This window comes from Leucoraja erinacea, chromosome 15, assembly GCF_028641065.1.
Source record: "Leucoraja erinacea ecotype New England chromosome 15, Leri_hhj_1, whole genome shotgun sequence".
NCBI classification, from domain to species: Eukaryota; Metazoa; Chordata; class Chondrichthyes; order Rajiformes; family Rajidae; genus Leucoraja; species Leucoraja erinaceus.
This window is the reverse complement of record NC_073391.1, coordinates 12,986,751-13,563,466: the sequence shown is the minus strand read 5'-3', so window position 1 is coordinate 13,563,466 and position 576,716 is coordinate 12,986,751. Positions and strand designations below refer to the sequence as shown.

The following is a 576,716-nucleotide window of genomic DNA, read 5'->3' as shown; positions in this document are numbered from 1 at the left end:
CCTCTGCTGGCAATCCGTAGGTTTGCCAATTTGGCCTGCATGGAATCTGAGTGCTCGTTCCTTTGCTCGCTGTAAATTCTGGTAATGCAAAGGCCCGTAACGTACTGCTGGAAATGCAGCTACTAATTTGCCAATTACACTCGCTGTTTGCCTGATAGATGGCTTGTATTTGACTATCAGGTCATAGCAGGCTTTACTCAATTCTTGTTGTTTGCCCCTAGGCAAAGTCACCAACATATTTACTGTGTTTGATAGTAAATCCTAGGTAATCAATTACCCTGGTAGGTGTCAATTTTGATTTAACTGGATGGATGAGGAAACCAAGTCTTTCAAACAGGGTTTTGGTTTGCTTTGACTGATGCTTCTGCCAATTCTTGGTGACTCCAAAAATGAAAAGTCATTCAAATATGCCATGACTATGTGGTTCTGAGACTTTAGTAGACCCAGAATTGGTTTCAGTAGTTTAGTCAATAGTCTAGGAGCTGATGTCAACCCATTTGGCAGAGCCATGTATTGCCATATTTGAGCCATCCAGTTAAACTTCAAATATCTTCTGCTCTTTGTGAAGAGACACCGAATAGTATGCATCTTTGAGGTCGATGCATGCCATGTGACCATTTTTGGAAACCAACTGAGTTGCTGTTTCAAAATTGTCCATTTTGAAATGTTTATATTGCACATATGTTTTGAGTTTCGTAAGATCCAGAATGATGCGGACCCCTCCATCTTTTTTCTCTTTTGAGAATATATTGGATATAAATTGGTGAGGTTCTGTATGTGACCTCTCAATTACATTTTTGTCAGATAAAGTTCCAATCTCCTCCTGTATATCCATAGTTTCTTGTTGAGAGAACACCTATGTGCAAAAATTTGAATGTGTTGTGGGTGGTGATGAATTCAAAATGAACTCAATTTTGAACCCTTCTATACTGTGCAGTACAAACAGATCCATTGTGACCCAACACCATTCTTTCAAAAAATATTTTAACCTTCCTCCCACCAGGATGTGAGGCTTGTCCGGGGTGTTCCCTAAGGAACTGGTTTGACTTACCTCTGCTGTTACTGGCGGTATGGCGCTGGTTTTCGTTCGCAAGGTTTTGGAGGTTGAACTGGTGGTTGTTCTCTCCTCATCCTCACTGTGGGCCGGCTGGGTCCTGCCCCTGAAAAGACCTTGACTCTGGAGTGGGTCTTCCTCCAGTGCCTGGCCCTCTAGGCGTAAAACAACGAGAGCTGTAAGGATGCATTCTTGGTGATGAACCCTTTTGGGTAACCTGACCTCTGGTTATGAGGTGGATCGTTCTTGCCTCGTCGTCCAGATCCCGTACCTGTCTCGGCAGGTCTACCCCGAACAGGTAGTTTGCGGGCTGGACATTGCTGGCTTTACACAGGACAGCGAACTTCGAGTTAATCGATGGTTTGATTGCATTCTTCCGAATACAATTAATCTCAAAGTGGGCATTACACAATAGTGCCATTGTGTCCTGTTCTCTGTCAGTGAAGAGTCCTCCTTCCACTCCTCCTGCAAATAATGTGATCCCAGACCCCCAGTAGGTTTAATACCTACTGGAATTGTACTTCTTGGTTTCGGATGATAGGTCCAATCTGTCCCCAGATGACATGGTTCACTGCTTGGACCTTTAGGGGAGCACAGTAGTTGGTGGGGGGGGGGGGGGGGAATTGTTCACGGTTTTTCTTCCATGGCCAGGTCTTAAAGTTGATGGGATGGTAGGTAATTGATATTACTAGCTAGATCTTCATCCAGGGGAGCACCCAGTGGCGTTGTGATAGCAAACCTGGATGATTGCAGAGGTACTTCTTCTGCTCGCCCTGGGAATGTTCCCCCCTTGTGTTTCCATACTCTGACTCAGAGTAGTTTCTTCCATATGTACTTCCCCCTCCAATGGGGAAGACGTTGTGCTGCCCCATGTGCGAGGCTCCTGGCACGGTCTGCTGTGGAGACCCATGCTGATACTGCTCCCTCCTTCGGAGCAGATCATTGTGGAGCAACTTCTCCATAAGTTGCTCCATGTGGGAGTGTCATCCTCGGACGCTATCCGTTGAGGGAGGGTATCCCTCTTCCCCGGACTCATCCGAGTCAACGGGTCTGTCAGACTTGCGGGTGGTTTTACGTCCCGCCGGGACCACCACAGTGCTGTCCTCCCGCACCAAGTCTGCTGCTGCCGGTTCTGCTGCCGGCGGTAATGTCGGGGACAAGACCATCGCCCGCTACTGGGAATGCTGCGGTCTTCGGCAGCTGACTTACCCGCGGACCGTCTCCTCAACATCTGGGCTCTGAAATTACAACAACTTCAGGCCCGAATAGAACGCAGATAAGTATTTCAACTTTCCTTACCTGCCGCTTGTTTTTTGAAAATCCCAACGGCTGGGAGGACGCAGTGCCTCTGCCAGTCCGTTGTGAGCGTTGCGTTCAGACGTAATGACGCGCACGCAGACGGACGGCCCTTCTTCACATAATGGACGGCCCTTCTTCACTCTGAAGTAAAATTGCAAGGGGTGTGACAAGGTAGATTGGAAAATATGGAATACATCTTTAGCATATGAGCGATCTGTTCAACAGTGAAAAAAAGCTGTTCTTGAATTTATTAAAATCTTAGTTTTTTGCACCAAGTTTTGTATATGTAGGGTTGTCTCTGCAATTCTAGGATAGGCCAGATAGTACTGGCGCATGCAACGGAAATACCAATCCCCCTGGAATATTTGTGTTTAAACTATTAAGGTGGTTTTAATACCCAGTTACTATCTAAAGCACCACTAATATCTGCCCTAGGGGAGATTCCACTGCTGGTATTTACAGTAGGGACTATTCATTAAGAGATGGTATTGTTATTGTAGAGACAAGTGCCTAGCCCTTCTGACTTTACATAAAACGCGAACCTGTAACATATCTCCATATCAAAAGCGTTTCTTCTTCAGTTTCATTTATTTTTATTGAAATTATTTAATCATTACAATTGTTGTATTTTCTTTGAAGCAGTGCTTTTTCCAATCAGGAATAGTGTATAGTAATTATCTTTGTGGCTCTTTTCTGAAGAATTTGTTGTAGAGATGTTGTCCAGGCCTTGTCATTTTATAATTTCTTATTTTAGATTTTCTAAGTTGCTTTTAATTTATGGAAACCGGAGAAACAAATGTTTCAAGCTGCAATCAACATTATTTTGTAGTTCTATTTACACTCTATTAAAATCACCCACTTTCAGTTCCATTGTTTCTGGCAACAGAATTTGTGTCATATCAGCTTTATAAATAAAGATAAAATGTAGATTTTAAACTTTTGATTTTGAGATATGGTACACATAAAGAGGCAGAATTGACAACAATAGCAGCTGTTAATTAGATTATTGTGCCATTCAAGTGATTTAAAAGCAAAAGGGAAATTCTCCCCAACTGCATTCTAAGTCATCAAAGCACACCAAGCATCCTGATGTTTGAACAGTTGCTCAATAATATCTGTCCTGATTTGTATCAAACAGTCATGACTTTATTCGCAGAAGCTGTCTGGATATAAAATTACTCTCTATCAATAATATGTACCACACTGACATTTTCTTGGTGAAAATTGGATTAGAAGCTGATGAAATTTGGATAATGTCATGGCTTGTCAAAATGAATATGATTTTATTCTATTAGAAAGGGAATCACTCCTGTGCTCAGAATTTATAGTCAATGAAACTTCATTTACTGAAACATGTATAAATATTGTATTTTATACGTAGACAAAAGTGCATGTATATTGTGTACATGTTAATACAATATTTACTTTAAATAATAATTCTCTAAAGTTTCATATTAATGCATTCAAGTATCAAATTGTAATACTCAATTTTAAAACAAAGAATTGTAACTCTCACTTGGTTTCTATTACAGCAGCCAGATTTGCAGATGGCACAACAATTTGGAGAAATTGTGGATTTGTAAGAGGTTGGTAAATGGAGTGCTATGTGGGAAGAACCTTTTGCCCCTGGTGGGAATGTCAAAGGCTAAAGGGCTTAGCTTTAAGGTCAGAGGGAAAAGTTTTCGAGAAGTTGTGTGGGGCAAGTATTTTACACAGAGATCGGTGGGTGACTGGAATGTGCTGCTGGTGTTGGTAGTTGAGGCAGATATGAAAGTGTGGTGTTTAAGACTCCTATAGTCAGATACATGGATATGTAAGAAATGGAAGAATATGGATCTTGTGCAGGCAAAGAAGATTTGATAAATTTGTCATCGGGTTCAGCACAGACATTGTGGGCTGAAAGACCTGTTCCTGTGTTGTACTGTTCTATATTCTATATTCTTTGTCATTGGGAGTTTCGGGGTCAAATCTTTAGGTATATTTACGCCTGAGATAAATTGATTTCCAATCAATAAGGGAATCTTATTCCCTCCCCCCTCTCACCTCTCCACCCCCTCTCCAGGCCCTCCTCCCCCTCCCCCCACTCAGCCTATTGAGCCATTGGACATTGCACAATTATTAGACTGACACAGCAATTTTTGCAATGTCATGATAGGCATGAGACTCTGGTAAGAGCAGAGGTGGGGGGCTCTGTGTGTACGTGAATAACACCTGGTGTACAAACACAGTGATTGTGGACAGTCACTGCTCCCCAAACCTGGAGTATGTGACTGTTAAATGCAGGCCCATCTACCTCCCTAGAGAGTTTACTGTTGTCATGATAACTGCTGTGTACATACCACCAGATGCCAATGCTAACTCGGCTATCGGTCATTTGTATGGTAGCATTAGCAGCCAACAGAGCACATATCCTGACGGTGTTCACATCATAGCAGGGGACTTTAACCATGCGGACTTGAAGAAAATGCTGCCCAAATTCTACCAGCATGTTAAATGTGCTACAAGAGGAGCAAACACCCTGGACAAGGTCTACTCCAACATCAAGCTGGGCTATAGGGCTAGACCACTACCACACCTGGGTCAGTCGGACCATATGTCCCTGCTCTTAATTCCTGCATATGCCCCCCTCAGGAAAACCGCTCCTACCATTACAAAGACCATCACAACCTGGCCTGATGGTGCTTCTCAGCAGCTGCAGGACTGTTTCGACAGGACCAACTGGGAGGTGTTTGAACACCGGGACCTGGAGGTGTTCACAGACAGTGTACTGTGCTACATAAAAAACTGCATGGACACGGTCACAGTGGACAAACAGATCCGGGTCTACCCCAACCAGAAGCCCTGGATGACTCGGGAGGTCCAGCGGCTGTTGAAAGAGAGGAACACCGCTTTTAGGTCTGGCGATAGGGCTTTATACAGCACGGCCCGAGCTAACCTGAAGAGAGGCATCAGAGAGGCCAAATCAAATTACAGGAGGAAGATAGAGGACCACCTGGACAGTAATAACAGCAGGCAGGTGTGGCAGGGGATCCAGTATCTCACCAACTATAAGACCAACCTTGGAGCTGTTGAAGGTGACGCCTCGCTGGCAGAGGAGCTGAACCACTTCTTTGCTCGCTTTGAAGTGGAGCCACCCGAGACAGCCACATCACAGCACATGGTCTACAGCAGCCTACCCCTCAAGATAGAGGAGCATGAGGTGAGGCGCACTCTGCGGGCCATCAATCCAAGGAAGGCTACTGGTCCGGACGGCGTCTCTGGACGCGTGTTGAAGGACTGCGCAGACCAGCTGGCTGGAGTCTGGACGAGGATTTTTAACCAGTCTCTGGCCCAGTCCACTGTTCCACCCTGTCTGAAATCCTCCACCATAGTCCCCTTGCCCAAAAAAAACAACATCTCCAGCCTCAACGACTACCGGCCAGTCGCACTCACACCAGTGGTGATGAAGTGTTTTGAAAAACTGGTCCGGGGTCACATCACATCACTTCTGCCCCGAAGCTTTGACCCCCACCAGTTTGCGTACAGAGCGAATAGATCCACAGAGGACGCTGTAGCCACAGCTCTCCATGCTGCACTGTCTCACCTGGAGCAGCGGGGGAGCTACGTGCGGATGCTCTTTGTGGACTACAGCTCTGCTTTTAATACTATCCTTCCCCACAAACTGGTGGACAAACTGGGGGACTTGGGACTTCCACACTCCACCTGTACGTGGATAAATAGCTTCCTGTCGGGTCGAAGCCAGAGAGTCAGAGTGGGCCATCACACATCCACGGCCCTCAGCCTCAGTACCGGCTCTCCACAGGGCTGTGTACTGAGCCCCCTGCTCTACACCATCTACACGCATGACTGCACCCCCGCCCACCACAGCAACACCATTGTCAAATTTGCGGATGACACTACAGTGGTGGGACTCATCTCCGCGGGGGACGAGTACGCCTACCGGGATGAGGTGGAGCAGCTGACAGTGTGGTGCGAAGAAAATAACCTGCTCCTCAACACCTCAAAGACGAAGGAGGTAATAATAGACTTCAGGAAAAACAAAACGGACATGGTACCACTGACCATCAGAGGGGACTGTGTAGAGAGGGTGGCGGATTTCCGCTTCCTGGGAATCCACATTGAGGAGGACCTGACGTGGAGCGTGAACACCACTGCGCTGCTGAAAAAGGTCCAGCAGAGACTGCACTTCCTGCGGGTGCTCTGGAAGAACAACATCACTCAGAGGCTGCTGCTGTCCTTTTATCGGTGCTCCATTGAGAGCATACTAACATACTGTGTATGCGTGTGGTACACCAGCTGCACAGTGGCTCAGAGGAAAGCGCTCCAGAGGGCCATTGACAACGCCCAGAGGATTGTCGGCTGCCCTCTCCTTACCTTGGAGGACCTACACAGTTCCCGCTGCACCAAAAAAACCCAGAATATAATAAAGGACATCTCCCACCCTGGACACTCCCTGTTTGAACTGTTGCCGTCAGGCAGACGGTACAGATCCACAAGGACAAGGACAAATAGACTACAAAACAGTTTTTACCCCACTGCTATAAAAACACTAAATGTGGCCGCCAAGGAACGCAGGGGCGATACAGACTAAGGGACTGTGGTAACGGTGAAATCGACAGAAGGATGGAGGGTTGGGTGTGTATGCGTGCTTTGTCTGTGTTTTTTATTTATTTGCTTATCTTTATTATTTTACCGTGGATGTTTCGTTAGCTTTAGAAATGTTTGAATGCTGCACTGACTGGCTGACATTTTAAATTTCGTTGTACATGGCCCATGTTACAATGACAATAAAGAAACTATTCTATTCTATTCTTTAATTGCACCTTTAAAAGCTTTAGCTACATTGAATACCCTGTATTACTTTTATATGTATAATCTTTGTACTGGTCTAAAATAAAGCATTATACAAAGTCTTTATTAATGATGGGATACTTTGATTTCTGTCCAGCTATGGCTACTCCTATAAATTGTCTTGATTTAGTTAGTAGATATAATTCCAATTAGACAGGAATCAATGTGAAAGTCATTGCAAATAGACATGTGCACCACACTGCACAACTTAATTAGGTCTCTTTCTTTCAAAGAAACACCAAATGCTTTCTACTCATTTCGATGTTTTTGCTGTACAGCCAACACTAACTTTTGTATTTTGTATTTGTATTTTGTATTCAAGTTTATTGTCATTGTCTCAATTAGAGACAACAAAATGAATTTCCCTTACAGGCAGTATCCTGTTCCTACAGGCAATCCTGCTCTGTGGTTAATGACCTTAGATGAAGCTTTTTTCTGTGAATGATTAATATCCCTTGCTGACCTATCTTACGCAGTAGGTGTCTGTGGCTGCAATGTGTCAATAGATTAACTTCTGCCGCAGAAGTTCTGGGGGAGGTGGGACCAGTACAAACAGGACGGTCTGCACCTGGAATGGAATGGAACCAATGTCCTTGGGGGGGTGTTTGCTACTGCTGTCGGGGAGGATTTAAACTAATGTGGCAGGGGGATGGGTACAAGAGCAGAGGGGCAGGGGGGTGTAAAATGAAGGTAGAAGCAATAGGTAGCAAGGTGAAAAGTAAAAGTGGCAGGCAGACAAAACCAGGGCAAAAATCAAAAAGGGCCACTTTTCAACATAATTGTATAAGGGGTAAGAGCGTTGTAAAAACAAGCCTGAAGGCTTTGTGTCTCAATGCAAGGAGTATTCGTAATAAGGTGGATGAGTTGAACGTGCAGATAGCCATTAATGATTATGATATAGTTGGGATCACGGAGACATGGCTCCAGGGTGACCAAGGCTGGGAGCTGAACATCCCGGGATATTCAATATTCAGGAGGGATAGAGAGAAAGGAAAAGGAGGTGGGGTAGTGTTGCTGGTTAGAGAGGAGATTAACGCAATGGAAAGGAAGGACATTAGTTTGGAGGATGTGGAATCGGTATGGGTAGAGCTGCGAAACAATAAGGGGCAGAAAACGCTGGTGGGTGTTGTGTACAGGCCACCTAACAGTAGTAGTGAAGTTGGGGATGGCATCAAACAGGAAATTAGAAATGCTTGCGACAAAGGCAAAGCAGTTATAATGGGTGACTTCAATCTACATATAGATTGGGTGAATCAAACTGGCAGGGGTGCTGAGGAAGAGGATTTCTTGGAATGTATACGGGATAGTTATCTAAACCAACATGTAGAGGAACCAACAAGAGAGCTGGCTATTTTAGACTGGGTATTGAGTAATGAGGAAGGGTTAGTTAGTAGTCTTGTTGTGCGTGGCCCCTTGGGCAAGAGTGACCATAATATGGTTGAGTTCTTCATTAGGATGGAGAGTGACATTGTTAATTCAGAAACAATGGTTTTGAACTTAAAGAAAGGTAACTTTGAGGGTATGAGACGTGAATTGGCCAAGATTGACTGGCAAGTAATTCTAAAAGGGTTGACGGTGGATATGCAATGGAAGGCATTTAAAGACTGCATGGATGAACTACAAAAATTGTTCATCCCAGTTTGGCAAAAGAATAAATCAGGGAAGGTAGTGCATCCATGGATAACAAGGGAAATCAGGGATAGTATCAAAGCAAAGGATGATGCGTACAAACTAGCCAGAAAAAGCAGCATACCGGAGGACTGGGAGAAATTCAGAGACCAGCAGAGGAGGACGAAGGGCTTAATTAGAAAAGGAAAAATGGATTATGAAAGAAAACTGGCAGTGAACATAAAATCTGACTGCAAAAGTTTTTATAGATATGTGAAAAGAAAGAGATTAGTTAAAACAAATGTAGGTCCCTTGCAGTCAGAAACAGGTGAGTTGATCATGGGGAACCAGGATATGGCGGACCAATTGAATAACTACTTTGGTTCCGTCTTCACTAAGGAAGACATAAATGATCTGCCGGAAATAGCAGGGGCCCGCGGGTCAAAGGAGGTGGAGGAATTGAGTGAAATCCAGGTTAGTCGGGAAGTGGTGTTGGGTAAATTGAATGGATTAAAGGCCGATAAATCCCCAGGGCCAGATAGGCTGCATCCCAGAGTACTTAAGGAAGTAGCTCCAGAAATAGTGGATGCATTAGTAATAATCTTTCAAAACTCCTTAGATTCTGGAGTAGTTCCAGAGGATTGGCGGGTAGCAAACGTAACCCCACTTTTTAAGAAGGGAGGGAGAGAGAAAACGGGGAATTACAGACCAGTTAGCCTAACATCGGTAGTGGGGAAACTGCTAGAGTCAGTTATTAAAGATGGGATAGCAGCACATTTAGAAAGTGGTGAAATCATTGGACAAAGTCAGCATGGATTTACGAAAGGTAAATCATGTCTGACGAATCTTATAGAATTTTTCGAGGATGTAACTAGTAGCGTGGATAGGGGGGAACCAGTGGATGTGGTGTATCTGGACTTCCAGAAGGCTTTCGACAAGGTCCCACATAAGAGATTAGTATACAAACTTAAAGCACATGGCATTGGGGGTTCAGTATTGATGTGGATAGAGAACTGGCTGGCAAACAGGAAGCAAAGAGTAGGAGTAAACGGGTCCTTTTCACAATGGCAGGCAGTGACTAGTGGGGTACCGCAAGGCTCAGTACTGGGACCCCAGCTATTTACAATATATATTAATGATCTGGATGAGGGAATTGAAGGCAATATCTCCAAGTTTGCGGATGACACTAAGCTGGGGGGCAGTGTTAGGTGTGAGGAGGATGCTAGGAGACTGCAAAGTGACTTGGATAGGCTGGGTGAGTGGGCAAATGTTTGGCAGATGCAGTTTAATGTGGATAAATGTGAGGTTATCCATTTTGGTGGCAAAAACGGGAAAGCAGATTATTATCTAAACGGTGGCCGATTGGGAAAGGGGGAGATGCAGCGAGACCTGGGTGTCATGGTACACCAGTCATTGAAGGTAGGCATGCAGGTGCAGCAGGCAGTAAAGAAAACGAATGGCATGTTGGCTTTCATAGCAAGAGGATTTGAGTATAGGAGCAGGGAGGTTCTACTGCAGTTGTATAGGGTCTTGGTGAGACCACACCTGGAGTATTGCGTGCAGTTTTGGTCTCCAAATCTGAGGAAGGACATTATTGCCATAGTGGGAGTGCAGAGAAGGTTCACCAGACTGATTCCTGGGATGTCAGGACTGTCTTATGAAGAAAGACTGGATAGACTTGGTTTATACTCTCTAGAGTTTAGGAGATTGAGAGGGGATCTTATAGAAACTTACAAAATTCTTAAGGGGTTGGACAGGCTAGATGCAGGAAGATTGTTTCCGATGTTGGGGAAGTCCAGGACAAGGGGTCACAGCTTAAGGATAAGGGGGAAATCCTTTAAAACCGAGATGAGGAGAACTTTTTTCACACAGAGCGTGGTGAATCTCTGGAACTCTCTGCCACAGAGGGTAGTTGAGGCCAGTTCATTGGCTATATTTAAGAGGGAGTTAGATGTGGCCCTTGTGATCAGAGGGTATGGAGAAAAGGCAGGTACGGGATACTGAGTTGGATGATCAGCCATGATCATATTAAATGGCGGTGCAGGCTCGAAGGGCCGAATGGCCTACTCCTGCACCTAATTTCTATGTTTCTATGTTTCTATGTAACTTTGAGGATGTTATAACATTGGAAGGTGTAGGCTTCCTGGTTTCCTGGCGATGTTCAGAGTGAGAGAGAGGAGAGGAGATGCCTTGTGTAGTATCTGAAGGATTCAAGAAGTCCATCGGATAGACATGCGCAGAAATCAGTGGGAACAGATAAACCTGGGGATCAATGCTAAAAATACATACCAAGTGTTCATGTTCCACTGAACTGTTGCATAGTTAGCATTGTTATATGCTGAACAAAAACATTATGCTGGTTACACAAACTGATAACTGTGAATTAGGTAAACATAAGCCCTAACACACTTACCAAGCAATAAGCAGCCTTGTAACTCCAGTGGCCAAGATTCAAGCCTGACCTCCAGTACTGTGTGCATGAAGTTCCCAGGTTTTCCCTGTGACTGTCTGGGTTTCCTCCATGTGCTGTGGTTTTCCTGCAATACACAAACATATGCACGGTGGTTTGTTAACTGGCCAATGTAAATTGCTCATATTGTTTAGATGAGTGGTAGAATTGGTGGGAGAAGGGGGTGAAAGTAACGTGGAAAGATTAAAATGAGTCCAGGTAAGATTTGTGCAAAAATGGGTGCTTGGTAGTTGGCATGGACTTGGTGGGCTGCAGAACCAGTTCTGTGCTGTATCTCTCCTTGTCTCTTTATGACTCCAAGCTAGTCCAATATCAGATAATATCAGATAATATCAGAGACAGCAAGACAAAACAGGAATGAAACAATTGGGAGCAGTACATCACTCTCATGGAAGATGCAGTGTTCCACATAATTGAATGGTTATTACTAAATCCATGGTCATAGCAAGAACAATGCCATTAGATGGTATCTGATGTTCTTTCTCATAGGCCTTCTCTTCCTCATTCCACAATCTCTAATGACTTACATGCTAGAAATGGTGTAAAACAGCAACTCCAATTGTTCATGCTATTCCTCACTAAAACCCAAACCTTCTGGCTTTTCTCCCCTCAGAAGGCCAAGAACTTCAAACTGTTCAGGATTGAATCAGGACTGAACCCAAATTCAGGATTGACCCCAGGTCTCTGGCGCTGTAAGGCAGCAATGCTCCCAATGCACCATCGTGCTGCCCTTGCTTCCATATTTCCTTGGTCGGCTGTAGGCCCTGTTCTGTGCTGTGTTCTCTCCATGGCTCTTTATAACTCCAAGCTAGTCCAATGTTCCTTCCACCTCCCCCTCTCCATCCTGCTCATCATCATAAAGCTATAATGGTGCACCAGACCACCTTGAATCCTGAGATCTATTTAAATGTGTGCTGAAGGACTCTTCAAAAGCAGCTCAGACATGGAGTTGTCAAACGAGTGGTCCAACATTCAGCTCTACCACTTTGCTAGTGAAAGCATGACACCTCCTGCATCTATATTGGGCACATATCCATGAATTGCCTATGATTGTCAAAGCCCATGTTGGTAGTTGGAAGTACAGTTATCCAGTAACACACTCCAAATTGTTACAGTGACTAAATATAGATGTCACAGCAGACGGAATTATGACTGTTGCCAGTATACCAGGCACAGAACAATAGAGTTGAACCCAGTCAGTAGTGCCGGCCAAAGTGTCCACGATCCTCACGGTGTAACATTGAGAGAAGGCTCTAGTATGCTAATATGCTTAGAACAGAGTGGCTCCATGGGATGACAAGAGTCATGCAGGGAATCACCATTTATATTCTCTCAGAAGCTGATGCAGATGAGAACCTCACTTCCACCATTGAAGTTACTGGCTTCTGTTCAGGTGATGGCAATGCTGAGTAAACATGATGGCAGAGTGAGCAGGTTTCTCTCTCTATTGAAAGCAGAGTTGTAGTACTCAAGAGCTCTGCCAACACTGAGCCAACTTATTCATGGGATTAACAGCTTGTTCCTCTGTTCACCACTGACGCTTACAGCAAGCAACAAACCACGTTCCCAGATTTAATTGCCAGCGCATCATTTGTTGTCATTTTTCCCCAACTGCAACAGGATTCTACCACTATCCACATCTTCCCTGTCCCGTCATTTTCTGCTTTCCACCGGGATGTCTGGTCCAATCATCATGCCCCTCCCTGCCCCTGGTATTTTCCACTATGCCCACAGAAGCAGACTATTATCTCAATGGTGGCCAACTAGGAAAAGGGGAGATGCAGCGAGACCTGGGTGTCATGGTACACCAGTCATTGAAAGTAGGCATGCAGGTGCAGCAGGCAGTGAAGAAAGCGAATGGTATGTTAGCTTTCATAGCAAAAGGATTTGAGTATAGGAGCAGGGGGGTTCTACTGCAGTTGTATAGGGTCTTGGTGAGACCACACCTGGAGTATTGCGTACAGTTTTGGTCTCCAAATCTGAGGAAGGACATTATTGCCATAGTGGGAGTGCAGAGAAGGTTCACCAGACTGATTCCTGGGATGTCAGGACTGTCTTATGAAGAAAGACTGGATAGACTTGGTTTATACTCTCTAGAATTTAGGAGATTGAGAGGGGATCTTATAGAAACTTACAAAATTCTTAAGGGTTCTTAAGGACAGGCTAGATTCTTAAGGATTCTTAAGGACAGGCTAGATGCAGGAAGATTGCTCCCGATTGCCAGCCAGCAAATACAACACATAATCCTCCGCCATTTCCGCCACCTCCAACGTGACCCCACCACTCGCCACATCTTCCCATCTCCCCCCATGTCTGCCTTCCGCAAAGACCGCTCCCTCCGAAACTCCCTTGTCAATTCTTCCCTTCCCTCCCGCACCACCCCCTCCCCGGGCACTTTCCGTTGCAACCGCAAGAAATGCAACACCTGTCCCTTCACCTCCCCCGTCGACTCCATTCAAGGTCCCAAGCAGTCGTTCCAGGTGCGACAAAGGGTCACCTGTATCTCCTCCAACCTCATCTACTGCATCCACTGCTCTAGATGTCAGCCGATTACATTGGGGAGACTAAGCGGCGGTTGGGCGATCGTTTCGCCGAACACCTCCGCTCAGTCCGCAATAACCTACCTGAACTCCCGGTGGCTCAGCACTTCAACTCCCCCTCCCATTCCCAATCCAACCTCTCTGTCCTGGGTTTCCTCCATTGCCAGAGTGAGCAACACCGGAAATTAGAGGAATAGCACCTCATATTCCGCCTGGGCAGCTTGCATCCTGATGGCATGAATGTTGAATTCTCCCAATTTTGCTAGCCCTTGCTGTCTCCTCCCCTTCCTTAACCCTTGAGCTGTCTCCTCCCATCCCCCCGCCCTCGGGCTCCTCCTCCTCCCCTTTTTCCTTCCTTCTCCCCTCCCACTCCCCATCAGTCTGAAGAAGGGTTTAGGCCCGAAACGTCGCCTATTTTCTTCGCTCCATAGATGCTGCTGCACCCGCTGAGTTTCTCCAGCAATTTTGTGTACCTTCGATCTTCCAGCATCTGCAGTTCCTTCTTGAGCCCTTTGATGATTGCAGTTTTGTATTCACAACTCATTGTTGTTCTTCCTAATTATGCTGCATGCCCCAATCTCTTTTCTGAATAAGAATGTTCAGTAATGTCAATTCAAATTATTTTTGCCTGCATGTGGGTATAGCACCCTTGGTGATGATATTGAAGTCTGCCACTGGCCTTTATTATCATGAGGGAAAAGCAGCTGTTGAGTACTGAATAAACTGTTGAGTACTGAAAATCATTCCAACATGGTTGTTGCACCAGGTATATACAAGTATAAACCCTCAGAGTGAATATTTTAAATTTAGGAACAAGAAATTGCAGATGCTGATTTACAAAAAACTGACACAAAATGCTGGAGTAACTCAGCGGGTCAGGCAGCATCTCTGAAGATCATGAATAGGTGATGTTTCAGGCCGGGACCCTTCTTTACACTGATTGTAGGAGAGGCAGGAAAGAAAGCTGATAGAGAGGAGAGGCAGGACAAAGCTTGGTAGATAATAGGTGAACACAAGTTAGGGTTTTTATGGGCAGGTGGTTGGAATAAAGACCAGACATTAAAACATGTGAGAAAAGGACTTAAGTGTTGTGAGTTGGGAAGCTAGAGGAGGGGGGGGGGAAATTATTAGAGATTACTTATAATTGGAAAATCTGTTCATACCTATGGGTTGTAAGCTACCAAGAAGTAGATGGGGTGCGTTTCCTCCAGTTTGTGTATAGCCACATTCTGGCAATGGAGCAGGCCTGGGACAGAAATGTCAGCAAGGGAATGGGAAGAGGGAGTTAAATATGTTAGCAACTGGGAGATCCAGCGGACCTTGGCGGACCGAGCGTAAGTGTTCTACAAAATGGTCATCGAGTCTATGCTTGGTTTCACCGATGTACACTAAAGCACATTGGGAACAGTATAAATAAAATATTTTAAATTATTTAATGGGTGGAGAAGGGAAACATTAAGTGTACAATGGACAATAACACTCCACGGCTAAAAGCAGCAGATGCTAGTAGTTAATTCAGTATTGTAGTCTCTGCTGAATATCACCTGCTGCAGATTTTATCAATAACCCTTCAACCGGCCATTGTGAAATGTTTCAGTTTAGTGCTCGGCATGCTTAGTTAGAGATTGAAATGGAAGCTGGCTGTTGGGTCTAAAATCGCACGACACACTTCCGCATGGTGGAGCTGTTGTGATTGATGTCCTTACATGATGTAATTACTGACGCAGCTTTGTAGGGGCTGTGATATTACTATTCTCTTTTGTTGAAGTGCTGTAATTGAACAGAAACTGTAATCTGTGTACACTGAAGCACACACTCCATTAAACTGACAATGATTTAATTCATGGCACTGAAGCCCATTCTAACTGGGAGATTGTGGCACTGGAGGGAACGAAGTTTGGTTGAAAATAATATCTGTGATGGGGGACTTTGTTATCACAAGGTCACCGGGCAACACATCATTTATTCTTCAACACATACTTTAAATGTACATTTTGTTCTAAACACTAATGCTAATAAATAATTCATATGGCTAAGCTTCATTTACTCGTGTAACTGAATATATAGTTCTATAGTACAGGTAATTTCAATAGTAATCTTTTCTATAGTAATTTTTTTTCTAATTTTTTTATTAGTTTGTATTAGTTTTTTCCACATCTTGAGGGGGAGGTGAATACATCAATCAATTTTATTTTGCTGAGTTACATTTTTAGTTTAATCCATTTATAACTTGAGGCCAGTGTTCTTAGTTCAATAATCACTCTCCAGACGGATTTCTGGGAACCCATTTAGCACTAATAGATTTATTTATTTTTGACACTTTTCTCCATTACATGTTGAAAAGATAATAAAGTTTAAAGAATTTGCCATTGAAGGTTGGAGTAGCCTGGGCCAATAATGGCAGTGCTCTAGGAGATTACAAACACTGCAGCCACAGTGAGTTCATCAGTGGTGGAGAGAATGAAGATCTAGGGTGATGGGGCACCAATCTATGGTTCCTGGATCAGGATACCAGGCACCATGAATGGAGGACCCACGTCCTGGACTGGCAACCCACCTGGAGGGCCGGCTCGCCCGCCCAGAGTGGAAGGAGTCAGATGGAGGACCGGTAAGCAGACCGGCTGCGGGAGGGAGTGCACTTCCTCAAAGTTGGAACGGGCTGCTGGAGGCCCTGCAACAGCCTGGGGCTCAGATGGACCAGGCGGCGCTTCAAGAGGCTGAGCACGTGGACTGGACGTGGCCTACAGCGGCAGAGGAGTAACGTAGGACACCACGGCTATGCTTGACCAGACCAACCCCGCAATACAGCCAGGACAAAGGGCCTTCATGGTCAGCTCAAGGTCCCTGCACTTATAACAACTGGTAATTGAAAGTAGCGCCAAGCTCAGTGTATCACTGCTATACACTTGTACAGCATCTGAGATGTTTATCTAATATGCATCTAAGTGCTTATGTATCGTGATATTTGTACTGAACTGTGTACAAAAATGAATTTCATTGTACCTTGCTACATGTGACAATTATAGTACCATGCCATACATGACAGAAGAACATACATGATATTAAACTGATACTGGTCCCTTGAAATGCTGGAGTAACTCAGGCAGAATCTCTGGAGAGCAGGAATAGGCGATGTTTCAGGTCCAGACCTGAAAGTCGCCCCCATTCCTTCTCTCCAAAGATGCTGCCTCACCCGTTGAGTTACTCCAGCATTTTGTGTCTACTTTCAATTTTAACCAGCATCCGCAGTTCTTTCTTACACACTGGTCCCTTGATGTTTTATTAGCATTTTGTGTCAGAATAGAGCCTTCCTTTAGTAAGACTCTAAACTGTACAGATTGTGATTGGAGAATCTCATATTTCAAACTTTAATCATGTCGCTCAATTTCTATTCCACATCTTAAGGGGAGGTGAATACATAAGACCTTGCTTTCATAACAGATGCTTTGAAGTTATACACTGAATAATTATTCCAGCTGTAATAAGAGGTCTCACTACTTTAGGTCAGTATATTGTGAAGCACAGAGCATGAAGGTGGTTATGTTCTTCTTTGCCGTGATGATTCTATTGAATTAATTATCAGTCAAATATTGGATAAAACATTTTTTTTAATTGTATAGGGAGCAAAACAAATTGAAAGTACTTTGTTTGTCTGTCTGTCTGTCTGTCTGTCTGTCTGTCTGTCTGTCTGTCTGTCTGTCTGTCTGTCTGTCTCTGTCTGTCTGTCTGTCTGTCTTTTTGTCTGTCCTCGCCACCTTACTCACCGTTCTCCTCTGCTCCAAGCCACCAAGTTTTGTTCCGATCGGTGGAAGATTACAAAAGTTATGAAAGTTTAAAACAAATGTGAGATCAGCAGTTTGGTCTTCTCACCTGTCAGTCACCATGAAGGTAACGCCCTTTCTGGCACCCGCTGGAGAATAAAGCTCCAGAGACTGGGCTGAGTCCGTGAACACATCCAGAAACCGCCCAGAAGCCAGCCGCTGTCCAGAAGTCGCCGAGAATAAAGCTGAAGCAGCGGAGTGGGTGCTGTGTTTCGCGGGCGGGGGCTGTGAGTGCAATATGCGCTGGGGACGGGAGCAGCTGAGGGAGTCTGTAGCCAGATCCTGGAGCCAGGAGTATGGTTGGAGCCGGGGCCTGGAACCGGTGAGGCCACACACACCCCTACCACGCCCTACCTTGCTTACAACGCCCCTTCCCCTACCCCCCCCACTCCTCTACAACCCCCCTCCCCTAACACCCCCTCCCCACACCTCCCTCCCCTACAACCCCCTCCCCTACACCCACACCCACCCTCCCCCACACCCCCTCCCCAATGCCCCCCCCTCCCCCACACCATCTTCCCGCCCCCACACACCTCTTCTCCCCACACACACCCTCCAGCCCACACACCCCTCCCCCACACTCCCCCCCTCCCTCCACACATCCCCCTCCCCCACACCCCCCCTCCCCCATGCCCCCTCCCCCCCCCCCCCCCCCCACACCCCCCATCGCCCACACAGTCGGCGCCCTCATCAACCGCTGCACCAACCTCTCTACTATCACTGGCAGGTCCTCTGCAGACGCCTCCATGGCGTAGATCCAGGTTTCAGCTGCGAGCTTCTTCGACCCAGGCCCCAGCCGTGGTCTCTGCCGACCCAGTCGGCTGCAGGCTCCACCAACCGGCAAGGCTCCGACCCGCGAGGCATGGGCCTCGACTTCTCCGCGGCCTTCCGGGAGACGTCGGCAAACATTTGTGTTCATATTGTATTCGCTTCTTGCTCTTCTTTATATGACCCTGAATGAAAATCTTCAATAGACTGACAAAATGACAAAACCATAGAACAGAATAGTTTATAAACGTTGTGCATTGTCATTGTGTTAAATTGGTGCTGTTTGTTTTGTCCATCTGTAATATTTATAACCATTTTTCACCAGATTCTTCAACTCATGTGTCATGTTATATAGACATATATTTTAATTTATATGTAAGAATGAACTGCAGATGCTGGTTTGAACCAAAGATAGACACAAAAATCTGGAGAATCTCAGAGGGTGAGACAGCATCTCTGGAGAGAAGGAGCGGGTGAAGTTTCGGGTCGGGACCCTTACTTAATTTATTATGACTTAAGGGCCTTAGGTGAGTTTAGGAGACTCTGCGCTCCCCACAAGATCGCCACATGGTCACCACATGGCCGCATGTGGTCTCCTTCATTGTCCAGAGGAGTTCCCGCATTCTGGGAACTAGTCGCGGCCTCACTATGGCAACAGCAAATTTTTCAACATGTTGAAATTTTTTCTGAGACCAGAAATTGGTCGCCATTAAGAAAATCGATACTTTTGGTCATAGGTGCAGTGGTAGTGGGGTCGCCAGGTCATTGTAGGTAGTCGAGGAAGCCGTAGGTAATTGTAGTTCATCTCCTTTAGTGACCGGGCATTTTCATTGGCTCAATGGGGAAAAAAACGTGAGCATGAGTTTTCAGAACCAAGGAAAACCGACCAGTAATGTTAAATGCCGCCAAACTTCACAGCTGTGTATCTCTGGCTTATTAAAAGTTGTCTGGCTTCCTAAAAGTGTCTCCTCCCTTTCTCCCCCCTTCTCCCCCCCTCCCTGTGTCACACTGTGCTAGCCGTCTTTAACCTTCCTGTTCATCGCAAGTATCACCTTGGCTTTGCACAGTGTGAATTTCAGACACCGCTTCACCCGTTTTCCCTGGACCCCGCCTTTTTAATGTGTTTATGTGTGTGTTCTGCCCTGACCGTCGTTCCAGCTTGCGGTTTTTCAGGCGAGTGCCCCCGAGCTTAAAGGTCGCGGACAGTCCGCTGAAAAGTTGCGTAAGTGGGACAGGCCCTTTAGGCTTTTCAGATCTATACTGGCTCTCAGAACATTCCCACCCACCCCATTTCCAATCCTATTTATTTCTTTGTAACCTATTCTCTCATAAATGCCCATCAATGCCAGGCCCATGTGAACAATCTTTTGTTAAAATTCTGCATACAGCAGTCATTTATTATTATTTGGTGCATATGAATCAGTTGCTTTAAATATAATTAATTGAATTTATTAATATTTTATGAGCCCTTAGTACCCTTGCATCTGCACATAAAGGTTAATACGAATGACCTATTTGCGAGTTTTTAAAATGATACAATTGATATAAACACACAAAAGCAATTTATTCAGTCTGAAGAGTGACTGATTTTGTGGTTACAATTGGTTTCCAATACATTTTTTTTAAATTAAGAAAAAAATCAGAGGATTTTGATTTTAATTGAACTGGGTTTGAATTTGAAATTCCTTCACCTTTGAGACTGCTTGGGTGATTTTGGATGTGCAAATGGAAAATCTGAACTAGTACTTAATTTGACTTATTAATCGTGAGGTTTTTAAATATTTTTCTCTGCCAAGGGAGCCATAGAAAAGAACCACGTATATGTTGCTGAACAGGGATGAAATTATCCCATGTCAAGAAGCCTCAAAGAGTCACAAGCCCTGCTGGTGTTTATAATAGTTGGCCCCAGAAAATTATTTGCAATCGTACATGAAATGTTAGCCATTGTCTACCTCCAAAGCAGCAGTTCTAGAGTCATAGTGATACAGTGTGGAAACAGGCCCTTTGGCCCAACTTGCCCACATCGGCCAACATGTCCCAGCTACACGAGTCCAACCTGCCTGCGTTTGGTCCATATCCCTCCAAACTATCCTATCCAAGTACCTGTCTAACTGTGTCTTAAATGTTGGGATAGTACCAGCCACAACTACCTCCTCTGGCAGCTTGTTCCATACGTCCACCACAGTTTGTGTGAAAAATCTACCCCTCAGATTTCTATTAAATCTTTTCCCCTTCACCTTGAACCTATGTCCTCTGGTCCTCGATTCCCCACTCTGGGCAAGAGATTCTGTGCATCTACCCAATTAATTCCTCTCGTGATTTTGTACACCTCTATAAGATCACCCCTCATCCTCCTGCGCTCCAATGAATAGCCAATTCCTTGTAATCACTGTGTGATCCTGGGAATACCTGGAAAAGGTATTGATTGTCTGACTATGTTTGGAATTGTGCAGCAGTTTGTAAATTACCTACTGACACATGTTCAAGGCGCAAGAAATTCTCTAACAAAATTGTGTTTTAGCTACTGTTCTGAATGTGGAATGTATTTAGTAGAAAATAAACCAAATGGTCAAATAACTTGACAATTGTAAAAAATATAAATGACTTTAGATAATTAAATATATTTAATCAAGTAGGTATTTAATCACAGTTGGATTTATAAGCGTTTTAACTAGCAGATGTTGTTTAAAATATTTTGAAGATGAAAAGCAAATTAAATTAGCAAAATGGAAGTTTATGATCATTTTTGTTTAAACCTCCAGAAGCTGTCAATTCAACAGAGAATAGATTATTCCATAAAAATAGGAGTTTTTATTGTGAAGAATATGGTTCTGGCGTTATATTCCCTGAACATTTCCAGACCCACATTGAAATCACAAATTGTTATCCAATATCAATGCGGTTAAATATTTTACTGTGAAAATTAAAATATTTTACTGTGAAGATTAAATATTTATTAACCCGGCAATCAAACGTTCCTACCATCTCATGATAATGTTGTGAAATTGAGAGAGAGTTTCTGCAATTTTTAAATTATATGTGATATTAATCATAGAATGCAATACACACACACCAATTAAATTAGCAACAATGAACTTGTCTTTCTTCAATCTTATATTTAATGGGTTCCACGCTGTCAGCTACTTCTATAAAACATAAAACAGGACAATGCAGGGTCTATCTGTAAATGCTGGCAAAATATGCATTTGCCAACCAAAGTTCTTGCTATCATTTGAACATAGAATATGGAGCAGTACAGAAGATAGACACAAAAAGCTAGTGTAACTCAGCGGGACAGGCAGCATCTTTGGAGAGAGGAATAGGTGACGTTTTGCTTCAGCTGAAGAAAGGTCTCGACCCGAATCGTCACCCATTCCTTATCTCCAGAGATGCTGCCTGGCCTCCAGCTTCTGCTGTCTATCTTTGGTTTAAACCAGCATCTGCAGTTCCTTCTTACACATGGAACAGTACAGCACAGGAACAGGCCCTTTGGCCCATAATGTCTGGCCCGACGATTGTGATGCCAAGTTAAACCAATCTCCTCTGTTTGCATGTGATCCAAATCCCTCCATTCCCTATAAATCCACGTGCCTATCTAAAAGCTTCTTAAATAGCACTATCATATCTACCTCCACCATTAGTCCTGGCAGCGCATTCCACACACTGTGTAAAATCTGTCACATATGACTCTTTTAAATATTCCCCCTCTCACCTTAAAGCCACGGCCTCTTGGCTTTCACATGGTACATCAAGCTACTCAGCTATTGAATTTTGATGCTATTTGTGACCATGGGATAAATCATTTTTGGGAGGAGGGATGCATTTAGATTATAGAATTAAAACAAAACATTTGCATTGATTGCAAAAGAGACAAAATCACAATTTTCAGGCAAGAGAATGTGGGAAATGAATAAATCAGATGATTCTGAGAAACGTCTCTCATGGCACTGGTAAAAAATACAAAGAGAAGTGAACATTTCATTGGCAGCAACAAAATAACAACACACAACTTAGCCTTAGAGAAAGCTACCCACAAACATCTATTGATATTCTTCCAAGAGGGTTACTGTGAGCAACAGTTTACAGGACCACTGCTGTCCAGCAAATGTGATATGACCTCATTAGCTGAGCAGTTAATTATATTGGAGAATTCTCACAGATAGCAACCCATAAAGAGAAAGGGTATAGTTTTTGGTAAAAATAACAATTATTTCAGCATCCTTTGTACTGTATAAAAAAAGATTAACCCGAGGAAATTACATATGCAATGTAGTGTTTCAGGATCAGATGGCCCCATAGCAGAAGCGTCCACGTCACGGGGCTGGAAACTGGAAGTATCCTGAGCTAATTCTGCTACCACCATCATTTATTGCGACAAGTGATGGCTCCCAATGATTGTTGCCGGAGGTTTGCGTCCTTTTCAGGAAGGACGATGACAGCGAGGTTAATATTTGTAACAAGATGGACTCGAAAGAAGAAGAAGGATCAGATGTTGGGTGTGCTGTAATTACCAATCAGTATCCCATTAGAAACATAGAAAATAGATGCAAGAGTGGGCCATTCGGCCCCTCGAGCCAGCACTGCCGTTCAATATGAAACATGGCTAATCGTCTAAAAACAGTACCCCATTCTGGCGTTTTTCCATATATCCCTTGATTCCCTCAGTCCTCAGAAAAATGAAAGGCTTTAAAGTATCTTGCAGTGAATACAACGTATTTTCTCTCATTTATGTAGCGTTTGGTTTTCATTTCTGTTTAGAAACATGTTTACAAGGTTTCGAGGTTAGATAGATCATCTAAATATGAAATACAGTATGATACTATACAATAAAACATTATTCATACACGGAGGAAAATTGGTCTGCCAACAGTCACAACACACAAGGTACACAAAACTCAATACAGGTGCACAACCTTTTATCCGGTGTTCCAGAAACCGAAAAGCTCCGAAAACCGGCCATTTTTTCCAGATGTCGTCTGCGCACCAAAGCTCGCGTTTGGCGCCAAACCTGACCCAAAACGACCCACGGTCAACCCAGGTCTGTACTACTGTAGCGGCTGCCTCCTCCCTGGAGACCGGGAGACGCTTAAACATCTGTAAATCATTGCTTAAATGTTAGTCAGTTAGTTCGGAGGGCTTTTATGTGAAGGGGGGTGAAGGGGTAAACTTTAATTCTTAGTCCCCTACCTGGTCGGAGAGGCGGGGAGCGGTCAATGCCTTACCGGGTCGCCGTGCAGTAAGCTCCGCAGCGCTGTGGCCGGTGGGGCAGCGGGTGGCGCCGGTTGTAGCTCCGACCCCGGCAACTCTACCCCTGGCTGCGAGGCGCTCCAAATCCAGCGCGGCCCGCGGCCGGACGCCCCAGCTCCGCGAATGTCGGGAGTCGGCGACATCGCAGCGCTGGGATACCAGCGGGGAGCGAGCAATGCCTTACCGGGTCGCCGTGCGGCAAGCTCCGGAGCGCTGTGGCCGCCGACACACAACATCGCGGAGCGTCGCTGGATTTGGAGCCGCGCAGCCAGGGGTAGAGTTGCTGGGGTCGGAGCTCCAACCGGCGCCGCCCGCGGCCGGACGGAGCCCCCAGCTCCGCGGCTCCAAATCCAGCGACGCTCCGCGAATGTTGGAAGAAGGCGGCCACAGCGCTCCGGAGCTTGCCGCACGGCGACCCGGTAAGGCATTGCCCGCTCCCCGCTGGTATCCCAGCGCTGCAACGTCGCCGACTCCCGACATTCGCGGAGCTGGGACGTCCGGCCGCGGGCCGCGCTGGATTTGGAGCGCCTCGCAGCCAGGGGTAGAGTTGCCGGGGTCGGAGCTACAACCGGCGCCGCCCGCGGCCGGACGGAGGACCCAGCTCCGCGAGGTTGGGAGTCGCCGACCAGGTAGGGGACTAAGAATTAAAGTTTCCCCCTTCACCCCTACTCCACCACCACCACATAAAATCCCTCCAAACTAACTGACTAACATTTATGCAATGATTCTCCCGGTCTCCGGGGAGGAGGCAGCTGCTCCAGACTTTTCAAGCCGCCCGCGCTACCTACCTAATCTACGCTAAAAATCTTCCATTCTGAAATCCGAAAATGTCCGAAATCCGACAAGTGTCTGGTCCCAAGGCTTTCGGATAAAAGGTTGTGCACCTGTAGTAATAATCATTATTTATTTATTTGTCATTCGAACATATAATGGGGTGAAATGGGACTGAGGTGCAAGGTGCATAGTGGTTGATATTGATGTAAGGTGCCAGTGCAGTGCATGTGTGTGTTTTAGGTGGGGTGTGTATATGTGTTGGGGGACAGCAGGGTGTTCATCATTCTAACAGCCAGGGAGAAGAAGCTCTTGCACATCCTGGTGGCGCTGGCCTTGATGCTCCGGTCATCTGCTAATTTGATTATTTGGTTGGTGTTGTGTTTGGCGGCACAGTGGTGGGTGAGTAATGTGAATAGTAGTGGACTGAGCACACAGCCTTGGGGTGGCTCCTGTGTTCATGGTGATGGTGTTTGAGGTGTTGTTGCCAACACGGTCTGACTGTGGTCGATGTGTGAAGAAGTCCAGGATCCAGTTGCAGAGGGGGGTATTGATCAGGAAGAACTTCCCAGCCAGCTTCCCCGCCGGAGGGAAGATCGTGGTGAATGCCGAGCTGAAGTCAATAAATAGCATTCTAGCATAGGTGCACTTTTTTGTTATCTATATAACCATATAACCATATAACAACCATATAACAATTACAGCACGGAAACAGGCCATCTCGGCCCTACAAGTCCGTGCCGAACAACTTTTTTTCCCTTTGTCCCACCTGCCTGCACTCATACCATAACCCTCCATTCCCTTCTCATCCATATGCCTATCCAATTTATTTTAAAATGATACCAATGAACCTGCCTCCACCACTTCCACTGGAAGCTCATTCCACACCGCTACCACTCTCTGAGTAAAGAGGTTCCCCCTCATATTACCCCTAAACTTCTGTCCGTTAATTCTGAAGTCATGTCCTCTTGTTTGAATCTTCCCTATTCTCAAAGGAAAAAGCTTGTCCACATCAACTCTGTCTATCCCTCTCATCATTTTAAAGACCTCTATCAAGTCCCCCCTTAACCTTCTGCGCTCCAGAGAATAAAGACCTAACTTATTTAACCTATCTCTGTAACTTAGTTGTTGAAACCCAGGCAACATTCTAGTAAATCTCCTCTGTACTCTCTCTATTTTGTTGACAAATATGGGAGAGGACTGCGTGGAGGGAGGAGGAGATGGTGTCTTCCGTGGAGCGGTTAGGGCGGTATGAGAACTGGCGGGGGTCTAGTGAGGTGGGGAGGCTATTCTTGATGTGTCCCGTGACTAACTGTTTGAAGCACTTCATCACGATGGTGGTCAGTGTCATGGAACAGTAGTCATTGAGGCCAGAGAGAGATGACTTTTTGGCACTGGGATGATGGTGGCGGCTTTGAAGCAGGTGGGGACGGTAGCCTAGCTCAGGGAGATGTTGTAAATATCTGAGGGGACATCCGTCTGTGAGGACATCTGCCAGCTGGTTAGCACATTCCTTGAGGACACGACCAGGAATGTTGTCTGGCCCTTGGGATTTCAACCCTGGTTAGGGCTCTCCACACGTCGGCTGAATCCAGGATTATTATCTGCTCCTCAGGGGTAGAGGTAGACTTTCTCCCAGGCATGGTGTTAAGCGCCTCAAAGCGCGCATAGAAGTCATTTAGCTTGTCCGGAAGGGAGGCATCGCTGTTGTTGGAACTTGATGCTCCTTTATAGTCGGTGATGGACCGGATCCCCTGCCACATACGTCTGCTGTCCCTGGTGTCGCAGAAGGGAAATTTAAATTAAAACCTGAAATTAAAAATGAAAAAAAAAAAGAAAAGGAGAAGAAATGAAGCCCAACCAGCAAGTAGGTAAGCATCTAATCCTAGTCATTCAAGGCATACATAATCTCACATTGGTATCGTCTCCATTTTCATGTTCAATTTAGTCAAAAGGAAAAGGAAATAAATCTGGACATTACATCATGATTTATATTGATTGGAGTAAAAGTAGAACTGTGATAGTATTACCTGAATTTAAATGCATATATTTCTATCCTATTGCTTGGAACATTTATTCACATGCTTCTACTCCACATTCCAGTCAAAGAATTAAATGCACAGAATTAGGATTAACATGGAATGTATTGAAGTGTGTGCAAGAGTGCATGTGAAGGCTTGTTTGTTGATAAACAGGAATCCATAAAGTAAGCAGCAGGTCTGTAGACCAGAGCAATATCTGTGGATTTAATAATCAATTTACAATGAGGGGAGGCATGGTGGCATAGTGGCAGAGCTACTGCCTTACAGTGCCAGAGACCCGGGTTTAATCCTTACTGCGGGTACTTGTATGTACGGAGTTTGGACGTTCTCCCCGTGACCTGCGTGGGTTTTTTCCAAGATCTTCCGATTTCTCCCACATTCCAAAGACATGTAGGTTTGTAGGTTAATTGGCTTGGTATAAATGTAAAAAATGTCCCTAGTATGTGTAGTGTAAATGTGTGGGGATCGCTGGTCGGTGCGGACTAGGTGGGCCGAAGGGCCTGTTTACCGCACGGTATCTTTAAACTAATCTAAACTAAACTTGCTTGCTCCTTTGGAACTGTTAACACCTATACTCTACCTGGGCTTTCTGAGCCCATGCCAGTTTAATGCCAGTCAGGATGCTAAACATTTAGACGGGCGCCATGTAATATTGTGTAAAGTAAATTAAAGCTTCACCCAGGCACAATGCATCATTCATTACTGAGCCCTGAGCTAAGTGCACACATTGCCACCTATCACATCACTGAATGTTCCCTGACAAAGCCATTGACAGGTTGTCTAAAACCATAGTGCTACTTAATAATTAAAAACAAAGAAGGAAATTTGATCCCTTTTCCTGAAATAAGAATGGAGAGAAATTACCTCAAAATTTTATTTTTATACTTTCCAATGTCAGCTGCCAAATCTTTGGAAGTTGTCAGAACGTTATTACAGCTTTGGCTCTAAAATTACAAGATTGAAGTATTGGCACAAACTTAAATATTCCTTTGTTGTTCTTTGTTCAAAAGCCATACAAATATTGAACAATTCACAATTTAAAATTCAATGCCATGTTAATAAAGTGAAAAGTGTCCGCAGTCATTAACCCTTCGTGAATATGTCCAAGGATAGCAAAAGAATACTTTGCACCTTCCTTGGAAATGGCAAACATTTCCTTGAACTTATGAACTTGCTGGCCATACTTCGATGTAGAGTCATAGAGAGAGTCACTGAGCACAGAAACAGGCCCATTGGACCAGTGGGAATTCGCCAGCCATCCGTCTTTGCTGTCAATTCTCTAAGTGTCTTTCTCATCGAGTTCAGAAATGGGATACAGACTTAAGGGCCTGTCCCACTTGGCGTCATTTGTGCGTCATTTACGCAACATCATTTACGCGTTGTGAAGCACATGCACCGTGTGTCGTGCATGGTGCGCATTACACACACATAGTGCATGGTGCGCGCACGTGATGCGTGCATGGTGCGCATTACACACATAGTGCGTGGTGACGTAGGCAGTGATTTTGGGATGTACAAATTCTTCGCGGGCCATCTGCGTGATGCGCAAACGACGCCCATATGGGACAGGCCCTTTACCGCAGTTTCTTAGGGAAAGTTTCTGCTTAGTATACCCCAGGTTATAGCTGATGCAGTACCAGTAAGTCTACTCATTTCCATCGAGGGAACAACTGTGAGGGACCCAATAAATGTTAGAAAATTAATTTTATTTTCTAAATAACTGTGTCTGTTTAAACGTCACTAATTGATTAAAAACATTTTTTTTAAATTATAGTTTTCTAATGATTTTATGACATAAGCTTTTAATTGTTTAACTGACATTAATGGTTTTTGTGAACGACAGGTCTATTATTGTAAAAGTCTATCTCAAGTCAAGTTGAGGTCACTGCTTCACAAACTTCTTTCAGGGGAGCAAATCTGTGATGTAGTTGATGCTTAAGTGCTTTGGTCATGGCCTGGTGAGCTATTCACTCACATTACAGGTCATTGAGGATGATCAATAAATGCTGGCCTTACCAAAGATACCCACATCCAATGAATGAACAAAAGCAAAGTAACTGACAATTTTGCTTTGACAATTGGCTAGGTCTTGGTCAGCTATAAATATATTTGCAGCTGTTTGTTGTGTAGGTACAATCCTTCATTATGGATTATGATCATGCAGGGATCTGCAGGGATTTAGTCAATGATTTGACACTGGCATGTCTGGAAAAGATGAGTACCTAGTTCAGCAGCGAGTGTGACTGGCAGCAAATTCTGGACTGATGGTTTCATCATGTTCAATAGAATGCATAAACAGTATATTAGTGTTTTCTTATAAATATCCATGTGATCTTTTTAATTTTACTCAATGAAAGGGTTAAACTTAGCTACGAAATTCAGTATGAGTAATGTTGATTCGGTTTAACTCTATGATGCATATTTTCATTGTGTCTCATGAGGAGAAAGAGCCATGATTCACTTCTCCTTTCACATATTGTGTAATATTCCTAAGTATCCAGCCATGGGCAGAATGCTATCTTGAGTAGATTTCTGTGGCAGATTTTTTGGAGTAAGCCAATGTGCTGGACAACAACAAAATAACCATGTAGCAGTTCTAAAAAATAATGAAATATTTGGATATAGCAGTGGTCCTTCCTAACATTCAAAATCCCTTGAAATATGCCGCCATGGTTTAAGAAATCATCAAATGCACAAAAGGCTTACAACAGGTATTACTTTTTCCGGTTATGATCCTAAATGATTTATCCAAAATTGCTAAAACTTCAGTAACTTAGAAACATAGAAACATAGAAAATAGGTGCAGGAGTAGGCCATTCAGCCCTTCAAGCCTGCACTGCCATTCAATATGATCATGGCTGATCATCCAACTCAGTATCCTGTACCTGCCTTCTCTCCATACCACCTGATCCCTTAAGCCACAAGGGCCACATCTAACTCCCTCTTAAATATAGCCAATGAATTGGCCTCAACTACCTTCTATGGCAGAGAATTCCAGAGATTCACAACTTCAATGAAGAATGCCATGAATAGTTGATCTATGTACACCAATATGATTACAAATCAATCCCCAATCGGCTTAGTTAAATGAATTCCATAGGATGATGAAAGTATTTTTAAAGTCTTTTAGTATAAATAAAGTATTTTAAAGTATCACAGTGGGTTAAGCAGCATTTCTGGAGAACATGGAGAGGTGACATTTCAGGTCTCTTCTTCAGACTCATGATTAGCCATGTTTAGGGTCAACTTTGTTGACTTAAGATCGATGAAGAGCAAATCACCATTCATTGACCCAATGTAATAGTGGTAAGATGATAATGTACAACAATGTAGTGAAGACTAAAGATCCTGATCCTCAGTGTTAGAGAGTGGGAGGAACAATGAAGAATTATTCAGAACAACAATTGTTTGTATTTATACAGCACAGTTAACACAAAACAATATTCCAAGCTGCTTCACATGAACATTGTTAAGCAAAGTTTGACACCAAATTACATAAGGAGTTATCGGATTAAAGAGCTTTAGAGCAATGTTTTGTAGGAAGAAAGGTAGAGGAAATTGATGATTTAGTGAACATGATTTAGGCAAATGGATGCCAATTTATTTTAGGGGTAATTATGAGGTAAACTTAGAATAGGGCAGATATCTTGAAGGCTAGCAGGACTAGAATAGATTGCAGAGTCAGGAAGGGTTGATGCCTTGGAGTGCTTTGAAACAAGCTTGATTGTTTTAAAAGTGAAGCTTTGCTTAAGCAGGAGTCAATGTTGTGCAGCACCAGGAAGGTGAACAAAGTATGTGCGGAGCTAGGGAAAGGGAAGAGCGGATACCCACAAATGGGGTAATATGAAGGAAATAGATCTTTACAGACTTTATATAAAAAGTTTCCTTCAGGCTGACCAGAAAATGAAATTTCATGGACTTGATTCCACTATGAGAACAGGTGGGCAATTGGTGGAGGAGTTGGGTGGGGGAGAAGGAGGATATTTTTTCTCCTACGGATGAGATACCTGCTGCCTTAAGGAAGTTGTGAAAAATCAAGGAATTAAAATCACGAACCTACGGTGATTTTGACAAAATCCACGTTTTTGTTCCTGGCTGCTGTGGACTTGGGTGTATTTGATATATTATGCACAGGGAACCCCAGATAAGTACAATTGCATCCAACAGTATGCCTGGATATCACCCCTGGGATATGGGTCACTTGTGTGTTGCCTGTGAATGATATGGGCAAAGGCTGAGGTTGTCACTTGGATCCTAATCACCTAAAGGCAGCTGGTAAAACATGTCACAGCCCCAGCTTGTGGTCTTTACTTGACAGCATCATAACCAGTTATCTGCTGCATGACTAATCCCCAACTCACTGCTGTTTTCCTGTTTGTAGCACCCCACACCCCAATCTCACAATTCATAACATGCCTTTACCCATGTTGAACGCAGTCATTCACAAGGAGATTGAGAAGCTGGAATTTGGAGCTAAAAACAAAATGCTCGAAGAACTCAGCAGGTCAAGTGCAGAGTTCCTTCAGCTGATCCACTGAGTTCCACCACAGTTTGGTTTTTGCTCTAATTCCAGACCCGAGTTCAACATTATTATCATAATATTTTCATAAGTCTACAGTGCCCTCTATTTTTATCATTGACAAACAAGTATATTGTATGACACCTTGGAAATTTACATTTGTCTAATTAAAAATTCTATTATTAGAAATAGTGACCTTGAGAGTATTGGATTACTGCAAAACCTCGCCTGATCCATTGATGTTCCTGGGTAAGCACATTTGCAGTTCCTACTTGGTCTGGTGTATACAATGGATGACCCCAGACTCTGATTGATACAGTTGGCTTTTGGATGTTCTGTGAAATGGTCTCAAACCAACCAATTCAAAGAAACCATATGGGAACCGATAGCCAGTTCTGCACAAATGATAAAACATAATTTTCAGGCAGAATAAGCAAATAGAAGCAAATAACAATTGATACAGAGTGTATCCTGGCCTCAGACCTTACAGATATAAAAGTTACATTAGGTTCAACTCCAATGTGAGATCAGGTGATGTCTTGTCTATTTGCTGGTATCTTGAGGACAAATAGAGACATAGAATCACAGTCATAGCACATGGAAAAAGTCCTTTGGCCGAACTTGTCCATGCCCCATCTAAGTAGTCCCATTTATCTGCATTTGAACCATATCCCTCTAATCCTTTCTTATCCATGCACCTGTCCAAGAGTCCTATAATGCCTTTATAGTACCTTCTTCAACTTTCTCCTCTGGCAGCTTGTTCTATATACCCACCATCCTCTGAGTGAACAGGTTTGTATTAAATCTTGCCCCTCTCACCTTAAACATATGCCAACTTGTTTTGATCCCTCTACCCTGGGTAAAATGTTTTAAACAATTAACTTTTGAGGAGTAACAATATTCCTACTTTGAAAGTGCATTTAGTTAAACAAAAATCTGCCTCATCATGTTTTGGAAAAGTTAAATCAACCTATTTTATGCTTACGTAAATATATTTACACAAAACAGAGGAATACTTTATCCTTTTAAAATCACCTGCTTACTTGCTTTCACCTGACTTGCATTCAATATTGTGAATTCTGTTTACTATCAATATATTTTTATTGTAAACTAACCATGCATTTGCCTGCTGAAGGTGACCTTTATTCTGCATATTTTCATATAGATGCATGCCAGGTACTGTTTCATCTTCAGGAAGTTGATACTGTTGCTGTATACTGATCACTCGTGGTCAGATTTGCTTGGATTATCCAATGGGATATTTTACAAAGAGGCCCAGTGCAAACTAGAGGAGCAGAATCTCCTCTTCCATCAGAGCATATTGTCACCTGTTGGACAACATTGAATTCTGCAACTTCTGCCAACTTTATTTCTGTCCGTGTCATTTTTCCAACTGTGATGGTGACTCAACTTGTTATTTTTACACTTTTTTCTTTATTTTCCTTTTTTCTTCCCTATCTCAACCTTCTGGTTACAGATGGCTATAGACAGGCAAGGTTTAGAGGGATATTGTCCAAACGTGGACGGGCGGGACTAGTCTAGTTGGGGCCTCTTGGTCGATATGGGCCAGTTGGGCCAAAGGGCCTGTTTCCGTGCTGTGTGACACCATGACTCTGTTGTCCTGATCTGCATTTTGCATTTCTCAAATTGTTTTGTCTAGATTCTTCTATATTCGACAATACGATACAATACGTTAGAACTTTATTTATCCCAGGAGGGAAATTGGTCTCCCTAACTATCCCCATCCACTCATTGACCAGATGACTTTCTTTACATCTTATCCCATGTTGACCCTGGATTTTACATGATTGGACACCCCATCCCCTCCTCACCCTCCCTTCTTCTTTTGTCTCCTACCCATTTCTGACAAAAAACTCTTTGTCCTGAATCGTTAGGTCAGTTCTGCTTCCCACAAATAAGGAATGACCTGCTGAGTATTTCCAGCATTTTCTGTCTTTATATTTTGTTATCACAAATTACCACTCTATACATCACCAAAATCTCAATTCCCTAAGCTATCTTTAAACAATGCAGTCAACATTTCTCCTATATTCTTGATTAATTAATATTTTTATTGTGATATAGAAGACATAAATAAGCATGAATTTTCTGTTTGAAAAAAAAACTTTGCTTTCTTATGTTTAAATCTTCATTACATTTTTGTAGTTAATTTATTTAGGATTTTCTGGGTCTTAACTTAAAATCTTTGGAACTCGGGAATGTTATCACAAATACATTACTGACCTGAGTAGATAGAAGATTTCACTCCGTCTCATACAAAAACGTCTGTAACCTGTATGAAAGATGAATATCTGTGTTACTCCAGCCTGAAATTATAAATATTTAGAATCATTGTTAACATGGATGACTTTTGTTTACGATTACATAGATATTTAGGATTGTCATCTATCTTAACACTGAATACCCAGATAATAATAAAATACATAATTGACTGAAAAAAAGGTCTTATAAGTCAGTACAATGTCATTTAAACCAGTCAACAATTAATCTGTTTTTTACTGATGTGATCGCCACTGGAATGTCAGTGTAATTTTGACTTGTCATCTCTCTTGATGTTGGAGATGTCAGAATTAGAATTCAAGATAATTTCTTTACTAAAACTAAACTTGATTGTTTTTGATTTTTACATTATGGGCATCAAAGTAAATAGGTTTGTATAGACACGTCATCCTTCAGCACTGAATGTTATTCCAAAGCACAGTGGCAACATGATGATAGGTGTCAGTCTACTTCAGGCATAGAAATAGGCCTGAACTTAGAAATATATTGGATCTTAATTAAACATTTTAGAAGATTTTCAGATCTGATTTCATCATTAAAAAAACATTTTAACCTTGTGAACCACCGTTTTCTAATAGATCTTAAAATTACATCAATAGCTATCTATATTATTGAAATGAAACATCTAGATTTATATTTGTGGAATTTAAATTGTTTTCAATCTCCGTTTGAGGGGTGGAGAATAATACAACTGCACCGAGTGTTTGTTAAATCCCAAAAGTACAGAATCTGAATGTGAAAATAAAAACAGAAAATGCTGTCAAATACCTGAAACATTAGCTCCATATCCCTTTCCACTGTAATCTAACCTGCTGAATATTCCCAGCATTTTCTGTTTATATTGCACCAAGCGCTTCAATCACTAGATAAATAAGGTGGGTAGCATTCCCTTGGTTCACCACCAGGTAAAAAACATGCCTTTGGACATAGACATAAATGAATCACACACTGGGATCTAGTCCATACAGAGTTGACATCAGGACAACTGCTGAAGATAAATGCAGAATTAGTAAGAACTATTATGATAATATTTTGAATCTGCATTTTATTTTAGTTTAAAAGGTGGGTTGAATTCAAGTTAAAATAATAATAATACTACTAATAATACTACTACTACTAATAATAATACTAAACTTTATTTCTGACTCAAGGCCTTCCATCTCAGTGAGGAGAAGATTCGCTGTCATGGATGTTTGTGTAAATTGTGTTGTGTCTTGGTTCTTCTACTTGTTTGTATGACTGCAGAAACCAAATTTTGTTTGAACCTCAATGAGGTTCAAATGACAACAAATAAATTGCATTATTGTATCAGACAAGGGACAACATCACATAAAAATACATTGCATATAAAAACATCGTAAAATACATATAAAATCGTAGTATATCACATAAAAGCATCATAAATTATATATTAAAAAAAAAAACACAATACATGAATTAAAATCCAGAATAAAAAAGAATGATCAATGTTCAACAACGAGACAACGATACCAGTGACTCCACAACTGGGATTCGTAGTGTGTAGTGCTAAACCTTATGTTTGACAAGGCCACGATAATTACATTTTGAGAGTTATTTATCCTGCAAGTGAATTTATACATATGATTTCTTAGGATAGTTTCTAAAGTACTGACTCCTGCAGCCACAAACATGTTACTAGCACTACATAATCTAGGTTTCCTTAGCAGTGTTCTCATAACATCATTATAGGCCGCCTTTAGTCTCTGCAAACTTGTCTTTCCATAGTTCGACCACAGGTGCGCAGTATAGAGTGGTGTGCAATATGCTCTAAACAGCGACATCTTCACCACATCTGCACACGCATCAAACCTATGCAGGAGAATATTCGCCTGTACATACAGCATACGTCGTTGCCTATAAATATCCTCATCATCTGTCATTTATTCTTTAATAAAATGTCCTAGATATTTTATCTTTTTACAGACATTAAAATTATTGTCAAACAATTTAAAATAGGGAATGTTAGACATTTATCCTCTTTGGTTCCACAGATCATAACAGCACTCTTACAAGCATTATATTTAATATCATGTTCCATGCCATACACAGAGCATATAGTAAGGAGCTGCTGGAGACCAGCGCTAGATGGACTAAAGATCACAAGATAATCTGCATACATAATATGGTTCACTAAAATGTTACAAATCATGAACCCAGTATTACACAATTGTTGAATTGATCATCAATATAAAGATTAAAAAGGACTCAGGCCAAACCCCTCCTTGTCTAACACCATTGCTAACCCCAAATGGGGCTGAGACCCTATTGCCCCATTTTATTTGCATATACTGGTGGGCATACCAGTAGGCCAGAATTCTCAAAATGATATACAAAGAACAAGAATTGTTTTCAAGAAACAATCTATTTTGTCCATTATCTGTCAAGATTGATGAATGGAAAGGTAGAGAGAAATAAAAGCAAAGAAAAATAGGTTGAGGTTTGGAGGGTTTACAGATACATACACAGGTTACAAAAAACAAACATGTCAATAGAGAAAAAAATTAGGAAGGCATTTAGTTTATTAGCTCAGGATTGAAGAGCAAATAACTCTTCCTACAGTTATATCAGACTTTGATGAGACTATACCTGTAGTATGGTGTTCATGGAAAATGATATGGTTCCAGAGAGTAGGGATAGCACAATGACATAGCAGTAGAGTTGTTATCTTACTGCACCAGAGACCGGGTTCAATCCTGAATATGAGTATTTTTGGTTGTACATTCTCCCTGTGCTCCGTTTTTCTCTGGCTGTTCAGTTACGTTTAGTTTAGTTTAGAGATACAGTTGGAAACAAGCTCTTCGGCCCACTGAGTCCACACAAACCAGTGATCCCCACACATTAGTACAATCCTACACGCACTAGGGACAATTTAACATTCATATCAAGCTAATTAACCTACAAACCTGTACGTTTGTTTTGAGTGTGGGAGGAAACCGAAGATCTCGGAGAAAACCCACGCAGTCATGCGGAAAACGTACAAGCTCCCAACAGATAGCACCCATATTCGAGATCGAACCCGGGTCTCTGAGGCTGTAAGCGCTGTAGGGCAGCAACTCTACCGCTGCACTACCGTGCCACAACCAGAGGTCCGATTTCCTCCCACATTCCAAAGAAGTGGACATTTGTAAGTTAATTGGCTTCTGTAAACTGTCTGTAGTGCTTAGGATAGAACTGGTCTACAGGTGATAGCTGGTCAATGAAGATTCGCCAAAGGACCTGGTTCCACACTGATTCTCTGAACTAAACTCAACTAAACTAAAGAATGGAAGTTTCCCCCGGTGATAATGTGAACTAAACCTTCGAACTTCCCCTCTGAAATTGATGCAATCATCTAATCTTTGCACTTTACTAACTCTTCTTTAATGTAAGTTTGTAGTTAATTTTGTTTTAATGCTTTTAGATATGTATTTACCAAAATAAAAATGATATCAATTGTTTTCTCTTTTTCTTCTCACTGCTATCTTGTCATAGTCATCAAGTCATATAGCATGGAAACTAGCCCTTCAGCCCAACTTGCCCCTTGATGCTGCCAGGACTTGAGGGGCTGAGCCATATAAAGAGGTTGGGCAGACTAGGACTTTATTCCTTGGAGCGCAGGAGGATGAGGGGTGATCTTATACAGTAGAGGTGTATAGGGTGAATAGGTAGGATAGATGTTCTGTCTTTTACCCAGAGTAGGTAAATCAAGAACCAGAGGACAAAGGACATGAGAGGGGAAAGATTTAATAAGAACCTGAGGGGCCACATTTTCAGGGTGGTGGGTATATGGAACAGGCTGCCAGAGGGGGGTAGAAACATAGAAAAATAGAAATTAGGTGCAGAAGTAGGCCATTCGGCCCTTCGAGCCTGCACCGCCATTCAATATGATCATGGGCTGGGGTAGTCGAGGTGGGTACTATAACAACATTTCTAAAGGTACTTGGATACTAGGAAAGGTTTAGAGGGATATGGGCCAAACTCAGCCGGTGGTACTAGTGTGGGTGGGACAACTTGGTTGGTATAGGCATGTTGGGATGAATGGCTAGTTTCCATTTTGTATGACTATATCAAGATAGCAGCAAGAAGGAAAAGGAAAATCATTGAGATCATTATTATTTTGGTAAATACTGTATTAATCTAAAAACACAAACATTTTAATGAACTACAAACTGATATCAATGGAGAGCTAGTAAAGTGCAAAGACTATCAAGTGGTATCGATTTCAGAGGGAAAGTTCCAAGATTTGATTCACATTGCCACCTGGTGGCCAGGTTGTGCATTGTAACCTGGCAAATTTACATGGGCCATTTCCATTATAAATATGGGTGTTTGAAGTGAGCATGAAAAAGCACAAATGGACTTTATCTAGAAGAAGAAATCTCTATAAAACATGAATAATACATCTGGCTTATGGAGGTTGTGTCAAAGATTTGCAGAATCTGTTGGTCCTATTTGTGCATCAGGTTGAAAGGATCCACGTTAAAGTGTTGATATGGGGGCATTCATATTGTATCTCCGATAAAGAGAGTTCTTTGTCTCATGAAATTCACCTACTACTAAATTGAAAGCCTAGTCCTCCTGGACACAATGTGCTGCCTTCTTTCATGTCCATCATCTATGTTTCAAATGTTCGGCCAAGCTCTTGCACAGTGATCAGCCTTCTTGTTTGCCACTGCTAGATGTTCCAGGCAGCATTGTTCACCAATTCTGCCCTTCAATCTGGTGAAGTGATAAAACACAATGAGCTTCTTGAAGTATCTGTGCACCGTGAATTAAATCACCTTGCTGCGATTCATATGGTTGTGTTCGGTTCAGGATTGCAGATAGACTCTGGACAATACCACCACTCACCACAGAGATCGTCAGATTGGTTTCCAATGGTAGAACTGTACCACTGCTTCTTTTGGGCATTCCCAACTTGCTGTGACTGACTGCATGAACATCACTGTGTCAAGGGTGTACTCATTGATGTAAGCAAACCTCTTTCATGTGCATTCTTACTCCATTCTCCACCCCTTCAAAAACAATTTGCACAAAAATTAAGGAGTTCCCAAAAAGGTTTCTAAATCCTTTGTTTAGCTAAAGCAATGAAAATGTTGACAAAAAGTGAATTAAAAAAAAGTAAAATCATCAAACCCCACAGAAACATCATCTTTCTGCAATCCATTTTACAAAGCACATTGATGTTTCTTTAAGTCGTAAACTCAATTGGATTTGCTTATATGTATTGATTCACAGGAACCTGCTAATATAGATCTCTTACTGATCTCCTGATCCTTTGTTGTTCTTGGTGTAATGGTACCACTAACCTCTGGGCTGTGGTACCATTACAATGTGCTGCCTTCTTTCATGTCCATCATCTATGTTTCAAATGTTCGGCCAGGCTCTTGCACAGTGGACAGCCTTCTTGTTTGCCACTGCTAGATGTTCCAGGCAGCATTGTTCACCAAGAAGTGGGCATCTTAGTAGGTGTGGCATGGATTGTACGGTTGTTCCACATTCACATTCTATGTCTGCCGCATCTGCATAGCCCCATTTGCTCATATTTGCTCATGGCCTCATAGCAGAAGTGTCTACGCCACGGGGCTGGAAACTGGAAGTGTCCTGAGCTAATTCCGCTACCACCATCATCCACTGTGCTGCCCTGTTAATCTATAGTTCGATGGGAATTTTACTGTCATCATTGCTGTAAAGACTAAATTCATTTCATAGAAGCGGTCACAGTAGAAACATAGAAACATAGAAACATATAAATTAGGTGCAGGAGTAGGCCATTCGGCCCTTAGAGCCTGCACCGCCATTCAATATGATCATGGCTGATCATCCAACTCAGTATCCCGTACCTGCCTTCTCTCCATACCCTCTGATCCCCTTAGCCACAAGGACCACATCTAACTCCCTCTTAAATATAGCCAATGAACTGGCCTCGACTACCCTCTGTGGCAGAGAGTTCCAGAGATTCACCACTCTCTGTGTGAAAAAAGTTCTTCTCATCTCGGTTTTAAAGGATTTCCCCCTTATCCTTAAGCTGTGACCCCTTGTCCTGGACTTCCCCAACATCAGGAGCAATCTTCCTGCATCTAGCCTGTCCAGTAAGGCTGTACATAGTGACAAAAATATGGGCAATACTAACAAAGGCAAGGTTACTCCTGCTAAGATAATGTCAATCTAAAATAATTCATTCCCTCACTAAAGTGATCAGAGGAGACGAGGACTAATGTTATATATAACAGATAAGACTCGCCATTGAAAACATCTTGGAAACAAATGGCTTTCATAAGGTCGTGTGATAGGAACAGAATTAGATAGGGTACTCTGCCATTCAATCAAGGCTGAACTATCTTAACCCATAATCCCTAACACCCCTACTAATCAAGAATCTATCTATCTCTTCTTTCAAAAATATTGACGGCCTCCACAGCCTTCTGTGACACAGAATTCCACCCTCTAACTAAAGTAATTCCTCCCCATCTTCCTAAAGGGATGTCCTTTAATTCTGAGGCTATGACCTCTAGTCCTAGACTCTCCCACTAGTGGAAACATTCTCTCCACATCCACTCTGTCCACTCTATCTTTCCTCCTCCAGCTTCACTTGCCTCAAAGGACCTGTCCCACGAGCATGCGACTCCATGCGGCAAGCGCGACCTAAACGACTCCATGTGGCAAGCGCTACCTAACGTGGTCACTTGAGCCGTACGGCCTTGCGAGGCCGGTCCCACTTCGATCGCCGGAGCCATATGGAGTTTGCGGTGCTGGTCCCGACATCGCACGGGGCTCCGAAAAACTGACCACGTTCAAAAATTCCGCACGGCAACAGCCTGCCGGCCCGCAGCCACCTCGACACCATACGTCACGCGCGAACCTCCCGCGGACTTCGCTCACACTTCATGTCACTCACTCGACCTCCGCGCGGCCCCCGCTTCTGGTTAGGTCACGCTTGCCGCATGGAGTCGCTTAGGTCGCGCTTGCCGCATGGAGTCGCATGCTCGTGGGACAGGCCCTGTAGAATGTTTTTAGATTGGTGAAGTATGCAGCATGCAGCTGGCAAAGGTACCATCGAGCACCATGTTCAGGGTGCCCACTCCATCGTCATTAATGGTCTTGATAGCTGAAGGAACCTTTCTTGTATGCAGTTGCTCTTGAAAATCTTGATCTCCTCATCAGGGCTGAAAAGGATCATGCTGGAGCCATTTTCACTATCTCGCCTCTACTTCATGTTAAAATAATGCCTTCGGGGCAGCTGGCCGTGGGTTTTGACAGTCCCGATCAAAACAGTTACTTATCCATGTTCTCCAGAGATGCCGCCTGACCCACTGAGTTACTCCAGCACTTTGTGTCTTTTGTTGTAAACCAGCAACTGCACTTCCATGTGACAGGGTTTTAGTACAACGATTTTGCATTGATTGGAGAGAAACTTACCAGTGTAAGGAATGAAAATGACAAGGATAATCCAGAAGATGTAATTGTCAGGAAATTCTGCCCTTCAATCTGGTGAAGTGATAAAACACAATGAGCTTCTTGAAGTATCTGTGCACCGTGAATTAAATCACCTTGCTGCGATTCATAGGGTTGTGTTCAGTTCAGGATTGCAGATAGACTCTGGACAATACCACCACTCACCACAGAGATCGTCAGATTGGTTTCCAATGGTAGAACTGTACCACTGCTTCTTTTGGGCATTCCCAACTTGCTGTGACTGACTGCATGAACATCACTGTGTCAAGGGTGTACTCTTTGATGTAAGCAAACCTCTTTCATGTGCATTCTTACTCCATTCTCCACCCCTCCAAAAACAATTTGCACAAAAATTAAGGAGTTCCCAAAAAGGTTTCTAAATCCTTTGTTTAGCTAAAGCAATGAAAATGTTGACAAAAAGTGAATTAAAAAAAAGTAAAATCATGAAACCCCACAGAAACATCATCTTTCTGCAATCCATTTTACAAAGCACATTGATGTTTCTTTAACTTGTAAACTCAATTGGATTTGCTTATATGTATTGATTCACAGGAACCTGCTAATATAGATCTCTTACTGATCTCCTGATCCTTTGTTGTTCTTGGTGTAATGGTACCACTAACCTCTGGGCCTGTCCCACTTAGGCAACTTTTTAGGCAACTGCAGGAGACTATGCAGTCGCCACATGGGCGCCACATGTTCGCGGGTGGTTGCCGGGGAGTCGCCTTCATAGTCGTGAGGAGTTCCCGCATTCTGGGAACTAGTCGCGGCCTCATTATGGTCGCTGCAAATTTTTCAACATGTTGAAAAATTAGCGGCGAATAGAATGAAGCCGCCATGGAGAGTAAGTAGCGAGAATTCTCATGCGGCAGGTGGGTCTCCAGGAGCTCCTAGTGGGTTGCCAGGAGGTTGAAGCTTCTCCTAGGTTCTCGTAGGTTGTAACCAATGCTGACCGGTGAATTTCATTGGCTCATTTGGAGAAAAAAAGCGTAAGTAGTAGTTTTCAGAACCAAGGATAACCGACCGGTAATGTTAAATGTCTGCCGAGCTTCACAGCCGTGTATCTCTGGCCTCTTAAAAAAAGTCTTCACTCCTTCTCCCTTCTCCTTCTCCCCCCCCCCCTCTTTTAAAGGACTTACCGTACACTGTGCTTTAGCCTTCTTAATTACAGTGCCAACGTTCCGGTTCATCACAATATCACCTTGGCTTTCCACTGTGTGAATTTCATGCAGACAGCGCACCCGCCGCTTGCCTTGTCCCCTGCCTGCATAACGTGCTGGTGAAGGAAGCGATGTGTGTGTGTGTGTGTGTGTGTGTCACCTGTGGTGTTGTCCACTGTGTGAATTGTGTGTGCAGACGCGTGCGTGCGTGTGCGTGTGCGTGTGCGTGTGGGTGTGTGCGTGTGTGTGTGTGTGTGTGTGTGTGTGAAGTGTGTGTGTATGTGTGTGTGTGTGTGTGTGTGTGTGTGTGTGTGTGTGTGTGTGTGTGTGTGTGTGTGTGTGTGCGTGCATGTGTGTGCGTGTGTGTGCGTGCGTGTGTGTGTGCGTGTGTGTGTGTGTGTGTGTGTGCGTGCGTGTGTGTGTTCCACTCTGACAGTCACCGTTCCAGTTGCCAGTTTTTCAGGCGACTGCTGGCAACTTAACAGTCACCTGAAAAATCACCTAAGTGGGACAGGCTCATAAGGAACCAAAAAATCTAACCATTCAAGCTGCTTGAATGAATTTAAATGAGGATCATAGTGACATCTGCTGCTACTCTGCAGTTATTGCAAGTTCCTGGAATATTTCTCTCCAAATTTTATCAGGTGTTTATACATTGCAGAATGAACAGGAGTGCTTGAATTTGATTGGTCTTAAACTTGGATTGTTTTCTCTGGAACGTCAGAGTTTGAGGGGAGAATTGATAGAACTATATAAAATGATGAAAGGCATAGATAGGGTAGATAGTCAGAACCTTTTTTCCTAGAATGGTAATGTCAAGAACCATAGGGTCGACCAGTTGCCTTGGCTACTGTTGGGCATTCACATGGCTCCAAAGGCAGATTTGGATATGTCGTCCGCCAAACTTGTGTATGTCTCCCCGCTGAGGGTACCCAGGGAGTTGCTTCCCGCGGCTCGTGGGCAGCTGGAGACCGTTACGTCTGTTTTGGCAAGCCTCAGGGAGAAAGTGTGTGGCCTGGCTCCTGTACTAACCTCGCGGCAAGGGACAGCTCCTGTGTATTTGCCACTGGTGCTTAAGAACTGTTTATTTGTATTCCTTCGCAGGGACTCGCACCGACACCGCCGCAGCGGGTTTATGAAGGTCCTTTCTGGGTGTGCGCCCCCGCGTCATGACTTTTCTGTTGGATGTTGGGGGCAGAGAGGAGATCGTTTTGGCCGCTCGCCTCAAACCCGCCCAACTGGATGTCAATAGCCCGGTGATCGTGGCTCAACCCCGGCGTGGAGGATGTCCGCTGGTCGTTCCAAGTGCACCTGTTGTGCCTGTTCTTCCTGCGCCTGTTGTGCCTGTCTCTCCTACTCCTTTAATGTTTCCTGGATCTGATCCCCCTGTCCCACGTACCGCCCTTCGTGCCCCTCGTGTCGCCTCATTCGGCCTCCCACTCGGTTCCGTACCTTGGGTTCTGGGGTGGGTGCTGTAGCGGCACCAAGTGGTGGCTTGGAGCAACTCGAACCCCCACTAGTAGCTGGCGCGGTCACGTGATCACAGGTGTGTTTTTGCGGGTTTTTGGATTGTCAGTTAGTCAAGCACCGCCCGTGTACAAGGAGCTTTGTGTTATTTGGCCGACCCAGTACGCAGTTGAGTTCAACGCTTTGTTTACCGTTTACAATAAAGAATTTTACTCAACTGACTCGTCTCGCCAAAGAATGAATTTCTGGAACTGTGCTATAAGATTTATTACTTTCCAATAATTAAGCCATTTGGAACCAGTTCATCAATATAGAAATAATACATCATAGATCACTATTCAATTATTTCTTGATGTTTTCAGACAAAACTGCACTTGGCAAAAACTTTATTTGCCATGCTGCGCTTACTCACATCAGGAACTGTCTTTAAGGTTGTTATCAGATATAAATTGCAAGTCCCTGCAAAAGTGTTCAGAAGCTAGGTAATCTCGTGAAACCTATACTATAAATAGATATTAAAAAAGAATTGAAAATGCCTAAAACCCTATATAAAGGGGAAAGTGAGAGCATTGTAAATAACACAAACCCTATATAAAACATAGAAACATAGAAATTATTTGTTTAGGAGTATTATTCGATCATCGCATCGCTGAAATCTGCCATTCAATATGAAATATTGCCGATCTAATGTGTCGATGTAAAATCTTTTACACATTCCCAGGATTCAATATAATATACATCATGATGATGTGGTAAACTGATTAGGTTATTATTCAGAAGCCCTTTTCAAATCTGCCAACTATAACTGAACCAGGGAAAAGCAAAAAAAAAAAGCGTGCACTTTGTGAAAATGCTGTCCGCTCGTCTGTGCTGAGGTTGTATGTGCAGTTTTGTGTTTATAGCAGGGAGTGTAGCTGGATGTACAGTGAAATTTGCTTTTGTTTAATTTAAATGCGTTTCTCATGTCAAAACGTCTTTTTAAGTATTATCAGTATTCAGGAAATCCCTGCATGTGTTCATCTGTGGTAGAGAGTGACACCTATTATAAATTTCGGCAAATGATACCATGTGTAGTCAAATTGAATGTAGTTTGGAATTTTAGTAAAATAAATGGAGAGGATATGTTGTTTTCGATACTATTGATCATCAGCATCAACAAATCTGTTTCTAAGAAATTCCAACCTGTAATGTATCGTATAACTTTTACAATTTGAAATTCAAGGAGTATACATTTTGGTAAACTTACCTATTATCTGACCATGATTCAAATCTGCGCAACTATAAATGAACCAAAAACAAAATAAAACTGCACGAAAATTTGAAATAAAAGAGTACCCAAGAATTGAGCAGGTTTATAGTCCCTTTAGGGTGGTACAGTGAAAAGCTTTAAACGTGCAACCAGTCAATAGTAAGCAGTCAGTATTGCAAAAGCAACATCTGTGGAAGATGCAAAATGTTATATTTTGGCCCCTACTGACCATTTTCTTTTTCAGTAGTTTCTTTTAGGTAAAGATCAATATGTTACTTTCTGTCCAGTCGATGGGTATGAGTGGTAATAATTCCACCAGTATGGAAACGACAACTTGAGACCAATAGATGAAGATAATTTTGCCTGACCTAGTATCGCAAGTACGAACTTTTCCAATAAATGAAGTAAACAATGATTGACCCAAGAAACACGAATGCATCTATGAATACTTTAACAGTCACTGTCTCATTTTTTGCTTACATCAAATGCCCAATGTTATGATCTTTGGCCCCTACTCATGTTTTCTTTTTCAGCAGTTTCTTGAGATCAATAACTTACTTTCTGTCCAGTTCGATGGGTATGAGGTGGTAAATATGTGTAGTCAGGACCCCCCCCCCCCCCAACCCTCATCCTCACAATGATCCCTCCATGCCGGGTCTTCAATTGTTCATTGGACAGTAGGTGCCTCAGGTGGGTAGTTAGCAAAGTGATACACTCCTTCCACACTCTGTCTGCTTCGAATGCATGTTTGTGAGGTTGTCAATACCATTCTGGACCAGAGACTCCCAGGGGTCAGGAAAGATGCTGCATATCTCCAAGGAGGCACTGACGCATTCATGACGTTTATTGTCCTCTGTTCACCTGTTAATATCTTGCTGCATTAGAGTATCTGCATTGGGGTCTGGTGTCAGACATGTGAGCAAAGTGATCTGTTTGAAAGAATCAATGGAATGTAATTGAGTCTTCAATGCTGGCGATGTCGGCATGGTGATGGATACTGATATTGGTTTGTTTATCCTTCTGATGAATTTAGGCGATTTTGTGGAAACAGCATTGGTGGTCTTTTCAATGCCTTCAGGTGCCTACTACAATAGGTAGTCTCAACTAGTACATTATTGGAAGTAGTCATATCCTCTTGATGCCTGCAACATAGTTATTTTGGTACGAATACTACTGAGCTGAAAATCGCCCACGTAACTATTATGCCATCAAAAGGTCCATCCTTACCGCCTAACCTGAATAAAAACTCAGATAAAGCTGAAAATTCAGCAGATTTTATTTGTAAAATTCTTCCCCTTCGCAAAGCATGATGGAATGAAAAAATGGACAACTGCTTTTGATTGTTCAAATTTCCATAAATCATTTTGCAAACATTTAGTCATGGCATAGTAGTGCAGTGGTAGAGTTGTTGCCTGACAGCGCCAGATACCTTGGTTTGATTATGACTATGGGTGCTGTCTGTACACAGTTTGTACATTCTCTCCCAGACTGGGTGGGTTTTCTCGGGTTGCTTCGGATTCCTCCAATGCGACAAAGCTTGTAGGTTAATTGGCTTCTGTAAATTGTAAATTCTCCCTAGTGTGTGCGATAATGCTAGTGTGTAGGGTGATTGCTGGCCAGCACGGACTCGATGGGCCAAAGAGTCTGTTTCCACGCTGTATCTCTAAATTCTAAAATCTAAAGTCCAACAACAAATCTTCCACGTTTCGGAAGAATCATAGCTAGGAAAGCCTGACTACTCATTGTGAAAATAAGACTCTCAATTTTGAGACAGTCTCGTTGAAAATTTCACTGAAGATATATTTTGTCTGCAGCATATTGTTGATAGTACCTGGGAACGCTCAACAGAATTAAAAAAATCAAGGGATAAATAAAATCCCACTGAGAAGGGAAATTAATTTTGCAACTAGTTCAAGGCACCAGGAAATGTTCACAAAAGTGCTGTGCCTACTTTTGACAGAGCAGCAGTGTTTTTGACAGTTGTGTGAACATATTTCTAGCCTCAGCAGTTTTCTCACAGTATAAATTAAGCTCTCCTTGTGTTTAATAACACTAAATAACTTGCTATCTCTGAACAAGTCAGTCCTCTGATGATAAAAGCTATCGAGTAAATCCAATTTTAAAGAAGGGGGAAACAAAACCATTATTTGTAACTGAAGAGCATTACGATGTTTCATATATATCAAATGCTAATTTCACCCTCTCCCTTCCTTAATTATTTAATATTCTGTCTTTTTACGCCTCTTCAATTAAAGATGTTGAATTCTTCCAAATATATTTTTTATAGGTGTGAGATTTTTTCTCATATCTGTGCTGGACAGTTATTCTTGATGTGTTAATCTCATAGGTGAATGTGGGAAAACTGATTGCCTTCAGTTGTAGAAAAGTCCATTCTGATTATTCAGTCCTCAGAGAGCTGGAGAATGATTTCTGTTTTCTTTTTTCTCTGTCTCAGTTGCAGCCGACCTGTAATTATCCAGACTGAGACTAAATCATAGGAAGGTACAGCACAGGAATGGGACCTCTTACCTCACCTTGTCAATGCCAACCGTAATCCCCAATCTACACTAATTCCATTTGCGTGCACTAGGCCTTTATCCCTAATTATGTATTTTTCATCTATCTGTCCAAATGTTTTTTTTTAAATTGTAATTGCCAATTATAGATCAGTTTTCCAATATAACTATGATCCCTTGTGCCTTAATCTTCTGCACTAACTTACCATGCAAGATCTAGTCAAAAGCCTTACTGCCCACTGCCTTCATTAATTTTCTGAGTCACCTCCTCAATCAAATTTATGAGACATGATCTCTCCCGCACAAAACCACGCTGACTCCTCATAATCAGTGGAGTATGATTATAAATCCTGTCCCTCAGAATCTTCTCCAACAACTTCCCTACTCGTGATGCAAAACTCACTGGCCTGGAGATCCCTGGCTTATCCCTACTGTCCTTGTAGAACATGGGGACAGCATTAGCTATGCCTTCAGTCTTATGGTACCTGACCTATTTCTTAAGAAGATGCATAAATCTCTAGCAGTGCCCAGAAATCTCCTCCCTTACATCCATTAGCATCATGGGATAGGCCCTGCAATCTGTAGAACTGTATCCACCCTAAAATCTTCTAACATTTCTGGTATTCCCTCATTCCCAATGCACGCCTGTTCCAGAATGTCAGCCTACCTCTCCCTTAACTCTCCAGCCTCCATGTCTTTCTCCGTGGTGAATTCCGATAAGAAATATTCATTTGGGATCTTGCTCACAACACTTGGCTCCACACATGGATTACCCCTCTGGTCCTTGAGTCACCTATTCCTTTCTTAGCTACTCGCTTGCTTCTGTAAAAGGTTTTAGGATTCTCCTTAATCCTATTTGCTGAGGTCATTTCATGGGCCCCATTTGCTCCTCTAATTAAATTGTCTCCTATACCCCCAATGAAGTAATCGGAACCCTGGCTGACAATGTGGATAAAATCTGCATGATCTGTACGAATCCCCCTATTCCATGCCTTAGACAGATGAATGTATTCTATTTAATGTTTTTCACATCAAACTTGAGCGATATATTATTCTGGATGAACAACTCATTAATTGTGACCTTTCATGTGATCTAAATGTGTTTACACTTTAAGAGCTGTCTCATAAGGTGATATAAATGATGTGGATGTACTGTAATTACAGACTCCAGTAACAATTACTAGGACCTAATTGATGGAGGAATCTTAACGACTTCAGAATACTCTAGTGGAGGAACCTGGCAAAGGAGAGCTGTTTATAAATAAACTATTCTCTAAAAGCCAAAGCCCATTCCTAACTCCTCAAATCATCCAGTGTAAGTAGAAATAGAAATTGAAACCATGGGAACTGGTACCGCATACTCTTTTAGCCTTCACTGGTATTCACTGGCAACTCAAAAAGCTCGTAGGAGATGAGAGCCAATTGAAAACAGCCACAGGCAAAATTGTTGCAGGACTTAAAATGTTTTCTTTCCCATTCTTGTTCAACTTCACCAGCCCTTTATCTCACATTTAGTCTCTGTGTGGGGTTATATGTAGGTGCTTTTGTTTAAGGTATGTGATGGGTACATATCAGGAATGATTTAATTCTAGTTCTGATTGGGAATATTTCATTGCTCCATTTATATCCTGTTGAGATTGAGGGGCAGCAATCTATCAGCAATATCAAGAAGATCAGCAGACAAGGGGGTTGCATTACCTGCACCTGTCAACATGTCTGTGAGACTTAGCACTCCCACCTCATAATCACCAAGGTTAACTGTCTCAGCTGGATTCAGGTCAGCAGAGAGGTAATCTTCGACTTATTAGTTTATGAAAGGTGGACATCTTTGGCAAGGCCAACATTTATCCCATTCCTAATTGCCGTCAGGAAGTTAGTGGTGAAGTATATTCTTGAATAACTTTAGTCTAACCGCGAAAATACTGCCATAACGATATTAAGGAGGGTGTTTCAAAATGTCGACACAATAATGAAGGAGGAATGGCACTGTATTTCCAGAATGACGGTGTGTGTGACTGGGAGAGGGACCTTTATGCCGCTGTTCTTGGTGGTAGATGTTTCTGAAGTAGGAGATGCTATTGGTATTAAGATTGAGGGAAACAGCATTGAATTTTTTGGATGCTGCAACTTATGGCTGCAAAGCAGTGATAGTGGAAAAAAATAATCTTTGGAGTCATCTAAGGGACCAATCATGCAGGTTACCTTTTAAAACACAATCCTACCTGGTGCATAAATACCATACTGGAAACTGATGCTTAGGAGATGTTCTAGTGATGGCAGATTAGTCCACTGAAATTTGTATTACTTTACCAATGCGCACCTGAACGCACCTTCAGCCAAAGGTGTTCAAGCACGATCCACATGGGCTCTCTCCTGATATCAGGACTACATAAGCCACTCTTCAGTCAGTTTGGTTTATCCGCATCACATTAGAGTCTGGAGAGGTCTGCAAGGATCCCTGTCATGGTTTATTCAGAATAGCTCCATCACAGAGGACTCTGTGATTTACGGACTGTTCCCAGGGATGCATTCAGAGACTGACATCGAGTGCTGCTGGAAGGTCATCAACTCGGTGAAAGACGCTCTTTGGTTTGCCCGAGCTTTGTTCCCCACCCAGCGGAGCGAGATGTCAGTCGGGGAATGTTGCCGACTGGCCCGCTGCAGACTGCAGGAGTACATGCTGAGGGACACACTGAAGCTCGGTGCAGCCAACGCCAAGGCTCGGTGCGGGAGGACCACAGTCTAGGGTCCTTCCGCCGCTGGACATGGGGGTCAGGGTGTGGTGGAGACGCCCCTCAAAATAAGGGAAGGGATTCCATGCCAGTGGGCTACATGAGTGGGGGATACATTTGAGCAATGTATGAAGACTGTATTGAATATTTTGTATAGCCTCCGAAAATGTTGGATGAATTTTTTGCACGGTTCATGTATTTTACATATTTATTACCTGAATAAAGTCTATTTTGAAATTAAAAAAAAACATTACATTAGTAGAAGTCTCAATGCAGTCAGAGCAATGACAATATGCCAGCTGGAATATTGAAGCCATGGACTCCAGACTGCCAGTGTCTCTGGGTATGCTGGTGCAGTATAGCCCTAGCAACAGCATCCTTGTGACAAAGTGGAAAGTTATTTGCCAAGCTATTTGCTTTCCACAGGATGCAAGACATATTCAGTTAAACCTGTGGCTGCTCGGGTTTAACCTGAGGCATCAAAATGTTCTTAATTGTAATATAAGTGAGGCCTCACCTAAGCCTTGTACAACTAAAGGCAAGTAAACCCAGCTGGCTAAAGTCATGGCATTACAACACCTTCTAAATGGTAGGAGATAATCCAGTGGGCTTCAGGTACTGACCTTTTCTATCACCACCATTTAAACCACCATACATGAAACAGTTTTTTAATAGTGGAATACTGCACCCAATGAATCCTGGCTGTGGATATGCAAATTTATTTTTATAACTAATAAACTTATTTTTTCCATTGGATATGAGGAACGGCAGGTGCCGGTTTACAAAAGAAAAACACACAAAGTACAGGAGTAAATCAGCGCTGAGTAACTTCAGCACGTTGTTCTTTTTAATTTTACTTAATTGTTTTAACATCCACTGCAATATAAAATCAGTAATTACAATGTGCTAGAAAAACATTGCCTTACAGTTTATCAGACTGGTCAAGTATTGTTTACCTTGGTGATGTCAATGGCTACACTTACTACACATTATTTCAGCCACTTTTGTCAGTAGCTAATGGTTTTCACTGCGGCTTCCAGCAGTCACAATCCCAGAGTAAATCTGAAATGATCTTTATTTTTGGTTGAAGTGCTCTAAGAACTGAAGTTACAGGCAGAATGAAGTGTTAACTTCTGTAAAGCAAAGTTGAAATATACCTCATTGGCATTTTATTATATCTGTTAAACTATATCTATTATATCTGTTAAACATATCAACCAAGTTTAAGATTTACAATGGGAGTTTGATACAGAAGTTTTTACCTGCATCCAACTAGTTACTTGCAAAAGTGTGTTTACAAGGGGTGGAGCTGAACCCATTACCACTGACTACTCCTCTAACCTCAATGAAATGGAATTAAAAGGAACAAAGACTTTAATTAAGCAGACTCTGGGAGAAAATACAATTACAGGAGAGATCAGACAGACTTCAAAAATAGTCAAAATGTAACCTTCCATTAGCCCCAGTGGCAAATAATGAGATTTACTGAATACATTAGACCTGCCAAATAAATGTTGAGACTTGTGTCTCAACTGTGTACAATGCGATTAGGACTTAAAGAAATAAAAGGCATTCACTATACAAGTGCTAGTATTTACCGTCTATGCATTTCCATTATTCTTCTATGGTTGTTTTAGTGATCCACAACTCGTATTATTGATATTTTCCCACAAAGTACAGGTCCACCACTGATTTTCCAGCACTGTTGGTTCCAGAGCCTTGCTGGATTATCTGTTTTGCCAGACCAACAGAGGTCATGTAATAATGAGACAACATTCCACCTCTGACCCACTAATTACACCCATCCCGTGTCTCTAAAGCACCATGGACTGTTAGCACCTTCAATGGAACAAATGTTAAATGTAAATTAAATTTACAGCAAAACTTGCATTTCTTGCACAGGCTGCTCTCAGAGAGTTGCTCTTGGAAGTCCTGAAGTGGGTCAGACCGGCTGACGAGCCACTTTCCCGGCAGGATTACCGGGCCAACCCGATATCTGCCGAAAATACGCTATGGCGGCCGCACCCGTCACCCCTACCATCCCACGTGGGCCTCCGAGAGGAGTCTGATGGTAACCAAATGGTCTTCCTAGGACGCTGGGGGCTGGGATACCACAAAGTCAGCCTCAGACGTCGGCTATGGGAATGGATCCGCCGGCTCCAGCCAGGCTTGAGTTCCAGAACCCTGGCCGCAGGGGGCAAATTTGACCCACAGATCGTAAGTCAAGCTCCAGAAGTCCCGATGAGGTTGAGATCAGTTGCCTGACCCAGCCTAGGTGCTATATTTTGGGGAGGACTTCCAGAGGTGATTTCAAGTGTGCTCTCGTAATTTTGTCCGGATTAAAGGAGGCGCCAGACCATCAGTTTCCAGAAAATCAGTAATGGACCCATATTATCTTTTTAAAGGCAAAATCAAAATACAGTTTGCTCCTATTTGTTGCATCCAATATGCCCTACCAAACTGTTAATTAGTTTATTTTGGTTTCATACATACAGTGACAATTGAGATTATTTATATTTTCTCTGAGTTTGTATAAAGTATACGCACACAAACTGTAATCAGTGTAAATAACTGTGCACAAAAAATAATCTCAGTTTTAGTAGGAAGATGATTTGACTGTGGATGTGGTCAAGAATCAGCAACAAGATATTTGATTCTGAAAATATTCCGGCAATGTACTTAAAGGAGGTGTGATCGTGGCTGATGAATTCAAATTTCATTTGCGTTGCTGAGGACAGCAGATAAAGTAAAATGAAAATATGTTTGATTTTAAATGAGAGGTTTTTCAATGAGAAGTGAGAATAAAAGCTGTACTGTTAGGTTCAGCCAAGTAAAACAAAGGATCTACCCTAGTGATTACTTTTGTTTGTTGAACATTCTTATGATATGTAATTTTCCATGTTATTAACTTTCCCTATGGATCCATATTAATTTAAATGTTATCCCTTATCACTTTTGTTATACACATAATTTTGCAGGTATTAACATATTCTCTTTTTCAATATCTAATCACTTGTTGCATAAAGTATTGTGATCACAGAATTGAAGGTATCGCTATTGAAAGTGTTCAATATTATCAACGATTGAAAGAGTGCACATTTGCATTGTCTACATGTTAACATTTCCTACTCTAAAGTCATTTTTGGTATATGGAGTATATGATATTCTCAAGAGGTATTTCATGCTTGTGAAATAATGGAATATGTACAACAGTTCATTCATAAAAAGACTGAAATTGCTGGAGTAATGCAGTGGGCCAGGGGGAGCAAGAACAGAATTGTAGGCCACAGAGGAGTCGCAGGTGGGTGATCCATCTATGACAGCGGGGCAAAACCACGTTTACTAAAGAAAGAGGACATCTTGGATGTCATAGAATGGAAAGTACACATCTTCCACCAGTCGCATCTTCCCAACCCACACCTCTTGCCGTATTCTGCAGAAATTGCTCCCTCTGCAGCTCATTGGTGCACTCATGCCTTCCTACCTAAACTATCCCCTACCCAGGTACATTCCCCAGCAACCGCAGGAGATGTAACACTTGTCACTACACCTCCTCCCTCATGTCCATCCAGGGACCTCAGCAGTCCTTTCAGGAGTATTTGAGACCACATCTAACCCCATCTACTGCATTCGGTGCTCCCAATATGGTCTTGTTTACAATAGTGAGACCAAGCATAGATTAGGAGACTATTTCTCTGAACACTTGTGCTTAGGCCTCCTGGATCTCCCAGTGCTAATCTGGCCTCTCTGTATTGGACCTCCTCCATTGTCAGAGTGACGTGACACATAAACTGGAGGAACAGCAGCTTGTATTCCGTTTGCGTAGCTTGCATTCTAATGGTATGAACATTGAATTATCCAATTTTAGGTAAACAGATCCCTTCCCCTTTTCCCCCCTCTCTTTCCTGTGCCCCACCTGGAAATGCACCCATTTCTCTCTTGTCCCCTCCACACCATCCCTTCCTCTGGCTTTGCATTTCGCAACTTTTCTACCGTGAACTTGCACTTCTGTTCTGTTCACCTCTGGTATTTGACCAACCATCTGCCAATCAACTCCCACACCCCCCCCCCCCCACCCCACCTGTATCCACCTATCACTCGCCAGGCTTCGTCTCATCTCCACCTCTCATTCCCAGCTTTCTCCTCCCCTCCAATCGGTTTGAGGAAGGGTTCCGACCTGAAATGTCGCCCATCCATGTACTTCAGAGATGCTGCTTGACCCGCTGAGTTACTCCAGCACTTTGTGCCTTTTTTGGTAAACCATCATCTGCAGTTCCTTTTGTCTATAGATGCTTTGTCTTACCTTTGTATTCTCAAGTTACTTTTTCCTTATTTGGAATTACATTCCCTCATTATTTTTTTTTTTCTTTCAATTTATACTTTATGGAGATATACCTTACCACACACACACACACACACACACACACACACACACACACACACACACACACACACACACACACACACACACACACACACACACACACACACACACACACACACACACACACACACACCATAGCTACATTTAAATTTGTGTTTCACCATACTATTTATGTAAAAAATCAGTAAAGGGTATCCATGTCTTAAGAAATTGATCTGGTTTTTCCGCTAAGACAAGCCTAATGTTTTCTAAGTGTAGTGTTTTGGACATGTCTGTAATCCACATCTTCACTGTGGGGACTGTTGTCTGTTTCCAAAATTTAAGTATTAATTTTTTCGCTATTATTTGGCCGTAATTGAGGAAACATCTTTGAAATATCGTCAGCATAGAACAGGCCTCTGACATACCTAATATAATCAGTTTTATATCTGGATCCAATTTAGTTTTAAGTATTTTGGAAAAGGTATCAAATATTCCCCTCCAGAAGTTTTGTAACTTTATGCAAGGAGCAAAAGAATGGGTTGTAGTCGCTTCTTGGAGAAGATATTTATCACAAGTAGGAGAGACATTTAGTTTCTGCCTTATAAAAAAAAATGTTCAAGTTGAACCAGTTCTCCTTGGCAAATCACTGTACAGCTTTTCAAGAATCCCAGAGAATATAGGAACAGGAATTCTTTGCAACATTTATAGTAAACAATGGGTGAATTACGAGCTTTGTACTGAAAGCATTTCATTTTCTCAAGCACAATTTGTTTGTTATTTTCAGGCACCTTACCCTCAAGGAATTAAAACTTTTGTCACCCATGTATACTGAGCACACATTATACATACCTGGAAACAATGCAAAGGAGTGCGCAATTGAATTTCTTAAAATGTAAGAGTTTCACTCCTATTTTATATATGCAGTTCACAAGTGATAAGCAATACAGATTAAATGAATGGTTGCTTAATACAAAAATACAAAATAAAATGTTTTCATTGTAGTGTTTCTCCTTGTGCAATATCAAATCTAACATAACAACAATTCTAGCTTAATTAACTAAAGATAATTGGACGAGTTCCTTACAAAGACTGTAATGAAGGTTGGAATTATTAAACGTAAAATTGGAGATATGTTTTATAACTGCAATATATTGACATGAAAAAAGTGTGTTCTTTTGATTTCATAAGGAATCTATAGATACATTTAAAGATTATTTCCAATCCTCACAGACTACTATGCTACAATACTACAGATCTGAAGACTGGTTATTTGTCATTTAGAAGCTTTCATTTGGTCGGCTCCTGTATCTTGCATTATCCTCCGGTACAGCTGCCTTTATGAACTAAACATTTTCAAGCCAGGTTGACTTAAGTCAAGCGGGCTCAAAAATGTTTGTGTGTAACAGTGATTAAAAAATTAAAAACTGCTGGAAATGTTTAGCAGGTCAGGCAGCATCTGTGTAGGTAACCTTTCCTCAGAACAAGGATATAAGTTGGTGGGCTAGAAAACAAGAACAGCACCGCACATTGGATCCATATGTTTATTGTGAGCTTGTGGGTGTGATTTTCTTGTTTGCAATATGTGAAGGGTGTTTTGCATATGTACGTCTTGAATTCCAGAACCTTGGTACTCGCTGAAGATCTATTTGTGTGGTCTGGACTGAGAACGTTTCGCCATTATAAATCGAATGGGCACCAACCAAAAAGAAAATGAGCGCCGCATACTCACTGACTTGGCAGATGTACCGAGAGCCTTCATGCATGGACTCCTCAAGCACACTGTGCAACTCAATTTTACTATGCATGAAATAAGGAAGTGCTGTTACATTTTAGCACTTCAAATCAATGAGCTAGTGTATTAAGAATACACACTTAAATGCATTACCAGGTCAGTCTCTTCTGTCAATTATTAATTCTGTTTGGCTCTATTATTCTCTGAAAAAATGCTGATCTTGCCATTTATACGGCTGAGGAGCAAGGCTGAAGTCCAGCAGTAGGTAAAGCAGAATGTAATGATAACATTTGTTTTTCACATGCTCTTGAGAAGACATGTCTCTTCTATTCTGAGCACTCAGGATAGAAATTGATGCATTTGTCCAACAGAGGATGTTCGAGTGGCAGGAACATGAACTTGCGACCTTCTGGTCAACTGCCTGTGCAGAAGGCCACCCAAGAAAGCAGAACATGTTGAAAGATGTGTGGTCATCTCGCCGTTGCTTTGACTTATCATCCTTTCCACTTTTGTATTCACTTTCAACAAGTTAGTTGTGGAAAAGCTCTTAAAGTTCTTCTGGCAAAGTCTAGGACTGAGTCACTCTGACTGAATGAAAGAAAGAGATGTTTTGGCTCCATGAATTGGTCAGTAATATCTTGTGCTTACTAAGTTAATAACATTCTTTGGATGATATATTTCAGAATCAGCCTGACTGCTTTACCCTGAGCTATAAACAATTCAAGGTCATTAACAACAGAACTTGAGATGTATTTAGATTCCAACAGGGCAGCACAATGGTGCAACTGGTAGCACCTCTGTCTCACAGTGTCAGAGACCTGGGTGTTGTCTGTGTGAACATTCTCCCTGTGACCACATGGGTTTCTTCCTGGTGCTCTAGTTTCACTCATGTTCCAAAGATGTGCATGTATGGCATGGGTAACATATAGCTATTGTGAACGGGTGATCGGTGGTCAATGTGGACATGGTGGGCTGAAGGGTCTGTTCCAATGCAGTATCTCTACACTAAACTAAAAGTTAAAAGAGCTAATATAACAAACCTCCTAATCCAGTCCACATCCTCTGAGAATAGCTCTAATGTTTGAACTTGACAAGATCCAGCTTTGCAGGTTTAACTTCAACACAAATGTTGGCTATTTTAAAACTTCCTGACAGCTCTTTGCATTTCATTAAAGCTTGAAGAAAACTTCCAGCTTTAGGTTGACAAGTGCTAATTAGATGCTAGTAACCTTGTCAAATAGAGGAGTGTAATTGGTGTAATGTGAGAATGCAGTAATAATGCACACCTTGTTGCCAGCAGCATTGCAATTAAAAGCTGGTTCAATGTGTACCAACCTACGGCACATTGTACAAAGGGGCTACTTGGAGACAATGTCTAATCAGACCCTGAATTAGATGTTGTCACTCACTCCTTAAAAGGAAGTAAAAAGGATGAATCATTTTATCAGACTTTGTTAAATCTCAGTGCATTATTTAATGTCAAGCCCAATAGCTGGCAGCAACACTTTTGCTTGCAAAGGATAACTATTCACTTTTGAATGTTTTGATTACAGGGAAAGTAAATGAGATCCTATAACTTATAGTAACTATTGCAACAAAAGATCACAAAATACTGTATTATTGGAGGTCTTAAAGGTGAGGAGACAGGCCCTAAAGTTTGTTCAATACTATTTTATATTGTAGAAAATTGCATCTATGAAGGATAATTGCAGCCAATGACATGTAGGAGATACCCGTGGACAACATACAGCAAAGAGATGCAATATAAAATAGAAAGATAAAAAGGCGACTTACCGTTTGAAGTTTGATCTTTATTTTATGAGAAGTTGAAGTGAGGGAATACGTGAAGAGTCCGCCAGCTGCATGCATGTCAATCTTCAGAGCAGCTGTATGAAACCACAGACTAGTTGCTGAACTTAAGCTATAGAAAGATTAACAACCTTAGAACTACCGAATGATCTTTATGAGAAGTATGGTTGGGCGTGGAGGGCACGTAATCCCTCACTTCAACTTCTCATAAAATAAAGATCAATCTTCAAAAGGGTAAGTTCTCATTTAATCTTTCTATTTTATTTCGAAGTCATGTGAGTGACTATGTGAAGACTTCAAAGCTTTGTGGTTTCATGCAGTAACCCAATCTGTGTGTGAAACACTTAAACAGATAAATCATTAATGGTAGAAAAACATGGATTATTAATACCATGATGCTAACTTGCATACATGGCCATTGTTCTTAACCGGACCATAGTCCCAATTGACTTTGAGTTAGACAATAACTCATCAACATAGAAACATAGAAACAAGAAATTAGGTGCAGGAGTAGGCCATTCGGCCCTTCGAGCCTGCACCGCCATTCAATATGATCATGGCTGATCATCCAACTCAGTATCCCGTACCTGCCTTCTCTCCATACCCCTGATCCCCTTAGCCACAAGGGCCACATCTAACTCCCTTAAATATAGCCAATGAACTGGCCTCAACTACCCTCTGTGGCAGAGAGTTCCAGAGATTCACCACTCTCTGTGTGAAAAAAGTTCTTCTCATCTCGGTTTTAAAGGATTTCCCCCTTATCCTTATGCTGTGACCCCTGGTCCTGGACTTCCCTAACATCGGGAACAATCTTCCTGCATCTAGCCTGTCCAACCCCTTAAGAATTTTGTAAGTTTCTATAGATCCCCTCTCAATCTCCTAAATTCTAGAGAGTATAAACCAAGTCTATCCAGTCTTTCTTCATAAGACAGTCCTGACATCCCAGGAATCAGTCTGGTGAACAGTCTCTGCACTCCCTCTATGGCAATAATGTCCTTCCTCAGATTTGGAGACCAAAACTGTACGCAATACTCCAAGTGTGGTCTCACCAAAACCCTGTACAACTGCAGTAGAACCTCCCTGCTCCTATACTCAAATCCTTTTGCAATGAACACTGTGCAGAATTCTATCTGCAAATATCCAGACATATTCAACCAAATTTTATAATTTACTAGACTAAGTGGGACCCATTGGGTCCCATGTTCACACGGGAGGGCTGGTCCCCCGACGCAATATTCCACCTCTCCACCAATTCCAATCTTGGTGGCCAGTGGGGGGGCTTTCTGGAGTGCTGGTATGGGTTCTTGGGGTGGCAGCTCACTCACGCCTGATGTGCTGGCAGCTCACTCACAGCTGGTGGGCTGGCAGTTGACTCATGACTATTCCTTGAAATTCCATTTCAAGCAGGGTGCAAGTCCACCAAATTCAAATCCATGTTCCTACCATTTCAAGCAGGGTTCAAGGCCACCAAATTCAAGTGCAGTTTCTTACCACTATGAGCAGGGTGCAAGGCCACCAAATTCAAGTGCAGTTTCATACCACTTTCAGCAGGGTGCAAGGCCACCAAATTCAGTGCAGTTCTTTTACACTTCAAGCAGGGTCCAAGGCCACAAAATTCAAATGCAGCTTCATACCATTTCATGCAGGGTGAAACCACCATAAAACCACACAAAACACCAAACTCACAGTTCAGTAAACATTCAGTGTGTTCAGTTGATTCACAGCTCAGAGAGTCATGACCTCTCCCTCCCCCATCATGCAGACACTGAGCCACAGCCACACTTCCGGGTTTTATAACCCCTCCCCTTCCCACCGGAAAAGGTGTGGCTTTCAGGACGTGATTGAAAGGAGAGAGATTCTCCCCATTTTTTAAACATTAATAACACTTTTATTTTTCATTGATGGAAATAATTCTCTGCACCTGCTCAGCGGAAGGGAGACTGAGTAAGATGGCCAAAAATCACAGCCGTAAGTGGTAGCGTTTTATCTAAAATCAATATAATGTGCAAACAGGAAGTAAGTGCATTTGCGGTAGTGCCTTTCAACTTCAAGCCAAAGCATCCAAGCCACCATTTGCAGTAAATAGTTCCTTTCAACCTCATGTCACCATTTGCAGTTAGTGCCTTTCAACTTCAAGCAAAGCACCCAAGCCATAATTTGCAGTAAGTAGTGCCTTTCAACTTCAAGCCAAAGTTCCCAAGCCACCATTTGCAGTAAGTAGTGCCTTTCAACTTCAATGCCAAAGCACACGCCACCATTTGCAGTAAGCAGTGCCTTTCAACTTCAAGCCAAAACACCCAAGCCACCATTTGCAGTAATTAATGCCTTTCAACTTCAAGCCAAAGCACCCAAGCCACCATTTGCAGTAAGTAGTGCCTTTCAACTTTAAACCAAAACTCCCAAGCCACCATTTGCAGTAAGTAGTGCCTTTCAACTTCAAGTCAAAGCACCCTAGCCACCATTTGCAGTAAGTAATGCCTTTCAACCAAGTCAAAGCACCCAAACAACTATTTGCAGGCAGTGCCTTTTTACTTCAAACAAACCATATTTTCATTTTCAAACCACATTAAGGGTACTCACAGTTGTGTAGACATTTGTTCAGTGTTATTCAGAGCTCAGAGAGACGTGACCCATGGCTTCATCCATCTTGCACAGATGAGTGAGGTACACCACTTCCTGGTTTTATAGTCCCTCCCCCTCCCTCCAGCAGAGGCAGCAGAGAGAATGGTGATTTTTTTTTAAACATTAATATCTTCTGATTTGTCATCGATGGGAAAAATCCTCCACACCTGTAAGGCGGAGGGGGGCTCTGAGCGAGGTGGCCAAAAATGACGGCCGTAGATGGCGGCGTTCTGTCGGAAATCGCAGCACAGTAGGCCAAAAGCGGTTAAGATCAGAGATTTAGTAATATAGATTAACATGCACTATGTAAGCTTCTTGCTGTATGATGAAAGGGAACTATCCATTCTATTGGCTGCAAATGAGCCATCAGCAATATCTTGAGTATTGAATAACAATAAAGAAACTATCTTTCATCTCATAGGTACTAGCAAGCTCAGTGCACTTGTATGCCTAATGACAACCCCAATCTCTGCTCTGGTCCGTATGCTGTCAACTTCAAATGTACGCAATCATGCCCATTTTGCTTATGAGTTCATTCCCATAACAAGCTACCCTAATGTCAGTTATGACCCAGTACCGAGCCAGAGATTGTGTAAAGACTGTGTTCTTTGTACTGAGATCAGTTGCTGAAAGCATAATCATCTTAAAAATACTGCTCCCATTAGGAATACAGTAGAAGAATATTTGCATAATAATTTACCGATATACATCGCACGCTACAATGAGTGTAGGCTTTTAGAGTGGTCATATAAACGACACCATGCATAACGTTAGTGAACAGCAGGTGAATAACCAATCATTTGTCCCACTTATGGTACTATAGAGCATGACAAAACAGCCCAAGCAGTGTCAATTGTGCTATCACATAAACGCTTCTCTAGGCTCAAACTGAAAGCCACACAAACCTCTGTTACTTCCGTTTAAAAGTAACTCACATATTTTGTTTACAAACTTCCCATACAATCGTGCAGAGCTAGCTGCCCGAGAAGACAGGCTGCCCATCGGGACCGAGTAAATAGGAGTTGCTTCAGCCAAAATTGGCACTATTAAATTTCATGTTGCCTCATTTTTAATATCGCAAGAGGTATCTACTAATAACCCCTAAGTTTTATCAGCTGCAAATTTTGCATATTATCTAAAACTCGATGACACAATGCCCTTTGATCTGAGTAGGGCAGCATTAGCTTCAACCACTGACTTTGTTATCAAAACACCAGATAATCGGTGCCTCATGTGTATAGATTTGGCAAAGTATGCATCTTGAAGATCGATTCTCTGAATCAGTCAAATTGCTGCGATCGTTGACCTGGCTGTGCCAGCAGCCGCAATATGAAATCCTAGCTCCTTACGGAGCCCCACAGCGGCCTCCAAATTTGGCCGCCTGCTCCCGTTCGGAACTCCAACAGCGGCAGCCACAAAATTGTATCTAGCTCCTTATGGAGCCTCCATGGTGGCCCAAAACTGGCAGCCTCCGTCAGCTACTCCAGGCCCGCTGTACCGCAGCGCCCGCTGAAAATAAAATTAACTTACCTGCCAGAGCAGTTTTGAACTGCTCCGAATCACGCGCCATCCATCGACGTATTGACGCGCATGCAGCTGGCAGGCTCTTCACGTAGTCACTCACGTGACTTCGAAATAAAATAGTGTAGCACTCCCTCAATATCACCTTGGGACCTTATACTAGATTTTTGTGCTCATTACTCAGGATTGGGAAGAGAGTCCACAAGCTCTGCAAGGTAAGAATAGGCCAATTAAATTAGGTTGAAATATATTTTGCAACATTATGCATTAATTGTCCTAACGAACACATTCATTGCATTAACAAATTGAACAATATTTTCAGATGCAAGTGTTGCAAATTGTTAGAAAAAGACAACACATAAACATTGTATTAATAAAAGTCCAAGTCCTGGTGATGGCGTTCCCAAATGTAAATGAGAAAGCACATTCCAATTAATTTATTTACAAACACCTTGGTGAATGTTGCACCTTTATCCATGGATGTGCACTTTATGGAAACTTATGCACATTAGGTCCCTGATTTTAGCTGACAAAGTGTTATTGAGTCATAGTCATACAGCATGGAAACAGGCCCTTCAGCTCAACTTGCCCATGACAGCCAAAATGGCCATCTACACTAGTCCCACCTGCTTCCGTTTGGCCCATATCCCTCTACATATTTCCTATGTGTAAGTATCCACATGTCTTTTAAATGTTGTTATAGCACTTGCCTAACTACTTCCTCTGGCAGCTCATTCTATTCACCCAATACCCTCTGTGTGGGAAAGTTGCACCTCAGGTTCCTATCAAAGCTTTCCCTTCTCACCGTAAATATATGTCCACTGATTCTTGATTCCCCTACTCTGTGTAAAATGCTCTGTGCATCTACCCTATCTAATCCCCTCGTACATCTCTATAAGATTACCCCTTAGTTTCCTGTGCTCCAAGGAATAAAGTCCTCACCTGCCCAACATCTCCCTATAGCCCTCAAGTCTTGGCAGCATTGTTGTATATCATCTCTGCACCATGCCGCTTATCAACATTCTTCCTATATCAAGGTGACCAAAACTGAACACAATACTCTAAGTGCAGCCTCAACAATGTCATATACTTCTATATTCAAAATTGTGGCTGATGAAGGCCAATGTACCAAAAGCTGCCTTGACCACCCTATCTACTTGTGGTGCCAATTTCTGGGAACTATGTACCTGCACTCTTAGGTTTATCTGACATACAACACTCCCCAGACTGCTGCCATTCACTGTGAAGATCCTGAATACAATACAATACAATACAATAATACATTATTACTCAAGCATGTTTTGCAACATACGAGGAAGTTCATTTGCCAAGTCAGTCATACAAATGAAAAGCAACAGAACACACAAAAATACATTTTAACATAAACATCCACCACAGTGACTCCTCCACATTCCTCACTGTGATGGAAGATGGAAAAAAAAGTTCAATCTCTTCCCTTCTTTGTCCTCCGTGGTCGGGGGCCTCGCGCCTTCCGTTGACAGGACGATCTTACTCCCGTAGCCGGCGGTGTTCAGGCCCTCTGCGTCTGGGCGATCACTCCCCTGCATCAGGGGGGGAATCTCAGCTCCCCTGCGCCGAGTGATCGGACCCGCGGTCGGGGCTTGTCAAACCTGCTGCGTCGTTGGAGCTCTCAACATCCACGGTCTCTCCCGAGACAGCGAGCTCCGATGGTAAAGTCCGCAGGATGCGGTTGGAGCGACCCCAGGCAAGGGACCAGCTCCGATGGTAAGTCCATGCCATGCGTTATCAAATTGTCATTAAATTGTAACAGATGTCTGCTGGTAAATATCTAAATTGGTATGTTTGTGAAATATTAGATCTGCATTCCCTCTAATTATTTCTATAATTTAATATTTATTTATGATTAAATCTTATGCATTTACAGGCCAGTAATACTGCTGCAAGAATGACTATTTCCCTTGTTCTGTTGAAACCAGTGCTTATGTACTGACAATTAAACTGCCTTGAGTAAGGATTTGTTGTGGCTTTTCAAGTGTCCGCTGGCTGCAGTGTATATATGAATGTAAAAATCTTTCCCAAATACCTAGGGAAGAGTTTAAGAGGAACTGTATTGAGCAGTAAGGGATTTGGCTCAGCCCTGGACTGGAAAGGAACTGCAGATGCTGGCAAATACACCCAGACTTCTTGATAACTGTAATTATTGTTTTGGTTTTACCAAACATTTGTTTGTGCATCTGAACTTTTGACAGCAGTTATACTGTAATTATTGTATTGCTGAAAATCTCCACAATGAACATTTAGCAATGCAGCTCTGTGGTAGTTCTGACCTGACTTCTGAATGCATTATTATGATGCCCAAGATTTACACAGTCCACTGGGGGTTCAACATCACCTGAGATTTGCTGATTATGCTTTAAAACCTCGCCTTCAAAAGTATTTTATGCACTTTATAAATGTACAATGGTATTAAATGTTGTCAATATTGATGCATTTTCAATGACCTGATATTTTTTATTAACTAAAGCAAACATCTGTATATCAGCTTAAGTAGATGCATCAAAAGCATTCTATAAGTCTTGAAAATTCAATTCAGAATGTCGCACAAAAATCAGTGTGTGGACTGGAAAGCGAATGACTTTAACCATAAGTGCCTGTAGGAAATAGGGTGAGCTGACAAATTAAATCCCACAGGTTCATAGCCCATCCTGAAATTGGCAATGATACTAAACTTTCCCTAAGTGGACAGAAAGGGCAACTGTTTGAAACCATTCTTTAAAATTGCCATTGTGTACTGAAGGAATCATTGCCTGCAGATATAATTCTGCCTTGAGTAAGGATATTGTTGTGGCTTTTCAAGTGTCTGCTGGCTGCAGTGTATATATGAATGTAAACATCTCAATATACTCAAAGAGGATAGGGAAACCCTCTGTGTAAAAAGGAACTGCAGATGCTGGTTTAAACTGAAGATCACAAAAAGCTGGAGTAACTCAGCGGGACAGGCAGCTTCTCTGTAGAGAAGGAATGAGTAACGTTTCGGATCAAGACCATTCTTCAACCCTCTAGTTGTTGAAAACCATACAACCTTTAACGGATATCAACAGAGATTAATTCACCACATCCTTCATTGTTCTTAAGCTAATTATGTCTAAATTATCTATCATATTATGCTATAATGCAGCAACAATTGCACGTCACCTGCAAATTATTGGCTGGAAAATGAATTGAAACTTCGAAAAGTCACCTATGTTAAGCTGAAAATATATATTACATAGAATACAACTTGAGCATATGATTTACAACTGCTGCACAAACTTTACTGGTTTCAAGTGACATAAAAATAATTTTTCTTTGCTTGAGTCACATTTAAATTCCTGGCACTAAAGAGAGAATGGAACTGGACAGCAGAAAACTAAAGTAGCAAATTATTCCCACAGCACAGAAACGGGTCCTTTGGCCCTCCAAGGCCATGCTGACTAATTTGCCCATCTACACTAATCTTATTTGCCCACATTAGAACCAAATCCTTCTGAATTTTGCCTTAAAAATGGACTTTCCTATTAAATGCCTCTTATCCCACCACCCATCAGCTCAAACTCCGTTGTTGCATCAATCCCTCGATAAGGGAGATGCTAGTTGCAATAGCACTGGGGTAGGAGTGTCAGTCACCTCTGGTGGGGTTTTTGTCTTACCTGTATGTAGAGGCTGCCTGCCGTTTTTCAGGCGGCATTCCAGCGGTTCCCGGGCGGCGATTCTCCTACTGCAGGGCTGCCGGTCGGGTTTTTTAAATTTCCCGCCGGTCCGCTGCTGTTAACCAAACAGCTGTTCAGCGGACCGGCATCGGCGAAGCTCCCTGCAGCGGTCCGCAGCCTGGGCGGGTCCCGTTAGCGCCTTTCCCCCCCTCCACTGTCGAGTCGAACGGGGGCCGCTTCCTCTCTGCTTTGCTCCCCCTGGAGCAAAAACAGTGCATTCATCCTTTTGATCAAAGATAGACACAAAATGCTCCTTCTGAATTTTGCCTTAAAAGACTTTCCTATTAAATGCCTCTTAATCCCACCATCACCTCTGGTAAACCCAGTGCATTCATCCTTTTGATCAAAGATAGACACAAAATGCTGGAATAATTCAGTAGGACAGGCAGCATCTCTGGAGCGAAGGAATGAGTGACGTTTCGGGTCGAGACCCTTCTTCATTCACCCTTCTCCAGCATTTTGTGTCCACATTCGATTTAAACCGGCATCTGCAGTTCTTTCCTACACATTTCAACCTTTTGATGTTAGTTTCCTTGTTAGAAACAAGAAAACCATTAAAAGTTACTAAAAATAGGCAAGGATAATGATTACAAACAGAATATGTAATTTTTAAAGTCTGAAATCGTTTGTCTAATACCTTATAGATAGGATCTATCTGGTGGCTGCTTGGCTGATTTTGTCCAATTAGTATCCACACCATCTAATATACGTACTGACAATTTGGTGTTACTTTGACTTGACAATGATAAATTGCATACTTTTTTTTCACTCTTTTCAAAAAGAAAGACTTACCAAACATTTTAATAATAGAATGTATGAGTGCGATTTCTTTATCCAAGAAAGAATGTGCAGGAAGTGTGTTTCCTTGAGGCAAATTGCCTACCATTGATCAGGAAGGCTGCAGACAATAGTGTCTGGTCCACACTGCCTAAGGCGATGTACGAAGCATATTTTCCAGTTTGCTTGTTGACTTGGAGTAGATCGCTCAATGCACAATATCCCATTCCCAGGAACGCACAGGCAAAATGATCTACTCACATCCTCCTTCCTTGCTGAAATAACACTACCCACAGCCATCGAATGACAGATTGATGGAAGTGGGCAAAAACCTTGGAGGTCCTTATTTCCTGAACTAAAGGTCTCAAAAACGTGGCTTTTCTTTGTCTTATCTAATCATGTCAACTGTGAAAATCTTTCATTCTCCATACTCGAGTAATGCAAAATAGAAAGCCTTTTAACCTTTTAATTTGTTTATTTGAATTGTTTATCTCAGTGAATGATACAACATAAATAATATTCTAATAAATGTATTGTTTTTGGACAGAATTTTTTCTTTAATGTTGTATTGTTTAATATTGAGATTTATAAAAAATACCATCCAATCAAACAAGAGCTAGAATATGATTTATACTTGGAATACTGTATGGAAACAAAATGTGTATATTTACTATAATAGGGATAATAAAAGTAATTAAAGCAAAAGCTGAAATCGTAAAGAGATTTTAGCGTGAACCAACCCCACAACACTAGCAATTAATGCATAACATCAGAAGTGCAATAAATGTAAACTATAATTCAACCTACAGAAATAAATTGCTCAAGGAAGTCAGAAATCAAAGTGGCTGGACATTTGTAAGAATCAGTCTTTGCCTGCATTCCTTTTGGTGACCATTTATAAAGTAGCTTTGGAACAAGATGTCATTCTCTCAGAATAAACTGAAAGGAAGGAAAATGGATAAATGTTGGGATTAAAATTGATGAGTTGTCACAAGCTGCATTACTAATTTTACCTCAGAAATGTGAAAATTATCAGTGTTAAACATTGTACATTGTTGAATCATAGATATGAATGATTGTGCATTGATGTATAACCTTTCGTGGCCTCTCAACTATTGAATGTGTGTAAACTTAAATCAGATATTGTAATTAATTATCTATTATCGTATATATGAGAAAATTGACACCAGAGACAATACCAACCATAAAAATATATATTGCATTTGAAAAGCAATTTTTATGGCTGGTATTATCTCTGGTGTCAATTTTCTCATCCCTCATCTACCCTGTTGTTGTTGTTCTACTTTTTATCGAGTCCACACACAAGATTAGTTGTTCAGCCAGAGCTGAACACACTTTGCTGCATCTGCATACAACGTCTTGTCGCATCTTGTGCTTCTTGTGCGCAGTGGTGGAAAGATTAGTGGAAGCGGGGCAGCGTCGTGAACGTTCTTTCCTTGACCCCTCCTGAAGTTGTTAAGTCCTTGTAAATCCATACAGATGTTAAGAGTTTTCCCAAATGGTCTACCTTCATCTGTGAAACATCACTGGTTATTTGATCAACAGTGGCATCACAAACAACGTCCTTAGACATGTACTCAGAAGGAAGAATTTGGGTCATTCCCTGAGCTGGCTCAGTGATGCCAACAGTCATGACTTGCACCTAATCTAAATTGGAATTACTGAGCTCCACACAACATGATTTACTCCGTACCCATGAGACAAATATATTCCATTGGAGGGCCGATTTTGTTACATCTCCCAATAAATTTCACTTGAATAAACAGCAAATATTGAAATATTGAAAGCTATATTTTATGGAAAAATCTGAAAGGCTCATGTAGATTAGATTAGATTAGATTAGATTAGATTATTACTTTATTAATCCCCTTATTCAGGGGAAATTCAGATGTCCTTGCAGCACACTAATAAAAATACAACATAGCATTCAAGAAGTTTAACATTAAAACATAAAACATCCCCCCACAGAGGTTCGCACTGTGGGGGAAGGCACAAAGTCCAATCCCCATCCTCTTGTCCACCCAGAGTCAGGCCTATTGAGGCCTCCACAGTCGCCGTTACGGGGCCCGATGTTCCCGGCCGTTCTCGCCAGGTGATGGTACTCCGGCGTCGGTAGAACCCTCAGCGGCTTGGGGTGCCAGGAACGACCGCCCTCTTACTGGAGACCGCGGCTTCACAAGCCAACAGACCGCGTTGAAAGATCCCAGGCTCCGAGGTGTAAAGTTCAGCGCCGCAGCTGACCGCCCCACAGAACCACGGCTCCACGATGTTTTTATCGGCGGTCCCAGCATGTATTTTCAGCATTTATAATATAAATGGTAACTACACCCAACCATCTATATATCAGTCAAAACTCCTGATCACAACACATAAGGAATGATGAAGGGGAGTGAGGGAGGGGTTGGGATGGGGGTGAGAGTGGGAAATAGAATTCATACTGAATGTTGGTGTGAATCCAACTGATAATTGCATTCCTGATTACTTGCTGTGCTGCTGCAAGTAAGAATTTCATTGTTCTATCCGGGACATGTGACAGTAAAACCAATCTTGATTCTCTAGTAAATCTAGTTGTAATTAATGCTACTCCAAACATATCACAGCCTTGAATTCAAATAGTTGTTGTGAAGGCACAGTGATGGGGTGATACACAATGAGATAATAAACGTTTGATTTGAAATTAGCCATTGCTCGGCAGACAAGGCCAAAGGCACTGTGCACGTCTGAAGAATGTTCCGTGTTCATGGGATTTCCATTATATGTTTTACCACTGTAAAGTGCACAAATGGTATGTACGTGGACAGAGAGAGTAGACCAGTGGGAGAGGTGGTCGGGTAGGTGAGATCCAATCATATCAATGGATGATCAGAACCCAGGGAGTTAGGTTGGTCATCGGAAGAGGTAGTGCAGCATCCATTTGACTGTTGGGTTCAATGGGGTTGGGGGTGAGGAATCAAGTAAAGAAGCATTATGGGTAATTGGGGTCAAGCTGGGGCATCAGACATGGAAGGAGGTAGTAGAACTGTGATCTGTTGGGCAGAAGGGATTTAGGGGATTGGATGATATTAATTGGACCACGGGCAATGGTGGTGCAGGCCCAGTAGGCAGCTGTCCATTACTTTGAGTGGAGTTCATCACCTGAGTCCACAATTTGGTATTGGTCATGTCAATTTTAAATAAAGTTCACACGGGCCTCTTAAATGCTGAGAAGCCTGGCTACGTTTTGAGTATCCTGGTTCATACAATACGATAGAACTTTATTTATCCCAGATGGGAAAATGGTCTGCCAACAGTCGTAAAAATCTGGCTATTTGAGTTAGGATTTGAAATAAAATGTCCACACTAGTGAAATGAAAGAGTTTTGCATCATTGAAATCAATAATAATTTGTGATTTTTAAGGCATATTCTACCCTTATACAGGTGAAAATAAAAGCTTCTGTAACATTATTCAAAGATGAGTGTGAAATGCCTTTGCTATGTTTTAGTGATGCTTAAGACCCTCACTTAACATGTTTTTTAAACAAATTATCTGTCTATTATAACATTGTTTATTTGTGAGACCTCACTGTCTGCAAATTGACTGCTTGTTTCCTACATTACCATGTTGATTATATTTGCAAGGTACTTCAATGGTTGCAAAGCACTTTGAGATGTAGGATGTTATGAAACGTGCGTTATGAGAGCAAGTCTTGCTTTTACTTCTTAAACATTAAGAAACATCAATCTGCTCACTTGGAATACTCAGGTGCCTGAGGTACAGTGCTCATTGCTCTAGACAAGACAGTGATTGGCAACTGCATTATCATTCACGACAAATCCCTTAATCCTCTAGTATTGCTAAGTGATAGCTACTTGATACACAGTTGAGGGACCTTTGTCATCTGGCATCTAAACCACAACAATCAAGGTTAAATGACACTTGATGCCTCATGATCTTTTAATGCTTTATTATGTATATATAGCAATCAGAGGAACTAATGATATATATACCTAGTCGTTATTGCATTTTGAATTTCCATCATTTTCAAGCTCGTTCTATTTAAAGCAAGTAAATATAGCAATGTGTGAAATATATTGCCAAATTGCCGTCTTTGACAATAAATAGATTTTCACCAGTACTTTGAGATGGCAGTACAACTAATTGACTAATCCATTGCTGTAGTCATAAGAATATCAGAGTGGTAGCTCATCTTCAGGTTTTGACATAAATTGTAAAGTAAAATTTTAGAAAGGCGCCTTGAGTGGCTGGTCAGAATGAACATCAACGCCTGCCTCCCCAACAGCCAAGAACATCTGCATATTGCCAACTGCTGTATCAGGTCCACGGCAGATGACACCAGAAGACTAAGAGAATCTGGCATGTTTCCAATGACTCACTCATTTCTCCAGATGCACCACAGTTTGGCAGGGCAGCTGCTCTGACCAAGACCATAAGAAATTGCAGAGAATTGTAGATACAGGCTGGTGTATCATGTTAACTAGCCACCCTCCTCACCCGCCCCCCTTCCCCCCTCCCCATCCCCCATCCTTCCCCCCCCCCCTTACCCACCCTCACCCTTCCCCCCTCCCCCCCCCTCCCCCTCCCACTCCACTCCCAACCCCCCCCCCCCCCCCCCCATTGACTCCTTTTATTTCTTGCTCACTCAGGAAAGTAGCAAACATAATCAAGAACCACACACGCCCTCATTATTTTCTCCTCTCCCTATCTACCTTCTCCTGTCGGGAAGAAGATACAGAAGTTTGAAAGCACATATCCCTAGCTTCTTCCCTGCTATTATCAGACTCTTGGATGGATCAAATGCCAGGAATGTATTATCGATCTTCCAATACACCTGATCTCAGCCCTTGCACTTTTTGTTAATCAACACTTTCCTATAGCTGAAAGTATATTCTGCACTTGGTTTATTTGTTTTCTTTTACATTATCTGTTGTACTCCGCTGCATGGTATGATTGGACTCGTGTATGTATGATCTGCCTGTATAGCACTCAAAACAAAGTTTACCATTGTATCTCATTACACATGAATATAATACATCACTAGCAATACCAATATCAATACCAATAGTCACTGTCCACAGTGCAGTCTCTCTAAATAGACCATCAATTTTATATATTTTTCCTCTTAGAAGGTTTTGGTACTTCTATTAAAAAAGACGTTACTTCAATCTTGGCAAAATCTGCTTATGATTTTTCCTAAGTCCAGTTCAAAAGAACTGCATAATATGAATATGGCACATTTAGTTCATTTCAATTAGACAATGCTATCATCACTGCTGACCTCTTCACTTCAAATTTGAGCAATACAATTCATCAGAATATGATATTTACTTGCTGAACTATTTATATATAGAAGTTACATAGAGGTTCATAGTCGTATAAATAGGTCCTTGGGCCTTAATCATCTGTGATAACCAAGATGGCTCATCAAAGATAATCCCATTTGCCCGTGTTTGGTCCTAGCCCTATAAACCTTTACTATCCAAGTGTCAGGCCAAACGCCTTTTAAAATTTGTTATTATGTCTGCCTCGAGTGCTTCCTCTGGCAGCATGTTCTATACACCCCAACCTCTGTGTGAGAAGGTTGTCCCTCAGGTTCCTATTAACTCTTTCTCTTCTCACCTTAAGCCTATGCCCTCCAGTTATTAAACCACCAACCCTGGGAAGTAGCCTCTGTGAATTCACATTATCTCCTCTCGTGATTTTATACACAGTCTCCTACACTCCAACTTATATTGATATTTGATTAATTATTACTTTTTCCTGATAAACTGGAACAAGATCAATAAAATGGAGATATAAGCAACTGCAGGTGTTGGAATCTTGAGCAAAGCATACAGTGCTGGAGGAGGTCAACGGCTCAGGCACAAAGTCTTGCTGATATTTTACATTACATAACAATTGTTTAGTTCTTCTATTATTGCTGCTTCTGAGGTAAGACGTCCAGAGCCAACAGCTTTTTAAAACAAATCAGTTGTCATCTGTGGAGTAGGTTTTGTATTTTCTCAGCTTATTGAATCACGTTAAGTATCTGGAAGCATCGCCCGCAGAACCTGTCTGCCTCCCTGTGGCTTAACCTGTGATTACACTTCTCCTTCACATTCTTTATGTTGCAATGAAAACGTTCACATCTATGTTTTTGCACATCAACAACTCATCTAATCCAACAAATCAAATACAGTATATTTATCAGAAACAATGGTATTTTGCACTTTCCATATAATTTGAATCCACAACACATTTTTTTTTTTGACGCAACAGAGATTTTCCCTTTTTGTCGATATTTTGTTCAGTTTTCAGTGCATCAGTTTCCAATGCTATAAAATATGTGATACAGAAAAACTCAGGGTGAAAGGTACACTAGAATATAGTATGGGTACTGATGTACTAATATTACTGTCTTAAATTTAACCCCATTCAGAAGTCTCGTGAATCTGGAGTTTGGCACCATCCAGCACATAGAACATAGCAGATAGACACAATATGCTGGAGTTACTCAGCGGGACAGGCAGCATTTCTAAATAGAAGCAATGGGTGGCGTTTTGGGTCAAGACCCTTCTTCAGATCTTCCTGCACATAAAATGTAGAACTGTACAGCATGGGAAGGGAACAGGCCCTTTGGCTCGTGATGTCTGTGCCGAACTTGATACCAAGATTTGTTTAACCTCATCTGCCCACACATGATCCATATCCCTTCATTCCCTGCATGTCCATGTGCCTATTTAACTGCCACTATCGTATCTGCCTCCTAATGTAAAAAAACTTGCCCTGCACATCTATATACTTTTAAAACTGTGTGTGTGGGTGTATGTCATTTTGATTTTGCCTTTGATTTTGCCTTTGATTCGTTACTCCGCGAAAACCAGACGCAAAAACGCTGAGATTTTTACCATTTCGCTAGCGATTTTACTTTTACATTCGCAAATCCGCTCCTCGTTAAATGTAATCATTTTTCTGTACACATTTTTAATAAAATCCTTTCCCCCCCACCTCCCACTCATTTTTCGCCTCCCACTGGCCACCTTCTCATCGAGTGCCCCGCGCGACCATAACGGCTGCTGCCGCCCGGCTCTCCTCCACTCCCCCCCCCCCCCCCCCCCCGGCCAGGCTCTGTCATGCCGGCCTAAGCCACAGATCGGCTGGTACCTCACTGCTTTTCGCCGTCCTCGCTGGCGGCCCGCAGGCTCAATCGGGATCATGCCCGCCCGCCTACTCCAATCCTGGAGTATCACTATTGGAGTACGTTCACCAGGAAGCCAGCAGCAGACCTGGAAGGCATCTCACAATTGTCTTCCCAAGGGCAATTAGGGATCATAGAATCCTACGCAGAAACAAACCCCTTCAGCCCACTTTGTCCAATCTGACGATAATGCTGAAGATAAACACACATTGCTGGAGTAACTCGGCGGGACAGGCAGCATCTTTGGAGAGAAGGAATGGGTGACGTTTTGGGTAGAGACCCTTCTCCATAATGCCTATCTATTCTTAACCCATTTACCCATATTCTGCTTATATACTTCTATGCCTTTCCAATCCAAGTACTTGTCCGTGGTGATTGCATATGCCTCCACCACCTCTTCTAACAGCTCCTTCAGATATTGACCACCATCAGGGTGAAAAAATTACTCCTTAAATTTCCTTTACATTTCTCCTTCTTACCTTAACCCTTAACCCTCTAAGCCTTAGGTAACCCTGCCCTTGGGAAAAAGATCTCTGGAGATCTACCATCATAATTTTATAAAATTCTATAATGTATCGCCTCAACTTCTTACTTTCCATGGAGTTAATGTAAGCCTCCTTACACAATAAATGCTCGACTTGCTGGTGGAGTCTAAAACAAACAAACAAATAAATAAATAAATGAAAATACTACATTAGAAATATTAGCGGAAACCATAAACATAAAGAATAGTTACTGGAAACTGGCGATCTGAAGAAAATTTGGATACGTATCAACATCATACTGAAAGTGAATCGCAACTTGTTACGGTCATTTTAACAACTCTTTGTGTTTGTGGGGCTTGGACATTTGCTGAGGACTACATTTTCAAACTGAGATGGTGCCCCCCCCCCTGTGGAAGGGATACAATTACAAAAGTGTTTTTATTATATTTGGTAGACAAAATCCTGGAGAAACTCAGCAGTGAGGCAGCATCTATGGAGACCACCAAATATTTATTATATTTGGTAGTCTCTTTGCATCCATTGTGCTTGTTCATTTTGTGATGCTTTTGTGCAGGGGAACATTGTGATATGCCTGGATCGGGTCGGGACCATTCATCAGACCGAACAGTTTGTGTCCTCTTGTATCAACCAGCATCTGCAGTTGTGTTTCTATGTTGTGATGCGCCTGATTTACAGCAACGTAACACTGTCGCACATGAATGCCACACGCACAATGTCTGGCAGTTTAAAGAACATGAGATAAAATATTTTAATATCACTCAAGACCATACTCAGTAACCACAAATCATAGCCTAAACTAATCTGAAAGCAGACACACAGAAAATCCAGAAACTCGTCTCTGTGCTTTTCCTCTCCGCGAAGTAACAATACAAGAGTGTATCAAGTTGAATGCAAAAGGTAACTGGGCTGGTATGTTGATATGTTACCAGGAGTTTTATCATCAATTAATGACAGAGAGGTTTTAAATGGAGACAACATCCTCCTTTCAAATTTAGCTTCTTGCTCTGGATTAATTACTGTTGCCACCTCCGCCATTTGTGAGTGCCAAAGTGTGATGGATGAGGGAGGGCCGTAATCTCCTTGCCTGTGGCTCCGCACTGTTTTTTACTGCCACAGTAAAATATCTAGTCCAAAATATACTAGACAACACTATTTATTGGTATTAAAATTGATGTAATGGTTGTAAGGCACAGAACTCCATTCCATACATTCATTTTTGATGATGACATATTGCAATATGTAAGCTTATTGAGTTGAAATATGCAATCAAGTAACGATCTATCAGTTGTTGAGATTGCAATGTTTTCTTGATTAAGTAGATTAGTTGAGGGTTTTTTAGTTTAGAGATACAGCACGGAAATAGACCCTTCGGCCCACCGAGTCCGCACCGACCAGAGATCCCCGCACATTAACACTATCCTACACCCACTAGGGACAATTTACATTTACACCAAGCCAATTAACCTACAAACCTGTATGTCTTTGGATTCTGGGAGGAAACCAAAGATCTCAGAGAAAACCCACGTGGTCACAGGGAGAACGTACAAACTCTGTACAGACAGCACCCATAGTTGGGATTGAACCCGGGCCCCTGGCGCTGTAAGCGCTATAAGGCAGCAACTCTACCGCTGCGCCACCGTGCCGCCCTAAGATCTACAGTTTAAAAGTTTCAGGTGAAACAAATGAAGGCATCATCCTGCTTTTATGCCAACAAAAGTGTTTCTCTGCAGTCTGCACCATAATTACTTTTTTAATTTTTATTTTTCAAATCTCTAGAGAATGGATCTATTGCAAATATTATTTTTTTTCATCTGAGTCTCGTGTTGGTTAGCTGATGTCATCGCTTACAATCGACTAGTGTGTCATAATTAAAGATAGACACAAGGTGTTGGAGTAACTCAGCGGGTCAGGCAGCATCTCTGAAGGAAAAGGATAGATGATATTTTGGGTCAGGATCCTTCTTCTGAGGAAGGGTCGCCTCCCAAAATGTCACCTTAACTTGTCCTCCAAAGGTGTTGCCTGACCCGGTGAGCTACTCCAACACTTTGTGTCTATCTTTGGTGCAAATTGGCATCTGCAGCTTGTTTCTACTTGTGGTATAATTAAGACTGAATAGATCTGGAAATTAATTTAAACTGCGTGTGGTCCCCCTCCATTTTAGTAACTTCTCCTAGGTTACCTTTGACATGTGGTAGATCTTAGAGTTAAATGGGGAAAGAGAAGGAGACACAAGAGAGATTGCAGATGTAATCTGGAGCAACTGGGGAACTTCAGCATCTGAGTTTCCACAGCAGTTAATTTTCGCTAAAGGTTATTAAATGATAATTAAACTATCCTGCCCTTTTTCTAAACATTGTCTTGAACTGTTTGAATTAGTTAGGTCGTACCTCTCTGCATTTGTATCTGTTTACATATATGAATATTCAGGAAGGCTAAAATGTCTTTGCTAATTTAGAGAGCAATTAGTATTTCAGTGTAGACTGAGCAACTCCTCTGACCTATTGCTATTGGGAAACATTAGAAGGGGAAGATAGTTCACTGGCTTAAACATAATTACTATTAACCGTTTGTTTTTATTGTAAACCAGTGAATGCTTCCAAATAAGAAGCTCTTCACCATAAGCCAAGCCCACTCTCTCTTGCCGTGTGTCTCAGTGTTCTGTTGCCATCGTTAATCCTCCAGCACATCGAGCAGAGTAGTGGTCGCTCTCTAGAAGATTAAATACCTGAACTAGATCTGTAATGGCAGGAATGTTTACAACTATTGGCAAGCCCCCTAATTATTCATCCATTGGCGACTTGAAGTCTGGATGAATGAGTGTTGTACGAAATATGTAATGGGATTCTGTCATCAGGTAGGTGTGAGGCCCTGTTGCTCCATCTCTGACAGCCTGGTATTCCAACACTCGGGATGCCTGCAGGGCTGCCTCCTCTGCAGCTGTTAATTGTGGGATGGCCGGAGGGTCCTGTTTCTCTGCCTCTCCTTTGTGTCCTGCGCGCTCTTTTATCTGCAAGGATGGACAGCAGAAACTGGTGAGTGAGAGTGATGGGATGAACTGAGTGAATGATGGGAAACGATTGATAAAGGTGACTCATGAAAATGGACCAAAGCTTGTATAGTAGGGTGGGTGAAATCAGTGCTGACCAGACGGATGAGGTTGTGAGGAGGAGATAGAGATAGAGAGAGAGAGGGGGAGGAGAGGGAGAGGGAGAGGGGGAGGGGGGAGGGGGGGGGGGGGGGAGGGGGGGAGGGAGGGGAGAGGGGGAGAGGGGGAGGGGGAGGGAGAGGGAGAGGGAGAGGGAGAGGGAGGGGGAGGGGAGAGGGAGAGGGAGAGGGAGAGAGGAGGGAGAGGGAGAGGGAGAGGGAGAGGGGATAAGGATAGAGAGTGGGGAGAGGGAGAGGGAGAGGGGGAGGGAGAGGGAGAGGGGGGGGGAGAGAGGGGAGAGGGGGAGGGAGAGAGAGAGAGGGAGAGAGAGGGGAGGGGGGGGGAGGGGAGGGAGAGGGAGAGAGGGAGAGGGAGAGGGAGAGGGAGAGGGAGAGGGGGGGAGGGAGGGGGGAGAGGGAGGGAGGGAGAGGGGGAGGGGGAGAGAGGGAGAGGGAGAGGGGAGAGGGAGAGGGAGGGAGGGGGGGGGGGGGGGGGGGGAGGGGGGGGAGGGAGGGAGAGGGGAGGGGGAGGGAGAGGGGGAGAGGCTGAAGCACACACATCAGAATTTGGGTGAATTTATCTGTCCTCATTTTTACTGATCTGATGGTATCACTGAACTGCTTAGAGCATTACATCTCAGGCGGGGAGTCACGCTCCTGCTGTTCACTTGAATGAACTAGTTGAATGATACAATTTCCACCAACTCTATGGGCTGTGAATTTCACGTCACTATATTCTCTCTAAAAGTAGAGTGGCAAAGAAGGTGCGTGATATGTTGGTTTTTATCAGTTGGGCCACTGAGCATTAGAGTCAGGAAGTTCTGGCAGCTGAAGGCTTGGTAGCTCTACAATACTTCGGTTAGACAACATTTGGAGTATTGTGAGGAAGGATGTGGCGGCCTTGGAGAGGATGCAGAAGAGATTTACCAGGATGTTGGCAGGATTAGAGAGTATCAACTATAAAGAGAGGTTAGAATAAAACAGAATGTTTTCTCTGGAACCTCAGAGGCTGAGGGGCAACTTGATAGAAGTATATAAAACTATGAGGGATATAGATAGGGTAGATAGTCAGAACCTTTTCCCCGGGTGGAAATGTCAAAGACTAGAGGGTCTAGTTTTGGGATCAGAAGGGATAAGTTTAAAGAAGATTGCGGGGCAAGTTTCTTGCACAGGTAGGTCCCTGGAACATGCTGCTAGGGGTAATGGTGGATGCTGATATGACAGTGGTGTATAAGGGGTTTCAGATAGTCATATAGGGGATGAAGAGATATGGATAATGTGCAGACAGAATTTGGCATCATTGGTCATATACTGTACATCGTGGGTTGAAGGGCTGGAGTCACTAAATCACAGGGCCATCTTGTCCATGTTTGTAGCATCACATCTGGTTTCCTCGAGTTGTGTAACTAACTCTGGAATCCTTCAAATTACGTCCTTGCAATGTGCCGTTAAACAATGGAAACAAAAATGCCTTATACATTGATGGAAAACACCCCAGAAATGGTCGACCCCTGATTGGAGAAAAACCCAACCACTGCTCACTGCCACCCTCTTTCCCAGTCCAGCCCATTTGCAGTCCCAGCCCATCAAGATGTTATAATTCAGCACACAAAATCCGAAACCAGGTGTGGCCATTATATTGACAGAAGGCTATATAATACAACACAAAACAGCTTTGTAAAGATAGCTTACACAACTGATTTAATAAGGAACAAATTTAAAGATGAGTTTCTGTGCGTACCAGAGAGGTTTAAGCTGCTCAAACACTTCTGATGTATTAATGTGTATAATGTAATGGTTGTGCCCTTTACATTTAAACCAAATATTGTCAGGTAACACAAATAGCTATCTTATTAAAACCTTTCTGTGGCTAATCATGTCATTATAATGCCATGCCTTTAATAATGTTTGCAACTACTCATGGTGAGGGAAATAGTCTCATCAGTATCCTGATACTAGAAGTATGAGAGGTTAATTTGAATTTAAATTAGTTCATTTCTATTTGTCTTCTGTCAAGTGGGAAATAACTCTTCTTGCTGCTAACCACCTACCAAAAACTGGGAATTCACCTCCCAGCAAATTAAGATATTAACCCGCATTCAACCAGTTTGCAATTGCAAACGCAAGAAATTATTACCTGAATATGTATTCAACTGGGTAGTCACTATATCTACTGTAAAATATACTGGATGACATATGGTTTTCTGGAACCAATTTGATCTCAAACTTATCTAAAACTTAAATTGTAAAATCTAAAAATATACAAACAGCAGTGGCAAATCAGCCTACAGTTCAATTAGACCGTCGTTGATTTGCATCTCAGCTCCATTCACTAATCTTCATGCTAGATCCATTGATATTACCTGTCTCAGTCTTGAATATTCTCAAACTCCCACCAACTGCATCTTCTGGGAAGAGTTTCATATTTCTACAAGCCTAGCCAAAATATAGCATTGTAAAGTTCAATAACAGATAAAGAAAAATAAATGAATCGGGGGTAATAAACAACTAAAAGCATGTACTTAATGAGAAATTGAAAACATTTACTGCTCGTCCAAACAAAATTATTAAATAGGTTATAGAATAATTAGCAAAAGAACTATAAATGACATTGAAAGTAGTGCTACCTGCACATCAACTTGATTGCTGTGAGAAGCAAATGCTAATTATGGCCTGGGGTCCCTGTGTTGTGAATAAAGCTAGTAAGACTTTGTTAAAGGCAGCTTGCATTGTATCCGAAGTACCCACTTGAAGGGTAGAGCTTGGGAACTACTCAAATGAAGTTGCCGATATGCAAGCCTCCCGAAGGTTGGTGAAATGCTCAATCTATTGCTTGGACAACCAGAAAACCAGCAAGCAATGTCAAGAAGAATCCCAGCATCCGATCTCACACAGGGGTTTGAATTGACCGTGAAGACAGTACTTTCTAGCATTGGAGCGATACGATACGATACATTATGATACTACACGATATGATAGAACATTATTTATCCCAGGATGGAAATTTATCTGCCAACAGTCATAAAAATACAAAATACATGAAATATGCAATTAAAGTGACGAGTGGAAAGGATTGGGGATGTGCAAAGATTGGGAAAGGGGGGAGGGGAGTCAGTCAGTCAGTCTCACTGTTTACCCCACGACAGAAGGAAGAGGAGTTGTACAGTTTGATGGCGACAGGGAAGAAGGATCTCCTGTGGCGTTCTGTCCTCTGTCCTGCATCTTGGAGGAACCAGGCTCTGGTTGAAGGTACTCCTCAGGTTGTCCAGGGTGTCATGAAGGGAGTGAACTTTATTGTCCAAGAAGCTCTGCAGTTTGAGGAGCATCCTTTTCTCCAAGACCACCTCCCATGAATCCAACTCCGTCCGACCCCAGGACAGAGCCAGCCTTCCTGATGAGTTTGTTGATCCTATTGGCATCTGCGGCCTTCGCCCTGCTGCCCCAGCACACGGCAGCGAAGAAGATGGCACTGGCTACCACCGGTTGGTAGCACATCTGCAGCATCGTACTGCAGACATTGAAGGAGCGGAGCCTTCTCAAAATGTACAGCCAGCTCTGTCCTTTCTTGTCCAGGGCCTCAGCTTCCCTGGACCAGTCATTTACTGTCCAGGTACACTCCAAGGTATTTGTACTCCCTGGTAAACTGCACATCCCCACCCTTGATGGAGACAGAGGACAGGGATGTTCCTCTCCTCCTAAAGTCCACCATTAACTATGGATAGCAACTACGTTAGCTCATTTGCACAGTCACTGCACCAGGATGTGCAATGGGACCTTCAACTGCTCTGCTGCAACCAGCCTGTGCCCATCATATGACTAAGGAGATCTAATCAAGCAAACTGACAGTTTACCAGCACTTCACTCCATTTTTCAGCATTTCACCACAGATTCATAGGGTACACACTGGCTAATTTACAAAGGCTCTTCAAAGAAGTGGCTATTTCAGAACCTAGCGACATGGGACTTCAGGCCTGATGGTAGCAGTGGGAATCCAAGGTGGGATCGAAAATAAAGGTCTAGCCGCTGTGAGGCAGCACTTCTACCAGCTGCACCACCGTACCATCCTAAATTTTCAACCGTGCAATCCTAATTGTCATTTTAATGAAGCTTAATATTTTACATTTCATAATTTTTATGTTTTAACTATTTGGGTTTATTTTAATAACATGAATCTGACCGGGATAGCTGATGAAATTGAACAGTGGACTGTACCTGGCCCGATAATGCTAAACCACACCGATTAACTTCTAATTAGGTTATTGCACACTATCACTAGTTCATTATTGAACTATTCATTATTGGGCGGTAGGGTTTATTTCACATATGATCCTTTGCAAGTGTGAGCCTTTATTCAGTGGGAAGAGGAGGCATTCCACTCTCGATTCTCCTCTAAATTCAAACCTGAAACAACAAATATCGTTTGAGATGAAGAATTTAGTTAACTATGCCTGGGAGCCAGGCAACTCTTTAATAACGCTAGTTAATGCAATAGCAGAAGGACACCAAATATTATTGTGCATGACTTGGGTCTACTAATTACAACCACTAAATGATGGTTAAAAGTTCCAAAATGTGAGAATTTTTTATCTTATTAGATAAGCTTTATTGAGATGTTAGCACTACATTTAAACAGAGACCATTTCATTCTATTGCAATCAGAATAAGCTACTGATTCTGGAAATGAATGGCAAAAATCTAATCTTTCCGTTTTGGGGGTGGCTTATGTACATTTTCATGGCAAAGAAGCTAAAGAATTCTTGAAGAATTTGGCAAAAGCGAGTGAGATTACTATTTTAAAAAGGTATATCAAAATAAACTATTACTCACTTTACTTGAAATGACAGTACCTACAATTGAAATTGAAATCGATTTCAGATAAAAATTGGAAACAAAATGTAACATTTGGAATTCAATCATTATTGGTGGTCAGAAACAAAGGGCGACTTTTAAAACCTTAGATTTGTGAAGATTGCTGCACTATCACTGAAAAGAATTCTCCTGCCGTGTTTTAACAATACCAAATACCAAACAGCAAATTGAAAACTAATTATCCAGTCTTTACTAACGTTGCTTCAAATTCTTTATATTTCTCGACTTACTCAGGTATACGAGGGAGATGTGTTTTAACAAAACCTTGCAAACAAAAATAAACCCAGGGATGAAACTGAAGATAAATGGCCAGTGGCAATGTGTGTTTATAATGTGCCACCCACTGAGCAAACCACTCTGCCCCATGGGCATATATATCAAGCCACCAAGTCACTTTGTGGAGGGTGGCGGGAGGGAGGGGGGAGGGGGGGGAGGGGGGGGGGGGGGGGGGTCAGAAAGGTAAAAGTTACTGTGGAAACTAGTTGATTTTTTTGTTTCAAACATCCTCCTTATGAGAATGGTTGGTCCAATTAGCTTGGAGCAGGATCTGTCAAAAAAAAGGGGTGGAGAAGGAAGGAATAGCAATTGGGAGAAAGGAGAGGGCACTGACAACTTCACAAAGAGCGCTGATTTATCTGCCAGGAAGATAAAGAATATCTGTGAGTTCCTTGAAAAACCCTTTACTCGGAGAGAATATTTGACTTGTTTCTTAAAGCGTCCAGTTTTCCCGTTTTCCTAAAGCAAATATGCAGTTGAAAAATAGTGCTTGCAGGTCAGGCACGGAAATCGCTATCAAAACATGGGGATAAATGAAAAGGGTCTTATCTGGATCATGTACCTCTTGTATTATGTCTTGCTCAAGGCAATCTCTTTAAATTGTACTGTTGCAGATCAGCTAGTGCTATGTTTACCTGGTTAATACTGAATATGTCCCAACAACAGACATATAGTCTGGAATAAAGTGAACTAATTTTACTGGAAACTCTCAAACCAACTTCATATGCACATCTGATATGGAAACTGGCCCTGGCGAGCCGTGTGCATCAAGAAGGCCCCAGTGAGCCGCAGCTGTACCCTGACACCCTCCTGGTCCGAGTCTCGACTCCTGCTGGGCCCAAAGACTGGGAATCAGTGAGGAGGGTGGCGGGAGGCGGTGATGGTAGTGGACGCTGGACCAAGTGCAGATTTCAAGATCATGATGAACGGAGGCGAGGAGGAGTGAGCTGATTGACTGGAGAATCCCCTCAGCTGGGGATTCCGAGCTCAGCTGCGGGAGGTGCTCAGAGGCTGAGCAGGGACTACGGGAGGCGAGGGGTCGAGGTGTCAGTGAAGTGGGCCACTAGAGGTCATGCAGCAGCTGGGGAGCACATGGACCGGGCCCCACTGGAGGCTCCACTGGGGCCAAACAAGTAGCAATGTTACAAAATTTTGAGATTTAAAAAATCAAGTCTGTAATTTATCCCATCAGATAAAGCATAAAAATAAGTTTAATTTGACACCTAATTCACTTTCATATCTCAATTATTTAAAAGGTTATGGCCATTTTCATACTCGGAAATTAGCATCTTGTTCCCTATTGATTTTCTATGGACATAACAAAAAAGCTGTGATCATGGACAGTCAAAAGGTCATAACCTTCTTAAAAATTAAGAGAACTTAATGAAATTTTCAGTTATCGTAGATTGAACCATTCTGAAACAAACATAAAATAATCTAACTTGGATGACCTGAAATTAAAGCATATAATTAGTTAGTTACCCAAGTGTAGCAAATTTCAAACTTCAATTACTAGATCTAAACATCTATCCATTTCTTAATAAATGATTAACGTTTTTAAATAGCACAAGTGTCCAAATAATATTCATAAATAATTCACAATAAAACATAATTTTAAAATCTCATTTACATTAATTTATAGGCCAAATGGAAGGAATTTAGTGTTCAATTGCTGTAAATTAAAGTCAATTTTAAATCGGCTTTCTAGTGGGTTCCTGTGAACGCGCTGGTTTAGAATGTTCACATTGCGCTGGATTTGTGCCCTCAAATGCCCAGAAAAATACTGCGGGATATAATGAGCCCAAAATTAGCTACTCGCTATAGAAAACTTTATATACAGGGTTCTTAAGAAGCCCCTTTTAATGTAAAAATAAGGTACATACCTTTAATTGTTTGCTTTATAAAACCCTGGGGCTGCGAGAGGTTGTGGGTTGAGAGAGTGATTTTTAAACTACTGTAACTATTATACAAGGCCATAAAAACTAATAATACCTTTTGCGACGGGGTCTTTCAGCGATTTTCCGTTAATGATTTACTAGGCTGAACATTTTCGATTGCAACAGCCTAGTAAAAATTGCGTTTTAAACCCGCCCCCTCTAAACAGCGCCAAAATCGCGCACACGGGGTGGGGCAGATTCTCAGACACGATTCAGGTAGGTTTTGTAACATACCTAAAACAAGCTGATCAGACGGGGCCTGCAGCAGCACGGAGAGGCAGAGCAGTGATGGAGGGCTCCAACAACATCACCAGGCCGGGTCAACACCTGCAACACTGACCCAGTGCCACCACCAGGGCAACTGGCCTTAAAGGCAAAGATAAAACTCCACACTATTAAGAACTTTGAAACATGAAGGACACATTGGCATCAGAAACGTGGCGTCTTTGTGTACTGCCTCGGTGAAATCTACTGTTCCTACACTACTATTGTTGCACTTTTGTACATATCTAAGATTGTGCCTATCTATAGTTTGATTTTACCAGATCGTATGCAAAACAAAGAATTTCTCTGTACCTATGTACATGTGACAATAAAGTCTCACCAAAGTATTATTGAATGTCAAAGTGGAGGAAATGTGAAAAGAGTTCATGTCGTTACTGTGAAACAGAAAGTGATCAAGGACAAATGCTTGAGGCCATCTGAGAAAAAGGTGTGTTTGTGGTAGAAAGATAATCATTGCAGCGGACTCTTGCTGGAACTGACCAATACAGAAACAGTGATTACATATTTTAGTTTAGTTCCGTTTAGTTTACTCACATCTACCACGTTATAGTGAAAAATTGTTGTTACATGCTATCCAATAAAATACTCTACATAATACAATGAAGCTATCTACAGTGTACAGATAAAGAGTTAAGGATAAAGAGTACAACATTTCACGCAAGATAAAGTCCAATATAGTCCGATTATAGATAGTTCAGTTCTCCACTGAGATAGATGTGGTCAGGACTGCACCCTAGCTGGTGAACGGATTATTAAGTTGCCTGACAACACCTGGGAATTTTTTCGCACAATCTTCCCATTTCGAAATCTATTGATGATGTTCGATGAAAGTGAAATAACCAAGTTTTTTTTACAACATATTGTGTTTTATTTACTGCTGAACAAACTCTCTGGCCTTGGGAAAATAGTACAGGTAATGTTATATCTGTGATGTATAAAGGGGTTGTGCAGTTGAAGATGGCCTTACTCTGCTGCACACATATTTTGCTGTCTGAGCCCAGTTTGGAACGTCAACGCCTGACTTTTCTCTGAGGTTTACAACTGCCCAAGTATCTTTATTTCAGTGTAAGATTCCTCCCCATAAATAGTGTAAACTCTTGTGTAACATGCTTGTATACCACAAAATATTTGACCCCAATAGTCTGAAAAAATCAGTTTGTATTTACCAGTCTATCCAAGTTCATTAATCCTGTTTCCCTTTAAATTATGCCACATAAAGGGATGCTTTGTCCTGACTGCAATTAACGACCTCTTGTGACATATAAACCAGCACATTCATGTCGAGGTCAGGGTCCTAGTTACTCAGTATCATATCCTCAGTATTATTTCAGGATGCTGCTGTTGAACTTTGCTACATCTTACAGTTTTCCCCTCACAAGGGCATTATAAAAGTCATCCATTCTACAGATTCAGATGGAGGAGACTTCATCCACTGTGAACAATAGAATTCAGCTATAATGGAAGCTTCCCGAGAGAGCAAGTATTCACACACTGCACTCATGTTGTTGCAGGTTCCTCACAGACAAACCAAGATCCTCTGCACATAAACTTGGCTGTATCAGTGCAGTGTCCCTGTGGATCCTCTGCAGAAAGAACATGTCTCCTGTAGGCTTTATTTTGTCACCAGCCTCTCTCGGTCTCTCTAAACCGCACAAGGAATATCACACATTCTCCAATCATTCCAACATCAAATTCATTCTGTAGCAACTACAATTGTTGCTGAGAATGTTGCACCTGATTTGTTGCATGCCCCGTTTAATAACTGGCTGCAGGAATTGCACTTGCCCTGCTGAATTCCCATCACTACAGGAACTTGTGATGTATCAAAATAAAAGGGTCACTGCATTGTACCAGGAATGTCAGTTTCAGCACAGCTTTATCACAAGGAAGTCCAATAAAGCAGATCTGTGGCACATTGGCAGAGCAGTTAGTGTTGTTATCTCACAGCTAAAAAGTAGCAAAGCAATTTCTAACTTGTTGAGTTTAATTGCATTTTTTTAGTCTATTTTGATTCCAACCTGCTAAATCACCGCGGTTCCCGTGACTTAATCTTCTCGATCAGCCTACTATGAGGGTTCTTGGCAAGTGTTTTTAAAGTTGATTAATTAATAGACAACATCCTCTGCCCCACCCTCACCAACTTGAGTTGTGGACAGGAGGAAAGGCTGGCAAATTATACAGCAGGAAATAGATCAGCTACAGAAATAGGTGGAGAAATGATTGAGGTGATGCACTTTGCAAAGTTGAATGTAAGAGGAAAATATACAGTTAATGCCAAGTCCCTTTTGTCAGAGGATTGATGTACAGAAGGAGCTATGGTAAAACTCCATATCTCCTAGATAGTTGCAACACAAGCAGATAGAGTGGTAACGAAGGCTAATAGTATGCATGTCTTTATCAGTTGTCGGATTTAGTAAAGGGCCAGGAAGTCATGATGCAGCTCCAAAAGACTATGGTGTATTACAATGCATTCCATAAAGGCTTTGGAGGGGGTTCAGGAGGTTTACTAGAATGCTGGCTGGATAAGGGGGTATTAGTTGCAAGGAGAAGTTGGACTAACTTGGATTAATTTCTCTGGAACGCCAGAAGTTGAGGGGAGAGACAGGGGGGAAACAGAGATAAGGCATGTAGATGGTCAGAATCTTTATCTCAGGGTGCAGGCTTCACCTGCAGGTCTGTCTTCAAGGTAGACACCATCCTGACTTGGAAATATATTGCTGTTCCTTCAACGTCATTTGATCTGAATCCTGGAATTCGTTCCTCAACAGCACACATGGAATTTGTTCACTTGCAAGACTTAAGCAGTTCAGGAAGATGGCTCATCAACACCTTTTTAGGAGCAACTGGGCAAGGACAATAAATGCCGGACCTGCCAGTAATGACAGGGACCATTCCGGTAAACCTCGTCTGCACCCTCCTCAATGCTTGTGACTGCAGAGTGATAAGGGGTATTAACCATAAGATTTATTGTTGGGTAAGCTGAAATAATGTTATGTTTATATTTAGAAAATAGGAGGAGAGTTTTAGGCAATATTTAAGAAATGAATTGAATATCAGAATCTGCATGCTTTGACACGCTTTATCATGATTTCCTCAATTGACATGCAATTAATATTTAAACATAAAATCCCTTAACACGCAACCCAGCTTACATGGTGAATAAATGCAGTTTAGTACTTCCATTCGAAGAAACTATTGTGAGAGTGTGAATGTTTCCCCCATGGTAATTCATCAATGAGCCTCTAGAGGGCAGAGCGGTGAATAGAATGCCTGGATTTTGCCAGGGAAACTCTGGCATTCTGCATGGAACTGTCTGCAGTTCTTTGAGTAAAAGGCACCAGATTCGGAATTCCAGCGCAAAAGTAGAATTATCAAAATTGTTAGCCATTTCCTAATGCTGCATACGCGATGGTCCAGTGATGAGGTGCAAACTTGTAGCAAATCTTCGATGCATTTTGGGAAAAGGACACAGTGCTGAAGCAACTCAGCAGGTCAGCCTAGAGGACATGGATAGGTGATGTTTCGAGTTGAGACCCTTTTTCACACTCAACACGAAACTTCACTAGATTAGTGAAGACGAATGTAGGTCCCTTACAGTCAAAGACAGATGAAATTATAATGGGCAACAAGGAAATGGCAGAAGAGTTAAACAAGTACTTTGGTTCTGTCTTCACTAAAGGGGCTGTCCCATTGCGGTGACCTAATCTGCGAGTTTAGAAAAGTTTGCCCTCGACTCAAACTCGCAGCATGGTCGACACGCGGTCCAAGGAGGTCATATGAGGTCACTCGGAACTCTCCTTCGAACTCGGGGGGGCAGGGAATGCTGGGGGGGGGGTGGGGGAGGTCATATGGGTGGGGGGGGGGGGGGGCGATTGGGGGAGGGGGGGGGGGGGGGGGGGGGGGGGGGGGGGGGGGGGGGACAGGGGGAGGGGGGGAGAGAGAGAGTGTGGCAGCTCTCTCTCTCTCTCTGTCTCTCTATCACTCTCCCCCTATTTCCCTCGTTCTCTCCATCTACCTCTCTCCCTCTCCCTCCCTCGATGGTGGCACGCAGCATTCTCCTCCAAGCTTCTACTGCAGTTACCATTGGCAACCTCCCCTTCAAGTTGTTGCTGCGGTTACCATTGGCAACGTCCCATTGTGATGTCATTGTCACACTCAGCAGCTTGTGTAAATGAGAGCCCATTGCGATTGGTGGACTGTGAGATGGCATTGTGACATCATCACTGGAAGCTGCTTGAAGACTCTCTCTCTCAGAAACCCTTTTGGCATTTTTTTAACTTTAACCATCAATAACGTGAAATATACCATCCAATCTGAAGGAAACTTATTAGATCGATGATGGGAAAAAGCTGAGTAAGATTCTGCAAAAAATTTAGCGCTATCATGTACCGTTTTGGCGAAAAGACAATAACAGACACACTCACATAGAAACAAGTCTTTTATAAGTATATAGGTAATAACAATTATAATTAAGTGGCTGTATATAAACCAACAATATTTCATGCATATGCTGTGTCTAAATCACAAAATCTAGTGACATATTTGATGTTATTTTCTTCATTTAATTTCTATCTATTCTTCTTTCTTTTTAACTTTCTTCTATTCATATTGTTGCTATTTCTCGTTTATGTACCATTTTATTTCAAAGTCTTGCTTTGTTTTATTTACATACTTACTTTTGCTTTTCACTTTTTTTCCTCCACTCGTTTCCTCGCTTTTGAAGTGCGCCTAATTCTTACAAGAATTGAAAAGATACAAGGAAGAGGTGTGACAAATTCAATGGAGATGGTCCAGATGTATTGTGAATGATTGGGTTGTGAAAATGTTCCCACAGGTTTTACAAAATTTCTCAACAAAATATGTTAAATTACCACAGAGTTACCGAGATACTGTGGTACTTGTGAATGCAAAATAAATGTGAAAACCTTTTTGCAGCTGATCCCATTGAAATGCAGAGCTTGCTGAAGGACTGAAGCACATTTTCCTACCAGGCATTTCTGCCTCTAAAATGCCCTAGTTAAATGTATTTTACTGCCTTCCACTTTAAACAATGTTTTCAACACTATGGAAATTGGAATATCATTCCCAAATATGTTGAATTGTAAGTTTCAAGGCGATTGACAAACTGAAGTTTTTAGGTGGTCAATTAAAGAAACATACTGCATTACATTGAGGGAAAGATATGTTCATATGTTTGTTAAGATGATAATAAGAGCTGACACCTGTACAAAGCAGGCAGTCCCATAGGGTTGAGGTTGATTTGCTTCCACTCCTGTTATGAAGGATCTAGGGTGGCAGATGAGGCCAATATGGCACCTTCATGTTCTGCCACAGGTGAGGCAGGAGATATGTGGTATGGTGGATTGAATGGTTGGATAGTTTTGGAGATGGTTCACTCCATCTCTGTTTACAATGGCCTATACAGTACGTGCTCCCAATGAAGAGAATACAAAATTCTCCTGGGTAGACACAAAATGCTGGAGTAACTCTGAAGACCCAAGTCTGAAGAAGGATCTCGACCTGAAACGTCATCCGTTCCTTCTCTCCAAAGATGCTGCCTGTACCACTGAGTTACTCCACCATTTTGTGTCTACCTTTGATTTAAACCAGCATCTGTAGTTCTTTCCTACACACAAAATTATCCTGGCTCCGTTTCCATTTTTGAACAGTTATAGGACTTCCACTAGATGGTGGGTTGTCACATTTTTTCAAGGAAGTTGTGAGACATCTTTGAATAATTTCCTCTAGCCACAAGGTATAGGTATGTTACAAAACCTACCTGAATCGTGTCTGAGAATCTGCCCCACCCCGTGTGCGCGATTTTGGCGCTGTTTAGAGGGGGCGGGTTTAAAACGCGATTTTTACTAGGCTGTTGCAATCGAAAATGTTCAGCCTAGTAAATCATTAACGAAAAATTGCTGAAAGACCCCGTCGCAAAAGGTATTATTAGTTTTTATGGCCTTGTATAATAGTTATAGGAGTTTAAAAATCACTCTCTAAACCCGCGACCTCTCGCAGCCCCAGGGTTTTATAAAGCAAACAATTAAAGGTATGTACCTTATTTTTACATTAAAAGGGGCTTCTTAAGAACCCTGTGTATAAAGTTTTCTATAGCGAGTAGCTAATTTTGGGCTCTTTATATCCCGCAGTATTTTTCTGGGCATTTGAGGTCACAAATCCAGCACAATGTGAACGTTCTAAACCAGCACGTTCCACAGGAACCCACTAGAAAGCCGATTTAAAATTGACTTTAATTTACAGCAATTGAACACTAAATTCCTTCCATTTGGCCTATAAATTAATGTAAATGAGATTTTAAAATCATGTTTTATTGTGAATTATTTATGAATATTATTTGGACACTTGGGCTATTTAAAAACGTTAATCATTTATTAAGAAATGGATAGATGTTTAGATCTAGTAATTGAAGTTTGAAATTTGCTACACTTGGGTAACTAACTAATTATATGCTTTAATTTCAGGTCATCCAAGTTAGATTATTTTATGTTTGTTTCAGAATGGTTCAATCTACGATAACTGAAAATTTCATTCAGTTCTCTTAATTTTTAAGAAGGTTATGTGCTTTTGACTGTCCACGATCACAGCTTTTTTGTTATGTCCATAGAAAATCAATAGGGAACAAGATGCTAATTTCCGAGTATGAAAATGGCCATAACTTTTTAAATACTTGAGATATGAAAGTGAATTAGGTGTCAAATTAAACTTATTTTTATGCTTTATCTGATGGGATCAATTACAGACTTGATTTTTTAAATCTCAAAATTTTGTAACATTGCTACAAGGTAGTGAATGTGTGCGCTTGGCAGTGAGTGCCTGTTACAGCATTCTGGCACTGGGGATGTGAACAACATGGTCCACCCATCAGTGTTAAGTATAATTAAGGTCTCCATGGCCAGGATGAATGTTGGTGATGAATGTTTGCTTATCAGCCCAGTGCAATGCGAGGAATTGGGAGTCTGCATGCTGATACATCTCCATTGCTTTAGAGTGCTTGCTGGAGGTACTTGACAGATGAAAGGCTGACACACACGCAGAATTCAAAAATATGCATCATGAACAGATTTATATAAATTTTGATAACTCTTGTAACCACGCTATCGGCATTTCAGTCGTGCAGTGCTGTTTCTGGGAAGCAATTTATTTTAACCAAAGCACCACTGGCATGAAAGCATAAATGTCATCTGGATAAGTATTGAAATTCATATCCTCCTGAGTCTGATGAATCCCTCTGAGCAGCAATTACATTCCAAGTTCAGTTTTGACATAACCAGTGACACCCTTATGCCGCTACAAATGCTGGCAGTCAGACTTTGATCAGAGTTTATCTGTGGACATATACTGCTTCATAGGCTGGAGTCAACACATGTGATATTTCCACTAAATTCAAGCCTTAAGAAATGTATTTTGAAACTGTGCAATTCTCAGTTTTCATTTTTATGTTAAACTCTGAAATAACAATCAGATTCAGACTTCTCTGAAAGTAAATGATATTGAAAGAACAAGAGCAAACAGTGGTCAGGCACTGAAAATCTTCATAATAAATGTTTTGGGGTAAGTATATTTTTATGTATCCATATGCTTCAAAAGGTTAAATATGAATACCATTTAAAATATCTGTCTTATTTATTTTTAGCGTTATTTTACATTTATGTGAACGTACATAGCTAGAAATATTTTCAGTATTTTGTGGTTTAGAAAACAATGATATTACAGATAATTATAACATGATACAGTATGTGTGATTTGTCAAATGAAACTATAAGGACATCATCTCCTAATAAATAATGAATTAGAAAGTGATGTTTGTAATTCTGAACTGGATTTTAAACTTTACACTCACACAATGTTCGGGAAGGTTATCCTACATTACAAATGAAGTTGGGTTACTTTTACATTTCTCCAGTGTACTTCTGTCAGGTCTCCTTGCAAAAATTAAGTATATGAAATTCAAGGAGTCATAGATAGGATAGACAGTCAGAATCTTTTTCCCAGGATGGAAAAATTAAATACTAGAGGGCATTGCTTTAAGTAAGATGAAAGGGAGATAGCCAATAGGTGCAGGAGTAGTCCATTCAGCCCTTCAAGCCAGCACCACCATTCAATGTGATGTTGGCTGATCATCCACAATCAGTACCCCATTCCTGCCTTCTCCCCATATCCCCTGACTCCGCTATCTTTAAGAGCCCTATCTAGCTCTCTCTTGAAAGTATCCAGAGAACCTGCCTCCACTGCCCTCTGAGGCTGAGAATTCCACAGACTCACCACTCTCTGTGTGAAAAAGTGTTTCCTCGTCTCTGGTCTAAATGGCTTACCCCTTATTCTAAAACGGTGGCCCCTGGTTCTGGACTCCCCCAATATCGGGAACATGTTTCCTGCCTCTGGCATGTCCAAACCCTTAATAATCTTATATGTTTCAATAAGATATCCTCTCATCCTAAATTCTGGAGTATACAAGCCCAGCCGCTCCATTCGCTCAGCGTATGACAGTCCTGCCATCCCAGGAATTAACCTTGTGAACCTATGCTGCACTCCCTCAATAGCAAGAGATGGCGGGGCACGTTTGCTACACAGTGTGTGGTGAGTGCCAGGGGTGGTGGTTGAGGGAGATACTTTAGTATCATTTAAAATACTTTTGGATAGCCATATGTACATGGAGGGAATGGAGGGATATGGATTATGTGTAGGCAGAGGAGAGTTGGCTTAGGCAACATGTTCGCACAAAAACATTATGGGCCCAAGGGTCTGTTCTTGTTCTATGGTCTATGTGCTATTGTACTAACCACGAAATACGTGATTAAAAAATTGTGAATGCAATTGCATGTGTGCTTGAAAGGGAAGCATTGGCAGACCAATGTGGAAGTTAAGGGAATCGGATTTAATCAGATTGCCTTTTCACAAAGCCAACCAAAGCACAATGGGGCAAATGATAATGTGCATTGTTGTGTGTTTCTATAGGGTACAACCATGGACATGGAGCACCATTTGTCCATTTCCCACCACTAGATTGCCTGACCCACTGAAGTCCTCCAGCATTTTGCTTTTTGCCCAAGTTCCAGCATCCACAGTTTCTTGTCTCCTAGTTTAGTTTAGTTTAGTTTAGTTTGGAGATACAGCACGGAAACAGGCCCTTCGGCCAACACGGTCCGCGCCGACCAGCGATCCCCGTACATTAATACTATCCTACACCCTCTAGGGACAATTTTTACATTTACCAGCCAATAACCTACACACCTGTACGCCTTTGGAGTGTGGGAGGAAACCGAAGGTCTCGGAGAAAACCCACACAGGTCACGGGGAGAACGTAAAACTCCATATAGACAGCACCCGTAGTCGGGATCGAACCTGGGTCTCCGGCACTGCATTCGCTGTAAGGCAGCAACTCTACCGCTGCGCCACCGTGAAGCTTTTGGCAGTAAAATGTGACACCAATGGTTTTGTCTCCAAAATAACAGTTATGTCGTGGCTCATCATCAGTTTATCTCACCAGCAGGCAAACTGCTCAGACGAGGGAAGAGCTGGGCTTAAACTGCTTTCTGGTTACGTTAAGTGAGCCAGTTGCCAATACTAGTGAATGTGCAGCTGTGCACATTTGAATTAAGACTGAATTGATCTCAATGCTGGAGAAAGTCTGAGCTCATGCAACAATAATAACAATGGGAAACTGGAGAAAGACAGATATGTAACCAAACATGGAACACATCTTGCTGAACTGTCAGCTATCAACTGCTCATGCTTCAGGAAGTCTTATAGGGCCTGTCCCACTTGGGCGACCTAATCCTCGAGTCCAGGAGAGGGCACTTGCCTGGAAAGCCTCGAGGTGGATCGACCGGTCGCGTTGAAACCGCGAGCTGGATCGACCGAACCGCGAGCTACTGACCGACCACACACACACACACACACACACACACACACACACACACACACACACACACACACACACACACACACACACACACACACACACACACACACACACACACACACACACACACACACACACACACACACACACACACACACACACACACACACACACACACACACACACCATGAAGGTGGGGGCCAGGGATAACGGAAGAGCGTGTCTGCACGATGAAGAGGAAGGTAAACGGCTGCCACAGAGTACCGTGAGTCCTTTAGAGAATGCGGGAGGTGGGGGGAGAGAAGGAGAGAGGAGAGAGAAGGGGAGGAGAAGTTTAGCGGGCATGTTACCTACCGGTAGGTCTTCCTAGGTCGTGAAACTCCAATGAGCCAATCAAAATGGCCAGTCAACGAAGGAAATAGCCTACGGCTGCCCTCGAGTGCCTGTAAGTATACATCGACTCCACTCCACTGCACTATGAGTGAAAAAGACCCATGCCGACCAAATTTTACTCGCGGAAAATGTTTCAATATGCTAAACAAATGTTGGCCACCTAGCTGAGGTCGTGAGTAGACGGGAACCTCCCTCGAGCATGAAGGAGAGCTCCAGCCACCTCATAGACCTCCTAGGGCCATGTGTCAACCATGCTGCGAGTTTGAGTCGAGGGCAAACTCTTCTAAACTCGCAGCTTAGGTCGCCCAAGTGGGTAGGCCCCTTTAGGCTTCCACTTATTCTCAGCTAAATGTAAAGTTCGAACCAGGCTGGAAGTTGGTTGCAAGCACACGTCATCTCCTGCTTCATTGGAGTTACCAGTGAGCCCATTGGCAAAACATTAAATCACTCCAGAGTGTCTAGATGTACTTCCCATCTGGCCCCTCAGCTTTACACTGTGAAAGACGATAGAAGAAAATGTTACATCACTGGATCTGTGCAAAGAGAAAGTCCTTGAAAATGCTTTGCTTACAGTATCTGTTTGATTATTCGTTAGTGTTTTAACTAAAGTTAATTGCTTTTTACATTTTCTCGACAGTTTTATAGCTGTTATTAATTCAGATTACTATTGGGAACTTTAACACAATATAACATTTATTTTACAGTTGTTGATTTGTCAAAGGTTATCCCAACCACTGAGGAAGGGGTGGGAATCAGGATACGCATCCTGAGGCCAACTTGCAGAATCAGATGATTCCTCATCTGAATCATAGAAGCATAGAAAATAGGTGCAGGAGTAGGCAATTCGGCCCCTTCAGCCAGCACCGCCATTCAATATGATCATGGCTGATCATCCAAAATCAGTACCCCGTTCTTGCTTTTTCCCCATATTCTTTGATTCCATTAGCGCAAAGAGCTATATCTAACTCTCTCTTGAAAATATTGTGACAAAGCAACTATTTTAATGCTTGGATGAAAATGATTAGCGCTCTCAGGTTTCAGCATCTGCAAGTGGAAAGTCCTATCAGTTGGCTGGGTCCAGATTGATCTATATCCACAGCTCTGCAAGAAATTAATGCGTCAGAAATAGAACTTGATAAAAATATTAATGCATTGAAATAGTTACTTTGTCTCAATGATTGAAATTACTTTTGGATTCTTTAAGGAGTTGGCAATAGACAATAGACAATGGGTGCAGGAGTAGGCCATTTGGTCCTTCGAGCCAGCACCGCCATTCAATGTGATCATGGCTGATCATCTCCAATCAGTACCCCGTTCCAGCCTTCTCCCTATATCCCCTGACTCCGCTTTTTTAGGAGCCCTATCTAACTCTCTCTTGAAAGCATCCAGAGAACCTGCCTCCACCGTCCTCTGAGGCAGAGAATCCCACAGACTCACCACTCTCTGTGAGAAAAAGTGTTTTGTCGTCTCCGTTCTAAATGGCTTACTCCTTATTCTTAAACTGTGGCCCCTGGTTCTGGACTCCCCCAACATCGGGAACATGTTTCCTGCCTCTAGTGTGTCCAAGCCCTAATTGAGTAAATGAAGATGCATGGACAAGTTTCTTACACAGAGTGGTTGGTGCCTGCATCGTGCTGCCAGGATAGTGGTGGAGGCAGAAAAGAAGGTGTAATTTAAGACGCTCTTAGATAGACACATGAATATACAGGGAATGGGTGGATATGGATTATGCGCAGGTAGAGGAGATTAGTTCAACTTGACATCATTGTTGGCATGGGCGTAGTGGGCTGAAGATCCTGTTCCTGTGCTGTACTATTCTAATTCTACCTTCTTGAAGAGACAAAGACCTTCATTTGTTGTCTTGAGATACCAGAGAATGATTCACAGCTAATGTATTTTTGAACTGAAGGGAGAGTTGAAGTGTATGAAATACATGAGCCAATCTGCACACAGCAAGCTAGCCAAAAATGTAATAATGATCTACCATTCTATTTTAGTAACTTACGGGACATTGGCAATAATATCACTGCTCTTCTTTTGAAGAATCGGTGCAGAATTTCCCATATCAACATAACAAATGACACCATTTAAAATATTCATACAGCATCTGAATTGCCACTCATTATCATTCCCACTTCTTTATTTTCCTCTGCACCGACACATATATCAGGTATCTGACAGATATTGCACATGGTTCTGCCAAATGAAGTCGTAGTCAATAAATAGTTCAGAGCACAATAATGTTTACAATACAGAGTTGGGAATGGTGATCAAATTGTCCCAATGAGATCTTCGATTAGTATGTCATGTTTACAGTCCTGATCACAAGGACAGTGATTTGTAACTAAGTTTTCAGAAAATAATGAAGTCAAGTCCAGTTCAAAACTAGACTGTCAAAGGTATAGCTTTTAAAAGTTCATCGTTCCAATCAAAAATGTTTGTCCTTATAAATTTTGAACTGAATATTTTATTATCAAAGTATCTGGAATCAGTGCTAACATTGCTAAATAGCACAGAAATGTTTGGAAAATTCTATTGTCACAATTCATGTTGGCATACTATAGTTTACACAGCATTTTTACTTAGACATTCAAATAAAAAGTCAATATCTGTTTTAAAGATGTCACTTGAGTTCCATTAAAGTATGCAGTGATTAATAACATTTTATAATAAAGAGATTTCCAAAGCAAATTTGATGCCATATTGCAGTTTCGATAAATATATTTTTCAGTGCATTAGATTCTGTCCACTCAACGATAATCAGTGCGGGTTTATCTGTAACACTGAAATTTTAATATGTAAAAAATGTGATGTTATATCGCCATCTTTTATGCACTGTATAATATAGTGCTGATGTTCTTCAAAATAAATAAACATATGTTGCTAGATTTCCATATGCTACGCAAAACTGAATAATAATTGCACTCTTCACATGCCGTCTGCACTTTTCAATTAACTCAAGTTATTCATAATAATTATCACTTATTTCATTATCATTTGTACCATGTTATCTTGCAGATATTGTACATTGTGCTGGGTAGTTATTTTCAATTTTGAAGTTGTAATTACAGCCAACAGAAGGTTAGCGCTTTTCATTGTGTTGGTGTAAGGCAATATTAACCATACAGAATTTATAATTGTGACCTAAGACCCAATTTTCAATTCGGTAAATGTTTTCCGCTGACCTGGCATAATTTAATAGGCAGCACATGTTGTGCAGAGCATAATGAGAATGTGTTATTAAATTTAAAGCTATCAAGAAGGTAAGGATTGTGTTTCCACCGTATTTTGTGCACGTGCCCATTCCAGGAAAGTGATGGGAGTTGCTCTAATGCATTGAATCAATTAATCCCAGCAATGTAATACAGGGCAATGAAAAATCAGCCTCCACACTATTTGACATCATGTTCTGAGCAGCTTGTAATCATTGTTTCAACTTCAAAAATCTGGAAGTTACCCTCAGGAATAAGTTTATATTTAGTGAAATACGTGTTGTTTTGTGGGATATTTCATTCCATTGTGATTCTTGTTTTGTCAGTAGAGGGTAGCAGTCTGCAGCATATGTCTGTGTATAAAAAGTGGTGAAATGAAATGAAAGAATAACAATGTTGGCATTCTCTCTGTATGTTTGCTTTATGGCAATCACATGGCCGGTAGATATCCCAACAAATGACCCGTCACTTCTATAATCTTTCTCACAATAGTTTCAAATTTCCTAGTCCACACAAACTAGTACATGAAAACATCATTGGTTGCATTTTCGGTTGGTCTTTTTTGTTCTCTTTCTATGCTGTAGTTTGCATGTTGATACGCGTAGGTAATTCCAATCGTGGAAACACTGAGTGCCAGTGAGAGCAGGATAAGCCAAAATGAGTACTCATAACTATTAGTCTTATGTGCCAATGTAACCGGGTTCCCTTCGATGGAATTCTTCACCAGTATTGTTGATAAATTATTTGCTGCTGTATTTGCTGCAAACAGAATCATCGCCAAAAACGTTGAAATACCTAAAGAAAACAAGGTTTCTCTCATTATCTCACACTGAAAGAGCTTTGATATATTTTCAGAGTTAAATCACAACTATTAATATATAAAAGAAAAATCATAGATCGTGTTAGATCCTATAACAACTTTGAAAGGGAATGTACTTAAAAAACAAGTTTGCCTTGCTTTCTGAGATTTCTCTTTCCTTAATGTATATAATTTGTAAGCTAGATTTTCCATCTGATTACAGTTATTTTCATGAATTTTCTGGTGAGGTTGAAGGGTGACCCAGATGAAATCTGCCCACAAAAATTAAATTGTCTCTGTGTTTTGGATTTTCTTTTCTGACATAAATTTGGCTCAAGCACATTCTGCAAGTGATCTTGTATATAATAACAATGAAATGATTCAGAATCCCAAGCATCAATCAAGTTAAAAACAGCATACCAGAAAGCTAAACACATCAATTGTTTTAAATATTTTTTTTAAATTTGGGACATGTACATGGGCTTAAGATAGAAGCCAATTCATGATACAACCAGAAAATGTTGAAATCACTCAGCAGGTCAGGCAGCATCTGTGGAAAGACACTTGAAATGTTAACTCTATAAGCGAGTTCGGTATTCTGAAAAATGCGAGGAGTCATGGGATTTGTCAAAGGTCATTCGTGATAAGAAAAAGCGATCAAAGCGCTGGCTGTGTAAACTGTGTAAAAATTCTTATCTTTATTCATAATTTATGTGTAAAAATATATTTAATCTGTGGAACAGGGGTGCCAGGTAGCGGGAGAGCGGGGTGTAACAGCGAGAGAGAGGGGGCAGATGCAGGTGTGAAATGGGGAGAGGCTGGACGGACGGAGAGACATTCTTGGCAGCTGAACTGCTGCGTGTGTACAGACCTGTGTTTCATCTGTAGGCAGGATCTAACCCGGTTGTCACGAGCAGTGACGGGCCCAGGGTTACAGCCAGCGCAGAGAAGAAGCGCTAACTCCAGCTCAACTCTGCCTGTCCCGTCGAGTTAACTGACAGCCCTGGCAGTGGTGGCCTCAGGTTTACTGCCAAGAGAGATCAAGATTCAGCACCAGCACGGACCGTCAGTCCAGGGCTGTCGGTTAACCCGGCGGGACAGGCAGAGTTGAGCTGGAGTTAGCGCTTCTTTTCCGTGCTGGCTGTAAGCCTGGGCCGCCACTGCTCAGGACCGGTGTCCCGTCTGTCCAGGGTCACTGCGGACATCTCTGGCCGCCCCCGGACAGGGATGGGACACTAGGAAGGGGATGGGGACGGTTCAGTAGTAATTAAACAGCGCTTGCAGTGCTGGAGACCTGGGTTTGATCATGACTATGGATGAAACGCAGGTCTGTATACACGAAGCAGCATAGCTGCCGAGAATATTTATCGCGAGTGACCTGTGACCTGGGCATGCACAGTCGGAATACCAAACTCGCTTATTGAAACCTGAATTGAATTAATTTCTCTTTTCTCAGAAGCTGCCTAATTCAATGTTTCTAGCAATTTAACTTTTTATTTCAGATTTCAAACCTCTGTAGTTTTCTGGCTTCCATTTTTTAAAGGAATTTTATTAATTCGGCATAATATTTATGAATATTGGTCCTATGGACTGCATAAAATTTATTTCCATGGGCAGAAAAACTGTTTAATGTGTATCTTTAAAAATAATTTAAAATCCAAAATGTCTTTGAAGGCCAATGATGGGGAAATCTAGCATAATTCTAGCATGCATAACTCTTAACTAAAACAGAAGCTATTAATTTGCAGTAAGTAAAGGGCACATTCCTAATTGTAGTTGTTTAATCAAAGCACAGCAAAGTCAGCCAAGTTCTCCAGTGGATGAGATGAGCTTTCAAACAGAAGGTGCTAACCATTTGTTGGTTTGCTAAGAGCATTATTGCTGGAGTGCTACAAATAGATTAGTGTGATCACAGATTACTTGCATTAAGAAAGGTGCAAAGTAGTTGAACTTGCCATATGCTCGGCATGGAAATTGTGGGATAAAAGGCCTATTCCTATACTCTACTGTTCTGTGTTTGTGGTGAGTTAACAAAAGGAAATGTTAACATAGTTGAAAATAAAAATAATATTTTGGATGCTTTCGAAGTGCAATTTAATAAGTCTGTGCATGGCAGCAACAGCCAAACAATCAAGTGGAGAAGTGTGTAAATGGTGATGATGATTGTGTATAGTTTTGGATTCAGATGACAGGACATCCTCACATCTCAAAGGGTCACATTTACTTAATCTGTTAAGTATGAAATATATCATGATGGGAAAAATCATGATTTCAATTCTCTGAGTTAATGTGTTATGCATCCAAAAATCATGCAACCTTGGCTCTGGTACAGTTTGAATAATTCCCAACTCATTGCTATTTTAGCACAGGGTTTTATGGGCAACCAAATTCATAGGAATGTTTTCTGGTAGCTGAATCAATATTGCTCACTAGTGTTACCAGAGAAGCTTTCTGTAGATCATATATAAGCAGCGTATGTTTTATTATTCAAAATATACTCCTTGATAATTGCTTAGATAGGACAAACAAAGCTTGTTATATGAAACTTATTCTGGGAATTATACCATCTTATTACAGTTTTCAAGAAAAGTCAAAATGATACCATGTTACACTGACTAGTTGAATCATAATAAATTGACAAGTAGCAGAAGAGTCTACCTTTAGTAATTTAACAATATGAAGGAATTACTACAATTCCAGCATTCATTCACATACTCATACATACATTCATTCATGCTTACTTACAGCTAATGGAGCTACATGCATAAATACTGATAGGTCCACAGATGTTTTCATATGGATTACTGACACTGTTGTAAAAGGTCACAATGGCACTTAGCAGTGAAAACAACAGTCCAAAAACAAGGAACAGGATAACTAGGATGTGGATAACTCTTGCACTTCCTCCATTTTCAAGACATTCCAAAACTGAAAGGAAAAAGTACACAATAAGTGTTATGATTATGCAAAAAAAAAATACAGATGCTGTAAATCAGAAATTAAATATACAATGCTGGAAGTTTACAACAGCTCAAGCTGAGGATACAAACAGAGTCAACGTTTTGGATCAAGAACATTTCATTAGGAATGGAAATATTAGAAAACAAATGTGATTTAATTTGCGCAGTAGGGAAGAGTAGGGGTGACAAGGAGACCAATGTTGGCAAGGCAACAATTATTTTAAACATCAGTAATTAGAGACGGAAAAGAAGAATAGTCAACAAGTTGAAATGAGAAGTTATAGCCACATCTGTGAAGAGAAATTACCTGGCGAGTGTGTCTATGAATATCAATAATGGAGGAAGCAAAGGGCAGGTACTGGAAGACAGGCAGTGGATTATTAAATCCATTATGGAATCTTAAATGGTGCAATGTGCCCAATCAAAAAAAGATGGTTCTTTTCTTTACACTTACACTGGGCATTAATGGAGCACCCTAAAGGAAGTCAAGATAAGAGTCAGAACTTGTTCTCATGATGTACAAAATCCATGAACCTAATCACCTATTTTCAAGAAATTATGTAAATGGGTTTCCCTTGAAAATGTTGAAGGAAGATAATGTATAATTTAGAGCTTCTAATAATCTGTACTGCAATATTGATAAACTGTGCCCTGTGGCTTTGAGGTAGCGATCGTTTTGTGAGTTTGGCTTATTTGGTCTGCTCTTAATGATAATATAAAAGTATAAATTAAATCAGTTAATTCTATTGGGGATTTGGAAACACATCTTGTGATATATCTTACTGCTCTGCTGCATAACTAAAATCCAAACCAGATTAAGGCAAATTTAATTTATCTTCTGGGAATAGAAATCAAGAACAGAGCTTCTGCTGAAGTGACATTAATTGTTTCAACATTTCCACTCCACTAACTTACTCTAATCTAACCCTTCTGAACTTGCAGCACACTGCTAGCTGCAGACCAGACGCAACTTTGGCACGGACCATGCTGACAGATTGGGCATTGTTGTAATATGACACAACCACCTCTGCCTTGTAAAGATTGGACACCTGGTCTTTTATGCCATCTTTTTATCTCTCACTACTAAATAATATAAGGATATTATTTCCTAGAGAGTTACAGTCTTCCCTTTTGAAAGCGGTTATTCATGATATGAAAATGTTCTGCCGGGTGGATGAGAGTGTTGGTAGAGGGGAACCAGTAGGATCTTTGTTGCAAAAAGAAGACAAAAAGCAGTTGCAAAGATCTTGTTGCAGAAAGTTGGGTGCACGGTGGCGTAGCGATGGAGTTACTGTCTTACAGCAGCAGAGACCCGGGCTTGATCCCAACTACGCATGTACGGAGTTTGTACGTTCTCCGCATAAACTGCGTGGGTTTTCTCCGAGATCTTCGGTTTCTTCCCACACTTCAAAGACATACAGGTTTGTAGGTTAATTGGCTTGGTATAAATGTATAAATGTAAAATTGTCCCAAGTGTATGAAGGGCATGTGCGGGGATCGCTGGTAGGTGCGGATTCAGTGAGCTAAAGGACCTGTTTCCGCGCTGAATCTCTGGATTAAAACTACCGAAGATGACTTCAAGACCTTCATGATGGCGATAGAGGTCTATAAAGACTGAGCATGCATAACGGAGATGAGACAGTGGGGAACGGGGAAACTGAAGTTGTTAAATTGGCAGAAGGCATGTGAGTGTCCCGGATGAATGTGCAAAGGGACAGCAAGGGGAGCCAGTATAGAGGCAAGATAAGAGAAGATGAGTTCAGTGGGGCAGAGACAATAGGTTTATCAGGACAATCCTGCTTTTGGATTTTGAATATGAGATAGCAGTGGAAGTGTAAGGCCAGGGCACTATCAAGTTTGGAGGCTGTAGAGGGGAGATCTCCTGATGCGATGAGATCTCTGACAGTTTGTAAGTTGTCCGTTGATTGGCACGTGGTCCAGGGGTAGGTCTATTGAGGTATCTGAGAACTGCAGAGAGCTGATGAGGAGGCCAGTCATGAGTGTAAAAGTTGTTGGGAGGCATTTTTAAAGTAGAACGGCTATTTGGAGTTAGGAGAAATCATTAACAGACAGGGGGGGAAGGTAAATCTGAAGACATCTGAAAGGATATTAATTGCAAAAGAATAACCAGGGAGAAAAGTAGGGCTCATTAGGGAGAACAGGGGTAATCGCAGCTTGGAACCAGATGGTAGCGAGGCATATAAATGAATACTCTTCATTAATGTTCATAAAGGAGACAGACTTTGTAATTGGAGAATTCAGTAAAGAGATAGGAAAATCTGGTGGAGGTCTCGATAAATAAAGAGAGGCACTCAATAGGTGGGTTAAAGGTGTATAAATCCTCAGAACCAGATGGGATTTATCATGGGCTGCTCTGGGAGGCAAAGGAAAAGAGCGCTGGAGCTCTGGCAGAGATTTTTTAAATGTTTGTTAGCCAAAAGTGAAGTACCAGATGAATGGAAGATGGCAAACAGGATCTCTCCTTTCAAGAAAGGCAGCAGGGAGAAGCTTGGCAACTAACGTCAGTGAGCCGAACATGATCGGTAGGAAAGATACTGGAAAGAATTCTGAGGGAGAGGATTAATGATAACTTGGTAGGGCAGTGTATAATCAGACGGAGCCTTCAGGGCTTCATCAAGGGCAGATCCCTTGTGCCCGATTTGATTGAAGTCTGTGCAGAAGTAACAATCATATCGATGATGGTAGGGCAGTGGACGTGATTTACATGGACTTCAGTAAACCCTTGGACAAGGTCTTATATGGGGGACTGGTTCAAACAGTTATAATTGTTGTTGCTGATAGTGTGGAAGGTAGTCTTAGGCTGTAGAAAGATATTGATATGTTGGTGAAATTGGCTTAAAAATGGCATATGGATTCAGTTTCAGTTTAGTTTATTGTCACGTGTACCAAAGTACAGTGAAAAGCTTTTGTTGCATGTTAACCAGTCGGCAGAAAGACAAAACATGATTACAATTGAGCCATTTACAGTGTTTAGTTGGCCCCCCTCGGTCATGACTGACCATGGGTGATGCATCCTGGTCAGATGCAAGCCTGGGCGATGTCATATGGAGGACAGGCTGTTGCCCATGCAGCACGCCCCCCCTCTCCACGTCGCTGATCGATCCAAAGGAACAGCAGGGCCGTTACAGTTTGGCACCAGCACCGTCGCAGGAGCTGCCAGAGCGAGGTTGTAGACAACGACGAACTGCCTTTGGGGCTCCGACTGGATTTTCTTGAGGTTTACTCCTGGAGCCTTTTCCATGACCGGAGATGGCTTCAAGGCAGGTTTTTAAATCTTTGGAGGTTTTAAATCAGAGTTTTTCCCTCTCCTAGATGGACCGCCTTCCCAGGCTGACGAGACCCATCTGCCCGAGTCGTGGGGGAGGGAGCGTCTACCTTCCTGTATAGATGGATGATAAGGCTAAATCCTGACAAATGCCAGGTGATGCATTGTGAGCATGAATGAGGCTAGGATACACATCATGAATGTTAAGGTCTTGTGGAGCATTGAGGACCTTGGAGTACAATCGATAGGTCCTTGAAGGTGGCAATGCATGTAAATAACATGGTTAGGGAATCTTACCATCCTTCATATGGTGGGGCACTGAATAAGAGTAAGTGGTTTACGCTTCAATTTTATAAAAGATTGGTCAGACCTCAGCTGGAGTACTGCATGTAGTTCTGATCATCAACTATAGTAATGATGTGAGAGAACTGGAGAGCGTGCAGAGGAGATTCATCACTATGTTGTCAGGGATCTACCAGTTCAGATCCGAGGAGAGCCTGGAGAAGTTAGGAATGTTTACCCTGAGTGGAGGAGGTTAAGTGGGGACATAATTGATGTATATCAAATTATCAGTATTATAGTTTGTACACTGCAGAAATCTTTTCTCCATTACACAGATAGATAAAACCACACTACATCGGTTTAGAGTAAGGGGGAGGAGATTTAGAGTGGTTATAAGAGTATTCTTGTGTATTCTTTATCCAGAGAATGGCAAGTACCTGAAATGCATGGCTTGAGAGAATGGTTGAAACTGGGTTGGATTTAAGAAGTGTTTTGATGGACAGCATTTAAGAAGTATTTTGATGAGCATTTGAATCACTGAAGCAGAGAGGGATATGAACCAAGTGCTATTGGATTAAAATGGATGGGTGTTCACTGGTTGGACAATTCTACGATCTCCTTCAGACCTTTAATTATTCACGGGCCTGAATCATCTTTTTTCAACTGAGGCCACCTCATTCCAATTAAGTGCCATTCAATACCTCCTGTCTGTCCATCACCATATCAAAGTTTCCCCATTTCAGTCTCCACCTATTCCAATTGTTATGCAACTAGAAACTCTATATATCTCTAACTTTATCTCTAAGTTCTGGTGGAAGGTCATTGACCTAAATGTTAACTCCGGTTTTTCTCCCAATTATTATTGTGACATATACTGAGACACAGTGAAACATTTTGTTTTGGTTTCTATCCAGGCAAATCATATTATACATGAGTACATCTGGTAGTACAAAAGAGTAAATAACCAGTGCAGAGAAAGTTCATGTTAAAAAAAGTGTAAGATCCCCAATGAGGCAGATTGGAAGATTGGGAATTCATTCTTAACATATGAAATATGAAATGACATATGATTTTTCATCAATCTGGCCTGACCTGCTGAGTGTTTCCATCAATTCAGTTTCCATTAGAGTAAGAGAATTTATCTTAACTGGATTTCAACTGAATTAGTATCTAAGAAATGTGTTTTTATGACCAGTGCAGTGTTAGATAAGAAAAGAGGAAGTGACATATCACACATTATTGAAGCAGTATATCTATATTAGTGTACAGGGTGGAGGCGATCTCTGATCGGCGCAGCCTCGGTGGGCAAAAGGGCCTGTTTCCGCACTGTATCATTAAAAGTCTAAAAAAGTGATATATTTGAAGAGGGTTTTGCCTGGAGCCAAAGCCTAAAAAGTAATGTATAGTTTAAGGGGGCTCGCTACTTACAACTCTGCCACCAGCCGCACCCCATTCCTTGCCGCTCCCAACCACCCTCACCCTACCACTGAACTCCTTTCTGGAAAGCCACTATCATTGCCTGTCTTATATCAAAGCTACCAACACTTTTAACCGGATGGTCCTTGTGAGAGATGGAAGCAGAATAAAAGGCTAGGCTTCAAACCCTAAAAACACCCTTGTGTCTCTAAGACTAAAGTGGGGAAGAAGTTTCATGTCTTGCTCCATTTTCATGTAAGAATTATATTTCACTGTAAGAATTATATTTGGTTGCAAATATGCTTGGTGCATTTGTAGAACAGCAGAAAATATTAGTGCCCTTAAATCAGAATTTAACAGTACATTTATATTGTCACGGATAGATTGATACAAAAGCAAAAATGCGACAGATATTAGATTAATAATTGAAAATAGTTACTACAGAATTGAACATTTTTTCATCAATCTGTTCTGAAGGAGAAAAAAATGTAATCACAAGAAGAAGAATCAAGAGAGCGGAACTAATTGGAGAGCACTATCAAAAAACCAGTACAAACACAGAAGAACATATGGCCGCATATGTTTGTTTCTACAACCGAATATGAATATTTAAGTTATCGTGTAAATCTCAAAACTACTGTATTATAAAATGTAGAATTACCATTGATATTCCCGTCACCAATGAGGATCGGACAGCCAGCTTTGGTACGCAAACCTTCAAATAGCCCATATTTAAGTTTCAATTCTCCATACGCATCGCCACTTTTGTTTTCACAGCCTACGACAGTGTCGACCCATGCATTCGTTGCCATTATTGCAGATATTAACATGCAAGTTCCCAGACTGACAGAAAATCCAGCCATAAACATTAATTTTTTCCTTGCCGATGGCATTTCCTTAAGCTTTTTTTTCCTCCGTTGTAAATAAGGTAACGTCAAAAGCAACACAAATCACATTTAAATGCTTCTATTGCAACGTTCAGCAAGAATAAGTCGGCTACCTAGTCCAACTAGGTACTATATTAATCTGGAAGTGCTAAACAATGAACTTTGTGTCAACAGTCATAGCAATAAAGAGCAATGACGGCTGAACCTTGCCCGCGAGCAAACTGTTACCATAGTTTTACAGGATAATATTGAAGTGCAGATAACAGATGCTTCCAAGTTTCCGTCATCAATTCATGTTGTATACCTTTTCTAAAGCATTACTATTCCATGGTGAAGAGATGATTTTGATTACAAAGCTCTTCCTGCTCACATTAAATTGTTCCAATTCAGATTAAGCAATAAACATTACAGGATTGTACGAGGTACAATCATTTAAATGATTCAACACATTTTCAGTAGTTGCTATGTAGACCTGACTATGCTGATAATTGTCTGGGAAACCTATCTGCCTACTGTGTAATTCTAGCACAGGGAATGTAAGGGGAAGCAATTTGGTGTAATATGTTGCTGTGTTTACCTCAAAACTTGACATACTGTACACCTAATCAAACAACATGTGTGAAAGTCTCCTTTCTCTACTGAACTTTAGAGATGTGAGCAATCATGATCCTGTTCTAAGGTAGACACAAAATGCTGGAGTAAATCAGCGGGTCAGGCTGCATTTCTGGAGAGAAGGAATGGATCACATTTGGGGTCGAGACCCTTCTTAACCCGAAACGTCGCCCATTCCTTCTCTCCAGAGATGCTGTGTGACCCGCTGAGTTACTCCAGCATTTTGTATTTACCTTCGATTTAAACCAGCATCTGCAGTTCTTTCCTACACATGGTTCTGTTCTAGTTAAGGGTCTCAGACCTGAAACTTTAATCATTTCCATAGATGCTGCCTGACTTGCAGAGGTTTTCCAAGACTTTCTCTTTTTATTTCAGATAATATATATGCAATGGCTGTAGTTTAAAAAAAAACCCCAATACAGTCATTTTCCTAGTTGCTTAATTAGGTAATAATATAATTATTTTTGACAGTGAAGGACCATAGAAAATTGAGTATAGCACGGGAACAAACCCTTTGCCCACAATGTCCATGCAGAATATGATGCCAAGTTAATATAATCTCCTCTACCTGCATGTGATCCATATTCCTCCATTCCCTGCATATCCATGTGCCTTTCTAAAAGCATCTTAAACACCTCAATTGTATCTGTTTCCACCCACCAACCCACTGTAGGGACCCACCACCGTCTGTGTACAAAAAAAAACTTGCCCCTCACATCTACTTTAAACATTCCCTCTCAGACCTTAAATCTATGTCCACCAGCCTTTAACATTTCCATCCTGGGAAAAGGGTTCCAACTGTCTACCTTATCTATACCTCAAAATGTTATATACTTCTATCAAGTTTCAACTTCTAAAGGGCCTGTCCCACTGTACACGGTCCCATTATAATTCAAGAGTTCACCCGAGTTCTCCCCTGATTCGAGCTCGTGTAATGTACGTGGCGGGTACATAGGAGCTCATGGATGTCTCGTAGCGGCTCATACGAGTAAAAAGTAACAATTCTTTTCATCACAAGTATTTTTTTACTCGTGGACATTTTTCAGTGTTGAAAAAACTTCACGAGTTTATCGGATTTCTCGAGTACCTACCATTACTCGTACATCCATGAGACATCCACGAGCTCCTACATACCCGCTATGTACATTACACTAGCTCGAATCAGGGGAGAACTCTTGAATTACCTCAGTGGGACAGGCCCTTAATACTTCTGAAAAAAAAGCATCTCCCAACTCGCTTTACCTTCTAATCCAGCAACATTCTGATAAACCTCTTCTGCACGGTTTCCAAATCCCCTAGATCCATCCTGTAATGAGGCAATCAGAACTGCACCTAAATGCAGCCGAACCAAAGTTGTATAAAGCTGCAGCATGATTTCCTGACTCTTATACTCAATGCCTCAACCGATGCAGGCTGATTTATATTCCGTTGTATCGCCCCAGAGCTCTCCTCACTGTACGCAACTCAATCAATTTTGGTTTCATCTGCAAAGTTCTTAACCAGCCCATCAACAGTATATTTACATCCAAGTCATTTATGCATAGGCCAAAAAACAGAGGTCCCAGCACAGATCCCTGTGGAACACCACTGGCCAAAGACCTCCAGCCAGAATAACACCCTTGTACCATTACGCTCCGTCTCCTCTGGGCAAGACAGTTCAGAATCTGATCAGTCTGAAGAAGGGTTTCGGCCCGAAACGTCGCCTATTTCCTTCGCTCCATAGATGCTGCTGCACCCGCTGAGTTTCTCCAGCAATTTTGTTACCTTCAGAATATGATCCGGTCACTGTGAATCCCATGCAACTTAATCATCCTGCCTTAATCGTATGCCTTAATAAAATGTATGCAGACACCATCCATCACCCTACACTCATCAACACCTTCATCATCTCCTCCAAACATTTGATCAATTTAGTAAGACATGTCCTGTAGTGGACAAAGCCATGCTGTCTGTCCCATATTGTCCCGTTCTCTTCTTCCACATTGGGCAACACTCCTTTTAGTGCCAAGATATGGCGACGGGTGCAAGAATTTCACTGTGCTGTGCATGTGTGACAATGAAGAATCATTGAACCATTGAAAAAACCTAAAGAGAAGTATCCTTTTCAATAGGCCCCTTGCCACTGATATCTGAAGGAAGGTCACATTGAGTCTGGTCATTTAGCAATTCCCAGGCGGCCAGGATCAATTGGAATGCTTAACATGTTCTTGATCCTGTCTGTCTGGATCTAGATAAATAGCCAGACTCAATGCTAAATAATACTACTTGTGAGGACTGAGCATAAATGTCGAAAGTAATTCACTTTTAAGAAAAATGAATGAGGAAGGCCACGTGGCAGATCATTTATCAGGAAAACACTCATAGGCTTCAAAGTGTTGTCTTCACAGTAGTTACTGCTTAGTCTTGTGTCACCCGTAGAAACTTTCCACTTTTACAGACATATCCACACCATGGAAAGGCAGATGTCAACATTTATTCAATTTAAAACCTTGCCCTTCACCGAGCTTTGAAATGGTTGACGTTAATTTATTGCTGGACAAGTTTGTTACATTATTACCCATTTGATGACTCCTCCTTTGCTGGTTAAATACAGACATTTTACTCTACGATTTCACCTTCAACGCAGCATCTCCAACTAATTTTTAAATATCGCAAAATCACACATCAATATTCTGTCTGCCCTGGAATAGATATGTGACCAGTCTGAAGATAGTTGAACTGCCAGACTCTATCCCTTTGTTAGCAGTTTCACCAGCACTGCCATCAGTTTCTTCCCCTCTGTTATCAGACTACTGAACAATCCTCCCATAAACTAGGGTGTAACCCCGATCTTTCAACCTACCTCATTTCCAACGTTAGAGCTTTTCTTTAGAACCGTAATGCTATAATGCTGTAACTATAATCTGCACTCTGTTATTTTTCTCTTTGCAGAATCTGCGGTATTTTTTGTATGGCTTGACTATACTGATGATCTGATTTAATTGAAGAGCGCACAAAAAAAAAGCCTCTCACTATCTGTTACAATATCAAGTTACAATAATAAATCCATACTACCAATACCAATAGCGTTCCTATTGAAGACCAGGGACATACTGGAGTAATGGAGTGTCTGGTCAGCCTGTCTCCAGTCAGAACTGATTTCCATTTAGCTATTATTCTATAATTCCTCACTAATTCCTGCAATCCTAAGTGCAAGAGAAATGGGAATCGCAATAATGTAAGATACTTAAAATAGATTTTCAAGCTGAAACAAACCCATAAACTTAAGTAAAATAAAAGTTTTAAGAAAATGCTAAAACAAACCTACAATAAATAAGCAAATATAATGGGTAGGGAGGAAGGGACTTGACCTGAAACGTCACCGATTCCTTCTATTTAGAGAGGCTGCCTGTCCCGCTGAGTTACGCCAGTATTTTGTTTCTACCTTCAAAGCAAATGTGATGATGCAAAAAGCTCCCGTCAACATTATGGAAAAACTACCTCTGATAAAGGATAGGCAATGGCTTCCATTAACCATATAAATTGTGACTCCCTGTGCCAATCTTTGAAAACTTGCAATGCTCCTATGCGTTTCCTCCAGCAAGTGCAATTTCTGTCAACTTTATTATACTTTTCTAACTTTACAGGTTTCTTGTAACATCAGCCAAATGCCCCATCAATTTCAATACAGCCTAATCATAATAAACTGTCACAAGATAGATGATATTCTGAGAACATAGAACAGGAACAGGCCCTTCAGCCCACAATGTCTGAGCTGAACATGGTGCCAAGCCCAACTCTTATCTGCCTGCACATACTCCATATCCCTCCATTCCCTGTCTTATAAAGACATTCAACTGGTAAATCCACGTGCAAATTTGACCCTTAAATCGTCACCCCGTTTCAAAGGCTAAAGTTCAAACTGATGTTTGAAATGAGCAAACACAGATGTCTGCAATCTATTTCACTTTCGACACTAAATAAATCTCAAAGGTATACAACTCTTGATTGGTATATTTTCTCTTCATATCTGAAGCCTGAATTCAAAATTAGGGTAGTCAGATGCTTGGAATTTCTGTTGTTTCTCTCCTGGCAAGAATGTCGATATGAATTCAAATGCAGCATTTTGTAAATAAACTTTTGTTACATGGCATTAATTGACATAAAAATGTCAAATCCACTTATTGTTTCGATTGAAAAACCATGTAACAAGAAAGTTATGATTGAATGCAAGGTAACAAAAAAGGATCTGTTTTCCACAAGCAAAATCCTATCTTCTTGGTGAAAAAAGTTAAAATGGATTGAAACACTTATTCACCTTTGACCTGCCTTTATTTTGCAGTCTTGGATTTTAACCTGCTCTTTAACTCAGGTGAGAAAGGTTAACTGGATATTATCCCTCTTTAAAAGTGTGGATCAAATACATGGACATTATCTGCTGTGCACTTTGTCTGAAATAAAAATAAGTAAACAAGTTTGGGCTTGGTGAAGGATTCTGTGCCATTAATGCTGATATTTCTTCTGCAATGTAATGTATCTTTTCCCTTACATGAATGAAAAAGGGGCATTTAAGGATAAGACCCTTCCTTGGGCATATAGTGTGTCTCCCACTCCTGATGCGATTTCAGCAGCAAACGTTGCTGAGATGTACTGCTGTGGTAAGCGCAGACAGGGGTTTTATGTAATGGCACTAATTTTCCCCAGATCCCATGCACTTTGATAGGGTCAGTGCAGTGATTCTTAGTTAAATAAGCGATTAGTACTCTAACACTCACCAACAGCAAGTTAAAGATAAATTACAATTCAACTTCTCCAACTTTAGATAACTCGCTCATTCTTTTCATTTGTAACAGGACTGGCTTGCCATCGCTCTCTATTTTTTCCTTTGTTTGTATATTCTGATCTGCTGGGATTGGCTTAGTAGGGAAACAATATTATACACACACTCAGAATACTGGCAATATATTACACAGCGAAAGCATAGGACTTTAAAACAGCGAAAACATAGCACTTTAACAACACATTATTTCACTCTATCAGAGAAAGGCAAATGAAAACCTGATGACCTTCCCCACTTTTGTTGCCATCTAGCCTAGCTTGTTTCCCTCTTTGTCAGTTCTGATGAAGAGTCTCAGACCAAAAGGTTGACTGTTTCTCTTTGCAAATATGCTGCCTGACCTGCTAAGTGTCTCTCCCATATTATGGTTTCATTTCAGATTTATATCATCTGCAACTTTTAACAAATTGGGATTTACAAAACCATATTTTGAGTATAGAAGTGAGAGGTCATGTTGCAGTGATATCCAGTAATATTTTGGGTAGGCCACATTTAGAGTACGGTGTTCAGTTTTGGGCACCATGTTATAGGAAAGATGTTGTCAAGTGGAAAGGGTGCAGACAATATTTACAAGGAAGTTGCCAGGACTCAAGTGCCTGAGCAATAGGGAGAGGCTGAACAGGCTTGGACTTTATTCCATGAGGTGCAGGAGGATGAGGGGTGATCTTATAGGGGTGTATAAAATCATGAGAGGAATAGATCGGGAAAACACACATGGTCTCTTGCCCAGAGTAGGGGGATCGGGAAGCAGAGGACATAGGTATAAGGTGAGGGGGAAAAGAGTTAATACAGGGCTGCCAACTCTCACGCTTTGAGCGTGAGACTCACGCCCTCAAGCAAACTCTCACGCCCTCACGCTGATCAGAAATTTCTCACGCTCAGTGGTGAGAAATTTTGTGATCAACGAAAATTTCAATACTCGGATAAAGTGCATGGTCCGCGGGTGTTGGAGAGCCGGGGCTGCGGGAGGGATGGGAGCAGAACCAGCGGCGGGAACAGATGCGGGGAGCCAGGACTAGCGAGTGTTTGCGGCGCTGTGGAGTGTTAGCGGGGCTGACGCTGCAGCTCCGGCCATGGAGCGCTCCGGACAGTGTGAGTGTCCCGGGCCGCGGAGCCGTCGGAAGCACCGCTGCCGCTGCCGCGAGAGTCTCTGTGCCGAAGGGACAGACTCTCAAACGGAGGTGGAGAGAGTGAGAGAGGGGAAGGAGGCAGGGGGGGGGAGAGAGAGAGAGGGGGGTGAGAGGAGAGAGAGGGGAGACAGAGAGGGGGCGTGAATGGAGAGATAGAAGAGGGAGAGAGAGGTAGGGAGAGAGAGAGGGTGGAGAGGGGGGTGAGAGGAGAGAGAGGGGAGAGACAGAGGGGGCGTGAATGGAGAGAGAGAAGAGGGGAGAGGGGGGGAGAGAGAGAGTGGGAGAGGGGGGAAGAGAGAGAGGGAAGAGAGAGAGGGAAGAGAGAGAGAGGGTGAGAGGGAAGAAAGAGGGAAGAGAGAGGGGGGTGGAGAGGGAGGAGAGGGTAGGAGAGAATGGGAGAGAGAGGAGGAAAGAGAGGGATGGTAAAAAGAGAGGGAGAGGAAGGGGGGGAAGAGAGAGAGATGGGGGGAAGAGGAGAAAGAGGAGATAGAGAGAGGAGAGAGAGAGAGAGAGGGGAGAGAGAAAGACGAGAGGGGGGAGGGGAGAGAGAGAGAGGGAGAGAGGGGGAGAGAGGGAGAGAGAGAGAGATGAGAGAGAGAGAGAGAGAGAGAGTGAGAGAGAGAGGAGAGAGAGAGAGAGAGAGAGAGAGAGGGAGAGATAGAGAGGGAGAGAGAGAGAGAGAGAGGGGGAGAGAGGGAAGAGAGGGAGAGAGAGAGAGAGGGGGAGAGAGAGAGAGAGAGAGAGGGAGAGAGAGAGAGAGAGAGAGAGAGAGAGAGGGAGAGAGAGAGAGAGAGAGAGAGAGAGAGGAGAGAGAGAGAGAGAGAGAGAGAGAGAGAGAGAGAGAGGGAGAGAGTGGGAGAGAGAGAGAGAGGGAGGGAGAGAGAGGGAGAGAGGAGAGAGGGGAGAGAGAGAGAGGGTGAGAGAGGGAGATGGAGAGAGAGAGGGGAGAGAGAGGGAGAGAGAGAGAGAGGGGAGAGGGAGAGAGAGAGGGAGAGAGAGGGGGGGAGAGAGAGAGGGAGAGAGGAGAGAGAGAGGAGAGAGAGAGAGAGGGAGAGAGAGGGGAAGAGAGAGGGGAGAGAGAGGGAGAGAGAGAGGGGAAGAGAGAGGGGAGAGAGGGAGATAGAGAGAGGGGGAGAGAGGAGAGAGAGAGGGGGAGAGAGAGAGAGGGGAGAGAGAGAGAGAGGGGAGAGAGAGAGAGAGGGGAAGAGAGAGGGAGAGGGAGGGGGAGAGAGAGAGAGAGAGAGAGAGAGAGAGAGAGAGAGAGAGAGAGAGAGAGAGAGAGAGAGAGAGAGAGGAGAGAGAGAGGGGAGAGAGAGAGGAGGAGAGAGAGAGAGAGAGAGGGGAGAGAGGGAAGAGAGAGAGGGGAGAGAGAGGGAGAGGGGGGGGGGATTGAGAGGCAGGGCTGCCAACTCCCATGCATTGAGCGTGAGAATCACGCATTTCACCAAATTCTCACGCTGATCACAAATTTCTATCGCTCTGTTGTGAGAAATTCTGTGATCAACGAAAATTTCAAAACTCATATCAACTGCATGGGCCGCGGGTGTTGGAAGCAGAAGCAGCGGCGGGGACAGACAGATGCGGACGGGGAGTGGGGCTGGAGAGTGTTTTCCGGGCTGGCGAGTCGCTCACTGCAGCTCCGGCCATGGAACAGCCTCAGTGCAAATCCCGGGCAGTCGGAGGCGTCGAAGCGTTGCGCCGCTGCCGTGAGAGTCTCTGTGCCGAATTCGCCCAGATGACCAGCATGGATCAGGCTGCGGCTCAGTGCATCCTGGAGGACAACCAGTGGCTGCTGGAAGTAAGTACCAAGCACTGGGTAGATAGGGTGGAAGATAGTGGACTTCAAATGTGGGTGGTTGGTGAAAGCATCCTGCTTGCCTGCTAGATTTTCACTTACTGTAACTGCAGGAAAAATGTTCCCGATGTTGGGGGCGTTCAGAACCAGGGGCCACAGTTTAAGAATAAAGGGGGGGCCAGTTAGGACTGAGATGAGAACAAACTTTCTTCACGCAGAGAGTTGTGAATCTGTGGAATTCTCTGCCACAGAAGGCAGTGCAGGCCAATTCACTGGATGTTTTCAAGAGAGAGTTACATTTAGTTCTTGGGGCTAATGACATCAAGGGATATGGGGAAAAAACAGGAAAGAGGTACTGATTTTAGATGAATAGCCATGATCATATTGAATGGCAGTGCTGGCTCGAAGGGCCAATGGCCTATTCCTGCACCTATTTTTATGTTTCTATGCTTGAGTATATGGCAATAAAACTCGATCACTTGATTTTGAACCATTCATGCATGGTGGAGGTATAATGTAGTCATAGAATGATACAGTGTGAAAACAGGCCCTTCAGCACAACTTGCCCACACCCGCCAACATGTCCCAGCTACACTACCTGCTTTTGGTCCATACCTCCAAACCTGTCCTATCCATGTATCAGTCTAACTTTTTCTTAAATGTTGGGATGGTCCCTGCCTCAACTACCTCCTCTGGCAGCTTGTTCCATACACCCATCACCCTTTGTGTGGATAAAGTTACCCCTTAAAAAGTTACCTCTTAAAAATACTTCATACAAAAAACATTGAAATCATACTTCTACAGTGCACTAAAACATGATTTTAATACATCAAATTTCAAAAAGTTCCTACCCTGGGAGGGGGGACACCCTTCTTCCACACCCTCTCCCCACTCGGTTGCTCCACTCCCTCACCGGGTACCCCCAAGGCCAGTGATCAGTGATCGCACAGCCTCCCCCCTTTCAAAAACGCTCCAATCCAATTTAAAGCATATATATTGCATTCAAGTGTAAGTTAAAAGACTCGCTACAGTATGCACCATATTGCACAATTTCAAGCTGAAAAATGCAAATGTTCTGTACCAATGGGAGGGGGACATCCTCCCCCCCCCCCCACCCCCCCCCCCCCCGCTGTCCCCCCCCGGGGTGGGTCTCTCCCCCTTCTACTCCCCCCCCCCCCCCACGTCGCTATGCTCTCTCGGGCTTGGTCTCTCGCAATTTCTCATTCCCAACTCTCACCCAATGTTGGCAGCCCTGGTTAATAGGAACCTGAGGGGTAACTTCTTTACACAAAGGGTGCTGGGTGTATGGAACAAGCTGCCACAGGAGTTAGATGAGGCAGATACTATTGCACCATTTAGGAAACATTTAGACAGATACATGGATAAGATAGGTTTAGATGGACATGGGGCAAACGCAGGCAGGTGGGACTAATGTAGATGGGACATGTTGGCCAGTATGAGCAAGTCGGGCCGACGGGCCTGTTTCCACACTGTATTGCCCTATGACTATGACATAGCTCATGCATTTATCAGTTCTGTAACAGTGACTGCATTTGGATTGTCAAATGGTTTTGGAATGCACGGACGTCATGCTGAGTAAATACTAGTCCTATTTTTTTCTTTATCAGAGTTTAATTTGAACAAATGAAACATTTGTGACCTGTGATTATTTGCACATCATGAGTAACTTTGATCTCATCTGAGGTGCGGTGAACTTTGGGCATCAAGCTATAAGATGGGTGTGTCAGCAGATGGAAACCATAAATATTGTTTCAGAAATGTCCACATGACTACATTGATTCCCGTAGCAACTATGAAGGAAAATTCACTGAATGTTTTAAAATTCTACGTGAACAAATGCTGTTTCATGAAACAGTTTGACAGATCTAATGTTTCAACTAAACCCATGCCCCACTGTGAGATCTAACTCCACTGAAAGTAAAGCTCTCAGGATCTGTGACTGGTTTGGACTCTAGGATGTTCTGAGCCACGATCAAATATATGAAAGCTCGCAAGTCGTTTAATTCAATGCTTGAGGAATCATGTAGTTGAAAAAAAAGGGAAGCGCTATTAAAAAACACAATACCTATGCCAGCCCAGACCAACACATTAACTCGACAAAGCTGGAGGAAAAATCACAAAGGCATAATCATGCAGCGGTACGGCATTGGTGAGACCACACTTCTGTGTCCTGCTACTTTCAGACTTCAATATGCACTTCTTATCAGCCCCTCTTGTTCTACTCTATATAAACCTAACTCTATAAAGTCATGATCTCCCGCCTATAAAATCATGCTGACTATCCCTAACCTGCCCCTGTCTATCCAAATGCATATATATCTTATCCCTCAGAATACTCTCCAGGTATCTGCCTACCATGGATGTTAGACTCACTGGTCCACAGTTCCCAAGCTTTCCCATGTAGCCCTTCCACAATGACCACCCCCCAGTCTTCCGGCACCTCACATAGAAACATAGACAATAGGTGCAGGAGTAGGCCATTCGGCCCTTCGAGCCTGCACCGCCATTCAATATGATCATGGCTGATCATTCAACTCAGTATCCTGCACCTTCCTTCTCTCCATACCCCCTGATCCCTTTAGCCACATCCCTTTAACTCCCTCTTAAATATAGCCAATGAACTGGCCTCAACTACATTCTGTGGAAGAGAATTCCACAGATTCACCACTCTCTGTGTGAAAAATGTTTTTTCTCATCTCAGTCCTAAAAGATTTCCCCTTTATCCTTAAACTGTGACCACTTGTTCTGGACTTCCCCAACATCGGGAACAAACTTCCTACATCTAGCCTGTCCAACCCCTTAAGAATTTTGTAAGTTTCTATAAGATCCCCCCTCAATCTTCTAAAATCTAACGAATACAAACCCAGTTTATCCAGTCTTTCTTAATATGAAAATCCTGACATCATATGCCATCTCCTGCAGCTCCACACAGAGATGACTGCTTTAGTTTCTGAAGGGCCCTATTTTCCCTCTATTACCCTTTAGAACAACAAACCGGTCTAAAGGGATTAAGCATCTTTTAACATGAATAAATTGTTTACACTGGAATTAACATATATCAGGCTATTAAATGAAGCCAGGGAAGAAATTACAGAGGATCTTATAATTATTTTGTTGATCATCCCTGGCTACTGGTTCAGTGGCAGGGAATTGGACAGCAGCTAATGCTTTACCATTGTTCAGAACAGCACAAGGGATAAAGCAAATGGTTACAGCCTGGTCACTGTAACATTGGTCTTGGGCAAGTTATTGGATACAATTCTGACGGTCAGCACAATTCTGCATTTGAAAAAAAGCAGAGATTATTAAAAACACCTTGCATGGATGTTTGCAGGAATGGTACGTTTGACTCATTTAAATTATTTTTTTAAAGGAGGCAACAAGGGAGATAGATGAGTGACCAAAAGTGTCGTTTGATGTAGTCTTGTGAGATTTTAGCAAGTCTTTTGAAAAGGGTTTACATGGTGAACAGGGGGGAAAACAGTACAGATGCATGGGATCTTATAAGTGACACATTGATAGCCTTAAAATTTTCTGCCAAGCCAAAACGTTGCCCATTCACTTACCCCAGAAATGCTAGCTGGCCTGCTGAATTACTCCAGCTTTTTGTGTCTATCTTTAGTTTAAACCAGCATCTGCAGTTCCCTCCTGCACATTTCATCTGCTCCACTGTAAAATCTCCTCAAGCTGAATACTTTGAAGAGATTCTGCTCCTCTCTCCGACAAGAATTCTGCAACATTCTCTCTCGCTGTTCCCCCTCTGTGATTCCTTCTGCTCTCTGATTGGCTCTACGGCCATGTTCTAACCCAGACTGAATATCTTTCATTCATTTGTTCTATAACCCTCTATATCACTCACTATATCTCTCATTTCCCTTTCCGACTCTCAGAAGATGGGTCTTGACCTGAAACGTCACCTATTTCTTCTCGCCAGAGATGCTGTCTGATACCAATGGGGGAACGTGTCTAAACCATGGGGGAAACTATGGACGCTGCTAAAATGCAAATGTAGCATTTAGACAATTATTCAAAATTTAATCCGTACATAGCAGGAACATAGTACATAGCGATATAAAGGAGGATCACAGGAACAGGCCTGTCGGCCCACAATGTTCGTGTGCAATCAAGCAAACTTTATGGACTGTGGAGAAAGGAACTGCAGATGATGGTTTGATCCGAAGATAGACACAAAAAGCTGGACTAACTCAGGCAGCATCTCTGGAGAGAAAGAATGAGCAACAGTTCGTGTTGAGACCCTTCTCATTCTATTAACCATATAACAACCATATAACAATTACAGCACGGAAACAGGCCATCTCGGCCCTACAAGTCCATGCCGAACAATTATTTTCCCTTAGTCCCACCTGCCTGCACTCATACCATAACCCTCCATTCTCTTCTCATCCATATGCCTATCCAATTTATTTTTAAATAATACCAACGAACCTGCCTCCACCACTTCCACTGGAAGCTCATTCCACACCGCCACCACTCTCTGAGTAAAGAAGTTCCCCCTCATATTACCCCTAAACTTCTGTCCCTTAATTCTGAAGTCATGTCCTCTTGTTTGAATCTTTCCTATTCTCAAAGGGAAAAGCTTGTCCACATCAACTCTGTCTATCCCTCTCATCATTTTAAAGACCTCTATCAAGTCCCCCCTTGACCTTCTGTGCTCCAGAGAATAAAGACCTATTCTGACCCCATTCTTTTCACTTTCACCACATTCTGGTCAACGAATCTCTAAACTGCATCTCTCACTTATATATATTGTGGACAGTTTACAGTCCCCTGCCAACAAGCACGTTGTGTATTTGAGGGCGGGGGTGACAGGTGACTGGAGCACGGGTGAAAATCTCCGCGTTTAGTGGGCGATCGCGCAAACTTCACCCAGTCAGTCTCAGCACCGGAGGGCGGCATTGAACCGGTGTGGCAGGAACTGCGAGGGAACAGCTGCTTGCCAGCTTGCATTCTCTGATCCTCCGCGGCACTCTGGAGGGAAGGAAGGAAGGGCTGGCCGGGAGGGAGTGCGCTGGTGCCGCTGCATGGCGCTGCGAGCAGTAATTCCCACACTCCGCAGCAGGTGGCTATCTGTGAGCGCCGGGGCCAAGGTGTGGGAGGTTGTAAATGCGAACAGACAGCGCGCTTGTTTACCAGCAGTTTGCTCAGGGAAGTGTGGATCTGCTGTTGAGATTCGCTGTCAGCCTCGCTGGAGAGAAACACCCGCGTCCTATCGGTAAGTTTCCCCCCGATCCTGCTCGGATCCACCTTTTGAGGACAGATTACTCCGGATCTCCCTGCCCCCAGTGGTGGTCCATCCAGTGACTGGGGAGTTAGTGGCAGCGCCGGCTTGATGTTGGTGGAACAGCAAGGGTCCAGCCCGGCGCAGTGTCAGTGATATCCAGGGCTAATCCTGGTTAATGAAGGTTATGAGCGTGGGGGCACCGGATTTAACCCGGGTCAGGTGCAGTGGCCCCGGCTCAGTGACAGGACAGGACTGTACCTAACCCAAGCGACCAACTCCAGGTCTGCAAGGTTGAAGACCAGGGCTGAAAGTAATTTAAATTTATTGCCACTGGGTCGTAACCCTGACGTTGTGGAGTTAACCCATTAGTACTGACTGGACCGGGCACAATCGGGTTTACTTCCAGCATTGACTGGGGACACAGGGCCCGCTCTCCTGGGCTCAGTGGCTGCGCTGACCTGGTGTGTGTGTGTGTGTCTCACTGACTCCAGGCGGTCCCGGCACTGTTCGTTGCAGTCACAACATGCAATTAAGTTTAGCTCTTCATTGTAATCCTATCACGGGACTCATTGATCAGAGGGGTCACGTTGAGACTTCGCACTTGTCCCGTGTCTCTAACAGGACTGTTGTGCTTGCCGAAAATAAAACAACACACACTTAAACGGCTGCAGATGCTGAAAATCTGAAATAAAATCAGAGGGCGCTACAAACGCTCATCGGGTCGGGCAGCTTCTGCGGGCAGTTAATAATTCGTCGGAAAACCACACTGATTGTATGCTTGGGGTGTTCGGGGTAGCTAGATGAGTCAGCCGGGGATAACGGGTGTGGTAGGCTGCATACGTTTCAGAGATGTCTAGATACACACAAACACACACATATATATATACATATATATATATATGTGATATTTAATTCTGCGGCGCGGTGAATTACTTAGAGATGTGCTGGATGAATGTTGACACATTACAACGCAATGCGAATCTTTAATCTTTACATATTAAAGACGAGAGCGTGGAGAAACTAGAAACTACAGATGGTGGAATCTGGAGAAAACCCTCGAGTGCTGGAGGAAGTGTGCGGCCCAAGCAGCATCTGGGGAGGGGATGTGTAGGTTATGTTTCAGGTCGGGACTGTTGGAGTAAAAGCTGGACAGATGAGTGAGAACATGTTACCCGCAAAATAAGTTACCCTGTACTTGGTTCTTGCGTCTTGTCAGCCCTCCACTGCTACACGAATAGAAGTCAATTTGGCATATGTTTGATAGAATAGCAATTAATTTTGGCTTGGTATAGTTGTGCACATTGGTTCTCACCATTGGTACCTCGTACTTGATGGCGTTTCCCGTGCATTATTCGGGACAAAGACACATCTTGAATTTGTGGCGTGAATGCAGTTTTGACCTCGTTTCGTGACCTCGGATGGGCTGCTATGATTTATGCTGCATGCTAGTAGATGAGATAAATAGGCCTACACCGTCTGTTCTATTAAGCATTAAATGGTGTATCTCCAAAAATAAACTAAAGAAGCCTGCTCTTTATAAAGTATTTACAGCGATGAATCTATATTGTTGGTGCAGATCTGTCTGTCAGTTATCCGAGTTTGCATTCATCTCTGTTAGTGTAGAAATGAACTGCAGATGCCGGTTTATACTGTAGATCGACACAAAGTGTTGGAGTAACTCAGCCGGTCAGTCAGCATCTCTGGAGAAAAAGGATGGGTGATGTTTGAACATTTTAACTCTGATTTGAAGAAGGGTCATGACCGGAAACGTCGCCTATTCCTTTTTCTCCTGTCTCACTGAGTTACTTCAGCACTTTGTGTCTATCTTTATTACCCGCTGTTAGGTTTGGTTTGATCCTTATGTAATTCATCTGTTATATCGACATTCAACGTGGTCTTTTAGCTATAGAAACATTAATGAAGGAGCCAGGAGCAAGATCCACAGCAAATATTAATGGGATACCATGATCTCAATATAAAAAGAGCAGAGAAGCTCAGCAGGTGAGGCAGCAACAACTGCTCACAGTTACCGTCTCAGCTTCATGAACTTCCGTCACTTGTATTTGAGCTAGAAGAAATTGTCAGAGGATTATGCAGAGGTGAGTAGGAGTTGAATTCTATCATATCGTGCACAAGCTTAATCCTTTGACTGGGGCTGATGCAATCTTGTCCAATATATAATTTTTGTGATCTACTGTTGTGAGTTTTATCAGCATAAACCCATAATTACAATTGTCCAAGGGCAACCTTCTGCAAATTTAGTCATTGCTTCTTTTCCCATCCTTCTGGCTAGACAACCAAGGATTTGCATAGTACCATAGGTTGAATAAATTAGGTCTTTATTCTCTGGAGCGCAGAAGGTTAAGGGGGGACTTGATAGAGGTCTTTAAAATGATGAGAGGGATAGACAGAGTTGATGTGGACAAGCTTTTCCCTTTGAGAATAGGGAAGATTCAAACAAGAGGACATGACTTCAGAATTAAGGGACAGAAGTTTAGGGGTAATATGAGGGGGAACTTCTTTACTCAGAGAGTGGTAGCGGTGCGGAATGAGCTTCCAGTGGAAGTGGTGGAAGCAGGTTTGTTGGTATCATTTAAAAATAAATTGGATAGGCATATGGATGAGAAGGGAATGGAGGGTTATGGTATGAGTGCAGGCAGGTGGGACTAAGGGGAAAAAAAGTTGTTCGGCCGAGATGGCCTGTTTCCGTGCTGTAATTGTTATATGGTTATATGGATCTGTTTGATTTGTTCACGGTGATCATTTTGGTGAAATGTTCACAATTTGTCTGATTTTCCCACTTGGATTTTGTCTTTTCGACTATGTCAGTATACGATGCTGTTAATTATTCCCTTTCTTCAGACCCTTTGCATTCATCTAGCTTTTTGTGTATTCATATTGTTCATCAGCCAGTCAATTAGTCTAAATGTTTCAAGCTGCTTGCAGTCTCTTGGTTGTGCATGGTTTCAGTTCTCCAGGGCCATGCAATTCCCTCTTACTTTATATTTCTCCAGTTATAACATTAAACACACTTTGGAGAATTTCCTGATTAGTGTAAGTACCTGGTTCCCTGACCTGTCACTCCCAGAGATAGTTTTACATCACTTCTTTATGAATTAGTGTCACACCTTCCCTGCTCCATTTATATTGAGTGTCTCTCTTGATTGGTATTGGTAAAACGTGTGGTTACAGAGTTTGCAGACATCACATTTGCATGAAGAATTAACCTGTTAAAAAACGAATACCTGAGTTAAAATAATGAATGTTATAATACTGATTATAATTACATACTCAGTGGGTATCATTGAGGGTTGTAATGAGGATATGTATTACCAAGTGCATATTTAAAACCTTAGAGATATTTCTATCTGTGAAATGATTACTAGACAGGGCAAATGGAGGAATGCCAAAGAGGAAGTGAGGACACAATTTTGGATCACCTTTGACATGATCACACTGTTCTATAACAAAGCTTGTTTCATTTCATTTACCTACCTGATCTCCCGGTGGCTCAGCACTTCAACTCCCCCTCCCATTCCGAATCTGACCTTTCTGTCCTGGGTCTCCTCCATGGCCAGAGTGAGGACCCACCATAGATTGGAGGAGCAGCACCTCATATTTTGCTTGGGCAGTTTACACCCCAGCAGTATAAACATTGAATTTTCCAATTTCAGGTAGTCCCTGTTTAGCTCTCCCTCAGCCCACTGTCTCTGCCTCGTTCTTTCTTCTTCCCGCCGCACCCACCCACCCTCACATCAGTCTGAAGAAGGGTCTCGACCTGAAACGTTGCCTATTTCCTTCGCTCCTTAGATGCTGCCTCACCTGCTGAGTTTCTCCAGCATTTTTGTCTACCTTTGTTCATTTCAATGTGTTTACAGATATTGTCCGCACCACATTTCAATGACAAGTTGACCTGTTAAAGATGAATACATGAGTTTAAATAATGAATTGAAAATGTGCCACTGCTGTTTCTCACCAGTGGGCTATCTGATCTATCATGCTTATCCTAAACAGATGTTGTAACTACTGTTCACATCACCTCATGCTTGCTGGTCCCAATGGGATCCTTGGTTAAAATTCACATCCTCATTTAAAAATTCCTCTCTCCTATATTTCAATGCTTCACAACCTACAACTTTTATCATCCATTCGCTTTTGACCTTGTGATAACACTCAGATGCCGCTCTGATCCCCATCACCAGCAGACAGGCCAGGAGGCCCAACCTCAGCACCCCTGAGCTAAGGCCACAGCCAAATAAGTAACAGCTAAGTCCAATTAGCTGATATTGGATTGGCCCACCTAAGTCTGGTCAGCCTACTCCTTATAAACTAGGAAAAGGAGGAAGAAGGGAAAGGGAGAAGGGAGAGAAAGAAGGATAGAAAGAAAGGAGATAAAGTAAGAAGATAGAGGAAAGTAAGGAGATAGAGAAAAGTGGGGTGCTTCCCACCAGCTGGGTTCCCCTGTTGCAGGTCTGGATGAAAATTGAGTCACTTGGACAAACTCAAGACCACCAGCACCAGTGTTTGGTGGACTAACCTCCGGGACAAAGCCGAGATTGCCAGTGCCTCATCTGAGGCCAAGTCAGAGTGGCCAGGGCAGGCCTGAGACCGCCAGTGTTTCTTACCTGCCCACAGACCATGAGGGATTGCACGCACATACAGAAGCAAAGACTGAGCCTCCAGGATAAGCCTGAGACTGCCACCATCTCCTCTCGAGGCAAGGGTGAACTGCAGGGACATGCCTGAGATCACCGTGCCTCCTCCTTGAAGCCCAAAGCTCGGCTGCAGGACAAGCCTGAGATTACCAGCATCTCCTCGTGAGGCAAGGAGGAACTACAGGGGCAAGTCTGAGATCGCCGTGCTTCCTCTTCAAATATAATACTGAGCTGCCGGGATAATCTGTGAGATCACCAGAGTGTCATAGATACATAGAAAATAGTAGCAAGAGGAGGCCATTTCCTCCTTTGAGCCAGCACCGTCATTCAATGTGATCCTGGCTGATTATCCACAATCAGTAACCCATGCCTGCCTTCTCCCCATATCCCTTGATTCAACTAGCCCTAAGAGCTCTATCTAACTCTCTTTAAATGCATCCAGTGAATTGGCCTCCACAGCCTTCTGTAGCAGAGAATTCCACAAATTCACAACTCTCTGGGTGAAAAAGTTTTTTCTCATCTCAGTTTTAAATGGCCTCTCCTTATTCTTGGACTGCATCTAGCTTGTCCCGTCCTTTTATAATTTTATATGTTCCTATAAGATCCCCCCCTCATCCTTCTCAATTCCCGTGAATACAAGCCCAGTCTTTCCAATCTTTTCACATATGACAGTCTCACCATCCTGCGGATTAACCTACCCTCCGCTGCCTCAAAAACAAGGATGTCCTTCCTCAAATTAGGAGAACAAAACTGCACACAATACTCCAGGTGTAGTCTCACCAGGACCCTGTACAACTGCAGAAGGACCTATACTCAAATCCTCTCATTATGAAGGCCAACGTGCCATTCAATTCCAGAAGATTAGTCAAGCAGGATTTACCCTTCATAAATCCATACTGACTTGGACCAATCCTTTTACTGCTATCCAACTGAACCATTATTACTCTTTAATAATTAACTCCAGCATCTTCCCCACCACCGATGACAGGCTAACTGGTCCATAATTCCCCATTTTTTGTCTCCCTTTTTTCCTGAAAAGTGGGATGACATTAGCTATCCTCCAATCCACAGGAAACTGATCCTGAATCTATAGACCATTGGAAAATGGTCACCAATGTGTCCACAATTTCTACAGCAACCCCCTTGAGTACCCTGGGATGCAGACCATCAGGTCCTGGGGATTTATCAGCCTTCAGTCTCATCAGTCTACTCAATACTATTACTCACCTAATGCAAATTTATTTCAGTTCCTCTGTCTCCTTAGATCCTCTGTCCTCTAGTACATCTGGGAGATTGTTTGTGTCTTCCTTAGTGAAGACTGAACCAAAGTACCCGTTCAGCTCTTCTGCCATTTCCTTGTTCCCCATAATAATTTCACCATTTTCTGCCTTATAGACAATAGACAATAGGTGCAGGAGTAGGCCATTCGGCCCTTCGAGCCAGCACCACCATTCAATGTGATCATGGCTGATCAGCCCCAATCAGTACCCCGTTCCTGCCTTCTCCCCATATCCCCTGACTCCTCTATCTTTAAGAACCCTATCTAGCTCTCTTTGGAAAGCATCCAGAGAACCTGCCTCCACCGCCCTCTGAGGCAGAGAATTCCAAAGACTCGCAACTATCTGTGAGAAAAAGTGTTTCCTTGTCTCCGTTCTAAATGGCTTACCCCTTATTCTTAAACTGTGGCCCCTGGTTCTGGACTTTCCCAACACTGGGAACATGTTTTCTGCCTCTAGTGTGTCCAAACCCTTAACAATCTTATATGTTTCAATAAGATTCCCTCTCATCCTTCTAAACTCCAGAGTGTACAAAGACAGCCGCTCCATTCTCTCAACATATGACAGTCCCGCCATCCCGGGAATTAACCTTGTAAACTTTCGCTGCAGTGCCTCAATAGCAAGAATGTCCTTCCTCAAATTAGGGGACCAAAACCTTCAAGCATGTAAAACCATTTTATGATTATTTTGGCTTTTTCTGTATACATAAATAATCCTTTATAAATCCGTGTCATTAATGTTGTTCCTTTCAGTTCCAATTTACTATTTCTTTGGACTTGGTGACCTAGAAGCTAGCAGACTTTAAGGAGGTGGTTGAAGTATGACCTCTGCACAGTTTTCATCGCTGGTACAATTTGCAAATTTAGAAAATGCTTCAGGCAAGATATGGTGTGCTTGAGTGTGATTTAAACATCTGCAGCTGAACAAGAGAAACACATTTCAAAAGTTTGTTTGTGTGCAGATAACAGATTCATTTATCTGAACATGTTAGATGACTGTGACAGAACACAGGGCGTTTTATTATACCCACCATAGTGCTTTTCCCATTAGATGGGTTGTATTGTATCCCATTACCCATTTGAAAGTGTTGCAGAAAGTGAGTGTGACAGGCCGCTCCTTGGAATGGATAAGCGGAAGACTTAATTGGCTTCCGAGATACAGAAGGGAATGACCAGAGCTCCCATTGTCAATTCTCATATGTAATGTGTGATCTGTAAATGAAACAAAGATTTAATTCATCACCAAGAAAAGACAACTAAGAGGAACCAGCTATGTATTACAGTAATGCACCTTACCAATCACATAAAGTTATTAGTCGAATGAAGGGTTTTTCAACAGAAGATTGTTAGGTTAATTGGTCACTGTAAATTGCCTTCATAAGTGATAGGAGCAGAATTGGGGCATTTAGTGGGAATGTGGGGTGAATAGGTTACAGGGAAAAGTAGAAAGTAATTGGGTTGCCCTATGACCAACATAGACTGGATGGAAATATGGAAAAACAGAGCAAAGAGACGTTGCATGATTTCAATTGCAATCCCCTACTTTTGCCTGACAGCGGATGTTCCTTTACTCACTTCATCAAGTAAATTCACTCAAAAAATGCCTAATGCAGTCGGGGTCTTCTCAGGGGATCAGAGAGTTAGTGGAAGATTGGTTTAGAAGCACGTTTTACACGTCTGGATCATTTGGGATGATGGGCCATTTAGACGATTGGTGGGGAGATCCATTGGTGGAGAGGCTGGTGCAATTGGGAGCAGCGGCCAGTTGATCAGAGGTATAAAAGGTAAACGCAGGACTCAGCTCAGCGGAGTTCCAATGTAGTGAAGACTTAGTAGTCTCAAGATTGCAAATAATGATTGCCCTGGGATAACTTTGCCACTTTAATGAAGGAATTATCTAATTTGACACTCAAATAATGTAGAACCATGCAATTCAAGAAAACACAATGCCCATAGGGAAGTGACCGGTGACTGAAAGCAATCTGAAAATAGACATAACATTTCACTCATTACCTGATACCAAGTACATTTTCATGTGACACTGAAAAATAACAGTACTTGCCTTTTAATTCTTAGGCCATTATGTTGATGTGGGAAGAGTAACTTGCAGCCCTGTGATAAACTAGGCTGGGCTAGGTTGCCAGTGGGAAAACTATCAGCAGCAAAAAAAAAGTTACCAATGATGCTTGAAAAAAAAAATTTGAACTTTAGAACATAGAAAATAAGTGTTGGCTATTCTGCCCCATGTTCACTCAGCCATTTAGTGAGATCATAGCCACTTTCTTGTACCAACCATGTATCCTGTGGTATCTTTAATATCTAACATCTACTCATTTCATTTCTAAATGCTTGAAAAAGTTTACTGCAGGATCTTTTTAATTTTTCTCATGATTAACATCTGCATAGAATTATGATTGCAATTAATAAATGTGACATTTATTGTCATTAATCGGACCTGTTGGAAATAACAATGGAAAGTGAGACTGCATCAGAAGTCGACAGTATCAGGGGTCACAGTTTAAGAATAGGGGTAGGCCATTTAGGACTGATGTGGAAAAATGTTTTCACCCAGAGAGTTGTGAATCTGTGGAATTCTCTGCCACACAAGGCAGTGGAGGCCAATTCATTGAATGTTTTCAAGAGAGAGTTAGATATAGCTCTTAGGGCTAACGGAATCAAGCAATATGGGGAGAAAGCAAGAACGGGATACTGATTTTGGATAATCAGCCATGATCGTATTGAATGGTGGTGCTGGCTCAAAGGGCTGAATGGCCTGCTCCTGCACCTATTTTCTATGTTTTTATGTATCGGGTCTAGTATATCTCAGTTGAAATCCCTGCCTCCAATTGTGCAATGCAGGTCAGTCCATCCTGAAGAATTTTCCATGCTGGCCTTTGGGCATACAGGTGCACAACCTTTTATCCGACAGCCTTGGGACCAGACACTTTTCGTAATTTGGAATTTGTCGGTCTTCGGAATGGAAATTTTTTAGCGTAGATTTTAATGGCTGGCTCAGTGGTAGAGTGCTCGGCTCATATCCGCAAGGTCGCGAGTTTGCGCTTTGATCCCGGCAGTTCCTCGGTCGCGAGTTTGAGTCTTCAGTGTAGTTTTTTTCTTGCAGAATAAATGTCTGTATGAAATGCAGTGTGTTGAATGAATTCCTGAATTTGTAAATGTGACCGCAGCATTGAATCACCTCCCGCACTCATGTCACCCTAGCGGGGCTACATGCCCTTAGGCGGCCTATGGCGACATTTTCACACTCTTATATCCGTGTGCAGCAGAGGCGCCAAACGTGAGCTTTGGTGTGCAGACGACATCCTGGAAAAAATGTCTGGTTTCTTCCAGGTAGGCGATATACCCTCCCGCGCAATATACCCTCCACTTCTCTTTTTAGTTCCCCTTTCTTCCAGGACCGACCCGAGGTTCCGCTGTCACCTCTGCGGGCCACCCTCGGTGAACGCTCACTCAACTTTGTCTTGGGATTCCTACTCTCCCGCGCAATATACCCTCACCTTCTCTTTTATGAATGGGGATTTAGTTCCCTTTTCTTCGAGGGCCGACCAGAGGTTCCGCAGTCACCTCTGCGGGCCGTCCTCGGTGAATGTCCTGTCTCCCTGTCCCTGGGATAGCAGGGGGCGATAAAACAGCACAATACCCCCCTCCTCCTCCCCCCCACCCCCAACTCCAGAGGAATCCGCTCCCCGATGGGCCACTACGGCAACAAGTGGCAGTTCGCCCACAGCCCGAGCTGTGCGACCCCAAGAACAAGACGCACCTTGCGCACCATCAGTTTCTGCCCCTCTGGAGTTGGAGCGGGGCTGGGCTGGAGTTGCTGATCTGGGATCTCCGTGCTTGCAGTGGGCCTGGGGGTCGGTGTCCCGATGAGGGGGCACAGCTCGGGCTGTGGGCGAACTGCCACTTGTCGCCGTAGCGGCCCATCGGGGAGCGGCTCCTGGTGGTCCCGATGTCTCCCGCTAGTTTGCAGTTTTCCTCTGGAATTGGAACGGGGCTGGGCTGCTGCTGGCTGTGGGTCTCTGGGATCTCCGTGCTTGCAGTGGGCCTGGGGGTCGGTGTCCTGTTGGTCCTGACGTCTCTGGTGACTGGCACAGCTCGGGCTGTGAGCGAACTGCCACTTGTCGCCGTAGCGCCCACCGGGGAGCGGCTTCTGGTGGTCCCGATGTCTCCCGCTAGTTTGCAGTATTCCTCTGGAGTTGGAACGGGGCTGGGCTGCTGCTGGCTGTGGGTCTCTGGGATCTCCGTGCTTGCAGTGGGCCTGGGGGTCGGTGTTCCGTTGGTCCTGACGTCTCCGGTGACTGGCATTGCCGACGTGAAGACAGTGCAAAGCCCCTACGCCGATGCAATGGGCGGGGAGCTGGAGAGGGGAGGGAAGGGGTCACACACATGGCCGGGAAGCAGAGGGGTGTAGGTGGGGTGAAACTGAAGGGAGCGACAATCTGCTGCTGCCTGCCCGCTGAGTTAAAAAAGTTCCCACGCAAGACTCACGATACACTGTGTATCGTGAGTCTACCGTGGGAACTTTTTTAACTCAGCGGGCAGACAGCAGCATATTGTCAATTATTAACCCTCCCGCGCAATATACCCTCACCTTCTCTTTTATGGATGGGGATTTAGTTCCCCTTTCTTCCAGGACCGACCGGAGGTTCCTCTGTCACCTCTGCGGGCCGCCCTTGGTGAACGTTTTCAAGGACTGAAAAAATGTCGCTATTCGGAGGTTTTCGTTATTTGGATCTTCGGATAAAAGGTTGTGCACCTGTACCAATTATTAGCTCTTTACAAACAAAGCCTTTGTTTAATTTAGTTATCATTCTATAGCTGCTGTTATCACTAATTTGCCTACCAGGGGCCTGCAGACGAAATGTTTGTTTTCCAGTTCTTCGATATACAAAAATGTAAAAAGATATTTCAATTGGTTTTGTGGCATGTTATTAGCCAAAATTGGAGTCTGGAGATATGGGTTTTATATTTTAATTTTCCACTGAGGAATATTGCACTCATAGAGTCATGGAGTCATAGTCATAGAGTGATACAGTGTGGAAACAGGCCCTTCGGCCCAACTTGCCCATACCGGCCACCATGTCCCAGTCCCACCTGCCTGCGCTTGGTCCATATTCCTCCAAACCTGTCCTATCCATGTACCTGTCTAACTGTTTCTTAAAGGATAGGATAGTCCCAGCCTCAACTACCTCATCTGGCAGCTTGTTCCATACATCCACTACCTTTTGTGTGAAAAAGTTACCCCTCAGTTTCCTATTCAACCTTTTCCCCTTCACCATGAACCTATGTCCTCTGGTCCGCAATTCCCCATACTCTGGGCAAGATACTCTGTGCATCTACCCAATCTATTCCTCTCACAATATTATACACCTCTATAAGATCACCCCTCATCCTCCTGCACTCCAAGGAATAGAGACCCAGCCTACTCACCCTCTCCCTATAGCTCAGACCCTCTAGTCCTGGCAACATCCTCGTAAATATTCTCTGCACCCTTCCAAGCTTGACAATGTATTTCCTATAACATGGTGCCCAGAACTGGACACAATATTCTAAATGCGGTCTCACCAACGTCTTATACAACTGCAACATGACCTTCCAACCTCTATACTCAATACTTTGACTGATGAATAGAGGGTGTGTCTAAGGACCTAGTGTCTCTAGGCAGAGCCTTACTTCAGGGCTGGGCAGATGGAAAACGAAAGTTTGAAAGTCCAAGGACACAGCAATTGTTAAACAGCGTGCCACAAACTTTGACTGTGGTTTCTTTGTTTAACTCACTAACCCACCCCATTGCTGTGCAAAATTTGCATTGGGATTATAGTCTAATTTAACATATTGTTATTTGAGAAACATTTCTACTGTAAGAGAGATTTCCAATGTAAATTTATATTTTTTTTAGTTTTTATTTCCGGTTTAGTTCAGGACAAGGTTTTTTTTTTAAATCATTTCATTAAGATGCAAAATTGGGTAATTATAGTTCTCAAGAAATGCATCAACATTCCATTTACATAAATTGTAACTACAAGAGTATCAGTAGTTTTGTAATGATCGATTGATTCAGGCTTTCTTTTAATTACTTTGTCCATAGGGAAGCCTCATCTCTATGAAAACTTCATTTTTCTTCATTTAGTCACAATCCTTTTGTTTATCAACCCAGCCTTTTTTTTTGTCACAGTCGAGCTACTGACTGGAACATCTCACAAACAAATAGGACTGGTTAGTGTTAAACCCCATTCTTATAGTAAAATGAATGAAAACATAAATTCTGCATGGCTGGTATTTACTGGCATGCAGTGTGATCGGTGAGAAACTGAGGTGCTATGTTGCTGTTAGGCCTACTAGGATGAGCTTTTATGGGATATTTATCAATGAAAGTAAAAATAACAAATATCAAAAATATCTTTCTTTAATTAGTTACAGATTTGATCAGTGGGGTTTGAAAATGATTCATTGTAAACAATTTGACCAATCAATATTTATCCTTCAGCTACCAAAAGTTTTAAGAAACAAAAGCATTGCACACTCTACCTGTATGCAAATGCTAACTGTAACCATGGAAACATCCTTGGAATGCTTCGCCTTTAGTACTCTGGAATGTCACAGTAAATTGACTGTTCTCCCGCTAACATTGCCTAAATAGGCCTGATTTAAGGTTATATCCCAATAACTTGCTTACTATATGCAATGAGTTTCATTCAATCATCAGAGAAGAATGTATGACTTCAGAAGTGATGCAATAATTGCCTGGGGATATTCGGCAGTGTTGACATACTGGCACCAGGCAGTGAATTTGTCCAGAAGGGAGAAACTCAGTCAATGCCGTATTTTTAAATGCATCCCACAAAAACCTCTGGTTTAACAGCTCTGCCCAAGAAATTGCAAAGTTGTGGATGTTGCCCAGTTCATCACATGGACCAGAATCTCCACCAATGCCTCCTTCTATACTTCACATGCCTCGGGAACAAGCAGCCAACATAATCAGGGAGCTTTTCCACATGCAGTATATCATACAAAATGGCATACCTTATGAAGTTGAATGTAATTTTGTTCTTTTTTTGAAAGGTTTTAAAATTGAATCTGGCTGTGTACAATCCCTTTAATAGGCGAATAGGTGTTTGTGTGTGAAAAGGAGAAAAAAAGGTAATTTAGTGCATGTCAGGCACAATGATATGCAAATGCAATAAATGATGGCATTTATTTGATTAAAATGGCATCCTTTTACATTTACATTTCTTCCTATTCATTGCTTTCCTGTCCATTTCTCCTCTTCTGAAAGCGTTCTTAGTCTAGTTTTAGAGGTACAGCATGGAAACAAGCCCTTCGGCCCACCGAGTCCACGCTGACCATTAATCACCCGCTTACACTAATTCTATATTAGGAACATTGGTGTTCAGTCCGCAAAGGTTCCCCTGAGCTCACCATTACCTGCTACTTTAATTCCCCTTGGAGAAATCTGCCCACACTATTGGCTGCTCACCTTCTGACGATAGATTCTTGCCCAGGTGTTCTTGAAAATGGAGCATGCAATGATCATTTGAGGCCTTCCATGGGTAATGGACTTCCTGGAATGCTTCCTGGAACTACCAAGAACAATGTTTTACCCAGTTTTTACTTTATTCAAATGTAAAATAAATTTACCTTTAAACAAAAATACAATCTCTAAAAGTCCTTAATAAAACTATCCCATCAAGCACTCAAAACGTCCAGTGAAACTACTTGTCAGTTTATAATCAGTGCATAAGTACATCCTTGAATATTATGTGGTGACACAATAGCATAAGGATTTGTTCTAAATCTAATGTGCTAGCTCCCTTTCAATTAGATTGTAATTATGCAATTCTCCTTCAAGCAATGAAGTAATCTATTTGACCTGTGGTCAATTATGTATAGTTCACTGAGATATTCTACATAGAGCAGAGTTCAGGACAGTTTCACAAGCAGAAGAACTGAAAAGCATGATAGGGTGGTGCTTCAACTCTCCCAGAAAATTTATTCTGAATTTTACTGGTAAGGGTTATTTTAATACTCATATTAACCTATTGAAACAGTTTACCTGGTGTTAAAACAATGGCAATTTGAAGACTTCATCTGTTCTGTTGGTATACATTTGTAAAAGGAGAACCCAACTTCAAATTCACGACATTAGAACTTTGAAGATGATATAGACAGCTGTTTGTCATTGTCTACTCCGATTTACGTGATTTTGGGTTGCTCTTACAATGGGTTTTCTCTGCAGCTGCTAAAACAGGCTGTATAGTGGCACAGTGGGTGAGTTGCTGCTTCAGACGGGTGCCGTCTGTATGGAGTTCGTACATTCTCCCTGTGATGGTGTGGGTTTTCTCCGGGTGCCCCGGTTTCCTTCGGCACACCAAGGACGTACAGGTTTGTAGATTAATTGGCTTTGGTAAAAACCTTGTTCCCCATGTGTAAGATCGTGTTCGAATACAGGTTGATGATCACAGGTCGACGTGTACTTGATGGGCTGAAGGACCGATTTCCGTGTTGTACCTCTGAAGTCTAAAACCTAACGTCTTTGTGCAAAACATAAAAGTAACTAAAAGGGAGGGGCATGTTCTTGTGCTGATTGGCTTTTATGCAGTCAGACCAAATCTGTAACTAATTAAAGAAAGATCAACATTTAATTGCTGACTTATCTTCTCAAAAAGGAAAAGTCAAGACTTTCCAAAGGTTATAAATAAGCTGGGCACTAAAAATAATTGTGTCTCTTTGATAAAGCTAGTTTGTATCCTACATACATGTCAATGAAATGATAGAGAACCAAACAATGCTGGAAATATTCAGCAGCTCGGGTAACATTGATGGAAAGAGAAATCATAGTACTTCAGGCCCATGACCTTTATCGGTATTGAGAGAGTTTAGAATTTTATTTTCTGAAGAGGGATTGACGAGAACAAAGGACATGTCTCTTATAGGGTAGAGAGCAAGAGAGAGTGAATGACACTGGCAGCATGGTGGCGCAGCGGTAGAGTTGTTGAGGCAGGTTCGATCCCGACTACAGATTCTGTCAGTACGGAGTTTGTACGTTCTCCCTGTGACCCCGTGGGTCTTCTCCGAAATCTTCGGTTTCCTCCCACACTCCAAAGACGAACAGGTTTGTAAATTAATTGGCTTGGTATACATGTAATTAGTGTGTGTAGGGTAGAGTTAATAGGCAAGAATCGCTGGTCAGTGTGGACTCGGTGGACTGAAGGGCCTATTTCCACGCTGTATCTCTAATACTAAACTAAAGTGGCTTTGGTGCTGGCAGAGAGAGGGTGATGAAGACCTGTTGCAGCTGATCTATCTGGAGGAAATACCAATAGGAGGTGATTGAGAACAGAGAAAGCAAGAGAATAAAAGGATTAAAAAAGCCCCATAAAAATGCACATTATAAAAGCAAAATATTAGCGTCTGTTGAGAAAGACACAAATTTAGCACTTCAGTTTGACGACCTTGCATCAGAACTCACGGTCAGTACAGTTTGGAAAGGCTGGTTATTGGCAATTGTTGAACTCATTGTCAGAACCTGATGATTTTAATGTGCCATTTTGAGAAACACTGTTACTCAACCTTATATTGCACGTAAAAAAACTTGTGGAGATAAGAAAACCCTCCCTGTTTATTTCCATTGCATATTGACAAATTACTTGGCTACTTATATACTTGCCTTTGGACAGCTCCGGAGTAAGGGATCTAATTGTACACCCTCCCACAGACTAATAATTGAGGTGCCTGCCCTATGTGCAGCACAGTAAATGCTGATGTTGAAGGGGAACTAAAAAAAAAATCAGCTAAATATTGTTAGTTCCAGCGATTCTGGTGCAAGTTTTAGTGTAACTAAAGAATGTTTGAAAATGATCTTTGGGCTTTCTGTTGTTTTCTGTCTCTTGGTGAAATGATCAAGATACTATGTATGGGCAGTACAATCAATGTGCCTGTGTGTGAAGTGGTACCAACAATATACTGAAGAAGGGTCACGATCCAAAAGGGCACCCATTCCTTCTCTCCAAAGATGCTGCCTGTCCCACTGAGTTACTCCAGCTTTTTGTGCCTATCTACAGTTTAAACCAGCATCTGCAGTTCCTTCCGACACAATATACTTTTAAGGGAGGGTCTGATATAGTTGAATGAAATATGAGGCACAAAGCTTGTGTTTGCACAACTGTTTTATGTTGCGATTGCATTTAAATGAAGTCCTATCGGATACATTCTCTGTGTTTGGAGGGTCTGTGAAAATTGCTTCTGTGTCTTTCCTGCACACGGAGTGATAATGCACAGAGGTCCCATGAACCCTAAAGTGCCCAATATATATCTGGAGACTGCTTCATTGAAATTATTCCTACATGCATTGGTTCATACTAAATATTTATTGAGCCCTGGACACTGGCAGTTAAATGCACCTTCACCCGTCAGAAAGATGTTTGGCTGAGTTTTTAATATCATTGCAAACATCAGTGGATGAACATTAAACACATTCAGAACTTAAACATTTCCATTGCTCATAAATTTGAGAACACAGCACAGCATTTATCTTAAGGTTCTGTCATTGACATGTGCTTTTATCTATCTAGCATCACACACAGTGCATAATAGGATATTCTTTTACGAAATGTAGCCTTGTGTAACCAAATAATCCTACGGGATAAAGAGATAACAGTGATGTGTCTTCTGTACTCTGTGTGTGTGCTCATTGCAGCTGTATATCCAAGGGGCTTAAGATAGGAGCAAACATTTGATCTTGCACATTCAGCCTTTGCAAAGATGTTTTGCTGTACAAACTTTTTCCTTGGAAATTGTGGTGCTTCTTTCCGCTCGTTGCGCTGTGAAGAGAAATAGGAACTTCCCTTTTGACCCATCTTCTAAAAAGCAATGGACTGTATTTGCACAACAATGATGATTTAAAGCCAGCCACCATTCATTGTGCCTACAGCAACCCGCAGACTGTGATAGTTCTAATAGCAGTGTTTTATCGGGATGCATCACAGCTTGGTTTGGGAACAGCTCCACCCAAGGCCGCAAGAAATTGCAGCAAATTGTGGACGCAGCCCAGACCATCAGCGGTGGAGGCCAGTTCTCTGGATACTTTAAAGAGAGAGCTGGATAGGGCTCTTAAAGATAGCTGAGTCAGGGGATATGGGGAGAAGGCAGGAATGGGGTACTGATTGGGGATGATCACCCATGATCACATTGAATGGTGGTGCTGGTTTGAAGGGCCGAATGGTTTACTCCTGCACCTATTGTCTATTGTCACACAACCCAACCTCCCTTCGATTGACTCCATTTACACCTCACGATGCCTGGGCAAGGCCAGCAGCATAATCAAGGACGAGTTGTATCCCAGCCACTCCCCTCTCCCATCAGGCAAAAGTTATAGAATTGCGAAAACGCACATCTCCAGATTCAGGGACAGTTTCTTTCTAGCAGTTATCAGGCAACTGAATCATCCTACTGCAACCAGAGAGCAGTCCTGAACTACTATCTACCTCTTTGGTGACCCTCGGACTATCCTTGTTCGGACTTTGCTGGCTTTACCTTGCACTAAATGTTATTCCCTTATCATGCTTCTGTATACTGTAAATGGCTCAATTGTAATCATGTATTGTCTTTCTGCCGATTGGATAGCATGCAACAAAAGCTTTTCACAGTACCTTAGTACAGGTGACCATAAACTAAACTGAACAGTAACTATAGTCTGATGCAGCACATTTTGGAGGGTGACTGGAACCAAGTGGATTAAGACAACTTTATAGAGTGCCTGAACTAATGTGCAGTATGGCCCTACTTATGGAATGAATGATGGAGAAACAGGAGTAGGAGGAAGGGGAAACAAACTACTTCGAAAATCTGGAGACACAATAGATCTCAAATGCTAGAATCTTCAGACTCTTTCAGAAAGGGAGAACACCAATGTTTGGTTTGTATGTTAATTAGCTTCTGTAAATTGTCCCTGGTGTGTACATAAATCACTGGTCGGCATGGACTTGGTGGGCCGAAAGGCCTGTTTCCACACTATATCTCTAAACTAAACTAACCTAGATCCATGTTGTACATTTGTTTCCTGTGTGCTATTTCAGGCCTCCTTCCATTTATAACCCAATATTGCTGGTGGAAGGAACATGGAAAGAAGGGGTAAAAGGTGGAGGTGTTGCATTGCTAGTCAGGGAAGATATTACAGCAGTGCTTTGGCAGGATAGATTGGAGGGCTCATCTAGGGAGGCTATTTGGGTGGAATTGAGAAGTGGGAAAGGTGTAGCAACACTTATAGGGGTGTATTATAGACCGCCAAACGAGGAACGAGAATTGGAAGAGCAAATATGTAAGGAGATAGCAGAGATTAGTAGTAAGCACAAGGTAGTGATTGTGGGAGATTTCAACTTTCCACACATAGACTGGGAAACACATTCTGTAAATGGGCTGGATGGGTTGGAGTTTGTAAAATGTGTGCAGGATAGTTTTTTGCAGCAATACATAGAGGTACCTACTAGAGGAGGGGCAGTGCTGGACCTCCTGTTAGGAAATGAGACTGGACAGGTGGCGGAGGTATGCGTTGGGGAGCACTTCGGGTCCAGTGATCACAATACCATTAGTTTCAATATAATTATGGAGAGGGTCAGAACTGGACCTAGGGTTGAGATTTTTGATTGGAGAAAGGCTAACTTTGATACGATGCGAGATGATTTAAAAGGAGTGAACTGGGATATTTTGTTTTATGGGAAAGATGTAGAAGAGAAATGGAGGACATTTAAAGGGGAAATTTTAAGAGTACAGAATCTTTATGTTCCTGTTCGGTTGAAAGGAAACAGTAAAAATTGGAAAGAGCCCTGGTTTTCAAGGGAAATTGGACATCTTGTTCGGAAAAAAAGGGAGAGATCTACAATAATTATAGGCAGCATGAAGTAAATGAGGTGCTTGAGGAGTATAAGGAATGTAAAAAAAATCATAAGAAAGAAATTAGAAAAGCTAAAAGAAGATATGAGGTTGCTTTGGCAAGTAAGGTGAAAGTCAATCCAAAGGGTTTCTACAGCTATATTAATAGCAAAAGGATAAGGAGGGATAAAATTGGTCCATTGGAGAGACAGAGTGGACAGCTATCTGCAGAGCCAAAAGAGATGGGGGAGATATTGAACAATTTTTTTTCTTCGGTATTCACCAAGGAGAAGGATATTGAATTATGTGAGGTAAGGGAAACTAGTAGAGTAGCTATGGATACTATGAGGTTCAAAGTAAAAGAAGTACTGACACTTTTGAAAAATATAAAAGTGGATAAGTCTCCAGGTCCTGACAGGATATTCCCTAGGACATTGAGGGAAGTTAGTGTAGAAATAGCCGGGGCTATGACAGAAATATTTTAAATGTCATTAGAAACGGGAATAGTCCCCGAGGATTGGCGTACTGCGCATGTTGTTCCATTGTTTAAAAAGGGTTCTAAGAGTAAACCTAGCAATTATAGACCTGTTAGTTTGACTTCAGTGGTGGGCAAATTAATGGAAAAGATACTTAGAGATAATATATATAAGCATCTAGATAAACAGGGTCTGATTAGGAACAGTAAACATGGATTTGTGCCTGGAAGGTCATGTTTGACTAATCTTCTTGAATTTTTTGAAGAGGTTACTAGGGAAATTGACGAGGGTAAAGCAGTGGATGTTGTCTATATGGACTTTAGTAAGGCCTTTGACAAGGTTCCCTCATGGAAGGTTGGTTAAGAAGGTTCAACTGTTGGGTATAAATGCAGGAATAGCAAGATGGATTCAACAGTGGCTGAATGGGAGAAGCCAGAGGGTAATGGTGGATGGCTGTTTATCGGGTTGGAGGCAGGTGACTAGTGGGGTGCCTCAGGGATCTGTGTTGGGTCCTTTGTTGTTTGTCATGTACTTCAATGATCTGGATGAAGGTGTGGTAAATTGGATTAGTAAGTATGCAGATGATACCAAGATAGGGGGTGTTGTGGAAATGAAGAGGATTTCCAAAGTCTACAGAGTGATTTAGGCCATTTGGAAAAAATTATAAATGGGCTGAAAGATGGCAGATGGAGTTTAATGCTGATAAATGTGAGGTGCTACACCTTGGCAGGACAAATCAAAATAGGACGTACATGGTAAATGGTAGGGAATTGAAGAATACAGTTGAACAGAGGGATCTGGGTATAACCGTGCATAGTTCCTTGAAGGTGGAATCTCATATAGATAGGGTGGTAAAGAAGCTTTTGGTATGCTAGCCTTTATAAATCAGAGCATTGAGTATAGAAGCTGGGATGTTTTAATGTTAAAATTGTACAAGGCATTGGTGAGACCAAATCTGGAGTATGGTGTACAATTTTGGTCGCCCAATTATAGGAAGGATGTCAACAAAATAGAGAGAGTACAGAGGAGATTTACTAGAATGTTGCCTGGGTTTCAACAACTAAGTTACAGAGATAGGTTGATCAAGTTAGGTCTTTATTCTCTGGAGCGAGGAAGGTTAAGGGGGGACCTGATAGAGGTCTTTAAAATGATGAGACGGATAGACAGAGTTGATGTGGACAAGCTTTTCCCTTTGAGAATAGGGAAGATTCAAACAAGGGGACATGACTTCAGAATTAAGGGACAGAAGTTTAGTGGTAATATGAGGGGGAACTTCTTTACGCAGAGAGTGGTAGCGGTGTGGAATGAGCTCCCAGTGGAAGTGGTGGAGGCAGGTTCATTGGTATCATTTAAAAATAAATTGGATAGGCATATGGATGAGAAGGGAATGGAGGGTTATGGTATGAGTGCAGGCAGGTGGGACTAAGGGGAAAAAAAAAATAAAAAAATTGTTCGGCATGGACTTGTAGGGCCGAGATGGCCTGTTTCCGTGCTGTAATTGTTATATGGTTATATTATATGGTTAAAAGTAGATTTGGTGGCTAGCTGACTGGCAATAGGAACAGCATAGACAGGGGGCACTTTGAGGGGGCTGAGTAACGCCATTCTGTGATGGAACAGCAGATTAATGCTCCAGGCAGCTGCTACCAATATTTCCCGCTCCCCTCATTCCCACCCTGAATTTCATCTTGCTGGATTGCTGTGACATCATGTAAAGCTCATTGAACCTGATGATCCGGAGATAGAAAGGCACTACAGGTGCACAACCTTTTATCCGGTGTTCCGGAAACCGAAAAACTCCGAAAACCGGCCATTTTTTCCAGGATGTCGTCTACACACCAAAGTTCGCGTTTGGCGCCAAACTTGACCCGAAACGACCCACGGATAACCCAGGTCTGTACTACTGTAGCGGCTGCCTCCTCCTCGGAGACCGGGAGACACTTAAACATCTGTAAATCATTGCTTAAATGTTAGTCAGTTAGTTTGGAGGGCTTTTATGTGACGGGGGGGTTGAAGGGGTAAACTTTAATTCTTAGTCCCCTACCTGGTCGGAGAGGCGGGGAGCGGTCAATGCCTTACCGGGTCGCCGTGCAGTAAGCTCCGCAGCGCTGTGGCCGGTGGGGCTGCGGGCGGCGCCGGTTGTAGCTCCGACCCCGGCAACTCTACCCCTGGCTGCGAGGCGCTCCAAATCCACCGCCGCCCGCGGCCGGACGCCCCCCACCCCAGCTCCGCAAATGTTGGGAGTCGGCGGCGTCGCAGCGCTGGGATACCAGCGGGAAGCGGGCAATGCCTTACCGGGTCGCTGTGCGGTAAGCTCCAGGGCGCGGAGGCCGCCTTCTCCCAACATTCGCGGAGCTGGGGTGGGGGGCGTCCGACCGCGGGCGGCGCTGGATTTGGAGCACCTCGCAGCCAGGGGTAGAGTTGCCGGGGTCGGAGCTACAACCGGCGCCGCCCGCGGCCGGACGGAGCCCCCAGCTCCGCAATGTTGGGAATCGCCGACCAGGTAGGGGACTAAGAATTAAAGTTTCCCCCTTCACCCACCCACCCCACCACATAAAATCCCTCCAAACTAACTGACTAACATTTATGCAATGATTTACAATGATTCCCCGGTCTCCGGGGAGGAGGCAGTCGCTCCAGACTTTTCAAGCCGCCCGCGCTACCTACCTAATCTACGCTAAAAATCTTCCATTCGGTAATCCGAAAATGTCCGAAATCCGACAAGTGTCTGGTCCCAAGGCTTTCGGATAAAAGGTTGTGCACCTGTATTACTAATTTCTGAGCAATTTTCTGGAGGACCTCCTAGCTCCTGTGGACACAGGTCCTGCTCTCTCATCTGCAATGCAATATATTAATGCTTTTCTAGTTCAACTTCTTGAGCAACCAGCAGCATCTGCATAAGTTGGAAAGCTCCTCATTTATGAAATGCAGCCTGGTATCAACTTTAAATGACATTAGCCAATTGCGAAATTAAACCATCCCCAACCTTCAATTCTTTATCCTTTCCGCTGTTTGTGCAATGAGTCACTAGCATGTTGCAGCCAGAAATGATTCTTTTAAGCAGGTAGAGTGAATTTATCAGGCTGCCTCTGTTGCAATCTATTTGCATGAGTACAATGATTATTAGCTATTTTGGGGGGGATATCCAGAATGAGTTACACAGTGCCTAAACTGGGGGAAATACGACCATAAGTCATGTACAGAAATAAAGCAATGAAAATGTGTGGGGGCAGGATTGTGAAATAAAAATAAAAATTTACATCTCCCCCAATAATTAATATTAGATCGAATGAGACTTTCAGCAAACTCATTTCCAGTGCCAATGACTTGTTTGGCAGTAGCCATGACTAATCAAGTCATTGCAAATTCATGCTTCCTTAGATAGACAAGTTCCAACTTCTTTCCTGCTGTGTTTAACATGATATCCACTGCGTAGGGTCTGCAGCTTCACACCCTTTTCGGGTTTCAAAGCCAAATCTTTTGATGAGAAATTGCTAGAGCATAAGTTACAGAGTGAGATGTTACAACTACTTCCTGACTTAAGGGCCTGTCCCACCGGCATCATTTGTGCGTCACGCAGATGACGCGCAAATATTTTGTACATCCCCAAATCCAGGGGCGCTGCGTACGACCGCTCGTCACTCTACGTCCCGCGCTCCATGCGCGCGTCACGACGCGTAAATAATGTAGTGTAAATGACGCCCAAGTGGGGCAGGCCCTTTATGCTTTAACTTGTTGTACCATTTACTCACTAACAGTGGCAATTGCTGGTAATCAATTTCATTATCTTTCCCAGGGAATAATTCTCTCCCTTTTTGGTGAGAATAACACTTACAAAAGGGGTGCATTTCTTGTTAATGGTGAGCACTTGCTTCACCCCACCGATATGTTAACCCATTAAAAGATTGAAGAGTTGATTTAAGTACTCCCTCTGTTATAGGGATAAGCACTTTGGTCAATAGTATAAGATCAAAAGGAAGCTATAACCTTTCTGATTGCCTGAGTAATCATTATTTATATGTCAAGAGGACATGAATGGCAGAATGGAAATGATATATGGTCTAATGGCAAATTGGGACTGGGAGTCCTATGAAATTCTGCTGTGTTAAAAAAATAAGTAAAGCTGTTTTATGCTTTGAGTCAGTTGTTTTGTAATTGGCGCATGCAGTTGCACGTCGTATTTGATTGTACATTAACCATCCCTTGAACATCGCTTAATCATCCCATTTCTGGCTCCAAAAATGTTTTCTCTGCTAAATTTACTCGTTAAAATGAGGAATTTGTACTCATTATCTCTCAGACTTGCTGATATGTAGCTCTAACTAAATGCAATAAAAATTATAAATGACTACTGTTCTAAATATATCGCTATTTTGCTAAATTGCGTTGTTAATAGTTTTCCCTTGAGCCAATAGTCGTCTATAGATGACATACTGAATGCAATAAGCTTTGATTAATTGAAGAATGCAATTATTTCTCTTTTATTCTGCAATGCAAACAATGTGCATAATTTCCCCGAAACGTCATCCATTCTTTCTGTCCAGAGATACTGCCCGTCCTGCTGAGTTACTCCAGCATTTTGTGTCTATCTTCGGTTTAAACCAGCATCTGCAGTTCCTTCCTACAATATTTCCCAGTGTTAGTTTATTTCAGTATAGAGATACAGTGCGGAAACAGGCCCTTCGGCCCACCGAGTCCGCATTGATCAGTGATCCCTGCACATTAGCACCGACCTACACACACTATGGACAATTTTTTTACATTAACTACAAGTAATTAACTGACAAACCTGTATGTCTTTGGAGTACAGAAGGAATTGAAGATCTTGGAGAAAACCCACACAGGTCACGGGGAGATTGTACAAACTCCGTACAGACAAACACGGGTAGTTACGATTGACCCAGGGTCTCTGGGGTTTGAAGGCAGTAGCAACACTACTGTGCCACTGTGCCGCCCAGTGAAGATGTTCTATTTTGCATATCATGGTTCAGATGCTAATTGGTTCCAGTGTTATGAAGAATGGGGGGTGTGGGCAGGCCTGAGAGACATGGATGGAAAGAAACACATTCAAACAGATCCCCTAAATTAAAACGTAAGGTGACCGAGGGAGGTCAATTTGGGAACAATTCTATATTCTCTGAACTGATAACAACACTGTGGAAATCGAATGGAAATATTATTGATGTGTGTTTATACCAGAAAAATCAATTGTATGGTAAACCATCTCTTAGGGGTAATCTAGTACTCTTGTCATTTTTGATGTTACTGTAGCTTTTAACATTTTTTAAAAAAAAATCTATTGGGCCATTTACAACCAGTCATTACATTCAAATGTAAGGTGTGTGGTGAGAGAGGCATCACTGAAACCAGCTGAAATAATAGCTTTTTTTAAAATGCGGTTTTAGATCTCTGAACTTTCTTTCTGATGAATTAATTATACTTTTCCACAATGGCTCCAATTCTGCTGTTCAGTGTTGACAGACTGTTTAACGCTTCCATTGAAAAGTCATGTTGCTGTATTAAAACCACTGGTGAATTTCTACCAGTTGTTGCTGCCTAATTAATTTTCCAATGAAAACAACACACTGGTGCTGTGAAAACCACAAAGCGTGGCACAATTAATCACGGCTCTCTCTGTAGGAGAGAATAGCAATGACTGGGAGTGTGCACAAAATGCGCAGTCAGTTTTTGTGTTGCATCAAGGTCAAAAGCTGGCCATTTTGACAAAGTTTGACATTTCTATTTCTCTTGACATTGCACAGTTCATGCAAGAACAAAGTTGTGTCTTCACAAAGAAATAGTCATGCTTGAAATAGACAGAGGTCAGATCTGACAGCTCAAAACCATGTCCCATACAATGCTGTGAGTCATTTCTGGCAATACTGCTTGTTTTTCAAGCTAGATTTCCAAGTTCCATATTCTATATGGTGCAGAACTGTGGTGTGCAAAACAATAGTGTGCAGAATAATTGCAGAACAGTAGTATAATGGGAACAGCTTTACCACTAAATTTGTCCCTTATTTCATGGAAATAAATCATAACTCCTTCATGCAAGTATAAGAGCATCACTAAGAACTGCTTTTAAAAAAGCCCACTTACCACCACAATCTTTGTTGACTGGAAATTAAGAAAAAGGACAATTAATATGGTCTTGGCAAGCTGTTTTAAATACTGCAAATTCACATTGCACACGTGATAGTGCTGCAGTTTGTAGTAATGCTGATAACATTCTGGATAGTATAAAATTCAATGTCTAAGTTGAAGTTGTTCTCCCCCAAACTTTAATACATTTGGGGACTCAACTTGAATCGCAGTGTTGGGCTTTCGGAGACTATTTTGGTTGATCTGTAGATGAACTGTGCTAGCAGATATGAAGAAACCTAATGAACTTCCTAAAGGAAAAAAAAATCAGTGTCCATCTATTTATATGTTAAGATATAACATAATTCTAATCCAATACCTTTGGACATATGAATCATAAATCTTCATAAAGACATTTTGGGGGTGGCAAGGTGTTGCCAAATCTAGAAAGGTCTGCTTTTATTGGCCGGGCAGGAGAGCTGTGCTACTGCTGCATGGGAAGTAAAAATGATCAGTTTTAATACTTTTTGAATTTGCAATACTGCAAAAAATCTGCTATGTTAGCAGCCCTTTCTTTCAACATTTCACGAGCAGCTGGGCTGGTGAACGGAGCCTTGTACATGTGCACTTACAAGTGTGTATGTGAGTGCAAGTGTTACATTTGCATGTGAGACCAACGTAAGTGAAAAACAAAATTTTGCTACTGCCAGCTGTAGCACCATTTAAAAAAAATAGAACTGAAGATAAACGCTCAATGACAGCACCACTAAATGTCAGTGTTGCAAATGCAAATAATACACTGGCCATGGAAAAGGACATCAGTGCTTCCATTCTTCACCAATGTCAATGATTTTTGCAACATTATGGTATTTTTCAGGAAACTTTATGTAGCTATGTTGGACAAAAATGTTGGTGACTATGATAAAAGCCATTATTTTCCTTACAGTCACTTGGGATCCAAGATGAATTGCTTCCACTCTGGCTCTCTGGGTTGTGAGACGGCTAATGTGGCCAATGTGGGAACTACAGATTCTTGTCAGAGAATGGGGAGAAGGCAGGAGAATGTGGTTAAGAGGGAGAGATAAGATCATGATTGAATGGCGGAGTAGACTTGATGGGCCAAATGGCCTAATTCTGCTCATATCACTTATGATCTTATGTGGCAGAAAGCATCTGAAGGGGCTTTGTGTGGGTAGTTTATGAGATGGTGTACTTCTTCTGCTGTTTACATGGGACATTAGTGGGCTCTCAATGCATTGACACCAGCTCACAATGTCATTCCAAATACTAATTTTCCACATTAATTGCCATGGACTAGAGATTACCATGGGTCAGTGTGGATGGTGAGTTTCACCGACATTTTGAAATTATCCTTGAAACATTTCCTTTGAGCATCTTGTAATTAAAGCAATCTTGGAATTGATTGGCCGTTTCGGGAGACTGGTGTAAGGCCTGAAATTGTTGGCTGCCCAATGGAGCTGACTAAGTGTAAGAGTCTCAATATTGGGGATATTCAACCGGAGAACAGCCCTGATGGTGGTTTGCGTGTCCTTAAAGTAAATTAAAATGATAAAACATTCTCTATCTGATCAATGTGAAAGATGACTTTATGTGTGGAAAAGTCACGTGATTTTCTGAATTGAATCGTGTGAAATTCTTCAAGATTTAGACTTTAGAGATACAGTGTGTAAACAGGCCCTTTGGCCCACCAAGTCCATGCTGACCAGCAATCACCCTGTACACTAGCACTATCCTACACACCAGGGATAATTTACAATTAATAGAAGTCAATTAACCTACAAACCTGTACGTCATTGGAGTGTGGGTGGAAACCGGAACACCCGGAGAAAACCCACGCGGTCACAGGGAAAACGTCCACGCAATGCACAGACAGCATCTGTAGCCGTGATCGAACCTGGGTCTCTGGCGCTGTAAGGCAGCAACTCTACCACTACGCCACAGTGCCGCCCCTAAAATCTGTCGTCCACTGCAAAGAAAAAGAGAACCACATTACCAGTACTTCTCAACACAAGCATGGATAGTCATAGAGTGATACAGTGTGGATATGGACACTTCGGCCCAATTTGCCCACACCGGCAAACATGTCCCAGCTACACAACACCTGCCTGCACTTGGTCCATTTCCCTCCAAACCTGTCCTATCTATATACCTGTCCAACTGAGTTTCTTAAATGTTGGGATAGTCCCTGCCTCAACAACTTCCCTGGCAGCTTGTTCCATACACCCACGACCCTTTGTGTGAAAAAGTTACCTCTCAGTTTCCTATTAAATCTTTCCCCCTTCAACTCAAACCTACAGTATGTCCTCCAGTCCTTGAATCCTCTATTCTGGGCACAAGAATCTGCATCTACCTGATCTATTCCTCTCTAGAGCCTATACACCTCTATAAGATCACCCCCTACGCTCCAAGGAATAGCGTCCCAGCCTACTCAACCTCTTTTGTGAGGTTGCTCAATCTGTTCTGGTGACACTCACCATCCACACTGACCCAGGATGTTAAACTGGGAAGGCATATGATAATCTTTGCAACATAAAGAAATCATCAGCAATATTTAAACAACTCCACCAGTCATTCCTTTTCGATGTTTTTGTTTTAACTTCCCTCGAGCATGTCACAGGAAATGCTAGCTGTTAGAATTGCCTGCATGTTCCCAATAACTGTGTCCTGCTTGTCAAGTTCTCTAGGGCATTAAATGAACATATGCAGCATTATCAATGCAACGCAGCATGCAGACGACATGTACAAGCAGTGGGAATTTGCGAGCTGTGGGAGCAGGCACATTTCAGCAGTTCTGAAGTATTAAATCCAATCTCTGCCAAGCTAACTGCACCCCATTATTGGCACAAAATATAAATCCAACTTCCTCAAAGATCAGAAACTGTGTTCATAAACAGATATAATCATTTAACTAAGCTACAAATTATTGTTGTAAAAATGCAATGTCACTCTGGCCCTCGACTGGAACAGCTTGTTTTCTAGTTTTAGACACCATTTCAGGTCATGTTTCCCAGGTATTTTGTAGGGGGTCAGGTAATTTTTAACAATAGATGACGAGCTGGGAGCATTGGTGGTGGAGATGAACGTGGAAGTGGAAGAACATTTGTAAAGCACAGTATTGTGTTTAACAGTAAAACTAGGAAATGGCAGGAAACTGAAAGAAAGGGCATGCATTTATAAGTGATTTTCATGATCCCAAAGCCAATCAAGTTCAAATGTAGTTACAGTCGTAGTGTGAGAGTATGCGGCAATCATTTTGTGGTCTATTTTCAATTTTGCAGAAATGCATACCGCAGTTTTAAATGTTGGTTAAAGATTAAATGTTGACAAGAAAACTATGAAAGGTTGCTCAGCTCTTTGACATGGTGTCATGAGATCCTTTGCATCTATCAGGATAATCAGTATCAGATCAATCAGTATTGCTTTGGAGCTTAGACATAGATATTATATTGGGAAGAGAAGGCTACCACTAATAGATACAATTGAAAAGGAGAAGTGAATGTTGGGAGCACTGTAAAATATCCGCAAAAGTCACATGAGCCATTAATGTGTATGGTAATTGTTTTGAAGAACATTTGCAATATCAGTCAATAATTATCTCCTGGTTAGCCTCCTCTGTATTGGAGAAACCAAGCATAACCTAAGCACTGTTTTGCAGAGTGTTTTCAATTACCAGCTTTAGCATCCAATTGCAAGTCATCTTGACGCACCTTCCCACCCCCACATCGACCTGTCTGACCACAGCCTTCTCCATTGGTAGCGTGCAGCCAAACAAAATTTGGAAGAACAACATCTCATGTTCTGCTTGGGTGGCTTCCAACTCGGTAGTATTTATAGTCAATTTTCCAGCTTCAGGTAACTTTCACCCCAGTGTTCATCTCCCATACATGGATGATCACATCTAAACAGTTTCCTCCACAGATGCTGTTTGACCGTCTGAGTTTTTCTAGTGCCATATTTAAAAAAAAAAAAAAAAAAATCTATTGGCATATATTTATTATTAAGCCAATAAATGTTACCGCCTAACAAAAAATGTACTAATAGATTCCAGCTCCTCTCAGTTGACCTCTAGTGTTCGATTAAATGGTTAAGCACACTTACATTTTGCAGGGACTTCTTCTCATTTTGATTTTTTTGGACAACTTTGAGATATTATTTCAATTACATTGATAAAGTTTCATTAATATAGGTGGTAGATTAAAAAAATATTTTTTAGATTAAAGAAATAGTAAAAATTTTTTTGTATGAAGTGATTTCAACAAACTCCATGGAGGATCTCATCCCCCAGTCAAATACGATGAATGCGACAGAACCAGTGAAGGTGGAAACGGCTGAACTTTTATACATAACCGTCCATGTATTCTCCAGGCCTCAGTATTGTGATGGGCCACTGATGATCGTGGAGCGTGAACTAGTGAAACTGTTAATAACATTCAGTGACACATCATAAAGCCATTGGATATTGGTGTGTCACCATTCTGTGCCACGACGTGTCTCTTTTCTTTGCTGATGGTCATCTCAGACTTTTTACAGAAGTGGCAGAGCCTGCCCATCAGCAATCAGCTTTTACGGGTACCCTCACACGATGTTCTTTTCAATTAGGATCCATGTCAGTCCTTCAGAAGTAATAAAGCATTTTATGTTATCAGGAGTCTAATTGACTAAGTCTTTGGTATTCATAAAGAAGTGCTTCGGAAACATTGATATCACTTGGGAAACCCCCAATGCAGTTGGCAGTGGTATTTTTAAGCTGGTGCTGTGTGCTGTGGGATGCACCATTTTTCATTTTGTGAAAGGCTCATTTATCATTGTCGTGTAGATTACATAGGGCACTTACACAGGCCAGTGTGGTATGCAGGTAGCTCAGGCCCTGCTTCAGAACAAGATGACAGAGGAGAACCCTTTGCCCACACTGCACAAAGACTGCAATCCACAAACATTAAACCATTAATCAGTCTTTGACAACTACCGTGGGCTGTGTTTTGGCAACATTCTGTAACTCATTAGTCAAGAGATTCCTCCCAATCCATTGGTATGTGAATAATAATGCTTGCAAGTCCAAAATCAACTGCATAATTAAATATAAAGTAAGAATTTCATTATTTCAATCACAAACTGTAAATGAAGGTCAAATTATATTTCACACAGTATGATTCCAAATATGGTTTGCTGGATAGCATAAGAAATATGTATCCCTTTCCCCTGGCTAGTCTGAAGAAGGGTCTCGACCCGAAACGTCACCCAATCCTTCTCTCCAGAGATGCTGCCTTGTGTCTATCTTCAGTATAAGAAATATGTTGTTTCAATTAAATGGAATCACAGAATGCTTACAGCTGTGAGACCATTCAGCCCATCATATCTATGCTGTCTTTCAACTCGAGTAAGGCCCTAGTTTCACCCGTCATCCTTTTTCCATAACCTTGCAAATTTTTCTCTATACTTTTTCATTCACTTCACTCTTGGTGGCTGTTGTGGATTCTGCTCCAGCTCACCTGCAGGTAGTGCATTCAGACTCCAACTAATGCTGCATAAAAATATTTTTTCTCAAGTTGCTATTAATTCTCTTCCCCTTTATTATATATTTTTGACTGCTAGTCCTTAACTGTTCTGCTAACTAGAACAGACACCTACTATCAACTCAGATAATTTATTTGTACTGGTTGGTAGTTATTATGATTTTATTTATTTTACTTAATTTCAAGTATTTTTAGATTTTGTAAGGTCTGGTGATTATAAATAATTGGCAAGTAAGCATGTGAGTGGTGCACCAGCAACTATAAGTCCCAGCATTAATTTCACAATGCAAACTCATCCTCCCCCTTTTTTCACATTTGTCAATGAAATGAAGGCTTAGTGGTCTAACTTAAACCTTAAAACATGTGACTTCCATACCATTCTAAATAAGAACCAACAATGTGCTTTCTATAAACAAAACTGTGCTTGCATTAAAGAAAAGGCATCGGCAGTATTGATTTTCGCATCTTTATTTATAAACCTGCGTGTGTACAGTATTTGTGGTACATTTACGTGGTCAGGATATGTATTTAAGTTTGTAGCACTTAAAAATGAAAACAAAAACTGAACAAAGTCTGAACAAGGATCTTGACCCGAAACGTCATCCATTACTTCTTGTCAGAGATGCTGCTTGCCCCGCTGAGTTACTCCAGCACTACGTATCTATCTTTGGTGTAAACCAGCATCTGCAGTTCCTTCCTACACAAAAACTGTTGGTTTTTGTCCAAGTGAGTCTACAATGTGTTATATGATCTGAAAGTGGATTTGTTAATAGTCATGCTGCATGGAAACAGGCCCTTCGGCCCAACTTGTCCATGGTGACCAAGATGCCCCATGTATGTTAGTTCCTGCTGCCCGCATTTGGCCCTTATTCCCCTAAACCTTTCCTATCCATATACTTGTCCAAATGTCTTTTAAATGTTGAAAGGAAGATTAAGATTGCCAATGGACTTAATTTTGAATTCAATGCTTCTCCAGAGAAGATCTTTGCCCGGAGTCCTACCTGTTGAGTAGATTAATACTGATAGTGCCTGTAAGCTTATATTTATTTATATATTATACAAAGGACTATCCTGACTATTCCATTTTACAAGGAATCACTATTCATTTCCTCAATTGTCTACATGAAGGTTTGGTTTTTATTCACAATAACTTTTTATCATGTCTGAATCAAAAAATAATCATAATAGTACTATTTTTGTTTTTTTAATAATGTGAACCCACAATAATATTTGAGGCATCTTTAATTTTATAAGAAAACGTATATTAGCTAGGTGGAAGATGGATTTCAATTCAATGGACCATTGTTCATCATGAACACATCCTACAAGATGCATTTTCACTTCCTTACTACACTTCCTATACAATAATGACAGATTTTGTTCTATATCCATTCATAAGTTTGTTGAAGACACCTGCCTCAACTATTTGTTGAAGATCCATGGGCTGGATCTTGAATAATACCGAGACTCTGTACAGGAAGGTGATAGAGAGTTTAGTAACATGTTGACACAAGGAACTGCAGGTGCTGGCATCTTGCAGAGAGAAGAAAGTGCTGGAGTAACTCAGCGGGTCAGGCAGCATGTCTGGAGGACATGGATGGGCAACGTTTCAAGTCGGGACCCTTTTTCAGACAATATTAGGAAAAATAACATGCTCTTAATAACAATAACACGCTGAGAGACAACAACCTCTGTCCAAATGCCAGCAAAATGAAAGAGCGAGTCATCGACTTCAAGAAGCAGGGTGAGGCACACGCTACAGTTTGCATCAATGTTACTGAAGTGGAGATGGTCGAGAGCTTCAGGTTTCTCAGCATAAATATCACCAGCAAACAGGAGGAACATATTCCACTTGGGTAGCTTAAAACCCAATGCTATGATCATTGAATTCTCTAATTTTAGGTCACTACATGACCCTCCCACTCTTGCTTCATCCACCATAGAGTTCCCCACTTCTCTTTCAGTCCCCTTTACCTGTGCTCATCCAGACTTGCAACTACTTCTGCCCTCCTGCTCCTCTTCCACCTACATTCCTTCCTCAATTCGCTTCACAATTTGCAACACTACAATCCTTTTGCCTCGCACCTTCTTTCTTTTCATCCAACCATGTGCATGTCTAAAAACCTCCTCACCTGTGACGCTCTTATCTCTCAGGGTTAGTCCCGCCCCTCCTCTCTTCCAGTGTTTTTCCACCTACACTCGGTCCGAAGAATCATTCAGACCCGAAACGTCATCTATCCATGTTCTCCAGAGATGCTGCCTGACCAACTGAGCTACCTCAGCACTTTGTGTCATCTTTCAAATGTTGTTATTGTACCTGCCTCAACTATTTTCTCTGGCAGTACTTTCCATACACCCATCACCCTCTGAATGAAAATGTTGCCAGTCAGATTCAGATTAAATCTTTGCCTTTCACTTCAAACCTATGCCCTCTGGTTCGTAATTTCTCTATCCTGGGAAAAATACCCTGTGAGTCAGAATTAAACCAGGATCACTGTGGTTGTGAGGCAATAGCACTATCTGCTTTGCCAGTATACTGACCCATATGGGCTACAAGCTGCCAACAGGGGGATATTAGGAGGCACAACTTTGTTGTATTGCAAACCATTTACATGCTTTCGACTGTAGATGTCAGAGACACAGAGTGGAAACAGGCCCTTCAGCCCACTAAGTCTACGTCGACCAGCGATCACCCCATACACTAGCATTATCCTACACACTAGGGACAATTTACAATTTTATCAAAGCCAATTAACCTACAGCCATGTCTTTGGAGTGTGGGAGGAAACCAGAGCACCCGGAGAAAACCCACATGGTCACAGGGAGAACGTACAAGCTCCATGCAACCATGAACCGTAGTCAGGATCGAACCCGGATATTTAATTAATGTTTGTCACAAAGTGAGAATATTATTCAGTGGCAAACTGAATCAATTCTCTAGAGTCAAGGTCATATTTGTGATCTAGAAGCTTAATAATTAATATTAGAACCCATATAAATATAATTAATATTTGATTTACTGGGGCAAAGTTATTTTCAATATTTTTAAGACATGACCAAGCATCTGATTTTAATCTAATGCCATTAACCAAAAGATAATAAACTTTGAGAAAAGACGAATATCTTCAATTAATTATATTTGAACAAGCAAAATGGAGAGGTAACATTATGCAATCTAAGATTGATTCGATGGGACACAAAATGCTGGAATAAATCAGCAGGTCAGGGATGCTGCCTGATCCACTTAGTTACTCCAGCCTTTTTTTATTATCTTCGGTGTTCAGTTTCGTCCAACACACTAAAATTAACAAACTCAGATGGTGTTGGTATTGGCATTAATATTGTCACTATTATAGCTAATTGTGTTCTATTATTGTCACCATGATACAGTAAAAAGCTTTACATATTATCCAGAGAGATCATATGATACACGAGTATATCAGGCCATGCAAAGAAGGAAAGCAATGGATTGCAGTATACAGTGTTGCATCTTTAGAAACAGTGCAGGTAAATAATCATGCAAGGACTGTCGTGAGTTAGATTGGAAGATTTGGAATTCACCTTGAGCAGATGAGCGATCTGTTCAAGAGTCTGATATCAGCGGGGAAGATGCTGTCTTTGAAGTTCACAGTATGTGCTTCCATGTTTTTGTATCTTCCGATCAATGGGAGAGAGGTATAGAGGGAATGTGAACGGTCGTTGATTCTGTTAGCTGCTTTTCTGAGGCAGTATGAAATGTGGATGGAGTTGATGGGGGGGGGGTCTTGTTTGTGTGATGGACAGAGCCGCATTGACAACAGTCTGCAACTTTTTACAGTTTTGGGGTAGCAGATGCCGTGTAAACTGTGATACCGGTGGTTAGGTTGTTTTCTATGGTGCATTTTGTAGAAATCGGTAAGAGTCATTGGCGACATATCGAATTTCCATACAATGGGGCAGAAAGCATAGAAATAGGAATTGCACTGTCAAACCTGACCAAGATTCAACATGTCTCACCCTCTCTGAGAGTGAGGGAGAATGGTAGGAGGTAATCTGTAAGCTTCCTTGCGGGTGTTTGATCTGAAGCCATGAAGCTTTGACGTTCAGGGTCACCTCCTACTGTGGTGCTTCTCTGCCGTATCTGTCCTGTAGATGGGTGAAGGGTAGGGTTGACTGTGCCAGCCGACTGCATGATGAGAGCGGGGCAGCTCTCTCAACTTACATCAGTCCCTAGAAGTTTGTGGGGAGGAATTTACAAGGATGGACGAGGCTGCAAGCATCATCATTATGTCTAATGTCAAGGTCAATGCCAAGAGGTATCTGGGTTTATTTTTACTGTGTTTTAGCATTTATGATACGACTGAGTGGTTTGCTAGGATTTTATTTGGAGGGCATTGAAGAGTCTAGCATATTGCTGTGTGGCTTGGGTTACATATGATGCATTAGTGAACCAGATAAGATTTTATTTATAGTTCATGAGATTTTTACACCATTGTTGGCAGCATCTATTTCTTTAGATTTATTTAATTAGCTGAATTAAAATACCTCAGCCAGCTTGGTGGGATTTTTAATTCATTATTCCTGACTTCCTTTAACAAATACTGTGCTATTTCTTCATCAAAATCCAATTTGATAAAGTGAAAATGAATGACTACAAATGTTAAATAGTTTGTTTACCATTTTTAGAAATTGTTTTGAAAGAGTAAATGCTGATGATTAATTTAATCTGGTGGGGTGAAATTCTACATTCCCTCATTATGAAACAGCTAATTTTAAGAAACAGCATCTTGTATATACTAAATTTGTGTCCAGTAATTTTATCACATGTATCTGTGAAGTGCGCATAATGTTCTCATCCTCGGGGAGAGAAGATTTCCCCGAGGATGAGACTTTCCCATAATCAGCGCTGTCGGGAGTGAGAGATTCCAGCAAATAGAGACTACCCTGCCTTCTCTTGCTAATTTACTATCAGTGTACCAAGATCATCAGGGTAAAGAAGCCACAAAGCGCTGGATTAACTCTGCGGGCCAGGCAGCATCTCTGGAGAACGCGGAAACATGGATAGTTGACATTCCGGTTCAGGCCCCCTCTTCAGATTGATTGTAGGGAGGTGGGGTGGGGAATGAAGACACCTGAAAGAGAGGAGGGGCAGGACAAAGAATAGCATGGAATACTGGTATGTGGGCGGGGGGTTAATAGGCAGATGGTTGGACAAAGGCCAGAAATGAAAAAGATAGACAGTGGACAAGGAGGGAAATAGGTGGGAGTCCAGGTGGGGTGCAAGGAAGAAAAGTCAGGGGAAGAATGTTGGTGGTATATGGGGGAAGACAAAATGGGAGGAGGAGGGGGGGGGGGGGGGGTTATGTAGTTACCTACAAACTGGACAATTCAATGTTCATACCGTTGGCTTCCAAGCTACCCAAAAGGAATATGGGATGTTGTTCCTCCAGTTTGTGTGTGACCTCACTCTGGCGATGAAGGAGGCCCAGGACAGAGAAGTCAGTATGGGAATGGGAAGAGGAGTAAAATGGTTTGCAAAAGTGAGGTCATAGGTAGACTGAGAGTAAGTGTTCAATGAAATGGTTGCCGAGTCCATGCTTGGTTTTACCAATGCATAGGGGGCTACATTGGAAACACCAGAAGCAGTAGATGAGGTTAGAGGAGGTTTACATGATCATCTGTCTCATCCAGAAGTCGGTGGGGTGAAAGGTGAGGAGCAGGGGAAATCTATCCTTATTTCATCAGGGGGAAGGGGAGCAGAACTACGGGACAGAGAGTAGACGTGGGTGAGAGATCTATCTATGACAGCATTGGGGTAAACATTGTTGGTCGTCTGGAAATGAAAGAGCAGTGTCTACGACAATCTACTCCTGGCTTGTGTCGTTTCAAAAAGCAAAGTGAAATGCATCGCAATGAGACGAGTTCAATCACTTTCTCATGTTGAACACACATTAGCAAAGCTATAATGCCGTTCCTAATGACCAGAAAACTGCTGTCTTACTGGAACTATTCCACTCTTGTTTTATGTTGCTTGTATAATCTGATCAAAGAGTAATTCTAACAATATGGTAAAGTGGTAAGGTTAGAAGCGAGTATCATTATCAAGGTTGCAAGAAGCTGAGTTATTTTGATTCAATCCAAAGAGAGCTGACAAGCAAGTTACTGGCGAATAGTTGATCGATGGCATTATTGATGACTCCTCACATCACTTTACTGATGATTGGGAGAAGGATTAATGTGGCAGTGATTAGTTAGTTTAGATTTATGCTGCCATTTGCGGATAGGCCATGTCAAAGCAATTTTTCACAGAACTGAGTAGATGTCATTGTTACAATGGATTAACTTGGCTGGAGGGCAATTATTTCTGATGCCGAGCTCTTGAGGAATGCAGCTGAGATACTGTGAGCTCCTTTCAGCTTTGCTGTGCATTCCATTCAGCTCATCAACCTCATAGCACCACAGTTTAGTCATGTGAGACCAGCTAGTAAACAGTAGAGTTAAACTTGAACCTGAATTTGTCTCGGACATGCAATACGGAGACAACACTGGTTGTCAAGCAACAGACTGAGTATTGTGTACAGAAAAGGTGTAATTGCAGGGGAGAAATCGCAAAGGTTATTTTTTTTGAAAGAGAGGAGGCTCACAGATATTTAATCAAAGTGTATAAAATTACGAGGGTTGGAAAAATAGGTAGAACCTCTACTGTATGTCCCCGAGCAGGAAGGTGAAGAAATGGAGGTAGTAGAGATAAAGTAATTGGTAGGAGAATTAGAAAGAACACAAGGAAAAATATTTACACACAGACTGGCGGGGATCTGTAATTCACTATCTGAAAGGGTAGTAGAAGAAGAAACCTATATCATGCTTTAAAAGCTCCTGAGTGTGTACGTGAAGAGCTATGAATTGCAACAAACAAGCCTGGTGCTGGCCGATTGATGTAGGTTGTTAGCTTTTGTTGGATGGGTATAAACGCAATCGCCTGAATGGTCTTCCATTCTGTGTTGTAATTTTTTTTTTTAATGAATTGGCGATGTTATGACACATGGTAGATCTTTCTACCAGCAAAATTCTATGAACAAGGCCTGCAACAAGACTAACTACTGCAAAGACTATATGCACCTTAATAATGCCCTACGTGGCATTTATTTCACCACCGAATATCTCCTGACATGTAGGATTGGAGTTGGTACAAGGATACTTGACAGCTACAACCTTGCAGTGGTGCTGGGTGAACCCACAAACATGGAATAAGACTGATGATCCTAGGCCACACTTTTATAGGTGCCCTGAATTTTTTTTCCCAGTGGAAAAAATTGGACAAATTCTTATGTTTAAGGTTTTAACATCGCCAGTTGTAATCCATTTCTAATACTGAAGAAGCTCATTCCTAAACATTGAGACCTCCATCTGCAGCTGGCTTCTGCATTTCCTCCTCCTGCTCCTCTGGGTTATATGCTCAGACCCTTACACTACTCCCTGTGCACCCTGGACTGTGTAGCCAAGTACAACACTCACCCAACCTTTAAGTTCACCGATGATACTACTGTTGTCTGCCAGATCTACAATAATGTTGAGACAATGTACAGGTAAGAGATCAAACGCCTTGAGTATTGGTGTCAGGAAAATAACCTAGCCCTTAACGTCAGCAAGATGAGAGAGTTGGCTGTTGCCCAAAGGGGGGGGAGGGAGTGAACACAGCCCAATCCTCGCCAAGAGGCTGCTGCAGAGATGATCGGCAGCCTCCGGTTCCTTGGTCTCCATATCACCAGCAATTAGGGTTGCCAACTGTCCCGTATTAGTTAGGATATCCCGTATATTGGGCTAAATTGGTTTGTCCTATACGGGACCGCCCTTGTCCCGTATTTGACGGGTACTACTCGGGTCTAGGGGATGGTTGGGTCGGAGCCCTGCGTCCGGCCCTGGTTCACCCATCCCGACAAAGTGCAGCCCATGGAGTGCAGCAGCAGCACCTCGCCTGTGCACCCGCCGGTCGGCAGCCCGGCCAGCTGTCTGACCTTTGGACTTTCGCTTACTGCCGACACCACCACCCTTCCTTCTCATGGCCGATCATCGGTTCATGAGTTGGATGGGGTGTCGGATTTTGCGCGCAACGTCTCGCGCCCCAGGCGCCCGAGCCAAAACTCCTCAGCTGGCTCGCCGGCTGGGCTTTGTGTGCAGTCCAGCACCCGGGCCAACTCATCATTCACCCAGCTACGGCCGAGTCGGTCAAGGAATCGCCGTTGGGAATGTCCCTTATTTGGTCCTTTTGTCCCTTATTTGGGAGTGAGAAATTTGGCAATCCTACCAGCAATCTAATCTGATCCCTTCCACTATGGTAACCAAGAGAGTGCAGCAGGCATCTTGGCATATTTGGCATGTGCATTAGGATTCTCTTTAACTTTTACAGATGCATTATAGAGAGTATTCTGAAGAATACATCTCAGCCTGGCATGGCAACTGCTCTGCTGTTGAAAGGCTAAATCCGTGGAGAGTGGTGAACACAGCCCGGTCCATCACAGGCTTGTCATTTCCATCCACCCAGTCCATCTTCACAGTGCATTGTGTCAGTAAGACTGGATGATGCCCACCATTTTGGACATTTCTTTTCTCTCGTCTACCTAATGGGAGAAGATGGAGAAGCTTGAAAGCTCAGACACCTTGACATGAACAGCTTCTTCCCCACTGCTATCGGACTCATGAACCAATCACTTCTTTCACATCCTATTCTATGAGGTGCTGCAACTACAGCCCCTGTCCCACTTTCCCCGAGTTACTCACAAATTTCCCCGAGTTTTCCCCTTGATTCAAACTCAGAGAGGCCAGCCGTAGGTACTCGGGGCTATTTTTTTTTTACTCGTGGACATTTTTTAACACGCTGAAAAAACGTCACAACTTACCTGATGCCCCGGGTACCTACGGCTGGCATTACGAGCCGCTACGAAATATCTACGGACTCGCTACGGGCATTCTCCGAGTTTGAATCAAGGGGAAAACTCGGGGGAATCCGCGGGTAACTCGGGAAAGTGAGACAGTGGCTTTACTCTTACTGTTAACTCTACCTCACTGGTTATTCTGTTATTGTACTTTAATATTCTTTTGCACTACTCAGATTTTGCACCACAATTATACACTATTGTAGTGCACTACAATTGTGCAATACGTGTTCTTTTGCACTTCCGTTGTACTGTAATGGTATTGTATTGTAATGGTATTTATCATTATCATATGTATACTATTGATTCTATTAACCATGTGAAATAGGAATTTCATTGCATTCTGGTAAACTAATCTGTAATCACCTTTAATGTTTATTACAATATTGTTGCCCCCTTTGATATTAGTGCCCACGAACACCTTTAAAGATAATGCACTGGAAAAGGTTGTGACAAATGTAAATGAATTGTTCTTTTTTCCTATTTTATTGGATCAGATAAATGTTGATTGAGCAAATTAGCTACTAAAATTTACTTTTCATAAGTATTTAAATGTTATTTTATGGTTATCTCGTGTTTTATTTCCCAGCAAGATTATTTTTTTCATGGGGTATATTTCAGGAGTATAACATTATAGATTCAATGGACAAATTAGATTGTTTGTCTGCATTGATTCCTGAGTTATTTGAACAAGCCAATTGCTCAATAGAATTGTGGCTGGATGGAGTTGAAATGAAGTCCACATGAAGATTTCATGAAGCAGTGCCCCTCAAACTCAATGGATTAGAACTTGGTGCTAATGAAATGGCATGCAGAGAAAGAATAGTCGGTGAACATCCAGAGTGGATGTGAAGAGGATGTTTCCATGAGTGGGATAGTCTAGAACCAGAGGGCATCGCCTCAGAATAAGAGGATGTACCTTTAGAAAGGGCATGAGCATTAAATTCTTTACTCGGAGGGTGGAGAATCTTGGAATTCATTGCCACAGATGACTGTGAAGGACAAGTCATTGGATATTTTTAAGCCGGAGATTGGCAGATACATGATTAGTCAATGTTCATGGGGAGAAGGCAGGAGAATGGCGTTGAGAGAGAAAGATAGCTCAGCCCTGATTGAATGGCGGTGTAGACTTAATGGGCTAAATGGCCCACTTCTGTTCTTGTGTTATGAACAGATATACTCTTCCTGGGTGTTAACTAGCTTGTAAATGAATGGCAAGGTATTTAGCATTGTCAGAGGTGGAACGTGTTTCTAGCTTCAGGTTCCTGGGAGTCAACATCTCCGATGACCAGCCGACAATCTCTTGGGCCCACAATACCCTCTACTCCTCTGATCAAGAAGGGTGTCATCACACGCATCTCAGTCTGTCCTGAGGAGACTGAAAAAGAAGCAGTCCATCTGTCTCCTCCTGATCACCCTGGTGAACTCTGCTACCAGCTGCGCAGAGGTGTTCATCGAGAGGTCATCAATACCCAACTCCGCATCACAGTATCTGATAGTATGGCAACATGTCTCTTTGTCTCCGACCGGAAGGCACCTTTGCAGAGGGTGGTGAAAGGTTATTTTCTTCACAACGCATCACCGGTTCCACCTCATCCCGGTAGGTGTACTCGTCCCCCCCGGATTGAGTCTAGTCCCGCAAAGCAATGCGCTGTCTGCGGAGGGCGCTCAGCATGTGCGCAAGATGGTGTATAGCAGGGGGGCTCAGACTGCTCTCACCCCAACCATGGACTGTTTACCCTCCTACCATCCGGTGGAGGCGTCCCAAGTCCCCCAGTTTGTCCACCAGTTGCCGAACCAGCAGAGCGTAGGAAAAGAGCTCCGCACGTCTTTGAGACAGTGCAGCGGAGAGCTGGCTACACGTCTACTAATCTATTTGCTCTGTAAAACGTACCTCGGTGACTGCCATATCACCCCCCCCCCCCCCGAGAGAGAAAGATTTGATTTTTTAGACTTAATGGGCAAATTGCATTTCGTTGTCTGTTATGAACTGTACACTGACAATGACAATTAAAATTGAATCTGAATCTGAATCTGAGAGCCTTGTAGTATATAACATTGTCACAGGAGCTGACAAGAATAAACCCTACCTGTAAAACAAATGAACAGTCATTGCAAGACCTTGTCAACTGAGAAAGCTGTCAAGCAATCAAGTACTTCTGAATACCCTGTACATTCAAAAACATCAGAAAGACTGTTAAAAATATCGTAACTGATTACAATAATATTAATATTATGGACATTTTTTAATAGTTAAATCACATAATATATTAGTTATCATTAGTAATTTGAAAACTGTGAAGTAATTTCTACTTAAATGTATTCCTCTCCTTTCATATAAAAGGGTCCACTGTGTAGCAGGTCTAATGGTCATAGCTCCCCATAGGCACTGCCAAGTCTCACCAAGTCTTTATGCTGTGTTGCTGAGCAGCATGTGGAGTCCAATATTGGAACCCAGGCAGATTGCTGGGTGTCCTGAACTTGAAACGTGTTGTGGGTTACATACTAGGGGTTCAGCAAAGAACCTTTCACTTTAACATCCAGCTGTCATTTGCTTTTCTCACTTTTTTTTATTTCCAACTCCTTGTGTTTACCTAATACAAAGCTGGTCTGAACAGACCTCACACGTCCAGCCGATGCGTTGTGGACAGTGCTTTTGTAACAGAGGTTCTAGTTTCACATCTTTTTCAGAGATCTCAGATCTGAATTCTATGCCACAAAACTGTATCACTTCTTCCTCGTGTCCGGCCATCTCCCATATCACGTCTTTCCGGTCGGTCAGTGACGGTTGACGGTCGGTGGTTGCAGAATTGGTCACTTCAGTCAGTCACTGTGGTACAGTTTCTGTCATCAGCATTGCAGATGCGCCATGTGGAGGCTTCTGCTTGCATTCCCACTGTGTCACTAAACTGTGTCACTAAACTTAGTTGAGGAGCCATTTCCCAATGCTGGATATTGCAACCCACCTGCCTGCACCTACCTGTTGCCTATGTGGTGGGCTAATTGTCAACCCTCTACACCCAAAAGATACATCTCCTGAGATGGCTTCAGAGGACTCATCCTGAGGCCCTGGATCTGGAACGCTTTGCCAGCCTTACGGAACTTCAGTTGATCCTGCCTGATGTCTGTGGAAGATCCCATGGCATCATGTTGAGACCTGTCGTGGATATAGAGTCGCAGCGTGTAGGAAGAGGCCCTTCAGCCCACTATATCCATGCTGACCACTGTATTTCTCTACACTAGTCTCATTTACTCACATTTGTTCTAGTCATATTTAGCAGAATATCTGGTCATCATCCACGATACTGTTCTACACAATGCCCAGGTTCACATATATAATAGTCTCATATCCTCAGTAAATGCAGGAGAGCGGATAAAATTTACATGAGAAAATAACAAATAAGCTTGGACATTTTAACTGCGCGAAAGAGATATCAATTAATAATTGTTTGTATATCCAGATGCAAATAGTTGAAGCACTATTTACCAGGATTCGGAATCAATAAATGTAAGTATTTTAATGTTCCTTTTTAAATGGTGGCGAGCATAATATAACTTTAATAATTTTGCAAAGGTCAGGATGCTGTTAATTTGTCGTGTAAGATTTATGGCAAACGTGTGATGTGTTTTTAGAATACTACTTTCAATTTTTCACTACTGTTCTCTTAACGTCATTGGAATGAATCACCAGACTTGCCACGTTTATTGCAGCACGAGTACAGTCACGATGTTTAATGAACTCTTTCTGATCCAGCCAAGCTCCCCATCCCACAAGTGAAGTCTGTATTGTGTGAGGTGCATTGGTGTGCAGGGACTCTGGTGTCCAGCTTCTTATGCATGTCAGACAAGATAAGTAAAATGTTGTGGTCTTTGATATCTGGCAAAATATCTTATACGAAGTACATATTGAACTTGTTTAAGAAGGAACTGCAGATGCTGGAAAATCGAAGGTAGACAAAAGTGCTGGAGAATCTCAGTGGGTGAAGCAGCATCTATGGAGCGAAGGAAATGGGCAACGTTTCGGGTCTAAAGAAGGGTTTCGGCCCGAAACGTTGCCTATTTTCTTCGCTCCATAGATGCTGCCTCTCCCGCTGAGTTTCTCCAGCACTTTGTCTACCTACATATTGTACTTTTCTTTTTCTAAAGAATGTATGTTATAAATTGATAGAATCAATATCTGATTCTGCTTTAAAGGGATATAATGATGGAGCAAGTAATTGGTTGTTTAGTTTCGTTTAGTTTGGAGCTATAGATACAAGAAACAGGCCTTTCGGGCCATCAGGTCCGCGACGACCAGCGATCCCCGTACCTTAATACTATCCTACCCCCACTGCGGACAATTGTCACCTTTACCAAGCGTCAAACCTGTACGTCTTTGGAGTGTGAGAGGAAACCGAAGATCTCAGAGAAAACCCACGCAGGTCACGGGGAGAACGTACAAACTCTGTACAGATAGCACCCGTAGTCGGGATCAAACCCGGGTCTGTAAGGCAGCAACTCTACCGCTGCGCCACCGTGACCGCCCATGACCATAATTTGTTAATTATGATCACCATATCTGGATGGCTTTGTTCTCTTAAGGCCCTAGCAGGGTTCGAAGTGTAAAAAGAGCTGACCTGGAAGTTGTGTTGTTTTTAACATCATGCTCACCCTGTGAAAACCTCAGGAAGTAACAGCAGGACTGTGGTTTTTGCACAGCCTGATTAATATAGTATCACAAATTGCAGGCTCCAGTAGCCGCAGGCAAGGAGATAGACTCTGCCAAACGTAAATAGACCTGTATAGGTGGTTCACCAGAAGTGGTCGATCTTTAAAAGTCTTTTGCGCATTCATTTTATGAAAACCCTTTAGGTCCAGTGCAGATACAGTTCCTGATATGCGCACTGCTGCAATGCATTTGGGCCAAATGACCTCCACGGTCAGTCAAAACTCATTTAATTAAAAGTGAGTTATTTTGTATTTCTAATCAGAAAACGTATGTCACTTTCCTAAAAGATTAGCAATGTTCCTTTAAGGAAATACCAGTTAATTATTTTGCAACACAATGAGTTTGTGATTAAGTCATGTGACTATGAGGAAACAACGAGGAAGTTTATTTTAAGAAGGATACCGTGACAAAAGTGCGGTATCATAAAAAATGGATAAAGGTAAATGAGAATTATTTGCTTTGGAATTTGTGATTTTTTAGAGAAGTAGTAAAAATTTATTGTAGGGGAGCTGGGTGCTGCCTTTATGAGATGGAGGTGAAGTGGAGGTGAGGGCTAGATTTCTCACAGAAAGTGGCTGATGCTATCACTTTAATCACTCCACAGTTGACAACGTGATTAAGCTGTAAACCTGTTCACCACAGCTTCTTTATCATCACTAAGTTTATCCCAGTGGGTGTTATCTGGCATAGCTGCTGTACACCGATGCTTTCTCACCAGATGTGCTCCCTGGAAGGAGTTAATGCAAGTGGTGTTGCATCATGTGCTCCTGCAGAATGCTGCGATGTTATGATCAGTATATTTCTTGGAACACAAGATCATGAAATGAAATATAGCCCCTGTATTGGATTATAATGCAGTGCTGTTTTCACTGGGCTAATGAACACTAGCTATGTCTGTGTGAATGAGAGAGATTTCACTGGTATGGCCCACACATGGACCTCAGCCAACACCAGAAAATGCCCTGTTTTTTTTTAATGTTTTGGGCATGGTGTGTTAGAAGGAAAGATTTCTAAATCAAATGTATTTTAGCTGATTTGTGATTTAGTTACAATTTGTGGGGATGCGGTCAGAAACAAAGACCCTATAGTAGTTTACATAGTTTATTGTGGAAAAGGAATACACTTGTTGTCTCACAGTCACTAGCACCAAAAGCACAAATCTTCACTTCCTTGTTTCTTCAGCCATGATATCATTGAAAGGTGGAATAGTCTTGAGGGGCTGAATGGCCTCTTTCACCAACTTTGCTTCACCTTGGTTTCCTTGGCCTAATCTTTAACTATTTAGTCCTTCAATGTATTTTCACTGCCACTGTGTGTGTGTTGTGGTTGGGGGTGTGGAGGGGATGTGGTTGGGGCAAAGGTGCTACAGAGAGACAGCGCTCTGGGCCTGTAGCTGCTGGAGTTTAGGAAGATAAGGGGAGATCTTATTGATCCTTTTTCTGCACTGTTCGGTCCTCTTTTGTTTGTGAATGGTTTCAGGCCAGGGAAGCCTGATCTGCAATGGGTTTCCTAATAGCCTACATTTGGAGGTTTAACGCCCATGTCCAGCACAGGCCCTGCACATGCATTCCCTGTTGTTATCATTGTGGCAAAAGGCACATCTGTGGCGTGCAATGAGCACTTGCTGTGTCTGCCATGATAAACGCTGAGATGTCACTTTGCACTGAAAAATGTGTATTGCCATCAAATTAATGTGAGCAAGCTGTCAAAAAATGATGGGTGACATTAAAAATCACATGCATTGCAGTTACAAGTAACATTAGTAAATATTTTGACAAAACAATTCCCAATAAAGAACACTCCCATCTTGAATGAATTTGAAGTATTGAAGTGATTTGATCTTTTGCATCATGTTCATGGTTCCCCGGTTCATAAACTATCCATAAACTGCAGGGATTGTATGTTTCATTGTGTCAATGGCATTACTGTTAGAGGTCATAGGATATTGTCACGGGTTGCAGGATATTGAATCAATTTTAAAAACAGATTTCAGTGTGCAGTTTGATAAAATGTTGATATGGTTGCCTGCTTATGACTCTTTCACGCACAAATTGTTGGTACAACCCGGAAGAGATGGTTTAATCTTGAGTGCTTTCTGCTTTTCTCCGATGTTTAGAAACTTGAAGTCGGCTATTTAGCATAGCGATCGGCCAGCCTAATACTCTGCCGCATTTGGAACTGTGACAACATATTCTTTCACTTTAGTTACATTTGTTAATTATATTGTTAACTGGAGACTTTGGCTGGAGCAGGGGTTTTCCGCTGTTAATTGCAACGTTCAGGTGGCATTTTGAGAGGACGCGAGCAGATCGCATCTACGACCAGATGGTCTTTTCTGACCCAGTTGTAGTTTAATTGAACAATTTGAGATCTACAATACATTGCCATCTCGTTAATAAACTTGCCACGACATTCATTATGAAAACCTCAGCAGTCAAACAAATTAAGGTAATTACTACATGAAGGTGCTCATTGCAATGACAAAGAACAATGCAATCATACTTACTGTGATTTACAAGGTGTGAAGGTCTGTGTGCAAGAGACTCTTTAATCAGCCATCAGCATAAAAGCATTATTATTTTGGAGCTTCTTATTGTGAGCACTTATAATGTAGAGGACAGACATTAATTGTTGCTCACTTGTATTATGTGGATGTGAGAATATTGGTTGAGGATATACTCCCTCCACAACTTCAATTGACCATACTGTATATGAATGCATGGATTAGCAGGATAAATTGTTGATATGGTCTTGTAAGCATTAATCATCAGTGACTCAAGATAAATGTCTCCCCACAAGGTTTCATTGCCCTTAAAAGAAAATGAAGGCAAGTAATTGATCCTATTGCATTAATTTGTTGTATGTGGGTTGAGCCAATTACAAAGCTAGCATTTATTATTGACCCATAATTGCACTTGAGAAGTGGTTATGAGCAAAGTTTGTGAACCACCAACATTTCTCTCCCCACAGTAGAGTTCCAGGGCTTTTGCTTCGTAATCATGAAAAATTGCACTATTTTGCCGGTAACTGCACTGGAATAATTTGGCTTGGGAGGCAGCCTTCTATTTATTAAGCAGGGCAAGTGTGTTGCCATCAGCTCTGTCGCCTAGTTGTGTGCAGTGCATTTAACTTAATTGAAAGCGTACGTGTAAAGGCTAGAATTTAGCTTTTGCAATGTGGAAGGGCTGAGGGGGAACATCCACTATGTATTGTGCTGAAAGTTTGTAAATACCTCTATAGGTATCGGTGGAGATTTATTATAGTCACGGAAATCGAGATACAGTGAAAAACTGCATGCTATCCAGTCAATTGGTACTATAATGAGTACGATCAAATCATACACAAATACACCAGGTGGCGCCACAACGGCTGCCTCGCTAACAGTCTGTCTCAGCCTTTTCTTCCTTTGTTGGTTTTTAGTATGTGTTAAATGTATGTTTTAGTGTTGTTTAGTTTAGTTTTATGTGTGGCGGCGGGAGGGGGGGGGGGGGGGGGTGTTGGGGGAAACTTTTTAAATATCTTACCTCGATGAAGATGCGATTTCTTTCTCCGTATCGTATATGTCCATCCGCACTGCAGCGTAACTTCGAGGAGCTGGCGGCCTCTTGCTGGGGATCGACTTTGGGAGCTCCAACGCCGAGAGCCTGCAGGACTTAACGTCGTTGAGCTGGCAGTCCCTGTCGGGGATCGACCTCAGAGCTCCAACCGCGCGAGCCTGCGGACTTTAACGTCATGGAGCTTGCGTTCCTTTGGTTAGGGATCGACTTTGGGAGCTCCAGTTCGCAGGTGCTTCGTGGTGACTTCGATTGCTGGCGGCGGGAGCTTTGATCGCCCCGACTGAGGATGGTTTGTCTGCCCCGACCGTGGGAGAATAAAGATGAAAGAAGTTAGACTTTATTGCCTTCCATCATAGTGAGGAATGTGGGAATCTGCTGTGGTGGATGTTTATGTTAACTTTTATGTAGTTGTGTGTTTTCTTGTTATTTTTAGTATGACTGTATGGTAAATCGAATTTCACTGTACCTTAATTGGTACACGTGACAATAAAATACCTTTGTAGAGAAAAATAGCAGTGAAGAATATGGTGTTACAGCTGTATAGCTTTGTCCTCCAAATTGGGCTGTGCATCAACAATGATAGGGATTTTCATGATAACACCACCACACATCCTTGATGATTATTTAATTGACCACCACCATGTGCCAAGGTTTCAGAGCTTTGATTTGATCCACTGATTGTTTCGCTCTGTCTTTGGAATGTTGGTTCTGATATCTGGCATATGTAGTCAATAACCCTGACGGTGCCACTTCAAGAATGCTGCTCTCTACTCATTGAAGTGTGTTAAGATCCTGGTAACATGGTGATGGCAGATTTACAGGAATCCTAGGTTATGCCGTTACCAATCACGTGAAATGCATTTTTTGCAGCTGCTCCTAATGGCGCACGGTACCACCTTGATGTGCAGTTTTGAGCTGCTCAATATATGTAAACCTATCCATATTGAACAGTGGTAATGGCATGGCGAATGATGGAAGGAAACTTGAAACTGAAGATGAGATTTCCACACTATGGTGATAACTCCTACCAATTCTACGTAGTCACAGTCATATAGTCAGAGAGTCATATAGCACTGATACAGACCGTTCAGCCCACTGAGCAAGCAGCAAGTATGATTTATACTAAGCCTACACTAATCCCATTTTATTTGCGCCACATTCCTCCAGATTTTATCGTTCAGCAATGAGTTTTATGGTCAATTTACATTGATCAATTAACCTACCAACCTGAAAGTAATTGGAATGTGGCAGGAAACTGGAGACACGCACACAATCTCAGAAAAAAATATTCACGCTACACACATAGCAGCCGAGGTTAGGGTTGACCCTGGGCCACTAGAGTTACGAGGCATCAGCTCTGCCACCTACACTATTGTGCTGCCCTTTAATGGATGGATCTTCAACAGACAGATTGATGTGGATGAGATTTAGAAGGGGTTTCTCTTCAGCTAGCATGTCCTTCTTCTATCTGCAGAAGTGTAGTCTAGCAGTTATGTCCTTTGAGACCTGGTTAGCAATGATGTTTCCAAACTATTTTTTATGAAGTCTCCCACCCAAAGCACATTTTGTGCCACTGCTGCACTCTGTGCCTTTTAAGTGGTCTTCAACATGGAAGAGTACAGATTCATGGTGATGGAAAGATCTGCTGTGTTGGCTGTATGATTCCATTAGAGTAATAATCCCAGACACTGGGATATTTTGTGCAAAATTTGTGCTAATTTTGACACATCCCGATATGTCCAAGAGCAGGATTACTGGGGTTGGGCGTGAATTTATAAAATATTGAAACTGCTCCAACTAATTCTTTATTTTAATTGCTGTCTTTCCAAGTGACAATTCAATGCAATTAACTGGCTTGCTCAACCATTTCTGGCGCAGCTAAGAGTGAACCAAATTGTTTTAGTCTGACTTTATTAAGGTAAAGGTTCTTGATTTCTCACTGATTGCTAGTGCTAAATGAACCTGTATGGCAACAAAATAATGCTGAAATGCCATTTCCAGTCAATGCTCTGTTTACTAAGTTCCATAATTTAATAGACTTCATTGAGGATGGTTGATGATACAGGAAAAAAGTGGTACTATGGAGGGAAAATAAAATCAGGAGAATGGGGTTTGATGGTTGGTTCGAATAGCCAGCATTGATTTGATAGATCAATTGGCTTCATGCAGTGTCGTTGGAGAATATTTTTAGATCAGATTTGTATAACTTTAATCTCCCCAGCTGCTATAATGAGATCTGGACATGTGGCTCAACATTGCTCCAACACATAATTAATGTGCTAACATACAGAGTTGAAGTAGTGAATCCATCTCTGTATAACAGGCTGCAAGCCTCGTGATGCTATAGTTACTGGTAATTTTCACTCCCTCTCTGACACTGAGGAAACTGGTAATAAATGTTTCCAGGCTTTGAACTGCATTGACACATGTTGGGCGATATAGTATCAGGAGCTATTTCCCATAAGACAGTGCATGAAGAGAAACAAAACGCTGTCCATTAAATTAATTCACTCAGATACTTATCTTTAGCTCTACAAATACTGTGCTGGGGTTAGCATTTGCCATAGCTCTGAAGTGGATAATTCTGGATTAAATCAATTACGCTATGGTGCATGTTGCCCAACATAATTTCAACGCCCTTAATATTCATCATCCCAGTAACAATATTATTTGTATGAATTATTTAATTCTTTGAGCACCGGAGACTCTTTGCTCATTTGAAAATCCTGTTTAAATCAGCTGGGTGTTTAAATAGACCCAGTATAGAGGCCTAGTCTTTTAAATATTTAATAGGTGGGAGGGCAAATAAACCTGACAAATCCAAGTTTAAACATATAACCTACAGATAATATTTGCTTATGAACATCGGTACATGTATTTCAAATAATTACCATAGTAGGAAAGAATATAGAATTACAGTACAAATCGGTTGAAATGAAAAATGAAATGATTCAATTTATTGTCATTGTCAGTGTACAGTACAGAGACAACGAAATGCATTTTTAGCATCTCCCTTGAAAGGGAGACACAGGGCGTCGCGGTGTGCCCGCGCCTGCCGCCGTAACATTCCATTACAGGCAAAGGTGGGTGAAGTGTCTTGCCCAAGGACACAACGACAGTATGCACTCCAAGCGGGATTTGAACCGGCTACCTTCCGGTCGCCAGCCGAACTCTTAGCCCATTGTGCTATCTGTCGTCCTATGCGGCATGGAATTTGATTTCACAGATTACAGGGCCTGTCCCACTTGGGCAACCTAATTGTGAGTTCTGGCGAGTTTGCCCTCGATTCATACTCGCAACATGGTCGACACGAGGTCTTCGTAACTCTCCATCATGCTCGAGAGTTGTCTCCGCGTACTCGAGGCCTCAGCTAGGTTACGGCGTTATTTTCAATATGTTAGAAAATGCCCGCGAGTAAAAAAAGGTTGACATGGAGTAAATCGATACTTTTTTACTCGTAGGTTTAGTCGCAGTAGGTCGGCATGTTAGTCGTAGGTGATCGAGGGTAGTCGAAGGTAGTCGTAGATAGGCTTCTTCCTAGTCGAAGGGAGGTCGAAAGGAGATCAAAGGAGGTCGTCTTCACTCTCCACTATTCAGTGTCCAATTTTCCTGAAGTATGTCGTAGCTAGTTGTAGCTATTCGTGGCTGGTCTTCAACATAGTCGAAGGAGGTCTTCAACATGTAATTTTTTCAAACTCTTCTTAACTCGCCAATTAGGTCGCCCAAGTGGGACAGCCCCTTTACATTCACTGAATAATAAACTGACAAGTTATTTTCATAGTTGTTCAATAATGTTTATTTACGTTTGATAGAGATAATTTATTTTAGGCAAAGACATCATGTGTGAATGTCACAGATACTCTTCAAATAAAATGCAGAACAGATAACCAAAGGTTGTGATCCACTTGAAAATAATTTTGGTGGGAGAGATGCTCCACCAAAATAATTTTGGTGGGAGAGATGCTCCACTCAGCTCCCGTCCCTCAACTTTTGTTTTCCTAGTACATTGACAAGAGGATTGGTGCATCTTTCAGTACTTATCCAGAACTAAAAAATGTCATTATTCTTTTTTACCAATTCTGGTCTCAATATCTTTCTAGATTCATCTGTCTCCACCTCAAGGTAGAGGTTAACAAACAACACCCATTGCCACCCTGTAGACTAACATTGTCATCTTGATAATATTTCCTCCTATACTGCTCCTGTTAGGACTCTTTTCCTCCAATACCTCCAGCTTCATCTCCAACTGCTCTGATGACAACATTCTTCACATAGGTGCCTCTCAACCATCACCCACCATAGTTTGCAAAGTTAGGAAAAACTTTGCAGCAGGACTTTCGCTGAAGAAGAGTCTCGGCCTGAAACCTCACCCTGAAATGACCTGAAACCTCTTAAAGGATTGGGCAGGCTAGATGCATGAAAAATGTTCCCAATGTTGGGGGAGTCCAGAACCAGGGGTTACAGTTCAAGGATAAGGGTTAGTCCATTTAAGACTGAGATGAGGAAAAATATTTTCACCCAGACAGTTGTGAATCTGTGGAATTCTTTGCCGCAAAGGCAGTGGAGGCCAATTTACTGGATGTTTTCAAGAGAAGTTAGATTTAGCTCTTAGGGCTAAAGGAATCAAGGGATATGGGGAAAAAGCAGGAACGGGGTACTAACTTTCGATGATCAGCCATGATCATATTGAATGGCGGTGCTGGCTCAAGGGGCCGAATGGCCTACTCCTGCATTTAGTTTCTATGTTTCTATGTCACTCATTCCTTCTCTCCCGAGATGCTGCCTGATCCGCTGAGTTATTCCAGCATTTTGTGTCTATCTTCGATTTAAACCAGCATCTGCAGCTCCTTTCTACACATAGTTTGCAAAGTCATTGGCAGCATTGCATTTATTTCTCCATCTACAATTATCCCTTCTCCCAATCAGCAAGGAAAGGCTTCATCTGATCCTAGCTTTCCAGTCTACCAGCCTTCACATCCAACATATAGATCATCCTCCATATCTTCTACCACCTTTAGTGTGATTTCACCAGACGGCGTATCTCACCTTCTTCTTTCAGGACATTGAGCGGATCATTCCCTTCACCATTCTCTGCTGCTCTGCCTTCCCCATCTACCAGATCAAAGGGAATGTTTGAAATGTCCACTAACCGATAACATTTTACAAAAAAATACACTGAATGACATTTTTTATTTGCATTCATGGTGTGAGAACTGTTACTTGTGAGACAGGCATTGTGGTGAATAATTGACGTTACTGTTAGAGTATCACTGGTAAAAATAACATGTTTCCTCCATTCTGTGGTTCTCCGCCGGGCGCTGGGCATCCATTGCCCACATAGTCATATCCTGGATTCTGCAAGTTGCGTGTGAATCCATACACCTACGATTGGTGTTTTACTATGAGCAAACCAGATGGTGAACCCTGCATCAGTTCCAGTCTACAATATCCTGTGTCACCTCGACTTTGCCAAACCACACTTTCTGCCAGGCTTTAAAGAGCTAACGTACATCAGCGAATGTTTCAGAGATTCTCTGATGATTATGTTTAATTATTGGCCCAATTTACACTGAATGTTCATCATGCCACTGAGAAATATGTCCGAATACTTTATTTTATTGCAGAATTACTGATCTCAAGTGCTACGAACATTTGCTTCAATACCTCAAAAATCTCTGTCATCTTGATTGAATTTGAAAAGCATCTTTTCATTTTTATTATCAAGAAAAGAAAGGGACTTGCAATTTGTGATGGATGTGAACCTTTGTTAGGGTTCATTGAAAAGCCATTCTGTGTTGAATAAATTCACTGTTGAGTCTTCATAGTTTACACATACAAATCCATAATGTTGAGTAATTAGCTGGCCAATAAAGAACATATGGACCAAATTTTGGATGCTGCCGGACCTTTGTGTGATCTTCATGTCCTTCTCCCATTCCTCCTGCAAAACAAATAAGACCCCTACTCTTTGCTCATAACTAATTACTCTCATTACGATGTTTAAGAAGGAACTGCAGATGCTGGAAAATCGAAGGTCGACAAAAATGCTTGAGAAACTCAGCGGGTGAGGCAGCATCTATGGAGCAAAGGAACGTCTGAAGAAGGACCTTGACCCAAAACGTTGCCTATTTCCTTCGCTCCATAGATGCTGCCTACCCGCTGAGTTTCTCCAGCACTTTTGTCTACCCTCATTACAATGTTTATTGTTTAACAGCTCATCACCATAATACTTGGTGCCATCCATCAAAATACTGCCTCCTTAATGAGAAATAGAAATAAGAAAAAGTTCCATGGATGAAAATAAGAATTATGCCATTTTAATAAATGTAATAAATGTCACGCATAAACAGCTTCATTCATTGCTAATGAGATTTTATTTTTAATATCTTGGTAGTGTCAGTGAAGTTGTACATTACATGTGATAATATGATTGAAGCAGGGAATCATTTAGTGCACTTGAATAAAGGCAGGGCTTCATCAATAAACAAGATTAATTTAACTAATGCAACAAAAAATAATGTCCCAAAATGTGGTAAATCAGTTCTATTTAAATAACATCCTTAAGCTTACAGTTTGTGTGCTTGAAAGGGTGCCCACACAAGAGTATTGTCTGTATATTTGATAAGATGACCTTGTGTAGGAAGGAACTGCAAATGCTGTTTAAACCGAAGATACTGTAGATACAAAAAGCTGGAGTCATTCGACGGGAAAGGCAGCATCTCTGGAGAGAAAGAATGGGTGACATTCTGGGTCACCTATTCCTTCTCTCCAGAGATGCTGCCTGTCCCGCTGAGTTACTCAAGCTTTTTGTGTCTACAAGATGATCTTGGTTCTGGAGAAGAAGTGATTGAAGTTTTCCCTACTCATACTGAAGATTGACTTCATTCTGGAGGGGAGCTTGGTGGAGTAGAGCTAGAGGATTGCTTTGAGAAAGCCTAGCTAAGGGCCGCCTCCGGACTCATCCATTCCCGTGCCAAGGGGTTTGATGGTGGGAATGGCCTGACCCTTGGGAGTCGCCACAAGTTTATCATTAATTATCAGCCTGAATGCAAACCATCCAGAAACACTAACATTGCAACTGGGCTTGAAGGGAACCTAGCGCCTTTGATTGCAATAAATATTGTCTGAATATTTGATCATTGAACGTAAGGAATATCAAATGACTGTTCCATCGAGAGTGGATGGAACCCATAAACGCTTGCCGTCCAGCGCCTTGGCGTTAATATTACCAACAATCTGTCATGGACAAACCACATCGACACAATAGCCACAAAGTTACACCAATGCTTCTTCTTCCTCCAGAGGAGACTGGAGAAATGTAGTGTATCTCCAAACACGTCCCCCCCCTATTTAGAGAGATGGGGGACAGTCTCCCCACCCCCCATTTTTTTGGTAATCCGGATTTAAAAAACCGATGAAATCTCCGCATTCCTTTCCGCGAGACAGTGGGGGTGTGACTGCTGATCAAGGGCGCTGATTGGACGAGAGAGACGTCGGTCAGCAGGCAATGGGGAGACGTGCGAAAACACTCTCTGCACGGAGCTGCGCCTCATCCGCAGCCAGGATAGATCCCGGCTCTCTGGCGCTGTCCCGTCCCCACTCGAGTGTAGGTTAACCCGGCGAGACAGGCAGAGTTGAGCTGCATTTAGCACTGGATTGAGCCTCGGAAGCCTCGCGTGTGTGTGTGTGAGTGTGCGCATATGCCCGCGGCCGCCAATAAATTGTGTCCCCCCCAGTCCCCCCCTGTCGAGTTATGCTTGTAATAAGGCTCGTACCACGACGTAAACAGAGTATACCTTTAATCTGTACAATAACAACAGCAACTGCAACAGCCTCGTGTAAGCCCAGGCCTCTCTCTCCAACTGCCGACACCCTGGGTTTTCCAGACACATCCGGTTACTGGAGCCTGGCTTCTGGCAGGGTCCTAGTGCCCCTCTGCTCAGCCTTACTCTATTATTGCATAATACCACATCTCCCTTTCTTTGAGAACAAAGGGTGGACTACCTTTGTCTCTGCAGGTCTTAAGGGGTTTATTCTGCCCTTTTGCTGGAAGACCTGTCCCTGATCTAAGCATGCAAAATAGAAATAAAATAACTTACACGTTACCATACTGTGAACTATTCTTTCAGGTTTCAGGTAAATGTAACAGGTTTACAGAACATTTTCACATCACATTTCACTCTCTCTTTTTCTTTATTGTAGAAAACAGATCAATAAATCACAAATCAAGTCTCTGCGGCTTTCTAACCTCTCTCCCACACCTAGTCCGCACAGTCTCTGTGGTGGGGCCCTCTCCGCTGGGTGATGCTGTCACTGGTGGAGCTGGGTCTGGTGGAGCTGGCTCTGGTGGAGCTGGCTCTTCTCCCACCGGTGGCTCATCAGCGTCGACTACCTCACTGTTGGTCTGCAGCGGCACCAAGTGCTGCCGGTTCCTCCTCAGTGTGCCCTGAGGCACCTGGACAATATAAGAGCGAGGTGCATTGTGTGTAGATAGCACTTTGCCCTGGACTCGTGCATCGGTGATCCACACATCCTCCCCAGGTATTAGTGGCTCCAGATTTCTCGCTCCGTGCCTCTTGTCAAAGGATCTTGCGTCGTTCCACCTCTTCTCCCTTTCTTTGGCCCCCAGCGCGTTGTAGTCAGGCAAAACTGGATTCAGCAGGGTTGGAAGGGCAGGAACTGTAGTGCGTAGGCGGCGCCCCATCAACAGCTCGGCTGGGCTATAGCCGTTCTGTAGAGGGGTTGCTCTGTAGGCCAGCAATGCAAGATATGGGTCTGACGCCTTTGTTAGCAGGTTTTTCACGGTTTGTACAGCGCGTTCCGCCTCCCCATTGCTCTGAGGAAACCTGGGGCTGCTCGTGATGTGCATAAAGCCATACTCTGCTGCAAAGGATTTAAAAGTGGCTACCTGAGAACTGGGGCCCATTGTCACTTTTAAGAAATTCACAAATTCCATGACGAGCAAATATGGATTTCAGGTGCACCACCACATCTGTGGACCTTGTCAGTGATAGCAGCGCAACTTCCACATATCTTGAGAAATAATCTACGACTAGCAGATAAGTCTTGTTTTTCAGCGTGAATAGGTCAGCTCCCAAGGTTTGCCAAGGCCTGTCTGGCATCTCCGTTGGCATCAGCGGCTCTTTGACGTTCCTTCGCTCTTGGATGCAGGTTCTACATTTCAGCACCATGTCATTCAGCTGGCTGCTGAGTCCTGGCCACCATACCCTCTGTTTGGCCCGGCCCCTGCACTTTGTCACCCCCAGGTGTCCTTCGTGTAGTCTCTGCAGCACATCACCTTGTAAGGCTGATGGGATGACGAGCCTCGTGCCCCGCAGCAGCAGCCCATCGTGCACAGTCAGCACTGCTCTATCAGCCCAGTAATGTCTCAGCACTCCCTGCAGTTGGCTTTTGTCGGGCCAGCCGTCTGTGCAGTACTCCATCAGTGCAGAGCATGTGCTGTCTGCCTGTAGGTGCTCCCGTAGGCTGCTCAGATAATCTCCACTGACAGGAATGTTGCTGATGACAGAGTCTACATAGATGTTGGTGTCCTCTAGTAGGCTTGTGTCTGTGTGTGTTCTTGCGGCTCTCAGAGGAGCACGAGATAAGGTGTCGGCTGTCCACAGGCTTTTGCCAGGGACATGATCGACTGTATAGTTGTACCTCATGAGTCTCATCCTAAATCTTTGGACTCTTGGTGGGAGGTCATCCAAAGCTTTCCCTCCCAGCAGACTCACCAACGGCTTATGGTCAGTTTCCAGCTCGAATGTTCTTCCCAGGATGAAACAGCTGAACCTTTCACATGCCCACGTCGCAGCCAATGCCTCCTTTTCTACTTGAGCATAGCGCTGCTCTGTTGGTGTCATTGACCTGGACGCATATGCCACAGGTGACCACATGGCATCGCTCTTCTGCAGCAGGACTGCCCCCAGGCCAAAGGAAGAGGCATCAGCAGAGATCTTTAGAGCACTGTTTGGGTTATATAATGTGAGCACTGGTGTGGATGACAGCTCTGTTTTTAACTGATCAAAGGCGGCCTGCTGCTCTGTCCCCCAGTACCAGTGGTTCTTCTTTAATTATTTTCTTGCTTACAAGTCTCCCAGTTCTGGCACCATGTCGAGTTATGCTTGTAATAAGGCTCGTACCACGACGTAAACAGAGTATACCTTTAATCTGTACAATAACAACAGCAACTGCAACAGCCTCGTGTAAGCCCAGGCCTCTCTCTCCAACTGCCGACACCCTGGGTTTTCCAGACACATCCGGTTACTGGAGCCTGGCTTCTGGCAGGGTCCTAGTGCCCCTCTGCTCAGCCTTACTCTATTATTGCATAATACCACACCCCCCATATTTTTCTAGCAATTTCCGTGCCTGCACTTACATGATTTTGCTTTGCTACTGGAAAGTTAAATTGAATACCAGTGTACTTTTTGTGATTAAGTCATTTTTATAATATCAGGAAGAACAGTGAATGAATCATTTAATCCAGTCTGATACATTTTCTGCACAAACTTCCGGCTCAGGATTAGCCCTGTTGCTTATTTGTATAAACAATGTAGATAATAATTTTGTTCATCATTCTAACTCATTTTCCATGATATCATCCGGAAATATAATATTACAAAAATGTTTCCACATAGGTTGATTAAAATTAAGCTCAATGGCAATGGGACAGGGGAACCGACAGGGAAAAGACTGATGGAAACAGATACGGTAAGTGATGATTACAATGTTTCTTGCATCACGCATTTGTGGTAAATTTAACTTGGAATATCATCTGCAGCATGTGAAAACCCCTAACAAGATCAAACATGTTCATAAAATGAGGAAACTCCACTTCTATTTTGATTAGAAATTGGAAATGATTAAACAATAACTTACCACATCAGTGGCAGGATTTTTTTTTCCCTTCAAATATTACTCTGTACTACAGTTAACTAGTAGTTAGATATTTTTCCTCAACCCCACCCCCGTCTGTTATTTGCAAATTTAAATCAAATCTGGACACTGATAATCTGAAAATCAGAAAAAAAACTCTGAAAATCCTGTAAATACTTAGTAGATGAGACCACACCTGTGGAAAGAGAAACATAGCCAGTCTGAAGAAGGGTCTCAACCAAAAATACCACCCACTCCTTCATTCCAGAGATGCTACCTGTCCCGCTGAGTTACTCCAGTGGTTTGTGTCTATCCTCGGTGTTAACCGGCATCTGCAGTTCCTTCCTAAACATCGTCAATATTCAGGTAGATTCGGGATATGTCTCCAAAGATGCTGCCTAACCTGCTGAATATTTCTAGCATTATTTGCTTTATTTTAGCAACTGAAATGCCCAAGTATTAATGAATAATTTTGCAATTGATACACTATTTACTTTCAAATTTAATTTCTGAAAATGTTTGAGATATTATATTTTGTGAATGTAAGGCCACTTAAATGCAAGCTTTTGCTGTGATGCTCACAATTCTAAGTTAAATTGGCTTGGTGATAAAATATGGATTCATGTCACTAAATAGCTGATAAGTGGAATGTTTAAACTAAGATGCTGTGTGCTTATTAAATGGCCAAAGTAAATGCATACTTTGTAATGCATGATTAAACTTTCTGGGCAAGATGTTCTACAATTAAAAGGAAGTCAGAAATTTTGCTTACCACCTTTTGTACCTGAATTGATTGCATGCACACTGACACATGGGTAGGTGGTAATACCCATTTTGGGATAGCTCATGATAAGAGCCAACTTGGTGTCCAAAGTATTATAATATTAAAAGGTCCCCTCTCCATAAATACTCTCCTACATTCTGCAAATTGTAGTTCCATAAATGCTGATTTTCCATATTAGGACTGGAGACCTGGACTAGCAATCTTGAGATATGTATACCAATCTCACCAGTGCAACTCTGGAATAAATAATTGTTACTACTGATGAGCATGGCTGTAAAACCAGATGGTTCACTCATGCCCTTCATTGGAGCTATCCTTAACTAGTCTATTTGTCATCCAGACCTTCCAAATAAATTGATTCTTAAATACCCTCTGAAATTGATGAGCCACACAATTTAAGGACAATTGGAGATGGGCAAATTTGCCCAATGATATCTGGACCATGATAAATGAATACCTTGAGAAAAAAGCTACCACACCAATGCCGTTTCCAAACAGCCATGCAGTATTGCTCCGGCCTAGCTGGGAATCCTGTTGGGAGCTTGATAATAAAAGAGTTGATGATTATGCTGACTCCCAAAAACTCACTAGGATCAGTATTGGGCAGGTATGATGTTCACAAGCTCATGACAAATTCTATTTCTCGTTCTCCATCAAAGTGAAGGATGTTGTTTGGTATTTATGGATAAATAAATCTTGGCATTAAATTGCTCCATGGCTCTTAATGTTCTGCTCAACACATCCCTAATCAAAGGAAATTGAATGTTTCTTCTCAGTCCCATTCTGTGGTGTATCAGCCATTTCTAGGGATGATGCTTTATATAAATAGATGTAACTAAGTTTAACCCTTCATGTACTGACAAACTGGAAATATTTTAGTAAATGTTTCCTTGAAGAAAAGTACACGTCACACCGTGTTTTCCCAACAAAATTGATATCTGCATCTATTGTGACAAGTTTTTGTTTTCCTGTCAGATAAGAAATAGAACAGTATGATCCTGCTAGCAACATTAATCACTATTTATATAACTTGAATCTTGCAATGGAACAATTTGTGAAGGTTTTGGAAATTGTCACTTTTGCATTCCTGATGAAGAAATTGTAATTTTGTTACATTAAGGTTGTCACAAAGATAATTCTGTGAGTGAAAAAATATCCATTACCTTGAATAATGCTGGGAATCCAAAGTTCTTATTATTAGGTTTCGTGCACTCCTTTCATATTTCTGTAATTTTGGATTCTGGACTTCCTTCACTTACTTTCAACACGAGACGATACAATAGAACTTTATTTATCCCAGGAGGGAAATTGATTTGCCAACAATCATAAAAACACAAAATACATGAGATACGAAATTAAAGTGATAAGTGGAAAGGCTTGGGGGATGTGCAAAGATTGGGTGTGATGGGGGGGGGGGGGGTCAGTCAGTTTCAGTCTACCCCAAGGCAGCAGAGCGAGGAGTTGTTATGTTTGATAGCCACAGGGAAGAAGGATCTCCTGTGGCGTTCTGTCCTGCATATTGGAGAAACCTGTCTGTTACTGAAGGTACTCCTCAGGTTGATCAGTATGTCATGGAGGGGGTGAGCTGTATTGGCCAGGAAGCACTGCAGTTTGAGGAGCATCCTCCCCGACAAGACCACCTCCCATGAACCCAACACCGCCCCCTGGATGGAGCCAGCCTTCCTGATGAGTTTGTTGATCCAATTGGCGTCTGCGGCCTTCGCCCTGCTGCCCCAGCACACGGCATCGAAGAAGATGGCACTGGCTACCACTGATTGGTAGAACATCTGTAGAATCTTACTGCAGACATTTGAGGAGTGGAGCCCTCTCAAAAAGTACAGCCGGCTCTGTCCCTTCTTGGACAGGGCCTCGGCATTCCCACACCTGGTACACTCTGGTAAACTGAACATCTACACCATTGATGGAGACAGGGGACAGGGGTGATCCTCTAAAGTCCACCACCAATTTCTTAGTCTTGTCGATGTTGAGCTGCAGGTGATTCAGCCCACACCGCTCAAAAAAGTTGTTGACTACACCTCTGTATTCAGCTTCCCTCCCCTCACTGATGCAACCCACAATTGCAGAGTCATCTAAAACTTCTGCAGGTGGCAGGAGACGGAGTTATATCTGAAGTCCGAGGTGTAAATGGTAAACAGGAAGAGAGAGACCACCGTCCCCTGTTGAGCCCCATGTGTTGCTCACCACCATGTCCGAGAAGCAGTTCTGTAGCGTGACATATTGTGGTCGTCCAGTCTGGTCGTTGAACTAATTTTAAACTATTTTTTTGTTCAAATAGTTTTGAACTATTGTCCCATTTGTCATTTCATCTCCCTTCTCCCCTCATGCCATCAATGGCGATGTTTACTTACTCCTTTCCTTGTTATAATTTATCTGCATCTTATTTCCTTTCTCTATTTCCTGTTATGATGAAAGGCCAGCTAAAATATTTTTTTCTCTCCCTTTGGGAAAAGCATGGCTTTGATTATGGTTTTGTGCTTTCAGTCTTTGCTTCCTCAAACCTATTGTAGACGAACATTTAACATAGAAGTGATCTAGAACAAAACTTTCCTTCCTTTGCACTCTCAACTTAGTGAGTTCTTTAGTGAACTCCAGCAGTAACTGTGGTATGGAATTGAAGGGTAATATTTACATCATAACTGTTTATAATTTAATTGTACATGATGCACAATGTGGCAAATATAATAAAGCCAAATAGCAATTTAACAATGACAAGGGTCAAATACATATGTATATAACAAAAACAGATTGATTGCAGTAAATATTATTTTCTGTGAGGAAAATATTTCAAATATTTTAAGAATGGAATGCAAGAGTATTAATTGGTAACTTCCCGTTGTGGATCAACTCATTTCACCATTTATTAACTTACATTTCTTAAATACTTTGTTGCGTTGAAATTGGAGCAGGCATTATTTTGGTGAAGATAGACACAAAATACTGGAGTAACTTAATGGGACAGGTAGCATCAATGGAGGGAAGGATTGGGTGATGTTTCAAGTCAAGACCCTTCTTCAGATTGAGTCGGGAGAGGGAGACTAGAGATATGGAAGGGTAAGGTGTGAAAACAACCCATCAGAGGTTTATTGTTGGCTATGGGGAAGGTGACAACGAGGCATACAATCAGTAAAATTAATCAGGAAAGTGAAAACAAGGGTAACTTGAAGTTAGAGAAATCAATATTCATACCGTTGGATTGTAAGCTGCCCATGAAATATGAGGTGCTGTTCCTCCAATTTACATTGGGCCTCACTCTGACGGGGGAGGAGGCCCAGGACAGAAAGGTCAGCATGGGAATGGGAGGGGGAGTTAAAGTGTTTAGCAACCGGGAGATTGCGTAGGCCTAGATGGACTGAGCGGATGTGTTCAGCGCTTGGCTTGGCCTCACTGATATATAGGAGTCCACATCTGGAATAGCGGATGCAGTAGATGAGGTTGGAGGAGGTGCAAAGGAACCCAATATATCGGCTTTTCGGTCCATAGTTGTCTCTGATGCTCTTCTTAAATCTAGAACAGTAACTATCCTCCAGTCGTTTCCTGTGGCGAATGAAAATTAAAAAATATCCATCAAAGCCCCAATTATCTTCTCCCTTCCTTGTCATAGAATCCTGAGATAGATTATATCTGCATTTTTTCTATCTCTATGCATCCAGGACCTCTTGCACTCCACTCCATCTGTGTTAAGAATATTGATTGTGGGTACTACTCCATGAACTCTTTGTCTCTGAGGTGAAGGGAAGTATTTTCATTAAGGTCCTTGCCCATATCCCCCTCCCTCCACACATGGATGACCTTTTGTTTTCTAAGAAAGCGCTCTTTATCCCGACCATCTTACATCTGACATTTAAAGATTATCTTTGATATCTTCTAAATCTTACCTGTCAAGGACTTTTCATGTCCTCTTTTTCCCTTCTAAGTGTGTTTTAAATTCTCTTCTATGCCCTCTACGAATTGCATCCCTATTCTGAATGGCCTGTATTTTGAAATTGTAACTCCTGTTTCTGGATATCCTGGCTATGGTAAACATCAATTCCAAAGCCAGCAAAGGTTCCATCGTTTTGATGGCTCTTTCTTCCATATCTTCTAAAAATGCCTGCTTCCATGAGGTAAATTGTTTGCATTAGTGTTCCCTGTGTTATTTACAGCCTGCCCTATTCATGTTAATTTCTTTACGTGTGGTTGTCCATAATGGACAAGTGCACTTCTTCAGTGCATTTCACCCGACCTGCTCTCAGCAGTTGGTAAACTTCTGCAATTTTCCCAACATACCACCAACATTGTTTCTTTGTACCTTCTGTTACAATTCCCCCCCTTGGTTTACTTGCAAAATGTGTATTCACATTACTAGTCTGCAACATTGAATTTAATTTAGATGGTCATTGGTATCTTTCAAGTCCTGGGATAACCTTTGCTGAATAAATCCTCAATTATTCAAGAAATAGGTTTGAGTATGTAGTATGTTTACAGAAATATTTTACGTTTCGGGTAGAGACCCTTCTTCAGACAGAGAGTTAGAGGAGAGGGAAACCAGAGATATGGAAGGGTAAGGTGTGCAAAGGACAGATCAAAGGTTCATTGTTGAGGGAAGATGACAACGAGGCATACTATCAGAAAGACAGTGAAACTAGTTGGCGAACTAGTGTGGGGAGGGATGGAGAGAGAGGGAAAGCAAGGGTTACTTGATACAATTATACAATAATACAATTTATTTGTTGTCATTTGAACCATTGAGGCTCAAATGAAATTTGGTTTCTGCAGTCATACAAACAAGTAGAAGAACTCATGTTCAAGGAACTGCAGATGCTGGAAGATCGAAGGTACACAAAAATGCTGGAGAAACTCAGCGGGTGCAGCAGCATTTATGGAGCGAAGGAAATAGGCGATGTTTTGGACCGAAACCCTTCTTCAGACTGATGGGGGATGGGGGTAGAAGGAAGGAAGGCTCCTCCTCCTCCCTTTTCCCTTCCTTCTCCCCCCCCATAAGTCTGAAGAAGGGTTTTGGCCCGAAACGTCGCCTATTTCCTTCGCTCCATAGATGCTGCTGTACCTGCTGAGTTTCTCCAGCATTTTTGTGTACCTAAGTAGAAGAACTCTACTTGAAGTTAGAGTTGGGTTGTAAGCTGCCCAAGCGAAATATACAAATATTTGACTATGTGAATATTAGTCAGTTTAAACTTCTCATTGAAGCAGGAGAGGAGGTTGCAGAAGTTCCAGTCCTCATTAGCTTCAGCCCTGGCCCCAGAGTTTAGAGGATAGCTTGCATTGCACCGTTGTTTTAAAAAGGAGAGTAAGTGATAAATCATGTCAATGGAGCCAGTTACTTTATGTTTGATTGTGGGCAAATATTGGAATCCATTATAGGGGCAGTGTACTTCTTTAATTAGACTAATTGGAACAGTCAGCAGGGATCTATTAAAGGTAGATCAAATCCCATTAATTTGATTTCGTGGTTTTAGATCTAACTAGGTGGATCAGTGAGGGCAGTCCCACATGTCAGGATGGTCAATAAAATAAAACATATTGCAACCAAAGTCAGTTTTGTGGCTTAAGATGATAAAGATGGCCTGGTTAATTAGACAGAAAGGAGCATTGAATCCAAACATCTGCAGGAAAACAGTGAATAGGTTGGAGTAGGTGGAGAGCAGATTTAAGAGGATATTGCCAGTTCAGCTAAATGGAACATTGGAAGCTATGAGGAAAGATTCAATAAGCTATTGTCATTTTCTTTGGACCATATGTGACTGTGTGGAGACTTATTTGAGGTGCTTAAAATATCAGGGATCAAAATAGAATAAATAGAGCAAAGTAGTCAACATCTATGGAGCATAGATTTAAAGTAATTAATAGAAGGATTAGAGGGAGATGAGGATTTATTTCACTAGGTAGGTAGGACAGGCCTGAAACTGCAGTATGAAAGGTTGTGAAAACCCTCACCACATATAGAATGGTTATTTAGGAAGGAACTGCAGATCTGGTTTAAACCGAAGATAGACACAAAAAGCTGGAGTAACTCAGCGGGTCAGACAGCATCTGTGGAGAAAAGGAATGGGAGATGTTTTGGGTCAAAGAAGGGCAGAAAGGCTCGACCCGAAACATCACCTATTCCTTTTCTCCAGAGGTGCTGTCTGACCCACAGAGTTACTCCAGCTTCTTGTGTCTATAGAAGGTTTGTTTGTTTTACCTTGTTTGCTTCAGTTTGCAGGTCTACAGATCTAGTGCTGGAAACTGGGAGTAATTTGTGAAGCTCTTTTTTGATCAGCACCAACTCGATGCCAAATACCTACTGTTTCATAATTTTCTCTAGGTTCCATGACAACAACAACAGTAGTGCTACTGCTCAAGGATTTTCAGTATTTGTTTCTTTGTTTGAAGAGCTGACTGGAATAATATAATTTATTTTCTTTGAAATAGTCAATGGGGTTCCTGTTCTTAATAGTATTGTATCTATCTTTTAAGGTAGAACAACTGTGACAGTGGCAGCATTGTCCAGCTAAATGTTTCCAAACTATAAGACAATGTAATTCCCAAAACAAATTTTTAAGGCAACAATTCTTCTTAAAGACGTTACATTTTGTGTCGATACCAAGAATTCTTGCATATAAAAGAGTACTTTTATGTAAAAAACAAAAGTACAATTGTATGTCACTCCCACATTGCATGTTGGCAGTCGAAGGAGGTATTGACTTGCTGAGTTCTATTTGGAAGTGTGTGTTAGCAGACTTTACAGGAGGGGGTTGTGAGGAGACACTAGCTGCACTGTTGATAACAGAACGCTGTGTGTTCACTGATATTTAATTTCAATGTCTTCAACGCATTGTTATAAATGAATTAAAATGTATTAAATTAAACAATATTCCATATTTTGTTCATGCTTTAAGCGTGATTGATCAGCGACGAGAATCCCTTGTTTCATATAATGATACTTATGTGATGATTCCACTTGGATTCAGTTACCTACATCAACACAGAATAAAGTATGGAAAGGAGTTTGGTGCCTTGGGAGTATTCCTGGGACAAATGTTAGTGCATTTGTGTAGGATACAAGGAATTGTTGCTCCACCACTCATCCTCAGCCACAATCACTCTTCTCCTATCTATCCCCAATACATCCCCTCTCCTACAAACCAGGTATTGTCATGTTGCAGCCAATTTGGTTATGGGCAAGGGTCCAAGATTTGCAGGTTCTGTCAACATTTATTTCGTCAGTGATCATGAGTCTTTGCCCATTCTATTCCCTCCGCTGTTTCTAACCAGAACCCAAGCCGTGAGCAACTTCAAGGTCATTATTTTTTTCATTTGATCTTGAAGTGTGAGTACATCATTTTGCTATGTTTCATTCTGCTAGTTTGTTTAGTGAATATACTTGAACCAGTTTCAATTAAATTTTATTGCAGAAACCTGCAAATGGGAAAGTACTATCCGGTCAGATTGTACTCTTTCTCATGGTTTGAAACAGACCATTGAAGGTATTTTTCAGTTTAAGCTAATGACTGGCACATAAATAGGAAGCAGTGCTGGTTTTAAGCATAACTTGGATCCATTGGCTGCTGTGTACTGAATAATGAATTAAAAACTAAAGTGCTATACTTTGTCCTTTAACCCAGAATATTCTCAGAACAACAGCACGTCATGAAACCTAATAGTAAGTTTAAACGAGAACTTACCAGTTCGAAGTTTGATCTGTATTTTATGAGATGTTACGATGAGGGATTACGTGAAGAACCCATCCAGCACGCAGCGCGATATACTTCAAAGCAGCGGTGTGGAATCACAGAAAGACACAATAATTGAAATAAACATAGTAAAGAAAAGGAGAACTTAAATACCAGTTGATCTCTATAATTGAGGAGGGCACGTAATCCCTCATCGTAACTCCTCATAAAATACAGATCAAACTTCGAACTGGTAAGTTCTCGTTTAATCTTACTATTTTTCTTCGGAGTCACGCGAGTGACTACGTGAAGATTTTAAAGCTATGTGATTTCAAACCGTGTAACAGTTCATACTTCACTCGCTGCCAAAGTAATTCGAGGGAGGAAGTATGTTATCGTAATCAACCATGAATCTGTTTGTAAAAACAATAATGGTGTTTATTAAACAATAACAAAAAACAAAAATGCTCCCCCGGGCATAAATTATATATTTGCAGATTCTAATATTTTTTCTGCAAATGATACAGGTTCTGCCAGTGGCTTGTTATAAAAAGTTTGGAATGTTTTCTCCCTAGACCACCACGCTGTAGCCAGGATGTGGTCCATAGGCATGTCCATCCTCTTAGCCGCCGATGTGGATGCTGCCCTGGTGGAGTGAGATTTATACACGTTATTATTTACTCCCAACAGCTCTCAGCATTGAGCCATCTTGAAATAGTTTGGCTCGTCACCTGACCATGAGGTTTCTTGTGGCTGACCCATAGCTTTTTCTCTCCCTCGGGGATTTCTTGTTGTGTCAATGTAATTCAATAAATGGGTCATGACACATAACCATGGTTCAGGTGGGTAAGCCCGGAATTCCATGACTGGACCTGATGTTCCTTGTCCCCCACTGATGGAACGCTCCTCTGTTGGAGTCGAACGGGGGGCGGTCTTTTTTGCTTGCCTTGTTTTGCTCATTTTTTCCAGTTGTCTTGACCTGGTGAGACAAAACAAAGCAACGTTTTCGAAATACGACCTCAGACCAAACTTACCTGACGGTCCGTCTTTCTTAAGCTGTAGCGGGAGCGCCCTGTACTCCCGTTCGTCGCTGTTGCACTGCGTGAACGCTCATGTCATGCATGCGTGCTGGACGAGTTCTTCACTCACGTGACTCTGAAGTAAAATGTTTACTTTGAAGGCTTTTCCACAATAAAGTTTAATCAACAAAATTGATTTTTAGTATTTATAAAATTGGAACCAATGTAACAACTAAAGATAAGTGCAGCTAAAGATTGAGATACTCGAGCAGAGCTGCAGATTCTTCTAACAATTTACTTGTTTACCTGTGAATCTACAATTTTTTTACCAACATAAAACAAACGACTTGTACAATTGAAGTCTTAAAAGAAGCTGCTGCTGGAGAGGGTCAAGTTTGAGCTCCTAAAGACTATATTAAGTTATATGATTTCAAGTTTTAAGATGTTAAATATCAATGCCTTCTGGTTTAAACCTCTTTGTGAAAAACAAATTCAAACTAATGATTAGATTTTCCTTTAATTCTTTCCTAAAGGCAAAGCAATAATTGTGAGGAGATGTTGGGGTACAGATGATTCATGAGCCATGTGTTATATTAAATGAAGCAGTGAGTAATTCATTGTACCTGAATCGTGCCTGAATCACAGGAAGTGGGATTGTCTTATTTGGAGATGCACCAGCACTGTATTACTACCTCATGACAGGTTAAAAGGCTTATTGATTCTTCTTATCACTCGATGTATTGAAGATGTAGTTTGCATTTTCCATGCCAGCAGTAAAATTCTGAGTAAACAAGCCAGCTTTGTTCCTGCAAGAGACATTTCGTAATGCTGTCTAGTTCCTTGTCTGGTACATCATCAGCATTTTCCGAGCTCTTATTTTTCTGCTTGGAATTAAATCACCTGTCTGCATTGACAGCAACAGCAATTGTGCCATTTCGTTCCCTGCTTGCTGTTAGTAATATTCAACATTTTTACCAAATGCTATTTAAGTGGTATTTGGACAGTCGCTTAAATAGGGAAGGCATATAAGGAGATGGTCCTAATGCAGGCAAATAAGATTAGTGGAGATGAGTATTAAGGTCGACATGGACATGATAGGCTGAAGGGTTCATTCCTATGATTCCATGGTACCTGTAAGTGTCCTTATTACAGATGTGTTGATTCTTAATCTTACAATTGTCATAGTCTGATAGAGAGATATGACACAGATCCCCTTCAGACCACTGGGTCCATGCTGAATGTTAACCACCCATTTACCAACATTTATACTCTCCCCATAATCTCATCAACTACCCCCAGATTCTACCACTCACTCACCTATTAATGGTAATTTACCGTAGCCAATTAACCTACTGGTCTGCACTTCTTTGTGATGTGGGAAGGATTTGATTAAAAACGTGTACTTCAACACGACAAAATGAAATAAGGAGCGGATACTTAGAAAGAAAAGCGAAATCTCTACCGAAATGGAAAATATCTCGGAGATTGAGCGTCTGGATTGGGCGTGGCAATGAATCAAAGGAAGAAATGCAGCCGGCAGCCGTACATGCAAATGAATCCATTCCGATTGGACATCTGCGAGCATCGGCCATTCCGATTGGACATCTGCGAGTATCGGGCACAAATCGAAAGGCAGTAAGGGCGCCGGACGACAGTCGGTCGGATGGCCCCAGAGTTTTATAGATAGATAGATAGATAGATAGATAGATAATATAGTACAATTTTCTGAACGACAGTCTGATTGCAGAAAAGGAGACCAGAAGAAATGTGTTCCCTATTTTAATGTTATATCTCCTTGTTGTAATCTCTGTCAACAGCTGCTGCTACATTCTTTTATGTAGTCAACATCTAGCAGTGATTCTCTCAAAGAGCCAACAGAATGTATACTCATTCTCAAATGGGCATTATAATCTATGGTCTTGAGATGTAACTTAAAAGTGGGAAATCTGTTTTAGTTTTTCCCCATTATCTTGAGATCTTGTCTAATTATGCCACCATTTCTCCTGCCCCAACTGAAATGTAAGACAATGGAGATTATAGTAGAGGTTAAATTTGTATCATTATTGTCCTGTTTAAGATCAGTATTCATGAGAAAATCAACCGACAATAATAATGCAATGATGGCGAGAGAGGGTGAACTAGAGTGCGATGAACCATGCGACATTTCCTTATCATCATCTGCTTTCATCTGTTGTTTTTGCACCTTATCCTTCCATATTTCTAGACTCCCTCTCTCCTGACACTCAGTCTGAAGAAGGGTCTCGACCCGAAACGTCACCCATTCCTTCTCTCCAGAGATGCTGCTTGTTCCACTGAATTACTCCAGCATTTTGTATTTATCTTCAATAATGATGCAGTGACTTTAAGTCAGAAATACACATTGTTAATGTCATAACATCCCTCTATATGTATCTACCTCTGTTGAATATCCTGGAAAGAAAATATATTAGTTTGACGCCCTCTTGTTATCTTGTTGCGCAATTCAGTGCACTCATTTGGGTCATTGGTGTCAACATTTTATCTGAGGACTGAGATAGTGCCAAAATTATCAATGCTGTCTTAGTTAATTTTTAAAAGATTTGCTTGGTTCAACTCTGTTGATTTTGCAAATGGATGGCATTAATTTAAGTTGCAGTATTAAGTTGCAGTTAATATCTCAGCCAGCGTGAATATGGAGGAAAATGATTCTATTTTTGCTCCACTCGTAATCACATAGCACCGTTTCCTTTTCAGTTTTCTGAAAGTGATTACATCATTGCTTCATTTTCAGAATTTCGGAAACAGGAGTGATCTTGTGAAACAGCTCTGCTTGCAGTTCCTCTTCCAACAGGCAACCCAGTCAGTGAGCGAATTCTATAAAGTCAATATCCAAATAGAGAAAAATAGAGTCAGCATTCAGTGGAATGCAAAGCTCCAATCCACAATAACAGACTCTTGCTAAATACATTGACATAGACATGAGGAGAACCAGATGGATCAAATGGTGTTGATCACATTTGGTGATCACATTTCACTGTGCCAACTGGCACATGTGACAAATAAATGGACCTTGTATCTCTTGGTGTGAAGGAATGGGTGACATTTTGGGTCATGACGCTTCTTCTCGACCCGAAACGTCACCCATTGGTTCTCTCCAGAGATGCTGCCTGCCCCTCTGAGCTACAGCTTTCTGTGTCTACTTTCTGCAATTCCTTCCTACACAGACGAATCAAATGATGGTCTACTCTGAACCATGACCGGAAATAGTTTACTGACAGCAATAATAGAGCAGATTACCCTGAAAATGTTGTCTGGATGTGCAGAAGGTAAGCTCAGCACCGGGGCAGTTCCTTGGCATTGGTTGAAGTTTAGCCTCCTGCTCAATCATGGTCCTACGCCCGGACACCTCCTTTGAGGTGGTGGATTCCGCATGGTGCCCAATTATGTTTGCCAGCTTCTAGGCCTGGAAATCAGTGTGTTGTTGCCAGGTTAAACCTGGTGGGCATACAGTAGCCCTAATAAAACTACATTGGAGGAATCAAAGATTGAGGTTAAGCTGACCTATTCATATCAGTTAGTTAATATAATTTATATCCTGTATTTTAATTTTTAACCATGTATTTCAGTCTATTAATTATTAGTTTTGTTCAATCATTTTACATGGACATGCCGGTGGACCTGGCAGTGGGGCCTCAAAGTCATACTGTCAGCACATTTCTGCCTGATAGTGCCTGAGGCCCGAGTTCGGGGTGCAGGGTGGGTTTATTGGTACACTCCAAAGAATAAAGGTTTGTAGGTGCCTGATAAAATTATAAATTACGCCTGTGTAGGCCCCTAGTCGTCATTCTCTGACCACGCCAGGTGCGATGTCTGTACAAACGCGATTTTTACTAGGCTGTACTAATTCTCCCTAGTAAATCATTAACGAAAAATCGCTGCAAGACCCCGGTGGGTATTATTAGTTTTTCTCTTACTGGTTCTCTCGCAGCCCCAGGGTTTTATAAAGCAAACAATAAAGGTATGTACCCACACTTTTTACATCCCGCAGTATTTTTCTCGGCATTTGAGGGCACTAATCCAGCGCGATGTCAACGTTCTAAACCTGCGCGTTCACAGAAACCCACTAGACATATAAGTAAATTAGATATAAAAATGTTATAGTGAATTATTTGTTAGGCTATTTAAAAATGTGGCTTAAGAAATGGGCTTTTGACTATCCAAGATCACAGCTTTTTTGTAATGTCCATTGAAAATCAATAGGGAACAAGATGCTAATTTCCGAGTATGAAAATGGCCATAACTTTTTTAATACTTGAGATATGAAAGTGAATTTGGTGTCAAATTAAACTTATTGTTATGCTTTATCTGATGGGATAAATTGCAGACTTGATTTTTAAAATCTCAAAATTTTGTAACATTGCTATAGTGTGGAATATAGTGCTAGAGTGCGGGGATCGCTGGTCGGGACACGGTGGGCCGAAGGGCCTGTGCCCACACTGTATCTCTAAAGTCTAAAGGAAGTTACGTTGTGAGTGTCACGTTGTTTCATGTTGTGTTGGGCCTTGCTAATTAACCAGGCTTGCAACAGAAGATTATGGTCTGGACTATGCTGAAAAGAAAATTGCATTTCATAAGTTATAGGAGCAGAATTAGGTCATTTAGCCCATCAAGTCCACTCCGCAAATCAATCATGGCTGAGGTACACGTAGCCAATGATGTCCCAGCCGGGAACGATCTGTTGCAATGCCCTCATTGTTGTACTACTGCATACATTAAATTAAAATGTATTGCACAATTGTAATGTCAAATTCTCAAACCTAGGCCCATTTTCCATTCTCCAGCTCACTTGTAACGGTAAATACTGCAAATTAAGTGCTACCTTTTTGGAAACAAGTTGTAGATCAGTGCAACCTGCCAAGTTATGATAGTATCAAACATGCACTCGGAAATGTCTCTAGACTAAGCCTATATCCCTTTGATAGTAATGTGAGGATCAAAGGAAAGTAATGAAACAAAGCCAGAGAAGTCCGTGAATAGAACAATATACACGTCAATGATATGAGGTATACATCCAGAAATTCAAATGGGATAAAATGAGAGAAATAATGGAGAAAAAGGTAAGGGTAAGCACAGAGAAGAAACAAATAATGAAATATGACAGAGCACCTCTCCTATTATCCCAAATAACATCAAACAATGAAATCCTTCTGAAGTTCAGTCTCTACTGTAAACTGTTATAAGCAATGATTTGCACACAGCAAGTTTCAAAAAGCAATTTTGGAATAATTTCCTCTTTTGGTGAAGGCTCAGAATAAATGATGGTCATGACACTCGGAGAATTGAGTGTCACGGGTCCTTTGATAAACAATCTGAGAAGGTGAACAAAGTCTCTGGTTGAGAAAGGCTTTATTGTTTCCCATGGATTCATGCTCTGCAAGCTGGTACGCATTGTTGGATTTTCATTGTGAACCCAAATGTATGATGCACATACATGATGCCCTGAAATTTATGATCATGAGCAGCTAGCTCAAATATCTTACAACACTCACTTGGATATCACTTGCAAGAAATACTATTTTAGACGTAGGGTGGTAGGTATATGGAATGAGGTGCCTGAGGAGATAGTTGAGATGGGTACTATCACAATATTTAAGAAACATCTGGACAGGCGAATGGAAAGGATATTTAAAGACGGGCCAAATGCAGGCAGGATTAGTGTAGATGGGGCATGTTGGTTGGCAAGGGCAGGTTGGGCTGAAGGACCTGCCTCCGTGCTATAAAACTCTATGATTCTCAATGCCTGTATGATGCAGTCATATCTGGTAGAAAAGTACAGTTGCAGTTTTCGTCTTGAATCCATTTACCTTTCAACTCTAAATTATTGTAAAATGCAGATAATTAGCTCTCAGCAATTTGCTGTGCAGGACAGGGGACTGATCCCAGGAAGTCTTTGAAGATGGATAGAAGGAACTGACACAGATAAATTACTGGTCACAGTGGCACAGAGGTCCCAAATGAAGTCATTTTGTAAATTAAAAACTGTTTAAATTGCAATAGTGCGTGTAGTACTGCCCAACCAGTTCCGTGGTTAACAGTGATAAACAAATCATTTTCCAGATTAGGGAAGATTAGACAATATTTTCATTTTCAATTTGAACTGGGAGGAGCAGTAAAAAAATGTTGCTTTCTATTCAACGCGAGTTAAGACTGAATCTCAATAAGTTCTAAGAGGACTGGATCTGAAAGTAATGGCCCAGCAGAGGTAAGAAATAAGCCTGTGTTTTCTAACCATTCATAATTTATATCTTTGCACAAATGTTTTCTTCTACACATTGTGCAGAATTGCTCTGGTTAATCAGGAAATATAATGATTTATTGAGGAATTAAACACATGCTGGAAGTGAGAAAATGGGAATGGCTACTTTAAAACTGCATTAGTTTCAATATGAGCAATCCTATTTCATATTTCATTGAAAACTATATAGTCAGGCATTTTTTTCTTGGCCCTTCCTGTACGACCAGCAGATGTTCAAAAGAGTTTAATTTTTGTTTAGTTTTTTATAGGTATATTGAGGAATTCAAAGCATGTGGCACTGAAGCTGGAGGTTAGGTGCTGACTCAATGAATGTCAGGCATGGGCAATCCAACAATTCCCTCTTGTTTCAATGTCTTGGGTACTTAACATTCCAGTGAAGTGAAGATCAAATAAAAGTACTTCGTCTGTCCTGATGACTGTTTAACTATATAATTAAATTTTTCACTTTTAGTTTGAATTGCTTTGGATTCTTAAGGAACTCTGATAATTCTACTTAAGATATCTCAGTGGGAGGTAGCATCAAAACGTGCATCTCAGGACTGTGTGCTCAGCCCCCTGCACTCTGAAGAAGGGTCTCGACCCAAAGCGTCACCCTTTCCTTCTCTCCAGAAATGCTGCCTGTCCTGCTGAGTTACTCCAGCTTTTTGTGTGTTCTCCAATCTTTACACCCTGGCTAAGCACAGCTCCAATGCCATCGACAAATTCACAGACAAAATGATAATTGTTAGCCAAATCACAGTTGGTGATGAGTCAACCCACAGAAGAGAGGGAGATAGAACACCTAGTCTAGTGGTGCTGCAACAACAACCTTTCACTGTGTCAAGAAAGCCAAGGAATTAATTGTTGATTTAAAAAAGAGAAGGTCTGGAAATCACAAGTACATTTTTCATTGGTGTTTTGGCAGTGGAGAGTTAGTGGCTTCAAAGTAGTCTGAAGAAGGGTCTCGACCTGAAACGTCACCCATTCCTTCTCTCCAGAAATGCTGCCTGTCCCGCTGAGTTACTCCAGCATTTTGTGTCTACATTCTAGTGGCTTCAAAGTCCTGGGCATTATCATCTCAGATGACCTGTCCTGGACCTAGCACAGAGGGGCAATCATGAGGATGGTGCAGTAGCACCTCTGCTTTCTTAGAAGTAGAAAGAGATTCAGCAAGTCACCAAAAACTCTAACAAACTTCGACAGATGCATTGTAAAAAGTATCCTGACTTTGGGCACCATGGCTTGGCACAGCAATTCCAATGCACAGGAGCACAAGAGACTGCAGAGAGACCCGGACTCAGCTTGGTCCATCACGGCACAGCCCTCCACTCCATCGAAAGCATCAACCTGATGTGCTGCCTCAAGATGACAACATCTATCCTGAAGGATCCCACCATCTGGGCAATGCCTTCTTCTCGCTGTTACCATGTCTCATATTAGCATCTTCAAGAACGGCTACTTTCCTACAACTATTATCAAGTTCTTGGTCTAATAATAATAATAATAATAAATTTTATTTATGGGCGCCTTTCAAGAGTCTCAAGGACACCTTACAAAAATTTAGCATTACAAAAATTGGTCTGACCTGCTCAACTCTAATTCTACCTTAGCAATGGAACATTATGGACTGCTGTAAGACATTACATAGACCACTTCTTACATTACTGTGGACTTGTGTTCTAATTGATCCACACTCATATCTTGGTTGATATAGACTTTTTCTTTTCACTCTGGTATAATTGGTCATTTTTGTGTGATGTCTCAGTCTAGGTACAATGCTGATGCAAGTAAGATTTTCATTGCATCTACATCTCCCCATACTTGTGCCTACGACAATAAATTCAACGACTTGATTTGATCAGCAGGTTTAGAAAGTGTCAACCGTGCATTGTTTAAGCCACCTCCAATTACTTTAAATTTTCAGACACTGTAGTCCCACATTGAGATAGTGTTCTGAATGGTAATACTGAAAGAAGAGTTCTGAGCAAGCCCGTATGTATACGTGGGCAGAACTGTCTCTTGCTCAGCAACGTGAATCAATGCAAGTGGATGAAATCCAAGGTACATTCATCTCTGTGGGTGGATCTTGGATACTGCATGGGTGTTGGTAAATTCCACTTACAGCAACAGTTAGAAAATACACATGCTTCAAGCCTTGATGTTTGCTTTATTCACTCCCAATAGCAGGAAGCATCCTATGAATGAAAATCAATATATCTGAAACAAAAGCAGAAAATGCTGGGGGAACTTAGCAGATCATACAGCATCTGTGGAAGTAAAAACAGAGTCGATGTTTCAAGTTGAAGGCCCTTTGCCAAAATCGGGAATGAGAGAAAACTCGCTGCAGAGCTTTGAGGGGTTTCCCATCCAGCCAAGCCCACAGAACAGATGATACATTTGTTTATCAGTTATTCAAACTGACAACTCATGCAGTGCCTCAGCCCACTGCCCCATGGAAACAGGAACTCACAGTTAGTCAGGCAGTGAGATGAACTGTTGCAAGAAAGAAATGTGCAACAGTGGCCTATGTGGATTTTTTTCCCTCTGGGCTGTATGGCAAGGTGAAGAGGTTCTGAATACGCAAACCCCAAGTGCAAAGACCAGTTGAGTGTCTATCTGACCCTGGCATTGTATTGTTTGGCCATGCTGTTGCAGAGTGTTCTATCCAGTTGGAGGATGTTTAAAGGCGGCACAGTGGCGCAGCGGTAAAGTTACTGCCTTATGGGCCTGTCCCACTTGCGCGACTTTTCCGATGACTGCTGGCACCCGTCATAGATCATTGCAGGTCACCGATAATTTTCAATATGTTGAAAATCCAGCGGCGACCAGAACAAGATATGACTCTTTGGGTGACTACTCACGACCATACAGGCTTAACCCCGCAACATGTCACCGTGGTGTCGCCTGTACGGTCATGAGTGGTCTCCACAGTCACCCAAAGAGTCGTAGCGTCTTTCTGGTCGCCGCTGGAATTTCATCATGTTGAACGTTTTCGGCGATCTGCAACGACCTATGACGGGTGCCGGCAGTCACCGGAAAAGTCGGGTAAGTGGGACAGGCCCATTACATTGCCAGACACGTAGGTTCGATCCTTACTGTGGGTGCTGTCTGTATGGGTTTTGTATGTTCTCCCTGTGTCTACGTGAGTTTGCTCTGGGTGTTCCGGTTTCCTCCCACATTCCAATGGCATGCAGGTTTGCGGGTATATTGACCTCTGTAAATTGTCCCTGGTGCGTAGGATAGAGCTAGTGTATAGGCGATGGTTGGTCTGCACTGCCTTGGTGGGCTGAAGGGCCTGTTTCTACATTGTGCCTCCAAAGAACTATATGTTGCTCATTGGAAAATCAGTGCAGAGAGGCACCAATAATCACAAGCTCTTTAGTGGTCTTCACAGAATGTACTTGTTTCCAGCGGGAATAGGAGATGGTAGATCCAGTCGGGTGGCTTCCTTGCGGACTGTCAACTCATTAGGTAAAGTGCTTCACTATCAGAGCATTAAGGTCTTGCTTGGCTGATGGCGACATGGTCTCTCCTTGCCCAATGTGCAGTTTGACCCTCGGCACCACTGCATACTGCCCTCCAGACAGTTCCATTGAAGGTAGGAGAGACCAGACCCTTCTATTCTGTACATCTGCCAAGATGTGACAAGGGGTACAGTGGTCTTCATTGAGATTCATCCCGAACAGCCCCATAACACAGGGCTCTGTGTCCTATGGCTCTTCCCAGGGACACATGCTGAGACGAGACCCAGGACTCTGTATGGTAGAATGCGCAGAAGCTTGGTGCTGTTAACGCAAGGTCTGATGACCAGGAAAAAAACCTTAGTTTTAGGTCCTCTTTATCTTTGTACATGGGGGAAGTGGAACCTGTATTTAAAAAAAACCCTCAAATTAAGGAACAGTAAAATTGCTGTCATGCTTATATAATGTAACATTTGTAAGTAAGTTGAAGGATCTGTCTTGTTCTGTGAATGGCAACATATGCATGCATTCTATTGCAAATTTATGAAATATGTTAGCATATGTGGGAAAAATCTGTTCAAACTATATGAGATAATGAAGATGGAGAGGATTGAATGGTGTACTTTACAGCATTACATGAATATGAGTTGTAGCAGGTAAAAACCATGTACCGTGATTATGTACATTGTTCCTTACATTTTATTTTATCTTGGAACTAAGCTTGCATTTTGAACATAGTCTCATCTGGTGTTTACTTCATCCACATTCGAGGAGAGGTGCTAAAGATCACTATTGCAGTTCTGTGGTGTTGTGAGTCATCTCTCATTTTTGTAAGATAATAACAATGCTCAGTCGTGATTCCTGCAGAAAAGATAAAAAATGAAAAGGCGACTGTCTTCCTATTCTGTCCACAATGTAATTTTTTCAACCATGGTACAGGTATGTTTCAAATGTTCTTTACTTGAGCATAATGGGGGAATGTACCAGATGATTTGGGTTGCAACATTCATGTACACCCAAGCCTTTGGAAAATGTGAGTCCTTCATGCAATAGGAAACTGGGTCCAAAAAACGCTAGTTATGCAGTTCTTCTTTCATGGTAATGTAATTTCCTGCATGACCAGACAAATGTTGATGTGGTTACAACTGTCATGTTAGTTTTATGATTGCGTGTAAGGGCTTCCCAGATTCTCACAGTTTCTGGCTATAATTATTGGCATTAAACCAACTTAATATTTTGGCCATGAGCTTTACTTAATTGTCATCGTATTTTCATAAGACTGCAATCTTCTGAGGTAGAGGCGCAGATAACGTGGGTAAGAAAAGGTTGTACAACGTGAGTCTAAAGAATTAGGTAGGAGGCTGAAAAGCAGGACCTATAGGGTGGTTATCTCTGTGTTGCTTCCAGTACCTCATGCTTATGAGGATAGGAACATGGAGATAGGGGATCTGAATGTGTGGCTGAGGAGTTGGTGCAGGGATTTATATTTCTAGATCATTGGATTCTCTTCTGGGGCAGGGTTGACCTGTACAAAAGGGGCGGGTTGCACCTTAATTGGAAGTGGACTGACATTCTGGCATGCAGGTTTGCTAGTGTTACACAGGTGGGTTTAAACTAAACAGTGGAGAGTGGAGTCAACATCGTGGAAGCGTATGCGTGCCGTTAACGGGAAAGAAAGTGTAGGAAAGGTCACGGTTAAACTAACAGGGCAGGGGGATGGGAACCAATGCAATGAAGAAGAGTGCCATAAAAGGAGGACAGAAGCAAAATATAGAAGGGAGATAAGAAAAACAAACTTGAAAGCTGTGTGCCTTCATGTAAGGAGCATTCGTAATAAGGTGGGTGACTTGAGTGTGCAGTTAGTAGTTAAGGAATATGATGCAGTATAATTATGGAGATAAGGCTGGGAGCTAAATATGTATGGAGTATTTGATATTCAGGAAGGATAGACAGAAAGGAAGAGGAGGTGGGGTGGCATTGCTGGTTAAAGAGGAGATTAATGCAATAGCAAGGAGAGACATTAGCTTGGATGTTGTAGAATTGTTATGGGTAGAACTACGAAATAGCCAAGGGCAGAAAATGCTTGTTGGAGTTGTATACAGACCACCATGCAGCAGTAGGGAGGTTGGGGATAGCATCAAGCAGTAAATTAGAGATGCGTGTAGCAATGGTACAGCAGTTATGATGGGTGATTTTAATCTACATAAAGCATGGGGCAAACAAATTGGTAGCAGCCCTGAGGAGGAGCATTTCCTGGAATGTATTTGGGGTGATTTTTTAAACCAATATGTAGAAGAACCGACTAGAGGACAGGCCATTCTATACTGGGTATTGTGTAATGAGGAAGGATTAGTTAGCGATCTTGTTGTGCAAAGCCCCTTGGGCAACAGTGACCATAATATGGTGGAATTCTGCATTAGGATGGAGTGACGGTTAATTCAGAGGCTAGGGTAACCTGGCAAATTATACCTAAAGGGTTGACGGTAGAGATGCAATGGCATCCCTGTCTGGCTCAACTGTGGCTAATGAGGGAAATCAAGGATCATGTTAAATCCAGGGAAAAGGCATATAAATTGGCCAGAGGAAGCAGCAAACCGGAGGACTGGGAGAAATTTAGAACTCAACAGAGGAGGACAAAGGGAGTAATTAAGAGGGGGAAAGGAGCATGAAAGAAAGCTTGCGGGAAATATAAAAACTGACTCTAAAAGCTTCTTCAGATATGTAAAAAGGAAAAGGATTAGTGAAGACAAATGGAGGTCCCTTACAATCAGAGACAGGTGAATTCATAGTGGGAAAGAAGGTAATGGCAGAACAGTTAAACAAGTACTTTGGTTCTGTCTTCACTAAGGAAGATACAAACAAACTCCCAGAAATACTAGGGAACCGAGGATCTGGAGGGAGGAACTGAAGGGAATCCACATTAGTCAGGAAATGGTGTTAGGTAAACTGTTGGGACTGAAGGCAGCTAAATCTCCAGGGCCTGATGGTCTGCATCCAGAGTAGGTGACCCTAGAAATTGTGGATGCATTGGTGATCATATTCCAATGTTCTCTCGACTCTGGATCAGTTCCTGTGGAGGGTAGCCAATGTAACCCCACTTTTTAAGAAAGGAGGGAGAGAGAAAATGGGGAATTACAGACCAGTTAGCCTTACATCGGTAGTGGGGAAGATGCTTGAGTCGATTGTTAAGCAGCGCATTTGGAAAGCAGTGACAGGATCGGTCAAAGTCAGCATGGATTTATGAAGGGGATATTTTGCTTGACTAATCTTCTGGAATATTTTGAGGACGTAACAAATAGAATGGATAAGGGAGAGCCAGTGGATGTGGTGTATCTTGATTTTCAAAAAGCCTTTGACAAGGTTCCACACAAGATATTAGTGTGCAAAATTAAAGCACATGGTATTGGGGTTATGGTATTGACATGGATAAAGAACTGGTTTCTAGACAGGAAGCAAAGAGTAGGAATTAACGGGTACTTTTCAGAATGGCAGGTAGTGACTAGTGGGGTGCCACAGGGCTTGGTGCTGGGACCCATTATTTACAATATTTATTAATAATTTAGATGAAGGAATTAGATGTGACATCTCCAAGTTTGCGGATGACAAAACCTGGGTGGCAATATGAGCTTCGATGAGGATGCTATGAGGCTGCAGGGTGATTGGGTGAGTTGGGTGAGTGGGCAGCTGCATGGCAGATGCAGTATAATGTGGATAAATGTGAGGTTATCCACTTTGGTGGCAAGAACAGGAAGGCAGATAATTATGTGAATGGTGTCAGATTTGGAAAGGGGGAGGTGGAACGAGACCTGGGTGTGCTTGTATATCAGTCACTAAAAGTAAGCATTCAGGTACAGCAGGCAGTGAAGAAAGCTAATGTCATGTTGGCCTTCATTGTGGGAGGATTTGACTGTAGGAGCAAGGAGGTGCTATTGCAATTGTACATGGCCCTTGTGAGACCACACCTGGAGTATTGTGTGTAATTTTGGTCTCCTATTTTGAGGAAGGGCATTATTGCTATTGAGTGAGTGTAGCATAGGTTTGCCAGGTTAATTCCATGGATGGCGGGACTGACATATGATGAAAGAATGTGTCAGCTGGGCTTGTTTTCACTGGAAATTTAGGACGAGAGGGGATCTTATGAAAACATGCAAAATTCTTAAAGGATTGGACAGGCTAGATGCAGGAAAAATGGTCTCGATGTTGGGGGAGTCCAGAACTAGTGGTCACAGTTTACGAATAAGGGGTAGACTATTTAGGACTGAGGTGAGGAAAAACTTCTTCACCCAGAGAGTTGCAAATCTGTGGAATTCTGTGTCTGAGAAGGCAGCGGAGGCCAATCCACTGGATGTTTTCAAGAGAGAGTTAGATTTAGCTCTTCGGGCTAAAGGAATTAAGGGATATGGAGGGAAAAACAGGAATGGGGTACTGATTTTAGATGATCAGCCATGATCCTATTGAATGGCCTACTCCTGCTCCTAGTTTTCTATGTTTCTAGCAGAGTTGTAAGAATAGCACCATAAATTTTCATTATAACGATCTGTCATTTATGTTTGTTTTATGCTAGCTTACCTAACCTTACCCAGTCATTTACAGTATAACCATCATCTCCAAGGACCTTAAGTGGGGGGCTACCATCGACTCCAGTCAAAAAGGCACAACAGAGGATGTACTTCCTGCAGCAGCTGAGGAAGCACAATCTGCCACAGGCAATGATGGTCCAATTCTACACAGCCATTGTAGAGTCTGTACACACCTTCTCCATCATGGTCTGGTTTGGCTCAGCCACCAAGCACGGCACCTGGAGGCTGCAGCGGATCGTCCAATCAGCTGAGAAGATTATTGGCTGCAACCTTCCCTCCATTGATGAACTGTACACTGCAAGGGCCAGGAAACGAGCGGGCAAGATCATCTCTGACCCTCTCACCCTGGCCACAAACTCTTTGAATCACTTCCCTCTGGAAGGCGACTCATGGATTGTCAAAGCTGCCACAGCCAGACATAAAAACAGTTTTTATCCACGAATAGTTGCTCTACTCAACAGCCAAAAATCTGTAGCCTCCCTTTGATCTGGTATTTTGCTTTTTTCACATGCTTGATCAATGGTGTTTTATCATTAATGTTTAAACTGCAGATGCTGAAAATCTGAAATAAAAACAAATTGGGCAGGAACTGTTGAAAAAGGACCAGAACCAATGTTTCAAGCAGAGGACTTTTCATCAGTGCTTATCAACCTAAAAAGTTAATGTCAACCTAACACTATTCAATCCAAAAGTGCTGGATGACTTCAGAGCGTTTACAATAAAGTAAATCCTTGTTTTTTGGATCTCTTTATAACGGATTTTCGTTATTGCGAGCTATTTCTTTCAACACATAGGCTGCTGACGATTGAAATTGACAAGATATTGAAATTGACAAGCAATTGCGTGGATTGGCACATAAAGGGGCTGTCCCTCTGTGGCGACCTAATTAGCGAATTTAGAAGAGTTTTTAGGAGAGTTTGAAAAAAATGTCATGTTGAAGACCTCCTTCGACTATGTTGAAGACTAGCTTCGACTACCTTTGGGAAAATTGGACACCGAATAGTAGAGAGTGAAGACGACCTCCTTCGACCTCCCTTCGACTATGTTGAAAACTATCTATGACTATCTTTGACTACCTTTGATAACCTTTGACTACCCTCTATTACCTACGAATAACATGCCGACCTACTACGACCTACTTCGACTAAACTTACGAGTAAAAAAAGTATCGATTTTCTTCCATGGTGACCTTTTTTTACTCGCCGGCATTTTTCAACGTTGAAAAATATGCCATGACCTAGCTGAGGCCTTGAGTATGCGGGGACTATGATATAGTTGGGATCACGGAGACATGGCTCCAGGGTGACCAAGGCTGGGAGCTGAACATCCAGGGATATTCAATATTCAGGAGGGATAGAGAGAAAGGAAAAGGAGGTGGGGTAGCGTTACTGATTAGAGAGGAGATTAATGCAATGGAAAGGAAGGACATTAGTTTGGAGGATGTGGAATCGGTATGGGTAGAGCTGCAAAACACTGAGGGGCAGAAAACGCTGGTGGGTGTTGTGTACAGGCCACCTAACAGTAGTAGTAAAGTTGGAGATGGTATCAAACCGGAAATTAGAAATGCGTGCGACAAAGGCAAAACAGTTATAATAGGTGACTTCAATCTACATATAGATTGGGTGAATCAAATTGGCAGGGGTGCTGAGGAAGAGGATTTCTTGGAATGTATGCGGGATAGTTATCTAAATCAACATGTAGAGGAACCAACGAGAGAGCAGGCTATTTTAGACTGGGTATTGAGTAATGAGGAAGGGTTAGTTAGCAATCTTGTTGTGCGTGCCCCCTTGGGCAAGAGTGACCATAATATGGTTGAGTTCTTCATTAGGATGGAGAGTGACATTGTTAATTCAGAAACAATGGTTCTGAACTTAAAGAAAGGTAACTTTGAGGGTATGGGACGTGAATTGGCCAAGATTGACTGGCAATTAATTCTAAAAGGGTTGACGGTGGATATGCAATGGAAGACATTTAAAGACTGCATGGATGAACTACAAAAATTGTTCATCCCAGTTTGGCAAAAGAATAAATCAGGGAAGGTAGTAGATCCGTGGATAACAAGGGAAATCAGGGATAGTATCAAAGCGAAGGATTAGAAATTAGCCAGAAAAAGCAGCATACCATAGGACTGGGAGAAATTCAGAGACCAGCAGAGGAGGACAAAGGGCTTAATTAGGAAAGGAAAAATAGATTATGAAAGAAAAACTGGCAGGGAAAATAAAAACTGACTGCAAAAGTTTTTATAGATATGTGAAAAGAAAGAGATTAGTTAAAACAAATGTAGGTCCCTTGCAGTCAGAAACAGTCAGACTGCAAGGGTGAGTTGAACATGAGGAACAAGGATATGGTGGACCAATTGAATAACTACTTTGGTTCCGTCTTCACTAAGGAAGACATAAACAATTTGCCGGAAATAGCAGGGGACCGCGGGTCAAAGGAGTTGGAGGAATTGAGTGAAATCCAGGTTAGCCGGGAAGTGGTGTTGGGTAAATTGAATGGATTAAAGGCCGATAACCCCCCAGGGCCAGATAGGCTGCATCCCAGAGTACTTAAGGAAGTAGCTCCAGAAATAGTGGATGCATTAATCTTTCAAAACTCTTTAGATTCTGGAGTAGTTCCTGAGGATTGGCGGGTAGCAAACGTAACCCCACTTTTTAAGAAGGGAGGAAGAGAGAAAACGGGGAATTACAGACCAGTTAGTCTAACATCGGTAGTGGGGAAACTGCTAGAGTCAGTTATTAAAGATGGGATAGCAGCACATTTGGAAAGTGGTGAAATCATGGACAAGTCAGCATGGATTTATGAAAGGTAAATCTTGTCTGACGAATCTTATAGAATTTTTCGAGGATGTAACTAGTAGTGTGGATAGGGGAGAACCAGTGGATGTGGTGTATCTGGACTTCCAGAAGACTTTCGACAAGGTCCCACATAAGAGATTAGTATGCAAACTTAAAGCACACAGCATTGGGGGTTCAGTATTGATGTGGATAGAGAACTGGCTGGCAAACAGGAAGCAAAGAGTGGGAGTAAACGGGTCCTTTTCACAATGGCAGGCAGTGACTAGTGGGGTACCGCAAGGCTCAGTGCTAGGACCCCAGCTATTTACAATATATATTAATGATCTGGATGAGGGAATTGAAGGCAATATCTCCAAGTTTGCGGATGACACTAAGCTGGGGGGCAGTGTTAGCTGTGAGGAGGATGCTAAGAGACTGCAAGGTGACTTGGATAGGCTGGGTGAGTGGGCAAATGTTTGGCAGATGCAGTATAATGTGGATAAGTGTGTGGTTATGCATTTTGGTGGCAAAAACAGGAAAGCAGACTATTATCTAAATGGTGGCCGACTAGGAAAAGGGGAGATGCAGCGAGACCTGGGTGTCATGGTACACCAGTCATTGAAAGTAGGCATGCAGGTGCAGCAGGCAGTAAAGAAAGCGAATGGTTTGTTAGCTTCCATTGCAAAAAGATTTGAGTATAGGAGCAGGGAGGTTCTACTGCAGTTGTACAGGGTCTTGGTGAGACCACACCTGGAGTATTGCATACAGTTTTGGTCTCCAAATCTGAGGAAGGACATTCTTGCCATAGAGGAAGTGCAGAGAAGGTTCACCAGACTGATTCCTGGGATGTCAGGACTGTCTTATGAAGAAAGACTGGATAGACTTGGTTTATACTCTCTAGAATTTAGGAGACTGAGAGGGGATCTTATAGAAACTTACAAAATTCTTAAGGGGTTGGCCAGGCTAGATGCAGGAAGATTGCTCCCGATGTTGGGGAAGTCCAGGACAAGGGGTCACAGCTTAAGGATAAGGGGGAAATCCTTTAAAACTGAGATGAGAAGAACTTTTTTCACACAGAGAGTGGTGAATCTCTGGAACTCTCTGCCACAGAGGGTAGTCGAGGCCAGTTCATTGGCTATATTTAAGAGGGAGTTAGATGTGGCCCTTGTGGCTAAGAGGATCCGAGGGTATGGAGAGAAGGCAGGTACGGGATACTGAGTTGGATGATCAGCCATGATCATATTGAATGGCGGTGCAGGCTCGAAGGGCCGAATGGCCTAATCCTGCACCTAATTTCTATGTTTCTATGACTACTCTCGAGCATGAACGAAAGTTACAAAGACCTCCTAGGACCTCGTGTCGACCATGTAGCGAGTATGAGTCGAGGGCAAACTCGTCTGAACTCACGGTTTAGGTCACTGCAGTGGGACAGCCCCTTAACTCTATTAAACAATGTAACAAAAGGCCTTTAGTAATTTTAGCTTGCAGTAACCAAAATACATTTTTAGCTGTTCAGAACTTTGCAAACTCAGCAGGTGAGTTAGGAGAAATAGAGTTAACATTTAAGATAGATGTCTTTTCGTGAGAATCTCAGTTCGAGCGGAACAGAGTTTCCTCGCCCCACCACATTTCCACCACAACGCCCCAGACCTCCTATTTTGCTCTCAATTTCCGAATGTGGTATTCAGCAGCAGGGGCAGTGGTTATTGTCGTTCCCCTGGCAGCGTTGGACCTGGAGGTGCCGCTGTGCACCCTGTGATGAGGAAGGTCCACTGGACTCTCAGTGACTCCAGGATTTGGACCGGCAACTTTGCATTGATGTCAATGGGGGCCAAACCCTTACTCAGTTATAGCGGCCAATCAGCAAAAACGGACACCCGCCCCCTATGGTCAATTATAACTGGGGTTTGCTGTTCTTTCTCATTTGTGCTTCACCACTTCTATCTTTGCCTCCTCGTTCCTTGTCTGGGTCTGTCAGAGACCTCGGTTATAACTACGACATGTGACCATATTTAATTATCAATGTCAACAGGATGCAACGCTGCTATGTGTTCAAGGGGGGCTGCACCACTCCCCAGAAAGGACTTTGCTCTCTGCAACAACTGACCATCGTGGTGGCACAGGCCCTGCCTGTTGAGCAGCTGAAGGAGCAGGGCAGCAGATACCCCCCCCCCCCGATTTGCTGCCAAGCTGTGCCTTGTGCCACATTTCACCCAAGCACCGCACTCCACCAGCTCGGTGTGCAGAGACACATTCTGTGCCGAAATACAGCGTGTCTTTGCAGCCTTTTGGAGGTGGAGTGCTTATTGTCTTTGCTATTGTGCTACAGTAGTGCATGCCAATGATCATCTGCCTTGTAGAAGCTTTAATATTTTCCCTTGAGGTTCATCATAAATATATATGAATCAATTGGAGGGCACACTCCCCTTTCAGCCTGGATTCCATTCAGTGAGAACAAGAACAATTTAATCTCCTTTTTTTTTTTACATCTGTCACAACCTCTACAATCCAAAAATCAATCTTTCACTGGCTTAAAGACTTGGTATCCACGGCCTTCTAGACCAGGGAATCCCAAAGATTCACATTTAATGAGAGAAATTCTCTTTCATCTCAGTCTTACATTGCTGACCAGCCAATGCCTTATTCTGAGAGTAGGCCCCCAGTTCCATTTCCCCCTTCCCCCCCCTCCCCCCTTCCCCTCCCTATCCCCCCCAACCCTACGGAAACAACATCCCCACACCAGCTATCCTGTTCATCCTTTTCTGAATCATATATAGTGCAAAGGGATTAACTTTCATTCTTCTGAATGCCTCGGAGTATTTTTCTAATCAATACAAGTTTTAATCATGTCAAGCCAAGTTGAGTTTATTTTCATATGTAGAAGCACAGTGAGGTGCAGTTGCAATAAAAATCTTGCTTGCAGCAGCATCACAGGATAAACAAGACCCAGATAAACAAAAACATAAATACATTCTACATAAATTGTACACTTCAAAAGAAGGAAGACTGTGCAAAAAATACGTCCATGTTATTGCAAGAGGTGTTCCGTGTCATCCTGCTTGCGCTGGATCATTGATAATATTTACGCCAAGGAGCTTGAAGCTCTCAGCCATTTCCACTTCAGCACCATTGATGCTGATTTGGCATGCACTCGACCATGCTCGCTGAAGCCGATAACATTGCTGATATTGAGGGAGAGGTAGACACAAAAAGCTGGAGCAACTCAGCAGGACAGGCAGCATCTCTGGAGGGTGACGTTTCGGGTCGAGACTCTTCTTCAGACCTTCAGGTGATTGTCCCAACACCACGTTCCTACATTTTCTATCTCCTGCGTATGTCTCGTCTCATCATTGTTTGTGATTCAGCCCATTTGTCATGTCCAATTTTGTAGATGGAGTTAGATTTGGCCACACAATTGTGAGTGTGTAGGGAATATAGTAGGTGACTGATAACCCATCCTTACAGGGCACCATTATTGTGGAGGGAGTAATGTCACCTATGCTCGCTGATTGTGGTCTGTGGGTCAGAAGGTCAAGGATCCATTGGCAGAGGGGTGCAGGGGTGCACTGATTCCTAGATACAGGAGTTTGGAGATGAGTTTGGATTGCATGAAGGTGTTAAAGGTGGAGCTATCATTGATAAAGAGGAGTCTAACATTGGAAACAGGCCCTTCGGTCAACTGAGACCGTGCCGACCAGCGATCCCCGCACACTAACACTATCCTAAACACACACACCAGTGACAATTTACAATTTATCCAAGGCAATTGATTTACCAACCTGTGCATCGTTGGAATGTGGGAGGAAACCGGCGATCCCGGGGAAAATTCACGCCGGTTACGGGGAGAGCGTAAAACTCTATCCAGGCATCACCCCTAGTCAGGACCATAGTTTAAGGCATCAACTCTACCACTGCACCATCATGCCATTCTAAGAGTAATGCGAGTGGGAGTTTCTCACATGGTTGCAAATCTTTGTAATTCTCTAATCTGGAAAGCTGCCCCAGTTAAAGCATTATCCTTAACCCAATAGAGGGAGAGATTTTTGGATCCGTGGTTATGGTGATTGAGCAAAAGCAAAATGGAGTTGAAGACATAGATCATTCTTCATTTTACTGAACGATAGTGCAGGCTCAAAGGCAGTGCACCCTATGCCTGCATTTTATATTCCATATGTCAACTTTTCTTGCTTTAATCTTGATCTTTACATTTAAACCGATTTGGAAAAGGGGAGATGCAATGAGACCTGGGTGTCATGGTACACCAGTCATTGAAAGTAGGAATGTAGGTGCAGCAGGCAGTGAAGAAAGCAAATGGTATGTTAGCATTCATAGCAAAAGGATTTGAGTACAAGAGCAGGGAGGTTCTACTGCACTTGTACAGGGTCTTGGTGAGACCACACCTGGAGTATTGCGTACAGTTTTGGTCTCCTAATCTGAGGAAAGACATTCTTGCCATAGAGGGAGTACAGAGAAGGTTCACCAGACTGATTCCTGGGATGGCAGGACTTTCATATGAAGAAAGACTGGATAGACTCAGCTTGTACACATTGGAATTCAGACGATTGAGGGGGGATCTTATAGAAACTTACAAAAATTTTAAGGGGTTGGACAGGCTAGATGCAGGAAGATTATTCCCGATGTTTGGGGAAGTCCAGAACTAGGGATCATAGTTTAAGGATAAGAGGGAAGTCTTTTAGGACCGAGATGGGAAAATCATTTTTTACACAGAGAGTGGTGAATCTCTGGAATTCTCTGCCACAGAAGGTAGTTGAGGCCAGTTCATTGGCTATATTTAAGAGGGAGTTAGATGTGGCCCTTGTGGCTAAAGGGATCAGGGGGTATGGAGAGAAGGCAGAGATGGGATACTGAGTTGGATGATCAGCCATGATCATATCGAATGGTGGTGCAGGCTCGAAGGGCCGAATGGCCTACTCCTGCACCTATTTTCTATGTTTCTATGTAAACATCTGGTTGAATTGCTTCAGCTCCTGCTTGTGACCCAATTGCTTAGTTGAATGATACGTACCCTCTATGACAAGTGCTATCCTTGCCTACAACTGGAGAATTTGGCTTGGATACATTCTTCCTATGTACGTGTCACTGCCTCCAAGAGAAAAGGAGAGACAAACAACAAAAAAGGCCTTCCCATATGTTGTAGGGAACGCTGAAGAGCAAGGAGTTATTGGTAATTTTAAACTGCTCAAAAGGTTTTAACTTTAGTTGGAAAGCCAGCTTATGATGAATTTTCTTTGACTTATTTTTGAAGCCTTTGGGCCGCTATTGGCTTTAATCAAAAGGAAGCTCCGATAGACTGCATTTAATAAAAACAACAATTTGGCTGCAATCCATTTCGAAACCCCGCAAAATTTAAACTTCACTCCAGTATCAAGAATTGTGGATTTTATAAAATTTCCTGCAATACTTCGAAGTTCTTTATTTGAATCAAAATCTCATGCAACGAACTGTGAGTGTGCAAGTGTGAAGAAGGGGAACTGATGTTGATTAACCTTTTCAGTCGGACAAAAATGCTGGAGAATCTCAGCGGGTGAGGCAGCATCTATGGAGTGAAGGAAATAGAAGGAAATGGGCGACGTTTCGGGTCGCGACCCTTCTTCAGACAAAGACCCGAAACGTCGCCTATTTCCTTCGCTCCATAGATGCTGCCTCACCCGCTGAGTTTCTCCAGCATTTTTGTCTACCTTCGATTTTCCAGCATCTGCAGTTCCTTCTTAAACCTTTTCAGTTAAACATGTTTGCAACATTTCCTGCTTTTATATTTCTCTCATACTTTACCCTGCTGCATTAATTTGTCCGGGAAAATCGTGCAATGTGAAATTTAGTTGTAGTCCGTAATAGTATGTGACTCAATAATTGAGGCCTGCAATCTGACTTTGTATAATATGTTGATGAGCTTGAGGTAAGTGGGGGGGGGGGGGGGGGGGGGGGGGGGGGGGGGGGGGGGGGGTGGGGACTGCTTTTGCAAATGAACAAAGAGCATTGGTTGATGAAGTGAATGATAGTTTTAAATCACCACTTCTCAGAAATCTCATTACCACTGTAGAGAGGACCAAAATAACAGCCACTGTACTGTGAAAATCACCATGGAAACAGTTAAGACTATCTTGGTCCCAAACAGGCTATATTTCTGCCTTTGCCATGTTTGTTTTCAGCAGTTTAGAGGCTTATTGCTTTTTTTCTCTTGATAGGCAAAATGTTGCATCGATTCACCAATGTAGCTTACTTTTTACGAGTCAAAAGACAAGATGTTTGGGCTTCAGTACCACGGGCTGCCTGGAGCCATGACTATTGTGGCCAAACACATAGGCTGCCGATTCTATTGAGAGTGCTGTGAGCGTTATTTGCCAGAGTCTTTTAAATTTGACCCTGGATTAATCTTTGACTTATCAGAGTTTGAAAGTGTGGAGAGATGTCGGATGCTACTTCTGGAGTGAATTAGTTGGGATACATGGTTGGAATACAAGCACAGTCTGGGCCTCCCGCCCTGTGGTGCGTGTTAATGGGCCCTCAAATTTGATTGCCCATTTTCACCAGACCTGTCAGAAAATAAGTCGATCCATTCCACCAGCCACTGTCTGCAGCTTGCCCATATTCCCGTAGGCAGTTTTAATGACGTGGATAAATTCTCTGCCCTGAATACAAAATAACCGCTGTGCTTAGCTTTGATCAAACTGATTGTATTTATTTCTCTTGGTGTTTATTATAATCTAATTCACACTGTTTTATTTCCTTTCAGGTGGAATTCTCAAACAAGCAGATGATGCCACTAATTTCAGATTAATTTGCTGCTTTTGGGTAATAAACAAAGCTCTGGTAGTGATCTTGGCCTGACAGTGAAATGTGCTGCTGATGCTACATTCTTCATAATGAGGATGCAAACAGGGATACCTGTTTCTGCCGAACTTCCGTCGCTTCTCACAAAGGATTGCTGAGAGTGCAAAACGTGCCTCTGTACTGGGAAAGAAGGATCTGTAAAGAAGATTCCTTAACTATGAATTTAACAGAAGCCTTTGTTTGAATCTCATGTTCTGCAATCCACAGCTACTTGTAAGTGCTTTTAATTAATGCCTTTATTATCCTCTGTTTTGGGATGGCTAGCAATGCATTGGAAATATCATAAGCATTTGGTGGTATTATTTTGAATAATGCTCACAGATGTGAGACTGTATTAATCCAACAGAACAGTAGTTTTAATATATTTCATTTCTACCTGGTGAATGTTACCAAACGGAAGGGGTTTCACAATTTCTCTTTTGATGGTTAAATGGGAATATGAAAGAGAACATAAATTATCTCTTGTTCGTATGAAGATGAGAAAACTCTATCTGTGAGTTATCAAATAACAGGGTAAATTGGGATTTCAAGTGAAGATAATATGTTCATTCATCCTGATGCCTAGACTCATGTAAATTTAAATGTCAAAGCTCTTTAAATTCAGACATTGATTTAAAATCCTTGCAGATGTTTGAACGGGTTCTGCTCCAGCTATCACAGGTGCAGCAATAGGACGTGTTATTTAGTTGTTAATCTGCAGAGTGGATAAATAACTGATCATGCCCCTGAGCCTATCATTAATTTTTAACATTTCCCGTACAAATCTTTTATACCTTCCATATCCTTAAAGTACGTTTCTGATAAGATGCCAAAGTTCAATAAACACCAGGGAATCGGAAATGTCCTCGTTCTTCAGGGAACGGGGATTCCCCTCCGCCACCATAGATGAGGCTCGCACCAGGGTCTCATCCATACCCCGCAACACTGCTCTCACTCCCCATCCCCGCACTCGCAACAAGGGCAGAGTCCCCCTGGTCCTCACCTTTCACCCCACCAGCCGGCAAATACAACACATAATCCTCCGCCATTTCCGCCACCTCCAACGTGACCCCACCACTCGCCACATCTTCCCATCTCCCCCTATGTCTGCCTTCCGCAAAGACCGTCCCTCTGCAACTCCCTTGTCAATTCTTCCCTTCCCTCCCGTACCACCCCCTTCCCGGGCACTTTCCGTTGCAACCGCAAGAAATGCAACACCTGTTCCTTCACCTCCCCCCTCGACTCTATTCAAGGACCCAAGCAGTCGTTCCAGGTGCGACAAAGGTTCACCTGTATCTCCTCCAACCTCATCTACTGCATCCGCTGCTCTAGATGTCAGCTGATTTACATCGGGGAGACTATGCGGAGGTTGGGTGATCGTTTCGCCGAACACCTCCGCTCAGTCCGCAATAACCTACCTGAACTCCCGGTGGCTCAGCACTTCAACTCCCCCTCCCATTCCCAATCCGACCTCTCTGTCCTGGGTCTCCTCCATTGCCAGAGTGAGCAACACCGGAAATTGGAGGAACAGCACCTCATATTCCGCCTGGGTTGCGTGCGTCCGGATGACATGAACGTTGAATTCTTCCAATTTTACTAGCCCTTGCTGTCTCCTCCCCTTCCTTAACCCTCGAGCTGTCTCCTCCCATCCCCCCGCCCTCGGGCTCCTCCTCCTCCCTTTTTCTTTCCTTCTCCCCCCCCCCCCCCCCATCAGTCTGAAGAAGGGTTTTGGCCCGAAACGTCGCCTATTTCCTTCGCTCCATAGATGCTGCTGCACCCGCTGAGTTTCTCCAGCATTTTTGTGTACCTGAGATAAAAACATCGACTTGAGCAATTGGGAAAACAAGAAATAGTGAATTTTCAGAGCATTTCACACTCTGTGATTTTCTGCAGTCGGAATGTTAGGACTGGGGTGTAAAATCATCCATTGTGTGTTCGCACAAAGTTGTATTTTTCCTTCAAACTATCTTATTGTTTGTGTTGTGTTGTGTTTAGAGATGTGTATGGTGTAATTTTCCTTGCTGCAAAGCAATTAGTTTAGTGATTAACAGATTCAGAGCTGAAATTGACATAAGAAGATAGGATAATTATGGATAATTATTCTGCATTCCTTTCCATGGTCACTTGTAATCTTGAGATAAATGTTGTTCACTAATAATAGGCATTATTATCCAGAAACCATTGTTAAATTTTCCCCACTATTGTCTAACTGTATTCTGAATTTTTAGATACTTCTTTTACGGATGACCATTAGATTCCTATGGAGAAACTTATAACAGGTATCTATCCTAAACTAATCTCTAAGCAGAGTGAAAGGCTTGGATAGAGTGGAAGTGGAGAGGATGTTTCCACTAGTGGGAGAGTCTAGGACTAGAGGTCATAGCCTCAGAATTAAAGGATGTTATTTTTGAAAGGAGATGAGGACACATTTCTTTAGTCAGAGGGTTGTGAATCTGTGGAATTACTTGCCACTGAAGGCTGTGGAGGCAAAGTCAGTGGATATATTTATGGCAGATAGATAGATTCTTGATTAGGACAGTGTCAGAGGTTAAGGGGAGAAGGCAGGAGAATGGGGTTAGGAGGGAGAGATAGATCAGCCATGATTGAATGAAGGAGTAGACTTGATGGGCAGAATGGCCCAATTCTCTTATCACATGATTTTATGATCTCATGATCTAATCTAGCTTAAATTCAAACCATAGCTGATTTGTCGTCAGATGTAGACATCGGGGAGGTGTGGCCTGAACTTACACTGTCCACACTTGAACTTGTACCTCACTTTGAGACCCGATGATTGGAATCCACTTCTGATCATCATCCGTCTTTCTAGTTAAAAATACAAGGTTATCAAAGCACTGCCTCGTGCATTCGTGTTTGCATCAAGTCTGTCCATTCATCACCCCTGTGCTTGTCAGCCTACAGTGGCTCAATACCTTGATATTTTAATTCTCATCCTTGGTTTTAAATCCACACAGCATCTGACTCTTGCATGTTACTATGTTCTCCTCCAGCCTAGAAAGAGCTTGGGCCAACTGCTGCTCAGAATTCATCCCCAAATCCACCATTGGTAGGCAGACAAGATCCTAAGCTCTCGAATTCCCTCCATGTATATTTCAATTGTTTTATTTTTCTTTCCCTCTTTAAGATGCTCCTCAAAGCTTTTGGCCCAACATCTAATAACTCAATACCTGGCTTGAGCCACACATTGAGATTTCACAATGCTCCTGTGAAGTGGCTTTGGACATTTTAATAAATTGAAAGCGCAATATTAATGGAAGTTTTTGTTGTTATCATTTGTTGTGCTTCCTGTCCAATTGGAAGAGCCACAGCGTATCCACTCTTTGCTCTTTACCCAGTGTTGATACCAGGGAACAGGCGCAAACATTTTCTCTCTATTGTCAACAACTTTAAACACAAAATTAAGCAATTGCCTAACCTGACCACTGGAAGAAAAGCCAAATGCTATTGTGATACAGCCAGGAAGTATCTTCTCCACTGGTGTAAACAATTAATTTTGTCTAAATGTAAAAAGCATGAAACCGTGAGCAGAGCAATGAACTTTCAAAGTTAGACACAAAAAGCTGCAGTAACTCAGTGGGACAGACAGCATCTCTGGAGAGAAGAATGGGTGACGTTTCGGGTCAAGACCCTTCTTCAGACTGGCACTCGACCCGAAACGTCACCAATTCCTTCTGTCTAGAGATGCTGTCTGTTCCGCTGCATTAATCCAGCTTTTTGTGTCTATCTTTGGTTTAAACCAGCATCTGCAGTTCCTTCTTACACAATGAACTTTCAACTTGTTTTATTATCTTCTTGAAAAAGATTCCTTGTTGGAGGGCAAAGGCCTCTGCTCCCACAGTAGAATTATGACACAAATGCTCTTCTGTCAATAAGGTTGGCAAGCCTAGTCACGGCATCATTCAACTTCCAGCCTCTATCAGTAATGGAAGCATAGCTGCCTAGAAATTCCTTGTGCCACCATCACTAAATTACATTGAGGTGTCAACAGTGCATTATCAGATTCAGATTCAGATTCAATTTTAATTGTCATTGTCAGTGTACAGTACAGAGACAACGAAATGCATTATGATACACCACATCTAAAATTCAACTCCATGGTTTCCTGTACAGGAAACCAAATTTCAGAAGCTGAATGTAAAACAACGCTGCAACCATACTGTGCATTTACTCTTTAAAAAAACCTGGCCAATTTGTTCAGACAGTGCCTGTGCAGCGTGAATATATCCATGCTCAATTTATTATTTATGGAATGTGCACGCTGCTGGCAAGGCCAACACTTACTATTCATCTTTGACTGCTTTGGGAAAACTCGTGTTGAGCTGTAATCTTGAACTGATGAAGAAAAAGTGTATTTGTAATGTCTTTTCAGGGGGAGAGAGTTCCAGTGTTTAGACTCAGTGATGATGAAGGAATGGTGCTCATATTTACTGTCGCTGGGTGTGCTGATGTCCATAGAGACCAGTTTCATTGTGTATATTGTAACCGATGCATCTAAATCTACTTTCCATACCTCCCGCTCCTTAATTTAGTGATTCTTTTAGTTGTTGCATTATCTTGTTCATGAGATAATATAATTCACTGCAGACCGTATTGCCGTCGTGGCTGTTTCACGCACTGAATTGTCAGCTGAATGGTTCTGAGGGATAATGGTGGTTACACAGCACTATATTTTAAACGTGGTTTGTGTTAAGGAACAGGTGAAACTGAAGTATATTAGGGCATACAACAAGATCGCAGCTGATGCATGTTGTTTGCACTTTCCCACTCTGCCCACATCCCTGAAATCCCCAAGTACTTACATATCCATGAATCTTAATCTGTAATATACTCATAAAACTATATAACCATATAACAATTACAGCACGGAAACAGGCCATCTCGGCCCTACAAGTCCGTGCCGAACAACTTTTTTCCCTTAGTCCCACCTGCCTGCACACATACCATAACCCTCCATTCCCTTCTCATCCATATGCCTATCCAATTTATTTTTTAAATGATACCAATGAACCTGCCGACACCACTTCCACTGGAAGCTCATTCCACACCGCTACCACTCTCTGAGTAAAGAAGTTCCCCCTCATGTTACCCCTAAACTTCTGTCCCTTAATTCTGAAGTCATGTCCTCTTGTTTGAATCTTCCCTATTCTCAAAGGGAAAAGCTTGTCCGCATCAACTCTGTCTATCCCTCTCATCATTTTAAAGACCTCTATCAAGTCCCCCCTTAACCTTCTGCGCTCCAGAGAATAAAGACCTAACTTATTCAACCTATCTCTGTAACTTAGTTGTTGAAACCCAGGCAACATTCTAGTAAATCTCCTCTGTACTCTCTCTGTTCTGTTGACATCCTTCCTATAATTGGGCGACCAAAATTGTACAGCATACTCCAGATTTGGTCTCACCAATGCCTTGTACAATTTTAACATTACATCCCAGCTTTATACTCAATGCTCTGATTTATAAAGGCTAGCATACCAATGACTCGATGACTAGATAGGGAAATCCATCTCTGTGAATACATTTCTTCTCATCTCTGTTTCGAATAGCTAAATCCACATGGTAGATTATTTCTTCGGCTTCCACACTCCACGTCCAGAGTCATAGGTTTTGCAGCAGCATTGCAGGTGTGAAAAATGCACATAGATAATATATAAGAAACAAAAAAAATCAATAAAGTAATAGCCCCAGTTCAAGTGCAAAAAGCACAAAGTGCTTCGAAAACCCACAGACAGTCCATAGTTCATAGATTAGTGTTCAAGAAGGAACTGCAGATGCTGGAAAATCGAAGGTACACAAAAAAGCTGGAGAAACTCAGTGGGTGCAGCAGCATCTATGGAGCGAAGGAAATAGGCAACGTTTCGGGCCGAAACCCTTCTTCAGACTGATTAGTGTTGTGTTGTGTTCAAGAGCCCGATAATTGTTTTGAAGAAGCTATCCGTGAACATGGTGGTTATGGTTTTCAGACTCTTATACCTTCTTCCTGATGGTAGGAGTGAAATAAGAGTGTGGCCAATGTAGTGTGGGTCTTTGATGAAAGCAACCTCTCAACGTCCACCTTGGCAAGCCTTCAATGAGTCATACAGCATGGAAACGGGTCCTTTGGCCCAACTTACCCATGTGCACATTGCTGACAAGGTCAACATTTATTATTCATCTCTGACACCTCTGATTGCCAACGCAAGTTGTCCCATCTACATTAGTCCCATCTGCCTGAGTTTGACCCATATCACTGTAAACCTTTCCAATCCAGCTTTATACATTTCAATAAGATCATATTCCTCATTTTGAACCTCAGCCATCTTATCCCATGAATCTATTTGATGAACCTTTGTTGCATTGCCTCCAAGGCAATTCTTTATTCAACTGGCACAGATCTTGAGATAGTCATGATTGCTATAATTTCCACATTTGTACTCTGACTCCCTTACAATAAAGGCTAAAGCCTTTCTACAGCTCGCTTTCTCTGCCTGTTAACTAATCGTGGTTGGTGTTCCGGAATACACAAATCCTGCATATTTTTCATTAAATTACATGTTCATGTTATAGGAGCAGAAGTGGGCCATTTGGCCCATCGAGTCTACTCCACCACTCAATCATGGCTGATCTACCTTTCCCTCTCAACCCTATTCTCCTGCCTTCTCCCCATTGACAACCTTAATAATGGCTACATGGAAAAAAAAGTGAGGAAATAACAGGAATATATATATTTTTAAAGCTGCAGATACTGGATATCTAGAAGACATCAGAAAATGCTGGAAATGCTCAGCAGATCAGGAAATATCTAGAGAGAGAAAGAGAGCTAATATTTCCTAACTAATAAAGAGCCATTGGCCATCCGCCTTTGTTGCCTGACCTGCGATATTTTCTATATTTTCTAACTTTCTTACTTTGCACGGTTGATTTAAAAAAAAAACATTTGTATGCACTACTAGTTTGAAAGTTCCTGTCATTTTAAAATATGTTAACTAAAATTTGTCAGGAGCATTCCTTGAAAGGGCTTTTGGAGCTTTGTTGAACCCATCATGACAGCTTCACAGAGTCCATCACAATTTACCCAAGCAAAGGATTTCCATTATCTAACTTGAAATGGAATATAGTTCTCAAGGGCATGTCTGTAAACATATTGGTGACAATCCCTGAACCTGATACATGGCGACATGCTGAGGCAATCAGAGAGAGCTTGGATCACAGTAGAAGACATGCACTTGAATTGCAAAGCTTGAAGAACCTCTTCACCAAATCCCCACCTGCCTACTACTGCAACACCAGTCTCGCAGTTAGGCAGCATCTCTAGAGAGAAGGAATGCTGTAATTTCTCAGTCTGAAGAAGGGTCTCGACCCGAAACGTCACCCATTCCTTCTCTCCAGAGATGCTGCCTGTCCCACTGAGTTACTCCAGCATTTTGTGTCTATTTCTAACAGTGAGTCTGGTGTTGCAGTAGTGGGCAGGCGGGGTTTTGGTGAGGAGGTTCTTCACGTTTGTGCCTGCCTGTCCCACTGAGTCACTCCAGCATTTTGTGTCTATCTTCAATTTAAACCAGCATCTGCAGTTCCTTTCTTCACAGTTAGAAATGTTGGCCCAAGCTAGAGTTTTCAAATGATCCTGCTATCTAAAAGCATGAATTACTCTTTTGGAGCAGCTGTGCATTGTTTTCTCGACTGAACTGAAGGGCATTTAATAGTGCTCTTCCTGGGAGTGCTTCTAGTCATTGCATTCTTTCTTTATTATCCTCCTCTTTCTCCTTGTGTAATCAGGTTGGAGTCACGTAATGAGATTTTCCGGTATACTGCATTCATTATGAATCAAGAGACTGTCTCTGGAGCATCTTTCAGTGGATTCATTTTTAGTTTTGCATTTTGCTCTAGTTTAAGATGGTTGCAAAAAATTGCAGCAGGATCTTGATCGATTGGCCAAGTGGGCTGAGGAACGATTGACGGAATTTCATACCGAGATATGTGAGGTGTTGTAATTTGGGAAGTCTAACATGGCCAGGACCTACACAGTGCTGGTCTTATAGAGGCGTATGATCTTAAAGAGGTGTATAAAATCGTGAGAGGTGGATGCACAGAGTCTGCTGCCCAGAGTAGATGAATTGATGACCAGAGGATATAGGTTTAAGGTGAAGGGAAAAAGATTTAATAGGATCCTGAGGGGTAACTTTTTCCATACAAAGAGTGGTGGGTCATAAGGTCATAAGTGTTGGGAGCAGAATTAGGCCATCCGGCCCTTCAGGTCTGCTCCACCATTCAATCATATCTGATCTATCTCTCCCTCCTAACTTTATTCTCCTGCCTTCTTCCCATAATTCCTGACACCCCTGCCAATCAAGAATCTATCTATAACTGCCTTAAAAAACATCAATTGACTTGGTCTCCACAGCTTTCTGTGGCAAAGGATTCCATGTATGGTGTATGGAACAAGCTGCCAAGGAGGTCGTTGAGGCAGGGACTAGCCCATCATTTAAGAAACAGTTAGACAGGTACATGGATAGGACAGGTTTGGAGGATATGGACCAAACGCATGCAGGTGGGACTAGTGTAGCTGGGACATGTTGGCTGGTGTGGGCAAGTTGGGCTGAAGGGCCTGTTTCCGCACTGTATCACTCTATGACTCTATGTAGGTGCATTTTCAAAGTCTTACTTAGTCTAATTTCAAAAATTCATAGTCGAGGGTTCTCTATTTAAAGACTAAATAATTCATACTCTCTGGAGTTTATGCTGGAATGCAGACTTTGATCAAAAAGTTCTTCCCTCAAATGGACTAATTGAAATACACAATCTTACAATGTACATTGCAACTGTACAAATATCAAACAAATTCAAATACTTTGTTTTATCAATGTTTACATTCTAAATCTGACGGTATTAAAAGAAAGGCGCGTGGATTACATGTAGATCGTAAACTAATGAGTATTTCCTTGCTTATATTAATAAAACAAAGCTGTCTTGTTCTTGCTTTGACTTTTATTAGCTGTTGTCCCATCGAAGAGCACCATTCCCATGTCCTGTTTACTTGTTATCTCAATTGACTTTGAGGATTAAATTCCACTGGGAAAGAAAGAAGCCTAATAGCTCACAATTAGCCACTAATTAGTTTTTTGCATAGCAGCAAAAGAGACAAGGGTCTGATTCATTGAGTTTCAAGTACATTCCTTGCCTGAAATAGATGTATTGCAGATAATCCGCCAACTTTTGTGCAAATGTGTTCCTCCTCCAAAAATATCGAAAGCTGGTTGCTTTCTCAAGCATTTTCAGGTTTCATTTACACTGTCATTTCTGCATGTCTTTTACTGAATTATAATTTTTCTCTCATTGTGAAGTTAAAATATTTTGTGAATAATTTGAGACGAGACCGAGATATTCATGTCGGTTTCAAAGGATATCAAACTCTTTTGAAATGAATGTGTTAGCAATTTCAGATTGGTTCATTGCAACATTTATAAATACACCTAATGTGTGAATAGTTACGTATTTGTCATAACTCCCACCTCCTCAGCACTCTACTCCTGTTGGTGATTAACCCTATTCTTCTGCTTGTCATCTCCTGTGACTTTCTTGCATGGTTTTGGAAAAGCAAGGGACCCAACACCAATTCTCACAGGTCAGCTGCTGGTGAAGAAATTTCCCCCAACAGTTAGCACCTTGCCTCGAATCATCATGAGATTTAAGGTTAATTTTACATTGGTCCCAGGCTTTTTGTGCTTGTTTTACTGCTTTGAACCTCGGCCTGAACATGGGCTCAATGAATTTTCATATTTTCGGAGTTGTGGGAACACTGCTCAACACAAGTGGGTAATCGATTAGTTTGCAATATCATCTGCTCAGCAATTTTTTAGCGAAAGCAGGAATGTCAGCCACTAGAAAGGTTGTAGGGCCACTTGTGTACCAGTAAAGGGCCTGTCCCACTAACGCGACTTTTCAGCGACTGTCTTCGACCTTCAAGCTCGAGGGCACTCGCCTGAAAAACCTCGAGTGATGAAACCACCAGCTGGATCGACCGTCAACTCAAACACACACATACAAACACATTGCAAAGGCGGGGGCCAGGGAAAGCGGGGGAGCGCTGTCTGAAATTCACACCCGTGATGAACAGGAAGGAAAAAGACAGTTGCCACAGTGTACGATAAGTCCTTTAGAGAGGGGGGGGGGGGGGGGGGGGGGGGGGGGGGGGGGGGGGGGGGGGGGGGGGGGGGGGGGGAGGGAGGGAGGGGGGAGTGGAGTGGAGACACTTTTTAGAAACCAGACAACTTTTAATAAAGTTTAGCGGGGATTTAACATTACCAGTCGGTTTTCTTTGGTCCTGAAAAGTCCAATGAGCCAATAAAAATGCCTGGTCGGCAAAGGAGATTGCCTTGGCTGCCCTCGACTGCCTGTAACTACATAGCGACTCCACTCCACTGCACTACGACTTAAAAAAAACCACGCCAACCAATTTTTACTCGAGGAAAATTTTTCAGCATGCTTCCCTCGAGCATGGTGGAGAGTTCCAGTGGGACCACGTGTCGACCATGCTGCGAGTTTGAGTCGAGAGCAAACTCTTCTAAACTCGCCAATTAGGTCACCGCAGTGGGACAGGCTCTTAAATTAATAGCCCCACCTGCAGCATTCTTTGATATAGATGCCCATTATTCTCACAGCAGAGCCTGAAGAAGGGTCTCGACCCGAAATATCACCCATTCCTTCTATCCAAAGATGCTGCCTGGCCCGCTGATTTACTCCAGCATTTTGTATCTACCATTATTCTCACATTCAGTCATAATTCAGCATTGAACAAACTGTGACAGTCATTTTAGAAGCTGGGCGGCACAGTGATTGAGCTGCTGCCTCACAGTGCCTAACATCCAGTTGAATCCAGACACTGGGTGCTGCCTGTGTGGAGATTATACATTCTCCCTCTGAGTGGGCTTCCTCTGCGTGCTCCAGTTTCTCCAACATCCCAAACATGTGTGGGTTTGTAGGTTAAGTGGCCCTTGTAAATGGCTCTTATGTGTAGGGAGTGGGTGCAAAGTAGGATGACAGAATTCTAGTGTGAACGAGTGATCGATGGCCTGCCTGTACTTGGTGGTTTGTTTTCATGCTGTATCTCCCAACCACTTAATCAAAGAATAAGACGCGATGTAATTGAAATGTACAAAGTATGAAGCTTGGTGCTATATGATTGTTGGCTCCACTGGCAGTGGTGACTGGAACAAGGGGTTACAGTCTCAGGATAAGGGGTCAATAATTCAGGATAGAGGTGAAAATAAATGTCTTCATTCGGAGTGTTTGGGCAGCTCCATGTCGTAGCGGCATAGCTATTGCCTTACAGCGCCAGAGACTCGGGTTCGAACCTGACTACGGGTGCTGTCTGTACATAGTTTGTACGTTCTCCCCGTGCCCTGCGTGGGTTTTCTCCAAGATCTTCGGTTTCCTCCCACATTCCAAAGATGTACAGGTTTGTAGCTTAATTGGATTGGTATAAATGTAACATTGTCCCTAGTAGGGTAGGGTAGTGTTAATGTGTGGGGATTGCTGGTCTGTGTGGACTTGATGGGCTGAAGGACCTGTTTCTGTGCTGTATCTCCAAACTAAACTAAACTAAAGGGTTGTGAATCATTGGAATTCTGCATTTGAAGGTGTCAGAGTTCATAGGTTCTAGGAGCAGAAATAGGCCATTCGGCTCATCAAGTGTACTCCGCCATTCAATCATAGCAGGTCTATCTTTCCCTCTCAACCCCATTCGCCCGCCCCATAACCTCTGACACCTGTACTAATCAAGAATCTGTCAGACGCTAATCTGTCAATACTGGACCAAGTGGGACCCATTGGGTCCCATCGCCACAACAACGTGCGATTCTGGGGGTGGGGGTGGGGGGGGGGGGGTGGTCTGCAATGTCACACACATACTAAACACCCCCCCCCCACACAAACACACACACACACACACACACACACACACACACACACACACACACACACTAACCACCCCCTTGATATTATATTAATATTATTAATTCGCTCCTTTCACCCCATCCCCTGCCCTATCCACTCACGCATAGCCCCCAGCTCACAGGCACAGCTGGAGATGGAGAGGGCAGGGGCAGAAACAGAGGGCAGAGACACAGGGCAGAGAGCTGGGGCAGAAGGCAGAGCGTAGAGGACAGAGGCAGCAGGTAAAGGCAGAGAGCAGGCAGAGGGATGTGACAGAGACAGAGACAGAGAGCGGCATCAACCTCCCCACCGTGCGCAGACACGAGGACCCCGAGCGAGGGGGCGGGCGGGCGAGCGTCGACCAAAGCACGGCGAGGGGTCGCCGCAGTCTTCAGTTATGACCTTTGGTCTTCAGCCCAAGGCCCAACTTCATCTCCGGCTACGTATTTTGAATAACTGGGTGAGGGGGGGGGGGGTGTGACGTCACTCGCAGTGGAAGAAGGCACACAGACCCATTGTGACATTATCAGCGAAAGACAGTAGTTTTTAAATTCAAAGTTTTGCCAGTTTTTTGAACGTTTTCATTAATAACTCGAGAAATAAAGCATGACATTTTCAGGTAAGGCGATTTTGGACTCCAGGTGAAAAATGTATACCGGAATATGTAAAATTTTACCGTTACAGCGTTGTTTTTTTTCCGAAGATGTGATTACAGACAAACACACACACAAATAAATACACATTCAAGACCAGAGTTTTATAAGTATAGAGACATTCACTGCAGAAGGAATTCAAAAGATCTAAAGATCTGGAGTTAGTGCAGCAAAGTGGCACTGAGGTTAATGATCAGTTATGATCTTATTCAATTGTGAAGCAGACACAATGGTTGAATGGCCTGCTCCTGTTTCTATTCCCTTTATGTTATGTTGTGTGACATTTTTGCTGATTTGAAATGCAGATGTGCTGCCAGTTGCAATGTCCATATGTCTAATGCCTCATTCTCTCAGCATGCCTTTAAACAAGTGAAAATGGAACTTCACATCTGCTTCAATATTAAACAAACAAATGCCAGCAGACTGCTGTTATAATCAATGGAAATCAGAACAACGATGTCGAGAGAAACTCAATTTCACAGACTTCTGAATTAAAATCTAATGAGCGGCATTTAATTAATTACAACTGTAGCTTGCAGTCTGAAAATAAGAAGGGTCTAATTTTGACATGTGCATGCAAGGAATGCAGATCAGTATACAATACAACATTTCATTCTATTCATCACTGCCTACAAGTATTAAAACTCATTTTATTAATTTATTTATCATATCAAAGATAAAGATCAAGGATATGCCCCCAAAATATGCGTGTTTAGATTATGTTGTCTATTACCTGTGTTCACATCAGCCAGCAACATTTACCTAGTGTTTTATGAATGTTGCCGGAGCAATTGTGTTCTGTTGCTAACCAGAAAAACTGGCTCTCATTTAACTTCTAACTGTTTTGGTGTGAAATTGCACTTACAGATGTATCAGGTATTTTACTAATTATAGACATTAAAGTCAAGCAATCAGAGTCTCATAGCTCTCCAAATGATACGATAGTTATTAGAGATTGTCAAGCGAGCTGATGAATCACTGTCTCTTCAACCTGTCATTTCTCTCAGCAATTTTTTGGTAAGAATGTTTGAATTAAATGTTGCATCAAAAAGATTTGGCTGAAATGATATGACACTAGATGACCCACTGAAATACATTCCGAATTACGTTCTTTCACTTGTTTATGAATTCAACATTATGATTAGGCAGAGATAGATATATTCTTGATTAGTACGGGTTTCAGGGGTTATGGGGAGAAGGCAGGAGAATGGGGTTAGGAGGGAGAGATAGATCAGCCATGATGGGCATGGGGCAGACTTGATGGGCGAATGGCCTAATTCTGCTCCTATCAAGTATGACCTATGACATTACTTACTTATGGGCCTGTCCCAGTTAGGCGATTTAGCGGACTGTCCCAGTTAGGCGATTTAGCGGACAGTTAGCGGACTGCCGGCGACTGTCAAGTCGACTGTCAAAAACCGTCAACTGGGACGGCGACTGTCAGAGTGGAACACACACACACATCGGTTCCTTCACCAGCCCATTATGCAGGCGAGGGACAGGGCAAGCGGGGGAAGCGCTGTCTAAAAAATTCACAGGGTGCAAAGCCAAGGTGAAACAGACACACACCACGATGAACAGGAAGGTTGGCGCTGTATAAAGACGGCTAACGCACAGTGTACGGTAAGTCCTTTAAAAGAGGGGGAGAGAAGGAGCAGAAACCACTTTTAAGAAGCTAGAGATACACGGCTGTGAAGCTTGGTGGACATATAACATTACCAGTTGCTTTTGAAAACTACTGCTTACCATTATTATCTCCCAATGAGCCAATGAAATTCACCGGTCAGCACCGGCTACAACCTACGAGAACCTCCGAGAACCTTTGACCTCCTGGCAACCCCTTAGGACCTCCTGGCGACCCACCTACAGCTCGAGAATTCTCGCTACTCTCCATGGCGGCTTCATTCTAGTCGCTGCTAATTTTTCAACATGTTGATAAATTTGTGGTGACCATAATGAGGCCACGACTAGTTCCCAGACTGCGGGAACTCCTCACGACCATGAGGTCGACTCCCCGGCAACCACCTGCGAACATGTGGCGCCCATGTAACGACTGCATAGTCTCCTGCAGTCGCCTAAAAAGTCGCCTTTAAAGTGGGACAGGCCCATTAACAATCCACTGCCTGTCTTGCCATTGTACGACCATGTAGGCTGATCTACAACCACACATGCTTTTGCAGAAACTTTTCGTGTTGTTAAACCAGGAATTGCTCTAGCAAGGAACGATTGTCGTAGATGGCATTCACATAGTTTACATGCTTCTAGCATAGGAGGTTCCCCCGAAACCTCGTGGGGAAATCAGGAAATTTGTTTGATTGAGTTCCAGCAAAATCTCCTCAGAAGCAGATTTTACATTCCAACCTTTACTTAATTACATAGAATGCTCCACCACATATTTTTCTATTAGGTGGTAAAACAAAAGATTATTCTGGCACACTACAACCAATTAATGTGGAATTCAAACTATTTTTATAAAAACAGAATTAAAGTGAAATTGTTAGTTTAATTTCCAACATGAACGAACAGAGGTCCGCGTAAAGTGGTTATAAAGAGCATTTATGGTTATTGGTCGTGTAATGTTATGCAGTACCATGTGCATGATCAAAGAACACATGACCTGCTGCTCCATCTGGTCTTGCTGTTATTTCTGATTCTTGTGCTGTCTGTTGAATAACAGCAAGAATCCATTAAATATTCATGGAAGCCAGTTACACAGTTTTCTTCCATGTGGTGCTGTGGCAGACTGTCGTACAATTACAGATTATCATATTAGAAGCAGCCCTACAGTGATACGATCTGTAAATTCTATGTGTTTCATTCATCGGTGGTCAAAGCTGATGTTTCAATTACTTTATCCTGCGATTTACCAAAGCAAGCATCCCTATCCTGTTGGATAAACTGTCTTGGCTCAGTTCATCAGGTGATAGTTGGGGAAAATAGTTTTTTAAATGTAAGGAACTACAGATGCTGGTTTTAACCGAAGAAGGACACAAAAAGCTGGAGTAACTCAGCTGGACAGGCAGCATCGCTGGAGAGATGAAATGGGTGATGTTTCGTGGGGGGGGTTTGAATGTACTGTTGTATTCTGTTTTATACAGATGATGGTGCAGTGGTTGATGTGTTGGTTGAGCAGTCAGCGTTATAGACCATTGACCCAGCAATTTGATTTTGAATCTACCCATGCCTGCTGGAGAAACTAAATGCAACAAATAGAATAAATCTTACATATTATTTTTTAAATCCTGGTCTCGATAACAGATAACAGGAAATCACTAGTTTATTCCTAAAAATACACCTGGATCATTTCTTTCACAAAAGGAAATCTGTCCCCCTGACCTTGTCCGACCGATATGTGATTTCAACCAACAATGCAGCTGATTGTTAACTGCATCAGTTCGGGGGAAATTAAGGATGTGCCAGCAGTATCAACCATAAGACAAAGCACAAGACAAAGTGGAAGTTGACAGAAGATTCTACAGTTGTAATGATGATGAAACTGTAAGTTTGGTGGCCGATTGGGAAAGGGGGAGATGCAGCGAGACCTGGGTGTCATGGTACACCAGTCATTGAAGGTAGGCATGCAGGTGCAGCAGGCAGTAAAGAAAGCGAATGGTATGTTAGCTTTCATTGCAAAAGGATTTGAGTATAAGAGCAGGGAGGTTCTACTGCAGTTGTACAGGGTCTTGGTGAGACCACACCTGGAGTATTGCGTACAGTTTTGGTCTCCAAATCTGAGGAAGGACATTATTGCCATAGAGGGAGTGCAGAGACGGTTCACCAGACTGATTCCTGGGATGTCAGGACTGTCTTATGAAGAAAGACTGGATAGACTTGGTTTATACTCTCTAGAATTTAGAAGATTGAGAGAGGATCTTATAGAAACTTACAAAATTCTTAAGGGGTTGGACAGGCTAGATGCAGGAAGATTGTTCCCGATGTTAGGGAAGTCCAGGACAAGGGGTCACAGCTTAAGGATAAAGGGGAAATCCTTTAAAACCGAGATGAGAAGAACTTTTTTCACACAGAGAGTGGTGAATCTCTGGAATTCTCTGCCACAGAGGGTAGTTGAGGCCAGTTCATTGGCTATATTTAAGAGGGAGTTAGATGTGGCCCTTGTGGCTAAGGGGATCAGGGGGTATGGAGAGAAGGCAGGTACGGGATACTGAGTTGGATGATCAGCCATGATCATATTGAATGGCAGTGCAGGCTCGAAGGGCTGAATGGCCTACTCCTGCACCTAATTTCTATGTTTCTATGTTTCTATGTCAGCATTGCACCGTTGAACTGACAGCAGCTTCTAGAGTAGGCAAGTGTTCTGTTAACGTTGGAAAGAGGAGGGTGAGAGCAGTTCAACATTCTTTAATGTACATACAAACACCGTTGTCAGTGATTCTATTTGTCATGGTATTCTTTTGACTGATCACTGATGACAAACATCATAAGTTGCTGGCTGACCTGTTGTGTATTTCCAGCATTTTTTCTATCCATTTGCCATTACTAACATCAGATTATTTCGCATTTTTGGTAGGTTTCTGCTTGTTAATCTCATTGTTCCGCATGTTCCAAGAGTGGGGTGATAAAGTATGTGACCCTCACAAATAACATCTGCCCAATGTACCTGTTAAATGCATGTGTGGACAACTACTGATGTTGTGGAGGCTTTGACTGTGACAGTCATGGAATTTCATTTGCAAACTATAGTCTGAAAACCTAAACTCCACTTGGATACAATGCTGTTGACCTCTGAATCACTAGTGACAAAAGTAGGTTTCTCCAATGTGCCCAATGAATTGTGCCTGGGTTGTCTATCTGTGGATATTACACGTTCATCTGTTACTCTAGTATTCTCCCTTCCTCTTCTCAATCCACTACAGCCATTGGCAAGTCTACTGAGAAATAAAACCCTCCAGAGCCAGGACATAGCAAGCCAGCAAAATAACTGATTAGACAAAAATGGTGGAGAAACTCAGCAGGTGAGGCAGCATCTATGGAGCGAAGGAAATAGGCAACATTTCGGGTCGAAACCCTTCTTCAGACCTGAAACGTTGCCTATTTCCTTCGCTCCATAGTTGCTGCCTCACCCGCTGAGTTTCTCCAGCATTTTTGTCTACCTTTGATTTTCCAGCATCTGCAGTTCTTTCTTAAACAAAATAACTGATTAATTATTTTTTTAAAGACAGCAATCAGCAGAAAGAAAAATCTAAGGTACACAAAAACGTCGGAGAAACTCAGCGGGTGCAGCAGCATCTATGGAGCGAAGGAGATAGGCAACGTTTCGGGCCGAAACCCTTCTTCAGACTGAAAAATATACAAGTATCAGCTCAAATCCAAGTTCAGTTTAACAAGAAACGTTCTATTTTTGACCTTCCCTGAAAGCTGTATCGGAACTGGGCATGGCTGCTGTGATCACTTGATGGATAAATAGTGTTTTGGGAGTGCCTCAGAACGTGGCCATGGCAACACTGATTAAACGGTGAACCACGTAACATTCTGCCCACTTTGCAGAATTTATTTAGTGATTTGCAAAAATGCATTCCCCTTTTTCAAAAGCAATGGATTAGATAACCAATCTTAAAACGTGTTATGTATCTTTGGGTTCAAGTCAACCATGTAAAATAAGTTGGTTGACAAGCCCAAACCTGCTATTAAATGACAAAACTATTGAAAATATAGTCAAAAGATACATAGCATTCTGGAGCATAGAGGTTGAAAGATTGTGGCACTCAGTGATTAAAGAATGCATTACGGAATAACACTGGGAATTTTTCTTGGGACTTTATTTCTTAAATAATTTTTGGTTCTATCTAGGATGTGTGTACGCATAGTGGTGAAATCAAGCTGATATCGACAAATGTGACATACTGGTAAGAAATCCTCCTGTGGAATTAGCTGGGCCATCTGGAATGGTTCTCCTCCTGGCCTGACTGGGTTGCTGTCCCTGCACTCTTGAGGCAGAGTGGAATGCAAATAGCCGTCTGAGTCCTCACCTTCTCCAACAATCTTCAAAACCATTCTTTTGGCCAATAGCTTCTTGTATGGTTCAGAGTCAAATTGTATTTCATCAAGTCGTTGTGAAAGACTTTGGGGTATCTTATGATGCAGAAAGTCTAATTTAATTGGAAATAGCTTCTGTTGCTGTAGTTACAGTTACTAAGGCTAAATGTCAAAAGACTATCAACTACAGTCAATAAAAGATGTTTGACTGATGCACAATTACAGAGTAGAGTACAAACTTTTTTTTAATTTAACGTCTGTGACCTCTGCTCTTTTTACAACCATGTTTCTTTCCTACAAGACTTAATTAAGTGTACTTCTCGTGCAAATGAAAGGAATAACTGCATTTATTTAGCATCTTTCCCAACAGCAGGTCTTCCCAATGTGTTTTAAGTCACTTTGAAGTGTAGACACTATTGTGTTGTGGTGGAATTTCTGAGGCAGCAGCTCTGTCCTTTATTAACCTGTCAATTAAACCTATGGGTTGCGTTGGTAGCAGAATCATCTGTCAGTCGCTAATTCAACTGGAATTTAGACATAAGTGTAAAATATATTAGACCTGCCTAAGAACTGGTTCCATTCAAATGAATTTTTGTTCTGAGAGATCAGAATTTTAGACTTTTATAATAATGGAAAAACATTTACACTGCTTAACATTGAACCTTTAAGAATATTTTTACATCTATATAATTTATTTTAAATTTAAACATTTTTTTCATTTTTTTAAAAACATCTTATTCCTACTTTTATATGCCATTGACAGAAAATCACAGGAAAAATAACATCAAATGCTGATCTAATTATTAGCTTTTTAGAGTAAGATCTTGAAAATGGCTTTTCTGGATTTATTTAAAGCACAATATGAAAAATTTGAGATGCCTCTCAATCACCAAGAGAGAAAGAACAGCAATCTCGTTTGGTTACAAATGTCTCATGACGTTATTTCACTGAAAAAGTTATTAGAATTTAACAGGAATTTTAATAAAAATCCATCCCAAGTGAACAGTAAAATGTAAAAGGATTGGTATTTCTGCAAGCTGCAAATCCTTTTTCAAGTTGGATTTAATTACAATTTTATCTCCATCCTCTAAGGGGATTGCTGGTCCTGTCAGTCAAGAAATAAAAACATCTTTATAAATCTGCTCAATCTTTTAAAAAATGATATTGGCCTTATTTACTGTATCACCATTAACTTCGAGGAATCATCGTTGTGTTTCACAGGGTGGAGGCAAGGTTAAGTGAGAGCACAGATCGGCCGATTTATGATTACATGAGAAGCCGTGAGGAACCTTTGAGGTTACAAAATAGAATATAAAGGAACCTTACAAATTGTTAGAGACAGATTGTTGAAATTTGCACCATCAGTAGTTGAATGGAAGTAGAGATAAGCAAGGTGTAGAGTTTATAGTTTAGAGATACAGTGGAACCAGGCCCTTTGGCCCAGCAAGTGCACACTATTGATCACCCGTACACTAGTTCTACGCTATCCCATCCTACCGACTAGGAGTAGTCTACAGAAGCCAATTAACCAACAAACCTGCATGTCTATGGAATATGGGAAAAAGCAGAGCACTTGGAGGAAACCGACATGGTCACAGGGTGAACAAACAAACTCTGCACAGATAGCATCTACTGTCAGGATCGAACCTGGGTCTCTGGTGCTATGAGGTAGCAACTCTATTGCCACACCATTGTATTGTCCTAGTTCACTTGGAATCCCTGAAAATGTGATGACGAGGATCTGCTCATTCAATGTTTATGCAATCTCCACAAACTCGTACCATCTATCCAAATCAGAGGATGTTCAAAGCACGTGGTGCTGGGGTAAGTCAATAGGTCAGGCAGAATCTATGGAGGGAATGGATTGGTGATATTTCAGATTGGGATTCTACTTCCGACTGATTGTAGCACTGGGGAGAAACCAGGAAAAAAGGTGGGGCAGGAAAACAATGGCAAATCCGCAATCAGTTGAGGGGGAGAACAAGTTCCGTCAGGTGGAGGACAGTGTTAGTCGAAGGAACCGATTGAGATTCTAATCAAGGAAGAACAGGCGACTCTGAGACCTTCCTGGTGTGGGGTGGGGGTGTAAAGTGACGGGCCATCCATGGTAAAGATGAGACAATGGGGGCTTCGGAATTGTGTGAAGTGTTGTTCAATATATTATTGAAGTAATGTACATAGTCAGTGAGAGATACAGCATGGAAATAGGCCCATCAACTGACCAAGCCTATGATAACCATCCGTTTACATGACTGTTCCATAAATGCTATAATTTGCTGCGGTGGATGTATATGTTAACTTTTACGTAGTTGTGTGTTTTGGTACTTTTTTCAGTATGGCTGTATGGTAATACGAATATCACTGTACCTTAATTAGTTCACGTGACAATAGTTGAAATCTTTGACCCGAAAGGTCACCCATTCTTTCTCTCCAGAGATACTACCTGCCCCGCTGAGTTACACCAGCATTTTGTGTCTATCTTTGGCTTAAACCAGCATCTGCAGTTCTTTCCTGCACATCCATGATAACCAGGGTAGACTGCACCAATAATTGACCTCTGTGAATTCTGTAGATGGGTGGTAGAATGTTGTGAGAATAGAATAATGTAAAACATGTTATTTCACTGTTTGCATGGGTTCGATGGGCCAATTGGCCAGTTGTTTTTCCTGTGACTCTACGATTCTTGATGGATCTATGGATCTAGAGTGAGGACCTAATTCTAAACTCTAGTTTCATGCATTGCAATTGATGAGTTTCAATCTTTTCTATCTTTTGAAACTACTTATCTTTGGATTCCTTTGTAAGTATCATACATTGCTATACCAATGGTTATGTGCCCTGTAATAGAGTCGTTTTCAATTTTACCCTCATTAATATTTTTGTACTTAAGTCAGTAATGACAATGTAAGACACTTCATAAGAATGGGTTTCAGTCAAACATATCGTGGGTCTTAATGCATTATTGTATGAGCCTTAATGGGAAAATATGGTTTCTACAAAGAAATTGATAATATGCCCATCACTCTGAATAGGCAGGAAACCCAATTGCTTCTCCTCCAGAGCTGGGTAGGATTACATTTTTTTTTATCATTCTTCAACATGCAGAATTTGTCTGTAAATATCTCAATAGTGAAAAGGACACCTAATATTAAAAGGTGCTTTATGGAATTACGATACGATACGGTAGAACTTTATTCATCCCAGGAGGGAAATTGGTTTGCCAACGGTCAAAAAACACAACATGAGACATGAAATTAAAGTGATAACTGGAAAGTCCAGGATTTGGGATGTGCAAAGTTTGGGGAGGGGGGAGAGGCATGGAAGGAAGGAAGCAATTTAGTCCATGACTGTGACAGCTCTACACAGGAGCAATCCATCTAATCCCATCCAATGTTCTTGTCTCGGGCCTGCAAATATATTGCCTATTAAGTATCCTTTTAAACATTGCCATTAAATCTGTCTCCAAAAATGTTCCTCATCCTTCTCACCCTCAGATGCATTGTAGATCCTAACCATTCTTTGGTTCTTTTTTCAATCATATCTTTATCATCGGTCCCCTGGTTCTTGATCCTTATATTAATGGGAACAGTTTCTCTCCGTCTACTCTGCCTAGATACTTTATGGTTTTTAAAAAACTCATAGCTTCTCCAATAAATAATCATAAATAAATTGCTTCAACCATGGAGTTATTGAAGTAAATCTCTTCTGCACTTTCTCCAACACCTTCACATCTTTTTTAAAGTATGGAGCCCAGAGCTGGAAAAGGTCTTCCATCTGTGGCCAAAAGTAATTGTGAATAAATTTGAGATTGATTTATTGCCTTTTGTACAGAAATATTTCAAAAACACATTAGTCATACAGGATTTTTGTTAAGTCACTAGATAAATGAAAGTATTTCCTTAATTCTAGTATAACACGTTTCTGTGTTTTCTTCAAACAAAATGTTTTACTAACATAAAAGCTGTTCCGAGAACTGCAGATAAGCAGTCCCAATGTATGAAAAACACACTTTTTTTTTCTCTGTTAGCGCTGGGTCCTATTTTTGAGTTGTAATCCTTATTGAAAGAAACCCTCTCTTTAGTCTTGTGGCCAAGTTGGGTATTGGAGGAATTTGTTTGACTTCCTCTTGATAGGTTTTATATCCATAAATAAATGTGAGCATTACCGTGGGCGGCCGCGGTGGCACAGCGGTAGAGTTGCTGCCTTACAGCGCTTGCAGCACCGGAGACCCAGATTCGATCCCGACTACGGTGCTGCCTGTACGGAGATTGCACATTCTCCCATGGGTTTTCTCCGAGACCTTTGGTTTCCTCCCACACCAAAGACATACAGTTATGTAGGTCATTGGCTTGGTTTAAGTGTAAATTGTCTCTAGTGTGTGTAGGATAGTGTTAATGTGCGGGGATTGCTGGTCGGTGCAGACTCGATGGGCCGAAGGGCCTGTTTCCACACTGTATCTCTAACCTAAACTAAACTAAAACAAAACTAGGGATTGACCTGGGAATGCCTTGACAGAAGCTGACAACCTGCTAACAGTACATTTAATGCATGGATCTCAGGTACTCCTGATGGAGTACAAAGCTTTCTCACTAAACCTGCCTGGCAGAGTTCAGTTTCTCAGGAATATTGGATTCCTGTATTTCCTTGCATTTGCCAAGGATTTTTATTTACAGTAATCTCTCCTTTTACCATGATGTTCAGAAGTTTATCAAGTCTATGTGGGGTTGGTCAAGGAAATAGATTTGAGACCAGGGAGAAACAAGGGGATCTATCTTGTTATCAATTGCTGCAAACCTCTAGTAGGTTTTTTAAAAAGCCGCATTATCAAATATTTGCGCATTATTGGTTTAATATCTGCAGTGACATTGATTAGGGCCATGACTTGCATGCCATCATGAAACAGATTTAAGCTGGGCAGTCAAACGAGGACGATACTCCACAGTCCTTCTCAATTGATGGTATCAAAAGGGGCAACATAGTGTTTGGTGCTGCTCACTGCATAGCTCTTGGAGAAATGAAGATCATGTCTATAAATGGACAGAATCCTCACTGTCCATTCAGTGAGTGGCTCTTCACCTGCTGGGTGGACTAGACAACCAGCATCACCAGAGACCCACACCATCCTCGCCACTCACTTCCCATCGGGAAGAAGGTACAGGAGCTTGAAAATTGTAACGTCCAGGTTCAGGAACAGGTTCTTCCTTACAGCCATTAGGTTATTAAATACTACAACCTCCAAAAACCTCTGAACTACATAGACTTTTATCGTTATTATTACACTATTATTTGTTTTTATGTGTATATGTGCATGTGTGTGTGTGTGTATATATACATATACATACACATAATATATGTGTGTGTGTGTGTATATATACATATACCTATACATACACATAATATATGTGTGTGTGTGTGTGTGTGAGTATGTGTACACACACACACACACTGAACTTTTTTTTTCATTTATTATATTGTTTACAGTGCACTATATTGACATATTCTGTTATGCTGCTGCAAGTAAGAATTTCATTGTTCAATCTGGGACATATGACAATAAAACACTCTTGACTATGAGTACTCTGGTGATGACTTTATTTGTGAAAGACTGGCCACAGTTTGCTTTGGCTCCTTTCTTGAAGATGGTCATGATTGTGAAATCTTTGTGTCAGTTCCCCAGAGCCTCAGTTTCTCACTTCACCCTCTTCTCAGACATGGTAAATGAGGCTGTGAATTTGTGATTGTAATTGTATTTCACTAACATCACATGGTAAGTCAAATACCATCTGCTCCCAAGGCCCTTGCTGTTTTTCAGTTGGTGTGTGACCTTTAATTTAATTTAGTTTACGTTAGGTAGAGTGAAAAGCTTTTGTTGCGTGCTATCCAGTCAGCAGAAAGACTATACATGATTACAATCAAGCCACCCACAGTGTACAGATACATGATAAAGGGAATAGCATTTACTGGAGAATAAAGTCCAGTAAAGACTCAGGCAGACCAGAGGAGACAGTCATACCCCCATCCATATAAACGGGACTGAGGTGGAGCGCGTCTCCAGCTATAAATTCCTGGGAGTACATATATTGGAGGATTTGTCCTGGTCCCTCAACACCTCCAAGCTGATCAAAAAGGCACAGCAGCGCCTTTACTTCCTGAGGAGGCTCAAGAAAGCCCACCTGTCCCCCCAGATCCTGACCAACTTTTACCGCTGTATCATCGAAAGCATCCTGACCACCTGCTTCACGGTATGGTGCAGCAGCTGCACTGCTGCGGACAGGAGGCACTACAACGGGTGGTGAAAACCGCGCAGCACATCATCGGTGCCCCGCTCCCTGCCATGGATGCCCTCCACCGAAAACGGTGTCTGAGACGGGCTGGGAAGATCATCAAAGACCCCTCACACCCCAACCATGGACTGTTGGCCCTCCTCCCATCAGGGAGGCGGTACAGGAGCCTCAGGTCACGTACTAGTAGGATGAGGAACAGCTTCCACAATAATACAATCACACTGCTGAACTCGGAGTCCCGCCGATAGATTTCTCCGGTCCCTCCGTCCCCATTGTTTAATTATTCTGTATTTTTTGATTATTCTGTATCTTCTCTCTTTCTATTTTTTTAAATTTCTTTATGCACAACTACTACAGACTGACGCAAAACTGCATTTCGTTGTATTTGTGCGATGACATTAAAGTTGAATTGAATTGAATTGAATTGTAAAGTCTGATTAAAGATAGTCCAAGCCTCTCCAGTGAGGTAGATGGTAGCTCAGGATTGCTCTCTAGTTGTTGATAAAATGGTTCAGTTGCCTGTTAACAGCTGGGAAGAAATTGTCCTTGAATCTGGAGGTGTGCGTTTTCAAACTTCTGTACCCCTTGCCTGATGGGAAAGGGGAGCAGAGGGAGTAACTGGGCGAGACTCATCTTTAATTATGCTGGTGGCCTTGCCGAGGCAGCGTGACGTGTAAATGGAGTCAATGCAAGGAAGCTGAACCTTTATGTTTTTTTGGATAGCTTGCTGCATGATGGAGTCATGTACACTCAATTTTAGGAAGGTTGTCTCGGGGAAGGAATATGCTTCTTCCTATAATGGACATTGCCTCTATGCCCTTGATCTCATATCTTTTCTTGTGTCTTGGTGACGTGGCCCTTGGTAAATGGTATTGACGGTGCTGAAATATCCATGCATAGAGTGAGATTGCAACTGAGCAAAGTTCAAAGGGGTCTTGATGTGTGTATATATTTATATTATGGTATATGGACACATTGATCTGTTTTGTAGTAAATGCCTACTATGTTCTGTGTGCTGAAGCAAAGCAAGAATTTCATTGTCCTATCAGGGCCACATGACAATAAACTCACTTGAACTTGAACTTGAATGTTCAGCATCTATGGAGAGAAGGAAATAAGCAATGTTTTGGGTTGAGACCCTTCTACAAGCATCTATGGAGCCCTCAGATCAGTCTGAAGAGGAGTCTCAACCCAAAACGTTGCCTATTTCCTTCGCTGCATAGATGTGCCTCACCCACTGAGTTTCTCCAGCATTTTTGTCTACCTTTTAGATTCAGATTCAGGAATTTTAATTGTCATTGTCAGTGTACAGTACTTCTTCGAATGCATTTAGCATGGACTTTGGTCTATAAGCTCAGTCACCGAGGTACTAGAGTGACAGCTGCCGGGAAGAAGCTGTTCCTCGACCTGCTGGTTCGGCAACGGAGAGACCTGTAGCGCCTCCCGGATGGTAGGAGGGTAAACAGTCCATGGTTGGGGTGAGAGCAGTCCTTGGCGATGCTGAGCGCCCTCCGCAGACAACGCTTGCTTTGGACAGACTCAATGGAGGGGAGCAAGGAACCGGTGATGCGTTGGGCAATTTTCACCACCCTCTGCACTGCCTTCCGGTCGGAGACAGAGCAGTTGCCCATACCATACTGTGATGCAGTTGGTAAGGATGCTCTCGATGGTGCAGCGGTATTTCACCAGGATCTGAGGAGACAGATGGACAGTCTCCTCAGTATGAGCCTTCTTGATCAGAGTAGAGGTATTGTGGGTCCAGAGAGGTCAAGATGTTGACTCCCAGGAACCTGAAGCTAGTGTCCCGTTAATGGGCCGCCTCTGGACTTCCTGAAGTCTACAATGATCTCCTTGGTCTTCTTGGAGTTAAGGGCCAGGTTGTTGACAATGCACCATGCTGCTAAGTGCTGGACCCTCCTCCCTGTACCAACTCATCGTTGTTGCTGATGGTGCCAATCACCGTTGTATCATCTGCATACTTGATGATGGTGTTAGTACCATGTACAGGTGTGCAGTCATAGGTGAAGAGGGAGTAGAGGAGGGGGCTGTGGAACGCTGGTGTTCAGGGTGAGGGTTGAAGAGGTGTGCTTGTCTAACCTCACAGACTGGGGTCTGTTGGTTAGAAAGTCCAGTATCCAGTTGCAGAGGGAGGGGTCGATGCCCAGGTTACCGAGTTTGGTGATCAGTTTTGATGGTATAATGGTGTTGAATGCTGAGCTGTAATCGATGAACAGCATTCTTACGTAAGTGTCTCTGTTGTCGAGGTGGGAGAGGGCGGAGTGAAGTGCCGTTGAGATGGCATCCTCCGTACTCCTGTTCTTGCGGTAGGCAAACTGAGAGGGATCCAGTGTGGGGGGTAGGCAGCTTTTGAGGTGTGCCAGGACCAGCCTCTCGAAGCACTTGGTGATGATGGGGGTAAGTGCAACTGGGCGGAAGTCGTTGAGGCTTGCCGCAGTGGAGTGTTTTGGCACTGGCACGATGGAGGTGGTTTTAAGGCAAGTGGGGACAACTGCTTGGGCAAGTGACAGGTTGAAGATGTCAGTCCAGACGTCTGTCAGCTGCGCAGCACAGGCCCTGAGCACGCACCCGGGGATGCCGTCAGGGCCAGCAGCTTTACGTGCATTAGTCCTACTCAGTGCCACGTATACGTCGTAGGGGGTGAGTGTGAGGGGTTGGTGATCAGCAGGTAGCACAGCCTTGATGGCTGTCTCTAGATTGTCCCTGTCGAAGCGGCCATAGAAGTGATTAAGCTCCTCAAGGAAGGAGGCGTCGCTGGATGTGGGGGTGGTGTTGGAGGATCTGTAGTCCGTGATGGCCTGGATGCCTTGCCACATGCGTCGGGGGTCGGAGTTGTTGTTGAAGTGCTCCTCAATCCTGAGCTTATGGCAGTGCTTGGCCTTCCTGATGCCCCTCTTCAGGTTAGCCCTGGATGAACTGTAGGCTCGAGCATCGCCTGACCTGAAAGCGGTGTCCCGTGCTTTCAGCAGTAGCCTGACCTCGCTGTTCATCCATGGCTTCTGATTCGGGTATATGGTCACCTGTTTGAGGGAGGTGACACTATTGATGGTGGAGTTTATAAAGTCCAGAACAGAAGATGTATAGGAATCAATGTCCGTGTGGGAGTCAAGGGTGGCCTGGGCTGCAAACGCCTTCCAGTCAGTGTTTGCAAAACACTGCTGAAGTGTGAAGTCCGCTTCCTCTGACCAGACTTTAACTGTCCTCACAGTTGGTTTAACCCGTCTGATGAGTGGGGAGTACTTAGGGAGCAGGAACAATGAGACGTGATCAGACTGACCAAGGTGGGGGAGGGGGATGGCTTTGTAAGCTTCAGCCATATTGGTGTAGACTTTGTCCAGTCTCTTGTCTACTCTAGTGGGGAAGGATACATGTTGGTGGAATTTGGGGAGTACAGTCTTCAGGTTGGAGTGATTGAAGTCACCTGCACCAATGAAGGCTGCCTCGGGGTTGTGCGTCTGTTGATTGCTAATGGCAGTATGCAGCTCTTTCATTGCAAGCTTGGCATTAGCATCAGGAGGGATATAGGCTGCAGTCACAACAGTGGAGGTGAACTCTCTGGGCAGATAGAACATTCTATCTGCCCAGAGACATTCATTTAAAAAATGAATGTAATTTATAAAGCAAAGGAACTGATTCACTGATGTCTTGTGTTCGAATTACTTCATCATTATTCTCAAATTAATGCAGCTACACATTGCAAGTATTCTGTTATATTTAATTGATTATGGTGATTAAAATAATTTTTATAGCAGAGCAGGAAACAGAAATTGCCTTATACAACACCAGACTTTTGTTAAACAGTAGCTTTTCTTACATTATCACAATGTTAAAAATAAGTTGTGTGACCTCCTTCTGAACTGCTAATCCTTTGGCAGTTTGAAGTGACACCTGGTGCATGAGAAGTTATAAAAAGCTGGCAACGATTCTGCGGAGTGCATTGCAGAATCCTGTCAAAGCCGGGCCCTTTCACTCCATTTAATGAGCCTCATTTTGTTTGTTTGTCTTCAATCCTTGGCTTGAGTATTGATGTTCTCCACCATGGTTACAGGCCATAATCCCCGTCACCTGAAGGCAACAGACCAGTCAGGGGGTAATTCATTCAATATAATTCTGAAAAATACAATGGACAACTTTTTTTTTACAGATTATCCAAAGAAAAATTCTACTTTTGAAACAGAATGCATGAATTATTCCTTTGAGTAATCAACAATTGTTTCAGCCTTTTCATGATGGTTTAACAAATCTATTTCCCTGTAATCAATTATTGTGTTCGCCTTTGAAGTTGCAAGTATTTTTAAAATACATCTGAGACTTGAAACTCAGCAATAGTTCAGTGGTTCTTGGTTATTTATGCTTTACAGGGGAATGAAAGTAACTTCCTCCTGCTGACTTTACAGTACATGCACAAAGTTGTAAAATCATTTTAGAGCATTTTTTGGACCATTGCACTCATACAAATAGTTTGGCAAATTATCAAAGGTAAGTCATTTCAACCCTATAAATCCATCCGTTGTTCCATACGTCACATACTTGGAAATTGGTTTGATTTTCAGTGCTTTCTTTGAGGCAGATGTTAATTGAATATGTGTCGGAACGAACTGCAGATGCTGGTTTAAACCGAAGATTGACACCAAATGCTGGAGCAACTCAGTGGGACAGGCAGCATCTCTGGAAAGAAGGAATGGGTGACATTTCAGGTCAGAAGGGACTTAACCCAAGACGTCACCCATTTCCAGATCATGGAAGGTTCGAGCAAAACCACTCTGTTACCAAAAAATAAAGTATTAAAAACAGAAGCTGTTGGAAACAGGTCAGGCGGCATAGTGGAAAGAGAAATAGTTAATATTTCAAATCTGAATCAAATCTGAGAAGTTGCGGCGGACCTCAACATTTAAAAAAAATCTTCAGTGCCTTATGTATCAGGAGCTCTAAACAAATAAATTATATCCAACCAGTGCAAGTTGGTTCTAATGCAGATGAAAACAAATAGCTTTATTCTTTAACAGCAACCCCTTCCATATCCATTTACCATCCGCCATCATGATTGCTGTTCAAACAAACCAGTGGTGGTCACATTGTACCTTAGCCACAGTCAATTGTCTGTATGCTCTCAACAGCAATCAACAGTTGTGGGCGGCACGGTGGCGCAGGATGACGGCACGGTGGCACAGGTGAACGGCACAGTAGTGCAGGCGGGCAGCATGGTGGTGCAGGTGGGCAGTAGAGTTGCTGCCTCACAGCGCCTGAGACCTGGTTCGATCCTAACTCCGGGCACTGTCTGTACGGAGTTTGCACATTCACCCCATGACCTGCGTGGATTTTCTCTGAGATCTCCCGTTCCCTCCCACACTCCAAAGATGTACAAGGTTTGGAGGTTAATTGGCTTTGTATAATTGTAAAATGTCCCTAATGTGCGTAGGATAGTGTTAGTGTGCGGGGATCATTGGACAGTGCTGACTCGGTGGGCTGAAGGGCCTGTTTCCACGCTGTATCTCTAAATTAAATTAATCTAAACTAAGCAGCAGTCAGAAGGCAGTTGGGGTAGTGTGCAGGCAGGGTCCCAGGAAATGCTGACTGAGAGCCTCAGCTCCATTCATGGGCCCATTTTGCCTCTTGAGAAGGTGGTGACATCCAATTGCCTTGCACACTGCAAAGAGTACAAGCAGATCCAGCGGGAGAGCTGTCACACCACAACAAGTACAATCTAATTTGTAGTAAAGTAGGAGGTGATATAAATCTTGTAACTTAACTTGAAGTAATGAATTAGGTTTGGTATAGTTTCGTTAGGAGATACATTGGGAAAACAGGCCCTTCGGCCCACCGGGTCCATGCTGACCAGCGATCCCCGTACACAAGCACAATCCCACACACTGGAGACTGAATCTAATTAACCTACAAACCTGTATGTCTTTGTAGTGTGGGAGGAAACCGGAGCACCCGGAGAAAACCCACGCCGTCATGTGGAGAACGTACAAGCTCCGCACAAACAGCACCCGTAGTCAGGATTGAACCTGGGTCTCTGGGTCCTGTAAGGCAGCAGCTCTACCGCTATGCCCAAGTTTGCCCTTTCTCCCTGTGACCGTGTGGGTTTCTTCCAGCTGCTCTGGCTTTCTCCCACATCCCAAAGTCCCAAAGTCGTGCATGTCACAAGGTAATCAGTCGTGCAAAGTGCCTCAAGCATGCAGGTGAATGGTAGAATCTGGGGGCAGTTGATGCAGTGATGGAGACAGTAAGATGGGTTTCATGTAGAATTTGTATAGCTGGGCCATTGATGATTGGCAGAGACTCGGTGAGCTGAAGGGCACGTTTCTGTGCTGTTCAACTCTATGACTCTCCCTGGGAAATTCTGGAGTTACCTTGCAGGATGCTGTTTCTTCCTTATACAATAGCAATGCTTATTTTCCATTTTGCATCCACTGCTCCAGAACTCGCCCACCCATCATCAGTGCAAGAGTAAAACAACCTCGGGGAAGTTTCTGCTATCTCATCCAATATTGCCCCAATGTTGGAGTTTTGAGTGTGAAGTCATTGTACAGCTGCAAGTTGAAGCCTATGCATTGATGAAGATCCATGGGAAAGTATCACCGTCCTTTCTCAGAACTCTTCATTTTTAACTTCCCTAATTTAAAAATAAATGTTACAACATTTAGTAAGGCATTTTCTAAAGTCCCCTATGGTAGGCTGTCCCAGAAGGTTAAGATGCATGGGATTAATGGGGACTTGGTTTGTATGAGCGACTTCAAGTACCTGGGAGCGAGGATACAGAGCTCGGAGAATGACATCAGGGTCCGGAAAGCGCTTGAATGGAAAGCCCTCAATAACATGGGGAAAATCTGGACGTCTCAGATGTCTAAGGATCTTAAACTGAGGTTCTTCCATGCAACTGTAGAGACCATATTATTGTACAGGTGTGAGGCATGGACTCTCACTCGAGCACTGTCTGAGTCACTCGATGGGACCTACACCCGAATGCTCAGAAAAGTTAAAGTCAGTTGGAGGGACCACATCACCAGCTCTATGGGGAGATTCCACCTCTGACCGAGAAGATCAGGTGGAGAAGGATGAGGCTCGCTGGTCACTGCCACCGCCCCCAGAAATGCCAGCAACAAGGTTGTCCTGTGGGAACCCACCCATGGAAGGCGTGACCCGGGACGGCAAAAGATGCTGAGGACGTTGATGGAAGACGCATGTGTAGTGACAAAAGAGGAACTTGCCAGCTGCATGGAGGACAGAGATGTGTGGTGCGTCCATCACTTTGCCTGTCGGAAACCAGCACCACTGCGAAGCTAATGTTTTCAATGATGGTTTGTATGGATTCAGAAATTACTTCCTGGCAGAAGATCAGTGCATCGCATGTTATATTACTCTTCCTACTGAGAATTTCGTAATAAAAAACAAAAGAAAAGAGGGAGAAAGCCACAATGAAAATGTTGTAGCGGAAAGACAATGGCCAGGCTGGAAGTATGTGGCCAATGGAGATCTACAGAGGTTCTCCGCTGGAACCACTGTGTTTGTGATCCGAACTTGGATGCCTGGAACCGGAGTTGGAATCTCAGAGGTAGAAGATGGACGCACGGGCAAGCACCGAGAACACACAAATTGCTGTGGCAACCAGAATGATGCCTGGATTAAGGGGTATTAGTTACTAGGAGAGTTTTGACAAACTTAAATTGTTTCCTCTGGAATGCCAGAGGTTGAAGACAGACCTCATAGAAGTATCTAAAATGTCATGAGGCATAGGTAGCATAGACATTCAGATCCTTCTACCCAGGGTGGAAAGGGAAACAAGAGATATCAATACTAGAGTAGTGGATTGACATAGCGCCAGAGGTAGAAGATGGAGCACGGACACCGAGAACACACGAATTGCTGTGGTAACCAGAATGATGCCTGGATTAAGGGGTATTAGTTACTAGGAGAGTTTGACAACCTCTGGAATGCCAGAGGTTGAAAGGCAGACCTCATGATATGTTGTTTGTTTCATATTACTAGAGGGCATAGCACAGTGAGAAAGTGAGAGGGCCACATTTGTGTAGCATGGTACAGTGAAATTCATTTTTGTATACTGTTTAGTACAAGTATCATTATACATAAGCACTTAGATACATATTAGATAAGCATCTCAGATACAGTACAAGTGTATAGCTGTAGTACATTGAGACAGTACATAAAGTCGCCAGTTTGGCGCCATTTTCAAGTCCCAGTTGTTGTAAGGGCATGTGACCATGAAGGTGTGGTGGGGTTGTGCGGTCGGTTGGCCAGGAGTAGACGTAATGTCCTCCGTCGCTGCTCCACCGCTGTAGGCTGCCTGATCCACATGCTCGGCCTCTTGGAGCTGCCGATCACCAAGCAGCTGCAGGGCCTCCAGCGGTTCACATCACCGTCGAGGCACTGAACTCTCTCCCGCAGCCAGCCTGCTTACCGCATGTGTGGAAGTGATCTTTTACACGGGAGGTGGCGAGTGCCGGGAATACACTGTCAGGGGTGGTGGTGGAGGCATATACCATAGTGGCATTTATAGTAGGAGTTTTGAGTAGGCACATGGGTATGCAGGGAATGGAGGGAAATGCAGGCAGATAAGAGTTGTTCTTGGCATCTTGTTCAGCATGGACATTGTGGGCTAAAGGCCTGTTCCTAGGCTGCACTGGACTATGTTCTATGTGAGTGCTAGTTGGAGGGAGCAGGTAGTTGTTTAATACTGCCCACTTTCAAGCCCATCTCTGAGCCACACAAGCTGTGCTATTTGCAATATATTTGCTTCTTGAAAGCATTCACATGACATTTCCTTTGTGACTTTGTCCCTCTTTCCTTTTGATTTTTTTTAAAGAAATTCTCAGCCAGAAGAGTGGAATGACATGAGATTGGAACATTTACAGTATAGATGAATGTGTGTGTGGAGCTCAAGTGGATGGTTCTCATGTTTGATACATGAAACGTGGTTGGTTTAGACCTCTTGGCCTTTTAAAGAGCTTGATATATTGTGAGGGAAACATCCGTCAGCATGAATACATCCAGCACTCTGATCGCTGCAGGTGGAAAAGGCTGCTGCTAATACTGTGCAGTGTATTGTGGAAGCTAATCCTGGTTAGAAAGCCCATTGATATAACAGAATCTGATTGTATCTCATTCTCATTCTCACCTATTAAACAGCTAACAAATGGTCTTACCTTTATCATAATTACTTTTTTTCCATATCTTTCATTCATTTGTCCTCCATCTCTCTACATCATCATCCATATCTCTCGCTTCCCTTTCCCTGACTCAGTCTGAAGAAGCGTCTCGACCCGAACCGCCACCTATTCTTTTTCTCCAGAGATGCTGCCTGACCCGCTGAGTTACTCCAGCTTTTTGTGTCTATCTTCCGCTTGTATCCCGACTTCTGCATCGGTTTCTTTATCTTTGATTGCAGGAATAACAAAAATAATTTCTCGATACATGTCTGTTTCTAGAAATAGATGAAGGACACTATTTGTAATTTTTAGTGCATAATACGTTATAATTAATGCTGGCTCATTAATTCTTAGCCTTCAATGAAATCTACTCCAGACATGTATGCCTGAGATAGATGGGGCACAAAACATGTCCTGTTTATAAAAGTGCTTTGTATAAACTCTGCTATAGATATTGTTGTAGCAGTTAGGCACATGGTACAATCTTTAAAGGGGTGAAAGCCTTAAGGGCCTGTCCCACGAACATGCGAATGCATGCGGCAAGCGCAACCTAACGTCGCTTGAGCCGTACGGCCTCGCGGGGCCGGTCCCACTTCGATCGCCGGAGCTGTATGGAGTTGTGCGGAGCTGGTCCCGACATTGCGCGGGGCTCCGAAAAACTGACACTGTTCAAAAATTCCGTGCGGCAACGGCCTGCTGGCCCGCAGCCACATTGAGGCCGTACGCACCGCCTCGACGGGCGTACACACTGTCTCAACGCCACTCAACCCCCGCGCGGTCCCCGCTTCCGGTTTGGCCGCGCTCGCCGCATGCAGGCGCATGCTGGTGGGACAGGCCCTGTACGGAGATCACTCGACCTCCGTGCAGCCCCCGCTTCCGGTTTGGTCACGCTTGCCGCATGCAGTCGCATGCTCGTGGGACAGGCCCTTTAAAGAAGCAATCAATATTATATGTTCCATACTAGTTTAATATTGCAAAGTCGATGTTGTTGCAGTAATTTAAGCCTTGTACTTTGTGCTACATTTCCTATGCTTTAATGATGAAAGTTCCAAGAAAATACAAAGAACATTCATTAACATTGACGAGTTCACTACCGCTCGTCGCTATCCTTTCTCTCGGATGGGAAAGGGAAAGATGCCCAGAAACTATTTCTGGCTGGTGAACTGATATGCAGGAGTGAATTGAAGTACATAGCTGTCTCTACATTACACATTTACACATCTGCTGAGCAGAGGTGAATTTCTAAACAATACTCTAATCTACTAACCAGGATCCTTCACTTCATCCTTTACTTGCACCAGTAATTCAAATTTTCCTATTGTATTTCTATTTTTTCTCTCTCTGCCTTCCCCATAGTTTTTTTTCTATATTACCCTTTGCCCTAGTACTTTTCCAGTTTCCAAGCCTCTTTTGGCTTTGATGTAAATGTTGCGTACATTTCAATCCACAATCCAAGCTTTTCTACCTTTCATGAAGGCACAGCCAGTCCCATCCATCACCATCTCTTTCGCAAGGTTGAACTTGCTCTTGAAATTAATACCTTTAATGCCAGTCACTTGCTATAGATAATGGTTCTGTATCGATCCTAGATCTGGCTGCTGTGCGATTAAATCGAACACTCTTTATTCCAGCCTCATTCTTTACTATTCTCTCCCCCCACCCCCCCTTTCTTTACTAGTGTATTGATCATTGTTTTGGTTCCAGTTTCTCTCTCAGCCAAACTAGGTATTTTCATCAAAGAGTGTTCATTTTCAACTTCCCTCCCATTAAGTCTGTCTCTAACTCTGGGGAATGACAGCGGCCAATCTTCACTGAGCCAATAGATTCCTACAGCTGCTTTCATTGTACCTTCCCCACATCCATTCTTTCGATGCCACCTTCAAGACCAGTAATATCTTGTATGTTTTCCTTTCTCCATAATGGACTATCCCCTTTTATTAAGGTCAACAAAATCCTTAAGTGTATTCCGGTTATTTGCCTGCTCTAGCTCTCCTATCCCAGAGCCACAATAGGCTCCTGAGCTGCCACCCCAAGACGGTCCACTTACAATGCTTTGTTCCCCACTATCTCTAGCACATACAGAAAGATGTTATCATTTCCTCCTCCACTGTCTTTCTGCATCCAAAGCAACCATTATCTCTTTAGCATCCCGACTTACTCTGAATCATCCTCAACGCTGTACATTTTGAGTCATCGTCCCATGAAATCCAGTCCAATCTTTTCCTTTATCATTGTTCCAAACAGGGTTGCTTAATCAGGGTTCCAAATAAAGGTTCCCAGTTAAACTCTGTACTATTAAATAAGCATAGGATTCTAGCTGCTCTCATTGTGGTCTACTGTGCATTGGGTAAGTTAAATGCAGATTAGAGGATTGCTCTTTCAGATGTTTCTATTCAATGCACATGCAAGACCCTTGCTTTTCAGTCATCAGTTATCTAAACTCTCTGCCCCTGAGTTATTGTGACCTCTCTCTTTTTGGTCGTGCGACTTTCAACAAAGCTCACCGATTTTAGCAGGAATTTCCTAAACGGCAGAAAGTGCTGGAGTAACTCAGCAAGTCAGACAGCATCTCGGGATCATGGATAGGTGACGTTTCAGGTCGAGAGCCTTCTTCAGACTGTTTATAGTGGGTGGTGGGGGGGAGAGAAAGCTAAATGAGGAGAGAGGTAGGGAAAAGCGTGGCAGGTAAACACAAGCGATGGAGGTTTTTGACAGGCAGATGAATGGAACAAATTACAGAGATAAAAGAAGAAAGGTTGAAGAGTTATGAATTATGAAGCCAGTGGGAGGAAGGTAGTGGGGGTGGGGGAAGGGAGTCCAGATGGAGCCATGGGAGAGTGGTGGTTAGTGAAAAGTTACCTAAAAATGGCGAATTCAATGTTCACACTGTAAGTGACCCAACGGAATATGCGGTGCTGTTCGTCCAGTTTGCGTGTGGCCTCACTCTGGCAATGGAGGAGGCTGAGGACTGAAACGTCAGTGTGGGAATGGGAAGTAGAGCTAAAGTGATTAGTGGCCAGTAGGAGATCCAGTAGGCCTTGGTGAATCGAACTAACCCCTGTTGTTCCAGGGATGTACCGAGATCGTAGTTAAATCCGTAGTCTGCCATGTGAGATTTTATCAACAAACCTTTTTGACTAGGCCTGGTGAAATTTGTAGATGAGGAATGAATAAAAGGGCAGAAAAGGATAAAACTGGAGCAGGAGCAAAATAATAGGGAAACAAAAATAATATTAATACCACCAACCTGGTCCCTGCAGCTAATTGGACTACAAGGCTTGCTTTTAACCATATCGCTATCTCTGTGAATGACTCATAACCACATGTTAGTCCAATGTTCATAGTTCTCCTAAAATTATAGGTTCTGATCTTATCCACATCACTTAACCTGTGGTTAAGGATCTCCATGGTGATGGCACAGCACACTCTTTTGTTGCTCGCTACCACAGTTTTAAGTAAAATAGGTTCATCTATTTGAAATACAGTTCCTGGTTTTGGGTTGAAGCAAAATTCTGTCTTTCTAGAAACCATTCTGAGCTGCCATGAAGATATGAGCAATAGGCATAAATAATATACTGAGGTATAGGAAGAGGGATGTTCTAGTGGGTTGATCAGCAATGGTGTAATTCAGCCTAAACCGTAGCACTGCTACATTGAATTGAAGGGTATTTGATACTGTTGCTGTGTGTGCTATTTCCCCCTATAGCCCCACCTTAATGATTAACAAAACTGCATTCGTCAAAATTAATGTTAAATCAAAACATAACCTTGCAAAAATGTAAGAATTGCTCTTTAAAATCTTGCTGTGGAGAGGTGCCAATAACATGAATGAGTTGCTTTGGCAATTATGAGCCGGGCTGGACAGCAGACAGATTTATCTTCCTGTAGCCCTGGAAAGTGCAGCATTGATTGATTTGCTGACGAAAGTAGTGCGAAAGGTTGAAGGGGTCATAGACTACATGCTGGTCAATGGCTGATCCTTTATCCTAAGTCAGATATGGTTTATTACTATGTGCAGGAAAGAAGTTACTAAGATAGACACCGAAGATAGACACAAAATGTTGGGGTGACTCAGCGGGTCAAGCATCATCTCTGTAGAGAAGGAATGGGTGACATTTCGGGTTGAGACCCTTGTTCAGTGAAGAAGTGTCTCGACCTGAAATGTTACTGATTCCTGCTATCCAGAGATGCTGCCTGACCCGCTGTTACCCAAGCATTTTGGTTTATTTCTTTGTTGGCTGGGAAATCTATCGCAGGGAACTGTAATCCAGAGACTTCTACCTGATTTTTCCCTTATCAATAGTGCTTTTTTCAAAGAAGGAATTTATTGTTCAGTGAATACTAGCATCCCAGTGATTCACCTGAGAATTGTGCCATTTTAAGATGGAGCAACTTGCCAGAAAATCCAAGCAAATGTCTGTTGGGTTGTACTGCATCCCGCTATCTTTACATTTGATAGTCAGACTTTTTCCGTACCTTTCTGCTTTTCCTGCTTAACGGATCCCTGATTTTAAAACAACATCATTATAAATTGCAGGCTCATCAGCTGCTGTCTTTCAGACCCTCATCATCTGAAGAAGGGTCTCGACCCGAAACGTCATCCATTCCTTCCCTTCAGCTGAATGTTACTCATGGCCACAAACAGATTGTAAATAGACTAGAGATGACTATCTACATCAATGAGTAACTACTTTTGCATGTTTACTTCCTATTCTTCTCTCTGCTGCAAACATTGTTTCCTCATTTAATTTAACTGTAAAACCCCTGTCTCACGGTGCGATTTGACCCACGAATGACCCCGAGTTTAAAACAAATTACACCTGTGGTAATCACGTAAAGTTAACGTAGCGGGAACGTCGGAACTCGTGGACGCAACTTAGCGACTCGTGGCGCTAACGGCAGGTACCCGGGAAACTTGTTCAACTTTAAACATGATTAAAGATTTCCACGAGTCAAATTTACTCTTGAAGTTAAAATTTGAAACATTTAAACTCGTTGTAAGAACGTAGTAGCCCGTGAGTTTACCGTTGTGACTCGTGAGTCTACCGTGGGCACTCTTTAACTCAGCGGGCAGGCAGCATCTCTGGAGAGAAGGAATGAGTGACGGGATGACGTTTCCAAAATTCTGCTGCGTTTTTGTATTACTCCAGCACTGTGTGTTCACTTTTTGTCAACCAGCATCTGCCCTTTCTTGTGTATGATATTATTTGTATCCGTGGCAGTTGATTGTCGCTCCCTTCAATTTCTCTGGGGGTCGGGACGGGACTGGAGTTGGGAGGGAAAGGTGGGGGGGGGGGGGGGGGGAGGGGGTGGGGGGGGGGGGGGGGGTTGGGGTGACAGTACGGGAGACAAGTGTACTGACTGTGTGGGCAGACACTTTGGTAATGATTGCCAATGGGGTTCACTGTCGAGGACTTCATAATGCAGAGAGCATTATAAACAGTGGAGTGATTAACCCTGGAAAGGGGAGAGACTTCTCTCTGAGTTGGACCCAGGAAACTGAAGCAGGAATTTTCTTGAGGATATTAACGACAGATAAATAGATGGGAAGAGTTTAGAGGGCTATGGGCCACATGCAGGCAAATAGGACTACCCCAAGACGCCAACTTGGACGGCACGGCCAAGCTGAGCCGAAGGACCTGTTTCCGTGTTGTACAGCACCATGACTAAATCCAGAGACTTCTACCTGATTTTTCCCTTATCAATAGTGCTTTTTCAAAGAAGGAATTGATTTTTCAGTGAATGCTAGCATCCCAGTCACCTGAGAATTGTGCCATTTTAAGATGGAGCAACTTGCCAGAAAATCCAAGTAAATGTCTGTTGGGTTGTACTTTACATTTGATAGTCAGACTTTTTCCGTACCTTTCTGCCTTTCCTGCTTAACGGATCCCTGATTTTAAAACAACATCATTATAAATTGCAGGCTCATCAGCTGCTGTCTTTCAGACCCTCATCATCTGAAGAAGGGTCTCGACCCGAAACGTCATCCATTCCTTCAGCTGAATGTTACTCATGGCCACAAACAGATTGTAAATAGACTAGAGATGACTATCTACATCAATGAGTAACTGCTTTTGCATGTTTACTTCCTATTCTTCTCTCTGCTGCAAACGCTGTTTCCTCATTTAATTTAACTGTAAAACCCCTGTCTCACGGTGCTAGTCGACCCACGAATGACCCCGAGTTTAAAACAAATTACACCTGTGGTTATCACGTAAAGTTAACGTAGCGGGAACGTCGGAACTTGTGGACGCAACTTAGCGACTCGTGGCGCTAACGGCAAATAGGACTACCCCAAGACGCCAACTTGGACGGCACGGCCAAGCTGAGCCGAAGGACCTGTTTCCGTGTTGTACAGCACCATGACTAAGGCCTATCCAGTGGGATTAACATGTGTTGTATTTTTCCTTTCTAAAGATGCAGTTTATTTTGGTGACTATTGCACACTACAGACCAGAAGCGCCTTCAATACCCAGAAAGAAGGGATGAGCAGGTTAGGTGAGCAGGAGAGTGGGGTTGTTTGCAGTTGCAGAGGGAGGGGGCAAGGGCGGTACAGTTCCCAGTCTCTGCTCCTTTTCTACCGAGCGTGTGGACATGGATGGGCAGGTTGGTTGGCGGCAGCCCATGGTGTGGCTGAGCCGGCGTGTCCCATCCCCCCCCCCCCCACACCGGTCCGGGGCCATGCTGGGAGAGAGCCCCCGTGTACCTGCCCCGGGGCAACTGGCACTGACGCCGGCGTGAAGACAGTGCGAAGCCCCCGCGCCTGGTGCAATGGGAGGGGAGCTGGGGAGGGAAGGAGTCACACACATGGCCGGGAAGCAGAGGGGTGGAGGTGGGGGTGGTGACAGACAGGGCCAACAATGAGATGGAGAAAGACAGAAACACCGACGTGCAAAGGGGACCTACAATAGTGCATGATCTCTCTTGCGTTATGGCGGGTGATTGTCGCCTGCCCGCTGTTTCTGACGCTAAAGCCTTGGGATCGTTGCCCTTCGTGTTGGCTTGGAGGGGGAGGGGGGTATTGTCCTGTTTGATCACCCCCTGCCATCCTAGGGACAGGGAGACAAAGCGGCTTTTGAGACTGGTGGGCAATCACTGCCAAAGTGTCTGCCCACACAGTCAGTACACCTCCCCTACACTTGTCTCCCGTACTAACTCACCCCAACCCTGTTAACAGCAGTCTTTTTCCAGCCTGTTGATATTATTTTGTCTTCAGCAAGTGTTAGGGATGCCCACAACATTAGTGAGTGTGACACGCACTGAAAAAAAAGCCCTTCTGAATCCCCATCAACCTCAGCCAAGCACACATTCTTCATGAGAGCCAAGAGATTGCATGCTAGAAAGTAATCATAACAGAACTTAATTCAACCCCCGCTGCTCGTGTTGCTACTGTTAGTGTTAGGTAGCCCCTCAAGATCGAGGATGATTTGCTTTTTTGGACACAAAATGCTGGAGTAACTCAACGAGACAGGCAGTACCTCTGGAAAGAAGGAATGGGTGACGTTTCGGGTCAAGACCCTTCTTCAGACCTATCTTCATGATTTGCTTTCTTACCACTTAAGCAGTTCCTTTGGATGTCAGCTGACTGTGAGATCTGAGGTAACTGGTGAAGCCAATGTGAGACCCAAGATGGATAACAAGAAGTACTCATCGAGTTGAACAGGTGGATGATATGGGAAGTAGTGCACTCTTTTTGCTGTTTATGCTGGGATTTTCATAGTCATGGAACTATACGGTACAGAAACAGGCCCCTCAGCCCATCTAGTCCATGCCCATTCTTGACTAGTCCCATACGCATTCACTTTATCCATGCCCTCCATGATCTTGCATGCCTTTTATTCAAGGTATGGGCTAAAGGTTCTCATTGCCATGCCAAATCCCCTTTCCTTACTCTGAGTGCTAATGGGTTGAGGATTTCCAGGACACCTTGAAAATGTTGGATTTTTTTCAAGGAGGTATTGAGAGCATCCTTGAATATATCGCTATTTCAGCCAGTTACCTATCTGTGGTGGAACTTGGAGTGGAGTATATGGATACACTTACACTGAATAAGAATGAGCAAGATCTGACACTTAGTTAATTATTTTGGTCCTTTGTTCATAACCAAAATGGTTGTTCAAATAATTCCCAAATGAACAATTATTAAGGTTGGGACTTACAAGATTGACACATCCCGACATCATGACACATTGCACCATTTATCTAATTTGCTCTGGACCAAAATAGCAGGGATCAGTGTTTGCTCATCGGGAATCCCTTTAAAACAAAGGCTGTTCAGCTAAACATTCGGCCAATAATGGATTTGGAGAAACATAGGACAAATACGCGGTCATTTTTCAAAAGCCCTTAGACCCAAATATTAAGTTATGCAATTCGGCGTGAGACCACATCATACTTTCCTGCACCCACAAAAGATTACTTTTGATAAGTGTAACCAACTTTTTAAAGTGGTACAATCTGGATTCCGACTGGAAGCAATCCTGCAAAGCAATCCTGCATTGGATGATCAGCCATGATCATATTGAATGGCGGTGCAGGCTCGAAGGGCCGAATGGCCTACTCCTGCACCTAATTTCTATGTATCTATGTTTCTAAAGCCATTTTCAATCTAATTGGATATTTTAACCTGGGATTGTTAAATTTGGTTTTACTTCTTACTTCACTTTTTCATTATGATATCCTATGGTATCATGCCAAGGCATTCAACTGGTGTTGACATTTGATTACATTGAAGATAGACACAAAGCTATGGTGGCTTTCAATTAACAAAACAATTACATTTTATCTTTGTATGCTTCGCTGTTACCTTCCCCTAACTAACAATGATCTGTTCTACATTTTCCTTGAACTTTGTCCCCTTTGATGTTTTTGTTTTCACACCTTACCCTTCCATATCCCTGTGCCTCCCTCGCCCATGACTCAGTCTAAAGAAGGGTCTCGACCCGAAATGTCACCCATTCCTTTCTCCAGAGATGCTGCCTTTCCCGCTGAGTTACTCCAGCATTTTGTGTCGATCTTCCTTGTAAACTAGCATCTGCAGTTTCTTCCTACAAAATATATTACACTGTTGTCCTCAATCCTGAGCCGTGTTTTTTAATTTAAGTAAATCGTGAAACTGCAAAAATCTACATTGTAACAGTGTATTAAAATTTGTCGCTATTGCATATATTTAAAACTGACTGCTGGTGGAGATGCACTTGAACTGTACACGTTGTACACAAGTGGATATCCTTGGTATGTCTAAAGATTATTGTGGGGGATAACTTTGTCCCTGTCCCTCCAGCCCATCCCCCATCAAAATAACTAAATGCCCAAGATAATATCTACATTGTGTACTCATACAGTCAGATGAAAACTCAAGATTTCAGGACAAACATTGACAGTCAGCGTCTTAATTCAAAACCACAAGGATTTTGATTCACCATTGGTTAAAGAATGGATTAAAAAACCTGAAAATGTTTTAATTTTCATACTCATGCCTTATGCATTGACCATACCATTGTGCGCCACTAATTTTCAATTTACCTGCACTACCATTGGCATTTTTCTAACATGTACCGTAACATATTTGACCTGTTGCCTTGACAGTCGCTGGATAGAAGTTACTTTATGCAAAATTGTTCACAATGAGTGCCTATAAAGAATTAGCTGCAAAATCATTCCCTTTGTGGAAATAAACTGGTCTAATCTCCACCCTTCCTCCTGACCTCTTTTTGAAGCAGCAAGCATTTTTAAATCTTTTATTTGTAATATTCTATTTTTGTTGAGGATTTTCTAAATTTACATAAATTCTTGCTAAATGTGGAAATCTGGCAGTAATTTAGCATGTGGACTTCAGATTAAACTAAGATATATATGCAGATATTTTCCATTATCCCAGAAACAATTTAAAGTTTCCTTTTTGAAAAATAAATTCATTCTTGTGATTTGGGTGTTGCTAACAATGGTAGAATTTATTGTCCACGAATAAGTGCTGTGAGAAAAATCTGTGTCAGTTGGCTTCCTGAACTTTGCACTGCCCTTGGTTAACCCATAATCATCTGCTGGGTGTGCTATTGAATGCGGCAGTACTCAGACGAGATAATGTCAACCCTGTAATAATGCAGCAGTAGAGTTGCTGCCTAACAGCACCAGACACCCGGGATCGATCCTGACTACGGGTGCTGTTTGTACGGAATTTGTATTTCTTCCCGTGACCACGTGGATTTTTTCTGGTTTCCTCCAACACTCCAACGACGTACAGGTTTCTAGGTTAATTGGCTGTGGTGAAATTGTAAATTTACCCTAATGCGTAGGATAGTGCTAATATACGGGGTGATATCTGGTCGGTGTGGATTCGGTGAGCTGAAGGACCTGTTTCTGTGCTATATCTCCAAAGTCGAAAGTCTAAATCTCCCCCTGCTCCGCACTTTACAACCTCTACATACTTGGGTCTATGTTGTTTTGTCCATGTTATCACTCCCTGAATGTTCCCCTTCACTCATTAAGCAGATCAGATGGGGCCAGAATTATTTTTAGTCCGCAGTGCCCCCATCAAATAACCTACTACTGTTTGGATACAAGGCCGCTTAGCAGTCATGATATAATTTCCCTGCAAGAATCAACATCTTTGACAAAGTAGGAGAGAAGATAAGCAACAAAGACAGTTTAAGGCTTTGCCGGCCAAAGTTGTGATTTCCTGCTGTTACCACAGAATTGTGTTTACAAAAAGCCAGGTCTGGGATGGATCTTAAATTTGTGCACTAAACGGGACTCTGTAAAATATTTTGTGCTGCCAAGGGCTAATGGGACGAAACACAGAGTCTGAAGTTAATGGAAATCCCAGGTATGTCTGTGCGGGCAACACTTAAAACATGCCCAACCATGGGACTAAAATCAGAAATCGGTCCATAGACAATAATCACCCACCACTGGCCCAAAATAAGATTCTGTTGCAGAGTATAATTGGAATTCTTAAATGCCTCTACAATTCAGGTTGCGATTCAAAGCACAACTGGATTTGCATTTTTATTTTATTCAGTACGTAGGCTATGTCCTGTAAGTTGCCTCCCAATAATACATACTGTTCTCACTGTCACTGTACAACAGCCAGTGACACCGATGTTTCCTTGGCAACTGTATGCCAGTCCGACCCTGGTGTCAGTGCTGCAAGGTTGTAGTTGGCAGTGTATTACTTCACCTGGAGTTGAACGTACTCCCTTCTCTGGATTATTCACTGAAGATAAGTTGAACAGTCGTTGGCAATGAATTGCTGGTGAAATTGCAGAATAGAACAATTTATGCGAGTGAAATAAATCTAAAATATTACTTGTGAATAGATTTAGCACATTCCGAAGGCAGTATTTATACGCTTGGGTCTTTAATGCATATTTTAGCAGGTTGTGGTGACATTCCCCAGGGAGCAGGACAGCTGAAGGGAAATGTAGTGTTAAGTGAAGCAGCTTAACTTGATGCGGAATTTAAAAATCAGGAATTTTGAAGTAAAAAAGAGGTAACAGATATTTCAGTGAAAGACACGAGGCTCATATTAGAGTCAGTGTGAGTGTAATAAATATCCTTGATGACTCATGGATTTATTTAGTGCCATCTGATTAAACGCTGTCTAAACAGATGAACCATAAAGAGCACAAGTCTGTGTTCGCCGATCTTAACCTTGTGAAATGGCACATGAGAAATGGCCAGGAAGTCCCCTGGTTAGGGGGAGGGAAATAGCTGGAAGTACACAAATGTCAGTGCTAGGCTACAATCTGCCTTTGCTGCCATGTCCTATTTTTTTTAACCCATTGTCTCTTCTCTAGGTGTAGGAAGGAACTGCAGAAGCTGGTTTACACCAAAGATAGACACAAAATGCTGGAGTAACTCAACGGCACAGGCAGCATCTCTGGACAGGAGGAATGGGTGATGTTTCGGGTTGAGACCCTTCTTCAGACTGAGAGCCCAGGGAGTGGGAGACTCAGAGATGAGGAAGAATAAGGTGTGAAAACAAGACATCGAAAGAGATTGTCGATGTTGGTCAGGGAAAATGTAGAACGTAGCTTGGGGAAGAATATTGACCTCACTTGAAGTTAACCTTGCTTTCCCTCAGTCCAGCCCTCCCCCTTCCCAGTTCTCCGACCAGTATGGCTGTTCCCCTGATTACATTTTATATGTTTGTTTGTTGTCACCTTCTCATAGCTAAAAATGATCTATTCTACATTTTCCTGACCTGCATCTCTCTTAATGTCTTGTTTTCACACCTTACCCTTCCTTATCTTTGGGTCTCCCTCTCCCCAGACTCTCAGTCTGAAGAAGGGTCTCGACTCGAAACGTCACCCATTCCTTCTATCCAGAGATGCTGCCCGTCCCACCGAGTTACTCTAGCATTTTGTGTCTCCCTCTAGGACTCTGTTCCTCTTTTGTTAGATGCTGCCTAACCTGCTGAGTATTTTCAATAATTTCAGGTTTTATTATACTGTGTACTGCAGTTACAATTTGCACAGGTGTACTTGTCGTTCAGGAGATCTGTCAACTCATTGTATCATTACTTGCTTTTATTCTTCCTCTTCTGAAAAACTCACATGAAAATAATAATAATCGAAGTTCCACTGGTGCAAACCAGTTCTTTGCAAAAGATCAATCAATGTCTCTCATTTACCTCTTTCAGTCATGCATTCACATTGTTGATGTTATTCTTTCTAAGTGATGACAATTCTGTAATGCTGTCAGACCTTCCCTGTCCTATATCTTAAGGGCATCCTGATCTGAAGAAGCTTCTTCCAGATTTGTGGCTGGCACAGCTGCAGCTTTCTGTAGAAGATTCGTGGAGTGTGGTTTACAAGGCAGTTACATCAGTGGCATTTAATGATTCACAAGGGGACAGAATTGCAAAGCATCATGAAAATCCAGATGACTGCATACATTAGTGCAGCGATAATATGAAGAAAAAATAGGCCTTCCTTTTATTCATTGTCGTCTTATTTTAAAATGATGGTGATATAAAGAACAGGTATTTTGTATTGCGTGGGATATTTTAATCAGATGCTCCGAAGAGCAGAGTACTTAATCATTGGCATTTCAGCACGGAACAAAGCCATTTGTATCATGTAATTGCTCCATGTAATTGCTGGTTTCACATCCGAGTTATCCAGGAACATGTATGTTTTCATCTAAAATCATTGGGATTTAAAGCGTTACAGATCAGCCTGTACCATTGCACTCGACTGCCTGCTGCTGCTGCTGCTGTTCCACGGCAAGAGCTGGCCTCTGCCAGGTTATTTTGCCCAGCTCTACAGCATCTTTCAGACTGAAACCTTTAATACAATGCAACCAATGGTGCAATGTGATACAATGGTGTATCATACTATCAGTGCATGTCATATCACTACACATTAAGCACTACAACCTCCAAATAGACCGCATTATAGAGACTTGAGGACATTATTTTTGACTTTGTACTACTATTACCTATTTGTCTCTTTTTTAGATATATGCTGAACTTTGCATACTCCTGCACCTATTTTCTATGTTCCTATGTTTCTATGTATGAAACAAATTCACGTAAGGTTGATGTATGCCACATGATAACATGTCCCATTGTTGCCTTCTAGATCACCCTTGCAACTTAACAGAGGAATAGTAATGTGTTAGTTTTGCTGCTAATGGCTTCTGATAATGAGGAAAAATAAGATTTTATGGTGAATTGGCCATTTCCAATTCATGAAAGTAAAACTATTTTCATAGCATGATACTATTGTCAAGCTTGAAAGGGTTCAGAGGATGTTGCGAGGATTAGTTGGTCTGAGCTACAGGGAGAGGTTGAGTAGGCTGGAGTGCAGGAGGATGAGGGGTGATCTATTACTTGGAATGCAGGTGGATGATCTTATAGATGTGTACAAGATTGCGAGATGAATAGATCGGGTAGATGCACAGAGTCTCGTGCCCAGAGTAGGGGAATCGAGGACCAGAGGTTATACAGGTAGGTTTAAGGTGAAGGGGAAAAGATTTAATAGGAATCTGATGGGTAACATTTTCACACAAAGGGTGGTGGGTGTATGGAACAAGCTGCCAGAGGAGGTAGTTGAAGCTGGAAATATCCCAACGTTTAAGAAATTGTTAGATAGGTACATGGATAGAATAGGTTTGGAGGGATATGGACCAAGCACAGGAGGGTGGGACTAATGTAGCTGGGACATGTTGGCTGGTGTGGGCAAGTTGGGCCGAAGGGCCTGTTTCCGCTCTGTATCATTCTATGACACTAACTGACATCAGAGCATAGTGTTGGTTTGAGAACATCTTGGTTATCTGATTGCCACAAACAACTCCCCAATTCTAAGAAATGTTAGACATAGACATAGAAAATAGGTACAGGAGTAGGCCATTTGGCCCTTCGTGTCAGTACCATCATTCAATATGATCATGGCTGATCAGCCAAAATCAGTACCCCATTCTGGCTTTTCCCCCCATATCTATTGATTCCTTTAGCTCTAGGAGCTAAAATCAAACTCTCTTGAAATGTTGTTCTGTGAGGTTCATTTAGTCATTTCTGGGATGCTATTCAAATTCTTTGCGTGCCCAAAGGCTCTTCACAAATGGGTGAATGGAGTATGCAATAAAACACAAATCTATAGAAAGGAAAGGCTTTGTAGTTGATCCATCAAACTACATGCAGACCTCAATTCCGCTCTCGCTCAAAGCTTGCCATTACCGTCCAACCAATCAACTCAAACAGGGGAAAATAGCAGAAATGAAAAATATCCCCTGACTTTTGATCTGAAACACGATGAGCGAAGCTATCTAATTAAAATGATGTCTGTATATTTTCTACACCATAACTTTCCTTTGTGATTAAGTTAATTAAATAGTTTACAGGGTCCTGCACAATTGTTCTGGCTTCAGCAATGCAGGCAATGAAATTAAACTCAACTAATTATTTAAAGTTGGCAATAGCACCACTGTACTGTTATAAGCACACAGCTGGTCTCTTGTCCTTCAGGGAAGTATATAAAATTATGGAAGGCATAATAGTCAGAACATTCTTCCTACGTTGGAATTGCCAATGACATGAGGGCATAGTTTTAAGGTGAGAGGAGCAAAGTTTAAAGGCAATGTGCGGGGCAAGTTTTTTACACAGATGATTTGTGGGTTCCTGAAAAACGCTGTCAAGCGTGGTGGAGGAGACAGATGCAATTAGTGGCATTTAAGAAGCTTTTAGATATGCAAGGAATGGAAGGTAATGGATTACATCAGGCACGGAAATCGCTATCAAAACATGGGGGGGGACACAATTTCTTGGCGGCTGCGCGCACGCTTGTGCACATACACACACACACGCACTTGCGTGCATGCGCACACACGCAAGGCTTTGGCCGTGCGCCCTGTGGACGGTAACATCGGAAGCTGACCTGGTTGGTGACCGACTCCGAACTCCAGCAATAGCAGCTTTGTCCAGCCGAATCATGGGGCTTGAATCGGCCCGTTCACGGGGCCTTTCATGGGCCGGCGGGGGCTTCAACATCAGGAGCCTCGATCGCCTCGATGCAGCAGTTTGATTTTAAGCCATGCCGGGCGCTGAAAGGCCCCGTGAACGGGCCGATTCAGCCCTTAGAAAGTGTCTGATGAAGTCTGGATTACAAAACATGGGGAGGATTGTCTCCCACCTCTCAAAGCATGGGGGGGCCTGTTCCTGTGCTGTGCTACATTCGATGATATCTGCCATCCTAATCCACATTCCAAAACCCCATCAGTGTGGCTGATTTTAATTGCCACAGAAGTGACCTGGCAAAATCCTCGGGTCATAGGTGCACTTGGGAATTAAATACTGATCTAGCCAGCAACACCCACATCCTGTGTAAAAAATAAATCAAACCTTACACTTCTCACAGTAATTCATAACTAAAAGGCAGGAGGGTCTGTAATAAAGTACTTGGATATTTGCTGAAATACTAAAAAAGGGGATTTACATTTTGAGTTCAATTCATCTATTATTCACATCAAGGACTTCTGAATTACAATAAATATACTTCACCTATGGGACAATTGAATATAAATTCAGCTCCCTTTCCTATTACACAATATCATCTTGAATGTGAATTTGTGAGACTAAGAACAGAATCAACATGCTGCTCCAAAATCCTTTGATATTCTGAAACTTCATATTATTTGGAATAATAAATTTGGACTATACTAGAGAGAATTGTATTGTTAGTTTTTTAGTGCAGATATGCAATTACTTTGGAACTCTGTATTTGGATAAAATAGATTTTTTTATCAGATGTGCATTGTTATCTGGAGTCATCTGCACTGGAAGGCAACAAATAGCTCAATCTTTAACAGAGAGAGGTTTGTAGTGTGTGCCAATTTGAGCCATATCGGGGCTGCGATCTAAATTAGATTGGTGGGGTCGGTATTTCAGTAGGATGTCACAGTATGATATGCCATTTTCTTATTGACAATTAAGGTTCTGATGTTTGAATTTGCCTTCGAGCTAATCAGTACATTCAAAGCAAATGTTTTCAATGCTGTCTCTAATCATTTAACATACCTTTGTTGAGTTCTATCATTTTGTGCAAAAATGACCAGATGTTGAAAGAACTGAAATCAACAAGATTAGTTAGAATGTTTGTCTATGTTTGTAAATGTTTATATAAAAAGAGGTCTACTCTAGGGTTTCGGTTATATCAGTGATTCACTGTAATATATTTTTTCACAATTTCCTGCAGCCTCCTAACTGAGTCATTTTATAATCTCAAACAGTAAAAGCTTGCATTTGCAAAGCCATCTGATAACCCAGCTTGGAATTTATCTCTGTTGTTGTCGAACCTTAAATCTAACTTTTTCATCTCCTGTAATATGATGTCTATTTTAATTATTAAATAATGCTGATTTTATAAGATTGAGTAGAAATCTATTCAAAGTCATAAATTACAAAGGAAATAAATAGGGTAGATACAAACATGTTAGGCCAATGAAGAGAGAATTTTGAAGAAAGATTAGTGGAAAAATGGTAAGACAATTGAAATTAGCAAAAGTGAAGTTGAAAGAACATTCTTGTGTAAGGGCATCAGGAATAATGGAATGATAGTGAGAATATGAGTATATGTCTCAGACCACGATCTATCTGATTGGTCACAATCAACATATTTCATCCCATCTAGTGTTAGTAAAATATCTGGCAAAGAATTTGAGAGAAGTGTCAGTCTGCAATGACAGTCCCTAGACCTCCAGTAACTTCCAGAAATAACCACAGACTTAGGCTGCTAATTAGGCTGCTTATAAATGTTTGCTCAGCAATAACCTCCTCAGAGTTTGCCAGAATTATCACAATCTTGAGCACTTATTGACTTTAAAGTTCAAAACCCATGACTCTGTTGGAGATGGCTCAGCTAGGCTCCGTGAATTTTAGAATTGCAAAAATCTACAGTGCAAAACTAGGACATTTCACTCGTCATATTCCTATCAGTCAATAATAACGCTACTGAGGTCACTGCCATTTCACAACTCTTCATCATGCATTTGCACCTGCATTTGCTCATCCAAGTGTTTTTGAACTATGAAGAGTGCGTCTCTCTCCACTGCCTTTTCAGATGGTGCATTGCAGGCTCCTTCTCAATGTGTGGTGGCCACAAGTGTACAAAGAACTCCATGTGTTGGTTAAATTGCTCTAGCATGCTCAACATCATATGTCTGGGCTTTACTGTTCCTACCATATTATAATATTAATAATAATAATAATAATAATAATAATAATAATAATAACTTTATTTATAAAGCACTTTAAACAACTGCAGTTGCCACAAAGTGCTGTACATGAGAACTCATGGACAACAAGTTATCACAAACCATTAAAAACCGTAAAACAAAGGACTACAAAACATTACAAATTAAAAGACATTAAAAGCACTAAAAACAGGAGCAATGTCTCAGCCAGTGTCGAAAGCCAGGGAATAAAAATGAGTTTTTAGGGTGGATTTGAAGATGGACAGTGAGGGGGCCTGTCTGATGTGCAACGGCAAGGTGTTCCAGAGTGCCGGAGCAGCAACAGAGAAGGCTCTATCCCCTCTGAGCTTCCGCTTAGACCTTGGTACCTCAAGGAGCAGCTGATCAGCTGACCTGAGGGACCGGGCAGGAGCGTATGGGTGGAGCAGCTCAGAGAGGTAAGGCGGGGCGAGCCCATTCAAAGATTTAAAAACAAATAAAATAATTTTAAAATGAACTCGAAAGTGCACTGGGAGCCAGTGAAGGGAGGCCAAAATTGGCGTAATGTGCTCCCTCTGTCGAGTTCCGGTTAAGAGGCGAGCGGCAGCATTTTGGACCAGCTGGAGACGAGCCAATGAAGCTCGTGCGACTCCAGAGTAGAGTGCGTCACAGTAATCCAGCCTAGATGTAATAAAGGCATGGATTACTGTTTCAAAATGCTGCCGCTCGAGAATGGGCTTCACCTTTGCCAGCTTCCTTAGGTGAAAGAAGCTGGACTTAACCACCGCGCCTATTTGTTTATCTAGTTTAAAATCACCGTCCATCCTAAAACCCAGGTTTAAAACTGGGAATATTATATATTCTGTTGTTTTATTACATCTTCATGTATTCAATATCTATTATCTTTTCTCCATCATTACGCACATCTAATAATACCCTTTGACTAATATACCCTTTGAGCTCTTCCCCATCAACCACAATTATAATTTTGAGATTAATAGCAAACTTCACAATTATGGTCCCTATACTGTATAATGGCAAAATACACGGGCCTAACTGTGAGCTTGTTACACTACACAATGCCCAGCATTAAAACTTCTCCCGTTAACCTAAAACTCCCATTAAGTTCAGAATTCCCTCTCAGCCTCTTTGCCTTCTATCTTTTTGTCTTCTTTTGGGAGGTTAATTGATAACCAGCTGTTTGCTCATGTTTTTGGTCACTTGTCTCTCTGAAGAAGGGTCTCAACCTGAAACCTCACCCATTCCTTCTCTCCAGAGATGCTGCCCGTCCCGCTGAGTTACTCCAACATTTTATGTCTACCTTCGATTTAAGCCAGCATCTGCAGTTCCTTCCTACACACTTGATATATTTATATATGGTTTGGCATTTGATATTGTCTTATAATACATTTCTGAAAGCCCTTGGGATGATTGATGTGTTAATGATGGGAAGCAAATTGTCATTCCTAGCTAAGGTATTTATAGTCATTCTATCCCCATGCCTTATCTATGCGACCATTTTAGTTCAATAAACCTACACAGTTTTATTTGACAGGTAAAGGGATTGCAAGCTTCATCAGTGCGGAGGAGTGTAATATAAAATGTTGTTGAGATTTTCTTTCCCCTATTTACCTAGCTTCATATTGCAGAAATGACAGTGACTAACAAGAGTACTGTAGTTGCTGGAGCAATTATGTTTCAGGGTAAATCAGCAGACCACCCTGAACTCACTGCCAGTTTCAATAAGCACAACCTTCTGATGAAAAGGTTAATGCTTCAGGACTTCCATTTATTTTTATCCACAATATATAGCCCATTTTTCAAAACTATTTAAAATCATATCTGCAGCACATGACATTCCCAGCAGTATTTATAATTAGTAGTCTTCTCGGCTTTCTGCTTGTTCCACATACTAAAAGTAGTACTTTTTCCCCTTAATTTCAATAGAAACCTTCCTTTCTTCTCAAATTTGCACAGCTTATTTATTTATTTTACTTTTCTTTTTTCGGTTGGAGCTGCATACTAAATCTCGTTGCATTGACGTGCAATGACAATAAAAGATATTATTATTAATAGGAATTCATTATAATTTGTAAGTATTCCTTGATCTCAAAACAAGTTTACAAATGACTTGCATTGTCAATGTTTTGACAATCATCAATGTATTTTTTTAATGTGCCATGCTGATTTTAGACCATTTGGACTGTCAAGCAAACTATTTTATTAGGGTACAGCAGGTATCTTCCCTGTGAGATGTCCGTTATGTGCAAAGGAATATAGTGGGGGGGGGGGGGGGGGGGGGGGGGGGGGGGGGGGGGGGGGGGGGGGGGGGAAGGGGGGGGGGGGGGGGGGGGGGGGGGGGGGGGGGGGGGGGGGGGGGGGGGGGTGGCTTTTTCTGATATGTGGTTAGCAACACATTTCTCAAGGTTTAAGGGGGGATATTTCACTAGAAAATCCTGGAAGTGATTCAGCGAGGCCCGGGTCAAGAAGGTGTGACAATTTGGGCTGCAAAGAACTTGCTCCCATTTGCAACAAAGGTAGCTTGGAAAAATATTACTAACAAGATGAAGCGGTGACTGGATATGAAGTGGTCTGCCTCTCAGAGGCAGGCAATCTTTCCTGTTCTAATCAAGTATCACAATTCCATTTTATTGGTGATATGAGCAACACCACTTGAGTAAGCAGCTACTGAAATTGAAGAAAGAATCAATTTGTGTTGCTGCTTATTATCATGAAGCCTTTGCTTTGCTCTCTGGTCTTTGTTACAAGCAACATTTATTCATGTCTTCTCCAGGGCTCGGATAACTGTAGATACAAACATTATTGGAGAGGCAAAACAAGTCAGAGATGCCCAATAAAACTGAGTGGAGAGGCGCAGATAGCAGCACGGCGGCACAGTGGTAGAGTTGCTGCCTTACAGCGCCAGAGACCCAGGATTAATCCTGACTGCTGGTGCTGTCTGTATAGAGTTTGTACCTTCACCCCATGACCTATGTGGGTTTTCTCCGAGTGCTCTGCTTTCCTCCCACACTCCAAGCACATGCAAGCTTGTAGGTTAATTGGCTTCGGTAAAATTGTAAATTGTCCCTAGTGTGTGTGTGTAGGATAATTTTAGTGTATGGGAATCTCTGGTCTGTGCAGACTTGATGGGCCGAAGGGCCTGTTTCCGCACTGTATCTCCAAACTAAACTAAAGTAAATAGATATCCATTGAGAGTAAAAACTCCAATGAGTTCATAAGTGATAGGAGCAGAATTAGGCCATTCGGCCCATCAAGTCAAATCCACCATTCAAAATGGCAGATCTATTATTCCCTCTTAACACCGTTCTCCTGCCTTCACCCCATAACCTCTGACACCTGTAATAATCAAGACTATCTATCTCTGCCTTAAAAATGAGGAGAGCATGTGCAGCCAAAGTGAATTCAGCCACTAGTCTATCCAGTAAGTGTAAGTTATACGATGCTAGATCAGGAGCTGTGGCTTTCTAGTGAGGTGATGAGATGCACCCTATTAAATTGTATCCCTTGGGCATATTTGGTGATCATCCAAAAGAAGAGCTGGTGAAAGCAAGCATGCAGTATCAGTAAACCTCGGATAAGTTCTCAGACATTAAAAATTGTGCCTTTTAAAAAAGCCACTTCTAGTTTTCCCAACTGCACAAATGCAACATTGTTAAATCTTATTTTTTAAACCAGCAATCTACCACAGTCCCCTTAAGACTGATTCAGTTTTTGCCTGAAGTACATAATGGGGTCAGCGGACACTCACAAATATTACAGAATTTGCTTTGCCTAATGAGTGCCTAAAGGCTCAGTACATTGATGTCCAGTTTGTTCCTGTGGATCTCATTGATTACAACTGTGATTCCTTTTTCATTGTAGTGCTTTTAAAAAAAAATTCATCCTCTGATCCATGTTTTTAAAATACGCCGGAATATGGTTTGTTTTTGTTCGAAACAGGCAGTGGAAATAGGGGCCATCGTGTTAGTTTTTTCTACAATTTTGGGCTGAACGAAGACTGGAGGAAAGTGACAGTAATAATAAACATCGTAACTGTTCTGGTTTTTGGTGCAGTTGAATGGCAAAGATTTTTATTTTAGTCTAAGTGCATGCCGACGTGGGATTTGATTGCTTGTCCAAAATTACTTCTTGCAGTGTAACTTCTGCGTACGTACATTCATCGACTGGCCTGCATCTTATTTAATGAGCAGTGACTAAATGAATTATGAGGGCAGTCCACCGACCAATATGCTCAGTCAAGAGTAGCAACATTTGAGGAGATATGCATGAAATAACGGAGCAGCAGGAAGATACTAAACTCTGCTTGTGTTTGCATTCTGAGAACCTATTCATAGACAATTGGACCACGGAAACGATAGGTCCTGGTTTGATTTTCATCCAGTGACATGTTGTTCATTGTTCCACACATTTACTGTGGTAAGAGCATAGTAATCTGTTTTAGTTTTAAATAATATTTTAAAGTATATGAATGAGAGCTATTGCTGTTTTGGAATGGGTTAAATATATAAATAGCAGGTCAAGATTTGTGAATGAATTTCTTGCCTTTGCAAAGATTTTACTTGCCTAAAAGTCCTGTACGGAAGTGAGATAATTTTAAATGTATACAGAACATTTTTTTCAGCAGGGTTTAAAATACTTATTGGAATCGAGTTTGTAATGACAGACAGTAAGCTGACAATGTTCTTAGGATATTTTAGCATTGCGAAGAACAGATAGCTTCAGCAAGATTTTCTGTAATATTCTTTGCTCTGAAAATTTTCAATGGTCATTTGGAATTGTTGATTCTTCTTAAGATTTCTCTTTCAGTGGCTGCAGTGCAACATCTCAATTATTCCCAAACATTTCCATTGCTTGTTATCTTATTAATTGCCAATAGTTTAAGGCATTTGCTAAAAATTGAGGATTGTCTCTGTTGACGTTAGTCAGAGAGAAGATCAGAAGGTTTTATCTAATAAGATGAATGGAAAATGTAGACTTTAGTGAAAATAAATGTTCTTATCAATAAGCAAATAATCAGCGGCTGTTCATGTTCATATTTATGTAATTGCTTATTCATAGGACAGTAGTATTTGGCTATTCCTATTTTGCCCTTATGATGGTGAATTGCACATTATTTTGTGGTGCTACACCCAACACTGGTGACAGAGATTTCCAAGATTTAGACTTGTGAGAGTAAAGGTATGAATATTGTATCTGCAGGTGGACGGCATGGTGGTGCGGCGGTAGAGTTGCTGGCTTGCAGTACCAGAGACCCTGGGGCTATGGGTCTTGTCTGTATGGAGTTTGTACATTCTCCCTGTGATCGCGTGGGTTTTTTCTGGGTGCTCCGGTTTCCTCCCACACTCCAAAGATGTACAGATTTGTAGGTTGTCGTGTTCAAGAAGGAACTGCAGATGCTGGAAGATCGAAGGTACACAAAATTGCTGGAGAAACACAGCGGGTTCGGCAGCATCTATGGAGCGAAGGAAATAGGTGACGTTTCGGGCCGAAACCCTTCTTCAGACTGAAGAAGTCTGAAGAAAGGTCTGAAGAAGGGTTTCGGCCCGAAACGTCGCCTATTTCCTTCACTCCATAGATGGTGCTGCACCTGCTGAGTTTCTCCAGCAATTTTGTGTACCTCAGATTTGTAGGTTAACTGGCTTTGGTAAAATTGTAAATTGTCACGGGTGTGTAGGATAGTGCCATGTATGGGGATCGGTGTTTGACATGGATTCTGTGGGCCGAAGATCCTGTTTCCATGCTGTATCTATAAACTGAACTAAACTAAACTAAACTAAGTGAAGGTGATGTGTCACTTGGAAGAGAGCATGATTCTACCCCCATGTATCTGATGTTGCTGAAGGCATGGGTTGAGATTTATTGTCAAAAGATTTGTCATGATTTGCTACAACACTCTTTTTGGGTAATGCATACTGAAGTCACGTTATACCACTCATGTTTACCAAAATTGATGCAATCCAATTGGTGGGCAGCTGAGTCTTCTGTGTCCTTCTGCTGTGACCTAGTACACTATTAGTTCAGGAAAAAGGTTTAGACTTTACACATCAGACTTTAGAGAGACAATGTGGAAACAGGCACCATCGGCTCACCAAGTTCATGCCGTCCAGCAAATCACCCCCGTACACTAGCACTATTCTACACACTAGGGCGAATTTACAATGTACGGTACGGTACAATTAACCTACAAACCTGTACATCTTTGGAGTGTGGAAGGAAACCGAAGCACCCAGGGAAAACCCGTGCTGTCACAGAACGTATAAACTCTGTGCAGATAGTATCCACAGTAGGGATGGAACCTGCGTCTCTAGCACTGTAAGGCAGCAACTCTATCTCTGCATCACTGTGCCAACCTGCAGTAAGTGTCCAAATAATTACATGCGGAATACATTAATCAATAATCAAGGAGCATCCCTCACTTTAGAAAGAAGGGACTATTGACAAAGTTGGTGTGCTTGCATGGGCCCAAGAACTCCTGCAGCAACACCCTGGGGTTGAGGCAAGTGGTCTCCAACTAGCATCTCCTTTGTGCTAAATCTGATATTGTCCCACCTGTCCTCATTGACTACTTGAAGCCAAACCCGACTGCATTGATGTCAAAGGTATGTACTGTCTCCTCTCTTTCTGCAAGTGAGCTCTTTAGTTAATATTTGCACCAGTCTGCGGTGAGGTCTGCTTGATAAATGTTGCAGGCAAAATCCAATGTGCGCACTGTTGAGGAGCTGATTTGTGAGCCATAGGGACTTGATAGCACGGTTGACAACAATTTTGATCACTTTTCTAATGAGCGAAATGTCTCATTGAGCTGACTGGGAGGAATTAATGCAGCCTTTTTATAGCCTGGGCACACCTGGGCAATTTTACAGATGTGTTGCAGCAGCTGGTCCAGAGGTGCGGCTGGTTCATAAGCAGGTTGTCAGCTCCTTCAACCTTGATGTTGTCTGAGCTCATTGTCTTTGCAGGATCAGTTACACTCAAATGTTCCCCGACATCACTTGAAGTACATTGAGCTGGCTGAAGACTGACTTCCATGATGATGGGGATCTCCGGAGGAAGGCTGAGACGGGTCATCCACTCAGCAGTTCAGACATGGCAGAGAGACACTCAGTGTCGTAGTTAGCGAAGCTGCTGCCTCAATGCTCCAGCAACCCAGGTTATATCCTGGCCTTGGTGCTGTGTGTGTGGAGTTTCTTCTCCTACTCTGTGACCAGGTGCTTGTCCTCCCATTTCCCAAAGTCATGTAATTTGGTTGGTTACCCTGGAAGTGATCAAATGGAGGGAAGGTGGGAGAGGGAGTGGGGATGTTGGAAGAAGTGCAGAGAATGTGGAGATGAGTGTAAATGCCAGCACAGACTCGGTGGGCTGATAGGCCCCTTTCCATGCTGTGTGACTGTGACTAAATATTTATTTGTTGTTTTTATTGTCCAACATCATTTGTAGCAGACATGGATCTTTGAGTTTATTGGCTGAGAAGTAACTTAATGCCTTGTGTTTCGCAAACAATAGACTGGTTCTTCATTTTTATGACTGTCTAGTGCTGAGCCTGGCACCTTCTTCACGCTGCACCAGTTCTGTCATGTTGCCAGTGCTGTTTGCCAGTAATAAGTTTCAGATTATGAACAGGCTAATTGTGGATAATGGCTTTATACAGCCCCATCTCCATTCCCAGCACTGTGGCCCGCAGCAATTCCCTCCATACTCAACAGTATTATGGACTTTTTTCAGTAAAAGTAGTTTGGAAATTATTTGTTTGAGTGCCCATCTGTAGGTGTCTGCCATTTCAACCAGCTTGCCCTGTATGGTATGCCTGGTTCCTGCTGCACAATGGAATTCCCCACAGAGCTCAATGGGCCGTTGTGATTCTCAGCCATTGCTTCTGCTGATGGTCCCCGTTAATGGTGATGCAGGAACTACAGGCTCAGCCACGCTTTTGAATGGTTTGAGAGGCTCAACAAAATTATAGCATGTCCCTTGGATTTGTGGAATTCAAGAGATTGAGAGATATGGAGATGGGGCAGGAAAATGGTACTGAGGTTGATGATCAACCATGGTTTGGTAGAGTGGTAGAGCAGTCATAGAGTGAGAGTGTGGACACGGGTCTTTTGGCCCAACTTGCCCACACTGGCCAACATGTTCCAATGACACTAGTTCCACCTGCCCGCATTAGGTCCATATCAGTCCAGACCTGTCCTATCCAGTCTTGGGGTCAATTTAGTTTTAAAGATACCGCGCGGAAACAGGCCCTTCGGCCCACAGAGTTCGTGACGACCAGCGACCCCCACGCACTGGCACTATCCTACACATTAGGAACACATTAGGAACAATTTTTCACCAAAGCCAGTTAACCTACAAACCTGTGCGTCTTTGGAATGTGAGAGGAAATCAGAGATGCCGGGGAAATCCCACGCGGTCAGGGGGAGAACGTGCAAACTCCGTACAGATAGCACCCGTAGTTAAGAATGAACCGGGATCTCTGGCGCTGTGAGGCTCTAATGCTGCGCCATCATGCCACCCAATGATCAGTAAATTTTCAGATGACACAACACTTTGTGAGGCTGTTGATAGTAAAGAGGGTGGTCTCAGGCTATGGTATAACATTCATCAGTATGGACTCGGTGGGCTGAAGGGCCGGTTCCCATGCTGAATCTCTAGAACAAAAAGAAAGTTTTCAGAATCACAGTGTATAACAAGGAGATGGAGGCAGGCACTCTCACATCATTTAGCAAGCATTTGGGCAAGAACTTGAATCACCAAGCTGTACTGTAGTAGGCAACAGGACACGGGCAAGTAATTAGCACAGGTAAGCACTTGATGTGCAACATAGTGAGCCTAGGGTCTGCTTCTCAGCTGTGTGTGAACCATGACTCTGACTCGATGACTAATAAAAGTCCTCTCATCTCTGATCAAAAGACACAACCTCTCCCCTCACCAGTATTCCGGTAGGGATTCATGATTAATCATGATAAAATGCAAGGCTGCATCACCGGAAGCTCCTTGTGTGGTGTTTGGACTGATCTGGGGATTTCCAGCTCAGCGTCACAGCTTCTCTGTTGGTTTTAGAGGGAATTTCCTATTTTTTCTTTGCAAAATCACACAGGATGTAAACATTCAGAAAACCCATAACAAACACTGTGCCCGTATGTGAGGTTTGAATTGTGAAGAAAATGTTTCTGTAGCTGAAAGCTCCCAAGGCATTATGGTGACCTTGATTTACATTGCTGGCTCTATTCTGCAACGGTACAATTCAAACAATGATAGAGGCACACATCGAAATGTGGAGCAGGATCTTGTGACCCAGGATCATGTGTTTTGTGAGGGTCAATGCTGAATAAGATTCTGAGAGATTAATTTTATTTAGCCATGATGAAGCATCCAGAATTTTGGAGCTGGACCATGCTCGCCCAATTGTGCCGAACGTGCTTTTTTTAAATCATGTTTGAGTACAAGATCTAGATCATTGCTTGATGCCCTGGTTTTAGGATTTCCAGTTTGTTACAGAGGTGTGACTTCCTAGGATATATCATATGGCATAAGAAATTGGAACAGAATTAAGCCATTTGGCCCATTGGATCTCCTCCACCATTCAATCATGGGTGATCTATTTTAGCCCTCTCAACCCCATTCTCCTGCCTTCTCACCTTTGATGCCCTTATTAATCAAGAGCTTATCAATCTCTGCTCTAAAGATACCCAGTGACTTGGTCGTCTGTGGTAAATTGCTTTGGCCTGGACCAGAGCTGGGAAAGGTGGTAGATTTTCTCTCCTAAAGAACACCGGGGAATAAAGCATGTTTTCATGACAGTACAATAACTTTGTGATCAATATCACTGATATCAACTATTTATTCGAGATTTATTTATTTAACTAAATTTGAATTTGTGAACTCAAATCTTCAATGACATAGTTATTGACTTACTGTAGCTACAAATGCCCCGACAGATGTTAAAGGCCTTGTCCTACCTGTGTCTCCAATTTTAGTGAAATTTGTACCTATGCACTTAGGTCTTTCTGTTCTACAGTGTTCTTCAGGGCTCTGCTATTTTATGCGTAAGTCCTGTCAGGGTTTAACTTCCTGTAGTGCAATTCCTCACACGTATCTGAGCTTAATAGGGTGGAACATAGAAACATAGGTGCAGGAGTAGGCCATTAGGCCCTTCAAGTCCATATGATCATGGATGATCATCTAAAATCAGTACCCCGTTCCTGCTTTTTTTGCCATATCCTTTGATTCCTTTAGCCTTAAGAGCCAAATCTAACTCTCTTGAAAACATCCAGTGAATTGGCCTCCACTGCCTTCTATGGCAGAGAATTCCACAGAATCACAACTCTCTGGGTGAAGAAGTTTTTCCTCATCTCAGTCCAAAATGGCCTACCCCTTATTCTTAAACTGTGGCCCCTGGTTCTGGACTCCCCCAACATCGGAAACATTGTTCCTGCATCTAGCCTGTCCAATCGTTTTAAGAATTTTATGTTTCTGTAAGATATCCTCTCATCCTTCTAAGTTCCAGTGAATACAAGCCCAGTCGACCTATCCTTTCACCATATGGCATGCTGGTGCAGCGACACTGTTGCTGCATTACAGCGCTTGCAGCGCCGGAGACACGGGTTCGATCCTGGAGTTTGTAAGTTCTCCACCGTGATCGTGTGGGTTTTCTCTGAGATCATCGCTTTCCTCCCACACACCAAAGATGTACAGGTTTGGAGGTTAATTGGCTTGGTGTATGTGTAAATTGTCCCTAGTGTGTATAGGATAGGGTTAGTGTGTGGGGATTGCTGGTCTGTGTGGACTCGGTGGGCCGAAGGACCTGTTTCCACGCTGTATCTCTAAACTAAACTAAACTAAAATCCCATCTGCCATTCTTTGGTCATGTTCCTCAGTTGATCTAGATCCTATTGTGCTCTTGGATAACGTTCTTCATTATCCATTATGCCACCAACTTTGGTGGCTTCTGCAAACTTGCTGACAATGTTAACAACATTGTAATCCAAATCGTTCGTACAGATGAATTGCAATGCACTTCCGATCACAGGCCTCTAATCTGAAAAACAGCCCTCCACTACCAGCCCTTGATTCCTTCTGCACCCAATTTTGTACCAAATTGTATGGGCAAGTTTGGAAATTAGAGGCAAATATGCCATTGCATATGCTGTCTCTGCCTGGTCTGAGTAGTTTCCTTTGCAGTTTCATATATGGAACATTGATTCACTAACTACTATAAATTTAGAACTGTTCATAAGACAAGTTGAGCCATTTATGAATCTCGATTTGTTGAATCAAGCCTCAATAGTGCAATCTAAATTAGCATCAATAAATTGAAGTGTTTAAATTAGTATCACTGCCTAATTAAAATTGCCTGAAGTCATTTTATGTTGGACCTGTTTGCTCCATTTTGATTCCTGAAGTATCTCTGACACCTTTCTCATCTTGGTGACTGTACTCAGTCTGCAACTGTGATGCGCATTCCTCAAATTCCCATATTGGAGGAACGCTGGTCCCTTCTTCTCTTTGGAACACTGGTTGGGTACAACTGTCCACATGGCCTGGGCAATCCGCAACATTGGGGTAAATAATCAATCTGGCAGATTTATACTTTTGAATGTTATCTAGTGTTTCGGTTCCCACCAGATAAATAGCCTCCGAGCGAAACAGAGGTAGCGGTTAGTCCCTTCGGGGAAAACCATGATCCACCAAAGATGCACTCAAACGACCGGCCTTCTGCCCATTCAATAGGTGACTTTAAGATGGTTGTATTTTTTCACTCATTCCACCACAACCTCTGCTTTTCCCGACCCCCGAGACATATATCCCCACGTTGCACCCCCTTAGTATGCTTCTGCCATTGGGTCTTGCTGAGCATGATGTCTCTGTGATCACCTTCTAATGACAGTGGCTTTTCTCTAACCATTGTGATTTTGCAGCTTCAGTGGGAAATTTCAGTGGCACCGCTACGCATGCAGCTGCGATGCGCCTGCAGTCCATCTTTCTTTGTCTTATCGTTAATGTTGGATGTATGTTTTAGTCTATTTATAGTTGTGTATTATGTGTGGGGGGTGGGGGAAACTTATAAAAATCTCTTCCTTCAACGGAGATACAACCTTTTTCCGTGTCGTATCTCTGTTCGCGCTGCGGCCCAACATCGAGGAGCTGGCGGCCTCCAACTGGAATCGACCCTGAGGGCTTCGGTCGCAGAGCCTGTGGACTTACCATTGCGGAGCTGGATGACTTTCGGAGGCTGTGGCGGCGCTGTGATGCAGCTGCGACTCGACTTTCGGAGGCTGCGGCCGCGGGGCCTATGGACTGCAACATCGGGAGTTCGCAAGTCCCTGCTTGGCGACCGATTTTTGGGAGCTCCAGCAACAGCAGCTTTGTCCACCTCAAATCGTTGGGCTTGAATCGGCCTGTTAGCAGGGCCTTTCATCGCCCGGCGAGGCTTAAAATCGGCCGCGGGATCTTCCATCGCCCAGCTTCAACATCGGGAGCCTCGATCGCCTCGACGCAGCAGTTTGACTGCCTGACAAGAAGCAAGGAAGAGATAAGACTTTTTTACCTTCCATCACAGTGAGGAGGTCCCTGGAGGAGTCACTGTGATGGATGTTTGTGTTAATTGTGTGTTTTGTTGCTTTTTTACTATTATGACCACAAGGTAACAAAATTTTGTTCAAACTTGTTTTTGAATGACAAATAAAGAAATTCAATTCAAATTTGTGGCAGGATTCCTGACAATATCCTGGCTCTATACTCGTGGCTCAAAATTTGAGTTTCTCATCTCCTGTTCGTACACTGGGGGATCGATTGAATTTGTCACCAGTCACATAACTGTTTCTCTGGATTAGTCATTTGTTTCCATTTCTATCACGTTTCAATGATATTATCATCTTGGGCAGTTTCCAGTAATCACTGTAATGCCAGTCTAAATGAACACGATGGTTCATCCCCTTGTCTCTTTGTGCAACCTACCCGCATTTCACAGACATATGATGAAACAACCATGCAAAAGTCCTCTGCTCTGGCTCCTCACTTTGAGGTTGCCTAACAGAATCTCATCACATATATTGAGGAATTATCCTATAACTAGAATATTTTAAAATGACAAAGTTAAACATAACATTACGATAAATTTGTGATTACTTCTCCAATTTAAAACTATTATTGGCACGCACAAGAGAATAAATTAATTTGCCATCTCAGTATTAATATCCAAAGGAGTCAACTGAAACTGTTATTCTACAGATGTTATTGGACCATGTGAAGGTCACGTTTTCCAACTGTAGGACACTAAAGAATTGTGAAAGAATATCTGTGCGTTTGGATATCTCGTGAGATAATATTTAGATTTTGATAAGAGTGAATGATCAAGGAAATTAATTTGTGAGTTTATATATAAATCTGGATCATTAAGGTAACCAACACTAATTAATTCATACAGTAATGTGAATTCCATCCTTTATGATTTTTCTCAATGTCAGTCTCTCTTGTGTTAAATACTTTTCACCTCTCCAAAGCAAATATTTTAAAATTTGCATAGACACTACTTTTGGTGGCCTGGCTTGTAATTAAGGTTCTGCCGTGAATAAGGCATTCACGGTTTACAGTGTGCATCGAATGAAAGATGTTTAAAAAAATAAAACATGACTCGAGATTATGCATTCAAGGCATTGATTATCAGTGGGACGTATTGAATGTGTGGGACATCACTATCTTGAGAAAACAGTGGCCAATTTAATGTAATAAATATAGAAAATGCTGACTACGGTTAGCCGGTCAATCAGTGACTATGGAAGGAGAAACATAGACAACATTTTGAGTCCAAGACTCCTCCCTGTGCTTTGTGTTGGCCAATATATGAAATTCCGCAAAATATGATTATTTTGGATGTTGTTTTTCATGATATTGTTTCTGATGATTTAGGTATATCATAAAAATCCTGGAAAAAAAAATCTCTCAATGGGAGACTATATTTTCATGTACCTTCTTTGGGAGAGCAGTAGTTTGCATTGACCCACTTTGCACAAACGGTCGTACTAAACAATTTATCACAATATCAATTCTCAAAGGATTTGCAGGACAACTTAACATATCACAGTTTGGAACCAGCTTATTATTGTATCAAGAGATCTGCACTGATCCATGAGCTAGTGAGGAATGGATGAACACAATGGCAGTGTCATCCAATTACATTTTGGTCTTTCAATTTAGCAGAAATTAGATTGATGGCTTGTACATTGCTTGCAGAGAGACAAAGGTGACAATTAAGTTAAATTTTAGAGCCTGCGGAGAGATTTTAATGAAATCATGAGAACTTCAATATATCATTACTTGGGTACTGGGTTTGTGAAAAATACCGTGGTTCTATAATCTTATTTGGAACGAGCTTCAGGAAGAGCTAGAAATGAAGGCATATTTTCAACTGGGCCTTACAAGCAATCCTATTCACCTTTTCCATTTATCTTTCAGAGTCTTTTAATGGACTTAAGCCTGTAAAGTACTGTCATTGATGTTATTATTCAAGCACTAAATGTGCTGTGTCAAATCCCAGTTATTTTAATGGGGCTGTTAAACCACTTATTGTGTTATATAACAGACGTTGCAAACGGATTCGATGAATAAAAGCTTTTGCCGTCAATCAATTCCAATTTATAATTTCCCAACGCCTCTTGTCAGCTTCTGCAATGTGTGGGAAATGAAACAATGGTGACTATTTCAGTTCGGGGGAAAAAAAATGTGGGGGCTGTTTCTGTGGGATGTTTCAGATTTAAGACGTCAAACTTGCTTCCAGCTGCCTGCATGTGGTTTTTAATGGGGGGTGGAGCATGGGAAGGTTGCCAATCCAGTCCCAGTTAGAGGGATAGTCTTTTAAATAATTTAACAAGTTAATATACAACTTGTTACATTTACAACTTTAAGGGCGGCACAATGGCGCAACTGTAGAGTTGCTGCCTCACAGTTCCAGAAATCCTGTTCGATTCTGAGCTCTTGTGCTGTCCGTGTGGAGTGTGTACATTCTCGCAGTCAGTGACCATGTAGGTTTCCTCTGGTTGCTCTGGTTCCTCCCACATCCCCAAAATGTGTGGGTTGGTCGGTTTAATTGGCCTCTGTAAATTGCTTCTAGTGTGTACTGAGTGGATGCGAACGTGATGTAATATACAACTAGTGTGAGCGCATGATTGATAGTCAGCATGGACTCAGTGGGCTGAAGGGCCTGTTTCTAAGCAGTATCTTCTAATCAATCGTAAAAACCCTATATTCTGGATTTAAATCTGGGTGATCAGCCTTTCTGGGTCTTAGGAAAGCTGGCAACGATAGAGAAGTGAGAATTGCTGTCAATAACTCTCTTTGCAGCAATGCTAGTGGGTCAACGCCTGCCAGTAGCTTTATTTCAAACTTATCAAACCTTTCCTGCTTCCCTGATCCTTGTTCCAAAATAAAGACCCCACACTCACAGCTATCAGACTGCCAGGAATGGGCACCAGCCCTGGGGTCACAATCTGGACTGATACCTCCACACCTCCGAGAATGAACTATTAGAAACATAGAAAACATAGAAAGGTGCAGGAGTAGGCCATTTGAAGCAGCACCGCCATTCAATATGATCATGGCTGATCATCCATATCCCTTGATTCCGTTAGCCCTAAGAGCTATATCTAACTCTCTCTTGAATATATCACCCTTAATTCATCCTCCCTACCAATCGATATTAAACCTCTGTTCCCAATTCCTAATAAGGATCACATCATTCTGCAACAACAATGTTGTCATTCTCGCATCTTTATGATAATAGAAGTCCCTGAAAAACAATGTGACCTAGAAACATTGAAATCCTTTCCCAACCCAATCGGGATTTCCACTCGCATCCACCCAAGATCCTGATACGTTTCTAAAATCAACACACACCCCACTCAAAATGCATACACCTTCTTTCCCTAAATGTATACAACACTAACTACCCCATCTCCAAGCACTACTGCACCCTACTTTACTGTTGGTGTAATTCCCAGCTGCAAGTTCCCTTTGGTTTTCCAGCCTGGAATCTCCCCTGTTGTATTCCCACTCTCCCAGCTGGACAGAATCACGTTTGTTAATCAGATGGACTTCTGGATGGGTAAATTACTGTTAAAAATATGCTGGTCATGTTAAAAGTGTACAGTGAAGGGCCTGTCCCACTTGGAAAAAATTTCAGCGACTGCCGGCATCATTGACTGACATATCAGGTCACCGAAAAAGTTGCGGCGTGACACGGCGTGATGACGTATTGTCGCGGTGTTTCCTCAAGTGTCGCAACATTTTTTTTGTCGCCGCTGGATTGTGAAATGTTCAAAATCTTTCGGCGACCCTGATATGAAGCCGGAGGTCGCCGAAAAAATCGCAGTGGGCCCGGCCCTTGAATCTGCTCTGAGCTCCTTTCCCTACCTTCACATCCCCTTCACAACACTAACTCATACAATAGAAATTCAGAAAAAAGATAATAAAATATGAGAACGAGAAACCAAAATCAAACACCAAAATTAAAAATTGATGATATAATGCACTTCGAGTAAGATTATTTCAAAAACAATAAGGAAAACATTCCAGCAATGATCCTGATATTCATGAAATCATAAATAATTAATTGCAATCAGTGTAAATGCAGGTTGTAAAATAGGATTGCTGGCAAAATTACCTTTAAGAATTTGAGTCATTCAACTTATCTTGGGTCTTTAGTCTCTATCAGTCAATGTTTCTGTCATTGCAAGCACGACAGGGTCCAAACCTCATATGTCCTTGAGATGCTCATCAGCCCAGCTTCCTAATAGATCTCTTGCCTAAATCTATTCCATTCACAGAACACAATAGTGCTATTTTGTTGCTGTTACTATACAATGACAATTGTTCAGTTGATAGAACAATGGCATATTTGGAGGAGTACCATCATCCACCAATGGAGTGGATATTGATGACTGATTTATCTGTGAAGCTCGGATGAAGACAATTCTTTTTTTGGAGTTAAGTGGATGAGCTTTCCTTCTTTCTGACCTTAATATTTTAAAGCCCTCGGATAAAGGCCCTAGACACCTTCCATAATATCTCATCAAGCCATTCTTCAATGTGGAAGATAAATGCATTGGTAAAAGTTATCAGCCAAGAACGAGGGAATTATTGCGTTCGTGAAGGAAATGAGAAGTTGAGAGTTTGTGACTAGAGCAGCCCTCAATGGTTATGATTTAAAAAAATTCTCAGGAATTTAGCATTGACAGGATACAACTAATCACTAAAGGAGTGATTGGAAATAAATACATACTGTTCATTATTTGTTAGGGGCATCCAAGATGGTTTCCTTGGATAATTTTGAATAGGGGACAATCTGGATGTCTTCTGTAACATCCTTCTTAAAACAGTATGGAAATGTTATTTCCATTGATAGCCCGACTCGAGGAAGGACTATAACAGACCTAGCATTGGTAAGTGAGCCTGGTCAGGTGACTGATGTTGCGATGGAAGAAGATTTGGGGATATCGATCGGCACTCCATAAGTTTTAAGTTTGTTTTAAATAGGGACAAGTCTGGATGTTGGGGGAAGGTTCTTAATTGGGGCAAGGCAGATTACAAATGTGATTAGGCAGGAGCTAAAGAGGGTAGATTGGTATCAGTTGTTATTGGGCAAGTCCACAGAGGACATGCGGGAGTCATAAAAAAGGCCTGCTAATCAAAGTGTAGGACATCATGTTCCAGTAAGGAGGAGGTATAAGAATAGCAAGGTGATCATGGATCATGGATGACCAGTGGATGACCAAGGAGTGTGTAAACTTGGTCAGGAAGAAATAGGGAGCGTATGTCAGGTTTAAGAATGTGGCATCAGATGAAGCTTAAGAGAAATATGAAGTGAGTAGGAAAGAACTGAAGCAAGTGATTAGAAAGGCCAGAAATGCCATTGGTTAGTCAGATTATGGAAAATCCCAATTCTTTATATACGTATGTTAAAAATAAGAGGGGGACCAGGGAAAAGGTAGAACCACAATGATAGAGGGAATCTCTGCTTGGAGTCTTAGGGTGTAGGTGATGTACCACGTGCTTTTCATCTGCATTCACAGAGGAGGTTCTTGGAGGACAGAGATCAGCGTGGAGACTACAAATATGCTAAAACAGGCTGAAATTGAGAAGGAGATGCTGCTGGGGCTCTTGAAGAACACGAAGGTGGATGTCTAGGAAAGAACTGCAGATGCAGGTTTAATTCGAAGATAAACACAAAATGCTGGAGTCACTCAGCGGGACAGGCAGCATCTCTGGAGAGAAGGAATGGGTGACGTTTCAGGTCAAGACCCTTCAGACTCTTTATAGTAAAGATGAGGCAATGGGGGCCTGAGAAATGAAAGACAACAAAGGGCGTGTGAGGTGTCTTGGACATAGGTAGGGAGGGATTGGGCCATGGGGGATAGGATGGAGTTGAGGTATGTGGAAATTAATTCAGTGGGACATGAACAAACAGAAACAATGGGTCAGCCAGGACAATTCTGTTTGTGGATTTTGGGGGGAAGATAAAATCGGGCCGTGTGGGGCTGGGGAACAATAAGGTTGGAGGGAAGACAGTTGGAAGTAATAAAATCTGAAATTGTGTGTGATATTAAGACTCGGTGCTCTTCTGTGGGATCATGGTCCAAGGATAAGTAGAAGGAGGTGTCATTTTAAGGATTTCCCCAGTGTCTGAGGAATCTCTCCCAGGTTATTGAGGGAGGCAAGAGAGGAGAATGTAGGGGCCTTAATAAGGAACGTTATTACTTCTATAGCTACAGGCGAGGTCCCTGAGGACTGGAGAGTGGCCAATGTTGTTTGTTTGTTTAAGAAAGGAGGTAGAGAGAATCCAGGGAACTACAGTCCAGTGAGCCTCATGACAGTGGTAGTGAAACTATTGGAAATAATTCTTCAAGATAGAATTAACTCCCATTTGGAAGAGAATGGGATAATTACAGATAGCCAGCCTATCTTTATACATGGTAGGTTGTGCCTTACTAAATTGATTGAGTTTTTTTGAGGAGGTAGGGTGGTAGATGTTGCATAAATGGCTTTTAGTAAGGCTTTTGATAAAGTCCTTAATGGTAGGCTGTACTAGAAGATTAAGATGAGTGGAATTAATTTGGTCATATGGATTCAGAACTGGCTTATTTACCGAAGACAGAGGGTTGTGGTGAAATATAGATATTATGGCTGTGACTGTTTTCTCTGGAACATCAAAGCGTGGGGAGGTTTGAGAGAAGTATATAGAATTATGAGAGGCAAAGATATGATAGACAGTCAGAACCTTTTTGCCAGGGTGGAAATGTTGAACACTAGAGGGCAGAGCTGTAAGATGAGAGGGAAAAGTTTAATGGAGGTGTGTGGGGCAAGTTTTTGTACACAGAGAGTGGTGGCGGCGTGGAACGCATTGCCAGGGTTGGTGATGAAGGCAGATATAATAGTGGTATTTAACAAGCTTTTAGATAGGCACATGGAACTGCAGGGAATAGAAGGATATGGATCATGTGTAGGCTGATGGGATCACTTCATCTCCGCATCATGTTCGGCACAAACTGGGCCGAAGGGCCTGTTCTTGTGCTGTACTCTTCTATCTACGATGGTTGCAAAGTCAAATCCTCTGCCAAAATCTACTGTTGAAACAGAATCCACAAATCATTTTAATAGGCAGATGAAAATACATGAGCAATATAAAATATCAATTAGACGCGGCAGGTGTGAACTAAGATGTTGATGAAGGATTGAGAATATTTGGAAGCGAGATGAATTCACTCTGGAATTGGGAAGAAGCCATCGAACTATGACAATTTAGATGAAGGGTGTTTGGAAATATTAGAACATTGTCAGTGAAAGAGGGACAGAAAAAGAGTGGTAGACTGGATAGAATCACTGTTACATTTAAATGGTGCGAAAAGAAGGCAAAGGAGCCTGAGAAGTTAGCACTGTATCCGGTACAATTTCCTTTCCAACTAGTATGCTTTGCCGAAGGAGTTCCCAAAATAATTCAATTAGAGATTCCTTGTGAATCTCATTAGCAACAAATCAACTTTTTTTGTGTGGTAGTAATTGTAAACCACAGACTATGGATTATGAAGGAACTGGAGGAGAGGCAGTAAATGTTTTTATAAAGAGTAGGAAGGGGAAACTGTATATGATGGAATGAACAGAATTTATGCACAATTTCCAAAGCATTCTTAAAGGAGAAGAATGGATTTTGTTCGAGAAACCTGTAAATTCGAGTTATGCAGGAAAGCTCCATTGACCTAAATTGGGGCAAGTATTATTTACGGCATTCGACTGGAACATCCAATGGTTGATTGGGAGAGGCTTTTGCAGTTAACGGGATATCTAGCAAGTGGGAGGTTTTAGATAGGGAGAGTTCTGGGTTAAGGGAAAGTCTGGCAGGATCAGAGAATCCTGGTTGACGAGGGATATTGAGGCTCTGGTCAGGTAAAAAGAAGGAAGTGTATGTCAGGTGAATGTAGCTGCAAGCAAGCAAATCCCTTGAGAAGTATCAGGGATGTAGGAATACTTAAGAGGTGACCCACGTGGGCTTCCTCCAGGTGCTCCGGTCTCCTACCACATTTCAAAATTATGCGTGTTTGTAAGGTAATTGGCAAGTGTAAAATTGCCCCTCGTATGTCTGGGATGGATGAGGAAGTGGGATAACTTGGAGCTAATGTTTCCATACTGGATCTCTAAAACTAAGTCCATTAAGACAAATGGACAACTAGAGAGAGAATAGAGGCTTTTGGGGTCAACATGACTGGAGATGAGTGGGGTCTTAAATAACCATGGAAGTTAGGGAATTGAGGGAAGAGAGCAGTGATGCCTTTAAACTAAACCACGTTACAAAAGAGGAGGTGCTGGTAGTCCTAAAACACATGAAAATGGATAAATCCTTGGGGCCTGATCAAGTGTATCCTAGCATTTTGCAGGCAGGCCATCCCATCAGTCCCATTCCCTCATGTATTTTCCTGTAGCCTATTATCTCCATCAATTAGGATGTGGGTGGAAGACAGAGACCCACACAGGCAGAAGCCAAGGTCAGGAACAAGCACTTGCTAGAGCAGGGTGCCAGTAGCATTTCAAACCCATCCACAATGTGGTTCACTGTCCACGTTGTCTCATCAGCTCCCAGTTCAGTCTGTCTTTCACCAGTCAGTGTGACTGTTGAGGTTTAGATTTCCCAAAGACATTTCTCTTTGTACTGATGATGACTGAAGAAACGTTCCTTCTGACCGATGAATAAAACCTTCTTCTTTGGTCAAGATCCACCCAATCTCAGGGAAATATTTTCCCCAAAACCTAACACTAAGTAAAGAATTCTGTACACAAGAAATTTAAAGGAATTGATCATTTTAGTAAATGTGGGGTTTTTTCCCCCCACAAAATTGATGAATTAATGATTTAATTCATAAGATGGGTATTCCAATTTCATTCTGTTAATGCTTGTGATGAAGTGTTGTATGTAATCATATAACAAACATGGATCCCAATGTACATATACAGATCTTATTAATAAATTAGTTTCTCATGTTTTCACTGATTATAACAAATTGCTTTGAGGTAAACTTCAACGTGCGAACAAATACAATATTAAGCAACGTACATATTTTCCGTCCTTGCTTTACTGGATGAGGGTTACACAATAATATTGGTACAATTGCACTAAAGAATGAAGGGCTGTATTCACTCCTGCTTGACATTGAGTGAATGGGTCTCAACTGGAACAGTCCCTGCTGAAGTGCTGAATTTGGAACCGAGTATCTGAGAAAGAGAGCAATACAATAACTCATTTTAATTTCCTCCATTGCACTACTGATACTATACCACACTTAGTGCACTCCGTTGCACAACTGACACTATAACACACTTTAAGGAAGCATAATTGAAGAAGGGCCTCGACCCTAAACATCACCCATTCCTTCTATCCAGTTGCCACCTGCCCCACTGAGTTACTCCAGCATTTTGTGCTTATCTTTGGTGTAGACCATGGGCACAAATACATTCTGAGAATGCTTTAGGATGCAAAATATCTCAAAGATTGCCAGTGCCAGAATGAAATATTTTAATCATCTATTCTCTCCCACCTGCATCTAGAGTTCCTTCCCACGGAGCATAATTAATGGTCCCTTCTGTTGCCTTTCATTGCCATGATAACATCCATCCTCAGTTGTAAATATCTAGGCATAGGAAGGAATGACTATTTGACTGAGTTACTGCAAAACAGCTCAGAACGGCAAAGCAGAGTATGGACATGCAGAGGATATGATGATACCGGGAGAGAATAGATGATTAAAATATTTCATTCTGGCACTTGCAATCTTTAAGATATTGCGCATTCTGAAGCATTTTCAGAATTTATTTGTGACCATCGTTATGAATTCTAAAGGAAGGGTTTGCTTTTGTACAGAAATGCCTCTGGGTATTTCAAACACATTTAATTACTTTCACATTAGTCACTGTTAAAGATTTTTATTGCTATTAAAGTAGACTTAATTGACTGGCAAATGTTTTCAGCATGCAGTAACAAAAAAAACATTTAAATGTGTCCTGGTGAATGATGCATTATGTGTACCTCTGCCTTCCTCTCTCTGATCTGTATTTGAATGTACATGTGGTATATTGAAGTTTAAAGGCTTGTGAATTATCAATATTGTAGAATAACAGACAAAGCGGTTTAGATGTGGTCAACATTCTATTCATATCGTTGTTAATTGTCCTATTATTGGAGTTTAATATCATTGTAACTGCTGTGCACGTCACCACTAAGTAACTTGGGAGATTAAATTCAGACTAGTGAATAGCTATATTTATTAGGTATCCAATAAACACCCCCCCCCCCCCATTCCACAAATGTATTCTTCCCTTTCCCTTTGACACCATTCAGCTCACTGCTGCAGAAATCAAAATTGCAAAGAGGGGGTTCTCTATTTTTGATAAATGCAACCTTTGTATTCACATCTGGAAAGGCACTTATTACGAACTGAGTGGAGGTGTTATGCGAAGCGATCGCCAAGCCTACGCTTGGTCTCACCGATGTAGGGCAGCTGACACCTAGAGCAGCGGTTGCAATAGATGAGGTTGGAGGAGGTGCAGGTGAACCTCTGCCACACCTGGAAAGACTGTTTAGGTCCTTGGAGGGAGTCAAGGGGGGAGGTAAAACGACAAGTGTAGCATTTCTTGCGGTTGCAAGGGAAAGTACCATGGGAGGGGGTGGTTTGCGTGGGAAGGGACGAATTGACCAGGGAGTTACGGAGGGAGCGGTCTCTGCGGAAAGCCGAAAGGGAAGGAGATGGGAAAATGTGGCCAGTGGTGGGATCCTGTTGGAGGTGGCAAAAATGTCGGAGGATTATCTGTTGTGTGTGATGGATGGTAGGGTGGAAGGTGAGGACAAGGGGGAGTCTGCCCTTGTTACGAGTGGGGGGGATGGGGAGTGAGTGGAGTTACAGGGTATAGAAGAATCCCTGGTGAGAGCCTCATCTATAGTCAAAGTGTATACTGTTCTTCAGAACCCATGTCAGTGATGACACTGTTACTAAAGTGCCCCACCCCCCCACATCATTGTAGATGTACTCATTCCTTGCTAATTTTCCCCATTAGCTAGTGATGTGACTCATTTGTGAGGTCAGAGCTACAAAGAATGTTGCTGCTAACAAGAAACTTGACGCCGAAAGCCTGACTCAGAGCAGCATCACACAAGAGCTGTGGTGCAGCGGTAGAGTTGCTGCCTTAAGGGCCTGTCCCACGAGCATGAGACTCCATGCGGGAAGCACGACCTAAAGGGCCTGTCCCATGAGCATGCGACTCCATGCGGCAAGCGCGACCTAATGTGGTCGCTTGAGCCGTACGGCCTCGCGGGGCCGGTCCCACTTCGCTCGCCGGAGCCATATGGAGTTGTGCGGAGCTGGTCCCAACATTGCGCGGGGCTCCGAAAAACTGAACGTATTCAAAAATTCTGCACTGCAACGGCCTGCCAGCCCGCAGCCGCCTCAACGCCTTACGCACGTCTTGACGCTGCTCACGCCCGTCGGACTTCGCTCGAACTTCACATCACTCACTCGACCTCCGCGCGGCCCCCGCTTCCGGTTTGGTCGCGCTTGCCGCATGCAGGTCGCATGCTCGTGGGACAGGCCCTTTACAGCGCCAGAGATCTGGGCTAGATCCTGACCACAAACTACTTCTGTATATAGTTTGGATGTTCTCCTTGTGACCTCCTGGGTTTGACATTGGGCACTCCGGTTTCCTCCCACATTTGAAAGACGTGCGGGTTTGTAGGTTAACTGGTGTCAGTAAATTGTCTCTAGTGTCTAGGATAGAACTAATGTATCTGTGATCGCAGTCAGCGGGGACCCAGTGGGCCAAACTAAAGAGCTGTTTTCGATCTGAGATTAATACCAGCCTATACGGCAGAGATTGTGAAACATGCACAGATACATAGTCAATAGGCGCAGGAGTAGGCCATTCGGCAGCAATTCAATGTGATCATGGTTGATCATCCACAATCAATAATCCGTTCCTGCCTTCACCCCATACCCATTGATTCCGCTAGCCCTGAGAGCTCTATCTAACTCTCTTTTGAATGCATCCAGTGAATTGGCCGCCACTGCCTTCTGAGGCAGAGAATTCCACAAACTCACAACAAAAAAGTTTTTCTTCATCTCAGTTCTACAGTAAATGGCCCACCCCTTATTCTTAAACTGTGGCCCCTAGTTCTGGACTCCCCCAACGTCTTTGGAGTGTGGGAGGAAACCAAAGTTTTCGGCGAAAACCCACGCAGGTCACGGGGAGAATGTACAAACTCCGTACTCCTGTAGCCAGGATCGAGCCCGGGTCTCTGCCGCTGTAAGCGCTGTAAGGCAGCAACTCTACCGCTGCGCCAAAGTGCAACCTCTTCCGAAAGATGCTACAGAAGGCATGGACTTACTGATATCAACTCAACACACCATAGCCAGAACGTGAAAATGGGCTAAAAACACTCATGTCAGAGTTGGGAGTTTGTAAACAAACCAGAAAGGGAAAGTTAGTGGAGATGACTTTAATGATCATGGCTGAAATAAAAGCCCCCATGTTTACAATGAGTAAGTTAGGCTGTAAACTGGTAATAAAACTGCTTTAAAAATAAAGGAAAGTTAAATTTGGTGTTGCTGTGTGTTCATTATGTTTGGTCCATTATTGCATTCCATGTATAATTGTAATTACAGTGGTTATTGTTAAGAGATTTTAGACTGTAAAGTCTTAGATGAGTGGGTTGGTGCATAAATCTGGCAGTGGATTACAGCGGGCTATTGTTGATATTTGCATGCAAACTCAATTGACACCAAGAAGATAACGATGCCAAATATGTTCAAAGATATGAAACAATTATGTTGTTTTTTAATAAAATTATAGAACAGGATGTGAGGCCATGGTCTGCATGGAGAAATTATTGACTAAAATTACTATTGCCTGGAGTGGATACTTCAAAGATGTTAAATGCAGTTTGCAATGAAGAAATTGGTGAAAATGGAGATCGATAGATCACAGTAATTCATAATTAATTGGATTGTGGCTGTATATTAATGTAAATGATTGATTGTATAATTTCAAATATGTAAGTAAATCGGGTTGTTTTGGTATATTTTGCTGAAGAGCTTTTGAATCATGTCTTTCCCAGTTTTGTCCATATCTGAAAATATTGTCTTTTATTGATATCAAGGATGTCGCTAATGTAAGTAGAATACCCCTGAGTGAGACCAAAGACTTAATTATGGGAAACAAGGTAGATAGTTTAATCCAATACTTTGCATCAATCTTCATCGTGGAAGACGCTACAAGCATGCCAAGGACAACAATAGACAATAGGTGCAGGAGTAGGCCATTGGGCCCTTCAAGCCAGGACAGCCATTCACTGTGATCATGGCTGATCATCCCCATTCAGTACCCCGTTCCCGTCTTCTCCCCATATCCCTTGACTCTGCTGTCTTTAAGAGCTCTATCTAACTCTCTCTTAAAAGCACCCAGAGAATTGGCCTCCACTACCTTCTGAGGCAGAGAATTCCACAGATTCACAACGCTCTTGGTGAAAAAGTTTTTCCTCATCTATGTTCTAAATGGCCGACCCCTTATTCTTAACAAATGGGCTAATTTCAGATAACATCGAAGAACTTGTAGCAATACTTATCACAGGAGGCAAAGCATTGGGGGAAAAAACCGAATAGCACTGAAAGCAGATAAGTCAACAGAATCCATTGGTCCGTCTCTTAATAGTTTTACAGGAAATGGCTGCAGAGATACTAGAGGCACTGGTTGAATTTTTTCAAACCTCACTGAATTCCAGGAAGATACCAGCAGATTGGAAAACCGCAAATGTGACTCCATTCTTCACGAAGGGAGGGAGGCATAAAATTGGGAAACTATAAACTAGTTAGCTTAACATTTGTTATTGGAACGGCTCCGGAGTTGATAATCAAGGAAAATTATAACAGGTTATTTAGAGAAGATTAACACAATAAAATCAAGTTATATGGTTTTCTGAAAAGAAAATGATGTTTGATGTAATTATGAGCCTTTTTGATATAATAAGCAGATCGATAAATATGAACTTGTAGGTCTTTGGAGTTTCAGTAAAATGTGACAAAAAGACCAGAGACTAAAAGCTCATGAGGGCGGAGCAGTGGCACAGCGGTAGAGTTGCTGTCTCACAGCGCCAGAGACCCAGGTTAGATCCTGACTACAAGCACTGCCTGCATGGAGTTTGTACCACGTGGGTTTTCTTTGAGTGCTCCGGTTTCCGCCCACATTCTGGTTTGTAGGATAATTGGCTTCTGTAAAGTGTCCCTAATGTACAGGAACAATCAAGTGTACGGGTGATCACTGGCCATCGAGGATTTGATGGGCCGAAGAGCCTGTTGTCATTCTGTCTCTCAAAACTAAACTGAACTAATATTCGGGGGAAGTGTGATAAATTGAGGCGAGTTATCACATGGAAGATGGAGTTGGAATAAATGGAACATTTTTGTGAAAGCTATTGGATGTAACTAGAGAATGGTCCCAAGCATCAATGCTCGGCACTCAGTTATTGATAACCTGGAGAAGGAGACAAAGTGTAAGGTTTTCAAGTTCGTCAGTGACATGAAAATAGGTAGGAGGGCATGTTGTGATGAGGACATTTGGACTCAGGATTTAGATAGGTTCAGTGAGTGGGTGAAAACAGTGCAAGTTGTGCTTAATGTTAAGGAATTTGAGGGCATGCATTCCTGTAGGAGGAATCAAAGGCAGACTGTTATCTAAATATAGAATACAGAAGAATGTAACACCAAAAAGCTAGCGTGCAGATGCAGTAAGTTAGAAGATAATGCTATTGCCATTAATTGTTAGGTGGTGGGAATAGAAATTAGGAAAGTATTATAATTGTACAGGGTGTCGGTGAGACCACATCTGATATACTGTATATAATTTTGTAAGTAAGTAAGTTTATTGGCCAAGTATACACATACAAGAAATTTACCTTGGTGTTCCGCCCACAAGTAACAACATGACATACAGTGACCGTTACGAATGACTCAAAAAACACTAAATATTAATAATAATAAAACATTAATGATAAAAGACCATTGATCAAGCATGTGAACCAACAAAATACCAGATCAAAGGGAGGCTACATATTTTTGGCTGTTGAGTAGAGCAACTACTCGTGGATAAAAACTGTTTTTATGTCTGGCTGTGGCAGCTTTGACAGTCCGGAGTCGCCTTCCAGAGGGAAGTGATTCAAAGAGTTTGTGGCCAGGGTGAGACGGGTCAGAGATGATCTTGGCCGCTCGCTTCCTGGCCCTTGCAGTGTACAGTTCGTCAATGAAGGGAAGGTTGCAGCCAATAACCTTCTCAGCTGATCGGATGATTTGCTGCAGCCTCCGGATGTCATGCTTGGTGGCTGAGCCAAACCAGACCATGGTGGAGAAGGTGAGGACAGACTCTACGATGGCCATGTAGAATTGGACCCTCATTGCCTGTAGCAGATTGTGCTTCCTCAGCTGCCATAGGAAGTACATCCTCTGATGTGGCTTTTTGACTGTGGAGTCGATGGTGGCCCCCCACTTAAGGTCCTTGGAGATGATGGCTCCCAGGAACTTAAAAGACTCAACAGATGTGACTGTGGTGTTGTTAATGGTGAGTGGAGTGGGGGGAGGGGGAGCTCTCCTAAAATCTACGATCAATTCCACTGTCTTAAGAGCATTGAGCTCTAGGTTGTTGCGATGGCACCATTTTAGGCTCTTTATTTTAAAAACGTTATGCTAGTATTGGAGATAATAATCTATAAAAGATTCACTAAACCAGTTCCTGGGATGAAAAGCTAACCTATCTTAAACAGCTTAATGTTAGATCTATATTATTTGGAGAATGAGGGGGTGATCTTAATAAAACAGTAAGACACAAAGTGGTCGTAATTACGTAAATGTTAAGATGCATTCAAAATCTCAAAAAGGGGACATAATCTCAAATATACTGCTCAATTATTATTCACAAACGAATATACACTACATTTAGAAATCTGGGAGACTCATACTTGAAAATGCAACATTCGTCAACAGGGTTAAGAAAATAAGCATCTCATCATGAAGTATACATTTAAAAGTTTGTGACCTTGCGACAGCAATGGTGTAATAAATTCACATTGGTTTTCTGATGAGCTATTGGTTCTCACAAACATTGTTACTTTTTTTTGACAAAATGGAATTAACAATTCTTTTGGTTTTGCTAAAATGAGGACTTTTTTACAAGAGGGTAGAGCAGGAAAAGGAAGTGAGATGTTTGAGATGTTAATAGTAGTGGGGATGGGGGGAGGTTAACAACGCTCATTTAATTTTTCAGCTGCACTAAAATGTTTGAAATCATTTCAACCTCCATTGAGAATTAATTTGCTCCTTGTTGTGTTTCTTTAACCTTCATGGGCAGTTATAGAAACCAAGGTACAATAAATTATTTCTGAATAATTGTTTTAGACCTTAAATTCCACTGAACATCTATCTATTCTGCGAGCAGCTTAAATATTTCAAACATGCTCTTTATTTCTATTCTTTTGTCTTAAGTCACCAAGCAACTAAAATGTACATTTATCAGCCCTACAGTTAAAGCTTTAATGATGTGCTCAAAATTTCATCAAACAACTGTGTGTTTCCATAATGTAAATTGGACACAAAGCAACTGATGAATTGGTACACAATTTGTATTACGTGGGTCAATTTGTTTAAAATGCGATTGCAATCTGGAACTAGAGAACCGCTTAAGAGTTGCTTTCACAATTAACAAGAAGAAAAAAAGCTGACGTCTAAAAAAAAGGTTTTGGAAAAAAATGGTGTCTATGTAACCTTCCTACAATAACCAGACACAGCAGTGATTCTTCGGAACACAGCTGCTACTTTCACAGTAGGTGGCTATTGAAATTGAAAAGCAATCACTTTTATTGAGACTTGTGCAATGATATGCTTTTAAATATAATTTTAAAATAATTTTAGCTTCTAATGACAAAAATTAACATCTATATATTACTAAAACTCTGTTCTTGACCGGTTTCGGCTTCCTGTGCTGCGGTTTCCGAGAGAATGCCGCCACCTACGACCGTCATTTTTGGCCACCTCGCTCAGAGCCCCCCTACGCCACGTGTGTGCCGAGGATTTTTCCCGTCGATGAAAATTGACAGAGATATTAATGTTTTTACAACATTCCCCATTCTCTCTGCTGCCCCTGCTGGAGGGAGGGGGAGCTACTATAAAACCAGGAAGTGGTGTGCCTCAATCAGTCTCTGCAAGTGGTGTGCCTCAATCAGTCTCTGCAAGTGGTGTGCCTCAATCAGAGCTTTGAATGACACTGACAAATGTCTACAGCACTGCGAGTACCCTTAATTTGGTTTGAAAATGAAAATATGGTTAGATGTAAAAAAGCACTGCCTGCAAATAGTTGTTTGGGTTTGGGTTGAAGTAAAAAGGCACTCTTCCCCCCCCCCCCCCCCTCCCTCTTCCCCCCCCCCCCTCCTCTCCCTATCCTCTCACCCCCTCTCCTATCCCCCCCCCCTCCTCCTCTCCCCCCCCTCCTCCTCTCCCCCCCCTCTCCCTCTCCCCCCCTCTCCTCTCCCCCCCCTCTCCTCTACCCCCCCTCTCCTCTCCCCCATCCTCTCACCCCTCTCCCCTCTCCCTCCCTCTCTCCTCTCCTCCCTCTCCTCTCCCCCTCCCTGTCCCTGCTCCCTCCTCCTCTCCCCTCTCCCCCCCCTCTCTCCCCCCTCTCCTCACCTCCCCCCCCCCCTCAATCTCTACTCTTCCCCTCTCTCCCCCCTCTTCCCCTCTCTCTCCTCCTCCCCTCCTCCCCCCTCTCCCCCCCCCCTCTCCCCCCCCCCTCTACCCCCCCTCTCTCCCCCCCTCTCTCCCCCCCCTCTCTACCCCCCCCCTCTCTCGACCCCTCCTAAAATCGACTAAACTTTATAATGAAATCTTATTTATTGACTTTAATCTCGATTATCAATCATTAGTATAAAATATGAAATGAACACAAAAAAAATGTAAATTTAAATATAGGGCGGTGCAGCGGTAGAGTTGCTGCCTTATGCCCCTGTCCCACTTAGGAAACCTGAATGGAAACCTCTGGAGACCTTGCGCCCCACCCAAGGTTTCCGTGAGGTTCCCAGAGGTTTGGGTCACTCTCACTAATAGTCGAAAGTGGTTCCTGCGTAGTCGAGGCTTCTTCTATGCTTCTCTGATTATTCCAACAAAACCAAAACAGGCCTCGACTAAAAATAGGTTTCCGTTTGGTCGAAGCCAGTGGAGCGGGGTCGCTATTTACTTACAGGCAGTCGAAGGCAATCTCCTTCGCTGACCAGCCATTTTAATTGGCTCATTGGAGTTTTCAGCAAAGATCTTTGGTTTTCAAGACCTAGAAGATCCGCCGGAAGGTAAAATGCCCGCTAACTTTATTAAACTTCTTAAAACTGTCTCCACTCCTTCTTCTCCCCCTCTTCTCTCCCCTTCTCCCCACTTCTCTCCCCCCTTCTCCGTCCTTCTCTCCGTCCTTCTCTCCCCTTCTCTGTCCTTCTCTCCCTCCTCCCGCGCTCTCTAAAGGACTTACCGTGTTCTGTGGCAGCCATTTACCTTCCTCTTCATCGCGCAGACAGCACTCCTCCGCTGTCTCTGGCCCCCACCTTCGCGATGTGTGTGTGTGTGTGTGCGGTCGGTAGCAAAGATCCTATTGGATCTTTGGTCAGTTGATGTAGCTCACGCTTCGGTCGAGGCTTTCCAGGCAAGCGACCAAAACCCCCGGCGACTCATGGAAACCTTAGGTGGGGCGCAAGGTCTCCAGAGGTTTCCGTTCAGGTTTCCTAAGTGGGACAGGGGCATTACAGCTCTTGCAGCACTGGAGACCCGGGTTCAATCCTTGCTGTCTGTGCGGAGTTTGTACGTTCTCCCTGTGACCGCGTGGGTTTTCTCCGAGATCTTTGGTTTCCTCCCAAGCGCCAAAGACGTACAGGTTTGTAGGCTAATTGTCTTGGTATAAGTATAAGTTGTCCCTGGTGCGTGTAGGATAGTGTTGATGTGCGGGGATCGCTGGTCGGTGCAGGTTCGGTGGGCCAAAGGGCCTGTTCCCACACAAAAGAGGTGACAGAAGAGAGAGTATATGTACTAATGATGGTCTTCCAAACATTCACTGTTTAAGTGATAATATTCCAAAAATTCATTATATTCTGGAACTGTCATTAAACCTTAAAAATATACTAAATGGTGGTGTGTGAAATTCAGAATATTATCAGTTGTTCCAGGAAGCAATTTGGAAAGGTTTTATAACAAGAATAAGGAAGTCCAGCTGCACTTTGGTGGGGCCGCACATGAAGTAATATTTATATCTTGGATTGGTTGCAACTTGACTAAATTGTTTCCTGGGTTGTGTGATGGTCATAATGGGAGACACTGAGTAAGATTCATGGCACATCATGTCATATAAACGTAAAGAGTTCTTACTGAAGCTGGGGAAGATTCTGAAAAGCAAATACTAAAGATTGCAGATGCTGGAATCTTGAGCAAAACATAGAGTGCTGGAGGAACTCAAAGGGTTAGACAGCATCTGTGGTGGAAAGTGGACAGACGCCGTTTCGGGTAAGGACCCTACTTTGTTGTCTTTCCATTCCCTCCACAGATGCTGCCTGGCTCACTGAGTTCCTCCAGCACTTTGTACTTTGCTCAAGATTCTGACAAGAACAATGACGAGAGGCTGTTTCCTTTGGATAGATGGTCTAGAACAGGGAGATATTTTCATAGAATAATGAAACTGCATTTTAGGAGGGAAAAGTGATGTTTTTTTCTCTTGGATTGTTGTAAATCATCGAAATTCCCTATGTTGGATGCTCACAAAATGATTCTATCAATGATTGAGACCAAAATTATTTTCTGAAACTAAACAATGTGGGGATCAGGCAGGAAAAGGGGCTTAAAATACAGAATGAACTGTAATCTTGTTGAATGGCAGAATAAACTGCAGGGTGCTGGTGTCTCAACTTTATCTGCTTCCATTTCTAAAGTTTGTATTGTACAATATTATTGTTTGGTTAGTAGATAGGAATGCATTTTACTGGCTAAAATAGATATTGCAGTTGTTGTGCTTTTTAATCTTCTGCCCATGTTAAACTAATGCAAAATCTTTTCAAAAATAATATTATCGTAAAAACCTATGATCCATGTAATTATTGTCGCTTTAAGTTAAAGCTGCCTCTCACACCGTATGATTGTGTTGCACAATGGCCCTGCGACTGGGGTAGACTACCTCCAATCTACCACAATGCCAACCTTTAGAGGATAAAGGGAAATATCAACAACTACCAAACTATCCATGCTGGTCTTGTATGATGTATCAACAGGAAGGAATATTATTACTCAATTACTCAAAGTAAATATTGAGCATTTTCTTGTTGGTTATTAATTATTGTTAATATTATTGACAAAGGAAAATTACATTTCAGCTTTTATGTAAAATTGTACTCCAAAAACAAAGGGTGTAAGTCTATTATAAGTTCGAAGAGTACAGCGGAATACCGATCAGCCACAGAAATGGGCGGACAAATGGCAGATGGAGTTTAATTCAAGCAAGTGTGAGGTTTTGAACTATGGGAGGTTGAATTAAGGGGAAAGTATGTAATTCATGGTGCGACCCTGAACAGTATTAACGTACAGAGCGATCTTTAGGTCCATGTCCATAACTCCTTGAACATGGCAACACAAGTAGTGGTAAACAAGGCATACGGTATACTTGCCTTCATTGGCCAGGGCATTGAGTACAGTTGTCAGGAAATCTCAATGCAGATTTATAGGACTGATTAGGCTGCATTTGGAGTATTGTGATTAGGTCTGGTCACCTCTTTCCTTAAACAAGCTGGAGGTTTTAAGCAGGTGCAGAAGAGGTTTATCAGAATGATGCCTGAATTGGAGGATATTACCTATAAGGATTGGTTGGATAGACTTGGATCATTTTCTCTAGAATGTCGGAGGATTGGGGGAGAAAAGCTTCATCCAAGACCGCAAGAAATTGCTGCAAATTGTGGATGTAGCCCAGACCATCAAACAAACCAACCTCCCTTCTAATGACTACATTTATACATCACGCTGCCTCGGCAAGGCCAGCAGCATAATCAAGGATGAGTTGCATCCTGGCCACTCTCTTCTCTTCTCTCCCATCTGGCAAAAGGTATAGAAGTTCAAAAACACACACCTCCAAATTCAGGGACAGTTTCTTCCCAGCTGTTATCAAGTAACTGAATCATCCTACCACAACCAGAGAGCAGTGCTGAACTATTATCACCCTCAGTCTATCCTTAATCAGACTTTGCTGGCTTTACCTTGCTCTAAGCGTTATTTCCTTACCATGTATCTGTTAATCTATACACTGTAAATGGCTTGATTGTAATCATGTTTTGGCTTTCTGCTGACTGGTTCGCATGCAACTAAAGCTTTTCACTGTACCTCGGTACTTGCGACAATAAACTAAACTAAGACCTGATAGAGTACATAAAATTATGAGAGGTACAGATAGGGTAGACAGCCAGAACCTTTTTCCCCAGGGTGAAAATATCAAAGATTAGAGGACATAGCTTTATGATCAGAGTGGCAAACTTTAAAGGAGACTAGACCAAGTGCAGACCCGTTGGATCTGCTCCCCCAATGGTGTGATTCCCCCAACCCAATATTCCACCATGCACCCGTCTCCTCCAATGGAACTGAAGCCGTTCTCAAAAAAGTAAGATTCCAGCACTGCCCTGCCTCTTTAAAATAAAATCCAATGGCACCTCCCCTGCCTGCTGCAGCAGTGAAAAGTTCAGTGTTCCTGTCTTGCAACTTTGTTTCGAAGTGTGTTGGAAGCTGACATGAAGGAGCAGCGAATCAAAAGGAAGAAAGGCAGCTGGCAGCCGGACGGCAGGCGGCAGCCACAGACTTTTATATAATAATAGATAGATAGATGTATGGAACAGATTTTTACACAGGTGGGTGCCTGGAATGCACTGCCAGGGGTGGTGGTGGAGGCAGATACAATGGAAGCATTTAAGAGGCTTTTAAAAACACACATGAACATGCAGGGAATGGAGATGTATAGATCATGTGCAAGCAGATGCTTATATTGGCATCATATTTGGGACAGGCATTGTGGACCGAAGGGCCTGTTCCTGTGCTGTACTTTTCCATGTTCTATGCTCTATCACATTGGTTCATGCAGCACTGGGTGACAGATAGCAAATAGGGACGAGGAAAACAAGGGTGAGAAGGTCATGTCTATACAGCCAGGTTTCCTTCCTTGTCTAGCTTGTTGCACCATGTTTGTTGACAATTGGTAGTGTTGTATATTATCTGTGGTTTAGATCAGTCAAACTGTAGCATTAAAAGAACTGTTTAATAATTTATTCCCAGAGCTAATGCAGTTTTGTACACATTTGGTTTAAAGAATAATTATTTCTTATCTCAAGCTTTGTTCTCAATCAATCTTTACTATTTCAACTATACTATTAGATAAAAGCAACCATTTTTCACATTAAGAGTACAACTCACAGATTATGATATCTCGTTATTTAATTTTTTAGGGAGGGTTGCGCTTTCTTCCTTCAGATGATTAGTTAATGATACACAGAACATTTCCAGCATCAATGCAATAGCAGATGCAGCTCGTAGTATGTGCCCATTTACCACATGCAAACTCCAGATCTGCTCGCCGCGTACTCTAGGCATGCAAGACTACAACAGTTCTTTCTGACCTTGCCTCCAATGTACAACATTTTTTTGTATCAAAAATTATAATTGCAAAAAAAATCGTTGTGATATTTGCAAAACATTTTCTAAGTAAACTCCTTTTTAATGGTTTCTAAATAAACTCCTTTTTAAAGTCTAGATCAAAGAGATACAAGAGAACTCATGAGCAGCAACATGGCCAATACTATGCATGTATTTTGGAATATAAAACCAATCTTTTTTAAACAATGAAGGCTGTTTTTTTCTGAGTTAATTTCCATTCAATGCAACATGCTGTTTACCTGCTGTGCATCCTCCATACAACTGGAGTCCAAAACTGGAGTACTGCTTCCAGAACAGGAATGTCCAAGCATAGTTCATTAAAGGTGACAACACAAGTAGATAGGGTAGGAATAGTGGATGCATTAGTAATAATCTTTCAAAACTCTTTAGATTCTGGAGTAGTTCCTGAGGATTGGCGGGTAGCAAACGTAACCCCACTTTTTAAGAAGGGAGGGAGAGAGAAAACGGGGAATTACAGACCAGTTAGTCTAACATCGGTAGTGGGGAAACTGCTAGAGTCAGTTATTAAAAATGGGATAGCAGCACATTTGGAAAGTGGTGAAATCATTGGACAAAGTCAGCATGGATTTACGAAAGGTAAATCATGTCTGACGAATCTTATAGAATTTTTTGAGGATGTAACTAGTAGCGTGGATGGGGAGAACCAGTGGATGTGGTGTATCTGGACTTCCAGAAGGCTTTCGACAAGGTCCCACATAAGAGATTAGTATACAAACTTAAAGTACATGGCATTGGGGGTTCAGTATTGATGTGGATAGAGAACTGGCTGGCAAACAGGAAGCAAAGAGTAGGAGTAAACGGGTCCTTTTCACAATGGTAGGCAGTGACTAGTGGGGTACTGCAAGGCTCAGTGCTGGGACCCCAGCTATTTACAATATATATTAATGATCTGGATGAGGGAATTGAAGACAATATCTCCAAGTTTGCGGATGACACTAAGCTGGGGGGCAGTGTTAGCTGTGAGGAGGATGCTAGGAGACTGCAAGGTGACTTGGATAGGCTGGGTGAGTGGGCAAATGTTTGGCAGATGCAGTATAATGTGGATAAATGTAAGGTTATCCATTTTGGAGGCAAAAACAGGAAAGCAGACTATTATCTAAATGGTGGCCGATTAGGAAAAGGGGAGATGCAGCGAGAGACCTGGGTGTCATGGTACACCAGTCATTGAAAGTAGGCATGCAGGTGCAGCAGGCAGTGAAGAAAGCGAATGGTATGTTAGCTTTCATAGCAAAAGGATTTGAGTATAGGAGCAGGGAGGTTCTACTGCAGTTGTACAGGGTCTTGGTGAGACCACACCTGGAGTATTGCGTACAGTTTTGGTCTCCAAATCTGAGGAAAGACATTATTGCCATAGAGGGAGTGCAGAGAAGGTTCACCAGACTGATTCCTGGGATGTCAGGACTGTCTTATGAAGAAAGACTGGATAGACTTGGTTTATATTCTCTAGAATTTAGGAGATTGAGAGGGGATCTTATAGAAACTTACAAAATTCTTAAGGGGTTGGACAGGCTAGATGCAGGAAGATTGCTCCCGATGTTAGGGAAGTCCAGGACAAGGGATCACAGCTTAAGGATAAGGGGGAAATCCTTTAAAACCAAGATGAGAAGAACTTTTTTCACACACAGAGTGGTGAATCTCTGGAACTCTCTGCCGCAGAGGGTAGTCGAGGCCAGTTCATTGGCTATATTTAAGAGGGAGTTAGATGTGGCCCTTGTGGCTAAGGGGATCAGAGGGTATGGAGAGAAGGCAGGTATGGGATACTGAGTTGGATGATCAGCCATGATCATATTGAATGGCGGTGCAGGCTCGAAGGGCCGAATGGCCTACTCCTGCACCTAATTTCTATGTTTCAATTGGTATACTTGCCTTCATAGCTAGGCATTGAGTACGTCAGGAAGTCATGATGCAGCTCTATTAGACTTTGGTTAGGCTGCATTTAGGGCATTGCGGCAGATCTGGTCGCCCCATTACAGGAAAGATGTGCAAGCTTTGGAAAGGGTGCAGAGGAGGTTTACCAGAATGCTGCCTAGATGAGAGGGTTTCAGCTTCAGGGAGATGTTGGATGAAATGTTTTCTCTAGAACATTGGAGGTTGAGGGGAGACTTGATGGAAGTATATAAAATTATGAGAGGCATAGAAAAGGTAGACAGTTAGAACTGTTTTCCTAGGGTGGAAATGTCCAAAACTAGAGGACATCGCTATAAGTGAGAGGGGGAAATTTTTACATGGATGTGCAGGGCAAGTTTTTTTGACTCTGAGGGCGTTTTGGCCTGAGACGTATAGCCAGGGGGTGGTGGTGGAGGCAGATACGATAGTGGGATTTAAGAGGCTTTTACACAGGGCAGGAAAATGCAGCAAATAGAGGAATGTGGATCCTGTGCAGGTAGATGAGATCAGTTCAGCGAGGAATCTTTTTCGGTGCAAACATTATTCCTGTTCTGTACTGTTCTAATGTGCATGTGTGACCTTTCTTGTTCCTGACTGGCAATTAATGCAGAGAGGAATTTATAATGGTTGTATTTGCTATTAACTACGCAGCATTAGTGAGTGATGCTGCATAGAAGGATCAAATAAACAAACTGATAAGGATTATAGGCCAGAAAAAAGGGCTGACAATAAGATGCAAAACTATTTTACTGCTAGTTGGATTGAATATTGATTCTGGTCTCTTATTTATCTTCATAGTAAATAACATTTATTTTCTCTGACCTCATTGCTGTGAATTCCAGTTTCTGTTTTTGAATGCATACTTTTGTGTTTAATTAAGCTAAATACCTAATGATTCAACATTGACTGATGTGGGTAACAGTGATGATATTGTATCCCATGTAAGCAAGCCTTGATATATTACGCTATCAGAAGAGCGGCATTCATGGTTTTATTGTGAATTGCAGTTACGTTCAGGGAAGGGGTTACTGCGGTTACTGTTTCTGCTTGGGTTCCTGAAAATTCTGTTTGACGTTGACTGATCTTGGCCCCATCCTGTTCATTGCCAGCTGCAGCAAACCAAGTTCCAAGAGGTTACATAAGCAGAATTCCAAATGTATTTTCACACCACACCATGACAATGGCTTGAAATTAGATTGTGAAAGAAAAAAACTGTGGTTGGATTCTACATAAGTCACAGATACCTTGATGGTTAAGATGAGATGTTTGACCCACTTCCAGTGCAAGTCCTACCCGTCACCAGACACTTTCTGACATTATCCACCACTGTGCAGCTGGTATTTTCTTGTCCTCTTGCACGTACCCGATGATGTCATTTACGTGCATTACAGACAGGAACTGGATCAGAAGATCACGACCAATGAACTATGCTTTTCATCCACAGTGAAGCAAGGAGCAAATCATCCAGCAAGTGAGGAACTCAAATGTGTTCCCATGTGTTCCCATGTGCCTCCCTCTATTATTTTCCGTATGCTGCCCTTTCCTAGCACCAGAGATAGTGGCATCTACAGTATGTACCTCAGTGCACTGGGCTATGATCTGTCAATGCTGTATTGCTCCTGCCTGGTTACAGCACATGGCCTGAAGGGGGCTACATCATAGAGTAGGGACCAACATACAATACTGTATCATTTAATGTGTTGTCACTTTTCCCTCTCCTCCTATTTCCCCCTCCTTCTCTTTAATATTCCCCTTTTTCCATTTAGCTCCCATTCCTTCATTTCCCCGACAACGCTATTCCTGATCCCTCCATATTCCCTCATCTCCCTTACAGCCAGGGGGTGTACACTATGATAGCCCTGTCCTCTTCCCAGAGAGCAGCGTGGAAATGTAATGCAGCAATGAACCGGGAGCTTGGTTATTGACCGCCAACTATAAATGCACAAGTCAGGGCCAACCACTTGTAAGTGGGAGATAAATCATTATGAAGATTTCTCAAAGCAATGATATCTCAATTTAATTATTTTTTTTCTCAGACTAGCCCGTTTTACCATAGGGGAGAAATGCAGTATTCATCAGTGCACCAACAATGGATGAAATTCTCAGCTTAAGTTTTTTTTGTTTGATCATTTCATATTGGTCAACTCTCAAGTACGTCATTCGAAATGCCCCAATCTTTGATGTGTCAATGATTTGTTAAGTGATTTTAACCTGTGCTCCAGGTGCTGTTGATGCACATATAACTCCAGTATAATTTCCCTGTCATTTAGATAAATTCATTGGCTGATCTGCTGTGTCGTTGCTTATGGGTGGGTCACAGTCCGAAGTTCATTAATGCCCAATAGCAGGGATACATTCCAAGGCAGGGAGTAATATGGATTGAGAAGCAGAGGGGTAATGAAGGGGAGGGGGTAATAAGCGAGTACCGCCTCATTGGAGGCCAAGTTATAACAAAAGCTGCAGTCTTGCGGAGGACTATGGAGGAGGTCGGTGGGAAAGGACCAGGAATGGAGGACAATGGGATCAAAATGAGATACAAACATAGGAGAAGTATTTGACCTCTCCACCAATTCCAATATTGGTGCCAGTAAGGGGGGGGGGGGGGGTTCTAGACTGCTAGTATGGGTGTTGTGGGCTGAAGGGACGTTCCCAGAGGACTAGTATGGACATTGTGGGCCGAATGGATTCTTGGGCTGCCAGCTCAGTCACTCAGGGCTGGTGGGCAGGCAAATCAGTCATTCAGGGTGGGTGGGCTGGCAGACCAGTCACTCTGGACTGGTGGGCTGGCAGTTCACTCATGGCTATTCATGGCATCTCATGGCATTGAAATTCCATTTCAAGCAGAGTGCAGGTCACCAAATTCCATTTCATAGCATTTCAAGCAGAGTGCAGGCCACCAAATTCAATTTCATAGCATTTAAAGCAGAGTGCAGGCCACCAACTTCAATTTCATAGCATTTCAAGCAGAGAGCAGGCCACCAAATTCAATTTCATAGCATTTCAAACAGTGTAGGCCACCAAATTGAATTTCAAAGCATTTCAAGCTGAGTGCAGGCCACCAAATTGCCAAACAACTCATTGCATTGTCATTAAGGGCTAACAAATCATTTATTGCAAGTACATTGCAGACTCACAGTTCAGTTGATTCACAGCTTAGAATCACAGTTGTGGACTCTCCCTCACGATCTTCCAGAGTGACTCTCACGTTTCAGGCATCCAGGGTTTTATAGTCATGCCCCACCCTCACCCCCCCCCCCCCCCCCGGAAGGGGCGTTACCTTCATCATGATTGTGGATGGTGATTGACAGGCAAAAGGACCAATCAGCTGACCTCAAGATTTTTTAAACACTCATAATTTTTTTATTTTTCATCGATCGGAAAAATCCAGGAGTCTGCCTCAGCGGAGGAGGACTGTGAGTAAGATGGCCAAAAATCATAGCGATATATGGTAGCGCTTTTTCTAAAATCAATATACAGCGCAGACAGGAAGTGGTCAAGATGAGACTTTTAGTTATATAGATATGGGTATGTTGTATGTGCATATATAAACACTGAGCTGGGTCTAGTTACAGAGAGGACTAAGCTATAGGGAATCCTAGTGTTAGGCAAATGGCATCTTGTCTTACATTCAGGAAGCATTCCTCTCGTCATTACGTAGTGAATACGAGGGACACCTGAGGCACTGTCTACCCTCGAACTCTGCACAACGCAAAAACATGGCACAAATGCTAGGGAAAATTATTGCTTGGAAGTTGGATAACAATACCTGCAGATCTTAATTGGATTGAGAACCTGAAATTTGTATTGTAACCACGACTCGCAGTAAGGTTATAATTTTCTCCAGAATTTGGTGTTTGTGAAAGTTAAGAGTGAAAATTGAGCTATTTGAGTAGAATTATGAATTCATTAACAGGTTGACAAATTACTGAAATTGAAGTGATTCTAAGTGGTTAATTTCCTACACGGGAAGCACCGAAAAAATGTAATAAACTGAGAAATTAAAAAAAGACACAAAGTGCTGGAGTAACTCAACAGGTCAGGCAGCATCTCTGGGGAACATGGATGGGTTGGAACCCTTCAGACTTATTGCGGTGATGATTGAAGAAGGGTTCTGACCCGAAACAATATCTATCCATGTTCTCCAGAGATGCTGCCTGACTCACTGAGTTACTCCAGCATGTTGTGTCTTTTTTTGAAGCATCTCTGGAGAACATGGATAGGTGACATTTCAGATTGGAACTCATCTTCAGCCTGAGGAAGGGTTCTGAACCGAATCTCCCCCTGTCCTCTTCTACCTATGTTTCCTCTTCTGACATCAGAATTCCTTCATCATACTTCTTATCTTTTCATCTCTGGCCTTCGTTCCACTATTTGCCAATCAATAACCACTCTCATCTGCATTCACCTATCACTTGACAGATTTCATTCTGACCCCATCTCCCTTCGGCCTCCCCCCCCCCCCCCCCCCCCCCCCCCCCCCCCCCCCCCAACCACAATAAGTCTGAAAAGTCTGAAAAAGGGTCCCTGCCTGCAATGTCACCCATCAACGTTCTCCAGAGATGCTGCCTGACCTCCTAAGTTACTCCAGCACTTTGTGTTTTTTTTTGGTAAACCAGCATCTGGAGTTCCTTGTTTCACCATTCTTCTCTACTACATGGCAGTTGCACATCGTTAGCCAGTTCCAAAACCAAACTCCATGGGTTCTGATTTCATCACATTTACAGCACTGTTTGCAGAGATATGTAAATTGATTTTAAGCTGAGCTAACTTTGAATGCCTGAACTGAAAAATCTGTTAAATTCCCAATGTTAAGGTCACAGAGGTTGCACTCAAAAAATGTCACTACAGCCAAAATTACAGACCAGCAAAGTACACCCTTCACCTCTATGCTGATATCCATCTTTCTATTGTTGATAATTAAATTTAATTGGATTTAATGTACAAATGAGAAGAACAATCATTTAAATATGTGCCCCTGTATCTATTTGCTGCCTCTGTTTTTCCTAGTGTCTGTATTATTGTTACTTTTTTGAGATGCTTGGTAGGTTTTCCTATTTTAGGTTTTGTGGGTGCTTTCCTGCATAAGTCTATGCCAGAGAGAAGGCAGCACAGTGGTAGAGCTGCTGCCTAACAGCAGCAGAGACCCGGGTTCGATCCTGACCTCAGGTGTTGTCTGCATAGACTTTGTACAATCTTCCTGTGACTGCGTAGATCTCCTCCAGGTACTCCGGTTTCCTCCCACATCCTAAACACTTGTGGGTTTGTAGGCTAATTGTTGTCTGTAAATTATCCCTAATGTGTAGGGAGTGGATGAGAAAGTGGGATAACATCGAACGACTGTTTAAGAAGGAACTGAAGATACTGGAAAATCGAAGGTAGACAAAAATGCTGGAGAAACTCAGCGGGTGAGGCAGCATCTATGCAGCGAAGGAAATAGGGTTTCGACCCGAAACGTTGCCTATTTCCTTCGCTTCATTGATGCTGCCTCACCTGCCGAGTTTCTCCAGCATTTTTGTCTACCTAACATCGAACTAGTGTTGATTGGTGATCAATTGTCGACGTGGACTGAGGGAGCTGGAGGGTCTGTTTCCATGCAGTATCTCAAAACGAAACTAAAAAAGACATGTATCCCGATCTGAGTTTTCTGCTAATTACACCTCTAGTTGTTTTCTCCAGGCTCACTTGTACTTCTTCTGCCTTCTTGAAATGTGTCACAGTCTATGCCCTACATTCACTTTAGATAATTAGCGTGCAGAGAGAGGCTCCTGGCCACATCGATTTTATGGAACTGACAATGGACTGTTCCGGCAGTTCTGTCTTTCTGAATAATGTCTCTAATTCCAGCCTCTCTTTAACATGCTTTCACAACCTTCCTATCTCTCATGCATCTACTTGCAGGTTTTTCTTCACTCCCTATCTCCCTTCAATTCAAAATCCTCCACAATTTTCAACCCTGCCAGTAGATGCTAAACATTAGCCTTTTATTAATGCTGCTTATACGCTCTGCCTTCCACTGGAGAAACTGAGATAGCGTTGTCCTCTATTAACAGTCTCTTGCTCCATCTCTCTGTGAGGAGGAGTAGTGCTGAATACTGCAAGGATTTGAATGAAGAAATCAGCGGAGAGTCAGCGAAAGTGGTCACATGCTGGGAAATCTGAATCAATGCCTGCCATTAAATTGGGATAAAAAGAAATGAAGACAAACGGCAAACTTCATCCAAAATAGCAAAGCTTTCATGTGCAGATCAGGTCATGCCACAGCCTGTAAATGTACAACATGTCTTTTGCATTTCAGGGTGTGAATTAAGAATTTGATATTAGGACCTTTATCTTTTGTAACAGGGATCCACTCAATCTGTGAATGTGTAAGTCAGAAAGGATGAACAAGTTCAGGCATCCGTGTACAATGTTTAAATATATGTTGGCCATTTATTGTACAAGTAATAATGGTAACATAATGAAACTCATTATTGAAGAAACAACTTCTGGATTGACCAATTAACAATGGAAATCTGGTGTTTGGGTATCCCTGTTTATTCATGAGCTGTTTTACAACAGCACCTCGTGCATAGAACCTAATATTGGCAGAAATGCAACATTGTGCTGGTTAGCTCATTTCCACCTATTAAAGGTTCCAGAAAAAGTTAGGCTGGTGCGTTCATTAGTAAAGTAATTGTATAAGTTGTGCCTCATTCTTTATGAGGGCCAGTTAATGTTATAGATAATATTATATAATAATGAGGGAGAGATGGAGGTAGAGGGAGCGCCGCGCTTTGTGTGGGGGGGGGGGGGGGGGGGGGGGGGGGTCAGTGAAGGAGCACCGTGTTGTGTGAATGAGGGAGTGCCACGCTGTGTGTGTGTAGAGGGGGGAGGGGAGTGAGGGAGCGCCGTGCTGTGTGTGTGTAGAGGGGGGAGGGGGGAGTGAGGGAGAGCCGCACACTGTGTGTGTGTTTGTGTGGTTGACCAGAGTTGCCTCATTCCCCATCACACAGTCACTAGTGGGATCTCACTGTGTCCCACCTCCGCACAATTAAAGCATGGAATAATCTCCACCCAACTATAGTTACCCAACCAGATGCAACTAAATTTAAAGTAGCTCTTTCTTCCCAATAACCCTTTCTGGCTCAAGCCCTCCCTTCACCACCTCCAGTTTAAATTCCATTTGGAATATTTTGGAGCACCAAGAAACCAAGAATAGACCATAGTGTCATTTGTCATAGAAGCGGGTCCTTTGGCCCAACGTTCATGCCCGATCCCATTTGTCCGTATTTAGCTTGCATCCCTCTCAACATTTCCTATCCATGTACCTGTCCAAGTATCTTTTCAATGCTGTTATAGTACCTGTCTCATATACCTCCTCTGGCAGCTTGTTCTACATACCCACAATCCTCTGAGTGAATAGGTTGCCCTTCAGAATCCTATTAAATCTAGCTCTTCTCATCTTAAACCAACGTCCTCTGGTTCTTGATTACCTTTCCCCAGGTAAAAGACTTTGTGCACACACCTTATCTATTCACCTCATGATTTTATACATCTCGATCGCCCCTCAGCCTCCTGCTCTCCAAGGAATGAAGTCCTAGCCTGTCGAACCTTTCCCTATAGCTCAGAGTGCTGGCGATATCCTTGCAAATCTTCTCATTACCCTTTCCAGCTGAATGACATCCTTCCTATAGCAGGGTGATCAAAACGGAACATAATACTCCAAATGCAGCCTCAACAATATCTTATACAATTGTAACCTAGTGTCCCAACCTCAATACCATATAACCATATAACAATTACAGCACGGAACAGGCCATCTCGGCCCTACAAGTCCGTGCCGAACAATTTTTTTTCCCCTTAGTCCCACCTGCCTGCACTCATACCATAACCCTCCATTCCCTTCTCATCCATATGCCTATCCAATTTATTTTTAAATGATACCAATGAACCTGCCTCCACCACTTCCACTGGGAGCTCATTCCACACTGCTACCACTCTCTGCGTAAGAAGTTCCCCCTCGTATTACCCCTAAACTTCTGTCCCTTAATTCTCTATACTCAATATTCTGACTGGTAAAGGCCAATCAAATAAATAATTTTCGTCTTTAGTAAAGAAATGCTGCATTTAAATCATATAGAATTAAGGTGGAAATCAAAATACCAAAAGTTTTTCTTCTTTCATCATGCAAATTTTATAGTCAAACAAAAAAACGACATTCCCTCATAAAAGTAATTTAAAAGACATATTGATTAGCAACAGTGAAACAATTTTGCACACTTTACTGGACTTTGTCTTGAACTTAATGTTATTTCCTTTATCCTGTATCTGTACACTGTGGACAGCTCGGTTGTAATCATGCATAGTCTTTCCGGTGACTGGGTAGCGTGCAACAAAAAAGCATTTCACTCTACCTCAGCACATGTAACAATAAACTAAACGTGTAAGATTCCAATAGCATGTTGTTTAGCAGGCCCATTAATGTAAATGAATAAAAGCTACCCGTTCTAATCAGACCCAGCTTTTGATCGGGAGATCCAGACCATGATTATTTATTGAGGTTCAACCCGACCACTTCAGGAATATTTCACATAGTTTTTCGCTGAAATTGGTTGTTAACAGAACACATCATTAAACGTGTGTAGAAAGAAGCTGCAGATGCTTGTATATACTGAAGATAGACACTACGTGCTGGAGTAACTCAGCGAGTCCGGCAGCATCTCAGAAGAAAAAGAATGGGTGCTGTTTCCCATTGGGACCCTTCTCAGTGGATACTCAGCTTCATCTTTGTTATGGTATTTTTCTTAATTCATTAACCACATGTTACTTTTTCTCAGAAATATAAACTTAATGCCAGAGGTGTTTAAGTCTTATTTTTGTTTATACCACTGTTTTTTTTTAATCTTGATATGTATTATATCAGGTCATCTTAAAATCATGTTGCTAGTTTTACCGTCCTTTAATTTCCCAACAATCTTCTTCTGTCCCTTCGGCTGTTGCATGGTTAACAAATGTTTGGATTTCGTGCAGTTCTATAACCTAGATCCAAAAATTGCTCAGCGCCTACTGTGCAGATAAAGGAGCATCCAGCACAATTTATAAAAGTTACATAGAGACTTAGGACTTCAATTCTGAGGTTTGCAGCACAAGACTGCCTGTGGTCCCCATAACATCACACAAAAACTGTGGTTTCAGTATGGTATTTCCTATTGAGTTATTACTAGTTCTTACAGTTGTCAGCGTGTAGCACAGCAAGTATCATCCCTTCAGCCACCCTTTTGAGGATATTCAAGCAATTATTTTCCATCTACTTGGAATTGTTACTAGAGAATGAATCGATCCTGCACTGTTTAGTTTAGAGATACAGCGTGAAAACAGGCCCTTCGGCCCACTGAGTCCGCTTCGACCAGCGATCATCCGTACACTAGTTCTAACCCACATACTAGGGACAATTTGCAGAAGCCCAGTTAACCTTCAAACCTGCGCAACTTTGGAGTGTGGGAGGAAACCAGAGCACCCGGAAAAAACCCACATGGTCACAGGGAGATTATACAAACTCTGGAGGAGATAGGCAACGTTTTGGGCCGAAACCCTTCTTCAGTCTAGTCAGGATCGAGGTGGGGAAGGTGGTTGGGGGTAACTTTTTTTTCAATCTCTTACATTGCCGGGAATGCGATTGTTTTCCGGATCGTATCTCCGGTCGCTCTATGGCCTAACATCATGGAGCTGGCGACCTTGCTCGGGACTGACTTTGAGCCCCACCACGGGGACGTGGACTTACCCATCAATTTGGATTTTACCATCGAGGAGCTCGCAGTCTCGGGTAGAGACCAATGTGGTGAAGCTCCAAAAGGTTTGACCAGCCTCGACCTGGGGTCAGATCGCCCGGCGGGGGGGAGCCGAGATCTCCCCGATGCAGGAGCTTGAATCGCCCCGACGCGGAGGGCACCTACCGCCGGCTACGGGAGCCAAGATCGTCCTGTCAATGGAAGTCTCGAGGCCCCCGACCGCAGGGAACAAAGAAGGGAAAGGAAAACTTTATCTCGCTTTCCATCACAGTGAGGAATGTGGAGGAGTCACTGTGGTGGATGTTTATGTTAAAATGTATTTTGTGTGTTTTGTTGCTTTTTATTGGTATGACTGTATGGCAAATGAAATTCCTCGTATGTTGCAAAACATGCTTGGCTAATAAAGTATAATTATGATTACGATTATAATCTATGAATGCAAATTGTAATCATAATCTTTAGAGATCCTGGAGTCATACAGCGCAGAAACCATCACATATCCATTTGCAACACTAATCCTGCTTTATTCTTCCTCTTTTCCATTTATCTGCGCCCAGATTCTACTAATCACATAGAAACTAGGGGGAATTAAGAGTAACCAATTAGCCTGCCAACCTTGTTGAGGTCTGCAAGACAGGCAAGTGTCGGGTTGCCAACTGTCCCGTATTAGCCTGGACATTCCGTATATTGGGCTAAATTGGTTTAGGGGACCACCCTTGTCCCGTATTTGACTGCTACTACTCGGGTCGAGGGGACTGCCGGGTCGAAGCAACGTGTCCGGCCACACCTTTCCTGTCCCGACGTAGTGCTGCTCATGGAGTGCAGCAGCAGCGCCTCGCCCGTGGCCCCATCGGTCAGTAGCCCGGCCAGCTGTCCGACCTTTGGACCTTCGCTTCCGCCGACACCTCCACCCCTCCTTCTCATGGCCGATCATCGGTCACATGCAAAGTCCCGGGCCAAAACTCCTCAGCTGGTCCGCCGGCTGGGCTTTGTGTGTAGTCCAGCACCCGGCCAACTCATCATTCACCTAGCCATGGTCAACTTGCCGTTGGGAATTTGTCCTTTATTTTGACCTTTTGTCCCTTATTTGCGAGTGAGAAAGTTGGCAACCCTAGGCAAGTGGCTGAGCCTACTCTATCTAGTATACACGGGTTGAAATGAAAATAGATGCAGTATTCTCTTCATAAATTAGGCATTTGCTTGACCTCCTTACCACAGCAGATAACAGTGAACTGTGAGGTATCGCAGAGGTTTGCAGCCTGAAATGATTCTTAGTTGAAGAAGCTGAGATCATCCACCAGCCTTAGCTCCATGGTCAAGGTGGTCAGGGCACATGTGTGGGGATGTATTTGTGGGTCACATATCTCACTGAAGACTAAGAATGCAGTTTAATTGTTGACCCTTCAAGGAGTACGTGTAATTGCAGAGAAACAGGGTTGCTAACCCTTGATCTTTCCATGAGTAAATAAGTTGTAAATCTTACCGCATTGCTGAACTTAATAATAATAATAACAATAATAATTGTATTTGTATAGTACATTTAAAAACAACTCACGTTGACCAAAGTGCTTCACATCAGTGCAGGTACTAATTTGATACATACAACGGTAGACAGACCAAACAGTACTTAAGGGCCTGTCCCACCAGCATGCGATTGCATGCGTCTACCGCGACCAAATGTGGTCGCTTGATGCGTACGGCCTCGCAGGGCCGGTCCCAATTTGAACCGCGGAGGCATATGGAGTTGTGCGGGGCTGGTCCCGCAATCATACTCACCAATCAGCTGGACAGGAGGCGCACCGACTGAATTTGTACGTCGCACGGCGTTGGGCGGTGACGTCATCACGCAACGGCTCGGTGGGCGGTGACGTCATCGCGCAACGCCACGCACTAGGCGTACGCTGTCAAGACGCTGCGTACGACGTCAAGATGCTGCGTACGCCCGTCGAGGCGCTGCGTATGACCTCAATGCGGCTGCGGGCCGACAGGCCGTTGTCGTGCGGGATTTTCGGACAGTGCAAGATTTTTGGAGCCCCGCGCAATGTTGGGACCAGCCCCGCACAACTCCATACACCTCCGCCGATCAAAGTGGGACCAGCCCCGCGAGGCCGTACGCCTCAAGCGACCACGTTTGGTCGCGCTAGACGCATGCTATCACATGTTGGTGGGACAGGCTCTATACATAAACTGGTTACAGCGCTCCCTCAGAGGGCCACAAAAACTTGGCAAATTGCATCACTGTAGGTGGAGTATTGGCAGAAATAAAGTGCAGGGAAGGATGAAAGTCGCAAGAAATTTGCCAATTTACACTTACTGCTAATCTCTGCCATATATTTTTGCTCCCAGTGTGTTCACAAAATTAATGAATTCTGGATCAAGTTGATTTTCCAGAGTACATTTATCTTTCAAAGTTGTGTCAGTTTCTTGCCCTCTGACAAGCAGCTCAATAGAACATCGTTCATTTTCGAGGCTTCACTCCTCGAAAAGATAATCTGGTTGCAGTTCTAAATATCCACCATTAGATGTCATCTGTGCACCTTTCAAAGCTTGCACCATGCAGTTGGAACACTGATCAATGGATGGGAGCAATGTTTGTGGGCTCCACACACATTAAAAGTGAAAAGAAATTGTTCATGTATTCTGTGCAGGCACATACATACTGATTTACATCTGTACTATTTGAACCAGCAATGTAGCTCAGGGTCTCTTGTGGCAGGGAAGGATATCACAGGAACATGCGTATCTTTTTGTGCTGAACACTGTGTAATTGAAGTGCTCAGTTGCTGCAGATTAAGGGCCTTGATACTTTTTCTCCCTTCAGCTGGGGAATGTTATCAATTTATAATTGATTGTGCTGTTGCTTTTCTCACAGACTGAAGTAGCAAAGGCCTGCGGTGAAAAGTAGGTGCGCAGGCAGTGGAGAATAGAAGCGGCGTGGGCTGCAACTGCAGTCCTTAAATGCAGGGGAATCCCAATAAGTTTGTGGTCCACTGCCAACCCTATCAGCTTGGGCACAGTTAAATGCCAGAAACCAGCCGTGGAACTGTAAAATGTTTAACGGAAAGTTAAGGATCATTGTTCTTCAAAATGTTGCAGGGTAAGGGTGGCATGGTGGCGCAGCGGTAGAGTTTCTGCCTTACAGTGCCAGAGACCCGGGTTCGATCCTGACTACGGGTGCCGTCCAAATGGAGTTTGTACATTCTCCCCGTGACCTGCGTGGGTTTTCTCCGGGATCTCCGGTTTCCTCCCCCACTCCAAAGATGTACAAATTTGCAGGCTAATTATTTGGTAAAGTTGTAAATTGTCCCTAGTGGTGTGTAGGGTAGTGTTAGTGCGCGGGGATCGCTGGTCGGCGTGGACTTGGTGGGTCGAAAGGCCTGTTTCCGAGCTGTATCTCTAAACTAAACTAAACCAGATAAAATGCAAATGTTGAAATGTTTCTGGTTCCATTAGGTTAGAAAAGTTCCTTTCTTTTTTATATCTACTGTCTACACTCAGCATTAGGGACCTCTTTATAACAGATGGTAGAGACAAAATGCTGGAGTAAGTCAGCATCTCTGGAGAGAAGGAATGTTTTGGGTCGAGACCCTTCTTCAGACTGATCTTTATAACAGATCTCGGTTATAGCGGACGACGTTCCCACAGTAATCAGAACACTGTCTCTTTAAGAACAAAGGGTGCTAGTCACACTACAGAGGTCACTGAAATTGACCAGCAATGTAGCAAAGAGCCTTTAGTATATTTCGCTTGCAGTAACAAAAATACATTTTAGCTGTTAAAATTATCTTTATATATGATACAACTTGTTGTTTCACGGAGTGACCGCTGGGTGGTTGTAACAAACTCCTGACTTGATAATAGCAGACTATTGGTAATAACAGATACGATTCTCTCCCTCCCCCCCTCGCCAATGGTCTGTATTATCTGTATTGCCAAATTCCTCCTGGTTTGGCTTGGACAGTGCAAAGATGATCACAGAATTATGAATACAGGGTAATAGGCCTTTCTCACGGGGCGACTTGACGCAAGATGTAACCAGAGTGAAGTGGTCGTGGTCTAGCACGATATCACATGATATAACGGGGGGTAGATAAAGAGTTCCCACGGTACTCGGCATTTCTGTTATTTGTGCGAGTGACTTGTCCGTCTCCCGAGCTTTCCCGTTAAATCTTGAATGAACATTGTAAACTGTCAAGTGTAATTAAATCAACACGTGGCACAAATGATGTCACTTTTTTTTTCCACACACTATAAATATCCTCCCTTGGTTGAATTGGCTCATTTGGAGACATGCCTGTACTAATGCCGTGACTTTACTGCAGGAAGATGCCACATTACTTAGGAGAGAGGGGGGGAGAGACAGAGAGAGGCACAGAGGCAGTGTGATGTACTTTGGGGTGACTTGCGGAAGAGAAAGAGCGCACATGACCATGGTCTATCTGTGTGTGTGGGAGCGAAGAGAGACTAAGCAGAATACATCGGTCTTATTGTGTGTGGGGGGAGAAAGAGAGAGGTGGGGGAGGGGGAGAAAGAGAGAGAGATGGGGGAGGGGGAGAAAGAGAGGGGTGGGGGGGGGGGAGAAATGAGGGGAGACGTATATACACACACAAAGCAGAGTTTTACTGTGTATGTGGGAGACACAGATGGACTGAGCACAGTACCTCGGTCTTACTGTGTGTGGGAGAGGAGGAGAATGAGAGGTACGCTCACAGAGGCAGAGTCTCTCAGCCTGTGTGAGAGGGAGGGAGAGAGAGAGAGGCACATACAAGGTGGATGTGAAATCTCACCTGCCTGTTTCAGTGACAGGCACCCGCCGCCAGTAAATGAAGACACCCCCATCTGTCTCCCCCTCCTCTCCCTCGACTCCCCCACCTTTCCCTCCCAGCTCCAGTCCCGTCCCGACCCCCTGGGAAACTGAAGGGAGCAACAATCAACTGTTGCCTGCCCGCTGAGTTAAAGAGTTCCCACGGTAGTAAGACGATGTTAGTTGCGGCCAAGTTTAAATTTCCAACGTGTGTTTCAGAGTAAAGAGTCAGCGCAGAATCCTTGATAATATAAAACCGTCTGAATCAGCAAGTTAGACACAAAATGCTGGAGTAACTCAGCGGGCCAAGCAGCATCTCTGGAGAAAAGGAATAGATTCCATTTTTGGTCGGGACCCTTCTTCGGGATGATTGTAGGGGGGAACTGGAAGCAAGAAAAGACTGGAACAAATCAGGGCCAACAACAGATGACCTCAGGAGGGTATTTTGAAGAGGGGTCCCGACCCGAAATGTCGCCTAACCCTTTCCTCCAGAGATGCTGCCTGACCCACTGAGTCACTCCAGCACTTTATGTCTATATTTGGTTCCCTGATAGGCCAATTGTTGGCTAGGGATAGTGTGATCCCAAGAGGGAACCATCGTTGCAAACCTTGGACTGGTTAACCAACATTTACTGCATGGGGGGGGGGGGGGGCAGGAGGGGGTGGGCGGGGGGAGAGAGACCGTGTAAGTTACCTAAAATTAAATAATTCAATGTTCATAGTGAACACAGACACAAAATGTTGGAGTAACTCAATGGGTCAGGCAACATCTCTGGAGAAAATGAACAGGTGGCGTTTGTGTCTATCTTCGGTAAAAACCAGCATCCGCAGTTCCTTCCTGCACAATGGATCTCAGTGTCAAGTCCCTGACTCCCGTTGGCAGGCCCTTCAGCCCACAGCCTGCCCAGCGATGACTAACCCATGTCACAGGGGGATGGTGTGAAGGCGGAGTTAGACAGAGCTTGATTAATGTTACGGTTGGGGAATGGGCCATAATATGGCCAGGGAAACGCTGTTATTCGTGACGCCCCCTCCTCCCTTTCCCAGCTGTTCTCAATCGCACCCCTGGCCACACAAAAATGTATACTTTAAGAAGGAATACACGGAACATTTAAACTTAGAACGCTTCTAACAGAGTGAGCCATGTGAGCACTTTGATCATTCTCCCTGTATTTGCATTTGACAAAATAGTCGGAAAAAAAAAAATGTTTAAAAGTGTTCATACCTTTTGCTATGCCTAATTGGCCCTTACCTCTGTGAAAATAGTCTGATTGTATTGTATTGTATTGTATTTTAATGACCACACAGCCAGGCTGGTGGAATTTGTTATTAGTACAGCTCGGTACAGGTTCCAACATTTCATCAAACATTAAACATATAGCATAGATATACATACAAACAGACACATTACATAATACATAAGGGCCATGCTTATTCTTATTCCTCACCGTACAGAGTTTAAAATGTTAATTGCAGTGGGAATGAAACTGTTTTTGAAGCGGTTTGTTTTGGAGGCAATTGTCCTGTAGCGCCTCCCAGAGGGCAGTAGCTGAAAGGCATAGTGTGCAGGGTGAGTAGGATCAGAGATGATCTTGCGGGCTCTGTGCAGTGTCCGTTTGTGGTAAAGTGATTCAAGGGATGGTAGGGGTAAGCCAATAATTTTAGATGCTCTGTTGATGATGCGCTGTAATTTCTTCCGGGAGAGTGAGTCGAGACTGCCGAACCAGACTGTGATGGATGAAGTGAGGATGCTTTCGATGATGGCTGTATAGAAGCGGAGCATGAGATGAGACCTTGCTCTGAACTTCCTGAGCTGTCGGAGATGGAAAAGTAGGTGAAATGTCACCAACAATAATTGATTCTATTATTAATTGACTAATAATTGACTCTATTAGCGGAAAGATGCAATTCTGATCTAATATTATAAGTGCCTCTGTCTTTGGAAGCAACACCAGCAATTTATTAAATCTGACTACATGCGGCACAGTGGTAGAGTTGCTGCCTCACAGACCCAGAGACCGGGGTTCGATCCTGACCATGGGTGCACCGGTTTCCTCTCACACTCCAGAGATTACAGGTTTGTAAGTTAATCGGCTTCGGTAACATTGTAAAATTGTCCCTAGAGTGTATAAGAATAGGTGGTCGGCGCGGACTCGGTGGGCCTGTTTCCGCGCCATATCTCTAAAATCTGAAGTTAGGTAATGTCTAAAGGAACTGCAGATGCTGGTTAATACGCACAAAAGGACACAAAATGTTGGTGTGACTCAGCAGGTAAGTCAGATCTGGGAAGAAAAACATAAAAAGCTGGAGTGAGTCAGCGGGTCAGGCAGCTTCTCTGGAGAAAAAGAATAGGTGGCGATTCGAATCGGAACCTTTCTTCACACATCTTAATCGGAATTGAGTCTGAAGATGTGTCTCGTTCCGAAACATCACCTATTTTTCTCCAGAGATGCTGCTTGACTCGCTGAGTTACTCCAGCTTTTTGTATCTGTCTTCGTTTTAAACCAGCATGTGCAGTTCACTCCTTTACACGGAGAACATTGATTGGTAGCGTTCCGGACCCTGCTTCGGAAAGGTATCGATCGCTTGTCGGCGAGGACTCCGAGCTGTATCTCTCAAAGAAGTACATGTGAAATATTTCTCACGGACCATAAAAATGCGGGACCTTTCAGTAAAGTCCCTTTTAAAGATTATAGTTATTTTCTTGAATCTCATTAACATAACTCATGAATAAGTTGATGTCCATATGCGGATGCAAATCTTTATTTTTAAAATTCAATCCCACAGAAGACAATTTTTACTCACATTCTGTCCCCTCTGTCCAGCTTCCGGGTTCACCGTTCGCAGGAGTTCCCACGGTACACGCAAGAGTCAGTACGGATATCGCACTGGCCACTACGTGCATATAATGTTGCAGTGTTCAACCACAAGTGTACAAGTCACTCTTGGAGAAATTCAAGCTTGTTTGAATTTTCTCCCGAGTCACCAAGTTACACGAGTACCTGCCGTTAGTGCCACGGTGGTCCACAAATGCCGTACGGTTATCGCAAGAGGTTCCCACGATGTGCAACTCTGGTTAACTCTTGCGTCAAGTCGCCCCGTAAGAAAGGGGTTTAATAGTAGAAGCTTACTAGGGATGGTCCTGGGCTTTGGGGCTTGTCACGTCACTTTTATGTGGTATATTCGGGAAATTGCAACAGTCCAATGTCACCATGTGTTAATGTTTGCTGCCAGTAACCAACCCCCACCGGAAGGTCTATAATATTCTGAATGGGGATATTTACTTCTTTCTGTTGTCATTTTTTATATATATTCATGTCCAGCCTCTATTCCCAATGCAAGACCAGTACGTACTTAGCATTCCTACTGACCTTGCATTGAATGCCTTGCTACAGTATTTCAGACGGTAGTTAAAATACATTTATATTGGGCTAGAGTCACATATAGGCCTGAAGAACATTAGCAACCCAGAAATCTGATAATATCATGGCCCGTATCAACGATCTAGCTAGCAGTATTATTTAATTAACTGCAACTACAGTGAATGGTAGGGCTCAGGGTAGTGTTGTAGAGCAGAGGGATCTAGGAGTGCAGGTACATAATTCCTTGATGGCATCACAGGTAGATAGGGTGGTTAAAAAGGCTTTTGACACATTGGCCTTCATCAGTCAGAGCATTGGATATAGAAATGGGGAGGTAATGTTGCAGTTATACAAGATATTGGTGAGGCTGAATTTACAGTATTGTGTTCAGTTCTGCGCCTGATGTTAAAGGAAAGATGTTGTCAAGTTGGAACATGTACAGAAAAGATTTACAAGGATGTTACCAGGACTCGAGGGTCTGAGCTAAAGGGAAAGGTTGAGTAGGCTGAGACTCTATTCCTTGGAGCACAGGAGGATGAGGGGTGATTTAATAGTGTATAAAATCATGAGCAGAATAGATTGAGTAGAAGCACAGAGTCTCTTGCCCAGAGCGGGGGAATCGAGAACCAGCGGACATAGATATAAGGTGAAAGGGGAAAGATTTAATAGAAATCTGAGGGGTATTTTTTTCTCACAAAGGGTGGTGGGTGTATGGAACAAGCTGCCAGAGGAAGCAGGTACAATTGCAACGATTAAAGAACAATTAGACAGGTACATGGAGAGGACAGGTTTAGAGGGATATGGGCCAAACACAGGTAGGTGGGACTAGTGTAGATGGGACATGTTGGTCGGTGTGGGCAAGTTGGGTTGAAGGACCTGTTTCCATGCTGTATAACTCTATGACTATTAATGCCAGTGCTGTTAAACATCATTAGCAAGTTTGGTTTTGTGCATGGGTAGGTGTTGGAGTCTCATCGATCTTTATTCTGCTATTTAGAGTCAGTTATTTAAATCCCTCATCTCTGGACATTTGGCAACAGTCAATCCGGTTCAGCGATTAGGAGTGGTCTGTGCTTGGCTTGAATCCACTGATCAGAGAGCATCCGCTTTTCTTGTTCCCGGCCAAAAAATGTACGAGGCTGAAAGCGAGCCAAGCTTGAAATTAACTTAGTGCACAAGCATGTAGAGCATGGAGTTGGCAGAGACTTCAAATGCCAGATTAAGAGGATCTCATCGGATGAAGCAGACTCGCCGGCTCCGTGCTGGCCACTGCTGTTGGAGAGCCTGACTGTCAGCATGTGGTCACTGCCTGCAGCTCACTCCAGTTGTTAGTGGAACCGCTGTAGGCATTGTTATTGAATGAAGCAGATTTCCTCAAGCATCCAGCATGACTGGCATTGCAAAACCAGAGGAAAGCCGTGATGGTTCGCTGCAGTCTCCACTGAATGATTCTGATGTTCCTTCTGTTGCTTTTGCCATGGTTTACCCATCACCATTGCAAACAGGGCACTCAACTGTATTTGTCTCATTTTCAGCAATTCTGATTGTACCGTTCTCCTCTTCCCCAGTTTTTCCTCTCACCTTTTAATTTAACTCACATAGACAATGGAGCATTACCTATAATTGTCACCATCTTCAACACGATACCACCACGAGACACCTGGTTCTCTCTATCATGATGGTTTCTTTATTCAATTGTGCATTGGAGCACTCATCCACTGCACCGCTAACTAAACTGCTTTTCAAGGCACTAGTCATGATATGGCAGGGGATGCATCTGTGGACTACTTCATCCAGGAAGGAACTGCAGAGGCTGGCTCACATCGAAGATAAACACAAAATGTAACTCAGCGGGTGCAGCAGCATCTATGGAACGAAGGAAATAGGCAACGTTTCGGGCCGAAACCCTTCTTCAGACCGTTTCAGCCCGAAACGTTGCCTATTTCCTTCGCTCCATAGATGCTGCAGCACCCGCTGAGTTTCTCCAGCTTTTTTGTGTACCTTCGATTTTCCAGCATCTGCTGTTCCTTCTTAAACAAAATGTGACTCAGTGGGTCAGGTCGTATCTCTGGAGAAAAGGTCATGCTTCGGGTCAAGACCCTTCGTCAGACTGTGTAGGAAGGAACTGCAGGTGCTGGTTAGTCTGAAGAAGGATCTCGACCCGAAACGTCACTTATTCCTTTTCTCCAGAAATGCTGCCTGACCCACCGAGTTACTCCAGTATTTGTGTCTATCTTAGGGGATGCATCCGCCTGCCCATTCATCACTTCTTTTCCTCGTGTCCAAGGAGCGGATGAAGTCGTCCCAGGTGAAGTAGCATAATTTGTACTTCCACCAATTTAGTTTTCTTCATGAAGTTCTCGCAACGTTGTCTCTTTTGCATTGCACAGGGGAAACCAGACACAGATTGGGATACAAGACTTCCAGTCAGTCCACCAGTCAACATCCTCCATGATGTTCCACTTCCCTGTCATTTTAACCATCCATCCCACTCACAACCTGACTTTTGTCTTGGATCTCCTGCACAGTAGCAATGAAGCTCAGCAAAAGCTTCAAGTATAGCCCCTTGTCCTCTGGCTCAACACAATCCGGCTTCCTCAGTACAAGTACAGTTCTGCTTTAACTCGTGTTTTGTTACCTCGTTAACTCATTATCATAATGTTAGAGAATACCAGAGTTTGTAGATGCTGGAATCTTGAGCAAAATACAAAGTGCTGGAGAAATTCAGCAGGACAGGCAACATCTGTGGAGGGAATGGACAGATGATGTTTCAGCTGGTGACACCTTCATCAGACATGTAATACATGGGAGAAAACTACAAAAGTTGCACAACTTCACCTTGGTACCCCTCAGAGCTGTTGTGCCAATCCACAAGAGTACATTTAGCACAATTTGTATTGCTCCATGATAGAACATAGAGATGGAAAGTACTTTATCTTTTGGGAAGTTGTCCAACAGACGCCATAGAATTAATGTAATCCCCAGAAGAACTAAATGGAAAAATTGGAAGAGCTGTTAAAATCTGGGATACTTGACCTGAGAGGTGGAAGGAAATCTCAACTTACAAAAGGATATTGGTTACATGATTTTAGTTTTTTAGTTTTATTTTTTTGTTTAGTTTTGTTAGTTTTTGAAATACAACACGGAAACAAACCCTTCAGCCCAGAGTCCACACCAAACATTGATCACCCATTCACACTAGTTCGAAGTTATTCCTCTTTCTCATCCACTCCCTACACACAAGGGAAAATTCTTACAGAGGCACAATTAACCTACAAACCCGCACGCATTCGGGATGTGAGAGGAAACTAGAGCACCCAAAGGAAACCCACGGTCATGGGGAGAAGGTGCAATTTCCACACAGACAGTACCCGATGTTAGGGTCAAACCCGGCTCACTGGTGCTGTGAAGTAGCAGCTTCACCGGTTGCACCACTGTGCCACTGATTGAAGAGGATAGATTTACAAGGTTATTTGAAAGACTTGGCCTAATAGCTTCCTGCAATTTAAGATCCTACGGTTACTTGAAGTAAAAGTCATGCAACTTTCCAAGATTGAATTCCACTGAGGGCAGGGAATGTGTTGAAAATAGAAAGAGAATTCTCATGTGTGCTTTACTTGTGATGAAGCTTAATTCAAAACCTTAATGAGCTTAATAACTTAAACCTCCTCTCATCACAGCAAAGAAAAATGTGTTTCATCCCAGGCTGCATTAAATAGATTAATTATATCAAGGTTCGGAATTCAAGAATAGAGTTGATGTGGCCTCCACATACATTGTGGATTTGATGGATATTGCAAGAGTTAATCAGCTCTTACAGGGGTAATATTTGGACTGAATAAAATTGTGTCTTAGTTAAACAGTGTGTTGTCATGAGAAGTTGCGATGAGGTTCTAACTATGTTTGCTCTTCTACTCGCAGGGCCATGACGAATAACACATCAATTTCATCAATACCTACACCCACAAGCTCAACAAAGTCACCTACTACCGATAAGAGTAAGTCATGTGACTCAGCCGTTTATTGAGGGTAGTTTCACAAAAGGATCATTAAAATATGTAGTGAGGAACTGCGGATGCTGGCTTAAACTGAAGACAGACATAAGAGGCTGGAGTACCTCAGCAGCATCTCTGGACCAAAGGAATAGGTAATGTTTCGGGTTGAGACCCTTCTTCAGACTGGGAAAGAAGAACGAGAGATATAGACGGTACATAGGAGAAATGACAACTCAGTGGTATGAATATTGATTTCTCTTAACTTCAAGTAACCCTTGCATCCCCTCTCTCTCCATCCATCCCTCACTCCAGTCGTTGTACTCATTTTACTGTAGTCCTGTTGAGTTCTCCTGTCTGTATCCTCGTTGTCAACTATCTCACAGCCAACAATGGACCATTGTGTCCACATTTCCTTCATTATTGTTGGTTCTTGCATATCTTCCATTCATTTCTCCTAATCTATCTCACCGTCTTTATTATATCTCACCGTCTGTATCTCTCGTACCCCTTTCCCCTGATTCTCAGCCTGAAGAAGCGTCTCAGCCCGAAACGTCACCTATTACTCTTCACCAGAGATGCTGCCTGACCCGCTGTGTTACTCCAGCCTTTTGTGTCTATCTCTGATCATTAAAATGTGTTAATTCAGAACCTTCCTGCACATTACATGACTTTTATTGGGACACAATCTTCATTCAGTAAACATTTGGACGATGATCTCTATTTATTGTGATTAAGATGAACAGATATCTGTGATATTTCAAAATGATTTATACCATCTTATATTTTGTTAAACTAAGTTAAATAGATGTATAAAATGTATCCCAATGCCCCTGTCCCACTTAGGAAACCTGAACAGAAACCTCTGGAGACTTTGCGCCCCACCCAAGGTTTCCGTGTGGTTCCTGGAGGTTCCCGGAGGTTTTTGTCAGTCTCCCTACCTGCTTCCACTACCTGCAGCCTCCGGCAACCACCTGCAACCTCCGGGAACCGCACGGAAACCTTGGGTGGGGCGCAAAGTCTCCAGAGGTTTCCGTTCAGGTTTTCTAAGTGGGACAGGGGCATTACTCATTTCTACTGATATAATGAGTCAAATGTCCATCTTTTATTATGTAAGGACTCTGAATCAAGGAGTGCATTGTCCAATTAACAGAAACAGTCAGATAGTCTCCTTGTCTGTGGCACAATTCAATACCCCCAGCCCTGACCATTATATGTTGTTAACTAATGGGTGATAGACACAAAAATCTGGAGCAACTCAGCGGGCCAGGCAGCATCTCTGGAGAGAAGGAATGGGTGACTTTTCGGGTAGAGACACTTTGTGTCAATCTTCGGTTTAAACCAGCATCTGCAGTTCCTTCTTATACTTGGACTGTGATTAGTTCAGCACTCAGATCTGTCATGCCCTCTCATGACCTCTCATGATGGAACTAAAACCTGCACATAAATTCACCATGAACTGAGAGTCAGGGGAAAGTGGAAGGAGAGATATGGACGGAACATAGGAGAAATGACAACCCTGCGTTATATAGTTTTATCGTCGTCCTGTTGAGTTCCTCTGTCTGGATGCTTGTTGTCACCTATTCCACAGCCAACAATGGACCATTATGTCCACACATTGTGTCCAGAGATTTGTAATTCACAGCTTCGGGCAGAATGAATCAAACTGATATCAAAGCATTCAGTTGTCCAAGACAGAAATTGACATCGATCTGTTGGCACGTCCTTTACGTTTGACTACCAGGTATTTCGGTAGAATGCTATTGTCTAAGATTTAATGTTGGCTGGATTGTGCTGGCATTGGCACTCTGTCCAGACATACCACCTGTGGTCACCATCTGCCCTCACCTACCTGGGACAGATGTGGAGGGCTAAACAACCTGTGCAACTGCTGCTGACAGGTGTCCCACATAGTCTGGCAAGTCATTCAGCAGCAAATAAGCCACAAGTGGCACGTTGCCAAGGCCCTATCTCCAGGCCACCTTGACAACCAGTCAGAGGACCTAGGTGGAGGTGTTGTTTCTCCTCCCATAAAAGTCATCAAGGCTTTTTGAATTTTTAACGTGTCAAAACCAGAGACAATTCAAACTTTTTTTTTCCAATTATTTAAAATAATTTTTGTCCTCCCCAGAATGAATCACAGTTATAAGAGATCATTAAAAAAAATCTCTTTTCCCTCCTACTTTTCAGGCTGTGAATCCCCATTCAAATGAAATTGTTCTCAGATTGTATGGCAGGACCATGTGGGGCCCATTGATAGAGAGGATGACAGATGTGCCAGTGTTTTACAGCGAGTCCTGAATGCTGGCGAGTGCCTTTGCAACCACCAGCCATAGTCAGCACAATTCAGCTCATTGCCTTTGACAACAGCGATGAAACTGCAGACTTTGCCTCCGGGTCTTTCACAGGGGAGGTTAGAAACTGAAGGTTGGGCCTGTATTTGGCTGCCCCTACTGATGTAAGCGGTGAATTTTGATCCAGCGTGTCCTGGCATGTTCCTTCATTATATTGTGATGGCATGTGGGCTGTTTATCTCAACAATATTGTTCACCAGAACTGGAGCTGGTCAAAACACACTGAAATGGTCCTGCACTTTGAAAGAACACAGTCTGCTGTATAAAGTATGTTCAATTAGTAAACATTCTAAAACAGGCAGATGGTTGAAAGAGGTGGTTATTCACGAAACAGTGCCTTAACATAGAATGTGGAACTGTATAGCACAGGAAAAGGCCCTTCGGCCCGCCGTGTCCGTGCCAAGTTAACTAACCTCCTCTGCTTGCATATAATCCATATCCCTTCATTTCCTGCATATCCATGTGCTTATCTAAAAGTCTCTAAAATACCACTATTGGATCTGCATCTAACACCAGTGTGTTCCAGGCACCCACCACTCTCTGTTGCCTCTGCATTTATCCTGTCATATTTGCCCCTCCCACCTCAAAACTATGCCCTCTAGTCTTTGACATATAAATTCCAGGTGAAGGATTCTACCTATCTACCCTATCTCATCATTTTATGTACTTTAATCAGGTCTCCCCTCAACCTCTGAAGTTCCAGAGAAAACAATTCAGGTTTATTCAACCTGTCCTGTGCTCGTTCCGCCAAGGCCTAATGGATCCCCCATCTAACCATTTAAAATCCCTTTCCCATTTCCATACTGGCCTTTCTGTCCTGGGCCTCCTCCATTGCCAGAGTGAGGCCACACGCAAACTGGAGCAGCGGCATCTCATACTCACTTGGATAGCTTGCAACCTAACGGTATGAACACTGAATTCTACAATTTTAGGTAACTAACCTACAAACCCTCCCTTCTCCCATCCCTTCCATTCCTTTACCCTGTGTCCCACCTGGATGCACACCAATTTATTGCCTCCCCCTCCCCTTCCACAATTATTCCTCTGGCTTCACAAGTCGCACCTCCTCTTTTTCTTATCTCACACCTTTTGCCTTTTCATCTCTGGCCCTTGTCCAACCATGTTCTCATCAACCCCCACCCCAAAACCTGGCCATTACTAGATTCCCTAATTCGGCTTTGATTGGGACCAAATGTGGTGGAAAAGGATTTGACTCACACTTTAGATGTTTTACGCAGTAATGACAGGAAGCATTAATAATTTAACATTATAATTCACAGAATGTAAACATGTGCAATTTTGAGTTTCACTGATTCCCATTCTGAACCAATTACTTTTCTAAATGATACCTTACAAGTAATTATATGTGTCTATGAAACATTAACCTCTGTGCCGTGTAACACAAACAGATTTTGTTTTACAGTGAACAAGTTGCTATATGCTGTGACATGTTTCACTGGGGTCCTTATCACAAGTTAGATTTCACCCTCAGAGAATTTGTTTTTGCAAGTTGGTGAAAGAAGTTTATTCATATTTTCTTTGTGTTCGAATTCAAATCAAATACATCAGGAGATTAGAGCGATGTGGTGTTGGGATTTATATTAATCAGCACAAAATGAGATTTAAACTAATATCAACAGCAGTGTTGGTTGTGCATTAATCATAATTTTCTCTGTCTTCCTTATTTTCATTAATGTACGAGAAGCATGTTACATAACAGAATACTTAATATCTAAAACTCTTTTCCAAAATGTCCTTTATAAATGTAAACTTGATGGATCAAATAGTTCTGGACTATGCAGTAAAAAAAGTAGTAAATAATCTTCCAAATGATATACCTGAGCCTAGAAATTCTAAAGAATGGCGCAATATTTGTGTTCATTGTGAAATGGAATTTTATAAATTCCAATGGAAACATGTCAGGACTTTTTGTTCCAAGCTGGACATTTACAGTGACTTACAAAGGCAGGCAACACCTCTTCTGGCATTGGTTATGCAAAATTGCTTGTAATCAGATGAATGGTCCACTCAAGCAACCTTTAATGGATAAATGCAGCCTACTCCAGTGAAATTTATTATGGGTTCGGCTTCACTTCACTTGGGGAACTTTGAGATGACCATCTTCTCTCTGGTAGGTTTATTTTCAGTGTCTTTTCCCCAAGTGCCTCCACCCACAACCCATTTCCAGCTCACCCTTGCTGCCATTGTCCCTTTCCCAACCAACCCTGCCTCGCGTTACACTGACATGTTTCTGATCATCTCTCCAATTTACCTCACTGATTATTTCCTGAACTGGCAACTCCATCCTCCAGCTGTCTATCTTTCCCTATGACTGTGCCATCCCTGTCTATCTTCCCTGCCCTCCCTCCCTCCATCCCTCCAACCCCAGGCGATTGTTTCACTCCTCTTCCCCCAATCCCGCAATCTTGCCAATCCTTTCTGTTGTTCCTAAATTAATTTCTTTGATGATCCCTCCTCTGTGCTACGGATCACAAAGGATAGCCCTTGCGTGACTTTTCTTATGGAAAGCCCATCACACTTTGCATCTTGGAGCTTACATGCGATTGAAAATCACCACCAAAGAATGCACGCAAACCACGAATTGGATCGGGGATCGCAGCACTTCCCAGAAAATAATGAGATCAGGGGGGCAGTTTTGCAAGAATGGCTGAGGCGAACAGGTAGCAGGAACAATGATATTGTTCCTCTGGGATCCACAGAAGAAAAGAAGATTGGTGGTCAGAATCTGCTAAAGAACATTAGTGGTTAGCTGTAGAATTTGTTCTGCTGTATACTGACAACACCAAAAATGTCACAATAACTCATGAGCCCTTGGAAAACCACGTGTAACATGAAATGACAGCAAGTTGGTTGCAAATCATGTTCGCAATTTTCATCTCAGCTCATTCCCACTTAAAAATGGAGTGACAGGAAAAGAAAAATTCCATATCCCGTCATCCATGGAATTCAGGAACCTTTTCTGAGCTCTGACAGTTGATCTGAGGAGCAGAGATACAAGTGTGTTCAGCATAAACATACATGGTTCAATGCGATTCTTGTTGCAAATCACTACCTGGTGATCACTGTGGGAATGTGTGTGCTTATAATCAGGACAAGGTGAAGGCCAAGGGGAGCGGGTAGGGCCGAAGATGTCCTGGTTGGGTTGCTCCTGGGCCTGGCCAAGCTGGCCATCCGTGAGTCACAGCGCGAGGTGGAAGAGGGCTCTGCCCGAGCCGGCTGCCTGCCACTTTTCCGGGGTGACGTCTGCGCCCGGGTGGTACTTGAGCGGTACTACGCCCTGTCCACGGGCACCCTGGGAGAATTCCGGGACCGATGGGCACCGCAGGGGGTTGAATGCATCCTGGAAAAGGAATAGCATAATTGTATAGTACTTTATTTAGTATAGTTGTTTGTCTTGCATTATGGTGGTGGGTTCTGTTTTGCTTTATTGTAGTGTAAATATTATTTTTAATAATTGGAATACATTTTTTGAATATAAAAAAAAGATGAAGACCAACGATGATGCCTGCAGCCAGATAGCCCACTGTGTGAGCTCACAAGGTGAACAGTCACGGTGGACAAACAATGTCACTTTGGGTTTCCTATATTCCAGTGGCAGACAATGTCTTCCGGCAAGGAGCAAATTGGGAAAGGATTTAAGGGCCTGTCCAACTTGGGCGTTATTTGCGCATCATTTACGCGACATCATTTACGACGCACGACGCAACATCATTTACGTGTCACGTGTGCGGTGCCCCAGGATTTGGGGATTCACAAAATCTTCCAAATGACATCCAAGTGGGACAGGCATTGGCTTTCACTCTTAAGCAACTAAATCGGGAAGCACAGAGACACAAGAACTGTAGGTACTGGTTTACATAAAAAGACTCAAAGTACTGGAGTATCTCAGGGGTTCAGACAGTAGATCAGAAGAACATGGATGTGATATTCTGGGTTTCAGCCCTTCTTCAGACTCAACGTATCAGGTTGGGGAATGTGTCAAGTTCTACACTTACTGAAAAAAAAACACATTGTGTGATTTTAATGCATCTAAACTTGCTTTCAAAAATGTTTATCTCTATTCAGATCCATACATTGCTGTATATGTGATCGTGCCGCTTGTGATAGTGATTTTAATCGGAACTGTTCTTTATCTGAGGTAAGTTTTGGATTTTTTTTTAAGTTACAATTTATGTGATTATCTGATGGAAATAATTTGCATCTTTTGGGCTAAGATTTTTTATGCAATCTAAATATTACGGCATATTACATGGCAATCTCATACTAAGCTCCCCATTGTAAACCATTAATGTTGTTTTTTAGTTTTATATAAAGTATATTGGGAAGGCATTATTCTCGCCTTTTTGCATTATTCTCACTAAATTTATCCTAATGTACATAGGGAAACTTATGCTTCCAGTACATTATCTGGCATTCTTCCACTTGCAGATACAATAGATTTTTTAAAAACTATATAGACCTAGAATATTTTATTTAAATGGACCAGCATTTTAATTAAAATTGAGTCAAAAATAATGACCAAATAATGAAATCATACTGAGTTAAGGGCCTGCCCACAGGCGATTTTTTAGGCCACTACAGGCAACCAGGCTGTCGCCACATGGTCACTGTGTTGTCGCCTGTATGGTCGTGAGTAGTCTCCTCAGTCGCCTCGAATCGTAGCGTCTTTCTGTTTGCCGCTGGATTTTGAACATGTCAGTCAGCGACAGTGGGTTTGACGCCAATGGGCGTAGCTTGACTTCTCCTGACGTAGGTGCTGTCGTAGTTGTCACCAGGTGACGTAGGTTGTCGCCGGTGACATAGGTTTTCGCCGGTGCTGCCCTTTGTTTGTTATTCAAGTAATGATTCTATTTCAAATTTTATGTTGAAGGGAGTTCCAGTTGCCGTTTTTTCAGCAACCTGCTACGACTAGGACAGTCTCCGGCAGTCGCCTAAAAGTAGCCTAAGTGGGACAGGCCCATAACTCCCTGGTGTGCCTTGGTCAGAACACAAATGTATCAATTCCATCCAGGGGCATAAGACTAGTGTCTCTGAAGCCTTTGGAGGTTGAGAGTAGCACTGAGATTTGACCGTCTCCTGCTTCCTCCTCAGAACAAAAAGGGAAGTAAAATAAAGGCTTGTCCATTTAAACAGTTTAGTCGGCATTTGAAAATGCCAGGTTGTTGTGAAATAAGAAATGAAGAGTATCAGACTTTGAAGTGGTCGTGGTCATTTAGCCCTATGTGCCGGGTCCAGTATGATCACGACTGATCTTTTACCACTGTGCCATCCCCTACTCTGATTATTTCCTTAATATCCAAAATCTATCAATCTCTTAATTGAATACACTTAGATAAGCCTCCATAGTCCTCTTGAGTGGAGAATTCCAAAGATTCACCACCGCCTGGGTGATGAAGTTCTCTCTCATCCCTGTCCCAATTTTTGAAAGTCAGGCACCTGGTTCTCGACACCTCAAGTGGAACCTCTTCCTTGCATCGCTTCTATCAATCCCTGTAGGAATGTAATACATTGTATTTTATTTTTCTTAACTCTGGACCATCATCTTAGTCTGCTTAATCTTTCCTGGTACAATAAACCTTGCATTCCTGGATTCAATCTAGTGAACCATCACGGCACTCCTTCAATTACAAATATTTTATGTGTAGGGAGACCAGATCTGTACATAATACTCCAGATTCAACATTTTTCTTTCATTTATAAAGATGTTCGGATAATCCTTGATCATTTTTCTCACTAGAATACTCTTGTATTTTATGTAATTTTGTTTCAATAAGTTGATCCTCTGGTGTGTTCTGAAATATTCCAATAATCAGTTTTGCTGCTTATTTTGAACACCATTTAAAGAGCTTTTTCCTTTAATCTAACGAGTATAGAAGTTGGGAGATCATGTTGCAGTTGTATAAGACGTTGGTGAGACCGCATTAGAATATTGTGTTCAGTGAAAGAGTCCAGTTCTGGGCACATTGTTATAGGAAAGATATTGTCAAGCTTGAAAGGGTTCAGAGAAGATTTACAAGGATGTTTCCAGGAGTAGGGGGTCTGAGCTATAGGGAGAGGTTGAGTAGCTGGGTCTCTATTCCTTGGAGCGCTGGAGGATTGGGGGTGATCTTATAGAGGTGTATAAAATCACGTGTAAAATTTTATCATATTATGATCATTATCTGCATGATAATAGTGATGTGAGTGTGCCATTGTGGCGGGTGGCGCCGCCAGCCCTCGCCAACAGCCTTTGTGTCCTTTCTACTGTTTTTATTATTTTAAGTATGTTCTAAAAGTTTGTTTCAATATTTCTTGGTTAATTTATGTGGGGGGTGGGTGGGGGAATAGGGGGGAATTTTTTTTTCAGTCACTTACCTCGACGGAGATGCGATTGTTCTCCGTGTCGCAACTCCGCCCTCCCTTTGCGGCCTAACAATGTAGAGTGGGGCGGCCTTTCCTGGAGACTTGCCCGGAGCATCAAGCCGTTGGCGCGGCGCGGACTTACCATCGCGGAGCCGAGGATCCTTTGCCGAGGATCGCCAGAAGAAGAGCTCCGACCGCGGGGCCTGTGGACTTTAACACCGTGAAGCCTGCGGTCTCCATTAAAAAGTGGCCGATTCGGGAGCTCCATGCTGCGGAGTGTTCCAATCTGTCTCGACGCCGGAGTTTTGATCATCCCGACGAGAGGGCTTGGACATCGGACCGTCGGCAATGGCAAGGGCGGAGGGTTCAAGGCCCCGACAAAGGGGAAGAAGACTGAACTTTATTGCCTTCCATCACAGTGAGGAATGTTGATTCCACTGCGGTGGATGTTTATGTTAAATTTATTTTATGTGTGTATTGTGTTCTTTTCACTTAGTATGGCTGTATGGGAACTCAAATTTCACTGTACCTTAGTTGGTTAAGTGACAATGAAAGCGAACTTGAACTTGGAGTGCAATAACCCACATGTGCTTGCATAGTTTTTCCACTGACGTGCAGAGATGCTGAAGATGTCCTGCGCCTGCATTTTTTTTTTTTTTTTTGTTGCTTATATTGTCTTTTGGCCGACGAAATGAAACAAACAGAAATAACCTACACCCTTAATGACTAATCAGAGGTACAGCGAAGCTGGGTTTAAAATTAAAATTAACATTCACCAAAAGGTGGAGCACTTCAAGCTACGTGTTCCCACAGACTAGGAAATGCAAAAATTCAACGCCCAACCCACCAATTCAAACACTGGTGCTGCTGATAAGGTCCCAGGAGGGTGCAGTGAAGCTGTCTGGAGGAAACTGGCTTTTGCAGCACCGAAGACAGAAATAATTTGTACGTGACAGACCAGAATTCCAAAAGGTTACTGCTTCTTTCACGGGGGTAACGCGTGTTAGCACAACTTATTCTAAGTTGCTTGTGGAGACTTGCTTCCTATCTCAGTTCAATTACTCATTTCCTTTTCTGCAGGTTGAACCTCGGCTGGGCCTAACAGACAAATTTCAAACTTTATTTCTTTAGCATGCATCTTAGAGCAACAGGGTTTATTTTGTTAGTCTCTTTCCATAGGTCAATGTGTAAATATATTTTACAGTTTACATCTACTAACTCTCTGAGAGGTGCATTTGTTCTAAACCTACGGTTGAAATTTACTTTCATTTGTATCCAGCCACCGCATTAAAAGGGTCTAGGTATATCCATTGTTAATTAAATGGTTACACCTAGTGTATTCAGTGTATGAATTTAATTAATGTGTTACAAAATAAATCATGTTAAAATTGCTTTAAAACAAATGTCTGTTAATAAAGTCGGAATTAGCTGCAAATATGTTTACGGTTTATGTGTTTCTTAAGATTGAAAAGAAGAAGAAAAGAAGTTGTCATTGGAGGCGAGAAGAAGATTCCAAATGGTATTTTAGAAGAACAAGGTAATTGGAGTTTATTTCTGGTTTAAATACAAAATATAAACAGGAAACATTTTGTGGTAATTTTGTTTATCAGCAGTTAAACATAAACCTATAGTTTAGGAAGAGGCCTTTCTCCGAAACTGAAAATCAGCCCTTTCATCATGATGAAACAACTTCTGATCCAAAACTGTAACATTTTCTTTATATTAGTATATACAGGTGTGCCTGATGTTTGATACCAGCTTTTGTTTTCTTAAATTTGCTTCAGTTTACATTGTGAGTTTGGTTCTCTATCTGTATTTAGAATATATAATAAGTAATGTTAGAGTATAAGTAATGTTAGAGTATAAAAAATGTTAGAGTACAAGTTATGCACAGTGTAACCCTTGTGTGTCAAACCACAGACGATTGGCCTGCAATCGTATTTTACAAGCCTTACTGTGCATTTCCTACGCCTAGTTAATCAAGTAAACCGCACAAAATATGTGCCTTTACAAGCAAGTGATGTTACTTTGTGAAATGCATTCTGTTTTGAAGCTTCTGCACAAGTTTTAAATGACCATAGTGTAGAAATTCAAATACAGAGCACGTGTCAGGAGGTTGTTGTCGAGTGTGAAATCGATTGCACGATGTGATCTTATCCCCATAGTTCTTGAGACACATAATGTGATCTTCGATCACCCACTTGGCAGTACAAACATGCTCATACATAGCACAGATCATGCGAGGAGCACATCCATCTATGGACAGAACCCAATTGCTGACTTGCCAGCGAGAGGAAATCACAGAAATATTAAGCAGATTTGGTGTGGACGTGCACAAGAATGGAAGATTTTACACCCAAGCTATTGAAAGGATCATTATTTGAATCACATAAAAGTTACCGTATAGAAAGAGGCATTCAACTCTTCGCATCAATGCTGATTCCCTCCAGAGTACCTATCCAATTCCACCTACTGCCTAAAAAACCTGCCCAAGGGATCTTCTTCTAGCTTTGCCCCTTAAAGCAACAGCCACTAGTCTTTGATATATCCATCCTGAGAAAAGAAGGGGCATCACAGTGGTGCAGCGGTTGAGTTGCTGCCTTACAGCATCAGAGACTTGACTACAGGTACTGTCTGTACGTTCTCCCTGTGACCACGTGGTTTTTCTCCGGGTGTTCCGGTTTCCTCCCACATTCCAAATAGGTTTGTAGTTTAATTGGTGAGAACTAATGTACAGGTGATTGCTGGTCATCAGAGACTCGGTGGAACAGGGGCACGTTTCCATGATGTATCTATCAACTAAATTAAATGGCCACGAGGTGATGAATATTTCGTTTAGTTTAGAGTTACCGTGCAGAACCAGGCCCTTCGGCCCGCCAATTCCACGCCGACCAGTGATCCCCGCATATTAACGTTATCCTACATACATTATGAATCATTTTCAATTATACCAAGCCAATTTACCTGTATGTCTTTGGAGTGTGGGAGGAAACCAAAGGTCTCGGAGAAAACCCACGTGGTCATGGGGGAATGTACAAACTTCGTAGAGACCGCACCCATAGTCGGGATCGAACCCGGGTCTGCGGTGCTGCAAGCGCTGTAAGGCAACAACTCTACCACTGTTCCACCCTGCTGCCCATGTGCTGATTATAATTTTACAAAATTCCTACAGATTTGAGAACTGTTTGCACAGACAAAAAGGTAGAAAATGTAACCCTCATCATTTCAGAAAGGAAATCGAGCAAAAACAGTTGACAAAAACTGGTTGCATAACTTCAATGGCAGAGGAAATACTGGATCAATAATTAAGGAAGTGGCAACTGGGCACTTAGAAGGGAATAGTAGGATTGTGACTTATCAACGACAATATATGAAACTAAACTGATAAGCAACGCAGTTGTGGAACTAGTACAGCTGCTACCTCACAGCTCCATTAACCAGAATGGCCTTGTGGAGTTGTCTCATTATCCTGGTAACCACAAAGGTTTCTTACAGAAACTTAGTTTTCATGAAATCTCAAACATATGTGAATTGGCCACAGTTGTTTAGGTGGGTGATAGAATCTGAAGGGAAGTTGATGGAAATGTGGGGAGAATAAAATGGTATTTGTGTCAAAGGGTGAGTGATGTTCGGCACAAACTTGGTGGGCCAAAAGGCCATGTGGTATTATTCTATGTGCAGGAAGGAACTGCAGATGCTGGTTTACACTGAAGATAGACACAAACTGTTGGACTAACTCGGTGGGACTGGCAGCCTCTGTAGAGAAAAGGAATGGGTGATGTTTCGGGTCGGTACACTTCTTCAGATTCTATGCTTGATAATGTTTGATAAATCTCAGAGTTTTTTGATGTGGTAGCAGAATAGATAGCAATGAACTGGTGATTAGGTGGGATTTAAGGAAGTCTTTGTTAAGGTAATGAACAAGGGGTTATAAAACTAAATTAGAGCATTTGAGCATTCACAGACCATTTGGAAGATAATAAAGAAAACACAAGATATTCTCACTCCTAAATGGTTAATCCCTTATTTCCAGTGTGACCTCTGGTTCTACCCTAGCCAGGAGAAACACCATTCCTGGATCTACCCTATAAGAATTTTTAGAAATTAAAAGATAAAAGATTGCAACTGGGGGTGGGGGGGGGAGCAAGAGCTAGCAAACAACAGATGGATTCAGGCGATGATACAGGTCAAGTATCCCTGTAGGAATTTTATACATTTATACATTTCACATTCTGATACAAATACATTTTATTTAATCTAAATGGGCCATATTTTTTAAATCTAATTCGAAATTTTAATTAAAATTGATTCTAAAAGAATTATTAAAGAGAGAACATGTGTTGAGTTACTCTCCGTTGCTTCGTGGTCGTAACATAAAGGTCTTCATTTCAAGTACATCTTAAAACAAAGGAGGCATGAGACCAGTGTCCCTGAAGCCTTTGGAGGTTCAGAATAACAATAAAATTTGCTCCTCTTGGGACCTAAAGCATTTAAAAAAGCTCTATTAGTGTAAAATAAGAATACAAGAACATCAGAAATGTAAGCAAAAGTAGGTATTTTGGCTCCTTGTGCCTCTTCTACCATTCAATTAGATTATGGCTGATCTTTCATCACATTACCATGCACGAGTTCATATCTAGAATATTGTCTGTTCTCTCCCCGCCATGAAAGGATTCGCATTTGATAGAGATGTTCACTGCACTGATTCCTTGATTGAAGGGCTTGTTATTGGAGTAGAGATTAAGCATCATGTCAAAGATTGGATGTGAAAAGAGAGCTAGAATACAGTTGCTGCTTAAGTGATCTCCAAACTGATGATTGTCAGGATTATTTTCTACAAGTGAGCTTCTCTCGTCTCTAAAAGTTGCTGCCATTGGGATGATCTCACTGTGTATATGTTAGTGTGTGTGTATGTGTTTGTGTGTGGTCTACATGGTTTGAGAGTTGTTAATGTATCAGTCAGCATTGGTAAGTTGCAAACAGTGAACCAGAATTCTGAAATGACTCTCGTTCAACAGTCACTAATGCAGCTTTAATTTGCACTAATTGTTCTGCCCTTTATCCATTCTCTGTGCACATTGATAGCTTGATTGCAATTGTGTACAGTCTTTTCTTTGATTGGATAGCACACAAACAAAAGCTTTTCACTGTACCTCAGTATGTGTGACAATAAGAGTCTAAACTAAACTAAAATAAATTAAACTAACAATCTAAACCATCATGATTTGCATCTCTGAAGTACATAAATGTACTGCTCAGTACAATTTCATCATATATTTTTTATGAGCTTACAAATTTCAATCTATATGAAACTTAATTCATGAATACTAACTGATTTATAGAGGAAAGGACAGAGTCGTACGATGAGATCCTTAAATTAACATGAATGATTAAAAGTTGTATTTTCTTATTTTCCTCCCAATAAGATTAATGCAAAATTTCTCTTACCATGGTTTTTGTTAGGGCTATATTTCATGTAATTGATGTCAGTGAATATATTGTATAAATGTGACCGAGATCAAATTAACATTTTATTACACACTTTATAGGCTTGTGACAAAAATTAAACTTTTCAGAGAAAAAGATGATGAAATCATCATATCCCTACTAATAAAATCTTTCATTTTATTTCATTGCTCAGTCTCGTGGGAAAAATCATAAAAGTTTAATTGACACTACCAAACTCAGATCCAATCTTGACGTTCTTTTGAGGCAAGAATAACTATCATACTAAATTAAGGATTCTACAAAGGGCATGCTTTTACAGTTAAAATTGTAATATTAATTAGATGTTGCTGGCAATGAGCTCTGCAATCACATTGCCCAGGTTTTGACCTCTTTAATTATTCTTGAATTTTCAATGTTGTGATCTATCCAGCAACACTTGGAGCTGGTTGAAATAATTGTAGCAGTCTTTTTTTTTTATTTCTTCCCTCCGTTCAAAGGTATTTGACACTCTTCCCAAGCTGTCTAATAACCCAGGTAGGCAGTCGGTGCCTTTGTCTGCGGGCTTCCCTAAATGATAATTAGGTGTCATGTGTAGACAGCTTTGGATTTGAACTCTTTGCTTACCTTCTACAAAGGTATAGCCTAATTTGGAACTCACTGCATGTGGATTTATTGACGGGACGTCCCTCATTGTCAAAACCAGGCACTGGATTAGCACCAGCAATGGCAGGTCTGCATTGCCACTGATATATTTGGTTAGATTCAGATCTGTTTAAACTGGCTTGCCAAAGTAACTATGAAGAACAATTCTCACATAGCAGATATACCCTGAATTCAGCAAAAGCCAGTCCAACTATATCCCCCAATTTGTATTTCTCGTTAAGTCAGTCCACCAACTCCTGTCCTTAATTTAGCAGGACCACATTTCACGCGGAAAAATGAAAGAAAATGTTATCCTTTTCACTTCACATAAAGCTTTAGTCAATGTGTTCAAGAAGGAACTGCAGATACTGGAAAATCGAAGGTACACAAAAATGCTGGAGAAACTCCTCAGTCTGAAGAAGGGTTTCGGCCCGAAACGTTACCTATTTCCATCGCTCCATAGATGCTGCTGCACCCGCTGAGTTTCTCCAGCATTTTGGTGTACCTAAGCTTTAGCAAATGGTGACTTCATCATGGAGCTCACTAAATGTACTAAAGTGAGGGAAACTGCCAATGTCAACACGCACCTCATGGTTGGCATTTAGTGCACATTAGGTTGTGCCAATAATCATTTCTGGGTCAATTAGTGACCCTTGAGAAATTGCAAGAGTATTTCTGGGCCATGATACATCTGAGCACAGCTGACCTTTGCCCGGTTTCAGGTGTGCGTCTAATGGCATCATCCAGGACACAGCAGACATTTACACAAATGCGGATGGAAGTTTGATGGTATAAATGCGACCCATTTTCCCCTCACAATAAACAATGAGCAAACCCTGCAGCAAGAGGCCTCGCAGGGGCATAGACATATTCCTCACAAACTGCCACTCATTTTTCTGCGCTCCAATTGAGTACGTAGGGTTCACTGGCACTTCTACACAACGCACCACAGTCCAAGGTGCTGTGATCCTTGACTCCATTCTGAGGCGACATCATGCACTGATTCAGGAAGTCCCATGTTGATTTTTCCCCTCACTACTCGGCAGTTTTTTTATGGTACTGGAATGTGGCTGCTAAGGGGGCTGCCCTTTAATATCTAACTTGATTTCCCAGGATCAACATGGAGTTACTGTGACAAATGTACGCACTGCAAGTACATGCTATTGGAAACAATTCAGACAGGTCAAAGCATCTGATTGTGTGGGAAGGAATTTGGATGCTAGTTTAAACCGAAGATAGACACCAAATGCTGTAGTAACTTAGCGGGACAGGCAACATCACTGGATGGAAGGAGTGGGTGACGTTTTGGATCGAGACCCTTCTTCAGACTGATGTCAGGGGAGAGGGAGATACATAGATAAGAAAGATGAAAAACCAGGCTAAAGGGGATGAAGTTCAAGGCAAATGTAGAATAGATCATTATTAGCTGGGAGAAGTTAACAACAAAGCAAAAACAAATAGGAAGATCACAATAAAACCACCTGATTCTCTGATTCGAGATAAAAGTAATCCTGATGATTTTTTAAATCAAAATTTTTAATGATTTCGCACTTAATTTGTGGGTCACTTAATTGGGTGCTGTACTACTGTGATACCCACTCAACGCACCAATAAATGTGTACTTTAATTTTAAGACAGTGATGTGTACCATCAAATACAAATAAAATAGTAAGATTAATTGAGAACTTACCAGTTTGAAATTTGATCTTTATTTTATGAGGCGTTACGATGAGGGATTATGTGCCCTCCGCTCCCAGCTATTCATTAAGGTCATCTGGTAGTCTTCTAGTCTTCTTTCATCTTACTATTATACTTCAGTCACTATTATCTGTGATTTCATACAGCTGCTTTGAAGATTGACGCACGTGCGGCTGTACAGGGTTCTTCACGTAATCACTCACGTGACTCCGAAGTAAAATAGGTCGGTATTGCACTGAGCTCCATATACTCAATGTACAGGGACTGGAATTCCCCATCGAAGGATATGTCTTTATGAATGATGGAAGTCTATACTTGAGTCAAGTGTGGATATTTTTCTGACTTTAAACTCCTACAGGTACCCTTTCACATATACTGTAAGTAAACCAAATGGAAAATTCAGCCTGAACTGCCAACTTTATGTTAAAAAGTCCAAAGAGATGTGCAGTCAAATTTATGCTAACCGCAGCATAAACTCAAAAAGTTACTCCTAATGTGTTATTGGTTAATGTATCCATTTTGATTCTGCTTTTTGTTATGTGACTAAAATGAACTTTGATATATTAATACTTACCCTTGTGTTTGATACCTTACGTGAAACTTATTTTCATTCAATTTCTCACCAAGCAGAGCAACAGACTGTGATGCTACTTAACAGGTCGCCCACAGTTTCGAAGAGGTACCCACCTATTCCACTCGAAGCTTTGGAACATGAAGTCCAGAAACGCTCAGCTGATGAGGGCAAACTCTTTCGGGAGGAGTTCAATGTGAGTCCTTATTTGATTCTTTGATAAACTGAAAGAACTGCAGACTCAGTGGATCTTGGCTCCAGCCTGGAATGCCGCAAGCACAGAGAACAGCTTGTAATTTTCCATATCTTGTTTCCTCAGTTGACAGGAAGTTTTGCTCAAAGTTAGTTTACCTCTAAGATTTTCCATTAAACTGTGGAAATTGTTTAGAAATCCAGTTTCAAGCGGTGAAAATGACTGCTGCACCAAAACATTTACCTTTTGAAGAACTGAGGTATTAGCTTGTTTGTGAGTGAGTGTGAACGTGAGTGTGAGCCCATAGGTTTATCATATGGAGAGTTCTCGATCGCACTATTTTGTTCAGTAAAACCACCTAAAGCAGGGTGAGATATTTGTTTAGAGAAAAATCCACTGGGTGAATATTTACCATCCATACATCTCTGTATACATCTTTTCACATATTCTTATGGTATAGAAAGCAATTCTGTTACTCACTTTTCCATTAATTTGCCTGTAAAGTATTCTCTCTCGCATGACCAGAAGCTTCACCCCGATTCTCCGGCCATTAGACCTAGACTGGGGATGGTTAATGTTGACAAATTCATCCACAAACTGCATGTGAGAGGAAATAGGAACACCTAGAAATAGACAACGCATTCACGGAGAGAACGTGCAAACTCCACACAGACACCGCTGGTGGTCTGATTGTATCTGGGTCACTGGAGCCTTGAAAAAGTAGTACTACCCGCTGTACCACTGTGTTGAGTTGCCAACTAAGGAGAAAATAGGACTAAGTATTCTGTAAGGAAACAAAACATAAATAAAGAAAATACACAAATTACCTTAATTAACTTTTCTCCTTTTTAGTCATGGAATTATCATTTCAATTCAATTATTCTAAGGTAGACAAAAATGCTGGAGAAACTCAGCAGGTGAGGCAGAATCCATGGAGAGAAGGAATAGACTAAGTTTTGGGTCGAGACCCTTCTTCAGACTGATGTTGGGAGGGGTGGCGATGGAAAAAAAGAAAGGAAGAGGCGGATACAGTAGGCTTGTAGGAGAGCTGGGAAGGAGGAGGGGAAGAAGGGAGAAAGCAAGGACTATCTGAAATTGGAGGAGTCAATATTCATACCGCTGGGTTGTAAACTACCCAAGCGAATTATGAGGTGCTGTTCCTCCAATTTGCGGTGGGACTCACTCTGGCCTTGGAGGAGGCCCAGGACAGAAAGGTCAGATTCGGAATGGGAGGGGGAGTTGAAGTGCTGAGCCACCGCGAGATTAGGTTGAATAGTGCGAACTGAGCGGACGTGTTGGGCGAAGCGATCGCCAAGCCTGCACTTGGTGTCGCCGAAGTTCCTTTGCTTTGCATTGTTAAATATCAATAATTATTCATGTCGTTAAAAAATTAAATGAATGAGTTAGTTGTGTTTGCCGAAGGTGATGACTGTGGGAACAGTACAAAGCTGGCCTGGAATTGGGCCAAGCCAACCAGGGAGCTGAGGCACACGTGCCACACAAGTGTCCTAAATGGGTGCCATCGGGATTGACGGTTATTAAATCAGCAAAACAATGACATAAATCTCCAGATGAACTTTGTCTTGACAGACTAGGCTGATGGTGGCTCCACCAAGTGGAGCGCTGTTAGGCCTCCACTCTAGAAGCATGGTAAATGGCCGAATGCCCTGTCCCATTGTTTTGAGTCTGCAAGGATTTTGAGTGGGATTTTCAGAGCATGAAAACCTCACCCTGCTAAAACTGGGCAGTACTGTTTCACACCTTTTCACCATAATTAGTTTGATTACAAACAAGGTTTTGAGTAGCTCAATACTAAAAGCACAATAATGTTTGCATAATTTTTTGCAGCAGATAAATTGCGAATGGATTCTTGAATGACAGTAAATTTGTAGTAAAGTACAGTTGTGATGATTATAATTCCAGGTACCATGTACAGAGTAATTCAGCCAACTAAAGGGCCTGTCCCACTTTCACGACCTAATTCACAACCTTTTTCACTAGTGGACATTTTTCATCAGGCTAGAAAAAACGCCCCGACCTACTTGATGCCACGAGTACCTACGACTAGCTTCACGACCTGCTGCGACCTAATTACGACCTCCTACGACCTCGTGACGACCATGCTGCGAGTATGAGTCAAGGGCAAACTCGGCAGAGGTCGTGAATCAGGTCGTGAAAGTGGGACAGGCCCTTAAGTCTGCTGCCAGGTCACAGTACAATCCAATTTTTCAACAAGCCATTCTCCCTCTCACCTTCTGAAATGTCGTATCATCCACCTACATTAGGCACAATTTATGTAGGCAAATAAATGACTCTCTATCAACCAGCACATTGAGAAAAAGTTGGCGTGCTGGAGGTAAACACCCACCCTCCCCCGCCATCATGTGGAAGACACTCAAACTCCACACTGACAGCAGCCGAGATGTGCGTTAAATTCGGGTTGCTGGAGTTGTGAGGCAGCATCATTACCAGATGCTCAGCATTGTCCTGTCCATCTAATCTTTGCCCGTTTTTCCACAGTCTCTGCCAATTGGAACATCACTAGCACGTTGTGAAACAGCAAATAAAGAAGAGAATAAAGACAAAAACCGATACCCCAACATCCTGCCAGGTAAAGTTATTTCCTTTTATCTCTCGTTACAGTTAGATATGCGTACTGCTTAGGACTAATGGAATTAAGGGATATGGGGAGAAAGCAGGAACTGGGTACTGATTTTAGATGATCAGCCATGATCATATTGAATGGCTATTGAATGACCTGCACCTGTTTTCTATGTTTCTATGTATCACAGAACATTCTTACATTCTGCCCGTTACACATGGTATTGTGAAAATATAGAGTATATCCGTGCGTATGGTTAGGATCTCTGTTGAGATATGAATCAATTAATGTACAATGAGAAATGTGAAAGAGGTGATATTAAGTGTCTCTCGCTGCGTTGATTTACATGCGTAGAAAGGATTAAGAATGATTATTAGGAACTAACGCACATGTTGAAGATATTTGGCAAAGAAGATATGTACTTTCCTTGTTTATATGTGGTCTTGCTGAAGATGCTTGATAGATTAAATATACTGGACAGGTTCACACTGGTTGCGTTTACCTTCCATGGCCTTGTGCAGTTGTTATATTTCTGTTACCTAAGGATTTAAAAATTATAGTGGATGCAGGATATTAAACACACTGAAATGTTGACTCAATCACGAGTTCTGTCTGAAGTGGAATATGTAGCAAATTTATGCTACAAGAGATGAGGGATAAATTCATCAATCCATGCTGATCAGGAGAGCACATCTGATGTACTGTTTGTGATTGTATTTTGTGGAGCAGTTTGCATCGATTCATTTGGCAACTGTTTGGAGTTGTTTTATATCATTATAACATTCATTCATTTTTGGCTGTTTAATACCATTGACAATATTGATTTGTAAACTTTCTTCCAGATGACAATTTCAGAGTGACTTTGACAGCTATAGATGGGGTGTCAGGCTCAGATTACATTAACGCCTCATACGTTGATGTAAGTGCTCATTTATTTTATTAAACCAGTTACAATGTATTTCAATGTAATCGGCATATTGGAAAAAAGTCTACAATAAATGAAGAAAACTTACATGATGTGTGTACATGGAAGGCCGAAGTATCATAGGATTTTGATCACAAACATTGATTTTCCACCCTTAGGGTTTTAAAGTGAAGAATAAATTCATAGCAGCTCAAGGTAAGCTTTGGTTATATAATTTGTTATTTTTTTCTCATATAAATCATTGATAGGTGCAGTAATTGGAGCATTATAAATTTTAGATGACTGATAATAATTGGTTTTAGGAACAGGAGATGATAAACACAACGGATGCAATGTTAGGAACTGTGAACCCATTCATTCACTAGGGATCAGTATTATTGCATCTCAATACATATTATATCACGTTGTGACGTTTGATGCCGTATCAATGCCATTTTGATTAATGGTCAATGGATTAATAACCACATACTGACAATAAGCCATGTCCACTGACCTTTACAACACCACCTGCTCCCATCCTTTCGTGTCCGGCAGAGGGGAAAACGCTTAAATTATATTTGCATCTTTCGTATAAATGAAGTAGAAAGTGCAGCTGCAATAAATCTATTCACACGAGCAGACTTTCATGGATGAGCTCATAATACTGCTTTAGTGAAGATTATGAATGCACTACAGACAGACAGCAATTCTCTACAACACTCCAGCAAGTTTGATCAAGGTTGCCACCCTCTTGTCCAAACCAGAATGGGAACCCACCACACTAAATCGTGATTCCACCAGTGGGGCAAGCAGTAGCCATTTGCTTCTCCTGCACCTCAAATGTAAAGGAGCAAACCAAAGACATATAAGGACATTCTAGAACTTGGTCTGTACTCTTCCAGCGCCTGGAATCTCCAGGCTTCCTCATCATCAGAATCAGAATCAGAATCACGCTTTATTCCCCAAGTATGTTTTGCAACATACGAGGAATTTCATTGGCCAGGTCAGTCATACAATTAAAAGCAACAGATCACTCAAAAACACATTTTAACATGAACATCCACCACAATGATTCCTACACATTCTTCACTGTGATGGAAGGCGAAATAAAGTTCAAATCCTTTCTCTTAGTTCTTCCTCGGTCGTGGGCCTCGAGCCCCCGTTGACGGGACAATCTTGACTCCTGCAGCCGGCGGCATTTCAGGCCCTCCACATCGAATCCATACACTTGACCTGTGTCAAGGGTTATGGGAGAAGGCAGGAGAATGGGGTTAGGAGCAGGAGATAGATCAGCCATGATTGAATGGCGGAGTAGACGACCGGCAGAATGACCTAACGCTGCTCCTCTCACTTATGACCAGTGTGCTGGAAAATTGCATAACCACAGAAACAAACTTTACTTTCAAGGTGAATTTCAAAAATGCACAGATTGTTTTTTTTAAAGCAAATTTTGTGTTGAAAGGAGTTGCTTCATGCGGGGATGGATACCTGTGGCTTGTCGAGGTAATTTATGGTTCACCATCATTTCATTTGAAAATGGGATTGTGTAAAAATGCTATCAAGTTAAAGGCATGAGGTTTTGTTCCCGTATCTTTTATTCCGAATGATTTATGAAGCAGACATTCAGTTCTATCTTTATTCCCTAAAGGACCCAAGGAAGAGACTGTAGCAGATTACTGGCGAATGATATGGGAACAGAAATCTGCCACCATTGTTATGTTAACAAATGTAAAAGAGAAAAAGGAGGTGAGTGCGTGAACATACAAAAAGTACATTGTCACTGACGATATGACAACTGAGTGTCCCTCGGTGTGAGGAAAATGTACCTCGTATTAAAGTGAAGATTATTCATTTGATATTTTCACTGGTAAATCGTTTCTGAGAAATATTCCTTATCAGTTTTTTTTATTGAATTGTTCATAAAATCTTATGAATAGCTTATCAAATTTTATCAAACTTTTCTGAAGGTGTAGCAGCTGCATATTATCAGAAATATTAAATCATGTGTATAACTATTAAAAAGAAGATTTAATAAAATTTGAAGAGATGTATCACAACCATTAGCTGGGCAGGAGAAGTAGAAACTGTGGGCCAAGTGTAGGTGGCAGATAATTATAAGGGGTGTGAGTGCAACTAATTATCAAAATGGGTATAACTGGGACCAAATGTGGCTTCGAAAGGAAGGGGTCAAACAAGAAATAGATTTGTAATAGTATGCTGCTGCCGTCACAGCAAGTGTGTAGAGGATTGCAACAATGCAAGTGTTACCCAACCAGAAACCATGCATGCACTGTGAGGTCCAATCCCAGGTGGTCCAAATCCACAGCTTTCAAGTTGAATGATCCCGTGCAGTGCAAGAAATCTACTTATGATCTTCACAAAGCCATTCAGGATGCCAAGAGTGAATTCCAGAGAAAGCAAGAGTCCCGGCATAACTACACAAGCTGTGCGGCCAAATTCTGCCTGACTCCATTTACAAGTTTGCAGATTACACCGTTCTAGTGGACCGGATCTCGAACAATGACGAGATGGAATACAGGAATGAGGTAGAGACCTTATTAGCATGGTGTCAAGGAAACAATCTCTCTCTCAATGTCAGCAAGATGAAGGAGCTAGTTATTGACTTCAGGAAGCGAGGTGGAGTACATGCCTCAATCAACATCAATGATGCCGACTGCAAATGGTCGAGAGATTCATGTTCTTTGCCATATATATCATCAACAACTTGTCCCTGACCAACTACATTGAAGCTACAGCCAAGAAAACACGTCAACACCTCCACTTCCTCAGAAGACTAAGGAAGTTTGGCGTGTCTTCAACGACTCTTGTACAAATGCACAGTAGTTTGGGATGCATCACAGCTTGTTTTGGCAAAAACTCTGTCAGAAGAAATTGCTGAACGTTGTGGATGCGGCCCATTTCATCACGCTGACCAGCCTCCCTGCCAGACTCCATCTGCACTTCACACTGACTTGGGAAAGCAGCCAACATAATAAAGGACCCAGTCACTTCTCCCTTCTCCTGACGGGTAGCAGTTACAAAAACTCGAAAGCATGTATCACTGGAATCGGGAACAGCTTATTCCCTGTCAGACTGCTGAACCGTCCTCCCATATGCTAGGGTGTAGTCCCGAACTTCCGACCTGCCTCATTGCAGACCTTGGACTTTTTCTCTGTAGCTGTAACCTAGAATGCTGTAACACTATATTTGCCGCTCTGGTATTTTTCTTTTTGCATTATCTGTTATACTTGCATATGACTTGATTGTATATTATGATCTGAATTGACTGGTTGGAGCACACACACACTCACACACACACACTCATATACTCACACACTCATATATTCATGCACACTCACGCTCGTACACACACACACATACACATGCGCACACACAAGCTTTATCTATATCAATACCGATACCAATTTGGAAATTACAGCATCACCTTCAGAATCTAGTGTCCAGCCAGGTTCATGTAGTACTGACTATTTTGCAGAACAACTTGTTCCTGCTGCACTTAGAATATTGTGCCTATTTCCCTCCATCATAAACCAGAAAGAGAATTGGCATGAAACTAGCTTTAATAGTAAGATTAACGAGTACTTACCAGTACGAAGTTTGATCTGTATTTTATGAGGAGTTACGGTGAGGGATTAAGTGAAGACCCCAGCTCCAGTGCGCATGCGGCATACTTCGAAGCAGCGGTGTGAAATCACAGAATAGACACAATATTTGAAGTAAGATAGTAAAGATCACGAGACATCAGTTTATTAGCTTGATCTGTATAATGAGGGTGGGAGCGGCGGGCACTTAATCCCTCACCGTAACTCCTCATAAAATACAGATCAAACTTCGTACTGGTAAGTACTCGTTTAATCTTACTATTTTACTTCGGAGTCACGTGAGTGATTCCGTGAAGACTTCAAAGGTCTGTGATTTCAAACCGTGTAACAGTTTTTATTTCACTCACTGCCGAAGTTTATGAGGGAGGAAGTGTTATCGTAATCAACCAGTTGATCTGCTTTCAAAAGAAACAGAAAGGTATTTGTTAACAATAACAACATAACAGAGCTCCTCTGAGCTTAAATTAATATTGCAGTTTGTAATATTCTCCTGCAATTAAATCAGGTTTATCAACGGTTTATAATAAAAAATGTTCTGAACGCGGTTCCCTTGACCATTCTGCTGTATTGAAAATGTGGTCAACCGGGATGTCCATTCGTTCAGCCGCTGATACCAATGCTGCCCTAGTGGAATGGGATTAAATGTATTATTATCTATTCCGGCAGCTTTCAGTACCTGTTTGAGCCACCTTGGAGTGGTTTGGCTCGTACCCCGTTTTGGGTTACTGTGGTTGACCCATAGGCTTTCCTCTCCCTCTAAGATAGTGGGTTGTGTCTATATATAGTAGTAGATGGGTCACCACACTCAACCTGGACTCTGGTGGGTAGGCCCGGAATCCCACCAGTGAATCGGGCGTTCCTGGTCCATATAGCCATATAACGACTACAGCACGGAAAACACAGGCGATCTCGACCCTGCTAGTTCGTGCCGAATCCATATACCTGCGAGTTAGATTTTACCAGACCTAAATATGAACTTGATGCGTCTGGGGTAATCACCATGTATCCAGTCTAGTTTATGGAGTGACCGGACTCTTTGAGTGTGTACGAGAGCCATAAGCATGAGCCTTTTTTAAAACATAGATTAAGCAAGCTGAGGGATCTGGCTGGTGCCATTCTCTGAGGTATGTCAATATCACACCAATATCCCATACATGGGTATATACCTGGGTGTTTGGGGCTTATATTATAGTTGCCCTTCATAAGTTTACCTTCAGTGGATGGGATCCCATGCTCTGCTGACATGCGGTTTTAGATAAGCAGATAAGGCGCTCCATGCTGTATTTACGGCACTGTAACTCACCTTTTAGTCATGGTGTAGATGTTCCAGGAACTCCAATACGTCAGTGGTTGAATAGTTCGTTGTCCCTGCGTCGTGGCAGTATTTTACCCATGTTAGCTTTTAGTGACTGTTCGCAGGGATGCCGACATGGTGGTAATGGTTCCTTTGGATAATCCCAGTCCCTGGTAAGGTCTATTCAAAACCTGCACCCAGGAGTTTGATGTTTCCCTGGCATGGGTGGCTTATGCCTGATACTGGGTTGAGTCAGCAACCATGGTCCACTAGGGAAATCCATAGGTGACTCGCCCACCGTGTCGTGATGAACTGGGAACCATGGCTGTAGGCCGGTCGGGCACGTTCAATATCTCGGAGACAGATCCCATCTGTATTGCGAAGTGCCCGACTGATGAGGCAGAAGGGAGGAAGGCAAAGCAGAAATTCCCCCTTCCAGCGTATAGGCATCTATCGCTGCTGCCTCTAATCTGGTTCCTAAGTCACACACATGGGTTACTGGTGATTCCGTCTTGTGCAACCAAATTGATATCTGGCTTTCAAACTGCTTAATAAATTTAGCAGATATTTTGGGTTATGACATCTATTCAATGTAATCATAAATTGTACCCCGTGACATGGTGTCTCCCACTGTGTTCTAGCTTCCTAGGACATAGGCAGCTGATAGTTAAAATGTCTTTTGACACACCATTGCCAGATTTGTTTGACCAATTTGTTGCACAATAATGATTATTATGCTCCCCATATGGTTGACATAAGCCACCACCATAGTATTATCAATCCGTAACCACATATGTACGTGCTGCATTTGAAATGCATATGCTTTTTAGCCCAATAGGCGATCACCAATCCCAAGAAGTTGATGCCCGGTATGTGTAGTAACGATGTTTGTGACTTGGTCCATCTGTTACCTGTGCTGGATATGGAGTTTAGTTGCTCCCCAGCCTAAAGTACTGGCATTGGTTTTTTAAAATAACCAAGTTGGGATTGGTGATGATAATAGGGCTGAAAAACTATGCCAAATATATGTCTGCCCACCACCTTAATTGTGATATAGCTTCAGTGGGTACATTCATGATTTGATTATAGTGACCCAAGTGTCTTGGCAAAGTAACAGTCATATGGACGGAATTGTTATTGAAGCCCAGATAATCCTTGGTAGTAACGCTTCAATTCTGGTTTATCTGGGCGTGGGATGAACCTCAGCTTTAGGGAGCTGTTTCGTAGCTAGAACTGCTCCACAGCTAATTCCTTTGTTTCCCCTAATATGAGGATATCATCCAATATGTGCCATGATTATGCTTGTTTTCTTAATATTTTCATGGCCATTTTTAATAGTTTAGGGCGGAGGTTTAGACCATATGAAATGCTATATGCTCCCATGGTTGCCCTAACCGGGATATCCATGATCCAGGTAAATATATTTAGGTATCTATAATGATCCTAGTGTATGGTATAAGATAGTTAGCATCTCCCATATCAATGCTCCCCATAGGTATCCTAGGGAGATCAGATGTCTGGCAGTGACAAAACTCCACCTCCATCTTAAAGTGGATATACTCAACAGATTTATTTAGTGATATTAGATCAATGATGATGCTACATTCATCATCTTTTATAGTTTTGGTGAATATATTCGATACAAATTCCAATCCGTTTAGTAATGTGCCTGTTTAGTTCAGCTTGCCTTCTCACTTCTCTTTTCTTAGAGGGAGAAACAGCCCTTTGGGCGCATTGCTGAACTGGCAGTAAAATGCCCAATTTGAATTCGTTTTTATCCTCTAATGCTGTTGAGTATATTTTGGTTATTTGTGACAGCATCCCATGCTTAGCCCACTCCCCATGCAGTTTAGTAGAACACCCTTGTTTTAGTGTAAATTGGGAGGAACCAGACTACCTACCTCCATGCTTGTTGTTTTTCATGAAGGCGTAGTTTGCTGGTATGCTGGTGCTGTCGGTGGGGCGGCGCATCTTCCCACGGCTCCGCTCTGGGCCCCGTCTAAAAAGAACTATGGGGGATCTGCAGCGGTCACCAGGCTTTCACCAGTCCTTGTTTGATATTGGTGGTGGATGCCGAGGGGTGCTGCCAGCTGGGTGTTGGATGTGATGTCCTGCTCGTCCCATAGCCTGCTCCCTCTTCCCCGCAGCAGCGGTTTGCATAGCCCCATATATTCGGGGTTGCGGGCAGGTCTATATGCACCATCGTTCAGTCGAGTATCCCAAATATGGGAACATCTTAGTGTCAGCACCAAAGGCGAGCAAAGGTGGTAACATCTTGACCTTCTGTAGAATTCGCTGCTTGTCTGTGAGTCTACGAGACCCAGCTGCCTGCGGATTTGCCTCTGGAAAGGCCTGTTCCTGCAGGGCTTTTGTTGGGAAGATGGTCGCGTGGAGGAGCCATGTAGTGGCCCACGACACCCAGTGGCTCTTCCTGATCCTGCTCCCCTGGCATACTGCTGTTCTCGTCCGCCTGCCCAGCGCTTAAGCCAGCCCAGCCCTGGCCTCCTTAGCCCTTAAAAAAGGAGCATAAAGGATGCGCTAAATGGGAGGAGGCAAAGCACTCCACTCCGCTGTTGCATCAATCCCTCGATAAGGGAGATGGCTAGTGCAATAGCACTGGGGTAGGAGTCAGCTCCCTTGGCATTCAGCCAGTGCCCCTTTACACCGGCGGCACAGGGAGCGGCTCGGTGTCGAGTGAGCGGGAGCATTGAAATAGCTCCACCGCTACCGGTGGCTGCCTCCCAGATAAGGACCCTCGTGTGGAGTTGGGCAGGCAGTCCTTCTCCTGGAGGTGAACTTCATGACCTCCTCTGGCTTGGGGAGACAGACATACTCATTTTTGCTGTCTCCAACCTGTTCCAGCTTGGAGGAAGATGGCTCCTGTAGAACCTGTAAATTGGTAAGATTTCCCCTTACCTGTATGTAGAGGCTGCCTGCCGTTTTCCAGGCGGCGTTGTGGCGGTTCCCGGGCGGTGATTCTCCTGGTCAGGAGTCTGCAGGGCTGCCGGTCGGGTTTTTTAAAATTTCCCGCCGGTCCGCGGCTGTACGGAACAGCTGTTCAGCGGACCGGCATAGCGCAGCTCCTTGCAGCGGTCCGCAGCGTTAGCGGTCCGGGTGGCACCTTTGGTCCGCAGCGTTAGCGGTCCGGGTGGCACCTTTTCCCCGTCACTGTCGGCCCCACGCTGGAGTCGAAACGGGGCCCGCTCACCATGCCTCACTTTGCTCCCCCTGGAGCAAAAACCACAAGGCCCGATTAAGGTAAGTACTTACCTCTCGTCCTTGGATGCGGGAGCTAGCCCGACTCCCGCTGGCTGCCGCGTTCTGCACGCTGTGCGATAATGCCGCATGCGCACTGGAGCTGGGGTCTTCACGGAATCACTCACGTGACTCCGAAGTAAAATTGAATATCCAGTAAAATATCTCAGAAATAATTAAATGTTCTAACATTCCAGTTTTCTACCTGATAATAATTTATCTTTTGATGTGGAGAGCAGACATTTCTGAATAAGCAACAGAATGCACTTACTTAGAAAATGATTCCTTCAGGTTCAAACAAAATCATCCACTAATTTATAATAATGATCTTGAACTGTAAAACAAATAGATCTCTAGAGCAGCAAGGATGAGCCAAGTTTTAATGAGCACAAGTCTTTCACATCCATACTAATTTGACACACTTAACCCAAAATATTTATGGCTGTATGCCCACTATATTTCTGGGACACATTTGCATCCATTTGTATGTAAAATGTGTGTTGAACAATTGTTGTGCTCTTTGAAATAGCTCACAGCTTTCAGTGAATATCTCACCCGTAAGCAAATTACACTGGGCAATTCTGGGCACAATTCACCCCGGTGTGCAGGTTAATTTTTTGTTGTGCTGGTGATGACACTTCAATGTTTCCCTCACTAATTTCATAACTAACATTTGAAATTAAAGTAAAAGTATACAGTGTACAGCCTTGTTTCACTAAAACAAGAAACAAACTCTGTGGTAAGTCATCAGTTATGCGTGAATTAAAATGTCCCTAATGGGATATCAAAGTCTTCCTCTAATTATGCTTGTCTGACTGTTCACTGTACTTTGAGTGTTGGAGGTTTTCCATGTGTCTGATTTACCTGCAGCAGCTTCTCACTGCAGAGATCATCACTCCATCAAGCACAAGGCTGCTTCGAATGATGCAGAGTAACCTATGGGCCTGTCCCACCCACTTAGGTGACTTTTTAGGCGACTGCAGGAGACTATGCAGTTGCCACATGGTCGCCACATGTGGTTGCCGAGGAGTAGCCTTCATGGTCGTAAGGAGGTCCCACATTCTGGGAACTAGTCGTGGCCTCATTATGGTTGCCGTGAATTTTTCATGTTGAAAAACATGTTGAAAAATTAGTGGCGACTAGAATGAAGCCGCCGTGGAGAGTAGCGAGAATTCTCGTGCTGTAGGTGGGTCGCCAGGAGGTCCTAGTGGGTTGCCAGGACATTGAAGGTTCTCGTAGGTTGTAGCCGGTGCTGACCAGTGAATTTCATTTGCTCATTGAGGAAAAAAAGGTAAACAGTAGTTTTCAGAACCAAGGATAACCGACCGGTAATGTTAATGTCCGCCGAGCTTCACAGCCGTGTATCTCTGGCTTCTTAAAAGTTGGCTCCACTCCTTCTCTCTGCTTCTCCCCCCTCTCCCCCCCTCTCCCCTCTTATTTTAAAGGATTTACCGTACACTGTGTGTGTCTGTGTCACCTTGGCTTTGCACCGTGGGAATTTTTTAGACAGGGCAAACGAGGGAAGCGCTGTCTAAAATATTCACATGGGCTGGAGAAGGATACGATGTGTTTGTGTGTGCGTTCCACTCAGACAGTCGCCGTTCCAGTTCCCGGTTTTTCAGGCGACTGCCGGCTACTTGACAGTCGCCCCGGCAGTCCGCTGGTAAATCGCCTAAGTGGGACAGGCCCATTAGAGCATAGGAATCGATGGGATCATTGGGAGTCTGAGAGTTACCAGAACAGTGTTGACATGTTTAACCTCAGTTAGAGATTTTTAATAGGTCCTATAGTTGGCCATTGGACAAAAAATCAATTTAGTTCACCAAAAGCAGATGAAATTCAGTTTCTAGGCATAAGTTTCACCTATTGTTTAGTGGCAAAAAATATCAATATAATCTAGTGATTTAAATGACTGTTAAATTAGCAGAAAATACAAAATGAATTTCTTTCATCTCTGAAACATTTTTATCATTGGATTTACCATGCGTCTATTTTTATTCTAGTCAGCGAAGGAAATCACTTAAAACTCATGGCATATGGAAAACAAAAAATCCATTGCACACAAAACAAAATGCACACCGTTAATAGTAGCATCAAAGCATACATTTTAAAGTACAGCTTTGGACTCTAACTTGTACTTAAGAATGCATGAAAATTCCACCATATATGAATACTTGAAAATAATGGATTCCTGAAAACTATTTTTCTTTTTCCTCTGTCATTTATAATTGAGCATTTTTTCCCCAGGAATGGCAACAGTGTGGTGGTGTGGACCAATAATGTGGTAACCTAATTCCACATCCCCTGCTACAACATTCAATTATTTTTAGACTGATTTTGGGAGAGGAAGGGAATTTTTTTATCAGGCCCAGTTCAGATCACCAGTTGTTTTATGATATCCTCACTGCACTAAAAATGGTGCAATTACATTCTGTTTTTATTCTAAAGGAAATTGGACAAAACCACATTTGAATTTCAAATCAGATCAGTGACAAAGACAAGCCCAAACTGCAAAACAGCAAAGTATCCAACTCCCAGTCAATGCGTTAGATATTTTCAAGCTTTCAGGGGCAGCAAATATTGAATACAGTCAGCAAAACGTAAAGCAGACTGCTGCGTGATGTGTGCACATGTAGATTCAATCATTCAATTCAATGATTCAATGGGCATCAGGGTGATGAAACTTGTCAGCAAGTAGCTCGGCATTGCCCAGTTTTGGGCTGTTGCGGAAACTTGAATTCAGGCTACTGCTAAATAAGGGCATCATGACTGGGTGGCGCTGTACAATGGCAGCTTCGCCAACAGTCTGTCTCGTCCTTTTCTTCTTTTGGTGTTTTTGGTCTGTTGTTAAATGTATGTTTTAGTGTATCTTTAGTTTTGTATTATTTGGGGGGGGTGGAGGAAACTTTTTTTAATCTCTTTTCTCGACGGAGATGGGATTTTTTCCATATCGTACCTCCGTCCGCATTGCGGCCTAACATCGGGAGCTGGCGGCCTATTGCTGAGGATCGACTTCGGGAGCTCCAAGGTCAGAAGCCTGTGGGACTTAATATCATGGAGGTCACGATCCCTTGGTTAGAGACCGACTCCGGGAGCTCCAAATGCAGGAGCCTCGACTGCCCCGATCGCGGGAGCTTCGACCACTGGCTGCGGGAGCTTCGATCGCCCCGACTACGGATGGTTCCACTGCCCTGTCCGCGGGAGAATAAAGAGGAAAGAAGATGAGACGATTCCTCATCACAGTGAGGATATGGGGCAGCCGCTGTGGTGGATGTTTACTTCAACTTTTATGTAGTTGTATGTCTGGGTGTATTGCAAATCAAATTCCTTGTATGTTTTTACATACTTGACTAATAAATTCATTACAATGACTGCTGACAAGATATCAGGCACTGGCTCCTGCCACACACTGCATGTGGTTACATGGCAGTTGGACTCTGATGGTATGTGTAGGAAGGAACTGCAGATGCGTTTTTGAACCACAGATAGACACAAAAAGCTGGAGAAACTCAGCGGGTCAGACAGCATCTGTGGAGAAAAGGAATATGTGAATTTTTGGCAACGAGACTGAAGAGTCTTGAAAAGGGTCTCGACCCGAAACGTCACCAATTGCTTTCCTCCAGAGATACTATCTGACCCGCTGAGTTTCTCCAGCATTTTGTTTCCATCTGAGGATATGTAATCTATTTTGGTTGTTTTCCTTCAGTACTCCCCCTGTGCCATGCTGCAAGTTATAGCAATTTGAATGACTTCTGGATTGACCCAAACACTTGCAGAGCCATAGCAACAACCAGTTAGGTTGAACAGCTCGAAGCCGACATAAATAGTTGATGATCCTGTTGAAAGCACCAGTAGGGTGAAGGTGGTGGTTGGGTGGGTGGCTGCCCGCTGACATGTACTCAAGTGTGCACGGTTGAAAGAGATCATACTTGAGCTCTGAAATGCCAATGCACGCATTAATGCCAATGCACACATAAATCAGTGCCATCATGTGCCTTCTCAGCACACTGATAGCAGATAATATTAGATCCATTATGGAGTACAGCTGATCTTGCCTCACAAATGTGTGCATACACACATTAAACATCATATTTGAACCAAATTGGCAGCAGAGCATCAAACATTATGTACTTCAGGCACAAAGCGGCTAATTGGAATCAAACTTGAAGAGATTTATTAATTGTACTATGCGTTGACCAACACTAATTCATTCCAAAATGTTTTTTAAGTCTATTGATTGATTCTAGCGTTATGGTTTGTCATTATCTTTACTTTCAATGCTGATTTTTAGTATTACAATCCATTTGCTTTTTGTATTTTTAGCATTACAATACATTACAATGTAGTCTCATTTGTGAGCCCCTGATGAATAAAATAAACATTTCCTATACACATGGTTCTTATTTCTGTAGAAAATATTTCTTTTAAATTTGGTTTGTTTCTATTATCCCAATAAACACCGATATTCATTTATTCCTGTAGGAGAAGTGTTATAAGTACTGGCCTGATCAGGGTTTGTGGACGTATGGAGCAATACGGGTCTCAGTGGAAGATGTCACCGTGCTTGTGGATTACACCATACGCAAGTTCACCATACAGAATGTAAGTATTTCCAGATTTCCCTCTGCTTCGTGAACTAAATGATTTGCAGAGAAATAAAAACGTATTTCACTTGCTTTTTTGGCGCAGACTATTTGTTAGTCTATTATGTACATGCTTAAAAAAAATGTAATTGCACATTATTTTATATCTGGCAGAAATTTTTTACAGCCTTCAAGAGTATATTCAATTAACTCAGGAAACAATAAATCAACTTTAGTTCTCAGTAGGAAGATTTTTTTTAAACTTTATAAAAAATATTAATGAAAATAAGATGCTTAAAGGTTATAGATTAATTGGGAGTTTTGTTTATTTAAAATTCCATGGGTATATGCTCACCACACTCATGTTGATTCAAAGTGATGTGGTCTTCCAATCTCACCAACAGCAATGTCAAACACCCTCTCTGATCAAACAAAATGTGCATGGATTCTGCATGGATTCTCAGAATATGCTTAAAAAATTAACATTAGAATTACAGATCATGATTGGAAATGTTCTCTCCTTGGGGTCCTGGTGTGTTAAATGTCCCACTTTAACTGCAGCTAACAACTGAGGCGAAATCTGGTCCATTTTCTTGCGTTGTTCTGAAGGTGGGAACAAGTGCATCATCAAACTTGTGAGAGATGTAAAGTACATTTGCAACAATAAATTCATATGTTGTCATAAAAAAACTAGACGTAATCTAAAGTAGACAAAAATGCTGGAGAAACTCAGCGGGTGAGGCAGCATCTATGGAGCGAAGGAATATGTGATGTTTCGGGTCGAGACCCTTCTTCAGACTGATGTGGAGGTGGGGGGTGGGGGGAGCGGGAAGATGGAACGAAGAGGCGGAGACAGTAGGCTGTGGGAGAGCTGGGAAGGGGAGGGGGAGGAGACAGAAAGCAAGGACTACCTGAAATTGGAGAAGTCAATGTTCGTACCGCTGGGGTATAAACTGCCCAAGCGAAACATGAGATGCTGCTCCTCCAATTTGCGGTGGGACTCACTCTGGCCATGGAGGAGGCCTAGGACAGAAAGGTCGGATTTGAAATGGGAGGGGGAGTTGAAGTGCTGGGCCACCAGGAGATCAGGTTGATTAATGCGAACCGAGCGGAGGTGTTGGGTGAAGCGATCGCCAAGCCTACGCTTGGTCTCACCGATGTAGAACAGCTGACACCTAGAGCAGCGGATGCAATAGATGAGGTTGGAGGAGGTGCAGGAGAAACTCTGCCGCACCTAGAAAGACTGCTTGGGTCCTTGAATGCAGTCAAGGGGGGAGTTAAAGTGACAAGTGTGGCATTTCCTGCGGTTGCAAGGGAAAGTACCAGGGGAGGGGGTGGTTTGTGGTGGGAAGGAAGGAAATGACCAGGGAGTTACGGAGGGAGCGGTCTCTGAGGAAAGCCGAAAGGAGAGGAGATGGGAAGATGTGGCCAGTGGTGGGATCACATTGGAGGTGGCGAGGATGTTGCAGGATAATCTGTTGTATGTGACGGCTGGTAGGGTGAAAGGTGAGGACAAGGGGGACTGTCCTTGTTACAAGTGGGGGGATGGGGAGAGCAGAGGTACGGGACATAGAGGAGACCCTGGTGAGAGCCTCATCTATAGTCGAAGAGGGGAACCCCCGTTCCCTAAAGAAAGAGTGGGATTGGTGAGCAAGAGAAGGCACTCTGCTAAAGAGGCCATTTATTCATTTATGCTACTAAAGCATGGAAAGGAAAAAAAAAAAGCATTTGCTCGCTAACCATGAACATCACAGATTAGTTGTTTCAATTTCTAGATCAAGTGCACTGAGAAGATAATTTGATGCACTGCACCTCAAAGATTATTTATCTCCGTATTCATTTCACCACATCCTCCCCATTGAACACAAGGAGCCATTTTATGTCTACGAGCCATTTTGTTTCTACTTTAACCCTGTATTTTGAAAACAAATATCAAACCATTTTTTAAATGTTGATCAACCTTTGAAAAATTGTAAGATTTTCTGAGACAAGTTTTGGTTTGGTGCTTTTCCTGAAAGGATCATCATCTGAGGCATGTTGCTTGGTTAGATTTAATTGAGTATATTCTGTTAACCTGTCCCATTTTAGCTACCATTGTACTTCATTAGAATATATGATTATACTTTACAATGTATTTGTGATACAAAAAAGCGATTGATTTTGACCAAGCCCTTTCCCAATGTAAAGCTTTAAGATGTATGTTGCCTTGTTCCGTTGATATTAGATAAGGAGAGAGTGATAGATATTGGTAATTGTAATTTCTTGTGTTTTATGGCGTAAATGTTACAATTTTTATGACAATTGCATTCATTACAGCAAACAGTTGGCAACAAAGCTCCAAGACTAGTGACACAGCTTCACTTCACCAGTTGGCCTGACTTTGGTGTTCCCTTTGCACCCATTGGGATGCTCAAATTTCTGAAGAAGGTTAAAGCACTGAACCCTTCCTATGCAGGACCTATTGTAGTTCACTGCAGGTAATTGCTGCCTTTATTTTGCATCATTCTATGGTTTAAAAGTGGTACATTTTAATAGGTTTTATAAAGCCACGTGTGATATTCTGTTTTGTTGAGTTTGCCAAAATATATTTTACTGTCTGTAAACATTTACTGTATGTAACTATTTAGCAGCTACTTGGCACCGGGTCATGAAGTGTCTTGATATAGAACACATTGTCTGGGGTTCTCCCCAGCCTACCATTTCCTGCCTGTTCAAAAGCAGGAAATGCCTGGTGGTTATTTAGTGCATTAGACTAGAGAGAATATGCTGGTTACCAGCATTCAATTAATATTGTACTCTATTTTATAATATTTTATTTCTGTACGAGTTTGTCACTAAATATTACAAACTCAGTTTGCTACCCAACTCTGCTGGAATCCCTTGAGATGATGTTTCATTTCTAGTTAATATTAAAGGTGTAGTGGACTAGGGGTCATCTCTGACAGTTATTCAGAGTTCATATGAGAGCCGTGACTCTAGGAAACGTGTTTCTTGCGAATCACCGTGAGTGATCCCACAACTTTGCTTTTCTCTAAATTATGCGCATTGCCAACTTCTGACCTGATCAAGTGACGCTTGGCTTCATCACCACGAGCTTCTTCCTTTTCCTCCACGGCCTAAGCAGGATATCCAAAATGGAGAAAGGGACAGACTAAGTTACATAAGGCAGTGAGCAGGACCTTTAAGACATGTTAGGGAATAAGAGAGGTATTCTTACAGAACAGAGGAAAATAGTCAACAATAGAGGGAACACACAAAAGCTGGAGCAACTCAATGGGTCGGATAGGATCTCCGCAGAACATGGATAGGCAACGTTTCGGGTCAAATACCTTCTTCAGCCTAATCACAGTGGTCTGCCTGCAATCAATCTGAAGAAGGGTCCCGACGTAAAACGTCACCTATTCATGTTCTCTGGGGATGCTGCCTGATCGACTGAGTTACTCCAGCATTTTGTGCCTTTCCTTAGTAAGAAAGATGGAATGATTGAGTGTTGTCCAAACTATTTGGGTAATGGGCTGCTTCCTGATTGAATGCCAAGTATGCAGCTGTCTTACATTGGTGCAAACTATTTGACGTTGGTTTTAAGAATGAGTCTTGGTAGTTTGTCAGTGATTGGGTGTGATGGTCCATGTAGTGTCTGAGGCTAGCAGATATGATATGGCATTTGAATTTGTATTCACTGACCATGGAGAATATTAAATCTTTGACAGCACCGTATTCAGTTCCTTTATCCTTGACTTCTGGAGGTGCCCATCTCACAGTTCTCTATATCCCACTGTCTTTGGGCATGTAGCCAGAAGGCTTCCAATTTTCCGATTCCCCGATAGATACAGGAGGTCTCCCACTGATACAGGAGGTGTCCCACTGATACAGGAGGTGTCCCACTGATACAGGAGGTGTCCCACTGATACAGGAGGTGTCCCACTGATGCAGGAGGTGTCCCACTGATACAGGAGGTGTCCCACTGATACAGGAGGTGTCCCACTGATACAGGAGGTGTCCCCAACTCTGCATTTCTTTTACCAGAAAATCCAGTGCACCAAGTGAAAAACTTGGCGGCAATTCTTGTCCAGCCAATGCCAATCTTCACTGATCAGATTCACTTCCTTTATCACTGTAGTAGTCCTGCATTAGAGGTGCAGACTAGCTTTAAATGGAACCATCTACACTCGATATTGTCCATCCCTCCATTTAACGGCTCGATCAGTATGTGCACTGAAATCATTGGAAAGAACTGGTAGAGTAAAGTTGGTATGCTCTCTGTATCCCAAGCAGTGGCATCTTGCTCCCTGTCCCCATTCTCATGGAAATACATTGCTGAATATCCCTTCATTTAAGCCTTATTGACGAGACTTCAGTTCCATCAAGTTTCTGGACACCTGCTCATCCTAACATGGGAAGCGCAGTTCTGAGTTACTCAACCCTATATATATTAATTCTGTGAACCGTTCTTATGTTTGATGAAGTTACTTTTTTTAGAAATCAATACTTGAAGCAGATCTGTTAGCATTTGTAAATACAGTCGCACAATCATATGTGAGCAGCTTATTCCCCTTTGTGTGGCACAAGGATGTGCTAGCTTTAATACAATTCTAAACCTTTCAATTGTTTCATGAAACAATTCCTCGGTCTCATTATGCCTTCACTTGCCTTCAGTGGAATATAAACTTCACTGCAGAGATATGCAATCCTCTTATGTTGCAGGCAGGGAACTTAAGCAATTGTGTCTGTCCCTTGAAATCTTTTCCAAAGAACACATTGTCAAAGGATGGTCCAGAAAGGCAGGTTCTATTATTACCAGCCTCCAAGACAACAATCTCTCCTCAAAGGTCACAGCACCTGCACCAAAGGAAATTATATTTTATGAGAATGTCGCCAAGAAAGATACAATATCTAAAGATATTAACAGTATTAACTTACCTACTGAAAGCAAATTTTATAAATGCTTTTGTCTCCTGACTTGTTCACACCTTAATAGAACATTAATATCATAATTAATGATTAAAATAGATTGTGATAAGATCCTCATTGGCTTTTTAAATGATGTTATCATGTGCCATCCTAATTTCAATGTGAATAAAGCAGTAAGTTGTTTTGTGATTTTTTTGTCAATCATCTTGAGGTTTACTAGTATGGGCCATCTGTGGAAAAACAGCAAATACACAGAAGGTTAAGAGAAGTACTTACCACAAAATAAAATGCAACTGGTGAAACTCCCAATTCCCCAAGTCATGGGTCTGCTTGTTTGTTCCCTGTGTGAGTTCCAGATGAATATTTAGTTGCCTCATAGCTATTACAGTCGGCAACAGCATAAAGTGACATCTCACCCATGACGTTATCTAGGGGTGAATAACAGGTGCTGGTGCCCACATTTGGTGAATGGGCAAAAGATTTTCCTACCAATACATTTTCCTCTGTTATTTTCTCCAGAGGAGGCAATTTGGGCATCATGCAAGCTGTGGCAGACATGAAACTCTGTGGGCGATATGATTGACTGCTGCTCGTACATATAATTCTAATTTACAGGGTAGACACAAAAAGTTGGAGTAACAGGCAGCATCTCCGGAGAGAAGAAATTCTTACACATTCCAATTTACAGATCAGCTTCCACAATCCCATCAGTCAAAAATGTTTTTTTCCCCTGATCTGAGCAATCATCTATGAATTAATTGCAATGCAATAAGTTTAACTTTCAAACCTGAAAGCATTATCGATCTCCTGGGAAGAAAAGCCACCCAGAGATGCATTATTCTGGAATGTAATAACAAAGCAAACATGCAAAGACATTGGTGCTGCCATGTGCACCCACCTACGAAAGGTGTCAAAGATTGTGAGCTGGGCGTGCAGCTCAGGTGTATTAGCTGTGAAAGAGAGCAACTAATACAGCATCAGAAACCGAAGAAAAAGAAAACAAGATAAAGGGAATGAGAAAGAATAAATGGGCTAAGAAAAAAATGTATATCTAAATAGAGTAAACACAAAACATAGGTTATGGGCCAATTTTGATAACAAGATTGATCTAATAATATTATGGTACAATGGTACTTTATTGTCCCATGTACCTGGATACAGTGGAATTCTATGTTTTGCATACAATCCAGTAAAATCATACAATAAGCACAATCTACAATAAAGACAAGAATAAATAAGTACAAATGTGTGATTATTATAGTGTAAGAATCACTATTGCGGCTCTTTAGCGACTCTTTGTGTACTGTCTTCATGTACTTGGCCGAGGCAGTAAACAAAGACTTGCCGCGTTTCTGGCGCCCTCTGGTGCCCTTCAAATTTAAAGCTCTTAAAAGTATTGAGTCTTGTGTTAAAGACTGGCTGTCCGGACGGCAGCACTGGGCCTGTGTTGCAGAGGTCAGCCTGGCCTAGCAATGCTGTTGATGTCCTCCACCATTTTCAAAAAGGTAGTCTTCGATTTAACATTTGTGGCTGCTTGTAGTTATTTATCCAGCACTCTAGCTACAGAGAAAGTTTGGCACTGGTTTAGTCTGGAAGCATCATTCAAAATACATCTTTTAAACTCTTGGAGTAGTGGCAAAGGCTCACCTATTCAAACACCAGGGATTGGTAATGTCCATTGGTTGTACTTGGCAAAGACAACGACAGTTAAATGATCAAATTATAAAAATAAATATATATTTCTGATTTTGTTTGTCATACGCAATATACATTTATGTATGAATTTAGTGCTAAATCTATATTTCTGTCTGTATATACATATAACTTTTAACACTACATTATCTTGGGATATGCACCATCCTTTATCTGAATTCAGTGCATTAGTAATTTCTGGCAAATAATGTTATCTTGAGGTCTGGTGGCATATAAATATGTCTGAAGAAGGGTCTCGACCCGAAATCACCCATGTCTTCTCTCCAGAGAAGCTACCTGTCCCGCTGAGTTACTCCAGCATTTTGAGTCTATCTTAAATATCTTAAATATGTCTATATTTATAAATATGTTTATATGTTCTATATCAGGACTTGGATAACTATATATAAATTAATTTAACATGGATTATTCTATAACCAGGAAGAATTCTAGAAGCTTGCGATACATTTCTGCACACATGTGATTGGAACGCTACAGAGGGTTTCAAGGAGAAGATCTCCTACTTTCAAGCGGAAGGAATGGACTTAAAGTGAATGTTATTGTTACTTATAATTTACAGCCACTTCCTGAGAGTTGGAAGATTTTTGAGACTTAACATTTACTTCTTTTGCTACTTTCAAGGAGAAGGAATGGACTTAAAATGAATTTCATTGCTTCTTATAATCCATGTCCACTTCCTGAGAGTTGGAAGATATTTGAAACCTAACACTTACATATTTTGCAATTGCAGTGCAGGGGTTGGCAGGACTGGAACCTTCATTGTTATCGATGCTATGATTGATATGATGGAGGCAGAGCAGAAGGTGGACGTCTTTGGTTTTGTGTCACGAATTCGCAATCAACGGCCACAGCTAGTTCAAACTGATGTAAGCTTTATTTTTGTATTAGCTTTTGCTGCTTGATGATGACGCTGATGGTGCTGTGATGGGGACCTCATGACTAGTCTTCGAGTTCTATAAGATACTATGAGCTGCTGATTGCCCAGTGTATTTAATATGCTCGAATTGATGGTGCCTGAACACAGCTCTGTTGCTGTCTCGGGAACTAATAGACTTTACTACAATGTAATATATCATAACACTGTGCTACATGTCTAGGATGATTTTATTAACGTTTTTTTCCACTTTATTGTTCCTTAAAGATGCAGTATTCCTTCATTTATCAAGCGCTGCTTGAACATTACTTGTACGGTGACACAGAGCTGGATGTGAGCTCTTTAGAGAAGCACATACAGAAACTCCGAAATAAAGCAGGGAAGTTCGACATCACTGGCTTAGAAGAAGAATTCAGCGTGAGTCATTATGTCGGACACAAAATAAAAGATGGGCATTCAGTATTGCTACAAAAATTACTCTTTGGAATGATATTCCTGAGTCTGCTGCCACTGCCTCTGTTTTCCATTCCCTCAACCATGTCTAGAAGTCCTATCACATTCAGTCCCAAGCCAAGGAGTAAACGCCCTGAGTAACAGCAGGCTGAGATAAAGGTGATTTTGAAAGTCCTCTTGCATTCCTTAACAGTCTACCTCCTGCGACTAATAGACAATAGACAATAGATGCAAGAGTAGGCCATTCAGCCCTTCGAGCCAGCACCGCCATTCAATGTGATCATGGCTGATCATCCCCAATCAGTACCCTGTTCTTGCCTTCTCCCCATATCCCCTGACTCCCCTAGTTTTAAGGGCCCTATCTAGCTCTCTCATGAAAGCATCCAGAGAGCCTGCCTCCACCGCCCTCTTAGGCAGAGAATTCCACAGACTCACCACTCTCTGTGAGAAAAAGTGTTTCCTCATCTCCGTTCTAAATGGCTTACTCCTTATTCTTAAACTGTGGCCCTGGTTCTGGACCAAGATGTCTTAAATGTCTCTGACATTCAGAGAAGTACATTAAAAACAATATTTAAAATGATTGTGAAGATATGCTACAATTGTAAATTGTATAAGCATTATTAAATTAAGCATAAATGATTAAACAAGAATGATCCTATTCTCATCTTAAACCTGTTCAATTCACTGGGCTCATGGACCCTGCAGCACTTGAATCTGCTCCAGGATTTGTCAATGGGTGCATGAAACTCCTAGCACTCTCCTGCACTGCCACGTAGAGTCCAGCAGAACTTGACCGGTGGGTTCAGGACATCCGTGCTGGTGTAGGTGTACAAAAAACTGTACTTTTGTTGGCACATCCACCAAAATCTATGCCACAATAAATCTGTCATTGGTTAATATGTTACAGTACAATGTTATGTATGCAGATTTGCCTGAAACTTGCAGATTTTTAAAAGGATTTTCATTGAAGTGAATGAGTGAACAACAAAGTAACACTCAGGGTTCAGCTTATTTTGTTAAAATCTTAAATCCGGGAGTTACAGCGGTGCAGCTGGTCGGAACTGCTGCCTCACGGCGCCAGGTTCGATCCTGACCTTTGCGGTCTTTGTGGAGTTTGCACGTTCTCCCCTTGTCACCCGGTGTGTGTCCTCTGGGTGCTCCTTTTTCCTCCCACATCCAGGTTTTTAGGTTAATTAGCTGACGTAAATTGCCCGTAGTGTGTAAGGACTGAAGGTAAAAGTGGGATAACATACAACTAGTGTGAACGGATGAGTTTTGCACCACATTACTTAATCAAAACAATTGTCACCAAGAGATAAGGGCTGCCCTCACAAATCCACTGCCTCATGAGGTGTGGATTGTTTTGCCTGAGAAATGCAGAGAATGGAGGCATACGGATCAAGTGCAGGTGGAGGAGATTACTTTAGCTTGGCATCAGTTTCAGCACGGACGTGGGCCTGAGGGGCTGTTCCCATGATGTACTGTTCTATGTTCAATATAGAGCAACATGAACTGAGGGAAAGAGAGTTCTGCCTCGCTGACACTGAATGTCCTCGTGGGATAGACGAAGGGGAGTAGTAAATGGCAGAGCAGCTGGAGTGACCTTGTATTCCGCCCTTCCCTCCTAGAACAACTAGTGCAGCTCTGCCTGACCTCAATTCTCATCCTATTTCTGCTGCCAGAATAAGCACCTCATGTTAGCCTACAGCCCAACATCATGAACATTGAACTCTTCAATTTCAAGCCAACCCCCGATCCTCAATTCCCAGCTACCATCTTCCCCCCTCTCCCAGCTATTGTGCGCACCTTTCTCCCATCACCCTGTCACCAAATTGCTTTCCCTTCCTCCTTCCAATCATCTCCTACCCTTACCTTGTCCCAGTCCCCATGCCTCAATCTGGCTTCACCTTTCACTTTTCCTCTTCCTTCCTTATCTGACACCCGTTTGTCTCCTTTACATCTCAAGCCTTTGTCCTATCTCCACTCATCTGCCACTTACCACCCCCCCCCCCCCCCCCCCCCCCCCCCAACCACCACCTCTGCCACCACTAAGCTCTTGCCTCACACCTACCTCTACTAAGCTTTGCCTCACACCTACCTCAATCAGAAGAAGGGTCCTGACCCAAGAGGACCTCTGCCCATTTCCTCCACATAACTTGCCTCACCCACTGAATTCATACTTGCTTTGAGTTCTTAAAATATATTCAGTCAAGTGGAGCAGCATTGCAGTGTTGGGTGGCAGTTTAACACCTTCCTAACAACTCTCAAGGCAGTCAGTCCCAACCCCAGCATAAACATTCCTATCGAGATGGCTTTTGCATTAAATGTAGGTGAAAATTATATTTCAACTCAAATCCCAATCTTGAGCACCACAGAGCTTCTTTAGTGCCAGAAGGTACCCAAATAAATTTGCCTTGGTTATTACGTTTTTTGAACACCAAATATGCTCCTTGTATTTTGCTTGGTTTTCATTATAATTTTCAAAATCTATTATTCTTGTGTGTTAAAAATGTATATCTTTTGATTGATATTTTGACTTGACTATGTCCATTCTATATCGTTACTGCAGAAATTGACTACAGTCCGAATAAGGAAGGACAATATGCGAACAGGGAATAGGCCAGTGAACATGAAAAAAGCCAGAGTCCTTCAGATCATTCCCTGTGAGTGATTTAGATTAAAATTAATGAATCATTTATTTACTTTTGTTCAACCTCCAGACATATTGAAATAATTTCCATTACTCACCAAGGGACATGTTCCTTCAAAGAAATCTCATCAGTTCCCCTTCACTATTTCTTAGATCAGCTCTTGGCTGAGACCACACTGTGAGAGGGAGGCAGCAAGCATACGTATATAACAAGGTGCATTCCACGGAAAAGTGTCTATGATTAATACCAAAGGAGCTTTGCATCACTCATCCAAGAGAGAGCTGGAAAGTAGCTTTGTCACAGGTTTAGAGCCAAATCTCTTGTCTGCAGTCTCATCTAGCGTTGGCAAGAGGAGAGGAGAATAACAAAAGAACTAAATAAAAATTCAAACAATGTGTTTAGGTAAATATACCGAGATTGGACCATGCTGTTTTAACAGCATGCAGATAGAGTAACACGATGGACATATGGACCCACCGTTATAATCTTAGCTATAGCTGAAAGCTTCAGCACTTTGCTGTGAATGTGCAAAATTGAAAATGTGCTGTTGAAAGTGATGTTGAGGCTTTAGGTGCTTTGGCATCAAGGTGGCTGGGCCTGGGAGTGTGGTGTCAGATGTTGGACTGGGAGGTAGCTGGATCATGGGGTTTGTGGTGATTGTGAGCCTTGATGGAAAGGGGGGAAGGGATGGTTTATTAGAGGTCAGAAGGACAAACTGTGAGTCAGGGCCAGGGTTTGGGGAAGACCTCAAGAGTCGAGGCACTGGGCTACAGATGGCATCATTAGGTCAGCATTGGGGAAAGTGTCATTAGGAGTCAAGAAGCAATTGTTTCATTTGAGAAGGGGCCTGATACAATGGTATTCCAAGGAGCTTGTTTTATATAGGATTTACTGACTGTCATTTTCAGCTCCTGAACTGTATTGGATCCCATTGATTTATTCTTGCGGCATTTTATAATAAATTATAAAGACACAAGAGATTGTAGCTGTTGGAAAAAAAACTCAGCTGGTCAGTGAGCATTCATGAAGAGAAATGGACAGAAGATGCTTCAGCACAGGACCCTTCCTCAGATCTTCAACCCAACTCGAAACATCATCTATCCTTTTCCCTCCGCAGATGCTGCCTGACCTGCTGAGTTCGTCCAGAACTTAGTTTTTTTTTAAATAGATTATATTCAGTCTGAAAACTTCTTCCAATATGAATTAAATGTCTAAGTGCTTGAAAAGCTGATAACTCTGTTTCTAGGCCATTAGATTCTGAAGCAGGATTCAAAGAGGTTGATTGGGAGCATGTGAGAGTGTGGAGGAGGGGATAATGCTGTTAGTCCATGCATTAAATTATCATCTGAGTATTCTTGCCCCTTAAGAATATGGCTTAAAATTGTAAGAAAACTCATTGCTGCCGATTTTATTTTTAAGTAGGTGAATACACTGTGGAATACTACATTATTTATATACTTGAATAGGAACTAGTTTCCAATTGATAACGTTCATATTAATATTGAACAATCGGTGGTACTTATCCCTTTGCCTGCATTGTCAATGTCTTGGTTCAGATTTCTTATGCATATTAGAACAGTTAAGTGTGTATCCCTGTTGAATTAATGAAGGCTGCCTCATCAGTGCAACTTAAATCATAGAAAGACAGAACCTGCTTCCAGCCTTATGATATCTAAAGTTCATAACTACCTTTATAAATCTTGTATTTAATTGTACTTCATGGTGCATCCTTTTTATTGGACAGCAGCATACCCTTTATTTTTGCATGTTTTTATTAGTGCATAAAATTATTTTTTTCTCCCCTTCACCCATAAAAACAAGTGTTATTCCACGTAGGAATTCTTACAATCCCCCACAGAGTCGAATGAAGAGATGGAATTATTTTTATTATATTTATTACCTGATCAAATGTAATATCATCATCACATGTCTGTCTGTCTGCCAATCTCATGATAATTTGATTTGCATTTTCTTTTCAAGATGATTTTAACAGAGTTGTTTTGCCCAGGAAAAGGGGACAGGAATTCTCAGATTACATCAATGCTTCATACATAGATGTAAGTACTCTTCAGAATGTGTGTTGCTATGCAGTTTCACAGTATGTAATGTTTGTGGTTGTGATTGAGGATTTGAAAAGCTGCAAGCAAAAATGGTTGAACTTGTGCATATGAATGATATATTGAGCATAGTAACAGACCCTTCAGCCCACCATGTCCACACCGATCAACCATTCACACCAGTTTTATGTTATTCCACTCCCTACACACTAGGGGCAATTCCCAGAGACCAATTAACCAACAAACCTACACATCGGATTCAATGATTCAATGATAATTTAGTGCCACATATACCTAGATACAGTGAAATGCTTTGTTTTGTGTACAATTGAGTAAAATCATACAGCAGACCCCATCTAAGCCGTGTACAAGAGTCACCACATTTCTGGTGCCGACAAAATTACAAAAGGAAACCTCTTTGCGATGTGGGAGGAAGCCGGAACAACTGGAGGAAATCCATGTGGTCGCAGGGAAAACATGCAAACTCCGCACCGACAGCGCACAAGGTCAGGAATGAACTCAGGTCTATGGCCCTGTGAGACAGCAGCTTCACCAGCTGTGCCACTTTGACACCTTTATAGTTTTTCTACCCATCCAGCTGTGAATTCTGGATTTAAAATACTAAATTTTAAAAGGGTGATTAAACATAAAATATTGCAATTGCAGCAATATGAAATTTTGCCGCAAATGGCTTATCTTTACTGAGCTGGGCTTTCAAAACTAACTGTGTTAACCAGCATCTACAGTTCCTTGTTTGTGTATATCTCACAGCCAACGATTGCAGCATATCAGTGTTTTAAAGAGGAGTTCCAGCCAGTGTAAATGGGGGGTGGGGGCAGTATGGTTTATTCTTATTATTTTATAGTTGGGACTGTTTTTTTGTCTTTACTTTCAGTTAAAATGTGTGACATCGGTGATTATGTTCAGTGAGAAAATTAAAATATCACTGGTGATGCATCAGGTACATTCCCAATCTGATTTCAATAATGTGCAAGATTTTGCTAATAGAAACTAAATAAAAATTATTACTGCCATTGATTTTTTTATTTCTTTCTGAAATGAGTAATGAGTACTTACACAGTTTGTATGATTACCATTGATTGCCCAGTGGGGCGGCACGGTGGCGTATCGGTGGAGCTACTGCATTACAGCGCCAGAAACCCAGGTTCGATCCTGACCACGGGTGCTGTCTGAGCGTAGTTTGTATGTTCTTCCCGTGATCTGCGTGGGTTTTCTCCAAGATCTTCGGTTTCCCACACTCCAAAGATGTACAGGTTAGTAGGTTAATTGGCTTGGTGTATATGTCCCTAAATTTGTCCCTAGTGTGTGTAGAGTAGTGTTAATGTGCAGGGATCGCAGGTTGGTGAGCACTCGGTAGGCCAAAGGGCCTGTTTCCGTGTTGTATCTCTAACCCCTCTGCATTTCTTTATGACAGGGCTATCGACTGAAGGATTATTTTGTTGCAACTCAAGGACCTATTGTTCACACAGTAGAAGACTTTTGGAGAATGGTTTGGGACTGCAAGTCGCACACAATTGTAATGCTAACCGAACTCAGAGAAAGAGAACAGGTATAATGATACAGAATTATGATTGACGTCTCTGACATGTATGGAGCAAAGTATTTTTGATGTAAAGTCGACAAAGTCACAGTTGTATCCTGATGCCCCTGCCTACTCGTTCAGTACGTCAGAAAACGTGTATGTCTTGATATTGCATAAATCCTTTAGTGATTGGAAGATAAATTAAAATGAATACACAGAATTAGCTTAAATTAGCTTATTAAATGTTTCAACTGTTAATTTTAGCTAATAACACATGTAATTCAATTATCTGGAGATTGGAAATGTAGGTGAAGCTGCAAAATTATCTTAACTGGTAGAAACATTGCAAATACCAAATTTGGAGTGTCTATTTTCTGGTTTCATATTCACGGATAAAAATAACCATCAATCTATTCTGTGTCTGAAACCAAAATAATTCAGCGTATGTTAAAAATTCCCCAAGTTCCCCAACCCAATATTAAAATGGAACAGCCCTGTCCCACGGTTGAAGCACACCAAGGGATTGCTGAGACAAACAGCAGAGGGTTGATAGACACAAATTGCTGGAGTAACTCAGCAGGTCAGGCAGCATCTCTGGAGAAAAGGAATAGGTGATATTTCAGGTCAGAACCCTTCTTTGGCAGATATTCATTAGAGTCCAGTGCAGAGGTACAATGATGAGGTAGCTGTAAAGGTCTATTGACCAGAATGACTGTTGTGCTTGTATTGATATCATATAACACATTCCTGCCATCCACATTTCCCAACAAGGTAAAGAGTAAACTTTCTAATGAAGTGCCCAGATATAGTTTAAAACGTAACTGGAAGTCATATGTTCTTTCTGCAGGAAAAGTGCTCCCAGTATTGGCCCTCTGAGGGCTCCACGAAGTATGGGACGTACACTGTAGAGATGAAGAATGACAACATTGGTGATGCTTTCAGTCTTAGAGATCTCACAGTCACAAACACTGTTGTAGGTATCACTTCAGATCTTATCCTAACCATAAGAGTATCTATAGCAGAATATGTTATAAATGGTGGACAGCTATTGAAACTGCCGACATATTCCCCCATAATTTTTGGTAAAGGTGGTTCTGTATTAATACCTGGTTAGTGCGTGTGCAGACAACCACTGGTTCAGTTGATGTCGATGCACTCATCCAGACGTTAGTGGCTGCACATCGTACCATAGAAGTAGAGTGCATTGGATGTCAGAGGTGAGCGTGCCTGACCTCTTGCTGCATCTCACACTCAGCTCCATGTACAGGACTGTTGTTGAGCTGCGCAGTTAGATGTATCTCATACCTAGCTCCGCAGATTTACATCAGTCACAGCAACGACTCCAGCATGGCACTATTGATTTGCTTGGGTCACTGAACTTCAATAAAAAGACGAGGCTAACTTTTCTTTCATTTTATCTTATCAAATGTTGTAATTAATTTATCTCCACAAGATGCATTTTCAAAAGAGTTAATATTTTTAATTTTTCAATTAATAATTTATTTCTACTGTTTCTGTATGTTTAGGTTTCCATTTAGGTTTATTAGACTCACGTGTACTGAGGTACAGTGAAAAGCTTAATTTTGCATGCTGTTCGTTTGGATCAGCTAATACTATACATGAGTGCAATCAAGTCAAATTCAAATAGAATAGGTAGAACAAAGCGGAAGTTACTGAGGGCAGAATATAGTTCTCAGCATTGTAGAACAATTCCATTCACAAAGTCCAATGTCCGCAATGAAGTAGTGGTGATTCGGGCAATACCGTAGCATATGGAAGCACCCTGATTATTAGAAGCCTTGACAACTCGGGTATGGCCCCAGGCCTTTGCCTTCCACCACCTGATGCCAAGTCACCGTTCACGGAGCATTCATGATGCATTGCATCGATGCTGGCATGTTATTGGGCAACGAGTGGCCACAAGGGATTAGTGCTACTGCGGGTCTAGTATGAGTGCAATTGGGTCCTAAATGATGAAGAGAAACATTTAAATGGACTGAACACCAAGTAATTCCCTCCCAATTGTCTGTTTTAAGGCAACACAAAATAGCATATTTTTGGTTGCTGCCAAAGCAGGCTATAATTTAAATATATACATTTTATATTCAGCGTAAAGCAAAAAGTATGTTTATTTAATTTTTTTTATGATAATGAAGTGTGTATGAGAAGAATAGCCAAAGCCAGTTCATGTTCTGTAAATTTATTTTAAATGAATTTGTATTGAAATTCAGGAAAACAAGGAGAGGACAGTACGACAGTTTCATTTTCACGACTGGCCTGAGATCGGCATCCCACTGGAGGGTAAAGGGATGATAGACCTAATCGCAGCAGTCCAGAAGCAACAACAAAAGTCCGGCAATCATCCGATCATAGTGCATTGCAGGTATTGCATGATCCAATACACAGCCACTGATAAATTATGACCACAAACTATCCAAAGAAGCGCAAAGTCCCACACCGCCAGGTTCAGGAACAGCTACTTTCCTACTGCTAACAGGTTATTGAAGCAACCTACATGACCCTAATCCTATCTTGGCAATGGATCACCTCTTGCACTATCACTAATTGTGTATTTTCTAATAGTGTATTTTTGCATTAATGTCTTTTTTTTGTGCAGACTTTTCTTTTCACTGTCTTGTAGAATTCATGTGTGATTTATGTTGTCTGTTGTCAGATCTGTTGTCTGAGTCCATGTGCTTGTGATGCTGCTGCAAGCAAGATTTACATTATACCTGTACCTCACCGTACTTGTACATGTGACAAAAACACAACTTGACTTGACGAAGCAGTGTAGGCACAAAATTACAAGTGTGTGCTGCTGGTCATTTAGCATTGGCATATCACCAGCACTAACTGGGAAATCAAATGAGCTTTTCATGAACAGATAGGATCTTATGAGCCTCATATCCTACTGAAGGTCAGATCCTACTATATCTGACTGGATGGAGGGATTCTTTGTCAGCAAGCCAGAAATTCCTCCCCCTCTAAAAAGAACTTCGAGGTTTGGAATTAGGACTTGCAAGTCAAGTATAATTGAAAACAAAATAAAAAACTGCAGAAGCTGGAGATATGAAATTGCTGAAAACACTTCATCTTCCATATAACTGTGCAGTAGACTCTAATTTATAGGTATATTCAAATCTATAGCTAGCATAAGTCTAGGCATTACATAGAATGGGAGGACAGATGAAATGTGTTAGTTGTTGTACCTGTCTATAATGTTTCATGTAGGCGTTGAGAACTATTTGGGTCTAAAATTCAGACATCCAAATGAAAATTAACACATGGAGGGGTAGGGGTTACTGTTGTACTCATCCAATTCATAATAATGGCAAAATCACCATTGGAAATGTAAACAATGTTTTGGATAAACCTTGATAACAAAAGTTTCCAAACGTATTGTGATCCTCATTGGCTCCATCATTGCCAGTATGAAACCTGCATCATAGGTAAGTCTACTTGTGACAGAACTAACTCAAAAATCAACAATTCACCATGTTATGCATTGGGTGATTTCAGAAGTTGTGCCAGTCTGTCCTTCAATTAACCCTACATAGGATGTCACTTTTAATTTACTGTTGCTTTGTTCCCACATTACAGAAATGTATTAAATGCTAGGATTGAAAATCAATTAGCACAAGCCAAATGTGAACTCCAATATCATAAAAAGCATGTTTTTAAACCATTAAATCCTTGGGTCAGCAGCAGTAGATAGAGGTGTTAAGAATTGAGTGACATATAATGTTTTGGTGTAGAGTGGAAATACTTCCTCTCATGTTTACTTTAAAAGGATGTAACGTCCTCTAAATGTCTTTGATCAACTGTGAAGTGTGGCTGTGAAGTGAGCTTGCATTTCTACCAACTATTTTTTGTCCTATCATCTTTTCACAAACACAACATTTTCAGCAGTTTTTTCATTTTTCACTGCATTTGCCAAAATATATAAAATCAATGCAATGTTTTTTTTAATACCATATGGATATAGTCCAAATTGTGTAATATGAGAAACTCATAGTTCAATGCTCTCATAAAAGTCTTCAGTGCCTGGAAAGATGTTTTAAACATGTGAGGTCCAAAGGGCCATCAAATGATTTTAATTGAGGGTCTGGCACTTCAACATTCTATCGTGAGCGAGGTCCAAGACATTCTGCACAACAGAACTGACCTTGGACATTTAACATACTCTGATGCTTTTCCTCCACTTACTCCATAATGCTCGGATGAAAACAAGTTGGCTTCTGCTAATCGTTGAGGCAAAATGCCTTGTGTTGGGGTAGGAATATGGTGGCATTAGACAGGAAGAACATTGGGATCTCATGGGATGTCGCTGAGTATATCCCCTCCTCACTAAGATCCGAAGAACTGTAAGAGAAAAAAAAGATGTAAATTACTTTTTCTCAACAAACGTGGTGTTTTGCAATTGCTGTCAATGAGATGCAATGTTTGGTCAAAGCTGCTCTTAATATTGTAATGCTGTAAACTAAAATGTTCATTATATTCAATTGACTGAAGGAAACTTAATCCAATCCATGTGACAGTGTAATTGAAGCAAGACTTGCATCCATTTATTTTGCAGCGCTGGTGCTGGCAGAACAGGTACATTCATTGCACTGAGTAACATTTTGGAGCGAGTGAAAGCTGAAGGCCTTCTAGATGTTTTCCAGACTGTTAAGAGTTTACGAATGCAACGACCACATATGGTGCAGACATTGGTATGTTATTTTATTTGTTCCGGATTTCCTAATGCAAAAATTAAATTGGAAACAGTACATATATCAGATGGAGAAACAAAGAACTGTCAATGCTGGTAAATCCACAAAAGGAAATAAAGTGCTGGAGTAATAAAAAAAAAGCTTTTCACTGTACAGGTGCACAACCTTTTATCCGAAAGCCTTGGGACCAGACACTTGTCGGATTTCGGACATTTTCGGATTTCAGAATGGAAGATTTTTAGCGTAGATTAGGTAGGTAGCGCGGGCGGCTTGAAAAGTCTGGAGCTGCTGCCTCCTCCCCGGTGACCGGGAGAATCATTGCATAAATGTTAGTCAGTTAGTTTGGAGGGATTTTATGTGGTGGTGGTGGTGGAGTCGGGGTGAAGGGGGAAACTTTAATTCTTAGTCCCCTACCTGGTCGGCGACTCCCAACCTCGCGGAGCTGGGGGCTCCGTCCGGCAAGCTCCGGAACGCTGTGGCCGCCGACACACAACATTGCGGAGCGTCGCTGGATTTGGAGCCGTCGAGCTGGGGGCTCCGTCCGGCCGCGGGCGGCGCCGGTTGGAGATCCGACCCCGGCAACTCTACCCCTGGCTGCGCGGCTCCAAATCCAGCGACGCTCCGCGATGTTGTGTGTCGGCGGCCACAGCGCTCCGGAGCTTGCCGCACGGCGACCCGGTAAGGCATTGCCCGCTCCCCGCTGGTATCCCAGCGCTGCGACGCCGCCGACTCCCGACATTCGCGGAGCTGGGTCGTCCGGCCGGGAGTTGCCGGGGTCGGAGCTACAACCGGCGTCGCCCACAGCCCCACCGGCCACAGCGCTGCGGAGCTTACTGCACGGCGACCCGGTAAGGCATTGACCGCTCCCCGCCTCTCCGACCAGGTAGGGGACTAAGAATTAAAGTTTACCCCTTCACCCCCCTTCACATAAAAGCCCTCCAAACTAACTGACTAACATTTAAGCAATGATTTACAGATGTTTAAGCGTCTCCCGGTCTCCAGGGAGGAGGCAGCCGCTACAGTAGTACAGACCTGGGTTGACCGTGGGTCGTTTTGGGTCAAGTTTGGCACCAAACGCGAGCTTTGGTGCGCAGACGACATCTGGAAAAAATGGCCGGTTTTCGGAGCTTTTCGGTTTCTGGAACTCCGGATAAAAGGTTGTGCACCTGTACCTTGTTACACATGACAGTAATAAACTAAACTAAAGTCAGCTGGATCAGGCTGCATCTCTGGAGAACGGTTAGGTGATGTTTCAGGTCAAAGCCCTTTTTCAGACTGATTTGTGGGGTGGGGGAGGAGAGAAGAAAGCTGGAAAAGGGGAAAGGCAGGACAAAGCGAGGCAGGTAATAGGTAAACATAGGTTGGGGTGGGGGGGGGGGGGGGGGGGGGGGGGGGGGTTGATAGGCAGATGGTGGGAACAGGCCAAAGATAAGAGCCGAAGATATGAAACACAGTTGAAGAGTTGTGGATTGTAAAGCCAGTAGGAGGAAAGTGGCAGGAGGGGGAGGCGGGTGAGTGGTGGAGAAATAGGTGGGCATCCAGGTGGGGCATAGGGAAGGGCAAGAAAAGGTGGCTGTAGGGGAAAAGGTGAGGGATTGTATGGGCGAGGGGGGAGGTACCCAAACAGAATACGATGCGCTGTTACTCCAGCTTGTGCATGACCTCACTCTGGCAATGGAGGAGGCCTAGGACAGAAAAGTCATTGTGGAAATTGGAAGGGAAGTCGAAATGGTTAGCAACCGGGAGATCCACTAGATCCTGGTGGACTGAGCACAAGTGTTCCATCCAGGAGGGCATATCGGAAACACTGGATGCAGTAGATGAGGTTAGAGGAGGTTCATGTGAACCTCTGTCTCCCATGGGTGAAATATCGCTTGTTTCCTTGGATGGAGATGAGGTAAGAGGTATAGGGACCTGTTTAATGGTTCAACAGTGATTTATTTCATACGTACCTCGGTACAATGAAATTCCTTTTTCGCATACAGTTCAGTAAACATCTTGCTATACAAAGAAACAATCACATTTAGGTACAAGAGTATAAGAATAGTAAATTATACTGAGGCACTACACAAGAGCTGCCACATTTCTGATGCCATCTTGTTCAAAATTGTTAAAAATGTAATCTTCTTAGCCATAAAAGCCCATTATTTTGGTGGTGGCACTGGAATGGAGTTGCAGGGATCAGCAATGGCCAGGTGATGTTGTCGATGTCCTCCGCCGCTGCTCCATGACACTTCAGGCTGTTTCCGATCCGCTTGGCCTCCTGGAGCAGCGTCTGATCCAATCGAACCCAAGGCTCCAGCAATCCCATTCCACCAAGCATCCAACCCGATGCGTCTACCCACAAACGCACCCCCCTTTGCCTCATAGGGCCACTGGTCCATCCTCGTACCTCGGAATGCCTTTCATAGCCGACCTCGGAATGGGAGCCAAGCCCCAGGCCACTCAGCAGCACTGTTTGTTCCTTTCCTCCCTCCACTGCCACCATCTTGCCAACTTGAATTTATTTTTTAAGTATGTAATAGGGCATATCTACAGTGTAATTCTTTAATAAGTTGTGTTACTCTTTCATTTTAGGAGCAGTATGATTTCTGCTACAAGGTGGTGCAAGATTTCCTCGACATTCACTCCGATTATGCCAACTTCAAATAAATATGTTTGCCTTACAGATTTTTTTTATCTTTTGAATTGTTAGCTGATGGGCCAGTAAAGCATTTTTTGTACATTAAATTATCAAGAATTTATTTTGTATTTTGCTACGCACTTGATGTTTAGAAGAATATTACTAATAAGTTGAAGGCCTTTCCTTCATTGTCTCGTGATTGCGCTTTGAAAGCATTTAGGTTACAGTAACTGGGGAGTCACACTTCTATTAACAGTTGTGTGATGTTTCTAACTGAGTGAACAAAGTACATTTTCTGTCATAATCTCCCGGCAGAACATTATTTAAACAGAATAGGTCATTATCACTCATATTATGTTGAATCTTGAATGTACAGAAAAGTGAAAATCTACTGATAAAACAGCTTCACTTGCTTTGAAAAAAATATCAACAATCTCTGAACCCCCTCCAAGTGTTACATAATGTGAATTTATACTGTGCATTAGAGTTTGCTTTGTTTTCAGAAGGTTGGGTGTGATGCATATAATAGATATATTTTTCTATGAAAAGTTTACAGTGTTATAATGTTAGTTGCATATCATGCGTTTTGGCTTACCTGATGGCTTTATTGTTTGTAAACATGATGAATGATAATACAGTTGTTCAGAAGTCTCTCCTTTTATATATTTATATTTTCAGTTGCTACCGTTCGTCAACATTGTACAGACATAACTTGGGATGGTAAGCCCTAGATCCTCCATCACAACTCACAGCCGTGTCTTCTTCACCCCTTTTGCTGTTGATTCAGCCCAATACAGGGCAGCCTTAATCTTGCAAACTATATCAGGATATCTGATATAGAGGCCAACTGCATTTGGCCTCTCGGTTCTTGCCGTTCTGATGCCAATGTGCATGCAACCTCTATGTTTCATGAACCAACAGCCAATCAACCCACTCCACAGGGTCTCCACCCGAAACGTAAAATATTCCTCTTTTCCAGAGATGCTGCCTGACCCGCTGAGATATTCTAGCTATTTTGTCTATCTTCGGTTTAAAACAGCATCTGCAGTTCCTTCCTACACAAAACTTTCAATCAGTTCCCTGGTTATTATAGATTACTTTCCCATCACTGTGGCAGAATGACATTTTAGAAAGTAAAATTAAATAACTTACATTTTATATGTTTGTTAACTTGGTACTACCATAGTTTTATTAACATTTCTCTAGATGGTTCTCATTTTATTCATTGTTCCATATTTTCACTTGTTGGAATGTTCATGTTTCACAATGGGGATCGGGAAACAAACAGTAGGTTGATGAGCACATCACTCCACTTCTACACATGGTTTCTGTCTAATAAACAACTTTATTGGACATCTACAGTCATTGTCATTGTTAGTGAACAGATATTTGAAAATATTTGTAGCCAACGAGATATGCCAATGTAAAGAATGCAATGAAAGTGTATTTTTGAACTGGAGCCAAGTGATATGATATCAACAGTGAAGGATTAATTTATACCCAGTGCAAATGTACTCAGCAAACAAACGAATATAAAATGGAAAGGAAATGATGATAAAGTCAGAATTATGGTCAGCATTCTGTTTTGTTTTTGTTAGACTTCCAAAATTGTAGAGAAAATGTGAACTACATGGGGCAAAAAATTGAAGGAAAAAATGTAAATTATTTCTCTTTATTCATTTCATTACCCAATTATTCATAACTACTTTTGTCATCATAGATTGTTACATATAGGGGAAAAAATAGATATGATATTTCATTTTATGAGATCACAAGCCCAATTCTATTCTCCCAACATTCAATGCTATTGCTTTTTTTTAAACCAACATTGATTCATTAAATAAATTATTTAAATAATTCTTTAAATTATTTAATGCACTCTTCCTTAGCAGCAGATTGTGGCAAAAATCTTTCATATTACCAATTTTCCTAACTTTTTAATCTCTATAATTAACTTGTTTTTTGTTTCCTTAATGTCACCGATTATACATGTTATTTATTTTAAAATAATCCATCATCTTGATTCCCAATCTGGTTATACTGTAACCATCTCAATCCTAGCCAACAACTTCTTTCTCTTAAATCCTGGTGCACCTATACTTACTGTCGCCTTTTTAATCTTCTGGTTTCAATAGCTCACTGCAATATGTCAACTGTTGTGCATTGAAGGGAGGGATTACAGTTCCATATTCAGGTTGGAGAGTGGTGGACCAGTGAAACTGCAGCATCCCATTTCTGATTTCTGAATTAATTTCTGTTCACTGATAGCCTGGCCAAGCCAGCCTGAAGAATGGCTCAATGGTAGTTTATTGTCACATGTACTGAGGTAAAGTCAAATTTCTATTTTGCATATAGTCAATAAAAGTATTACTATACATAAGCACAATCTTAGTTAAGTAGATGTTTATACGAATAGTACACTGAGACAGTATACAAGAGTCGCCATGTTTTTAGGAGCCATTATTCAAGTCTGAAAGTTCTTATAAATGTAGAATTCATAACTTGGCCATTAACGCCTGTTCTCCTGGCAGCCATGCAGGATCCTGAAACAGTTGCCTTTTCATGTCCTCCAGAATTGCTGCCTCTGTTGAGTTTCTCCAGCACTTTTTCTACACAAGATTCCAGCATTTGCAGTTCCTTGTGTCCCGACAGGCAAGAACATCCTGGATAAAAGTTTGTTGGGATACTCTGACATAAAAATGCACCAGTCTGAAGGCAATGAGAGCATTTAAAGGGGAGCTCTCCTGTGTACTCCCTGATGAAAGTGTCCAAAAGATTTCCCAAGGATTATTGACCACTCCATTTCTGCAGGACCCTGGCAAATACATGCCTTCCTCAGAACTTACTTGTGTGCCAGTAATTAGAAATATAGAGAATAGGTGCAGGAAGAGGTCATTCATTGTGATCATGGCTGATCGTCCCCTATCAATAACCCGTGCCTGCCTTCTCCCCATACCCCTTGATTCCACCAGCCCCTAGAGCTCCATCTAACTATCTCTTAAATCCATCCAGTGATTTGGCCTCCACTGCCCTATGTGGCAGGGAATTCCACAAATTCTCAACTCTCTGGGTGAAAACATTTTTTCTCATCTCACTCCTAAATGGCCTCCCCTTTATTCTAAGGTTGTTGCTCCTGGTTCTGGACTCGCCCAACATTGGGAACATTTCTCCTGCATCTAGCCTGTCCAGTCCTTCTTCCTAGCAGAACATATTTTTCCCATATGTTAGTTAGAGACTGCTTGCCCTCATTTACAAGTTGAAATTGACTTTACCCCTCTGGAAAAGGCCCAGGAGGTAAAATATCCCGGAGCTAGAATATCCCACAACTGGAATTTATGTGGTACCTGTGTCCACCTACCTGCAATCAGTTCCAGGATGAACTGCACTTCTAAAGTATGGGATATATCCAACATTGCCTCTTCTTTTCTATTCTATGCCTCTACATGCAAAATAAACAATTGCATTTGCCTTTTGAATGGCCTTACCTATTTGCACTGAAACCTTTCATGATTTTTGCAATTACCAAGCTCCTACCACTCGCACATTTCTTGTAAAATCTTACCTTTTAAGGTTTATTTCTCTTCCTTAATCTTCTTCAATGTATTACTTTGCATTTTCTACATTTAATTCACCTGCTTTCTTACCCATCAACATTTCTTCACATTGTCTGTCATCCTGCAATCTTTCACACGGTTTATCATGTCTTTGCAATTTTTAATTGTTTTCCCTTAATCCCTGATCACACCATTTATTTGTTAAAAACCACAGGTTCACACCTTCGCCCGATAGAATATTCTGTGCCGCATCTTTTGTGGATGCCAACCAATGCCATTTATGTGACTGTATTCCTCTGAATTTTGTTGCTATTATTTTCACAATTTTAATTTGAAAATGTACATAAACCACATTATTTGTCCTCACTATTACTTATTTAATGTATTCCATAAAATTGGTCAAATATTACCTATCTTCACAAAACCTGTGCTGATTGTCCCTGGTTAATTCATGTATCTCAAAATGACAGACCCCAATTATGTTAATTTCCTGATAAAAAAAACTATCACAAGTTTAAAGTTCTGGCTTTTGCACCTACAGTCTTCAATGAATATAGAAATAATATTTCCTGATGCATAGGACTACGAATCCATATATTTACTATTTTTATTTTTGTTGTCCAGTACTTTGAATTAAAATAATGGAAATAAACAATGAAATAAATCTGAAATAGTTTAGACAATTTGAAAGAACTCCTCTCAATATTTAAATGGTAATCTATCAATAACATACAATTTTCAAGTTAACATTGCTTGAACGTTATTTAAGATAATACAGAATATTCAGTCCACTTTGTTTTATTGTATAGTAGGAACAAACTTACTTTATGGATATATTCAACAAAATTGTGAATTAGTTGAGAAATAGTTTTTTTTAGAAGATCTCATTCGTGTTTACATTCCTTCATAAATTATGGAGTTGACAAAATGATTGTCAATTCACATATATAACACATTGTTCATAATGTTCTGGCAAATGCAAATTTAATTTCTATTTATAGTCCATGAACATCATGTATTTTTATTGAGTTCCTTTAGTGATTGCAATACCGTTCAGCAATCCCATTGAGAGACGTTCTGTGGGAAACACTTGCTTTTCTTTTCCTTTCTTCCTTGTCGCAACATAATAAACACAGGAAACTAGTGATCATAAGTAAATATTATCCTTATTAATATGATCCTTTCAAATTTTTTATTGTGGCGAGTTCAGACTTCACAATGCCTTAGACCCTTCTTAGTCTGACCATTTTGTGTATATCTTTGGCGTAAACCAGCATCTGCAGTTCCTTCCTTCACAATGCCTTGTTTTAAATCTTGTTCAACAAGTTGAAAAATGCTACCAATTGAAGTGATGCAGAAGTTGCTGGATTTATTTGCACTGGAAGCACATAAGGAACAAATCTGCTGCTCTATTTAAGCTGCAAAAAGAGACCTAAAATCCAGACATTTAATGTGGCTGAAGCCACTGGCATCTGGCATTTCAATGAGTAACTTACCACCTGCAGCCGAAACCCAACAGGCTGACCAAATGTTAGACTACTTGCCATACTGGTAGGGAATCAGCCATTAAATCCAGGGTGGAAAGGGCACAAATACGAGGTGAATGGGTGGATAAAGGGAAAGTATATAGAAACTACCATCTGCTCTCAAGAGAATCCTGGCGCAGTGATAACTTATTTCAAACTCACTTTTTGCCACAATAAACTTTGATGAATTCCATGTGAGGCAAGACTTTTCCCCCTCAGAGGTATAAAGGACTAAATGCCTGTTTTAAGTTGTTTTTGGTTATATAATGCAATGTAGGTAGGGAGCATATTGAAAACAATAAGTCCAAGGTACAATACAATTTAGTATTTTGATGAGAATTTTTATTTAACTGTTTAAAATTCGGTACAATTGAAGTCCATTACCAAATGCAGATTTTCCTTACACGGTTCCTTCTCTTAAATTTTAAAACACATGGAGATGTATAAATTTGTATATATTATAACTGTATTTAAAATGACACATGAGCGTTCAAAGTTAAATTTTCAATTATTTCTGTCATTCAGAATACATGTAACCATTAATAAATTGATCTTCAAATTACTAAACTGAAAGAATGGAATAGCTGCTTCACCAGATTTCTTTATATGTAAATAACTGAAGAACAATCTATTTTTTAAAATATTTTCAAGAAGATAAACCAATTTCATATTAATATTAAAACCAAACAATTCTTTCTTTAGCCAATGTTGGTTTATATAGCTTAAAAATCTTCAATATATGCATTCTATTTTCTCTTAGACCATTGTACAGTCAACTATCTCTTCTAATGGTTAGACATTTTCAGCCTTTGATGTTCTGTATAAAACAACAAGATTACATACACACAGAAATTCCTATATTTGGTTCTTCTTTTTCAACTAAATAGCCACTTGCAAAAATGCCTAGGTTACTTATTTAAACTTCTGAATAGTTATGCCTGAGAATAACTTAGCACATTTTATAATATCTGCTTCCACTGTGCCATAGTTGCCTGGGGAAGGATGCATGCATTAATTAAGCATGATGTTGAATGCAATGTTGCCATAATTTTTGATAATCTGCGGGTACTGTTACACCCAACCTTTAAGAGATATTGCGGACAAGCAAGCGAGTAAATCTGAAAGCACACTACCATGTGTATACTGCCATTTATTACTGCTAGTCTACCCAGTGAACTGCTTATCTTTCTGTGCAATACACAAATGAATCTTTGTAGAATATATACAGTGATGGTAACAAATACAGATTTAATGTGGGATGTTTTATCGTGCTCACATTACGTTAATGAAGTGCTCATATTGTTCATTTCACATGCTTTCTTTATTTTCACATTAAGGTATAAGGAATAGTACTTATAAAAGGTCAAACGTGATTATCTCACTAAGTGATTAAAGCTATTTGAAGGATACAATTTGCCATCTGCTTCCCTTCTGCATCAATTTATATTGCAAATTATATTGAGTACTGTTTTGTTTGCCTCAGGTGACACGCACTTAGTTTAAGTTCCTAAGTGAAAATGCCAATAAGACTGTATTCAGAACAATATTTTCAATTGTGCCAAATAGTAGGTTCATTGTTTCTAAACATGTCCACACATTGGTTCAATCATGTAAAGAGCTGAGGGTTCATTACATGATAACATAGAAATCAGAATTGAGTTATTAGCAATTTTTTTTTAAAGTTTGAAACCTACCAATTTTAGACTAGAAACGATGTAGGGGAGACAATAAGTGAGAGAATTACAGTTGCATTAACTGTCAGGCCCTCAATGGTAGGTTTAATTTTGTATTACACTGGCAAGTATACTGAGACCAATTCAATAACTCTGGAATAACAGAGTAAAAAATTACAAGCATATTACCTGATTAAGCACTTTACATTTCATAATTATTTCAAAACTTTATTTTAAATATATTCTATCTTAAAATGGCCAATTTCCTCAGAGAGTTTCCCTCATTATAGTAAAAACAACATAGGAGCTGGAAATAGAGAAAGGCAACAATTGAGAAAGTGACAGCTCTTTATTGGATACGTTATTCAGTCTGAAGAAGGGTCTCGACCCGAAACGTCACCCATTCCTACTCTCCAGAGATGCTGCCTGTCCCGCTGAGTTACTCCAGCATTTTGTGTCTACCTTCGATTTAAACCAGCATCTGCAGTTCTTTCCTACACAAGTTATTCAGGCTTTTGGTGCCCTATTTTTTGTTGCTAGGCATCCAAATCAGCTCTTCTACTGATCAAGATCTGAGTTAATTTGGGCCAATTCTGGTGCTCAGCCAAGGTTTTTTTAATGCAGCAAAGCATCAAATCTTCCAAACAAATCACTGCTTTCTCAAATGAGAACATAAGAATAATGTCTAGCTTACGAGTATTATTTAGCATTTAGTAGCATTGGTAGCATCTGGCATTTCATGAAAGCTAAAGGACAGGCAAGCCAGTTCCTAGAGATGTCCTGTGAGATGTCATTTATACTAGGCAACTCTAACTCGTCTTAATTCAACAACTCAGAATACGCTCCAATGGAGCAACTCTGCACATTAATTTAGTGCTGAAGAATATAACACAATATCCAGAATATTGCACTGTTTTAACAAACACAAATATGTAAGGGTTGAAAGTGTCAACATTTCCATCATTTTTTGTTATCTCTTGGGATATTCCAAAATAGTAAATTTGTTGTATTTTTTTGAAAAAAATGTATATAAAGTTACAATTATATATGTTTGCTCTGATTAGTCCAAGTAAAAAGGGAAAATGCTGAAATTTAAATTGCTAAATGTCTTTTGGCCTTTTATAAGTCTATATTGTGCATTTATTTGTGAGAGAATGAGATTTTGTACAGTTCTGTTTGATATTATGTAATTAAGTACTTGGTTCTTAGATCCTACTCATTGCACTAATCTACTGACTGGCGTGCATCTATACTGCTCAAAATACATACAAGTCACTGTGTTGATTTTGAATATGTGAAATTATTCTGAAATTAAAACATATGTATACAAAAATAGATCATGCAGCTTTGCTTTGCAAAATATGTTGTATATGGTTGCCATAATTTTTGATGGTACAAACAAAATCATTTAGTACAACCAAAATCTATATTGTTCCATATATAGATATTAAAACATTGCTACTGGAAATATATTTGTTTAAAAAGGCTTTACTACGATTATAATAAGCATTTGTTACATCTTAACAGGATTATTAAAAATATAATCGAATAGGGGAAGAGGGTTGGTCAATATATGGATCACATTGAAGTAACCCCAATACTATAGCTTCCCTAAAATGACATATGAATAGTTTAAATCATTTATTTTTGTTGAAATAAGGTTATACAGTACAAGGCCTTATTGATGTATTGTAATATCTATGTTAAGTTGTAATTTAAGGCTTTTTGCAAGATAGCATGCTCATGTTTTGTTCATGGTGGCCAACTGTCATCTTAATGTTATTTATCCAGTTTTGCTAAATAATATTTTTGCAGTATGAATCCATTAATAAATGACAAACCAGAATCTTAAGTAACCTGTGTGTGCCTTTTACTTAATCACACTGATCTATTTTAATATAATGTGCTTGCTCCTTCAAAAGCAGCTACATTCTAGGGCTACACGTGTGGGTTTAAATTAAATAGTGGGGGGGGGGGGGAAGGAAAGTTTGAAAAGGGATAAGAGAGTAAGGTCAGGGCCAATTGCAAGCGGTGCGAGAGGGGAGGTGAATACCGAGGTCAAAGTGTTGTATATGAATGTGCGAAGTATAAGAAATAAAGTGGACAGGCTTGAGGCTCAGTTAGAAATTGGCAAATATGATGTTGTGGCTGCAAGAAGGCCCAGGGCTGGGAACTGAATAGTCAAGGGTATACCTCCTATCGAAAAGACAGACAGGTGGGCAGGGTTAGCTGTTGGTGAGGAATGAAATTCAGTCCCTTGCAAGGGGCGACATTGAATCAGGAGATGTGGAGTCAGTATGGATAGAAATAAGGAAATGTAAGGGTAAAAAGACCCTAATGGGATTTATCTACTAGCCCCCAAACAGTAGGCTGGATATAGGGTGCAAGTTGAATCAGGAGTTAAAATTGGCATGTAGTAAAGGTAATGCTACGGTTGTTATGGGAGATTTCAACATGCAGGTAGACTGGGAAAATCATGTTGGTACTGGACCCCAAGAAAGGGAGTTTGTGGAGTGCCTCAGTGATGGATTCTTAGAGGAGCTTGTATTGGAGCCTACCAGGGAGAAGGCAATTCTGGATTAAGTGTTATGTAATGAACCGGATTTGATAAAGGAACTTGAGGTTAAGGAGCCATTAGGAGGTAGTTACCATAATATGGCCAGGTTTAATCTACAATTGGAGAGGGAGAAGGGTAAATCAGAGGTTACAGTTGAATAAAGGGGACTATGGAGCCATGAAGGAGGAGCTGGCCATATTTGACTGGAAAGATACCGTAGCAGTCATGACAGTGGAACAACAATGGCAGGTATTTCTAGGAATAATACAGAAGGCGCAGGATCAGTTCATTCCTAGAAGGAAGAAAGATTCCAAGGGGAGTAAGCAGGGCCGGATTTACGTATAAACTAGACAAGCTTAAGCTTAGGGCCTCGAGATCTAGGGGGGCCTACTCACCTCGCTGCCTCACCGGACCCGTCGAACCACGCCGCAGAACCGATGATCCGCTCACCGGGACCTCCTACTCTTTATCCGCTGACCCTGGCCACTCCACCGCTCTCCAGCAACCGGCAGCCGTCACCTTACCTGCAGCCTGGACTCAGCACCAAGTTTCCACGCTGCAGAATCCAACTCCCCTGAGTTTGACTGCGCTGGGTCCTAGTGCTAGCCTCCCCCCAACCTGGTAATCTCAGTGGTTGTTCCACTGGGTCTTCCCCATTCCCCTCAAACTATGTGACCCCTGCTCTTCCCCACCCACACTACAGTCCTTATACCCCCATACCCCCTGACCATCCACCACCCCCCCACCAGACATTGCTTTGGCCTCAGTTCACTCACCTGCCTTCCTCCGGCCCCAACCCCCATCCCTGCCGTGTATTCACCATCCCACCTGACCTCCCCCTCTCAGATACCGAACGGTCTGTCCTCAGCAGAGGCCTCACCTTTGTCCCCCTCCATCCCCACTTCAATGAGTTCCGGCCCGCCGCGATTTGGAGCTCTTCTCCCGTCGCCTCTGCCTCACACCGTTCTTCCATGGGAAGGAGTCCTCGCCCCCATTGATGATCCAACTTTTCCCCCCTCATGGCCATTGTCACCATCCAAACGGGAGAACAGCAGCCTCCGAATCGGCCACTTCCTACCGGAGACCGCGGCTCCCGAAGCCCGCAGGCTGAGCTGGGTGGAGATTCACGCAGGCAGCCCTCTGCAAAGTGTTCCCAGGGCTCCGCGATATTAAAATCAGCGCACCCCGCAGCTGGGAAATTTGGGGCAGGCCCAACACTCCATTTCACGGCGATCAGGTAAGGAATCGGGAGAATCATTCTCAACTGCAGCTTGTTACAAAACCTCCGAATCGGGCAGCATCTCCCCACCCGTGTGTGAGACCGCGGCTAGGCCGAAAGCCCTAGTAAATCATTAACGGAAAATCGCTGGACTGAGCTGGGTGGAGATTCACGCAGGCGGCCCTCTGCAAAGGGTTCCCAGGGCTTAGCGATATTAAAAATCACTCTCTAAACTCGCAAACCTCTCGCAGCTGGAGCTCCGCAATTAAAGGTATGTACCTACAGCTCCATGTTATTAAAGTTTTCTATACAGTAGCTCATTTTGGGCCCCGCAGTATTTTTCTGGGCATTTGAGGGCATAAATCTCCAGAGCTTCAAACGGCGATGAACCCAGGCCAATTTAAGGCTTTAATTTACAGCAATTGAACACTAAATTCCACCATGAAAATTGATGTAAATGAGATTTTAAATCATGTATTTTTTGTGAAAATTTGGAACTTGGGCTATTAAAAAATGTTACACCATACAGGATAGGATCTAAATGAAGTGAAATTAGCTACACAACTAATTATATGCTTTAATTTCAGTCATCTGTCAGGGTAGTCATGCTCTGAAAATTTCATAGTTCGTGGAAGGTTATGGGGATTGGGGACTGTCCACGGGGGGGGGATGGAGTATGAAAATCACATAACCTTTTTATTACTTGAGATGAAATGAATTAGGTGTCTTAGGGCTTATCTGATGGGATAAATTGCAGACTTGATCTAAATCTCAAATTTTGTAACCCAGTAGGATCTAAAAGGGTCACACTGTCACTGTCGTGAGTCTGACATTGGGAGGGGGGGCTCACAAGTGAAATAGCTTAGGGCTTCTCTTCATCTAAATCTGGCCCTGGGAGTAAGGGACGACCGTGACTGACAAGGGACGTCAGGGACAGTATAAAAATAGAAGAGAAGAAGTACAACGTAGCAAAGATGAGTGGGAAGCAAAAGGATTAGGTAATGTTTAAAGAGCAACAGAAGACAACTAAAAAGGCAATATGGGGAGAAAAGATGAGGTACGAAGGTAAGCTAGGCAAGAATATAAAGGAGGATAGTAAAAGCTTCTTTAGGCATGTGAAGAGGAAAAAATTAGTTAAGACCAAAGTTGGACCCTTGAATACTGAAAAAGGTGAATTTATTATGGGGAACAAGGACATGGCAGATGAGTTGAAAAGGTACTGTGGATCCGTCTTCACTAAGGAGGACACAAACAATCTTCCTGAAGTACTAGTGGCCAGAGGATCTGGGGTGGCGGAGGAACTGAAGAAAATCCACATTAGGCAGAAATGGTGTTGGGTAGACAGATGGGACTGAAGGCTGATAAATCCCCAGGGCCTGATGATCTGCATCCCAGGGTACTTAAGGAAGTGGCTTGAGAAATCATGGTCGCATTGGTGATAATTTTCCAATGTTCTATAGATTCAGGATCAGTTCCTGTGGATTAGAGGGTAGCTAATGTTATCCCAATTCTTAAGAAAGGCGCGAGAGAGAAAACACTGAATTATAAACCAGTTAGCCTGACATCAGTGGTGGGGAAGATGCTGGAGTCAATCATAAATGATGAAATAGTGGCATATTTGGATAGCAGTAACAGGAGCGGTCTGAGTCAGCATGGATTTACAAAGGGGAAATCATGCTTGACTAATCTTCTGGAATTTTTGAAGGATGTAACTAGGAAAATGGACAAGGGAGAGCCAGTGGATGTAATGTACCTGGACTTTCAGAAAGCATTTGATAAGGTCCCACGTAGGAGATTAGTGGGCAAAATTAGGGCTCATGGTATTGGTGGTAGAGTGCTTACATGGATAGAAAATTGTTTGGCAGACAGGAAACAAATAGGGATTAACGGGCCCTTTCAGAATGGCAGGCAGTCACTAGTGGGGGACCGCAGCTATTTACAATGTACATCGATGTTTAGATGAAGGGGTTCAAAATAACATTAGCAAATTTGCAAATGACACAAAGCTGGGTGGCAGTGTGAACTGTGAGGAGGATGTTATGAGATTGCAGGGTGACTTGGACAGGTTGGGTGAGTGGGCAGATGCATGGCAGATGCAGTTTAATGTAGCAAAAACAGGAGGAAGGCAGATTATTATCTAATGGTGTCAAGTAGGGAAAAGAGGACGTACAACGGGATCTGGGGGTCCACGTTCATCAGTCAATGAAAGTAAGCATGCAGGTACAGCAGGCAGTGAAGAAACGAATGGCATGTTGGCCTTCATAACAAGAGAAGTTGAGTATAGGAACAAAGAGGTCCTTCTGCGGTTGTATATGGCCCCAGTGAGACCACACTTGGAGTATTGTGTACAGTTTTTGGTCCCCTAATTTGAGGAAGAACATTATTGCTGTTGAGGGAGCGCAGCGTAGGTTTACAAGGTTAATTCCCGGGATTTATGGGACTGTCATATGCTGAGAGAATGGAGCAGCTGGGCTTGTATACTCGAGTTTAGGATGAGAGGGAATTCTCATTGAAACATATAAGAATATTAAGGGTTTGGACACGTTAGAGGCAAGAAACATGTTCCCGATGTTGGAGGAGTGCAGAACCAGGGGCCACTGTTTAAGAATAAGGGGTAAGCCATTTAGAACGGAGATGAGGAAACACTTTTTCATACAGAAAGTTGTGAGTCTGTGGAATTCTCTGCCTCAGAGGATAGTGGAGGCCGGTTCTCTGGATATTTTCAAGAGAGAGCAGATAGTGTAGTCAGGGGATATGGGGAGAAGGCAGGAACGGGGTATTGATTGGGGATGATCAGCCATGATCACATTGAATGGCGGTGCTGGCTTGAAGGGCCGAATGGCCTACTCCTGCACCTATTGTCTATTGTCTATAATCATTCAAGATGTGGATTAAATTGTACCCGAGTCAGTATTTACACATTAGCTTGGAATTTCTGTCAAAGATAGCTTGGACAAGTGCTTTGTGTACCCGAATTCCTAAAAATTAGTGCAGACCATTGGAGGAACAGCACCTCATATTTCGCATGGACAGCTTACAACCCAGTGGTATGAATATAGGTTTCTCTAACTTCAAGTAACCCTTGCTTTCCCTCTCCTTATGTCCCTCCCCCCAATCTAGTTCTCCGATTTTACTGATTGTATGCCTCAGTCACCTTCCCCATAGCTAACAATGAACCATACTGCATTTCCTTGAGCATTGTCTGCTTTGAACTGTTGTTTTCACACCTTACCCTTCCATATCTCTAGTCTGTCTCTCCCCTGAGTCTGAAGTAGGGTCTCGACCTGAAACGTCTTGACCCATTTCTTCCCTCCCATCTCTTTCACTGAGCCTTTTTGGAAACTGAGGTCAAGGAGTTTAGAATTAGAATTACAACTAAGAATTGAAGTGAGAAATGGCAAACATTTGGCAACTCTAGGTTACACTTGCGAAAAAATGTTGTTCAGCAAAGCATTATCCATTCTGCAATTATTCTAACTAAGAGCAATAAAATAGATTACTAAATTGAAATAGGTGCAATTACTCATTCTTTGTGGAATTTCCTTCAAAGACAGCATGGACAAGTGCTCTGTGTATGGGTGTAAAAAGGGACAAAAGGAGAAAGTAGTTATGTGAAAATCAAAATACTGCAGATGCAGAAAATGTGAAATAAAAACAAACCTTTTGTCAGAACTAATGGATAACATTTGAATAATATGTTTACAGCAAATAACATTTGAAGCATTTGTTGCTGTAGCAAATGCAACTATTTTGTGATTGCCATAAATTTAAAGGGGCCGATGTTATCTAAGTCTGCACTATTTTAGAAATGAAAATGACAGAATGGTGTAAAATTCTAAGGAAGCATTAAAGTTAAATTTAAACCAGCATCAGATACTTATCCAAAGTGAGAAGCACCTTGTGCTATGTGGTTTCACAATAGGATGCACCGTTAGAATTCTGTGGATCTCCTGGAAGTCCCAGACAGTTATGTTTCCCTTTAATGGTTCTTCATAGGATTTTCTAGATCCATTAAGTGCAGTTGAAATGGCTCACAATTTTCCGTCAACAATAGAAGGATGGTGCTCAACATTTTATGTAAGTAGGTGAAATAAACAAACTGATTCTGTACTGTGATTTCTACCTTTTCCAAAATGATTTGCAACTTATGCAATAGACGTGAATCAGTTCAGTCAGTTTACTTTATTGTCACGTGTACCGAGGCACAGTGAAAACATTTGTTGCATGTATGCGATCCATCATCACCATGTCAATATGAGCCTCAGCAAACAGTAAGAATTTTCACAGAGAAAACTCAAGACATATAAAGAATTGTTCATGGAAGGAAATTGTCTTGAAATTACTGTTTAATTTTCTGAGAGAATGGCACCCCATGCACTTTCAGAAAGGTTTTTCACCAAATATTGTTCAATGACACCATTACATTTTTTGTAAAAACTCAACATTGCTTTAAATGCTTCAGTGGCTTAAAATTAAAGGTGCAAGGAAAGTTGATGTTTGTGATATATAAACATTGTCAGTATAGATCACTAGGCATAAATGTAGATGGGTTGATTTGTACATTTACAGGCAGCACCAAGATTGCTGGAGTTTTAATCTATGAAGATGGCAATGCAAGCAGATAGAGTGGTAAAGAAGACATGTGGTGTGCTAGCCTTCATTTTCTGGGCATGAGTATAAGAGTCAGGAAGTCATGATGCAGCTTTGCAGGACTTTGGTTCGGCTACATTTGAAGTATTGCGTGTATTTCTGGTCACCCCATTACAGGAAAGATGTGGAGGCTTTGGAGACTTGAGAGGGTGCAGACATTTACCAGAATGTTGCCTGAATTTGAGGATATTAAGAGAAGTTGTACAAACTTAAATTGTTTTCTCTAGAGTGTTGGAGGCTGAAGGGAGACCTGATAGAAGCACATAAAATAATGAGAGGCATAGATAGGGTACACAGAATTTTTTTCCCAGGGTGAAAATGTCAAAGACTAGAGTGTATAGTGTAAAGGAGATTTGCAGGACAAGTGTTTTGTACAGGGGGTAGTGGGTGCCTGATGATGATGGAGGGGTGGTGGTGGAGGCAGATGCGAAAGTGTCACTTTAGAATCTTTTAGATAGGTAAGGACCAGGGGGACTCTGCCCGTCATGACTAGGGGGAGGGGGAGCAAGAATGGAGCTACGGAAGCCACTGTTAACATTTGTGCTTCCACTGAATTATGAACAAAATCTGAGAACTATATTTCAATCTGCATAGAAATTTGTAAATTTGTGACTGGCAACAACTCACAGGCTGGTGTGTCCAAAAACAGGCCCTGTGACAGCACATTTAACTTTTTTTTTAATGAATTGATTGATACACCATGGAAACAGCCCTTCAGCCCACTGAAGTCCACCTCAGCCACCTCCTCACACTGGTTCTATGTTATCCCACTTTCATATCCACTCCCTGCAAACTAGCAATTTACAGAGGCCAGAGGCACTGGGAGGAAACCCATGCAGTCACAATGAGACTCCACACAATTAGATCCGAGATCAGGATTGAACCCGGGTGTCTGGCGCTGACGCTGTGAGGCAGTGGCTCTACCAGCTGCGCCACTCTAGAAAGTGTTAAACACGCATATGAGAAGAATTGCAAATTTAGGAAAAACAGGCGCGGAAGTGTAAGATGCCTGAGGTCTGTGTTTTTTAGACATCTGTGTTTTATAATAGGAACTAATATTAACTTTATAATAGGAACTAATATTACCTTGAGAATAATACCATTGACTGATGTGCAGGATAAAAAATCTAAACATTACCCTAGCCATATAATAATTGAATTTATAAGCTTCAAATTCATTAAAATGTTTTAAAGTGCACTGTTCTATATCAGGGGACTATTCTTTTAAAAGTAGATGCTTTTACATCTTAATGTACTTAATGGATTACTAACTGATTGTAGGCTTTGTTTAAAAAATAACCGCATTGCATTGTTGGCCACTCATGATGCAATGAAGGCCTGCTATATATATATGAGTCAAACAAACGTAATTTTATGTTCAGACGAAAATAATAAGAACTCTGTGAAGCCTCTTGCTAAGTAATCTATTAGTCGTAGCTTGCATGTTTTACTCTATTAGCACTCAATAGCAAACAATTTGATATGTATAATTTCTTCAGAGCTAATTTGTTTTCTCTTTCACTCTTTTTTAGAAGTTATAGAAATACCTCTACTACTTTCTGAAGCCTTTTCTTCTGATTTGGAATGGAAGTTTTCAAAATAATGTTCATGCATTTTCTGATTGTCGTAGTTTTTGCTGCTCATGGTTGTAAATCTCAGCACTGGTCACATGGTTGGCTGCCTGGAGGTAAAAGGAATGCAGTAAGTATGGATGCTTATGTTGAGGTAAGGCCCAGTCTTTATTTAATTATATTGGTTATATTATTGACAAACACAAAAACACACCTGACCTTTCTTCTGCCAAAGACACTAAAATGTTGTATCACAGTTCCCAAATCTTAAGTTGCTACTGTCTAACTGAAGTTCTCATTATGTGCAACCTTAGGGGGTGAATTCCAGACAGAAAGTGTTGAAAATACTCAGCAAGTCAGACAGCATCTGTGGAGAGAGAAGAAAAGTGAATGATTCAGTTCAATGAGCCTTCAGTAGTGATCAAGTCAAGTCAAGAGTTTATTGTCATGTGTCCCAGATAGGACAATGAAATTCTTGTTTTGCTTAAGCACAACAGAATATAGTAGGCATGAATACAGGACATATCAGTGTGTCCATTGGTGATCAGTGATTGTTAATCTTTCTCAGAATGTGCATATTTTCTGAATAATAGACAAGAGGAGGGAAACGCGGCCAAGCATGTACCAGTCCTTGTCTCATATCCTCATAAGCACTTTAGACTAAAAGCAGTTAGATACTACAGCCTTAACTAATTCTGCCCAATCTGCACCAAGAATACACTCACTATTTCTGCAAAAGTACAACCCACCTTTTGCTATAACAATTAAATTCCAAAGGAATGGCAGAAACTATATCTGAAATAATCAGGTATAATCCCTGGTAGAGACATGCTGAGCCCTCATACAATTTTAGTGAAATACTTGTTACCTCTATCTCTATCTAAATGTAAAATTCTCCCTAGTGTGTGTAGAATAGTGTTGATCTGCATGGATCGCTGGTCGGCACCGACCCGGTGGGCCCAAGGGCCTGTTTCCACGCTGTATCTCTAAACTAATCTAAACTAAACTAAACTAACAGAGATTCGAAAGAACAAAAACAAATCTCCGGGGGTAATGTCACACCATTGATAACCTCAACAGCAAATAACATCCATTGTAGAAAATAAAGGGGAAGGAAAAATATTTTTGAAACATGCAAATAAATGGGAAAAGGAAACAAAACTATGGGGAAGGAAGCTGATGAATAAATAATTAACTTGCATTTTAAACAAATGCCATTAATCCACTAAAGACAAAAATAACATTGAAGGGTATAAGTAGAGAAACATTTTGAGGGAGAAAGAACTAGGTTAGTTGCATCTGAGGTATTTAAATTTGATAAATAGACAAACAGATTATGCCGTGTAGGATTTGTAGGATTTTATTATTTCATTGTAACAGATTAGATCTTTGAGTGGGGAAAATAATTTATCTTTTTAAAATCTTAAATATTCTTTTTGTATGCTATCAATGTAGATTAGAAAGAGTGCAGTGTAAATTTGATGCCATTTAACATTATCTGATCTGACATAATGTTCATGATTCTCTGTGATTCTTAGTTAAACTATTATTCAGTCCCATGTTGAGCCCTGATTTATCCGCGTTTTTGCTATATTCTGGATATAGTTCTTGAAAACGGATTTGGAGATCACAGTACAAGATTGGCCCATGCCTGTTAACTCCGATGGAGGTGGCCTGGTAGCTTCTGGCAGCCTCCTCATTTAAGTGTGTCATGTTCAGGCAGAACTGCACGAAGAAGGTTCTTGACCCATAACGACACCCATTCCTTCTCTCCAGAAATGCTGCCTGACCCACTGAGTTATTCCAGCATTTTGTGTCAGAAAATTTGACAAAAAAAAACTTATAAATGTGTTATAATTTCAAGTGGTTTTTTTTGTTTGTAGTTGGAAAAAGGGAAAAGATATGATCTTAACATTTCCTGATTTTGCGAAGTCATACAAATTATGTTTTGCTCGGGGAAAATAATCAGAGTATTTTGAAAGTGTGCGTTCTCCTTTTGACGTATATTTCAATTTGATTCGAATTTAGAATCATCAAACCATGACATTAATAAAGGGAGTAAATGTTTGTGGAAACGATCTTTTTTTAAAGTAAGACTTTTGAGAAATCTAAAATGCATTAGAAATATACATTTAAATGCACTGTCTCTTGCCCAGAGTTGGTGAATTGAGGACCAGAGGACACATTTAAGGTGAAGGGGAAAATATTTCATAGGAATCTGAGGCATAACTTTTTCCCACACAAAGAGTAGTGGGTGTATGGAGCAAGCTGCCAGATGAGGTAGTTGAGGCAGGGACTATCCCAACATTTAAGAAACAGTTAGACTGATACATGGATAGGACAGGTTTGGAGGGATATTGACCAAAAGCAGGTAGTGTAGTTGGCACATGTTGGCGGTTGTGGGCAAGTTGGGCCAAAGCGCCCGTTTTCACACTGTATCACCCTATGACTACATTATACCTCCACCATGCACGAATGCTTCAAAATCAAGTGGTCGAGTTTTATTTCCATATACTCAAGGAATAGGCCATTCGGCCCTTTGAACCAGCACTGCCATTCAATATGATCATGGCTGCTCATTTAAAATCAGTACCCCTTTTCTATTTTTTTCCCCATATCCCTTGATTTCGCTTAAGTTACTCCACGTTTTTGTGTCTATCTAAGGAAATGCCAGATTAGAGCAGATTGAAGGCATTTGAGCAAATAAGATAGCTAGTATTGTGCAGATTGCTGCTCTTTGATTAAATTAGTGCTTCTTTTTTTGCTTGTCTAATAGTTTTTCTTAATTGGGTAATAATCATTAGATATCTGATTCAATCGCCATGTCTAATTACACTGATTATTTCCATTAATTAACAGGCATGAATAATGTCATGAATATTGCAGGTGTGTTTCCTGTGATGCATGATATATGCAAAACCTTAAATTAAATACGGGGTTGGAGAAGGGAAACAGGAACATGAATCCTAATAATTGTTAAGGATCAGAAGCACATGCAAGGATGTGTATGTGGATGACTGCTCCAAAAGCAGTTACATTTAAATTTCTGTGCCCATTACAATTAATTGTTAAAAATACAAAAGATATGCATTTATAGAACATTTTGTCATGCTACAGGGGAACCCTCATTTATTGATATATAATTAATAATTTAGCACATTACTAAATGATTTGACTTAGTAACCGCTATTCAGATCAACATGGTAGCCATGTTGTTCACAGAACAAAACCACAAAGAACAATGAGACTGATAACCTGGTTACACAGTTCTGTGAAATAGCAATTACACTTCTCAGTCCATTCAGTCCAAAGAGAAAACTAAACGTGACTGACCGGATATCAGGATGTTACGAAGAATGTGATTAAGCTGGAGGGTGCAGAAAAGACTCACAAGCATTCTTCCAGGACTGTTTTTCCCTGGAGAATAGGAAGCTGGGGGGTAAAATTATAGAGGTTGAAAAAATAATGAGCATAGTTAAGATGGTTAGACACACAGCTATCTGGAGGGTAGGAGAGTCCAAAACTGCAGAGCATAGATTTGAGATGAGAGGGGAAAGATTTAAAGGGGGCAAGAGAGGCAGGTTTTACACACAGAGGGTGGTGGGTATATGGTATGGGTTGTCAGAGGAAATGGCAGAGGTGTGTACAATTACAACATTTACACATTTGGTGTAGGAAGGAACTGCAGATGCTGGTTTAAAACAAAGATAGACACAAAATGCAGGAGTAACAGCGGGACAGGTAGCATCTCTGGAAAGGAATGGGTGAGTGTGAAGAAGGGTCTCGACCCGAAAAGTCACCCATTCCTTCTCTCCATATTCATAGATAGGTAAAGCTTATAGGGATATACGTCCAATGTAGGTAAATGGGACTAGCTCAGGAAGCACTCTGATCGGCGTAGGCAAGTTTGGCCGAATTGCCAGTTCCACGTTGTATAACTCAATTACAGGTGCACAACCTTTTATCCGAAATTCTGGAAACCGAAAAGCTCCGAAAACCGGACATTTTTTCCAGGATGTCGTCTGCACACCAAAGCTCGCGTTTGGCACCAAACTTGACCCGAAACGACCCACGGTCAACCCAGGTCTGTAATACTGTAGCGGCTGCCTCCTCCCCGGAAACCGGGGAGACACTTAAACATCTGTAAATCATTGCTTAAATGTTAGTCAGTTAGTTTGGAGGGCTTTTATGTGAAGAGGAAGGGGGGGGGGGGGGGGCGGGGGTGGGGGGGGGAAGGGGGTGAACTTTAATGCTTAGTCCCCTACCTGGTCGGAGAGGCGGGGAGCGGGCAATGCCTTACCGGGTCGCCGTGCGGCGCCGGTTGTAGCTCCGACCCCGGCGAACTTTACCCCTGGTTCCGCGGCGCTCCAAATCCAGCGCCGCCCGCGGCCGGACGCCCGCAGCCCCAGCGGCGATGGGGAGTTGCGCGCCACAGCGCTCCAGAGCTTACCACACGGCGCCCGAAGGCATTGCCCGCTCCCCGCTGGTATCCCAGCGCTCGCCGGCCCCAACATCGCGGAGTGCTGCGGGCGTCCGGAGCGGGCGCCCGCTGGATTTGGAGTGCCACGCAGCCAGGGGCAGAGTTCGCCAGGGTCGGAGCTCCAACCGGCGCCACCCGCGGCCGGACGCCCGCAGCCCCAGCACCGCGATGTTGGGAGTCGGCGGCCACAGTGCTCCGGAGCTTACTGCACGGCGACCCGGTAAGGCATTGCCCGCTCCCCGCCTCTACGACCAGGTAGGGGACTAAGAATTAATGTTTCCCCCTTCACCCCCCCCCACCACATAAAATCCCTCCAAACTAACTGACTAACATTTAAGCAATGATTTACAATGATTCCCCGGTCTCCGGGGAGGTGGCAGCCGCTCCAGACTTTTCAAGCCGCCCGTGCTACCTACCTAATCTACGCTAAAAATCTTCCATTCCGATATCCGAAAAATTCCGATATCCGAGAAGTGTCTGGTCCCAAGGCTTTAGGATAAAAGGTTGTGTACCTGTACTTTATTTTTCTTAAATATTGTTACATACATTTTGATATGTGATGGGGATATTCCCTTAGTAAATTTTGGAGCACTTTAAAGCTGGGAACCTGGTCATTATTCCTTTGCTAGTAGTGCATCATAGTAATATTCGGTAAATTTAGGCGTAGGTTTATTATTGTCAACTGTACTGAGGTACAATGAAAAGCTTTGTTTTGCATGCTATCCAATCGGCTCATACTATAATAAATGTATAGATAATACTATACATAAATAGAATTAAGTCAAATTCAAGTACAATAGGTAGTGCAAAGGGGAAGATGCAGAGTGCAGAATATAGTTCTCAGCATTGCAGTGCAACAGATCCATTGACACAGTCCAATGTCTGCAAAAGGGAGGTGATTCCCTAGCTTATGGAAGGACCGTTCAAAAGCTTGATGACAGAGGGAACAAGGCTGTTCCTGAGTCTGGCACCGCACGTTTTCAAGCTTCTGTACCTTCTGCCTGTCAGGAGCCAGAAGAAGAAATGACTGTGGTGCCACAAGTCTTTGATTGTGTTGACTGCTTTTCCATGGTGGTGTCAGTGGTGGGGAGTCTGGTCTGTGTGATGGACTAAATTACAATTCTCTCAGCTGTCCCAAATCAAGCCGTGATACAACCCCACAGTATGCTTTCTATATTGATAAGTTTGCAATTGTCAATGGAAACCTCAATGTCCAATGGAAAAAGAGGTGTTAATCGATTCAATGTGGTTGATTCATGACAGATCATTGATAATATTAATGCCAAGGAACGAAGCTCTCAACCATATCCACTTCAGCACCATTGATGCTGATTGGGGGCATATACACTATGCATTTTGAACTCAATAATTAGCTCCATTGTCAAGATGACATTGAGCTCTCAACCATGTTCTCCATGTCTTTCAGTGCTCCACCATTGATGCTATCTATTGGGGGCAAACTCAAACTATGCATTTTACGGATCCCTCAATTTTGAATTACGCTCCATTCAGCTCAACACATGACAAAGAGGGCAGAACACTAATTTGTCACTGCTGCAGCACAGGGGATGTTCAGGGGAGTGCTGGAAACTTACGTTTGGCAACGGCTTCAGTTCCATTGGAGGAGACGGGTGCATGGTGGAATATTGGGTTGGGGGAATCACACCATTGGGGGAGCAGACCCAACGGGTCTGCACTTGGTCTAGTATCTTGGTAATTCTGCAAGAATTTGGAGTGCTGCAGTTTCATGGACCCTGATCAACCTCTGGTAACTGCCAAAACTTGCAGTTTACATCTTAAGGAATTTACTTGAGTTAATACCTGAAAATGTTATTTATGCAATTCAGTCAGATTTATTTTCTATTTCAGATGATCAATGACGAAGGTGTTGTAGATGAAATTGAGATACCAAGATTTCAATATTTGTATGAGAACAGGAACAGGAACAGTCCTCTGGTTGTTATGGTAAGTATCGCTGATTATAACATGCATTTCTATGTGCATGGTAACATAGAAAAAAACAGAGTTATAGAGTGATACACCACGGACACAAGCCCTTTAGCCCACTGGATATGTGCCAATCATCAAGCACTTATCTCACTTCAATCTCCCCACTCGTCAACTCAACCTCCTTCCCAGACTGTAACACTCACCTACATACTAGGGGCAATTTACAGTGCCCAATTAACCTACCAGCCAACATGTCTGTGGAATGTGTGAGGAAAGCTATGTGGTCACATGGAGAACATGTAAACACCACTTGGCACTGGACTCTGGAGGATCTCTTGGTCTTATATGATTGTATTTTCTTAACAATATCAAACATGCAGAATAACCTGGAACAAACAAGAAATGTTGTCCAGTCTGAAGAAAGGTCTCGACCAGAAACGTCACCTATTCCTTTGCTCCAGAGATGCTGTCTGACCCGCTGAGTTACTCCAGCTTTTTGTGTCTATCTTCGGTTTAAACCAGCATCTGCAGTTCCTTCCTACACTTGAAATATTGTTCATTTGAGATGATTCCCATTTTTATCATTTTCATAAAAGCATTAGATAATTTGAAGGCTAATAACTTTTTGTCTACTTCTGTTGACAGCCAGAAATCAATGAGAAAAATCTTCAACAAAAGCTCCAATCAAACTTTCAGAAAAATATCGAGTGACTACATATTTCAGATTGTTACATATTTATTTTCAAAAATGTTCCTTGATTGGAAGATTTTAATGTTAACATTTAATATAGATGTGTTGTTACCTAGAGACGACTACATGGAAGTAGCTATATTTAAATCATTAATTAATAAATGTGTGAAACAGCCTGCCTGAAAAATCACTTTCCTACTTTCATATTTAATATTTATATTTTGGGATTGTTTACCACAAACAATTCATAGGGATCAAGTGTATTAACAGCAGGGATGTCATGAAGTTTAGCACTTAAAAAAACTTACAGTGATGTATGATCATTTTTTTAATATAAATCATGAAATAAAAATGCTGCATTCAAAACCAAATTAAAATCACCTCTTAAAAGTACTATTCATAGTTATTTCATAACATTCTGATTGATGATTACCCATGCTTCCATCTGTAACTTTAATCTGCCCATTCTCCATCTACACTTATCAGAAAAACAGTCAACATAATCAAGTAAAAAATCAAATGCAGCCCTGAATATGGATAAATGCAACTCTCTGAGGAAGAGAATTCTAAATACGTAGAGCCTTAATTCCTTAATGGTCAAAGTTTTATTCTATAATCATGTCTATATAGGAAGCAACAAAAATAAAAAGAGATACATCTAACAAGAGAAATTTAGATTGAACTAATCAAATTAAGATGTTTTTTAAGTTTTCAGAATTAGCAATTGGCCAAAGGTATGGAAACATTATCAAAATCCGCAAAATAGGACCAATAATAATGCTACAAATATGATGGCTTGCCAGGCTACTTCAGTGTACAACGACTATGAAGAGTCTGGAATCACAGATAGACCTGACAGGATAAGTATGGAGGCTCTTCTGCAGCATATTAATGAACCATAAGGGTTTCCATGACAAACCAGTAGTTTTTATGATCATTGTTACTAAGACCAGTTGTGGTGTACTTTTTCTCAAACTATTCGCTGAATTGAAATTAAACAGAAGCAGTGGTGGAATTTGAATTTAATTGAGTATTGGGTATTCAACAGCAAAGATGGCAACATGGCGGCAAAAAGCAAACAGCTCAGGATGCGGCTAGAGCAATAACACAGGGATCAGCGCTTTGGTTCTAGACATTTACAATCAAAATCAATAGCTGAGGGGTCCAAATATCACATTTCTCATAACACTTATAACATCAAACTAGGCCTTTAAGGTGAATGTAAAGGTGTTCTAGACAGGCTGAGTGTGAGAATATGGCAGATAAAAAAGGGGAGAAACGACAAATAATAAACAAACCAAGCCCATATCACACACACTTTTGTTTTCCTTTATGCTTCTTCTAGGAGTGGGGGATTTCCCACTCTTCATTTTTAAACTCCTACATTCTTTTTTCTACACTCTTACTCTCTAACTTAGTTATACTGCGTGGAAACAGGCCCTTCGGCCAACTTGCCAATGCCAACCAACATGCCCCATCTACATTAGCCCCACCTTCCTGCATTTGGTGCATATTCTTCTAAACCTATCCTATCAATGTACCTGTCCAAATGTTTTTTAAATATTGTGATAGTACCTGCCTCAACTACCTCCAATGGTAACTTGTACCATATACCTACCAACCTCAGGCTTTTATTAAATCTTGTCCCCCTCACCTTTAACTGACGGTATGTCCTCTGGTTCTTGATTTCTATAATCTGGGTAAGACTTTTTGCTCCCATTCACTCAATGAGCAGATAACTTTGTCTACAGCCTATCCCCATCATCACTTAACAAACTTATGTTGTTGCCTTCCCAGTTCTGACAATGGTTCTTCAATCTGAAACATAACCTTATTGTCCCCACAGATGCAGCCTGGCCTGCTGAATATTTCCAACATTTTCTCAGATTGCTTGCTAAATTGAGATTTTTTAAAATACAGATTATGAGAGGACTGGGTACAGTTCAATAGTATAATTTATTTGTTATCACATGTACTGAGATACAGTGAAATGCATGTTTTGTATGTTATCCATCAACTTCACACCATACATGAGTCTAATAAATCCTTTTCTGGGACAGCAGCAGAGTGCTGCCACATTCTGATGCCGTTTTGCAACTTCCAAGTCTCTGAAATATCCAATTTAAACCTAAAGAGACATATCATTCTTCGGAAGAAAACTTGCAACTAAAAATACAACCACAATCATTTGTAAATGGCAGCAGGCAAGTTCGAAAAAAGTGATTCAATAATTCTCAAACAGAGCAGTTGCTTCATCAACTTTGATGTGTCAGAAGGGCAAAACCTGAAAGCAGACGAAACTGTATATGCTGGAATCTTGAGCAAAAGACAAACTGCTGGAGGAACTCAACTTGATCAATCCAACTTGATAGTAAACAGAAATAATCTACTTGGCAGTCAATTAGATTATTAAGAGGTTAATAATTAGGAAACATCGACTAAAGTAAATTGGTAAAATATAAAACGGATTGAAGAATAAAAAACACCATTCACCATTATCTAAAAGGATAATTTCCCAGAAACCCTTATCATACTTAAATGTATTCTAGAAAAACTGTAATTTCCAAGGCCATGGAATTTATGAAAAGAGTTTATTCATGAATAGCTCCAGTTTGACAGGCATGGACTTGATGGCTCAAGTGGGGTATTTTCTGTATGATAACTTTCTATAATTCCACAGGGAAGAGATGGCTCAGAGAAGATTTGATGGGTGTGTTCTAAATCATGACTAGTTGTGAATGAATAAGTAAAAATTGTTACCATTGATAATAATAGGACCCAGGTAACATAAATAATTGAGTCTCAGAAGCAATATAAATCAATATTTTTTATATAGTTTGTGCTTTGAATTGTACTGTCTGACAAGTTGGGGGTAGTTCAAGTTATTATTAATTCAAAAATAAATTTAATACAAATGTGAAGAGAAAAACAATTCAGTACAGGTATTACAAAAACTGGAGAATGGAATGAAAGCCCTGTCCCATGGTACGAGTTCATTCCAAGAGCTCTCCCGAGTTTGCCTGATTCGAACTCGGAGATTTACGGTAATGGCCACTCGTCGGTACTCGGGGCTCTCGTGGACATTTTTCAACGTTGAAAAATCTTCACGAGTCTTCCCGTGCTTAAAGGCCTGTCCCACAGTACAAGTTAATTCCAAGATCTCTCCCAAGTTTTAAAAAAATCAAACTCGTGGTAAGCAAGGTTAGAATTACTTGGGGCCACACCCAAAACTTTATTAAGTCTTTTTACATGAGACGATCTACAGATCAGGTTGCAATAATTTAGATACTGGCAGAACTTGCAAAAAGGTGGATATCTGTCTGGCCATCTGTGAGCAATGTACATATTTCAGCTGTCTGTGGTTGGAAATATCAGCATCTTTATGTTAGATGGGCCTCAGTTCAGTCCAATACTGTGTTTCTGTGCCAGTTTCAACAAATCCAGGAAAGACTCCGTTTTCTAGAACAGCAAGAAACAGAGCTCAGCTTTGTCTCTTCCAAGAGTGGAGGAAGCATATAGTAATGGCAAAGTGGGAACATCAAGGCAAAGGAGGAGTCAGTGAGGAAGACATAAACAGCCTTATATATATGTAAGAGCATAGAAATGCAGAAACAGAAAGTCATTTAGAACCTCCAGCTTGTTCTGCCAAGTAAAAATATGCAAAAGAACAAAAAAAATCAGTGTTACAGAAAAAGAACTGGAGAAGGGAATTAATTTGATAGCTTTTACTCAGTTAATTCCATGTACCGAACCTTTCATCACATCTCTTAATGTCTTTCTGAAAAATCTCAGGTATAAAATCATAGTTGCAATCGCAGGAGAGTTCCAAACATCTGCCATTCCCTATGTATTGAAGTCTTTATGATCTCACTCCTGAAATATCTGTTTTTATATTTTGCAAAGGAGTTGGGTGTAAGACAATTCAAACTAATGACGGAGGTGATCGTCTGCAAAGAATGACCTTCAGCCACATCTAAATGAGGCATTATGGGGGGTCAAACAAGGGTAGGACATGCACTTAATGGTACAATTAATGGTAGGGCCTAAAGGATTCTTGAAAATTTACTCTCTATGACATTGAACTACTAGGAGAACCAGCGTTGGCTGCCTCACCAATAATCTTTCCTTCTTGGTGTTTTATTTGTAGGTGTATGTTTTTAGTGTTCTTTAGCTTGTTTTATGTAGGGGGTGGTTGGGGAAGGGTGCGGGAAACTTTTTCTAATCTCTTACCGCAACGGAGATGCAATTTTTTTCCATATCGTATCTCCGTCCGCACTGAGGCCCAACATCGAGGAGTTAGCGGCCTTTGTTGGAGATCGATTTTGAGAGCTCCACCGCGGTCACCTGAGGAATTACCATTGCGGAGTTCGCAATCCCTTTGCCAGGAGTCGACCTCTGAGCTCCAACCGTGGGTGCTTACGGACTTTAACATCTAAGATCCCGCAGTCTCTGGTCAGGGGCCGACTTCGGGAACCAAGCCGCAGGAGTTTCGACTGCCCTAATGCGGGAGTTTCGATCACCCCGATGCAGGAGTTTCGATTGCCCCGACGCGGATGGTTCGACTGCCCCGTATGCAGGAGAATAAAAAGGAAGAGATTGGACTTTTTTGCCTTCCATCACAGTGAGGAATGTGGGGAATCTGCTGTGGTGGCTGTTTATGTCAACTTTTATGTAGTTCTGTGCCTTGTTGCTTTTTTTTTTTGCATGGCTGTATGGTAATACGTGCACACGAGGACAGGAACAGGGAGATAGGGGATCTGAATGTGTGGCTGAGGGACTGGAGCAGGGGGCAAGGATTTAGATTTATAGACCACTGGGATCTCTTCTGGGGTAGGGGTGACCTGTACAAAAGGGACAGGTTACACCTTAACTGGAGGGGGACCGACATTCTGGCAGGCTAAACGTGTGCTAGGGCTACACGTGTGGGTTTAAACTAAATAGTGGGGGGGGGGGGGGGGGGGGGGGGGGGATGCACAAATTGGGAGTATAAAGATGGAGTTGAAGGAGAAGAGACTGCAGGAAACATTACAAAAGATTCTTGAAATAATGAGAAGGAAAGCTCGAGAATGGACAACAGAGTATGGTCAGGGCCAATTGCAAGTGGTGCGAGGGATGAATGCACAAAGTATAAGGAATAAAGTGCACGAGCTTGAGGCTCAGTTAGAAATTGGCAAATATGATGTTGTGGGAATTACAGAGACATGGCCCTGTTGGTGAGGAATGAAATTGTCCCTTGCAAGGGGTGACATTGAAACAGGAGATGTGGAGTCAGTATGGATAGAACTAAGGAATTGAAAGGGTAAAAAGACCATAATGGGACTAATCTCCAGGCCCCCAAACAGTAGCCTGGACATAGGGCGCAAGTTGAATCAGGAGTTAAAATTGGCATGTAGCAAAAGTAATGCTGTGGTTGTTATGGTAGACTGGGAAAATCAGGTTGGTACTGGACCCCAAGAAAGGGACTTTGCAGAGTGCCTTCGTGATGGATTCTAGAACAGCTTGTATTGGAGCCTATCAGGGAGAAGGCAATTCTGGATTTAGTGTTATGTAATGAACCGGATTTGATCAATTACCTCGAGGTTAATGAGCCAATAGGAGGCAGTGACCATAACATGGTCAGGTTTAATCTACAATTGGAGAGGGAGAAGGGTAGATCGGAGGTGTCAGTGTTGCAGTTGAATAAAGGGGACTATGGGGCCATGAGGGAGGAGCTGGCCAAAGTTGACTGGAAAGATACACTAGCAGGGAGGACAGTGGAACAAAAATGGCAGGTATTTCTAGGAATAATATAGAAGGTGCAGGATCAGTTCATTCCTAGGAGGAAGAAAGATTCCAAGGGGAGAAAGGGACGACCATGGCTGACAAGGGACGTCAGGGACAGTATAAAAATTAAAGCGAAGAAGTACAATGTAGCAAAGATGAGTGGGAAGCAAGAGGATAGGGTAACGTTTAAAGAACAACAGAAGATAACTAAAAAGATAATACGGGAAGAAAAGATGAAGTACGAAAGTAAGCAAGCCAAGAATATAAAGCAGGATGGTAAAAGCTTCTTTAGGTATGTGAAGAGGAAAAAATTAGTTAAGACCAAAGTTGGACCCTTGAAGACCGAAAAAGGTGAATTTATTATGGGGAACAAGGAAATGGCAAATGAGTTGAACAGGTACTTTGGATCCGTCTTCACTCTGGAGGACACAAACAATCTTCCTGATATAGTAGTGGCCAGAGGATATGGGGTGATGGAGGAACTGAAGGAAATCCACATTAGGCAGGAAATGGTGTTGGGTAGATTGATGGGACTGAAGACTGATAAATCCCCAGGGCCTGATGGTCTACATCCCAGGGTACTTAAAGAAGTGGCTCTAGAAATCGTGGATGCATTGGTGATAATTTTCCATTGTTCTATAGACTCAGTATCAGTTCCTGTGGATTGAAGGGTAGCTAATGTTATCCCACTTTTTAAGAAAGGCGGGAGAGAGAAAACAGGCAATTATAGACCAGTTCATCTGACATCGGTGGTGGAGAAGATGCTGGAGTCAATTATAAAAGATGAGATAGCCGCACATTTGGATAGCAGTAACATGATCAGTCCGAGTCAGCATGGATTTACAAAGGGGAAATCATGCTTGACTAATCTTCTGGAATTTTTTGAAGATGTAACTCGGAAAATGGACAAGGGAGAGCCAGTGGATGTAGTGTACCTGGACTTTCAGAAAGCATTTGATAACGTTCCACCTAGGAGATTATTGGGCAAATTTAGGGCACATGGTTTTGGGGGTAGAGTGCTGACATGGATAGAGAAGTGGTTGGCTGACAGGAAACAAAGAGTAGGGATTAACGGGTCCCTTTCAGAATGGTAGGTACCGCAAGGCTCGGTGCTGGGACCGCAGCTATTTACAATATACATCAATGATTTGGATGAAGGGATTCAAAGTAACATTAGCAAATTTGCAGATGACACAAAGCTGGGTGGCAGTGTGAACTGTGAGGAGGATGCTGAGAATGCAGGGTGACTTGGACAGGTTGGGGGAGTGGGCAGATGCAAGGCAGATTAAGTTTAAAGCGGATAAATGTGAGGTTATCCACTTTGGTAGCAACAACAAGAAGGCAGATTACTATCTAAATGGCGTCAAGTTGGGAAAAGGGAAAAGGGGAAGTACAACGGGATCTGGCGGTCCTTGTACATCAGTCTATGAAAGTAAGCATGCAGGCAGTGAAGAAAGTGAATGACATGTTGGCCTTTATAACAAGAGGAATCGAATATAGGAGCAAAGAGATCCTTCTGCAGTTGTACAGAGCCCTAGTGAGACCACACCTGGAGTATTGTGTGCAGTTTTGGTCCTCTAATTTGAGGAAGGACATTCTTGCTATTGAGTGAGTGCAGCATCGGTTTACAAGGTTAATTCCCGGGATGGCAGGACTGTCATATGCTGAGAGAATGGAGCAGCTGGGCTTGTAGACTCTGGAGTTTAGAAGGATGAGAGGGTATCTCATTGAAACATATAAGATTGTTAAGTGTTTGGACATGCTTTTTGGAGGCAGGAAACATGTTCCCGATGTTGGGGGTGTCCAGAACCAGGGGCTACAGTTTAAGAATAAGGAGTAAGCCATTTAGAACGGAGATGATGAAACATTTTTTCTCACAGAGAGTGATGAGTCTGTGGAACTCTCTTCCTCAGAGGGCGGTGGAGGCAGGTTCTCTGGATGCTTTCAAGAGAGAGCTAGATAGGGCTCTTAAAAATAGCGGTGTCTGGGGATATGGGGTGAAGGCAGGAACGGGGTGCTGATTGGGGATGATTAGCCATGAATGACGGTGCTGGCTCGAAGGGCCGAAAGGCCTACTCTTGCACCTATTGTCTATTGTAATTCACATTTCATTTTACCTTAATTGGTACATGTGACAATAAAAGATCTTTGAAACCTTTGAATTGTGATACACACTTTCTCATCATTTAGGGAAAACAGATTAATGTAGCTGAAGTCCAGGGCCCCTCCCACAGGAAGCTTTAATTGTTGAATTGAGACTTGCTGTGCTTTAATCAAAGCATCAGCTTTACATGGCATGTGAGAAGACAGAAATAAAGATCTCCATCTTATGGCAGTAAGGTCCTCTGAGAATTTTCCTTGGTGTTCAATCTAGTCCTCACCTTTACTCGCCCCTCACACCTTTTGCTGTCATTGTCATACAGGTCCCTAACTGCATCTCTGTTTCCCCTTTAGCATTCCTTTCCTGAGCATGCCCCCACACCAATCAATCATGCATCCAACCTCAAATTTCCTTCCTGCTCTTGATGTTGATGTTTTGATGTGTTGATGTTTTCTTGGTGCCTTTGACCCATTTTATTCCCAGTTCCATGTTCAATTGAAGATAGACACAAAATGCTGGAGTAAGTCAGCGGGCCAGGCAGCATCTCTGGAGAGAAGGAAAGGGTAACATTTCGGGTCAAGACCCTTCTTCAGATTCAATTCATGGATTGTATATCCTGAACTCAATTAAGAAACAAGGTATACTGAACTTAGTACTACAAAGAGACAAATTTCCAAAACAACAGAATGGCTATGTATGTTTATCTTGTCTGGATCATAATATCAATTAGTTCAATGCAGCATTCAAAAGGGAAATTATTCCAGGTGTGGTGTCACCAAATGTTCATAAAACTGTCCTACACATTTGCTGCACTGAAATTATATGCTCACACAACTATTTTTGCTGCCACTTTGTTCCAGTATCACATTAGGTATTATCTCTGAGATTGTTTATAGGAAGACAAAAGCACAGGGACAATGGATGGATTGACATGATATGGTAGTGAATTGGGGCTGAGAGATATAGTGTGCTTGTTGAACCTCACATCTTTGAACAGATCTGCTGAGATTACCTGAAACTGCCAATAAGCCTGTAACTGGTTGATTTCCAATCAAAGACTGAAAATCGGATTTCAGTTTAGCACAGGGGTAAGCCCAGGAACATCTGAGATACTCAGTAAGTCTGTACCATGTTAAACTTGACATAAGAATAGAAATTCCTTTAAAAAGAATGTGTTTGCTAGACAAAGATAGGTGCATTTTTTTTCTTTGATTATATTAATTTAAATGAAGTAAATAGTATAGATTTAGTAAATATAGTATAGATTCTTTGAAGGGAAGGCTGGAAAGGCATGAAGGCGACAGAGATTTAACTGATAGATTTAGATGAGGAAAAATAGGATGAGGCTTGTATTCAGCATGTATTATTGGCACGGGCTACCTAAAAAGATTTTTTTTCCAAACTGTCAAGTTACCTTCTGTGGGTTATGCAGCATCCCTGCAGTAAATGGGTATGTGTCAGTTCAGGTCTGCACCATTCTTCAAACTGATTGTAGCAGGTGTTGTGGAAGGAAAGAAAGCTGGAAGAGAGGAAGATGCAGGACAATGTCTGGCAAGTGATTGGTGGATACAGGCAGTAAGGTTTTTGATTGGCAGATGGTTGAAAAAGGGTCAGAGATGAAAATACAAAAAATGTGTGATAAAAAAGTGGAAGATGCATAAATTAAGCTGCTCAAAACAGGAACATAAGTGAAGGGGATAGAGCTTGGGGGAAAGGAGAAGTGGATGGGGTAGAGAAGAGGGGGGAAACCTAAAATCGGATAATTAATTGTTCATAATGTTAGCTTGTAAAATACCCAAGCGGAATTTGAGGTGCTGCTCGCAAATATGAGTTTGCGTGTGGTACACAAAAATGCTGGAGAAACTCAGCAAGTGCAGCAGCACCTATGGAGCGATGGAAATAGGCGACGTTTCGGGCCGAAACCCTTCTTCAGACTGAATTTGCGTGTGGCCTCACTTGGGCAATGGAAGAGACCGGAACTGCAGTTCACAGTCGAGATACAGGTGAAGAGACACCTGTGACAGCACAGCAGGGGAGGGATATCAAGTTTTCTATAAAGGACATCTTGTACATGCTAAAATGGAAACCCCCATCTTGAAACAGATGTGGTGCAGACAGAGACATTGAGGAATGTGGATCGCATCTTTGCAAGTGGTGCTATATTCAAATGTTTTTGGAACTTGGTGTTCATTTTTAGAACATTGTTTCGATTTGAGATTTGCAAAATCTACATTTTTTAAACATGTTGGAGTAACTCAGCGGATCAGGCAGCATTTCTGATGTTACTGAGTTACTCCAGCATTGTTTTTTTACGCAAAGGAACGTCTGAGGTTCCTTGTGCCTCCGTCGACATTTCTTTAATTTATATTTTCCCATTAAAATTCCTTCTACGTGCATACGATATGCTTAATCTATCTATCTATCTATCTATCTTATATATATAAAACTCAAATCAGTCCGCCTGCCGCCGTACGGCGTCCGCCGCGCGTTTCTTCCTTTGACGTTCCGCAACTCCGAAACCGGACGTAGGATCGCCGACGTCTTTTCCATTTCGGTAGAGATTTCGCTTTTCTTTCTAAGTATCCCCTCCTCGTTACATTTCGTCGTGTTTAAGTACGCTTTTTTAATCAAATCCTACACCCCACCCCCCCACCACCTCGATATTTCAAAAAGAAACTGGATTCTCATCCACACAAGCAGCTCCCTGTGAACGTTCCATCGTGTGATGTCACAATGCCCGATGCTCACAGATGGCCAATCGGAATGGATTCATTTACATATGCCTTTGCAGGAGCCCAGCCCATGGTGAACATTCCATCGTGTGATGTCACAATGCCCAATGCTCAAATACATTGTTGCCATATTGGGAGTACAGAGAATAGGCTGTGGGCCGAGGAGCTTTATTCAGCAGTTTCGTGACCCAGGTCACCAAACTACATGAAATTGTCACATATTGTGTAAAAATATTTATATAAATCACCGCTGAAACTCGATATGAATAAGACTTGCACATTTTTATTAAATTAGAGAAAACCGGAAAAATGTTGGGAGTACAGAGAAGGTTCTCCAGACTGATTCCTGGGATGTCAGGACTTTCATATGAAGAAAGACTGGATAGACTCGGCTTGTACACGCTAGAATTTAGAAGATTGAGGGGGGATCTTATAGAAAATTCTTAAGGGTTGTACAGGCTAGATGCAGGAAGATTGTTCCCGATGTTGGGGAAGTCCAGAACAAGGGATCACAGTTTAAGGATAAGGGGGAAATCTTTTAGGACCGAGATGAGGAAAACATTTTTCACACAGAGAATGGTGAATCCCTGGAATTCTGTGCCATGGAAGGTAGTTGAGGCCAGTTCATTGGCTATATTTAACAGGGAGTTAGATGTGGCCCGTGTGGCTAAAGGGATCAGGGGGTATGGAGAGAAGGCAGGTACAGGATACTGAGTTGGATGATCAGCCATGATCATATTGAATGGTGGTGCGGGCTCAAAGGTCCGAATGGCCTACTCCTGCACTTAATTTCTATGTTTCCCTCTCCCACCCCTCTCCCTCTCCCACCCATCTCTCTCTCCCCCACCCCCCTTCCCTCGCTACCGCCACCCCTTCCCCCCTACCCCTCTATCCCTCTTACACCACTCCCCCTACCCCTCCCTCCCCACTCTTCCACTTCTATCCCCTTACCCCATGCCTCTCCACCCACACCCCCACCCCTCTCTCTTCCCCTCCCTTCCCCACTCTCCCCCACCCCCATCCCCTACCCCTCTGTCCCTCTTCCACCACTCCCCGTCCCTCTTCTACCACTCCTGCTACCACTCTACTCCTCCCTCCCCACTCTTTCACTTCTCTCCCACTCTTTCACTTCTCTCCCACTCTCTCCTCCCCCTCTCCCCTCTCCTCACCCCTCTCCCATCCTTCTCTCTCTCCCCCCCCGTTCCCTGTCTACCCCACCCCCCCCTTCCCTCTCCCCCCCCCCCCCCCCCCCCCCCTATCCCTCTGCCCCTCTTCCATCACTCCCGCTACCCCTCTCCACCTCCCTCCCCACTCTTCCACTTCTCTCCCCCTTCCCCTCACTCTCCCTCCCCGACTCTTTCTTTCCCCCCCACACCTCTCCCCATCCCTCCCTCCTCCCCATCCCCCCTCCGCCACATCTCTCTCCCCCCTCTCACCCCCTACTGCGCTCTCCTTTCCCTCCCAAATCTATCCCGTTTCCTCCTCCTCCCTCCCCTCTTCACACCTCACGCCCCCCCCCCGCAAACGCTGTTGGGGAAACAGACATTTCGTCGTGTTTAAGTACGCTTTTTTAATCAAATCCTACACCCCCCCCCCCCCCACCACCTCAATATTTCAAAAAGAAACTGGATTCTCACCCACACAAGCAGCCCCCTGTGAACGTTCCATCGTGTGATGTCACAATGCCCGATGCTCACAGATGGCCAATCGGAATGGATTCATTTACATATGCCTTTGCAGGAGCCCAGCCCATGGTGAACATTCCATCGTGTGATGTCACAATGCCCAATGCTCAAATACATTGTTGCCATAGAGAACGCTCAGCGATTATTCAAATTCTTCACTAACTGTCATTTCTGATTTGCTTGTGAAGTGAAAAGTCCTGAATTGCATTTGTCTGATGCAGGAAGATTGTTCCAGATGTTGGGGAAGTCCAGGACACGCGGGACACAGTTTAAGGATAAAGGGGAAATCCTTTAGTACTGAGATGAGGGAAACATTTTTCACACAGATAGTGGTGAGTCTCTGGAACTCTCTGCCACAGAAGGTAGTTGAGGCCAGTTCATTGGCTATATTTAAGAGGGAGTTAGATGTGGCCCTTGTGGCTAAAGGGATCAGGGGGTATGGAGAGGGGGGGAGCTGTGAGGAGGATGCTAGGAGACTGCAAGGTGACTTGGATAGGCTGGGTGAGTGGGCAAATGTTTGGCAGATGCAGTATAATGTGGATAAATGTGATGTTATCCATTTTGGTGACAAAAACGGGAAAGCAGACTATTATCTAAATGGTGGCCGATTGGGAAAGGGGGAGATGCAGCGAGACCTGGGTGTCATGGTACACCAGTCATTGAAGGTAGGCATGCAGGTGCAGCAGGCAGTAAAGAAAGCGAATGGTATGTTAGCTTTCATTGCAAAAGGATTTGAGTATAGGAGCAGGGAGGTTCTACTGCAGTTGTACAGGGTCTTGGTGAGACCACACCTGGAGTATTGCGTACAGTTTTGGTCTCCAAATCTGAGGAATGACATTATTGCCATAGAGGGAGTGCAGAGAAGGTTCACCAGACTGATTCCTGGGATGTCAGGACTGTCTTATGAAGAAAGACTGGATAGACTTGGTTTATACTCTCTAGAATTTAGGAGATTGAGAGGGGATCTTATAGAAACTTACAAAATTCTTAAGGGGTTGGACAGGCTAGATGCAGGAAGATTGTTCCCGATGTTGGGAAGTCCAGGACAAGGGGGTCACAGCTTAAGGATAAGGGGGAAATCCTTTAAACCGAGATGAGAAAAACTTTTTTCACACAGAGAGTGGTGAATCTCTGGAACTCTCTGCCACAGAGAGTAGTTGAGGCCCAGTTCATTGGCTATATTTAATAGGGAGTTAGATGTGGCCCTTGTGGCTAAGGGGATCAGGGGTATGGAGAGAAGGCAGGTACGGGATACTGAGTTGGATGATCAGCCATGATCATATTGAATGGCGGTGCAGGCTCGAAGGGCCGAATGGCCTACTCCTGCACCTAATTTCTATGTTTCTATCAGCCGTGATCATATTGAATGGAGAATGGTGCAGGCTCGAAGGGCCGAATGGCCTACTACTGCACTTAATTTCTATGTTTCTATGTGTCCCTCTCCCCCCCCTCCCCCTCTCCCACCCATCTCCCTCTGCCCACCCATCTCTCTCCCCCACCCCCCTTCCCTCTCTACCACCACCCCCCCCCCTCTCTACCACCACCCCCCTTCCCCCTATCCCTCTGTCCCTCTTCTACCACTCCCGCTACCCCTCTACCCCCTCCTCCCTCCCCCCCACTCTCTCCCACTTCTCTCCCACTCTCTCCTCCCCCACTCCTCCCCCCTCTCCCATCCCCCTCTCTCCCCCCCCCCCTCCCTCTCTACCCCACCCCCTACCTTCTCTCCCCCCCACACCCTTCCCCTATCCCTCTGTCCCTCTTCCATCACTCCCGCTACCCCTCTCCTCCTCCCTCCCCACTCTTTCCCCCCTTTCCCCCTTCCCCCACCCCCCTCCCCCATCCCTCCCCCAAAGCTCTCTCCCCATCCCTCACCCCCTACCCCGCTCTCCTTTCCCTCCCAAATCTATCCCGTTTCCTCCTCCTCCCCCTCCCCTCCCCTCTCACCCCCCCCCTCATATAAAACTCAAATCAGTCCGCCTGCCGCCGTACGGCGTCCGCCGCGTTTTCTTCCTTTGACGCTCCGCAACTCCGAAACCGGACGCAGAATCGCCGACGTCTTTTCCATTTCGGTAGAGATTTCGCTTTTCTTTCTAAGTATCCGCTCCTCGTTACATTTCGTCGTGTTTAAGTACGCTTTTTTAATCAAATCCTACAACCCCCCCCCCCCCCCCCCCCCCCCCCCACCAATATTTTTCAAAAAGAAACTGGATTTCTCATCCCACACAAGCAGCCCCCTGTGAACGTTCCATCGTGTGATGTCACAATGCCCGATGCTCACAGATGGCCAATCGGAATGGATTCATTTACATATGCCTTTGCAGGAGCCACAGCCCCGGTGAACATTCCATCGTGTGATGTCACAATGCCCAATGCTCAAATACATTGTTGCCATAGAGAACGCTCAGCGATTATTCAAATTCTTCACTAACTGTCATTTCTGATTTGCTTGTGAAGTGAAAAGTCCTGAATTGCATTTGTCTGATGCAGGAAGATTGTTCCAGATGTTGGGGAAGTCCAGGACACGCGGGACACAGTTTAAGGATAAAGGGGAAATCCTTTAGTACTGAGATGAGGGAAACATTTTTCACACAGATAGTGGTGAGTCTCTGGAACTCTCTGCCACAGAAGGTAGTGGAGGCCAGTTCATTGGCTATATTTAAGAGGGAGTTAGATGTGGCCCTTGTGGCTAAAGGGATCAGGGGGTATGGAGAGGGGGGGGAGCTGTGAGGAGGCTGCTAGGAGACTGCAAGGTGACTTGGATAGGCTGGGTGAGTGGGCAAATGTTTGGCAGATGCAGTATAATGTGGATAAATGTGATGTTATCCATTTTGGTGACAAAACGGGGGAAAGCAGACTATTATCTAAATGGTGGCCGATTGGGAAAGGGGGAGATGCAGCGAGACCTGGGTGTCATGGTACACCAGTCATTGAAGGTAGGCATGCAGGTGCAGCAGGCAGTAAAGAAAGCGAATGGTATGTTAGCTTTCATTGCAAAAGGATTTGAGTATAGGAGCAGGGAGGTTCTACTGCAGTTGTACAGGGTCTTGGTGAGACCACACCTGGAGTATTGCGTACAGTTTTGGTCTCCAAATCTGAGGAAGGACATTATTGCCATAGAGGGAGTGCAGAGACGGTTCACCAGACTGATTCCTGGGATGTCAGGACTGTCTTATGAAGAAAGACTGGATAGACTTGGTTTATACTCTCTAGAATTTAAGAGACTGAGAGGGGATCTTATAGAAACTTACAAAATTCTTAAGGGGTTGGACAGGCTAGATGCAGGAAGATTGTTCCCGATGTTAGGGAAGTCCAGGACAAGGGGTCACAGCTTAAGGATAAGGGGGAAATCTTTTGTGACCGAGATGAGAAGAACTTTTTTCACACAGAGAATGGCGAATCTCTGGAACTCTCTGCCACAGAGAGTAATTGAGGCCAGTTGATTGGCTATATTTAAGAGGGAGTTAGATGTGGCCCTTGTGGCTAAGGGGATCAGGGGTATGGAGAGAAGGCAGGTACGGCATACTGAGTTGGATGATCAGCCATGATCATATTGAATGGCGGTGCAGGCTCGAAGGGCCGAATGGCCTACTCCTGCACCTAATTTCTATGTTTCTATGTTTCTATCAGCCGTGATCATATTGAATGGAGAATGGTGCAGGCTCGAAGGGCCGAATGGCCTACTACTGCACTTAATTTCTATGTTTCTATGTGTCCCTCTCCTCACCCCTCTCCCTCTTCCGCCCATCTCTCTCTCCCCCACCCCCCTTCCCTCTCTACCACCACCCCCTTCCTCCTACCCCTCTGTCCCTCTTCTACCACTCCCGCTACCCCTCTACCCCTCCCTCCCTCCCCAGTCTTCCACTTCTCTCCCACTCTCTCCTCCCCCTCTCCTCACCCCTCTCTCCCATCCCTCTCTCCCCCACCCCTTCCCTCTCTACCCCCACCCCCTACCTTCCTCCCCCCCACCCTTCCCCTATCCCTCTGTCCCTCTTCCATCACTCCCGCTACCCCTCTCCTCCTCCCTCCCCACTCTTTCCCCTCTTTCCCCCCCCCCCCTCCCCCATCCCCCCCCCCCCCAAAGCTCTCTCCCCATCCCTCACCCCCCCTACCCCGCTCTCCTTTCCCTCCCAAATCTATCCCCGTTTCCTCCTCCTCCCTCCCTCTCTCTCCTCACCCCCCCCCCAAACGCGCCGTTGGGGAAACAGACCATAGAGGGAGTACAGAGAAGGTTCAACAGACTGATTCCTGGGATGTCAGGACTTTCAAATGCAGAAAGACTGGATAGACTCGGCTTGTACTCGCTAGAATTTAGAAGATTGAGGGGGGGTTCTTATAAAGACTTACAAAATTCTTAAGGGGTTGACAGGCTAGATGCAGGAAGATTGTTCCAGATGTTGGGGAAGTCCAGAACAGGGGGGTCACAGTTTAAGGATAAGGGGGAAATCCTTTATGACCAAGATGAGAAAAACATTTTTCACACAGAGAGTGGTGAATCTGTGGAATTCTCTGCCACAGAAGGTAGTTGAGGCCACAGTTCATTGGCTATATTTAAGAGGCAGTTAGATGTGGCCCTTGTGGATAAAGGGATCAGGGGGTATGGAGAGAAGGCAGGTACAGGATACTGAGTTGGATGATCATCCTTGATCATATTGAATGGTGGTGCAGGCTCGAAGGGCCGAATGGCCTACTACTGCACTTAATTTCTATGTTTCCCTCTCCTCACCCCTCTCCTTCACCCCTCTCCCTCACCCCTCTCCCTCTCTCCCTCACCCCCCTTCCCCTCCCTCCCCCCCTCCCTCTCTCCTCCGCCCCCCCCCCTCCCCTCCTACCCCCTCCTCCCTCTCACTCCCCACTCTTTCCCGTCTCTCCCTCCCTCCCCCTCCCCCCCTCCCCTCCCTCCCCATCCCCCCCTCCCCCCCATCTCTCTCCCCATCCCCCTCTCTCTCACCCCCCTCCCCCCTCTCCTTTCCCCCTCCCAAATCTGTCCCCCTCGTTTCCTCCTCCTCCTCTCCCCTCCCTCCCCTCCTCTCACCCACCCCCCCCCCCCCCCCCCACCTGTGAGTTTGGGGGGTGGTTAATATGAGTGCACCCCCCCCCCCCCCCCCCCCCCCCCCCGCTGTTGGGGGAAAACAGACCCCCCCCCCTGCACTTGGTCTAGTAATATATAAAACTCACATCAGTCCGCCTGCCTGCAGTACGGATCCCTTCCTGCCTTTCGATTCGTTCCCGCCGTGCGATGTCACAATGCCCGATGCTCGCGGACGTCCAATCGGAATGGATCCATTTGCATGTACGGCTCCCGGCCGCGTTTCTTCCTTTGATTCTCCGCAACTCCGAAACCGGACGCAGAATCGCCGACGTCTTTTCCATTTCGGTAGAGATTTCGCTTTTCTTTCTAAGTATCCGCTCCTCATTACATTTCGTCGTGTTTAAGTACACTTTCTTAATCAAATCCTACATCCCCCCCCCCCCCCCCCCCCCCCCCCCCCCACCTCAATATTTCAAAAAAGAAACTGGATTCTCACCCACACAAGCAGCCCCCTGTGAACGTTCCATCGTGTGATGTCACAATGCCCGATGCTCACAGATGGCCAATCGGAATGGATTCATTTACATATGCCTTTGCAGGAGCCACAGCCCATGGTGAACGTTCCATCGTGTGATGTCACAATGCCCAATGTTCAAATACATTGTTGCCATAGAGAACGCTCAGCGATTATTCAAATTCTTCACTAACTGTCATTCTGTCAGAGTTTTCTCCGAGCCAGGCTTAATAGCCTGATGGCTGTGGGGAAGTAGGTATTCCTGAACCTGGTTGTTGCAGTCTTCAGGCTCCTGTACCTTCTACCTGAAGGTAGCAGGGAGATGAATGTGTGGCCAGGATGGTGTGGGTCTTTGATGATAAGGGGGAAATCCTTTAAAACCGAGATGAGAAGAACATTTTTCACACAGAGAGTGGTGAATCTCTGGAACTCTCTGCCACAGAAGGTAGTTGAGGCCAGTTCATTGGCTATATTTAAGAGGGAGTTAGATGTGGCCCTTGTGGCTAAAGGGATCAGGGGGTATGGAGAGAAGGCAGGTACGGGATACTGAGTTGGATGATCAGCCGTGATCATATTGAATGGCGGTGCAGACTCGAAGGGCCGAATGGCCTACTCCTGCACTTAATTTCTATGTTTCTATGTGTCCCTCTCTCTCTCTCCCTCTGCCACCCATCCCTCTCTCCCCCACCCCCTTCCCTCTCTACCCCACCCCCTTCCCCTACCACTCTGTCCCTCTTCCACCAGTCTCTCTACCCCTTCCTCCCCACTCTCCCACTTCTCTCCTCTTACATGGTAAATGGTAGGGAATTACATGGTAAATGGTAGGGAATTGAAGAATGTAGGTGAACAGAGGGATCTGGGAATAACTGTGCACAGTTCCCTGAAAGTGGAATCTCATGTAGATAGGGTGGGAAAGAAAGAAAGCTTTTGGTGTGCTGGCCTTTATAAATCAGAGCATTGAGTATAGAAGTTGGGATGTACTGTTAAAATTGTACAAGGCATTGGTGAGGCCAATTCTGGAGTATGGTGTACAATTTTGGTCGCCTAATTATAGGAAGGATGTCAACAAAATAGAGAGAGTACAGAGGAGATTTACTAGAATGTTGCCTGGGTTTCAGCAACTAAGTTACAGAGAGAGGTTGAACAAGTTAGGGCTTTATTCTTTGGAGCGCAGAAGGTTAAGGGGGGACTTGATAGAGGTCTTTAAAATGATGAGAGGGATAGACAGAGTTGACGTGGATAAGCTTTTCCCACTGTGAGTAGGGAAGATTCAAACAAGGGGACATGACATGAGAATTAAGGGACAGAAGTTTAGGTGTAACATGAGGGGGAACTTCTTTACTCAGAGAGTGGTGGCTGTGTGGAATGAGCTTCCAGTGAAGGTGGTGGAGGCAGGTTTGTTTTTATAATTTAAAAATAAATTGGATAGTTATATGGACGGGAAAGGAATGGAAGGTTATGGTCTGAGTGCAGGTATATGGGACTAGGGGAGAATACGTGTTCGGCACGGACTAGAAGTGTCGAGATGACCTGTTTCCATGCTGTAATTGTTATATGGTTATATGGTTAAGGTTCACCAGACTGATTCCTGGGATGTCAGGACTTTCATATGAAGAAAGACTGGATAGACTCGGCTTGTACTCGCTAGATTTTAGAAGATTGAGTGAGGATCTTATAGAAACTCCTGATTACATTTTGTCGTATTTATGTAGACATTTTTAATCAAATCCTTCTCCCCCCCCCCCCCCCCAATATTTCAAAAAAAAAAAAAAACTGGCATCTCACCCATAGAATCAGCAATGTCAGGCAGTGACTAGTGGGGTACCGCAAGGCTCAGTGCTGGGACCCCAGCTATTTACAATATATATTAATGATCTGGATGAGGGAATTGAAGGCAATATCTCCAAGTTTGCGGATGACACTAAGCTGGGGGGCAGTGTTAGCTGTGAGGAGGATGCTAGGAGGCTGCAAGGTGACTTGGATAGGCTGGGTGAGTGGGCAAATGTTTGGCAGATGCAGTATAATGTGGATAAATGTGAGGTTATCCATTTTGGTGGCAAAAACGGGAAAGCAGACTATTATCTAAATGGTGGCCGATTGGGAAAGGGGCAGATGCAGCGAGACCTGGGTGTCATGGTACACCAGTCATTGAAGGTAGGCATGCAGGTGCAGCAGGCAGTAAAGAAAGCGAATGGTATGTTAGCTTTCATTGCAAAAGGATTTGAGTATAGGAGCAGGGAGGTTCTACTGCAGTTGTACAACAGACTTCAACAGACTGATTCCTGGGTCTCCAAATCTGATGTCAGGACTGTCTTATGAAGAAAGACTGGATAGACTTGGTTTATACTCTCTAGAATTTAGGAGACTGAGAGGGGATCTTATAGAAACTTACAAAATTCTTAAGGGGTTGGACAGGCTAGATGCAGGAAGATTGTTCCTGATGTTAGGGAAGTCCAGGACAAGGGGTCACAGCTTAAGGATAAGGGGGAAATCCTTTAAAACCGAGATGAGAAGAACTTTTTTCACACAGAGAGTGGCAAATCTCTGGAACTCTCTGCCACAGAGGGTAATTGAGGCCAGTTCATTGGCTATATTTAAGAGGGAGTTAGATGTGGCCCTTGTGGCTAAGGGGATCAGGGGGTATGGAGAGAAGGCAGGTACGGGATACTGAGTTGGATGATCAGCCATGATCATATTGAATGGCGGTGCAGGCTCGAAGGGCCGAATGGCCTACTCCTGCACCTAATTTCTATGTTTCTATGTTTCTGGCCGCGTTTCTTCCTTTGATTCCCCGCAAAACCGGACGCAGAATCGCCGACATATTTTCCATTTCGGTAGAGATTTTGCTTTTCTTTCTAAGTATCCCCTCCTCATTACATTTTGTCGTGTTTAAGTAAACGTTTTTAATCAAATCCTTCACCCCCCCCCCGCCTCAATATTTCAAAAATAAACTGGCTTCTCACCCATAGAAGCAGCACCAACCCCAGCACCTGGTGAACGTTCTGTCATGTGATGTCACAATGCCCAATGCTCAAATACATTGTTGCCATAGAGAAAGCTCAGGGATTATTCGAATTCTTCACTAACCGTCATTCTGACTTTGCTTGTGAAGAGAAAAGTCCTGAATTGCATTTGTCTGATGCAGGAAGATTGTTCCAGATGTTGGGGAAGTCCAGGACAAGCGGGACACAGTTTAAGGATAAAGGGGAAATCCTTTAGTACTGAGATGAGGAAAACATTTTTCACACAGATAGTGGTGAGTCTCTGGAACTCTCTGCCACAGAAGGTAGTTGAGGCCAGTTCATTGGCTATATTTAAGAGGGAGTTAGATGTGGCGCTTGTGGCTAAAGGGATCAGGGGTATGGAGAGAAGGCAGGTACAGGATACTGAGTTGGATGATCAGCCATGATCATATTGAATGGCGGTGCAGGTTCGAAGGGCCGAATGGCCTACTCCTGCACTTAATTTCTATGTTTCTATGTGTCCCTCTCCTCACCCCTCTCCCTCTCCCACCCATCTCTCTCTCCACCACCCCCCTTCCCTCTCTACCACCACCCCCCCAGCCCCCTGTCCCTCTTTCACCCACTCCCCCTACCCATCCCCCCCACTCTTCCACTTCTACCCCCTTACCCCACGCCTCTCCCTCCCCCACCCCATCTCCCTTCCCCTCTCTCCCCCACCCCTTCCCCTCTGTCCCTCTTCCACCACTCCCCCGTCCCTCTTCTACCACTCCCCCGCTACCTCTCCCTCCCCACTCTTCCACTTCTCTCCCACTCTCTCCTCCCCCTCTCCTCACCCCTCTCCCATCCCTCTCTCCCCCCCACCCCCTTCCCTCTCTACCCCACCCCTTCCCTCTCTCCCCCCCCCCACACCCCTCCCCTATCCCTCTGTCCCTCTTCCATCACTCCCACTACCCTCTCCTCCTCCCTCCCCCACTCTTTCCCCCCACCCCCTCTCCCCATCCCTTCCCTCCTCCCCCCCCCACCCCATCCCCCCTCCCCCAAAGCTCTCTCCCCATCCCTCACCCCCTACCCCGCTCTCCTTTCCCTCCCAAATCTATCCCGTTTCCTCATCCTCCCTCCCCTCTTCTCACCCCCCTGCAAACGCCGTTGGGGAAACAGACCCAACGGGTCTGCACTTGGTCTAGTATATCTATAAAACTCTGGGGCTATCCGTCCGGCTGCCATCCGGATCCCTTTCTGCCTTTTGATTCGTGCCCGATACTCGCAGATGTCCAATCGGAATGGCCAATGCTCGCAGATGTCCAATCGGAATGGATCTATTTGCATGTACGGCTGCCGGCTGCATTTCTTCCTTTGATTCATTGCCACTCCCAATCCTGACGCTCAATCTCCGAGGTCTTTTCCATTTCATCGTGTTGAAGTACACGTTTTTAATCAAATCCTTCTCCCCCCCCCCCCCCCCCCCCCACCCCTAAGTATTTCAAAAATAAACTGGCTTCTTCATTTACATGTCAGCTTCCAACACACTTCGAAACAAAGTTGCAAGACAGGAACACTCTGAACTTTTCACTGCTGCAGCAGGCAGGGAAGGTGCCATTGGATTTTTTTTTTTAATCCACTGCTGAGGGAGGCAGGGCAGTGCTGGAATCTTACTTTTGAGAACGGCTTCAGTTCCATTGGAGGAGACGGGTGCATGGTGGAATATTGGGTTGGGGGATCACACCATTGGGGGAGCAGACCCAACGGGTCTGCACTTGGTCTAGTCACATTTAATTTCCAAACAAAAATCATTATTTGGTTGAGACAATCACCGTTATTTAAAATTCATTTTTGCATTCCCTCGCTTTTCTTTTGCGTGAAGTAACGTCCGTCCACCCTCTGCAAACCTGTCTCCCCTTCCCTGAAATCTACAATTTTCCAGGACTGAGGGGTCTCGTCCCGAAACGTCACCTATTCCTTTTCTCCATAGATGCCGCCTGACCCGCTGAGATACCCCAGCATTTTGTGTCTATCTTCGGTTTAAACCAGCATCTGCAGTTCCTTCCTACACGTCCAGTTTTTATTCTATCTCCCACACTTGTTTTTTTTTAAGGTCTCAAAGATTAGCTTTGGTCAAGAGAATGTAATCGATGTGGAAATGACTTTGCATTGTGCAGGAAGGAACCGCAGATGCTGGTTTACACCAAAGATACTAGAGGAGCTCCGCTCTATAATCTTTGGTTGACACCGGTGGATAAGACACACAAATGCTGGAGTAACTCAGCGGCACAGGCAGCATCTCTGGGGAGAAGGAATGGGCGACGTTTCGGGTTGGAGACGTCTTCTTCAGAAAGACTTTGGAAATATCATGGGGCGCTAGTTTCCGCGGCTAATGGACGCCGGCTCGGAAAGTGAGTGAGAGCAAAGATCCTGGAGCTCGCAATAGGATATTTGAGTGAGAGGCGGGGTAGACGAGTGGAGGCCAAGGATCCTATAGCAGGATCTATAGCAGGATCTTTGGCGGAGGCGGCGCTGCAGCGGCCGGCGAGTGGAGGCGGCCCCAGGGCGTGGGCGCGGATCCCGCAGCCGCGTCCCCATTGGCAGCTTCAGCTACAAAGCGCACTAGCGGCGACCCAATCGCTTCCTTTGGCGCCGTAATTCAAACCGTTTGTTTTTTTTCGAAAAGTAAACTCGGACGGATGGAGGGAGGTGGAAGTCGACCGATTTTGTGAGGTGAGGAGGGCGAACGGCGTGGTGTTTTTGTCGGGGATGGAAAGCGTTTGGCCGTGCACTTACCGCCGGAGGAGCGCCCGTCCACCGCGGCAGCAGCAGCGACGGCGGCAGCAGCGCGAGGCCCGGGCGCGGGCGGGGGCGGGAGCGGCCGTTGCTGCCGACCGTTGGGCCGCGCGACATTTGAAGGGGCGCGCGCGGGGCGCTGGCGATCAGTCGTAGCCGGAGCCCGGGAGCGGGGAGAGGAGAAGCGGCAGCGGGAGGAAGAAACGTAAAATTACTCGCAAACTGCATGGACTGGTAGGAATTGGCACCTGCAGGTGAAATTAGAGAGATTGTCGCCGGGTGTGTTAAATATAGGGAGGAACTGCAGATGTTGGTTTAAACCGAAGATAGACTCAACATGCCGGAGTAACTCAGCGGGACGGGCAGCATCTCTGGAGAGAAGGATTAGAATGGGTGACGTTTTGGGTCGAGACCCTTTTTCTGACCGACTAATTCAGGGGACTGCAGATGCTAATTTATACCGAAGATCAGACACAAAATGCTGGAGTAACTCCAGCCTTTTGTGTGTATCTTCACTGGACCAGATTAAATGCGCTCAAGTGGAAAAACGCGGCCGGCCGGCCTCCTTGCACCGTTTGGATACCAGGAACTGCAGATGGCGGTTTACAAATTAAAAAAAAAGACATGGTCAGGTAGCATTTCAGATGCTGGCCAACTTGCAGAGGCGCTTCAACATTTTATATCTTTTTTCGCGGCGCTTGTTTTCGTTTCTCACAACGAAACCAGCCGATGGCGACGTTTTTATCTCTCCAAGGGAGAAAGACTTTAAATGTCTGGCAAGCTGGAGGTGTTTCGTCTCTCGGGCTTTGCCGCTGGATGCGTGAAGGAAGTACCGCCGTTTTACTGTTATCTCCCGACTCTTGAAACAAACATAATTTATTCTTCCAACCCAGCGTTATGAATATTGCTTCACTCACTCTCTCCGTCCCTCCCCCACTCTTGTTATCCGATCACTTTCACTTGCCTCCTGATTAATTTTACTCATTGTATGCCTCATTGTCACCTTCCTCATGGCTAACAATGAACATTTCCCATTCCTATCTGCTTTGATCTGTTGTTTTCTCACCTCACCCCTCCATATCTCTAGTTCCCCTGACTTTCGGTCTGAAGAAGGGTATCGACGCGAAACATCATCAATTTCTTTTCTCCAGCATTTTGTGTCTATCTAGTTTATTCTGATCAGAGATTGCTGCCTGACGCGCTAAGTTCCTCCGACCTTTGTGTGTTCCGTGTGTCTCTTTATTTTGATCTTCATAGTTTCGCATTGTGAATCTAGAAAAGCGGATCTGACTAAATGCTTCCGAGGGGAACCCATGTGCACAGACAGGGCTTCCGACAACTGGACAGGGTGCTGGAATAAGTGGGTCAGACAATAGCTCTGGAGTAAAGGAATAGGTAACGTTTCGTCCATTCTGAAGAAGGGTCCCGACCTAAAACGTCTCCTATATTTGTTTTTCTCCAGCGATACTGGCTGAATCGCTCAAGCACTCTGTGTTTATCTTTGGTATAAACCAGTAGCTGCAGTTCTTTATTTCTACGTTGATTTTACTTGATCCCTGGAAACCCGCGCTTTTTGAAATGCAATGCTTGCAAGTTTCTTGCACCCTGCTTCCGGAGAATGTGTGCTCCATGTAATATAGACAAATAGTGCATGCTGACCAAGATGCCTTATCCAAGCTAGTAACATTATGTATGTTGAGGAGGAACACGGCACAGGCATCCGTTCGTCTTTAAATGTACCCTTTTAGGTAATCTCACGGAGTCCAGGGCAAAGATACGGGTCCAGGTGACGCAGTTCTATTGATCACGATCTAGTTGCTCAGCCCCACAGGTGGGACAGGAAAGAATTGTCGTGGCAGGTGGAGTGCGACGTTTGGGGGGAAGGGTGGTGGGCTGGGCTCGTAATTTTGCACCAGAATTATTTTTGTACCCTTTAAATAGGCTTAAAGTTCTCCATGCCACCGTATGTGCTCCTATTCCATGTTGACTGGAATTCCCCTTACTCAGTGATGGAAATGGGTTTTATGAACTATGGGTACTCTAAGGTCCGTGAGGTTGGGAAGGGGAGGGGGGATTTTTTTTATGTGCGATAATACCCATGTAAGAGTACAAGAATTCATAACTTGCTTATTGTGTATTTATAATATAATTTATTGTGTATTATATGTCATAGCTACTTTCTTGCATCTCTCTCTCTCTGTTTACATTACATAATGGTATATAATCTCCATTTTTTTGTCGCCTCTTTCTTTCTGCATGTTCTGCTGTCTTTTAAAGTCTCAGTATGCTCATTTTCACAGGGGTGCACACATCTGAAATTTATAGATATTTGATAGTGATATATAATAAAATTTTATAGTGATATATATAATATACATAATAAAATATTTTCGCTTGCACTATTGTTTTGCTAAATAAAACCACCCACAATAAAATATTCACCACTCATGATTTAGGCTGGAAAAAAACTATTGGTACTACTTATTTAATTTTCTCCTCACTGAAACACTTAATCTGAAAATGCAGTTTCTTATTGGGGGCAGATAATAGAAAAATGAATGTCCTTGGAGACAGCAGCTGATTGGACGGGAGGAGACCGATTTGTTGATTGGACGGGAATTTTACAATACAATACCATTTATTGTCATTTGAGCCTCAGTGAGGCTCAAACGAAATTCCGTTTCCACAGCCATACAAACAAAGACAATTTCCTACAGATATACACACAATTTAATTCACACAAACATCCATCATTGTGAACCCACTGTGATAGAAGGCAAAGTCTTTTCTCTCCCCTGTTCTCCATTTCTCTCCCGATGTCCAAGCCCTAGGCAGGCAATGATAACTCCCAGCCGGGCGATTTACAGCCCCGCTCCCGGTCTAAAAGTCACAAAGTTGGAGCCCCCGGCGAGCTCTGGAATGTCCCATGGCCATGAAGCCGCACCGGGCGATGTACGTCCCCGCTCCGCGTCGTTCCAACCCCGCAACACGGGCTGGAGAAGTCGGAGCTCCCGCAATTTAAGGGAAGCTCGTTGGTGATTGGACACAACCCCCTTAGAGACAGCGGTTGATTGGCCGTCAAATAATTGGACACAAAAAATTGACAAATAGGAAAACAAAAATCAGAATTCCGATTTAAATCTGATGTAAGGTACATAGGGTGGGTATCGATTCATTCTAGACAACAGATTAAAAAAAAAAGTAACCCCATTAAATCACTCTGGGTGTATTATGATATGTTCTCCAGTATGAAGTGTACAGCAAAACTTGCACTTCCATCGTGTTGTTTCTTCAGCGGACCACAGATTTATTTTAAGAGCAAAACATAGTGCTGGAGAACTCAGCAAGTCAGGCTGGATCTATGAAGGGTCTCGACCCAAAACGTCACCTATTCCTTCTCTCCAGAGATGCTGCCTTACCCGTTGTGTTACTCCAGCGAAAGACAGAGAGGCACGGCGAGAGAGGGAGGGAAGGAGAGAGCGAAAAACAGAGACATAGCGAGAGAGGGAGGGAAGGAAGTAGAGAGCGAAAGACAGAGACACAGCGAGAGAGGGAGGGAAGGAGAGAGCTTAAGACAGAGACACAGCAAGAGAGGACGAGGGAGAGAGCAAGAGAATAATAAAATAACGTGACTACTTGCACACCAGAAGAAACCCATGCTCGCGGTCCGGAGCAATGACAGTGAGTTTATTAAATTCCCCCATGAATTTTATTGAATTTTATTTTATTGTCTTTAATACATGGTCAAAACACAATTACATTTGGAATGTGGATCGATGTATTGATGACACATTGTATAACTACGTGTTAACTACTGGCTGTTAACTAGTGCTAACAGTTGTAGTTAACAAATCGTTTTCATCTCATGGCCTATGCAGCGTGACTCGTAACGATTATCCATGGTAATTAAAAAAAAACGTATGAATCTTGATACCCCTACTCTGCACTTAAAAAACCTTCTTAAGATCACTGTTCATCCTCATAGGAATGTAGTCTTAGCCTGCCCAACCTCCCTATAGCTCAGGCCTCAAGTCCTGGCGACTTCCTCATAAATGTTCTCTGTGTTCTTTCCAGTTTAACAACATCTTTCCTATAGCAGGATGACCGAAACTGAACACAATATTCCAACTGTGGCTTCACCAGCACCATGTACAGCTGTAACATAACATCCCAACTTCTATGCTTAAAGCCCTGATTGACAATGTGCTGAAAACTACCCTGACCACTATATCTGCATGTGAAGCCATTTTTAATGATCTATGTACCTGCCTTCTTGGTCCACCTGCTCTATAACACTCATTCGAGCCCTGTCATTTACTGACATATTGCCTCCTGGATCCAGCAATATGCCTAATTTTAAAATAAAAGTTCTCCGTGTTTTCAAATCTTCCATCTGTGCATGACTCTATCTCCATAACCTTTTCTAAACTTTATAACTACAGATTGGTGTACATTATATTTTATTCGCTCTTTTGGTGACTGACTGGGTTCAATGAGATGATATTCATTTTTTAATGAACACTGTTTAAGATGTAAGGTTGACACAAAATGCTGGAGTAACTCAGCGGGACAGGCAGCATCTCTGGAGAGGAATGGGTGACGTTTCGGGTTGAGACCCTTCTTCAGACTGTTTAAGATGTCCTTTATAATGTAGCAACACTTTGGTAACCTGCTGAAATTGCTGTGCGCCTAGCTGTCAATGTTAGATGTTCTTGTAGAGTGCCTTTTAGATCAATCAAGGTGAATGACCTGTGTAAATCCACAGCATTTGGTACAGCAATGTTGGGAAGTGGTATTGACAATTATAGAACAGAACAATACAGCACAAGTAAGTAAGTTTATTGGCAAAGTATTATCATACAAGGAATTTGCCTTGGTGCTCCGCCCACAAGTAACACATGACATACAGTGACAGTTACGAATGACTCAGAAAACACTAAACTTTAATAATGATAAAACACTATTGATCAAGCATGTGAACCAACAAAATACCAGATCAAAGGGAGGCTACAGATTTTTGGCTGTTGAGTAGAGCAACTACTTTTGTCTGGCTGTGGCAGCTTTGACGGTCCGGAGTTGCCTTCCAGAGGGAAGTGATTCAAAGAGTTTGTGGCCAGGGTGAGAGGGGTCAGAGATGATCTTGCCCGCTCACTTCCTGGCCCTTGCAGTGAACAGTTCATCAATGGAGGGAAGGTTGCAGCCAATAATCTCTGCTGATCAGACGATTCGCTGCAGCCTCCAGGTATTGGGCTGAGCCAAACCAGACCATGATGGAGATGAGGCTCGCACCAGGGTCTCTTCCTTACCCCGCAACACTGCTCTCTCTCCCCATCCCCCCACTCGCAACAAGGGCCGAGTCCCCCTAGTCCTCACCTTTCACCCCACCAGCCGTCACATACAAAAAGTAATCCTCCGTCAGTTTCGCCACCTCCAACGTGACCCCACCACTCGGCACATCTTCCCATCTCGCCCCATATCTGCCTTCCGCAAAGACCGCTCCCTCCATAACTCCCTTGTCAATTCTTCCCTTCCCTCTCGTACCACCCCCTCCCCGGGCACTTTCCCTTGCAACCGCAAGAGATGCAACACTTGTCCCTTTACCTCCCCCCTCGACTCCGTTCAAGGATCCAAGCAATCGTTCCAGGTGCGACAGAGGTTTACCTGCATCTCTTCCAACCTCATCTATTGCGTCCGCTGCTCTAGATGTCAGCAGATCTATATCGGTGAGACCAATCGGAGGTTGGCCGATCGTTTCGCCGAACACCTCCGCTCGGTCCGCAATAACCAAGCTGACCTCCCGGTGGCTCAGCACTTCAACTCCCCCTCCCACTCCGTCTCCGACCTCTCTGCCCTGGGTCTCCTCCATGGCCACAGCGAGCAGCACCGGAAATTGGAGGAACAGCATCTCATATTCCGTTTGGGGAGTCTGCATCCTGGGGGCATGAACATCGAATTCTCCCAATTTTGTTAGTCCTTGCTGTCTCCTCCCCTTCCTCAGTCCCCCTGCTGTCTCCTCCCATCCCCCAGCCTTCGGGCTCCTCCTCCTTTTTCCTTTCTTGTCCCCGCCCACCCCCGATCAGTCTGAAGAAGGGTTTTGGCCCGAAACGTTGCCTATTTCCTTCGCTCCATAGATGCTGCTGCGCCCGCTGAGTTTCTCCAGCTTTTTTGTGTAACCATGATGGAGAAGGTGAGAACAGACTCTCTACGATGGCCATGTAGAATTGGACCATCATTGCCTGTGGCAGATTGTGCTTCCTTAGCTGCCACAGGAAGTACATCACCTGTTGTGCCTTTTTGACTGGAGTTGATGGTAGCCCCCCACTTAAGGTCCTTGGAGATGATGGTTCCAATGAACTTAAAAGACTCCACGGATGTGACTGTGGTGTTGCTGATGGTGGGGGAGGGGGAGCTCTCCTAAAGTCTACAATCAATTCCACTGTCTTAAGGGCATTGAGCTCTAGGTTGTTGCTATGGCATCAGGACGCCAGCTGTGACGCTTCCTGTCCTGTCGGCAGATTCCTCCCCATCCTGGATCAGTCCAATCAGGGTTGTGTCGTCCGCAAACTTGATAAGCTTGACAGAGGTGTCTGTGGAGGTGCAGTCGTTCGTGGAGAGGAGAGAGTACGCAGCCTTGCGGTGCTCCTATGCTGAGTGTTTGCGGGTCCAAGATGTGCTTTCCCAGCCTCACATGCTGCTTCCTGTCTGTCAGGAAGCTGGTGATCCACCGACAGAGGGGTTCAGGCACAGTCAACTCGGAAAGTTTGGAGTGTAATAGCACTGGCACAATGGTGTCGATTGCAGAGCTAAAATCAACAAACAGGATCCTTGCATAGGTCCCCTGGCGGTCTAGGTGCTGTAGGATGAAGTGCAGGCCCAGGTTGACTGCATCATCCACAGATCTATTGGCCCGATATTCAAACTGCAGAGGGTCCAGCAGGGAGTTTGTGATATTTTTCAGCTTGGCCAGGTCAAGCCTTTCTAGTGTCTTCATGACTACGGAGGTCAGTGCGACAGGCATGTAGTCATTAAGACAAGTAATCCTTGCCTTTTTGGGTACAGGGACAATAGTGGAGACTTTGAAGCAGGCAGGGACAGTACATGTTTGCAGGGACTGGTTAAAAATGTCTGTATAGACCGGTGCCAGCTGTTTGGCACAGAGCTTAAGAGTAGAGGGGGAAACATTGTTAGGTCCTGTAGATTTCTGGCTCTTTTGTCCTCTGAAAAGTCTCTCCACCTCCTATTTTTATTGTTGATATTGGATAAGTTATGTTGTGCAGCGCAGACGGGTGTGGATGGTTGGGTGTGAAGTGGTGATTGGAGGGGGTGGGTGTAGAAAGGCACAGTCTTTGCAGACTGAGGTCAGGCTGTGAGTGGGTGTGAAGCGTTGGTTGTGGTGGGAAATGGTCCAGTCTTTTCATACTGGAGTCTTGCCTTAAGTAGGAGTGAAGTGGCGAATGGGAAGGAGAGGGTGCAGGATCCATTCTTTGTAAACAAGAACATGCCCTTCAGCCCACAATGTCTATGCCCAGCCTATCGTCTTCATATATCCATCTCAGTATATATGGGTTTTTTTTTAAGGGTAGATAATGTGTTTAAGAGGCATTGCTACACAGATTCATGTATAGATCGTGTATAACCAACACTAGAATGAAATATTCTTAGCACAGCCACTTACCTATTAAAATCTGTTTGCAGGTAAGAAAATAGTGTCAGAAACATGGCACAATTTGGTAAAGTCATAGTTATCAAACGTACTGGAGCAGATGGATGCAACTTTCCTTTGACATCATCTTCATGTTTGTTTGGAAGGTAAGACTACTATTTTGCATTTATGATTCTAAATGTAACTTTCCTATGCTGTCATTTACATTTCCATTTGTTTTATTTCTGTAGGAAAACAGACTGTGACATACGTATCCAGTTGCCTCATGTTTCGAAAGAGCATTGTAAGCTCGAAGTGAATGAAAATAATGAGGTAATTTCTTTATTATTGGACTTTACAGTATTGTACTACATTTATTACATTTTGATAAATTACATTTATTTTCCAGGTTATTTTAACTAATTTGAGTGAAGTGAATCATACATTGTTAAATGGTGAACCTATACATCATTCTGAACGTCTAAAACACCGTGATACATTCACAGTTATTGATCGCTCTTTCAGGTAAGATCTGCAGAGATTTCCAAATGTGGCTTAACTTTCACTCGTATATACAGGGCTCTCACTTAACCTTTTCCCTGTTGCAAGCCGGACAATCTAGGCAGCTTTTTAGGTCGCCAAATGACAGTTTACGTGGTCATTTAAGACGGCTTGCATGACACGTACAATAATGTGCTCGGACGAAGTGCGTAGTTCCAGTCGGAATTGTGCTCAATGAAGCATTCACATATTAGTTCTGCTTCAAATAAAGTCACAAACTAAATCAAGATATGATTATACCACAATGACATGCAGCAAAATTATAATACATTATCTCAACTCTTTTTACACATTGAAATTAATGCAATTTCTATTATTTCTTTCCACTTCCAAACAAAAATGTGGTTGGATTATTCAGCGTATGATCAACCTGTGTCAATAAATCCTGGACCCTGGTAACATATATGCTTAACCATGCACACTATAGATTGATGCAAGCATGTTTTCTGTGACGGACCGAAAATTATCATGACATGGCCATAGCATGGGTCGTTATTGCTATTGTTACAGAAACACTCTCGCTTTCCACATAATTTATCCACAACAAAATATACAGGTTGCAAGGAAATTTCTAAAGGCATTTTATGATAATAGCTGTTAAAACCGACTATACCCATTGGACAGGTTGAACATTGCACTAATTGACAAGAGATGGCCAAAGGACATAACTGCAGCAAATGTTCTTTTGGTAATATGTTTAAAGGTGTCAAAATGCTACATTACTGGACATTCAGATTAGATGTATATGTTGTGAACAGCAATGAAGATACCCAGTTAATACGCACCAGATTTAAATAAAACCTCTTGATAAACGATGTTTCCATCATTCCCACTTCAGAATTAACATTAAAATTTCAAGTGAAATATCTCGTGACCAAATTTGTGATGTATATGACTGACTGTAGAAGTAAAACCTGGATAAATCCAACGTATAGTTGTGAACATTGCTCATTAAATAACTACAATACTGATACTCCTTATTAAGAGGATTGATTTGCCGTTAAAATGAATTCTGTAATAACGTGTCAACGGTAGCCGTGATAATCGAACACTGATTTTAATGTTTCTTGTGTTCACAATTTAATTAATCTATCTTTATGGATTAAAACAAATAATAACAGTGGGAATTAAAACACATTTGATTGCATTCCGTTACCAAACATAGTCATTGTTCGTTCGAAGACATTTCCAGCACATTAGGCCGGTGGGGGGGGGAATCGGTGCCGACGCGAAACGTCACTTATTCCTTTATCTCTAGAGATGCTGCCTGTCCCGCTGAGTTACTCCAGTTTTCTGTGTCTATCTTGTGTATAAACCAGTATCTGCAGTGCCAAGCCGGGCAAAATGACTCGGCATGTAGGTTGCCTGGCGGCACTTTAGGTGGCCATTGGCACCCGGGCAATAGCTAACTTCGAGCCCTGATATAGTCCTATATATATAACTGATAGATAGGTAGTGATTGCACTGATATCGCTGCTGATATCTCCTGGACAGACAACACGACAGTGGTCATCAAGAAGGCTCAGCAGCGGCTGCACTTCCTGAGGGTCCTCAGGAAGCACAACCTGGACTCTAACCTGCTGCTGACCTTCTACCGCTCGTCCATCGAGAGCCTGCTGACATACTGCATTACAACATGGTATGGCAGCTGTACCATGGCAGACAGGGAGAGGCTTCAGAGGGTAACTAGGACAGCGCAGAAGATCATTGGTTGCCCTCTCCCCTCCCTGATGGATATCTACACCTCCCGCTGCCTTAGCAGGGCAAAGAAGATCATCAAAGACAGCTCCCATCCTGCGTTTGGACTGTTCGACCTGCTGCCCTCTGGAAGGCGCTATAGGTGCATCAAATCCAGGACAAATAGACTCAGAAATAGTTGCTTTCCGAAAATTATAACTACTCTTAATTCAAATTCACACATGCACTGACTTCACAGCCCAACACCTGGACTTCCATCTGTATATATGTATATAGCGCCGCAGAATTGTGCACCTATTTCCCCCCCCCCCCCCCCCCCCCCCCTTCCTTCTGTTTTTGTTTTTCTGTTTCTTGTTTTTTGTACTAAATTATATGTATGCACTGAGTACGAGCAGCTTTCAATTTCACTGTACATATATAGTGACAATAAATGGCATATCTATATTTATCTAGCATTAATGTAGCTTTAGACATCAAGTTTATTTTGTAAATCCTAACTAGCGGCTCTCGCCTACTAAATACAGGCTCTGTTGAGGTTTTGGATAAGTTCAAGGAACCTTTGAGATTGTTTCTACCTCCTTTCTAAACTTGTTCAAGTTGTTAATTTCGCTTTTCCATTTGTGTGATTTATTGCCCAGATTTGCAGGTGTTGTTATTCAGTGTAGTGCAGTCTCCTCTTTGACCATTCAATAACTGGCTCCCAATATCTCTTGGGAAGAATCAAAATATAATTATTACTGTCAAATTGCAGAATGGGTGTGCTTGTATTGTGAGCAGTGGTGGGCATTATCAACTTGCATGCAGCAATATTTTACCAGACTTTGAACATCATGAGAAGAGGCCATGAATCCTTGAAAGAAATTAGAAAGATGAACAAGCAGTTAAATTACTTTTAGTTGGTATTGTTGGTTTAAACTTTTCAAACTTGTGAATGTTTCATATACTTAGAAATATTCAATGGACATTCATAACCCTTAATGGCTTTAAGTAAATGTGAAGCTGCAGGGAAGTTTAAAAAGACACAAGATGATTCAAAGCATCTAATAATTTTAGAGAGCATACAAAATAGAGATATATAAAAATAAACTGTCTAGATTTAACTTACAAAATTCTTATTTGAAGGTCTTTAGCATTCCTTTCTCATTCCAATTAAAGAATGCTGAGTCTTTTATCCATGGTAGAGAAATCTAAAACCAGACAACATAAGTTTGAGGTAAGAGGGGCAAGGTTTAATTGGAACCTCAGGGGCAACCTTTTCAATCAGGGATGTTGGGTTTATAGAATGAGCTGCCAGAGGAGGAAGATGAGGTAACTACTTTAGCAGCATATAAATGATCCTTGGACATATACGTGGATAGGAAAGATTTAGAGGACGTAGGGCAAACACAGGCAAATGGGACTAACTTACATAGGACATCTTGGTCAGAATGGGTGAGTTTGGCCAAAGGCCCTGTATCCATGCTTTTTTATTCTATTTTGCACTTCCTTTAAACACATGCAAGATTCCAATTTTTTGCAAAACATTCATGTCAATCGTTTATTCCCAATTCCCTCTTGCGTGCTGAATTTCACGCACCACAGAGTATCTTTGGGATTTATTCATTACCGTAAGTTGTGTGTAAATTCTGTATTGCTGTGCCGTTACTTTGGACCATATCAAGACATCCCTAATATTTCTTATAATAATTGGAGCATTTAAAAAAAAAAAATCTGGCCATACAATAGTGTTTACTGATGCTTTGTTCCAAAATCGAAGATTGGATCAGTGGCATAACTACTTTGGTAAACACTTTGGCATGACTCTTCGTTCAGCCGCTAATGTAAATAAACACAATGGGAAGAGTTGCCTTCTGGAGCAAAATGTCCTGGAAATTAACTTGCTCTATTCTTTTGTTATTAGATTTGAGTACCCGTTGGAATCAGTGCACAACACGAGCCCAAGGAAAAAACGGAATTCATCAATCTTGAAAAATGAAACTCTACAAGTATGTGGATGCATTTTTATGTTGTAGGGACGCAGTTTTTTCAAGGACTTCGTAGTGTTCCTTTGCTCCTTTTTTCCCCCCCATGCAAAACATGGGATTTTTCTGCCCGAGCTTCTGCTGCTTTTAATCTATGGCGTTTCTTCTAGTATGGTGGAAGGCTGGTAGGCTGCCTTCCATATTTTTATTAGCATTGCTCAGGGTCTTTATAAGATTCTAAATACAACATTCTTTTATTTTGCTTTTGATTGTTGTTATGGGGTTCAGAGGCAGGTGATTAGTTGTCCAGCTGACAGAAAGCTGACTATTCTGAAAGTTGTGCCATCAAAAGAAAATGTTTTGTTCTCATTGAGCTTTTTTTAACAGTAAATTTAAGACTTTCAGTTAACTTAATAACAAATGTGGTTGGTGACTGTACGGGATGAGATGCATTAAACAGTACATTGAAGTGGCTGCATAAGGAGCTGATAACTGTGGTGCTGGCATTTTCACAAAGTTTTGAATTACAGTAGAAGCCAAGTATTTGTATTTACCATCCCCCTTCTCGCATTAGGATAGAACCCGGGTCTCTGGCGCTGTAAAGCAGCAACTTTACTGTTGCGCCTCTGTGCCACCAGTTACAAGAATCAGGCAAAATGTACAACTACATTTTTAGATAACTTGATTTCAAGCAGATTGTCTTCAATTATTACCACTACCTCCAGTGTACCTATATATTGTAGATTTTAATTAATTCAAAAATAGGCCATAAAGGCATAATTTTATGTTCCATCAATAGTACCAGAACTGATAATTAATCATTATACAGTCCATTTCTGTGAATCACAGTGCTTCAAATTAGTTTCTTTATTCCTTTGATTACTTATTTGTAATTTAATTTCAGTAATAATGCATATCCATTCATTTAATGTAGTTACTTGTAGATTAATGTCCAATTTGATAAATTCAGCAAACTGAACATAGTTGCTTTTGGGCTAAGCTCTTCCTATTCTTGAGATAGCACGGAAGTTGGAATAATTTATACAGCACAAGCAAAAGTACATAGACCACACTTTTTGCTCCCCTCCCTTTCTCCTATCTAATTTACCTTTTTGTATTGGGCTTTTGGTGTGTGTTGAGAAAATTAGTTTTAAGTTTCAACTTTCCCTGATGATATATCTGCTTAGAACAGATGCTTGTTGTTTGACCTGTATATAAATTGACTTCCGAAGTTAAAAACCTTAAATAGTTTTATTGATTCATGTTGGGGTAAGGCTTATTCATTTTTATTTTGCTCTCAGAATTTATATGTTTTGTGGGCTTTCATATAAAAGTTCTATTTGGACCCATATTGCTTGAGTCTTGTAGGTGCTTAATATGATTTTATGAAAGTAGTATCAAGGCAATCTCTTCTTGCAACTTGGTTATCCATCCAAGAACTTGCTACAATCCCCTGCCTCAGCAATTTCTTATTATTTATGTAACCTTTTAATCTCCTTCAATTTAGTAGATCAAATGAACTAGATAATCATTCCGCGTGTTGAATGGAACTTCCTTTTGGTCCTTTTCAATGTTTTACTTATTTGAACCTATCCTATTCTATTACTTACTTACACACTAAATCTAGAAGATTGTAAATAGTTTCCATTTTTTAAGTTTCACTACTTAGTTAATCAGAGCGTTTTTTGATTTCCAATTTAGCTAGATTGCTCAAGCTTCTATTATACTTTTCTCAGTGAGTAATAAAATTCAAGTTTGAATTTATAACAAATTCTGAATCGCCCCTTTTTGTCTTTCTCAAACCCAGTCTTGCATTTTACATTAAATGTAATAATTTTCCTTGCAAATTATTTTCACTTCATTCCGTGTTATCTCAATTGAGTCATTTTTATTGATATCAAATGTAAAACTGGCTAATAGAAATTAGAAGAAGCAGTGGTAATAGAATAACACAGTCTACCTCCTCACTTTGTCGATTTATCATTTCCAAGATTTACCATGAACCACCATCGCTTTCACGTTTTGCAATAACCTTTTATTTGACAATTTATCCAATATCTGCTTAAATCCTGGAAGGGTTGATTCTGTTTCCGACATGTTAAATCATTGAATGAAAAATATAACTTGTTTCTGATAATTGATTTAATTTCTAATTGGCATTGAAATTTGTCTCTGATTGAATATTTGCATTCTGTTTCCAACTTATAATGGATCTGGGAAATTACACTTAATGATTATAAATGCCTCAATTCTCCCATGCTAATAACATGGTTGTTTATTCAATTCTTAATATGATCAAATTTGAATTAACAGGTTCTTCATGTTCAGCAGGAAATAGATGACGATTCACAATCTTCTGTTAAAAGTCGATCATCCTCGAGTGGACATAAATCTGGTTGGTATTGGATGTTCTGTACATTTCATGCTAATTCATGAATTTGTGCTCTGAATGCGTCTTATTAGACACTACTGATTTACATTTATTTTGTAATATGGTGTCGGTGTGGGCAGCACTAGAAAGATCACCTTTGCTGCCCAACCTTGGGGGTTGTTGATAGTGATTCACATTGAACACTAAGGGGTGAAGCTTTTAATGTATAGCTGTTAACTGAAGATTTCTAGGATTTTGATACTATATAAATGAAGAAATTATAGGGTGTAAGTTTAGATTGGGGTGATGTGCATCTTGCAGACGATAAGTTCCCACTACTGCCATGATGTCCAAGGTGTTAATCATGGACTGAGCTTTAATTGCTAATATGTGCCATATGGGCAATATATAGACTACAGTTTGTCAGCGACGGTGATAGAACGAAGAATGTTTAAGGTGGTAAACGACCTGTCAATCAAATGCCCTGTATTTCCTGTATTAAATAGCTGCTCCTAGATAGAAATAATTGACATTTTTTTGGAGAAGCTGCTTGTTCTGTGTGGCTTGAGTTGGAAAGTAAAGAACCATCCAAAAGAAGATTTGAACATGCCTCTTTGTTTATTAGAAACATAGAAAACAGGTGTAGGAGGAGGCCATTTGGCCCTGTGAGCCAGCACCGCCATTCATTGTGATCATGGCTGATCGTCCCCAATCAATAACCCTTGCCTGTCTTCTCCCCATATCCCTTGATTCCACTAGCCCCTAGAGCTCTATCCAACTCTCTCTTAACTCCATCCAATGATTTGGCCCTCTTTGGCAGGGAATTCCATAAATTCACAACTCTCTGGGTGAAAACGTTTTTTCTCACCTCAGTTTTAAATGGCTTCCCCTTTATTCCAAGAATGTGGTCCCTGTTTCTGGACTCGCATAACATTGGGAACATTTTTCCTGCATCTAGCTTGTCCAGTCCTTTTATAATTGTATATGTTTCTATAAGATACCCCCTCATCCTTCTAAACTCCAGTGAATACAAGCCTAGTCTTTTCAAACTTTCCTCGTATGATAGTACCACCATCCCAGGGATCAATTTCGTGAACCTACGCTGCACTGCCTCAATCACAAGGATGCCCTTCCTCAAATTATGAGACCAAAACTGTACACAATACTCCAGATGTGGTCTTACCAGAGCCCTATACAACTGCAGAAGAACCTCTACTCCTATACTGAAATCCTCTTGTTATGAAGGCCACCATTCCATCAGCTTTCTTCACTGCCTGTTGTACCTACACGCCAACTTTCAGTGACCCCTTACCTAACCTAACCCCATTGAGATAATAATCTGCCCCCTTGTTTTTGCCACCAAAGTGGATAACCTCACATTTATCAATATTATACTGCATCTGCCCACTCACTCAACCTGTCCAGGTCACCCTGCAACCTCCTAACATCCTCTTCACAGTTCACACTGACGCCCAGCTTTGTCATCCGCAAACTTGCCAGTGTTGCTCCTAATTCCCTCTTCCAAATCATTAATATACATGGTAAACAGTTGTGGCCCCAACACCGAGCCTTGCGCCATTCCTACTCTTTGCTTCCTGTCTGCCAACCATTTTCTATCCACGCAACACCCTCCCCCCGATACCATGTGCCCAAATTTTAATCACCAGTCTCCCGTGCGGGACTTTATCAAAGGCTTTTTGAAAGTCTAGATACACTACATCCACTGGCTCTCCCCTTCATCCATTTTACTTGTCACATCCTCAAAAAAATCCAAAAGATTAATCAAGTACGATTTTCCTTTCATAAATCCATGTTGACTTCGACTAATCCTTTTACTGCTATCCAAATGCCCCATTATTACCTCTTTAATAATTGACTCCAGCATCTTTCCCACCACAAAAGTCAGGCTAACTGGTCTGTAATTCCCTGTTTTCTCTCTCGCTCTTTTCTTGAAAAGTGGGATAACATTAGCTATCCTCCAAACCACAGGAACTGATCCTGAATCCATTGAACATTGGAAAATGATCACCAATGTGTCCACTATTTCTAGAGCCACCACCCTGAGGACTAATTTCTTGCCTAATGAAAATTTATTTCAGTTCCTCTACCCCCTTAGATCCTCTGCCCTCCAGTACTTCTGAGAGATTGTTTGTGTCTTCCTTAGTGAAGACAGATCCGAAGTACCTGTTCAACTCTTCTGCCATTTCCTTGTTCCCCATTCTTATTTACAAAAAATATTTATTTGAATCGAGGTGATCTGAGCATGTGCTGCAGGTGGTATTACCATCACTCGGTTTGGTTACTTTTCTAATACCCTGACTCTACTCCATTCCCTGTGCTTGCTCCCCATAACTTTTAAATGGGAGAAATGCTGCCGTTTTGCTTTTAATGGTCCTCATTCATATCTTTACTTCCAAAGGCTTGCATCATCTCCTTCAACTAGTTTTGAGCTTACAGATATTCACGTATGTAATAAGCTCATTTTTACTTTAATGCCATTCTTAAAAATTTGAAATAATCTTTGGTGAAAAGTGTGCCAATTTGTCCAAGCTTGATTTATTCGTCAAACCATCAATATTCCTGTTAACTACTTCATTCAAGTTATGTTAGATTATCTTTGTAGCATTTTATAGTAAATGGGACCCACCAAGAGTGCATATCAGAAAATATTGCCTGTGGTTTGCAGTTAATTCAAGGTGGGAGGACAGAATCTCCAAATGCCACTTAACTTCTCAGTTGTACACATGTGATCATTTCAAGAACCAGTTAATTTTTGTATGCGGGAACAAATGTTTAATTGGAAAACAGACATGGCTTGTTCTTGAGTTTTAATTTGAGTTTGTATTAGCAATAAACTTTTTTGCCTTTTCAATTTTTCTGGGTTTTTTTTTAAAATCAGATAAGATAGTGGATAAAGGCTTCAAAGTACGAACAAAACCTTCAAAGAGTACACCAAATGGAACAGAAGATCCTACTCTACAGAGTCAGCACAGAAGAAACTCCACAAAGATACATAATGATGGGAAAGCAAAGCATGTTGAAAGTTTATCACCTTTCTCCAAACTATATGAAATGGTCAAGGAGGAGGCCACAAAACCAATTCAGACTAAACCAAACAAAGTTGATATGTCTGCATCAATTGACAAAAGCAATACTGACTTGAAAAGAGAAGCAAGTATTCCAGCAAAAGAATCCAATGTCCCAATTTCTCAAAATGGTAAAAATTCTCGCACATCAGAAAGTGAAAGAACATTGAGGAGGACGAGCAAGATTAATTTTGAAGATGGAATGATGGCAACAAGTGGTGAAAATAAAGAGAAGAGGGAACAGAATCCTCAGCTAATTCAAGATATTGCAAATGCAGACTTTTCCATTCTCCAAAAGAACACACTGGAAATAATCAAATTAACAAAGAAACATTTTCAAAAGCAAAGGATAAATCAATAACACCTTTATCTAAGGGTGCAAACGGGAAAGAGCAAAATAATGATCAGACAGCTAAAGGTACTCCAAAAGAAAAACGCAAGAATCAATCTATCAATTATGAATCATTAAGTTTGGATGCAGCTCCAAAGAAAATTGAGGAGAATCTTGAACCATCGGTGAACATAGGACAAAATTTAGTTGTGAAACATGAATCATTTGAAACAGAACACACATCTGGTAACAATAAGAAGAGAAAAGATGAAACTCCAAAAATGTTTGTCCAAAAGTTGTTGCATGGTAAAAACAGGGATGAAGTAGATATTGAAGCAGAGCAATTTGAAACAACAAAGTTTTCTGAACCTTCTGTTGCAAAATCTGTGGTGGAAAATTTGGTTGGCAAAAAATGTACGCCAACTAGGAAAAAGGAGGAAAGATTTGACACACCCAAAAGACGAAGCAGATCATCATTACATAATAAAAATGTGGATGGTGAAGATATTCATTTAGAGAAAGTTGAATCGACAAATATTTTGGAATCTTCAGTTGCAGAATCAGACAATGAAAATAATGCAGTCAATAAGTCCGTTAAAGTAGGCCAGGAGAATATTGACACCCCAAAAAGACGAAGCCGATCAATACGAAATATAGATGTGGATCGTGCTTATATTGATTCCGAGCAAGTTGCATTTACAAATGTTTTGAAATCTTCATTTGCAAAATCGGACGTGGAACATGATACTGTGAAGTTAGAACTCGCGCCGATGAAAATAGGTGAGGAAAAGGTTGCCACCCCGAAAAGCCAAAAACTAAAATTGTTGCACAATAAAAATGTGGATTGTCGAGATATGGAGTCAGAGCAAGTTGAATCTACAAATGTCTTGGAAATTTCACTTGCAAAACTGAACACAGAACCTGATGCAGTTAATTTAGGACTCGTACCAATGAAAATAAGTAAGGAAAAGGTTGACTCCCCCAAAAGAAGAAGCCGATCATCATTGCGTAGTAAAAATGGGGATGGTGCACATATGGAGTCAGAGCAGGTTGAATCTGCAAATGTTTTGGGATCTTGCATTGTAAAATCTGGCATGGAAAATGATACAGTCAGCAAGGGACTCATGCCAGCTAAGATAGCTGAGACAAAAGTTCACACCCCCAAAAGGCAAAGCCAATCATCATTACTTACAGATGTGAATGATGCAGATTTTGATTCAGAGGAAGTTAAATGCACAGATATTGTGGATTCTTCAACTAAAAAATTACAGAAGAAAAATAATTCTGTTGATGAGGGGCACTTCACAGCTAATATAGATGAAGAAAAGGTTAACACGGATGAAAGAAGATCATTACGCAACAGCTGTGTGCAAACTGAGATTACAACAGTTAAAATCAATGAGGAAATGGTAGATACCCCCAAAAGACGAGGCAGATCATCAGTACATTATAAGAATGTAGAAGCTGCAGATATTTGTTCAGAGCAAACTGAATTTACAAATGTTTTGCAGTCTTCAGCTACAAAATCCAAAAGAGGTAGAACATCATTGCGTGACAGAAATTTGGAAACACTAGATGTTCAAGCAGAGCAGGCTGTAACAGCAGAGTTGTTGGAATCTTCAATTACTGGAAAATCTGAGCTTGAGGATAAATTGTCAGAAATGCAGCATGTTGACCTCCCAAAAATTCAAGATGAATCGTCGCCTTGTAAGGAAAATAGGCAAACTCTTTTAAAAAGCAAATCGCCTGTGTTGAGAGATGGTGCCTCTCCCTGTTCAACATTTCAGCGAAGCAAAAACTGGGAAAGTAATGTGATTGAATACCTGACGGAAGCAGAAAGTTTGAAGCGAAAAGATTGGACATCTAAAAGTCCACAAAGAGACCTCAATGAGCAAACTGGGAAAGGTGAGTTGATGCACAAATGTTTGTATCATCCATGACACAAAATACAATTGGATAAGTGTTCATTTGTAGATGTTGAACAAGGCCTATTCACCTGTTGTAAAGAATCTCCTTTTGCTTTAGATTACATATTTAGCTTTGAATTGATGATTGCAGCAAAAACCCCTTTGGTATGCGAGTATTGTGGTCTGAACCTGAAATTGTTTTCTATTGACGTCAATGGAATGTGATTTCCAAAAAGGGATTTCACTGCAGGTTGAGTGCTGGAAAATGGAATTAGTATGGATGGGTTCTCGTGTGATTAGTTAGTAGGGATAATCTGGTACATACTTGGTAGGCTAAACAGTTGAATCTATATTACTAAAAGTCTGATCTTGACCGCTTTTGGCCCACTATGCTGCGATTTCCGAGAGAACGCCGCCACCTACGGCTGTCATTTTTGGCCATCTCGCTCAGAGCCCCCGCCTTCCGGGACCGGAGGATTTTTCCCATCGATGAAAAATCAGAGAGATATTAATGGGTTTTTTAAAATCCCCATTCTCTCTGCTGACGGGAGGGGGGAGGGACTATAAAACCCAGAAGTGTAGTCCCTCACTCAGTCTCTGCCAGACCCAGGAAGCGAGAGGGTCACGGCTCTGAGCTGCGTATAACACTGAACGCACGTCTACTCCACGGTGAGTCCCCTCGATGCGGCTGTAAAGTGGCTGCTGCCCAATTGTTTGCCTCGCCTTTTTAAAAAGTTTGTGTTCACAAAATGAATTTTGGTTGTCGGGTGGCTGCTGCCCAATTGTTTAACTCGCCTTTTTAAAAAGTTTGTGTTCACAAAATGAATTTGTACAAAATGAACACGTGACTGTACTGCCAGGCAAGAATCCATTCGGCCCACAATGTATATACTAGCCCTTAGGAAACCAGTACCTTCGGCCCACAACACCTATACTAGCGCAAAAGAAAGACCATTCCCACTGGCGAGTAATATTGGAATTGGTGAAGAGCTGGAATATTGCGTTGGGTGACCAGCTCTCCCGTGTGATGCTGGGACCCAACGGGTCACACTTAGTCTAGTATTCAATTGATATGTGCCATAATTTGAAGATCCATTTTTGTCTTGCCTCCGAACAATGTTTTGTACAGATCGGTGTCCTGCTTTATAATATATTCCATTAACCCATAAGCATCAAAACAGGTATGTATTTGGTGCTTTTAGAAAAGAGAGCTGATTCTAGTTAATTGGTATGATTGAAGTGCGTGATATGAATTGAACATAATGAAGATGAAGTAAATACATTGTAAAATTAAAAAATAGATTGTTATTTAGTCACGTTTAATGACACTGATATGTGTGTCTCTGGCAAGACCAGCATTTATTGCTTTAATTGCCTTTGAAAAATGGTGATGAAGCACCTTGCATCACTGCAGCCCTGGAAAGCATGAATTAACTGAATTGTCATTTGCCATTAGATACTGGCATGCACACTATGGACAAATTGGTGATCTCGAGTGTTGTAAATTTTGTGATTGCTATTCCATTTGATTACAATTGGCATTTCTTGTGAGATTGATGTAGCAGAGAAGTTTTATTATGTAGCTTAATAATGAGGCCTGGTGAAATTTTGCAAATATACAAGTTGTTCCTTCTCAGTGACATTGTGGCTTAGCTATAAATTATGATGCTGTATTTTAATATTTCAGATTAATTTTGGTTTAATACTGTCCCCTTTTTTTTCCCTGTTAGGTTCCCCAAGCTCATCCAAAAAGCGCAGAAGTGAAAATGAAAAAACTTGTGGTCCAGTTTTAAAGAGAAAGAGAGTCTCTTTTGGTGCAAACTTAACCCCAGAAGTATTTGACAAGCGTATGCCACCATGCTCTCCTCTGCGAAAGGGAGGCACTCCGACTCGAGTGAGCACACCATTTAGTCGTGCATTGCTGAAACGTGCATCCAGTATAGGGACACGTGCATTTGCAATTCAGGTAGCTATTAAAGTGCATTTATGAGTGATTTATGAACTCCCAGCCGAAAGGTTTGTGTGGATAATGTATTAAGCAGAAGAGTATCTACTTTGGAACAGAAACACAAATGGACGCAAAGTGTTGGAATAACTCAGCAGGTCATGCAGCCCGAAACGTCACCTATCCATGTTCTCCAGAGATGTTGCCTGACCTGCTGAGTTACTCCAGCACTTTGCTGAGACCTTTCTTCAGAGTAATCTGTTTGGATCTGAATTATTACTTCAAAATTTCCTTTTAGATATATCATGTGCGGAATAGTAACACTAAGAACTTGAACTCTCCCATTATGTGGATTGTTATTTCAGTTGGCAGTTGATCTCTAGAAAATGCATTGAACTGCCATGTAAAACTTAGCTTGGCTGCTATGTAGAATTGCATTGTTCTTGCTTCCCCACAGCACCATCCAGTGTCTTCGATTGGGTATTGAAATAATAAACATTTTATACTAGTATGTTGATCACCCCCTTGTGGCAAGAGTTAAGCATGACAACAATTATTGAGTGTGCAATCTTTAATTTTCTGAGTTCAAGTTTAAAAACAAATCTGATAATGTTTTCTGTTATGGTGAATGTGCGTGTGAGATAAACTTAGGTTTTCCCATAGAATTGAATAATAATTTCTCTTCAATGTTATTTTGAAAGGCAGTGGGCAATGGGTAATGATGCTGCTACATTAAATAAATTAGAGAAATAGATTTCAGACTATTCTGGGATCCAATATTTTCTGAGGATCAGATTGCGTTTATGAATTTAAGTGTAAATATATGTTGCTTATAATGGAATATAATATTGTATCCTCACATGTGACAAGACAGAGTGAAATTCTTTGCTTGCATACCCAAGGTATGCAAATAGCTGTCACCTATGGCACTGATAAAGTTACAAAGTACACCGGCTCCTCCTTTGTTCTCCCCCCACGCCGGGTCCTTCATTGTTCTTCCACCTCCCTCAAGGCAGTCCCCCCACGCTGGGTCCTTCATTGTTTTACTCCCTACCCTCACGACAGTCACCCCCATGCTGGGTCCTCCATTGATCTTCCCTTCCCCCATGCCGTGTCCTCCATTGTTCTTCGCCCCTCCCCTCATGGCGGTTCCCCTACACTCATCGACTTCCGGTGGCTAGCCCACTGCTGCTATGGCTCCATTCGGCCCAGGCCTGTGGGAGCAAGTCGTGCGGATTCTGAGCCACGCACAGTTGTTCGGCGGGTGCCAACAATACCAATGCGACTTGTCCATTTTCTAATCAGCAGTAATTAAAAAAAAATACATGAAAATGTTATATAGCATATTAATCTCCAGTTGTGCCAGCTGTCAATGGTTTTTGGGAATATTTTGGGGTGAAGCTGCTTTATTGTATAGTTCCATTTGTAATATTGAAGGGCATTGAGAATAGGCCATCTGCATCTGGACATGGTACGTGCAGCCCCAAGAAATCGCAGTATATGGAAATGGGCATTGCAATCTGAGCTGCTGCCTCACATTATTATTTGAATTTTAAATCAGATGTTATATATTAAATTAAGTTGTATACTTCAGGGCTCTCGCTTAACTTTTTTTCCCTGTTGCCAGCTGGGCAACCGTGGCAGCTTTTTAGGTTGCCAAATGACAGTTTAGATGGTCATTTAAGAAGGCTTGCATGACGCATATGATTATGTGCTCGGATGAAGTGCGTAGTCGGAATTATGGTCAATGAAGCATTCACATATTATTTCTGCATCAAATAAGTCACAAACTAAACATATTCACCAAACAAGACATGATATATATCCCAATGACATGCAGCAGAATTATAATACAGTATCTCATCCCTTTTTACACGTTGCAATAAATGCAATTTCTATTATTTCTTTCCACTTCCAAACAAAAATCTGGTTGGATTATTCAGCGTATGATCAACCTCGGTGAGACCAAGCCCAGGCTTGGCGATCGCTTCACCCAACACCTACACTCAGTTCACAATAACCAACCTCATCTCCCGGTGGCTCAGCACTTCAACTATGCCTCCCATTCCGAATCCCACCTTTCTGTCCTGGGCCTCCTCCGCGGCCAGAGTGAGGCCCACCGCAAATTGGAGGAACAGCACCTCATATTTTGCATGGGTATTTTTCACCCCAGCGGTATGAACATTGGCTTCTCTAATTTCAGATAATCCTTGCTTTCTCACTCCTTCCCCTCCCATTCCCAGCTCTCCCACAGCCTACTGTCTCCGCCTCTTCCATTCTTTCCCACCCCCCCCACCCCTCCCGACATCAGTATGAAGAAGGGTCTTGACCCAAAACGTCGCCTATTTCCTTCGCTCCATTGATGCTGCCTCTCCTGCTGAGTTTCTCCAGCATTTTTGTCTACCCATTCACACAAGTTCTGTTACCCCACTTTCCTTACCCACTCACTACACATTAGGGGCAATTTTACAGAGACAAGTTAACCTACAAAGCCAATGGGATGTGGGAGGAAACCCACATGCTTGCAGGGAGAATGTGCAAATTCAACAGAGACAGTGCCCGAGGACAGGATCGAGCACAGATCTCTGGTGTGTGCGGCAGCAAGTCCACCAGCTGTGCCACTATATTTTATTTTCCAACACAAAAAAATGATACGTTGATAACTTTGGTTACTAAAAAAAAGAAACTATCCATTTTCAGTCTTAAATCTCTAAGTGAACAATGTCCCCCTTTACAGCTACTGTATGTTATAATTCAGTTCAAGACTATGGGCAGCACATTGGCCAAAAATTTGCTGCCTAAAATTGCCAGAGGCCTGGAATTGATCCTGAATATGGGTGCTGTCTGTATGGAGTTTGCTCCTTTTCCCTTTGATCGCATGGGTTTTCTCCGGGTGATTGTTTTTGAGCAAACTCCATACAGATTGATCCCGAATATAGGTACTGTCTGTATGGAGTTTGCTCCTTTTCCCTTTGATCGCATGGGTTTTCTCCGGGTGATTGTTTCCTTCCACATTCCAAAGTTGTGCAGGAACCTTTTTCAGACCCAACCCATAACGTAATATTTTCCTTTTGTCCAGATATTCTGTCTGACCTGTTGAGTTACTCCAGCTTTTTGTGTCTATCTTCATTTTAAACCAACATCTGCAGTTCCTTCCTACCCACACGATACTATACGATAGAACTTTATTAATCACAGGAGATTAATTATATATATATATATATATTTATATATTCATACAGAGTACTATGTTTATATATTCTGTTGTGCTGCTGCAAGTAAGGATTTCATTGTTCTAACTGGGATGTGAGAGAATAAAACACTCTTGATTTACGTCGCTAAGGTGTGGGATAGAACTAGTTTACAGGTGGTCGGTGTGGACTCGGTGGGCCGAAGGGCCTGTTTCCACACTGTATCTTTAAATTAAACTAGAACCAGAGGAAATGTAAAGAAGGGTCTCTACCCGAAACGTCACCCAATTTTTTCTATCCAGAGATGCTGGCTGCTCCATGCAGTTCCCCCTCACAATTAAGGCATGGAATAGTCTTCATCCTACCATAGTTACCCAACCAGACGCAACTAAATTTAAGGTAACTTTTTTCCCAAGAACCTTTTTTTGCTTAAGTTCAAGTCAAGAAAGTTTTATTGTCATGTGTCCCAGGTAGGACAATGAAATTCTTGCTTGCTGCAGCACAACAGAATATGTAAACATACTACAGAACAGGAGATAGAGTTACTCCAGCTCCAGGCAGTGATTCTGCGTTGGTTTTCAGCGGTCGTGGCGACCAGACAGCAAAGGCGGCCAGATCTCCCACATTGCAAAGGGTGGGAGAAAGTGGCCAACGCCGACCAGTTGCCGTGGCAGGGCGGCTGATGGATGCGGTGGCTGTGCGCATGTGCTGTCTAGCAGTGCGCATGTGGAAGACAGCCTGCCGTGCCGGCGGATGAGGATCGGGCAGCGAGTGGAGACCCGGCGGCCCTAGACGGAGAGTGCCAGAGAGAGATAGAGAGGGGGGCTGCTCAGAGTTGCTTGCCAAGCCGGGTAAAATGGGACGGCTGTTAAGTTGCCCGACGACACTTAGGTCGCCATTGGCAACCGTTAATTTCAAGCCCTGTTTTTACTTGAAAACATTAATTTTATTGTATTAATTTGTACTATTTCTCATTTTAAGGAATGCAGTGAACAAAATGAAAATAATACAACTTCCCCAATGTCAAATATTGATTCAACAAGAGTTTCTCCAAGGAAAAACAAAATGTCCCCTAACAAGGTGTCTCGATCAACAACAAGAATAAAATCAACTACCAAAAGGTCACCTTCAGCCAAGATATCTTCATTAATTACTGAGCAATCATCTAATGTCAAGAATTCTTCAGGAAAAATGTCCTCCCCGTCTTCTGTGAAAAGTTCACCAGCTTCAGGAACTCGTTCACAAAAGAAGCTTTCTTCTTCAGATACTATGTTGTCCAGCGGAGTGTCCTATCCAATCACTGCTGGCTTGTTTGGTTCTCCACAGCTGAAGGGACGCTTCTCCATTTCTCTTGTTGCTGCACCTCCCAGCTTAACTAGATCTGCAAAGTCTCTCGGTCTGGCACAGTTGGATCAATCTCAACAGAAACCAAGTTCTGGGGGGAAAAAATCCAGAAAAAGCACAAGGAGAAGTGTTTCACTTCTTGCAGGAATACAATCTAGGAGGCAGAGTGGAGCGTCATTTGGGAACTTGTTGGGTATGGCTTTCCCTAAAACTATATTTTATTTGTGATGGCTAACTACTATTTTGTATCACAAAGCATCTCAAAGGATAGCAACTGCATTTCTGCTCAAATTAGTTACAAATAATGAGGACTAAAGATTTACGGTACTTTTAATGTTACTGGAATTCAACTGAAATTGGCAAATAAATCACCTCCCTTAAGGACTGCTATGAGTAATTCAAGAAGAAACATTAGTTTAACGAGTGAAATGTGCTTGCTATTTTGTTGTATTGATTATAGGATGTAAAGTGACTAAGGCTTTTAATAAGGATTTTTCTAAAGCATAATGTGTGTACGAAATTAAAATAGTATCACAAGAAAACAAAATATCCAGAGAACCTAGAACAGTACAGCACAAGAGAGGCCCTTCGGCACACGATGTCTGCTGAACATGGTGCCAACACCAACTGTTATCTGCCTACATATAATCCATATCCTTCCATTCCATGCATATCCATATTACTATCCTAAAATCTCTTAAATGCCACTATTTTACCTGCCTCAGCTACCACCACCTGCAGCGAGTTCCATGCACTACCTATGCCTCATATATACTTCTTGTATATACTTCTATCAGGTCTCCCCGCAACTTCTTGTTTTCCAAAGAAAACAATCCCTATCACTTTTAGATCATGAATTCTATTTATCTACCTAAGTTTCTTTCAGAATTAATTACTTTCAAACAGGCTAATGATATTATATTCTCAACCATTTTTTTTAAAATGCCTCGCATTTCATAAAACTGCTCGACATAAGCCTTTGTATGTGCCTGTGTTGGTCTTGCCAATTTCACTTCACCGCATCAACGCTGTAAATTTTTGAAGGATTTTGTATTTTGTGTTATTTCTTGGACTATTAAATCTCATTCTGATGCTTCCTGATTTTGGTGCATCAGCATTACATTCATTAATGGGATAAATGATATGGTAAATTACTCAATTAATTATACAGATAGATTTGGCAATATTACAAAGGTTTTGAAATAATGCTTTCATCTTGTGAAAGTTGGCTGATAATCTAGAATTGCTATAGCTAGAAGACCAGGTATCCTATCTTGGAGATTTGTTGCTACATGGGAATATTTTTCCCACTTGTGTTGCAAGCAAGACCTCGGATCACTGGATTAACCTATACCTTTGGATAGCAATTAAATTCTCTCATCAGAAGTGACTATTATTGGTGTCTTGTTTTTTCAATCCATCAATTAAGTTTGATAATTATGTCAACTTTGTCCCTATATGGCAATGAGCAAAGTTAGTAATAATGATAATAATAATAAATTTTATTTGCGGGCGCCTTTCAATGTCCCATTTAGGCAAATTTGTTTAATGGCATTTGTTTAAGATTACATGCAACATTGTTAGTTGGTTTAGTTTATTTCACCTGCAGTCATTGTGGTTGGAAACGATCCACCAATCTCTTGGTTGATGATACCAAACACAAATGTAGTAGTGAAAACATTCAATTATAATTAGGGGTAACTAACTGTTGAGACACAGAAGTGATTTTCAGTTATCTGGAAAATGGGCCAGTATTTCTTGATCTTTCTTTCTATTTTAGCATGGATATCCATGTTGTAATGTTTGCCTTTGCTTAATCTCAGATTGGAAGTAAATGTATGCAGTAGTTACCCAATATTTACTGTGAAGCTTTTACTTGGATTTTCCGTATTTTGTACGGAAATGCGATCAAAATACGGATGTGCGGATTTGCTTTGTAAAATACGGATTTTTTTTTAAATCAGCCCGACTTCCTGTTTCATCTTGCTGCTTAAAAAGTGCAAGGATATAAAAAGTCATACTGTACCTCTAAAAATTATACCAGATTAAATCTATTAGTATTTTAAATTTCAAGATCTAGATGATTATTTTTGCAAGCTTTGATCTGCCTGTCCAGCTACAGATTTAAACAGCGCTGTCAGTTTAACGCGTGGGAATTTCAACGAACAGCGCTATGGGCTCTAAAAATGCTATTGCATTAACACATAGCGCTATGGATCACAGACTATTAGGGGAGGGAGAGGGAGTAGGAGCGAGGGAGGGATGGAATAAGAGGAAGGAGGGAGGGAGAGGGAGACTTCCAAATGGCTTCTGCATCACCATCTGGTGCTAAAAGCAGGAAGCAGCCGTTCAAACAGCAGTATACAAAGAGATGGCAATGAATGCACTGTTAACTAATGTGCGTATAAGATGTCAATTCGTAGCAAAGTTATGCATTCTTGTACTCTTACCACATTTTTTTCAGCAAAATGGCACTAAAAATACTGATTTCCTCAGCAAAATACTGATTTTCAGGTACTAGAATACTGAAATGCTCTGACAAAACTTGGCAGCTCTGTTATGTGATTTGAGTGTTGGGATTAAGATAGTATGTTATTTGTATCTGAATATTGAAATTAAGGGTTTTTCTTCTAATTGAAATATTTGCAATTTGTAATTAGTGAAAAAGTCATGGGCGCAGGTGGTAAAGGAAGGAGTAGCAAGACCTCAGTTGCGGAATGCTGCAAAGAAACCTGCTGTAAAGCGAAAACGGGCCAAGAATGTCATCTCGAAAGTGGTAAATTTCTGTCCAGCATGCAAGCGACATTTGATAATCACATATGGCTAATCTTTCTGAAGACTAATTATTGACTTGGCTAACTGCATATATGTTGTAAAGTTGTCTTGGTATAGTTTAATGACTTTGAATTTGTTTATCTTAATTCTGATTATATTATTAATATCCTAAGTTACAATAAAATTGTGATTTTATTCTAGTTAAATAAATTAAAAAACGAAGTTAAATAAAGTATCGTATCGTAAGTATCGTATCGTACAATTGTAGGGCATAATAATTTAACTTGTTTCAACAGACACCTGCTCGTTTAGTGAAAGAACATTTTAGTACTGGTCATGCTGCTTCACCAGTAACAATAGTCATTGGCAAATCACAAGCTACTAATACTAAACCAACTGGACATGCTCCACGGCCAACAAGAACTGTTTCATCGAGGCGGAAAGTTAAGGAAATGGATGAAAGCTTTACAGGTAATGCTGTCCTTATCAAAGAGTATATTGGTCTGTATTGGTTAGTGATCCTTTTTTAAAAGTCATAACTGAGTTTGAAATGTTGCATTTATGTAACTTTCACATTAATAGATATGTGGTTAATACTCAACAGGTGTGGCTGAACTGTTCAGTACTCCCGTAACTTTATATGAGAGAGCAAATCCATTATTAAAGGCCTCGAACATTGTTGATGATCAAACGGCTTCAGCTGTTCCAATATTTCAGAAAACACTTGAAAACTCTGCTACCAAAACACCCAAGGAAGCTGGTTAGTCCAATATCATTTGCCATCATATTAAGAGGTCTCTATCCTCATTGTTGTGCCATTTTTTGCTCTAACGTAGTCTACTTGCGTAACCTTGGCCCTTTTAGCACATCTATTTGAATTGCTTCATCACTTCTATTTCTTGCCATCTTTATCTTCACCCACTAAGCTATTAATTTTGTCAATGTTAAATTTGGGTGTGACTGATGTTATGGGGCATTATCGTAGAGAATGATAGGTGGTCACCCAGGTCTAAAGCTGGGACTGAATGAAACAGATAGTGAGGTAGTAGTGTGAACGGGCAACCTGAAGCCGAATGTGTGAAGCATAGAAGAAAAGTTGTGATATTTGTAGCTATTTGAGGGGACACAATGTGGCTGTTTAAGTACACAATCTCGAGGGGAATAATATAAAGACATGAAACTGATCTGAAGATCACTTCATAATCAATGGAATCTCATGTTTATAGTTTCTACTACTGATCCGTCATTGTGCATGAAATATGAGGCATCATGGGGAAATGGTGGTTTTTAATTGGCTTTTACAGTACGGCTTTCACATATCTATCTGTTTTATTCATATTTTCCTGCAGTAAACCAGTGTCCATTGTTTGTTGGAGAGGGAAGAGTGGAGAAGGAAGAGTGCCCGATTGGGCAGATTAGGTGAAATTTAAGGAGTGCTTTACTATGGATGAGAGGCAGAGAGGTTTAGGGAAGGAATAACAAAAAACTTTATCTTGGTTGTGTGAGGTATTAATCCATGAGACCAAATGCTGGGGGATTGGTGTGCATTAAATGAATGAGTTTGAATAATAATTCCTGAGTTTGAGATCTAGGCAGTTAAAACACAATTGCAGTTGAAGGTGTCGAAATGTGGGGATGTGACAAAAAACAAAATTGGATAAACATATTCATCTTTGGAGGGGTTGGAAGGCGTGATCTAAGGAGTAATAGGGTGGTGTAAGGAAAGCCTATTCTAAATATTGATAACTAGGCAATGTTGTTCAAAGATCAGAAGTATGTCAGTAGGCAAGTTGGAAAATAGGGGCAAGTGAATTTTAAACAGGGATTCAAATAGAGTTTGGGAACAATTGATGTTTTTCAAAATAATAACTATATTGATATGACCATAAACAGATGCTATTGCATATTTTTTCCATGTTCCTAATTTTTCATATTATCATTATTTTAGGTGTAAAGAGTGACACACCACTAACAGTCTCTGTTGCAAGACGCAAAGCAGTTTTGCGTCTGCTAAAATGCCGAGCTGATTTATCTTGTAGTTCAAACAGTCCTTGTGAAACCACATTCAAGGTAACTGAAATGCATAGCGATGCAGAAAGCAATGGAGACCCTCAAAGAACCATGAAGACACCTAGTGCGAAAGGGCAGGCCTTGGAAGACATTGCTGGTGTGAGCAAAATCGTTAAGACACCTAGAATGAAAGGGCAATCTGTGGAAGATTTGGTTGGTGTGAAAAGAATCATGAAGACACCTAGAGTGAAACTGCGACCTGTGGAAGACATGGTTGGTGTGAAAAGAATCATGAAGACACCCAAAGCTAAAGAGAATCAAATAGAACATTTTGTTGGGATACACAAGCTGTTGGCTGAATCTAAACAAAAACCAAAGAGTCCTGAGATCAATTATGTTGGAATTAAGAACATATTCTGTGCAGAAAAAGAAATGGAAAACTGTGACTATAGTGGTTTGAGTGAAATTTTTTCAACTCCCGTAAACACCGGAAGAATTTCTGATTCCAAGCTGCAAATCTGTTTGAGTACAAATAAACCTTCATTCACTGAGATGATATGTGATGATGGACAGACAACTGAAACATCAGAAGATAATATCATCCAAATTGTGGAAACGCAAAATGAAGTATCTAGAAAAGAAACTTCTTCAAGCGGAACACCAAGAGCTCGGGTAAAATGAAGTATTAATATTTAAATGGCAGTACAACAATATCCAATATTTGAGTTTGACTTGTTTCTATTTATGTATGTAATATCTGATCTCTCAGGATAACAATCAAAACAAAACTCTTCACTTTGCTGTGGTGCACTTGACATTAATAACCCTAAATGATGGTCAGGATTGTTCCTGCGCACTACTGGTTAGAGTGGATAGGGGAGAACCAGTGGATGTGTTGTATCTGGACTTTCAGAAGGCTTTCGACAAGGTCCCACATAAGAGATTAGTATATAAACTTAAAGCACACGGTATTGGGGGTTCAGTATTGATGTGGATAGAGAACTGGCTGGCAAACAGGAAACAAAGAGTAGGAGTAAACGGGTCCTTTTCACAATGGCAGGCAGTGACTAGTGGGGTACCGCAAGGCTCAGTGCTGGGACCCCAGCTATTTACAATATATATTAATGATCTGGATGAGGGAATTGAAGGCAACATCTCCAAGTTTGCGGATGACACTAAGCTGGGGGGCAGTGTTAGCTACGAGGAGGATGCTAGGAGACTGCAAGGTGACTTGGATAGGCTGGGAGAGTGGGCAAATGTTTGGCAGATGCAGTATAATGTGGATAAATGTGAGGTTATCCACTTTGGTGGCAAAAACAGGAGCGCAGACTATTATCTAAATGGTGGCCGATTAGGAAAAGGGGAGATGCAACGAGACCTGGGTGTCATGGTACACCAGTCATTGAAAGTAGGCATGCAGGTGCAGCAGGCAGTGAAGAAAGCGAATGGTATGTTAGCTTTCATAGCAAAAGAATTTGAGTATTGGAGCAGGGAGGTCTTACTGCAGTTGTACAGGGTCTTGGTGAGACCACACCTGGGGTATTGCGTACAGTTTTGGTCTCCAAATCTGAGGAAGGAAATTATTGCCATAGAGGGAGTGCAGAGAAGGTTCACCAGACTGATTCCTGGGATGTCAGGACTTTCATATGAAGAAAGACTGGATAGACTCGGCCGATACTCGCTAGAATTTAGGAGATTGAGGGGGGATCTTATAGAAACTTACAAAATTCTTAAGGGGTTGGACAGGCTAGATGCAGGAAGATTATTCCTGATGTTGGGGAAGTCCAGGACAAGGGGTCACAGCTTAAGGAAGAGATGAGAAAAACATTTTTCACACAGAGAGTGGTGAATCTCTGGAACTCTCTGCCACAGAGGGTAGTTGAGGCCAGTTCATTGGCTATATTTAAAAGGGAGTTAGATGTGGCCCTTGTGGCTAAAGGAATCAGGGGGTATGGAGTGAAGGCAGGTACGGGATACTGAGTTGGATGATCAGCCATGATCATATTGAAGGGCCGAATGGCCTACTCCTGCACCTATTTTCTATGTATCTATGCAATCACTATCAATTAGTAGAGCAAATATTGTTTAGACTAATTAATCTCAATTGTTCACGAGCCACATTGCAATCCTATATTGACCTGCTTAGTGATTTGGAGCTGCAAAAGCCTGTTGCTGGTTTGACATGGAGGAATAGTGGGGAGTGACTCATTTCGGAACTGCTTCTGTAGTCTTGTAAATACAGCGTGTAATAAATTTCATTTGCTACTTGACTGTTGGGCATCAACATGAAACATTAAATGTTGTATAGTGGGACCAGTGTGTAGATTGCATTCTACTACTGAGGTGGTGCCTTGCTCTCTTCCTCTCTGTCCTCAATACAGGTGATTTTAGGTTAGTAAATGTTATTTTTGCCTATATATTAGGTATGTTGCAAAGCGTACCTGAAGCGTCGCTGATTATCTGTCGCTGCGGGTGTGCGCGATTTTGGCGCCGTTTAGAGGGGGGCGGGTTTAAAACGCGATTTTCCCTAGGCTGTTCAAATCGAGGATGTTCAGCCTAGTTAATTATTAACGAAAATCGCTGGAAGATTCCGTCGCTTTATCTCTTATTACTTTTAAGGGCTTTATCTAATTGTTATAGTAGTTTAAAAATTAACCTCTAAACCCGCGACCGCCGGCAACCGGTCGGATCTCATACAGGAGACAACAGGAGGTAGGCTGTTTATTTTTACATTTAAAAGGGCTTCTTAAGATCCCTTTATACAAAGTTTAATGTTGCGAGTAGCTAATTTGGGCCCCATTATATCCCGCAGTATTTTTCTGGGCATTTGAGGGCACAAATCTACCACAATGTGAACGTTTTAAACCAGCGCGTTCACAGGATCCCACTAGAAAACTGATTTAAACGAACTTTCATTTACAGCAATTGAACACTAAATTCCTTCCATTTGGCCTACAAATTAATGTAAATGAGATTTAAAAATCATGTTTTATTGTGAATTATTTGTGAATATTATTTGGACACTTAGGCTATTTAAAAATGTTAATCATTTCTTAAGAAATAGATAGATGTTTAGATCTAGTAATTGAAGTTTGTAATTAGCTACAATTGGGTAACTAACTAATTATATGCTTTAAATACAGGTCATCCAAGTAAGATTATTTTATATTTGTTTCAGAATGCTTCAATCTATGATAACTGAAAATTTCATTCAGTTCTCTTAATTTTTAAGAAGGTTATGGGCTTTTAACTGTCCACGATCACAGCTTTTTTGTTATGTCCATAGAAAATCAATAGGGAACAAAATGCTAATTTCCGAGTATGAAAATGGCCATAACTTTTTAAATACTTGAGATATGAAAGTGAATTAGGTGTCAAATTAAACTTCTTTTTATGCTTCATCTGATGGGATAAATTTAAGACTTGATTTTTTAAATCTCACAATTTTGTAACATTGCTCTATATATCATTTAAAAATTACGAATTTGCCAGAGCGGGCTGTTAAGATGCTCTGCTCTCATTTAAATATAGTGGGATATTTATTATCACTGGTGCTGCTTTGCCGTTTCATTCAAATTGCGTGGAGAACCTCAATTTATATAGGGAACAAATTGTGTAATACCTGTCATTATGTACGAAAGATGTATACTATTGTGTTCCTTCAGGTGACAAGGACAAGTGGCGTTCGAGCCAAAAGTATACCTTCACCTTATCAAGAAGAGTGTATACAAGGATCCTTTCAAGTTGAAACTTCACACACATTTGCAGACAATGGCCTTATTGATTTTCCACAGATGGAAATAACCGGTATGTCATTAAATTGTAATGCCTCTATTGTGTTTCTGGCAAGTTTTTTAAACTTGGTCACTTGAGAGGGCAAAATAATTTTCATGGCAGAGTATCTTTCACTCAGCAGTTTTTTCTGAGCTCCCTATTGCTGGTTATTTGACCAAACACATTTTCTTGCTGTCCATTGTATTTTTAAAATAGCTCATTGGTTATAGGAACATCATCAGAATGTCTCTACCTTATTCAATTCTAGGGAACAAAGTGCTGTGATCAAAGAACAAATCCAAATATGTGCTGATGGACAAAGACATTTAGATAATGTACCTTAAAATCAATTGAGATTTGTAGCCTAATTGTTCTAAAATATCTGAACAGGCCATTTGGAGCAGTAACTGCCTCTCATTTGTCAAACTGTTATTTATTTCTTATGTCATGGTATAATTTTAGTGTATGTGGTCAAAAATCTAGAAAATTACTTTTTAGTATTGATTGAAAACAGCAAGGAGAATTATGTTGTTATTGTAATCTACTATGAAATGTTCTGAAAATATTAGTAAGACAGTGTTCTTTAAAGATATGAGAGCTAATTGCTTATCAAAATTTGAAATGGTTGAAGATGACAAGGCACCAAATTTCACCCCTAGAGTTAAAAAATGCTTCCTAATCCAACATATTAATTTTATTCCCTTAGATATTTGCAAGAGCTGCTAGTTTAGACATCTTCTGTAAATGGAAAATTTTGCTCAATGTATTTTCATTCTACACCAAATCTCCCTACAAACCTACTGGAAGTTGTAGGTAGTAGACAAGGAAAAGCAGTTGCTGGTTTACAAAAAAAAAAACAACAGTTGATGATAGTGGTCAAAATTTGTTTTTGATGCATGTCAATTTTTTTTCAATTTCTATTTCATTAGGGTTACTGATCAGTAGGTCAGGAGTTCATGGGTCTGGTATTATCAGCTTTTTAGACTAAAGTGTTGGTTTGAATAAGCATCTATGTGCACAGAATATAAGATCACAGATGGGTACAAGATTTTTTTGTATTGTTTTGATCATTGCAGTTCATAATCATAATATATAATTGAAAAGTTGCTGACCGCTGGTAATCTAATAGGTACAGTTAAATTGTGATATGACTAAATGTTCCTTTGTGGAATCTGAGGGGAAAAAATCTGTATCTGGGATGTCAGGAATAGGAGGAACTAATGTTAAAAAAGTTGAATAACGTAATTTAAATAGAATTTGGAATAAAAATATGATAAAAATTACAATTTGAAAAATAGATATTTGTGCTGAATGGTAGTATTCTTCCTTGTCGGGGGCCTGAGGGATTATTTTCCTTCATGCTTAAGAGACATGAATACAAAATTTAGTTCAGTATTTCAGAACAACATTCAAACCGGCACCATTTCCATAACTTACTCCTTAATGCTAAGCCCTGCCCTTCCTCTCAGCTGTCCTCGAAGAATTTATGATTCTATTTGAAAGACAGAAGACTTTTGTTCCTGATCAATAGTCATCTTCCACCTAGCATTTTAAAACAGTGTAATGTTTTTCATTATCATTGCTGTGCGTGGTCTTGCTCTGTACAACTCTTCCAGCACATTCTTTATTACAGTGATGACTACACTAAAAAATAATTGACTAAGATGTTTTGTATTATTAAGGTTGTTAAATGATTGTAATTTTCTTATTATTTTTATTTTTAGAATGTAAAGATGAACAGTCTTTAATAAGCACCCAAGTTTCACCAGCAAATAAATCATTAAAAGAAAGTAAAATAAAAGTCACAGGTGCCAAAGAATCAATAAAAAATACACCAGCCAAGAATGGTACTGAGGAAGTAAGTGAAATGAACTTAACAAAGACGTCTTTAGAGAAGAAAACCCCAGATGTTGATTCAAAAATATTATTTATGCCAAGCAAAACTACACCAGGCAAGAAACTATCTTCCTGCAAGCAAACTGGGGAAGTAATTATGTTCAATGCACAGAAAGGGAGATCACCAAAAGAAAATTATGTCATTCCAAATGTTCCCAATGTTGAATTTGAAGTGCCTGAATCGACAACAATGAGCCCCATAATGAGCAAGAATGGATCGCCAGATAAAAAAATCAAGGAAATGAACAATCTAGCTTCCCCAGTGACCAAATCATTGCAAGGGAGGAAGAATGCCAAAGAATTATTTACAGCTGGTAAAATCACACCAACCCTGCAGTGTCAAGATGGTAAAAATCATGAAATAAAAGATCAGGCTTCACCAGAAAGAAAATCATTAAAAGACAATGAAATTAAACGTGATCAAGGTGTTGAAATAAGAAGTCCAACTACTTTGGCTACAAGCGAGGGACAGATTTTAATGGCTGAAATTGAAGAGGTGATCCCCTTACCTCCAAGAAAGAGACCACAAAGGAGTAAAACAACAAAAAATTACAAAGCTACTGGAGTAGAAGAAGCTACTTCTGTTGCAAAGACCTCACAAAGTAAGAAGGGAGCACAGTTCGGACATGTTGATGAGCTAGTTAACTCTCCTTTGGAAAAGTTAGCACAAAAGAAAGACGTTGAAAACGTTGAACCTGAAGTTATGAACAATAAACAATTGACAAAAACATCCATCGAAGTTGCAGAAGTTATAGATCTTACAGTTAAAGATGTAAACGCACCCATTGCAATAGGAAGACCACGACGCAAAAAGAATACTGAAGAAATGGAGATACAGAAATCACCTAAAATAACAAACACGAGGAAAAAGGCAGCTTGCTGCACACGAGTTGAAGTAACGGAATCCAATAGTTTGCAAATTAGTGCAACAAATCAGGAAAAAAGTAACAAAGCAATATCTCTCCCTCGGGGCTCTGTGACAGAGGAAGCAAAGTCTGAAAATGTGGAAGTACCTAAAATGATAAACTTGGCTGGCTCCACATTTAGATCAACAAGACAAAAGAGAGTCTTTGAAGAATTGCTTTCAGAAGATTTTAAACAGGAATCTGCTCCAGTAAAGAGATTGCGAAGAAAGGAAGTACCGGATGAAACTCTAACAAGGAAAATGATTTCTAATCTGACATCTTCCAAAGTACCAGACTGTGCAGTAGAGACATCACAAGGGATGTCCAATGGAAGAGAGGTATCTAAACGATCATGTAGAAGAAAGAATATCGTTACTGATGTAAACAAATTCCATGAATCTGGTGAACAGCCAAACGAGAGCTCAAAACTAAAAGAAACCAATGTGTGTCATAAATCACAGTTGATAAAAGAAGAGAAAAGCAATGGTGAAGAAATGAGAAGGGATGAAATGGAGACTAAACTGCATACGGCTGCGCTGAAAGAATCACCGTCACCAATAAAAAGATTGCTGAGAAAGAAGGTTGGACAGAAAATAACTCAAAATGACGAAGAAAATGTAAAAGAATTACCTTGTACAAGAAAGTTGAGAAGAAACGTAATGGAGCAGAAGTTAAAAGCAGCTAAAGGACCATGTGTTCCAGTAGAGATGCATTCTGGCAGACAACAAAAACATGTGTTGATTGAAGAGGAAAGTGTGCCATCATCAAGGACAAGGGGAAGAGGCAAGCAAGCAAAGAAATTGCTGACTAAAATCGAGGAACAAATTGACCAGCAGCTAACTGTGAGCATAGCTGATGTACAGTTGGATACTACAAATAAAAATGAACCAGCCAATGAAAAGGTCAAAGCTAAAGGTCGTCAGCGAGGAAAGAATTTAGCTAAAGAAACTCCTGTTTGTTTGTCTGATATTGAAGGTGATTCTGTCAGAGAGCTGAAAGCCCATTTGAATGTCACTTTTGATTGCAGCAAGGTGGTCAATAATTCAGATGAGATTGAAGCTGTCCGACCGACTAGGTTCTCGAGTAAAGGCAGAGTTGGTAAGACAGTTGCAGCTGTATCAGAAGTAACAACTGACACCAAAAAAACAGATTCAATATTAATTCCTGTAAATAAAGAAAATGCTCGGCCAAAGAGAAACTCGAAGAAAGGAAACTCTAAAAAAGAGATCACAACAGAATTGGAAGTGCCATGTTTTGTTCCAATTATTGAAGAGGAAATTGTAGAAGGATCGAATGTCTCCAATGGAACTTCAAAAGAATTTCTTCAGGTTGCGGATGGCCAGATAACAGAATTGGTTAATGGAAAGCCGCCTGGGGTGACTATTGTTAAACGTAGTAAAAGAAAAATTGTGAAGGAAGTTGCAAAGGAAGGGCTAGAAATCAGCAAAACGGTTGATCCCATTGAGATTCTCGGAAAGAGCGGTCGTGGAATGATTAATAAAAACACTTCAGCTGAAATCAATCAAGAGTTAATAATAGGTGCAACTGAAAATAAGCAGTTGGAGAGTTCAGTTAACAAAGTTGAAAAGAGAGCCAAGAGAGGGCAAAACTATATCAAAGAAACTGCTGTGCTTTCAGCTGCTCTCGCAGGGAAAAATCAAGTAATAAATAAAAGAGGAAGAACTAATCTTCAGGGCCAAACAGATAATGATGAGAATGTTCCACATGGGAAAGCTAAAACGAAGGATGATGGTAGAGAACAAGAGACTGGTATATCAATGGAATCTTCGCATATCGCTAGAAGAGCTACAAGAGCAAAAAGATCACGTGAAATTACTGAAATTGATCAAGAATTGCTTCAACCACTGACCAGTGGATTGCTTACACAAGTATCTGTACATCCTTCAAAAAGAACCTTACGAAGCAAACTTGCTGTTGCAGAAACTACCGCTAATGTACCTGCTAAGAAAGCAAAAAAAGGTAAGGATATATTGCTTCTGCCTGTAGAATGTTTGTAATGTAATTAAAAATAAGGGAATCGACAGTGTTGTCATACTAGACCAAGAGCGGGGCCCATTGGGTCCCGTTTCCCCAACGCAATATTCTACCAAACTGCTCATGCACGGCAGATGGGCGCGCACTGCGCAGGTGCGACTGCTGTGTTCAAAGTTGTGCCGGCAGAAATTAACTTAAAAGTAGTAAAGTGAATAGAGCACCCGTGGAGGCATTTGTAGAATAGAACAAAATTTACCCGTGCAGCCATTGGGTCCCCTTTGTGAGGCCAGGGAAGTACACGTGAAAGGGGAAAAAAAAATGTGCACGGGAACTCTGCCCCAACTCTGCCCCAACTGTGCAGGCGCAGCCGGCAAGTGGGGTGCTGTATAAAGTTAATGTAAGTTTTAAATGTCAATAACTTGTAAACTATAACATCAATCTGAACGAAACTTGGCTAATGGACATCGCAGGACAATGGTGAGGATGGTGGGCCAAAAATTGTAGCGCTATCGTGTACCGTTTTGGCGGAGTTTCGGGCGCGTGCGCACACACCCACACCCTCGATATTATTAATTTGCTCCTTTTACCCCATCCCTGGCCTATCCACTCACACATAACCCCCAACTCATGTCTGGTAGAGAAGGCAGAGAGAGAGAGGGGGGGGGGGGGGGGGAATGAGCAGGGGGGGAGAGGAGAAGGGGAGCCGGGCGAGCGGCGCTGCCGGGCAACATCACTTGCAGCGCGTGAACACAGCGTGCAGACATTGTGATGTCATCAGCCAAAACCAGCAATTTTATTTTCTAAGTTATTTGAGATTTTTGAACATTTTGATTAATAACAAGAAATAATGCATGAATTTTTCAGATAAGGCGATTTTTGTCTTCATGGGATAAATCTCTACAGGAATATGTAAAAAAAATTAGCGTTATTAGAGCATTGTTTTTTCGAGCAGATGTGATTTTTTATATATATATATATATACACACACACACACACACACACACACCCACACACACACACACGAGATGAGAGTTTTAGTAATATAAATAATAATAAATTGATAATAACATAGAATATAGACATATATGGATGTCCCAGATAGAACATTGATGGGAGTTACCATTTTTAGGCTCCTATATCTTCTTCCCGATGGCAGGAGAGAAATTAGTGTGTGGCCAGGGTAGTATGGGTCTCTATTGCAGGCTGACTTTTTGAGGCAATGATTACTGTAAATCCCTTAGGTGGAGAGGTCAGAACCAGTGATGGACTGGCAGTGTTCGCTCCTGGGCATTCAAGTTACCGAACCAGGCATGATGCAACCAGTCAATATGCTCTCTACTGTACACCTGTGGAAGTCAGCCCTCTGTGACATACCAAATCTCTGCAACTTTCAAAGGAAATAGAAGAGTTTATGGGCTTGCTTTATAATTGCATCACCGTGCGGTGTCCAGGAAAGATCCTCTGAAATATGCACTCCCAGGAATTTGAAGCTTTTGACTCGCTCCACCATTGTCCCATTGATATCGGCTGGTTTGGGGGGGGGGGGGTCCTCGTCCATCCACTTCCAAAGTCCACAATCAGTTCCTTGGTCTTACTGACAATGAGAGCCGGGTTGTTGTGCTGGCACATTTGGTCAGTCTATCAATCTCACTTCTAAACTCTGACTCATCGTCAAGCCAAGTTTATTTGTCACATACACATACAAGATGAGCAGTGAAATGAAAGTGGCAATGCCTGTGGATTGTGCAAAAACAACAGAACAGAATAGAACAGAACCAGTATTTACATTTTAGAGAAGAAAAAAATTAAAAGACACAGCACAACAGTAAATTAGTCCCTGATGAGATAAGAGTTTACAGTCCTGATGGCCTGTGGGAAGAAACTCCGTTTCATCCTCTCTGTTTTCACAGCGTGACAGTGGAGGCATTTGCCTGGCCGTAGCAACTGGAACAGTCTGTTGCTGGGGTGGTAGGGGTCCCTCATTATGAATGAATGCCATTTTATTGTCACTATACACATGTACAATGAGATTAAAAGCAGCTCCTACTCAGTGCAGACATGTAATTAAACAAAAACAAAGGGGGGGAGGGGATAACGTGCACAGTTCTGTGGCGCTATATACATATCTATAAAAAGGACAATGGATGAATAGAGTGAATAAATAGGATTCCTATATACAGTATGGGTTATTGCACATAATTTAAAAAAAAATTAGTTACAGTACAAATTACAGTAGGTGGATAGATGGAAGTCCGGGGGTTTGGCTGTGAAGTCAATACATGTGTGAGTTCAGGGAGGTTATGGCTTTTGGAAAGCAACTGTTCTTGAGCCTGTTTGTCCTTGTTCTGATGCACCTATAGCGCCTCCCTGAGGGTAGCAGGTCGAACAGGCCAAATGCAGGATGGGAGCTGTCCTTGATGATGTTCTTCGCCCTGCTGAGGCAGAGGGAGGCGTAAATCTCCATCAGAGAGGGGAGAGGGAGAGGGGAGTGTGCTGCCCTAACTACCCTCTGAAGCCTTTCCCTGTCTGCCATGGTGCAGCTGCCATACCATGCTGTAATGCAGTATGTCAGCAGGCTCTCAATGGACAAGCGGTAGAAGGTCAGCAGCAGGTTGGAGTCCAGGTTGTGCTTCCTGAGGACCCTCAGGAAGTGCAGCCGCTGCTGAGTTTTCTTGATAACCGCTGTGATGTCTGTCCAGGAGATGTCAGCGGAGATGAGGACGCCGAGAAACCGGAAGGTGTAGACCCTCTCCACACATTCGCCGTTGATGTATAGAGGGGCTAAGTCGGTGCTGTGCCTCCTGAAGTCGACAATGAGCTCTTTTGTTTTCTTGGTGTTCAGAGCCAGGTAGGGGTCCCTCATTATCTTGCTGGCTCTGGATCTGCACCTCCTGGTGTATAGGTCCTGCAGGGGGAGGAGTGTTGTTCCCATAGTGCGTTTGGCTGAACGCACTACTCTGCAGAGCCTTCCTGTCCTGGGCAGAGCTGTACCCAAACCAGATTGAGATGTTGCCAGACAAGATGCTTTCTACAGCCCCTGAGTAGATCTTCAGAGAGACTTATGAATTTCCTCAGCTGCCTGAGATGGTAAAGGCACTGCCTTGCCTTACTCACCAGTGCAGCAGTGTGTGTTGTCCATGTCAGTTTCTCTGCGATGTGAACTCCCAGGTATTTAAAGCTGCTCGCCTTATCCACAGTAGTCCCATTCATCTCCAGTGGCGTGTACTTCCTTGGATGTTGAGCTCTTCTAAACTCCACAATCAACTCCTTAGTTTTTGTGACATTCAAGAGGAGGCTGTTGTCCTGACACCAGAGCGCCTCCTCCTGGTAGGCCTTCTCATTGTTATCGGAGATCAGGCCCACCACCACAGTCTTCAGCAATCTTAATGATGGGGTTGGAGCTGAACCTGGCCACACAGTCATGTATGTACAGGGAGTACAGTAGGGGGCTAAGGACGCAACCCTGGGGGGATCCTGTGTTCAGGGTGAGGGGGTTGGTGGTATGTCTCCCCATCTTGACCACCTGGGGCCTGCGGTGTGAAAGTCCAGGACCCAGGCACATAGGGGAGTGTTCAGCCCAAGTTCCAGCAGCTTCTCAGCAAATCTGGTGGGGACTATGGTATCAAAAGCTGAACTGAAATCAATGAACAGCATCCTCACATAGCCCCCATTTTGGCTGTCAAGGTGAGAGAGAGTGGTGTGCAGAACCTGGGTGACCGCATCGTCTGTGGATCTGTTCGGACGGTATGCGAACTGCAGCAGGTCCATGGTGCGAGGAAGGAAGGAGCAGATGTGGTTCTTGATCAGCCTCTCGAAGCATTTCATGACTACCGAACTGATGCAAGCTGGAGAGGCATTCTTAAGCACTGGTGTAATGGTGGATCTTTTGAAGCAGGCAGGGACAACGGACTTGGCCAGGGAGAGGTTGAATATTGCGATGAGAACTGAAGCAAGCTGAGTAGCACAAGACTTTAATACTCACCCAGATATACCATCTGGGCCTACAGCTTTCCTCGTGTTCACACGTGTCGGAGCCCTCCTCGCGTCGTGCTCGGTCACCGAGAATGTGTGCACATCCCCAGCGGTGTAATTCGTCCAACTTTGTTGGCGAATTTGAAGATGGAGTTCGCACTGTGCCACACAGTCGTGGGTGTGGAGTGAGTAGAGCAGGGGGCTGAGCACACAGCCTTGCGGTGTTGATGACTGTCAAGGACGAAGTGTTGCTGCCAAATCAGACTGTGGTCTTTTGAACAGAAAAACAAAGATCCAGTTGCAGAAGGATGCGCAGCGACGCAGTTCCGTAAGCTTGATAACCAGCTTGGATGGGTTGATAGTATTGAACACCGAGCTATAGTCTATAAACAACAACATATTTATTGTCCAAATGATCCAGTGTACAGTGAGATTGCACCCTCTGTTGACCTATTGTGGCAGTATGTACATTTTTAATGGGTCAAGATTCTTGTTGAGGTAGGAGTTGATATTCACCATAACCAACCTCTCTACTGGTCGATAGTTATTGAGGCATGTCTCCTTGCTTTTCTTGGGCACTGGTATTCTTGATACCGTCTTAAAGCTGGTTGGAACCTGCGAATCCGGTAATGAGGTTGAAGATGTCCGCAAAAGCTCCAGCCTTTTGGTCTGCATAAGTTTTAAGAACGCAACCAGGTTTTCCATCAGGTTCAGACGATCTATAAGAGTTTGCCCCCCGAAGGATCTTCTTGAGCTGGCTTCTGTGACTGATTGTAATACAATCGGGGTAATGGGGGCTTGGGAAGGCACATTGCTGTTTTCCCTATCAAAGGGTGCGTAGAACATTGAGCTTGGATAAAGTGATGGCATGCAAGCCCTGCCACAGTTGCCAAACATCTGCCTCATCCTCCAGCTTAGAGCAACTTAGAATACACTGTGGTGTATTCATTCAGGTCCGTTGCCAGTCCTTGAACATTGCCCAGTCTACTGACACCAAACAGTCCCAGAGTTCCTCTGCCTCCCCTGACCAGACATGCTGTCCTCACTACTAGGGGTGTGCTTTTCAGTTTCTGCCTATGTGATGGAAGAAGCAGCACAGCTGAATGGTTGGATTTCCCGAGGTGAGGGCGAGGGTCGACCTGCCATGCATTGTCCTGCCTCTCCTTTTTCTGCTTTCTTTCCCCCCCCCCCCCCCCCCCCCCCCCCCATCCGCCACAATCAGTCTGAAGAAAAGTCTCTATCCACGTCACCTATCCACATAGTCCAGGGCTGCTGCCTGACCCGCTGAGTTAATCCAACAATTTGTGTCCTTTTGTGCATTTGCTAGCAACTGCAGTTCTTTATTTCTATATAGGAATATGATACCTTGGTTTTCTTTGTATGTGTATTTAAGATTTAATATTACTTCTAAATAGTACAAACACTCTTCCCCAGATGATTATTTATAATAAACAATATATTTAGATTTTAATGTATAGCACTGGTATTTTAAAATTTGGGCTTTAAGTAAGCTTTAAGAAAGAGATTAGTTAAAACAAATGTAGGTCCCTTGCAGTCAGAAACAGGTGAGTTGATCGTGGGGAACAAGGATATGGCGGACCAATTGAATAACTACTTTGGTTCCGTCTTCACTAAGGAAGACGTAAATAATCTGCCGGAAATAGCAGGGGACCGCGGGTCAAAGGAGTTGGAGGAATTGAGTGAAATCCAGGTTAGCCGGGAAGTGGTGTTGGGTAAATTGAATGGATTAAAGGCCGATAAATCCCCAGGGCCAGATAGGCTGCATCCCAGAGTACTTAAGGAAGTAGCTCCAGAAATAGTGGATGCATTAGTAATAATCTTTCAAAACTCTTTAGATTCTGGAGTAGTTCCTGAGGATTGGCGGGTAGCAAACGTAACCCCACTTTTTAAGAAGGGAGGGAGAGAGAAAATGGGGAATTACAGACCAGTTAGTCTAACATCGGTAGTGGGGAAACTGCTAGAGTCAGTTATTAAAGATGGGATAGCAGCACATTTGGAAAGTGGTGAAATCATTGGACAAAGTCAGCATGGATTTACGAAAGGTAAATCATGTCTGACGAATCTTATAGAATTTTTCGAGGATGTAACTATAGCGTGGATAGGGGAGAACCAGTAGATCTGGACTTCCAGAAGGCTTTCGACAAGGTCCCACATAAGAGATTAGTATACAAACATAAAGCACACGGCATTGGGGGTTCAGTATTGATGTAGCAAAGAGTAGGAGTAAATGGGTCCTTTTCACAATGGCAGGCAGTGACTAGTGGGGTACCGCAAGGCTCAGTGCTGGGACCCCAGCTATTTACAATATATATTAATGATCTGGATGAGGGAATTGAAGGCAATATCTCCAAGTTTGTGGATGACACTAAGCTGGGGGGCAGTGTTAGCTGTGAGGAGGATGCTAGGAGACTGTAAGGTGACTTGGATAGGCTGGGTGAGTGGGCAAATGTTTGGCAGATGCAGTATAATGTGGATAAATGTGAGGTTATCCATTTTGGTGGGAAAAACAGGAAAGCAGACTATTATCTAAATGGTGGCCGACTAGGAAAAGGGGAGATGCAGCGAGACCTGGGTGTCATGGTACACCAGTCATTGAAAGTAGGCAGGCAGGTGCAGCAGGCAGTGAAGAAAGCGAATGGTATGTTAGCTTTCATAGCAAAAGGATTTGAGTATGGGAGCAGGGAGGTTCTACTGCAGTTGTACAGGGTCTTGGTGAGACCACACCTGGAGTATTGCGTACAGTTTTGGTCTCCAAATCTGAGGAAGGACATTATTGCCATAGAGGGAGTGCAGAGAAGGTTCACCAGACTGATTCCTGGGATGTCAGGACTGTCTTATGAAGAAAGACTGGATAGACTTGGTTTACACTCTAGAATTTAGGAGATTGAGAGGGGATCTTATAGAAACTTACAAAATTCTTAAGGGGTTGGACAGGCTAGATGCAGGAAGATTGCTCCCGATGTTGGGGAAGTCCAGGACAAGGGTCACAGCTTAAGGATAAGGGGGACATCCTTTAAAACCGAGATGAGAAGAACTTTTTTCACACAGAGAGTGGTGAATCTCTGGAACTCTCTGCCACCAAGAATGGCCTAATCCTGCACCTAATTTCTATGTTTCTAAGTAACATACTTTGTTTCCTTTACCTTCACAGAACTGGTGACCAAAAAGGAAACAAGCCAATGCAGCAAAACTGGTAGATCAGCTGCAAGAAAGGTGCTTTCGATCTCACCCCAAATTGTTCAATCAACAGGGCGCATAACCAGATCAAGAAAATAGAAAATCCCAAATGCAATCTTATCCTATACGTATGTACATTGCTGAAATTATATAATAGATGAATCAATCGGTGTTCAGATTATTTTTTTGTCCTTTTCATGGGAGAGTAATTGGTGAACTTGTTATCTTGCATATTTTCTTTAGTAAGGTACTTAGGTAGCCAGTTATTTGAGGAAAACAAGAATATATTCATGCTATGCTAGAGTTTTGAAAAGTATGAATTGTGATTTAGAAATTAGTAGGGAAGGGTTAAATCTAAAGCTAATATCATTTGATGAGCAGTATGTTGATTGTGAAGATGCAAGGTCCAATTGCATAAGCCTTTATTTCTGCTTTTAAATATTTGCATCAAGTATTGGAATTGTATTAAAAAATTGCATTTTATACTTTCAAATTTTGCAAAAAAAATGTTGGCAATAAATTTTGTACATTAAAAATTCAGTGTCTTGTATTGTTACATTTCATCTACATCATGAGAAAAAAACATCCCAAACACAAAAACACAATATTTCTTCCCGCAACTGATGGTCCGCCCACCCCTTAAATCCAGACAAAATATATATTGTAAATCCAGACAATAATCTATATTACTAAAAGTCTGATCTTGACCGCTTTTGGCCCACTGTGCTGCGATTTCCGAGTGAACGCCGCCACCTACGGCAGTAATTTTTAGTCACCTCACTCAGAGCCCCCCTCTGCCTTTCGGGTCCGGAGGATTTTTCCCATCGATGAAAAATCAGAGAGATATTAATTATTTTTTTTAAATCACCATTCCCTCTGCTGCCCCTGCTGCAGGGAGGGGGAGGGACTATAAAACCAGGAAGTGGTGTATCTCACTCAGTCTCTGCAAGATGGAGGTCACGTCTCTGACCTCTGAATAACACTGAACACGTGTTTACTCAACTGTGAGTGCCCTTAATGTGGTTTGAAAATACAAATATGGTTGGTTTGAAGTAAAAAGGCACTGCCTGCAAATGGTTGTTTGGGGGGTTTAGGTTGAAGTAAAAAGGCACTCTCTCTCCCCCCCCCCCCTCTCTCTCTCTCCCCTCTTTTTGTCCCCACCCTCCCTCCCTCCACACCCCTACCCCTTTCCTCCACCCTCCCCCCTCCCTGCTCCCCACCTCTCCCCATCACACCCCCCCCTCTCAGCACCCCCTCTTTCTCTCTCCCCCCCCTTTCTCTCTCCCCCCCCCACCCCCTGCTCAGCTCCCCCTCTCAGCACCCCCTCTCTCCCCTCTCCCCCTCTCCTCCTGCCAGCCTTCCCCAATCCCCCCCTCTTTCTCTCCCCATCCCCTACCCCCCCTCCCTCCCATCAATCCTCCCCCCTCCCCCCCTCTCCCCCTCACCCCCCCCTCCCTTCCTCTCACTATCACCCCCCTCCCCTCCTCCCTCGCTCCCCCCCCCCCTCCTCCCCCCCCTCCTCCTCCCCTCTCCTCCCCCCTCCCTTCCCCTCCCCCCCCCTCCCTCCCCCCTCCTCCCTCCCCCCCTTCTCCTCCCCTCCCCCCCCCCCCTCCCTCTCCTCCCCTCCCTCTCCTCCCCCCTCTCCCCCTCCTTCCCCCCCTCCTCCTCCTCCCCCCTCCCCTCCTCCTCCTCCCCTCCTCTCCTCCCCTCCCTCTCCTCCCCCCTCCCCCTCTCCCTCCCCTCCCTCTCCTCCCCTCTCTTCCCTCCCCTCCCTCTCCTCCCCTCCCCTCTCCTCCCCTCCCTCTCCCTCTCCCCTCCCCTCTCCTCTATTCCCCTCTCCACTCCTCGCCTCCCCTCTCCTCCCCTCCCTCTCCCCCTTTCCCCCTCCTCCCTCCCCCCTCCCTCCCTCTCCCCCTCCTCCCCCACCTTTCCCCCCTCCCCACCCCTCTCTCTTCTCCCCTCCACTCCCCCTTGCCCCTCTCTCTCTGTCTCTGCCTCTCTCTCTGTCTCTGCCCCTTCTTTCTCTACCCTCACTCTACCCCCCCCCCCCCCTCCCTCTAGATGTGACTGCAAGTTGGGGGCTATGCGTCAGTAGATAGGGGGGTTATGGGATAAAAGGAGCAAATTAATAATATTAATATAATATCAGGGGGGGGTAATTATTGCGTGTTCGGGGGGGGATAGTTATTTTGTGTGATGACACAGAGTGGTGAGTCTCTGGAACTCTCTGCCGCAGAGGGTAGTCGAGGCCAGTTCATTGGCTATTTTTAAGAGGGAGTTAGATGTGGCTAAGGGGATCAGAGGGTATGGAGAGAAGGCAGGTACGGGATACTGAGTTGGATGATCAGCCATGATCATATTGAATGGCGGTGCAGGCTCGAAGGGCCGAATGGCCTACTGCACCTAATTTCTATGTCTATGTTAAGTTACTGGGTATTGAGTAATGAGGAAGGGTTAGTTAGCAGTCTTGTTGTGGAAGTCTTTTAGGACCGAGATGAGAAAAACATTTTTCACACAGAGTGGTGAATCTGTGGAATTCTCTGCCACAGAAGGTAGTTGAGGCCTGTTCATTGGCTATATTTAAGAGGGAGTTAGATATGGCCCGTGTGGCTAAAGGGATCAGGGGGTATGGAGAGAAGGCAGGTACAGGATACTGAGTTGGATGATCAGCCATGATCATATTGAATGGCGGTGCAGGCTCGAAAGGCCGAATGGCCTACTCCTGCACCTATTTTCTATGTTTCTAAAATTGCGAGAGCTCTGTTGAAATTCCCTGTGCGGCCATAGATGGCATTGCAAACGGCGAGAATATTATACAGCTTTGGTTATTCATGGCCTTTTTCAACCTTATCAAATCCTTTGACTTGGCCAGTTGAGATTGGAACATTCTCCTCAAAACTGTCTGGCACTGTAATTCATCTCCATGTTAAACTTCCGCAACAGCACTGACGGAACCATTCTCAGTGGAGACCAACGGCAAAAGGCTGCATCACTTCCAGGTTTTTGCTCTATCTTGCTGCAATGTTTCATCTCACCTCGAACAAATTTCCTAAGGAGTTGAACTAATTATCTTCAGAATTATTGGGAAGCTGTTCAGCCCAAAGATCTTATAGCGGAGCAAGAAATGCCACTCCTGCGAAATGCAATGGGCTGACGTGTAGTATGCTACGGAGCGGATCCTGGGTATTTTTCCCCACCCATTTTAGTAACCGAAACCTACCCGACTCACAGGGTAATCAACGTTGCGGGGGAACAGTTTTTGTGCGTGATATAGGGTTAGATTCATAATTCTGTAGTTCATAATTCTGTTAATTCTTGTTAAAGAATAAAATGTTTATAAATTTTGCATCTGGTAATTTTCTTTTTTAATGTTTTTTAAATCATTTCTTTTTAAATGGCTCATATGCTGTGTTTGAGTTGATTTTGTATTACACTTGCACTATCTAATTCATTCATCTAATCACACTAATGTAATCACACTGTTCACAATTGCAGTATTTGGGGAAATAATAGCAATATGAAGATTCCAGTTGCTCTAGCCCTGAAATGTTCCTTAATGTTTTTGTGCTTATTTTCTATTTTCTATGGTGTTGTTTCTCCACAAATACGAAGGGGTCTGGTCTTCCCAATAGCCAGAGAGTGGAATGAGATCTGCCTGTAATGGTGGGGTTATCTAATTGAAGAATTTCACAAAATTAAATTTGTTTTGAGCAAGATTTACGAAAGATGTATAACTTAAGGATGGTTTTATTCCATGAGCATACAACTGACTAGTTGTATGCTGGAAAGAACACACATACATGAATGTGATGTAGATGTATATAATCCTATAACACGCACAATTATAATTCTTCTGATTTTTATATCCAATGATGAACTTTATTTCAGACTAGACAAGGGACATTAAATAATAAACATTGTAAACCTCCCCGCAACTTCACTCTGGTGTCTTGGCCGTGCTGATCCAGGCTAGGCTCCCCGCACGCTGTGGAAGGAACATGGGCATATTTTCGCTTTTATTGTGATTTATTTGTCTTTTTAACACTGAATATCTGATAACGACACATTAGCAGCACATGGCACCAACATTGCACTAACCCACTCAATTTTAAATAATTCAAAAGCAAGATCCATTAACAAACAAGGATAACACCTTTCATTCTGTCATTCATGGTAAGATTTTTATGTGAATATCTCGGCACATTAGCAGTATATTACACCAATCCACTCAATTTTAAATAATTCATAACAATAGTAATCAATGCATGGTCAACACTTTGACAAAGGGGAGCACCCAGCTTTAAGATCTGAACTATAGTGAAAGTTCGGGCAGACTTAATAAAATTCTCAATGTAAAACAGAGTCTCTTGAGGAGAAGATTTTTACAAGTATGCTGCCATGACTCGACTATCTGAGCTCTATGATCTAACTACAGTGAGATTGAACAGGCTAAATAACATTTTCAATATGCCACAGAAGTAATAAATGTTTTCTTACCTTTCCTCAACGGGGAACCTAAAGAAAGACAAGTCGGGTCGCCTACATTGGCGATTGGAACCAAAGATCTTATAGCGTAGCCTCCGCTCTACGCTATAAGATCTTTGGATGCGAGAGCGGATGCGGTAGCAAAGATCAGATCTTTGGCCGGAAGCAAGATGGCGGAACAAGATGGTGGAGGCTGGTTACTAAAATGGGTCCTATAATCACCCATGAATCTGCCCATGACCGTACTACGTGTTTTGCGTAGGAGTAGGCCATCTTGCTCCCAGCGGTTGGGGGGGGGGGATCTTAGATCCGGGCTCTGAAAAATGTGAAACTTTCCTCGTATCTTGACAACCACCTCTTGGCAAAAGTAAACATTAATCATATAAATTCACCGTCTTCAATGAGTCAGTACAATCTTTGATTGAGGACAATGGTATTTGAAAATCAAGTACTTAGTCGGCGCAAAGGGCAAGTGCAATGGCATAGCTGGTAGTGCCAGAGACCCAGATTAGGTCCTGACCTCGGGTGCTGCGTGTGTGTAGTCTGCACAATCTCCACGTGGCTGCATGGGTTTCCACCAGGTGTTCGAATTTCCTCCCACATCCCAAAGATGTGTGGGTTTGTAGGTTAATTGGCCTCTGTGACTAGTGTGGAGGGAGTGGATGAAAAAGTTGGATAATATAGAAGAACTAGTGTGAACAGGTGATCATTGTGGGCATGTACTCAATGGGCCAAAAGGTCTGTTTTAATGCTGTATCGTTAAACTAAGCTGAAAAAATATTGTGTGGTGTACTAGGCAGCAGTGACATCTGTCCTATGTGCGACTATCTGTTCTAGCTACAGCATAGATATGAAGACACAAAAAAATATCAATAATGCTTTCTCTGCAAAATTCACTATAAGGGCAAGCACACCAGCTCAGGCCGACATCCCCGATATTCAAATCCTAGTTAAATTCAAGTCAGCTCCAATGACAAGGACATATTGTTTGTATGCCCAAAACCAGGCTTGAACTCACTCTATTCTGAGTCTTATGATGGGAAGAATTAACTGGGTGGACAGAAGATGTGTTTGCTTAAAGTCTCATTGAAGAAATGCAACATGCCCATTAACGTGACAAACATGCAAACATGTACACTGGCTGGAATGATTGAGATTTACATGGAAGCCCAGTATTCTGTAAGTTCTGTTTACAAATATAACATTGAGGTGGAGTAGCAGGTAGGACAGAGCTATGGGATTTAGTCAACAAGCAGTCTAACCCTCTAGAAATAAATACGATTATCTCGCACCCAAAAAAAGCACTAATCTTGGGCAAAAAATGGTCATTATCTAGCTGCAAAGTTTACTAAAAATTGTTATATCCAGTAAGGAAATAATTCTTGGTAACAAGGAATTAAATCATTTTAGTAAAGTTTGTCTGGCAATGGATAGATGTTCAATTGTGCTTCAATGCAGGTTAATACAATTGATGCAAGTGATCAAATTCTTATAGTTTCTTCAAGGTTGATGTGGAGCATTCTGATTTGGAAACTTGCCTGATGAGGAATTAAGGAGATTAAATAGAACAGCTATAACACATGGGCTGTTTTGATATTAGATTACCCCACATTTGTTCGATCCATTGAAGTTCCCAAACAAAATTTGTATTGAAACCTCAGAACCTCATAAAGGGGAAAAAAATTGTGGGCACTAATGGAGGGAGACTTTCGACAGTCCAAGGTAGTTTGTTGGAAGAGGTAGGAATAAGTACGCCAATTTTTCAGACAACTGTGGAGACGAGAACCAAACGCACAGGAGACCAGGTGGGAAAAGGATGAGGCAGCAACTTGCCTACAGGGAGATGTTGGATAGACTTGCATTGTTTTCTCTGGAATGCCGGAGGTTGAGGGGAGACTAGGTAGAAGTATATAATGTTCACACAGGAGGGGTGGTCCCCCGACGCAATATTCCACCTCTCCACCAATTCCAATATTGGTGGTGGGGGGGGGCGGGGAGCTTTCTGGAGCACAAGTTATGGGTGTTGTGGGCTGAAGGAACTGGTTTCCAGAGGGCTAGTATGGACATTGTAGGCAAAATGGATTCTTGGGGTGGCAGCTCAGTCACTCAAGCCTGATGTGCTAGCAGCTCACTCACGGCTGGTGGGCTGGCAGTTGACTGGAAATTCCTTGAAATTCCATTTTCAAGCAGGGTGCAAGGCCACCAAATTCAAATGCAGTTTCCTACCATTTCAAGCAGGGTGCAAATCCACCAAATTCAAGTGCAGTTTCATACCACTTCACACAGGGTGCAAGTCCACCAAACTCAGGTGCAGTTTCATACCACTTCAAGCAGGGTCCAAGTCCACCAAATTCAAGTGCAGTTTCCAGTTTCCTACCACTTCAAGCAGGGTGCAGGGCCACCAAACTCAAGTGCAGTTTCCTGCCACTTCAAGCAGGGTGCAAGGCCAACAAATTCAAGTGCAGTTTCATGCCACTTCAAGCAGGGTGCAAGGCCACCAAATTCAAGTGCAGTTTCATGCCACTTCAAGCAGGGTGCAAGGCCACCAAATTCAAGTGCAGTTTCATACTACGCCAGAAGGGTGCAAGGCCACCAAATTCAATTGCAGTTTCCTACCACTTGAAGCAGGGTGCAAGGCCACCAAATTCAAATGCAGTTTCATACCATTTCATGCAGGGTGCAAGGCCACCACATTCAAATGCAGTTTCATACCATTTCAAGCAGAGTGAAACCACCATAAAACCACACAAAACACCACATAAACACCACACTCACAGGTCAGTAGAATTTCAGTGTTTTCAGTTCACAGCTCAGACAGAGCCATGACCTCTCCCTCCCTCTTCTTGCAGAGACTGAGCCACACCCACACTTTTCGGGTTTTATAATCCCTCCCACTGGAAGGGGCATGGCCTTCATGGCATAATTGACAGGAGAGTGATTCTCAACATTTTTTAAACACTAATAACACTTTTATTTTTCATTTATGGGAAGAATCCTCTGCACCTGATGAGCGGAGGTGGGACTGAGTAAGATGGCCAAAAATCACAGCAGTAGGTGGTAGCGTTTTATCTAAAATCAATATACAGTGCAAACAGGAAGTTGTCAAGTTTAGACTTTTAATAATTTGTCATTTCAAACCAACCACCACCAACCATTTGTGGTGCTTTATTTCAAACCAACCACCACCAACCATTTGCTGTCCTTTATTTCAAACCAACCACCACCAACCATTTGCTGTGCTTTATTAGCAAATTTGCAGATGACACAAAGCTGGGTGGCGCTGTGAACTGTGAGGAGGATGCTGTGAGAATGCAGGGTGACTTGGAGAGGTTTGCGGAGTGGGCAGATACAGGGCAGATGAAGGTTAATGCGCAAAAATGAGGTTATCCACTTTGGTAGCAAAAACAGGAAGGCAGATTACTATCTAAATGGTGTCAAGTTGGGAAAAGGGGAATACAATGGGATCTTGGGGTCCTTGTACTTCTGTCTATGAAAGTAAGCATGCAGGTACAGCAGGCAGTGAAGAAAGCGAATGGCATGTTGGCCTTTATAACAAGAGGAATCGAATATAGGAGCAAAGAGGTCCTGTAGTTGTACAGAGCCCTAGTGGGACCACACCTGGGGTATTGTGTGTAGTTTTGGTCCCTTAATTTGAGGAAGGGCATTCGTGCTATTGAGGGAGTGCAGCGTAGGTTTACAAGGTTAATTCCCGGGATGGTGGGACTGTCATATGCTGAGAGAATAGAGCAGCTGGGCTTGTACACTCTGGAGGTTACACAGAAAAGTGGATAAAAACTCAGCTGAGCAGAATAGCGAGCAATAGGCAACGTTTCGGGCCGAAACCCTTACAGACTGATCAGGGGTGGGGTTTGGGGAAGGAAAGGAGGAGGAGTAGCATAAGATTGTTAGACAGGGGAGCTTGGACACGGACTTGAGGATGTTCAGGAAACATGTTCCCACGATGTTGGGAAACATGTTCCCGATGTTGGGGGAGTCCACAACCAGGGGCCATAGTTTAAGAATAAGGAGTAAGCCATTTAGAACGGAGACGAGGAAACACTTTTTCTCACAGCCCTTCCTCAAATTGGGGTTGTGGGTAATGAAGTAGAGTTTCAAAATCTACAGAGAGATTTATGCCAGTTGGAAGAGTGGGCTGAAAAATGGCAGATGGAGTTTAATGCTGATAAGTGTGAGGTGCTACATCTTGGCAGGCCAAATCAAAATAGGACGTACATGGTAAATGGTAGGGAATTGAAGAATGTAGGTGAACAGAGGGATCTGGGAATAACTGTGCACAGTTCCCTGAAAGTGGAATCTCATGTAGATAGGGTGGTAAAGAAAGCTTTTGGTGTGCTGGCCTTTATAAATCAGAGCATTGAGTATAGAAGTTGGGGTGTAATGTTAAAATTGTACAAGGCATTGGTGAGGCCAATTCTGGTGTACAATTTTGGTCGCCTAATTATAGGAAGGATGTCAACAAAATAGAGAGAGTACAGAGGAGATTTACTAGAATGTTGCCTGGGTTTCAGCAACTAAGTTACAGAGAAAGGTTGAACAAGTTAGGGCTTTATTCTTTGGAGCGCAGAAAGTTAAGGGGGGACTTGATAGAGGTTTTTAAAATGATGAGAGGGATAGACAGAGTTGATGTGGAAAAGCTTTTCCCACTGAGAGTAGGGAAGATTCAAACAAGGGGACATGACTTGAGAATTAAGGGACTGATGTTTAGGGGTAACATGAGGGGGAACTTCTTTACTCAGAGAGTGGTGGCTGTGTGGAATGAGCTTCCAGTGAAGGTGGTGGAGGCAGGTTCGTTTTTATCATTTAAAAATAAATTGGATAGTTATATGGACGGGAAGGGAATGGAAGGTTATGGTCTGAGCGCAGGTATATGGGACTAGGGGAGAATATGTGTTCGGCACGGACTAGAAGGGTCGAGATGGCCTGTTTCCGTGCTATAATTGTTATATGGTTATAGTGGTGAGTCTGTGGAATTCTCTGTCTCAGAGGGCGGTGGAGGCAGGTTCTCTGGATGGTTTCAAGAGAGAGCTAGATAGGGCTCTTAAAAATAGCGGATATGGGGAGAAGGCAGGAACGGGATACTGATTGGAGATGATCAGCCATGATCACATTGAATGGCGGTGCTGCTCGAATGGCCTACTCCTGCACCTATTGACTTTTGTCTGTGCTTTATTTCAAACCAACCACCACCAACCATTTGCTGTGCTTTATTTCAAAACAACCACCACCGAATATTTGCTGTGCTTTATTTCAAACCAACTACATTTTCATTTTCAAACCACATTAAGGGCACTCAAGATCAGTTAAACCACACTCACAGTTTAGTAGACATGTGTTCAGTGTTATTCACAGCTCAGACTGAGACGTGAGCCTCTTGCTCCCCCATCTTGCAGAGACTGACTGAGGCACTCAACACTTCCATGTTTTATATCCCTCCGGAAGGGACGTGACCTTCAGGAGAGAATCTCAACATTTTTTTACCACTAATAACTCTTTTATTTTTCAATGGGAAAAATCCTCGTCCTGCGGAGGGGGACTCTGAGTAAGATGGCCAAAAATCACAGCCGTAAGTGGCAGCCTTTTTTCTAAAATCAATACACAGAACAACAGGATGTGGGGGTCCCCGATGTGGGGGTCAGGGTCCAGTGCCGGTGCAGGGCGATCAGTGACTCTCGGTGGGCGGAGGGACCAAACTTCCCAACTCTGCTGCAGTCGACGGGGACGTTGCCGGGTTTTGTGCCCCGTGTGTCGCTGTCCGGAGCCACGGCCTGCTCCACCTGGCCCCGGGTGTGGGCACTGCTGACCCACAGCCCGTCACAGTGCGGCCGCACGGGGAGACAGGGCGGAGGGTGGCCGGACAGCGCTGAACCTGGGGGGAGAATGAGGACTGTCCCGAGGGATCCGCTCCTTCGGCCATTTACACCGGGTGTCTGAGTGTCCCTTGGTGCTCGGGTTCAGAACGCTCAGTCACCCTCCTAGGCCGGGACTTGCCCTCAATCTGCCGGTATGCTGCTCTTTCGCCAATCAGTCACGAAAAACATTTGTATCTTCTCTCTGTCCGTGAGCAGCATTGATCTTGGCGGCTTTTGCCAGGTATGAACATACGTGTTGCGTGTGTGGTCCTGCAGAAAGAAAGCTTGAACGACTCCGTGTGTCATGCCCATTGACCTTATGACGTTCCGTGCAACTCCCCTATTCAAATGCGGCCCTCCCCCTGACATCACTCGAAGCTGGTGCCCGCCCCGTTGCGGGGCATTGTGACGTTTGGAGGTGGGTTGAAAGATTTTTTTTCTTTTGGAAATATAGGTGGAAATGCGACGGGAAGATGTTTATCGCCACCACGGGAAAAATGTGAGTAGGATGTGTGAAAATGGGAAGGCTGTGGCCCAGCATTTCGAAGAAGATAGGAATTAACCAGATTGTCACACACAGATATCCATCGTGGGCACAAACAACTGAAGTCTTTTAGTTCTATAGAGATGTGCAAGTTTTTTTACACATTGAGTGTTGGGGGCCTGGAACACATTGCCAGGGGTGGTGGTGGTGGAGACGATTGATTTAAGATGCCCATCCATATTCTCAGATGAAGCCTTGCTCGAGACCTCACATTCTCTCTATCACGCGCAAGCAATTGAAGAATGTTCACCAAAATCCCAAAGCCTGGTATAACAAAATTCGGATAAAGATTGGAGGTTAAGATACAATCCCAGCTTTATTAGCACCTGTAGACTTCAAACTATGGGCATCTGAATTCACCATAAACAAATCCCACTTTAAGTCAATCAGCAACAAAGCTGCAAGTATTATCTTTTAAATAGTACAGATTAGGGGAACCATTCAGCTGGGTTCTCCATGTGAGTTGGGACATGGCATTAGTGATATAAGTGAGGCCTATTTTGCCGCACTAATGTCAGTTCAAGATTTGATGTTAAGATCGATCTATTCTGCAGGCTTCTCGCATGCCTGACCATGACGTGTGCTGTCACTCTAATATGTATGGTAGTTATAGCAGGATTTTGTTCAAATCATTACACGTCTGTGTCTGCCATGGCCAGTGTATATGAGCCCTAATTGTCTTTGTGAAGGTAGAATGAGATACATTGTTAATCCATGGCCGTCCGAAGGGGGGGTGCGTTGGGTGCGGTGTCTGTCTCCATCCAGAACCTCGTTGACGGTCAGCTTGGCGTCCAAGGAGCGGGAAGCGGGAAGGACTGACTCAGATCCCAGTCCTGGCAGCGGCCGTGACCCAACATCAGGCGACACTCCGGCCGGGTCCATGCCACCCCCCGCCGCGGGCCCTCGCACGCGCCCCCCCCGACCAGCGATCCCCCTCACACTATCCCACACACGCTAGGAACAATTTACACAGACCAGTACGCCTTTGTAGCGCGGTAGGAAACCCTAACGCTACTCCGGCTACTGAGTCTAAATACCCACCACCTATTATGAAGTAAGGTGACGGGGGGGGGGGAGTGTTGTTCCCAAAGTCTGCATTTATCCCATAGTCAATGTTACTATAACAGATTATGAGGTCTATGAGCAGTACTATTAGTGGGATCCAGCTGTCACAGGCTGGGTCCACAAATGGGGGACGTCGGAGAAAGTGGGGGGGGGGGGGGGGGGGGGGGGGGGGGGGGAGGTTGGAGAATGGGAGAAGGGGATGGGAGGGGATCCAGCAGGGGGCAAAAATTAACGATTGCCAATGGCCACCTAAAGTCCCACCGGGCAACCCTAAAAGCCGTGTCATTTTGCCTGGCTTGACAATATCTTGCCCGGCAGATACTGGTTCATACCGAACATAAAACAAAAAACTGGTGTAACTCAGTGGGTCAGGCAGCATCTCTGGTGAATAGGAATGTGACGTTACTGGTCGTCGGCGGCGATGGCTGTAGAGCGGGTGACGGAGGGTCGGAGTGAGTGACGGGCCACCTGCACCCCGCCCCCCCTCATAGCGGCTGCTGCGTGCCACTCCGCCAACGGCGATAATCGCTTTCAAAACAAACCCGCATGCCAAGGCCGGGAGGAGGGAGGGAGGGAGGGAGGAAGAAAGGGAGCACCTGCACTGCTCGGCTGGCGGAGGAGGGGAGGGGGTCGTGAGGAGATCTCCTTCTCTGCCTCCGTCTGCGCTGAGGCCTAATGGCGGAGCTGGTGGCCTCCAACTGCGACCGACCTCGAGGCTCCGGAAGCAGAGCCAGCCAGGACTTACAACGCGAGGCTGGCCGAATTCGAGCTGCGGCTGCGTTCCAGTGGCAGCGGCACGACTCGGGGCTGAGACGGCGCTCCGGTGAGGGCGGCCCGGCACGGGGCTCAGATGGCGCTCCGGTGAGGGCGGCCCGGCGCGGGGCTGAGACGGCACTCCGGTGAGGGCGGCCTGGCGCGGGGCTGAGACGGTGCTCCGGTGAGGACGGCCCGGCGCGGGGCTGAGACGGCGCTCCGGTGAGGGCGGCCCGGCACTTGGCTGAGACGGTGCTCCGGTGAGGGCAGCCTGACTCGGGGCTGAGACGTTGGCTGAGGCGGCGGTGACCTGAATCCGGGGCTCGGCCGCAGGCCAGTGGACGACATCGTCGGGAGCTCGCAGGTCACAGGCTGGTGCCTGTTTTCCGGAGCTTCCGCGGCAACAGCTGCATCCTTTGGACTGGAGGGCGGCAGCTTCGACCACCCCGGGCCGCGGAGCTTGAACCGGCCCGTTCGCGGAGCTCGGTTGAGCCGCGGGACTGACTACCATCGCCCGGTGGGGTAACATATCGTCTCAGCGCAGAGGGAGAATGAGGAGGGAAGAGACAGTAACTTTAAGACTTTTGCCTCCATCACAGTGAGGAGGTGCCTGGTGAACTCACTGTGGTGGATGTTAATTTGTGTTTATTGTGTGTTTTGTTGTTTATTATTATATGTATGGCTGCAGGCAATGACATTTCGTTCAGACCGAAATGACAAATAAAGGATCTAATCTAATCTAACTCCCAACTTGGCGGTGGACAGGGACGGCCAAGGCAGCGGGGCGATAATGCCGGTGTTGTCCGAGGTGCACTGACCTTCCTTCCTCCCCACCTCCTCTGCCCCTTCCCCTCTTTCTCTCTCTTGTACGTGCCCCTCAACCCACCTTATCCTGCGACCCCTCTTCTCCACCCCGCACTGATCCCCATTCCCGCCTCTATTCAGTCCTCACTGACACCCCCTGTGCTCCCCTCCCCTTCTACCTCCCCCCATCTATTCATCCTGCACTGACTCCCTATCCACCTCGCATTGATTCTCCTGCCACCCCCCATCCATCCTATTCATCCTGTACTGCAGCCCCCCAATTCAGCCTGTACTGACCACCCTTCCCATCCATCCTGCACTGCTCTCCCCATTCATCCAGTACTGACCCTTCCATTCATCCTGTGCTGATCCGCCCATTCATCCTACACTGAACCTCTGCTCCATCCTGCACTGAACCCTCCATTCATCCTGCACAGATCTCCCGCCCATCCTGTACTGACCTCCCCTCCATTTATCCAGCACCAATCCCCATTCATCCTGTACAGTACCCCCCATTCATCCTGTAATGAACCCCCCATTCATCCTGCACTGAACCACCCATTCATCCTGCACTGATCCCTCCCATTCATCCAGCACTGATTCATCCACCCCCCCCTCCCCCACCATCTACCCATCCAGCACCGATTCATCCACCCCCTCCCCCTGATCCTACTGCGCTGGAAATGTCTTCAGAACGAACATTGACTGTTTGATAACGGAATGCAATCAAATGTGTTTTAATTCCCAATGTTATTATTTGTTTTAATTTATAAAGATGGATTGTAAACACGTGAAACATTGGAAAAGCAGTGTTTGATTGTCACTACTAACGTTGACATGTTATTACAGAATTCATTTTAACGGCAAATTAATGCTCTTAATATGGAGTATCAGTACTGTAGTTATTTATTGAGCAACGTTCACAACTATACGTTGGATTTATTAAGGTTTTACTTCTACAGTCGGTCATATACATCATGAATTTGGTCAGGAGATATTTCAGTTGAAATTTTAACGTTATTTCTGGTGGGAATGATGGAAACAGCGTTTATCAATAATTTTAAAAAATCTGGTGCGTAAAAACTGGGTATCTTCATTGCTGTTCGCAACACATATATCCAATCTGAATATCCGGTAATGTGGGGTTTTGACACCTTTAAACATATTGCCAAAAGAACATTTGCTGCAGTTATGTCCTTTGGCCATCTCTTGTCAGATGACCAAAGTGTAATGTTTAACCTGTCAGATAGGTATAGTCGGTTTTAACAGCTATTATCCTTTAGGAATTTCCTTGCAACCTGTATATTTTGTTGTGGATACATTATGTGGGAAGCGAGACTGTTTATGCACCAATAGCAATAACGACCCATGGTATGGCCATGTCATGATAATTTTTGGTCCTTCACAGAAAACATGCTTGCATCAATCTGTAGTGTGCGTGGTTAAGCATATATGTTACCCTGGTCCAGGATTTATTGACACAGGTTGATCATACACTGAATAATCCACCCACATTTTTGTTTGGAAGTGGAAAGAAATAATAGAAATTGCATTAATTGTAGCGTGTAAAAAGAGTTGAGATACTGTATTATAATTTTGCTGCATGTCATTGTGGTATATATCATGTCTTGATTGGTGAGTATGTTTTGTTTGTGACTTTATTTGAAGCAGAAATAATATGTGAATGCTTCATTGAACATAATTCCGACTGGTAGCTACGCACTTCGTCCGAGCACATTATTGCATGCGTCATTCAAGCCACCTTAAATGACCACCTAAACTGTCATTTGGCAACCTAAAAAGCTGCCTAGGTTGCCCGGTTGGCAACAGGGAAAAAAAAGTTAAGTGAGAGCCCTGGGGAGTGGAGAAGGGGGAACAGAGTGAAGCAGGGGGAAGGGAAGAAAGGGGGAGGAGAGGGGAGGGGTGTGTGGAGAAGGAGGGATTAGGGTGGGAAGAGGGAGGGAGGGGAGAGGGGAGTTCAGTCTACACTCACTGAATCCATCCCTGTGAAAAGTTAGAGATGGTGATTGCATCTGGAAGCGGACCAATACATCTGTAAATAAAACTGGACAGACATCTTTTCATTTGCACAATTGATTTTATTGTATTAATTTTAATATATTAATATTTAAAACCTGTGCAATGAAGGAAGAATATTTTACAGCCCATCTGTGGTCCCTAAGCCTAACCCTAACCACAACCGGTCGTCACCCGCAGGACAGCATACGCCAGCGTGTGACAGAGTGCCGACATGATGAGACACCCAGATGTCGCCCCTGGATTTTGAACATTCCGAAATCTAGGGGTGATAGGGAGTCACTGCGCATCACTTTATGCTTCACCACGCATCAGGCCGCGTCATGACCCGACCACGACGCGACAACCTCTTTTCAGGCTGTCGCCGAAAATGTCACCCAAGTGGGACAGGCCTTTCACGCTGCGAAACTTGAGGGCAATGCTTTCGAAGGCGGCGTCGGTGGCAAACTTCTCCCTGGCCAGGTTCTAGATCACCTCGGGCTCGAGTCCGCAGTGCTCGAAGAAACTGTCCAAGCCCGAGCAGGCTCGGGAAAAGCGGCAGCTGAGGTCGGAGTGCGAGCGCCGTAATCCGCCGTTTGAGCTGCTCCTTGGGGCGACCTGCTGCTGCTTCTCGTGGCACTGCTGGCGTGGTTACTTGTGTACCCTGGGATGCTGCTGGCGTGGCGACTGGTGCTTCCTAGGGCACTGCTGGCGTGGCGACTGCTGCTTCCTGGGGCGCTGCTGGAGTGGTTACTTGTGCACCCTTGGGTGCTGCTGGCGTGGCGACTGGTGCTTCCTGGGGCGCTGCTGGAGTGGTTACTTGTGCACCCTTGGGTGCTGCTGGTGTAGTTACTTGTGCACCCTGGGGTGCTGCAGCCTCCGTACCCTCTGCTAATTCTCAACCTTCCAATGTTGCTGCTCCCGTTGCCAGCCCCTGCTGCTTGTTGCCCCGGCCGCTAGAGCTAAATGGCAATATATGCAGGCGTGCCACAAGTGTCCGTCGCCTGCATCACTACACCAGGACTTCCATGAGCAATGACAGGCTGTCTGCACTTGCCTTAATGCGCATTCACTCTGACTTTGCCCATGATTTGGACAAAGTGGTGACTAGGTTTGCACAACTACATTCTCGGAAAATGGAACTGGAGAATGTGATTTATGGCTAAAAATGGCAATATATGCTGGACTGCCAAGAGTGTTGTCAAAGTCTGCGAGACGAACCCTGAACTGTCCGCTAATCCCCTGACACTTTGGGAGCCAAAACAGGGCACTGCAAGAAGAGGTAGAAGTCGGGCTACCTACATCAGTGTACTAGCTCCAGAATGACACAGGCCTCGGACAGTGTTAACGAACTGAGGACTGCCATTAAAGATAAAGTCACTCTTTGGGAGACCAAACAGGGCACTGCAAGAAGAGATAGAAGTAGGGCTCTTCTCTCCTGAAGGTCAGGGAATATAAAACCCGGAAGTGTGGAGGTGCCTCAGTTCACTGCAAGATGGGGGAAGCGAGAGGTCGCAATTCTCAGTCTGAGCTGTGAATAACACTGAACACATGTCTACTAAACTGTGAGTGGTTTTACTGACCTGTCAGTGCCCTTTATGTGGTTTGAAAATGTAGTTTGAAAATGCAAAAGTGCGTTTTGGTTTGAAAGTGCCAAAGCAAGCTGTGTTGCCTTTGGTTTTGAAAGTGCTAAAATAAGCTGTGTTGCCTTTGGTTTTGAAAGTGCTAAAATAAGCTGTGTTGCCTTTGGTTTTGAAACTGCTAAAGCAAGCTGTGTTGCCTTTGGTTTTGAAACTGCTAAAGCAAGCTGTGTTGCCTTTGGTTTTGAAAGTGCTAAAGCGAGCTGCCTTGCCTTTGGTTTTGAAAGTGCTAAAGCGAGCTGCCTTGCCTTTGGTTTTGAAAGTGCTAAAGCGAGCTGCCTTGCCTTTGGTTTTGAAAGTGCTAAAGTGAGCTGCCTTGCCTAATTAGAGCTGCCTTGCCTTCTATATAGCTGCCTTGCCTTCTATATAATTAAAAGTCTAATCTTGATCTGTTTGCGCTTTATATTGATTTTAGAAAAATGCTACCACGTACGGCTGTGATTTTTGGCTATCTTACTCAGAGACCCCTCCGCTCATCTGGTGCCGAGGGTTTTTCCCATTGATGAAAAATGAAAGAGATAATAGTTTAAAAAATGTTGAGATCCTCTCTCCAGTCAATCACGCCATGAAGGGCATGCCCCTTCTGGTGGGAGGGGGGAGGGACAATAAAACCCGGAAGTGTGGGTGTGGCTCGGTCTCTGCACGATGGGGAAGGGAGAGGTCACGACTCACTGTCTTTCGTGGCCTTTTGCCCTGATTTAAATGGTATGAAACTGCACTTGAATTTGGTGTCCTTGCACCCTGCTTGAAATGGAATTTCAAGGAAGAGCCGTGAGTCAACTGCGAGCCAACCAGCCGTGAGTGAGTAAGCTACCAGCACAACAAGCTTGAGTGACTGAGCCACCAGCCCAAAAATCCACAATGTCCATACTAGCCCTCTGGAAACCAGTCCCTTCACGCACAACATCCATACTAGCTCTCCTGGCCACCAATATCGGAATTGGTGGAGAGGTGGAATATTGTGTTGCGGGACCAGCCCTCCCGTCTGATGCTGGGACCCAACGGGTCCCACTTAGTCTCGTGTTATTATATATTTTTATGTTATGGAATCAAAATCAAGAATTATAAATTCACATTTCAAAAATACTTTCATAATTCAGAAGTACTGATTTTCAGTATTCCATACTGATATTTGAGAATACATGAGGTTGCATGCAAAATACTGATTTTCAAAAATCCAGTTTTGTGTAGTACGTTCTATTGCATTTATGTGAGAAATACCAATTTCCCCAACAAAATACTGATTTTTAGTCATCAAAATACAGAAATGCTCGGTGAAACTTGCCACCTCTGCAATTATTCGCAATCACATTATATTTGAGAATTCAAAGTGTGATTTTTGATTTGTTTATGAGTCATCATGGGACTAGAATTTGTTATAATAGTATGACAGTAACATAGGTTAGTTTGAAGGCGGTCATAGTAATGTAAATGCACCATTTAGTTTGACTTCAATTTTCATGATAGAAATTGAAGTAAAACTAAATGTTGTTTTCACATGTTGAAATTGATGTGATGTGAAGTTGTTAGCTCAGGAGGACCATTAAAGATGCACTGCACACACTAACACAGTCTAACAGTAACAGGCAATCAAATAAACACAAAACATTTTCCAAAAAAAGGTTTTCTTTACTGCAAAAACTTACAATATTTTATTTGCAGTTTTTGCATGCTCCTTTATAACATTTTACATAACATTTTTCAACAGTACAACTTGATGATTATTAAAACAAGGACAACAATTCTTGATTTAAAAAAAATGTATACAATGACCCCAATCATCCCATTCCACCCACTCATTGCTCTTGACTCAACCAAAAATATTTCTGAAATATTGATCATAAATTTGGTGCACAAATGCTCCAAAATAAGGCTCAGAATGCACCAGAGAACATCTAAAACTCCAGAGCTTCCAGTGCCCTGGACCCCGGCTGCGAGGGTTTCACATAAATCTTTTGTAATCCTGTCATGCCACCCCCTTTTTGAAAAGCTTTGTACAGGCCTGATTAATCTACTGCAGTTCCTTTAGTGAAGAGTTGGTCAATGGAATCATAGAATTGGTTTAAATGGGTATCTTGCTCGGTATGGACAGGTTGGGCCATAGGGCCTATTTCCTTGCTGTATTGAGCTGCATGCACACATGGTTACTTTGTTATCAAAGAAGTGGATAGAATTGAACATTTTGAACAATCAGTTCCAATCCCAGTGATCTGGTAAACACTACAAGGTTTTAGCATACTGTCTACTTTGGGAACCACCACCAATGCAGTTGTCTAATTATTACGTTGGACCTTCACCAACCCCTTTTTCTTTTATAACTTCTGTTTTTCTCCTCCATCCCCGAGTTAAGAGTTAAGAGTGTTGCTCAACAAGGGATTATGAAATAGGTGCTCAAACTTCTCCAAAAGGCCCCAGTCCTTCTGGTTAGTACTCACACAGCGACTTGGGTAACTTGGAACACAAATTAGTTAAAGTGAACACGCAGGTTCAGCAAGCAATTAGGAAGGCAAATGAAATGTTGGACTTTATTGCTAGAGTGAAGATTTATGACTCCAATTATATAGAGTCCTGGTGAGACTGCATCTGTTATGTTGATTACAGATCTGGCCTTACATTTACAGAAGGATATACTTGTGATGGAGGGAGTGCAACAAATTTCACTAGGTTGATTCCTGGAATGACTGGTTTGTTATATGCCTAAGTATAGTGGGACTATACTCTTGAGTTTGGAAGGCTGACAGGCGATTTGATTGAAACTTACAAAATTGTTAAGCCATTTGACATAGCAGATGCAGAATTAATTTAACCCTGGCTGTGTTGAGTTATGGGTCACAATCTTAAAATAAGGTAATTCAGCCATTTGGAATAGAGTCATAGAATCTCCAGAACAATACAGCTCAGAAACTGGCCCTATGACCTAACTTGTCCATGCAACCAAGTTGTCAAACTGAGTTAATCCCACTTGCCCTCACCTGACCTATAACCTTCCAGACCATTCCGATTCATGTACCTGTCCAAGTATTTTTTAAATGTCCTAATTATACCTGCCTCCCCCACTTCCTGTTGCAGCTGATTCTATACACACACCACCCCTCTATGTGAAAATATTTCCCCACATGTCCCCTTTAAATCTTACCCTTCTCACCATTAAGTTATGCCCTCAAGTTTTGGACCGCTACCCTAGGGAAAAGATTATGACCATACACCTTATCTGTGACCCTCATAAATGTATGTACCTCTATAATGTCACCCCTTAGACTCCAGGGAAAGAAGTCCTACTCATCTGGCCTCCTTATAACTCAAACCCTCCAGTTCTGAGATAATTCCTGTAACTTTTCTTTGCACCTTTTCCAGTTTAATGACGTCCTTCCTATGGCAGAACTGTTCCAACCAGAAATGAACACAGTACCTCAAATGTGGCCTTACCAAAGTATTGTACAAAAGTCACACGATGTCCCAACCATTGTACTCAGTACACAGATGGATAAAGGCAAGGTTGTCAAATATCTTTTTCATAACATGTCGACCTGAGTCACCTCACTAAGTTTTACAACACTCCCCAGGACTCTACCATTTATTGCGTATATCTTGCCTTGGGTTGTCATACCAAAATATAACACCTTGCATTTATCTGAATTAAACTTTATTTGCCATACCTTGAACCATTGGCCCAGTTGATCAACAGCAGGTTGTAATCTTTGCCCATTGTGACCTTCTTCATTGTTCACTATTCCACCAATTTTAGTGTTTTTCGCAAAAATTACTAAACATGCCACTTTTAGTCTCATTCAAATCGTTGACATAAATAATGAAAGAACAATGAACCCAACACTGATCCTGGTGGTACATGACTTGTTACAGGCCTCCAGTCTGAAAAAAACAACCATCTATCACAGTCCACTGTCGCCTACCTTCAAGCCAGTGTTATAATCCACTCAGAGACACAAGAGACTGAAGATGTTGACATTTTGAACAAAAAGCAAACTTGAAAGAACTCAATAGGTCAGGCAGCATCTGTGTATGGAAACAGTCAGATGATGTTTCAAGTCTAGACCTCTCAGTTTTAAGAAGGGTCCTGAATCGAAACACCATCTGTCCATTTCCCTCCATAGATGCTGCTTGTTTCTCCAGCAGTTTGTTTTTGTGCATTGTATCTAATTGGCTTGCTCCCCTTAGATCCCATGTGATAGAACCTTCTGAGATGAGGTTGAGGGGAGAAGAACTTTCTTAACCCTGAGATGTGTGAATCTTTGAATAATAAAGGTGCCAAGAGTGCAGTAGAGACACAGACACTGAGTATTTTCAAGAGAGCAACAAATAGATTTTTGGAAATAAAGGGAATTGGGGTTAATGGAGAACAGTGGCACTGAGGCAATTGTTCAGCCATGAAGTGACTGGATGACAGCACAGTCCTAATGCATCAGTTTCTTATTTCCTTACTTTCTGTGCCCATACTTTCGATTCCCATCTGTCTCAAATGCATTCATTTGTTCTTCCCTATACATTTTTGGTGACTTATTCACAGCTTCCTCACCATTCCATTCACTGCACTGCGTGTAGTAGAGTGAACCAGGCACGGAACTCAATATCAAAATATGGAGGGGACAGGAGGGACACAAATTTTTTGGCGGTCGTGCGCGCATGCGCACACTCACACACACACACACACATGCGCGAGGCTTCTGAGGCTCAATCCAGCGCTAAATGCAGCTCAACTCTGCCTGTCTTGCCGGGTTAACCTACAAGCCCTGCCTGGACTGACGGGACACCAGCGCTGCTTCTCCACGCTGGCCATATTTCCCGCAAAGCCCAGGCAGGTTAACCTGGCGGGAGAGGCAGAGTTGAGCTGGGTTTAGCGCTGCTTCTCTGCGCTGGCTGTGGGCCTGGGGGTACAGCTCGCATCTTATTACCGACCTCTCTGGCCACCCATAGGGGGGGAGGGGTGGGGACACTCGGGCGGGGACGGGACAGCGCCGGAGAGCCGGCCGGGATCGATCCTGGCTGCGAATGAGGCGCAGGTCTGTGCCACGTCTCCCTCCTCCAATCACCACACTCTATCCTCAGTCCCACCCCCCCCCCCCCCCATTCCTCCCTCCTCCAATCATCGCGCTGAATCATCATGTCCAGCCCACATTGTCTGCTGACCGACGTCTCTCTCGTCCAATCGGCGCCCTCGATCAGCAGTCCCCCCACCACTGTCTCGCGGAAAGCGGAGATTTTAAAATCTGGATGACAAAAACGGGGGGGGGATGTCCCCCACCTCTCAAAACATGCGGTGGACTTGTCCCCTCTGGCCCTCCCCGGGTTTTCCGCCCCTGGAGTGTACAATACCTCACCAAAAATCAGGACTTGTGCAAGAGTGCTGTGGGTTACCAGCGAAGTTACACCAAACAACTGCTCACACCTGAGGGTGAATGATGGGTGACTGACCATTTTGTAGGGAAAACCATTTATTTTAACAGCTATCTTATTATTCACTGCCATGCAGCTGACTTGCATTTATTGCCAGGAAGATATGATTATTTTTTGAGAGCTTTCAGCTTCCCATGAGAGCTTTCAGCTTCCCAGGCTGTGGAGCGCCTCTCCAAGGCCACTTTCCACCATTGTTTTTCCAGGCTCTCTTGCATCCCTACCCTTGTAACCCAAGGAATTCTTACCAAAGACACTTTTTGTGACAACCTGATAAAAAAAAGTGGTGTCACCATTACTGATCTCTTTCATGTGGCCAATGCCCACACTCCAGAGTCTCACTTCACCTGAAGCTGCGTCACATATTTTAACACCATTTCCAAGGGGATTCTCTGTGTTGATAAATACTGGTATTCTCCACCTTTTTGGCTTCTGCTAAGATTAAATCCACAGGCAAATACACAGTTCTCACCGGTGGCCCACCAAGGAAGGCAGTGAATAATTATAAAAATGATTATCCAATGTTTAATAGTCATATATTTACAGAATTATCTTATCCATGATTTAACCTTGAAAATTATTTCTAACCTCCAGCACATGAAAGGGAGGCCAATGTCTGCTTCACTCTTGCAACCTCTATACCGCATTGGGGAATCTAGGTCAACTCTTTGGAAAAGGATAGGTATTGATTTATCTTCAAAAAATGCCACCTGAACTAATATGTCGCTTCCATAGTTAACGTATAATCTTAGTGAATGGCCCAGTTCCAGTCTGGTTCGAGACATCTGTTATGATCGTTGATAAAGCTCTTTTATCACAAACTCTGTCCTCTTCTCTTTGTGCTGCTGGCATAAGAGGCAAACCATTCTTCATGCTGCTTTTATATTCAAATCTGAATATCATAATTGTACTACTTCAATTAACCCCTTTCTACTTAGCAATTATGCCTGTATGTACATTGATCAGAAAAGGTTAAATGTTAAAAATATATCCCTGGTACAACAAAGTCCGTTGACATATGTTATCTTTATATATTAAGTTTAATCCACTGAGATGTGAAGGATATATTTTCAATTTATGAAGAAAGTATTTTACCCTTAATTTGGAATATTGTAAAAATAAATGCGAAATCAAAGTATGATCTGTCTCTCTTCATAAATGGCTGTATAATTATTTGGAATCTGTTACTGTAAGGCTGCTGTAGCCTTCAAAATATTATCTCCACATCATATCCAAAGTTAAATAATTAAATACTTTCAGTATTTATCTTCTTATCCATGGTCTAACGTAACCTCAGTCTTAACCCTGAAAATAATTTCCAGCCTTGGGTGTAATATACATATGCACTTTTCTTTCCAATTAGAAACTGAATCTTTAAGTTAATTTTTAGCTTGACATTGATATGCTGTTTTTCATAAAAGCCTAATTACACAATATGTACACTTTGGCATTCATTTCTGTCCTAGTGGCTTTCTCAAATGATGTTTGTAAAATTTGCAATTTCATATTACAGCTTAAAAATTAAAAACTGCAGGAGGCTAGCATTAAAATGAGAATTCATTTCAGGGAAAGCCCCAAAGACAAAATTCACCCTAATAGAATTGTGCATAAGGGGCTGCAAATCATGATCTATTGTTACACAGGGGAAGGCTTGTCAAAACCAGTATTGTTGGCCTGTAGTTGTATTCACAGTATTAAAACCATCAGTGAAGTCACTGTGGGGAAAAAAATGAACATTATCAAAGAACAGTAAATTAGCAAGAAATTAAAGCATATATTTTTGCATTTTCAAAACAAAAGGTCTCTTTATTAGAAACCTTTCTTCATCGACTTAATATTCATAGCAGTAATTTGCATAACTAAATCAATTTCCACTGGTGAGAAAAGAACAAAGTTTTCTTTAATTTTTTTTCTTTCAATGAGCTCCATAATTTTTGATTAAAATTTTATACTACTAGTTGAGCAGTATAAGGCGTTTAACCTCATTATTTAGGAAGAAACCCGGCTAGAGAAAGAATATATCTCCTTCAAGCTTGTTTCTGATCCAAAACAGGCCTTGTGCATTTCTTCAGTGCTGCATACTTGCTTATGATATATTTTAGTTTTATTTTGCAAATCCAATACTTTGCCCCATTATGTCCCATAATACCAGCATCAAAAATTAAAATACTGAAAATATTCAGAAAATATATTTTATTAACACCATTGTACATTATTATATTAGATTTTATGTCAATGTTATAAATAAGGAGCAGTGATAAGGATAATAAATTACTAAAAAGCAAAAGGTTCAAGTTTTTCATGTATGGAATAGAATTACTATCATTTTCCTCTGTGATTAAGCTAACTTTTGCAAAATAAATTCTATTTCCACTATTGTTACCAGAATATGCAGATAATGAGAATTATTGTTCAGTTATATGAATTTCCTGTAGAATTTCAAACCGTGTCGAAAATGTGGAGAAAAGTGGATTTATTGGACAGCTGAATTAGATTTTTACAAAATATGCAACTGTTAAAATATCATCACAAATCACTGCAAAATTGCACAAGATGTTTATTAGTTTCTTTACCACAGGATTTCCTCCTGCTCCAGTGCATTAACCTGAAATGAAATGATTCTGCTTGATTTAAAATTCAGTTGGAATTGCAGCAAAAATAATAATATTATTTCAAGTAGCATCAGCATTCATTCTTAACATTGAAATATTCTGCAAGAACAGATTTTTGAATGATATTTTTTCAGAGATGCCAAGAGAACAAGTGAATGTCTTTGAGCAAATGGGCCTCTCATTTACATTTAGCACAATGTGACATTGTGGTGGATTACAGGAAATATACATCTCGCTCATCAATAAAACAGCAAAGGATAGGGAAGGACAGAAATAAAATGATTACTTCCTGATTACTTAATGATGCACATTTTTCACATTTTATCTTAACAGACAGGCCTATTCCTAGACTCCTGAAGACTGTTGCTATCCTAATTATGCGGGAAAACTTCCATTTTGAATTATAGGGTTTAACAGGTGCGACAAATAAAATGTCACAGTATTATATTATAAAAATATAATGCTTTATTTAAACAGGAGCTTTGCGACTTGATCTCATTGTTTATATTCCTACTCATGTCACTTCACCAAATTCCCTCTATAGTGGTATTATATTGATGTTACTTTTCGGGGGTGTAATCACATTAATAGAAAAGGCAAAGAAGTATAATTTTGAGTCTCACTACGTCATATATCTGTGGTCAATTATAAAGCACAGCTGTGAGCAGCATAAAAATATATACTTTTAAAATAGGGTTCTGTTCAAATGTGTGATAAAATAATCTCTGTTGAATTACCATATAGTGTAACTCTAGTGCTACTCTCTCAGCTTGTGTTTAGGCCATTGCAATGCTAGGCAGGGGATGATAAACATTGAAATATGGAATGAAATCACTGACAAATCGTTAGAAAAAAACCCGTTAAAAACATAAACACACATAAACACATTCACACAAATGGGTGATGGGTGTATGGAACAAGCTGCCAGATGAGGTAGTTGAGGCTGGAACTATCCCAGTGTTTAAGAAACAGTTAGACAGGTACATGGATAGGATAGGTTTGGAGGATTATGGACCATGCACAGACAGGTGGGACGAGTGTAGCTGGGACATGTTGGGCCTGTTTCCACACTGTATCACTCTATGACTCTAAACACTAAATGTTTTCTAATTGTGCATCGGAAACAATCGCTTTAGAAACATGTTTCACTCTGATTAAATCAAGAGAAAGGTTGCAATGCTCAGTAGGTTAGGCAGCTCCTTTGGAACTCGATAAACAGAGGTCATGTTTCTGCTCAACAACATTGCATCAGTAATTGTGCATATTGTTTAATCACAGGACATTCCATTAGAACAAACATAAATGTTGCTCTTTATTTCAGATCTTTCACCATTTTGACTATGTGCATGATATTTATTGGCTGTTTTAAAAGCATGACAGTTTTTATTCATTTTCTAGTCTGACAAGAAAAGGTTGCCTGTTGATTTTATTTTTTCAATTAACTTTAACATGCTCTTCCAGGTTTCTGCTTTTTAACTACATGTTCATCTTATGTGGGATTGGACCCTTCACCCACCAGACTGAAGATCTAGTTTGGTCACGTTAGCTCTGGGAATGGCTCGCATTGAGCTAGGCTACTGGGAGCATGCATTCAAAATACTATTTATTGTTCAAAGTGCTATTTAAATGAAAGCTTTCTGGCAAGGTCAAAGGCTTCAGATGCTCAATAAATCAGTATTTTAAAAGTCATCATGGGAAATTTCTTGTCTCGCTTATGTTTAAAGATGTATAAATAGGATGTGCAAGCATTACCCATAATGCAAATCCATTCCACTTCAATGTTACATTTCAATTCTTTCATAGTGTTGGTTCTACACTTAATCCCTACATGAGCTAGCTGGTATCTGTATCTATCTAATTCTTAAATATATCAACATCAGTATCAGAAAAAGACATTCCGTTTATTCTGTTCTTGGGTAAAATAAAAGTAAATGAATCCGCCGCAGTATCTTGTTCTTCTTTAATATTGACCTTTCTGGTTTTTCAAGGGAATACTTGTTAATGGTATTATCAATATCTTTTAAAACACAATCCAGTGCTCTTGTCCACTTTATGATTTTTTAAAAATTATAATACTAAAGGGAAAATGAGTTATGTTGGTCATTTAGCCTTTTCACATTTTCAAAATGCGAAAATAGAAACATTGTAGTTAAAATTTCAATTTATACCATTTCCAGTCTTTGATTTTAATGTATAGTTATCAAATTCAAAAGCAGTCAGACTTGGCTGTTAGAGTTTCATGTTGCTACAGTACAGGAAAAAAATAAGGACTGCTCTGACTATTTTGCAAGTAAGTGGGACAGGACTGTTAAATAAGGCACATGTAATCTGAGTGTCAGTGCCGTATACTTCACAATTAGATTTAGAATTTGGACATGTTCACGAGTGTTCAGTTTGAACAAGTCCAAATTGTAAAATGTTGCTACATTACTGCCACACCTGCACAATTGAAAGGGAACAAAATAAATTAACTCTCCCTCACTTCTATTCTGGTGACAACAAAATTAAAAATGCACATCAATTTAAAAAAATCAAGCTAAAATCCTCGAGAATGATACAGTGTAGAAACAGGCCCACCCCCAACTTACATGTCCCAGCTACACTAGTCCCCCTTTCTTACTAAGGGGTCTGAAGAAGGGTCTCATCCCAAAAGTCTGAAAGCCATGTCGTTATCCAAAGAGGAATGCAGGTCTATTATGAAGGCTTCAAAGGCGGATAATCTTTTTGTTACCACAAACTCCATGGTGGTCCAAAGGCATCCAACATCAAGTTCAAGTGAGTTTATAGTCATGTGTCCCTGATAGGACAATGAAATTCTTGATTTGCTTCGGCACACAGAACATAGTAGGCATTTACAACAAACAGATCAGTGTGTCCATATACTATAATATAAATATATACACACATGAATAAATAAACTGTTAAAGTGCAAATAACAGATAATTGGTTATCAATAATCAGAGTTTTGCCAGTTGCAGTACTGCAGAGTAATGCGTTCCTCCATTCAGTTTAAGATTTGCAGCACAATGTCAGGCATGGTTTATAGGCCTTGCATATTTGTGATGCTGTGCATGCATCCATCTTCTAACCACGAGCTTTGTATCATCAGGCTCTTCAGACAGGAGGCAATATAACCTTGTCTTGTAGGTGTGCGGATTGAGATACTGTTGCGTTGAGTGCAACGGACTTGGTCTTACAATAAACAGGAAAGAGCAAAACTTTCATTTCTATAATAATTTTCATGCTTTTGCTCTAAAACACATCACAGCCGACAATGTACTATAGAAGTGGACGCATATTTGTAATATAGTAAACAAGGCAGCACTATATTGACCAAGCACCCACAAACTCCAATATGAATGGATAATGTGTAGAAAGGAACTGCAGATGCTGGTTTAAACCAAAGATAGACACAAAAAGCTGAATTAACTCAACGGGTCAGACAACCTCTCTGGAAAAAAGGAATATGTGACGTTTAGGGTCGAGACCCTTATTCAGACTCTTATAATACGAAGGGCGTGTGAGGTATCTTGGACCTAGGTCAGGAGAGATTGGACCAGGTGGGATAGGATGGAGTCGAGTTACGTAAAAATAATTTAATGGGACAGGAACAGGCAGAAACAATGGGTTTGCCAGAGCAGTTGTGTTTATGGATTTTGGGGAGAAGGTAAAACCGGGCCGTGCGGGGCTGGGGAATGATTATATTACAAAGAGCGTGTGAGGTATCTTGGACATAGGTCGGGAGAGATTGGACCAGGGGGGATAGGATGAAGTTGAGGTACGTGGAAATGATTTAAGTGCTATAATATGAATGGGTCTGAAGAAGGGTCTTGACCCGAAACGTCACCTCTTCCTTTTCTCCAGAGATGCTGTCTGACCCGCTGAGTTACTCCAGCTTCTTGAGTCTATATATGAATGGATAATCTGCTTTTAATGGAAGTGCTAGCTGAAGCACCCAGATTCTGGTCACTTCAATTCCCTTTTCCTTTCCAAAAGTGACCTGTCTGTCCACAGTCTCCATTGCCAGAGTGAGGCCACACGTTGTCATTGTGACTATCTCCATCCGTCTCTTCACAACAAGACTTATCTGCCAATCAACTCCATCTTAACTGGATCCATCTATCAATAGGCAACTCCTGCCCAACATTCTCCTCACTTTTTTCTACCTGTTGACTACTCCAATCTTGAAGAAAGTTCCCACTTGAACCATCGTTTGTCCATTTCCCTCCGCAAATGCTGCCTGACTTGGTGAGTTCTTGTAGCAGTTTGTTTTTTTGCTCAGATTTTCAGCATCTGTAGCCTCTTCTGTGTCCTGCCTATCTGTGATGTTGGGGTCAACTGACTGACCCGATCATTTTCTTCCACACTATCGTATTGCCAAACCTTCTGAATAACTTACCATGGGAGCATTTTCCCACATCTAATAAACATTGTTTCCCTTTCGCATGATCTTAATTTCTATCACTGACAAGTTCAAACACATTGAACGCCTATCTTTTTGTTCATAGATAAATTTTGTTGTGATAAAAAAACAAACTTTATACACACTGTAAATATGTCCTTTTGGTGCCAGACTCTTCACATTGATGCTTACCAAATAATGATTTTTTTAGCATGAAAAGAGGCTCATTGGCTCACTGAGGTCATGTTGGCATCAAACATCCATTTTCACTAATGCGACAGCATCTATATTATCACAATATCATCACCACCCCCCATATTTTACTGCACATTGAGTCTATTGGTCTGCAGAGTGTAAGCCTTGAAGGTATGGGATGAAGCCAGAGTATTCTTGGGAAACCCACATGGTCGCAGGAAGAATATGTATACTCCACACAGACAGCAGAGGACATGATTGAAGCTGGGTCACTGGATCTGTGAGGTGCTGGCCCTGTTATTTGTGCCACTGAGTTGTAGATATTGAGTTTTGTTTCTTAGACAGTGGCATTTCTGGTGTTTCAATTTCCCCAAGTATTTTAAACCAGACCTCAGAAACCACAGCATGGTTGTTTCATTATATATTGGGCTGATATGAATTATACACTGTCTTACTTCTTTAAGGGAGTGGGGACATTAGCACCCCATCAGTTGGTCATCCTTCGTGGCGATAAATTAGGGCGCTTAAGACAGTCAAAGTTTATCTGTGGTCTTCCCAATCAATCAAGAATGTGCATTTCTTTGAGAAGTAGATTATCATAAATTTCAAAATCCATCTATTTATTATAAAAGCAATACATGTGGAGTTAGCAGTCAATACAGAATGAATAGCCTTCACTGGAGTTGGCTGTCTTTAAAGAAAGTTGCCCACCAAGATCTATTGATCTTTGTGGTGGTGGAGTTTCCATTTATCAATTTTGTTTGCTGTCAAGTGCATCCCTAGATTTTTTTGTTTTAATTTTAGAGATACAGTGCAGAAACAAGCCCTTCGGCCTACCGAATCTGCTCCGATTCCCCCCACACTACACGATTCTACACACACTAGTCAATTTACCAGCCAATTATCCTACAAACCTGCACGTCTTTGGAGTGTGTGAGGAAACTGTAGATCTTGGAGAAAACCCACGCAGTCACGGGGAGAACGTACAAACTCCGTACAGACAGCACCCGTAGTTGGGAGCGAACTCGGGTCTCTGGCGTTGCAAGTACTGAAATGGGCCTGTCCCACTTAGGCTATTTTTCTGGCGAATGGCAACTGGAACGGTGACTGAGTGGAACACCAACACACACACATGATACACACATCGCTTCCTTCACCAGCCCGTTATGCTGGCGGGGGACAATGCAAGCGGGGGACAATGCAATCCGCCGTCCCAGCCGCTGCCGCCACCATCCCAGCTCCGATGCCGGGGCGGCCGCTGCCACTGTCCCAGCTCCGAGGCCAGGCCGCCGCTGCCGCTGTCAAAGCTGCCGCTACCGCTGCCCAGCTCCGAGTTCTGGTCGCCGCTGCCGCTGTCCCAGCCGCCGCTGCTGCTGCCCCAGCTCCGAGGCCGCCAGCTCCGCCATTAGGCCTCGGCGCAGGCAGAGACGGGGGATACGACAAAAGAAGTCGCATCCCCCGAAGGAAGAGAACAAAAACGTGCCCTCCCCCAATCACATACACAACATAATAAACCAAAAACCAACTAAACAGGACAAAAGAACAACACAAAAAAAGAAGAAAAAAACAGACAGACTGCAGGCGAGCCGCAGCTGCTAAGGCAGCGCCGCCATCTTTTTGTTAGGTTGAGAAAATAAATACAAAACTTGGATTTATAACAGCTCATGGGCCACGGCTAGCCGCTAATGAGGAGGCGCAATATTTTAAACTGCCCCGGGTGCTCAAAATCCACCCTACGCCACTGGAGTGGAGACAACCTTTAAGAAGTTAAAGATACACGGCTGTGAAGCTCGGCGGACATTTAACATTATGGGCCTGTCCCACTTAGGCAAGTTAGGCGCAGGGAATTTTCCAAACAATTAATGCTCACTTTAAACCTCACCTCATGCAAGAAGACATGAAACTTTCAGGTTATTTCAGAGCACACATAGTTTTTAAATATCTCAACCAGTCACTACCAGGTCACCATTTTCTCTTGATTATGCAGGAGAAGCCTAAAAATGATAGTAGCTTGTAAAGGAGCAGAGAAACACTGAAAGGAGGTTCTGCATTTTTGCATTTAAATGTAAATGTGCAGTTCTTAGAAGTTCCTGTAACTTTCAAGATGTAATGATGCTGATCAGTGATAAGTTTGTCACCATAAAGGACACACAATACAGTCTATCATTTTGTAAACTTTCCATTCCTCATAATTCAGTATCACATTTTCGTGCCGCACTTTAGATGTGATAGCTCTTTAAACACCTATATATGTATTATTCAGTGACTGGATTGAAATTTCATTGACCTGAAAATTCTTGTAAATTATGATAAAATGGTGATTCAAATTGAAGATTAGCAGCTGAGCAAATATGAAAATTTGAGTGAGAGCTGATAATCTTACCTCCTTATTCATAAGACTATTTTCACAATGGTGCATGTTAAGCTTACCTGTTAACTTCCCCATTATGGTTACACTAATGGCCTCATTCAAAGGCTCAGTCACATAGAAGCTTAAATTGCAATTGAAATTTACCACTCATGAGTAGCAGAATGTTATACTGTACGTGTTCCTACTACTGCTAGGGCGATGCAGCCAAAGAAAATGCAGCACGTTGAAGGTCTTGTCAACTGGATGATTCTCTTGTGCAGCAATGGCCTTCCTCAGATGGTGGCACTTTGCTAAATTTGCTTTTAAAAGCTTTGGAACGCAAACTATTTAATTAATTTTAGGCAAAGCCTCGCAATGCAATTGAAATAAAGTGCCTGCATTTCACCTCGCAAATAGATTCATAGGAAAAGATAGATTATAAAATATTATCTGTATACTGACAATTCTGAAGCAATTATTTACATTTTTTATTCATCATCGTTGAAGTGTGATTTAGTTTGGAGGGGGGGGTGCGGGAATTGGGGGAAACTGTTTTTTAGTCACTTACCTCAGTGGAATGTGACTTTTCTCCTAGTTGCATTTTGCCCTCCCTCGCGGCTTAACAGCTTGGATTGGTGCGGCCTTTCCCAGTCGAGTCCAGAGCTTCAGCAGCGGGTGCAGTGCAGACTTTCCATCGCGGAGCGGGCGATCCCTTGCCGGGGGTCGCTGGAAGAAGTGCTCCTACTGCCGGCCTGCGGCCTATAACATACTGAAGCTGCGGTATGCGGAGCTTCTAGCCGCGGGCGCAGTGTGGACTTTAAGAGCTCCGTCTGCCGGCCTGCGGCCTATAACATCGTGAAGCCCCGGTCTCCAGTAGGAAGCGGCCGATTCGGGACCTCTAAGCCGTGGAGTGTCCGTCCGTCCTGATGTCGGAGTTTCGAGCATCCTGACTAGAGGGCCAGTACATCGGGCCATCCGTAGCTGTGACTGACTGTCAGTCCTCCTCCTTTGTTCATGGCCCCGACCACAGATGAACAAAGGAGGAGGACTGACAAAGTTATTGCCTTCCACCACAGTGAAGAATGTTGATTCCACTGTGGTGGATGCTCATGTTCTATTCCATTGTGTATTGTGCTCTTTTATTTGTATGGCTGCATGGTAAGTCAAATTCCACTGTACCTTAATTGGTGCATGTGCCAATAAATGTGAACTTGAACTTGAACTTGAAAACATTAGTGGTGCTGCTTTCCGACGGGAATGGTGACGGATGCACCACACATCTCTGTCCTCCAGTTCCTATGAAATTCCGCCGCTGGAAGTATAGCATTTTGGTGTGTGTGTCCTTACAATGCTCTGTACGACAGTGATTGCAACTTTTACTGAAGTGTGGATGGCCGTTGGCTCGTTAGAGGCTCATCCACCCTTTGACAGGTCTTTTTCGTGTTCTGTTGCTAGGTCTGTGTGAAACCCGAGAGTCTTCAATATATTACTCAATGCTGGCAGCAAGACAACTCAAAATGGCTGCACACTCACTGTCTACAGACAGGAAAAACTATGTACAAAACATCTTTCATTGTCCTGTGCAGGGAACAACGGGTCCTCCCACCCCACATAGTCTACCAAACATCACATTCCCCCTTTCCAGTTTGAACATCTCCATTTAGCTGGACGTCACTTCACTCCTTTTAGCAGCCTTTTTTTGTGTTTCACAACTCTTGCTAAAGGCTCAGAATCAATAGAGTTTTGCTCAATCAGTGTTATCTTTTGAAGAGAGATCAGTTTCTGCTTTATCTATATGTTCTTTCTCCACTTGACTGTAGTTTTTCTCGTCAGTGTTTTGGATGCGAACGCGATTGGTTCTTCCTTGCCGTTTGGCGCCGTTTGTGAGATTACAGCTCCAGGACCATACGGCGATGCATCGGCGGCCAGCGAGATCGGCTTCGATGGATCATAGTGGACCAAACGCGTCTTCTGGACGAGCATCTCCTTCAACCTGGTGAATGCATGGTCATACTCTTTGGACCAGTGCCATTCGACGTCCTGTTTTCACAGGTTGTTCAATGGTGCGCACAAAAGTCGAAAGTGCCGGTATGGCCTTGTCATAGTAGTTCACCTTGCCATTGAAGCTTTCAAGCTGCTTCACGTTCTCGGGCGTCGGCAATTTCACAATGGCGTCCATTCGTTCTTCAGATGACTTCAGGCCACTTGACGAGATCACATGTCCAGGATATGTGACCTGTTGTCGGAAAAATGCGCACCTGTCCATGCGCAACTTCATGCCGCAGCTGTTCAGTGCCGTGAGGGCCTGTTTTAGGTTCTGCAGGTGTTCTTCCTCTGTCCAGCCAGTGACAATTATGTCATCCAGGTAGGCGGCGACGTACGGAATCCCGGCAACCAGATTGTCGACCAGTTTCTGGAAGATGGTCGGCACCAGTGCTGGTCTGAATGTCAATCAGTTGTATCTGAACAGTCCCTTGTGCGTGTTGATCACAAACAGGTTTTTTGTCTCGTCCGATTTCGAGAAGTGCTGTCCTCCTCGCACCTTGACGAACAGCTCGTCCACTCTTGGTATGGGGTGTTGATCAATGTGCAATTGAGGATTTACAGTCACTTTGTAGTCGCCACAGATGTGCACCTTGCCGCAAGGCTTCTGAATGACAACTATGGGTGTGGCCCATTCTGAATGGTCCACATGGGTGATAATTCCCATTTCTTCAAGATGGCAGAGTTCCTTGTCGACGGTGTCCATCCGACTGAACGGAACTGGTCTTGGTTTGAGGGACGGCATCATCTTTGTGCAATGCCCGAGTCCAGGTGCGAAAAGGCCGGAAACTGGTCAAGAACCTCCTGCAGGTTGTTCTCGCCCTTGCTGACCATGTTGCAATCCGTGGTAGATGACAATGTCATAGTTGATCCACTGTAGATCAAGGCGTTCATGTCAAGAAAGCATGGATCCAGTCGATGATTCACAGGGATGTACCTTCTTTACCAACGATGATCAGCGGCAACATCTGTGTCATACCATTACTGAAAACGGCGACAGTACATTTGCCTTTTGTTGGAATGGGCTGTCGTCCGTATCCGAAAAACAGGATGTTGTCCGGTTTCAGTTTCGGCGATCCGATCCTCTCCAAGATGTCCTGAACCACTAGCGACATAGCCGCACCGTGTCCACCAGGAATTGAAGATTGACGTTCGAGACCCGCAGCGAAATCCTCAGCTTGTTGGTGATCGTAGACACACCAAGCAATTCAACAGGAATGGTCTCCGCGATTTGGTTGACTGTGTTTTGCGCTTTCTTGCCCTTTCTCAGCTTTCCTACGGATTGACACACTGCCTGGAGATTACCTTTTCGGAAACAGGCATCGCAAACGGACTCGATATACAGGCACTCACGGCAATGATGACCAGTCGAGAGAGAGAGAGGATATGAGAATATAGCCATAATAAAGAAAAAAAGAGGTCTGGATATAAAAACAATCAAGAAATAATAGTGCAAATATAAAAACAATAAACCCACCACCCAAGTCTTTAGTTTGAAGCTCAGTTGGAGGTTGCAGTCTTTACTAGGTTGTTGGTTGTTGGGAAGAAGTTGCTCTTGAACTTGAACGTTACTGTTTTCAGGCTTCTGTACCTGTTTCCTTTTGCAGGAGTAAAATGAGAGTATTGCCATGGTGGTGTGGGTCCCTGATGATGCAGGCTACCTTTTTTGAGGCAGCAACTCCTGTAGTCCCTTTGATGGTGGGGAGGTCAGTACCTGTGATGGTATTATATAATTCCATAATATGAAAAGTCAAGATGTAATAAAGAATCAATATGAAAACTTAGCAAGCCCGCGGGTCCCTGCTGGGATACCGCTTTTCGGGGCTTCCGCAATGGCAACTTCTCCCGCCCGAGTTGCGGGGTTGAAGAGTACCCGGAGCGTGGCCTTGCATCGCCCGGCGCGGCTTTAATGACCGCGGGACACTTACCATCGCCCGCCGGGGGCTTTGACTCTGACATCGGGAGGAGAATGGGGAGTGCAGGGGAGATGCCTTCCATCACAGCGAGGAGGAGGTGCGCTGTGATGGATTTGTGTAAATTGTGTTGTGTCTTGGTTCTTTTCCTTGTGTGTATGACTGCAGAAACCAAATTTCGTTTGAACCTCAATGAGGTTCAAATGACAACAAATAAAAGTATTGTATTGTATTGTATTGTATTGTATTGTATTGTATTGTATTGTAGGTGGAATATTGCATGTAGTTTTAGGTCGCACATCCTGGAAGGATTATGATGAGGGCAAAGGTTAGATGCAAATCCACCAGACTGTACAAAGTCTAAGGAAGCACAAATATAGGAAGGCGGACTTTTTTTTAACAGGGAGAGATACCAGTATTTAAAATTACAGTTTTCTTACCTTGATTAGTATTCAGAGCTGAAAACACACAGATAGGCAAAAGATTCAAAATATATTTTATCTATATTCCTTCAGTTCCATACTTCTCAAAAATCTCTTTAATTTTAGGAAATTATATTTCTTGAGATATTCCAATTATCTTTTCACAAACATTGTGATCAGTACACAATCCAGACGAGAACGGTTTGAAAAGCTTGTAAACCAAAGTGTGAAATTAGCACTTGTACATGGAGTACTTGGACAGTCTGGGGTAGAATGCATCGTTAATGTAGATAACAAACATCGGTGGGCACAGTAATAACTCCTGTGACACTCGACTGGTCACAGGCCTCCAATCAGCAAAACATTTTCCACAACCATCCTTTGACTCCTTCCTCCAAGCCAATTTTGAATTAAATTAGACAGGTCACCTTGGATTTCATGTGACCTAACCTTCCATTCTAGCCTGCCATGCTGGACCTTGTCAATGGTCTTAATAAAGTCCACACTGAATGTCTATTTCCCAGTCCTCACCAGTCCACTTGGCGACCTCTTCAAGAAAACTCATGTTGTGATCTCCCAAGCATGGTGCCATGTTGACTATCCCTAATTAGTCTGTGCCTTTCCAAATGCTGGTAGATCATATCACTAAGCATCCCCTCCAACAACTTTCCCTTCCCTGACATCAATCTCACCAGCTTGTAGTTTCCTGACTGCCCTTCTCAAATGACCAGTCTATTAGCAGGAGTGGAAGGACTGGATAGGCAGAAAGAATGGAGTGGAGAATCATGTGATAGGAGCAGAATTAGGCCATTTGGCCCATCAAGTCTACTCTACCATTCAATTTCCCCCTCCTAACCCCATTCTCCTGCCTTCTCCCCATGACCCCCGACACCCATACAATGCACAATGTACTGAATCTGATACTCACTAATATGTGATGAGACAATACAGCAGTGAAGGCCTGATATCCAAGACAATGTGGTCAGTGAATATCGCCAGAGATGACTGCCTGCTTCATTTTTATAGGGCTTCATAATGAACAGACACTGGTGTATAAGGCACGGTGGCGCAGTGGTAGAGTTGCTGCTCTACAGCGCCAGAGACCCGGGTTCGATATTGACCATGGGTGTTGTCTGTACGGAGTTTGTACGTTCTCCTTGTGACCGCATTGGTTTCCTCCGAGAACTTTGGTTTACTCCCACACTCTAAAGACGTAGAGGTTTGTGGGTTAATTGGCTTAGTATAAATGTAAGCATTGTCCCTAGTGTAGGGTAGTGTTAATGTGCGGGGATGGCTGGTCGGTGTGGAGTCAGTGGGTCGAAGGGCTTGTTTCCGTTCTATATCTCTCAACTAAAAAAAATGAAAAGTCATGTCATTCTTAAGTCATAACTCACTCTTCATTTTATGACAGCCAACAAAAATAAGGCTAGCCAATCAATGTTTAGTTTAGTTTAGAGATAGAGCGTGTAAACGGGCCCTTCAGCACACCGAGACTGATCAGTGCACCAAACAGCAATCCCCGTAAACTTACTCTGTCCTACACACAAGGGACACATTTTTACCAAAGCCAATTAACCTACAACCCTATACATCTTTGGAGTGTGGGAGGAAACCGGAGCACCCGAGGAAATCCCATGGGGCCACCCGTAGTCAGGATCGAACCCAGGTTTCTGGCGCCACGGTGTTGCCCCCAATGTGCCAAGGTCTATGGGTATGAAACTCAGGATAAAATGTGGGAGAAACTGTTTTCTAATTCAGAGATTCCAAAGCTGTGAGAAGCACCACCAGACTTAATAATTGTTTGAGGCCATCACAACATTTAAGCAGGTTTGAACAAAAAGGTGTAAAAGAATAAATGAGTGAAGGATTAAAAGATACACTGCAGGCACATGGGATTAAAACAACAGGTTTATATGTACAATAAACACTAACACAAACATATTGGTCTGGGTAGTCTGTTTCTATATTGTAATTCCTATATCGTACTATGTAATTAATTTTTTCCAGAGTAAACCTGTTGCCTGTATTTCTTCAGGCTATAAAAATATTGTTCTGTTTCGAATGTTTTGAACACGAGTTGAATTTTGGAATGATTTTAAGATGAGGTTTCACAGGAAAAATAATATCAGATGTTTAATTTTTAATGTCAACTGCTACTGGCTGAGAGAGAGAGGTGAAGCGAGATAGAGGAGAGATTTCAGCACCTTTGCTTCATGGTTTATGGAACTCAAAATGGTGAGAGACAGTCAAATAAAGTAAAGGACTCATTACTGTCATTTTCTATATTTGAAGAAATAGCTGCTTCAAAAAATTCTAATCAAACTTGTTGAAGAATTTCTCATCAACAATTATCCAAATCCAAGGTTTATCATCGTAAAAAAGATTACTTTTATAGATCTTTCACTTTAAAAGGTATATTTTATGTCCATCCGTCTGTAAATTGCTGTAAAAAGGCTTCGGGAGGAAATTGGTAAAGGTCCGACTAACAATTTGCTTTAGGAATGCAAACTACATACGTGATATAAAGAAAAGATTCAAAGCTTTGCATGTGAGGGTGCCACTGATGATATATTGTCATAGGTCTGGAGTCACAGACAGACCACACCTGGTAACAATGATAGATTTCCTTCGCTGAAAGATACTAGAATCCAGACAGGCTTTTGTGACTATCCAGCAGTTTCATAGTAATTGTTACCAATTACATTTTTTTTCTGGATTTATTTAATTAATTGAGTTAAAATATTCCAGCTACTATGGTGGGATTTGAATATCACCTCTGGTTCATTATCCCAGACCTCTCGGTTGCCTGTCAAGTAACATTTTACTGAGCTACCTACAGGTCTATAATATCACAGTGATTACATTACCGGGAATATACATGATGTTTAGCAGAAAGACATAAATTACTTTTGATATCCAATTCCAAGTATACCAAGAGAAAAATGCATGCACCTTCACTGGTCTCGTCATGCCAAAGACACCTCACAGATGATGAGGTACTGCTAAGGGTCAGCGATAAATGCTTGGCAGTAATCAGTAGCCAAGTATGTGGTTCACCTTTAAAAGATCACTTCAGCTCCGTTTGCAATGCTGAACATGTTTCTGTCAGGCATGTCCAAGGCAGTGACATCAATCCTCTTGTTATGGGTGAATACCTTGACTCTTGACAGGGAGCTGTCAGAGGCAAGTTCTGATCAATTGGACACCCTTCTGATCAAATGGTCAGGTATGCTTTGTTAAACCTTTCTTCTTCGTGTACATCTGATAATTCATGTGCCTCCCAGGGATAGAGAAAATGATACCTACTTCTGTATTAACAGTTTTAGTCATGCTAATATTCCTGACAAGCTAATGCATTTGTCTCTGTACCATAAATCACACATCAACTGAAACTAGCTTCCTTGTAGCAATGGCCAAACTATCAGGATAATAGCACATGACGGGCTGCTTTTCATTCCTCTTGGCTAATGTTAACAGTGCAGAAATGGCCTCAAATATAAATATGGTATGCTAGCAGCTCTAGAAGCACTAATGTCGAGGCTGGCACCATTTTGTAGGACAATGCAGCACAGGTCACACGGGTTCCATGAGCAATGGAAGAAATAGAGGGCGTGCAAAGATAAATCTTAATTGATTTTGGTGTCCCCGGTGTGCTAACCCTCTATAATTGCAATCCCTTTCCACCCAACCCTGCTCCCTAACCCCAGCAATTAATCTTGCGGGTGATGTGCGCAGTCTGTTCCCCTTTGGTGAATAAGGTGAACTACTGTGGGAATCCTATTTGACGCTCAACCATTCACGTGGCAAGTGTAAATGAGGCAGGAATCGCACCACTGAAGAAGCTTTCTGTTAAACCTGAAGCATAAATGGGAACTCAGCTGGTATATTACATTCCACTCTGAGGCCAAAATGTTGGGTTTCAACATCTCAGAGAAGGTGCAGAAGAAATGTTGTGTAAGGGCAGTAAATATAAGAACGTTAGTTATTTGACGTATATGCTGTATATGGCGAGCAGAGGAGATTAAGAGGGAATATGCTAGAGCTCTAAATCAGGAATAGTTTTGATAGAGTGAAAAAGAAGACACTTTCAGGCAGCGAATTCCAGATCACAACAATTTGTAAACCTTTGGTTCCCTTGCTAATTACCTTAAATCTGTACCCTTTGATCACTCATCCATGTCATTGTGTCAAATGGCTCAGGAACCATAGGGCACAGATTAAAAGTAATTGGCAAAAATAAGTGGATATTTGCAGATCGTGGTGACCTAGGACTGGTTGTCTGAAAGAATCCCTCAAGCAGATTGAATATCAATGCTCAACATTGAACTGGATAAATCTTTCAAAGGAGGGGAAAAATGATATGATTACCAAGACTGAGCAGGAGAACGGGATTAATAGCAAAGAGCTTGATATTAGCACAATAATCTGAATAGTCTCCTTCTGAGGTTCACCATTGGAGCATTCCATATTTGCCGGTCAATAAATAGTCTCTGTGTGACAGACACACTCGATCCTGGTGAATTTTATTAGGATTACCTTGACCACTCTAAAAACCTTTTGAGTGGATATTTAACATGGATGTTGCCAGGACTAGAGGGACTGAGCTACAGGGAATGCTTGGGCAGACTAGGACTTTATCCCTTGGAGCGTAGGAGGGGTGATCTTATAGGTGTATGTATAAAGGTGTAGAACATCATAGGGTGAATGCACATTCTTTTACCCAGGGTAGGTAGGGCAATTAAAAACCAGAGGACACAGCTTTAAGATGAGAGGGGCAAGATTTAACAGGATCCTGAGGGGCATCTTTAACATTCAGAGGGGGATAGGTACATGGAACATGCTGCCAGAGAAGGTAGTTGAGGCAGGTACTATAACAGAACTTAAAAGATGCTTGGGCATGTACATGGATAGGAACCGTTTAGAGAGATATGGGCCAAATTCAGGCAAATGGGACTATCTTAGATGAGACATCTTGATCAACGTCGATGTTGGGCTGAAGGGCTTCTTCCCATGCTGTATGATGACTCTATTTGCCTGCATTATCGTTTCCAAGATATTGTTTGTTGAACAATGCGATAAAATGCGAAAGGAAAATCAGAAAAACTGCAGATGCTAGAAATCTGAAATAAAATGGGAATACCTTTGTGAATATGAGTGAAGAGTGAATGATTAAAGACTTATAATTCAGACTGACGAAGGGTCTCGACCCGAAATGTCACCCATTCCTTCTCTCCAGATATGTTGAGCTACTCCAGCATTTTGTATCTATCTTTGGCTCCATATATCTGTTGCTTTCCCAATACTTTCGACCGTTATGCCCTGTGTTTCGTAGAGGGTTGCGAAAGTAATGTTAAGTTGGGGGATAAAATGTTGAAAAGGGCTATCCAGAGGATTGAACAGGCTTTTAGTGAGACGGAAAGAGATCTCAAATAATAACTGTGGTCATTATTCTTGAGGGGAAAAAATAGACTTAGCCAGCCAAGAGGAGAAATAAACTGATTCAGAGAATATATCACAAGAGGCCAAACCAAAATACGTGTATTTTTATTTTAGAGCATTCTGACTATTAAAGTCAGTTGACCTCCCATCAAGAGCATCTTAAGAAAAGACTCCATGCACGACAAACCCGCCAGGGGCACAACAGTAATCTCAGAGCATAAGCCTAATGGAGGAGGGAAGAACAGGTCTGAGCTTTTGGCTGAGTGCATACAATGCCATTTCCAAGGGGAGAAGTAACGAAATGTTAGTGGCAAAAACCCAAAGGTATGACTAGTTGATTTGTAAGCTATCCCTTGCTCTCTGACGTTCTGGTTACTTCCTGATATAAATATAGCACTGCTGGCTTAGCACGAAACCAAATGTGCACTTGCTTTGTATATTGTGAGGGTTGTCGGCTATTCAGCAAAGGAATCAATTCATTGTTCATGTGAATCAACATATTCCATTTGTATCATATTCATTTTTGTTTCTCTTGTCTGCTATTTGAACCACAATGTAACTGGGCTACACTTTATAACTACAGCCCAGAGGGATCTCAGTATTACTGCAGACATATAACCTTGCTACATGTTGCTGAGCCTGGCACTGAATCTCAAGCCTCAAGCTACTGTATTTGTGTAGTAACAAAGATAGAAAGAAATGAAAACTGTGAGAAAATGCAGTGCTGAATTTAAAACAAGATCTGATTTTAACAGCCATAGCGTGGTCACTGTGCCTACTCTGGTAGGCATGTATCTTCAGCTTTTCAAAAACTATTCTGAAAGATTTTGCATGCATTATTTTTTCTGCATGATTGATTGATGCACAAGGAAAGCCACCATCATGTTTTACACTCTCCAAATCAAAGTATTCTGAAATTTATACCTACAAGTTACTCTTTATGGAGCCTAGACCTTTTCCCTGTTGAAACACCTTCCGTTTCTCTCAATCCAGAGTAGGCTAGAAGTGAATGGTTCAGAATGGTCTAAAAGTTGAAGGGGTATTGCTGGAACCTGGGAGCTTAAAGTGTCTTCAAGAGGACATCAGCCATACACTATAATGGCCATATTTAGACTTTGGAGCAGGTTATCAGGGAACTAATGGAAAGAGCAAAATAAACCCTTTGGATTCTGTTCCTGAGCCTGACTGGATCGTCAGTTGTGGTTTTTGAATGCTGCTGATCTTTGCAATACTGTGCTTTTGAAGGTGGATTGCGATACAAATTTCAGAATGGTGAAGTGCTTCAGACAGCATAGAAGTTGCTGCGTACAGACGTTGTTTTTTAATAATCTGATGTCTGCAGGACTGCCACAATTGAACAGCATTTTGTTGGAACCACAGCCGACAAGCAGAGCAGATCTGCAAACTAGCGGGAAAAGGGAAGCTGAATTCAATAAAATGGCATCAAAGCAACAGGGAACTGTGTCACTTTGATACTATTTTCTTTTTTCCCCCCCCTGGATATTTCCCTCAGTGTGATGGACAAATTGAACACCAAGATCTAAAATTTCTTATTGGTTTGAAGATTTACTTCAAACGTCTAATAGAAAACTGAATTGCTGAAATGGCTTAATTGACTTACGAAATGCGATGATCAGAAATCATCATCTAGATCTTGATCATTCATCCGGAAACCTTTCAGCTGATCTGGAGGGATTTGTGCGCTTATTTTTGAATCTGCCACAAGTTAGACCTAACTTCTTCTTTTGCCATGTTCTGCTGGGCGCAAAGCTATCCTTTCCGAGGGAACAGCAAACTTACCATCTCAGTACTGATGAAAGCTTGTGAGTTTTTGAAAGAAGCATCAGAGGCAAATAAATAGTGCGCTTTGATGAATATTCAGTCAAAATATGTAGATTGTCTCAAAATAGGAATCTTTCTTCTTCGCCTTTCCTTCTGTTGGACAAATGGCACAGCAAATGTTTTAAGTCCATCCAGCAGAAATCAGAGACACAACTTTCACATTATGCTTTCACACTTCTTAAACAATTGAATGATAGCTTGATAATGGGGAAATGATAAGTATCTGTAAGACAGTGGTGCATGCAGCAAAATGGAAAGGCTAGTGGTTGTAGGAAATTTTATGTATGTCACGGTTGACTGCTCGGGACACATACATTCTCCTTCATGTAAGTGTCTGCAGATTTCTCGTAAACCCTGTTACCCACCTTCAGGTCAAGTCCACTATCAGCCCATCACAATCCTCCATGGAGTCCCGATGACAGCATTCAGCTGAGCCCTGATGACAGTTCATGCACTGGAAGAGAATGAAGTTATGGCCGACTTGCCAGCCAGTTCATTTCTGTTCATTGATTGCCTTCATTTCTTCCCAATGTTGTTGAGATTATCGCTTATATATAAATTCCACCTCCTTATATTAAGAATGACTGACTAGTCAATGAGCCTACAGCTAAGCCCAGACAATCGTAAATGGAGGCAATGGCCACCAGTGGGGGAGGTGAAAGAGGTAAACGGTAGCTTGAAATACGCAGCATCTGTCAGACAATACCAAAAATGAGTGAGATCAGTCTTAATTTAAATTGGTCCAAATGCATTGATTATCATGACAGGTAGCAATGAGAACTTATACTGGTCAGCGGTTGGTTGCCAGTCACAGAACAACACTGCTGTGTCGTGCTCAGAAGAGAGCATTTACACATGCCTTGCATTAAATTCATAGTAGATATTCTGATATCTGGTCAGTGTTAAGTATTTACAAGCCAGTAACAATGTTCCTTTTTGTTCCCATTATTTTTCTTTCAATGATGAAAATTTCAGCAACTTTCGGCAGTCCCTTTTTGAATGTCTTGACAACTTCTGATTACTCTTCAACCTGAAGACTTCAGATTATGCTTTAAACTCGACACTTACAGTATGATTTCACTTTAATCATTACCTCGTATAGCTTTCCTCTTGCTCTCCGACACTTTATATATAAAACCTAAGTTATGGTGGATTGTTTTTTTTGAGCATACCATCAGAGGATTATGCATCTGTTTTCTCACACTCCTTAGTGTCTTTTTTATTAAATACATATACACATTTGCTTTTCCCCTGAAATTCATACTTATTAATTTTTACCTTTTAATGATCCATTCTGTTTATGTGTTGGTTTTATTTTCAATTCCTATTACCCTCATTGATTGCGTAACATAACCTTTCTGTATTTAACTCAAATCTCAACATTGTTCTCCCTAAATCCACATTTTGTAATGGTACTGAGTAGAAATGTGGCTTAGTATTAACCATTAATGCTGCAACATCTCCGATTCTTTACTGATGTCAGCAGTATTAACTCTAACCATTTCCCATCTATAAATCTGTTTTCTGACCACTCGGCCAAATTTCCCCTCACACCATACAGCTGCATTTTTATAATATGTTCCAAGCAAACAACAGAGACATCAAATAACCTTTGAAATTCCACATGTGTTACTTAATGGTTCGATTCCTGTAACTCTATAATGCGGAAAACTATACTTATCAAACATAACCTTTTGAAAATCTGAAAACAGATACTGTCAGTAACCATGACTTGAGCATAAGACAAAAGGCTGAAGGAACACTCTGGGTCAGGCAGCATTTCTGAAGAAGGGTCTCGACCTGAAACGTCACCCATTCCTTCTCTCCAGAGATACGGCCTGTCCTGCTCAGTTACTCCAGCATTTTGTGTCTTTCTCTGGAGGGAATGGACTGACGATGTTTCGGGCCATGACTCTTCTTCAGACTTCATCTTGTCTGAGGAAGGATCAGGATCCAAAACGTCATCTGTCCATTCCCTCCACAGACCCTTCAACGAGTTTCTCCAGCGCATTGTTTTTTGCTCAAGAACCAGCTTCTGTATTTACTTGTATCTCCATCGAGTTAACTAATGTTCTTCAGGGATGGAAGTCTGCCATTCATACTCGGTTCAGTCTGTTTATGGATACCAGAAACACTAATGTAGTTGACTGATAAGCATTCGCTGAAATGGATGAGGAAACACTAAGTTCAGCAGGACATTCGAGTTGGATAATAAAAGGTGGCCTTGCTAATGTCATCCTCAATTTAAGATTAACGTTGTGGATGCTTTTACAGCGCTCCTTAGTGTTGTAGATCAAGGAGAGAGAGCAGTTTCTTCACCAGGCCAATGAACCTTGGTTGCCCATCTCCCTCCACCATACCTAATTGTATGAGCTCTGACGTTGCCTATAACCCCACACGGACATCCCCCCCCCCCCCCCCCACACACACACACACACACACACACACACACACACACACACACACACACACACACACACACACACACACACACACACACACACACACACACACACACACACACACACACACACAACAACTCATTTAAAGAGATTGACTCCAATCCTCAGTATACTGCAATTTATCTTTCCTACCTGTAACCTTGTGTTCCAGACTAATCAGACATCCAAACACAAGCATAGCTGTGCTTTTAGGTTTTCTCAGTGGAAATCCTCAACAATATACTCCCTTTGTTGCAAACACATATGTGGCTCATATTTGAGTTTGGTTGAAAGATTCTAAAGATGTCTGTGGATCTGTTTCTTCAGTCACCATACACATACCAACTTACTACATGACTCTTTGATCTATTTGTGTTAAATGTCACAAATTAGTGATGGTTTATTGAGACCCAGAGTGAGGAAGGCAGGTAAACTATTCACTTGTGACTCATTCGCATTGAGTATCAACCTTTTTTTCAGTAGATATTGACTGCTGGTCTGCAGTCAACTTGTTGATAAATCACTGAATCTGTTGCCACTGGAGTCAGTTGTAAATTGTTACAGCTCACATTTTATTAGCGCAGTTATACTTACATCATTGCAAAGTACCTCTTGCCGTGTGCATCTGAGCAAGTTGTGGGTTGAGGTCCCACCCTTGAGACTTGAGCAAGAGATTCCAAACTGGCACTTCAGTGCTGTAGTGAGGCAATGCAATGCAGCACTGAACAGTTGGAGGCCTCTTCCACTAACTGACTTGTTAAACTGAGATCCCATCCGTTTCCTTAAGTAGATGTAAAATATCACACCATGTTGAAGAAGGGCGGGTGAGTTATTCATGATATATTCTGTCCAATATTTACTCCTCCATATTTGTGCCAGTGTGCTTTTACTACATTATGACTATAAGACTTTAAGACATAGGAGCAGAATTAGGCCATTCTGCCCATCGGGTCTGCTCTGCCATGCGATTATGACTGATCTATTTTCCCCTCTCAACCCCATTCTCCTGCCTTCTTACCGTAAGCTTTGACGCCCTCACTAATCAAGCACCAATCAATCTTTGCTTTAAAAATACCTAAAGACTTGGCCTCCACCATCACCTGTGGCAATGAATTCAACAGATTCACCACCCTCTGACTAAAAAAATTCCTCCTCATCTCCATTCTAAAAGTACGTCCATTGATTCTGAGGCTGTACCCTCTGGTCCTAGACTCTCCCACAACTGGAAATACAGGGCAAAGGTACTTTGTTCTATCGTTTGGGACCTCTGGTGGCAGAGCGGTAATCTGACGTAGTTCCCTGGCAGATATCTTTGGGAATCTACCTCCTCATCTACCAGATGAGATCTTAAACCCCTGTCTCACGTTGCGAGTCCACCCACGAGTGATCCCGAGTTTAAAACAAATCAAACTCACGGTAATCACGTAGAATTAACGTAGCGGGAACGTCGGAACTCGTAACGCAAACGGCCGGCACTCAAAAAACTTGTTAACTCGTGAAAATCGTTCAACATGATGAAAGATTTCCACGAGTCAAATTTACTCTTGAAGTAAACATTTTAAACTTTTAAACTCGTTGTAAGAACATAGTAGCCCGTGTGTTTACCGTTGTGACTCGTGAGTCTACCGTGGGCACTCTTTCACTCAGCGGGACAGGCAGCATCTCTGGAGAGAAGCAATGGGTGATGGGATGACGTTTCCAAAATTCTGCTAGGTCTTTGTGTTACTCCAGCACTGTGTGTTCACTTTTTGTCAACCAGCATCTGTCCTTTCTTGTGTATGACATTATTTGTATCCGTAAAATAAAAAAAATATATATACATATATTTTTTTTTAAACAGATTTTGGTGGTCAATAACATTTGGAGGCATTCAATATCTTTGCTAGCTTTGGCAGCTGGCAAAGCTTAACACACAGTGTAGTTGGCTGTCAAAGATCATTTCAGTCATCTTTTTGTGTGGATGGGTATGTAAGATGTTGCAGGATAATGGCATTGCACATACTAAAAAGTTGACCGATGCATCAGCAAATGCTTTGATTATAGTGTTGCGTATGGGAGGGCCTCGTCTGGCAAGAAATTGGTGCCTTTCCCTTTTCATCATTAAGTAGAACATCCCATTACTGTAGCATTCAATTCTGTAATTCATTGTTCAACCAAACTGAAGCAACAAAATGCACTTAAATAAAGATATACTGTATGCCTGAATATTCCAGTAGTTTTCTCTCGCTTCTATTTATTCATGTGTATTTTCTATGATTATTACTTCTTCCATTGTTAGCTTTTTGCTTACAATTCATTTTCTTGGTTGCTACGCAGTTTGCAATCCACCAAATTAGCATGGGCAAAGATTGGCTACTGCATCCTGGCGATCAAATTGGTTTTTCTCCATTTGAAAATGTAGGAGAGAATTAATTAATTTCAAAACTTTGTGAATGGGATTCTATTTTACCATTAGCAGCAGAAACAAGAAGGGCGGAACTTTTAGTTTAGTTTAGTTTATCGTCACATGTACTGAGGTATAGTAAAAAGCCTTTTTTGTTGTTGTTGCATGCTATCCAGTCAGCAGAAAGACTATACATGATTACAATCAAACCACCCACAGTGTACACATACAGGATAAAGGGAATAACGTTTGGAGCAAGATAGAGTCCAGTAAAGTCTGATTAAAGATAGTCTAATGGTTTTGCAAGTGGCCAATAGTACTAACATATGCATCTGTGATTGTTGAGGTTATAGAGATCAAAGGTTCACCTTGACCCTGAAGCCTTGGTAGCTACCATCTATCCCTCTACATGTCATGCATAAGAGTTTTGAGATGTGCACAAATCTATATCATCCTGTTTTAAGATCCTTGTACTTGAAATAATTGTTTCAGTAGATCATGAAGTGGTTGATATTTATCATTTCTCTTTGTGCATATCCTTCCATTATACTAGTAATAGGAATAGGACTACCATAGTTTTCATTTCACACTCTCTCACTCAAACTGTGATATTCTGTTATTATTGGTGAAATATCCAAAACATCTCAGTCCAGTGCCTATCTCAGGCATGGAAACCTTAGTCTTTTCTGTGACCACTCAATCCGCTAGCACTGAATCTGTTTTCATCTAAAATATTGTACAGTTCCTCAGCTTGCATCTCAGTCTGCAATTGCTCTCTGTTTTACCATTCCATTGTGTGTACCTGATATGTATACACACTTCACATTTGTTTGAAAGATAGGCTCAAAATGCTGGAGTAACTCAGGCAGCATCTCTGGAGAAAATGGATCGGTGACGTTTTAGGTCGGGACCCTTCATTTGCATGTTTAATTTATTTCAATACTACTTAACCTCGGAATTTCATTTCTTGGTTCTTATCAATGAAAAATATTTCAATTCAAGAAAAAAACAAGTAACAAAAATCTTGTTTAGTTAGGCAGCGTATATGAGTTTGAATGGTATTGGTATCTTGTGATGTTTGGGTGTCACCAGGTTGTGAGTAAAAATGTTTCAATTAGAATAATTTATTTATCTTCAGATAGAAACACTATTTTTAAAGTTATGAAAATCACAGGAATATTGAATGAAATGTGATGTTCAAAGGAAAGACTCTGAACTCTTGAAGGGTCATATTGAATGAAAAATTAATGAAACCACATACATGCATCACAGTCACTTACTGGACATAGATTCAAGGGGCAACAATTAACCTTCACACTCAGCCTGCATTTGGAACTGACCCTGCATGGGAAGTCACTACTTATGTTTTGCTGATCTATCAGTGTCAATTTGCTCATTCTTATTCAAGAGATCATCATGTAGACGTTTACCATAACTAGCTCTGCCCATGAAACAATTGAAACATTATTTGACAACTAGCCAAGCTGCCCAGACAACCATCCTCCCTCTTCTCATCTGCCCTCCCCCCAGTTCCTTTCCCCTCTTGCATCCACTCATCTCCTACCTCTTCCTACTCTAAGTTCCCCCATTTGCACGTATTCCCCCATTCCCACCCACTGCCATCCCTCAGGTTCCACCTTTCACTCCCTGTCTTCCTTATCAGATTCCATGTCTGCATGTTTTGTCTCCACCACCTCCAGCCTATCCATCCATCTGCCAATCATCCCTCCATGCTGGAATCCACCTATCACTTGCCCGTTCTTGCCCCGCCATTTCCTGTCACCTCCCTCTCCTGGCTTTCTCTTCCTGTGCTCCATTAGCTTGAAGAACGACCCCAACCCAAAATGTTGTCTGTCCTTTACCCTTCCGAGATGCTACCTGGCCTGTTAAATTCCTCCAGCACTTAGCTTTTTGATCAAGGTTCCAGGATCTGCAATCTCTTGCGCAGTGAAGCCATGCCTCCTCGCTTGACTTGCTGTCAAACCTATCAGGTATTCAGAATGTTTCTAAATGTTCCTGACAAGCTTCAAACATGTTCCAAGAAAATCAAAATCCATTAAAGTAAATTTAATGTAAAAATACAAATGATTAAAAATACACTGATTATTTTAAATCAGTTAAATAAAATCAGTTAAATAAAAAATAACACATGAGTTTACTTTAAATTAATTCAAAAGATATAATTTTCCCAAGTACCCAGGCCCCATTCAATCATTCCTTTCCATTGACTGCACTCACTAGTAGACCTGGTCTAACAGTGGGTTTAACAAGCAGATGCACACGTTTTGAAATGCAACAAACGTCTGCTCTGACCCTTCTTCAGACCCGATCCAAAAAGTCATCCATCCATTTTCTCCAGAGATGCTGCCTGACGTGCTAAGTTACTCCAGCACTTTGTGTCTATCTTTGCTATAAATCACCATTTTTAAATCAGTTCATTTTTATTACATTTAAACTTCTGCTTTGCCATTGGATTCTATGAAGGGTGAAATATGGGAGCAGAGTGGGGAAAGGGATGGGGAGGAGTGGTGGCCAAGTTCAGTACGCACATGCTTATGTTGCAATACTGTTCCTGTTAATGGTTGGAGCTACAAAATGCCAACATTTCTTTCTAAAACTGCTTATGTTTTCCGGTAGGTTCTGTCCCATTGTCTTTTGCTGTCATTGTTTTGGGCCTCTTTGTTGTCTCTTTAATAATCTTCAATATTTTATCAATTTCTTAAACAATAAATAGGGTTTATTCTCTAAACTCCCTTGGTTTGTGATCTGCAGAGTTTGAAATGTAGCTCGTTGACAGCAAAACACAGCGATGTTGGGCTCACACATCAATCACTGGCGGAACTCAGTGGCTCAGGCAACATCTATGGAGATGACAGGCTAAGGAAGGGCTAGATAGACTAAAACATCTGTCCATTTCTCTCCACAGATGCTGCCTAACCTGCTGAGTTCCTCAAGTATTTTGTTTTGCACAAGATTCCAGCATCAGCACTCTCTTGGGTGTCTATAGAGTCATAGAGTTGTACTGCATGGAACAGGCCTTTTGGCCCAACTTGCTCTTTCTAACGAAGATGAAGCCCAACTACACTAGTCCCACCTGGCCATGTTTGGCTAATATCCCTCTAAACCATCCGTGTCTACAGTATGTACATATCGAAATGTCTTTGAAATGTTGTTATAGTTTTAATCATGAAGTGGATAAATATCTAAAATAAGTTGAACTTGGAATTAAATCATTTCTACATACTCAAATCACCACAGACAAATATACTATTGCGTTAAGTATGTTTGCAAATATAAACTGATTGACCAGTGGACGAGACTTCTGAATGGGATAAATAACTAGAGTTTAAGGTCCAATTATGACATCTATGGAATCTGGGCTCGCTGTGAATGCATAAACTACTGAGGACTCAGAGATCATTTTCATCCATATGTGATTTATAACCTTGTGCATGAACTAGATACCAATCTTAATTTAAATCAAAGTCATTAAAAAAACCTGTCGACAACTCAATTTTATTTTATTGAACTTGAGATGGAGCTAGATTGTGAAAAAAATGTTAATGTAATAAAATGTGATCAATGAAATTCCTTTTGCTTCCAGTCTCTTATTCAAGATTAAAAAAATCTAACTACTTTTATTTCATTCTTTATTATGTTAGATCTTGGATTTTTAATTGAATAGGTGTGTCCTTAAGCTCATTTCACTAAAGACCCTGAACATTAAGAACTTTTTCTCTCATTCTCTTTTCTAAAATGAACATTTCCATGACAGCCAGAACTTACACAATGTTTCTCGACAAGGTTTGGGAATGGGATTTGACTATTTCATCAATATCTAACACAATCTGTTACATGCAGAAGTATCTACAACATAATATTTGTCATGACTTACTTGTTGGTATCTGATGGTTTATTTCAATGGTAAGCACAGTGTATAAAAAGGAACGATGCAAACAAAAAATCATTTTCAAATGAACCCTCTTCTATCTGATAATTGTAGATACCAAAGAATGATGTACTAACGTATTCAAAGATTAATACATTAAGTAGGCAATGCATCAAAATATTTCATGTGAAGATCCCCTATTAGATATATTGATAGATTGCAATATACTGCTACTTTGTCAAAGTTAAGATTTTGTTAACGCAGCTGTAAATGTTTTATATAGCAGAAGTCATGCTAAATTTCACTTCAATGGCTGTTGTGACTGAAATACATAAATATGGTGTTTGTTTGGTTTTTTTGATTTATTTCAACCTTTTTCTCCTTTGGAGCCCCTTGTGAATTATCACTTTGTTTATTACAAATTAAAGTTCAGCTGATTGTTTGCAGACTCTGGGCCTCGTATGTATTTCTATAGCAGTTCCCTTTTCATATCACAGCCCAGCATTCATTTGCAAGTGGCCCTCATCTGCATGAGAATTATACAATTAACTTTTGATTAACCACCTAGTTTGTGAAAGCCATGGTGTATAGGATATTCTGCATTTAAATAAATTCCCTAAATTAGGAGCAGATCTTCCATTAATCTATGACCCACAATAAACAACAACACTGGGTGATAATCAGGGTCAAAACAATAGATCCAGCAGCAGGGCTAGAATGTCATCTTTAAATATAACAGCCCAGATAAAGGCTTCCAGATTGCACCTTATCATAACACAAAAAAAATCAAAGCTCTCTCTTGTCTGTGGCAATGCGCCAGAGCACAGTGTCTCGAGCAACCATTGTTTGGGACCACAGCCATTGCCAGATTTGCATTCAGAAAGACAGTTCTAACACACATTACATCACGTAGAGCACTTATCTCTGCCTCTGACAATAATTATCAGTAAGAATGTACTCAAAATGACTTTTTTGTGATATTTATGCATCGCAGACACAAGGAAGGTGAGATAACAGCATTATGAGAAAGAAGAGTCTCAGAAGGCATTGCTCAGAGCTGTGCTCTTCGATTAAATTTACTCTGACACTGGTGTGACTGAACAAGTGAAAAAAGACTATAAAGCTTTTATTTAATGCAATAATAGCTACGAACACATTTCTCCCTGAAAGATAAGATCCTTTGACAAAACAAACAATAGAACCTGTATTAAACATTATCTGAAGAATATATATGCGGAAACTAAAATAACTGGTTTATTAACAAACAATTTGTTTATTTGACATTCAAAATAAAATGCTGGTGCTATTTAGCTGTGATATTTAAAATTGACCCAACCATACAAAAGTAAAAATCACTGCATTTATATAATACACAGCAGTTTTGTGAAATAAATCACTTTTTTTTGTTTGCATGGGAGAAACATGTGTAAAATATTTAGTCTTCATTCATGCTTGCTTGCATTTAGTTAGACAAATGTCAGCTAGGTTTTAATAATTAGATGAGTACTGCATTGTTACCAAGCCGCTTGACGGAAAGTTTATTCATTATGCTAATCACAGTTTGAGGTTTTCGCTCAGCTTCAGTTTGCACAATTTCAACATACTTTCCCTGAAAAATAAAAACGAATAAAATCATTACTCTGTTGTACTGTACTCATTTGGGCATTCATTCTTCTTGTGATCAACAACGAGGCTGTTTCTCTACTCCTGCTAAAATATTTCATTAAAATTAGAAACAACTTAGGATAAATGCAAGTGTTTGAAAAAACAAACTGGAAGTATAACATATAGCTCCTTTGCAACCGTGATAGAAATGAGTAGCTTTACAAGGTTATTGGACAAAAATATGCAGAATGTTTGCTTTATACTGACTTAATAATTTATCAGTTGGAGAAATGACCCTCATAGCTTGTAAGAATATAAATTTAATTAATTGTGTGAATTAAAGCTACAATATGTTTGTTTTATATAACACAATGCAAGAATAATTGTGGAGAATGTTTCTGCTAACATTTTAAGCACCAGCACTGGGCTAATTATTCCAGCAGCAGGAAATTATGACCAAATTAAAATAATACGTTAGAGACTGGTTACGTAAAACCCCCTGCGGTAAATGCTTCAATTACATTTGAGAGTCCTATTTTAGCAGACCTTGTCTGAAAAGGTTTTGAACATCTTTATGGTAGAAGTTGTCATGCTTTAGAAAAATCACATGCGGTAAAAAATCAGAATTGTCAGTTCTGAAGACATTGCTAGTTCCGTTGGGTAAAGCAGGGAAAGCAGCGTTGGCAAACGATCTTTAGAAAAGGACAGAAACAGCAGCAGAATGATGATAAAAAGCACTGCACGCTTTATTCTCACTGAAGGATGGCAACAGTAAATCATTTTGAGAAGAAGTGGAATATCTGATAGGTCATCTGTTGTATAATGAAAGAATGGGAGACAAGAGAGAAGTTAAAGAAGGAAGGTGATTCAAACTCTCATGGGAAGTTAGATTCAGACACATGTTTAGGTGATGAAGATGCATATGCAGCATCTGCCATCTGTGTCCTTCATTACCCCAGGTAAATTCTAACACATGCATTATAGTCTACATGCAAATTTTATCAACTTTATATAAGGCTAATGACAAAAGCAACAATGCAAGTACTGAATGTTAGGATTTAGTGTCAAGTCCTAATGGTTTGCTGTTCTGGGCCTTAAGTAGCCAAATCTTTATTGAGTGGTAAACCACTGGGACATTTTAGTCTTTCAGAAGGTTGTTCTGGTTACTACTGCTTTAGTGGATAAAATCCACAAGGACACTCTTTTAACTTGTTTAGACTGTAACCATTCAGTTTTATTTGATTTGGACCCACCAGGGAGGTGGCTAATTTAAACATGTCTGGAATGGCTTTTATTCTGGACTTTTGCTGGGGAAATGCAGGCAGGTGATCTTTAAATGGTCTCCTTATCCTGGTCAAAGAGCAATGAATCTATTTTACTTTTAATATTCCACATGGACGTACTGTTTTCAAATCAATACCCAGCCCCCCTCCTCCCCACATCTGCACTTAGAGTGAATTGCTTTTGTGGGGCTGCACAACTGTAAAAGTTTCCTGTTCTGTTTGCTTACTACTTGGGCCTGGGCTTACTCATTTTACTAAAATCTAATCTGAGCGGTTTAAAGTAACAACTCATCACAGGCTTTCCAGAGGTCATGGTGCCATACACCACCTGAGCTTTATGCTTATTTTAGATTAGTGTTGATGGAAGCTTAATGAGGAGGAAAAGGTTTAATTACCATATGTTTCCTAAGGTTGTTTAATAGAACAGGACTTACAGTTTTGCGGGGGTCACAGGTCCATGAATAATATTGAAGTGCATTCTGCATTATTGTGTTCAATATTATTAGTCCTAGTTTTGATTTTAAATCAGCCTTGTTTGAAAAAGTATACAAGGGATTAGCTGCAATAGTTCTGAGTCACATTAATAATCCAAATAAAAAATAAAGCTGTAGGCAGATTTGCTAATATAGGAGAAAAGAAATCAAGCTCCAAATGCTGAACATATTTCTTGGTCCTGGTTACAATTAATTAACTTTAAAATATGAAGCAGAGATGGAGTCATAGAGTGATACAGTGTGGAAACAGGCCCTTCAGCCCAACTAGCCCACACCGGCCAACATGTCCCAGCTACACTAGGCCCACTTGCCAGCATTTGGTCCATATTCCCTCCAAACCCGTACTATCCAAGTACAACCAGGATGCAGGACTGAACACCACAGGAGATCATTTTTCCCAGTAGGTATCAAACTGTACAACTCTCCCCCCCCCTTCTGTTCACTCGTCCCTTTAATTTCATGTATTTTGTGTTTTTATGACTGTTGGCAGATCAATTTCCTCTCCTGGGATAAATAAAGTTCTATCGTATGGTATGGGTATACAATATATTATAGTGGGATCACTCTAAATTTATTTCAGTCAGCCATCAATCGCTTTTGGGAAATCTGTTGGAGCTTTTTAATCATTGGATCAGCATTTGACATGGACAGTACTGGCTGAAGCAGAATGCTTTGACTTCTTCTGTCAGTAAGATAGCACTGACAAAGATAACACACTAATTTTCTTAATTGAGAAAATGAGTACTATTAAAGGTCAGTTTAGCTTGAACCATTCCAGTTTCCTACAAGACAGGTGCACTCTCTCATCACACTAGGACAGAAAATGTAGCAATCCTAACTATCAGGGACAGTTAGTTTCATCCCAGCTGTTATCAGGCAGCTGAACCAGAGAACAGCAACCAGAGAACAGTCTTGAACTACTATCAGTCTATCTTTGATGGGACTTTACTGGCTTTACTTTGCACTAAACGTTATTCCCTTATCATGCATCTGTACACGGTGAATGGCTCGATTGTAATTATGTATTGTCTTTCTGTTGGCTGGTTAGCACGCAACAAAAGCTTTTCACTGTACCTCGGTACACGTGACAATAAACTAAACTAAACTAAACTATCAGGCTATAACATTACCGGTAAACGATGCCAAAGAACAGATGTTGGTATGTCATGTGTATTAAATAATGCCTTGCTTGGATCTTTGACTTTAATTGTGTCCATGCTGCGATTCAGGAGAGACAAAGATTTCCTTCTTATGTTACCATGTTCTTTCGACATATAGGCCTGCTTATATGATGTGTGCTCTAATTTTCTTGGTTCAAACAAATATCTGCTGCTATTGGGTATTGTATTAAAAAAAACTGGTTGCATCTAACAGGATTAAAATGCCTTTGGTTTGGGATTGACCAATGGATGGACACTCATGCAACCTTGTACAAGCTCAGCAAAATGCAGCAGAAAAGATTTGCTTGGATGTTGTATATTTTGAAGGAAACTGCTGTTCAAATGGCCTCTGACGGTGAAAGATGGGCACTGGCATGGCACATTACGGAGGACTGGATGGTTATGGTCAAATAAGCAAAAGGAGTAACTCAACAGGTCAGACAGCATCTCTGGAGAACATGGATAGGTGATGTTTCAGGTTGAGATCCTTCTTCAGACTGCAATGGACGGAAGAAGGGTTTCAAGTTCAAGTGAGTTTATTGTCATGTGTCCCTGTATAGGACAATTAAATTCTTGCTTAGGTGGTTAGTGAATAGTGACATTTCAACCTGAAATGTCACTATCCATGTTCTCCAGAGATGCTACTTGACCTGCTGAGTTACTCCAGCACTCTGTGTCCTTTTGTGTATTAACCAGCATCTGCAGTTCTTTGTTTCCACTCAAGGAAGCAAAACGAGCAGCGGGGGGGATAAAGTATTTCTTGAACTCCAGCTGTTCTTCTTCAGATCCTTCTGTTTCTTTGTAATTCTGTACTAATTTATTAATATAGCCCAATTGCATCAGGTGGGGTGAATGCATGCAGGTTTCAGGTAGCGTTCATTCTTTCTCCTTGAGATTATGAACATAATGAAAGTGTTGAACATTAAGGATTGTTTCATCAAATTCATTTTATGAATGATAAATACACTCCCTGTCAGAATCGTGTATCTGGAAATGTAATCACATATTGTGTTTTCAGAGTTATACAATTGAAAATCATTATATTCTAGGTTAAACACAATTATGGCCCTCACTGGGTAATTTAGTGTTATCTGGATATGCCATCCTTATGGGTTAGGGGAGGGAGATAGATCAGCCATGATTGAATGGCAGAGTAGACTTGATGGGCCAAATGGCCTAATTCTGCTCCTATCACATGATCTTATGATCCTTATGTCTTTGCAGTGATTTCCGGTATGGTCACGCAAAGGATGACACCATCTTGGGTGTAGTATTTCTTGCAGAAAATCTTAGGGACACAAGGAAGTGCAGACAGTAGAATCTTAAGTTAAACACAAAGTGTTAGAGTAACTCAGTGGGTCTGGCAGCATCTCCAGAGGGAGTGGACAGGTGACGTTTGAGATTGGAACAACGTTTTCCCATGAGCAGCCATCATCTGGGCCAACTACTTCTTCACCTTGTATTACTGCATTGTGCCATCACCAAGGAAAGGTTTTCACAGAAACTTTTTATCTCGCTGGTCCTCTTCCCACACTGCAGCAAATGGCCCTCCACTGCCTGATTTAACTCAAGCATTCTGATCCCACTGTCAAACCAGAAATTAACCGATATATCAGGAGAGTTCCTTGATGTTTAATCACCCTTTCCCTGCTTATTAATTCATCGCTGCCTCTGCACCTCAGCACAACCCTTCAATTTTTGGACTTTACGCTTAACACTATTAAGGACCATGTCGGATTATTGCTGACGTGGACCTCAGACCCCAATTTAAATTGCCTCCCCAGAAATCCTACATTTCTGGCTTGGGTTGTTTTGGACTCCCTTTGATTCATACAACACCACACTACCCCACAGGTTCTGATCATGTCAATATTCACTGGCCATCCACCCCCACTTTCCTGTCATATCCAGACTCATTGCTGGATGGAAGATAGACACAAAAAGCTGGAGTAACTCAACGGGACAGGCAGCATCTCTGTAGAGAATGAATGGGGGAATGTGTGACATTTCGGGTCAAGACCCTTCTTCAGGCTCTCCAGCATTTTATGTCTGTCTTTGGTGTAAACCAACACCTGCTGTTCCTTCCTGCACATTATTGCCAGATGGCATGGTTTTGAATTTAAAAAGATGCAGCACCCACTTATATATGATGACCAAGGCCTTGGTCTTCATTACACCCAGAGCTTGCAGTCAAGGGCTCATGAGGTGGAGGTTATTGGAGTCCTGCACCGACACTGTCCTGGAACATCATTTTGCCACATTAATCTCTACTTACTTGGAGAATTACTTATGAACAAGTCTGAAGTTGTCTCCATTTTCCTAAAGCTGTTCACTCTTAAATCTCAGAGTAACATTTTTCCTCATTCTTTCAGTTCCGATTCAGATGACTTTACTGTCATATAGACTAGGATGCAGTGAAAATCCTTGTTCACATTAAACGTAAAGATTAAACAGTGTACACACAGTAATGATAAATACAACAATGAATGCAATGATGAGAGTAAACCAACAGAATGGTGCAAGGTTGGAATGCAAGTTCCATGTAGAGTAAAAGTATATTAAAGTACAATGAATGAATAATCGATTAAGGTCCAGTAAGAGTATGTGGCAGCGCATCTGAGAGTAGGGTGGAAAGAGGTGATTGGGTTCAGGAATCTGATAACAGTGGAGAAGAAGCTGTCCTAAAGGCTGATGTCCAAACTTCCAAGCTTCTGTATTATCTTTCAGAAGGTAGAAGAGAGAAAAGGGAATGGCCGAGGTGACAGCCATCCTTGATGATACTCCCAGCCTTCATGAAGATGGCTGGAAGTATCATTGCACCATAGAGATGGACTGGATGGAAGGAAGTGACAAGTCTTGATGGACTGGGCTGTGTTCACCACTGGACCATGTTCACCAGTCTCAGCAGCTCCAGGCAATGAAGAGCAGAGTTGTTGCTATTTCTTGCTCAATCATTTCTATAGCACATCTGTAGAAGTTTGAAAGACATGCTAAATCTTCTCAGATGTCTTAGAAAATGGTTTAATTTTTGCATTGTGGCAAGCTAATATTTGGAAAGAAACGTTATAATATATTTTACCTCATCTGCAATACTGTGACTTTAACCATACAGAGCCCTTTATTTCAGCTTGTAAATATCTAAGTAAGTTATGCATTATTTCAATGTACACTCACATCTATGATGAACTTAAAAATATTTTCAAATCGTTGTGTAATTATTGCAGTATATTTGCAACGGTGCAAGAGATGTATGCTATTCCCATTATCCCCATTGCCCCCACGATAAAGGGAAAACTCAATATGCCACAGTCAAACTCACCGATAAACAAAATAGTAAGAATTTTGCTTAATGAAAAATGGAGTCAGGAATATACGACTGACAAAATATTATTATAGCAAAAGACAATGATGAAGGAATGCAAGGGTCAGGAATCTGAGGAGGGAAACGAACATATAGCATTTTGGATCAGGTCAGCCCAAACTATTTCTCATCCAAACAGTAACTAACTCATAATGATAACTATAAAATAAGGGCAAAGTGTTGTATTCAGTTGTAACAGAATGTAGCCTAAATCACAATAACTTACTTTTAATGATTTAGAAACAAGGAACTGCAGATGCTGGTTTACAAAAAAGGACACAAAGAGCTGGAGTAACTTAGCGGGACAGGCAGCATCTCTGTAGAACATGGATAGGTGACGTTTCAGGTTGTAACCCTTCTTTGGATCCAGTATGAAAAAGGTGCCCAACATGAAACATTGCGTATCTATATTCTTCAGAGATGTTGCTTAACCCGCTGAATTACTCCAGCATTTTGTGTCTGACGTTAAATTATTGTTTTAATGAACCACATGCTTAAAAAAGGTATCTGAGTGGTTTGCTGAGAAAGAATGTGTTTAAAAAAATGCAATTCCTCTACTTTCACTAAAAACTATCCTTTTTTTAACTAGAAATCATTCATGAACTCTGTAAATAGCTTTTTCCATAGATACGTGATGGATATTTCAATTAAAATTGCTTTGTAAGTTTAGGGATCAGGGAAGTCTGATTGTAGCTTTATCTATTGTTTTCCAGTAGATGGCAGTCTTCAGCTTTCTAATGAAAGTATACCTCCCACAGTCGCACTCCAAGAAATGATTTGGGGCACTTTTCAGCAGTTGTGTAACAGGGAGAAGGTTGTGACAAATCCCCCTGGCAATTTTAAAGTTACTGAACTTTGTGGGAGACTATTTTTATTTCCTATAACTCCGGTGTTATTTATTTTCCAGAACATTCAATAGAGGAGCCCACATTCAGGTCGACAGCGATTTTTGAAATCTGGTTTGTTCATTCGTTTTTTTTCTTGGGTATGTGCCACTGCAATAAAACTTAGATTAAAAAAAAAAGAAAACATGGAGCATGAAAATATTTCAAATTCAGCAATTATTTATGGAGCTACAGAAATTTATCATGGTGTTACACTCCGTGAGGTCGATTTTTGACTCTGTGGGAGAGTGTAATGCAGGTGATGCATCTCTCCTGATTTTTATTTTATTAAAGTCAAAAGCTGCCCTGTGTGCTTAATGGAATGGTCATGTTAAGTGGAGAAAATGCATGTTGGAAAAATGATTTGGGAGCCTGGTTAAAAACTCAAGCTACAAGAAGCGATGTACATTAGCATTAGTGCATTACAAGAAACCTTCTGAAGGTGTTTTACAGTCACACTCACACAAAGTGACAATTTGAGGACTGTACATTATTACGAATCTGTGTGCATCTGTGAAAAGCATAAATAGAGATATTATTTTCCATCTAACTTCTGTTAAATGACCAGTTATTAGCTAAATTCACATTTTCAGCACACACTCACACACAAATGCAAAAAGCTCAATGAGACAGAGAGAGACGATGTGAGTGTCTAATTGTTAAGCATCAGCAGGGACCCTATGGAGGTGGCACCGGCCAACCCTATTAGATACATTTACAGCCAGTCCTTTGTCATTCAACGAGGTGATCTCCTCTTCAAATCCCCTCCAGTTGAAACTTGCAGCCCTCACCCCGAGTCTTCGCTCAAGGGAATTAGCTCCTTACAATCAAAAACATCAAAGGCTCAAGCATTTGTTCATTTTGGGATTTGGAGGTGGAACATGGGGACATCCAGCCTGCTTGCAGTACCACTCTGTCTTGATTCTGACAGCAGGAGGGACACAGTGTTTTTATCAGTTAATTAGAAACCTGAAGGCAGTGGGGCTCACACTGGCAAGCCACCTTCTGCTTTGAGTGTGCTGTGAAACTGTGGTCCTCTCTGCTCCTGCCTGGTCATGAACACTCACAGAAGCCAGCAGAGTGAAGTCCATTCTCGCCATGCTGGTTGCCTGCCTTTGATCTAGTTGATATCAAACCATTGTATACAACTGAGAGTTGAACTGCAGGCAGCGGCACCACAGTAACTAGCACTAGCACCTGTATAGGATAGATTTCTTACCTTTGTGCTTTAAACTCAACCTGTGAACTGCTACATGACATCTAAGGCAAACCAATTGACTGCTGGTTTAATTAGATTTGAATATTATATTAAAGAACAAAGAGTCTCCAAAGAAAAGAAATGTGCTGCATATGTGACAAAGATAAATTGGATTATTCAAAATATTCCTGATGAAACATTACATTTTGTCACTAATTATCATCTGTTTTATCTCTGAACAGGCTGGGTGGATTTTACATGCAGGATCTAGCACACCAAAAGTATTTAAACATTCCTGCAACATTTACATCCTTAATTTTGAAATTAAAATTGTGGGAATCAGCAGGTGTAAATCACAGCTGAGAACAAAGTTCAATCTCATTGAATTCCTTCCAACCTGATACTTTACTAATGAAGTTCTTAGCTGTGTGAAGAAATTGTAACAACAGTGCCATTTTTTCCCTTGATTCATTGAGGTTCACTTCTTTGAGAAACATGCCAGGTATTTCTGGTCTCAATCAGAGCCTTTAAAATGTTTTATTTCTTCTGAATTCTACTTTAATGAAAGTCACACAAACTGTTCAGTCTGTAATTGGAGTAAATGCAAATGAAAATGTTAATAAGCTATCAACTTAACATTGGACATAGTACATGCCTATTGTTTCTGACTCCATAGTCGTGCAAGATAATCATTGACCTCTTGAATCTGCCATTGTTTGTTCAGGACGGAGAACCACACTGACGAATGGTGACAAGAAAGAAGTGTAAAGTTGCTGCATCACAGCGCCAGAGACCTGGGTACAATACTGTCTGTGTGGAGTTTGCTTGTTCTCCCTGTGACCACGTGGATTTCCTTCGGTTGCTCTGGTTTCCTCCCACATCCCAAAGATGTCCAGGTTTGTAAATTAATTAGAAACTTAGAAACATTGAAAAATAGGTGCAGGAGTAGGCCATTCGGCCCTTCGAGTTTGCACCGCCATTCAATATGATCATGGCTGACCATCTAAAATCAGTACCCCAACCCCAGTAATGCTTTTTCCCCTATAATCCCTTGATTCCTTTAGCCCTAAAAGCTAAATCTAACTCTCTCTTCAAAACATCCAGTGAATTAGCCTCCACTGCCTTCTGTGGCAGAGAATTCCACAGATTCACAACTCACTGGGTGAAGAATGTTTTCCTCATTTCAGTCCTAAATATCCTACCCCTTATTCTTAAACTATGATTCCTGGTTCTGGACTCCCCCAACATCGGAAACATTTTTCCTGCACCTAGCCTGTCCAATCCTTTAAGAATTTTATATGTTTCTAATTGGCCTCTGTAAATTCCCCCTAGTGTATAGTGGGATAACTAGTGTGAATGGTTGTGTGGACTCGGTGGGCCGAAGAGCCTGTTTCCACGCTGCATCACTATAATAAAAGAAAGACTTTGAGTAAATGTTGGGTAGTTTACAACCCCACGATATGACCACTGAATTCTCCGAGTTAGGTCACCAGTAACTAACCTTCCCACAAATCCCCCCTCCTTTTCTCCCCCATAGTCTCCTCTTTTCCCCCTCTCCACTCCCAGACGCCCCACCTGCAATCACACCTATTTCCTCCCTTTAACTCTCCATGCTTTTCCTCCTACTGGCCTCACTGTTCGCAAACTTCTCATTCCTATCTCGAACCTTCTGCTTTTGTCTCTGGCCTTTGTTCCAGCCACCTGCCTATCAACCTCCCTCCTCTGTGATCACCTGTTACCCTCCACTCTTTGTCCTGCCTCTCCCCTCCCACCTTCCTTCTCCCCTCCCCTCCCCATAATCAGTTTGAAGAAAGTCTCGACTCAAAATGTCACCTATCCATGTTCTCCCGAGATGCTGCCTGACCCACTGAGTTACCCCAGCACTTTGAGTAAATATTTCTTTGGTGAAGACATACTTTTAAATTTCCACTCCTTCCCCCATTCTACCTGGACCATTCAATAGGTTTAATTAAATACTTCTTTGAGCTAGTCTATATGTTCTGAGTGAGACCAGTCCCATCAACTCTCCTGGTGACTTTGCCTCTCTATTTGCCTTTATTGTAATGCCTGGCCCCGCCTTAATGTTTGACTAAAGGGCCTGTCCCACTTGGCTGTCCTTTACGCCACAGGCCGGTAGTGACTGACGCTTGACGGTCGCGTGCGTCATCATGCGTCCGCACAGCCGTCTGGAGCGCGTGACGTCATTTGAAGATAGACACAAAATGCAGGAGTAACTCAGCGGGACGGGCAGCATCTCTGGAAAGAAGGAATGGATGATGTTTCGGGTCGAGACACTTCTTCAGTCTGAAGAGGGGTCTCGACCCGAAACGTCACCCATTGCTTCGCTCCAGAGATGCTGCCAGTCCCGCTGAGTTACTCCAGCATTTTGTGTCTATCTCCAATCATCTTGGCCCCGCTCTGGGAGTAGGAGTGGGGGCGGATCTGGATCCGCAACGGCCGTGAGCTCCAGGCCGAGTTCGACGGTCATTTGTCTGCTGCTGCTGCTGTTGGAGGTGAGACGTTGCGCCGGGCCAGGTACTTGGGCCTGTCCCACTTTGGCCGTCAGTTTCGACAGGCTGGTGGTGCACGAAGATTTAGAGCTGGACGAAGTCCACACTCCTCCATGCTACTCCACACTCCCACACACAACTCCATGCACCCGTCCCGCGCTACCCACATGCTACACACACGCTACCCACACGCTACCCACATGCTACAAACACACGACAACACACTACCCACATGCTGCCCACATGCTAGCAGGTTGTGCAAATGGCGTGAGAATGACGGTCAAGTGGGACTGGCCCTTAAGACAGCACATGAATGGATCAAACCTCAGTGCCATTTCTCCATAGTGCAATATGACATTGTCTGTTGCACTTTGCCACTGAGAGCATTATGTTTAGCTACGCTTGCTAAAGTAAATTTGGCTTTGAATTTATAAACAGTCCAATGTAAAACCGACTGTGTGAAAAACATAAATAAATTCCTAATTCCTTTTACCTATTAAAAAATCCTTCCAATTGTAATAGTTTTCCATTGAACATGAAACTAATTGATTAAAATCATGCATTATTCAAACTAGGATTTCTTTCCTCATTGATTTACAGTGTAATGTATTGATAAAATGTGTCTTGAATTAGACATACAGCGTGGAGACAGACTCTTTGGCCCACCGAGTCTGGGTCGAGCAGCGATCCACACACACTCACAATATCCTACACGCACCATGGGGCAATTTACAATTTTACCAAGCCCAATAGCCTACAAACCTGTATGTCTTTGGAATGTGGTTGGAAACCGGAGCACCCGGAGAAACCCCACGCAGGTCACGGGGAGAAGGAATAAACTCCATACAGACAGCACCCGTAGCCAGAATCGAATCTGGGTCTCTGGCAGTATAAGGCAGTAACTCTACCGCTGCACCACTGTGCCGCCCATATTTTGGTGTAATATTCTGTAACTATTGGGAAATTTAACCAAGATTGTTGAGATCAAAATAATTGCCAATTTGTCATGGAGCTTTATAGGACTTTGGTTAGGCCACATTAGGAGTATTGTGTGCAGTTCTGGTCGCCTCTTTACAGGAAGGTTGTGGAGGCTTTGGAAAGGGTGCAGAGGAGGTTTAACAGAATGATCCCTGGATTTGGGGGTATTAGCTACAGGGAAAGATTGACAGATTAGGGTTAGAAACATAGAAACATAGAAAATAGGTGCAGGAGTAGGGCATTCGGCCCTTCGAGCCTGCACCGCCATTCAATATGATCATGGCTGATCATCCAACTCAGTATCCTGTACCTGCCTTCTCTCCATACCCCCTGATCCCTTTAGCCACAAGGGCCACATCTAACTCCCTCTTAAATATAGCCAATGAACTGGCCTCAACTACCTTCTGCGGCAGAGAACTTCCAGAGATTCACCACTCTCTCTGTGAAAAATGTTTTCCTCATCTCGGTCCTAAAAGATTTCCCCCTTATCCTTAAACTGACCCCTTGTTCTGGACTTTCCCAACATCGGGAACAATCTTCCTACATCTAGCCTATCCAACCCCTTAAGAATTTTGTATGTTTCTATAAGATCCCCTCTCAATCTTCTAAATTCTAGCGAGTACAAACCAAGTCTATCCAGTCTTTCTTCATATGAAAGCCCTGCCATCCCAGGAATCAGTCTAGTGAACCTTCTCTGTACTCCCTCTTGTTTTCTCTGGAATACTGGAGGTTGTGTGGGGACTTGTAGAGGTATATAACATTTCAGAGGTATTGATAGGGTAGATAGTCAGAATCTTTTTCCCAGGTTAGAAAAATCAAATACTAGAGGTCATACTTTTAAGGTGAGAGGAGAAAAGATTAAAGGAGATGTGCTGGGCAAGTTTTTTCACAGAGGGTGGTGAGTGCCTGCAACATGCTATCCAGGGATGGTGGTTGAAGCAGTTACGTTAGTGACATTTAAAATAGTTTTGGACAGGCGCATGGATATGGAGAGATGTGGATTATGTGGTGGTAGATAGGTAATGGACTTGGCATTATGTTCGGCACAGACATTGTTGGCCAAAGGGCCAGTTCTTGTGCTGTACTCTTCTATATCCTATGACAATTAAAATGGCACCTACCACTATATATATATATATATATATATATATATATATATATCTACACACACACATATATATATATATATATATAGTGTATATATATATATATATATATAAATATATATATATATATATATATATATATATATATATATATCAATATATATATACACATAGAGACAGGTTACCGTATATATATATATATATATATATATATATATATATATATATACAGGGGCATATATAGATATATATATATATAACTGACTCTAAACTTTTTAATGATGCTCTCATCATTAAAATTGCATATAACTATATGAATGTTATGTTGTATTCAAATAATGTTAGCTGCCGAGTCATGGTAGATAGTAGGAACTGACTCTAATAATATCCTCCACATTATTTATCTGTTTATTTTCCAGATTCTGGAATATTTTGCCATTTTCATTGGATGATTTGGTAGAAATAATTCCTCAAACAATAACTCTTTGGTGATGGGTAAGAACTGCAGACATAATGAATGACAACAAGATATTACTAAAGAAGGAAAAGCCATTCAAAAATAATGATGAAAAGTAGAATATTATTAAAATATTAATAGTCCAGATAGATTTTTAATAATATCGTCAATTAAACATATTTCTTTTAATTTTCCTTTCAACATGCATTGCGGTGAGATATATTTGATTTAAAGTACGCATCCCAGCCAAACTTGAAGCATTACTAATTCCACAGAATTTGCATTTGACCAAATCTGAGATCCCAAACAGTACATCTTTTCTCATGGCTGTGGCCGCTAGCAAATTTTATACAATCCTTTTTCCTCTGAGTAAATTTGGCCTCACATCTTTGGTCAATCAAGTGCTACATCCTCCAGAGAAAATGAGGGGAAAAAAAATCACTTGAAAATAGCTGGAAAAAAATCTTTGTTCCATAAGGAGTTTATAAAAGGTGGACTCAAGGTCAGTAAAGTGCTAAACGCTGTTCCCGACTCTCTTGCCAATCCCTCGGTGCTCCGGTACATACTCCAAGTTGATTAGACCAAATAGAGTTGACTACTCTTAAGATATCTTGCACAGGTCCTTTGTGTGTCTATTAGAGGCATGAAAATATACATTTAAGGCTTCGCGAATGCATATTTCTGCCTCATCATAAAGGAGGATGTCCAATGTGTTCAGGATGCAATATAATCCACGATATGTTTAAATGCTAACTATTGTACAATGATTTGGAGCAGAAAGGATTAATTCCCCTAAGGTATCTGTACAAACTACTGCAACATCTTAGTGCAAAGCAAATCAGGTTGAAATAAGTGATCTCCACTAACTTGCATTTAAAAGTTGCATGATTCCTTTTCCCCTCCTAATCTGAAGTGCACAACTTGCCGATGAACAGCATGCTTCCAGTGCCATGTTTTAAAGATGTGTTCTGTGGAATAAATGTTGTTTTTCTTGGTCACAACTTCTCACAGCACAGGATAATTAGTTTCCCATTCATTTTCAAATCAGCTGAGCATAGAGGTGAACGAACAGTGAGAGAAGTTTGCATACTGTGAACACTGTATTTTGACTGTATTTTTTTGCTACAAAGCCTTTGTTTGGCAGAGGGGCAAACCTGAAATATTTTCAGTTTGTGTTTTCACAGTTAAAACCAGTGCATTCCGGTAATATTGTTGCTTCGGGTTTGTTGTTTATGAATTCAAGGCACTGCTTTATCCACAAGATGAAATACTGTGTGAATATCATCATCTACATAATGATATACTGATACATGTACCTTTTTACATATTTATTACTGTGTTGATAAACAGGCACGAGGCATAAGAATAAAAATGAATCTTTATTAGCAATTGACATCATATGTGCCCATTACTGTATTGTCAGTAATAAAGATAGTAGGGTTTGATGCAACATATCATCATTGTAATACATTGTGCTGCATTTAACCATCTTTACACCATTTAGATATTCTCTTTTATTATCTTGGGTTTAATTTTATAGCCTCTTTAATTTTTTTTAAATTCAACATTAAGGATGGGCATAGGCTTTTGAAATTCACTGATGTGTTAATTATGACCTTTAGAAACTCCAGTTCTCAAGATTAAAGATGTGATATTGTTTTAACATGCTGGAACAGGTTCGACAGAGGAGTACGATAAAACGAGAAAGGTAAAAGAAAATTTAAAGCTGACAGCCCTGCTTAAGAGACTTTTAACTAAAATTCACATAAAAACTTTTCGAGCATTCTCCACATAAACGGTGTCAGTTGCAGTTATTGTAAAATATCTTGGAGTTATTTTGCCTCCCCATCATGTATGCTGCGTGGCAGAAATCAAATCTGGCAAGGATTTTTATTACAATAAAGCATTGTAAAAGAACACAGATCCTCTAATACAATAAACGGCACTGTTTTCACAAACTACATCTGGAAATTGCATGAACTAAAAATTGTATTCTGGCCAATAAATAATTTAAAAAAAAGCCAAAAACTGTCTTGGTACATTACAAAACATGATATGCTTTGCAACCTGGGGCAGGAGAGTGTCTAGGGGGGTAGTGGACAAGGTCAGTGGGGGTGAGAAGGAGGCTCACTGGCCTGAAGCCCAAGGCCTATTTAACACCAGAGCCCTTCTTGCACTGAAGGAGTGGTTTCTAGCCGACTGACGGGAATGATGTGCAGGCTGGTAGGAAGGATGGGAGTGGTGAGCCCTGCAGCAAACCATTGCCAGGGACCTATGGGAACAGTCCCATGGCTGTCAGGTCAGTGCTTGGAGGAGGCAGGTCATGGCTGTGGTCAGGAGACGGGGGATGCCTTGGGCAGGAGAGGTTCAAGGTTTCCTTGTGGGACCCAGAGGAACAATACTGCTCTCCCCGACCCACAAGGAGACTGTTAAAAATGAAAACTGACTTGCCTTATTGACCCCCTACTAGCCCTGCTGCTCTGAGGAGCCCCAGTCCCTGCTAACCCAGGCACAGGCAGGTGATGTTATTACGGGGCTGAAAACCGTCATTAAATTGAACCTTTGTATTTCAGTGAGGCCCCCGTTTAGAAAGGTCTTCACACAGCTTCTGAAAGCCAAGAGTTGAAAGATCAGCTGGCATAAGATCAGGATACTTCCTCTAGTTTAACCCCTAACATGCCCTGCTCTTCTTCGGGGTGGAGGTGGAGGGGAGGGGGGGGGGGGGTCAGAGGTAGCAATAAAGCCGACCATTACATATTTGTCTGAAGAAGGGTCTTGACCTGAAATATCACCAATTCCTTCTCTCCACAGATGCTGCCTGTCCTGCTGAGTTACTCCAGCATTTTGTGTCTACCTTCGATTTAAACCAACATCTGCAGTTCTTTCCTACACGTTATATATTTGTGCCAGGTACATATGGTTTGGTATCTTGTAAACATTTAAAACCTTATAAAACGCGAAGGGGAGGTATGTGTAGGAACAAGTATCGATTATTTCAAACTAATTATTTAAGACCATTTCCATTTCTTGCCCCTCCTCTCACTACTCCCAATATAATAAGCTCTGTTTGTTCTTGGTATTTTTGATTTCCTTGAGAACACAACTATTGGTTAAACATATCCATTTTAGATGGCATAAGTTATTACAGCTTGGTCTGAGTTATCGTATTACCAATAGGTGAGATTAGTAGTTAAATAAAAGGATTTGGAAATGAGCAATTCACATTGCACTGTAAAATAAAACACTTAGCTGTTACATACCAACGTCAACTTATTTTCGCTCTCTCCCCTTTATCATTTTCCCCTCTGTAGATTTTTTTTCTTCTTTGAAGTACTACATATTTCACGATACAGTCTGATACCAAAACTAGAAAGCGAGAGAAGAAAGTACTTGGTTGCACAAAAATGCCTCTGGCAAGTGATCAAAAGTTCCTCGCCAATAAGTAAAAAAGTTTTTACTTATGTATGGGTCATACGAAAACTCATACAAAAACAGTATGACCTTTTCTGGCAAAGCCAGTGTAGAAGAGGGAGTAATACTGTAACTCTAAAAGCAGCAACCTGCAGCCACAATTCACAAATCTTAAACTGAATAATCAGGCATTCCCATTATACCGCCATCTCCCCAACCCACATGAAGAGGGTTCAACTTCATTATGGTTTTTAGTGGAAAGGTGGCCCAAATCAGCATCAAAGTCAATGAAAAAGGAAGCAAATTGTCTTGGAATTCACCTCAGCTAAACACTGCACCATCAGTATATTGTACCCTGCCTCGGAAATGTATTCATTGATTTGAATTCAATGAATTTTGGAGATGAATTTTGAGGCATCAAACACTTTATTTTCCTCATTACCTGGAAATTCCTCCTCATTTACCAAGATAAATATCCTGTATGGTCATATTTGTACTCCCTGGCGTTTGACCATGCCTGAGACTTTGCTTCTGTTTTTATTGTTTTTAATGTTTCTTTATTTTACATATCTTTTCCTACTATTTCTTTTGATTGCTATTATTGGTGTGTATTAACTTTTTTTTCAATGATTAGTGATGTACAGCACTTGGTTGCAACTGTGATTGTTTTTAAAGTGCTCTATAAATAAAATTATTATTATTATTATTATATCGGTATCTCGCTCGCTACCTTCAAACTTTTCCCTGTTGGCTTCGATGGAGAGAGAGTTGCAAACAATGCATAGATGTGAATGTGTATCGCACACGCAATCAGGGCTGAACTTCTCGACAAATATTCTACTTCAAATCACAACAAGGACATGTCTGCAAAGAATAGAGTCCGAAGGGACTGGAGACAGAGGCTGGAATCCTAACCAAAATTCAAAGTCCTGGATGTACTTGGTGGATCATGCGGCATCTGTGGAGGGAAATGCACAGACCACGATTTGGGTTTGGACCCTCTTGAGACTGATTTCTGCAAGGAATATTGTGATCCAGTATTCATGTAACCACTCAAACACGCTTTTTGGTGTTTGAAAGCCAGACTTTCTCACTCAAAGTGAGATTTGATGCTGTCATTCACACTTCAGGTACTGTACATCATCGGTACCTGTATATTCACTCTGCTGTCGTAATACCTTAACGAGTCCATGAAAATTCCAATTGCGGTGCTGGTTCGAAGGGCCGAATGATCTACTCCTGCACCTATTGTCTATTTGTCATACAACGTTTGACAAAATTATTATTTTTTATTTCTTACATTATTAAGAATATGATAAATACTGTCACAAAAACAGTAAAATATATATATTTAAGTGGAGCGGGACACAAATATGTCATTCCACTCTGTAAACAACTTCGGTTAGTGTTCAGTTTCTGCTTGCATTGTTTTCACAACAAAAGGATGTATCATCACAGTACATATCCTCGTATACTTCAGTCTCAGATTTTCAGATCAAAGTTAATATGTCAGGACCATACTTTCCTTGAAACAGTAAACTCAAACTTAATGAGGCTTCAAAAAGAAATGGCTTTCAATTAGATATAATTTTATCAAGGACCAAGCAATGTAAGTATTACTGAAGATTTTTATAATCATGTTTGAATGTGACAACAGTATTAATCTCTGCAAGGGAGATTATAAAAAAGAAACATTGGAACAACTATTAATTGCTTGTTACATTTTTATTACTCCACTATAAACTGGATGGGTACATAAACAGATAACACATGGAAACAAAAAAAACCTGTTATTGACGCAAGTGATTCCACATGTAAGTTAGTACATTGTACTCCACATTCACTTCAATACACCACAAGCTTTACACATTTGAGCTCCTGCTTCAACAAATGTAACCACAAATGCAGCATATGCAACAACAAAAAAGGATGAGTATGAATGCAGAACAAAAATAGCACATTTCCAATTAACGCCTGTCCCCGGCTTTTCTTTCCGAGCCAAGTTTCATAATCAACTTCAAGAAAAAAAAACACATACAACTTGAAAAAAAGTTGAGCTATGCTTGTGGATTTTAATTTCAGATGTTGTCAACTCAAGGGCATTTGGACCAATCAATATCTGTCTGTCTGCTGGCACATAGAAAGTTTGCTATTAGGATAGACCGACTTACAGCAGACTGAGCCAATACCATTAGCCCTAGCCTTAGGGCAGTTCTAGCCATGAGATGGGGTAGGCACCTGCCCACCACCCCTCCCCCACCATTAAGCTAGCCACATGGGATGTCATTTGGACATTACGGGCAAAGAGCAGTTCTTTTTTTCTTTTTTTTCCCTCACCCAGACTTTACAAAATCAATAAATCTGTTTCTTGCTTATTTGAGAACTTTGCTTCAATATTATAGCAAGGACTTACCTTCAAGCAACAAACTCCTGCCAGACCAGGTCAGAATTTGTTCTTTCTGGTTTCTTCCCTGCCTCAATTTAAAAATAATTATAACATTTTTTGACAGACAGAGAATGATTTTTTTCTTACCATGATGGATTTCACGTGCTAAAATCTTTACAAGAAATTATACTTGAGGAAGAGAGGTTTTACAGCTGCAATGGTATGGTTTCATAATACAACAATTTCATTTAACAGTCCCATGATTTTTCTTATTAGCAGAGATTAGTTAAATTTTGAGGGCACATCAAGTAGGCTTTGGAAAGAAATAACTTTAATTGATGCAGCTGTAATTATATGGTTGCAGTGAATGAGCTGTGAAATTCTACCTCTACAAAAGGGAAGTGTTTCAAAAAAAAGGCAAAGCCGTTCTCATAATAAGTAGGCTGCAATAGTGTAAATAGATTTAAGAAAAAAAAAGAATACTTGTAATGCGGGGATGTAAGACTCCAAAATTACTGGATGCCTGCTCAACCAGCCAACCCTCTATCCACTGCAGGCCCAGGCAGGGACACCTACCCTATCCTGGTGGGAAGGTCACTTATACAGACTGAGAAAGCCACCAGAATTGTGGTGGTTTATGAATAGTGAATGCCCCACCCTGACTTGACCTGCTGTTGCATGGCAGCGACGTTGGCCTGAAACGCCACCCATTCTTTTTCTCCAGAGATGCTGTCTGTCCTGCTGAGTAACTATCCAGCATTTTGTGACTATATCTTCAGTGTAACACAGCATCTGTAGTTCCATCCCTCACAGCGAGGCATCTTTCCGCTTGGCCACATGTACTTCCCTTATCGTCGCCATCATCACTCTTCAACCCCACTGAAGTTCAGCTGAGCCACTGAATAAAACGTGGGCCAGCTCCCATTTGAAAACCGAAGATAGACACAAAATGCTGGAGTAACTCAGCGAGACAGGCAGCATCTCTGGAGAGAAGGAATGGGTGACGTTTCAGATCGAGACCCTTCTTCAGATTGAAGCCCTTTCCAGTCCCATTCGAAAACATTGCTTCAGAAAAGTAACCCAAGTCCTTCCCTCCAAGGGATGCACATCCAGGCCTTGGGAATTCCCATTGACATGGGGAATGTGGTCACCATCTACCCACCCACGCTGCACTTTAACATTTTGTTCCACGTCAGATGCACATCTATTGGATCAGATTTGCACCCCATATCTTGATACCTCCCAGAGCAGGTTAATTTATGCCCATTTTACCCCTTGAGAAATTCACGGCAAATTTCTTTATTAATACCGTTTGCCGTGGAATGAGATTTAAATTTTTCCCAAATCCCGCATAAATTTTAAGCAGCTGTCAGTGAGACAAGCATGTGGCAATTAAAAATCAGAAGAACATGGGCCACCGCTGTGTAACCTAAAACACTCTACCTGGTAAGCTTGCAGTCTCACTCACCTCATTCAAAGGGGATATGTGAAACTTTCTTCCCAGATTTGGCGAAATTCGGTGCAAAGTCATGTAGCACCGATTTAACACACCCGTGATGGTTGGCTATGAAGTGAGAGGGAAAAGGTTTTCAGCAAGAGTCGCCTGCTCTCAGCCTCATCAAGCGGAACTGTGCGGATACATGATACTTGAACTCCATTGAAATTCCTTTCAATATAACCATTCACAATTCAAATGAAATATAAGTAATTTCTCCTGGATTACCTGTTTTATGCGTTGGCAGAATAGTTTGAAATAGCAAGTGATAAATAAAGCTGAATTAAGAGCCGAAATTTCAAAACCAGTAACACCCAAAGACCAGATCGCCAACTTATCATAAAACCAGTGTATCAGAACAGAACATAGTTTAAAAAACTAAACAGATGAATAAAGTAAGAGCCAGAAAAAATCACAAAGTTTCCACAGAGATAACAGCAGAGGTACAAATTCACAGCGATAATATAAAGTTATTTAAAATTATTTGAGACAAAATTTGTATTTATTTGCAACTGATTTAAGGAAAGAGTTATAGCTGACCATTCATATCCATAAATGTTACTATTAGATACATTATTTAGTGGTATTGAAAGCCAGTAACTCCAGCACAGCTTGCAATTGCTAAACATTGGTCCCAGGTGCATGCCTGGGACTGTGCCTGCAAGTTCAGCTGCACATGCCACAGCCCCGGCGTAATGAGGAATGATAATACATTGCCATTTTCTGTGCTTCTCATCCTCAGGAACGGTAGCTGCAGAGCACCTGAATACAGTGCTGCTTATTTTATATTTTAGCCAAGGCAGAGAAACAAAAAAATTGTCGTGAGGAAAGGTTTGAGTGATTCTTCATTAATACTGAACCCTTCCCATGATACCCAGGATAATTATATTTCAAACCAGCGTAAACCTCCAAATAATATCAGCGCAGTGAACGGAAAAATAAAAAATCTAAAGAGCCTGAAACAATTTTTGGAGTGCGTGTTAAAGTGGCTGATATTTTTGTTGTGTATTAAAATAGCAAGATTTAATATTACTTACAGTCTTGCACTTTCTATATAAAAACACAATGATGGCAGTAGCTGTGCAGTATCAAGAACAGACAAATGCTTAAATTAAAATGTAATTTTTGCACAAAGCTGAAACTTAATGGTCACGAGTATCAGCAGAAATTGAATATTTAGAAAACACAGCAGAATTTCCCAACATTTTCCAAATACATTTTTAGTTATTTAACAGCAGTTCAGAATTGCAAATGCATTTTTTTTTAATAATGATCAATATTTTAGTAGAAACCTCCTGGTATTTTCACATTGTGTGCCAGAAGTACATCAATAAATCTAGAAATCATAAGGTTCCTATGTTGGCTCGGTGAGCCAATGATCATCTTGTTCATCTGCTGCTGGAATCATCAGCACACAGGAGGCTCTAAGACGTCTCTCCCATGTCGGCACTGGCCTATATGAAGAGAGGCCCTTCTATTGTGAACTTTGCAGTTGCCGACTATGCAGAAGAAACCAATTAAGTCCTGGGGTTAGCACACTGTGGACTCAGGTGGGAGCTGGCGAGGGAGAGAGGCTCTGGCATGGAAACCTTTGGGGATCAGTCGGTGACCATTGAGCTAGTATTGGAAGAAGAGAAGTATTGACCATCAAGTATTGAAGTATCAGCAAATGCATCTGTGGGAGTAAGGGAGAGTTGCCGAGGATTGGTAGTAAGGGTTGGGACGTTGGTGGAGGGCGTTGGGTCAGCAGATTGTTTGTCGAGAGGGGAGTGCCAGGCGTTGGGCAGGCAAGGTACAGATTGGACAAGGATCAAACGATTAGGGCAGGATGTGTGTGGTGGGGGTGGGAGGTGGTGTGGGCAGGGAAAACATTGCTTAAATGGGATTGGCCTGATCTTGATTCCAGCCTACACTGACGGCAATGTGCTGGACCTGTCCCCTTTAAATCACAGTGGAGAACACCGAACTTGCACTGTGGAGATGCCATGGGCCAAAGTCCCAACAGCTATGTTCTAATACTGTACATGTATCAATGCATTAGATGCATGGAGAACCCAGAAAGAAAATTTGAAAACTTTGGAAATTGCAGTAAGTTGCTAATTTTCCTATATTTAACAATTGTCATTGAAATTGAATCAGTAAAAAGTGTTTCTGCACAATCTGGTGTGACCATATGAGGGCAGCAAGTAGCTTTCCTGGCTTTATAGTAACATCAACACTACTTCAATGATCTACACCATATTTTTCATTTATGTATTTATACAAGTACAGGCCCTGATAAATCTCAGATACAGTGCCAGTATTTCAAGCGTTCTTTGGTATTGATCTGCTTTAATAAGCACCAGTGGATTTTTCTTTTTACTAATGGTGGTGTGACTGTTTTTTAGGGCAAAAGTAATAGAAAATAACCCCAGGAGGCTTGAGAGTGACCAGATTGCCCCAAGCCCTCTAGGCACTTGAGACCACCTTTTTAAATTAAGCAAAACTTTTCTGCTTTCAATGTCTGAAGAATAATATTTGTATTAATGAAACTTACAGAGGGAATATCATTCCATTTAATCTTCATTTGAAGCAACATAATCTTTTATTCACATTTCTTGAATGGTTAGTTTAATAGACAAGTTAAGCATCATGTCGGACTCTTAATTTTTTTTTCACAATGAAGCCATATCAAAAATTCATTGTTAGTTGCCAGAAAAAGTGCTTTACATTTTATATTTTACAAGGTGGTCTAAAACTCTCAAAGGAATATTGCAAACATTGGTTTTATTGATTTGAAATAGCCTGTTCTGATGCCCTAATTGCTTGTCTCACTTTCTATGTTGTTATGCTCGTTTCACACTGCAATATCCTTCTTTTAGTCAAACTCATGCATTTAAATCACTCACAGGGCAACCTACCTGCATAGATTTAGACGCAGGGCTATTAATATACTGATTGCTGTAACAAAATTACTGTAACAAAAAGCAGTCAAAATAAACTCAGATTTCATATTTGAATTTTTTTATAAATATTAATCTGCATTTGCTAATTTCTGATGTGGGATTGGAAATGCTGAAACAAAATAGATGACTTTTCAGAGTAAATTATATGCTTAAAAAAGGCACAATTTAGTTTTGTATTTGGTTTGGCAGTCATTTATGGAAAAGCCACAAAGTGGGATAGCAAAGCTTGAAGCAGCCACCTAATGAATGTGTTACTAGTCCAGTTATTCACCAAATCAAGCAGCGGTAACTAATCAATTAACTGTTTGTGGGTTGGTGTTACTCTTCAAGGAGAGTGTGAATATGAATTCAATTATTATTAATGCAATGAACGAGATGGCACAGTGGCGCAGTGGTAGAACTGCTGCCTCACAGTGCCAGAGACCCGTGTTTGATCCTAGAAACATAGAAATTAGGTGCAGGAGTAGGCCATTCGGCCCATCGAGCCTGCACCGCCATTCAATATGATCATGGCTGATCATCCAACTCAGTATCCCGTACCTGCCTTCTCTCCATATCCTCTGATCCCCTTAGCCACAAGGGCCACATCTAACTCCCTCTTAAATATAGCCAATGAACTGGCCTCGACTACCCTCTGCGGCAGAGAGTTCCAGAGATTCACCACTCTCTGTGTGAAAAAAGTTCTTCTCATCTCGGTATTAAAGGATTTCCCACTTATCCTTAAGCTGTGACCCCTTGTCCTGGACTTCCCCAACATCGGGAGCAATCCTCCTGCATCTAGCCTGTCCAACCCCTTAAGAATTTTGTAAGTTTCTATAAGAACCTGGCTACAGGTGCTGCCTATGTGGAGTTTCTATGTTCTCCCTGTGACCATGTGGGTTTCCTCTGAATGTTCTGGTTTCCTTCCACATTATAGGTTAAGTGGCTTCTGTGAATTGCCCCCAGTGTGTAGGATGGTCTAACGTGGAACGAGTGTATGGGTAATTGATGGTGGGCGTGGACTCAGTGGACTGAAGGACCTGTTTTCACATTGTATCTCTAAAATCAAAATCCTCACGGAAAATCTTGATTCTTCTGGCACACTATCTTTCATTTGATTTGTAACGTGTAGAAATCGACTTTCTGGAGTTAGCAAATGAAGAGATTGATTGATATTCAACTTATGAGACTAATGTCTCCTGCCAGAAATTCATAGTTGATTCCTTTCTTCAATTTTTAAATGCAATAACTGGATACTTAGTTTAGACTAGAAAACAGGCCCTTTGGCCCAGCGAGTCCGCGCCGACCGACGATCCCCGCACATTAATACTATTCTACACACACTAGGGACAATTGTTACATTTAGACCAAGCCAATTAACCTACAAACCTGTATGTCATTGGCGTGTGGGAGGAAACTGAAGATCTCTGAGAAAACCCACACAAATTACGAGGAGAACATACAAACTTCGTACAGACAGCCTCCGTGGTCAGGATCGAACCCGGGTCTCTAGCGCTGTAAGGCAGCAGCTCTACCTCTGCGCCACAGTGCCGCCCACTTCGAAACTCCACATGTACATCTGATAAAGTATCTGGGGTGGGTTGGGCGGGTTGTTAAATATGACCTGGTCACCAGATAATGTTCAGGTGGATTTAAATTACGGGATAATTTCCGTGGAGCGGTTATCACTGCTCAGGATTGAGGAGCTGACAAGATGAATGACTCACAGCCCACAAGATGTGAGGATCCACCATTCTGAAGGCTTCCCAAATGGACTCTGCAGGGATAGAGAGAACAGCTAAGAAGATCCATACAGTAGATCAGTTGAATTGTTATTTGGTTGAACATAGCACCATATATACATGAGTAAATATTTAATACATGAGGTGGCTTTATTTGTCGAAGTGGGGATGATGAGCTGTAAGGGGAGTGGGAGACCAGCTGTGCATCGAGAGCAGGTGGCATTGGGATTCTTTATGTTATAACTTGTGTATGGAGCTCAAGGTGACGCTAAACTCAGTAGAAACCTCAAGTAATATTGAACCATCCTGCGGAAGAGGTGAAGCTCCATAACATTTGTTCACTCTCTCACGCATTCAAAACAACCGCCACCTTTTCCCAGTTCAATTGTCAATCAAGCGGATTGTCGACGCTGAACTCAAGAATGACAGGTTTATGCAGGGTAGGGGGGGGGGGGGGAGGTGGGAGCAGGAAGAAGAAAGGAAGAGGAGGAGCCAGAGGGCTGAGGGAGAGCTGAGAAGGGGAGGAGACAGCAAGGGCTACCGGAAATTGGATGAGTCAATGTTCAGGCCACCGGGATGCAGACTGCCCAAGCGGAATATGAGGTGCTGCTCCTCCAGTTTCCGGTGGTGCTCACTCTGGCAATGGAGGAGGCCCAGGACAGAAAGGTCGGATTCGTAATGGGAGTGGGAGTTGAACTGCTGAGCTGCAGGGAGGTCAGGTTAATTAATGCGGACCGAGTGGAGGTGTTCGGCGAAACGATCGCCAAGCCTCTGTGACCTGCTGAATGCTTCTCGAGAACCACCAAGCATTCCTGTTCTATCTGTGAGTGGCTGAGGATATTATCTTGATTAAATGCACATGCTAGGGCCCCTTATAACATTTTATCCATCACTGACGCCAAGGTTTTTGGAACTGACTTATCGCAAATGGTAGCTTAGAGGAGGCACACAACCCCTTGGATGTATTAATTGTCAAGTAGCACGGATTCCACATTCAATTGTTCATTGGTATAGGTAAAGCTTCTAGAGAGCCAAGCAATTCCACAAATAAATCTTACGACGTGGCCAGTGGATATGTCTCATCATTATTGCTTCTGTCCCAGGTTACTTTTGGCTTAAAATAACAGTCTTAACACACAAAATAACACTTAACTGTCCTTGTGACCATTAATAATAGGTGTGGCCATTTTGTGTTGGACCAGTACCAACACCCCATTCTGTTCTAATGTATCCAGCTCCTCCTCCAATTGCAACTTAAGGACATCAACCACCAGTCTTGGGCAACGATAAATGGACTGAGCTCCTGAAAGTGCATTTTCTCCTCAACCGTTAAGCTAAATCAACAGTATGCTCTCAGTTGTCCGTTTGAAGGTTAGAGTCTGTGGCCAGTCCTTCCCAATCAGAACTGGCGTTCATCACCTGCACTTAGCCATGATCTTCGGCATCTTTTTTCTTCTTAACCTTGTACTGAAACATTTGTGATTTCCACAAGGATCTAAGCTCTCCTGCAGAATGTGATGTAGCTTAGCAATGGATTTGTATTGACCAACCACTCTTACATGTCTCAATCTATAAATGAGTGATCTGCATCTGTGTTGGTTGCTATCTTCACGTGGATGTTTGTTTATTAATACAACTGCCTTATAATGACCAAAATGGTGTAGACCTGTGTCGATGGCAGTGAATCATCTATAAACCATTGGGGTTTATCTGTATGGACACACCACCCTGGTCTGTGGAGAGCTCCTCCAAAATCTTCTTTCACAACATTGCTCTTTCCCACCTTTCTGAACCGCCTGACCCAAGGATTTCCCATTAAAGTCACTTCTAGGGACCACATGTCCAATTGTTGTGGACACCATTACTGTGCGTTCTGCTTGTTGATAATCGCAGAATGGAAGCATACACCAAGAGGAACTTTCTCGGCCTCTTAAATCTATTTCCAAATGAGCCACCATTTTACACACTGCCTCAACCATTTACAATTATGACTTAATGCTCTCAACAACCAATGTTCACAGTAAGTGATCCCCAAATGCCTGATCCAAAATTGTTTGTAAATTCTACCTTTTTGCGGTGTTTTTCACCCAAGCCGATCCTTTACAGTGGTGCCTGGTTACACATACCAATCCTGTGCCTTTTCCTAAATCTGTGATGGCATCAATCTACTTTTTTATTGAGTCCACACACAAGATTAGAACTTGGTCAGCCAGAGCTGAACACACATCTCGGCATCCGCATACAATAGTGTCTGTCTTGCGCTTCTTGTGCTTCTTGTGTGTGGTGGTGGAAAGATTGGTTGAAACAGGGCCGCAACGTGAACGCTCTTTCCTTGATCTCCATGGCAACAATTAAAATGTCCTTTGAGGTTCTCATTCTGTACTCTATGAAAGCGTTTCAGTAGTTCACCAACATCCCAAATGTTTCTGACTCTCTCACTAGTAACTACACTACTTCCTCTTCTAAAATGCAGCTATGTTTCTTTGGTGTATGCCCACACTTGGGGCCTCATTTACCTTTAAGGACATATCCATACATTTCTTAGATGCATCAAATGGTTGAGTCTACCTGTGTATTTAAAGCTCCATGCTGTATCCAACACAACCACTGCCTGTTATTGTCACTGTTCTACACATGGAAATCTGTTCTCTATTTATCCCACGTTAGATTGCAGTCCTGCTATTTCCTCAAATGGCAACATCCCCAATTTTACACTATTGTAATAAGTGGGGGTTTTCTCATAAAATAGATAATTGACTAAAGTTGCTTTAAGGAATCCTGAAGGGGATGTGATAAGTTTTATAAATGTAAGAGTCTTTTTCATTTTTTCTTCAATAGATACATGGGAGCTTGCAACATAGTCATAGAGCACATAAACTGGCCCTTGGGCCCAAGGTGCCCATGCCAACCAAAATGTTCCATCTAAGCTAATCCCATTTGTTCACATTTAGCCCATATCACTCTAAACCTATCCTATCCATGTACCTGTTCACGTCTTGTTTAAATGCTGTTGTTGCATCTCCCTCAACTAACTCCTCGGGCAGCTTGTAATGTGGACCCACCACCCACTCAGCGAAAAAGCTCTCCCTCAGGTTCCTAATAAATGTCGTCTTTCTCATGTTAAACCCATGTCCTCTGGTTCTTGATTCCTCTACCGTGGGTAAAAGACTCTGCGCATTCATTCTATCTATTCCAAACATGTACTGTGCCTGGTCACTGAAGTGCAGCATGTAATTAAAGAAGAGGAACGACTCAAAAATATATCCTTGTGGTATTCCCTAGGTAACAATTTTGGATAGAGAAGAAAGACATTAGTGGAGGTGGCTAAGCATGTTTGGAAAGGTAAGATGGTGTTGAATTTGACAGATCAGTCCTCCATAAATAGTGAAGCAAAGGAATTAAATGTTCTGGAGGAATTTTCCTTAAATATCAAACATGTTGAAAGAATGTAAAGCACATTGGGAGAGGATAATTTATGTACAATAACCCACCTGGTTCCCACCACAATAACTCATTTGCACTTGTAGCGCTTATGAGTTATACGACTAGCGTCACTTAGTAGTTTATTTTGCATAAAATGCTGGTCCCAAAGTGCATCTTCTATTTATAAATTAAACAGAACTAAGGGATGATATGACCCTCAGTCCAACCCCTACCCCAAATCTCAGCACACCCCTCCAGGCAATAACAAGATATCAAGGACAGCAGAAAACGATATGCAGCAAAATACCCAGAGCTGGGTTTGGCTAATTCTTTCTTGATGCATTAGTTTAGTAGATTGTAGTTCTTTGCTGAATTAACTTAATAATTAAAAGTCAATTGTAGGATTAAAAAAAAAACTCACAGCTCTAAGATAGTTAATGTAAAATTGTTCTAACTGTCAAGCTATCGAGGAGCCAAACTGGGAATTTTCCTTTTCAATCGTCTGTACAAATCAGAATCGAAATAGAACGAAGCTTGCAAAGTTGATTGCTTTTGTGGGAAATAATATATAAATCGCATTTAATTTGTCAATTATTATTCATCTAATTCTGAATGAAAGGGCAATTAGAGAAAGTAAAACAGTCTGTTGTGAATATTTTTGCAAAGCTGCTCAGACTGCAGCACACTAAGAATGCACTACTGCTCAAACGCAAACACTTAAAATGATTAAGAAACAAAATCTCTGGAGAGAAGGAATGGGTGACGATTCAGGTCGAGACCCTGCTTCAGAACCTGAAGAAGACGGAAGAAAGGTCTCGACCCGAAATGTCACCCATTCCTTCTCTCCAGAGATGCTGCCTGTCCCATTGAGTTACTCCAGTATTTTGTGTCTATCTTCAGTGTCTAACAAGCATCTGCAGTTCCTTCCTACACAAGACACATGTACACGTGTTAGATAAAGAAATACATGATCATATCACTAATATTGTCACCAGGTAAAATGTCTCAAACTGACTTTATAAATATTTTAATTGATACTTCACAGAGGTGGAAAGAAGAAAACAAGGGGACTGAGCCAATAGTTGCTGTAGCAAGCTTACTACAAGATGTAAGTTCTAAGGAGGATCTAGACGAGGCACAGGAGGTGAAGAAGTAGAGAATTTTAAGGTGCAAAATTAAGATCATTCTTTCTCAGTGATTGAAAGTGGACTAACCATTGTGAGGAGGAAGGAGATTTGGCTGCACAAGGAACTTTTAGGGCCTGTCCCACTGCGGCGACCTAATTGGCGAGTTCAGAAGAGTTTAGGAGAGTTTGAAAAAGTGTCATGTTGAAGACCCTTTGACTATGTATAAGACCTCCTTCGACTATGTTGAGGACTAACATCGACTAGCTTTGGGAAAATTGGACACTGAATAGTGGAGAGTGAAGATGACCTCCTTCGATCTACTTCGACCTCCCTTCGACTATGTTGAAGACTATCTACGACTACCTTCGACTACCCCCGATTACCTATGAATAACATGCCGACCTACTACGACGTACCTCGACTAAACCTCTGAGTAAAAAAAATATCGATTTTTTCCACGGCGACCTTTTTTTACTCGCGGGCATTTTTCAGCATGTTTCAGCATTAACTATCTTAGAGCTGTGAGGTTTTTTTTTAATCCTACAATTGACTTTTAATACACCGTGACCTAGCTGAGGTCTCGAGTACGCGGGGACTACTCTCGAGCATGAAGGAGAGTTACAAAGACCACCTAGGACCTTGTGTCGACCATGCTGCGAGTATGTCGAGGGAAAACTCTTCTGAACTCGCGGATTAGGTCGCCGCAGTGGGACAGCCCCTTAAGACAAATAGATGTAGCGTTTGAGAAGCCGTAGCTCTGGGGATGGTTTTAGAAAAAGCCAGCGTGGGAGTGGATAGGGAGAGGTGTACGTCAAGGACCAATGGAGATAATAAGAACAACTGTGTAGGAAGGAACTGCAGATGCTGGTTTACACCGAAGATAGACACAAAATGCTGGAGTAACTCGGCAGGACAGGCAGCATCGCTGGAGAGGTGGAATGGGTGATGTTTCGGATGGAGAAAGCTCTCGACTTGAAACATCACCCATTCCTTCTATCCATAGATGCTCCCTGTCCCGCTGAGTTTCTCCAGCATTTTGTGCCTATCTTCGATAATAAGAACATCTTTTTGTTGAGAATCAAAACATAACAAAGTAAATCAACCACCACTTCTTGTGCACCTACTGTCTCTAAAGTGTTTGATATTTCAGTGGTGAATGAGCTGAAATTTCCTCTCATTAATTATTAGGAAATTCCCAATCAATGGTCGATTCGCTTTTCCCTGTCTCTATGCAGATCCATTGTATCCTCCTCACCCTTCATTTAGCTTTGTGTCATAACATCTTGGATACATTGTACGCAGTAATCCATTTCACTAATCTTCATTGTGAACAGTGCCTGCTTGTCTATTCTATTCACGGGGGCCCCAGGTCCCATTCTCCCTCGAATCCTTGGTTCCCACACTTCCTTTCCACTCATCAGGGGCTATCATTACCCCATTCTTTCAAAAACACCTTGGCCTCAGCTTCTGTGCACTCATTCACCCTTGTTGTGGTTTAGTTTAATTTAGTTTAGAGGTACAGAGCAGAAACAGGCCCTTTGGCCGTGTCAACCAGCGATCCCCGCTAATGCTATCCTACACACACTAGGGACATTTGATATTTTTACCAAGCCAATTAGCCGACAAACCTGTTTGTATTTGGAATGTGGGAGGAAACTGGAGCTCCCGGAGAAAAGCCATGGGGAGAATGTACAAACTCCGTACAGACAGCACCTGAGGTCAGGATTGAACCTGGGACCTTGGCACTGTGAGGCGGCAACTCTACAGCTGCACCCGCCGTGCTCCCTTTCAACACACCCATGCCCCAGTTCCCATGCTCTCTTTTCTAAATGACCTGGTAATTTTATTATCATACTGTAACGACTAAATGAAAGTGAATTTTAAAAAGGCATTGGGGTATTAATAGAAGTAGCATCCATGAGTCCTGAAAATCTGCCAATCCAACTCCAACAGAGCATGTTGGCTTATCAGAGTATCACTGGAATGAATACTTAGCAGATAATGTCAATAGATTTCCAGGAGTCCTTTAATAGTGTGTCAGAGGCAGAGCAAGTAAAGGTGAGGCTCAATTTTGGAAAAGTTCCAACAGTCCTCTGCTATCCATCGTGTTGTGGCTCCTTGATCCTCAGAATGACAAAGTTACCGAGAAAGGAAGAATTGGAATTATCCAACGCATCTTTATTGCACATATAATACACAACCTACACATCTGCAGCTATTTTTAATTATTGGAATTAATTCCCCTTGAGGAAATAAGTTTTCAATGTGCTGTCTGGAAGCAACATTAGCTTTGCAGATTGGTCATTCCTATAAACAATGTCATTCATCATTGGAGTGAGCTTGGTTTGAAGAATATTTATTTGCTATGTCATTTTATTGTTACACAATCGGTAAAATGCCCAGTGTGTAGGAAGATATTGCAGATGCTGGTTTACACCGAAGTTAAACACAAAATGCTGGAGTAACTCAGTGGGACAGGCAGCATCTCTGGAGAAAAGGGATAGGTGACGTTTCCGGTGGAGACCCTTCTTCAGATTGAGCGTCAGGGGAGAGGGAAACTAGAGGGATTAAAAGGTACAAAGAACAAATGAATGGAAGGTATGAAAAGAATAAATCAAAGCCAGCAACGATGATCAAAGAAATGTGGAGCCCACAATGGTCCATTGTTGGCTATGGAAAAGGTGATAATGAGTGGATATAAACCGTGAAACTAAGCAGAATGACAGTGAATACAAACAGCGAATGACCCTGGCATTTAAGAAGCAAACTAGAACTGAAATATCTGCACAGGTCTGTGTATGGCTGCAATCTTAAACTATTTGTGAAGAGTCAATAAGAGCTTCTCAATCTCATCAAAAAACTTGCACTTGGAGATGATTTGAGGCTGCATTGTGTAACAGGAAATGGGACAGTATATTGTGCCTTTGGGAAGTGTACTTTCTAATGGCTAAGCTCAGAGTAGCAGCTGCACCAAAGGTGTAAGCCTCACTAAAGGATGCCTAATTGTGCCAAGAGATTTGAGGCTGAATTCAGTGAAATAATGGGCATAATCTTCTGCCCACACGCAAGCACTGGTCCTGGCACACACCCATGCTACGCAATGGTAGTCTCAGCATCTTGCACTAACAAGGGCTTAAGATGGCAGAGGCATTTTCAGTTCTGCCACCTAAGGTATAGGTCGCCCCTGCACAGTACTGGTGGATTCTCACTTCACTACTCCTCTCATCTCCTGTGGCCAGGAAACCTGCTTACGGTACCTATGCCCCATTCAGCCCGATGCTTGTACTGCAGTCCTAATACAATGAATTTAATTGTAATCATGTATTGTCTTTCCGCTGACTGGTTAGCATGCAACAAAAGTTTTGCACTGTACCTTGGTATACGTGACAATAAATAAACTAAACTAAACTAAAACTGAAGGAAATTGACTACTGGGAGAGTGATGAATCCTTTAAAAAGGTTATTGAGGTAGTTTAAAATATTTAAATAACTTTTATTTGTGAGTGTGAGGATGTGGGCCTGTGTGTCTGCCTCAGCATGTTCACTGCTCAAAAATTGAAATAGTTTGAACTTTTTTGGCAGTATTTTTGTTTTTGATTATTCCCATTTGTTATGGATATTTGTGAGCGTTAACGGCAGTTCACAAATATTGAGTAATGGTGACAGCTTGACAGCCAGTAAGCCTGGGATTGAGTGTTGAAGCTGTTCAATGGGTTCAGCCACTAACATGCGTAGGCTGCCAGAAACCTCACTGAAGTGCTGGGAGCCAGATTTTCGAGGAATGCTGGAAGATAAACACGAGGAACTGCATTGAATCATCGAGTCATAGAGTGATACACTGTGGAAACAGGCCCTTCGGCCCAACTTGCCAACACTGGCCAACATGTCGCAGCTACACTAGTCCCACTTGCCTGTGCTTGGTCCAAATCCCTCCAAACTTGTTCTGTCCATGTACCTGTCTAACTGTTTCTTAAACGTTGGGATAGTCCAGCCTACACCTCCTCCTCTGGCAGTTTATTCCATTCACCCACAACCCTTTGTGTGTAAACGTTGCCCCTCAGATTCCTATTAAATCTTTTCCCCTTCACCTTGAACCTATGTTCCCTGGTCCTCAATTCCCCTACTCTGGGCAAGAGATTCTGCGCATCCACCCGATCTATTCCTCTCATGATTTTATACACCGCTATAAAATTACCCCTCATCCTCCTGCGCTCCAAGGAATAGAGACCCAGCCTACTCAACCTCTCCCTATAGCTCAGACCCTCTAGTTCTGGCAATTGCAGACACTGGTTTACAAAAAAAAAAGACACAACGTGCTGGAGTAACTCAGCAGGTCAGGCAGCATCTCTAGACGATATGGATTGGCGATGATTCAGATCAGGGCCTTTGTTCAAACTAATTGTAGTAGGGGGGAGAAAGCTGAGAAAAGAGGTTGGCCTGGGAAGTGAAAAGGTGGATATCCCATTTGTGAGCTTACAACACTGTTGTATTGAATTCTCCAACTTTAAGTAAGAAAACACCCCTTCCTTTTATTCCCCCTCTTCCCTGTGCCCCACCTGTATGTGCACACATTTATCTCACTATCCCACCTCCATTTTATCCTCCATCTTGTAATCTTCCCTGTATATCCATTCCCGTCTGTTCCATAATTTACTCCTCCTCTCTCTCTTTATCTTACAGCCAGTTCTCTCTGGTTTCAGTCCACACATATGTCAACACCCCCCCCCCCCCCCTCCCCCCCATCACATGTATCCACCTATCACTTCCAGGCCTTCTCACACCCCTACATCTTTTCTCAGCGGTCTCTTCCCCTACTACAATCAGTCTGAAGAAGAGTCCCGACCAGAATCATCACTCATCACTTATCCGTGTCTTCCAGAGATGGACACAAAATGCTGGAGTCAAAGCGGGACAGGCAGCATCTCGGGAGAGAAGGAATGGGTGACGTTTTGGGTCAAGACCCTTCTTCAGACTAATGTCAGGGGAGTGGGCGGGACAGAGAAAGAATGTAGTCGGAGACAGTCAGAATGGTGGGAGAACTGGGAAGGGGGAGGGGATGAAGAGAGAGGGAAAGCAAGGGTTCTTTGAAGTTAGAGAAGTCAATATTCATACCGCTGGGGTGGAAGCTACCCAAACGAAATATGAGGTGCTGTTCCTCCACTTTGCGCTGGGCCTCACTCTGACAATGGAGGAGGCCCAGGACAGAAAGGTCAGATTTGGAATGGGAGGGGGAGTTAAAGTGCTGAGCCACCGGGAGATCAGGTAGTTTAAGGCGAACTGAGTGGAGGTGTTCAGTGAAACGATCGCCGAGCCTGTGCTTGGTCTCGCCGATGTACAGAAGTTGACACCTGAAACAGCGGATACAGTAGATGAGGTTGGAGGACGTGCAAGTAAACCTCTGCCTTACCTGGAAAGGCTGTTTGGGTCCTTGGATGGAGTCGAGGGGAGAAGTGAAGGGACAGGTGTTGCATCTCCTGCAATTGCAGGGGAAAGTACCCGGGGAGGGGGTGGTTTGGGTGGGAAGGGACGAGTTGATGAAGGAGTTGCAGAGGGAGCGGAAAGGAGAAAGGAGTGGAGATGGGAAGATGTGGCCAGTAGTGGGATCCCATTGGATGCGGCAAAAGTGTTGGAGGATTATATGCTGTATGTGACGGCTGATGGGGTGGAAGGTGAGGACAAGGGAGACTCTGGCCTTGTTGTGAATAGGGGAGGGGGAGCAAGAGCCGAGCTGCGAGGAGACTCTAGTGAGAGCCTTATCTATAATGGAAGAGGGGAACCCCTGTTTCCTAAAGAATGGGGACATCTCCGATGATCTAGTATGGGGAAACCTCATCCAGAGATGTTGCCTGACTGTCTGAGTTACTGAAGAGAGACACAAAATGCTGGTGTAACTCAGTAAAACAGGCAACATCTTTGGAGAGAAAGAATGGGTGATGTTTCGTGTCGAGAGCCTTCTTCTGACAAAGTCACGGGGAAAGAAAATGAGAGATATATACGATGATGTAGAGAGATATAGAACAAATCTCTCTACCTTGTTGTGGAACCAGATATAGAACAAACCAGTTCCACCAGGGGCCACGTGCGATGGCAGCTTCTCCGGCAGTCTGTTTGTTTTTTCATATTTTTTAAATTTTTTGTGTTTGTTAAAAATTTGTTTTAATGTTTTCCGGTTTGTCTTATGTGGGGGGAGGGGATCGGGGGAAACTTTTTTTTAGGTTCTTATCTTGCCTGAGATGTGATTAATTTTCGGATCACATTCTCCGGGCACTCTGTGGCCTTCCATCGATGGAGCTGGAGGCCTCCCCGGACTGTCGTGAGCCCCACCACGGCGCTTGGACTTAACATCGGAGCTGATCCCTTGCCTGGGATCGCTCCAAACGCGGCCTGCGGACTTACCATCAAGAGCTCGCAGTCTCGGGAGAGGCCGAGTCGGGAAGCTCCAACAATGCAGAAGGTTCGTCCAGCTCCGACGCGAGGTTCGATCGTCCAGCGTGTGGGGAGCTGACATCCCTCTGATGCGGGAGCTGATCGCCTCGGCGCGGAGGGCCCGAATGCTGCCGGCTTCGGGAGTCAAGATTGTCCCATCAACGGAGGGCTCGATGCCCCCGACTGCGGGAGAACAAAGGGAAGGGACTTGAACTTTATTTCACATTCCATCACAGTGAGGAATGTGGAGGAGTCACTGTGGTAGATGTTAAAATGTGTTCTGTGTGTTCTGTTGCTTTTTATTTGTATGACCACTTGGCAAATGAAATTCCTTGTATGTTGCAAAACATACTTTACAAATAAGGTACTATTCTGATTCTGATAAATGAAAGTTATGCAAAAAAAACCCCATTGATAATGGAAACAAGCCATTGTTCGTGTCTATCTTCAGTTTAGATCAGCATCCGCAGTTCCTTCCCACACATTTCTGAGTTACTCCTGCATTTTGAGTCGTTTTTTACTGGAAGCTAGAGTTCAGCTCAAGGACTGATGGCCAGGAATCTTGGGTGAGTGAAGCATCTTCCCAATCTAGAATCAGTAACTATGTCTCACTGCTACATTTTGGCAATAAATGCACTGGGCCACACAAGTGCATTACACAGATTAGAAGCTTTCATGAAACAGTCTGATCACCAGAATTCTACCATGGTATCGAAAAGCCCAAGTATTAAGTACTACAGTGAGCTTTTCAATAAATGTTAATAAATCATTTGAAGAAATGCCTTACACAAAAAAAAAGAAAAACATCTTTCTTCCATTCACATTTTCATTCTCCACTTTGTTCAGAATCCACAATGAATTAAATGGGAACAGATGGATAGAAAAATGTGATTTAATAAATTATATTATCATTGGTGAATGTAAAAAAGATCCAATACGTTTATTGTTTCAACCCATGAATATTCTCACAGCACCAACTAGATTAAAGTTACAAAGAGTTACAGCTGTCTTGTTTAAGTGTCATACGTGTAGCTTCATTGATTGCATCTCAGTGATTAGGTTTAGAATATGAGTGTTAGCATAATTTGTTGCTTAGACTTGTCTGGATTTTCTAAGTGACTATTAAAACTGTAAAAGATGAGTCAGATTTTTAAAAGCACAGCTGTTTCAAATACATCAATCGTTCTGTTATTAAACAAACATTCAGGAGTCTAAACGTTTCTTATGTGCAAAACTGCATAGATTTCCACTGGTATAGATGATTCCTAATACGCTTGTCATTTGATTAGATGAAAAGCATTCTAATGTTATTAGCTCCTGAATTCTTGAGATCGAACATAGTTGCGGGTCACAATCCTGCCAGGTATATCTTCTACCTGCAATTCCTGGGATTCTGACGGATGTGGAAGCCCAACAGTTTGACCGAGGCTGACTGCCTACTCCACACCACACCACAGCACCGACTTCGAAAAGGTTCAAAGTGCTGCAGTAACTCAACGGGTCAGGCAGCATCTCTGGAGAACACAAACAGGTGACGTTTTTTCTGGTTGGGACCATCACCTATCCATGTTCTCTAAAGATGCTGCATGACCTGTTGAGTAACTGCAGCACTTTGTACCTTTTTTTTGTAAACCTGTATCTGCAGTTCCTTGCGTCAACAGCATCTGCTTAGATTGACATTAATAGAAAATTTGCAGTTCAAAATTGCTGTGACAATCGCAATTACTGTAATGTTCCATTGATTGTGATCTGTTGAAGTTGGAAACTTAGAATAAAAATAGAAAGGTTTAATATGGTAAACAATAGATGGAATCTGCTCACAACGATTTAAAAGGTCTGCTATTTAGTTGTGCTTCAAGTGCCTGCTGAAACCTATGCAATTTCCTGTGCAGAGTCCTTGTGGCTTTTTTGAGACAGTGAACCCATTTCCATGCTGATTAGTACTCCCTAAACATTTTCTCTTTAATAAGTGTAAGCTTGCAACATAATAGTGAATTGCCAATTTTATTAAACTTTCAAGATGTGTCAAGCTAAATCACAGGAGGATAATCCACTCTCAGCATGAGTTGCGATCCAAATGATCGCTGCAGAATATTGCACTAATAAAAATATACAGGGTTGGAGGAGTACCCTAGAAACAAAAAATGAGTCGTTTCCTCGAGAAGTCAAATTGATTGATAAATATGTCAGAATTTAGAACAATTACTAGTCTGAACGAAATGCCAGGCTTTTGTTGATCCTGGATAAGTATTTTCCACGAGAAGATAACTACTTTGGGAGAAATACCTGAATTTGGATACAGTGTTTGTCTTTATACTTTAAACTTTCTGATTAGGCGGAATTTGTCCAGACAAGTGAAATGACTGTGTGTGTTTTCTTTGCTTGCCCTTAAGTGCTGAGCTAATTGTACTGGAATTTTCTTCCAATGATCACAGAATAATTGAGGCCAATTTGCATGTATAAAAAAAATGAAAACAAAGGCCTTAATGTGAATGGATGAATGACAGATATGGTCACATTTCACTGCTGTGAAATCTATTAGAGCTCAATAAGACTGCAAATTGAGGGACACACCTATCTCAAAGGGATCTGGTGTTGTAGCTAACAACGTACCCACGCTGCTAGCGTGCAAAATACAACGCAACACAGAACCATCATTGCCCTGATACTGCTGAGCTCTTAATATTTCATTAGCATTTCATTCTCATTACAGGCTCTACCCAGGTTACGAATGCCCGATTTATGGTCACCCGAACATACTAACGAGCTCCCACAATATTATTCAATTCAAAAGTCTGATTTATGTTCATTCCTGTGAACGGCAGAACTAAATTCCTTTCTCTTTCTCTCTGTCTCTCTCTCTGTCTCTCTCCCTCTCCATGCTTAGTAATTGTTCTTTCATATCAGTCTTATATGCATCTAATGCCTTATTGCTACAATACAATGAAGGCATGGTTACCAGAGTGATCTTTGTGCATTTTCCGATTTACAGACAATAATCAACTAACATAAAAATGGAAACCCTTTGTTGCATGGGGACCGCCTGTATAATTTATAATTTGGAAATCCAGATACATTTGTTTACACTTACATTCACTCTATGACTTGCGTTCATTAGTAATTTCTTTTACCACAACCATGGGAAGTGTTGGTGAACAAGTTCAACCTTCTCTTGGGCACAGACCAGCAATTCAAAAGAGCAAAGGAACAAAATATGTCACATTGTTGCTACAGCTCTATTTTAAAGATAAAAAAAAACATCTACTTCAAATTCAGGTTCAGGTTAAAATACTGAAATCTATCAAATGTCGTACAGATTAACTTATCACCTAGTTAAATGGTCTGTCAGTTTGGGATGGTTTGCTTGGCAGGGTGGATTCAAATGCATGCAAATTTCCCCTGTGGCTGACTAGCAAGTATAGTGAATCTGTCAAACGATGTAATGCAAAAATGCATTAACACAGTTAAGAAAAACAATGAAAGGGCTATTTAATATATTAATAACATTTTCACATTTGGGTGATTTGACAAATATATGAAACTTGGGCCTAACAACTGACAATGTGTGAAATTACTATAGCATAATTGTGATTATTCTACCTGCATTTGGTATTTTCCAGGTTGCCCCAAACAATTAACGATTACAAATCAGAGACTACATGGGAAGAACGTGACATGCTTCCTATGAATTTGTGTTCACAGCATGTCTTCTAAATAAATATTAATAGCTTATTTACAACAACAAGAAAAAACAAGCAAATGCTGCAAATGTTGAATGAAAACCCAAAAGTTGCTAGGAATGACTGGGTCTACTTAGCTGTTAGAACAGGATGTCAGGTTATTTGTATGTATTGGTTTATTATTATCATGTGTATTGAGATACAGAGATTAAATAATAATTTGTGTGCTATCATATCATACATGAGTACACAAGATAGTGCAAAAGAGAAAATCAACAGAGTGCAGGATACACTTTTACTGCAATACAGAAAGTGCAGATTAAAAAAAGTGCAAGGGCCACAAGGAGGTAGACTGAAAGATCGGAAATTCGCCCTTAGATTATGAGAGTCCTGTCAAGACTCCGATAACAAAGACACATGCAATTGCAGATGTAGGAATCTTGCGTGGAACACAAATTATTGGAGTAGCCCAGCAGGCCAGCCAACAGCACTGGACGTCATGGACAGTTGACGCCTTGGGTCGGGACTCTTCCTCAGGCTCAACATAGTCTGAGGAAGGGACCCTAACCCAAAGCGTCACCTGTCCATGATCTCCAAGGAAGCTGCCTGACCCACTGGGCTACTCCAGCACTTTGTGTTCAATGCAAGAGTCTGATAACAGTGGGGAAGAAGCAGTTCGTGAAACTGGTGGTACGTGCTTTCAAGTTTTTAAGGTTAAGGTGCAGGAGACAGACTGTTTGTTCTAAGCTTTGATGAAGTATCTATCTTTTCCTCTAGCCACATGTGAAAGATGCTGCAAAGATTCTCTGGAACATTTTAATTGCCTATAGGAAACATAGCTGAGTAGAGTCCCTTATAAAGCAATTAAATACTTTAGATAACATTTGAAATATTTTAATGTTTAATTTCATTATACCCAAGTAATAGGAAATTATCACAGATTGATCTTAAAATGAAATGCATTGGTTTGAAGTCAAAATGCTGATTAAAGAAATAAAAATTCAATTCTGTATCAAATAAATGATGGCACGTGTTACGCAATGGAACTCCTTAAAAAACACACAGAAACAATAAAACGCACTAAGCATGAATAAAGCAACAAAAGCAATGTTAATTATGCACTGCATAGGTATAGAGTGGTATATACATTCTTTCCTACACTGTAAAATAACATTTCACCCCGTTCCATTTGAAAAGAATGACAGGCCCATTAACATTTCACAAGAAGAACATTGTTTATTTAAACCGGTTCTAAATTGCTAACATTGATTTAAAAACATAGTCAGAGAAGGCGGTTGTAATGGGTACCAATAGATCAGACATGGGCATTAGTAAGAATCAAATCATTTCATATTTCTGTGATTAATTGGCAGGACCACCTGCTGGTCACATAATGAAAATCCAAGCTGTTGACCTTTATACAAACTTTTCACAGCGTAGCATTTTTACAACTTTAAGAAATGGTCGTGCCGTTTAACTTGTAACCCCACATTGCTACATACGTTCTCAATTTTGGTTAGGATTATGACTACACATTCTATGGGGCTTTTATACTAACATGCTAAGGATTCGGCATAATCACAGAGGTGTTGTATCTCCATATCAAGTTGCTGGAAGCAGCAAAACAAAACACCAGCTTGCCAATGACTCTTATACAACGTGCTTTGAGCCTGAGAAATCTCAGGATCTGAGCCGACTCCAAGCAGAAAACACTCGTTCAGTGTCCCTGGGGTAACACATGGGTTGGTGGGGGTGATGGGGTTATGGGTGGTGGTAGGGTTAGAGGTGCAAACCTCACCAGGTAACCTGCACCTGAATAATATTAAGCATCTTTAATAGAAATTATTAATCCCAGACCTGATGCCCTGTCAGTATTACACTCAGATATGAAACTTTCACTGATCAAACAGCCATTGACATTGACTAGTCACAGTCAGACTTGGTTAGATTAAGATGAAGAATAGCTGCTTATCACACTCATGGTACAGACGCATGTCTTGTAAATCTGCATTGATGCATTAAAAAGGTGTAAACACACTTTGATCAAAATGTTCTTCAAAATCACTAAGTAAAAATTATATTTAAAAACTTGAATACTTAATAAATAAATCCAATTTAAATTAAAAAAAAAAAAGTGCAGCCACAATGGTCACATTAGTATACGTAACAAAATACTTCCATGGACAAATGAGTTTTAATGTATTTTTAATTAAATTAATGTTGCATTTAACATTTTTACTTCAAACACAATGTAATAAATATTTAATATTTTATAAATTGCTTGAATATGTACATTGAACACACAGCATCTCTTTTTAAACAATAGTTAAATTATTTTGTTCGAGGATCCAGATGAAAACTGCCTCTTACCATCGTTAAAATTAAGAAAAGTCGTCAGCTGTACACGACTAATTGAAGATCGCATGCCTTGTACTGTAATTTAAAACATTAGATTTAGTTATGGCATCGCTGTGCCCTATCAAGATTTAATGCCGGTTAATTTTCCAGACAGTCATTTTTTTTGTTCTCTTTCCTAAACCACAATCTGCAATGACAGAATGCTTGCAACCGTGCTGCAGAATAAAAGCTATGATCTCCCACCGCAGCTGACTGAATGCAAAACAAATTCAACTTCCATCCGAGGCAAGCTATTTCCTATTCATTACACTCTGATTCTTTGGCATCTGACTATAATGTGTTCTCATTTGTTCATCTGATTGCTGTAGTTTTCTTTCCAGGCTGCGCTGTTAGCCTTCTTTTTATCTCGCTCAACCTGGCATCAGTGTGGTATGTCTGGAAGGCCTACTGAGAGCCGAGGACATGTTTGTGGCAGGTGAAATTTTATGTCCAGGCAACCATTCTAACAGGCAGCGTCAGCCGCCCGAGGCAGTGTGGCTTCACACTCCTTTTGCTCCACAGCTCTAGCTTATTCCTTGTCTCTGTAGAGCTCCTTCTAATGTCTACACACCAGCAAACAAAGCAGATGGGATGGTGGAAAATGAATAATTAGCCTCTGCACCACTGAGTTCAAGCTAATACTCTGAACCAGGTATGACATCAAATCATATCCAGTGGGACAACAAATGTCATGATGGAGATGAGAATTTTTCAGATGCCTCTTGTCAGAAGCAAACACAAGAAAGGTTTTAACTCTTCTACTAGTCTGCAAGTCCCAAAGGCTGTGTTTGTTGGCTACAGAATGGAAATCCCTTCTTTCAGAGCGTAGCCCGGCAATGGCTGCCACCAGTAAGTCTGATCCCTCTGGGCCCAGTTTCTCAACTCAGAGCTTGGAGAATTTTTATTATATTTTTTTTGCAAAGAACAGAGATGGTACTGGCTATTTGTTTCTATTATAGAAATAAAAAAGAACGCTATATGTCACAAAAAAAAGTGAGAAGCTTGAACAAAACAGTTGCTGTTGGCCATGCTGCGATATCCCTGTATATATATATATATTTTATTTATTGCCTGAATTTAACCTTAATTTGCATTTTGTTTTTTTGTTTACCACATAAATCTCACCATTGGCACAACTGGCAGCATGTATTTCACCGTGGACAATGTTTTATGTAAAAGAAAATGCTGTTTCCAGTCATTTCAGGAAGATAGGAAATCTTGTTTCTGCGAGAGTCTGACTGAAATATACCCGAGAGCAAAGAATCCGGCCCTAAGTGCTTCCAGTATCAGATCCACTTTATCTTTTTTTTCCCACAGAAACCTACGGACACTGAACCTGCAAGATTGAGGACCCATTACATCCACAATGCCCCCCCCCCCCCTCACACAAGTGAACAATGAACTGACCAATTCAGAGACATGTTGAAAATCTGCACTGTTTAACCAAATCAAGAACCCTTTATTAGAACTCATTCACAGTTACCATCTGTGTTTGAATTGGCACAGCAGAAGTTCAGTAAAAATAAATAAGAGATTCTTGGCCAGTTTTTTTGTCCATTGCGGGTTTTTTTTTTTCTAATGAAAATAAAAATAAAATTTGGCTGTAAAACAAATGACTGATGAACTGAAAAATGTATGACAGGCAGAAACGCTTTTTAATTATCACACTGATTTTAAAATCAGATGTTGCTGCAGCCTTAGCATGCTGGCAGCACTGTGCAAAGAACAGAACGGATTGTGTGTTTTATGACAATTTTACATGAACACTAACAGTACATTCTTCCTGGAGTAGTAGATTCCAGATTGCTGATTGTAAATATTACTGGAATACATTGTGGAGTTGCATGTGCTGACACATGGGTCATGTAATTATTAGAGTCTATTAAAAATAATAGAGCAAGTAATTTTTCTAATCAACGCTCATGTTCCAGGAATGTAAGCCAAATGGAAACGGCTTGTTTGAAAAATGTTTACATGCTCCCAGTTTTATTCGGAAGATAAATACATTGGCTGCTGCTGCACAGAGTACCCCTGACGAGAGGATTTACTCCCGAAAGTCATGATTTTCATCATTGTGTTCTATAGTTAGGCTGCCAAATCAGGGCAGATCTAGATTTTGTGGTGGAATTTGGGACTGGGTGTAAGCATTTTACAATATGATGATCATCTTCCGTGCACTCTCTTGACTGCAATATTTCTGTATGATGGTTGGCCTCCAGTTATTTGAGTCTCGAGGCATGTGTGAGCCTTGAGTGAGTGCCAGTAGGCTATTTGACTGCGGATGGCTCAACAGCATTGGCCAATGTTACCCTCAGTTAATGCCTACCCTGCACAACTCAAGCAGGGATTGTTGAAAAACAATCTGCGACCTGCAGCCAATATTGAATCCTTATTCCTAAGGCATGGGTAACTGCACTCAATGGTATAATGTGTAACGCTGCCCCTGTTGTGACCAATTAACTCAACAGACTTGGAAATCAAAGCTGCACCCTTCCTGGTCTGGAGAACCCGAGTAGATTTAGGGTTAAGCTGTTAAGTGAGTTGAGCTAATATATAACAAATCTGCCATCTCGTTTTGCCTGGGTGGAGAGAGGAAGAGAGCTTCGAAGGGGCATTGCCTTTTATTGCTCTGCACTGATGATTGAGAGCTTGATGATATTTATATTTTCAATTTTAACTTTTCTTTATGTCAAGACGTTTTGGTGAAATTGGAGACCATGTGAGGCAAGTGTTCATGGCAGTTTGTCATTCAATATTATCGATGTTATCTGACATGTTTATAGATCACCAGAGGACCGTAAATCCAACTGTTTGAGCTTATTGAGAGAAATATGCAAGTGACCATTCAAACCAGCACAAAATAATACCAGGATACCACTTAGTAACCAAATCTGTAACATGTCACCAGATAGTGAAATTAAATGCATGAAGTCAGGATGAAAAATAAACCAGCAATATGCACGTTTTTAACAGAGTCTTTGCTATTTTGATTTACAGTATTTGTACATTTGGTATGAATTACAGCAGGAATGTTGTAATTTACTTAATGAGATTAGAGGTGAATTTTTGGTGGAAAATGATATTGAAAGTGCACTGAGGAATTTGTCAAGTTTTCTATCAAATATTTAATCATAATCCAAAACAATCAGACATATGAAGAGCAAAGGCACAGGGCAGTGACAACATTGGGAATAGGCAGAGCAATACCATAAAAAATGTCAGTTTCTCCGCAGTGATCAAGGGACCCCTGGTTTGCTGAGGCCAATTATTGTGCTTTCACTTCCACCCAGAATTAGGATTGGCAAGCTCATATTAGTTATAGAGTCATACAATGTGGAAACAGACTCTTTGGCCCAACTTTGGCCCAACACGTCGACCAACATGCCCCATCTATACTAGTCCCACCTGCCTGTGCTTGGCCCATGTCCCTCTAAACCTAACCTATCCATGTACCTGGCCAGATGTTGTGAAAGTATCTGCTTCAACTACCTCCTCTGGCATCTCGTTCCATATACCTACCACCCTTCATGTAAAAAGTTGCCCTACAGGTTCCTATTAAATCTTTCCACCTCACCTTAAACCTGAGTCCTCTAGTGCATTTACCCTACCCATTCCTCTCATGATCTTAGACACCTCTTCAAGATCACCCCTCATCCTCCTGTGTTCCAAGGATGACATTAGTGCAGAGATTTGATGGGATGCCCCTGATCGTTCTTGCAAGGTGAACTTCATGTAGTGACATTTGCCTCCTAACTGATGGAGCAGCCCACTTTAGGATGTTTTTATTTGAAAAGTTGCATACCACTCAGTAATCAGAATATGGGAGCTGGGGACCATGTAAAGAAGGGAGCATACATATACTAGACATTTAGCTCCAAGTTTTCATCTTGAGTCATAACAATCTCCTGAAGCTCAGCGGTGGAGTTGCTGCCTTACAGTGGCTACAGCACCAGAGACCTGGGTGTGATCCCGACTACGGGTGCTGTCTGTATGGAGTTTGTACGTTATCCCCTTGACTGCGTGGGTTTTCACCGAAATGTTTGGTTTCCTTCCACACTCCAAGGACATACAGGTTTGTAGGTTAATTGGCATGGAATAGATGTAAATGTGTCCCTAGTGTGTGTAGGATAGTTAGTTGTGCGGGGATCGCTAGTTGGCATGGATGGTGGACTTGAAGGGTCAGTTACTGTGCTGTGTCTCTAAACTAAACTAAACATTAGTTGCCAATGGTGAACAAGTGGATGGCACACAACTGAAAAGAGATCTGTATGTACACAAAAATGCTGGAGAAATTCAGCGGGTGCAGCAGCATCTATTGAGCGAAGGAAATAGGCAACGCTTCTTCAGACTGAAGGTGGGGAGGTGGGGAGGTGGGGAGAAGAAAGGAAAAAGGAGGAGGAGGAGCCCGAGGGCTGAGGGAGAGCTAGGAAGGGGAGGAGACAGCAAGGGCTAACAGAATTGTGAGAATTCAATGTTCATGCCACCAGGATGCAGACTCCCCAAGCGGAATATGAGGTGCTGTTCCTCCAATTTATGGTGTTGCTCACTCTGGCCGTGGAGGAGGCCCAGGACAGAGAGGTCGGATACGGAATGGGAGGGGGAGTTGAAGTGCTGAGCCACCGGGAGGTCAGATTGGCTAATGCGGACCGAGTGGAGGTGTTCAGCGAAACGATCGCCAAGCCTACGCTTGGTCTTACCGATCTGTATGGTTGGGTAGATGTGAGTAGTACATTTGGCAGGGTCAACATTCAATGGAGGGCTAGGATGTGCCAAGAACTGATGATGGTGGGGTCTTGGCCTTGGGACAGTCATGAAATACAAGGGTCCAGCTGGCCTCTTGTGGAGTTTGTGTAATCACAATAATCAGCAATGGGACAGTCCACTAATGATCATCAATGGATTTGCAGTTCCATTGTGACATTCTAGTGAAAACAAGTTCACCCTTACAAGATCAAGCAACCTACAAGCTATACCAATGGCACAACAATGTCAATCAATGGTCTCTACCAAGTTGTCAATAATAAACTTAACAGCATGGTTTTACCCACTTTTGTAGCATACTAGCATTTAGTTTAGCTGCTAGCTTTGCTTCAGTCCAGAACAGTCCTTGGTGTGCAGAAAACTAATGATAAATCTACACCTTGTTTATTATTGTGTAACCTTCAGCTGTTACATATTAAAACACATTACCTTATCGGCTCCTCTGTAAGTCGATTCAAATTAATCTACTGTAAACAGTGTGATGTGAAGCTACGTTCACCTCCTGACCTTTAGAACACCACAGCTCATGTGTTGTTGGAGTGTAATTAGAAATTGCCCAGTGCCTGCCTTTGTTTAGAACTAAGATACAGCAGAGAGAGCGAGTAAATTGAATTCAGCTGCAATCATCATAGTTCCAATCAAATCCAATCCCGGGTCTGCAACTGATAAAAGACCCTTGCCACATCAGTTAATGCCCACTTTCATGAATAGAGACATAAACGCCCAACTTACAAATGGCAGGTATATATGATATGCTTATCCCTTAAATTATTGAATTTTGAGCTAGGGCTGGTATGCTGCCTTTATTTACTAATTGCCATGTTTTCCATTTCTGGAGATGCTCGGACTCAGAAACACAGCAAGAAAATAGAAATGTGTAAGAAAGAACTGCAGATGCTGGTTTTCAAAATGTGTAAGAAAGAACTGCAGATGCTGGTTTGTCTGAAGAAGGGTCTCAACCCGAAAATCTCGGTCCTAAAGGATTTCCCCTTTATCCTTAAACAAGGGGTCACAGTTTAAGGATAAAGGGGGAATCCTTTCAGACTGAGATGAGAAAAACATTTTTCACACAGAGTGGTAAATCTCTGGAACTCTCTGCCACAGAAGGTAGTTGAGGCCAGTTCATTGGCTATATTTAAGAGGGAGTTAGATGTGGCCCTTGTGGCTAAAGGGATCAAGGGGTATGGAGAGAAGGCAGGTACGGGATACTGAGTTGGATGATCAGCCATGATCATGTTGAATGGCGGTGCAGGCTCGAAGGGCCGAATGGCCTACTCCTGCACCTATTTTCTATGTTTCTATGTTTCTATGAAACGTCGCCCATTCCTTCTCTCCATAGATGCTGCCCAACCCGCTGAGTTACTCCAGCATTTTGTGTCTACCTTTGACAAGATAGAAATTCTCCATCTAACCGTGTAAGCAAAGCACCATGAAAGCAAATCATGCAGTGTGCCCCGAACTTCACAGATAAATGCAAAGAATGGAAATCTTATTTCGTCATGGGCAGCTATTGCTGGTGTTAGCCAGGCTGTTTGTTCAAAACAATGCGAGTTGTCTAATCTCTTACACTGTTCCCAATCAGGGCATGTGCTCAGTAACACTAGGGGATACAAAGTGGAGAAAATGTTCCAATCACCAGCACTGCACACAAAAAAAAGTAATTAAAATTTTAGGCATAGGACTAGCTATCTGGTTCATTTAAGCTTCAGAATGTTAATGGTTTTTTTATAACAGATGTTACAGTGTTT

General features: G+C 42.3%; 3 protein-coding genes and 1 long non-coding RNA gene across 14 annotated transcripts; 2 read left to right on the top strand and 2 right to left on the bottom strand.

The window, feature by feature from the left end:
* Positions 1 to 96,277: 96,277 nt before the first annotated feature.
* On the bottom strand, positions 96,278 to 107,988 carry LOC129703954 (clarin-3). The gene is made up of 3 exons (XM_055646702.1): positions 107,535 to 107,988; positions 101,675 to 101,857; positions 96,278 to 98,925 (listed from the first exon to the last, which is right to left on the bottom strand). Exons 1-3 carry the CDS (start codon positions 107,764 to 107,766, stop codon positions 98,648 to 98,650), a joined length of 693 nt encoding a protein of 230 aa, XP_055502677.1. The 5' UTR covers positions 107,767 to 107,988; the 3' UTR covers positions 96,278 to 98,647.
* Positions 107,989 to 121,111: 13,123 nt separating this feature from the next.
* On the top strand, positions 121,112 to 380,299 carry ptprea (protein tyrosine phosphatase receptor type Ea). Of its 11 annotated transcripts, none has more exons than XM_055646691.1 (22): positions 121,112 to 121,367; positions 180,101 to 180,173; positions 213,658 to 213,968; positions 324,511 to 324,587; positions 331,022 to 331,094; positions 334,762 to 334,835; positions 341,714 to 341,853; positions 344,371 to 344,461; positions 345,295 to 345,371; positions 345,536 to 345,572; positions 347,005 to 347,102; positions 358,011 to 358,130; positions 360,428 to 360,588; positions 365,466 to 365,601; positions 365,877 to 366,026; positions 368,632 to 368,725; positions 370,694 to 370,770; positions 372,206 to 372,340; positions 373,161 to 373,286; positions 374,545 to 374,696; positions 376,890 to 377,025; positions 379,603 to 380,299. In XM_055646691.1, the coding sequence occupies exons 4-22, from the start codon at positions 324,515 to 324,517 to the stop codon at positions 379,675 to 379,677; spliced, it is 2,025 nt and encodes a 674-aa protein (XP_055502666.1). In that variant the 5' UTR covers positions 121,112 to 121,367; positions 180,101 to 180,173; positions 213,658 to 213,968; positions 324,511 to 324,514; the 3' UTR covers positions 379,678 to 380,299. The 11 variants fall into 11 exon arrangements, with proteins under 11 accessions (XP_055502666.1, XP_055502667.1, XP_055502669.1 ...); XM_055646694.1 differs by having other exon boundaries at positions 121,113 to 121,367; positions 341,717 to 341,853; XM_055646692.1 differs by lacking the exon at positions 180,101 to 180,173.
* Positions 199,932 to 474,183, top strand: mki67 (marker of proliferation Ki-67). Its single transcript, XM_055646690.1, is given in 18 exon segments — positions 199,932 to 199,941; positions 427,230 to 427,315; positions 434,777 to 434,890; positions 434,975 to 435,056; positions 435,133 to 435,248; positions 438,883 to 438,967; positions 441,257 to 441,338; positions 444,214 to 444,723; positions 444,726 to 446,636; positions 448,369 to 448,604; positions 452,756 to 453,311; positions 455,779 to 455,894; positions 456,190 to 456,364; positions 456,498 to 456,653; positions 457,842 to 458,575; positions 461,569 to 461,710; positions 463,402 to 466,458; positions 473,618 to 474,183. Coding segments are annotated over 16 exon segments (8,175 nt in total). The 5' UTR covers positions 199,932 to 199,941; positions 427,230 to 427,315; positions 434,777 to 434,798; the 3' UTR covers positions 473,743 to 474,183.
* Positions 375,724 to 427,243, bottom strand: LOC129703955 (uncharacterized). The gene is made up of 5 exons (XR_008724661.1): positions 427,082 to 427,243; positions 411,785 to 411,929; positions 396,613 to 396,765; positions 396,375 to 396,508; positions 375,724 to 376,675 (listed from the first exon to the last, which is right to left on the bottom strand). It is a non-coding gene; the product is annotated as an uncharacterized LOC129703955 (long non-coding RNA).
* Positions 474,184 to 576,716: the final 102,533 nt, after the last annotated feature.

What these genes read in the sequence shown, in the direction of transcription:
- LOC129703954 (XM_055646702.1), bottom strand. Translation starts at nt 107,766, where the DNA reads ATGCCATCGGCAAGGAAAAAATTAATGTTTATGGCTGGATTTTCTGTC. An exon ending in TGGTGACGGGAATATCAATG is followed by an intron (nt 101,858 to 107,534) that starts GTAATTCTACAT and finishes TTTTCCTTTCAG; the next exon opens with TTTTGGAATGTCTTGAAAAT. An exon ending in TGCATGTAGCTCCATTAGCT is followed by an intron (nt 98,926 to 101,674) that starts GTAAGTAAGCAT and finishes TGTTTTCTTTAG; the next exon opens with GTATTTCAACGTTTTTGGCG.
- ptprea (XM_055646692.1), top strand. Translation starts at nt 324,515, where the DNA reads ATGACGAATAACACATCAATTTCATCAATACCTACACCCACAAGCTCA. An exon ending in GGAACTGTTCTTTATCTGAG is followed by an intron (nt 331,095 to 334,761) that starts GTAAGTTTTGGA and finishes GTGTTTCTTAAG; the next exon opens with ATTGAAAAGAAGAAGAAAAG. An exon ending in TAAATTCATAGCAGCTCAAG is followed by an intron (nt 345,573 to 347,004) that starts GTAAGCTTTGGT and finishes TATTCCCTAAAG; the next exon opens with GACCCAAGGAAGAGACTGTA.